Source organism: Staurois parvus, unplaced genomic scaffold (assembly GCF_062004578.1).
Source record: "Staurois parvus isolate SC_StPar_1 unplaced genomic scaffold, SC_StPar_1.0 ptg000243l, whole genome shotgun sequence".
Classification (NCBI taxonomy): domain Eukaryota; kingdom Metazoa; phylum Chordata; class Amphibia; order Anura; family Ranidae; genus Staurois; species Staurois parvus.
Genome location: NW_028318039.1, coordinates 3,490,329 through 3,952,074, shown reverse-complemented (window position 1 = coordinate 3,952,074; position 461,746 = coordinate 3,490,329). Strand labels below are relative to the sequence as shown.

Sequence of the window (461,746 nt, the reverse complement as noted above, 5' to 3'; positions counted from 1 at the left end):
CTGCTTATTTCAGAAGCAGCACATATTGTACAGGGACTGACTGAGCCTCTCATGGGACCCTGCAGTGACCCCGGGTCCTCGGGCAGTGCCCGAATGGTCAGTCCGCCCCTGGTGGAGGTAGGTCTTATTTTCGGGGGGAGGGCTTATATTAGTGGTACGTCAAAAAGTACCGCTAGGGCTTACTTTCGGGGTAGATCTTACTTTCGGGGAAACACGGTACTAGAGTACATACCGGCCTGGTCCTGGTGGTCCTTACAGAGTACATACAGACCTGGTATTCATCCAGACTGGCGGAGAGCAGGTAGTGCCTGGGTTCAGGAAGCGGAATCAGCTGGTGTAAGAGTTCCATACAGAGCTCAAAATTCGAGCTGTATATGATGCTGGTGGCATCACCTTGCTCAACAAAGTTGATTGAACATTTGACTTTTGTAGAAGAGCCAGGTAGAAAATTGTCTGTTGAATAGTGCCTGTATCCAATCAGATGCAGACACTGTTCAGGTATTCAGACAGCCAGTGGTGCCAGCTGTCAGAACACAATAACCCACAGCGGGAGATTTCTCAATCTGTGTTGTTATGGATAGATGGAAGAATCTATTCGATTTTTTTTTTGTACAGCCTGCAAATATACTGTATAGCCAGCTTTAATGTCACTTGTGGGCAACTCTGTTGGTGACTACGCTATGGTGCTGGTGTGGCACAATTGTGTATGCAGGGGGCTGCTGCAGAAGTTGCGTAGCCAAGTGCTAGTGACAGAGGAGGATGCCAAGAGTACATGGCTGGCCTGCAAACAGATGATATGAGAAGATGTAAGCAGCAGGCAAGTGAAGTCACAATACAGAGCTGCAAGTTTCCACCCATCCACCCAGCAATTCAGCAGGGCATTCAGCTGCTGTGCTTCTGCATAATGTGGCTCAGTGACACCCTGGGTGGGTTATAACACTGTGTGGGGGAATTGGACCCACACCTAGCCCCCCCCCTTATCTACACCCCTGAGTTCTAACCCTTTTGCACCCAATCCAAAACTAATAAAAAAAATATTTTATCTGGAGTTGGGCTTTAATTATTTCATTAAAAAAGTTAATTCCCCTTAAGATTTGGACTCCTCTCCATCCAGCAGCAGTAGTCCTGAAATTGTCTCAGCATTGTTACTGAATTTGCAATTGCCTGTTTCATGGAAACCAAGTTGTCACAAATGGCTTGTCAGTATGCAGGCATTTATGTTTTGAAGAAGTTGCCTATGAGCTGTCATTGACAGGAAAATAAACAGTGAAGCAACTTGGGATGTAAACATCAGTCAAGGCCACTATTTGCTAAATTGCAAATTCGGTTGAGAGGTTCCTTGTTCAAATATATAACAAAAAAAATGTTACATGAATGGGACAGCACAGTGGCTAAATAGTTAGCACTTCCACCTGGCAGCACTAGGGTCAATGGTTCAAATCCCAACCATGGCACCTCCTGAATGTAAGTTAGGGATCCCAGACTGTACACCCCTTGAGGCTTAGGGACTGATGTGAATGTAACATATATATATATATATATATATATGTGTGTGTGTGTGTAAAGTGATGTTTAAATTGACAGTGCTATATAAGTACCTGTAAATAAATAAATGTTTCAGACACTAAAGGTAATCATAGATTGATAGTAGTGTCTATGGAACTCAAACTTGAAAATCCAAAAGTGCCTGTTATGAAGGCTTACAGTATATGCAAGTTATTGGCCATAAAAGGGACATGGGGACTCAGGTACTGCTCTGAGGGACATGACTCAGGGAAAACATCTTTCAAAAAGTACCATTTTTAAAGGGGAAGTCATTTTTCATTGCTTAAAGAAAAAAAAAAAAAGAAAAGAAAAAATAATTTAAATACCATGCCTGGGGGGGGGGGGTCCCCTTAAACTACCTTGCACATCTGTACAATGTATAGCAGAGCTGACATTTTTATTCTTTTTTAAGTTTTTGCGGGGTTCCCCCTAAAAGCCATACCAGGCTCTTTAGGCCTGGTAGGACTTTTAAGGGGAACCCTACCTCCCAAAAATGGGGGGTTCCCCCTTAAAGCAATACCAGGCCCTTTAGGCATGTTAGGACTTTTAAGGGGAACCCCACCCCCATAAAATGGGGGAAAAAAGCATGAAGTCACCCCTAAATTTCTACCAGACCGTTGATCCGAGCACAGGCCTGGCAGGCCAGGAAAGGGGGGGGCGAACAAACGTCCCCCCCCTTCCCTGTGGCTTACCAGGCCATGTGCGCTCGGCATGGGGACAAAGGCCTCTTCTCCACAGCATTGCCCAGTAGTTTTGGGGGTCTGTGGGCAGGGGGGCTCATTAGCATCAGGGTACCCCTTTAAATAGGGGGACACCCTGATCCTGCCCCCCCTCTTGTGAATCTCACCGCCGATATCACCGCTAGCTCCACCCAATTGTTGATGACAGTTGCAGGTCAGATGTAAGTGACTGGGCGGGGTTATCGGTAACACTGCTAGCTTCACTCAGTTGTTTACATTTGATCCGCAAATGACAGATTGCGGTGAGTGCTTGGTGTGTGCGGATGAGTCAGTGGGCATCCAGGGGTTATTGTTATTCCGATGCGGTGGCGGGACAAAGCTGGACGCCATGATTGATGATGGACTACAACAATGGAACCATTTTTCTGGCTTCTTTTTTTTAATAAAGTATTTGTCAAAAACTGTTTTGGGGTTTTTTTTCATAAAAATCATTTTTAAAATGTTTATTTTTTCCAAATTTAACCCTTTAGTGAATGGGTAGGGATATCAGTACAGGTGCAGAAAAACTGGGCCTTGGGTGTTGGTGGTGCCTGAACACTGTAACCCCTTATAGTTACTCTTGCTGGGGACAGGAATGGGCTCTAGGATTCTGAGTTCACTGGGTCACTGAGGATGGTACTTTCAGGAACTACATCCTCCCAGCCACGTTCTACTCCTGGCTGGGTTTCTGGGGACTGAAAACCATTCCTTGAAGGCTTCCATATGTTATCCTCTATTTCCATGCTGCTACAATCCTCCTCCTCTTCCTCCTGTCTGTTCTGCGGCCCCGCAGGAATAGTATCTGCATAAAGGGGGCCTTGAGAGGAAAAGAAGTCCTCCTCTTCCTGCCGCTATTTTGCCTGAAGTGTCCTGTCCATGATTCCACACAACGTGTGCTATAGCAGGAAGACTAGAGGGATAGTGTCACTGATGCATGCTTTGTTGTGACTCACCATCCTTGTGGCTTCCTAAATTGGTGACAGAACAGTGCATGCATCCTTTATCAGCAGCCACTGGCAAGGCGAAAAGAAGCTAAGCTCCTCTGAGCCTGATCTTGTGCCATACTTACAGAGGTACCACTGCAGCTTTGCCAATGTTGAGTTCCACCTGGTTCGCATGCCACAAATGAGGCGGTTGGTGGGCAAGTTGAATTCCCGATGAATGTCAGCCAGCCAAACAATGACCATGTATGACCACCGCAAATGGCCACAGACTTTTCTGATCTGCCTCAGACGATCTTATAAGCCTGGGTACCTGTTCAAGAAACGCTGCACCACCAAATTCAGAACATGTGCCAAGCATGGAACATGTGTCAAGTGTCTCTGTCGGAGAGCGGAGAGAAGGTTGGTGCCATTAACACGCAAATAACCATTCCTGGCTCAAGCTGCTGTGGTGTCAACCACATCTGAGCCTGCCCCTGCAGAGCTGACAGCATATTTGCCCCAGTGTGGCTTCTGTCCCCTAGAGAGACCAGCTCAAGCACCACATGGCATCTTTAGCCTGACTGCTTGTGTATCCCTTTGAACGCTTAGGGAGCACTGCTGGTTCAGAGGACAATTCAGCAGAAGAGGCCATAGAGGAAGAAGAAGGGGTGGAGTAGACAGATGTGGCATAATCACCACCAGATATTAGGAGGAGTGGTGGTGGAACAATCTCCAGCACTGAACCCTGTCCTGCATCCTTTCCAGCTGCCAGCAGAGTTACCCAGTGTCAGGAATGGACTCAGCACTGGTGGTGGGACTCACCTGCCATGTGGGCTGCAGTACCAGGGCTGACCAGCGGGTGCTCTCAGCAGCCAGAAGATCAGTCCTGCAGTCAGCCAACACCTGGGGCTGATTGCAGGAGGTGTATTTAAGGAATGACCAGGCCTGTGATCAGTGCCTTGGTGTATTGTTTCCCATGAGCCCCTGTACCTGGTATCCTGTGTTCCTGTTCTGCTGACTATCTGATTTGTTGCTGACCCTGCCTGATTGTGACCTCTGCTGACTTCTCCTGCTTGATCCCTGGCTTGCCTGACCATCCTTCTGCCTGATCCTCTGTACCGCGCTGCCCGTGAGTTACTGAACCCTGCTTGTGACCCTGACTATTCTCTGTCTGCTCCTCCGGTACCTCGCTGCCCACACGTTGCTGACCTGGCCTGCCTGACTACGCCTGACGCTACCCAGACGATCCATCCATCCATCCCGCGCGGATCTGTCCCTGTTACCAGGTCTGCCAGCCTCTTCACGTCAGGCTTTCCCATGGTACATACCCTCGGCGGACCCCTCTACCACAGTTGGGTGCACTCAGGGGCCGCGACCTGGTCTCAGTCCTGCGCCAAGTCCATCCCCACCATAAGGGGCTCTGGTGAAAAGGCAGACTGGGGCTTAGACTCCGTGCCCTGGAGAATCCTGTTCTGTGGGTACTAGAGATCCCGCCGGGCGGTGCCTGACAGTACCTAACGGCCTGCCTGACCATTCCACCTCTCCAGCCCTGACTACGCCTGTGTTCCTGAAGCCTGCTACTTCCCTGTGTCAGTCCACACATTTCTGGTCATACCCAGATCCCTAACACCCAGTGCACTATGAAGGAAATGTAAAGTCCCTGACCATGCCTACTGGACCACATGTCAGCAGTAATGTGAACCTTGCTGCTGACCGCCCTGTCCAACAAGACCAAAACATTGCCTTCCACATTATGGAATGGCCTTACATAAAAAGAAATGTCTTTTCGGAACCTGCCACTAAGGTACAGCACATTACGCAAATTCACGGAAGGGGAAGAGTCCACCAGATGGAAAGGAAGCAGTTGTAACGCTAGCAATTTGGCCAAGCTAGTATTTAGGCACTGAGCATGTGGATGAGTGGGACAGTATTTTTTTTTACTGTTCAGCAACTGAGGTAGCAAAGTTTTCCTGGTGAAATCAACAGGTGGTGTACTGCTAGCAGATTGTTTGCACGGGCCTGTGGCACCCATTGCTATACCATCATCCCTCTCAGTGGAGGCTGTTGAGATGACTTGAGGTATAGTAGGGGTATAGATCCAAGATGAGGAGCAAGGAGAAGTCTGCACTTTTGTATGATGTGGGTTTTCAGGTGCTGTTGCCAACAGGCTGCATGGTAGGTCGTCATATGCCCTGTCAAGAATGTTGTGCCCAAGCAGCTGGTGTTTTGGCCACACTTAATCTGCTTCAGACAGAGACTGCAAACAGCAATGCTGCAGTCTGCTGCACGTGTTGAAAAAAGCCCACACCAATGAAATTTTGAAAGTCAGCGGGGAGTCAGCAGCACCCTGCACCTGTGGAGATCTATTGTGTGGTGCAATAGGGTTACTGATCTTACGCCTGCCCCTTGAGGACATCCTGTCTCATTGGAGTTGTGTCTTCTCTTCACTTTCCTCCTCTGTTCTCTCAGGTACCCAAGTACAGACAGTGTCCTCATCATCCCCTCCCACCTTGTCACTGGAGCCAACTTGACAGTATGCTGTGGCTGGAGAAATATGACTGCCAATTTCTTGTCCGTCATTGGCACCCCTCTCTTTATGTTCATGTCACTCCCTGCATCAACCTGGGAACCAACATCGGAGCATTCAAATTGTTGCGCATCCTCCAGCAGCATGGAACTGACACTATGATCAAATAATTCAGTTGATTCCTCCATGCATGATGGTGGGGCTACCGTGGAAGGTGAACTATTATGAACCTGGGTGACAGAGAATGAGGTGGATGAGGATGGCTTAGCTATCCACTCCACCACCTCTTCTGCAGGTTGTGGCTCAATAACACGGCCAGCACTAGAAAAAAAAAGGACAAGCGTGCCCTGCCTGCAGAAGATACACCATGTCAATGACCACCACTTTTCACTGTGGACAAAAAGGCTGCTTGCCCTCTCTTAGCTGCCTGTGAGTGTCTGCCTCTCCTTGTTGGTCTTTCGGACATGATGGGGATTTTTGTCAGGGATTTTTAAAAAATTTTTTTTTAGAGTGTTGGATGGGAATTTGGTGCTTGGTGCAATACTTTTGGGCTTTGTGTACTATAAACCGTTTTTTTTTTTTTCGGGGGTTTTTTAAACAAAGAAAATTATGAAGAATTTTTTTTACTGCTGCTGCAAAAAATAAAATTAAAATAAAATAAATGTAAAAAAATTAAGAAAGCCCTAAAAGAACCCCCCAAAAAAATGCTGGTGATGCAGAAGGAAGAATACCTACGATGAAGAAGGGCCAAAATATTTTTGCTACTGCTGCAGCAAAAAAAAATAAAAAATAAAAGCAAATTGAAAAGAAAATTTAGAAAGCCGAAAAAAATGTGATCCACTGCTGACAGAGAAGGAGGAACACCTGCGATGCAGAAGGGCGAACAGCAATTATGTTCTAAATATTTTTAGTGCTGCTGTGGCAAAAAAATAAATAAATTAAAAACTTAAATTAAAAAAAAAAGAAAAAAGGAAAAAAAAAAGGAATCCACTGCTGACACAGAAAGAGGAACACCTGCGACACAGAAGGGGGAACATTAAAGATGCAGCAAAGGAACCGGATGCTGTAAAAACAAAAAACATTTAAAAAAAAAATTAATAAAGAAAAAAAATGGGAACAGTGGTGATGCAGAAGTGCTGTGAAAAACACTTACACTTCACTGACACCACTACACTGCTCTTCACAACACCGCACTACACTGACTACACTATACTGTCTCCTAACACACCATTAACTACACTAACCTCCAGCAACACATTACACAAGGCTGTTGTGTAAGCAGCCTTATATAGTGTAGGGCGTGGACTTAGCCTGTGAGCCATGATTGGCCAAAGTCACTGAGACTTTGGCCAATCATAGCTCTCACAGTGCATTGTGCTGTGATTGGCCAAACCTTTGCACCTGACCTGCAGTCAGGTGCATTGCTTTGGCCAACTATTGCGCTCAATGCACTGTGAGAGCACAGTGTATTGTGGGGCCCTCGATGGGCAAATAGCCCACTTAACGCCCTTACTATTTATGTGTTCGCTGAACACACAGACACCCAATGTATGAGTCAGACTTATGTTCGACTAGAACATGCAGCTCAAGCATAATGGACAGATATCTCTCCAAGAACAATGAGCAGGAAGATGACCACCTATCCTTGAACAAGCAATTTGGGACCCTTGACCTGCTAAGACACTTCTTTATGAAATGTGCACATTTACAAGTAATGCTTGAAAGCAGGAGCATTGTTTTTAATTATCTGACTGTCTATGGCCTCCCCGGGAACACTGAATTACAGATTATCAATCTCAAATTATTTTTAGGAGGATGTTGGCTAACATGTTCACACTTAGCATTTTAGAACAAATAATGTACTTAGTATTCCAAATACGCCCATTAGGTCTTGCAGAAGAACCAGTTAGTCCTCCCCACCCTCTTTAAACATCTTATACAGCATAAAGGCATATTTTGCTTTAGCTAGACACAGAGCTACCTAGAAACAATAAATATGTTGAAATGACAAGCTGCACCCAAGAATGGTTTAGACTGAAATACTTTAAAAGTGTTTAATTTCACCTACTAACAAAGAGACTGCGTTGTAAAAACTGGATTCAAAACGTAGAGATATTGCCCAATCCATACAGGATTATTCCAAATTGAATTTCTCAGAATCTATCCTAATGGATTGGTGATCATTGCCTATTAACATTGGTCGCATTTCCTTTTTTTTCCAGTTTTTACAAAACAAATCTTCAATAATTTTCTGAACTGTCATTTTTATGTGAATTCTATGCTCAAAAAAGGAAAGCTCATAGCTTTCCCAATGTCCTAAAACATGCTATAATTTTGGAGGAATGACTTTAAAACTATTATATCATTAAGTGTTTTACTACTAATGAAATGTACAGTGCCTTTTTTGCTCTAACTGCATTTTATACGCATTGTTGCTATTTGGTAATTTTATAGATTTAATTGTATATGACATTTACTCTTTTATACATATTTAACTATTTTACAACCATTTTAAACAATAAAACAAAGTCTATGTATTGTATCTGGTGATCCCTGTAATATTATGGGAGCACTGCATGGCCCATGCACTGTATTTATACTCTCCTAATCTACAGCAGCTAGGAAAAGCTCCCAGGGATAGTGGTTTTTTTTTTCTCAGAGAATAGGTGTAGGTACTCCCTCTTCCATTTCACTCCCTACCCACCATGTAGCATGGCGCTTTTAGATAATACAGAATCAAGTATCATTTGTATCCATTTGTATGAAATTTATTATTGATAAAAAGAAAAGCTATAAAATAGATCCACTGCAGCCATCAACAGTAGATCCCCCAGCAATAAAAGATGCCCTAGCAACAACAGACACCCCGCAACAAAATACCCTCCAGTAACAATAGATCCCCCATCAAAAATATATCTCACAGCAGCTAGCAAAAATAGACCCTTCCTCAACAGTAGATCCCTCCCAGCAACAACAGACCCCCCCAGCAACAACAGATCCCTCGCAAGCAGCAATAGACCCCCACTACAATAGATCCCTCAGCAGCCAGTAGCAATAGATCCTCCAGCACACCCCATCAGACCTTGGAATTACAAACATTAAGTGCTGGAGGTGCCGGAGCTGGAGTGTTCCTGCTGAAAAAAGCCCTGGATAGAGATATGGAAGACCTGATGGGTGGAACATAAATGACCCCATAATAAGGAAGTGGCAAAAAGAGTGATGAGGTCAAAGGAGAGGTATATGCAACTTACCTATTTGACCTCTGATAGATTTTACCCTCTCCATTATCAGAGCACTTTTGTTATTCAGCACTTTGCTAATATAACTGGCAATTGTGCAGTCATGCAACACTGTACCCAAATTAAAATTATTTTTTTATAGAAATAGAGCTTTCTTTTGGTGGTGCTCGACCACCATTGGGTTTTTTATTTTTTATTATATAAACAAAAAAAGACCAAAAATTTTCCAATATATCCAATGTAAAAAAAAAGCACAAAAAACAACTTTCTTCATAAATTTAGGCCAAAATGTATATAATATATATAATAGGTGTATATCAATTGGTTTGTGTGAAAGGTATAGTGTCTAAAAACTATGTTATATATAATGGAATTAGGTAGCTATGACACCATACTGGTAATGGCGGTGATCAGTGTCTTATAGTGGGACTGTGATAGTATGGGGGGCAATCTGGCGCTAGCAGGCCCTGAATGGGAGATACACTAACTGAATGACACTGACATCAATAATGGCACTAACAGAGTGATCAGTGCTAATACTGTACACTGTGACTGTACTAATGACACTGCCTGGTAAAGGGTTAACATCTAGGGGCAATCAAGAGGTCAATTGTGTGCCTAACAATGTGTAATGTATATAATATGTGCTGTTTTTACTTTACTATATCGCTGTCTTTTTCTCCCTCTTTTTCTGGGGGAAAAACATCCAGATTGCTATTCCTTGTACACAGAGTTCTGTGTGTGATTGGACACAGCCGATCAGCTGACTTCAGCCTAACCCAGAGGAAAGCCGATCACATACATATGCATGATTGTACCTGCACCTGTCACCTGCTCGCAGTGTATTGACTGTGAACGGTTGGCAGATGGTCAAGTTAGGTTTTTTTAATTAAAATATAAGCCTCACCCACCCAAGTGCTGAAGTCACCCATCTGCTGACTACTAAGAGCTGGTGTCATGGGCAATATGGGACAATACCTCCTCAAAAAAATGACGTGCCCCCAACTTAAATTTGACCAACATGTCCTTCAAAATTGTTTGAATGCAATAAATATTGCTTTTTAGCGATTGGAATTGCTGGTCACATCACACATTGATTGTTTTATCATCCTTTGGTTCAACCCCCCCCCCCCAAAAAAAAAATAAACACTGGTGGTCTACAAAGCAGCTTCTGCCTTGCCAGAACCCACCTTCATCTCCTTTGTGACTCAGGTGTACTAAGGATACTCTTAAAAAAGTACTCATCAGCATCCACATAGACAAACCAATTGGTCAGTTAAATGTCCATAATGTCTCCTATTTCATGAACTTATCTTTAGCAAATAGTTGACTGAGAGCTGTAACTGAGATTGTTAAAGCATAATTCCAGGAATGGTATATTTTTATGTCACTGTCCTGCCTCTCCACCTTGTCCAATCAAAGAACACCTTGCATTCATTCAGAAAATACTAAGCATTCTCTCAATGGCACCCATGCTGAGCGACCAAGCTCCCGTGTTTGGACCTGGACGCAAGCGGAGATCACTGGAGTAGCAGTGTCTACTTCAGTGATTTCTGGCTTCTGGGGGCATCAGCTGGGTATGGTGTATAGTAACATTGGACAAGTTGGACCAATGTAACTGTGTAAAAATATACCATGCCCAAATTTTATTTGTAAGTAAGGCATCTAGATTTATGATAGTAGACAGGTAAATTAAATATCAGATCAGCATTTTCATCTATTAGTTCGAGTTCAATTCTAGCCGATAAACGTTTGTTTGTTTGATTTTTGTTGCTACCTTGATAGGTGGATCTGCTGATTTACTTGATGTTAATTGGATGGTTAGGTTAAAGAAGTTCTATGGTCAGAGCATGCACTTTCATTTTATAACATTGGCATTGTGGCAGCAATACAAACAATAGTTATTATTGACAATCCAATATGAGCTTACTTAAAAAATCTGTTCATGTTGTGAGTTTAGCCTGTGTGCTGGTCATCTCTTTCCACAGCTTCCTGGATTCCCTGCATGTTTAGCAGTTTCTCCTCTGCTGTTTACTTTCAATCTCTAAGGACTACATATCCCATAGTACCTTGCTGCCTGCAATCAGTATTTCCTGTACTGACTCCGCCTCCTGAAACTCCTCCTCTCAGCTTTTCTATAGTTCAGAATGCAAGCTTTGTGAAATGTGTGACACAGCAGAGCCTACTCACTGAATTCAAAGAAGTAAATGTGTGGATCTTCACAAAGGAAATTTACAACCTTCACAATCTTACAGATTAATATTAACTGAAATACAATGTGGAAAGGAATATTTGATTTTATATTTTGAATATAGATACACTTTAACCCATTGGCTCCGGCATCTCCCGGCCCTGTAGGGGTTTCTGACGCCGGAAGGCTGGTGGGGTTTAGGGTCATGTGACTGCTGTGATTTGCTGTCTCATGATTGTAAAGCTCCCAAACGCAAGTAGCGATCGGGAACTTTCCCGAGAGGCGCTGGTTACTGTGTTGGGAGCTCTCAGCACGTTTGTGTATATCGAGTACATAAATATGTGTCCTCTCAGCGCCAAGGCCCAGCCACCGAAAGCGTGCATATTCGCAAACTGTCTGCGCCAAGGAGTTAGTGTCTCCTTTTTGTAGTTCTATTCATTCTTTTATGTTTTATAGTATACTTTATAGTAGTTTTTTCTTCTTTGTGTGCATATATTTGAGGAGGTATTGTTATTTTCATATCACTTCATTTGGTGACCTTATAGAAAGGACAAAGGGAAGGTTCTTTGTTATATGCAGTATGTTTTAAGGCCCCTTTCATATGGGGCAGAATCCACTTTGCTCAGTAAGGGGGAATCTGTCCTCTGATCCCCTGCCAATAAGGGCAGAGCAGGCGGATGACAGGTCCATGTCTGCTCAGTTTATGCAAAGCAGATACAGACAGAGCCCACTCTGCTCTAGAGGTGGCTGGGTGTAAATGGGCAGTAGAGACCGATACAATCTTCTTAGATGGAGGGGGTGGATTTCCTTCTGTTTTTTTTTTTTTAGCAGACCAGATTGGATCAGATGTAGGCAGGTGTAAACGGGCATAAGTCCTTTTACATCCGCCAGTCCATAGGAATTAATAGACGGTCCAATCCAGGGGCAGACTGACCATTTGGAAACTCAGGCACTGCCCGAGGGCCCAGGGTCAGTAGGGGGCCCCATGAGATGCCCCTGGTACCTTTTTCATAGGCTTTTTTGAGTTTGGGCAAGAACACAGGGGCCCCATGATCCCCTATTGCCCGGGGGCCCCATGAGTTGTCAGTCCGCCCCTGGTCCAATCAGGTTTGCCTAAAAGACTGGCAGGGCACCTGATCTGACCTTTCATGTGAAAGAGGCCTTATTCTCATTTACAGTTTGCTATACAGTAAGCAATACCTGCATACCTGAAAATGGGTTGTAAATAAATATTTTTAAAAAGTACCCATAGGTTCTTGCAGTGGGAATTTAAAGGTTGCCTTCCATCAAAATATTTTTGTAGATACATAAATATTTTGGGGAAAGGCTTGCTAATTGAGGTAGCCACTCTCTGAGACTTTTGTTTAGATAGGTGTTACACGTTCGCGTAAAAGCATTGTAAGACGCATGCCTGGATCATTCTGAAAAAAAAAAAAAAAAAAATTATACACCTCATTAAATACACTAGGCTGTCTTCCCAAGGGACCTGTGGCATGTCCTCCTACATTTGAAACCCTCAGGTCTCACCAAATACCAATTTAAGCTGGCTACCTATCTACTACTGGCAGCAAAACAAACCATAGCAAAAGCCTGGAAACAGTAGTTCATACCTTTTACAGAAGTTCAATGGACATTCTTTTGTTTTTGCATTGATCCATTGTTATAACATGATCAATGTACTTTTTGATACACTTTCTATTTTGTTACTTGTTATTTTATGTACAAATGGTTTTGATTGATCTGTGCTTGAGGTAATATTCCGATCTGCACACACCACAGTGGTTGCAATTGTAACTTCTGAAAACATAAACTTTTTCAATAAAATGTTATTGAAAGGAAATACACTGGGCTGTCTACTTTTTCCACGATTACTTTTTTTGGTCAATTTTTGTAAACACAATTTGTTGTCAGAAAATAAACAGAGGGTTGTCATCCTGTAACAGGTAGTGCCTGAATAAGGTAGGATCACAGGTTTTTTTTATCAAAAGTTACCAGTTTGAAACTATCAACTACCTAGTACATACATATGGCTACACTGAAAAAATTGACTTTTTCTTCAATCAAGTCTTGATCAGACGTTTGCCCTTAGTTAAAAGATGACATTTATAGCTGCAACAAATATTAAAGACGCAAATACCAGTTGCATGTAACCTTAATTTTTTGATCTTGACTGTGATTCTCCTTCCATATGGACTGAATTCCAATACATATTACTATAGAAAATCTTTAAATGTACAAAAATACACCTCTATTTTCACTTTGTTATTTTCTTTGAGGGACACAGAATTAAAATTTAAACACGATTTATTATTTTTCAGCAATACTTTTTTTTTAATAACTATTCGTATAGTAGACAACAGCTTTCACGGCCTCAATCAATTTATGCAGCACATCCATCTGACCAGAAGGTGGCAACATGATACCAGAATAAAAAAAAGTATCTGCTTGTGTCAGCTATGAAATATGTGAAACAAGGAAGGAAGCAGGTATTTCAATCATGGAATGCATATTTATACTGCATATGATACCTGCGTAACACTGAATATTATAGTAATTAGTATCGGAAAATAAATCACTCAGATGTTATTGCAGTCTGCGTGTCCTTTTTTGTTTTTGACACTTTTTGAGCAGTAAGTAATAAGAGGTAGTAATAGGACTGCCACCTCTGTTTTGGTATGGGGGGATGTGGGAAGATTGGATGGTGGAGTAGGAGTAATGCATAAAGCAGAGAGTGCATGGGGTCAGGAGTATGTGCAGAAGTAAAAGTAATGGCCCGCACACACACGATAAGAAAACTACAAACAATTTCAGACGAGGAACGATCAGCTGATTACCTGATCGTTAGTGCGATCAACAGCCAATTCCAACTTTTCGGACAACAAAAACCGAGCGTGCAAGCTAGAAAAGTTTTATTGTACTTGATTACAATGTCCGATTTGTGTTTAATGTGCACAGTATGTGTACGGAAATAGAAAAGAAATAAACGTGCATGATTATAAGCATGGAATGACCCTACACTTCTACCTGTACTACACTAGTGAGTAGCTACGTTTGCTTTTGTAGGCAACAAATGTTCTTATAAGTTAATACTATTCCAACTAAATCATGATATGCATTTTCGTGGAAAATCGGATGTTCGGTCATCCGATTTTCTCATAGAATGTACTAGGCTTAAGTACATTCACGGGCCACTGTATTAGGTACACCTTGCTAGTACCAGGTTGGACCCCCTTTTGCCTTCAGAACTTCCTTAATTCTTTGCGACATAGATTCAACGAGGTGTTGGAAACATTCCTCATAGGTTTTGGTCCATATTTACATGAGTTACTGTTGCCTTTCTATCATTTCGAACCAATCTGCCCATTCTCCTCTGACCTCTGACATCAACAAGGCATTTTTGTCCACACAACTGTCACTTACTGGATATTTTCTCTTTTTTGGCCCATTCTCTGGAAACCCTAGAGATGGTTGTGTGTGAAAATCCCAGTAGATCAGCAGTTTTTTAAATACTCAGACCAGCCTGTCTGTAACCAACAACCACGCCACGTTCAAAGTTACCTACATCCCCTTTCTCCTTCATTCTGATGCTTGGTTTTTACTGCAGCAAGTCATCTTTACCATGTCTACATGCCTAAATGCATTGAGTTGTTGTCATGTGATTGGCTGATTAGCAATTTGTGTTACCAAGCAATTGAACAGGTGTACTAATAAAGTGGCTGATGAGTGTGAGTGCAGTAGTAAAATAACCCCCAGCACTAGTAGTGATAAGAGTAAAGTGCAGGTGCACACACTGAGATTATTATATGAACAAAAGGAGAAAACAGTTAGCCAAAAACCCATGTTTACTTATCCTAGGAATGCTGCTAATAGTTATAATACAATATATATTTAAAAACTGTATTTACAGATATGAAAGTACAGGTAAAACTTGAGGCTGCCCACTCCTCCCTCACCCTTTAACCCAGGTGGGTTTCAGGAGTCTTGATATCATGTAGTGTTCCCAGAGGGTGCTATGATGACCCACTGCCTGACGATGTTTCCCCACCACCACAACAATCCTCTGCCCAGCAGTGTTGCACTGCTGCAGTTCCATGATAAAATGACAAATCCTCATCTGGCCTCTGTTTGCGAATGAACCAGCCAGGAATGCTGGGTGACTTCATTGGCCAAATATGGTCATGACAGATCCCCATCTACCAATGCAAAATTACATATCTCCCAGTTGGCTTATTTTTGTAAACAACCTGAGTGATCTCAATGACCAAATATGGTTATGACCAGGGGTGGACTGACCATTTGGAAACTCGGGCACTGCCCGAGGGCCCAGGGTCAGTAGGGGGCCTCATGAGATGCCCCTGGTACCTTTTTCATAGGTTTTTTTGAGTTTGGGAAAGGACACAGGGGCCCCATGATCTCCTATTTCCCGGGGGCCCCATGAGTTGTCAGTCCGCCCCTGGTTTTGACAGATCCTTGGCTGGTTTATTTACAAACAGCAGTCAGGGATTCACACAGGTAAACTGGCCAATTATGGTCAGAATGCTTGGTGGTTTACAGAACTGAGAACAGGCTGGGTTGGAGTTGAACTCATATTCGAAATGAAACTGAAGTTCATCCCTGCTATTAACTACTATCCCCAGTGAGCCTTCTTGGTCAGTAAAGTCAATCTTGTCAGTGAGGGCACTCTCCTTAAACCGTGGTCATTAAGGACACTTTAGTTGAACCCTCTTTGAGCACTTGGTGGAGATTGGGTATGAATCAGTGAAGTCAGCCCTAGTAAAACTGATTTCAAGGAGGCACACAAAGCTGGGTTGTGCATCAAGCGCAGGTCACCAATTGCCATTGACTTTAACAGAGCAGTACACAAGTTCAGAGGATGCTTTTGATGTGTTATGTTGTATTGCAAAATGTATCTTTGGACAGAGCATGTCCTATTAAGGTAGATTTAATCTGCAGGGAAAGCTGGTCAAATGCAGCCTTTTCTTACCTAACACTTTTTTGAACAAAAACTGCCTCATTGTTAGGATGGAAAAATCATTAGTTTTCAGTTCTCCAATGCAAGGAGTGGGCCTCCCATGGTTTTCACGTACTAGCAACAGGTCAGGGTGTGGGAGTTGCTAACTAAGAGTTTATTAGCCTTCTGAATGGACTCAGCCTACAGGTAAAACAATAAAATAATAATCATTTTACAAAGCTACACAGATTTTTGTTATCTACTGGGACCCCTTGACTGCATTGGTTATTTTCTGGAAAAGGTGAACTTAACCTTTAATTCAAACAGCCCTTCTTATAAACCTGGAAGAAGAGCTGTTTCTCCTGATTGAAGAGATACTTCACTGAAGCAATAAAAGTGTACAATAATGAGTGACAGAGCCAGTTCAATGACAGAGCCACAAGTGTAGGTCACAGAAAGAGAGAGGCTGAATAGTAGTTATTTGAAATGACAGTTGGAGATCAAGAAAATTCTATATTCCAGTGTAGTTTTATACTGTATGTGTGTAAATCTGAATAAGTAGGAGTGAAATATATTTCAAGTGCAATATAAAAAAGTTGTTTGGACACATACAATTTATAACCATAGCCTCATCACTATGCACTGTTATTCAATAAGTCCAGTGGTATAGTTATGAGTGGGCATTTTCTTTCACAAGGTATTAATCAACCCCAGAACAGCAGCAAGTGCAAGAGGCATATGAGAAATCAGTTCTGCACACAGTTCCATCCATATTTGGAAGGGTCTCTCATACAAACGTTCTCTCTATAAGGAGCAGCAATATTTTATCTACCAGAGAGAACAGCATAAACATGCAAAAGTGCCATGTAAATACAGAGTGATGATTCTATGTACAGGAAGTGCATAATATTTAAAGCCCAACTCTGGGAAACTTACAAATTACCGCTGCAGTGGGGTTGACAGTGCATTTAGCAGATGAAACAGGTCCCAAGTTGGGACCTGTAAAGCCTGGTACACACAGATAACCATACTAACTAAGTGATGCTTGTACAGTGATCTCTCTCGCAGTGCCTTTGTGTTCTAACAGGGGGACCCCCCCCCCCCCCTTCACCCGCCAGAACACACGAATAAGAGCTGGCAGCCATTGTCTGCGAGCACCGATCGAATGTTGGTTTTCCAGCATGTCCCTTAATCAAAAGCTGGTCCTTAGACCAGCTTCTGTTAGAAGGACAGCTGTACACACAGTCCAAATGTCAGCCAATTCCTGCTGAATCGGCCAATATTTGGACCGTGTGTACCTAGCTTTACTCTCAAAACCAACCTACTTCCAGTATCTACTGGCTATGGGCATCACAAATTCCTTCAGCTGGACACACAGTTATTCCATCTCCCCTGTTTCCTGTTATCCTCAGTGTCCCCAAGCTCCAAGCTCATAATCCACACATACTGTAGAATGGAATACAGAAAGAGTGACATTTTCATCACTATATTGTCAGCAGTTCTGCTTCCATCAGTATATTGTCAGCAGTTCTGTTTCCATTTTCCTGCTTTTGAAACATCTCTGCTTCAATGCCTCTATACTGAAACAGATGATGTGTTCCTCTCATGATTTCTTGGACATTTTTGTTAAGAAAGTTGATGATTTACCTTCCAACTTCCCAAATGAACTCTTACGAGGCAGAAATATAATGTGGGTGGATATTTCCTCTTTCTGAGCTCAAGCAGGAAGCACTTTGCCAATACACCTCAGAGAACCTAGAGGAGGACCTTTATAATGCTCCAGCCACTTTTCAGCACTTTGTAAATTATATCTTCCAGGACTCTCTTGATCTCTTTATGGCTGTATCTTTAGATGATATCTCAGTCTTCTCCATGCTGGAACTCCATCATGTCCATATCAAGAGTGCCAAGTAAGTGCCAGGTTAAGAGAACACAGGTTTTTTTGCCAAAGTGGAGACATTTGAATTTAAAAAACAAGAAATGTAATTCCTGAGTTTCATTAATTGGACAGAGGGTATCTCCAAGAACCATCAAAAGGTCAATGCCTTCCTGGATTGGTCTGTCCCAGTCGATAGAAAGGAAGTACAGGAAATCTGTTAAAGAATTATATGCCATCATGTTTCCCATCACATAACGTACGAAGCAGCACTCCTATCCCTCTTGTATTGAACTGTATTGTTGCTGTATTGTCTCCCATTATATTGTAAAGCACTGAGCAAACTGTTGGCACTATATAAATCCTGTATAATAATAATAATATCCATTTCCAGTGGTCATCGGAGGCTCAAGCAGCATTTGACCGCTATAGCTCCTTTTTACATCACCACAAATACTACGGCACCTGGATCCAACATTGACATATATTTGGAGGTTTATGCCTCTGAGCTGTTTGGGCCATCCTGCCACAACACCAAGGTCCAAAATCATTAATACAACCTTTGTTTTTATTTTCTCAAGGAAGCGAACTTCAGAAGAAAGAAATTTTGATGTTGGAGTTGCTGGCAATTAAATTTGCCCTCAAGAAAGGATGATAAGTGCTTGAGGGTGTAACTCATTCAATGTTAATATTTACAGACTACAAGAATCTAAAGTATTTCAGAACAGTCAGAGATTGAGGCCTCACCGGGCCAGGTGAATACTTTTGTTTTCCAGATTTGGGTTCCACATCACATTTTGCCCTAGTTCTAACAATAGCAAACCTGATGCATTATCTCATATGTTTCCAGAGATAGAGGAACCATCTCAGTCTGATACCATCCTGTCTGCCCAGAATTTTTTGCTTCTTCAGACTGATATGATGTCTGACATCAAACAGTCATCAGGACAGAACTCACTACCCCAGGGGTAAATCTACAGGGAAAAATTGACTTTTCTTATTCCAAGACAAGGTCTTTGTACCTGAATATCTGTGACCTTTTGGTGGGACACTTCAGAATTCAAAAGACTGTCAAATTGGCACATTGATCCTTTTGGTGGCCTAACTTGAAAGGGGACTGTAAAAATGATGTCAGATCTTGCATTGCCTATATCTGAAGCAGGAATGACAGAGCTAAGTCTTTTTGAGGCCACTACCAGTGCCTAAAAAGGGAAATATTTTTGGATGGATTAAATGAATGTTAAATAATTTTATCATTGAGTTGCCAGTCTCATATAATTATACCAGAAGAGAAGAGAAGTTCTTAGGGCGCATCTGCGTTGGAGACCAGTGGAGGGAGACAGTGGGGATAGGCACTAGAGCAGCACTTCCAGGAGTAGAAGCAGGCTCTGGTCAGACCAGAAGAGAAAGAATGCGTTTCTAAGTGCAGTGCATCCACTTGTTTATTGGTAAAAATGGTTAAAACCACGTACAAAGGATGATAAGACTCAGGCATATAGAACGTCAATACAGGGCTGCTGTCACTGTTTCCTGGAGCTCATTGTGTCTTCCAGCAGCAGCAGGGGGAGCTCAGGTGCAACTCCAAGATGGCCGCTGCTGTTCCTGGGCCAATGTGGAAGGCACAATGAGCTCCAGGAAACAGTGACAGGAGCCCTGCATTGACGTTCTATACGCCTGAGTCTTATCATCCTTTGTAAGTGGTTTTAACTGTTTTTACCAATACACATGTGGATGTATTGCATTGAGAAGCACCTTCTTTCTCTTCTGTTCATACAATTATACCCCCATTTTTGCAACTGTGGACAAACTGTCCAAAATGACACACTTTGTGCCCATGAAAGGGATATCCTCTGTAAAAGAGACAGCACATGTATTTATAAAAGAGGTGGTAAGACTTCATAAGTTTTCTGTCAGTATTGTGTCTGATCACAGGGTGCAATTCACATCAGATTTCAGGAGAGATCTCTGTGGAGAATAAGAATTCAAGTTGTGATTTTCCTTTGCATATCATCCTCAGACAAATGTGCAGATGGAACACATAAACCAGACATTGTAACAGTACCTTAGGTAGTTTTCATCATTCACACAGAATCATTAAGTATATCTCTTGCTTTTAGCAAAGTTTGCCTATAACAATTCTGTTCATGGTGCTACTGACCAGGCTCCATTCTTCACCAGTTATGGTTTTTGTCCATACTTCTTACCTGATACAGTTCCAGATGCTGATAAATTAACATTTTTCCTGGGCAACAATAAGAAAATACAAGTTGCAGTTGCCAAGGCAAAGACAGACAACAAAAGACTCTTTGACAAGAAAGGAAGGGGAAATCTACATACTGATCCCGGAAACAAGGTATGGTTGTCAACGATAAACTGGAAGTTACCATGCCTATCAAATAAACTGAAACCTAGATACATTGTTCCTTACTGATCAAGAGAAAGATCAACCTCTAATATGCCATGGGACAGCATTGTGACATCACCATGCTGCAGGCAGATGCATAATGGCGGTGGCACAATACCTGGCATAGGGAGAGGTTTAAATGGAAGGTGTTATTTAAAGGGTATTGTCCTCTTCCACCCATAGTATTTGAATGCTGGTGTGTGTCCACCTTGAAGCACAGGCACAGATTAGGTTAAAAAAAAAATTAGGATGTTTTTCATCTGTTTATGTGGAACTTTAATTTGGGAACATTTTTGCTGAGAGAGAAGCTATGAATGAATAGACATGCTATATAAATGGCAATGGGGAAGATATGGGCCATTATAAACAGATATTCTATCATACTGTGTTCCTCATGTACATATGCTATATATTCTTAAGACTAAAGCCGACCATACATGGATTGAAATTCAGCCAGTTCAGCAGGGACTGGCTGAATTTCCATCCATGTATTGGCAAGCTGATTGTACCCAAGTTGATGCATTGACTGACTTGGGTACAACCAGCCTGATGGATATTTTTACATGCAATTACTGCCAGAAGCTATAGCCACTAGCAGTAATCATTGTGTTCTGCTGTGCAGGAAGGCCCCCCCTTCATCGGCAGAACACAACAGTATTGCAGGATGCATTCCCCCACCAACAATGACTGTGCTGATAGGGGAATCAAGCGATTTTCTTTCCTTCCACCTAAAGGAAAGAAAATTGAATCATCTATAGGCATTATAGAGTTCTGTTTAAAAAAAAGTTTTTCTTTGGTAGAGACTGCAAAATGTGAACGGCTTATGTGTTAACGAATTTCACCATGTCAATGTCAATATTGTAGCATATATATCCATTTGGCAGCATACCATTATTAATGACTGGTTATCTAAATTATTGCACTCCTAGATGATTGTGACTTGTCTTGTGAGAGCTTTCTCCTATGCCCTCCCTTTATTTTTCCCCTCCTCCATGTTATCACCTTGAGACTTGTTCAGATATATTATGGTTCATAATGCAGATACTTACTGCTATATACAGTATCTCCTGAGGTAGCGGGTCTGTTGGCCTGAGAAATGCATTGAGAAATCCCCTCATCAGCCAGGACAAGAAAGATTGCGCATGTAGGAATTATGTCACATGTGCATAAAATGACCAGGCTGACATGAGGGGATGTATATTAGAGGGTTCATGTGATAAGATCCGAATGCACATACTGTATGACCAGCATACATATATGGACAATGAATAGCACTAACTTATTTTTAGAACTCAATTTTAGAATTTAAAGCAATAAAAACAATATGATTTTAGGATTGTCTATGTATCATTGTATGTGAATGATACCTTAAAAGTCCCAAATCACCACTGATTTAGTGTTATTTTTTTTTACTGGCAAAGCAACGTTGCAAGGACAGCCCAGTATTACCCCTCCTGCTCCCAGATTGCCTCAGTTTTTTTTCTAGTGTCCTGAGACAAACAGACATTTCTCTCTGCTCTGATAAAATTAAAACCTTTTTTACCTTTTCTCAAGACATTTTTTCTAGTACCATCCGGAAGAAGATGCAGGTCTGTAGTGTCTCCCACTGAGCACTAGGGCAGTGGTCTCCAAACTGCTGCTCGGGGGCCAAATGTGGCCCTTTGCTTCAGTTTATCTGGCTCTTGGGGCACTATTCCACCAACTGTCACCAATGATGGAGCACCATTCCCCCTACTGACACCATCAATGGGGCATTATACTTCTCACTGATATCAACAATAGAGCACCTCCCTTTGAAATCAATGATGGGGCACTAAATTGGCCCTTTGCTTAGAAAGTTTGCAGACCCCTGCACTAGGGCAACATATTCTACAGGTCCAGGGCTAAGATAAACCCATGTTTTGAAACATACTGTATCTTGGTGTGGTGGATCATGATTCTTGGGATAGAAATGGGAAAATCCTTCCCACAATGGATGCCAACCTGTGGGGATGCAGAGTCCTTCAAATTCTCTGATAGTGACTGTTCTCATCTCAGTGCTGCAATGCAGTGCGTTTTGAAAACTGCAAGAATATTTTTTCTCCTTTTTAGTGCATTAGGCAACCAATAAAAGTCAATGGCATCACATCAAAATGCATATAACATGTTTTGATGCATTGCAACAAGTATTAACAAGTCTTAGTTAAGCCTTGGGCAATGGCTGTTAACTCTATGTACTCTAAATTCAAAAATGAATTAAAAACGCACGTCATAGTACACATGTCAATGCTCAAAGGAAACTCATGACAATACATCTTCCTTGCACTACAATAAATGCACCTCTGTGCATATGCATAGATCTAAATATGCCCTTACAGTTTTCACAAAAACAATAATATGGAAAAAAAGAGCAGAACCTGTACAAAATGGCATCATCATGCAAATATCCCTGGGGAAGAATAATGTCTGAATACAGCCCTGACTGCGTCCCCTAGTTACACCTCTGGGCGTATATTTGTGGGTCAATTTATGGAAGTAACTGTATCTCATTTTTATTTAGTTTATGCTGTTTTGTTATATTTTTAAGACCTTAAGGACAGTTATGCTTGATTTTGAAGCGATAGTGAAAAATGAAGGGACAGAAAATCAATTAAAACTAATACTGAAATTATATGTGTGTATGATGCAATGTGGTATATAATGAGGGCCATTAAAATACTTTTAAGACCTCATGCACAAAAGGCTTAAAAAATGCCTCTTTAACAGATGTTTCACCTTTTTTTATTCAGCCTGTAAAAGAACCTCTATCAGTGGCGGACTGACCATTTGGAAACTCGGGCAGTGCCCGAGGGCCCGGGGTCAGTAGGGGGCCCCATGAGATTCCCCTGGTACCTTTTTCATAGGCTTTTTTGAGTTTGGGCAAGGACACAGGGGCCCCATGATCCCCTATTGCCTGGGGGCCCTATGAGTTGTCAGTCCGCCCCTGACCTCTATGTTAGCCTATGTGTTCATGCACACATATGCAAATACAGACACATTAGAAGAGGAGTGTTTACAGGCTTAAAAAAAAAATCGTCACCAGCGTGTTCAGGAGAAGAGCTTTTGGGTGGAAAAAAACATCTGACACACATAGCATGCTTTTAGTGCTTGAAAATTCATTTATTCCAATGGCCCAAATAAATTAATATTCTGGCCAATGGAATCCAAAAGCTTGACATGCCTAAACATGCCTAAACACACAGCTTTAGGTGTGTTTTTAGGCTGCTTTTTCCTGCCAGAAGTAAAAGGTGTTCAGAGGAGAAATTTAAACGCCCTGTGTACATGAGGCCTAAAGTGTTAAATCATTATAATTATTCTAAAATGTTACAAATGTGTTGTTTGAAATTGCATAAGTCAAGCACAGCTTTTTGTAATCATGAACATTATTTTCTGCTTCAGACATATAAGGAATGACAAATGGTGTATACTTCGAGGACAAGGCGTGCTGAATACAAAGCAAGCAACAGTGAGTGATTGCTTACCGGATAAGTGTTCATTATTCTCTTTCAATATCACAACAGACAGGCTCTTAGATTAATACATTGGCTGCATAATGTTACAAAGGGTAAGTAAGGGTGCTGCATCTCAAATTCCCTAATGTGAAAACAGGCATATTAAAATGCTGAAAGAACAGGTATAGATCAAATCTGTATTAGATCACATTCCTGATGATTAGTGATGAGAGAATGTGCTTGGTTCAGATTCGCAGGCCATTCTTTGAACTTTAATCTGAATTTCATTGAAGTCAATGGGTGCAGTGAATTCTAAAAATCAATTCTGGCCATTTTCAAGGCTAATAGACAACGGATTATAAAAAAAAGTAATGGGGAGTTAGGAACTGCACTGATGGACATGTATCAATGCACGAAAACATTCAGCCAAAAAATGGTCCTCCTTTTTATGGTGCTTCAAGGGCGATATTGGAAACCACTCCAAATGTCTCCCTCAGATTAAAGGCATCTCCCAATTACATGCCTGGATGATACCTTTAACATTTTTACCACCACCATGAGACTTGCAGCGTGTATATGTTCCACAAGCCGACTGTCAGCTTTCTAATGAAAGTAATTGGGGGCCTGCACAGTTGCACAATCACTTGCGGTTACCACCCCCTAAGTGTGCCCCACCCCGGCATAACCCACCAACCATATTTCCTGGGCTCCACTGTTCCACCTGCTGGCCCAGGACCCTCATGGTAGGTGTCTCTGGGTGGAGGAGAGGTAGACCTAGCTAGATTGATCCCAGAAGTAACAATGCAAAACCTTACTTCAGGTTTCTGTTGTCACTATCTGTGCTTCCTTGGTTCAATAGAAGGCAGGTGAGACACCGGGTGTCTAAAAGGCTCTGATGTCTCAGTAAAGAGAATCTGTCTTAAAAATATGATATCAAATAACTTTTTATGCCCATTATGTGATATAAATAAAGTTTACAGTGAACAAATTAAAGCAATATTTCTAGGGCCATTAGTTACACGTAACTCTAAACTGCTGAGCTGTAGAGACTTTTAAATCATCTATGGAAAATATAGGGTACTGAAGTTCGTCCTTTGTGGGCACACACCAGTTTAAAGTCTTGCATTTTCGGTTTCTGTTGTGTAAAGGTTTGCAGTCATTTTTGTTCCCTAAAATTATTTTAAATGTACTTTTACTGAAATCTTGCACTTGACAAATTTTCACGTAAATATTGTATGACATAAACAAGGGAACTTCCATTTATTCTGCAGGGTATTTGCTTTCAGAAAATATATAATGTTTGGGGGATTTTACCTAATCTTCAAGCCAAAAATTATTTTTTAAACGTGTATGTATAAAAAGCAGTATGACGCTAGCATCGAAAGGGTTCAACTCTATGTGGTATTACAGAACAGTATGATTCTCACACAGCATCAACACAGCACCAGAGACACCATAGGCTAGCATCACAGAAATTGCAAATTGTAATATTTTTTTTTAATGACACATTATTGCTTGGCTTTAATCTAGCATCAACAGCACCCCAATCTGGCTATTCTTACAACTAGGAAAAAGATGAGTTTTTTAGTTGTGGATGTGTAGCTTTAGCCCTGTAGGGGACGCTGGTTCATGATGATGACTAGAGGTTTCCCCTACTAGTGTAGAGGCTTCCAGCACACAGACCACAGTTCAAGCACAAGGAGCAGTCTAGGGGAATTTATTGTTTGTGATTTATTTCTAGAAACTTGAACAATGGGAGAGGTGCAGGGTGTAGGATACTCCAGACTATAAGAAAACAGTACTATTTGTAGTGACTAGGGGAAAGGTTAGAGGTAGGGACCCCATGAAAGAAGAACTACTTGGCTCAGACATTCCAATAGTACACAGTTACCAGGATCTTGTGAAACAGTCAGTACTCAGGAGGCCAAGAAACAGCTGTGCCCATCCATCTTCCTCCAGGTGCCTTCTGGTGAGATTTTGCTGACTGAATCCCTCAGGTGAAAAATCAGGGTGTTGAAGAAAACCTTATGCAGGCCATAGATGGGGAGAAAACCGACCAATTTTTCTTTAAAAAAACGAAAAATCGGTCGTTCAATCGGCCGACGTTACCAGGAACGGTAAAAAAAAAATTGACGATTTTCATCCCGTCTAAAGCCGGCAAAAAGCGTCTCTGCAGAGAGCTCCACTATTTCTTTGACAGTTCTTTGACATTTATAGTGGCTGCGACATTGTATCTATTTGTATCCATTTCGGATACAGATGTTTTTATTCGGAAACAAATAGATACATTGTTGCAGCAATGTCAAAGAACTGTCTAGGAATAGCGGAGCTCTCTGCAGGGACACTTTTTGCCGGACTGGAATTCTTCTTCTTCTTCATCCTCTTCTTCTTCCTCTTCTTCATCTTCTTCTTCCTCTTCCTCTTCTTCTTCATCTTCTTCTTCCTCTTCTTCCTCTTCTTCTTCTTCATCCTCTTCTTCTTCCTCTTCCTCTTCTTCTTCTTCCTCTTCTTCTTCTTCCTCTTCTTCTTCTTCCTCTTCTTCCTCTTCCTCTTCTTCCTCTTCCTCTTCTTCCTCTTCTTCCTCTTCCTCTTCTTCCTCTTCTTCTTCTTCCTCTTCTTCTTCTTCCTCTTCTTCCTCTTCTTCTTCCTCTTCTTCTTCTTCCTCTTCTTCTTCTTCCTCTTCTTCCTCTTCTTCTTCTTCCTCTTCTTCTTCTTCCTCTTCTTCTTCATCCTCTTCTTCTTCTTTTTCTTATTCTTTTTGTCTTCCTCTTGCAGGTCACTGCTCATGCGCAGATTTTTTATCGGTAAAAAGATCGCCCGATTTGCCCATCATTGCTGCGAAAATCGGCCGATTTTTTTCAAACTTTACCGATGAAAAAAATCTGCCAAAATACCAAAAAATGGCCGACCTATTAACCCACTAACGATCCGAAAATCGGACGATTTTATTGCCTGGACTAGATGTAGACTCCCAGCTCGGAACTTGATCAAAAGCAAATGTATTTGGTAGGACTCTGTTCTGAAAGGGTGGGGGGCACTGGTCACCACCCAGCCAAGCAGGTGGAATCCCTTCTACAAGAAGACCCCGCTATTCTGGAGTTTACACTATTTATCAACCTCCAGCCACATCCTGGGCCACCCTTCTCAGGGATTGGCCTCCAGAAGGAGGGGGGGGGATAGTCAAACCTGCAGCCTGTGAGATCCAGGGCAGCCCAAAGAAATCAACCGATGACTACAAATGAGTCACGCAAAACTAAATTTACTTAACATCCTAGCACATCCTATGCAGGAGGGTACTACAGAGGATACAGAGAATTTCTTTAACCAGCTCGTAACAGGCATGAACTCTCTGATGGGATCAGCAAGCAGCCACAACAGATCCAAATGCTATAGGAAATTGTACTCTTCAAAAACACAAAGCTTAAAGCAGCATTTCGTAACCTTTTCAACACAGAGGAATCCTTGAAATAAAATTTCTGGTCTCTTGGAACCCTGTCCTAAAAATTACTATATCGACAACTCATGATACAATAGTGTGATGGTCGGTGGAATGCTCCTTACACTTGTGGTCATTAGGAAGAATTACCCCCCTTACAGATAGCTAGAAAGGTCAGTGGTGTCAGTAGGAATTTACCTGAGAGGCAGACATTGCTCATTGCTCAAGGAACCCCTAGCAACCTCTGGAGGAACCCTAGAGTTTCACAGAACCATGGATGAAAAATCCTGGCTTAAAGGGTTAGTTTGCAGTACACCCTCACCAAACCCCCAGTTCCTGCTTTACTAGATCTGTGCCCAAGCAGTCTGTGAAGCAGTCCAGGGATATTGAATCCTCACTCTTCTCTGGACTGCTACACCGGCACTGACAGCTCAGCACCCACAGAGGAAAGTACAGCGGGGATTGGAGGGGGAGGGGTGGTTTATGGTGTTAGTTCACCTTTCATATTTTAATCCCTTAACCTATCAGTAACTGGTCATCAGCGCAACAGTCTTGTATTATAGTTATTGTGTGAATTGTGCTTCTCTTTTTATTGTACTTTCAAACTGCTTTTTCTTAAAAGTTTCATAAAATGTCAAAAAAGAGTTCATCAAAACACTTTTAAACCACAAGTCAAAACTCTCTTCTCCCATCCCCTGTTCTCTAGTTTCCCATAAATATTCAAAATATAGGCTTCAGGTGTGTGTTTGGTTCAAATGGGCTTGCTTCAGACACAGAGGCAGGTACCCACATGTAATTTTTTGGTCAGAAGGCCATGCCTGTCCTCCACCAGTTGGACTGTGCTGTCACTATCAGGGTGACAAAAGTCAGCTAGTCCAGTAAGTATGGACCTGGGTGAGGACGATAGTGCGGTTACCTCTTCAGCAGTCTCCTAAATGGTCTTAAGTGGTCACTCCTCAAAACCACCAGTCCCCCAAAGCCCCTCAGAGCCCATGCTAAATGATGTATGTCTCTTCTGCCAATGCAGTTTGTCAGGGCAGAACTTTAGTTCTGTTTTAAAGATCCTGGGTTACCCTGTACACTACTGTTGTTTACTGTCACTATTGCATTTGACCGTAATCACCATATTACATCTACAATCTAGAAATGAAGCATTGGTGAGTGTGTTTTTTCTTCAAAGCTATACACTACGTCTTGCAACTCAGAAGTACAACTCTGTTATATTTTGCGTCTCTGGTGTTCTTTCACCCTGAAGAATCTGACGGCGAGGTACTTAATTATATGATGATGAAAGGGCAGAACTGACAGCTTTTGTGTCTAAGTTCCTGTTACCTGAAAGATCTGAGTTGTGCTGTCAGTGGTTGTGAACATCAAGCCATGTAGAGGGAGCTTATGCAAACCTCTCCTAGTGTTGCTAGGCAACAAGGAATTATGTAAAAACGAATCTTAATAGAAGTAAACAGGAGTGTTAACCAATACGCAGCATATTATTTCTACTAAAAGTATATATGGCAAATAAATACCAAATGTGTCTAATCATGATTGATTTTAGCTACTCATTATAATATATTGCAAACAATGAACAGTGTGCAGTACAGTTAAAAAAAACATTGCCATTTAGTTATGAAAATGTGTTATGGTATGTTTCCCTCTAGGACACAATATTATCTGGAAGTATTTTACTAAACGTTTAGATAAAACAATGGGTATTTGTTGTTATGTATTTTTATAGCATTATCTCCTTGTCGCTGCATAGGGTATAAGCACTGTGTCTATGATACAGAGCTTTATGCATCAAGTGGCTGTAACTGAACAGTATTTCAACTTGTAATTATTACTAATTAGCACTTGCTTGATTAAAAATTATTTAAAAAAAAAAAATTCATGTGGTGCTGAATAACTTAAGAAGTACTTGCACTATATCTAAGAAGAGAAGACCCTGAGAATGAAATCACTACTAAACCCAAAACCAAAAATATAATATATTGCATCTTACCAATCACTAGATGTGATGGTTGCATTAGTTTTCTTTTATTTTTTTTCTGCCTCTGTCTTCACCTGGTGATCTGGCCTCCTGTATTAGTGAATCATAACTGGATGAAGGAGCACAGGAGGCACCGCAGACACCAGCACTGTCAGTCTAGGGGACAGGGGCAGGGGTATATTTACCATAAGGCAAACAAGGAATTTGCCTAGGGTGGCATTTTTCAGGGGGGCAGCACCCCCCCTCCCCAGGAAGAAGGGACATATGTGGCATAGGAACCAGGTGGGATCCAAAAGAGGCTGCTGGCTGCTTTTTGGTGCATGCAGAGCCTGACTCTCGTTCCTGGGGATATCCGTAGCTGTGAGGGTGAGTGTCTCTCTCTGTTGCCAGGGAAGGGGATGGGGGGTGTTAGTGGCAGTCTCTCTCGGGTGGGGGCCCGGGGTGTTGTTGGTCACTGTCAGTGAGAAAGGAGAAAGGCACCCAAGGAACCAATATAGTTTAGTATTTATTTAAAAAAAGCTTTAAAACAATATAATATTGCACTCACTAGGGAGAAGTGTTTTCAGGCATGTCAATAAGGCAAAAGTCCATAACCGCAGGCAGATGGATGGCTTGAGCCACTGGGAGCTGGATGGAAAGGCAGCCACTGGAGGTACAGAGGGGATGAGCGCCTTAGAGAACGGGATGCAGAACTAGGAGTGTAGCAAAAAGTGCAGGAGCTTCAGCCATTGTGTGTACTGGCAAATTAGTGGATCGGATTGCTGGAACTGAAAATTGATGAACAGCCTGGTAACACCACTGAGGGAGTGAGTGTATGTGACTCTAGGGAACGTATTTTAAGAAGAACAAAAAACTTAATTCATCAGCCTATGAATACACTTCTTACTCAAATATTCACAAAGAGGTCAGATCTTGGTGGTAACTTTCTTAATTATTTAAAGTAGAGAATGGCATAATAGTTAATATACTGGCCATTCAATTAGTTAAGCATATAGTGGCACAAGTAGCATGGATTTAATGTATGCTTGGAGATGTCAATGTCTTTGGTGTAAGTCTTTGGCGCTGGATCGAGTGTATACTCGATAAGTATTTGGAAGGGGCAGTGCTATCTTTATCAGCGCTCTAACTCCTTCAGCATCCATTACCCAGCTCATGTAAATAAGCCCCTCAACACTCTGTAACCAACATATGTGCTTTAACTTCTCAGCACTTATTCTTCGTTTTTGTGCATTAATCCCTCAGCATGTACATTTAGTCCTCAGCAGCCAGTCACCTGCACATGTGCCAACCCTCTGCAGTCTCTAGCACATGTGTAATCTGCTTTCCCAGCATAGGTGTGTTAACCTTTCACCACTCAGTCTTCAGCACACGTGGGATAGTCCCTTATATTATTTCAGTGCACCACGCCAAATATTAGTCTACCCTCCACTGACTCTGGTCTAGTAGTAATCTTAGCTCCGCAGTCCTATTTCCTGCTTAAACATTCCCCAGCAATAAAGCTCTGCCCCATCTTCTATGGCCCCAGCACAATCTTTCGTGTTCTTGGACTCCATGATGCAGTCCTTGCTAATATACTGTTTAAATTTTGGTGGCTCCTTTTCAACTTTCACAGTTCACAGTGTGAATGGGACCTTACTCAAAGCTACGTTTGGGTTGCAACAAACTTACAAAGTCATCACTCCTGATAACAAAGTCATCACTCCTGAAAGTTCTTGGTCTTTAGACTTTGTTGTTACCATCTCAGCTTGATGAGCTCTAGTAACACTCAGTTTGTGTTTCAGTGGGTGGTGGCAGAAACAATTGAGTGCTGTCTGTGATACTTTCTTATTTGCACTAAAATACAATTTTCAGGACAAGCTTTCGGGGTATGTCCCCTTCTTTAAGAACATACCCTGAAAGCTTGTCCTGAAAATTGTATGTTAGTGCAAATAAAAAAAGGATAACGGACAGTACTCAATTGTTTCTGTCACAAGCGCACTAATATGGCTACAATCACCTCAAGTGATTGTAAGTGGGTGGTGGGAATCAAATGCAGATACTGGTCTGTGTGGGTAAGCTTCCTGTAGACCTCAATGTCCAAGTCACCCCCTCTTTGATATGTAAAACACAGTCCAAAAACAGTAATTTGTTATTCTGTGGCTCCTCCCATGTAAATCTGATGTATTTGTCTACTGATTTTATGTATTCACTCATAGCTTGTAGTTCTGATGTTCTATTCCTGGCCCATGCATCATGACTTGGTGTTATTCCCCTAAACAGTTTAATGCTCTCTTCTCCACCTCCAGGTTACCTAAAAATGGTGATCCCACAGCACAGCCATGTTTCTTTCTTTAGAAGCTATCCATGTAATTTAAATAGGTGTTGTTGAGACAAAGGTCCAGCAAGGAGCATACCTGGTCTAGTTTGAGTTCTTATGAACTGTCAAAATTCTTATCTCATTTTTAGAAGTTTTTCTTGCAGTCTTAAAAGCCTCTCTAGTTAGTACACAAGTGAAAAGGGACGCAACATTATAGCATAACATTGCCTCTTCTGACCCTCACTTCAATCCACATTGCCTCTTTTGACCCTCACTTTAATTCACATTGACTGAAATGAGATCTGAACACGGTGCACCGTGTTGCCAACTATGGGTTCCCTCACATGAAGTTCTCAGCGGTAACATTTATTTTTTTATTTATTGGGTGTGTAATGGGGCAATTCTATCCCCATCCAATCCTTTCTTTCTGTTCTTGTTTTAGGAGTCTTTTGATACTTTTTTTTTTAAATGCAGCTGTTAAAAATGAGGAGTAGAGACACAGGACACAACAGGGAGGGGGCAAACTGTTGTATGCAGGAAAGGTTTCTGCTCCTTATGCTAATATAGAACCATAATGACATACTAAGGGGGAGGTGTGAAAAGTCTATGACCTCTGGTCTGTTAACTGAAGAAAATAGGTTAAGAAGAATCCCAGGCCCCGCATAACAGCTGGGAGACTATTTGGAAATGCAAAAAGAAACACAATTTTGCTGGTGTGCATGCATGCAATATGTTCAACCTGCAATTTCAGAGTGCCTGCATTGAAAAAAACCTTAATTCTGATAAAAGTGGTTCTAAGGGCAAAATATTTTTTTACCATAACCCATTCTCTGCATTAAGTTAAAAATAGAATTTGACTATCTCTTCCCCTCACCACATAGGCTCCTGCTGCTGCCGGGTAAAATCCAGGGAGCAGGGAGCATGGCTGAGGATGCACACAGCTGGGCACAGAAGCATGCCCGCACCGGTGCACCCATAGCACATGGCTTGCTATGGGAGGCCCCCACAGGAAAGAAGGAGAGGACAGCCCTGGTGGGGGACCGCCAAAGAGGAGGTAAGTTAAAGCTCTGTGCAATATTGTTGATACAATCTGGAAGCTGATTGGTTTCACCAGATTTTGCACTCTCCAGTTTTTGGAATGCAACCCCTTAGTGTATAACAAAAGCTAAAACTTTTCTTTTAATTTTGGATGTGGCAAGGAATGGTGAAAATCCTTGTCAGTAGATTTTTTCATTTGTGCTCTATTTGGAAGATTTTTCTTTGCTTCTTGTTAATTACAACAGGAAGAGAAAGATAGTCTCTCCAAAGCAGGGGCAGACTGACCATTTTGGCAATCGGGCACTGCCCGAAGGCCCGGGGTCTGTAGGGGGCCCCATGAGTTGCCCTTGGTACCTTTCATAGGCTTTTTTGGGTGCGGGCTGGGATACAGGGGCCCCATGATACCCTATTGCCCCGGGGCCCCATGAGTTGTCAGACCGCCCCTGCTCCAAAGTGAGAGAAATGCCCTCTTAGACAGTTGTCATTGAAATGAGGATTCTTAATGCAAGCTTTACCCCCTATTCCTGTCCTGCTGGCAGCATAAAACTTTGTTTTCTCCCTAATTTCCAGTATCAATGACAATGGTTGCCAGGATAAAGCAAGAGATTAAAACTTTTTAACAGGCGTAGCGCAAGCCCCCGCAGGAGCCGCTTATATGTTTGCCCAGGTCTTCCCTCTTCTTTGCCCCACAGCCAGGCTCAAGGTATTCTCCACAGCCAGATACACACACACACTGATCGTTGTCTTCAATGACTAGTCTAGGGGATGTTTGTTTTTAGAGTTTTATTGTAGAACTGGGGATAGGGATAATTTGTGTATTTCATAGGATATATACAGTGGATGCTTAGGGCAAAAGTGGGCAATAGAGCATATTTGATCTCTTAATAGAGTTTGTCTTTTAAATCAACCAAAAAATTGCCTTTTCTTTTAATTAATACAGAGCCATTCTAAGAAATAAAATGTATTTTTAATTAGGCTCTGTGCAAGCGGAATAAAACAAAGTGAAATCAAATAGTTCCATAAGCTGCACGTCGGTATCATCACTAAGGTTGTATGTACTAATTAATGCAGTAAATAACACTCTTTGCTAATAAAGTCACCGCCTCGTCACAGTTTGCAGCTCTACATGAGACAGCAGAGTTTCTGTGATCTCAGTATGCTGCAGTTATAATCTTCATTACCAACTCAGCAGCCTTTTTTGTGATGTATTACATTATATAATGCAAAATGATACATTATTTAAAGAATGACTCCATGCAACAAGTAGAGCAGTGGACTGCTATCGTTAACAAAAAAATGTTACAAAACTGAAATGACTTAACAATTGAATATTTCAGTGCAGACAGATTCAGCAGGTTTCTATGTGGACTCCTAGTGCACTTTCGTGTCACGTGATCCTGCGCTGCATATCTTCCCATGCTCCAGAATGTGTGGGGAAAGTTCCATATGGCTCAAAGTGATGAGGGTATATGAACCACAAAATCACACTGGTCTGTATTTTTCCCAGACCTGCTTCAGAGTCATTCTGAAAACAAGAATTGCTATTTGGCACTGCGTCAGTTTAACTGACAATTGCGCAGTCATGAAGCACTGTATCCAAATTAGATTTATATATTTTTTTCACACTTTCTTTTGGTGGTATATGATCACCACTGGGTTTTTCATTTTTTATTATATAAACGAAAAAAGACAGAAAATGTTGAAAAAAACCTTTATGCTATAAAACATCCAACAAAAAACAAAAAAATTATAATTCTTCATAAAATTAGGCCAAAATGTATTCTGCTACACACTTTTGGTAAGAAGAGTCCCAATATGTGTATATTGATTGGTTTGAGGGAAAGATATAGAGTCTACAAACTATGGTATATATACTGAAAAATGTTTTTTTATACTATTAATGGTGGTGGTCAGTGACTTATAGCTGGACTGTGATAATATGGTAGGCAATCTGACACTAACAGACACTTTTGACACTTTGTGGTAACCAGTGCCACTAATTCAGTGATCAGTGCTAATAATATACACCAGGGGAAGGCAACCTTAAAGTATTACTAAACCCACAACAGTAACATCAGTCTGTATATGCAGTAAAGCATGCTTGTTATACTCCCTGTGGAACCTAAGGGGTTAATCCTCCACATTGTGTAAAGATGATGTTTGATCCTGTCTTCTCTGATTCTCCCTTTTTTTTGCTGTCCCCAGTCCATCTGCTGATAGAACAGATGCTTGGGGGCAAGCTTCACATGATCAGTTTGGTGTGTATTGCTAGAGAGTTTATTTTTTTCTTAGGAAAGTGTATGTGATCAACACAGGGCCAATCAGCACTGTCCAGACAGAAGGTCAGGGGTTCTGCAGCCTCATCAATCAGGGGAGAATAAAAACTCCTCCTACAAGCTTTAACCAGTGCTCTGCTGGACACTGATAGAAGTCACAATACTGCTCTAACTGCTAATAAGAAAAGGTATTTAGCAGTTTATATTTACTAAAATAATTGCATCTCCATATTCTCTGTACTCTGGAAGACCAGATATAGCGAATGCAGGGTCCTGGGTTTAGTAACACTTTAAAGAGGTGGACATCTAGCTGAACAACATGGGAGAAGTAAAAGATCACCAGCACAGTGTAGCCTGCTGCACTTGTGAATGAGTTGTATTGGACAGTGGCACCCTTAGGGCTCATTCACACGTTGGGGGTGTTAGAACCCCGTGGTTGAGTTGCAATTTTACTATCCCCAATCCCTACCCTTTTTAGCTGCCGAGGCAGCAGCCAAAGGTTTACACATGCCACGGCAGGAATTAAACCCCCTAAAATAAACATATTAGTGCAGCACCTTCCTCCTAATAAACACTTGTTGAAAAACAAACATAATTGTTCATAAATGTTGGGAAAAAATTATTATAAACTCAAAAAAAAGAGTCCCATATACAAAAAATATATATAAATAAAGTCCTATATATAATAGGATCTATCTTGATGTCCTTCACTCTTTCACCACTTCACATCTTCATAAAGCATAAACCAGTGTTCCTCCACCAACACCCAGATTGTGCTCTCACCTGGAGCTTTCTGACCTCACATTATATAATGCTTTGGTCACACAGCTTTTGGGTCTTCTCAATGGGACTAATGGAATGATCATTCCCCAGGTGATTCTCCTTCTCCCACAGCAAACTTAGAATCTTGCATCTCCTTCTCCTCCTCTTCCCAACGGTCCCTTAAAAACAATGGAATAGGTAGAAATAGTGTTTTATCGTGTATACCACTTTATTTAGAATAATAAAAAAATGGCATTCACAAATTGGCGGCTGGGACCGGTGACTGACATGCCGAGCAGCCAATAGCGGCGTGGGTAGGGAGTGTGCGTGTACGCGCCCCCTACTTGGAAATACAAAATCATGAATATATATATGTGATTTTGTGCATCCCTGCCGCCCTGTAGCACTTCTGATCAGGAATCGGTTAAAAAATTAGTAATAGAAAATCGGGAAAGGTTATCTACAAAAAAATGTGTATGAAAATAGAACGATTAGTAAAGCAATTAAAATGCTGGAAAAGAGAAAGGAATTAGTGATCCACCCTGCAGACAAAGGGGGGTATTGTAGTGTGCTCAAAGGAACACTACAATAATGAGATGAATAGATTATTAAGTGATACTAATACTTATAGTTTATTACAGGGTATCCCCACTAAATTATATAATAAATAGTTGCAGAAAATCATAAAGTATGGGGTGAAGAAAGGGGTTTTAAACAGGAGGAAAAAATATTTATTACCATCAGTGGGTAAAACACCGGATATGTACTGCATCCTGAAAATTCAAAAAATAGTTCTAATCCACCTGGGAGACCTATCATAAATGGCATAGATTCAATTACTTCTAGGTTGGGAGAATGCAAAAATTATTTTTTACAGTAGTAGTGAAAAACACTATTGCATATTTAAGGGATACTAAACATTTGTTACAGCTACTTCAACTCATGGAAGTTAATGAACAGACTATATTGTTAACAGTGGACATGGCATCGCTGTATACTAATATAGACCATGTAGTAGCCCCAGAAGCTGCAAAATAAGCACTTGAAAAATCTGAAAGATTAACAAATAAACATAAAACATACAAAGTTCCTATTAAGAGGTTTGAAGTTTTGTCTAAATCATAACTATGATTTATGAGTAATGAAGGAGGATAGGAAAATTATTACTAAAACGTTCTTTAAAGATACAGATAGCAACTCATAAATCCTGAGTATGGACAGAGCCATGGTTGGTAAATGTCCCGAAGGGACAATTTACCAGGATAAGAAAGAATTGTACTCTTAAAAGAAGATTTTAAACTTTAGACCAATAAATTAATAAATATGTTTATACAGAAAGGTTATAATAAGAAAGCGCTAAAACAAGATAGACAGGTAGTTAGGAATTTGGATAGGGAAATATTTATTAGGGATATAGATAATGTGGATAGGAACATGGGATTAGGAGTGGTGTTAAATTACAATGCACAGTATAAACAAGTAGAGTGAATTATAAAGAAGCATTGGCAAAGTTTATTACATGACAAACATTTAAAAGAGCATATTTCACCAAAACCCAGATTCATATATGAAAAAGCTCTTACGTTGCGGGGGGAAAAAAAGTCCACCGAAAGAAATTAACTTTTTTCGCAGGAAAGGGTTTTTATGCCTGTGGGAATTGCTATAGTTGTGCAAGAACACATAATATAAGAAGATGGAAATCCTTTAATAACCCCTCGACAGGAAAGAATTATATTATTAATGATTTTATATCATTCCATACTAAAGGAGTAGTCTATGCGTTGACATACCCCTGTGGATATATTTATGTAGGGAAAACAAAAAGGGCATTAAAAGACCGTATCAATGAGCATGTTTATAATATTAGTATAGGGTATAAAAAACATTATTTGTCTAACTATTTTAGAAATAAACACGATAAGAATTTTAAAGATCTACAGTTTTAGGGAATAGAAAAATATAAAAGGCATTGGAGGGGGGGGACAACAGGATTAGGGAATTGAGAAAAAGAGAGTCCTTGTGGATATATGAATTAGGATCCCTTGTACCCAAAGATTAGATTTTGATTTAATGTGGTTTTTAAGTAATTTTTAATTTAATATTATTAATTAGTTGATTTTTATTAATATTTTAGGCATATTTTAAAATTTGTATTCTTATGGAAAATGTTTTGAGTAATGGGAATTGCATTATTATTTAGGAAGGAAATAGCGGTATTTAGGGAGGTATCAGCATAAGAATTTATGCTATAAAGGAGTAAAGTGATCTATAAGAATATGGTTCCTGTGGTTAAGTTGATCCTGGAACACAAACACCGGAAAAATGGCCGTGGGTAATAGAGTATATAAGATTAGTGCAGAGTGACGCAGCGACATATCACAATGAGGAAACCACGTGACCTGTGGCGTAACGCGTAGGAGAGGGGCTAGCTGATGCCACGATGCAACACGAGATCAGAGGAATGCTAGAGGAGGGTTTTATTGTTGATATGCGTTTTATATCTGGTGCGTTCTAGCACCAAACACTTGTGAATGGCATTTTTTTCCTATTTTGAATAAATTGTTATAAACGATAAAGCACTATTTCTGCTATTCCATTTTTTTAACAGACGGTTGGGAAGAGGAGAAGGAGGTACAAGTTTACTGTGGGAGAAGGAGAATCACCTGGGGAATGTTCATTCCATTAGTCTCACTGAGAGGACACAAGCACTGTGTGACCAAAGAATTATACAATGTGAGGTCAACAAGCTCCAGGTGAGAGCACAATCTGGGTGTTGGTAGAGGAACACTGGTTTATGTTTTATGTGAAGTGGCGAAAGAGTGAAGGATCATCAAGATAGATCCTATTATATATGGGACTATATTTATATATTTTTTTTGTATATGGGACTCTTTTTTTGAGTTTATAATAATTTTTTCTGAATGTTTATGAGCACTTATGTTTGTTTTTCAAGAGGTGTTTATTAAGAGGAAGGCGCTGCATTAATGTTTATTTTAGATTTTGAGACACATTGATGAGCATGTGAAGAGTGTAAGCGACTTTAATTGGAGTGTTGTTTTTTTTTCATTACATTCATTCATACTAGCAGCTACTGGGGATAGGTTCCATGAAGTAGCTGGGTCTTCCAGGGAGGCTGCTTGTTATTAGACTTCTGCTCAGCTCCTGCCCGCACAGTGGTTCTGACAGTGGAGGACTGCTCACTTGGCTACAGACCACTTGCCCAGCTACCTCTGCCTCAACAAGTGTGGCCCATCTGAGCTCCTGAGGGAAGGAAGCTGAGGAACTTATCTTCCCTGGTTATGTCCAGGAACCCAGAGAGTTGTGGCAAAAGGTGTTAAAGAACCTGCTTCTGCATCTGAGCATGTTGGGGAAAAGGACACAATGTAATTTCCCCGAGTGATTGGTTCATTGCTTTTTACAGAACATTTTCCTCTTATTACAATGCTTAGACCGATCATGTGATCATAGTAAGCAAGCCATTCATTTTTCTTCAGTGTGAGGTTTGTGGAATGGGCTCTCTCTCAGAACAGAAGTAGGTAAAGATTTGCAATGAAGTTTGCTAAAATGATTCCATTGTATAGAATTTAAATGGAGAATGTTATAATTTAGCTTTACAAAGTAAGAGTTTCATTTTAAAGGGACATTATTATGAGAGAATTATGCAAGATGCCATTATGGAACTCTCCTTCGTGCATGCAAGTCCCCTGGTGTTGAGGCTTTCCCTTCCACACTCAGCAGCTGTTATGAACAAGTACAGGAATATGGAGGTTGAACACTTTTTTTGACAGTCATTTAAAGCAGGGCTTAAAATTTTAAGTCCTGAACTACTAGCCTGGCCTTAAGAGTTACTCGCCACCAGTTGCTCCACCTAACCTGTACCTTGCCTCGCCCCTAATTCCGCCCCTAAACACGCCCTCGTAAATTATTTCATGAAATGACACTGTTAAATGTTACCCACATTACATCAGTGTCCCCAGAGTCCCCCCACATTACATCAGTGTCCCCAGAGTCCCCCCACATTACATCAGTGTCCCCAGAGTCCCCCCACATTACATCAGGGTCCCCAGAGTCCCCTCACATTACATCAGTGTCCCCAGAGTCCCCCCACATTACATCAGGGCCTCCAATGTGCCCCTATACACTCCATCATACTTAAACCATGTACTGCATACAACCATAACCCCCATAATCTTTCACTCACAAAACCATAACTCTACCAAGCATATCTTACCTACTATCCAACCCAGCAGTACCTCAAATGACCCATACTCTACCACCCATAATAACCACATAATCCTGAACCTGTCCAAACCTCCCATAGATGTAGGTTTACATACAGACATACTGTATGTACATACACACACACAAACAGATACACCTGCACCTAAACATGTACATACACACACACACAGAAACATGTACACACACGCACAGAGACACATGTACACACACACACACATACAGACACATGTATACACACAGACACATGTACAGACACACATACATGTACATACACACAGACACATACACACAGACACATGTACGTACATACACACAAACACACAAACATGTACACACACACACAGACACATGTACATACACACACACACAGAAACATGTACACACACGCACAGAGACACATGTACACACACACACACACACACACATACAGACACATGTATACACACACAGACATGTACAGACACACATACATGTACATATACACAGACACATGTACATACACACAGACACATGTACGTACATACACACAAACACACACACATGTACACACACACAGACACATGTACATACACGCAGACACATGTACAGATACACACATGTACATACACACAGACACATGTACATGCATACACAGACACACACAAACACACGGACACAGCCCTATAAAAAGTTGCAGTAGTTTGTTACCTTTACTCACAGAGCCGGGTACTGTACTCTAGGGGGAGGCAAAGAGCACAGCACACACTCCTTCCTTCAACTGTTGAGCAGTCTGACGGCTCCCAGTGCGAGTGACAGATCCGGTGTAGCGGCAAGATGAGTACCCCCATGAAGATGTGTATCCCTGACGCTTCTGCGCATGTCACGGTTTCAGTCATGAGCAATTGATTACTGAAATGCTGCATCCGACCTTCTTAAAATAACCCCTTCGTGCCAATTTCTTAATTTTCTTAACTAATTAATTAATAATTATAATTATCATAATAATTAATCATAAGAATGAATTTCTTAACTGACAGTTCTGTGCTATGGCTGGTGATCGGCGATCGTCTACTTCTGCCGAAAACCGTGACATGCGCAGAAGCGTCAGGGATACACATCTTCATGGGGTTCCTCATCTTGCCACTACACCGGCCCTGAGTTCTGAGCCTGCTCAGCAAGACGGCCCTGGGGACACACTCGCCTCACCATAATTTCCACTTGCCAATATAAGCTGGCGAGTGGAAATTTGAAGGCCTGATTTAAAGCATTGTTTTTCTGAGTCATACAGCCAGGCAACCAGTATTTTCAGAAAGAAACCAGTCATATTTCCCCCATGACAGTGATGCTTTAAATGAGCTGAGCTGACACTTTTTTAAAGGAAAGCTTTTACATTTTTTTCTCCTTGTATTAATAGGAATGCACATTATTATCTACCCACATGTGAGTTTTAATAAATGAAAAGGTGCTTGTATTCCTAAATAACAATATGATTAACTTTAACCTTATCTTTTTTAAAACACATATTAGTACTAGGAATACATTTCTATGCCAGTTCCTATATTGAGGATAAGATATGCACTCGTTCTATTACTAAGTACACCCTATGTTTTCAGTCATTATAGGCTAAGAGAGAATAGGACAGGATGCTCTCTTCTTCATCAGTTGTACCACTAACTGCAAGTCAGTGGTGTGTAATATGTTTAAATGCGGTAAGAATATAGTCTTAACAATCATAGTAAAGTGTTCAAATCTTTTAGTAAATTGGCTAAAATGTTTAGATATACAAAATCTCATTGGGCATCCCGCAATGCCAGGGTTAACTGTTTGTTTAGTCTATGGATAGAAGGATTGGGTGTGTTACTTATCCTATCCCTTGGTCCAGCTGGCTCCAATGATGTTTTCTTCTGCCTAAAGCTAAAGTTGGGGCTGGCTATAGGTGGTCCCCTTGGTGTAAAGGGAGGAGACGAGCATATGACCGTGGATGATAGCACCTTAGAAAGATGGCAGCACTGGACCAGTCACATGGATGGAGGGAGCCTACCAGAGCCAGGAATAAGGTAATGAAAGTGTTACAACTTTTCCCTGCACGCACTAGACTAAACAAGCATTGCAGTGCAGGGAACCCCTGCAAAAGTAGATTTTCCCTCATTTTCGAAGTTCAGCTTATATAAAATGTTCTGACAACTGCTGTTTTCCATTTGTTCATAAAAGAGAAGGACATTTGATGCAATAAGTCTTTTTTTAATCCAGAATGGCTGGGAATTGGACATCTTAGTAGTAATGGTATTCAAATCAACTTTTAGTACAATGTGACATAGTGTAGGTGCACATACTGCAGACATAAGACAAGGCTTGGCAGATTAGACTTGATTCTTTGTAAAATGTTTGCACCATAAACTGTAACAATCCTCATACTAAAAAAGGGGACATCAGGAAATTATAAATGTGATATTAGTAGATAACATAGAAATATGAAGCGATTAGAGATGAGTATGAAGGAAAACTTATTTAGAGAAGTGTAGCCAGATGCTCCATTGGCTAACAAACTGGTCTAAAACACATAGCTGAAGCTGAATTCCTATAAACAGAAACTGAGGGGAAAAGGTTTTTAGCATCGCCATAGCCCCCCTAAAGTGTAGGGAACAGGACAGGCAAAGTGCCCTTAATATCCACCAGTGGTAAACACCAAATAAATGGAAACTGAACTCCAGGCAAACACTTAAATACACAGTAGTACAGATCACATATTGTAAATGTGGGTGTCCAGTCACCCCTACAACATTGCAAAATAAGGTTCCTGTTACTCTTTGCAAGCTACATTGCAGAAAAACAATACAACCTCCTTCAGGACACACCCCAGCCTGTGACTGGACAATGAAGGAGCTGGAGATCATGTACATCATCACTATACTTTTCCCTTATCTAAGCATGTTGATATGTACACTGTGCAAAGCAATAGAGGACGTACATACTACTGATACTCCCTTTCATAGTGCCCTTGTGCAAGGCTTTACAAGAAGTTGTATGTAAAAATACATTTAATGAATAAGTAATTAAGTAACACTTGAAATAAATCTAAAGCGAAAACATTGTTTTAAGTTTTAAGGGATGGTTAAAAGCCTGTCAATTTTTGTCCTGGGTGTAGAGAATCCCTTCTCAGACAGTTGTCACCAGAATTGGTGTTCCCAATAATAGATTCCAATGAAATCGACAGAAAGAGCATTGAACAGTCATCTTGAGATTCTATAATTATTTATGGTAGATACCAGTGTGACAGCAGGAAACGGTCACTAACATATGCAGGGGGGGGGGTCAACAATCCCCCTTTGTCATGGCTCAAATGTTAATAACAGTGTTTCCTATAGGTCTAAAATAAAAAAGTCTTTTGGAGAGTATTCTATATCAGTTGTGATAGATATGAACTGGAAATGTTTGCACATACTTGAACTGAGGCCTGTGAGAAGCACTGTCAGTTACATTTGAGCCCTGTCGAAGGGGATTGTTTGTCCTCAAAACACTTTGGTACCCATCTGCTAGGGAGCGCAAACTTGTAGTGTTCAACCCTTCCTGCAAACAGAAGGACAGATGAGTGATCAAGGGACCAGCATTCTCTGCGGAACCCTTCCCCCCCCCCAGCTGAATATGAAATGGGAAGGTTCAGCACTTCAGAAATGAGTTACACTTGATCTTTGTGACCAAATTGCTTTAAAATACTGCACAATTGTTATGCTAATGCCACAGATTTGAATATTGCTTTTGAGGAACTTTACATTGTATTTACAGGTAGCAAGTTAAAACAAATAAAATTACAGTGTTTCTGAACTGTGAAAACCTGTACTGGCAGTCAACCATGATGAAAAATTGCTTTATAAGAATCTAGATGATCTTTCCTATAACAGGAGAGGTAAAGTAGCACCCTCCTAGTTATGCTACTAAGTAAATGTAGTTTTTGGCTCCTTCTGTAATCAGGGGAGCAGTAATTAATTGGTATTTTCTGTTCGGGGCTTCACAGGCTGGAAGTTTGCTTCCCCTTGCCTCTTGAAGAAGTTCCTGGAGTTTAGGGTGGGAGAATGCATCAGTCTAAATATTGAGTATGGTCTAGCCCAGTGTTTTTTAATCTGTGTTCAGTCAAGGCATCCTTTAAAATTGTGCACAATATTGAAGGCACCCCATTATAAAATGTAAAGAACTAAATGAATAGTTTTCCATAATGAAGCAGCATCCACACACATAGGACACCCCACATTAGAGGTAATTTATTCTTATACAGCAATATAAATTTGCACACTGGTATTGACTAGTTTTCCAGCTTTTCTCTCCATCACTCAGCTAACATGACCCTAGTGCTGACGGACAGGGGCAAACTAGGATGCTGTGCAGGCACCCAATGTCCTCCTTATTAACCAATGACATCATTGGTTGTTAGGATGCTGGCGGCTGGCCAGCATGATGCCCAAGGCTGTCATGCTGCAAAATAAAAATCTATGCTTTGCGTATCAAAAAGTCAGGCTTGAACCACCTACTGGCAATTTGGGGAAATTGTTAGGCACTTTGCCAAGGCACCCGTGATGAACCCAGAAGGCACTCCAGGGTGCCTAGGCACCCTGGCTAAAAAAGGCTGGCTTAGCCAATCCCTGAGGCTTGGAAGATGTTATATAGTCTGGAGCCCTGGAGAGAGGGTCCTTCATTCTTCCTTGTTGAGGGAATGGATCTGTGAGGTGAAAGGTGAAGGGGGTAGTGGAGAAGGGGGAGCACTTTGGACTGAATACTGAACTACTCTACAGGGGACTGCACCTATGAGCTGATCCTGTTCCAGTATTCTGTGAGTAGAGCTTCTTTTCTGTGCTGTACGTCAATTCATGGTCCCCAACCATGAATCTACAGACTGTTCCAGTTTACCATTATTGTGCTACAAGCTGAAGCTACCTCATGGTTCCCAGCCATAAGGACATGGACTGTTCCAGTCTACCTTTACCTGTGCTAAAATCTACCTCATAGTTTACAGCTGTGAGTAATAGAGTTGATAAAAGAGAAGTGTTTGCTGACTGGGTTTAATGTTTGGAGTATCCCATACCCCTTCATCCTCTCCTCTTACAAGCTCTACAAGCAAATAAAAAAAATACATCTGCTAGACTGTTCAATGAGCCTGTGTGCGTGGACTGTTGCTGTGTGTCTGGCTGCCTCTGCATTAATTTGGGAAGGAACCTGTTGAACTCAGCAGCCTTTGCAATGGTAGTGCTACAGTAGCATTTATGTCATGATCAGAGGATAAAACCTCTGTGGGGACTGTAAACTCAAGATCTAGTGGGCCAGTGGAAACAACTAAACAGGTGTACCTGGATACCCGCCCTCACAGATACAGGAGCAGTGTGACTACACTTAAATTGAGGTGTGTTAGAGTCACAGGGTCTAAGGAGACACCCAATCTTCACCAGAGCCACTGGAGGTATGGATGTTGTGCTGAAAGGCAGCCCCCAGGTTGCGGCTCTCTAACACACCTGTGTGGGCACAGTGCAACCAAATAGCTAGTGTAACGGACCGCAGCCACCCACGACTGGGTATATCCATCAAGAAGCTGCTTCTCAGGCCCTGGAACACAAGACCAGTGACTCTGGCTATTGCTACCCCAAGATCCAGATGACACCAGATTTGAAGTAAGCCAGAAGGTAGACTAGTTTATTTGAACACAGATACAAGATATATACACTCAGGGGACAGTCCCCCCTCCCTGCATAATGACACAGGGAGGGGCAATCTACATTTAGTAACAAGATACACACAGATATTAAAACTTCACACCAGCAGACAGTCCCATCAGGAGGGAGGGCTGTTGGAGACACCCCCCCCCCAATAAGCTAATACACATAAACACATACATCCCATAATAGTTTGCTCCCAAGCAAGACAAACAATAGAACAATGGGATGCAGCCACACAACACCAAACAATTCACAACCCCCACCCCACCCATCTCCTAGACATGTCTACACAATATTAGGACAAATCACCCTGTACCCCTAACAGGCACAGGGTGACTTATACATAAGAGGGATATGGGGAACTGAGACAGGGGTCTCTCCACCTCTCCAAAGAGAGCTGGATTCCATGGGCCCCCCACCCAAAGTGACTCCCGTCACAGCTAGCTAACATGACCCTAGTGCTGACGGATAGGGACAGGATAGGGGCAAACGAGGATGCTGTGCAGGCACCCGATGTCCTCCTTATTAACCAATGACATCATTGGTTATTAGAATGCTGGCGGCTGGTCAGCATGATGCCCAAGGCTGTCATGCTGCACAATGAAAATCTATGTATTGCATAACAAAAAGGCAAGCTTGAACCACCCACTGGCTTGTACACAATTTGTGGGTAATTTGGGGCAATTTATAGGCACTTTGCCAAGGCTCTCTAACACACACGTGGACACAGTGCAACCAAATAGCAAGCTGGAAGTACATGGAGTACACACAGGATACTAGGAACCAAGGTAACCTACTGCAGCACTCTAGGGGAGAGGATGCAGGGAACAGGCGTAAAGCGCAGGAGAGTGGGGGATGCTGAGCAATGGTGCAGAGAGACTCCATAAGCTGGAAAGGGCTGCAGGGCAAACAACTACAAGAAACAGTGCTAAGAAGGACACCCACAACAACAGAAAATGAAGGGATCCACAGACAGACACCAAAAGGAATATAATCACACAGCCAGAGGGAAAACACTGAGAACAAAGACAAGACCAAACAATATACAGACTATAGAAATACTCAAGTGGCAGTGAACACCACAGGAACCAGAGGGGTCTGGCTTCCATGTAAAGATGTGTTGCTAGAACACCAACACACAGGTGCAAAGGCTTAATAATATTATAGGTTCAGGGCAGATAGGCAGGAACCCAAGCAACTCAGACAGGGAAGGGTGACATTTACAGCTATTTAATAATTATAAAATAAAGATGTAGGGTGATATTATGGTATACATAACAAGATAACCTCATCACACCATACCAGTGATGGCGTACTTTCTAATGAAATCAATAGATTTTTCAAATGATCCTTTGCTTGGGGAGGGTTCTAGTGGACCCATTCACAAGGGAGTTAGGTTGTAATGGATACCAATGACCCATTGCCTTTGAGTTGGACCAGGGTAGTTGGCAGATATCCAGTTTACCATCTCAGTCCCAGGAGCACCAAAACACATTGCAACTTCTGTCATTCTGAAATGACAACAAAGCTTTTGGTAAAAAAAAAATGTTTTAGTCATTAGTAACATAGATCACTGTCTCTAAATGGTTTGCGCAGATTTATTGATTGTCAGTTAAATTTTGTATGTCCTGTCACATTGAATGTACAATTTGCCAATGTATGACTAGCATTAAACTGTGACCCTCGGCCTTTTTATGAGCAAGGAAAAAACATCAGTGAGTCCTTCTTCTATAAACCTAAGTAAAACAATTCCCACAAGAATGCCTTGTATTTCTTATTATGCCTCTGTTGTACTTCGGAGTGGCACTAATTTATTTATGCCTTGGGCATAAATGCATTTTACAACAATTAATCATATGTATACAGGGTCTGGTTTATATTTACAAAATCTAAAATCACAGCTGCTGGTCCCAGAGAAATGGCGAAAGTGTAGGGGGAACGGCTCTATGATACTACATAAAGGTATCAGAAGCAGCAATCTGGTTTTAATTTTATAATGTAAAACCTTTTAAATTGATCTAAAGAAGCATGTCTATTCCCCAGTCATGGTTGTACATGGTGATGCCTCTTGAGGATAAATTACATGGTTTGCCTGTTAGTATTTTAATGAGTTGAGGAAAATGTGCTAATTACAAGAGTAAAAGCTACTACATCTTTTCTAGACAATGCAACTTCCTAGAGTATCACTAGATATGATCCTATAGGATATACACACAGTGAAAAGGAGATATCCTTTCCCTGAACACAAGTTCCACCTAACATTCAGGGATGAGGTTCAGGGTTCAATCTAGCATGAGTTGAAGACTAACAAAAGCCCACAATTCCTTTTAAGGGAAGCCTTGCTTTTTTGTCAGCAAGGCTTCCCTTCAAAGAAAATATAGGATTTTATTTCATGGGATATCATTTAAAGGTTTTCATTTATTTTTGGGATATAATGATTTTGAATGTATGTTGGGGAGCCCTTAGGTCTAGTGTAGATTTTAGGGGGACCCTACATCAATTTTTCTTTTTAAATGGAGTGGGATAACCACCAAAATCCTTACCAGAACCATATCTGAGCATGTAGCCTAGCAGGCCAGGAAAGAATCATATATAGAAGGGACAAGCATATTAGCCCCACACTCCTCAAACCATGCAATAATAAATACCCTCGACATGCACTCCTATGACCCTGCACTCTTATGACATCATTGACATGTTCATATATAATTAATTAAAGCACAGGGTGACCCCGCCCCTTGTGTACTTCAGCGGCAGCATTATGCTCATTCAGCACTGGCAAGCAACGGGTGTGGGTTATCGGCCATCGTTCATCATGACTGACACGCACCTGCATTGCTGTACAATGTGATTGATGATGGATGTATATCGGGGGCCATTTTTGCCAAAAACTGTTTTTTTTGTTTTTTTTTAATTTGACATTTGGTAAGATATTTGTGTGTTGTCTTATTGTTAAAAGGGGTTTCCAAATTCTGATAAGCCTCCTGCCCACAGCCCCCTACAACCACCATTTTTTAATTTTTTTTCCACTTTTTGCACATATGTTAAAAAAAAATAATAAAAGAAACTAAAAAATTAAATATTTTCTGAAAGCAGACACCCTAGAGATAAAATAGTGATAGTTCCAATTTTTCATGTCACAGGATATTAGTGCAACAGATTTTGCACTGCAACATTTCAGTAAAAAAAAGGCCCCTAGAGTTGACTTTAGCACACATAAATGCAACATTTTACCCAATTTTTGGAAAAATGTACCAGATAAGGTTGCTCCGAGTAAATGGATACCCAGTACCTCAAACCTTATAATTTTGTGTGTCCGTGAAACAGTGACAAACTTTGGTACCTTATATTTTCCATAGGCGACACTTTAACAGCCCCGAAAGGTGTGAATAATAGGCCTAAAATTGCTGTCACTCTGGCGTGCATGGCGATATATAACATGTGTAGCACAATCAACGTTTTTTGTGCATAGGCGTCCCTGGCACATGCATTTATGTCCATTACTTGCATGTATGTGGGGGTAGGGGGCCCAAAAATTCTTTTGGCTGGGATTTTAAGTCCTCCGAAATTTGTATGCTGTACAGCAGGACTCAGGTGGTGAGCAGGGCAGTCAAGGACTACATTTCCCAAGAGGGGTAGCGTGTGAGCAGGAGCATATAAATATCAAAGCCCGGGAGATTGGCCAGGAGATTGCAGGGGGAGACTGAAGAAAGAGGCATGCTGAAGTCTAAAATGCTGAACTAGGCAGCATTGGAGAGAGAGAAGGAGCCCACTGACCACCCGGCCTGCCACGCTGCCAGCAGGCCAATCTGACAGAAGGAGACCAGACGGGATGTTGAGTCTGACCTAGAGAGTCCGTGGACTGACCCATTCTGCAGGGAGAGACAGACCGTTATGATCTGCCGGACTACTTTGATCAGGTGAGAGAAACCCATGCACCCACTAACCAAGCGAATACTGACAGTTGCCACCTTAGCTATCTACCTACACATAGTTGTGAACACTGCATATAGTTGCCAGGTTTGCGACCTAGTTCTCCCAGCCGCCATCGTTGGAATATATCTGCATTACAGTTTATCATACAAGCTGACCGCAGGACATACAGTTGCAGGCCAGAATATAGAAGTGCCAACTGAAACAACAAGTTCCCTTTTTCGGCAAAGCAGGATTCCTACTACTGTTCATTTTGCCTTTGATATTCAGAGGGAGTAGTCTTTATACATAGGCAATTATGTCAATTGTTGCTATTCATCACTTCAAGCTTGCCCTATGTTTAGTGCCCTAAAGGGCACCCTGCACTAATTCGCTACCACCAAGAGGAAAAGTGTTAAATCTCCCTCTTTTCCTTCACTATCCTTGTGTTGTCATCCTGAGGGACTATATTTCACTGCAATAATAATAAACAAACAGAGGGTGCACTGGCGTAGTGCATTATCCTTCACATATATATAAAAAGGTAAGTATTATACTCACAAAGTAAATAAAGGTACAAGTTCATCTATGAGTACAGCACAAACAGTACGCAAACATCAAGATGTGACAGAATGATGGAATATCCACAGCTGACGCGTTTTGAGGACTTATCTTCTTCCTCAGAGCCTACAAGATTGTTAGCTGCTCCTGGACTGATATATAGTGTGTAAAATCAAAACCACCAATCAGTTCAGGGGTGTCTCCAGGCCACCTGTGGGTGGGGATTAACCCTGTGTGTCTCAGAACACTAAGAAACAGCCTCTTTAATGTTTTTGTCTTATAGACTGTAAAGAGAGTACAAGACCACAATGACACCACCTTCCAGATTAAGTGCTGCATGATCAAAGAGAAAAATACAGTCAGGTCCATAAATATTGGGACATCGACACAATTCTAACATTTTTGGCTCTATACACCACCACAATGGATTTGAAATGAAACAAACAAGATGTGCTTTAACTGCAGACTGTCAGCTTTAATTTGAGGGTATTTACATCCAAATCAGGTGAACGGTGTAGGAATTACAACAGTTTGCATATGTGCCTCCCACTTGGTAAGGGACCAAAAGTAATGGGACAGAATAATAATCATAAATCAAAATTTCACTTTTTAATACTTGGTTGCAAATCCTTTGCAGTCAATTACAGCCTGAAGTCTGGAACGCATAGACATCACCAGACACTGGGTTTCATCCCTGGTGATGCTCTGCCAGGCCTCTACTGCAACTGTCTTCAGTTCCTGCTTGTTCTTGGGGCATTTTCCCTTCAGTTTTGTCTTCAGCAAGTGAAATGCATGCTCAATCGGATTCAGGTCAGGTGATTGACTTGGCCATTGCATAACATTCCACTTCTTTCCCTTAAAAACCTCTTTGGTTGCTTTTGCAGTATGCTTTGGGTCATTGTCCATCTGCACTGTGAAGCGGCGTCCAATGAGTTCTGAAGCATTTGGCTGAATATGAGCAGATAATATTGTCCGAAACACTTCACAATTCATCCTGCTGCTTTTGTCAGCAGTCACATCATCAATAAATACAAGAGAACCAGTTCCACTGGCAGCCATACATGCCCACGCCATGACACTACCACCACCATGCTTCACTGATGAGGTGGTATGCTTAGGTTCATGAGCAGCTCCTTTCCTTCTCCATACTCTTCTCTTCCCATCACTCTGGTACAAGTTGATCTTGGTCTCATCTGTCCATAGGATGTTGTTCCAGAACTGTGAAGGGTTTTTTAGATGTCGTTTGGCAAACTTTAATCTGGCCTTCCTGTTTTTGAGGCTCACCAATGGTTTCCATCTTGTGGTGAACCCTCTGTATTCAGTCTGGTGAAGTCTTCTCTTGATTGTTGACTTTGACACACATACACCTACCTCCTGGAGAGTGTTCTTGATCTGGCCAACTGTTGTGAAGGGTGTTTTCTTCACCAGGGAAAGAATTCTTCGGTCATCCACCACAGTTGTTTTCTGTGGTCTTCCAGGTCTTTTGGTGTTGCTGAGCTCACCGGTGCGTTCCTTCTTTTTAGGAATGTTCCAAACAGTTGTTTTGGCCACACCTAATGTTTTTGCTATCTCTCTGATGGGTTTGTTTTGTTTTTTCAGCCTAATGATGGCTTGCTTCACTGATAGTGACAGCTCTTTGGATCTCATCTTGAGAGTTGACAGCAACATATTCCAAATGCATATAGCACACTTGAAATGAACTCTGGACCTTTTATCTGCTCATTGTAATTGGGATAATGAGGGAATAACATACACCTGGCCATAGAACAGCTGAGAAGCCAATTGTCCCATTACTTTTGGTCCCTTACCAAGTGGGAGGCACATATGCAAACTGTTGTAATTCCTACACCGTTCACCTGATTTGGATGTAAATACCCTCAAATTAAAGCTGACAGTCTGCAGTTAAAGCACATCTTGTTCGTTTCATTTCAAATCCATTGTGGTGGTGTATAGAGCCAAAAATGTTAGAATTGTGTCGATGTCCCAATATTTATGGACCTGACTGTATATATAATATTAAAAAAAACAATGAATAGTATAATAAAACAAATTGGGCTTACCCATAACCCAGATGCAGATCCTAAACGGCTCCCAGACAACTGTGGAGATGTGAGGCGCCAATAAGGAATATCCCGGTAGTGAGCAGCTTAAATGAATCGGGGGGGGGGGGCATAGATATACATAAAATGTAAATAATTATAACGGCAAAAAATCAAAATAGCAGATATAAAATGAATGTGATAAGTATGTGGATGTATAAAGTGTCACCCCTGCGGCCACTGCACGCAACTCACAGTATACAAAACAAAATGGATGGAAGAACACATAATAAAAGTCAATGGAAATACAAAAATTATATTTGTATAAAATACAATAATAAAAACAATGAACAGATACATATAAAAAAGTATTTTTTATGCATGCAAGTATGCACATTCAATAAATGAATAACATAAACCTTCCTATGAAACAACCATAAAATGCAATCCCGTGCAATACTAGTTAGTCTAAATATATGTATCTCGATATAAAGGGCTGGTGTCCTGTATGACAAGAGCAGAATAGCTAGATGGTTAGTACGGCATATATGTCCACACATACAAATGCCCATATCTATGCCAGAGCTTGACATCAATACTGGGACAATAGATACAATACACAGATGTCCCCAAAAAAACACTAATAGGCAGATGTGGGGACATGGATGCAGCTACAAGGTCCAAGGGTGGCGCATAATGCACACAGTGAATATAAATGTTCACCCTATTTGCCTTGTTCGCCTAGTTCGTTTATCTCAAAAAGCAGGGGATGGAAGATAGTGCCTAATAAGGTTAAAGGCAACAAATAAACACACTAATGTCACCATAAAGTACTAAATGAACGGTAGTGTGAAAAGTCTAGATTCAAACGCACAAGGGACAGAGAGAGAATGTGACCCACAACTGGGTGTGGTTCTAATAAAAAGCTCACTATAATGCCCTAAAGATCTCTAGATCTTCATTGAGGCCTCCAGGGGGAAGGGACCCCAAAGTAAAAATATAGTACGTTTCTCTTGTACATAATTGTTGAAACATCCTCACCAACTGATTCAATGCCCGTAGTGTCACTGCTTTACCTGGAAATGCCTGGGTACCAGGGGTGGACTGACCATTTGGAAACTCAGGCACTGCCCGAGGGCCTGGGGTCAGTAGGGGGCCCCATGAGTTGCCCCTGGTACCTTTTTCATAGGCTTTATTGAGTTTGGGCAAGGACACAGGGGCCCCATGATCCCCTATTGCCCGGGGGCCCCATGAGTTGTCAGTCCGCCCCTGCTGGGTACTGAGTATTTGTCCCATTTTTTTCCTGTTTGCTGATGTCAATAATACTACATTTATGATCACTGAATTTCACTCTTAAAAGGGCATGTTGTTCGACCAACATAAAGAAGACCACATGGACAAATGAGACCATATACAACATATGATGTACTACAGATGATAAACTGCCTAATTTTAAAAATACAGTCATCTCTTCCTAGTACCTCTTTCTTGCGGTGCCACATACAGGGGCATATATAATGGGGGAGTCAGGGGGATCTGACCCTCCCCCCTCCCAGAGGAGAGTTGTAAACCATCCCTGCAGTACTTGAAATTTCCATTCACCCGCGAGTTGAAATAAGGTGGGGGCGAGTAGTGCCGGGACTAGGGGTGTGTGGGAGGGCAGTGACAAGCAGCGATCTCCTGTATGGCTTTCAATTAAGCAGCTGAATGCCACAGGAGGATGAGGAGGAGAATCAGCTTCCAGCTGGTTCACTGAAAGCCATACAGGAGATCACTGCTTGTCAAAGCCTCAACGGCCGCACAGAACATACCTGATCCCATCCCTCCATCCTCCGCACCAATAGGAGAAGAGGGGAAAGAGGCTCGATCTGCTCTGCCTCTGTCAGGAATGGACTGGCCAGCAATGGTGGGACTCACCTGCCTTATGAGCTGCAGTACCAGGGCTGGCCAGCGGGTGCTCCCAGCAATCAGAGACTCAACCTTGCAGCCAGTCAAACACCTGGAACTGATTATACTGGTGTATTTAAGGGATGGCCAGACCTGCAGACTCTGCCTTGGTGTGTGTTTTTCCTGGGCCCTGTATCCTGTTCCTGCATCCTGTTCCTGCATCCTGTTCCTGTTCCTGTCTTGTCACTGACCCTGCCTGATCTGACCTCTGCTGACTTCTCCTGCTCTGACCCCGGCTCGTTCCTGACCATCCCTCTGCCTGACCCTCTGTACCACGCTGCCCGCTACCTGCTGAACCTGGCTTGTGACCCCGACCATTCTCCGCTTGCTCCCCCTGTACCTACCTGCCTGATTGATATTGACCCGGCCTGCCTGACAACGCTTCCATTGTATGTACTGTTATCTGTGGGTGGTTTGGTTCGTTTGCACTGTGTTATGTTTTAGTATTGCACTGCGTTTATGTTTGTATCGTTAGTGTTAATAAATTACGTTGTTTATAACATATCTGAAGTCTGCGTTTCCCTGCGTCAGTCACACACCTCTGGTCATACCCGGGAGCCCTGACAGCCTCCCCCTGTGCCTGCCTACACTGTGTGTGGGTGGGAAATTGAACACAGCAGCCGACAGCTCTGCTTCTGACTGAGTGATGTGAGTCCAACCTCCTTCTTTCCACCCATCCACCCCTTTCTTCCTCCCTTCCTTCCCTCCACCCACCCCTCCCATCCTTCCTTCCACCCCTCCCTTCCTTCCTTCCGCCAACCCTTCCTTCCACCCACCCCTCCCTTCCTTCCTTTCCCCACCTCTCCCTTTCTTCCTTCCTTCCACCCCTCCCTTCCTTCCACCCACCCCTCCCTCCCTCCCATCCTTCCACCCACCCCTCTCTTCCTTCCTCCCACCTTCTCTTCCTGCCTTCCACCCACCCCTCCCCCCTTTCCTTCCACCCACCCCTCATTCCTTTCACCCACCCCTCCCTTACTTCCTTCCACCCACCCCTCCCTTCCACCCCTCCCTTCCTTTCTTCCTTCCTTCCACCAGCCCCTCCCTTCCTTCCACCCGCCCCTCCCTTCCTTCCACCCACCCCTCCCCTCCCTTCCTTCCACCCACCCCTCCCTTCCATCCACTCCCCCTCCCTTCCTTCCTTCCACCCACCTGTCAGGGACTGCCGCGGCGCCTTCCCCGGCGCACGCGCACTAGCGGCGGTTCGCGCCGGGATACAAGCACCAGGTCCCGGTGGGCCGCGGCTGACAGGAATCCGCGCATGCGCAGTAGGAGCCGCGGGCGCACCCTGGGCGGCCAATGACAGCCAGGGGCGCGTCCTGGGCGGCCAATGACAGTGCAGGGCGCGATATTTAAAGATGACCTGCACTGTCACAGGTTCCTGTGCCCTGTGATTGTTGACCCGGATTGTTTGATCTCTCTGCCTGCTCCAGCTCTGACCCAGATTGTTTTGACTACGCTGCCTTCTCCTGAGTTTGACCCGGATTGCCCCTGACTACGCTGCTTTCTCCTATCCTGACCCCCGGCTTGTTTGACCATTCTGCGGACTGACTACATTACTGACCCTGCGTATGACCTGACAACTCTCTGCCTGCCGACTCTGTACCTCGCCGTCCCCCACGGTGACAACCGCCTGTTTATCCTGCCTGGTCCTGCCGGCCATCTGGCTCTCTTCTGGTGTACGCACATCCCCGGAGGTTCCCTCTGCCACTGGTGGGATTGCTCGGAGGTCGTGACCTGGTCCTGGTTCTGCTCCAAGTCCATCCCCACCATCAGGGGCCCTGGTGAAAACGCAGACCGGGACTTAGACTCCACGCTTCGGGTAATCCTGTCAAGTGGGCTGCCAGAGGCACCACCTGGCGGATCCGTAACACCACCCTTCCTTCCACCCACCCCTTCCTTCCACCCACCTTTCTTCCACCCACCCCTCCCTTCCTTTCTTCCACCCACCTCTCCCTTCCTTTCTTCCACCCACCTCTCCCTTCCTTTCACTTACCCCATCCTTCCACCCACCCCTCCCTTCCTTTCACCCACCCCTCTCTCCCTTCCAACCACCAACCCTTCCTTCTTTTCTTCCTTCCTTCCACCCACCCCTCCCATTCCTTCCTTCAACCCACCTCTCCCTCCCTTCCTTCCACCCACCCCTTCCTTTCTTCCTTCCATTCACCCTTTCCTTCCTTCCACCCACCCTCCCTTCCTTCCACCCACCCCTTCCTTCCACCCACCCTCCTTTCTTCTACTCACCCCTTCCTTCCACCCACCCTTCCTTCCTTCCTTCCTTCCTTCCACCCTTCCTTCCTTCCACCCACCCTCCCTTCCTTCCACCTACCCCTTCCTTCCACCCACCCCTCTGTTCCTTCCTTCCTTCCACCCAGCCCTCCCTTCTTTCCACCTACCCCCCCACCCTTCCTTCCACCCACCCCTTCCTTCCTTCCACCCCTCCCTTCCTTCCTTTCACCCACCCCTCCATTCCTTCCACCCACCCCTCCCTTCCTTCCATCCACCCTTCAAGGGGGAGAAGTTGGTGGGGGCAGCTGTAAAAATGCAGCTCAGCTGCGAGCTGAACCCCCTCCCCCCAAAAAAAAAAATTATCTACAGCCCTTGCATGACCCACAATTTGTAACCCCACATTTGTACTTTAATTTTGCGCATGCATTCCAGGCCAGAGCACCCTGTTGTATGGGGGATCCATTGCGGTTGAGTGCCCCCCGCCCAGAGTATTTGCTATCATGTTTTAGCAGTCCTTTGTCAGCCAGACCACTCCAAGTGATCATCACAGCACTATTTGATGCTTGGAACAAGGGGGGGGGAGAAGTATGTGGGGAGCCCGCATTTCTATGTGGGCTTGTGCTCTAGATAAGCAAGGGTCTGAGGCCGAGTGTGGATTTAAGCATGCCTCTGGGACAAATACTCTACATCTGGGTTATGGGTAAGCCCAATTTATTTTATTGTTTTATTAAACTATTCATTGTTTTTTTTTATATTATATAATTTTTTTTCTTTCATCATGCAGCATTTATAATCTGGATGGTGGTGTAATTTCTTTGTGGTCTTGTACAAAATTAAAGGGGCTGTTTCTTAGTGTTCTGAGCAGGGGCGGACTGACAACTCATGGGGCCCCCAGGCAATAGGGGATCATGGGGCCCCTGTGTCCTTGCCCAAAATCACAAAAGCCTATGAAAAAGGTACCAGGGGCATCTCATGGGGTCCCCTACTGACCCCGGGCCCTCGGGCAGTGCCCAAATTTCCAAATGGTCAGTCCGCCCCTGGTTCTGAGACACATAGGGTTAATCCCCGCCCACAGGCAGCCTGGAGACACCCCTGGACAGATTGGTGGTTTTGATTTCACACACCATATATCAGTCCAGGAACATCCAACAGTCTTGTAGGCTCTGAAGAAGAGGGTAAGTCCTCGAAGCACGTCATCCTGTGGATGTTACATCATTCTGTCACATCTTGATGTTTGTGTACGGTTTGCTGTGCTCATGAAATTAATTTGTACCTTTATTTACTTTGTGAGTATAATACTTACCTTTTTATATATATAAAATTGGTAACACGCTACGCTGACAAAAATTGAAATCCTGCAGTGCCCACAAGGTCCCTTTGCTCAAGAAAGCACATGTCCAGGCCCGTCTGAAGTTTGGTGACTGTGGTCCCAGCTGCCTGGAGATCATTGACAAGACCCTCAAGTGTAGTTCTGGGATGATTCCTCACTGTTCTCATGATCCTTGACACTCCACGAGGTGAGATCTTGCATGGTGCACCAGACCTAGGGAGACTGACAGTTGTTTTGTGTTTCTTCCATTTGCAAATGATTGCACCAACTGTTGTCACTTTCTCACCAAGCTGCTTGGCGATAGTTTGGTAGCCCAGTCCAACCTTGTGTAGGTCTATAATCTTGTCCCTGACATCCTTGGACAGCTCTTTGGTCTTTGCCATGGTGGAGAGTTTGGAATCTGATTGTTTGATTGCTCCTGTGGACAAGTGTCTTTTATACAGCACTAAATGAGATTAGCAGCACTCCTTTTAAGAGACTGCTTCTAATCTCAGCTTGTTACCTGTATGAAAGACACCTGGTAGCCAGAAATCCTGCTGAATGATTGGGGATCAAATATCCCATGAACATGCAAATCAGTGCATAATTTGGTAGACATGCATTTCTTTTTAATGTTTTGTTACTATTCTGTCTCTCAGTGTTACAATACACCTACCATTTGATTTTTAGACTGATAATTTCTTTGTGAGTGGGTCAACATTCAAAATCAGCAGGGGATCAAATACTTATTTCCTTCACTGTACAGTATATGCATAACAGTACAGAAATAATTTAAGCTTTATATAAGAAAAGAATAAAGTTGTTGTAAACGATAAACATTTTGTACCTGAATGCATTCCCTGCATTCAGGTAAAAAATGTTTCAGGATGTGGATTGCCCCTTTATCCCCTCCACCCCCTTAGCCTGATCTCGATACAGCACTATGCCCATCTTAAGCAGCTCTCTCTTCTTCCCTCCACTCGCCATTGGCTCCCGCTGCTGTCAATCAAATCCTGTGACAAGGGAGTGGTGAGCAGGGCCTAGCCTCACTGTCTATGTCTATAGACACAGGCAGAGGGGTTCAGAATTGAAGCCGCAGATGTGCCACAATATGAAGTGGCTTCCAGTAGTGACACACTGAGAAGAAGAGGAGAGAGGAGCACAGGTGGATCACATCACAAAAGGAGAATCGGTGCTGCTCTGTGCAATACTATTGCACAGAGCAGGTAAGTATATCGTGTTTGTTATTTTTAAAAAAGTGTTTAGTCTTAAAAACACTTTAATAACAGTGCACACATACCAATGTGCAAACAGATATTTTCAGCAAAGGGTTTGATAGGAGTCTTGGTGGAATTGTGTGCATATACCTGGTATATATAATACTTAATAGATATACCTCCAGCTAAATGGCCCAATGCCAATGACATTGCTAAAGTCTTCTGCTTTCTGCCTTGTTTAACTGACACTGTTCACAAGTTACACATGTTGAGGCCTAGTTCACTCAGCCCACTAGTTACTACAGCTTCAGCATGATCCAATCACGGTAGCCCACTGCCTTGCCCTCTGCCGATTAAGCTGCATCATTGCTTTCACCGCAGTCGGTCCCACATTCACCAAAGAGCTCCTGCCTTGCTGCAGTTTGCCACTGAGGTCCCAAGAGGATTCAATCCTTACATAAAGGGCTGCTGCTCATATTTGTGTGTGTCTCTGCTTAAATTTGCATTCAACCCTGTGTGTGTTGTAGGGGTACTGCCCAAGCCACCTACCATTTGAAGGGGCAGCTCCTTTCCTTTGCATTCACCCCTTACTAAGGAACTTTTACCTTTGCTTTCGGAAGGGATTTGAATTCTTAAAGTGCACCAACTCGAGCCCCATCAAGTATGCAAAAGATCTTATACTGCTGTTTAAAGGGACATTGACTTATTCAATTAAGAGTTCTTTCTTTGCCTCAGAATTGAACTGTCACCTGCCTCTGAGAGCCCAAAATGAGCTAGCCACTCTGCTTGGTAGTTATTCTTGCTCACTGGGGAAAGACATCTCAGGAATGGAGATACTGGCTAAATTCTGATTTGAGGATGTCCATAACTGTTTGAGATTTTGCTGTGTTTGACTTTTACTTGAAATTACTATGTGTGATAGCTACTATTTTACTGTGCTTACATTTGAACTCAATACAACCAAGATATTAGTTCACTCCAAACTGTCTGGGAGTCTATTTTGTGGTTGCAGCCAGAGGGTTCCTCTGACTAGAGCTTTAAAGGTGGTTCAGCAGGGGTTGGGCTTTCAGTGTAGGGTCAGGGAAGACAGGGAACTCAAAAATTACTCAGCGACCCCTGAGGGGGTAGTGCTACACACATAAGAAGCGTTATTTCATTCATAAAAGAAGAATAGGGACCGATAATGTTCTCCGTATAGTAAAAACATTTATTCTGTATTTAAACATGACACTCACAAGTCAGTGCACACAGTGCTATGTACAGTGCATATCAAACACAGGCAGCTCTCCGTCTCACCACCTCCACTGATAACATCAAGATGTCCACCGACCGATCCCATATATGAGGTATAACTCCAATACGAGTTACGCCCAATCAACAAACTTCCTTGGCCTACTGAAGGGGATTTATGCTGGCTGCAAAAGAGGACAGAGCTGTGGTGGAATTCTGGCAGAGTTTATTTTGGGTTCGGGGAGGCCCTTTTGCATAGATGTGGTCACTTTGCCTTGAACTAACAAGGTAAAAATGTCTCCTTAACTGGAAAACAGATACTGGCAGATAACAAGAAATGTTCATCCTCAATCATGTCTATTTTTAGAACAATAGCTGATATCTGAGACATTCTTAAGGATCTGCCTGCTTGCTGCAAGGGGAAAATGTGACATGTGACTATGCAATAATATGTGAAATATGAGGATGCAATGTTTACCTGACAAAGGAAAAGTGTGTGTATTCGTTAGTACTGGAAATATGTACAGAAAATATACTTATATATAAATATATAGGAAAAGATTGATGATCACCATTCAAGAGTTTGTGCATTTTTAACTCCTCATTTTAATAACAATATTAACAGTTTTTACTTTTCTTGAAACAGGTAAATATTAGAAAAGGTTTCTCCTAATCACAATCTCTTGATGTGGTAATGAAAAGGAAAAAAAGTTGCATAACGAGTGACATAAATACCTGAGAGGAGAAAGTTCTTAATAAATCTATGTGTGAAAAGATTACCTATCACAAGATGTACACATAGTAGAGAAAACAGTACAATAACAGCAGCACAAGTTCCTATTTGTAAACTAAATGGATAGCTATGTAAGCAGGTGGTTGTTCCCCTTTTAGAGAGACCACTCCCCCAGTGATGTTAGGGGGTGGAGTTCTGTGCCCTTTATATTCTGTTGTGGTTGGAGCCCTGGGCAGAAGGTGGATGGGTGCTGGCTACCCTATGACTTAAAGCATGTAGGTTTTTAGCCTGAAGAGTAGTAGGTCTTCTGGTCCTAAGCTCACAAAACAGTAATTGGGAGGACAGCTGGACATTTGGAGTTCATGATGGTGGCACTGAAGTGCTCTGTACTGTAAATGTGGAAAGATAAAGATGTCAAACTGTTGTGCCAAGTTGCTGATATCAGTAAATCAATGAAAAACATTCTGTGTGGACATTCTTTATTTAATAAGATGGGCATTGGGCCTGAGAAATGTGAGTACTGTAAGAGAAACAGGCCTGAAGTGCTTAGGACACAAGAGAGGTATGTGCACGCCCTATCTCTTGATGATGCAGGATGGAGTCCCTTACCAGCTTTAAGGGAAACAGCAGCAAGCCCACATCCACTTACAGCTAGGTGACTCAAACACTTTTAGTGGTTTTTTAAGGCTATATTTTACCTCTCATAGTCCTTAGGCACTGTTCCCTATTGTGTCCCATCTGAGTGGTCTCCATCTTGGCTTAAAGTACAATACATTCTGCTGCACTCTACTGGCATAGGTCTCATGCTGCTCTTCTATGAATTAATTTACAGGAGCAAGGTGTGCAAAGTTACTGGCTTCTTATACTATAAAATACTGGGAAAACTTCCTTTATTTATCTAAAGTAAAATTGCACTGGATTCAACCTGTGTCTTATGAAGAGTTAAGCTGCCTGTGGATAGTACCAAGTCAGCAACTGGTCACACTGTCCACACAGACTGGGTCTAAGGAGGTATGTCATTGCATATATCAGCATTTGAATCAGAACAGTAAGCAAGACCAATACCCCCAAGAACAAAAGGAAAGTGTGTTTGGGAGAGAGGAAAGAGCGTGTTTAAAAATATAATGATTTTAATTGGTAGAAAAGCAAGGATCTGGAGATAATCTTATTTTCCCTCCTTTGTAGGCCCTGGGCACTTTGACTGTATTTGCTTAATGGGAAATCCATGTGTTATGTGTACTAACATACAGCAACCAAACATATTTGCCTTTTAACAGTTTAGAGCAGCTTGAACAATACATTACTCTTGATTGGTTTCTGTGTGTTACTAAATATCGCACATTGCCCTTTGCCTTATCAACAAAATTTAATTTTTCTTAGAGTTTTCCCACAGAGAAAGTATTTAAATTACACAATATGTCATCATAAAATTACTGCAAACCTCTCTTTAGTTTATATGTCAAATTGAAACATACCATATGGAGAGAAGTAGGAGTGAGCATGAGAGTTGCATAGTAACTGATTTTATCAGTGAGAAGGGAAGTTAAGATGAACAGATAAATATATCTGATATTACACATTAAAGCTGAATTCCAGGCATGGATATTTTGACAGTTACATAAGTCCAGTTTGGACACATTTCATACCTGTGGGATCCTTGTGGGTGGCTGTAAATCACTATAGCAGTGAAATCACTATTACAATGATCTCCACTAGCTTTCAGGACCTGTGCTAATCAGCTGCCCTGCTAATTACTGAACACAGGAGGTTGCCCGTTTAGCATGGGTAACATTTCCAGAATGCTTGCATCCTCCCATTGAATGCCAAGCGTTTTCTGATTGGACAAGGTGGAGATTGTGACATTTCAAAAAACAACAAACAAAAATTTCCAGCTCACTTACTAGCCAGCCTGCAGCCAACCAAATTAACCTTGTTTAACAGTACACGTTAAAACCAAGGGCTTTAGTTTGGACACATTTGGAAATACATGCTTAAGTTGCAAAAGCCATGTCATGGCACTCCAATGTACTGCAGTATAACTCTATACATTTTGACAGTCTCCAGTCTCCAAAGTTGGAGCACACACTGTCTATAATAATGGATAGATTAAGAGCAGGTATGCCTGGAGCAGGTATACCTGGAGGAAGTCCATTCCTTCTTTTTAAAAGAGTCTTCTATAAAAGAGTTTTAGAGTACAAAACAAAGCCTATTGGGCATACCCAGACTTAGGTCATAACAAAATGAACAAAAATACAAACCATAAACAGTAAAAGGCAACTGCACCTATTAGAACTTTAAAATGTACTCACAGTAGATTAATAGTGATGTAAAGGGATCGTGGAGAGTAGGGTACAAATCAATCTCAACTATCTCCATAAGTGGACTAGACGCACCAGAGCTATTCTTGGTTGGAAGTGGAGGAAACAGAATTCCTTGATTCAGTCCATATATACCAAACTTTGGTAAATTTTGAAGGGAAGCCTCTAGATTCATAAGTGTATTTATAGAGTGGGAGGACCATATTAACTAGGTGTTTCCAAAAATCAGAGGTAGGAGCCTGAGGGGACTGCCATTTTAGGAGTATAGATTTGCGTGCATAGAAAAGTAGTAATCCAAGTAAAGTTCTCATGGCTCGAGAGACAGCCAGTAGATGGAATAACCCCAGAAGACAAACATCAATGGTCATTGGCACAAAGACAGTAGTTATAGAGGAAATACTGCTAAGCACTTCTGCCCACAAGATCTGAATAGCAGGAAGACATGCAGAAATGAGGCTGGGTCTTCTGGACAATACCAGCTTCTAGAGGGGTGCGATGGAAACATCCTATGCAACCTCTGTGGGGTGAAATAAACTCTATAGCGAATTTTGTACGGTCGTGGGTAGAGACCAATTGTTGCATAGGATATTCCCATATTTCCTCCCAATCTGAGTTTAGTTCCAGCACCTCCCCACACCAGGTGGAGAGAAGTCTGTCAAGGCCTTTATAAACGGATCGCCGTAAGGCCACATATATAGAGGAGAGGGGTTTAACAAGGGAGGCATGTCTCAGTAGGGATTCAAAACCAGATTCTACAAACTTAAGGGGTTGACCATGAAACTGCTGTTGAAAGGCATGGCGTAATTGGAAGTACTGGAATAAATATAAATTAGGAAGGGCATATTGGGCTTTCAAGGAATCAAAGGTTCTAAGGGTATGCACTCACAAATCTGTTGTAAATACTTGACACCCCTAGAGGCCCAAACTGAGGGTTCAGGGAAGAGGAAATGTGTGAAAACTCTATGCATCCCTTGGATGAACCTGATCTGGTCAATACTTGCAAGTGAAGGGATGAGTTTCATCAATCTCTTCGCCAGGACCCTGGTCAGAGTTTTGAGGTCGTAGTTCAAAAGTGAGATGGGTCTATGGGAGGAACAGAGCAGGGGATCTTTGCCAGATTTCGGTATCAGTACAATATGAGCTTGATACATAGAGGGTAGAATGGCCTGTCGAGCGTAACTTTCTTTAAAGACTCTACAGAGATACTGTGCTAGATCTGTGGCATGCAATTTATACCAGTCACCTGGCAGCCAATCGGGCCCAGGTGTTTTGTTGGGGGAAAGAGTAGATAGCAGATTCCATTTCAAAAACAGAAATTTCTCTATCAAGAGTCCTCACTTCCTCATCTGTCAACCTCGGCAGAGAGAGGCTATGTAAAGTGTCCAATAAAGTGGAAGGTGACGGTGGAGGGATGGGGTGATAAAGAGATTCAAAATAAATCCAAAATTCTTGCAATATATGAGAGTGTTCTGAGAGGAGTTCTCCCGTGGAATCAGTTGCAGGATTGTTATGTGCTGGTGAAAATCTGCCACTAGGTTCGCCAGTAATCTACCATTTTTGTCACTGGAATCGATTAATCTCCCCACCTGGGCAGCCGCGTCACAGTGGGCAAGAGATGTAATGTTAAGCTCCAAATCCCTATAAGCCATGGCCAATTTAGCATAGTCATCTGTGGGAGAACTTGCAAAATCGAAGGCTGCTGCAGTTTCGCAGTGTTCTAACATAGTGGTACCTATAGCAAATTCCTCCCTTGTTGTTTTAATGGCGGAAATATACTGGCCTCGTGTATAAGCTTTAAATGTATCCCGCACTAGAAGCGGGGAGGCAGAATGTTCATTCACTTCCCAAAACTTGGATTTTCCCATTATGGATCCATTTAGGATCCATAATCCATAAGCCCCCAGCATCCCAGATGTCTCTCCACCCCCAGATCTAAAAGGAGCTTTGAGGGTGAGTGGTCAGAGATGCCTGCCGGCAGATAGGTGACATTGTTCAGGAGCCCCGATAAGGGGCTGGATCCAAACGCCAGATCTATCTGGGAGGCGGATCTATGAGGAGCTGAAAAACATGAATAGTAAAATTCTTGAGGGTGTTTAAATTTCCATAATTCTGTGAGACCAAAAGCATAAGGAGCAAGGGCGGATAGAGAGGGTAAGGTCAGAAGAGAAACAGGGGTGCTCACCGGCTTGGTAATGGCCAGATGTAAACAGATTAGATTAGGATGACTGGAGCTCCTCTCAGACACATCCACTGTGGCTCACATCCGGTCCCAGCCCCCAAATCCACCCCTTCTGAAAGGTATAGGGATGCACTGGACACCCAGCAATAGAACAATGGCAATGAAGGTATCCAGTGCATCTCCTCACCAATTCACCAACAGTACAAACAAATGGCAACCAACCCAAACTAAAACTAGGCTTTTCACAGGGCCAGTCCCAGCATAAAGCTGCATAGGCAGCCACCTTAGGGTGCCAGCATGGATGGGGGGTGGGCAGTTAAATCCAAATACCCAGCTACTTGCTAGGGATTTGGATTTTTTAAATACCTGTCTTCCATTCCCTAATCCTTTGCCCTCTCTTCCACCGGGCACATCATGGTAGTTTTAGTTTGCCTCACTTGCTAGCTGACTACAGGCAGTGCAGCCAGAAGATTCTACTCCTTCTTCTGCACAGTACTGCACAGGGGGAGCAGGGAATACATAACATCGCCTCCTCATCAATAAAGTGTATGCCATATGAGGGTGGGGGATTGCATTGTGGAGGGGGTTGTGGGGGCAGTAAAATGCAGCTTCTCCTGTGTAGACAAAAATCCTTGCACCAGCCATGCTTTTGCAGCACGGAGCACATGGAAGGGGGACACATGTCAAAAAAGCAACAAACGAAAATTCCCAGCTTACTTACCAGCCAACCTGCAACCAACTAAAACAACCTTGTAGATAGGGGATGCACTGGACACCCAGAAATAGCACAATAGAAGAGACTGTGATCTGCCACTCCTCAAACTATCAGAAACCTCTTTACATAGATAGCCTGCTCAGCATACCACATACCATTAGATGCTCTCTCCATCACTTATCTGCCTCATAAACGTGCTTGTAAGAGGGTGGTAGGACACTCCCTTGTTTAGCTACTAGGAGACACCTCCTGGAAAATATAAAAACCTGTGTGAGTGGGCATAGGGTAGGAAAAGAGTACTGTGCAGAAGAAGGAGTAGAATCTTCTGGCTGCATTGCTCACTGTGGGGCTGGTCAGGGCCTACCTATTCCCTATGTAGCCTCACAAGTGAGAGGTAGTCCCAGCTGGAGTATACTTGATAAGGTCCTGTGGCCCCTCAGGGAAGAATAGGGACAAGGCAGATAGGACCTGCAAGAAGGAAACTGTTGAGGAACCACCAGTGGAGTGAAACAGTGCTTCTGAAATATCATCCTGAAGAGGTATAATTCTATATTACTTCAATGAAGGTAACAGGTTTGAAAACTCATTGGACTGGTGTTTCCTTCCTCTAAGACCTATTCAACAAAGAAGCTGGTTCTGCAAGGAGAACATTGGGCATACATTGTATGTAACAGTGAAACTGTAATGTAAATTGATGTACTTTCTACGGGAATGGGGGTTCACACAGACCAGGTAAACATGAGTTTGGATTGATGTGCAGTGCCCAGAGAAATCACATTGTGCCCATGTCGGGTTTAAACCTGCTTAACCGTTTCAATACCGTGCAATTTTACACCTTCCTGCCCAGGCCATTTTTCAGGTTTCAGCGCTCTCACACTTTGAATGACAATTGCGCGGTCATACAACACTGTACCCAAACTAAAATTTTATCATTTTCTTCACACAACTAGAGCTTTCTTTTGGTGGTATTTAATCACCGCTGGGGTTTTTATTTTTTGCTAAATTAACAAACAAAGACCAAAAAATTTGAAAAAAAAACACATTTTTCTTTGTTTCTGTTATAAAAGTTTACAAATAAATAATTGTTCTTCATAAATTTAGGCCGAGATGTATTCTGCTACATGTCTTTGGTGAAAATAACCCAAATTAGGATGTATTATTTAGTTTGTAGGAAAGTTATAGAGTTCACAAACTATGGTATAGATCTGATTATTGAGCAATCCTGAAGTACTGACAGCCAATCTAATTTCTTGAGGTCCAAGAATGTCAGAATAGTACAGATATCCCCAAATGACCCCTTTTTGCAGAGTAGACAGTCCAACGTACTTCATAAGAGGCATGGCGAGTTTTTTGAAGTTGTATTTTTTTGTCATAATTTTTCGGAAAATGAAAAAATTAAAAAAATTATTTTCACAATTTTTTTTTTTACATACTGTCACCAGTGCAGTACAGCATCATCATATAACTGGCATGGCGGTGAACAGGGACACTGACTGGTGACAGTATGAAAAAAAAATATATATATATATATATTTTTTTTTTTTTTTATTATATTTAATTTTTTATTACATTTTTTTTTATTTTTTTTAAGATTTTTTTTCATATTTTACTATGACCAAAGTAGTACAATGTTACCATAGTAACATTGTACTACTTTGGGGAAGTGATCAGTATTTTTTTTTTTTTTTTTTACACAATTTGCTTATAGCAAAGAATTACTTTGCTATAAGCAAGCATTTACCTGAATGAAATCGATTCATTCAGCTTTTTTGACATGACATGTGCATGTGATTAGCTGTGACCATTCACAGCTAGGCACTAGTATACAATGGATGGCATCATGAATGAAGCCATCCATTGTATACAACTGTCATGTGACCTGCTGTGATTGGTCACAGCAGGTCACATGGTACCGGCAACGGGAGCCGGTACTCGGATCTGTCATCGGCCGTGTCCGAGGTGCACGGCCGGTGACAGATCGCACTGCTGCGCCGCTCTGCATTAGCGCAAACGGCGCATGTGCGGGAGCACGCCAAATGGCGTGCACCCGGAATGCAGGGACACATTTGAAGCCGCCAAACAGCCATTGGCCGGGCGGCTAATGGTTAAATACTATAGGGGCTACTTTACTAAAGGCAAATAGGATGTTCATGTTGCAAGGAAAGTTGCACTTTGCAAGGGAATTTTTTCCCAGAGATTAGTGATTTTTCGCTTTGCAAAGAATGACCAATTATGTGCAAGTTAAAAAAAGAACAACATTTTTACTTGCCCTCAGTAAATCAACCTTATTAGATGATCTGATCACAGAGACATATCTAATGCAGTGAATGTTATTTACTAAAACGGGAGAGAGCAATATCTGCTGCAGCTCTGCATAGAAACCAATTAGCTTCCCGGTTTTAATGTCAAAGCTTAATTGAACAAAGTGACGTTAGGAGCTGACTGGTAACCATGCACATCTGCACCAGAGTGCTCCAGTTTCAGTAAATCCCAGTGAGTGTATCTAACCATGAAGACTTTCATTATTATTATACAGTATTTATATAGCGCTAAAAGGTTTGCTCAGCGCTGTACATTATAGTGAGGGACAAAACATGAGACAATACAGTGCCAAAACAAAACACGAGGGGTTCAAGGGCCCTGCTCTTTCGAGCTTACAATCTAGGAGGGAGGGGATAGTGGTACAGGAGGAAGTGGCTGTGGGGGATGGAGTGGTAGGAGGAGTGGAGGAGATTGGCTGTTAGGCGAGGGCGGGGTAGGATTCCCTGAAGAGATGGGTTTTCAGGGTGCTCCTAAAGGTGAGGAGGGTAGGTGACAGTCTGATGGATTGGGGTAGTGAGTTCCAGAGGATGGGGGAAGTCCTGGAGAAGTCCTGCAGTCGGGCGTGGGAGGTGGAGACCAGGAAGCTAGAAAGTAGGAGGTCTTGTGAGGAGCAAAGATTACGAGTAGGGTGGTATTTGGGTATCAAGTCGGTGAGGTAGTTTGGGGCAGCATTATGAATGACTTTGTATGTGTTAGTAGTTTGAATTTAATGCGTTGGGCAATCGGGAGCCAGTGGAGGGAATGACAGAGGGGGGTGGCAGAACATAACACTATAATAACACTATAATCAGAGTAACTGACAGCAGAAGATCTCCTGAAGAATAAAGCTGTTCATACAATATTAGATTTCCTTCTACAGTACATTCAATGATTTGACAAATGTTATTCGAAAGCACTTCAAAATTGCCTTTTAACAACTGATTTTTGAATTAAAGTGTAGACTGAAGGTTTTTTTACCTCATGCATTCTATGCATGAAGGTAAATACCTTTTGTGTGTATCTCACCCCCATCAATACTTACGAGATCCCGATCTTGATCCATCTATGTATATGAAAGCAGCGGCTATTGGCTCCCGCTGCTGTCAATAGCATCCAGTAAGGAGGGAGCGAGCGGTGGGGCTAAGCCATGCTTTGTGTGTCTATGGACACACAGAGCAGGGCTTGGGATTGAGCATGCACGAGTGTCTGCATAGCAAGTGGCTTGCTATGGGGGCACTCTGCAGAGGGGAGAATCCAGGCGCGCCAGTGGGGGGACCTGAGAATAAGAGGATGAGGGATGATCTGCGAAAGACCATTGCACAGTGCAGGTAAGTATAACATGTTTGTTACAAAAAATAAATAAATAAAAATTTACCTTTAATGTTATTTCTTGAACAAAAACTTTCACAGTTAGAAATTTGTTTGTGAAAAACTTTCTACTCTTCTTCGAATTTTCTTATCAAAATCAAATAAATGTACTTAAAACAAAATATTTCAAACAAAATTCTACTAGTGTATGGCCAGCTGGGACTTTCTGCTGACAGATCTATGGCCACTGATCGACAAAAGTTTTCCAACATGTCCCTTCCACAGAAGTCGATCAAACAATCAACTTCTGTCTAGCAAGAGCAGCCACACACTGATTGAAGTTCACCCAATCCCTGCTGAACCAGAATTTCGACCTGTCTATAGACAGCTTAACTCTGTACTCAAGCCTATGGATAATTCTTACTCAGCTGGAACATAAGAGTATGAATTTTCCATGGGATCAAACGGACAATTACTGCACATGTGCAGGTTCAGCTTAGAAAATGTTTCTAGCTGTTAGGAGAGAATGATGGAAAATAAGATAGAGTGTAACTTGACAGACAGCTCTGAGTTTGCTGGGACCGCTGACATCACATCCAAGATGGCAGCACCCAGCAGGAGTCTTTGGGCTTTTGGATGTCTACACAAGGCAAGCTTTCACAGGTAAATACCATGCTTTAAAGTAGAACTATAGGCAAACGTTTTTTTCATGTTAGATAGAGTAAGGGAGGGTTATAACCCCTGTTAGATATTTTTTGCCATCAGTGTCCCATGGTGGAGATTTCCCTTCACTTCCTGTCCCATAGCCAAACAGAAAGTAAGAGGAAATCCCTGCAAATTAAGGGAATTCCTTTGGGACCCCCAGGTCCCCATTGGTAAATTTCACTTCTATTACTTTTCTGGAGACAACCCACAATTTGGGGTTTTCTTTTACTTCCACTTTCAATAATAATGGTAAACAGGACAAATAAAGAGGGTAAATCTCTTTAATGGAGACACAGACAGCAATAAAAACTGACAAACTTTCTAATCCCTCTCCACTATTAAAACTATCCAAACTATCCAAAATTAAAAAACGTTTTGCCCTTAGTTCTACATTAACTATGTTAGTTAATAGGGTATTAAACTCAAAGCAAAAACTTAACTATTGCAGTTTACCGATCCTTAAATTTGGTAGCTGTTTTCTCTTTTTTGGTTCTTGCCTTTATTTTCACCTGCTTGTAGGTAGGTCAGGGTTGGGCCCACTATATGACCCATTTATGAGTTCACTTCCTCCATGGCAGGATCTCCATATATAGTGTGGGAGGAGTTAGCTATGGAGAGTAGAACCCTGACTGTAGGAAGAGTTGCCATGAGGATAAAGATCTCCTAAAGGACTGAGCTTTATTCTGGGTTCCCCCTGTCTGCATATCATCTGCTTCAAAGAGACTAATAACAGAGGAGGTGTCAAAGACTTGTTGGTGAACTAATTTGGGGTCTTGAGACCTAGATTGCTGAAATCTTTGAGCTGCATATACACTATATTGTCAAATATGTTGGGACACCTCTCCAAATCAGTGGATTCAGGTGTTCCAATCACCTCCATGGCCACAGGTGTAAAAATATTAAAGAACCTAGGCATGCAAACTGCTTCTACAAACATTTGGGAAAGAATGGGTCGAATTCAAGCGTAGTACCGTGATAGGTTGTCCATCCATGAAAATTTCCTTGCTACTAAATATTACATGGCCAGCTGTTAGTTGTATTATAACAAAGTGGAAGTTACTGGGAACAAAAGCAACTAAGCAACTAAGCAACTAAGTAGACCACTTGACAGAGTGGGGTCAGCGCATGCTGAAGTGTGCACAAGTCACCAACTGTAGTCAATAGCTAAACACATCCAAAATTCATGTGGCCTTAAAATTAGCACAACAGTGTATAGAGAACTTCATGGAATGGGTTCCCATGGCCAAGCAGCTGCATCCAAGCCTTACATCACCACATGCAATACAAAGTGTCGGATGCAGTGGTGTAAAGCACGCTGCCACTGGACTCTAGATCAATGGAGACGTGTTCTCTGGAGTGACCAATCATGCTTCTCTGGCTAGCAATCCAATGGAAATGTCTGGGTTTGGTGGTTTCCAGGAATATGATATACTTGTCTGACTGCATCGTGTCAAGTGTAAAGTTTGGTGGAGGGAGGATAATGGTGTCGAGTTGTTTTTAAGCGTTGGCCTTGGCCCCTTAGTTCCAATGAAGGGAACTCTTAAGGCGTCAGCATACCAAGACATTTTGGGCAATTTCATGCTTCCAAATTTGTGGAAACAGTTTGGGGATGGCTCCTTCCTGTTCCAACATGACTGTTCACCAGTGCACAAATCAAGGTCCATAAAGACATGGATGAGCAAGTTTGGGGTGGAGGAATTTGACTGTCCCGTACAGAGTTCTGACCTCAACCTAATAGAACACCTTTTGGATGAATTAGAGCGGAGACTGCGAGCTAGGCCTTCTCGTCCGACATCAGTGCCTGACCTCACAAATGCGGTTCTGGAAGAATGGTCAAACATTCCCATTGACACACTCCTAAACCTTGTGGACAGCCTTCCCATAAGAGTTGAAGCTGTTATAGCTGCAAAGGGTAGGCCAACTCAATACTGAACCCTACGGACTACAGACTGGGGTGCAATTAAAGTTCATGTGTCTGTAAAGCAGGTGTATAGTATATATGTAATGGAATGCAGCAACAGAATTTGAAAATGAAGAGCACTGGTATGTATTATTCAGAAGAGTCTGGAATTACAGAGGTTATTATTTGTAAAATGTTTGTGTTTGCCAGACTACAGACTATAAATGCATATTTTTTCATGATTCTTTAGTACCACTTTAAATATACATGTTATGGGTATACTAGTTGTTGAAATGAATGGTCTGTTACAGGGTATCTTTAAAGCGGTTCTAGAGGAAGAAGGTTTTGTACCATAATGCATGTACCTATGCATTAAGGTAAAAAAACTTTCAGTATGCAGCTACCACCCAGCCCCCCCCTTATACTTACCGGAGCCCAAACTCCATTCATTGATGTGCATGAGAGCAGAGGTTCTCTCCACTTTCTCCTTCCTCATTGGCTCAGAGACAGCAGCCAGTGAAAGATGGAGCAAGGGGTGGGTCAGAGCCATGCACTGTGTGTAAATGGACACACAGAGTCAGCTCAGGAGCAAGCACGCATGAGTGCCCTCATAGAAAGCTGCTTACACTTGGTGGGGAGAAGAGCCAGGAGCACCAGTGGGGGACCTGAAAAGAGTCGGATCAGAGCTGCTCTGTGCAAAAGCTTTGCATACAGCAGGTATGTACACCATATTTGTCAGGATCGAGCCTGCACAAGTGCCCCCATAACAAGCAGCTTGCTATAGTGGGAACTTGTGGGGAGATAGGGCCAGGAGCACCTGTGGGGGACCTAAGAAGAAGTGGAGGATTGAGGCAGCTCTGTGCAAAACCATTGCACAGAACGTGTAAGTATAACATGTTTGTTATTGAAAAAAAAAAAAAAAGGAAATGAAAGTTTAGAAAAACTTTGCAGACCCAAATAATTAAAAGATAAGCTAACACTGTCACCACTGTATTTACCTCTGCAGATGATTAGCTGCTCAAGCAGCCAGTGCAGTGCTCCGAAGATTTGAAAGCCACAGTCATCTTATGGGATGGATCAGAGCAATTCTAATTGGTCACGTGCTGGCACTTGACCAGTTTGACAACCAGAAACATTCTGATCCATCCCAGTGTCCCTAAGAGAAAAAGGAAAAGATGGCTTTCAAATCCCATGAACTTCATGAGCAGTGAAAGTTTATCATCAACAAACATTAGGTGCAGTGGGGCAGGGGGATGGGGAGGGTGTAGAGCATTAGTTTACCTTTTCACATTTTGAGAAAAAGTAAACCTAAAAGGATAGTTCACCTTTACACAAAAAATTACCTATGAAGATAAGGGGTGTCTGTAGATAAAAATAAACTGTTCAGCTCTGACTAAAGTTGAATAATATCCTTGCTATAGGTGTAGGCCATTTACGTACCTCATGAAGCCTGACTGGAATACTAACAGGACATTGCTAAGTGAGGCTTAGTCATTACTGCTCACCTCCTCCGTCACAGGAGTGAACTCTCAGACACTGATCTCAGAACTACTGCATCAGGGGAGAGAAAGAGCATGTCAGGGGTGTGATACAGAGAAAGAGCTCACTTCTATGATGGTGTGGGTGAGCAGTAATGACTAGGCCTCACTTAGCAACATCCTGGAAGCACTTAGCAACATCCTGGGAGTATTCCAGTCAGGCTTCACGAGGTACATAAATGGCATACACCTATAGTAAGGACATTATTCAACTTTAGTTAGAGACACACAGTTTGTTTGTATCCACAGATGTCTGCATAAGCAGTTCTGTGGTGAAGGTGAACTATCCCTTTAAGCCTGGTATACACAGGCAGTTTTTTCAGCTGGTTGAAAAAAAAAATAAACTGAGTTCGCGAGGAGCTTGCTGTACTAACTATGCAATGTTAGTACAGCGATCTCCCCGCTGATGTCAGGGACCATCACGACACATGGGCCTGCACATGCGTAGGTGTCTGTCAAGACATGCAGGCAGCAGGGCACTAGGACCCAGGCGCACCCATCGCCTATGACAGTGCTGGGCAGGCACTAGGACCTAGGCTGCACCTGTCAGGTGCAGGGCGGGCTACTTAAATCAGCCCTGCACAGACACAAGTTGCCGTATGGTCTGATTCCTGTGTTCTGTTGCTGAAGATTCGTTGCTGACCTGCCTGGACCTGACCTCTGCTGACTTCTCCTGCTCTGACCCCTGGCTACCTTTGATCTCTCTTTGGATATTCCTACCTGATCTAAACTACTGGTACCGACCCCGGCGAGTGACCTGACTATTCTTCTGCCTGCTGCCTTGTACTACGCTGACCTCTCTGTTACCGACCTGGCCCGTCTGACCACGCTCATCCGTCCATCCATCCGGCACAGATCCAGCCATCCCTGCTTCCGCCTTCTGCCTCTTCACGTCAGGCTCTCCACCTGCACAGACCTCCGGCGGATTCCTCTACCACAGATGGGTGTACTCAGGGGCCGCGACCTGGTTCCAGTCTGCTCCATGTCCATCCCCACCATCAGGGGCCCTGGTGAACAAGCAGGCTGGGGCTTAGACTCCGCGCTGTGGGGAATCCTGTCCTGTGGACTGCTAGAGGTACCGCCAGGCGGTTGCTAACAGCTGAGCTATTGTGTTCTGATGGGGAACCGCCCTCCTTCCAGAACACACCGGTCAGCGCTCACAGTCATTGGTTGTGAGTGCTGATCGGATGCTGGTCAGCTGCTGTTTTTCCTTCATGCCATTCGACAGAAGCTGGACAGTTGGCCCACTTTAGTCAGACAGACTGCTCTACACAGGGGCCAAATGTCAGCTGGATTCTATTGATCTGGCCAATACTGGCCAATATTCAGCCCATGTATACTAGGCTTTACACTTATGAGATGTAACTCATAGTAAATGATGATATGAATGATGATTTTTTACATAAGTTTTTTTTCACGTAAGGTGAATGGGTATTTTATTTCCCTTGCTAGTAATTCCATATTGTCTTGTGAATACTCTCTCAATAACCTCCACTTGCTGAGTCTCTTTTTGCTCATCACATTGCTACATTGTTGTACAGCATATATTGTTGATTTCCAGATGAACAAAAAAAAAATCATACTACAGTAATTGCCTGCCCAACACCTTAGTTCACGAACGCACGCCTTTGTCCAGCATGTTTTCCTGAACATAATCTCATTAAATGCTGTGTTATGGTGTACAACATAATTATGTGCTTTTGACCTCAATTCTATTATCTGTGATACCAAACCTCTATTTTCAGTGTCAAGCAAAATTCTCGTGAACACTAAAAAGAGCCTGGAGGAGATGAGGAAACCATGACAACCTGAACGTGCAGCATCATCCAATACAACTATGGTTTGTTTCCAAGCTTTTTCAGCATCCAGAACCCACTAAGAGGTGTCACCTCTATCTCTCTCATTTTTACAAAGCAGTAAGATGCACACCCTTGATTCATGTTACATAGTGTACAAACAGAAATATCAGCGTTTTAGAACAATGCTGTCAATCCAGAATGCCACAAAGAGAAGACAACAGTGTGATTACAGGTTATCATCAATGAGGGTAATTAGTAACACAGTTCCTAGAGAAGTGCTGTGAAATCAGAACTAAGCTATCATTAGTCTGCTAGTTCAGAAGTTGGCCATACAAGAGATCTGATCAATCAACCCTGTTTACTGCATTTCAGGTGATCTCCCACTGTTACCTGTAGAGCACAATTACATCTGTCACCTTACCTATTATCATTCTTTTCTGTCCTAGTAAATGGCTAAATAGACAAAACTTTGCAATCCACTACACGACCTTCAAAGCTAACAGAGGTTCTACAGGGTTGTATGCTTGAATCATATCCTATATATGATTTCAAATCTCCCAACATTTTGAGATGGGAATGAGGGATACCTACTAGCAAAAGTATGTAAGCACAGGACACACGCCCTGCCACGCTCCCTTAAAAACTTCAATACCAGGCACTTTTACCCCCTTCCTGCCTAGGCCAATTTTCATGTTTCAGCGCTCTCACACTTTGAATGATAATTGCGTGGTCATGCAACACTGTACCCAAACTAAAATTTTAGCATTTTGTTCATACAACTAGAGCTTTCTTTTTGGTGGTATTTAATCACCACTGGGGTTTTTATTTTTTGCTAAATTAACAAAAAAAAAGACCAAAGATTTTGAAAAAAAACCCACGTTTCTTTGTTTCTCTTAAAAAAGTTTGCAAATAAATAATTGTTCTTCATAAATTTAGGCCAAGATGTATTCTGCTACATTTCTTTGGTGAAAATAACCCAAATCAGTATTTATTATTTAGTCTGTAGGAAGGTTATAGAGTTCACAAACTATGGGATATATCTGAAAATTGATCAGTCCTGAAGTACTGACAGGCAATCTAATTTCTTGAGGCCCGAAAATGTCAGAACAGTACAGATATCCCCCAAATGACCCCTTTTTGCAAAGTAGACAGTCAGATGTATTTCATAAGAGGCATGGCAAGTTTTTTGAAGTTATAATTTTTTTGTCATACTTTTTCGGAAAATGAAAAAATTAAAAAAAACATTTCACAATTTTTGTTTTTACATACTGTCACCAGTGCAGTACAGCATTAGCATATAACTGGTGTGGCGGTGATCAGGGACATTGACTGGTGACAGTATGAAAAAAAAAAATTCATAATTTTTTTTCAATTTATTTAAATTTTTTTATCTTTTTTTTTTTTATTAAATTTTTTGCTCTTTAACCGTTTCAATACTGTGCAATTTTACACCTTCCTGCCCAGGCCATTTTTCAGGTTTCAGCGCTCTCACACTTTGAATGACAATTGCGCAGTCATACAACATTGTACCCAAACTAAAATTTTATCATTTTCTTCACACAACTAGAGCTTTCTTTTTGTGATATTTAATCACCGCTGGGGTTTTTATTTTTTGCTAAATTAACAAAAAAAGACCAAAAAATTTGAAAAAAAAACACATTTTTCTTTGTTTCTGTTATAAAAGTTTACAAATAAATAATTGTTCTTCGTAAATTTAGGCCGAGATGTATTCTGCTACATGTCTTTGGTGAAAATAACCCAAATTAGGATGTATTTTTTAGTTTGTAGGAAAGTTATAGAGTTCACAAACTATGGTATAGATCTGAATATTGATCAATCCTGAAGTACTGACAGCCAATCTAATATCTTGAGGTCCAAGAATGTCAGAACAGTACAGATATCCCCCAAATGACCCCTTTTTGCAGAGTAGACAGTCCGACGTACTTCATAAGAGGCATGGCGAGTTTTTTGAAGTTGTATTTTTTTGTCATAATTTTTCGGAAAATGAAAAAATTAAAAAAATTATTTTCACTATTTTTTTTTTTACATACTGTCACCAGTGCAGTACAGCGTCATCATATAACTGGCATGGCGGTGAACAGCGACACTGACTGGTGACAGTATGAAAAAAATATATATATATATATTTATTTTTTATTTTATTTTTTTATTATATTTAATTTTTTATTACATTTTTTTTTTATTTTTTTTAAGATTTTTTTTTCATATTTTACTATGACCAAAATAGTACAATGTTACCATAGTAACACTGTACTACTTTGGGGAAGTGATCAGTATTTTTTTTTTTTTTACACAATTTGCTTATAGCAAAGAATTACTTTGCTATAAGCAAGCATTTACCTGAATGAAATCGATTTATTCAGCCTTTTTTTTTTTTTTTTTTTTTTTTGTGCTTAGCTGTGATTTGGTCACAGCTAATCACATGACATGTGCATGTGATTAGCTGTGACCATTCACAGCTAGGCACTAGTATACAATGGATGGCATCATGAATGAAGCCATCCATTGTATACAACTGTCATGTGACCTGCTGTGATTGGTCACAGCAGGTCACATGGTACCGGCAACGGGAGCCGGTACTCGGATCTGTCATCGGCCGTGTCCGAGGTGCACGGGCGGTGACAGATCGCACTGCTGCGTCGCTCTGCAACCGCGCAAACCGCGCATGTGCGGGAGCACGCCAAATGGCGTGCACCCGGAATACAGGAGCACATTTCAAGCCGCCAAACGGCCATTGGCCGGGCGGCTAATGGTTAAGAATTTTTTTTCATATTACACTATGACCAAAGTAGTACAATGTTACCATAGTAACATTGTACTACTTTGGGGAAGTGATCAGTATTTCTTTGCTATAAGCAAGCATTTAACTGAATGAAATCAATTCATTCAGATTTTTTTTGTTGTGATTAGCTGTAATTGGCCGTGGCTAATCACATGACATAGATGGGCTGTAATTGGCCCAACCTATGCATGTGATCACTGTGAATATTCACAGCTAGACACACTTGTATACAATGGATGGCATGAAAGGAAGCCATCCATTGTAAACAACAACTGTCATGTGACCTGCTGTGATTGGTCACAGCAGGTTACATGGTACTGGTAACAGGGCCAATACGCAGATCTGTCATCACCCGTGTCCGAGGTACATGGCCGGTGACGGATCTCGCCTGCAGGCACGCACAAAGCTTGATCTGGGAAGGACGTCATATGACGCCGTCCTGGAGGGACGAGATGTTCTCCCGGTTGCCATTTGGCCATAGGCCAGGTGGCAAGTGGTTAAAGCAGTATTGTACAAAAACAAATGTCAGGTTATGGCCCCTTTCACAAGGGCGGTTGTTCTGCTGCTTGTAAATGCAGGTTTTTTTATTTTGAAATTTCAAACACTCCTGGCACACAGATCACTTGCGTTTGTACATTGCGTTTATCTGCGTTTACGTGCGTTTACATGCATTTACATGCGGCTGCGTTTAGCTGCAGTAGTAAATGCTTGACTTTTCTTAATGCAACTGTTTACTTATTTTTTTCTCTGTACTGTGATTAACTGTGTTTATGTGCAAATAGCTGCAGTACATCGCTCCTGGACGCAGTCAACTTTATTTTTTCTAAACGTATTAAACCGTATGTTATGAAAACGTTGCTAAACCCAGTGTGTGAATGGAGCCATAGGGATGCATTGTCTGCATTTAGCTGTGGTAATTAGGTTCCTCTAACAGCAGCTAAAAGCTGAAATCTAACCGCCCATGTGAAAGGGACCTAAACCTACAAGTAGATTTGTACCACTACTATTTCTTTATATTGACTTTTGAAGTTTACAAATGCAACAATTTAGAAATTGGATGAACGGTTTAGCACTGTGAAACTCTTTTTTTTTTTCATTCTTACAGAGGTACATACTTGAAAATCAAAACAGACATGGAAGCCCTTGGGCTATCCACACAAAATACAAAATTCATGTATTTAAGCAGAGTATGTAAATAACACTTCTGCTGCAAAAGTAATTAACAGTACACAATTTGAAATAAAAGTACAGTATCTAACGAGATCAAATACAGAGGTCTGACATAAGGTAAGTAGAAAGTATGTAAAACCTGATTGAAGACATCAAGAGTAGTTTGGGTCATGGGAGAGGATCTAATTCTCAAATTATAAACCTAATTAAAGCTATCACACCAAAGCTCCCATTTTGAGTCGAAAATAACTCTAATGCATTTTTTGTTGGCTAGGAGACCTTCATAGACATACTGTAATAGGTGTGTATGAGCCTTGATAAGTTGGGAGTGAGATTTGATTTCCACCGTCTTGTTATGAGTATTCTAGCTGCCAGTAAGATATGTGTGACTACAGTGTGGCAAAATGAAGGAAATCCTTCAATACTTATGTTCGGTATTACTAGATCTGGATTCGGTGGGGTGAGGATACCCGTAATATCAAAAATATGGTGTAAAATGTTATTCCAGAAGCTAGTGATGCTCTTACAGGCCCAGAAGTTATGTATGAGTTGCCCTATATCTGCACATCCTCTCCAGCAAAATGGTAATTGATTTTGTTTAAACTTAGATATCCTATAGGGAGTAAGGTACCAGCATAGAGCTATTTTTTGTGTCAATTCCCAGTGGTTGACATATCCAGATGCGTTGTAAACCGCCTGAAAAGTGGATTGCAATTCTGATGGGGAATAGGTCGTGCCCAAATTGGCCTCTTATTTTGTGAATGGGGATGATTTTATAAAGTTTAGTTTGTCTTGGAGTAAGTAATAGAAAAATGATATACCTTTGGAAGAAGTTGGATGGGAGTTGTAAAATTGCCAACTTTTACTATGTAAAATATGGTATTTTAATGTGACGTAGGAAATGGGTGATACAAAGGTATTTACTGTATAGTGATCTGCCTGTGTTATGTTAAACTCGGAAGATAATTCTTAAAAAGATTTTAATATATAGTTGGGACAGTGAGGTAATACTTTTTTCTTGCCAGTTAGTTAGATTGATGTTAGGGAATGTGCTATCAAGCAGGGATGGACTGACCATTTGGACATTCGGGCATTGCCCGAGGGCCCAGGGTCAGTAGGGGGTCCGGTGAGTGGCTCACTGGGCACAATTCACTAAGCAGTGACTCATCCAAGTATACGGTAGGTTACCGCATAGCATTTAAAAATAAAAAGTTTGAATTCACCAAAAAACGCCACTAAAATATGGCATGAGTTATTTTATCAAGTCATGCAGTATTTTAGTAGTGAAAAGCATGCATTAATGTTTCAGCTGTCAGCGGGGTTCCCCAATGACAGCTGAATGTAAAAGAAAGAATTGTCGGCAATTAAATTTTAAAATTGGCGTGGGGTCCCCCCTCCCATCCATACCATGCCCTTCGAGTGTGGTATGGATTTTGAGGGGAACCCCCACACCAACATTTTAACAAAAATGGCGTGGGGTCCCCCCAAAATCCATACCAGACCCTTATCCGAGCATGCAGCTTGGCAGGTCAGGAAAAGGGGAGGACGAGCAAGCGAACCATACCAGGCCACATGCCCTCAACATGGCGGGGTGCTTTGGGGGGGAGAGGGCTCCCCCCCAAAGCACCCTTGATGGGGACAAGGGACTCTTCCCCACAACCCTGGCCAGTGGTTGTAGAGGTCTGCGGGTGGGGGGCTTATGGGAATTTGGAAGCCCCCTTTAGCAAGGGGGCCCCCCAGATCCCATGTGCATGACATCACGTGTGAGACCCCGCCCCTTGTGGCATCATCACCAAGGCATTGCTGGGTTAATGATATCACAAGGGGGTGGGGCCACACACATGATTTCACTGGGTGGCCCCGCCCCTTACATATTTAAGAACTGTCAAGCCAGCGGAGCAGTCAGATGTCCGGGAGCCAGTGTCGGGACGGAGCCTTTTTTTTTTTTAGGTAGTGGTGGCGGCGGGCATCGTGATTGACGTTGCATCTACTTCGGTGACATTCTTTTATTTTTCTTCTTTTAATAAAGGACTAGTCAAAGCCTGTACCCCATACTCATTCACATAGAGGGGGGCCGGGATCTGGGGTCCCCCTTGCTAAAGGGGGCTTCCAGATTCCGATAAGCCCCCCTGCCTGCAGACCCCCACAACCACAGGCCAGGGTTGTGGGGAAGAGGCCTTTGTCACCATCAACATGGGGACAAGGTGCTTTGGGGAGGAACCAAAGGGCATGTGGCCTAGTACCGTTCAGGAGGGGGGGCACTCGCTCGTCCCCCCTCCCCTTTCCTGACCTGCTGGCTGCATGCTTGGATAAGGGTCTGGTATGGATCTTGAGGGGGACCCCACGCCATTATTTCTTAATTTTGGCGTGGGGGTTCCCCTCAAAATCCATACCAGACCCAAAGGGCTCAGTATGAATGGAGGGGGAACCCCACAACGTTTTCTTTTTTTCTTTTTTTTTTAATGGTCTTTATATGCAGCTGAGCTGCAATATGTAGGTGGGGTGTTGTGTGGGTGTGGCTTTAGTGTAGGAGGAAACACAGGGGCCCCCATTATCTCTATTGCCTGGGGGCCCCTTGAGTTGCCAGTCCACCCCTGCTATCAAGTATAGTGATAGGTGGATGTATAATTTGTGTTGAGGAGACGGGTAGTGCGCAGTGTTCTCCATACAGGAAGTGAGGCCTGTAGTGTGGGTGAAAGGTGTTTTAGTGGGTGTGGTTTACAGAGGTTAGAAAATAGAAAAGTTGTAGGTTTTTAATTGGACTGGTGGCAGCTTCAATATTGCACCATAAAACTTCAGGGGATGAAAACAACCAGTGATTTAACTGTACTAACAAAGAAGCTTGAAAATAGTCCTGTAAATCAACCCAGCCCATACCACCTGTGGTTCTATGTTTTAAAAGTAAAAGTCTGGAGCATTTAGGTTTTTTGTTTTGCCAAATTAGGTGATTAAGTATAGCATTTAATGCTTGTAAATGATTAGGTTTTAGCAGAATAGGCAGGGTTCTGAATATATATAGAATCTGTGGTAACAAGATCATTTTGAAAGAAGCCATTCTTCCTGACCATTAGAGGTCCACTTTAGTTATCCAATTAGCTTCCTTTGATAGTTTATCTATAAGAGAAAGATAGTTGGAGTTGGCCAGTTGAGTGGTGTCTGCTGTCAGTTTTATTCCAAGATAGGGAATAACCAAATCGCTCCATTTATAAGAATACTTGAGTTGTAGTTTGGCTCTGTGAACTGGGCTTAATCCCAAGTCTAAGATAAGTGACTTAGCGAAGTTCACTTTATAATAAGAAAGTTGACTAAAGGTGTGTAACATTTCACGAGCTTTGGGTATTGAAGTGAGTGGGTCTGTTAGGAATAGTATTATGTCATCTGCAAAAAGGTTTACGGTGTAAGATTTTTTGTTGAAAGTGAATTCCCTTAGGGATGAGTGTGATCTAATTGCTTCTGCGAGAGGTTCTATAAGTAGGTTAAAAATTGAGGGGGGGGCAGTGGGAAACCTTGTCTTGTGCCGTTCATGATGGGAAATGAGCAAGACAGCATGTTAGAGGTATAAACCTGTGCAGAGGGAGATGACTATAGAGCAAGTATAGTTGAGAGAATAGGACCAGCAAATCCAAATTTTCTAAGGGTATGATTCTTATATCCCCAAAGGATTCTATCGAATGCGTTCTCTGCATTCAGAGATTGCAGGTGGCACCAGAGGCTTGTCTTCCAGATGTGCATCCTGTTTGGTCAGGATTTATCAGAGTGGGAAAAATGGGGAGAATCCTTTGTGCTAGAATTTTGGCATATAATTTTATGTCAGAGTTGAGTAAAGATATTGGCATAAAATTGGCTGGTGTTGTGGGGTCTTTCCCAGGCTTGGGCAGGATAATTATATATGCTATAAGCATTTCAGGAGCGAAGGCTGAACTGGACATTGCTGAGGAAAAAGCTAGAGATAGAGCTGGAGATAAATGAGGCATAAATTGTTTGTAATAATCATTGGTCAGCCCATCCGATCCTGGAGATTTATCTACTGGGAGTGATTTAATGGCCTTAGATATTTTACCAGGTGGGAGCGTTGAGAGATGTCAGTTGTTCCAAAGAAAGAGAAGGAAGACAGAATGAGGATAAGAATTGTTCTATGTCCTTTTCCTTGGGTTGCCGGGTAGCAGGGTTTAATTTTAGATTGTGTAGTGAATAATAATAATCAGCAAACAAGTTTGCAATGTCTTTTGGTGTGAAACACTTTTTCATAGTTAAGTAGTGCATTTTGTATACAACTATATAGATGAGACCAAAATGAAGAACAAATGAAGAGGAAAGAGAGACAGAGGGACATTGTTTCGAATGAGGAACAGTCCCTCGAAATTAGGGACAGTTGGAAAGAAAATGTTCATATTATGTGACAAACATGACCTTAGAGTACCCATAGCCCTGAGATGACAGTCACCTGGTCTGGACATTTTTTTTAAATCAAGTGACAATCTCAGATGCATAGAGGCCTCCCGACACTGGCACATGCTATCAATAGCGCTGAGCAAACTGTTGGTGCTATATACATCCTGTATAATAATAATAATAACACAGGTTAGAAAACCTGATCCTTATCATTATATAAATATACACTATATTACCAAAAGTATTGGGACGCCTGCCTTTACACGCACATGAACTTTAATGGCATCCCATTCTTAGTTCGTAGAGTTCAATATTGAGTTGGCCCACCCTTTGCAGCTATAACAGCTTCAACTCTTCTGGGAAGGCTGCCCACAAGATTTAGAAGTGTAGCTAATGGAATGTTTGACCATTCTACAAGAACCGCATTCTTCCAAAACTCTGTGTAGGCTAGTCAAGTTGCTCCACCTCATACTTGCTCACCCATGTCTTTATGGATCTTGCTTCGTGCGATCCGGTGCCCACTGCGTCCTCCTCACATGAATAGTAGTAAACAAGATGTCACTTCCTGACATCATTGCTTACTACTTGTGAAATCTGTGGTCACATGGTACAAGGCTATTCACAACAACCTTGTACCATGTGACAAGCTGTGACCAATCACAGCTCTCACAGTATTTCTCAATGGCTGCAAGAATGCAGCCAGAGAGGAGAAATGATTGCTTTTATGGGTGAAAAAGCAATCAGTGTAAAAAAGAAAAAAAAATCGTCATCACCCCCCCACAAACAGTACAGTGTCACTATGGTGACACCATGCTGCTACAGTGACAGTATGTTAAAAAAAAACAAAACAAATGATAATATAAAAAGAAAAAATTTAAATGTAAAAAAGTTTTTTGAAAAATTATAATTTTTGGTTATAAACTAATTTGGGTTATTTTGTTTTACTAAAAAAATAAATGAATACATTTGTCCAAGATTTATGAAGAAAGATTATTTATTTGCAAAATTTTATAAGAAAAACAGTTTTTTCACAATGTTTGGACTTTTTCATTTATATAGGAAAAAAATAAAAATACCAGTGGTGAATAAATACTACCAAAATAAAGTTTTATCTGTCTCAAAAAAATGCATATGGGTACAGTGTTTCATGACGGCACAATTGTTATTCAAAGTGTGATAGCACTAAAAGCTGAAAATTGGCCTGGACAGGAAGGGGGTGAAAGCGTCCAGACTTGGAGTGGTTATCAAGCAGAAAATACAGCACTGCAGATTAAAACATAACACTCAGAAAATACATTGCTCTCAGGCTAAAACATACACTCACTGGCCACTTTATTAGGTACACCTGTTCAATTGCTTGGTAACACAAATTGGTAATCAGCCAATCACATGGCAGCAACTCAATGCATTTAGACATCTACACATGGAGAGGACAACTTACTGAAGTTAAAACCGAGCATCAGAATGGGGAAGAAAGGGGATTTAAGTGACTTTGAACGTGGCATGGTTGTTGGTGCCAGACGGGCTGGTCTGAGTATTTCAAAAACTGCTGATCTACTGGGATTTTCACACACAACCATCTCTAGGGTTTACAGAGAATGGTCCGAAAAAGAATATCCAGTGAGTAGCAGTTATGTAGATGAAACTGCCTTCCTGATGTCAAAGGTCAGAGGAGAACAGGCAGACTGGTTTGAGATGATAGAAAGGCAACAGTAACTCAAATAACCACTTGTTACAACCAAGATATGCAAAATATCTACTTTGAATGTACAACACGTTGAACCTTAAAGCAGATGAACTACAGCAGCAGAGGGCCACACCAGGTGGCAGTGTACCCATCTTCTGATGGCTACTTCCAGCAAGATAATGCATCATGTCGCAAAGCTCAAATCATCTCACACTGGTTTCTTGAACATGACAATGAGTTCCTTGTACTCCAATGGTCCCCACAAACACCAGTTCTCAATCCAATAGAGTACCTTTGGGATGTGCTGGAATGGGAGATTTGCATCATTGATGTGCAGCTGACAAATCTGCAGCAACTGTGAGATGCTATCATGTCAATATGGACCAAAATCTCTGACGAATGTTTCCAAGACCATGTTGACACCTTGTTGAATATGTTCCATGAAGAATTAAGGCAGTTCTGAAGGCAAAAGGGGGTCCAACCGGGTACCAGGAAGGTATGCAGAATACAATCTCAGAACACACAACATGTTGAACCTTGAAGTGTATTGGCTACAGCAGCAGAAGACCACACTGAGTGCCACTCCTGTCAGCTAAGAACAGGAAATGTAGGCTACAATTCACACAGGCTCACCAAAATTGGTTTCAAATAGTTCAGATAGTAGGGTTAGAATTTGGCATAAACAACATGAAAGCATGGATCCATCCTGTCTTGTAAAACGGTTCAGACTGGTAGTGCAATGGTGTGAGTGAAATTTACTTGGCACACTTTGGGCCTCTTAGTACCAATTGAGCATTGTTTAAACGCCATGGCCTAACTGAGTATTGTTGCTGGCCATGTCCATTCCTTTATGACTACAGATTACCCATCTTCTGCTGGCTACTTCCAGCAGGATAATGCACCATGTCACAAAGCTCAAATCATCTCAAACTGGTTCGTTGAACATGACAAAGAATTCACTGTACTCCAATGGCCTTCACAGTCACCAGATCTCAATCAAATAGAGCACCTTTGGGATGTGATAGAACGGTTAATTCGAATCATGGATGTGCAGCCGACAAATCTGTAGCAACTGCAAGATGCTATCATGTCAATATGGACCAAAATTTCTGAAAAATGTTTCCAACACCTTGTTGAATCTATGCCACGAAGAATTAAGACAGTTCTGAAGGCAAAAAGGGGTCCAAGCGGGTACTAGCAAGATGTACCTAATAAAGTGTCTAGTGAATGTATATCACTCAGAAAATACAGCACTCCAGACTAACACATATAACGCTCAGAAAATGAAGTGCTCCAAATTCAAACATACACACTCTGAAAATACAGCGCTCTTATTATTATTATTATTATTATTATTATACAGTATTTATAAAGCGCCAATAGTTCGCTCAGCGCTGTACATTACAAAGGGAGACAGAACATGTGACAGAACAATACCAATACAATGCAAAACATGAGGGGATCAAGGGCCCTGCTCTTTCGAGCTTACAATCTAGGAGGGAGGGGGTGGTGGCACAGGAGGAGATAGCTGTGGGGGATGGAGTGGTAGGAAGAGTGGAGGAGGGAGGCAAGTTAGCAGGGGGTGGGGTAGGCTTCCCTGAAGAGATGGGTTTTCAGGGTGCGCCTAAAGGAGAGGAGAGTAGGTGATAATCTGATGGGTTGGGGCAGGGAGTTCCAGAGGATGGGTGACACCCTGGAGAAGTCCTGGAGGCGGGCATGGGAGGAGGAGACCAGGGAACTAGAGAGAAGGAGGTCCTGTGAGGAGCGGAGTGTGCGTGCTGGGCGGTACTTGGATATTAGGTCAGTGATGTAGTTCGGGGCAGTATGGTGGACAGCTTTGTACGTCAGCGTTAGGATTTTGAATTTGATCCGTTGCGCAATCGGAAGCCAGTGGAGGGATTGGCAGAGGGGGGTGGCGGAGACAGAGCGGTTGGAAAGGTGAATGAGTCTGGCAGCCGTGTTCAGGATGGACTGAAGAGGGGATAGCCAGCGGCGAGGCAGGCCAGTGAGGAGGGAGTTGCAGTAGTCGAGTCGTGATATGATGAGGGAGTGGATGAGCTGTTTAGTGGTTTCTGGGGTTAGGAACGTGCGGATTTTGGCGATGTTGCGGAGGTGGAGTCTGCACGAGTTTGTTAAAGATTGGACTTGGGGCTGGAAGGATAGGTTGGAGTCCAGAATGACACCCAGTACTCTGGCCTGCAGGGCGGGTTTGATGGTAGCGTTGTTGGGTGTGACGGAGAAATCAATGGGGGGTGGTGTCCGGGCTGGGGGGAAGACAAGAAACTCGGTTTTGGAGAGGTTCAATTTAAGGAAGTGGAGCGACATCCAGTCTGATATGTCGCTCAGTAGGTGTGTGATTCGGGCTGAGACCAAGGGGGTGAGGTGGGGGGTTGAGAGATAGATTTGTGTGTCGTCGGCATAGATCTTGATCTAAAACATATAACACTCAGAAAATACAGCTTTCCCTGGCAAAAATATATCACACTCAGAAAATACAAGTTTCTAGACTAAAATATATAACACAGAAAATATAGTGCTCCGGAATAAAACATATTACACTCAGAAAATACATCGCTATGGACTAAAACATATAACACTCAAAAAATACAGCGTTCAAATGCTAAGTCCTGTATTATCTGGGTGGTTTTTTTGTGCTTTATTTACTTTTTTATTATATTTTTATACAGCCCCACCCCAAGACTTCTCACTTGGAAGAACATAATGTGGCCCTTTTTTCACAGGCATCTGTGGATGCATGAATCCTGCAATCATGCATACCAACAGCCACACCACACTTTTCTGGCATCACACTTCTCTCAGGAGGATATATCTGATAATACAACCACTTCCTGACGCCCTATATATATAGTGGGGATCGAAAGTTTGGGCACCTCAGCTAAAAATTTGTATTAATGTGCATAAAGAAGCCAAGGAAAGATGGAAAAATCTCCAAAAGGCATCAAATTACAGATTAGACATTCTTATAATATGTCAACAAAAGTTAGATTTTATTTCCATCATTTACACTTTCAAAATAACAGAAAACAAAAAAATGGCGTCTGCAAAAGTTTGGGCACCCTGCAGAATTTATAGCATGCACTGCCCCCTTTGCAAAGCTGAGTCTTGCCAGTGTCATGGATTGTTCTCAATCATCATCTGGGAAGACCAGGTGATGTCAAGCTCAAAGGTTTTAAATGCCCAGACTCATCTGACCTTGCCCCAACAATCAGCACCATGGGTTCTTCTAAGCAGTTGTCATAAAAACTGAAACTGAAAATAGTTGACGCTCACAAAGCTGGAGAAGGCTTCTTTATGCACATTAATACAAATTTTTAGCTGGGGTGCTCAAACTTTCGATCCCCACTATATATATAGGGCGGTCGGGAAGTGGTTGTATTATCAGATATATCCTCCTGAGACCTGAGGCATGACCGCGCAATTCACCACATTGTATTGTAACAGCAGCAGTTGCTGCTATCCCTATACATTGTCTCAATGGGGAAAATCCTTCTGCCACCTTGTTTGTGTGGATGGAGTAATCTGTTAACTTTTTTATTCAGTCTACAAAATGTATGGCTCCAATCGCACCATACACAAATCGCATGTGATTTGCACAGGAATGCAGTGCAGTTCCTGTGCGAATCACATGCGATGTACTGCACCGCATGTATGTGAACCCAGGCTAAAGGTGTTTGCAGGTATACCTAGAAATACAGATCACACAGAGTCCCATGATTCTGGTGATTATTTTATGTGTATGGTTAACTTTACAACATAAATAATAATTGTGATTGATATGGTCTATTCACCCTTGACCCTTTTGCTACAGTAAAATACATGTTTCTATGGGAGAAAATACATTTCAAGTAGAAATTCCTACTTTTCCTATGTGGCAAGCTCTCATCACACGTGCCACAGCTTGCCTATTTTTTTAAATATTAGGAAATGTAGCATTTTGTGCATTGACCAACTAGAGCAGACCCTTTGAAATTACATAGTAAATGGAAAAAAGGCATGTCCTGTGTGTCTTCCTGTATTTTGTTCTGCATCTGCACCATGGAAAATCTCTCTTCTGAAGGTTTATCCCTCAATTTCAATAATGCATGAACAAGAAAGTGCAATCAATACTCACAAAATGCTTATAAATGGGAGTAAAATACAGAATCATGCACATAAAAACTTGGATTACTTCATACACATTGTGGTGATGGGTCCCTAATTGATTCTTATGGTGATTACAGCTAGGTACAGTACGTTTTCTTTTCCCCTGGAGACAGTTAAAACAAAAAATGTAGCATTCAAATGGGAAATGTGTTTTGAATGTGTGTAAGTTACTGTCTAGGTATTTTCGTTTTACGCATACAGTATCTTAAAGCACTTAACAGAGAACAATGGTCTCTGCAAAGGAAGTCCCTACCTTCAAAGTACCTATGGACCCAAAACTGCAAATACACTGACCATGCCACCATGCTCAGGGGTATTGTCTCTGATTTACACCAGAGGTATTGTAATTAGACCAAGGGCGGAATGACCATTTGAGCACTCGGGCACTGCCCGAGGGCCTGGGGTCAGTAGGGGGCCCCATGAAATGCCCCTGGTACCTTTTATAGGCTTTGGATGTGCTTTGAGTGTGGGTAAGGACACAGGGGCCCCATGATCCCCTATTGCCCGGGGGCCCCATGAGTTGTCAGTCCGCCCCTGAGTTAGACTGTTATGTTTTAAAAAATTAGCAGTCAGCACACGCATTGTGTTATCAGATTTAATCCATAAAAATGCAATGTTTTGTACAGTCTTCTTTTACAGATATTTTGGGGATTCATTTTTAAAAGTCAAACCAAAATTTCAAATATCAACTTTTTTACAGTTCTCATTCTATGTGGGGATCCCAATGACAGGGTGTCCTTGAAAGTTGTCGTTACCTGTACAATACAAAGTAGTTTTTTTTTCCTGATGGATTTTGTATTTGGATACATTCACACCAGATGCAGTGGGACTGCGTTGGGAGGCTGCGTTCCAGGGCAGTCACACTATAGGACAAGGCAAAATGTCTTGTCACCTTATCTTATAGTATGGGGAATGCAACAGAATGAGAAAGAACACCTCAAGGATTGTGTGAACACACAAAAAACAGGGTGAACAGAGGCAAAGCCAATATTTATGGTGGGCAAATCTTGCTATTGGAGTGTAATACTTAGAGAAAGAAAGCCTTCAGTGGAACTAAGAATGTAACCAAGGTCCTTACTAATGAGTTGAACCTTGGCTTGCAAGCATTGCATTCAGATAATGGTAATGTACTAGGTTAAGTAAGGTCATTTTCTTATTAAATCAATGACGTTAAGATATATATTTAATATGTCCTGAGTGTAAAAGCACATAGCATTTATATGTATTTTACAGGCTTTTAGAGAGTATGTGTTATATTATTTTTGATGTGTTCAAAATGTATGTCTGCCTAGGTCTGTGTACTTTCAAGAAAATCAATAAATAACAAATATATTTTGATGGTAGCAGAACATTTTACTAGTAAGCAACTGCATGATGCACATCAAAGGTTAAGTGAAATAGCTTGCTCTTTAGACTACTGTCAGAAAATTATCTAATAAATATAAAACCATTACCAATCATAGAAAATCATCCATTGACTATCCTATGTTATGTGTAAAACACAACAAATGTGCGCACATGGAACATAAAGGCATTTTGTTCTGTGTTTTTTTTTCATTAACAGTGTTCAAGACTAAGGCCAGCTAGACATGGGTCGATTTTTGAACGATTTTTCGTTAGAAAACTGGACCTAAGAATAATCGGACGATTTTCGCTCTGTTGGTTCGGCAATGGAACCGGTCGATTTTCTGGTTCCTCCCTATTTCGTTTATTGGGCATGCTGGAAAATTTGTGAAAAATTACCTATTTTCTAAATCATTGGTGGCACCATCGGATTACAGAATGAACAATGTTTTCTATTTTCGATTGAAAAATCATTCGATCCATGTATGGCATGTTTAAAGATGTATATATAATATACACTATCTTGTCAAAAGTATCGGGAAACCCCTCCAAATCATTGTATTCAGGAGTTCAAATTACCTCCATTGCCACATGTGTATAAAATCAAGCACATGCAGACTGTTTCTACAAACATTTGGGAAAGAATGGATCTCTCTCAGGAGCTCAGTGAATTCAAGCATGGTACCGTGATAGGTTGCCACCTGTGCAATAAGTCCATCCGTGAAATTTCCTTGCTACTAAATAGTCATCTGTTAGTGGTAATATAACAAAGTGGAAGTAACTGGGAACAACAGCAACTCAGCCATGAAGTGGTAGGCCACGTAAATGACAGAGCGGGGTCAGCGCAGGCTGCAGTGCACAATGCACAGAAGTTGCCAACTGTCTGCAGAGTCAATAGCTAATGACCTCCACACTTTGTGTGGCCTTCAGATTAGCACAACAACAGTGCATAGAGAGTTTCATGGAATGGGTTTCCACGGCCGAGCAGCTGCATCCAAGCCTTATATCACCAAGTGTAATGCAAAGAGTTGGATACAGTGGTGTAAAGCACACTGCCACTGGACTCTAGAGCAGTGGAGACGTGTTATCTGGAGTGACGAATCACGCTTCTCTATCTGGCAATCTGATGGACGTGTCTGGGTTTGGCGTTTGCCAGGAGAACGGTACTTGCCTGACTGCATTGTGCCAAGTGTAAAGTTTGGTGGAGGGGGGATTATGGTGTGGGGTTGTTTTTCAGGGGTTGGGCTTGGTCCCTTAGTTCCAATGAAGGGAACTCTTATAGGCATACCAAGGCGTTTTGGACAATTCAATGCTCCCAACTTTGGGGGAACAGTTTGGGGATGGCCCCTTCCTGTTCCAACATGATTGTCCACCAGTGCACAAAGCCAGGTCCATAAAGACATGGAGTAGCGAGTTTGAGGTATAGGAACTTGACTGGGCTGCACAGAGTCCTGACCTCAACCCGTTAGAACACCTTTGGGATGAATTAAAGCAGAAACTGCGAGCCAGGCCCTCTCGTCCGACTTTAGTGCCTTTCCTCATAAATGTGCTTCTGGAAGAGTGGTCAAACATTCCCATAGATACACTCCTAAACCTTGTAAAGGGTGGCCCAACTCAATATTGAACCCTTCGGACTAAGACTGGGATGCCATTAAAGTTCATGTGCGTGTAAATGCAGGCATACCAATAATGTTGGCAATATAGTGAAAATATACACTATATAGACATTTTTATATACCATGTGGAGCCAGCAGGTGGAGCTCTACAGTTTAATAACTACACTTTTTTGCAATTCTCTTTCCCTATGTTGTAAAAATAAGTGCCATTTGATCCCTTGATGTTCTGCTCAATTCAAAGCTCACAGACAGCAGAATGGGTCAGCGGGAGGAAAAAGTTTCTTCCTTTAATTTCAATGACTCTGTATGGATTATCAAATAGAGAGAAGCAGTTCAAAAGTGAGTAGCTTACTGTTAGGTTGTCCAGGAAAGTCCAAAATGCTTTGAGAGCAAAGTGTCACAAAAGCACCCTGTAATAAATCTTTATTTCAAATGAAGATTTACACAAATAACAAAAAAGTGACATAAATTCCTTTATTGATTTGTAAACATTAATGGAAACAAACATGACATAGACAAGTACTAAGTGTGCCCCATTATTATTTTAACCCTTTTGTGTGGGAGTGTGTTTGTCCTCTGTTGGAAGTCTATTCCAAACATCAACTTTTAGTAAAATTCACACCCTTAATATATTTAAAGATTTCAATCATGTCTCCCCATTTCCCTTTTTTCCTCTAGAATGTACATATTAAAGTGTTATTTAACCAAACCAAAAATGTAATCTAACCACTGGAGCCCCACACCAATGCTAACATTGCTTTCCTGCATGTAAAACATTATATATTTTTAAGCAGAGACCCTACAAAATAAAATGGTGGGTGTTGCAATTTTTTATGTCACGTGGTATTTGCACAGCGGTTTTTCAAAAGCAAATTTTTTGAGAAGAACTATGGTGCACAAAAACAAAATATAATACCCAATTTTTGGTAAAATATAAAAGATAATGTTATGCCAAATAAATAGGTACCAAACATGTCACAGTTTAATACTGAGCATGCCCGTGGAATGGCGACAAACTACAGTACATTCAATTATCTAAAGGCAACACTTTAAAATCCTTTACAAGTTACCACTTTAGGTTTACACGAGAGGTCTCATGGTTTAATTATTGCTCTAACTCTGAAGTTTGCAGTGATACCTCACGTGTGTGGTGTGATCTCAGTTTACAAATGTGTGTGGAACAAACTCATCCATACGTCTTTGCAGAGGGGAACGGGGGTGCTTTAACATTTTTATTTTATTTATTTTTAAATGTTTACACTGTACCCTTACATTTTTTAATCACTTTTATTGCTATCACAAGGGATGAACATCATCCCTTGTGATAGCATGGCCCATAACAGGTCCTCTTTATGGAAAGATTTGGGTCCCAATAATGCAGTTTGAATGGTGCTACCGCTCCACAAATGCCCCGCAACCGAGTCGCAAACGCCGGCCGGGCGTTTGCGGAGCGGCACCATAGACTAGAATAGGAGGCTTCAACGCCTCCTGACTTGACCAGAGGCGTCCGTTTTGCCGCGACGCGCCGCAAACGCTCCCGTTAGAACAGCACCATGTGCTGTAATGTGCAGAATTGGCAGAGGCGTTTGGGAAGCAGTAAAAACGTTTCCCAAACACCTCTCTGCCGCCTGCACACAACGCTAGTGTGAACGTAGCCTAATGCAGGCCATAGACGGGCCATTTATCGGCCGAATTGTCGGCCAATAAACGAAAAATCAGTCGGCCCCGTTGCCGATGCTGCCACCAACATCTGCGAAAAACGTCAGTTTTTTGTGGATTTTCCAGCATGACCGATAAAAATAAACGAGAAAAACGGCCGACGGACTGGCCCCACTAACAGCGTGAATATTGGCCGATTTTTTGTGCGGACGAAAATTCGGCTGATAAACGACCCATCTATGGCTTGCATAACCCTAGGTTCACACCTAAGCGTTTTCTGCAGTGTTTTGCATTTTGCAGAAACACAGTACAGTCCATTTAGCATGACTTCCTATGGGACATGTTCACACCTGTGGGTTTTCACCCGGTGCGTTTTTTGGAAAGGGTCAGGGACATTTTTTAATGCAAAAAGCTGCGTTTTTGTTTCTATAGACAATGGAAACGCTGTAAAAAAGCATGTATTATGTTTTTGCTGCATTTTTGCCATGTACAACTAAGTGCATTCACAAGTGCAGCAGGCACTGCTGCTCCTCTAAAAAGCAATCCAAGTGTGTTTGACAGGTGGTCAGGAGGCGATATGTTGCCTCCTCATCACCTGATGTACACCCCGGTCACATCAGGCACAACTTGGCATGCAATTTGCATGCAATGCGACTTGCAAATCGTATGCCAAGTCGCCCCCATTGTCCACAATTAGAGCGGTCAAATCGGTGCATTTCCGACTTGGTCGGAGCCGCACCGATTTCTACAGTAGTACATGCACTACTTTTGGTGCGATTTGCATAGACATCTGTGTCAGATATCTTGCAAATCACACCTGAAATCGGCATCTCACCCGACTTTGAAATCGTGCGACTTCACTGTAAGTCGCATGATTTCAAAGTTGGGCTTGATGTGACCGGGGGGGGGGTAAAACCCATGATTGCTGTACAATGCACATGATTGCAACACAGCAGTACAGCAGTTAGAGGTTTAAATCAGGTGTGAGGAGGTGACACTATGCTGGTGATCTTTGACTTCTCCCATACTGTTCAGGTAGCTCTCCACCTCTTTAAGGTTGCCTGCCCCTGGTCTGGAGGAACCAGGCCACCAGGCTTGTCATACAAACACACTCTATATGGCTTATTGCAGAGTCTGCAGACAAAACAGCCACATCCATTGCTTTGACTGCTCTTTCTGTGCTGGCAGGGTGGTGATTGATCTTTTACATTGCAATGGTGCTTTCCAGCTCTCTACAACTCATGTGAGTTACCGTAATGCATTAGGGTGCCATTAAAAATGAATTACATTGCAACACATATAAAGTGCAGTGGCACATGTTGCAGTATCAAGCACGTTACTGCAATGCAGGAAAGTAAATGGCCCTATACCTATCCTCTACCCCAGTGGTCTCCAAAGTGCAGTCTGTCGGCCAGATGTGATCCTTTTCTTGCCTTTATTCAGCCACTGGGGCACTATTCCTCCCACTGACATAAAGGCAGTATTCCTCCCACTGACAACAATGATGAAGCACTATTTCTTGCACTCACACCAATGATAGGACACTTTTCCTTCCAACAACACCAACAATAGGGCACTAGTCCTCCCACTGACACCAATAATGGGGCACTATTCCTTCCATTGACACCAACACTAGGGCACTAGTCCACCCACTGATACCAATAATGGGGCACTATTCCTTCCACTTACACCAATAGGGCACTAGTCCACCCACTGATACCAGTAATGGGGCACTATTCTTTCCAGTTACACCAACAATAGGGCACTAGTCCTCCCACTGACACCAATAATGGGGCACTATTCCTTCCATTGACACCAACACTAGGGCACTAGTCCACCCACTGATACCAATAATGGGGCACTATTCCTTCCTCTTACACCAATAGGGCACTAGTCCACCCACTGATACCAGTAATGGGGCACTATTCCTTCCAGTTACACCAACAATAGGGCACTAGTCCTCCCACTGACACCAATAATGGGGCACTATTCCTTCCAGTGACACCAACACTAGGGCACTAGTCCACCCACTGATACCAATAATGGGGCACTATTCCTTCCAGTTACACTAACAATAGGGCACTAGTCCTCCCATTGACACCAATAATGGGGCATTATTCCTCCCACCGATACCAACAATTGGCATTATTCCTCTCACCAGTCCTGATGATGGGGCACTATGTATTTTTCTTACTCCTGCTGACAACCAAGCCGAAGGCGTCACCTAATCCTGCTGACGCTGGAACATTTCTACTAGTGGCCACAGTCCAGCCACCTAAAGTTTGAAGGACAGTAATCTGGCCCTTTATGTAGAAAGTTTGGAGACACCTGCTCTAATCTATAGGCTCCAGCCAGTAAGTCTGTTTTTTTTTTCAATTTCCATTAACCCTTTGAGGACCATAAGATTACGGAACGCCAAAAGAATCAATTTTTTGTTTTTAAAGTTTGTACACTTCAGTTGCTGCAACTAAGCCATTTCATGAAATAATTGGCAAAAAGCTAGATCCATTTGTTGATAAGAACTAATATTTTGACTCAAACCAAAAAAAAAAAAAGTATTTTAAGTTCTTAATCAGATGATACAGGCAATTAAAAACATGGGACAAATACGTCCCTTGGTCCTCAAAGGGTGGAAATACAGAAGGGAGGGGGGGAATGGAAGGATGGTAGAGGGGAGGTGGGAGGATGAAAGGAAGGAAGGGGGGGGTGGAAGGAAGGAAGGTTAGGTCAAACTCACCATGCGTCCTTCAGAAGCATCAGAGCTGTGACTGTCAGCTGCTGTCTTCAGTTTCCTGCCCATGCCTCCTCTGAAGCTATACAGACTGGAGTGTGGGCTGACAGAGGGGGAGACAGAGCAGATCCAGCCTCTCTCCCCTTTTCTCCTATTGGTGCGGAGGATGGAGGGAGGGGCTGGGCAGTGAGAAGAACACAGCTGCAGCGGGAACATAGCAGCGGTGGCGGTGGCGGTGGGGGGGGGGCAGAAAGAAAACCGTTCTGTTCAGCTGTGGAGGCGGCAAGCAGTACTGGGGCTAGGGGTGTGTAGGAGGGGCGTTGGTGGTTGTAGTGACAAGCAGTGATCTCTTGAATGGCTTTCAATGAAGCAGCTGGAAGCCGCATCTCCTCCTCTCCCTCCTGCAGCTTTCAGCTGCTTCATTGAAAGCCATACAGGAGATCGCTGCTTGGCACCACAACCACTGCCACCCCTCCCACACATCCCTATTTCCACTCGCGGGTGAGTGGAAATTTCGAGGGCTGCAGCCTGCAGGGATGGTTGGCAACTCTCCTCTGGGGAGGGGTTCAGATTTTTTTTTTTCCTGCTTCCAATCACCCATCTGTGTTATCCTATGTACAAATAGACTTTTTATCAGTGTTTAGTGGCAGGAGAATTTAGAAGAAGGAAAAACACCCACTGACAGTGCGTCCAGGAGCTGCAGCATTTTGTCAGAAAAAAGCGCTTGACGGGTGTAAACACATCCAAACACGTGTAAACGCATCTAAACGCTAGTTAACGCTAGACGTGCTTAGCGCTCGAGCGTTAATTCATTTCAATGGTCAGAATAAATTAATATTCTTGCCAATTAAATTAATTAGTGCCCAAGCGCTTGACTCCTGTAAACATGCTTAAATGCTTGAAAAAGTGTCACTTTTACAAATGTCAACCATTTCTTCTGACAAAACACCGCTGCCAAGAGAAAAAGTGTTTTCAAAATGTCCTGTGTGCATGAGGCCTTACAGGGGGGACTTACACTGGTCAGTATTTATTAATTTATGTAAAACCTTTATCCCCACATAAAAACTGTTTCTGTAACTGCTTACAAGGGTCAGCTGGAGTTAGGCTACGTTCACACTAGCGCTGTGTGCAGGCGTTAGAGAGGCGTTTGGGAAGCATTTTTACCGCTTCCCAAACGCCTCTGCCAATTCTGAACATTACAGCACATGGTGCTGTTCTAATGGGAGTGTTTGCGTTGCGTCGCGTTGCATCGTGGCAAAACGGACGCCTCTGGTCGAGTCAGGAGGCGTTGAAGCCTCCTAGTCTAGTGTATGGTGCCGCTCCGCAAACGCCCGGCCGGCGTTTGCGGTGTGGTTGCGACGCGTTTCCGGGGCGTTTGCGGAGCGGTAACACCATTCAAACTGCATTATAGGCGTTTGTGGGGCGTTTTTAACGCTCGGCAAACACCTAGCAACCGCGCATGCAGTGTTTGTGGAGCGTATGCCGAGCATTAAAAAACGCTCCGCAAACGCCGGACCAATGCTTGCCAAACGCTATAGGGGCATTTGGCAAGCATTGGTAAAACAGCCAAGTGTGAACGAGCCCTTAGGCTTTCGGTTTTATTCACTTATGTAAAGTCTATCTAAATCTGCTAGTGAGTCTAGCACTACCCTCTTCACAGGGTGAAAATGCTGCTGTTCAAAGGTGGCTATGTTGCTTCTCCATTCACGCAGTGGAGGAGTGAGTGTAGTCACTCTAAAGCTAGGTTTACACCTATGCAGTTTGCGTTTGATCCATTTATGCATTGCATTTTGCGGTGCGTTTTGCATTCTTCCACGTGGATTTTTTAAACTTTTTTATGCGTTTTACATTTTTTTTCTTGTTGCTAGGCAGATTTAAAACACAAAATGCATCAAAAACACAGCACAAATGCAGCAGAAACACCGCAAAAATGCACTACACGCTTTTCTGCAGCATTTCCATTCAAGTCTATGGAACAGAAAATGCAACTTTTTTACGTTTAAAACCTTTCCAAAAAACGCATCGGGTTAAAACACGGAGATGTGAACCTGTCCCATAGGAAATCATGTTAAATGGACTGTTCTGCGTTTCTGCAAAACGCTGTGAAAAATGCTTAGGTGTGAACCTAGGGTAAGTCAGGAGGCCCAATTACCCAGTGATAATTAGAGGAAAAAAGCCAAAAAATAAAAACTTAATGTAGCCACCACATCTAATATCTGGTAAGCTGCGATATATTAAATTTTTATGTTGGAGTATATTACCACTTCAAGCATAAGGCTAGGTTCACAGCTATGCTGGTTGCGTTTAAGCCATTTCTCTATTGCGTTTTGCGTTGCGTTTTTGCACCTGCATTTTATATGCGTTTTTGATGCTTTTTTTTCTTTTTCTTAATTTTTCTTGTTGCTAGGCATATTTAAAATGCAAAACACATTAAAAATGTGGCAAAAAAAGCATAATAAAAGCAGCAAAAACGCACTACATGCTTCTCTGCAGCATTTCCATTGAAGTCTATAGAAGCAAAACCACAACTTTTCACCCGGAGCATTTTTTGGGAAGGGTCTCTGACTTTTCCAAAAAAACGCTCTGGGTGAAAATGCGCAGATGTGAACATGTCCCATTAGAAATCGTGTTAAATGGACTGTACTGCGTTTCTTCAAAATGCTGCAGAAAACAGTTAGGTGTCAAGCTAGGGTAAGGTGGAGGCTAAATGCCAAGGACTTGGTGTAGGATTTAGGTTAAGAGGTATACAGTATGTGTAGGAAAGGGGGTGGGGGTTAAGTAGGATTATCTGTTAAAGGCTCATTTTATGGTTTAGCCCAGGTTCACACTGATGCGGTAAGGAATTTGCAGCATTTTCTGTGCGAATTCTGCACCACTTCAGAATCGCACCCCATTCATGCGAACCAATGCGGGTGTGTATGTTAAGTTAACAACATCACGAAAGCGGTTTGCAAAACTCGGTGCGATGTGCAGAATCGAATTGCATAGGTATGAATACCCTTGCAGTCCGATTCTAGTGCGGACTCAAAAAAGAGTCCTGCACCTTTTCGGTGCGGCGAGATTTGAGCCATACAAAATGTATGGCTCCGATCGCACCGCACACAAATCACATGTGATTTGCACAGGAATGCGGTGCAGTTCCTGTGCGAATCACATGCAATGTACCGCACCACATTATGTGAACCTAGGCTGAGTGTATCTATAACCAAATGTGTTTTTTTGGGGGGGGGGATAGCTTGGGGAAGTATTAGAACTTCTGAAGGGTTTTTACTGCTGTCTGAAGCACGGTTAGAGAGATTTCTGCTTTCCAATCTTACTGTACTTCTTTACATAAGACAGGAAGCGAAAGAAATGTTCCTACAGCAACACAGGCAAAAGTAAAAATGCTTTTTTTTAAGTTAGGCAGGGGACTGTTGGAAACCCTTTCAGAATTTTATTTTTAGATTTTCTGATGCAGATTTTCCCTCACTTCCTTGCAAAAAGGAAGGCAAAATGTTATCCCCAGACAGGGTGTGAGGGGAAATCTCTCTAATCAACCCCTGAATAGAAGCAGAACCTAACAGGGGTTCTAACCCTTCTCCACTTGTTCCAAAATTAAGCAAAACATTTTTGCTATATACTGTATACACTTTAAGCATTAGGATTAAAGTGGGGGGGGGCAAAATTACCTCCCCCCACTGATCTGAAGTCTCTAAAGGGGTGCATGCATGGCATATCAAAAGAACAGGGCTTACAGCAAGGGGGACTGAAGTTAGAGAAGATACAGTACAGAGGTCTAACAAGCAGAATGCTGTCTAGAGGAAGCCAGAGTGCTGTTGCTAATGACAGTATTTGTGTCACTTGCTAACGCTGCCAACCAGCCAAGAAACGGGTGACAGTGGGACCAGTCACTGGTAGCGAGGTGATGGGATTGATGACTTGGTAGAGACCAGCACATGCTCTGGTTTTTGGCTCAGAAATGCTGGATAGGAAGTGAACAAGTAAAGATCTTCTACTGCGGTAGTTGCAAGTATCAAATAACACTTCTCAAAGACATCTTCCACACAGTTTCCTTTACAAAGATCTCTAGTGCCCCATAAAGTGACTGTACCTTACGCAGGTGGAATAACCCTCCAAGAGAAAAGAAAACTCAGCCAGCAGCGTTAAGCCTTCCTTCTCAGACACCTCCAGTTCCACAAGTCAACCTGAGGATACAGTGCAACATTAAGATATTGTAACAATTTGCACCTGACTGCCCCAAATTACTTAAGGGCATAATCACAGCAAGAGAAAAATAATTAACTTTGTAGAACCTCCTGGAAGCATCTGCTAGCATGAAAGTCTTCAGACTTGGAGAAACAGTCAGACCAATTCAGTGCACTACAAGTTACAGTGTTCCAAAGAAAGTCTTGCCAAAGGTATTAATAAGGAGTGGATGGTCATGCTACCAATTGCAGGCTCAAAGCACTGAGAACGAATGCATTAATGTAAATATTATTACTATTATTAACTCAAAATATATGCTCACCAAGTACACTAGTGTTTAACTGCTTCCCGACCGCCCTATAGCAGAAATACTGCTACAGGGCAGCACAGGTGCACAAAATCATGTATATATACATGATTTTGAATTTCCGGGTAGGGAGCTCACGCGCACCCTACCCACGTCACCGTTCGTGGTTGCGGCTGTCAATCATCGGGTCCCGGATGGTGATTACTCGTCGGCGCCCGGTGATTTCGGAGGATCTCAGATGAGGAGGAGGACTGTTTTGTTTACTAACAGTTCTCCTCCCTGTCAGCTCCGGCACACTGCTTTGGATGGCTGCCATCCAAAGCAGTGTGATTACAGTGAAGCACACTGACACAGCCCCCTAGTAAAACACTCTCAGCACACAGTAAACCCTTTGATCGCCCCTCATGTTAACCCCTTCCTGCCCAGTGCCATTAGACCAGTGTCAGTGCTTTTTTTTTTAGCACTAATCACTTTATTTGTGTCACTGGGGATGTCAGTGACACCAAGTCAGTTCCCCCCAGTGTCAGAATGTCCACCATAGTATCCCTATAAGTCGCTGACCATTATTAGTAAAAATTAAAATTAAAAAAAAATATCCCAGTATATACACTGCAATTTGTAAGCGCTATAACTTTCATGTAAACCAATTAATTTACACGTATTGGGATTTTTTTTAGCAAAGACATGTAGCAGAATACATTTTTTTTGTAAATTTATGACGAAATTTGATTTTTAAATTTTTTTTACTGGACATGTTTAATAGCAAAAAGTCAAAAATATTATTTTGTAAAGATTTTTGGTCTTTTCTTTATAGCGCAAAAAAAATGCACAGGCGATCAAATACCACCAAAAGAAAGCTCAATTTGTGGGAAAAAAGAACGTAAATTTCATTTGGGTACAGCATTGCATGACCGCACAATTGTCGGTTAAAGTAATGCAGTGCTGTAACACAAAAAATGGCCTGCTCAGGAAGGGGGGTAAATCCCCAAGAGGGCAAGTGGTTAAACAATCTTTCATACTGCACCAATGAATTTTTTCATGAGTTTACTTTTCAATGGACATTTGGTATTTTTTCAACTATGAACTATCAGCCTACTACAACAAAGATGGTTTCTGTATTAAAGCACAGCTGTACTCCACAAATTGACTTACAGGTCATGGCTGTGACTTCACCCCCCACCCCCATAACAAAAAGCCACCTTTTTGGGAGGGAGCTATTGCTGTTTTTTTCTTCTTCCCCCCAATTTTCTTGTTGACCTAGGCCAGAATAATGTGTCATGCAGCAGTGCCTTGGATAAGATATCTAAGGAGGTCACAGAAGAGCATGCACAAACTTGAGGGGGTCAGATCTGTATGTTTCATCGGAGGCCAGGGTGAACCTTGACGAGACAGCCAGCTGAAGAGGACCAAGATGGCAGCATGGGACTGAGGCTCTGGCACCCACATCACTGTAGGGTTATGCAGGATCTGCTTAAATTTTTTAAGAGAACCCATCATAACAAGTAAGGGAAGATGGGAGAGGAAGGAGGCAAAAGGAAGTGTAGTTCCTCTTTAATTCGTGCTTGCATCCTTTTTAAAGCCTCATTCACACAGGCATGTGGCTTGTACACCATATAAGCACAGGCACAACTGTTTGTCCTATGTTGACAGATGTGCAGGTGCAGGTGAGCAGCCCCAAATACACAGTATGTGTATGGTGCCACTCAGCTGTATGCCTGTCAGAGTAGGATCACCTGCATGCCTGTCTGAGTAGGATCACCTGCATGCCTGTCAGAGTGGGAAGAGTGGCTGTGTTTATGCAGTGTCACCATGCACTTACATGGACTGCCTACATGCAGTCAGCACCTGGCGCTTCATGTAGCACCAACACACAGCCCATTCACAGTGTTGAATGTGGGTATAATACAGTATGCACAAAAAGAGAATTGTGCACAAAAAAGCAACTACTGTTAACTCCTTGACAAACCAGGGGTTTCTGGAAGAAGTTCACCCCTCTCTCTATGGCATATATATACAGTACATGCTCATAAAAATATTACTTGGAAAATGACACAAATGTCCTTCAGATTGATACTTTAGTCTGGGTTCACACTACTGCGACTTACAGTAGAACTTTGCCAGGCGACTTCCTGGCGACTTGAGTACTACTGTGATGTGACTTGATGTGACTTTGAAGTGACTTTCAGGGCATGCCAAGGTAAACTTCCTGTAATGTTTGATCCAAATCATATCAATATAGATGAGGATCCGACTTGAAGGTGACTTCCATTAAAGTCTATGGGCACAAGTTGGATAGAAGTGGCCTTGAAGTAGTACAGAAACCTTTTTCAGCCCGGGGTTCACACTGATGCGGTGCGGAATTTGCAGCGGTTTCTGTGCGAATTCTGCACCACATCAGAATCGCACCCCGTTCATGCGAACCGCTGTGGGTGTATATGTTAAGTTAACAATGCTCCAAAATCCGTCCACAAAACGGGGTGCGATGTGCAGAATTGGATCACATAGATGTGAATACCCATGCGATCCGATTCTAGTGTGGACCCAAAAAAGGGTCCTGCACCTTTTTTGTGCAGATGCAGTGCGAATTGAGCCATAAACAATATATGTCTCCAATCGCACCGCACACAATTCGCATGTGATTTGCACAAGAATGCTGTTCCTGTGCGAATCACATGTGATGTACCAAACCGCATATATGTGAACCCGGGCTTAAAGTGGGAGCGATTTCAACAGTGCTAATTAAGACAGCTCTCATTGACTAACATGGAAATTCACATGTTATGCAACTTTGGGTCTCACAAGTCGGATCTCAAGTTGTGGCAGTCTGAACTGAGCCTTGCGAAACAAGAAAAGTAACAGTATTTTCTCTGCGGTGGGGGTTAGGGAGCGCTTGGAACATCAAACCAGTATGGGATGGGGGATGGACCACAGTGTAATATATACAGTATCTTAGAGAAGTGTGTACACCCCTCACATTTTTGTAAATATTTTATTCTATCTTTTCATGTGCCAACACTGAAGAAATGACACTTTGCTACAATGTAAAGTAGTGAGTGTACAGCTTGTATAACAGTGTAAATTTGCTGTCCCCTCTAAATAACTAAACACACAGCCATTAATGTCTAAACCACTGGCAACAAAAGTGAGTACACCCGTTAGTAAAAATGTCCAAATTGAGCCCAATTAGCCATTTTCCCTCCCCGGTGTCATGTGACTCATTAGTGTTACAAGGTCTCAGGTGTGAATGGGGAGCAGGTGTGTTAAATTTGGTGTTATCGCTCTCTCATACTGGTCACTAGAAGTTCAACATGACACCTCATGGCAAAGAACTTTCTGAGGATCTGAAAAAAAGAATTGCTGCTCTACATAAAGATGGCCTAGAAGATTGCCAAGACCCTGAAACTGAGCTGCAGCATGGTGGACAAGACGTTACAGTGGTTTAACAGGGCAGGTTCCACTCAGAACAGGCCTCACCATGGTTGACCAAAGAAGTTGAGTGCACATGCTCAGCGTCATATCCAGAGGTCATCTTTGGGAAATAGACGTATGAGTGCTGCCAGCATTGATGCAGAGGTTGAAGGGGTGGGGGGTCAGCCTGTCAGTGCTCAGACCATATGCCACACACTGCATCAAATTTGTCTGCATGGCTGTCGTCCCAGAAGGCAGCCTCTTCTAAAGATGATGCACAAGAAAGCCCGCAAACAAATTGCTGAAGACAAGCAGACTAAGGACATGGATTACTGGAACCATGTCCTGTGGTCTGATGAGACCAAGATAAACTTATTTGGTTCAGATGGTGTCAAGCGTGTGTGGTGGCAACCAAGTGAGGAGTACAAAGGCAAGTGTGTCTTGCCTACAGTCAAGCATGGTGGTGGGAGTGTCATGGTCTGGGGCTGTATGAGTGCTGCCGGTACTGGGGAGCTACAGTTCATTGAGGGAACCATGAATGTCATCATGTACTGTGACATATTGAAGCAGATCATGATGCCCATTTAAGCCTTCACTAAGATGGCCACCAGACCGGTGCTCCAAATGTGCCATTTTGGAAATCCGGCTTTTGCTGTGACACGCTCTGTGTGATTCTCCCTGCGCCTCTCGGCTACCCCCCGAGCCCTGGAAACCACTGGAGTGACGGGTACCAACCAGAAACACCGCATAGGACCATAAGTAGGCCGGACCCTCATGTTACCACGACATGCCTTTTATATCCTTACTCTTGTGAGTGCATTTTAGCTATTAAAACATGTGTGCCTTTTAACCATCTACACTTAGAGTGGCGCCGCTGTCTCTCCTCTCTAAACAGCATTTTCTCTCCTGACTGATTCTGGTGTATAAGTAAAACACAACCTCTTTTTATGTTTAACAAGGACAGAATGATTATGCCTGTAAAATAAGATTTAGCTTTTGATACAAAGTATCAGCATGGCCAATCTCAAAGGTGGAGGCAATATAGTAATCTGACTTTTCATGGGCCAATAGCACTCTGTTTTCTTCATATTCAAGCATTTATTTGCCTATATGATCCTGCCTGAACACTGTCTACTTATCACCTCAGATGTTCTTTCAGCTTTCAGCTTTTAATTAGAAAACAAACTGTCAACAGCTTGCCAGAGGAGTCCCTACATGTTACAGTTATTCCAAATTTAGAAACCTAGAACTCCATTATGACTTTTTCTCCTAGAATCTAATAAAATCAAATCAAGAGCATAATAAAACAAGGTGCAGCTGCCTGCTGTGGCGTAGAATTCTAAAACTAACTAAATATGAAACTGCCATAAAAAATGTAGAGCATGTGTGATCTCAAGTATTATAAATGTAAATATACAGTATATATATCTTGGGGAATTCTATCTTGGGCTAGGTGGTAGGTGCAATATCAGTCCACGCAAGTGCAAACTGTGGGTTTTAGGCTTGCACAGACCCACTCCTGGTCTCTTAATCCCCTGGCACCCCAAGCTATCTCACTCCTGTGAGACCTCCAGATACCATCTGTCCCCTGGACTCCACTAGTTATCTCAGCTCTCCTAGTCTCCCAGACTCACTTTGCCATCTCAACTTTCCTAGTCCTATACAGTGAAGGAAATAAGTATTTGATCCCCTGCTGATTTTGAATGTTTGCCCACTCACAAAGAAATGATCAGTCTAAAAATCGAATGGTAGGTGTATTGTAACACTGAGAGACAGAATAGCAACAAAAAAATCTAAAGAAATGCATGTATAATAAATTATGCACTGATTTGCTTGTTCATGAGGGAAATAAGTATTTGATCCCCTTCACAAAACATGACTTAGTACTTGGTGGCAAATTCTTCGTTGGCAATTGCAGAGGTCAAACGTTTCCTGTAGCTGGCCACCAGGTTTGCACACATCTCAGGAGAAAGTTTTTGGCCCACTCCTCTTGGCATATCCTCTCTAAGTCATTAAGGTTTAGTGGCTGACATTTGGCATCTCAAACTTTCAGCTCCCTCCACAGATTTACAATCGGATTAAGGTATGGGGACTGGCTAGGCCACTCCAGGACCTTAACGTGCTTCTTCTTGAGCCACTCCTTTGTTGCCTTGGCCATGTGTTTTGGGTCATTGTCATGGTGTAACACCCATCCACGACCCATTTTCAATGCCCTGGCTGAGGGAAGAAGGTTCTCACCCAAGATTTGATGATACATTGCCCCGTCCATCGTCCCTTTGATGCTGTGCAGTTGTCCAGTCCCCTTAGCAAAAAAACACCCCCAAAGCAGAATGTTTCCACCACCATGTTTGACAGTTGGGATGGTGTTCTTGGGGTCATAGGCAGCATTCCCCCTCCTCCAAACACGGCAAGTTGAGTTGATGCCAAAGAGCTCGATTTTGCTCTCATCTGACCACAACACTTTCAGTCAGCCCTCCTCTGCATCGTTTAGTGGCAAACTTCAGACGGCCTGGACATGTGCTTTCTTGAGCAGAGGGACCTTGTGGGCACTGCAGGATTTTAATCCTTGTTGGCGTAGTGTGTTACCAATTGTTTTCTTGGTGACTGTGGTCCCAGCTGCCTGGAGATCATTGACACAATCCTCAAGTGTAGTTCTGGGATGATTCCTCACTGTTCTTATGATCATTGACACTCCACGAGGTGAGATCTTGCATGGTGCACCAGACCTAGGGAGACTGCGAATGATTGCACCAACTGTTGTCACCTTCTCACCAAGTTGCTTGGCGATAGTTTGGTAGCCCAGTTCAGCCTTGTGTAGGTCTACAATCTTGTCCCTGACATCCTTGGTCAGCTCTTGTTCTTTGCCATGGTGGAGAGTTTGGAATCTGATTGTTTGATTGCTCCTGTGGACAGGTGTCTTTTATACAGGTAACAAAATGAGATTAGCAGCACTCCCTTTAAGAGACTGCTTCTAATCTCAGCTTGTTATCTGTACGAAAGACACCTGGTAACCAGAAATCCTGCTGAATGATAGGGGATCAAATACTTATTTGAAATTGAAATAATAAACATCTTATGCTTATGTGCTCTGTGCATTAGTATTACACAGAGCAGCCTCCTCTTCAGGGGCTCCCCTTCAGCGCTGTTCACTCCTGTTTATTGTAACCATTTGAACAATAAAAACTTTGAACTGAACGGGTTTTTCAGTTTATGCTCTGACCTATTTACACTTGGATTTCTCAACTTGGATGAATGTCCTCTTCTAGGGGATCCCCATCTTTGTGGTCAGCTGCTGAATACAGGTCATTTAGGTTAAAAAAATTACTTTGTCAAAATTTTTAGATGCCCTCTAGCACTATCTCTCGACTATTGTAAGGACTCTTGTCAGTGTTAAAAGGTTTGTAGCAACCCTCTACTGCCATTTTTGTTGGAAAGCTTGGTCTGCTAAATGAAATTGACAAATAACATTCTTGCTGGCTGGATCACCAGATTGCAGAATAGATTTACTGTTACCGGGCGGCAGCTGCAGGCTCAGCAATGGAAATAAATGTTGCAAGCTTGCTTCTGGGTTTGGGGCACGCAGAAGGTGGCAGAACTGAGTTCTATTGCATTCCAACTGAAGAAAGCCCTGGGAAGAAATATGAGGCTTTACATAGCATGTAAAGAAGAAGGAAATGCCCTGATCTAGGGGAAAGTGGACTGAAAAAGCAGATTATGGGGTTAATTCACTAAGAGATAAATACCACATTAATTCTAGAGTTAAAATAACACGTGATATTTATCTCAACAGCAGTCAATTCACTAAAAAGCATGCGTTATTTACTGAATGCTTTAAATATTTATGTTTTGCAATATTTAACACATAAATTTAGCAGTGGTGCACCAAAATGAAAATTTCAGGTGCTGAAACCAAAAATTCAGGGTGCACTTGGCTGAAAACCAAAACCAAAATGAACAAAACACAATATATACCCACTTTTTTTGTAAAATATGAAAGATGATGTTATGCCGAGTAAGTAGATACCTATGTCATGCTTTAAAATTGCGCACGCTCGTGGAATGGTGCTAAACCACGGTACTTAATAATCTCCATGGACGATGCTTTAAACATTTCTACAGTTTAAAGTTTAAAGTTACAGAGGTCTAGTGCTAGAATTTTTGCTCTCGCTCTGATGTTCATGATACCTCACATGTGTGGTTTGAACACAGTTTACATATGTGGGCATAGCCTATGTATGTGTTCACCACTGCATGTGAGCTTGGGGGGACGGAGGACACTTTAAAAAAAAATAATAATTTATGTTATTCCTTTTTTTACACTTTCTCTTTAAAAAAAAATTTTTAATCACTTTTATGGAGAGATCTGGGGCCAATAAGACCCCGTATCTCTCCTCTACCATGTAAAGCATTAGATAAAAAAAGGATTGATCTAGTGTTTTAACCACTTGCCCTCCAGAGAATTTACCCCTCCTCCTGACCAGGCCATTTTTTGTGTTACGGTGCTGCGTTTATTTAACGAACAATTGCGCACTGATGCAATGCTACACCCAAATGAAATTTACACCCTTTCTTTCTCATGAATTGAGCTTTCTTTCGGTGGTATTTGATTGCCTCTGCGTTTTTTATTTATTGCACTATAAAAAAAAGACTGACAACTTTCAGAAAAAAAACAATATTTTTGCTATTAAACATGCCCAGTAAAAATGTTTTGAAAAACAAATTTCATCATAAATTTAGGACAAAATGTATTCTGCTACATGTCTTTGCTAATACAAAATCCCAGTACGTGTAAAGTAATTGGTTTACGTGAAAGTTATAGCGTTTACAAATGGCGGTATATATACTGGGATTTTTAAAAAAATTTTTTACTAGTAATGGTGGCTATCAGGGACATACAGTGGGGCAAAAAAGTATTTAGCAAGCCACCAATTGTGCAAGTTCTCCCACTTAAAAAAATGAGAGAGGCCTGTAATTGGCATCATAGGTAGACCTCAACTATGAGAGACAAAATGAGAAAAAAAATCCAGACAATCACTTTGGCTGATTTGGAAAGAATTTATTTGCAAATTATGGTGGAAAATAAGTATTTGGTCAATATCAAAAGTTCATCTCAATACTTTGTTATATATCCTTTGTTGGCAGTGACAGAGGTCAAACATTTCCTGTAAGTCTTCACAAGGTTGGCACACACTGTTGCTGGTATGTTGGCCCATTCCTCCATGCAGATCTCCTCTAGAGCAGTGATGTTTTGGGGCTGTCGCTGGGCAACACGGACTTTCAACTCCCTCCAAAGGTTTTCTATGGGGTTGAGATCTGGAGACTGGCTAGGCCACTCCAGGACCTTGAAATGCTTCTTACGAAGCCACTCCTTCGTTGCCCGGGCGGTATGTTTGAGATCATTGTCATGTTGGAAGACTCAGCCACGTTTCATCTTCAATGCCCTTGCTGATGGAAGGAGGTTTGCTTTCAAAATCTCATGATACATGGCCCCATTCATTCTGTCCTGTACATGGATCAGTCGTCCTGGTCCCTTTGTGGAGAAACAGCCCCAAAGCATGATGGTTGCCACCCCCATGCTTCACAGTAGGTATGGTGTTCTTTGGATGCAACTCAGCATTCTCTCTCCTCCAAACACGATGAGTTGTGTTTCTACCACACCGTTCTATTTTGGTTTCATCTGACCATATGACATTCTCCCAATCCTCTTCTGGATCATCCAAATGCTCTCTAGCAAACGGGCCCAGACATGTACTGGCTTAAGCAGCGGGACACATCTGCCACTGCAGGATCTGAGTCCCTGGCAGCGTAGTGTGTTACTGATGGTAGCCTTTGTTACGTTGATCCCAGCTCTCTGCAGGTCATTCACTAGGTCCCCCCGTGTGGTCCTGGGATTTTCCCTCACCGTTCTTGTGATCATTTTGACCCCACGGGGTGAGATCTTGTGTGGAGCCCCAGATCGAGGGAGATTATCAGCGGTCTTGTATGTCTTGCATTTTCTAATTATTGCTCCCACAGTTGATTTGTTCACACCAAGCTGCTTGCCTATTGCAGATTCAGTCTTCCCAGCCTGGTGCAGGTCTACAATTTTGTTTCTGGTGTCCTTCGACAGCTCTTTGGTCTTCACCATAGTGAAGTAAAAAAAGCTCCTCAAAAACGCCCCTGAGAAGCGTTTTTGGTGCAGTTTTTCAATCATGTGTCCTTTAAAAACATTCAGGAAGCACAGTAAAAATGCCTATGAATTTTTGTTGTGTGTTTTGCAGCAGATCAGTGTGAAAGGCCTAACACTGAGGAGTTTTTGAAGCGTTTTGTGTTTAAAAAAGCACCTGAAAAGCTCAAGTAAAATGCTTCCCTATGCATGTGAATGTATATCTATGTTAGTTGTCACACTGAGGCGTTGTGCTTTTTTGAGGTGTTTTTCAGACGCTTTTCAGGCATTTTTCATTAATTTCAATGAGAAGAGGCATTTTTAGAGCGTTTTTTTTAACTCATCAAACACGCCCCAAAGATGCTGCAAGCAGGAGTTTTTACATTGCACAACAAGTGCAATGACTCAGGGTGAAACATACATACAGTCAGGTCCATAAATATTGGGACATCAACACAATTCTAACATTTTTGGCTCTATACACCACTACAATGGATTTGAAATGAAACGAACAAGATGTGCTTTAACTGCAGACTTTCAGCTTTAATTTTAGGGTATTTACATCCAAATCAGGTGAACGGTGTAGGAATTATAACAGTTTGCATATGCACCTCCCACTTGTTAAGGGACCAAAAGTAATGGGACAGAATAATAATCATAAATCAAACTTTCACTTTTTAATACTTAGTTGCAAATCCTTTTCAGTCAATTACAGCCTGAAGTCTGGAACGCATAGACATCACCAGACGCTGGGTTTCATCCCTGGTGATGCTCTGCCAGGCCTCTACTGCAACTGTCTTCAGTTCCTGCTTGTTCTTGGGGCATTTTCCCTTTAGTTTTGTCTTCAGCAAGTGAAATGCATGCTCAATCGGATTCAGGTCAGGTGATTGACTTGGCCATTGCATAACATTCCACTTCTTTCCCTTAAAAAACTCTTTGGTTGCTTTTGCAGTCTGCTTTGGGTCATTGTCCATCTGCACTGTGAAGCGGCGTCCAATGAGTTCTGAAGCATTTGGCTGAATATGAGCAGATAATATTGCCCGAAACACTTCAGAATTCATCTTGCTGCTTTTGTCAGCAGTCACATCATCAATAAATACAAGAGAACCAATTCCATTGGCAGCCATACATGCCCACGCCATGACACTACCACCACCATGCTTCACTGATGAGGTGGTATGCTTAGGATCATGAGCAGTTCCTTTTCTTCTCCATACTCTTCTCTTCCCATCACTCTGGTACAAGTTTTTTTTTTTTTATTTAAATTTTTATTTATTTTCCATATATATTGCACATTTCATCATTGTTCTCATACAAACAAATTTGCATATCTTTAATAACATTTCTATCAATCTTTATTCCCAATTACCACCCCCACACTATCTAATTTCCCCCCACCAAAAAAAAAAAAAAAACCTTTCTCCCCCAAAATAAACCCACCCACTCTGCATAATTCTATTATCCCTCTTCATACGCGAATATAGGGTACGAATCCTTCTATCTTTCTCACATAGTTACTTCATATATTTCACCATGAATTCTTCCCATGTTCTCCACCTCTTATAGAACAACCCCATCCTGTCTTCCTACATATAGCACAGTCTCTCCATCTTATAAATTTGATTAGTTCTTTCCACCCAATCCTCTATCTTCGGCACCTCTGGTTTATGCCAAAACTTAGGTATCAACCCCTTCGCCGCATTTAGATAGCACCATATACCCGAATCCTTATAGTTATTTACTGATAACTCTGTACTATGTAGGAGACATACTGCTGGGTTCAGTCTTATCTTTATCCCCGAGATATTCTCAATTAATTGAACGATCATCTCCCAGAAACCTTGAATTTTTGGGCACTCCCACCATATATGATATAAGGTGCCTATTTTTCCACATCCCCTCCAGCACTCTAGTGAATTTTCCCCACATATCTTATACTCAATGTTCGGTGTGATGTGCCATCTCGTTAAACACTTGTAATTTACCTCCACCTCTCTCATACTTATATTCTCGTGTATTAATCTGTATATTTTTCTTTGCTTATCCTCGTCAATCTCTATTCCCAAATCTCTTTCCCATTTACCTATATACATTGGTTTTGTGTGAGTGTCTAACTCAGTGAGGATTTTATAAATTTTTGCGGTGCCTCGCCTACCATCACCTCGTGTTTCTAACAACCTCTCAAAGCCGTTCCAATCCTCTCTCGATCTGAACGGTCTTGGGAGGTTCCTGACAAAGTGTTTTAATTGATAATATTTCCATTCATCTATTTTAATAAAAAGTTCCCTTTTATCCCCTTTCAAATCACCAAGTGTTCTCAATTCCTGTCCATCCATTATGTCACTCAGTTGGATATCTTCTTTTCTAATCCATTTCCCTATACTTTCCTCCTTGCCTGGGGGAAAATAATCCGTATTCCTCAGTGGTATTAGTTGTGAGTTAAAATCCCATTTCATAAATTTATGCAATTTGTCCCAAACATTAAAAACATTTAATGTAAAAACACTCGTGGTATCTTTTAACCCTCTATATTGTGCTGGTGCCCAAATAGTTCTCTTCAAGGTAACTCCGCTTAGTTCATTCTCAATCTGAACCCACTTTTTCCCCTCATAATTATGTGTCCAATCATAGATTCTCGCTAAGACTACTGCTTTATAGTACCTTTTAATATCTGGCACTCCCAAGCCTCCTCTCTCTTTATTTCTATTTAACAAGTCATATGATATTCTGGGTTTTTTATTTTTCCATATATATTTTGTTAACATCTTTTTTATTACTTTAAAAAAGGCCTCCGGAATTTTGATTGGAATCATCTGAAATTTATAGAGGATTTTTGGTACAATTATCATTTTTATCAGGTTTATACGGCCTATCCAGGATGGGTTACCTCCTTCGAATCTCCTTAGTTCCTTCTTAATCTCATTTAAGAGTGGGATATAATTTAATTTATACAGGTTTATATATGAGGCAGAAAGTTTCACCCCCAAATACTTTATCTCTCTATTTTTCCATATAAAGGGGAATTCTTTTTGTATTTTTTCTTTTTCACTGTTTGAAAGGTTTACATTCAAGATCTCAGTTTTGGTTAGATTAATTTTCAAGTTTGATAACTCCCCATACTCTTTTAAGCTCTTCATTAGAATTGGGAGTGTTATCCTAGGATTTCCCACATAAAACAAAAGATCATCCGCATAGGCAGCTACTTTATGTTCGACTTCCCCAATCTGCACTCCTTTTATATCTAAGTTCTTCCTAATAGTTGCCAATAATGGTTCCAATGCCAATACATACAACAATGGAGATAATGGGCAACCCTGTCTAGTTCCATTTGACATTCTGATAGGTTCCGACCTCTCTCCATTAACCATTACTATCGCTGAGGGCTCTCTATACAGCTTTCCTATCCATTCTCTCATTCTTACTCCTATTCCTAGAGTTTCCAGGGTATCCATCATAAAACTTCAATCTACTCTATCAAATGCCTTCTCAGCATCGATCGAAAGTACTATTACCGGGGTTTTCCCCTTTCTAGCTTTTTGGATAAGCAACAGAGTTCTTAGGCCATTTATCTCTGCCCTCCCTCCCCGGGACAAAACCCACCTGATCCCCCTGAATCCATTCTGGCATGAGATCTTTTAGTCTATTTGCTAGGACCTTAGCATATAGCTTGATGTCTATATTCAAAAGTGATATCGGTCTAAAGCTAGAGCACTGAGAGGGATCCTTCTCTTCCTTTTGTATCAGCACCACATGGGCCTGTAAAGATTCCCTTCTCACCTCCATCTCTCCTCCCAGGGCGTTCATATATCTCTTCAGTTTGGGTATTAACAGGTCACTGTATTTTTTATAGTATCTCACTGTATATCCATCTGGGACTCTGGTACAAGTTGATCTTGGTCTCATCTGTCCATAGGATGTTGTTCCAGAACTGTGAAGGCTTTTTTAGATGTCGTTTGGCAAACTCTAATCTGGCCTTCCTGTTTTTGAGGCTCACCAATGGTTTACATCTTGTGGTGAACCCTCTGTATTCACTCTGGTGAAGTCTTCTCTTGATTGTTGAATTTGACACACATACACCTACCTCCTGCAGAGTGTTCTTGATATGGCCAACTGTTGTGAAGGGTGTTTTCTTCACCAGGGAAATAATTCTTCGGTCATCCACCACAGTTGTTTTCCGTGGTCTTCCGGGTCTTTTGGTGTTGCTGAGCTCACGGTGCGTTCCTTCTTTTTAAGAATGTTCCAAACAGTTGTTTTGGCCACGCCTAATATTTTTGCCATCTCTCTGATGGGTTTGTTTTGTTTTTTCAGACTAATGATGGCTTACTTCACTGATAGTGATAGCTCTTTGGATCTCATCTTGAGAGTTGACAGCAACAGATTCCAAATGCAAATAGCACACTTGAAATGAACTCTGGACCTTTTATCTGCTCATTGTAATTGGGATAATGAGGGAATAACACACACCTGGCCACGGAACAGCTGAGAAGCCAATTGTCCCATTACTTTTGGTCCCTTAACAAGTGGGAGGCACATATGCAAACTGATGTAATTACTACACCGTTCACCTGATTTGGATGTAAATACCTTCAAATTAAAGCTGACAGTCTGCAGTTAAAGCACATCTTGTTTGTTTCATTTCAAATCCATTGTGGTGGTGTATAGAGCCAAAAATGTTACAATTGTGTTGATGTCCCAATATTTATGGACCTGACTGTAGATATACATTCACATACATAGGGAAGCACTTTTCTTGAACTTTTCAGGAGCTTTTTTTAACACAAAAAAAGCTTCAAAACTCCTCAGTGTGAAAGTAGCCTAAGACCCTGGTCACACTGGGTGCGACTTGGCATGTAATTTGCATGCCATGAGTCTTGCAAATCGCATGCAAAGTCACACCCTATTGTCCGTAATTACAGTGGTCATATCTGTGCGGTTCCGACTTGGTCGTAGCCACACCGATTTCTAAAGTAGTACATGAATATTATAAAATGTTTTGACGCTAAGAGAGGACAATTGATCAGTGGCATAACAACATATAAGATTATAAAGAACATCAATCAGTAATATATAAAAGCAAGTCCATAAAGTCCCTGGTGGGAACTCTATTGGTAGCAGCTCCCCATAGAGTGAAGCAGACTCTGTAGGAATATAAAACAACACAAGGGGGCGCCAACCTAAGTGCAGTATGTTAAAAAAACTTTATTAATAAAAGTTTTTATTTAATAAACTTTTTTAACATACTGTACATAGATTGGCGCCCCCTTGTGTTCTTTTAAAATAGTACATGCACTACTTTTGGTGTGATTTGCATAGAGCTTTTCCATGTTCTGTGCACTGGGGGAGACCAGATATAGTGAATGCAGGGTCCTGGGTTTAGTAACACTTTAATGAAATGTCACTTTGTGAAAAAGGGAAGAAAAAGGAAACTTCAATGCACCACAATTGGTGAATCAGCACCTCTACCATCTTACAGCACACCCTTACACTTCTCCTGGGTGTCTCTGTCAAATGCCAAGAGCTCTTTCATTCTCATAATGTCATTAGCTGTCACTGTTGCATTTTTGAGAAGGGGACATCTCATGCTACTAATGGTAGGTACACACAGAAAATTTGTTCAGTCAGTCCTCTCAACCAACCGGACTGATGAAAAAAAACTGAGAGGTCATTGTACTAACTATGCAATGTTAGCTTGGCGATCTGCCCCGCTGAGCTAATGTGTTCTGACATGGGGACTGCCCCCCCGCCAAAACACACTAATCAGCGCTTGCAGCCATTGGCTGCGAGTGCTGATTGGATGACGGTTTTCCAGGATGCTTGTTAGACAGAAGACAAACGTGAGATCGCCTTCTGTTGGACAGAGAGCTGTACACATGGGCTGAAAGTCATCCGGTTCCTACCGAAACAACCACAATCGGACGATTTTCAGTCTGTATCTACCCAACCTTAGTATTAAGAAAACAAGTATAGATATAGGTGAGCAGGGAAAGGATCACAATAGTTATCAGCTGACAACCACTGTATATGATTTATCTGCCTCCCTCTACTCCATAGACAATCTCAGGAACTATGGATTGGGGTACTTCTATCTGTCCTTGATCACACAAGAAACTAAGAAATCTGTGTGTGCAAACACTACTGGTTGTGCGTGTCACTGCTTCCCAGTGCTGGCATACGTGTTTCAGGACATTAAAGTCTTTCTAAACCCAATCAGTGGAATATATTATAAGCTTTAAAGCTGAACTAAACTGTATCTGAGAACCACAAACTAAAAACACTATTACATTAAGTTTTAATATCCAAAGCCATCCATCCATGTCTCCATGCTTTATTTTCTTGAGAAACCACTTTGAAAAACACCTTCTAGCATTTCTAGCTGCAGCCATCCTGAGTAAGGGCAGGTGATTTTTGTAGCATTTACTTCCTGGAATACATCTGCTCTTAGCTCAGGCTTGTAGGCAGGAGGGTGTTCTTAGCATAGACAACCTCTCCTCCAGATAATAGAAATGAAAACGCCCATGAAGACTTCTGGGAAGGATGTATGCAACCATTTTGGCCTAGGCCAGAAACCAAGAAGCAACAGAAGAAATGTAAAAAAAAAAGTTTAAAACAAGTAAATGTAATATACTTTTCTATCTATTTACTAATGCTAGCAGCATAAGGATTAAAATAGTATTGCTTGAAAAAGTTTAGTTCCTCTTTAAAGTGTATCTAAACCCCAATCTGAAAAATGTACCATATTGCAGATTACTAGTCCTTGGTGTGGTGGCTGCATTCATTTTCTTTATTTCAAGCTTTATTTTCACCTGGTAATCCTACATGTAACACATTTCCTGTAGCAATGGTGGCCTTCTAAGCAGTTAGGGTAGGAGAGGAGGCTGGCTTCCAGTAAAGCAAGAGTCCCTTTGTGCATAGAACACAATGTAGAAGATAAATAGTTTAACATATCGGCTCACCTCCAAATTGTCAACCTTTCCCAGCAATAATTTCTGGGGGTCTAGTCCCAACTGTAAGTTACAAGCTTTTCTAAGGACCTTTACCACTGACTCCCAAAAGGTTTGCAGAATGGGACAGAGTATTCTGAGCAGTAATACTGATTCTTAAAGCGGAGTTCCACCAAAAAAAAAAGTCAGCAGCTACAAAAACTGTAGCTGCTGACTTTTAAAATACAGCCACTTACCTGTCCCAAGATCCAGTGATGTCTTCACCACCGCTGGTTTCACCAGCCATCTTCTCTCCCAGGAACTGGCATCTTCAGTGTGGGCACCCGGCTGTGACAGTTTGAGGCTTCACAGCCAGATTCCCACTGCACATGCGCGAAAAGTGTTGCGCTTTGTGAATGGCCTTCTGGACATAGTCTTCTGGGACCTGTCACGTGCCCCAGAAGACTACAGGGAGGGAGGAGGGGAGGACAAGTTCCGCTTCCGATTGGCTAGACGATCGCAGCAGAAGTGGGAGCAGGTACCTGTCAAATTTGGGTACCCGATCCCCAAAGTAGCCAATCCTTACTGGGGAGCTGGGGACAAAGGCTTAAAGCGGAACTTCCCCTTTTGGGTGGAGCTTTAAAGAGACTTTAGAATAATTCTAAAAAGCACAATCGTAGAGCTTTTTGGCTGTCTACACAAGGGAAGATTTTACAGGAAGATAACATGCATACAACTGTTAGCATATACAAGGAAGACTGTTGAAATAAGCAGCATGGTTACGGGTCTGTTTAAAACATGCTGCAGTCTGATTAACATACAGTTGTGACCAAAATTATTCAACCCCCAATGCTGTAAAGGGGTTTAGGGACTATAGTGTACATTTGGAATTGTATTCAGAATCAAATCCTACAAGGACGTTGTAACTACCCAAATGCAACTAAAATGACATCAATTGTTTATGTAATACAGTAGTAAATGGTTCTTATGTGGTTTCTTCATTGCCACAATTATTCAACCCCTTAAAGACTACCACTCTGAAGAACAGAGGTTCATACAGGTGCTTTCCATCAGGTATTGAAAACACCTGTGGATGTCACCGAGCAGCAATCAAGCATAATAAGCACCAATTAGGCAGCTTTAAAATGACTGTGATACTCAGCTCCTTCTAGACATTTACTGGTGTGGTTACAAACATGGTGAAGGCAAGAGAATGGTCCAGGAAGACAAGAGAAGAGGTGATTTCTCTTCACAGGAAGGGCAATGGCTATAAGAAGATTGCAAAGATGTTAAACATACCAAGAGACACCTTAGGAAGCATCATTCGCAAATTCAAGGCAAAGGGCACTGTTGAAACGCTACCTGGTCGTGGCAGAAAGAAGATGCTGACTTCGACTGCTGTGCGCTACCTGAAGCGTAGAGTGGAGAGAAGTCCCCGTGTGACTGCTGAGGAACTGAGAAAAGATTTGTCAGATGTGGGTACAGAAGTTTCAGCCCAGACAATAAGACGCACACTGCGTAATGAAGGCCTCCGTGCCAGAACTCCCAGGCGTACCCCCTTGCTGTCTCCAAAGAATAAGAAGAGTCGACTGCAGTATGCCAAAAGCCATGTGGACAAACCACAAAAGTTGTGGGATAGTGTTCTGTGGACTGATGAAACAAAATTAGAACTGTTTGGGCCCATGGATCAACGCTATGTTTGGAGGAGGAAGAACAAGGCCTATGATGAAAAGAACACCTTGCCTACTGTGAAGCATGGTGGAGGGTCAATCATGCTTTGGGGCTGTTTTGCTTCTGCAGGTACAGGGAAGCTTCAGCGTGTGCAAGGTACCATGAATTCTCTTCAGTACCAGGAGATATTGGATGGAAACGTGATGCAGTCCGTCACACACCTGAGGCTTGGGAGACGTTGGACCTTTCAACAGGACAATGATCCCAAGCATACCTCCAAGTCCACTAGAGCATGGTTGCAGAGGAAAGGCTGGAACATTTTGGAGTGGCCATCGCAGTCACCAGACTTAAATCCGATTGAGAACCTCTGGTGGGACTTAAAGAAAGCAGTTGCAGTGCGCAAGCCTAAGAATGTGACTGAACTGGAGGCCTTTGCCCATGAAGAATGGGCGAAGATACCCGTAGATCGCTGCAAGACACTTGTGTCAAGCTATGCTTCACGTTTAAAAGCTGTTATAACTGTAAAAGGATGCTGTACTAAGTACTAAGATTGAATGTCACTTGGGGGTTGAATAAAACTGATAATGCTGTGAGCACAGAAAAGACATTTGTGGTTATTTCATTATAACTGTTATGTTATATTTGTCTGACCTACAAGTGCCTCTTTAATGTAAATGTAAGCAAGATGACTGAATGATCAAAAGCAATGTCAAACTGGCCAAAACACTCAATTTCAGTGGGGGTTGAATAATTTTGGTCACAACTGTAGTACATGTGTTAATTAATGATGGGCTGTGTAACGTAACTTCAACTCAAACATGGGCCGTTCCTGTGTTCGTTGAACACACAAATGGTACAGGCATTTGGCAGACTATTTGTCTGCCACGCCCCACAATGCACTGCGCTCTGACAGTGCATTGTCATTGGCCAAAGCATTGCACCTGACCACAGATCAAGTGCAATGCTTTGGCCAATCACAGGGCGTAATGATCCTGCCCCCTTGTGATGTCATCACCCTATTTAAGAACTGTCATTGCGGTGCAGCTGTCAGACAGCGGCAGCCAGCATCGAGGGCGCAGCAGATTTTTTTTTTCTTTTCTCGGGTTGGCAGTGGTGGCAGGCATCATGATTGACGTTGGATCTACTTTGGGTGACATTTTTGTTCATTTTAATTTTTAATAAAGTCTTTGTCAAAGACTGTTTCTTGTCTTTTTTTTACATTACACTTTTTTTTTGTGAATGGGTACTGCATACTCATTCATATAGGGGGGCAGGATCTGGGTGCCACCTTGTTTAAACCCCCACCCTCAGAGCCCCACAACCACCAGCCAGGGAATGTGGAAAAGGTTCTTTTGGGGTGGGGAGCCCCCCTGCCCCAAAGCACCCCCCCCATGTTGAGGGCAGGTGGCCTGGTATGGTTCGGGGGGGGCGCTCGCTTGTCGTTCCCCCTTTCCTGGCCTGCCAGGCTGCATGCTCGGATAGGGGTCTTGTTTGTATTTTGGGGGGGACCCCCACGCCATTACAAAAAAAAATGTTTAATTGTCAGGCAATGCCGACAATTCTTTTGACATTCGGCTGTCAGCAGGAACCCCACTGACAGCTGAAACACGAATGAATGTTTCACTACTTAAATACTGCGTGACTTAACAATAAAACTCATGCGCAGGGGCGGACTGACTATTTGGAAACTCAGGCACTGCCCGAGGGCCCAGGGTCAGTAGGGGGCCCCATGAGATGCCCATGGTACCTTTTTCATAGGCTATTTTGAGTTTGGGCAAGGACACAGGGGCCCCATGATCCATTATTGCCCGGGGGTCCCATGAGTTGTCAGTCCGTCCCTGTTCATGCGGTATTTTAGTAACTGAGTGGTATCCTACCTCATACTCAGATGTGGTAAGATACCACTCAGTAAATTGTCAGAAAACGTTTGGTATGTTCGAATGTTTGACTGCGAACCGAACAGGGGGGTGTTCAGCCCATCACTAGTGTTAACATGCAAATCCTTACTACCTCTTTCTGTGTAATTTACCTGTAATAAAACAAATAAATCACTAGTAACAGTGTGTTGTATTGATGATCATACATTGATCTTTAGTGGATGTGCATGGTGGAGTCCTGCAGGGTTCAGTGTGTATGTGCTGTTATTGGAGCAGTGTGCTGTAGTGATGATCATACATTAATCTGTATTAGCTGTGTATGGGAAAAATGGCACAGAATGTAGTGTGTATGATCTGTCACTGTATATATAGGAAGGAGCAGTGTGTTGTAGTGATAATGATCATACATTGCATATGTAGGATGTTGTATTATTGATCATAATTCTAGTAGTGGCTGTGTATATACAATATAGTTCTTCAGGGTGTAGTGTGTATGATCTGTCATTGTATATATACAGTTGTGACCAAAATTATTCAACCCCCAATGCTGTAAAGGGGTTTAGGGACTATAGTGTACATTTGGAATTGTATTCAGAATCAAATCCTACAAGGACGTTGTAACTACCCAAATGCAACTAAAATGACATCAATTGTTTATGTAATACAGTAGTAAATGGTTCTTATGTGGTTTCTTCATTGCCACAATTATTCAACCCCTTAAAGACTACCACTCTGAAGAACAGAGGTTCATACAGGTGCTTTCCATCAGGTATTGAAAACACCTGTGGATGTCACCGAGCAGCAATCAAGCAGTACCTGGGACACATGAAAGATCCCAGAAGCCGCCGGACCAATCACAAAGCGCAGCACTTCTCGCGCATGCGCACTGGGCATGTCCGACGAGCGCCCACACTACAGAAGCCGGGAAGACAGTGCGCGGCTGGATAAAGGAACAGGTAAGATAAAAAAAAAACTCTGCGGAAGTAAGAGCGGGTACCTGTCAAATTCAGGTACCCGCTCCCCCTCCCTCCCCAAAGGTCAGCAGTCATCTGTACTGTCCGCAGTCTCTGGTCATCCCTGTGCTTTCCGCAGTCTCTGGTCATCTCCTGTACTGTCCGCAGTCTCTGGTCATCCCTGTACTGTCCGCAGTCTCTGGTCATCCCTGTACTGTGTCCGCAGTCTCTGGTCATCCCTCTACTGTCCGCAGTCTCTGGTCATCCCCTGTACTGTCCGCAGTCTCTGGTCATCTCCTGTACTGTGTCTGCAGTCTCTGGTCATCTCCTGTACTGTGTCCGCAGTCTCTGGTCATCTCCTGTACTGTGTCTGCAGTCTCTGGTCATCCCTGTACTGTGTCCGCAGTCTCTGGTCATCCCTGTACTGTGTCCGCAGTCTCTGGTCATCCCTGTACTGTGTCCGCAGTCTCTGGTCATCCCTGTACTGTGTCCGCAGTCTCTGGTCATCCCTCTACTGTGTCTGCAGTCTCTGGTCATCCCTGTACTGTGTCTGCAGTCTCTGGTCATCCCCTGTACTATGTCTGCAGTCTCTGGTCATCCCTGTACCGTGTCTGCAGTCTCTGGTCATCCCTGTACCGTGTCCGCAGTCTCTGGTCATCTCCTGTACTATGTCCGCAGTCTCTGGTCATCTCCTGTACTGTGTCCGCAGTCTCTGGTCATCCCTGTACTGTGTCCGCAGTCTCTGGTCATCCCTGTACTGTGTCCGCAGTCTCTGGTCATCCCTGTACTGTGTCTGCAGTCTCTGGTCATCCCTGTACTGTGTCTGCAGTCTCTGGTCATCCCTGTACTGTGTCCGCAGTCTCTGGTCATCCCTGTACTGTCCGCAGTCTCTGGTCATCCCTGTACTGTTAATTAGTTTGCACTACTGTACGAGTTGTTTTTTCTAAACCAAAAGCTCGATATTCAGGTTTCATTGCAGTGTTGGCACTTTGAAAGAAATAAGTTGGTTTTGGGTTGCAGTTTGGGCACTCGGGCTCAAAAAGGTTCGCCATCACTGATATAGGGTGTTGTAGTGTACATCTCATGATGACAACACAGTGTATGGTAGTTGCTGTGTATATCCTGCAGGGTGAAGTGTGTTGTAGCAGTGATGTCGATCATACATTTTATATATACTGTATCTGATGATGTCACATACACGGTATATAGCAGTGTTTGTACTGCAAGGTGCAGTGTGTTCTAGTATACAGTTGTGACCAAAATTATTCAACCCCCAATGCTGTAAAGGGGTTTAGGGACTATAGTGTACATTTGGAATTGTATTCAGAATCAAATCCTACAAGGACGTTGTAACTACCCAAATGCAACTAAAATGACATCAATTGTTTATGTAATACAGTAGTAAATGGTTCTTATGTGGTTTCTTCATTGCCACAATTATTCAACCCCTTAAAGACTACCACTCTGAAGAACAGAGGTTCATACAGGTGCTTTCCATCAGGTATTGAAAACACCTGTGGATGTCACCGAGCAGCAATCAAGCATAATAAGCACCAATTAGGCAGCTTTAAAATGACTGTGATACTCAGCTCCTTCTAGACATTTACTGGTGTGGTTACAAACATGGTGAAGGCAAGAGAATGGTCCAGGAAGACAAGAGAAGAGGTGATTTCTCTTCACAGGAAGGGCAATGGCTATAAGAAGATTGCAAAGATGTTAAACATACCAAGAGACACCTTAGGAAGCATCATTCGCAAATTCAAGGCAAAGGGCACTGTTGAAACGCTACCTGGTCGTGGCAGAAAGAAGATGCTGACTTCGACTGCTGTGCGCTACCTGAAGCGTAGAGTGGAGAGAAGTCCCCGTGTGACTGCTGAGGAACTGAGAAAAGATTTGTCAGATGTGGGTACAGAAGTTTCAGCCCAGACAATAAGACGCACACTGCGTAATGAAGGCCTCCGTGCCAGAACTCCCAGGCGTACCCCCTTGCTGTCTCCAAAGAATAAGAAGAGTCGACTGCAGTATGCCAAAAGCCATGTGGACAAACCACAAAAGTTGTGGGATAGTGTTCTGTGGACTGATGAAACAAAATTAGAACTGTTTGGGCCCATGGATCAACGCTATGTTTGGAGGAGGAAGAACAAGGCCTATGATGAAAAGAACACCTTGCCTACTGTGAAGCATGGTGGAGGGTCAATCATGCTTTGGGGCTGTTTTGCTTCTGCAGGTACAGGGAAGCTTCAGCGTGTGCAAGGTACCATGAATTCTCTTCAGTACCAGGAGATATTGGATGGAAACGTGATGCAGTCCGTCACACACCTGAGGCTTGGGAGACGTTGGACCTTTCAACAGGACAATGATCCCAAGCATACCTCCAAGTCCACTAGAGCATGGTTGCAGAGGAAAGGCTGGAACATTTTGGAGTGGCCATCGCAGTCACCAGACTTAAATCCGATTGAGAACCTCTGGTGGGACTTAAAGAAAGCAGTTGCAGTGCGCAAGCCTAAGAATGTGACTGAACTGGAGGCCTTTGCCCATGAAGAATGGGCGAAGATACCCGTAGATCGCTGCAAGACACTTGTGTCAAGCTATGCTTCACGTTTAAAAGCTGTTATAACTGTAAAAGGATGCTGTACTAAGTACTAAGATTGAATGTCACTTGGGGGTTGAATAAAACTGATAATGCTGTGAGCACAGAAAAGACATTTGTGGTTATTTCATTATAACTGTTATGTTATATTTGTCTGACCTACAAGTGCCTCTTTAATGTAAATGTAAGCAAGATGACTGAATGATCAAAAGCAATGTCAAACTGGCCAAAACACTCAATTTCAGTGGGGGTTGAATAATTTTGGTCACAACTGTATGATGACACATATTATATATATAGGATGTTGTAGTATATACAGTTTATGATGACACATACACAGTCTATGGTAGTGGCTGTGTCTCTCCTGCAGGGTGCAGTGTGTTGTAGAGATGATCACACATTGTATTTATATATAGGATGTTGTAGTGTATACTGTATACAGTATATGATGTCACACGTAGAGTGTACAGCAGTGACTGTCCAGCAGGGTGCAGTGTGTAGTAGTAATGGTGATAGTAGCATATACAATATATGATGACACACACACAGTATTGGTTGTATACTGTATATCCTGCAGGGTGCAGTGTGTTGTAGTGATGATCATACATTGTATATATAGGATGTAGTGGTATATACATTATATGATGATGACACACACTGTATAATAGTGGCTGTATACCCTGCAGGGTGCAGTATATAGTGGTGATGATCATACAATGTATATTGGGCATGCAGTAGTATATACAGTATATAATGATGACACACACAAACACTGTATACTGTATATCCTGCAGAGTGCAGTGTGTAGTAGTAATGGCGATCATACATTGTATATATAAGATGTAGTATTATATACAGTTTATTATTACACAGGATTTATATAGCGCCAACAGTTTGTGCAGAACTTTACAATATAAGGGAAACAGTACAATTACAATACATTTCAAAACAGAAGGAATATGAGGGCCCTGCTCGTGGAGCTTACAATCTAAAGGATGATGATGACACACACTGTATAGTAGTGGCTGTATACCCTGCAGGGTGCAGGGTATTGTAGTGATGATCATACATTGTATATACAGGATGTAGTAGTATATACAGTATATGATGATGACACACACAAACACTGTATACTCTGCAGGGTGCAGTATGTAGTGGTGATCATACATTGTATATATGGTATGTAGTAGTATATACATTATATGATGACACACACAAACACTGTATACTCTGCAGGGTGCATTGTGTAGTAGTAATGATGATCATACATTGTATATATGGTATGTAGTAGTATATACATCATATGATGACACACACAAACACTGTATACCCTGCAGGGTGCAGTGTGTAGTAGTAATGATGATCATACATTGTATATATGGTATGTAGTAGTATATACATCATATGATGACGACACACAAACACTGTATACCCTGCAGGGTGCAGTGTGTAGTAGTAATGATGATCATACATTGTATATATGGTATGTAGTAGTATATACATCATATGATGACGACACACAAACACTGTATACCCTGCAGGGTGCAGTGTGTAGTAGTAATGATGATCATACATTGTATATATGGTATGTAGTAGTATATACATCATATGATGACACACACAAACACTGTATACCCTGCAGGGTGCAGTGTGTAGTAGTAATGATGATCATACATTGTATATATGGTATGTAGTAGTATATACATTATATGATGACGACACACAAACACTGTATACCCTGCAGGGTGCAGTGTGTAGTAGTAATGATGATCATACATTGTATATATGGTATGTAGTAGTATATACATCATATGATGACACACACAAACACTGTATACCCTGCAGGGTGCAGTGTGTAGTAGTAATGATGATCATACATTGTATATATGGTATGTAGTAGTATATACATTATATGATGACGACACACAAACACTGTATACCCTGCAGGGTGCAGTGTGTAGTAGTAATGATGATCATACATTGTATATACAGGATGTAGTAGTATATACAGTATATGACGATGACACACACAGAGTGGTGTATGGTAGTTGCGGTGTCTGTCCAGCAGGGTGCAGTGTGTCGCTAGGAGGAAGCGGCCAGAGCAGAGTGTGCGCTCCCTCCCAGCATGCTCCGGGTGCGGGTTGATGAGACGCCCGGAGTGGAGATATAGCCGAGCGGAGAGAATGAACTAAGATGGCAGCAGTGAGCTTTCGGGGCCGGTGGTGAAGGCGGCGGGCTGTATAGACTGTGTCGGGGCTCGGACGGTCGTCCTGGGAGAGGCCAGGCCAGTGGTGTGTGTGTACGGGGACGATGGTGAGAGGCTCGGGGCGGGGATTGCGGTGATTCCGGGTGTACGAGGGAGGAGACGGATCCACCATCCTCATCCTCCTCATTCCCGGGAGTGCTCCATGCTGGCTCTGGACTGCCACACACACCCCGCCTGATCCGAGCACCGAGGAAGATGATGTGCGCAGCTACCGCCCCCCCTCCTCCACCCCCACCTCCTCCGGCCGCCACCTCCGGACCTGGCGGACACGGCTTGTTCCCGGTGCCCCCGGCTTCCTGCATGGCGCCCATCAATGTCTCCGGGGGCCCCGACGTCTCTCCGGCTCCGCAGTCTGACTGCAGGGGCCGCTACCAGCTGCTGCTCTCCGGCAAGGCCCTGGCTGAGCGCTACCGGCAGATCTACACGGCGGCCGTCAATGACCGGGACCAGCAGGCTGGACAGACGACTAGGTAATCCCCATAGACCCCCCCCAACCCATAGTGTGTGTGTACAGGGCCCCCTCCCCTCTCCCTCTGTTGTCGGTATGGGGTGGATGACACCTGGGGCAGGCGGCTCAATATGGCTGAGTGTCACTATGGGGATGTCACAGGTGAGCTGGTGACATAATGACAGCTGTGCCATCACATGGGGGATGGAGGCTCCTCCAGACCACCAGCACTACATTGGGGTGACAGATCAGGAGGCAGCTGATGGGATGTCCTTGTTCCCAGCTCAGGGGGACAAGGCTCTGATCACTGGCCTCACCATGGCTGGGGGGTATTTAAGGTTACCATTGCTACTATTTGCTCATCAGATGGGGTTTATTGGCCTTGCTATTGAAAAGATCTTATAAGCCTGGTATTTTTTTTTCTATGGTGTCATCTGCAGACCTCTCTGATGATTTACGGTGTCATCTGCAGACCTCGCTGACAATTTGAAACGCAATTCCCAAAGTACTCCCAATGCTACCCATCGAGATTCCCATTATATTCAGTGGTGCCTGTTCACACCTGAGCATCACGAAGCTTGAAGCTTCTTTGGGATGTGTCCAGTTATTTTTGGCCCCCATAGACATCAATGGCATCTCCTGAAAAGGCACAATATTCTTGCCTCTCCTTCTCCTAGTAACTAGCTTTCCATTGGCTAAAACCTAGCCACTCAAAAGCTGATAACATGCACAATCACCTGAAACTGCTCATGCTCAGGTGTGATTGGTGCATTCTATGGTATGTAATGTCTAGCTTCAGCTGAGATCCTGGTGTCATCTGAGTTGTCAGTGTGGCCAGCGTCTGTACAAGTGACAGTACAAGGCCATGTGACCTTGGTAGAAGTTACCCATTTGTTCTTTTGTTTAAAGGTAAACATGTGTAAATGTTTTGTGATGGCTGCATTTAGACAGCTTTAAGTGTTTTGTAGAGCGGTGTATTTCAAGGGTCTCTCCAAAGATGATAAACTCTCCTTTAGTAGGTTCCTACAATCTATTCTCAGTGGCAATAGATTGAAAATCCTAGCTTTATGTAGGGATCCTGCATTTCACCTGAATAAGACCCCATGTCCTGTGCCTGGCCAATATTGTTGCTGGTTCTCCAACTATTGCCAGTATCCTGAAGCTGTAGTGCTGATTTTATATATAGATATATAGAGAGATATAGATATATATATTTTTTTTAAACCAACGTTCTACCATGCATGGTTTGTGTACTATGGCTTCCCTCCGCACAATGTCATGTCAAGCACCAACATGTTTAGAGTGCATATGTGCAAACTGTTTGTTTGTGGCCCCCCTACCTTACAGTGCACATACATCAGTCTACCTGCATATCTTCACATTCCTTGGATAGAAAAAAAGGGACATTACTGTGGATTGGTGGCCACATGACCCCCCCCCCCCCCCCGATAGGTAGTACGGAGAGAAGTTACCCATGCATGCGCAGTGTGCTCTTTCTACTGCCATCACAGCAGTGGCTAAGCTCAGCATTGTGCAATAGAGTGACAAAATTTGCATGCTTTAGGCCTAACACATCCTGCCATCTATGCAGAATGGTGGAAGGACACCTACCTAGGAGTTTTTTTAGATAAGCATGGGAGAGCCTACAGGTTTGCCATTGCAAACCCTGAGCAGTGTTATTTGTGTGGTGGTTTGTCTTTTTTTTTTATTGTAAATGTAGCAGTTGTCTTTCATAAAGGTGAGTTTTTTTGCCAAAGGTTGATGTCAGGTTTTTTTCTAGGACTTCAAGGATCATTCCACTAGCAGACAGATTCATCCAGTGGTTGAATTCCTGGGATCTCCAGCTGAGAGATTTATGGCTTCACAACTTTAAAGTCTGCACCATGTATATTGTATGTGGTTGCTCAGAGGTTGTGGAGTGGACCCACTCAGTTGAATGGGTAGAGTTTGGCGGGTGATATTGGCTGCTGAACACGACACTGGGTTTCATTCTTTCCATGGCTTTGAAGTGAAGCAGCTCACCCATGGCATTTATACACCCTGTCTGCTGCCTTTGCAGCTTTAAGGGGGTGTAACGGCAAAATGATTTTTACCCTAAATCGTTCTCTGCATGAAGGTAAAAAAAAATTCCCATAGCTCCCCTCCCCACCCCTGAACACTTACCGGACATCTCTCACAATCCAGCTCTGTCCATGCTGGCAGCCCTGTTCTAATGCTCTTTTTGCAGTCACGGGCTTCCTTGAGAGTAGCAGTTGTCATAATAGACTCCTGCTGCTGTCAGTCAAATCCTGTGAGGCGAGTGGGGGCCTGGCCAAGCCCACTGTGTGCATCTATGGATGCACACAGCCCAGCTCAGGAGCGCGCCCACACAAGTGCCCCCATAGCACATGGCTTGCAGGGGGGCCACTCAGGGAACAGGAGTGACCACTGACAGTTTAATATCACTTCCAGGGGGAGGAGTTGAGTGGTAGAAGGGCAACTCAACCACATGTTTTACTGACCACCCCCGAACAGCAAATGTAAGCAAGTCCCAACTCAAATACTCTTAACTCAAAATAATAAAGTATTTTATTGTACCTAATCCATTCTGTGATCCTGAAAGAGATTTTCTATCCATTGAGTGAGAAGAGTTCCGTTTCATCTTTTTATTTTGGGCAAGGTGGGGGTAGGTAATGTGCAAAGCTGGTAGAGGTTGCGGGGAAACAAATTGTATACCTCTCATGCTATTATTTACCTTGGCCTACAGTGCAGCACAGTTGCACACTTGTTACATTTGCTGAAATCTCAACTCTGGGGGGAGAGAGGATAGAGCCCTCCTTGCAGTAGGGTCCCCCCTACAATGGTTTAATGCCCATTTATGCCTAGGGTACCAGTAACAGACTCTTGCTTGCCTCATCTCTGTCTGCCTGCAGCCAGTGCTTTCTTCTCCTTGACGCTCTGCCGTGTAAATAGTCTCTCAGCCTTCTCACATACAATGCTGAGCTTTTGGCCCTGCATTGTATGCTTGGTGGTGTCCGTGCCTGTGACTGCTGAATAATGTATAGCCAGTTTAAGATGTTCCATTTTCTTTTTCTCGTTTAAACCAGCAGGTTGGGGAAGAAAAAAAAGAAAAAAAAAAAGCTTGCACACAGTCAAGGTGAATGGGGAATCCTTCCTGCTGTAGTATTGTAATCTGACAGTGGGGAGCCTTCCCTGCCATCAGAACACAGTGATCGGTGTTGCCTGCTACAGCCAGGGGCACTGATCATTTGGGAAAAACTCACCAAGGCAGTTGTACACAAGTCAATCAATAGATCAGCTTGCGTACAACCAGCCTGCCCATATATGGATTGAAATTTGCCCGATCCTTGCTGGACTGCCCGAATTTCGATCCATGTGTGGCCCAGTGTTCGCTTTAAATTGCCTATCTCAAACCGGGTTTGTTTAAACAGCAGATACAGAGGACTAGGCTCCAGTGAATGGTACATGTTAAATCCATAGATAGTTTAAGGCCTCATGTACACAGGGCGTCTGAATAAATTCTGATTCTGGCCAATTAAATGAATTAACGCGCAAGTGCTTGAGACCTGTAAAAGGCATGCCAGGTGTTTCTTCTGCCAAAACACTGCTGTCAAGAAGAGGAGCATTTTTTAAAATGTCCCGTGTGCATGAGGCATAAAAGGTATAGGCTGCTGAAGTTCTATGCAAATCTAGATCCCTCCATATTTTTTTTTTTTTTTTTTTTCCTTCTTTCTGTGCCTGCACATTTGAGCTTTGCCCTGCTCTCAGCTCTTGAAGGCCTGGGAGAAGGGAGGGGCAATATCAAGCTATGCCTTGGTAGAAAGAGTGAGTTGATAGAAGATAAGGGGGCCATTTGTAGCTCCTATATGTCTCCTGCTATAATGCTGCCAGTGTGACATTGCTCAGGCTATTGTCACATAGGTGACTTTGTAGCAGCTACCAATCCTTTATTTACCGGTAATTTTTTTTGGTGATTTGTAGCTAGTCAGAGTCATTGATGTTGCTGGCTACAATGTTTCTCCATATAGCTACAAATCTCAGGTGTGCTACGTTCACCATCAGCTGCACTGGATAACACAAGTTGCTGGTGATTCTGTAGATGGCTCCTAATGCCACAAATTTGATCAGCGACAGAACTACAAATCACTTGGACAAAGACATTACAATGACTGCATTTTTTCCCAGCAACAAAAATTGTTAGTGTTACTAAACCCACAACAGTAAAATCAGTCTGTATATGCAGTAAAACATGCTTGTTATACTCCCTGTGGGACCTAAAGGATTAACCCTCTGCATTGTGTAAAAACTCCCCTTCTTCCAGTGTTCTCTTGATGAGACATATCGTGTGGAGTTGCTCTGCACAAGCTCAGTTTGGTGTGTATTGCTAGAGGGTTTTTTCTTTTCTTGGGAGAGTGCATGTGATCAGCACAGGGCCAACTAGCACTGTTCAGACAGAGGTCAGGGGTCCTGCATCCCCCTAGAGCAAAATGAAAACTCATACGAGCTTTAACCAGTGCTCTGCTGGACACTGATAGAAGTCACAAGACTGCTCTAACTGCTGATGAGAAAAGGTATTTAGCAGTTTATATTTTCTAAAATAATTGTACTTTTGGCTATAGTGAATGCAGGCTCCTGGGTTTAGTAACATTTTAAGGCTGTCAGGTGGGCAACTGTGCTAACACCAGGACTGTGAGCGTCAGAATATCTAAGAGGCTGACTATGGAATCACTTCCTCACTAGCTGAGATGGCTGATTCGCTGTCCTGAATGCTGCCAAATCCTGATCGCTAGTGATGGGAATGACATCTTGCTGCCTTGGCTAGCAACTGAGAGATTCCATAGGGACAGACAGGCAGCCTCTCGGTGATCCTGTCTCTGGCAATTGCTCAATATCTAGCAACAGGATTGGTAGCTTCAGAGTCTCCTTCTGACATCCGCTTAAGGAGAGCTGTTCTGTAGCTGCTGCAAAATTGCTGGTGAGAAAGCATCACTGTACTCCCTTAGCCAAGGAGGGAGCCACATGTGACAGCAGGTAAGTGTTTATACTCCTTGCTATGTTCTCCAAAGAGATTTTGATGCTGGCCAGTTCTTGCAAGCAATAGAATTGCCAGTGTGACATTGTCCTTAGGGTTAACATAAACTTAAATAACGTCCTTCTAAAATTGTATTTTCAATACTCTGGGTTTAAGAGTTTATGGAGCACCCTACATTTAGCTTTTGGCTGGGGAATCTTCAGGCTGATGGCTGAATCGGGCTTCTGAGCACTGCTGTACCTCTATATGCCATCTTAAAGCTGGTTTTAATTACCACCATTTTCCTAATCTGCAAACTTGCAGTAAATCTTTTGGAAGCTGTTGCTGGCAAAAACTGTCAGTAGTCAGAACTACCTAAACTTCCACCAGAAAAGTGTCCTAAAGACTTTATTAAATTCCTCGCCATTGAGTTGTCTCTGCAAGAGTCCTGAAGAGTCAGTCAGGCCTCTTCTGCAATTAAAGCCTGTTTGCTCACAGTTTCTTACAGCAGAGCTGTATTTTGAATGGTGTGGGGGTTTTTTTTGTGCCATTGAGCCTGGGTTCATAAATATGTGGTGCGGTATATCGCATGTGATTCGCACAGGAACCACACCACATTCCTGTGCAAATCACATGCGATCTGTGTGTAGTGTGATTGGAGCTATACATTTTTTATGGCTCTAATCGCACCGCACCAAAAAGGTGCAGGGTGCTTTTTTTGGTTTGCACTAGAATCGGATGGCATGGGTATTCACACCTATGCGATCCAATTCTGCACATCGCACCATGTTTTGTGGACCACTTTCGGGGTGTTAACATACACATCTGCAGTGGTTTGCATGAATTGGGTGCGATTCTGATGCGGTGTGGAATTTGCGTAGAAAATGCTGCAAATTCCATGTCCGTGTGAGTCAGAGCTTAATCACATGCTTCTTTGTAGGGTTAGTTCACCTTTTGCATAACTCGCAGCACCCTCTCCACACCCCTGGTTCCCAAAGCACTTACCTTTTTGGATGATTATCCTCTGCTGCCATGGTAGCGGCCCACCCTTGAGGCTGTGTAGTACCAATAGTGAGCAAGCATTGGTCATCACTGACTTGGGACCATGCTGACCAATGAGAATCTTTCTGAGCCCTCTTATTTCCATGAGAGCATTAGAAGAAAGAAGGGTGCAGAAGAGTGCTTTTCAAATGCCCGATACATGACAGGCACAGGCAGCAGAATATAATCATCCAAGGAGGTAGGTACAGCAGGGCCAGGGGGTGTGTTTCTATGAGGGGTCAGGGGGAGGGGTGTTTTGAATTCTCCTTTGCATGTGTGGTGCAAAGGTAAACCAATCCTTTATGGCCCATTCACACTAGAACAGTGACTATTGTTTTTCTGCACTGGAAGAATGCCAGTCACCATGAGGGCACATAGAAAACCTTTTTTCTGTATACCTCAGTCTCACTACAGCACAGTTCAGAGGTGTGATAAACTGCAAACATGCTGCATAATATTGCACTGCATTTTACTGTGCTGCTGTTCCCAGACACAAATGTCACTTTGTACAAATAAAGTTCCTGAAGGAAAAAAAAAGCAGTTTGATTCTGTAAAATGTGCATACATCGCCCCCTGCTGTATGTTACTGCAGCCTGAAATGGACAGGTGCCCACACACAACCACTCCATAACAGAGAAGCTTGTTGAAAGTACTAACCTCCAAGGTTAAAGTGGAGTTCCAGCTGAAAAAAAAGTACAAACACTGTAGCTGCTGACTTTTAAAATACAGACGCTTACCTGTCCCTCAGTCCAGCAGTGTCCTCACCAACGTGGGTTTCACCAGCTGTCTTCTCTCCTCAGGGCCGACATCTTCAGGCACCGGCTGTGACAGCTTGCGGCTTCACAGCCGAGTGCCCACTGTGCACGTGCGAGTAGAGCTGCGCTTTGTGAATGGTCCTGTAGTCTTCTGGGACCTGACATTTGTCCCAGAAGACTACATGGAGAGAGGTGGTGGGGTGACCACCAGTGGGAGCGGGTACCTGTCAAATTCGTGTCCCCCCCACACCCCAAAGGTGCCAATCCTTAATGGGGAGTGGGGGACCAAGACTTAAAGCGGAACTTTCCATTTTGGGTGGTGCTTGGCTTTAAATGACTTGGCCTTATAAACACATGTCGAAAACTTATAATAACTTTTCCCTTCAAGCACAGGTTAGGTGGCATGATTGATTTTGTATGGCAAGCCTTTCTATGTTGTCTCAGTGTAGACTTCAGCCATACCAGTGAATAATAAAAGGTTATCTATGGTTTGTGTCCCCCTTCAGATAGATTTTAGTGCCTGCTGACATTTATGGAACACACCATATGTTTACTGGGATCTTTGTGAAATACTGTAATGAATTTCCATATTACCTCGTGAGTTCATGAAATCAAATATGTGCAGAAAGACACACTATCTTTTAGATGTTTTTTTTTTTTTTTATCCCTACAGTTTAGAAGACCTGTGACGTTGTGATCATTTTGGGTCCATTGACATGTGCAGGCGCATATTACGCTCTGCTTTATGCGCACCTGCTGGTATGCGTTTGTGCTGCGCTTTTTTTTTTTAGAACACATTACGCTGTTTACCTTTTTTAAACTTTGGCTTGATGTACACTAGCAGCTCCTAAACTTAGGTTTAGGAGCTTGTGGCATTTTTTTTTTTTTTTTTTGTATGCCAATCCTCCTAAACGCCACTCCATAAAAGCCTGTGTCCATGTACACATAGGTTTTTAGCAGCGTTTAGGAGCTGCCACATTTGTGAGGTTAAACTTTCCTCTCCTGAATGTGGACAAATTGCGTTCAGGATAAGGAACATTTTGACTCTCGCCCACGGGAGAACATAAAATGCATTTTGCTGTGGCCGTGTTCTCTCTAGGCTAGTGTACATGAAGCCTAATGTCACAAAATATTTCCTTCAACTCTGAACCGCAGTGCATTGCAATGTGCTGCATAGAAATGCAAACTGCTCTACTTTTTTGATTGCACACCAGCGCAGCACATTGGTGTGAACTGAACTTGTAGGGCGTAAGGATAATTCCCTATGCTATGCATTTTGACTGTGGGTGGGTGGTGCCAGTGCAACCTAACAGAGTTGGTGTGGTGTGGTTTGTAGACATGATATGCAAAGCTGTTAACTGCATGTCCAAGGCTTTTTTTTTTTTTTTTTTTTTTTTTTTTTTTTTTTTGAGTCCTGGGTTTGATCTCTACCAAGAATGTTGGTGTCATGGAGTGTGAATGCTCCACTCTTTGATTTCTTGAATGGGTGTACTAGATGCTCTGGTTTATTCCGTAATACAAAAAAACACAAGATAATAAATTAGCTCTGTGTTTTGTACTGTGATAGGGACAGACGCTGTAGGCTTTTCAGGGAGGGAACTGATGTGAATGAGTCAATGGGGTTGATTTACTAAAACTGGAGAGTGCAAAAAATCTCTTGCAGCTGTTAATGGTAGCTAATCTGCTTCTAACTTCAGCTTGTTCAATTTAAGCTTTGACGAAAAAAATCTGGAATCCGAGTAGGTAACATGCAGAGGTGCACCAGATTTTGCAGTCTCCAGTTATAGTAAATCATCCCCAAGGTTTTCTGATGCCTAAAAAGACTTTGCATATTTTAAAGCGGGAGTAAACCACCAAAAAAAAAACCCTGTAAAATGTCATAATGTGCTAGTATGCATCACATACTAGCACATTATGAAAGACTTCCCTTAGAAAGAAGCCCTCCAGTGGCGCTCTCACTGCTGACAGGTCTTCCATCTTCACCCAACTTCCGTCCGGGTTCCTGGAATCTGGCCGCTTGATTGTCCGAGCCGCGATGACTTCACTCCCACGCATGTGAACGGGAGTCTCGACCATGGCACGGAGCTCTGAAGGAATGACACTGGTATGCCGTTCTTCCAAAGCGCGTGCGTCAGTATGTCATCTGCTGTAGGGTCACTGAATAAACCGTGCACGTCTAGGAGATATTCCTTGTAACCTACAGGCAAGGTTTACTATACAGTACACTTACCTGTAGGGACAAGTGTCCAGTGGGAGTTCACTTCCACTTCAATATGCTAAATCCGTTAAATTGCATTCGATTTTGTGGGCATGTTATGCATGGAGCATAGAAACTGTGACACATCAGTAGTCCTTCTTTTTCCTTTTTCTTTTTTTTTTTTTTTGGGACAGTGATAATGAAGCCATTTATTACTACCTAATTGTTTTTGGCTCCTTTTTTTAAATCATAACTGAAATCACCCAAATGACCCTGAGCAAAAGTTTACATACCCTGGAATGTTTGGCCTTTTTACAGACCCACAAGGTGACACACGGCTTAACACCATATTCACTCCTAAGCGTTTTTCCAGAAACGAACTACAGTCTATTTAACAATTTCCTATGGGACATGTTCACATCTCCGCGTTTTCACCCGGTGCGTTTTTTGGAAAGGGTCAGGGACATTTTTTTTTAATGCAAAAAGTTGCGTTTTTGTTTCTATAGACTTCAGTGGAAATGCTGCAGAAAAGCATGTAGTGCGTTTCTGTCGTGTTTGCCACGTTTTGTGTTTTAAATCTGCCTAGCAACGAGAGAACGTGTTAAACGCACTGCAGAAACCGATCAAATGCAAACTGCATAGGTGTAAACCTAGCCTTAAATGGCAATTAAATCTTCATTGTTTTGAAGGAGCACAATATGATGATACTTGAACTAAAATGAGCTGTATGGTTGAGTTAACAGAAGCCTTTACTGTGCCAATGCCACAAAACTGCCTGGTTACAATTACCTGACAACACCTTGATATCCCTCACTGGGCTTTTTTTGTGGCATTGGTGCAGTAAAGGGTTTCGGCAACTCAACCATGCAGCTCATTTTGGTTCAAGTATCATTGTACTGTGCTTCAAAAACACCACTCTGTTTCCAGAGCAGCCTGTACTTCTCTTGAGAATACCTGTGGGTTGTGTGGGTTTTTTTTTTTTTTTTTTTTTTTTTTTTTTGTTTTTGTTTTTTTGGATCCCAAACAATTCTTCTGGCAGTTGTGGCTGCAATCTTTCATTGTTTACCTCACCTTGGCTTTGTATCAAGAAATCCTCAAATTTTCCACTTAAGTGATTGAACAGTACTGATTGGCATATTCAAGGCATTGGATATCTTTTTATATCCTTTTTCTATCTTTGTAAGGTTCTATTACCTTGTTATGCAGGTCATTTGACTTTTTTCTTTCTTTTTCTGTTGCCCATGGCTCAGTATCTAGCCTGGTCAGTGCATTCACGTGAGAGCCAACTAACTCATTGACTTCAATTTATGCAGACACTAATTGGAATTTAAAAAGCCACATATGTGGGAAATGAACATTTTGATTGCCATTTTAACTCATGTGTATCACATTGTGTGCCTCTACCAAGGCCAAACATTCCAGGGTATGTAAAATTTTAATCAGGGCCATTTGGGTGATTTTCTTTTATTAGGATTTAAAAGGAGCCAAATAGCTACTACTGTATGTGTTAATAAATTACTTCATAAGATCACTATACTTAATTAAAAGGGTTTTTGGCATGATCAGTCATATTTTCAATATAAATACCAAAATGTCACGACTTCTGCCAGGGTATGCAGACATTTGAGCACAACTGTAAGTATTCCACTTGCTAAGGGAGATGTGGTGACATGCAGATGTACCATAATGCACTGGAAGGCACCGTGTGTTACCACAGAGTACCTCACTGCTGTGCACATACATGAATGAAGTGTCATGGTGCTTCATATGAAGTGTGTGGGTGTTTTTTGTGTCTTTTTTTTTTTTTCTTTCTTCAGGGGGCTCTCTGGTGACTCACTCCTGATTGGCTGAGGCTGTCAATCATAGCCAGTGAGCCAGTCGGTAGAGGGAGGGTGAAACTAAGCTGCAGCTCTGTGTCTGCATGGAAACGTAGAGCTGCGGCTTGGGAACCTGCCTGCTTGGGTGCCCCTAGAGCAAGATGCTTGCTCTGGGGGCATTTGGCAGGAGGGAGTGGCCAGAAGCACTGGCGGGGGACCCAAGAAGAGGAGGATCAGGGCTTCTCTTTGCAAAACCAATGCATAGAGCAGGCAAGTATGACATGTTTTTTTATTTAAAGAAAAAAAGACTGATATCACTTTAACCCATGCATCGGGTTGACCTCACTCTATGGGTAAATTTACTGTGGCCAGGAGTGGAGCTTTAAAACGTAATTGACGATTATTATTATACAGTATTTATATAGCGCCAAAGGGTTTGCTCAGCGCTGTACAATAGCAAGGTGGACTTAAAATGGTTGTAAACCTCCAATATGAACAAACCATTTCCCTTTTATAGTGTGTACCCTGTTAAAAGCACAAAGCATAATTTCTCTCCGTTCCTTTGCTATCAACATAAGTTACTTCTGACAAGTTTCCCTGACGCTAAGGGAAAAATGGTGACCGGAAGAACCACCAGCTGATTGGCAGCCTCATCTCTGTTCCTGTGAGCTGTACGGAGGGGAGGGGTCTTTTTTTTTTTTTTTTTTTTTTTTCTTCCCCCTCCAATCAGCTCTCCACAGAGCTCTCCAGAGTGTAACTTAAGCTCTGGTGTGTGTTTGTGTGTTCATCTTGGTGTCACCATAGCAAGCCCCTTGCTATGGAGGCACACAGTGTCTGCGCTCCATAGACTTGTGCAGTGGGACTTGGCCCCGCCACCCCCTCTTCCTCGTCACAGCATTGACAGCTTGATTCATTGATTGACAGCAGCAGGAACTAATGGTTCCTGCTGTTGCTTGAGAGCTGTGTGAAGAGGGGGAAGAGATGCAGCCGTGGACAGTGCTGGATATGTTCTCCCTCTCTTCCCATTCACACAGGGAAGAGAGTGGGCAGAGAAATAGAAAAGGTTTTGTTACTAAGGTATGCTATGAATGCATGAAGGTAAAAACCGGTTTTAGCTTTATTGACAAAGGGGCATGTTGGAAATTTGTATTGATCAGCCTCCACTCAGTGTTTTCAGAATACAATGTTCCTGGCAGGAAAGGGGGTCTCTATCTACCTTGCTTTATGTGTATGGAGAAATCTGTTAACTGTGTATTGTCAGCTTTGAATTGATGAAGACAAAGATAATCAGGCAATTAGCATTTTGTACATGGTCTGCAATGGCCACACACATTTCTGTCAGTGCCTTTTCCCTTTTAGTGCAAGCTGTCCCATGTTGAAAGGGAAAGTTTTTTGTTTTTTTTGTTTTCTTTGCTATTAACGCAAATCGTAAAGTGTAGTTTATAGAGATCTTCCTGTAATCATTGCCTCTAGATCCTACCTTGGTCTGACTCTGCTTATCATAGATCTTTCATGTGCTGCACACTGGGGGGGGCACACATTCTCTTTAGAGTCTTCTGGCTGGGCTACGCATGCGCAGTTCAGGCCCATTCATTTATTTTAAAGGCCGCCTACCTGAGTGATGCTCAGTGTAGATCAACAAGTGTGGACAAATAAGTATCAGTAAGTGATCTCAAAGTACACTGCTCAAAAGTTAAAGGAACACTTTGAAAACACATCCGATAAAAATCTCATGCTTGATATCTATACTGATATGGACTGGGTAATGTGTTAGGTATGTAAGGATGCCCCATCATTTGATGGAAATGAAAATTATCAACTTACAGAGGACTGAATTCAAGTACACCCTGGAAATCAAAGTGAAAAAAAAAATGATGCAGCAGACTAGTCCATTTTGCTGAAATTTCATTGCAGCAATTCAAAATGGTACTCCAGTAGTTTGTATGGCCCTGACAATATCTGGGCATGTTCCTAAAAAGACGGATGGTGTCCTGGAGTATTTCCTCCAAGATCTGGACCAGGGCATCACTGAGCTCTTGGAAAGTCTGAGGTGCAACCTGGTGGTGTCGAATGGAATGTCATTGGGCTCCACCTGTAAAACCATTCCTGTTTTGGGGGTCATCTCATTGTTGCCCATTTAGTACACCTGTTGATAATTTCATTAACACCAAAACAGCTGAAACTGATTAACAACTCCTACTACTTAACTGACCAGATCAATATCCCAGGTTCATTGACTTGATGCTGATTAAAAAGTGTTCCTTTTAATTTTTTTGAACAGTGTATAAAAATAAGAGGGTCAACGTGGCAGCTACACAAATGCCAGTTTTAGAATGAGAATCAGCAATGGCAGCATCATATTTCTCTTATGGCAGGGTTTCCTTCAAAGGGCATCGGTAAGCATATGGGAGCTTTCAATGCTAACTTGTTTCTGAATCACTGGGGCTGTCACCCTTATCTTGTCACTAGATGCTGAGTCAGTGACCTAGAACAAGTATGTCATATCAAGTGTCCTGATGTATCACTGGATGCTTGCCCCTTTCAAGTCACAAACTTAAAAATTGTATCTACAAAGGCAGCTCCCATTCTATTGTGAGCCTTCCTTCCAATGTAGTACTAAAGGCCCCTTGTTTTGGAATACGTTTGAATTTAGTGCAGCACAAAAAATGATTGCTCACAAATATCTAGACATATAGATTATACATTTCTCATATCTGGTCAAATGTAACATTGTGTATTCATTTCCACATTTTGTGTGAATTATTTTTATCCTACTCCCATAAGTCTGAACTCTTGTAAATGTACTTTGAGAAGATCCTCTCACATTTACTTGAATTCTGTGACCCTTGTATGTCCCGTGAATAGGGACTGCTGTGTTACATAATTCAGAGCCTGCCTTCTGAACTACAGAGGTGCTAAGAGGAGTTTCAGGAGGCAGTGCTTGCGGGTAGCAAGGTACATTGGGACATGTAGTCCTTTTTGGAGATTGAAAGTAAACTGCAGAGGAGAAGCTGCAAAGCATGCAGGGGACCAGGAAGTTGTGGAAAGAGATGGCCAGCAGACGGGGAGCACTTGTAACATGAAAGGAGATTTTTCAAGTAAGCTTATCTTGGATTGTCAAATGGAACTATTGTTTTGTATTACCCTGTCAGCTAGTTACAACCAATCATTTTGGCTGTGTACTTGCTGATCGGCTGTGGCCAATCACAGAATTGAGTCCTGTTTACAAACACACAGGACTCTGTATACGGACAGTGATCTGAATTGTTTTTTTTTTTTTTTTCTCCTTGCTTTTCAGGGAGAAGAAACAGCCAGATCTGTGAGTAAAAGCTGCACACATTACATACATTAGGCACAGTTTAACCCTTCATTGCTCCTTTGTTAACCCCTTCCCAACCAGTGTCATTAGTAGCATTATCTCTGATCACTGTATTGGTGTCACTAGTGATGTCAATGTCCCTCCCCAGCCAGTGTCTGTGCCAGATTGCCTGTTTCACTATCACCGTCACACTATAAGTTGATTATAACTGCTTGTAATATAGCATCTATGTCTGCATAAATTCCAGTGCGTGTATCCCATGGTTTGTAGACGCTTTAACTGCCACACAAACAAATTGGTATACGCTTTATTGGGATTTTATTTTTTACCAGAGACATGTAGCAGAATACATGTTGGCCTAAATCCTATCGTGTGCGTGTCCTGTTTTTTTTATATTTTTAAAAAACCCAGTGGTGATTAAATACCACCAAAAAAAGCTCTATTTGTGTGAAATTTCATTTGGGTAGAGCATTCCATTTATATTTTATTATAGGTACTTTATACTTGCATGACTGAGCAATTGCCAATTAAAGTAGCACAGTGCTGAATACCCTAGTCATGAAGGGGGTAAAACTTTCCACAGGTCAAGGGGTTAATGGTACCCTAGGCAAATACAGGCTTGTAACCCTCAGTGTGGGGGGCAGCTCCACTGGAAGGGTCGTTTTGAATTATACAGGATTTATGTAGTGCCAACAGTTTGCTCAGTGCTTTACAATATAACAGGAGACAATACAGTTCAATACAAGAGGGATAGGAGGGCCCTGCTCCTTGGAGCTTACAATCTAGGAGAATCTCCTCGGTGCTATGAAATAGTCCAGTTTGAGTTTTAATCTGAATGCAATGAGGTTTCCCCCCCCCCCCCCCCTTAGTTATAACTAAGATTGAAAACATGTTGGTGTGTTAAGGCAGTTTTCCATATAGGAGGGGACAGGATTTCTTCATTGTAATGTAGAACAATACATGCATTGCCACAGGAAGCATTTAGCAGCTAAAAGTGGGGTAACCAGTTATTGATTGTGAAGGGTCAATTACTTTTTCACACACATGACTGCACACAGTTCATACAAGGGGAATTGCTTAAAAACAATAATGCTGTCATGTTCTCCACTTTATGGCTTTATTCATGTACTGTTAGCTGAGCTGTAAATATAGAGTGCTAGAACGGGGATTTCACAGTGCCTGTGTGCTATCTGTTATGACAATCAGCAGATTTGGGCAGCAGTGGGTAAAGAAATGAACCTAACATTTTATATAATATTGTCTGAGAAGATTTAAATTGATTTGGTATTTGAACATGTGCTGGTGTATGTTACACACCCTTCCTCTGGCAGGATGGTGGGGTACTTCTCCCCCAGTAGTTTCTGTCACTTTACCCTGAACAGTCCCATCTTTCACTGCAGCGGGACTTTTCCATGGAGCACAAGTGTGGTGATCACAACACTTGCAGCCCTGTAATCAAGTCAGTACCTTGGTGTGGACCGGTGGCTGCAGGAGGCTGTGCATTGCACCTGCTATCCACTGATCACAGTTGTAGGGCTTTACAGAAATATTACATATCCCAAAAAAAACAGACTTTTTTTTTTTCTGTGCGTGTTTTCCTTTTTTTTTTTTTTTTTTTTTTTTCTTTTCATGTACATATGGATCAGTTTTTTTTTTTTTTTTTTTGCACAAAAATGTGGCCTTTAACTTGAAGCCTCTGCTTTTCCCCAGGCACTGGTGACCTAGCCATTACTTTCCAGCTGCCTCCTGGGAAGACTAGGTAACCAGCGCCTTCCAGATAGTTCAGAGCGCAAAAGCGAATTCAGTAAATTCCTGCACAGACACCTAGCATTGGCTAAACGAGTCCAAGCCATACCAAATCACAGAAGCGTGCGCAAGATCTGGCATGGCACAGACATTTATGATGGCCTTGCCCATATGAAAATAAGACGTAGAAGCTGGCCACTGATGTAAAATGGTGATGCATTCTAATGGAGCATAGTGGACAGAACTATGGATTATTGTTACATAAATGTATGAGGCAAGTAACTATGCCTATACTGCCATATTTCCAGCAGAAAATATATAGACATGGCTGTTTAAAAAAAAAAAAAAATAAAAAAAAAAGGGGGGGGCGGGTTTATGGTTCGCTTTAACGTGACATACATTTACATGCATGTGATGTACCAAACTGGTCAGAATTGGCTATAAGTGTTTGAAGTATAATGCTTATTATCAAGAAAACCCTTTTATCTGTTATATTGAAGCACCATCATGTATTGACAGATTTGCATGCTATCAGTAATCCCAGAATCAAGAGCAGACAAACAAACAATGATATGCATTTTTATTTATTTTTTGAAAGCTATTCCGTTTAAACATTACGGTTTGCATGCAGTAACGATAGTAAGTGGAGAGTGCATCAATTCCTTCTCCATTCATTTACGTGTGTGTGTCTAGGATAAAATGAGAAATGACATGTATCTGGTGTGTTTTTTTTGTTTTTTTGGACATAGTGTGTTGAAATTGAATTTTGCTTTCACAGCAAGCTTTTGGTACAAAGCCAGGAAAGGCATTCGAAATTGCCTCAGCCTTCTGTAGTATTAAGAAATGTTGGGTTGTGTCATAGTCCTAACCACAGGGTCATTTTATTTCTTTGTGGTGTTTTTCTAAAATCTTCAAATAGGGATGTTTGTCAAACGAAGCACATGTATGCTACATGCTTTTCTGGGTTTCTTTAGGTAAAACTGTAAGTTAAATGTCCAGGTATCTGACGGAAGACATGTTTAGTTTTGACTTCATTACCATATGAAGATGAAAACGAGCTTGGCAAATGTGCTTGCTGATATGACAGCGTCTGCCGTGTTTTTGTTTCAGGCCCTACTATGGGTGTGGCTGGGTAACATGAGCAGTATGTCTCGTCATGTTGGCATGGTTTTGCTGAGCCTGCAGGTTTTTTGATCGTATGCTGCAGTTCAGTTTGTTTGCTATTTGCCTCCCAATAAATTAAGTGCTCACAGGGAATCTGCATTAAATGTGACTTTTGTTTTTTAGGGTGTGAATTGGTTAGACCAGATTTACTTGATTTACCAAGATCTGTCAAGAAGCCTGCTTATCTGAAACTATAAAAAAGGGACCACTTGCACCCCCCCCCCCCCCCCCAATTTGCAGGGAACAAATTGCTTTCAGTACATTGCAACCTAAAATGTGCTAATTGTTGACCACCTGCATTCCCTCCTGTAATAAAATGTAAAATAATTCCACACGTGTAATGTCAGGTGCACCTGAACACCAGCAAAAGAGAAGACTTCAGGGCAAGAGAAGGAATTCCTTGTCTGGTCATAGGAGGCAGGATGGGGCTGGTTTTTTTTTTTTTTTTTTTTTAACAATAAAAATCCCCTCTTCGCCCCCCCCTTTCCCAATAAAGTAAAAAAAACTTACTTCATCAGAACATTTTATGTACATTTCTCAGTATTGTGGCTGCCTGTTAGGTATAACTTTGACTGAATGTCCATTTTATAAAGAGGGGAGTTTAACCTATAGTTCTACTTTAACACTAACATTACATAATGCAGCTATACAGTGTACTAAATTAAATGTTGGGTATAAAGGGTTGTGTGTGTGCAACAAACTTACCTGTGTTTTGTGAAAGAGCAATCCCACAAACTGTCAGTTTCCCATAACTGAGGGGAATTCTTATAGAAATACATAGACTTAAGTGGAAAAACAAACGCTTTTTTCTATAAGAACTAATGTGAATGGAGACTTGTGTATCCATGTCCATAGACATTAGATCATTTTATGCTCATTTTTGATCATCCGAAGCCCTGTGGAGGATGTGTTTTATGGGCATCGATATAAATGGCATGTAGGTGGGTAATCCTATTTTCAATCCTTTCCTGTAAGATTGAAGAGCGAGCGTTTAAAAGCCCCTTTTTTGCAGCTATTAGACATGTGGAAAATAGCTGTCTTGGCTGCTATTGGTTACCGCCATGCTGTGTGTGGGTCCCCCCATCTCAGAAAAAGGGCTCAATTGTATAACTAAAGTCAGAGTCCCATTTGGAACAGTTTCGTTTGGAATGGCCTTGTTTCTCTTCCATTTAGTACAGCCCAAGTGGTGTTATATTTATTGGTTTGTATATTCATAGGCTGTGCAGCTTTTGAAAGGGTTCTTCTGTCTGGACTAGGTGAAAACCCAAGCTTTCCCATTCTGTATATTCAGGCGCAATTGTGGGAGGGGTGTAATTGAATTTTCTGCTGGCTATCAATAATGTTGGTGATGTCTGAGAGCATTCTACACACTGCACAATTACATCATAGGTCTATTTCAGGATGCTGACATAATTGTGGGTTAACCCTTACAGTAAAGGAATACGGTGCTTTGCCCTCACACCAGTACATCTGATGTCAGATGCTCAATAAACCATAATCCTTTGTTCACATTTGAGTGTGGTAGTAGTTTTCATTAATGCATAGTCATTAAAATTTAATCAGGTTATTGTAATTCTAGGGAGGACAGAATCCTCCAGCTGAGACCTTAAAGCAAAGCTGAACTGCCAGCTTGAAGTATTAACTAAAGCTAATGATGAACAGAAAGTGTCCTAATGTGCGGCAACAACCCTTCATTTCTCATCTTGCACTCTGGTGACCGCTAAAGCGCCTCCCAAAAACCTGAACCAAGTATTCTGAGCAGCTAATCGCTAGGCTTGGGCTCTCACAATGGATGGACTTCAGAGGCCTAGCTAGATACTGGCATGTAGGCAGTCCTGGAGCTCCAGCAATGCTGTGCAGTTGGGGAGAAGAGTGAGAAATGATTCATCACATTTATGGTACGTTCTGTGGTGTGTTGTGGGGTTTTTTTTTTTTTGTTTTTTTTTCTTTTCTTTCTTTACTAGCCTTAGTGAATATTTCATGCTGGCATCACAGGTTTGTTTATCCTGGTCTGTCAAATGGCTATGCAACAGCAGAACATGGTGAAGGGTAATATTGAGGGTAGTCTGCACAGTTGCAAAGGGTAATTGTGTTGCCATTCTGTCTTTGCATTGTAATTGGGAGATTCAGTAAGTGTTCTGCATGCAAATCTGGCTTGTTTTCACATTCACCCTTCAAAAAAAAACCAAACCAATTTCTACCGACAAAATAATTAATGAATTCTCTGGCCTGTTAATAGGGTCAACCATGAACTTGTGCTTTTACCCCATCCCCACCATCTGCACATAGTTGCCTTCCACTTCCCTTCATTTCCCCACCACTATCCACTGGTAGAGAGCCTTGTGTAAGCTCCAAGTTGGCATTTAGAGCCTAACAAGAGGCTGAGGACTGTACATACTCCCCCACCCCCCATGTGATAAGAAGGTGAGTGGGTCACATGTACTCCCATACCTGAAAGTACCTGGAAATTTTAGTTTCTTTCAAAGTTGCAAGTTTGAGCTGATGTTTGGGGCTGTCATCACTTCCCACTGGTTTTACACATATATGTTGCAGCACAGAGGTGGGCCTTACTCCATGCTGCCACGTGTGGACCAATTTTCTGCTCGGAGCGTGGTCAATTGCTCACCCATAGTACTATGATTATGTTGTCACCAACAGCTCCTGGTCACTTAGCAATGGTTGGCAGCCACTAAAATGGGCTCCTGATCATGTGGTCACCCTGACAGGCGGTGATCATCTGCCTCTAAACCCAAAATGCCTCTGGTGTTAAGATCCTCCTAAAGGGCTGGGGGGAGGCAGACAGCTTTGGACTGCATGGGGAAAAGCATAGGTTTTACTTTAAGTGTATTTTAACCTTCCACTGGTGAGGTAAAATGTTAAAACCCTTTTGTATATTTTGTAGTTTGGCATTTGGCGGTTTAGACAATGAATCTGCATCATCAAGTCTGTTCAGTTAACAGGGTGGTGAACCAGGACGTAGTATAGTGAACTTTCTGCCTGTGGCAGGGGGTTATGTAAATGATATGAATGGTTGAATAAAATGTTAAAGCCTTTGGCAAGTGAGGCAGTAAACGTATTTATTTCCGTTTTATGTTTTTCTACTCCCATACTGACAATTTGCCCACTGTTACCTTCTTGCCACTTTTTTTTTTTTTTTTTTTTTTTCTTTTTTTCCTTGGTTATAATGAAGTATGAGGGTAACAAATTACTGAAATATTTGGAGGGTATGGCATCTTAGAGGATCTTCACCCTGTTTATAAAAAAAAAAAAGTCTGCAGCTACAAATACTGTAAAAGACATTTACAGTGATGTCCTCACCCGATTCATCCCTTTGCTGGTCTTTGGATCCAGGCACCTACATCTTAACTGTGGCCAGCCCCAACTGCTTGTGGCTTCACAGCCTGATGTCCACTGTGCATGCTCAAGCTGCACTATGCCTCATGAATGGACCCCACACTCTTCTGGGACCTGTGACGTGTCCCAAGAGACTGTGGGGGGGTGCAAACGTCCACTCCGATCGCCTAGGTGGTCAGAGCAGAAGTGGGAGCAAGTACCTTTTTCAAAATCGGTTACTTGTGTCCCCCTCCCAAAAAAGATATTCCAAATATGAGGGGGGAGAGAGAAACAGAGCTTCCCATTTTTGGGTGAAGTTCCTTTAATTTTAAAGGGTGTATCCTGTTCTAAACTTTTGATGTTTTTAGATGTAACTTTTACATGACAGCCTCTGCCCTCTGTAGCCTTTTCCATGTTAAAGGCCTGTGTTGGGTTCTTTAGAAGAATGGAGTGGAAATGTTTCGAATGTGCCAAAAGAAAAGGGAGGAGTTCCATTGTGGTCCTAGGCCAAGAGAAAACCGTCATGTCTTGGCCTAGTTTTTATTCAGAGAAAACAAAACTAGGTCCTTTGCCAATAGATGTATAGTTCTTTTGTCTGTGAAAGATGTTTATAGTGTTGTAACTACTAGGTTACTTTCATACAAAGTAGTGTTCTGTATCTTTTTTTTTTTTTTTTTTTTTTTTTTTTTTAGTTTTTTAATCCATCCTAAAATATGTTCATCTAAAATAAGGAAAACCTTTTAAGGGTGATGTGCAGGTAATGGTTTTTATTGCATATTTATATTGGTCTGGCTTAAACCATTGTATGTCTGCATATGTCATACATGTGTAAGCGGACAATCCTCGTAGTAGTCATCCCTACTACAGTGATTGCCTCTGTCTTCTGGGTCCAGTGCTGAGTGGCTGCCCTGCTGCGTAGTACTCACACGGGGTCACTTGGTATGAATATTGAGTATAATGCAAGATGTTTTATGAATTGTGCCTATGCCGAGCAAGCAACCCCTTTTGTCCACTAAGCGGCAGGGTATCCACTCGGAAGACGGGGGCAATTCCAGTAGTAGTTAATACAGCTATTCCCCACTTCCACAGCTGTCCCTTAGGTATGGCATATACCTGCTTACATTGGTCCAAGCTATGCAACAAAACCCATACATGGAGTTCAGTTTTAACATCTGATCACGGTCTTCTCCAATAATATAGATGCAACATTTTCACATGTTTTATATGTTGAAGAAAACTACTATAAACTAATACATATAGCTGAAAAAAAGGTAGTCTTTTTCGATTCCTTTGGTATTTCACAATATTGAGTTGTGTGGGGGTTTTTTTTTTTTTTTTTTTCAGGTTTCTAGCAAAAATCTGCCTTTTTACATGCAAGGCATCTGAGAGAACTGTGAATAACTGTTCAATAAACCTTTTATCAATTAAATGATTAAGGCTCCTGCACATTCTCAAAATAGCTGTCTGCCTGTACCTTTTTACAGGCGGGCCATCACCTGAGTACTCACCAGCACCCTCAAAGTTCATTGAGAACTACAAGCTGCCAGCCTCAATGACAGACGGTACTTGCAATAAAAAGCTTTTTGACAGTGTAGAGGGCTTATAACACCTGTCAGTTTTTGTCTGTTCTCCCCTTAGTGAGATTCACTAGCTCAATTTTGTTCCGTTGGCCATTATCATTGAACGGAAAAGAAAATCCCAAATGTTTGGATGACAGAACAGTAATGGAGGGGGCAATCTTCCAATTGGGACACTAATTCTGGTGATACCCTAGGATTCCCTCACTTTGAAGGGATTTCCTCACTTCCTGATTTGGCTATGGGACCGAAAGTAAGGGGAAATCTCCCCCATGGTGTATAGATGGCGCAGCAAAAAAAGTGCTGAAAGGGTTATAACCCTTATTCAAAATGGGGGGGGGGGGGGTTGCCTTTTAGTTACGCTTCTGGGTATATGTGACAAACTGACAGATGTACTCGTGGGGACTTTGTTTTGGATGAATTGGGGTTTTTTTTTTCCTGGTACCGAAGAGCTTTATCAAAATATTGGAACATACAGAGGATAAAGTGTGTGTGTGTGTGTGTGTGTGTGTGTGTGTCATTGATCAGAGAACTTCCAGTGAGGTTTTTATTGCTCTTGGTACTTTGCAGGTCAAGTGACCCTCATCTTGTTTCTTGTCCTGTTCTCATATGATTAAGAGGAAAATATGCCCCATATAGTTGGAGATGGCAATGAGAACCTGACGAGAGCCCCCCCCACTCTGATGAAAATTAAAGATTCCAAATCTAGCCAATTTTTTTTTCATTTTTGAATAGCACGGGAAAGGGTTAAAGCCTCTTTTAGGTTTGTATTGTGGTCTATGTGCCCTTTGAGAAGATTCCTCTTTGTCAGGGCAGGAAGCAATAGGAAATCTCTCTCCAACAGGAATACAGCCAAAAACCATTTTGAGGGTGTGGGCAAGGGATTTTCTGACAGTAGTATTTCCTCATGGAAAATGGAAAAGTGTATTTCCTTCTCCACTACCCAAAACAAAATAAAAACACGTGAGCTAAAGCTCCATGCACACTGGACATTTTAATAATGCTGGTAATGTTAGCTGTGTAAAGTCGCATTAAAAACTTTTGTATTAGCGGTGGTGTGGGTGTTTTTTTTTTTTTTTTTTTTTTATTTTAATTTCCCAGAAAAAGCAGCTGTTTTGCTGTGAGATTTTTTTTTTTTTTTGCCAGCTAAAAAAACTCCCCTAGAAACCCACTAGTTCTGGGGGGGATTTTTACAGCCAAAAAAATGCCCCTGCCAAAAAAATGTTGATTAGTCTGTGTGCATGGACACATAGGATAATCTGCTACGGAGTTTGCTGGCTGTAGAAAAAAAGTCAAAAGTCAAAAACAGCCACTGTAAAAACATCCAGTGTGCATGAGGATTAAAATGGCGAATAACACAAGAATGTAAAAAAACTGGTATGTATGGTTTTAAAACAAAGGGTGAGACAAGAAGATGGGATGGGTTAGTAAGGAATGTAAAGCTACAGTAAAAAGGACCTGTGTATGCCAGAAATCAAAAATGGCACTTGCTCAGATCAGTGTATGCGTAGAACACGAAGTACAGTATACACAAAGGCTGGGACGATACAAAACCTGATATTCAATTCCGCACAAAAATGCCTAATTTAAAGAAGGCATTGCATAAAGTCAAGGTCCCCAATCTCAAACTGTTAGAAAACCTTACAACAGCTTCCTTACTTAGGGTACACTGTACAAATATCCACCTGGTCTGCATCAATGATTGGTGTCTCCTTCACTTCTTGTGTAGTGCACTCCATATTCCTTTTAGCTTGCATTCACCCCTGAGCTGAATGATTTTTCAGACTGCGTGTTTTGTGTGCGAGTGGTTTTAGGAGCATGTTCCAAGCGTTTTAGATGTGTGTTCAAGCTTTTGGTCATTTTTGTGTAGCCAATGGAAGCGCTAAGGGGAGGAGACCAGTTCTTACAGGTTCAAAAATGCTTGAAATATGCCTCAATTGCTCAATGGAAGCTTTTTCAGATGTTCCCATTAAAGTCTATTAAGCCAAAATTATCCATGTGCCTCAATAGCCTATAGCTTTTGGAGCTACAGGCACCTGAGCACTCATATGTGAACAGTCATTGCTGAAGTAATAAATGGTATTTTGGATGTTGAGAATTTTGGAGCTTTGAGCTATAAAATGGTCAGGTGTGAATGAGACCAAAGTCCTGATCTTTCTGATTTTGTTTTGGTTATAGGAGTTGTTTTTAATAAACATGCAGTTTTTAAAATTTTTTTTTTTTTCTTTTTTCCTGCTTTTCTTTTTCATTTGCAGTTAGAACTTTATAAGTGCATAAACTCAAATGTTGTAATTATCACTGCTTTAATGAGTATGATTGCTGTAGCCTGAGGTTGCTGCATGTTTTTGTAAGAACTGGTCAATTTTGGTTGCAGTATACTGCAACATATTCTGTTGTCCCGGCACAGTACATCAAAAACTTATTTCAGTCAAATGTTGCTTCCAGCTGGTTCGATGTCCTCCTTTGTTGACCCCAATTATAATGCCTTCCCCCCCCCCCACCCCCCTCTCCGGAGGTTTTTGCCCAAATTTAACCACTATGGGACCATCCACAGTACTTGCTGTATACTGCTGCAAGGCGGCCCCTGTGCTCAGGATCACGTATATAAACGTGATTCACGCTCCCACCGTTTTGAGGGCTGACCTGCGGGTGTCACGATTTGATCCCCAAGGGATCAGTCATTTGATTTGAGCCAGTGATGTCCTGCCCAAGTCGGATGATCGGTCCCTGTCTTATCCTATCCTGTCCTATGTTGACAGTTACACAGGACAGGTTATGATGTCATTCTTCTCTGCCTGGGCACATTCCGTCCCAGAGAGAAGAAAACATCAACTGTGAGTAAAAAGCGCACACCCAGTTAGAACACTCTAGGTCACATTTAACCCCTTGATCGCGCACCCAGTTAACCCCTTCACTGCCGTGTCAGTACAGTGTACAGATTTTTTTGCTGATCACTGTATTAGTGTCGATGGCGACTTCAGAAAGCATTAGCGTCCCTCCCAGATGGCGTCAGATTGCCGACTAGTACACCAGTAATCACATTTAACACCTTAATTGCCAGGAACACGCTTACTTGCACAATACATCTCCATTGCTAGTATAGTGTCTGAACGGATCAATATCTTTGATCAGATCAGTACTATGCCAGCGATCACATTAGTATAGCGTCCCCAAAAATGCAGCGTTGGCAGGATCAGTCCCCGGCACCTGCGTTTAGCCCCTACGCTTATTCCCCCCCCCCCCCCCCCCTCCTCCACTAAGTGTGCAGTGTCAGTGGATCACTGTCACTTGGTACATTGCACACAAAACTGCAGTGTTCACAGAATCGGGCTTGAGGGGCCAAAATGTCCAACCAAAAGTACACTAGTGAAGAGGCCTACAGGATTCTGAGTATGTAAGGTGATAGCGAAGGGGAAGACTCACTGACAGAATCTGGCTCAGAAATGCGAACCTGTAGACAGCAGCGGTACCCTGACAGATGGCTCAGACGATGAAGAGGTCCCTGCTAAGATCAGGTGTACCTGACCCCATTTTGAGGTTGCTGAGATGTTACAAACGCATGACACTCATATGCAGCAGAGTGCTAGTGCTGCACTACCTTCTGGTGAACTGGCGAGCACCAGCGGCTTAGTACGTCTTGATCTTATACATACCAGCACTGCAGTATCACTTGGTGATGTGGCGAGTCCCATAAGTGCAGTACAAGTTGGTGCGGTGGCGAGCACAAGTAGTGTCCTGCAGCCACCAAGAATTTGCTTATAGGCCCGTAGAGCCCATAGTGTCCTTCCGGACGTGCTTGCTCGGCAGCCCACGAATTCTGCAGCATCCGTACACCCCCCCCCCCCCCCCCACCTTCCCATTCACTGCCCAACCTAGAATTCGGGTGGAAACTGCATTAAATTAGAATTTTTTTTTTTTTTTGGAGCTGTTTTTCACGGAAGATCTGTATGCCTTGATTTGTGGATCAAAGCAATTTATATGCGCAACAGTTTATTGACGCCAACCCAAATTCAAACCTTGCCAGACGATTTGCATGGAAACCCACTATGGTTTCAGAATGTAAAGTGTTTGTTATTATAAAAAAGTCAATTGCAGTTGTATTGGTCCACAGACCTAATTCATTATATGTCCATGTTCTCTGCTGCCATGGCGAGGAATAGATTTGAGAATATTATGCATTTCAGCGACAACACACTCAGTCGTCGTCAGGTTGACACTGAATTTGACCGGCCCCACAAATTTTGGCCCTTTCTAAATCACCTTAACAAAAATTTGCAGATGTTTATACTCCCCAGCAAAACATTGGCGTTGGAGTCCCTCAATAATTTTTCTCACCGCCTTGCATTTAAACAATTTATCCCTAGCGAGCGTGCCAAATATGGGGTCAGTGTACAAGACCTGTGTGAGAGGGCAACAGGCTATACGTATAAGGTTCGGCTTTACGAGAGTCACGTGGAGCCCTCCAGATGTCCAGACTACATGGGGAGCAGTGGCAAGATAGTTTGGGACTTGGTGTCCCCTTTTTTCCATATGGGGTACCACTTATACGTGCACAATTTCTATTCAAGCGTGCCACTGTTTAGACCTTTTGTACAATCTTGGAATTGGCGCATGTTGCACTGTGTGACCTAATCGCCAGGGCTTCCTCCTACTGCTTGTAAATACCCGCCTTAGAAAGGGGGGGGGGGGGATCCTGCTTGAGAAATGAGGAATTGCTTGCAGTGAAGTGTAAGGACAAACGGGATGTTTTCATCCTGTCTTACATTCATGCAGATACGGTCTTCCAAATTACCACGGCAGCTGTTGTTGTTGAGAAGGCCCTCTGTGTCCACAATTATAACCTTAACATGGGAGGGGTGGACTTCAACGACCAGATGATGAAGCCGTACTTTGTTTCTCCGAAAAAGCCAGACGCTGGTACAAAAAAGTCTGTTTATTTCAATTGGCTCTATATAATGCTTTTGTGCTTTTACAAAGCAACTGAAAGTAGTGGATCCTTCCTAAAATTCCAGAAAGAGATCATCACAGCCCTTTTGTATCCAGAAGGTGCTGTGGCCCAATCCCCCAACCCAGATGCAGTTAGCCGGCTGCATGAGAGGCATTTTCACGATGCCATTCCTGGTACCTTAACCTGAAGAAAACCCCCAAAAAGATGTAGGGTCTGTCGCAGACAAGGAATTAGGCATGACAGCCACTTTGTCCCTCCTGTCCTGACCAACCTGGTCTCTGCATCAAGGACTGCTTCCGTCGCTACTATACACTAGTGGAGTATTAGTATAGGGCAGTGGTTCTCAACCTTTCTAACGCCGCGACCCCTTAATACAGTTCCTCATGTTGTGGTGACCCCCAACCATAAAATTATTTTCGTTGCTACTTCAGAACTGTAATTTTGCAGTGGGAGGAATAGCGCCCCATCATTGGTATCAGTGGGAGGACTAGCGCCCCATCATTGGTATCAGTGGGAGGACTAGCGCCCCATCGTTGGTATCAGTGGGAGGAATAGTGTCCCATCATTGGTATCAGTGGGAGGAATAGTGCCCCATCACTGATGTCAGTGGGAGGACTAGCGCCCCATCACTGATGTCAGTGGGAGGAATAGTGTCCCATCATTGGTATCAGTGGGAGGAATAGTGCCCCATCACTGATGTCAGTGGGAGGACTAGCGCCCCATCACTGATGTCAGTGGGAGGAATAGTGCCCCATCATTGGTGTCAGTGGGAGGAATAGTGCCCCATCATTGGTATCAGTGGGAGGAATAGCGCCCCATCATTGGTGTCAGTGGGAGGAATAGTGCCCCATCATTGGTGTCAGTGGGAGGACTAGCGCCCCATCATTGATGTCAGTGGGAGGAATAGTGTCCCATCGTTGGTATCAGAGGGAGGAATAGTGTCCCATCGTTGGTATCAGTGGGAGGACTAGCGCCCCATCACTGATGTCAGTGGGAGGAATAGTGTCCCATCGTTGGTATCAGTGGGAGGAATAGTGCCCCATTGTTGGTGTCAGTGGGAGGAATAGTGTCCCATCGTTGGTATCAGTGGGAGGAATAGTGCCCCATCGTTGGTGTCAGTGGGAGGAATAGTGCCCCATCATTGGTGTCAGTGGGGGGAATAGTGCCCCATCATTGGTGTTAGTGGGGGGAATAGTGCCCCATCATTGGTGTCAGTGGGGGGAATAGTGCCCCATCATTGGTGTCAGTGGGAGGAATAGTGTCCCATCATTGATGTCAGTGGGAGGAATAGTGCCCCATCATTGGTGTCAGTGGGAGGAATAGTGCCCCATCATTGGTGTCAGTGGGAGGAATAGTGCCCCATCATTGGTATCAGTGGGAGGAATAGTGCCGCATCGTTGGTGTCAGTGGGAGGAATAGTGCCCCATCGTTGGTGTCAGTGGGGGGAGGAATAGTGCCCCATCGTTGGTGTCAGTGGGGGGAGGAATAGTGCCCCATCGTTGGTGTCAGTGGGGGGAGGAATAGTGCCCCATCGTTGGTGTCAGTGGGGGGAGGAATAGTGCCCCATCGTTGGTGTCAGTGGGGGGAGGAATAGTGCCCCATCGTTGGTGTCAGTGGGGGGAGGAATAGTGCCCCATCGTTGGTGTCAGTGGGGGGAGGAATAGTGCCCCATCGTTGGTGTCAGTGGGGGGAGGAATAGTGCCCCATCGTTGGTGTCAGTGGGGCACCATTTTAGCTTTACCACCTCTGTAAAGCTAAAATGGTAGCTTGTAAAGGCTTTTAAAGCGTTGCCTATGGTTATTAAAATTGTATGCAGTTTGTTGCCATTGCACGGGGCATGCGCAGTTTTAAAGCATGTCATGTTTGGTATCTATTTACTCAGCATAGCATAATCTTTTATAAGTTTCTAAATTAGCCAATATATTGTGTTTTTGTGCATTAAAATTAGTGTTGTGTTTTTTTTTTTTTTTTTTTTTTTTTTTTTTCTTTTCCCAAAAAAATTTGCATAAAAAAAATTGCAGCACCCACCATTTTATTCACTAGGGTGTCTGCTTAAAAAAAAATATATGTTTGGGGGTTCAAAGTAATTTCCTAGCAAAAATACTGATTTGTTTTTTTTTTCATGTGAACAAAGTGTCAGTAAAGGCTTGGTCTTCAGGTGGTTAAAGTGAGTGATGTGTGGCTTAAACTTCTAATGATGGGTATAAAATTACCTCTTTTTGAAAAGTAGACACCCCAAGCTATTTGCTAAGAGGCATTTTGAGTCAATAGAATTTTATTTTTTTACCATGTTTTTGGAAAATGACCAAAAAATTTTTTTTTACACAATTGTCATTTTACATTTATTGCTCACACGTGCCATGGGTATATGTAGAATTATCCCCCAAAATGCATTCTGCTACTTCTCCTGAGTATGGGGATAATACGTGTGAGACTTTTTGACAGTCTAGCCAAGTAAAGGACCCCAAAATCCTATAAGCACCTACAGGCTTTTAAAGCGCTTTATTTCCTCATAACGCTTCCTGACTACCTATCACAGTTTTGAAGGCCAAGATGCCACCAACCCCCCCCCCCCATGACCCGTTTTTGGAAAGTAGACACCCCAAGGAATTTGATAAGTATTGTGAGTATTTTGCAGATCTCGCTTGTTGCCAAGTTTTTGGAAAATTTAAGAAACACATCATTTTTTTTTTTTTATATTTCGAAACCTTGTGAGGGGAAAAAATTAGAGCTGAAAAATACCCACCATGCCTCTTTTTAAATTCCTTGGGGTGTCTACTTTCCAAAAAGGGGTCATTTTGGTGGGTTTGGTGCTATCCTGGCATTTCATGGCCTCCAAACTGATAGGTAGTGAGGAAGTGAAATGAGGCAGTTGCGCAGCTTCAGGCTTTCAAAGTGGTCATTGGATTTCAGGCTACTGTATGTGGCTAGGCTCCCAAAAATTCTCACATGTGGTATCCCCATACTCGGTATAAGTAGCAGAATGTATTTTTGGGGTGTAATTCCACATATACCAATGGCTTGTGTGAGCAATGTTTCATTTAAGTGACAACTTTGTGTGTGTATTAAAAAAAAAAAAAAAACATTTTCCAAACTTGTGGGAAAAAAATAAATCTTCCATGGACTCAATGTGCCTCTCAGCAGATAGCTTGGGGTGTCTGCTTTCCGAATAGGGGTCATTTGGGGTAGTTTGACTGCCCATCACATTTCTTGAGGTGTGAAAATACCAGGACAGCACAAAGTAAAAGCTGTGTAAATTCCATTATCTATACCATAGTTTGTAGATGCTATAACTTTCACACAACACAATCAATATACACTTCTTGGGATTTTTTTTTTTTTTTTTTTTACCAAAAACGTAGCTGAATACATTTTGGCCTAAATTTTATGACAATTTGAGGTTTTTTTTTTTTTTTTTTTGCTATACAACGCTGCACTAGTTTAACTGACAATTGCGTGTTCATGCAAAGCTGTTCCCAAATTAAATTTGTCTTTTCACACAAATAGAGCTTTCTTTTGGTGGTATTTGGTAAAAAAAAATCCCAATAAGTGTATATTGATTGCTTTGTGTGAAAGTTATAGCGTCTACAAACTATAGATACTGCAATTTATAACTTTCACGCAAAGCAATCAATATATACACTTATTGGGATTTTTTTTTATTTTTACCAAAGACCTGTAGCATAATACATTTTGGTCTAAATTTATGACTAACTTTGAGTTTGCTATATATTTTTATAGCCAAAAGTAAAAAATATAATTTTTCTAAATTTTCGGTCCTTCTTTTTTTTTCTTTTTTTTTTTTTTATAGCGCAAAAAATAAAAGGCGCACAGGTTATCAAATATCACTGAAAGAGAGCTCTGTGTGGGGAAAAAAAAGAACGTAAATTTTGACTTGGAGAGGATATGCCAAGAGGAGTGGGCCAAAATCCCTTGAGATGTGTGCAAACCTGGTGGCCAACTAGAGGAAACATCTGACCTCTGTGAAAGCCAACAAGGGATTTGCCACCAAGTACTAAGTCATGTTTTGTGAAGGGGATCAAATACTTATTTCCCTCATGAACATGCAAATCAGTGCATCATTTGTTAGACATGCATTTCTTTTGAATTTTTTTTTTTTTTTTTTTGCGCTATTCTGTCTTACAATTACACCTACCATTCAATTTTTAGACTGATCCTTTTTTTGTGAGTGGGCAAACATTCAAAATCAGCAGGGGATCAAATACTTCTTTCCTTCACTGTATATATTTGGACACAGGCACAATTTTTAGTGTTTTTTTTTTTTTTTTTTTCCAGTTATTTACTAAACATTTTCAAGCTATAGTTCTATAATGGATATGGGCTGGAAGTGCGCACTCTCAGGCTTAATTTGAGGGTATCTACATCCAAATTGGAGGAAGGGTTTATGAATTACAGCTGTTAAGGTTAGCCACCCCCCCCCCCCCTCTTTTAAGGGACCAAAAGTACAGTGGGGATCGAAAGTTTTGGCACCCCAGCTAAAAATTTGTATTAATGTGCAAAAAGAAGCCAACGAAAGATGGAAAAATCTCCAAAAGGCATCAAATTACAGATTAGACATTCTTATAATATGTCAACAAAACTTAGATTTTATTTCCATCATTTACACTTTCAAAATAACAGAAAACAAAAAATGGCGTCTGCAAAAGTTTGGGCACCCTGCAGAGTTAATATCTTGTACTGCCCCCTTTGGCAAGTATCACAGCTTGTAAATGCTTTTTGTACCCAGCCAAGTGTCTTTCAATTCTTGTTTGAGGTATTTTGCCCATTCTTCCTTACAAAAGTCTTCCAGTTCTTTGAGATTTCTGGGCTGTCTGTCACGCACTGCTCTTTTAAGGTCTATCCATAGATTTTCAATTATGTTGAGGTCAGGAGATTGTGAAGGCCATGGCAAAATCTTCCGTTTACGCCTCTGGATGTAATCCCCCGTGGATTTCGAGGTGTGTTTAGGATCATTATCCATTTGTAGAAGCCATCCTCTCTTTAATTTTAGCTTTTTCACAGATGGCATCAAGTTACCATCCAGAATTTGCTGAAATTTTATTGAATCCCTTTTTCCTTCTACTCGTGAGATGTTCCCTGTGCCACTGGCTGCAACACAACCCCAAAGCATGATTGATCCAACCCCATGCTTAACAGTTGGACAGAGGTTCTTTTCATTAAATTCTGTGCCCCTTCTTCTCCAAACGTACCTTTGCTCATTCCGGCCAAAAAGTTCAATTTTAACCTCATCGGTCCACAGAACCTGTTTCCAAAATGCATCAGGCTTGTCTATATGTTCATTTGCAAAGTTCAAACGATGATTTTTGTGGTGAGGACGTAGAAGAGGTTTTCTTCTGATGACTCTTCCATGAAGACCATATTTGTACAAGTATCTCTTTATAGTGGAATAGTGTACCACAACTCCAGTGTCTGCCAGATCTTTCTGGAGGGATCGTGCAGTCAAACGTGGGTTTTGAATTGTTTTTCTCACAATCCTGCGAGCTGTTCTGTCTGATATTTTTCTTGGTCTTCCAGATCTTGCTTTAACTTCCACTGTCCCTGATGACTGCCATTTCTTAATTACATTCCGAACAGAGGATATTGACATCTGAAAACGCTTTGCTATCTTCTTATAGCCTTATCCAGCTTTGTGAGAGTCAACTATTTTCAGTTTCAGTTTTCTAGACAACTGCTTAGAAGAACCCATGGTGCTGATTGTTGGGGCAAGGTCAGATGAGTCTGGGCATTTAAAACCTTTGAGATTGACATAACCTGGTCTTCCCAGATGATGATTGAGAACAATCCATGACACTGGCAGGTCTCCGCTTTGCAAAGGGGGCAGTGCATGCTATAAATTCTGCAGGGTGCCCAAACTTTTGCAGACGCCATTTTTTTGTTTTCTGTTATTTTGAAAGTGTAAATGATGGAAATAAAATCTAAGTTTTGTTGACATATTATAAGAATGTCTAATCTGTAATTTGATGCCTTTTGGAGATTTTTCCATCTTTCCTTGGCTTCTTTATGCACATTAATACAAATTTTTAGCTGGGGTGCCCAAACTTTCGATCCCCACTGTAATTGGACAAATTTTAATATAATCGTAAATGTTCATTTTTAATATTTTGTTGAGAATCCTTTACTGGCAATGACTGCCTGAAGTCTGGAACCCATGGACATTACCAAAGACTGGGTTTCCTCCTTTCTGATGCTTTGCCAGGTTCTAACTGCAGCTGTCTTTAGTTGTTTGTGGGTCTTGCTGCCTTTTTTTTAGTTTTTTGCCTTCAAGTGAAATGCATGCTCAATTGGGTTGAGATAAGGTGATTGACTTGGCCATTGCAGAAAATTCCACTTATTTTCCTTCAAAAGCTCCTGGGTTGCTTTTGCAGTGTGTTTTTGGATCATTGTCCATCTGTACTGTGAAGCGCCGTCCAATCTTTGCTGCATTTGGCTGAATCTGGGCTGACCGTATATCTGTAAACACTGCAGAATTCATCCGGCTGCTTCTGTCTTCTGTCACATCATCAATAAACACCAATGACCCAGTGCCACTGGAAGCCATGCATGCCCATGCCATCACACTGCCTCCACCATGTTTTACAGGTGACGTTGTGTGCTTTGTATCATGAGCTGTTCCAAGCCTTCTCCACACTTTTTTTTTTTCTTCCCGTTATTCTGGTACAGATTAATCTTGGTTTCACCCGTACAAAGAATGCTTTTCCAGAACTGGTCTGGCATTTTTAGATGTTTTTGGCAAAGTCTAATCTGGCTTTTCTATTCTTCAGGTTTATGAATGGTTTGCACCTTGTGGTGAATCCTCTGTATTTTCTCTCGTGAAGTCTCCTCTTGATTGTAGGCTTTGACAATGATACGCCCACCTCCTGGAGAGTGCCTTTCACTTGTCTGGATGTTGTGAATGGGCTTTTCTTTACCATAGAGAGGATCCTGCGATCATTCACCACTGTTGTCTTCCGTGGATGTCCCATGCCGTTTTTTTTTTTTTTTTTTTTTTTTTTTTTTATGTTGCTGAGCTCAGCAGTGCTTTCTTCTTTCCTCAGAATGTACCAAACTGTTGATTTGGCCACTCCTAATGTTGCTGCTCTCTGATGGATTTGTTTAGTTTTTGAAGCCTTACCTTGGTCTGTATCACTTGCATGGACATCTTCTTTGAACGCATGATGTAGCTTCACAGCAATAGATTCTAAATGCAAATACCACACTTAAAATCAACTCCAGACCTTTTACCTGCTTAATAATATTATTATTCTTCAGGATTTATATAGCGCCAACAGTTTACTCAGCCCTTTACAATCTAATGGGAGACAATACAGTTCAATACAAGAACAATACAAGGGTTAGGAGGGCCCTGCTCCTTGAAGTTTACAATCTAGGAGGGATTATTTGCTATTTTAAACTTCGTAAAGCTGCTAACACTAAAAAGACTTGTGTGATACTAAGAAGTGGGGCTATATCTTAAGGTGTATGTTTCTCTTATATTACAGGTTTAGTAAACCAATCCATGTGTGTTGTAAGCCCAAAAGAGCTCACATTTTTTTAATTTTTGACCTGACAGATTTCCATAGTGCACCCCACCACTAAACTCTGGTACTGCTGCTGAGCCCCTCAATAATTAATTAAGAAATAACTGAGTAGCCCACACCTGAGCATATGAGGGAAGGGAGAGGGGGGACCGGTCTAGCTACGTTTTCAATGACCCCTACACCAGGGGTGGGCAACCTGTGGCTTTCCAGCTGTTGCAGGACTACAAGTTCGATCATGCCTCTGCAAAGTCTTAGCTGTAACTGTCAGTTTTGCAATGTCTCATGGGACATGAGTCATGCTTGTAACTTTGGTCTTTTGCAATGCCTCATGGGAAACTTAGTTCCACAACAGCTGGAGAGCTGCAGGTTGCCCACCCCTGCCTTGGTCCTAAATAAACAGTCGACCTTTGCAGTGTGGGCACAGCCCCACTGCATGGGAGAATTTTCATATTTTCTGGAGTTGGCCTTTAAAGCGAATCTGTGCTTTGCCCATGAATTTACTTTTTTGCAGACCTTTTAGATGCCTAAACATGCCTCTTTCACTCCCCTGCAGCTCCTTTTGGTGCTGAGAGCCAAAGGAAATAACATGGGATTTCTGGGCATGGAGCAGCATGTTCCTCCATGCCAGTCCGTTTCCCATTTTGGAGCACTAACCAGGGCAGTGGGGGAATGGAAGGAAGCTAAGTGTCTGTGGAGGTCTGCAGTAAAGTGAACCTGTTCCTTTGTTCTGCCCTGCCTTGTCCTTTCTCTCTGTACTTTCTGCTCCCTGCATCAGGGAGAAAAGTCTAAAGTACTGGCAATCCTCTACTGTGATACCCCACAAGGAGCCTGCAGTGCTATTTGGCATCAAAAGCAGGGAAGTGCCAGGATCTCCAAAATGGATACAAGAGGGTTAAGTGGCTTCTAGCAATGTGGGGATGAAACACTGAAGTATGGATCTGGTAATCCATGTTCCGGAGTGCATCCCAAGACTTCCTTTTTCATTTTCAGTCTTTGTTTACTGTTGGTCACTGAACTCTACATGTCATTGCTCTGTGTTACTGTACTTGTTCTCTCCACACTTAGTAGGAACCGTCAATCCAGAGTTGTATCAGTGTGCATCATTCCAAATAACCCATTGAAGATAGTTATTTATAATCTTTGAGTAACCGTGGATAGCTGAAATACTAAGGACTTGCTCACTAGGTAACATTAATCCAAAAGTGAGCATTGTAACATTCCTAATTATTGATTCCATGTAATACTTTGAATGTTGCTGAAATGAATATGTATCACATGTGTAATCCCATGCTAAACTAGTGAATGCTCTGTGAGAAGATGAATCATGTCTGATATGGATGCAATTACAGAATAGCTCTACTTCTGAAATGAAGGGAGATTGACTGGAGGCTGGCGCATTGGGATCAGGTTTCCAGAACATCCCAATGAAATTCCTATTTTAATGAGATTCTTCTTTTGATTCTTTGTTGTAATGCTTCATGCACATGAAACTTTAAAAAATGCAGCATTTTCCAGCCATGTAGCCTTTTTTTTTTTTTTTTTTTGGAAAGTAATTTTGTGTTCTTACGTGTGCACATAGTGTATACACACAGTTTGATAAAAGAAGTATGTGCACGCTCCCCCTCCAATGCATACCAAATCCTTTGGGTCTGGTATGGACTTTAAGGGGAACCCAGGGGCGGATTGACCATGCGAGCACTCGGGCATTGCGTCAGTAGGGGCCCCATGAGATGCCCCTGGTACCTTTTCATTGGCTTTTTTTGGGTGTGGGTGAGGACACGGGCCCCATGATCCCCTATTGCCCGGGGGCCCCATGAGTTGTCAGTCCGCCCCTGGGGGAACCCCATTCCAAAAATAAATCACGTGGAAGTCCATACCAGACCATTATTTGAGCGTGCAGGCTAGGAAAGGGAGTGGGGGACATCTGAGCGCCACATGCCCGCAACATGGAGGAGGTGCTTTGGGGTAGGGGGCTCCCACCACCAAAAGCACTTTGTCTCCCATGTTGACAAGGACCTCTTCCCCACAACCCTGGGCGGTGGTTGTGAGGGCCTAATTTGAATCTGGAAGCCCCCTTTAACAAGTGGGGCCTTCAGAACCCCCTCCAAAGATTGTATGAGTATGGATGGTGTACATTGTACCCCCTACTCATTTACCTCAGTGTCAAAAACCAGATGGCTGTCGGGGTGGGAGCCAGTGTCAGGTGCAGACCTTTCACATGAGGGGGATTTGGGGGCCCCTTGTTAAAGGGGCTTATAGATTCAGATAAGCCCCCCCCCCCACAACCACTGCCTGGGGTGGGTTGTGGGGGAAGAGGTCCTTGTCCCCAAGACTATGTGGGGGGGGGGGGGGAGGAGCCCTCCTACCAAAGCAGCCCCATATGTTGAGGGCATGTGACCTGGTATGGTTTAGGAGAGGGAACTCCTTGCATTCTTCTGCCGCCCCCCCCCCCCCCACATGCATTCTCAAATAAGGGTCTGGTATTGATTTTGGTGGGGACCCATACTGAGGTGTGTGCGTGGTTTTTCTCCCCATTGCCAGCAATTTTTTTGTTGACGTTCCGGTGTTAGTGGTTGCTAAGGGCTCAATGATTATTTTTTAATTTTTTTTGTGTTTTTTGTTTTTGTTTTGTTCCCAGCCCCTTCTGCTGTATCTGCAGCCTTAGTAAATTATTACGTTTTGGAAAGCCTAGGTCTTGCTTTTTGCAAACAATCTTTTAGTCACTATAGGAAAGAGGGGTTTGTCCACAGTTGTTTTCTGGACGATTTAGTAGTGGCATGGTTTAAAAAATTAAGTTTCAGAAATTTTTGTTTTCCACGTATGGGTCGGCCAACTGAATACGTATTTTCCAGTGTGGTGGTTGTACAGATCTACATGATGTCAGAAGCTGGCTATATTCAGGAGAAAATACTTTTCACAATAGAATGATCACACTAGGGCAGTGTTTCTCAACTCCAGTCCTCATGGACCCCCAACAGGTCATGTTTTCAGGATTTCCCTCAGATGAAACAGCTGTGGTAATTACTAAGGCAGTGAAACTGATCAAATCACCTGTGCAAAATAATGGAAATCCTGAAAACATGACCTGTTGGGGGTCTATGAGGACTGGAATTGAGAAACACTGCACTAGGGGTTGCCAATCTATCACACTGTAAATCTGTTTTTATTGGATTTTTTTTCGTGTGTGTGTGTGTGTCTCTCTCTTAAGTGTGCAGGGAGCCTTAATCTACAATAAAGAATAATCCACTTTCCGATCACTTTTCAGAGACATTTGGGAGGTGGTGTGATGCCTCCTCTGTTTTTCACATGTACTTCAGCTTGTGTAAGAGCAGAATGAACAGCAAGATTCAAGGGTGTGGAAATTTTTTGAAAAAACTTCTTGGTCCCATTCTACTTGTCCAGATTTAAAAAAAAAAAAAAAAAAAATTACATTTTAACCAAAACCGTATTTAAATCTTAGGTGCTATTAGGAATGTCTGGGACTTTCAAGATCAAAAGGGGCTCTATGGCAACTTAAACATTTAATTTCCTTACCATTGCTCTGTCTACGTCATCCTCCCCTGCCTGTCTCCTGCACCGCATCTGGGGACTAGCAGGGAGGAGAGGGACCTTGCAGTGTAATGAGCACCGATTTGGCTGCTCCTCAGGAAAGGTGTGCCTTTTCTCAGCCCTTCCCACTTTAATGTCTTCAGCTCCCACACACCATAGTTCTTACCCCCCCCCCCCCCACATTACGGTCTCCAGCCCCTCCTTCACTCATGTGCTTAGCCCCCTAAACTTTGCACCTGTCCCCCACTGTCCTACCTTACACAGACCGTGATTGACTGCTAGGACTGCCCTTCATCCTAAAAAAAAAAAAAAAGGAAAAAATTATTTTATATTTTACCAATAAAAAAAAAAGACGAGGTTCCAACAGGTATATAGAGATCCAACATGTTGATCCTTAAATTTGTGGGCACTTGTGAAATGCCGACAAACTCGGTACCCTGTGTTACGAAGGAGATCTGGTGCTTGAATTATTGCTCTCATTCTGGCATGTGTGATGATATGAAATGTATGTCGCAAAGAACCTTTTTCATGCGTAGGTGCCCCAGTGCGTGCTGTTTTTAGTTTTTGTACGTGCGTACATGGCATGGGGAGGCCTCCAAATTTTTTTTTTTTTTTTTTTTAGTGACCTGTTCTCTTTTAATGAAACATCCAGGGTCAAAAAGCCCCCCCCCCCCGTGCTCCCCGTAATGTAATGCGGTGTACATCACAATGCATTACATGCTTTCCCAGCCTCAATGAAAATCTGAACTGGGACCCGGAAGTGACATAACGTCACTTCCAGGTCAGGACAAGAAGGGGAGAGGCGCGGATGTGTTCGCTCTCCTCCCTCCCCCTCTAGCCGCCGGCGCACGCTGGGCAAGTCCTGGGCAAGTAGAACCCCAGGAGACAGTCCTGTGCGTCTGGTGATACAAATTCAACATCCCTGAGCTTTGACAAAGCAATAGCAGAGCTTTAAGCAAGCTTTGTCCAAGCTTTTAAAGTGCCATTAAACGCCAGTTTGTAAATGTTAAACACAAATCCTAATGGGAGTGTTAATTGCCATTTTTGAACAAGCGGTTAGCAGGCTTCAGCAGGATTTCAAGAAGCACTGAAGCCTGCTAGCAGCTTGTTTGACGTGACAATCGGCACTCCTATTAGGATTTGTGTTCAGCATTTACATACTGGAGTTGAATGGTACTTTAAATCCTCATTTGCAATTGCTTTGATTTTAAACACACATTAAATTGCCTACCACTTTTTGTTATGCTTTTTTTGAAGCTTTAATGGAGCTCTGCAAATTCCCCAGTTGCAAATTCTGCAGTAGAGCCTCCAGCTCAGTGTCCCCAGGTAATTGGTATCCACGTTCAACAGACCTCCCTCTCAGTAGTTAACCCCCAGCTCTGCTGATCTCCCTGTTTTGCTATTCCTCCTCTTTCCTGTCCCCATTCACACGTTCCTGTGCTGCTCACCACTTGTGAGATCTGCTAGTTTCTCCCACTCCAATATCCCAGTTCTGTTGATCCTCCATTACTCAGTCCCCTCTCTCTGGTCCCCACTCAGCTTTCGCTATAACATTCCCATGTTACGCACCACATGTTCGAACTGGAACTGACTGCTGATGGCTTTCCAGTTCACTTTTGGTTTCCCAGTGCATTCTGGAATATCTCATACCTCCAAAATAAAGCAAAGCTAACTAAATAAATGCTCCTCAGATGCTTTGGAGATGCTTTGAAGTACCAAGAAAATGGGTTATACTTTTTGAAGCAAATGCAGCATTGTGAACAGCACTGTAAGGGAACAATTTTTATTTAGAGTGTGGTCCTTTTTGATTGGCATTTGACCTTCTTATTTAAATACTTGGCAACCACGATATAGCCAAATGATGGCTACAGCGCAGTTGTCCAGTTCTGGGAGGACATGATATGACGTCCTCCCAGAATGCACCCTCCCGCGCACCCCCAGCAGCCTCCGTGCAAGCTGTGTCCTATGGACACAGCTGATCAGAAGATGTGGTAAAAGGTCAATCACAGCAGCCTTTTACAACATGATCAGCTGTGTCCTATGACACAGAAGATCACTGGGTAAATGCGGTTGCCGGTTATCGGCTGCACTTTCCTCATGCTGTCACAGCGTGAGGAAAGTACTGCCGATAACCGTCAATTGTCCGAAAACAGATCGGCACCGATCATCAGTGCTTTGATGATCAGTGTCCAGCAGTGCTGCCAGTCAGTGCAGCATCCTCCATGCCACCTAATCGGTGTTGCCTAGCTGTGCCACCTCATCAATGCACATCAGTGAAGGAGGTAAATTACCTATTTGCTAAATTTTACAATTAGAAACACACTTTTATTAAATTTTTTTTTTTTTTATTTTGTGTATAACACAAAATAAAATGCCCAGCTGAGATTAATTACCACCAAAAGAAAGCTCTAATTTGTGTGGAAAAAAAATAATTTCATATGGGTACAATGTTGCATGACCGTGCAATTGTCATTTTAAAGTGTGACAGCTGAAAATTGGCCTGGACAGGAAGGAGGTAGAAGTGCCCGGTAGGCAGGTGGTTAAAGCACCCTGAATGCCACAGTTTGAAACAAGTGTAAATGAGCCTTAAAAGCTTCAACAAGGCTTGCTGCAATCTCTGCTTTCCCTTCAAACTGCTCTTATACAGGCCTAAAGCCCAGCTTTGCAGCTGCGGCACTTCCCAGTTTGCTTGAATAGGTCACACTGGGGGTCTGCTATCAGCTGATTGCAACACATTGGGTAGTTTTTAGCACAGGAGCTCAAGTTTACAGGATGGTAAGAAAGGTGAGGTTAGGTCCACTTTAATATCTCAGGCAAGAAAAAATATAAGTAAACTTAAATGTAGCAGTATTTGGGTGAACTTCACTTGCCTACTATGGATTTGAATTTTAAAATGGATTTATTCTGCTTAAAAGGACTGTCAGAGTATTTCAGCTCTAAAAACTGCATGCATATGTGTTTATTCTACAGTGGATAGAAAATGTGATGCTAAAACACAGAGCTTCAACTCGGAGGTGATGCATAGAATCAAGCAATGTGATTTTATTGCTCTGCAGAAATTCCCAGGCAGAGTGTCAGGACATAAGTGACACAGGCTTGCCTGCATTACTTGAATTTATTTCCAAAAGGTAATATACACACACAAAATATGTATGTGTATATGTGTGTGTAATAAAAATATATATTTCTCCTCTTCTTCCTCCTCTCCCTCGATCACATGACCGAGCCGACATCTTAGGCTCTTTTCGTGGATCGGTGATCCGCTGTGTCCGAGGGACACAGCGCATCGCCATGCTCCGGGAGCCGCGCATGCGTGGTTAGAATGGGAGGACGTCATATCTCGTCCTCCCAGAACGAGAGAACAACCTTGCGTCCATAATGTTACTATATGGTGGGCGGGAGGCGGTTAATATGGTATAATCCCTAATCTTTGAGAATATTTTCTATAATTTTTGGATTCTGTTAAAATCTGCCCACTGTCAGCTGTTTTACACCTTAACCACTTGCCCTCCGGAACATTTTAGTGCGGAAGCCAATGACAGCACTAACAGGGTGACGTGCATGCTTGCACCTCCTACCTGGAAGTCTGAAACCACTTATATGTACGATATCCAGCGCAGCAGGCCTGCACTGGACATGTAAATGTACATTGCGTGGTCTGCAAGCGGTTAAACATGTTTCACGCTCATGTGTTGGTATGAAGGAGCAGGTCTTAAGAAGACTGTCTAATACTATCAAACCCGCCCCGCAGGCCAGAGTACTTGGTGTCATTCTGGACTTCAACCTATCCTTCCAGCCCCAAGTCCAATCTTTACCAAACTCGTGCAGACTCCACCTCCGCAACATCGCCAAAATACGCACGTTCCTGACCCCAGAAACCACTAATCAGCTCATCTACTCCCTCATCATATCACGACTCAACTAATGCAACTCCCTCCTCACTGGGCTGCCTCGCCGCTGGCTATCCCCGCTTCAGTCGATCCTGAATATGGCTGCCAGACTCATTCACCTTTCCAACCGCTACATCTCCGCCACCCCCCTTTGCCAATCCCTCCACTGGCTTCTGATTGTGCAACAGATCAAATTCAAAATCCTAACACGGATGTACAAAGCTGTCCACCATACTGCCCAGTTCTACATCACTGACCTAATATCCAAGTACCGCCCAGCACGCACACTCCGCTCCTCACAAGACAACCTCCTCTCTAGTTCCCTGGTCTCCTCCTCCCATGCCTGCCCCCAGGACTTCTCTAGGGTGTCACCCATCCTCTGGAACTCCCTGCCCCAACCCATCAGATTATCACCTACTCTCCTCTCCTTTAGGCGCACCCTGAAAACCCATCTCTTCGGGGAAGCCTACCCCACCCCCTGCTAACCTGCCGACCTCCTCCACTCTTCCTACCACTCCATCCCCCACAGCTATCTCCTCCTGTACCACTATCCCCTCCCTCCTAGATTGTAAGCTCGAAAGAGCAGGGCCCTCGATCCCCTCATGTTTTGCATTGTATTGGTATTGTTCTGTCACATGTTCTGTCCCCCTTTTGTAATGTACAGCACTGAGCGAACCATTGGCGCTTTATAAATACTGTATAATAATAATATATATGTGTATGTCAGGTCCATAAATATTGGGACATCGACACAAGTCTAACATTTTTGGCTCTATACACCACCACAATAAATGTGAAATGAAACGAACAAGATGTGCTTTAACTGCAGACTGTCAGCTTTAATTTGAGGGTATTTTCTTTCAAATCAGGTGAACCGTGTAGGAATTACAACAGTTTGCATATGTGCCTCCCACTTGTTAAGGGACCAAAAGTAATGGGGCAGAATAATAATCATAAATCAAACTTTCACTTTTTAATACTTGGTTGCAAATCCTTTGCAGTCAATTACAGCCTGAAGTCTGCAACGCATAGACATCACCAGACGCTGGGTTTCATCCTTGGTGATGCTCTGCCAGGCCTCTACTGCAACTGTCTTCTGTTCCTGCTTGTTCTTGGGGCATTTTCCCTTCAGTTTTGTCTTCAGCAAGTGAAATGCATGCTCAATCGTATTCAGGTCAGGTGATTGACTTGGCCATTGCATAACATTCCACTTCTTTCCCTTAAAAAACTCTTTGGTTGCTTTTGCAGTATGCTTTGGGTCATTGTCCATCTGCACTGTGAAGCGTCCAATGAGTTCTGAAGCATTTGGCTGAATATGAGCAGATAATATTGCCTGAAACACTTCAGAATTCATCCTGCTGCTTTTGTCAGCAGTCACATCATCAATAAATACAAGAGAACCAATTCCATTGGCAGCCATACATGCCCACGCCATGACACTACCACCACCATGCTTCACTGATGAGGTGGTATGCTTAGGATCTTGAGCAGTTCCTTTCCTTCTCCATGCTCTTCTCTTCCCATCACTCTGGTACAAGTTGATCTTGGTCTCATCTGTCCATAGGATGTTGTTCCAGAACTGTGAAGGCTTTTTTAGATGTCGTTTGGCAAACTCTAATCTGGCCTTCCTGTTTTTGAGGCTCACCAATGGTTTACATCTTGTGGTGAAGCCTCTGTATTCACTCTGGTGAAGTCTTCTCTTGATTGTTGACTTTGACACACATACACCTACCTCCTGGAGAGTGTTCTTGATCTGGCCAACTGTTGTGAAGGGTGTTTTCTTCACCAAGGAAAGAATTCTTCAGTCATCCACCACAGTTGTTTTCCGTGGTCTTCCGGGTCTTTTGATGTTGCTGAGCTCACCGGTGCGTTCCTTTTTAAGAATGTTCCAAACAGTTGTTTTGGCCACGCCTAATGTTTTTGCTATCTCTCTGATGGGTTTGTTTTGTTTTTTCAGCCTAATAATGGCTTACTTCACTGATATTGACAGCTCTTTGGATCCCATCTTGAGAGTTGACAGCAACAGATTTCAAATGCAAATAGCACACTTGAAATGAAATCTGGACCTTTTTATCTGCTCATTGTAATTGGGATAATGAGGGAATAACACACACCTGGCCATGGAACAGCTGAGAAGCCAATTGTCCCATTACTTTTGGTCCCTTAACAAGTGGGAGGCACATATGCAAACTGTTGTAATTCCTACACCGTTCACCTGATTTGGATGTAAATACCCTCAAATTAAAGCTGACAGTCTGCAGTTAAGGCACATCTTGTTCATTTCATTTCAAATCCATTGTGGTGGTGTATAGAGCCAAATATGTTAGAATTGTGTCCATGTCCCAATATTTATGGACCTGACTGTATATATGTGTGTATGTATGTACATATATACACACGCGTCAATACACCTTATTACTTTTTTTTTAATACCTATTTGCCATGTTAGTCTGACGTTGCTAGTGAATTTCTAGTCTTCTGGATAGAGCAACTCTTTCACCCCTCTCTGCTACACAAAGTTTGTGGGGAGTATTTTAGTGTCACTTGAGTAATAGCTGGGACTTCTGACGTCCTATACAAGATGGCTGCACCCAGCAGAAGTCGTAGGCCGTTTTGATGCCTACAATAAGGGTAGTTTATACAGGTAAACAACCTGCCTAAGGACTAGTTCACACCGCATCCAGTCCAGTGTTTTTGTGGTGTGTGGTTTTTTTTTTTTTTTTTTCCCAATAGTAGGTTACATGGTTTCCAGTGGCATAGTTCACACTAGTGCAGTCAGTTCCAGTGCGTTCCAGAAAAAATAGAACATGCGGTTTTTTTTTTTCTGGACTGTACTGGAATGCAGTAAAACACACTGGAACCCACATGTCCTTTGGTTGAAGGGGGTGGAATGAACCAGAGCGCATTAAACATGCGCAAGCAGAAACTCCTTGAACACATCCGAACTGCGTTTCTATGGTCTGCACAAGTTCTAAAAATATATTTTTTCCCTTTTCATTTAAGTTGTCTTTCAGATGAAGTAAACTTTTGTACAACTTTCCCCAGATGCTTAGTTAGCCGGGTTCACACATTTGCAAATTGGATGCGTTTTGAACTCCATTCAATTTGCATGACATGTGAAAGAACAATGCTTTCCATTGTGCCAGTTCACATGTCTGGTGTAACCGGAGTGCGGATTCAGTGCAAATTGAAAGAGTCCTGTCAGTTTTCTGAGCAGAGTGGTCCGGCTCAGGTACAAACTCTGGCCTCTCGACTTCTATGGAAATGCTTTTGAATCACATATGTCATACAGTGGTGAACAGGATAAAATCCTGATGTAAACCTGACCGGCAGAACAATTACTTTGTTAATTAGTTGTGAAAATTGAGCTTAAATGCACATGTGTGAATCCACACTCAATGTCTTCATTCTGCAGTCAAAATCTTCCTTAGGCCCCTTTCACATGGGTGGACCCGCTTGCTCAGTGGGGGATCTGTCTGCTGATCCCTGCTAAGCAGGCGAATGACAGGCCTGTGTCCGCTCCGCTTATACATCCGACTGTTATCTGATCCAATTGGCTAGATGGATGAACGGATCCCCATCCATCGGTGTGGGTTTTTTTTTTTTTTTTTTTTAAGCGGTTCGGATGCAGGTGGGTGTAAATGAACACATCTGCTGCTCCGTAGAAGGCAGTGGATGGTCTGATTGGGTCCGCCTGAAAAACAGGTACACCACATTACTGTAGTCCACCTGTGTGAACGGGGCCTAAGGCTGGCCATACACTATACAATTTTCTGCCCAATTTCCTTTAGATTTACCTTCAACTATCTAGTGCAAGGGCCTGCCTAATTTGATACAATTGAAAGTGTTGTTTTAGGTTTGAGCTCATTCTATGGTTTTTGGTAAATCTAAAACAAAATTCTCAAGAAAATTGTATAATGTATGGTCAGCCTTACTGCTGGCAGCATCTGCTCAGTGGACCCTCATGAACGTCTGTGGGACTATTTTGAAAGCATATGCCTTGGGACATGGAAGCAAGTCTGAGGACCTACCGCATAGGCATGACCAGCAACAAAATTTCGGCTACAATATATATGAAAACATTGGGGCAGACCATGGCTGTCAATCTGGGAAACTAAGCATCTTGGAAGGGGTAAGGTTGAATTCTTTAGTTGGGGTTAGACGGGCTGGGTACGTGTACTTTAATGCCTAGACTTGTACTGGATGGTATGAGACTTTTCATACACTTAGTTGCACTCTCACGCACTATATGAGATTAGCGTGCTAAAAACCCTGAATGATCATTCGTCCAATTTTCTCATCGTGTACCAGGAATAAGGTGCACTTCTTGATCACAACGTGCATTGTTTGTGTTAAGCCTTAGTACTGTGGATATAAATTCTTTCTTTACACAGTCCAAAAAAAATTTTCCGCAGAACACTCATTTTTAGCGGTTTTCACCAGCATAGGGAGCTCAGAGCAGAGAAACTCAATACAGTGATCTTCCCAGTAAATGGCTGTGTGGGAAGGGGGTTTACAGGACAGGTCTGATCATTGGAAGAGAGCAAGCGGAGTACCCAGCACAGCTAGAGAACTGAACATGCTGTGCTCTCATGCCTAGTGTGATCAGTTTTTAATAGGAAAGCAGAGGGAATGACTGGATCACCTGGAATTTCACACAAAGGAAGCGTTACAAAGGGAATAGGATACTTTTTCATTCAAGTACATGGTACTGCAGGCACGATGACCACACATTGCAGTTTAATTGTAACATTGTGACTTTCCAGCTTTAGGAAAATCTTGTGCGACCACCTTTATTACAGTGGTTCATTCCTTTTTGTATTCAGCTTTGCAATGATCTCAAAGCTATTTACTTCCAATAAGGGTGGGCAGTTCATTGGCGAAGCAAGACTTTCATTTTCTCTTTGCTGTCCTCAACTACTCTGAAAACTCTGTAATCTACATTGAGTTGTGTTCTTTTGTTAATTGCCAGCAAACATGCATGACTTAAATGTTTGGACACCACCGTATGATTGATATTTTATTTGAAGACTCATTCAGGATTCTTATTTTTATTGCTACTGCCTTTTTCTGTTTAGTAATGCAGATACACATGGAAAAATAAATCTTATTTAATTATTGGAAACCGTTAAGACAAGGATTAGTCCCAATAGTTTTTACTTATCTGTAACCTGAGTTTAAAGGCTTTCAAGTCATGTACATGTTCAGAGTAGCTTTATGCTGTCATATTCGAGTAATGTCATAAAGCCCAAATGGCAGAATTACTACTGATGGCATTGCAGATATAAAAAACAAAAAAACAATTAAAGCAAGCAGAAGTATTAACGCAGTCACTTGTAATAATGGAACTTCTAGGGTATGAAGGCCTGATCTAGTATTACTGATAAATACATAAGGTTTGTGTTGGAGCATGCATGTTTTGAGTGCTGTGGAAACCCAAGTATGCAGTTATATGCAGAGTCATTAATAGTGGCTTGGATAGAGTATTTTACAGTGGTGCGGTCATAGGTTACATATCACCATTTTAAGACTGAACTTTTTTTAATTTCATTTTTATTTAAGATAAACTGTCCATCAGTGTCAATGCCTTGCTTGCCACTGAATTTAAGTGAAAGTTAGAGCAGTACATAGAAGTGCTTATTCATAGATCTCCCAGAACAAGCTGGGAGCTTGCTGACCTTGCCTTGCATGGTAATGTCCTAAAAGCAGTTCAGATAAAAATGGTCTGTGTCCTCGTTATACAAGAAAGCATATCCCTGCAAATCAAAAACTGCAAGAGCATTTGTAAGACACTATATATGCTTTACAAAACACTGGGGCTAAACATCTATTTGGTCTATATGTCTTGTTTAATACAGTTTAAACTACAGCAAGAAACAAAAATGCACGCTAAAACATACATTGGTGAACATGCGCTGATGGGCGTTAGAGACTTGGACATTTTTTAGTTAATGACAAGGTTTTCGGGGTTTATTGCCATTGAGGGATTTTATTCATCATGGGCCTCGAATACAAGGTGCTACCTTTTTGGGCACCTTTTTTAGGGCAGAGTGACTCCCTTTTAAGCTAGAACCAAATGCTAAACTTTTCTTTGTCATGCTGAATTTTTTTTGCCATCTGTGTGCCATTAGGGAGATTTCCCTTCGCTTCCCGTCCCATAGACAAAGGGAAAGATTTCCTTCTTTTTTTTTTTTTCTTGTTTGTTTGTTCCCTGGCCCATTGAATTAAATCTGCTGCCAATAATCTCAACATGTCTATTACAGCTTCCCAGCCTTCCCTAAAAAATACTCCAATACAGGTTTTGTTTTGAATATTCACCTCCTCCTTAATAACAATCCTTGAAATGTCTGACATGATAAATATTCTGTAGGTAATACTAAGCAATGGGCTTGGCACAAATGACACTTTAGCTGTTAGATTGCTTTGTAAGCTGGCATGCGTTCTGGTATCAGTCTCATCATCACATGAGTGATATTTAGAAGTCACAACTGCTGCTTTGAATATTTTTGGCACATAGACTTCTTGAGTGTAAATTGTCTAAATTAAACCGGCATGTTCTCTTTTCAAATTGATTTGGACAGTGCTTTAATTAACAGTAGAGGTTGCTACTTAAGTTTTTGACATGGTCTTATGGCTCTGAGGCAGTGCTGCTGGTGTTTGAGCTGGTGACTATAAACAATAAATAATAGTGCAGCGCTAAATAAATACTAAATCCGTATTAAATAGGACTAATTCATAATTATAAATACTTAGTGAAACAAGTGTATCAATAATTGGTGCTCAAAAATATAAATATTAACCCCAGCACTAGGGTCATATTAAGTGAATAACAAAAATTCATGCTTGTGTATTAAACACTCAGTGAAACAATATAGTGTGTGTGTGTGTGTGTGTGTGTGTGTGTGTGTGTGTGTGTGTGTGTGTGTATATAGAGAGAGAGCGCTCATATATACACACAACACATACATCCACACAATGTCCCAATAATAAAAATAAGTAAATCCGTGCTCCACAGAAATAGCTTGTGTGTAAATAATGTGAATCCAGTGCCCCCAACTTGTGAATCCAAAAACTTCCAAGGTGGCCCCTCACCTCCCAATAGTGACCACAAAGGCCAGCTCGCTTTAGGGAAAATAAATCTTTCCCAGGAACAATCTCGTCACCTCCAATGGACCCTCCTGGATATCCACAGGCCTTTATCCTCCTGCGTACTTCACTCCCCTGGTACTTGTATCAGTGGTTCACCGACATAGGATCATGATGGAAACAAATAAAGATCCTCCATAGTGTAAATCCGTATTTATTAGGTAGATAAGAAAAATAAATCCTACTCTCATATCCCACAGCAACATCAAGCATTTACCCATATTTTGGGTGTCTGTGCATGGTTCCGGGTGTCTCAAGATGGCCCCCACGCCGGAAATGACGTCACTGCGTACCGGAAGTCCTGTCACCGCGTACCGACGCTTTGCGTCACGATAGACACGTGACTTTTTCAGGGTATCTGGTGAGCTGGTGACTACTGTGCGTCGGTTTGGAGAAGCTTTCGTGTGTGTGTGTGTGTGTGTGTGTGTGTGTGTGTGTGTGTGTGTGTGTGTACGTGTACTGTTACCACAAATTTAGACTGCACTTGGCCAGAAACCTGTGAACTATCGGCAAAATGTTGATAACCCTATTTGTGCCCGATATATCGGTGCATCCTTAAATGTGTGTGAGATATCTATCTATATATACAGTGAAGGAAATAAGTATTTGATCCCCTGCTGATTTTGAATATTTGCCCACTCACAAAGAAATGATCAGTGGAGATAGTGGGCATCCCTGTCTAGTACCATTGTACATTTTAAACACCTGGGAGAGGGATCTGTTGACCTTAATTGCCACTGTGGGACCATTTTATAAAGCCTTTTTTATCCAATTCAACATTTTGGTCCCTAGTCCCAAAACTTCTAATGCATCAAACTTAAATCCCCTATCAACCCTGTTGAAAGCCTTCTCGGTGTCTATCAACAGGAATATTGTTGGTTGCCTCTCTTTACTTTTTGTAAGAGGAGCAATGATTGTAGGCCATTATCCCATCCCTCTCTTCCAGGGGTAAAACCCTACCTGATCCAGGGGTTTCCACTCCTGCATCAGCTCCTTCAATCTAGTTGCCAAGACCTTAGCGTATAATTTTGTGTCAGCGTTTAATAAGGATATGGGTCTATAGCTCGCACAACGTGAGCTATCCTTACCTTCTTTGAGTATAATAGCTATATGTGCTTGCAATGATTCTTCCCTCATTTTCATCCTCTCTCCTATTGCATTTATATAACCGCACATTTTAGCTACCAAAAGATCTCTAAATTGTTTAAAATAAGCTACAGTGAATCCTTCCGGACCAGGGCACTTTCCTGAGGCAGTGTTCTTCAGGGCCAAAATAACTTCCTCAGGAGTTATAGTTCTTTCTAGGGCCACTAATTTATCTTCTGCTATTCTAGGAATCTCCAACTCCTTTAAGCAGTTCTGCCTTTTACTGTTCTTATCCTCCTTTTTTTCTTTTTGATTTCTAGGACTCGCATTATAAAGCCTGCTATGGTATTCTTGGAACCTATTGGCGATATCAGTGGTGGCATACACTAATTCTCCTTTTTATCGGTTTGGATTTTAGCTTTAAAATTTTTAGATTTCTTTTCCTTTAACCTCCTCATTAAATATTTTCCAGGTCTATTCCCCCCCCCACTGATATCTTTCTTTTGATACCCTATTAAATATCCTCGTCTCCTGTTCCATAAGATCTTTTAATTCTCTTTTAAAGATAATCTTCTGATTTATATATCCATACCTCTATTATTTTTTTTGATTTTTTTTGTAACTGTTCTGTGTAGGTCCTCCGTCACCCTCCTTTATAATTTATTTATTTTTTCCCTGTTCTTCCTTTTTTTTTTTTTTTTTTTTTTTTTTTTTTTTTTTTTTTTTTTGCCCCTATTGCTATCAATGCTCCTCTAATATATGCCTTATGAGTCTCCCACATTGTGGCTACCGACACCTCCTTGGTCTCATTAATCTCAAGATTGTTCAGTTTCCTGCCTTATCTTCAGTATTTCAGGATCTTGTGTGAGCATCTCATTTACTCTCTAAGTATTTGTTTTTGTCCTGCTCCACTCCAACCCAGTCTCGCTGTGACAGGAGCATGATCAGAGATAGACAGACATAACCTCTATTTTGGAACTAACCAACGACTCCAGTTGTCTATGCTCAATCGATATATAATCCAGTCCCTGTAGTGGAGAGAAGGTGTAATCTCTTTTCTCTTGGATGTTTTACTCTCCAAGTATCGGTCAATTGGCTTTGGTGTAATAACCTCTTCAGTAAATTTAATTCCTTACCAACCTTTCTTGTTGTAGCAGATGACGCATCCAAATACGGATCCAAGCAAAGATTGAGATCTCCTGCCACAACCAGATTACCCCTTTTTTATATTCACAGATTTTACTTAACCCTCCCAGAATGTTATTGGGTTTTTATTTGGGCAGTAAATATTAACTAATGTATTTTCCATTCCTTGTAGTCTTACGTTCAGGAATAGAAACTGGCCATCTAGGTCCTCCACTCTCCCCTGCAGGGTGACGCTAACATTTATTTTGAAAACCCGATTGCTACTCCTTTTAGCCCTTTTAATTGGGGAATCCGCATAATACCATGTTAGTACTTCAAGTATAATTTAACATTTGTATTGTAGATTGTGTATCTCTTGTAGAAACACTGTCTAAGGAGTGTTGGTATATTTCCCTGAGAATCTTATGTCTTTTTGTCGGGGAATTTAATCCTTTCATGTTATAAGTCATGACCTTGATTGAGCTCATTTGTATTGATGTTCATTCTCTTATCCATCCCCCCCCCCCCCCCAAAAGACCCTCATGGTGCCCTGGAATCAGTCATGGGTAGTTTTCACTAGTGATTCCTAATTTAGGGTGAGACTCAAAACACACATGTCCACTTCAGTCCCTAGTTCATGTGATTAGTTAGATCGGAGTCTGACAGCATGTCTGAACCTCCAGACTACCCGCCTGAATGAAATTCTCTTTACCCCCCCCCCCCCTTCCCCTCCCAACCATCATCACACCTAGGTAGGGAAAGACTGAGAGCAGGGGAAATTGTAGCACAACCAGGGGAGGGTCGGGAGACGTCGGATGGGGAAAAAACCCACAAAAACACCTGATATAAGCCTTTAATTGCCCTACTATTGTGTCACAATCCTCACCACTTGTCAAACAAATTGCCTTGCAGAGAAGCAGCAATGCCTGCTGCACTTGTGAATGAGCCCTTAGTTGCACCTGGCATCAGCAGCTCTTGGGGCTCATTCACATGTAAAATTGGGGGGGAGGTTTGGTACCGGTGGGCACTGGTTGAGTTGTAAGAGGCTATCCTATAATAAGATTTTTCTACTAGTAGTCAAATCTGTGTAGAAGGTTTTGTGGTTTTCACTGATGTCTCGTGATTTTTCACATTTTATAAATATTTTGCGGTTTTATGTAGATAAAGTTGTAATTCAAGGTTTACAATTCTTTATTGCTGTCGTCTTGACATTTTGGGTCAATGTGCAGTTCTACATTTTATAAAAATGTCTGTAAATGTGAATCACCACTGTGTATTTGCAAAGTCTATTCCACTATACAGTCTACTAGATGTGAACTGTGTAATATAAGTATAGTACCTATAATAAACAACAGTTCCAAAACTGGTATAGATGCACTCATGGGTCAAGCGGAGGATATAGATGGATGGATAACTAAAAAAAAACAAAAAATAAAACAAAAACGGCAACGGTTTTATTGTAGGCGTCTTGATGAAGCGCAGGCCATCTTTCTTGACATGTGTGAAGATCTTTCTCTATACATCTATAATATACCAGTTACTGGCAGTTGAAATTTCTTAGTAGCAGTATATTTTTATGTCTAATGCTAGTGCCATCCCCCTCCCCTGCCTTTTCAAGAATTACATTGATTGGTCAAACTTTGTTTTTATTAAAAAGGAAGGGTTCTACCATTTTGTACCTGCCTAGGGATTTGTGCTTCTTTTCAACCCTTTTTTTGCGATTCCAGCCAGGGAAGGGGCAACCAATTTACTGGTTGAGCTTTTGGTGCTGCTTAGGTAATTTTCTACACCTTCAGCTTTCCTGTTGGTCATGAATCAGCCTTGCCACCTGTTACCAGTGAGCAGATCCGTGACTCTGGAAGCTATAAAGCTGTAGCAAGCAGGGTGGTGATATTGGTTGTGGTAGGGCTGTGTACGTCTCAAAACTGGCTGAACAGAATAACATTCTTCGGCAAGTAAAACTGTATGTGTTTTTAGTTCCGTACTTATTTTAAATATTCTGCAGACTGTTCTTTGATATCAAGGAGTGTTTGTCACCTTCTATTTAGAATTCTTTGGATACACACACTCATTTTTGATTGTGTATTTGTTGTTTGTTTTTTTGTTTTTTTTTTGTTTTTGCATATTGTGGACTCTGGTGTCTTTTTGATTACCCAAAGCATTGCATCCTCTGGTGTAGGATGAGTCTTAACATCTACATAACCTCGAGAGCATTTGTAAAAAGATTTGAGGACAGACCTCACAAAGAAAAATATTAAGGTTTGAATTCTAGATTTTTTTTTTTTTTTATTTTTTTTTTATTTTGCTCAGTGTCCTATCTTGAGCTTATATTGTGTTCTCTTAATATTGACTGGTTCAGCAGGGACTGGTCGAGCATCAATCCATCTATGGGCAAGTTGGTTGATCAATAGATCGACTTTGGTACAACCAGCCTTTTGGGTTCTTTGCATACAATCACTGCTGGTGTCTATAGCTGCTAGCAATAATTATGGGAAGGCTCCTGTTGGCAAAACACCATAGTGCTGCGAGAATGATCCCCCTACCGACATATACTGTGTTGATGGTTGAGAGATGGATATAATTTTATTTTGTGTTTTCTTTCTTTCTACCCATCTTTGACTTGCCTAAGCAATACTATATTGAATTAAGATGTCTCTTGATTTGTCATATAGAATACACCAGGCGGTAACTGGCCCTGATAACGTTGACCCTCGTCCCTTTTTTTTTTCCTCCCCCGTTTTGTGTTACTGACCACTTGTGTTCCATGTTAAAAAAAAAAAAAATGTGGAGATTTTTGTTTGTGATATTTAGCGATCAAATCCGTTTTTTCCTCAGCACGTGCAAGGTTATATCTGTGATTCTTCATGATGAAGATGTAGTGATTTGAAAATGGATTTACACAAGCAGATGGATTGAAGAAAGCTCAGACATAATTCTTGCATAATATATTGTTTACTCTTTGCATGCTGTATATTCTACCTTCATCTGTTAGGTGCCATCTGCTTATTGTCAGCTATTTCTATGAGTACCCTGGGCTCATTTACTTGTGGGTGTTTTTTTTTTTTTCCCCCTGAAAATGTGATGGTATGCTTGCGCTCTCATGTCTTTACATTGCTTTCTGTCCACATTTTTCAATCAGTCATCTGCAGCATTGGAGGAGGATTATATTGCTTATGCATTACTTTGATGTTTCACAGTAGATGTCAATATTCACTCCCATTTATTGTCCATTTTTGTAAGTGACATACTCTTAGATTGTAAGCTCCAAGGAGCAGGGCCCTCCTTTCCCTCTTGTATTGAACTGTGTTGTTGCTGTATGGTCTCCTGTTATATTGTAAAGTGCTGAGCAAACTGTTGGTGCTATGTAAATCCTGTATAATAATCGAGCACAAAACCAGTGGATGGAAGCACACTGCTGCTGCGTTTGGTCCTATCCGGGAGTGGTTGCTAGGGGCCTAGTTTGTTACTAGGCTCATGCACTGGGAATGGTTTAGCAAGAAGCGCCAAGATGCTGAAGTCGTCTCTTGGACAGTGTTGGCCTGCATTGTGTTGCTGTAAAACAAGCAAATTGTTTTTTCTTTAAGTGCCAGGAGCCTACTGACTCCTTTCCAGACAAATGGCATTACTAGAACCAACATGCTGAAGGTGCTGAATTTCATGCCTCCTTACAGCACTTTAAGCAAGCTTTGCTACAGGGAAAATGTGTGTTCTGCTGCTAACTTAGGATAACTATTAGGTTTTAATATAGGAAAACTATTAAATTATGTGTTTACCCATTGCATTCTATTATAACGGAGAAAGATGCATCCATTTAACAGGCAGATTCAGCTATAGTATCTTAAGGCAAGAAACAGTGAGCATTGCATGAAAAATTTTCCTTCATCTTTTATGGATGTTCTGGGCTCTAGCTAGAACACGGTAGCCTGGAATTTTGCTCATTTACATAAACAAAGTGATCTGTAAGAAATGGGTGGCTAAAGAAAGAGAAGCATATTTTACATTATTGGCTGGGAATTTGTACAATGTTTCACTGTACTTCAAATAAAGCTTCTTGTTTACTGCAAAATGTATTGCCTTCATTATATTCATTTCCAACTTTTTTTTTTTTTTTTTTTTTTTTGGTTCAGAAATAAGAAAATTCTTAGCAAGAAGAAACTAAAACGGAAGCAGAAGACCAAATCAAAAGGAAAATTGCGAAGCAAGGTAAAGATTTACTTTATCATGAGTTGCATTAATTCCCCCCCTTAGCTGTTTAAATAGTAGTAACACATTAGCAATGCTTTACTGTGCACATAAAGTAATTTCAGTCACATCAGTTACTGTCGCCCACAATTGCAGGTCTCTGCAACACATTTTTTTAAGGAGAATTCAGTCAACTTACTACCGTGCATTTGATTTGAAGGAGGAAACCCATTCAAACTTCATGTATGCAAATAGTGCCCTAAGGGGATTCAAACCCAGGATCAAAACTGCAAAAGCAAGAGCGCCAAGTAGTGTAGTAAAATATATTTTGTGCTAGGATTACCTTATTTTAATGCGTTCTGTACTAAGGGGTTTTATTTCTTATTTATGCAAAAAAACAAAAAACAAAGATCAAGCAAGGTACAATAACACCAGATAGGACACTATATAGCAATAAAGCAACATCCATTGTTCTGTGAAATAGGTCTTCTCTGTATTGACATGTTTGAATACTGGCTCTAAGGCAGACAATAACTGAGAGAAGCATGGCCTCGACCTAACAGTAATCAAGGTATGTACCCCAGAACAAAAAGGCAGTGCTTTACCCAGTAACTACCTGTACTGAGAAACCACCAAAAAAAAGAAAAAAAAAATTTGAAAAGGGTGAAAATGGCTGGTTTTATTTGAAGGATTAACTTTTTTTTAAAGAATGCCTTTTTAGCAACTCGTACAGTAGTAGTAAATCCAGATCTAGAGTTATTAAACTAAGCAGCTTTAGCCTATGTCACTCCAGTGATCTGTTGCTAGGGGAGAACTTGGCAGTTGCAGGATTGCTAGTGATTAATGAAAAAAGAGTGAAAATCAACTGTTTCTACTGTATCCTTTTGCTGCTAAAGTTGTTGTCCCTTTGCAGACCTTTTGGGCCTTTTCACACTGCTCTGCTTAAAAGTGGTAAAATGCATTATTTTTTTTTTTTTCTTTACACATTTTCATTGCATATATGCTGTGTTTTCTGGATTCCTGGCTGCGTGACTGCTGGCACTCTCTGATCGTTGAGGAAAAACACTGGACGCAGCTCTGCATATTTAAACAAGGCAGAGCTCCTTCCTGTCAGTAGGGATGTGCTGGATTTTGTTTTCCTGCAAAGCGGGGAAAAAAAGTCCTGCATATCTTAGTGAAAGCAATACACACAAAAACACTGGTTAGGCACACGTTGAACCCTTTGATTGCCCCAAATGTTTAACCTCTTCCCAGCCAGTGTCATTAGCCCAGTGACAGTGCAAATTTTTTAGTACTGATCACTGTTAGTGTCACTGATTCCCAAAAAGTGGCAGATTGTCCATCACAATCCCTTAGAGCAGTCCCGCTATAAGTCACTGATTGCCGCCATTACTAGTATAAAAAAAATAAAATTTCGGTGTGTGTATATATACACACCATAGTTTGTAAACGCTATACCTTTTATACAAACCAAACAATATACGCTCCCCCCCCAAAATTGTTGGTCGTTTTTTGTTGCGCCAAGAGTAAGAACCCAGTGGTGATCAAATACCACCAAAATATAGCTACAATAAATAAAAATTACATTATACTGTTGCATGACTGCAATTGTCAGTTAAAGTAATGCAGTTCCATATAGCAAAAAATGGCCTGGTCATGATGGGGGGGGGGGGGATCTTACAATGGTTAAGTGGTTAAACATGCAGGACTTTTAAAAATGCGCCGTGCATTGGTGTGAAAACTTCCACAGGATTTAAAGGAATACGCTTTTCATACATTTTTTTGTTTAACCAAAAGTTCATCAAAAACTTTTTGAGAGGGCCCTTAGATGTCCTGTGAGGATGTGGCATCTTAATGAATTATCCATCAAGGGTTTCAACGAATAGAAACAGGCAAATTTTATTTCCTTTCCATACTAGTGATGCTGGTGTGTTGCATGCGGGGGGATTCAAAATGTCAGTTTATTAAACTGCTTACAAATTGGCCTCTGCCTTCACTAGGGCTTTGCTGTCTGTTTTTCCTTATTTGTGTTTAATCCTTGCAATACTAGTAGTTTTTAAATTGTGGGCTAGCAAAAAAAGCACTGTATATAACCGTTTGATGAAATTACAGCTTTGCAACTCTTGCATTTAAATTCCTGCTCAATGCTGTGAAATTTAATCCATAGGTGGTGCTGCAAGCATTGTGGAAGTGTATCTGCTGAATAGTGACAGATGCAATGCATTCTAGCACATTATGAAAGGCATATCTAAGAACAAAGCTCTCCAGCGGTGCACTGTCACCGCTGCAGAGGCTTCAGTCCTCCTGGGTTCATGGTCTGTGGTTGCTTGAATGGCCGAGCTGTCGATGACGTCACTCCCTTGCATGCGCAGGGGAGTCTCGGCCATGGCACACAGGTATGCCATTCCTTCAGAGCTCATATATGGCCAGCTTTAGAATAGACTTATAAAACAATTTATTGCTTTCCAAAGGATCTGTCACGAAGCAGGTGTTTAAATTGGAATGCACATCCTGACCACCTAGGTTAAATAAGTTTTTTTTAATTCATAAATCTGAACCTGTTCAACTTCCCTGCAAGCAATGCCACTGCCCTGGAAGTAATATGTAGCCCAGGAATTTGAAGCTATTTAAATTGGTATAAGGATAAGCAAGCAATTACTACACTTACATTTGGCTAATATGCTGTCCATTATCTGACAGCTGGTGTCTGCCTCCCCCCCTTTATTACATCATGTCGGAGACGGATATCCAGACTGAGCACTCTGCTTTGCTGGTGATATGAGGAGAAATGCCAATCCATTCAGTTAGAAGCCTCACCTGAACATGTAGAACCAGATATGCCTAATGTGCTACTTCTTGAGCTACTCCTTTGTTGCCTTTTTCCATGTGTTTTGGGTCATTGTGACGAAACGAAGCATCTGATCCCAGCCCTTCTCACCAGCTCGTGACCAAAGGACCAGCAGATCTCGCACCATGCTGTCACTTGCGTAACAATGCTACTCTCAGCTGTGCCCTGCACAAAGATTTTCCAGCTCGCAGGACTACAATCTGTCAGCAGCCTGAGAGCGATTGTTACTGGGTCAAGTTAATTACGCAATTAACCCTTCACACTGCCACCACCGCCACCTTTTTACAGAGGAGGAAACTCACAAATCTTAGCAGTAACACTATTAGTATAAGCGACTGTAATGCACACTGTCACAACATATATTCAGAGGATTATTACATACAGTATCACTCTTCAAGAGACGGGGATTCTTTAGTTTGCATTAAAAGCTTTAGAGATCGTTTCAACACATTTCAAAAATAGGATTTATTACTAAAAAGGTCAAAATGGTGCAATTAAAATATTTACAGAAAAAGATGTAACAAAGATATAAAGAGAACAATAAAACAACAGAATTAAAAGAGATGTTCAGAAGGTAGAATACTTGCAAAAGTCCTTGGTTTGAGCGGAGTCCAATTGTCTGAACAAAAGGGTTGCCTTGGCTCTCAAGTCTGTAGATGTTTTCTGATAGACGTTAAACGTGAGCCGTCTTTCTCCAGGCTGTCACTTTTTTTCTATCATTTCAAAGGGGTGTCTCCTGAGAACAAATCAATCATCCAGTTTGGGGATGGGTGTTAGGCGGTAACCAAGGTTTTGATCAAATCCCTTACGATTTCATTTGAAGGTCAGTAACCTGCAAGAAGTACAGATAGTATCCTAGCAACTGGCAAATTCGTATTCATTATATTCCAAACGCAAAGATACCAAACATAGCCTACCCTTGTTACCCAGGATAAAAGACTGCTTCTCTCTTGTAGGTACTAATCTAGTGATGTAAGGTCTGGTGTGACTCATATTAAAATGATCTATCTGAATATATACTTCATATTAATGTGCCCAGTTCCTGCTGAAGTTTATGAATTGTATGAAAAATGACTCATGGAATGTATGTTTTATGGCACACTCTAGCCCTAATGGCCTAGCGGGTCATGGCTCACTGAGTTATTGTTTTACGATCGGGCAGAGGAAAGCGGTTTTCAAAGCAGATCCCTGAAACCAGACTAATTTAGCGGTTTACAGCCCTGGAGCTTTATCTAGCTGTGTTTTTATTTAGGATTAGAGGCCCTTTTGACCTCCTCCGTTCAACTTACAGCTTTACATTCCATTCAGAGAGAACATGGATGAGACCTAACAAGATGGCTGTCATGTACAGCGTCCATGTCTCTAGTGCGCCCAATTGTCATGCTGGAACACCTAGCCATGACCCATTTTCAGTGCCCTGGCTGAGGGAAGAAGGTTCTCACCCAAGATTTGATGGTACATTGCCCCGTCCATCATCCCTTTTGATGCGGTGTAGTTGTCCTGTCCCTTAGCACAAAAACACCCCCAAAGCAGAATGTTTCCACCACCGTGTTTGACAGTTGGGATGGTGTTCTTGGGGTCATAGGAAGCATTCCTCCTCCAAACACAGCGAGTTGAGTTTATGCCAAAGAGCTTGATTTTGGTCTCACCTGACCACAACACTTTCAACCAGTCTTCCTCTACATCATTCAGATGTTCAGTGGCAAACTTCAGACGGACCTGGACATGTGCTTTCTTGAGCAGAGGGACCTTGCGGGCACTGCAGGATTTCAATCCTTGTTGGTGTAGTGTGTTACCAATTGTTTTCTTGGTGATTGTGGTCCCAGCTGCCTGGAGATTATTGACAAGTTCCTCACGTGTAGTTCTGGGATGATTCCTCACTGTTCTCATGATCACTGACACTCCACGAGGTGAGATCTTGCATGGTGCACCAGACCTAGGGAGACTGACAGTTATGTTTCTTTCATTTGCGAATGATTGCACCAACTGTTACCTTCTCACCAAGCTGCTTGGCGATAGTTTGGTAGCCCAGTCCAGCCTTGTGTCAGTCTACAATCTTCTCCCTGACATCCTTGGACAGCTCTTTGGTCTTTACCATGGTGGAGAGTTTGGAATCTGATTGTTTGATTGCTCCTGTGGACAGGTGCTTTTATATAGGTAACAATGAAATTAGCAGCACTCCCTTTAAGAGACTGCTTCTAATCTCCACTTGTTATCTGTATGAAAGTAACCTGGTAGCCACAAATCCTGCTGAATGATGGGGGGGATCAAATACTTATTTCCCTCATGAACATGCAAAGGGTGCATAATTTGTTAGACGTGCATTTCTTTTAATTTGTTGTTGCTATTCTGTCTCTGTGTTACAATACACCTTCCATTCGATTTTTTTTTTTTTTTTTTTTTTTTTTAAGACTGATCATTTCTTTGTGAGTGGGCATATATTCAAAATCAGCAGGGGATCAAATACTTTTTTCCTTCACTGTAGGTATAAAAAGGGGGGTGGGGGAATATATATATAATTTTTTTTATTTTTTTTAATTTTTTTTTTTACTTTACATTCCATCTGAAAGAGAAACAGCAGCACAGTGATTGGCAATGCAGGATTGGGGGCACAGGTCTGATTATTGGAGGCGAGCAGGCTGAGTTCCCAGCATATCTGAAGAACTCACCACAGTGTGTTCTCCTGCTTAGTGTGGTCTTTTTTTTTTTTTTTTTTTTTTTTTTTTTTTTTATTAAAAAAGCAGAGGGACTGGCAGGGACACCAGGGATTTCACACAAAGGAAACAATACAAAGCGAACAGGATATCAGGAATGTGAAATGTTGAGTTTACATATTCTTTAGCTGGGGACAGGAATAACTGATCCTCAACTCCTAAATTTACATATATTCTTGTTCCACTCACACACTTTGAGCAAAGGGGAATTGAGGGAGAAGTTATAAGGTACAAACTGAAGTTGTGCTGGTGGAAATGAGGAGGGGATGGTGTGAAAGTGGAGGAAGGAGAAGATGGCGTTCCTTATCTGCACAGAACCACACAGCTAAGATCCGTGACTATAATAGGGTAAACAAGGTAGGATCCATTGACATGGACTTATAAGAGGCCCATGGAGACCAGACCTTTAGGAAAGCAGCCTTGGTGTCAAACTAGATGGCTTCTCATTAATCATAAACTCCTGTAATTGAATCCTGACTTTGTGAAAGGGGATAGTGAGGGTTTTTATTTTTTTTTATTTTTTTTTTTTTTAAGGCAGAAACTATTTTCTTAGCTGTAAGGTAAACAAATGTAGGCATTTTTAATTTTGTACCTAATGGTGATTTTCAGATTGATTGTGCTGAGGGACAATCCATTGATTGTCCATCTATTGCTTTCTATCTGGGTGTGCAATAGAGAAGATGGGAGTCGAAATACCTTGGATCAAAAGGCAATGAAAAGAGGCCTTGTTCACCAAGTATGCTTGACATCGCCAACCTCATTACAGCCCCTTTAAGCACTTGTTGGAAGCTTTAGATTTTATGTAGACTCTCCTGGATGGCACCAGATGCCATTGGGTTAGCACCTTTTCAGGCAGGTTCAAGAGGTTACTTTTGGAAGAGCTTTTAGAAATATTTTCACCAGATTTGGGACCAGTCCTCCGTAGATTTGTAAGTATGATATTGTCAATTTCTAAACTAGGAATGATTGTTGGATGATGAGCAATAGTATGTGAATATAAAGTAGAAATTGGCTTAGGTGTGCAAGCGCTATTGAGGCAGATGTGCTCAGGCTGAGTGAGGGGGTTTGAGGTAAGGGATGAAGGATTTAAGGGAGTCCATGACTTGTATTTGTAATATCTAAATTTTTCTTTGGGAGGAATCTGGAACTGGTCCCTTTAAAGTCTCCCATGAAATTGGACCTGAAAAATGTAAAACTATATATTGTGTTATCCAAATACCATTTTAAGGCTTCCTGAATTTCCAGGGCCAGTGGAAACATTGGGTTACCCTATAATGTATACAGGGGTAGGTGAACTGTGATTAGGAAGCTTGAAAATTTGAGCGCGTCCTGAGTCCCAGATCTTCAGTGTATGAAGGTGATGAGGTACCTGAAGCAGTTATTTGCAGCAGGGAATGAGTTCAGGATATCAAGGAAAATCCACCAAGGGGGAACCCTTAGTTATGTGTACAGTAGCCATATGGGCAACAGGAGCTTTCTGGTAGTAAGAGCCCCTGTTTCACTTATGTTGATTCATAGTTTTCCTAGAAATGTAGGGCGATGCATGCTGCTTCTACTTTCCAGTCAAAGTGTGAGGTGAGTTAGAGACCTCCTAAGTCAGGGGTAGGCAACCTGAGAGCCGCAGGACTACAAGTTCCATCATGCCTCTGCAAGTCATAGCTGTAACTGTCAGTTTTGTAATCTTTGCAATGCCTCATGGGAAATGTAGTTTCACAGCAGCTAGAGAGCCGCAGGTTGCCTACCACTGTCCTAAGTGAAAGTGAAACTTCGGCAGAAAGGGAACAGGCCCTCGTACTGTTTGACACTTGGAACTGGATGGTCAAATTCAAATCCTTTTGGCAGGTAAAATGACTCCCATTATATGTATTTGTGTATATTCAGCCTTTTTTTTGCCTGTGGTTCAGCTTTAAGTTGAAGGTCATCTCTGTTTGCTATTTTGTTTTTCTCTTTTCCCCCAACAAAACAGTACTACAGTGTTGCTGTTAGCATATGTATAAATATTAAGTTAAATATTTTTTGTGCTGTTTTGGTCTAAAAAAAAAAATTGTTTAATTTTTTGCTATCTAAAATATTCTAAGAGGATCTGAACTGTGGAAGCTGAACCCAAGCAGAGTGCACAGACTTGCTGCATTGGATTCTCTACAGTTAATCTTTTCCTATTCGCTAGCTTACCATGCCTTGCTCGCCAGTGTCTTTGTGACAGTGACCATCCCTGTAGCAGCAGGGCTTTGCGCTCTCATATCAGACCTGCCTGCTAATGATCAAGAAGCAACAGAAAAGATATAGAAAACCCAGGTCAAAATAATGAATAAAGCAGGCATGCACTGCAGATACTCAGCTTCTCCTGCAAACAGTGCAGTAGTGATATGAAATCTAACTTTAAAACTGGTGAGACTAGGCAGCAGTGCCTCTTCTATTGCATATACAGCTAGGAGGCTGTAGACTCAGGAGTGCCTAGGCACAGCCACATACCAGGAAGTGCACTGCTTCATTCAAAACCAAAAGTACTTTTTCAGGGTACGCCGTAGGCACAGTTATCGTTGTTAGATGTTTCCTGACTGTTAGTAAATATTCCTTTTTTAGCGTTGGGTCCAAAGAAAACTATGCTCTTAATGTGTAATTTTAGATATATATGTAAAAGAGATAAGGTAAAATGTTTAGTAGTTATATATGTACAAGGTGCAGACCTCTTTCCCCCCCAAAAATGCTGCACCTGCTTAATAGTACAGCATGTTTTGTCTTTTTTTTTATAATTTAAATATTTATTAAGTTTTTCATTTTAATACAAAATCCCAAATAGGGAAAAAAAAAAATTCTCATACAAATAAACATTTATGACATTTCTATCTTTCCCTTACTAAAAACTCTTTTCCTTCCCCTCACACGAACCCCCCCCTTCCCTCCCCTCATCCCCCCTCCTCTCCCTCTGCAGACTCTAGCCCATTCTACTCTCTTGAGGCTTGTTAACATCCTAATTCATATTTTCCTAGATTTCTCTTTCAATCCTGCTCTTTCCCACTTTTCCCATCTCCTAAAATAAACTCTCATCCTATCTTCCTGCATACGATATGATCTTTCCATTCTACCTATCTGGTTTACTCTATTTATCCAGTCTTCTTCCTTCGGTACCTCAGCCTTCCACCAAAACTTGGGTATCAACCCTTTCGCCGCATTCAAGAAGTACCAAATACCTGAATCTTTATATTTATTTACAGATGTCTCCACATTGTGTAGGAGGCACGTCGTTGGGTCTAATCCTATGTCAATTTCAGTTATTTCTTTAATCAATTTGACTATTATCTTCCAAAAAGCCTGGATTTTTGGACATTCCCACCATATGTGAAACACCGTGCCCATCTCTCCACATCCTCTCCAACACTTATTTGAATTTTCCCCATTCATCTTGTGCTCTACACTTGGTGTAATGTGCCATTGTGTCACACACTTATAATTAACCTCAACCTCTCTCATACTAACATTATCGTGTATCAATCTAAACATCTTTCTCTGTCTATCTTCATCAAACCTAACTCCCATATCTCTTTCCCATTTAGTGATAAAAGTTAGCTTTGTGTTTGTGTCTAATTCTGTGAGTATTTTATACACTTTTGAAATACCGTGCTTCCCATCTCTGCGTGTCTCTAACAACCTTTCAAACATATTCCACTCCTGTTTTATTCTCAAAGGTTTTGGAAGACTTCCAATAAAACATTTCAATTGATAGTATTTCCACTCATCCATTCTAATAAAGATATCTCCCTTCTTCTCTTTTAAGTCTTTAAGTGATCTCAATTCCCCCTCCACCAGAACATCTCTCAGTTGGGTATCCTCCCTTCTAAACCATCTCCCTGATATCTTGTTCTTTCCCGGGGGAAAGTAATCAGTATTTGTGAGAGGCATTAATATAGAATTAAATTCCCATTTCATGTTTTTGTGTAAGTTGTCCCATACCCTAAGAACATTTAAAGTGTAAATACTTGTGCTATCTTTGATTCCCCTAAACTGTGCTGGAACCCATATCATCTGGTTCAATCTAATGCCACTAAGATCATTTTCTATTGTTACCCAACTTTTCCCCTTGTGGTTAAATGTCCAGTCATATATTCTTGCTAAAACCACTGCTTTATAGTATCTCTTGACATCTGGTAGACCCAATCCCCCTTTCTCTTTAGTCCTACTCAATGTTTCATATGCTATTCTGGGTTTTTTATTCTTCCATATGTATCTTGTTAACATTTTTTTCGTTATCTTAAAGAAGGCTTCTGGAATTTTAATTGGTACCATTTGAAATCTATACAGTATTTTAGGCATAATTACCATTTTGACTAGGTTTATACGTCCTATCCAGGATGGATTTCCTCCTAGTCTTTTTAAAGAAATATAGTTTAATCTATACAAATGCTTAGATGAGGCAGTGAGTTTTATTCCTAGGTATTTTATCTCTTTTTCTCTCCATATAAAGGGGAATTCTTTTTGTAGTTTTTCTTTTTCATTCTTTGGTATATTAATATTCAGGATCTCTGTTTTCGTTGGATTAATTTTTAAATTTGATAGTTCACCGTACTCCTTCAGAATCTTCATTATATTTGGGAGTGTTATTCGGGGATTCCCCACATATAACAAAAAGTCGTCCGCAAAGGCCGCTACTCTATGTTCTATGGATTCTATCTGAATTCCCTTTACCGATCCGCTATTTCTTATTATTGACAACAAAGGTTCGAGTGACAATACATATAGCAGGGGGGACAGTGGGCAGCCTTGTCTTGTACCATTAGACATTCCTATGGGTTCTGATCTCTCCCCATTTACCGCGATGATTGCAGTGGGCTCTCTATATAATTTACTTATCCACTCTCGCATTCTATCACCTATCCCCAGCACTTTTCAGTTGTCCATCATAAAGCCCCAGTCCACTCTATCAAATGCCTTCTCTGCATCAATTGACAAGAGCGCCACCGGGGCTTTCCCTTTTCTACTTTTCTGAATAAGCATCAGGGTTCTCAAGCCATTATCTCTGCTTTCTCTCCCCGGTACAAAGCCCACCTGGTCTCCATGGATCCATTCAGGCATCAGATCCCTCAACCTGTTTGCTAACACCTTTGCATACAGTTTAGTATCAGTGTTCATTAATGAGATAGGTCTATAGCTGGAGCACTGAGATGGATCTTTTCCCTCCTTGTGAATAAGTACTACATGGGCCTGTAGGGATTCTCTCCTCACTTCCATCCCACCTCCCAGAGCATTCATATATTTCTCCAGCTTGGGTATCAGTACTTCACTGAATTTCTTATAGTACTTAACTGTATAGCCATCCGGACCTGGGCTTTTTCCCCCCCCTGTGCTTTTTAATGCTTTTTTAATTTCTTCCTGGGAAATTTCTGCGTCTAGGGAGTTCAACTGTGCTTCGCTTAGTTTTGGTAATCCCGCATTTTTTAAGTATGTCATCTTTCTTTTATTAATTCCCTCTTGAGCTTCTTTTAGAGGGCCTTGGGGATTAATATTATATAACTTTTTATAATACTCCGTAAATACTTTAATAATCTCTTTGTTTGAGTGGACCAACTCCCCCTTTGAACTTTTTATCTTTTCTGTATAGTTCCTATTTTTCTTTTTATTCAAAGCTCTCATATCTTCCTGGTCTGTCTCCCCATCTATATCTCTCATTCAAAACCCTGTTGTATACTCTTCTCTTCTCCTCGTCCATCAACCTCTCAAGCTCATCTTTTTTATCTAATAACTTCTGTCTCGTATCTTTTGTTATTTTCTTCTTATGTATCTGCTCCAAGTCCAATATTTCTTTTAATAATCCACTGACCCTCTCTCTTCTTTCCTTTTTCTTCCTTGCTCCTGCCGCAATCAAGATACCTCTTATGAATACCTTATGGCTTTCCCAGACTGTAGCTATCGATACTTCCTCTGTTTCGTTCTCCTTAAAATATACCTTGATCTCTTTCTCGATTTTCTGAACTACATCCTCATCCAGAAGAAGAGCCTCATTTAACCTCCACCCTAATCCTCCAGACCCCCTTCTTCCCCATCCCATTTTCATTACGACCGGAGCATGATCCGAGAGCGTCCTTGTCTCTATATCAATTTTAACCAGATGATCTATAAGTTGATGGTCTATTAAGATGTAGTCTAATCTCGAGTACATCTCATGTGCATTAGAGAAGAAGGTATAGTCTCTGTCTTTCATATGCGTTATTCTCCAAGTATCTACTAGTTGATATTCATGCATCACTTTCTTCAAAGCTCTCAGAGACCTACTCCCCTCTCTCTGCACAGAAGAGGTATTATCCCTTTGTGGGTCCATACAGAAATTTAGGTCTCCAGCTACTATCAAACGCCCTTTTTTAAATTCCATTAATTTTTTCAACAGACCCTTCATATACATCTCCGGATTTTTATTAGGGCAGTATATATTGGCTAAAGTACACTCTATCCCCTGAAGTCTACCTTTTAAGAATAAAAACCTCCCCTCCGGGTCGGTTCTTCTATCCTCCAGCTCAAATCTTATATTCTTTGCCAAATCTATTGCAACCCCTTTTGCTCTTTTTAATTGGAGAATCTGCATAATACCATTTTGGATAGTGTTTGGATTTCAATTTCACATTTGCTTCTATCTCAAAGTGCGTTTCCTGTAAAAATACCACTGACGTCGCCCTATGATGTAACTCATTAAACAACCTAAATCTCTTCCCTGGACAACTCAGCCCGTTCACATTATAGGTTATAAACTGTATTTCTTCCATCATTCCCAATTAACTCCATCTCTCTTCCAAGTGCCTCTTCCTTTTTATCCTTACTGTCCTGCAGAGTATTAACCCAATACCTCCTCTCCTCCCTCCCTCCCACCCACCTCCCGTCCCATCCCCTCCCAACCCCCCCCCCTGCCCATGCCACCGCGCCCCCCCCCCTAATTAGGCCTTCAAGCTGCCTATCAATCATTTTGTGGTAATAAACCCACCTTTGATTTTTATACCTGGGGATTGAACTCCTCCCATGTACGGCTCATCCCTCCCTCCAACCACCATGGTTTCCCACCCTTGCTTTGTTTCTTTATCCTTAGCGGTACGATTTAAAGAGAAAGTTAGGGAAGAGGAGAAAAAAAAAAAAAACCCCACACCACCCCAACTAACTCCTCGCTACCCCTCCCCTACCTACTTCCTGCCATGCTTCTTTTTCCCCTATACCGATTTCTATCTCTGTTTCCCACCCACTGATCCTCATTCTCTGCAATTCCAGTCTGTCACAAAAGTCTCTTAAGTCCTCTGGAAATCTCAGATATGCTGTAACACCGTTTTTCCAACCGATTAAACACTCTGGGTTACCCCATCTGTATTGCATATTCCTTGATCTCATCTGCTCTAATAGGGGACTCAAAGCTCTTCTTCTCCACAAAGTCTCATGCGAGAAGTCCGCAAAAATCTGTAAATTTATATCACCATATTGAATAGTTGTTCTTCCTTTTAATCCTTCTCCAAATCTCTTCTTTATCTCCATAATTTTGCAACTCAACAATCACATCTCTTGATTTTTCCTTCGCATTACCTTGTTGGAACTTTCCTGCTCTAAAAACTCCATCCAGTTTAATTTCCTCTGTTTCAGGTCTATCCATGATGGAGTTTAACATTTTACAAACTATATCTCGTAGATCTCCCCCTTTCAGAATATCTGGGATTCCTCTTATCCTCAAGTTGCTTCTCCTGGATCTGTTCTCCTGTACTTCTATTTTATACTGCAGTTGTTTCTGCGTATTCCTCATCATAGCGGACCTTTTTTCTAAGTTCGTGATGTCTTGGGTATGTTTGTTAATTTTTCCCTCCATTTCTTCCGTTCTTATTAGCAGGTGCCCTAGATCCTGACATATATTTGTCATTTCTTGCTTAATAGTTTTTTCCAGATCCTTAAACATTTCAGCCATCTCTCTTTTATTTGGCACTTGTAGATCTTTTGCCAGATCTATCCTAACGGAATTTTCTTTCCACTGTTGGTTACTACTTTCCAAGCCCAATGACATTCTAGGACTGTTCTCCAAGGAAGTTTCCATTTCCCCTTTTTCATTTCCACTATTGGCTCTTTCTGGAGTCGCATTCCCCTGGGAGGTGTATTTTTTAATTGTACCTGTCTGAGACCCTTTTAGCCCACTTCCTTTAGCGCTTTTATTCTTCATATCTTCTGCAATAACTGTGCTCTTTAATCAGAGGGAAATTTTAAGCTGTATATTGGGGTAATGATGTCAGACAGGTTCTGTCAGTTTAACACTTCTTTTTACCACTTCTCACTTTCCAAATCCCCTGGGAATCGCCCTTTTCTCTTTATGGGCAATATTTAAGTCCTTTCCCACAGATCAGCCAGCATAAACAGTTACATGTGGTTCTTGCGTGTGGACTCACCCTTCTTCACCCACTCACCCAGTGGGTCGACTTAGATCCTCAGCTGTCCACTCTTTACACCTGGCCAATGTCTCTGGGGGATTCCTGCAGGGTCTCCTATACACTGTGGATGTGGGTCCTGTTTCTCTTTCTTCTCCTGTAGGTTTGGGGTGTAAACCGGCGTCTCCGCTCTCCTGTCTGGGACCCGGCACTTGGCAGGGAGCCGGCCGGCGTCTCCGCTTCCCAGAGCTGCCTTGCGGCCAACCCACATGGTCACTCCTCCTTACTCCATCTCCCCGGCAACCGAACAGCTGATCGCTGGTCACCGCGGCACGCTCACCTCCCCGAGCTCCGCTCCCGTCTCTCCAGAGCGCCGGCGTCTCTCCCCCTGGAGACCTCCTCACTCAGGTAGGTCTCCAAGGTCTAAACATAGGGGGTTTCCGTGGTGGTCTATGCTCAGAGGTTGTCGGAGAGCACTCACATCGTGCTCTCCGGCGCCGCCATAGTTAGGCTCCTCCCCAATCCTCCTGTCCCCCAGTATGGTGATATGTTAATCCTCACAGCATGTTTTGTCTTGATGATCTTTCTGTGTTTTTAACCGGTTCCCGTCTGGCCTATGGCCGAATGGTGGCCGGCAAAAACCCTCACTGCTCCAGGTGGATGCCATATGGCGTCCTTTCGGGCATGCGCAGTTTGCATGCCCACACAGCCACGCAGCAGTGCGATCTGTCACCAGCGATGTACCTCGGACACGGTCGATGACTGACAGATCTGAGTACAGGCCCCATTGCTGGTACCATGTGACCTGCTGTGACCAATCACAGCAGGTCACATGACGGTTGTATACAATGGATTGCTTCCTATCATGCCATCCATTGTATAAAAGTGTGGCTAGCTGTGAATGGTCACAGCGATCACATGCACAAGCTGGGCCAATCACAGCCCAGCTGTGTCATGTGATTAGCTGTGGCCAAACCACAGTTAAGAAAAAAAAAAAATCCTGAATGAATCAATTTCATTCAGGTAAATGCTTGCTTATAGCAAAGTAATTCTTTGCTATAAGCAAATTGGGGAATTGTTTTTTTTTTATTTTTATTTTTTTTTTTACACAAAGTAGTACAATGTTACTATGGTAACATTGTACTACTTTTGGTCCTAGTGAAATATGAAAAAAAATCTTAGAGAAAAAAAATCTTTTTTTTTTTTTTTTCTTTCTTACTGTCTCCAGTCAGTGTCCCTGATCACCGCCATGCCAGTTATATGTGACGCTGTACTGCCCTGGTGACCATATGTAAAAAAAAAAAAAAAAAAATTGTGAAAATCTTTTTTATTTCCGAAAAATTATGACAAAATTACAACTTCAAAAAACTCACCATGCCTGTTATGAAATACGTTGGACTGTCTAGTTTGCAAAAAGGGGTCATTTGGGGGATATCCGTACTGTCCTGACATTCTTGGACCTCAAGAAATTAGATTGGCCGTCAGTACTTCAGGATTGATCATTTTTCAGATATATACCATAGTTCTTGAACTCTATAACTTTCCTACAGACTAAATAAATACTAATTTGGGTAATTTACACCAAAGACATATAGTAGATACATCTTGGCCTAAATTTATGAAGAACAATTATTTATTTGCAAACTTTTATAACAGAAACAGAAAAATGTGTGGGGTTTTTTTTTTCTTTTTTTTCAATTTTTTGGTCATTTTTTTTTGTTAATTTAGCAAAAAATAAAAACCCCAGCAGTGATTAAATACCACCAAAAGAAAGCTCTAGTTGTGTGAAGAAAATGATAAAATTTTAGTTTGGGTACAGTTTTTTTTGTATGACCGCGCAATTGTCATTCAAAGTGTGAGAGCGCTGAAACCTTAAAATTGGCCTGGGCAGGAAGGGGGTAAATGTGCCCGGTATTGAATTGGTTAATAAGATTCTGATCTGATAGACTTTCAATGACACTCCCGACAGCCTGATAGTGTGGAACATTAGACCTAATGTGATATTTTGTGTACCTTTTTGTAATCTTGTGGGGTAGTTTTGCAGAAGAAACTTTTTTGCGATACAACATTTTTATTCAAAAATTGCTTATAGCAACCCATTAACAAGTCCACTTTAAACATTGGCATGGGAGCAATGCAATTTGTAGTTCTGTAAATATACTATGTCACTGCTGGTGACCTCTACATGCTAACTTTACTCTGTGGCTTCTGATTTTTTTTTTTTTAAAGTACGACTGCTTTTTCTGAGAGATTTCTTCAAATCTGCTTTGTGTTTTGTTTTTTTACATAGGGTCTCTTTTTACCTTAGTGTTCCAAAACCCATGTAATAGCATGTATGTGACTATTTTTTTTTTTTTTTCTTTCAGGCTGATAACCTGGAAAATGCTCTTTTTATACCCGACCTCAAGCTCCACAGTAACCCTTCAGCATTCAATGTTTATTGCAATGTTCGTCACTGTGTCTTGGAATGGCAGAGGAAAGAAACCTCCCTCCTTTTATCCTCAAAGAACTCTGTGCAGAGTGGGGAGTCTGACAGTGATGAAGAGGAGGAGTCCAAAGAGCCACCTACTAAGCTTCCAAAGGTAATACTTCCAACATAATTAACAGTCTCCCTACCATATGGTTTTATTTTTTAGAAGGTATGTGATGTACAACCCCTGGCAAAAAATATGGAATCGCCACTCTTAGAAAATGTTCATTCAGTTGTTTAATTGAGCAGGAAAAAAACTAATCACAGATATGCCTCAAAACTATTTTCATTTAACATTCCAACCTTATGGCTTTGAGAAACACTTAAAAAAAAAACAAAAAAAAACAAAACAAAACAAAAAGTCAATTCCAACTGTTTTTGCAGATCAAGCAGAGGAAAAAAATGGAATAACTCCATTCTGAGGAAAATATTATGGAATCACCATGTACTTTGCAGTTCTAAAACAAACATCTGCATCAGGTTGCATCTGCTAATTAGTCTGCAGTTAAAGACTGCTTGCAAACCTTGGTGAGCTGTTACACCAAGCTGATTGACATGAATCATGGTTCCAACACGTGAGATGTCAGTTGAAACAAAGAGGATTATAAAACTTTCAGAAGGTAAATCCTCATGGAATGCTGCAAAAGATGTTGGCTGTTCCCAGTCAGCTGTGTCTAAAATCTGGACCAAGTACAAATCAAATGGGAAGGCTGTAAAAGAGAAGCATACTGGTAGACCAAGGAAGACCTCAAAGTGTCAAGATAGAAAACTTAAAGCAATATGCCTTGAAAACAGAAAATTCACAACAAAAAGAGGAACAAATGGGTAGAAACTGGAGTCAATATCTGTCACCAAACTGGAAGACATGGCCTAAAGGAAATGAGATTTACATACAGAAAAGCCAAACAAAAACCATAATTAACACCTTAACAGAAAAAAACAAGGTTACAGTGGACTAAAAAAGCAATGATGGACTATGGATGACTGGATGTAAGTGAGATTCAGTGACGAACCTCAAATCTGCATTGGGCAGGGTGATGATACTGGAACGATTGTTTGGTACCGTTCCAATGAAATTTATAAAGATGACTGCCTGAAAAAAAAATGCACATGTCCACAATCATTGATGATATGGGGTTGCATGTCAAGTAAAGGTATGGGGGAGAGGAGTCATTAACTCTTCAAGAAATGCACACATTTTATATTGAATTTTTGGACACTTTTCTTATTTCATCAATTGAAAGGATGTTTGGTGATGACATTTTTCAGGATAATGCATCTTGCCATAGGGCAAAAGTCATAAACTTTCCCTCGACATATAATGTCAATGGCATGGCCTGCAAATAATCCAGACCTCCATCCAATTGAAAATATATATATGGTGGAAATTAAAGAAAATGTTACATGACAAGGCTCCAACCTGCAAAGCTGATCTGGTAACTGCAATAGGAGAAAACTGAAGCTGGACTGATAAAGAATATAGTTTGTTCATTGTTAAATCTGTGCCTCAGAGGATTCAAGTGGTGTACTGTAGTGTGTTGGATGTGTTGTGTGGGGTGTTTTTTTTTTTTTTTTTTTTTTTTCCATGATTCCATAATATTTTACTCAGAATTGAGTTAGTTTTTCCTCCTGAAAAAACATTTGCAACTGACTTTCTTTTTCTATTTATGTTTGTGTTTTTCTTATGTCAGAAGGTTGGGATGTTAAATGAAAATAGTTGACATGTATGTATGTATGTATGTGTATATATGTATGTATGTGTGTGTATATATATGTGTGTATGTGTGTGTGTGTGTGTGTGTGTATATATATATATATATATATATATATATATATATATATATGTATGTATGTATGTGTATATATCTATATATTTTTTTTTTTTTTTTTGTTATACACAATTGAATGGACATTTTTCCAGCAGTGGTGATTCCATACATTTTCCCAGGGGTGTGTGTATGTGTACAAGGTTTAGGAATGTGTCTATGGGAATGTTTGACCATTCTTACGGAAGCGCATTTGTGAGGTCAGGCACTGATGTCAGACGAGAAGGCCTGGCTTGCAGTCTCCACTGTAATTCATCCCAAAGGTGTTCTATCGGGTAGAAGTCAGAACTCTGTGCAGGCCAGTTAAGTTTCTCCACCCCAAATTTGCTGAGCCATGTCTTTATGGAGCTTGCTTTGCGCACTGGTGCGCAGTCATGTTGGAACAGGAAGGGGCCATCCCCAAACTGTTCCACAAAGTTGGGAGCATGAAATTGTCCAGAATGTCTTTGGTATGCTGAAGCCTTCAGAATTCCCTTCACTGGAACGAAGGGGCCAAGCCCAACCCCTGAAACACAACCCTTCACAATAATCCCCTCCACCAAACTTGACACAGTGCAGTCAGGCAAGTACTGTTCTGGCAGCTCCCAAACCCAGACATATCTTATCGGATTGCCCGAGAGACGAGTGTGATTAATCACTCCAGAGAACACGTCTCCACTGCTCTAGAGTCCAGTGGTGGCATGCTTTACACCAGTACATTAAAAGTCGTTAGAAACTTCAAGGTCATGGCCAGTATTGAGCTTATTCCATGGATGTCCTGTCTCTATGCATGTAAAGTATTCTAACTTATTAACTTTGCATATTCCCTACTCTCCTTGTTATCCTGTTTTTAGACCTATGTGATGTATGGGATTGTTCCTTTCCTGCTCTCATCTACAAAACTTCTGATTTAGTCTGCATTTATTCTACAAAGACCTTTTTGTCAGTTACATTGAGCTCTTTGATCCACTTTTTATTCACAAAAAAAAGAAAACTTTCTGCAATGTTATGTTTAGACTGATTGCAGTGAAAAGAGACTATAAATGACCTGTAAAGCAAATATGATAAAAGCAGGAAAGTCAGTACAGTGTCTTCCATGAACTTGCAAGTCCCCTTATTTATTATGTTACATATTCTTAATATAAATATTTTAATGTTTGTTTTTTTTTTTTTTTTTTAATTCCTTTTTTGCTTTCTCCTTAGATAATTGAAATTGGTTTATGTGAAGTGTTTGAGTTGATAAAGGAGACTCGCTTTTCCCACCCATCACTGTGTTTGAGGAGCTTACAGGCCCTCCTCAATATACTACAGGGTCAACAGCCAGAGGGACTCCAGTCGGAACCCCCAGAAGTGTTGGGTAAGGCTAGATGCCTTGGGGAGAGTTTTTGGGGTGTTTTTTTTTTGCTCAGTAGGAAGCAATGTGTTACTTAGATAAGTAGACACACCACTAGAAAGCATGTGTTCACAGATTAAGTGCAGGTCTCTGCCTGGTATTTATTCCCTGCAGCACATCCGCGCACAAACGGGGAATCCTGATGATGCACACACTGAAAGATCCCAGAACCCAGCGGCATCTGTGCACACGCATTGGCAGAGATTTACAGCACATCTTCTCATGCAGTCAAATTTGCACTCATTTGAGAAAACCCTACTCCCTATTACACAGCATCCATTTAAAACCAGTTACATAAAATAGACCTTGCTGGAGGCCAGATTTTGAATCTTTAACACTTTATTAGGAAACCGTGTACAAATCTAGTTTACAACTGATACAGATCTGCCAGCACAGTACAGACATGGTTAACTATGGCAAACACAGCTCCCCAGTTCTCTCATAAACTGAGAACAAAGTAGTATTTTTCAGTACTGGAGATATCCTAAAAGAGCGTCTAAAATGGTAAGTGGCAATTTTGCATCATGTTACGTGTGTGACCTGTTGTAATAGGTGGACTAAGCGTTTAGGCTAGCTGCTGATACAGTATATGCGTGCCAGAAATACGTGCATATTCCCAACCCACACACATGCTAAAATTTAGTTGCCACACAGGGGTGACCTTAATTTAACACCCTTACACATCTGCACCAAAGCACGCAAAACCGCATGGTGCTGCAGCACCATGCAGTTCCCTGCGGCATGTTTTTAAAAAAAGGGTAAAGGACTTCTTTCCCTGGTGGGGTTTTTTTTCTTTTTTTGTAGATACAGCAACCCATTCATATGAATGGGCTGCTATACCTGCCATGTGTGCACACACACACACACATATATATGTGAACCTGGGCATAATTTATCACAGGATTACCGTAATGCTAATACTAATAAACAAAACACAGGGTGGTAATGTTTTATGTTTGAGGTACTCTGTGTTGCAAATGCGCTACATTGGAGGATCTTTCAACTTTTAGTGGTAAATGTTTATTACAGAAATGCAGAAAAATCAGTTTCTGTTGTCCCATATTTAATAGTAAATATTGGGGATACAGTTTTCTATATTATGGTAATTATTTTGAGCTTAAATTACCAGGTTTAAAAAGTGAGGAATTGTGCAGATCAGTGAGGATTTCTGTGTTGCAACCAGAGTCCACTTTAATGCAGTCCAGTCCATTAAAGCAAACCTATACAGTACAGACCTATACTATGGTATCTTTCCCCCAAAACAGATCAGCTGACTTTAGGCTCCTGCAGCTCATATTTTCCTTTGAGCCAACTTGTTTTATGTTGTGTTTCCATAATGCAGTACCCATCTGTAGAGGAGTATGTATTTGCCTCCTTATGTCAGATTTGCCCCCATATGCTTCACAAGATATAGGTGCAGGTCGTACTGCCGGTACAACACCTTCTTCAGCAGGCTCTTAGAAAAACAATAAGCAGCACAGTAATTGCATCAACAACTGATACTTCAGTGATCAGGAAAGACACTTCAGAGCTGGTGAGAATTGCAATTATCCAGGGCAGGAATGGGCAGGATCTGCCTTCAATGGGTTTACACAGCAGATATCTACAAGAACAGCATTGTCTAGGCAATGTAAAAGGCCAGAATTGCATTACAGCTTCTTATGAAAAATTAAAGGCGAACATCATATTTCTAAGTGTACTTGTTCACAATTATCCCCTTGTATATTGTGACAGCAAGTCTTCATATTTTTTTTTTTTTTTTTTTTTAGTACAGGTCTGGTTTTTAAATGACTACTGGTTGCTACCTTTTTGTTCTGTGCGCCATCTTGTCTAACCATTGTTTCATTGAAATTTTAGTCTGAAAAAGGTCTGTACACAGCAGATAACTTGCTGTGTTTTATGCCTTACTTGAAATGGTTTTTTTTTTTTTTTTGTTCAGAGTCTCTTCTTCAGCTTATTCTGGAAATCACTGTTCGTAGTACAGGAGCCAACGACACCACTGGACAGTCACTAACTGCACTTTCCTGTTCCTGCCTATTCAGTCTGGTGGTAGCATGGGGAGAAACGGGAAAAACCCTTCAAGCCATCTCGGCTATTCTTACCAACAATGGCAGCCATGCATGCCAAACAATTCAGGTAATTTTGTTTTTTTTTTTGTTTTGTTTTTTTCCCCAAAAGCGAAGGCAGTCACATTAAAATAATGTGATGTTCAATTTAAATGCAAAGAGTGTTGACTGCAAGAGAACAAGATCCTTGGATCATAAAATCTTTTTGGATTGGGGGGGACCACGCCTGTCAGTAGTGTAACGTGTATGGACAGCTCGTGCATGCAATATATTTTGGAATTCTTGTGTTAAATATGCAAACCTGATGAGGGCAATCATAGCTTTTTTAGGTTTTCTGAACTACTTTTTTCAGTTATGGGTTTTCTTTAGAAACTAAACCTTTTTTGTGTCCTTATTTTACTTTTGTTCTGCTCTCTTGCATTCCAACAGTAACCTTTTGGTCTTCATATGTGACAGGTGCCAATCATCTTGAACTCTCTGCAGCGGAGTGTTCAAGCAGTTCTGGTGGGTAAAATTCAGATCCAGGACTGGTTTACAAGTGGGATTAAAAAGGCTGCCTTGATGCAAAAATGGTCTCTGAAAGAGATCCCTGTCGATGAAGACGACCAGTGCCTCCTTCAGAGTGATGGCTTCTTCCTCTATCTTTTATGCAAAGATGGCCTTTACAAAATTGGTTCTGGATACAGTGGAACAGTGAGGGTGAGTATAATCTGTCTTCCCTTGTTGCTTTTCTTGCCCAGTAAGGGCATCTGCATTGTAAGCTTTATTTTCAAGCCTTTTTTGTTGTAATTTAAGGGAGGACCTGCAGTGATCACCCTGTGACCTAACTTTTATAGGTTTGCTGCCTTTTGGTAGATGTCATGTCATCTATATATCTTGTAGTAGAACAGAAAGATCAATGGGATCTTGCTGCCAAACCATACCCCTATTTGCTCATTTATTTTCAGTTTGCTGTATTGATCTACTGAATACTAAATCTTTTTTTTGGTCATGATTGCTTCTGTTGAATCTGTTTCAAACCTATCTTGAATGAAGAGGTCTTGGGTACTTTAGGACATGTATTTGATTGCAGTATGTGAGATGGGGTCTGGGAATATGCACTGCAGTTCAACCCTAGGAGCAACTGTTTGAATTGGGATTAAAACCTGAATTGTTTTTTTTTTTTTTTTTATTTCCAGGGTCACATTTACAATTCCACATCCCGCATCAAGAGCAGAAGCGAGAAAAAGTCTTGGTTGGGTTATGCTCAGGTACCTTGGGGTTTTTTCGTTGTGTGCAGTTGTTGCTCAAACCTCAGTACCCAAACCGTTAGAGGTCCTATACACTTGCTGTAGTATCTTTTTTTTTTTTTTTTTTTTTTTACACCATTTCCACTTTCACACAGAGGCCTCATGGGTCTTTCTCCTATACCCACAGAGCACTCCTATCACCTGGGTGACCAAGGTGTTTATATACACCTGCTTTAATAGAACTGCACTTATTTATCGTTTATTCACGTTAGTGATTGAGCTGGCCTGGCTGATTAGGAGAGCACTGACTGCCAGTGTAAAAAAACAAAGCAAAATCCTACCTAATAGCAAGTACCCCATGATGTATAGTAACTTTGCTAGCCAAAAAGTCTTGGCTGAGCTCTTCTCTGATTTATTTGCTGTTACAAGTTCTCCACCTATCATAACACAGTAGAATGACTGACCGCATTTGTGACCCATTGGTTCATTCTTATTTTGATGTGTAATATTGGCGAACTTAAAATACAATTCCAGTTTAAACCAAACTAGTCTTAAAAATTCATCTAATGCCTGGGCGGACTAACCTGTGTAAGAAAGATGTGTATACACACAAGGGAGAGGAGAAAACTGAAGAACAGGTGGTAAAACTTGGAGCTGTAATGTCACCTATAGGCTCTTATGACCCATCCATTGCCACTGCTTCCTCTTCTCCCCTGACTGACACAGGGAGCGAACATTCTTAGAACTTGTTGGGTTTAGCCTGGAATTCTACATTTTAAATCTGCAGTAATGTGTAACCAAATCAAAGTGTTACCCTTGTACGAGCACTAAACATGGATGCATTTTTAAATATAATAGTGAACAGGTATGTAAAGACTTTAAAACATTCTGGCAGTCCAACACTAAGGCAGCCCATAGATGATTTGATTTTCAAGCCTTCCACCACGGGTTCTGCTTGTGGGAGAGGGGCTTGAGGATCCTTCCTGGGCAGCAGAATACAATGATTACTGCTAGCGGCTAAAGCTGAGAAAAAAAAAAAACTAGGCTGGTTGTACCCAAGTGAATCCAGTCAGCCTGCCCATATACAGATCGTATCTCAGCCAGTATCTGCTGAATCAGCCAAATGATGATCCATGTATGGCTGGCTGAAGAGGCCTTTAAGATATTTCCCTGTAAGGACTTGCATACACAGGCTTTTGTTTTTCTTTCAAACAAGCCAACAAAAGTGCAAAATTATTGAACAGGCAACACAGCCTGAAAGGTTAGGAGGGGGTTAAAAACTTGTGAAGGAACTCCAAAGCATCTTAAACTAATCTCAAATGGAAGTTGCATTCACCTAAAAGTATGCGACATTTGCCCATCTACACAAGCTCTTATAGTAGGTAATGCATTCCTACGGCAATACTGTGCTGCTCAGTGTTGCTTACCTTGCTGGAGACTGTCTTTTGCAGAGGCAGGGCTTTGCTTCTTCATTTCAGAGTGTAGCGCACAGAGGTGACTGTGGTATGTCCGTAATGGGGGTAGAATTGGCTGCAGGGGACTAAACACTGTGCTGTTGACTAGGCCTTTGCCCTCCACCTGTCCTTTTTCCTTTTTTTTTTTTTTTTTTTCCCTAAACAATGTTTACTTTTGGGTTAACCAGTTATTTTTCACACTAAATGCTGCTGATCGGGAATTTTTAATGATGGCTCAAAACTTTGTGTTTTTGTAAATAGTACTGAAAATGACTTTCATTTGCTTTACCTTTTTAGGGTTTTTTGCTCTACAGAGATGTGAACAATCACAGTGTGACAGCCATAAGGATTAACCCAGAGACTTTGGAACAAGATGGAACAGTAACCGTACCAGGTAGGCTGCTTTGTGATCTTTCTCAGTGGATCATTTTTTGATACATTGTAAAAAAAAATGTAAAAACTATAACATGAAATATTTCTTTTCTGACCACTTTTTTAAAAAAAATTTTCTTACACATTTCAGAAAATTATTTTGAAGTGTGTTTTTTTGTGTTTTTTTTTTTTCCTCTTCCTTGTTCCTGTAGTGTGTGCAGAGGATATTTTATTCCTCCAGAGTGTGTATGAAAGGAGAATTGTTTCTCATAGCACCGAATCGCCGTATGAATCTGCTACCGGAGAAAATAAGGGATCGGTTTATAAAGGTTTTCACTCCAGATTCACACATTTCTCTATGGGATCCAGTTGAAAGAAATGTATGAATCATAAGGAGACTCCCATGTGTCTGGCTGCTTTGTGAAAATAATAATTTTTTTTTTTTCTTAGTATTCCTTTTTGCTGTTAAAATGAACTCAACCACTTCTGCTTCGGAAGATTTTACCCTTTAATGACCAGGCCATTTTTTGCGGTACTATAACTTTTTTTGCATGGCCATGAAACACTGTACCCAAACAAAATTTATATAATTTTTTTTTTTGACACAAAGCTTTCTTTTGGTGGTATTTTGATTACCACTTCATGCCCGAAATCCACAAGTAGGCAGCAACACACCCATACGCTGATTTGCCTACTGAGGCCGCCCATCCACAGTACATTGTGGGCGGTTGTGAAGAGGTTAAATAAGCTTTAACCACTGCAATGCTCCCGTCCGGCCGTTTATATACATGGGCTGGACGGGAGCATTGCAGGAGCGGGTGGCCATTTATAAACGTCCTCCCCACCTGTGCGCGCTCCCTGGGAGCATGTGGCACCGCGATCCGGTGCCCGCTGTGTCCGGACCCAGCGGAACACCAATCACTGTACGCAGTGGTGTATTTAGGTTTTGTGCTGCCCTAGGCAACACAAAAATTGACCCCCCCCCCCCCCCAGCCCCCATCCGAGAGAGCCTTCTACTACCACCGCCCCCCATACACTGGAAAACCCCCCTCCACTCTGGCAAGAGATAAGACACTCACCTTCACAGCTCCGGACATCCCTGGAAACTAGAGTCAGGCTCTGCATACACCATCAAGCAGTCCACAGCCTCTCTCAGATCCCACCTCGTCCCCTCCTGCATGTGCCACTGCTGCCATCCATTTTTTTTGGGGGGGGGATGCGGTTCTGCCCCCCCTGAAAAATGCTGCTGCCCCCTGAAAAATGCCACCCTTGGCAAATGGCTTGTTTGCCTTGTGGTAAATACACCCCTGGCTGTACGGAACCTCTGTGTGAGGTCCTGATCTTATGATCACTGATAGGCCAATCCGTGATCACATGAATAGTAGTAAGCAAGATGTCACTTCTCCTAGATTGTAAGCTCCAAGGAGCAGGGCCCTCCTGTCCCTCTTGTATTGAACTGTATTGTTGCCCTTTATATTGTAAAGCGCTGAGCAAACTGTTGGCGCTATATAAATCCTGTATAATAACGTCTGACATTGCTTGCTACTAGTGAAATCTGTGAATGATCAGAGGTCACATGGTACAAGGCTTTTCCCAACAGCCTTGACCAATCACAGCTCATTATTTCTCAGTGGCTGCAAGAATGCAGCCAGAGAGAAGGAGAAATTGTTTACACCCATAAAGGCTGTAAAAGCAATCAGTGTAAAAAAAATCACCCCCCCCCCCCACAAGTAGTACAGTGCCACTATGGTGACACTACTGCTAGGGTGACAATGTTAAAAATAAAAAACATAAATATAAAAATTTTAAATTTTGGAAAAATTAAAATTTCTGGTTATAAAATATATATTTTTTTTTTTACTAAAAGATTAATACATTTTGGCCAAGATTTATGACGAAAGATTATTTATTTGCAAAATTTTATAAAACACTTTTTCAAAATGTTTGGGCTTTCATTTATATAGCAAAAAATAAAAATCCCAGTGGTGAATAAATACCTCAAATAGTTTTATCTGTCGCAAAAAAAAATGCAAAAAAATTCATATGGGTACAGTGTTGCATGAACGCGCAATTGTCATTCAAAGTGTGATAGTGCTGAAAGCGGAAAATGGGCCTGGACTGGAAGGGGGTGAAAGTGTCCGGACTTGAAGTGGTTAAGAGCTCATACACATGGGGTATTCCTCAGAATGTACAGTCAGGTCCATAAATATTGGGACATCGACACAATTCTAACATTTTTGGCTCTATACACCGCCACAATGGATTTGAAATGAAACGAACAAGATGTGCTTTAACTGCAGACTGTCAGCTTTAATTTGAGGGTATTTACATCCAAATCAGGTGAGCGGTGTAGGAATTACACCGTTTGCATATGTGCCTCCCACTTGTTAAGGGACCAAAAGTAATGGGACAGAATAATAATCATAAATCAAACTTTCACTTTTTAATACTTGGTTTCAAATCCTTTGCAGTCAATTACAGCCTGAAGTCTGGAACACATAGACATCACCAGACACTGCAACTGTCTTCAGTTCCTGCTTGTTCTTGGGGCATTTTCCCTTCAGTTTTGTCTTCAGCAAGTGAAATGCATGCTCAATCGGATTCAGGTCAGGTGATTGACTTGGCCATTGCATAACATTCCACTTCTTTCCTTTAAACTCTTTGGTTGCTTTTGCAGTATGCTTTTGGTCAGTGTCCATCCACACTGTGAAGCGGCGTCCAATGAGTTGTGAAGCATTTGGCTGAATATGAGCAGATAATATTGCCCAAAACACTTCAGAATTCATCCTGCTGCTTTTGTCAGTAGTCACATCATCAATAAATACAAGAGAACCAGTTCCATTGGCAGTCATACATGCCCACGCCATGACACTACCACCACCATGCTTCACTGATGAGGTGGTATGCTTAGGATCATGAGCAGTTCCTTTCCTTCTCCATACTCTTCTCTTCCCATCACTCTGGTACAAGTTGATCTTGGTCTCATCTGTCCATAGGATGTTGTTCCAGAACTGTGAAGGCTTTTTTAGATGTCGTTTGGCAAACTCTAATCTGGCCTTCCTGTTTTTGAGGCTCACCAATGGTTTACATCTTGTGGTGGACCCTCTGTATTCACTCTGGTGAAGTCTTCTCTTGATTGTTGACTTTGACACACATACACCTACCTCCTGGAGAGTGTTCTTGATCTGACCAACTGTTGTGAAGGGTGTTTTCTTCACCAAGGAAAGAATTCTTCGGTCATCCACCACAGTTGTTTTCCGTGGTCTTCCGGGTCATTTGGTGCGCTGAGCTCACTGGTGCGTTCCTTCTTTTTAAGAATGTTCCAAACGGTTGTTTTGGCCACGCCTAATGTTTTTGCTATCTCTCTGATAGATTTGTTTTGTTTTTTCAGCCTAATGATGGCTTGCTTCACTGATAGTGACAGCTCTTTGGATCTCATCTTGAAAATTGACAGCAACAGATTCCAAATGCAAATAGCACACTTGAAATGAACTCGGGACCTTTTATCTGCTCATTGTAATTGGGATAATGAGGGAATAACACACACCTGGCCATAGAACAGCTGAGAAGCCAATTGTCCCATTACTTTTGGTCCCTTAACAAGTGGGAGGCACATATGCAAACTGTTGTAATTCCTACACCGTTCACCTGATTTGGATGTAAATACCCTCAAATTAAAGCTGACAGTCTGCAGTTAAAGCACATCTTGTTTGTTTCCTTTCAAATCCATTGTGGTGGTGTATAGAGCCAAAAATGTTAGAATTGTGTCAATGTCCCAATATTTATGGACCTGACTGTAAATTCACTAGTGTATTTTGGTGTCTGGTAGCTCCTAGCACTGCATATAGCTGCCCATCTACATGAATGGATGTAGGCGGTTGTATGAAGGTATAACACTGTGCAAAATTTTTAGGCGGGTTTGAAAACATTATGTAAATTTAAAGCGGAGATCCAGTGAACATTAAAAAAAAAAAAAAAATAAAAGCCAGCAGCAGCAAAAACTATAGCTGCTGACTTTTAAACGGACACTTGACTTGATCCCGCATTGTTTCACAGGGCACCCTGTGTTCCCAGTGCCAGCATTTTCCACGTGGGCACCTGGCTGTGACAGCTTATGGCTTCACAGCTGGGTGCTCACTGCGCGAGTAGCACTGTGCTTTTTGTGAATGGTTTTTTTTTGTCCTCTGGGACCTGTTATTTGTCCTAGAAGACTACGAGGAGGGTGGGGGTGAGGACAACTTCTGCTTCCGATCGCAGTGGGTGCGGGTGCCTGCCAATTTCGGTACCCACTCCTCAAAGGTGCCAATCCTTAACGGGAAGTGGGGGACCAGTCTTTAAAGCGGAACTTCCCCTTTTTGGTTGGAGCTCAGCTTTAAGAATCTTTTCAGAAATAGAAATGTTAATTGTTTACTTTTATCAATTAAACTGGAAAAATAAATGTACAGAAGAAATCCAAATCAATATTTTGTGACCACCCTTTGTGAAAATTGGTGAGAAGGCAGTCGACATAAGGATTTTCCCCCTATAACAAGTTTTTGTCATTCTTTCTGGCTAGCTTTTAACCCTGAAATAATGACGTCATGGTTATTGGTTGGCTGCTGTGCTGTAAGTAAATTGGGGTTAGGGGGCGCAAATGACTTGCCTTGTCACGGGCGCTGACAATCCACGCTACGCTAGAAGACTGGCTCCTAACTTTTTGTCTAGATTCAAAGCGAATCTTGTCTTGTCAAGCCCTGTATTAAGGAGTGTTATAAACTTTTTTTTATTTTTTTTATTTTTTTTTTTTTTGTTTATGATGTATAAATTGAGTTGTGGTAGCATTATTAGCTTAAAAGGTGGTTGTAAAGGCTCAAGGTTTTTACCTGCATGCATTCTATTCATGAATGGGGAAAAAAAACCTTGGTGTGCAGCAGCGCAGCCAACCCCCCCCCCCCCCCCCCCCCCCAATACTTACCCACCCGAGCCCCCTCTCGATCTAGTGATATGCACGAGAGCGTTGGCTCTCTGGAGACTCTTCCTTCTCATTGGCAGAAGCAGGAGCCATTGCCTCTTGCTACTGTCAATCACAGCCTGTGAAACCATGAGGAGAGGGTGGGTACTTCTTTTTTTTTTTTTTTTTTTTTTTTTTTTTTTATATATATATATATGACTTTACGGTAAATACAGTGGCATTTTCAATTTAGCACAGTTGTCCTGTTGATAAGCATGAGTCACCCACTAAATTCTTTTAATTTTTGCCAGAAATTATGCCTCAGTCCTCAGATTGACTTTCCAGCAATTACTTGTTTATGATAGTGTGAAGAGTAAAGTGCAAAAACTTTTTTCTATAACTTGGGGAAAGGTTAGACTATACCTACTTCTGTCTGTAACTTTCTGTGCCCCTTATTTCTTGTCTGACACCAGGGGAGGGGAAATATCCCTGGTGTGGTTACAGACAACAATAAAAGCCTGATGGAAATATTAACCTTCACTACTCTGTTCAAAACAAGCAAAAAATTGACTGCAGTTGTGTTTTAAAGAACAGGAAATACTGTTACTTTAGCTGCTTTTTCCAGCAGCAATTGAAACTGTGGAATACAAAAATTACAGCAAATAATGTTTACTTGTAAGTGCTGAGGTAAGACTGGTCACTTTTTTTATTCCTGATTATTTATAAATCCTTTTGCAAATGACAGTGAGCTGTAAGGCTTCACTCACGCACATTGATATGTACACCTGTATGAGGGGCTATCCTCAGCTGCCTGGGGTGCACAAGTGTTCATGCAGGGGCATACCAGAAGCCTGTTTTAAAATCAATGACAAGCAGCCGGCTGATCTTCATGGGCATTAGAGTGTTTATCTGTGCGGGTCCACGATACGGATTGAAATGGTCTCATGGGTGTGCACTCTGGAATGCCCATGTAGGTACATGCAATTGGTTGCCTGGCTTTCAACAGACTGTCTGCATGCACCTGCACAGGAACAATTGTACATCCCAGGCAGGTGAAGAGGACCCTTCGCACAGAAGGGGGGGATAGGTATACCCCTTTGAACAAAGCCTTAATTGATTTCAGATCAGTTTAGATGCAAAGTTGTTGCATGCACAGGATTTCATAGCCATGAATTTAAATGTTTTGGTTTTTTTTTGTTTTTTTAATTTTAAATTAACCTAAACTGGTAAGGTAATGTTTTACTTGTCAGTATTTTCTTCACAATCTAGATTGTAATGCTGATGGCCAGAACATACTCTTCACTGATGGGGAGTTTATCAACCAAATCGCTGCTTCTAAAGAGGTGAGAGCCATTGTTTTTAATATTTTTCCTCTGGATAAATGCGTCTCTTCCTGAGCTTGATTTTGCTTTGATGGATTTGATTTAAAAAAAAAAAAAAAAAAATCTGACCAGATTTCCTACCTGTAAACAGTTTGTTTTAAATTATACCTGATTATACCAAATTTTATGCTGCACAATAATTGGTAAGCTTTGAATGGACAGATCAGAAAAGCATTGAAAAATTAGGGCCCATTCACATCACACCAATCCTCTGTAGGCACATTGATGTGTGTTGCGTCAGGGCAGCACATTTAAATGAGCACACCACAATGGACTTAAAGGCATTTATGCAGCTTTTTTGGCAGGACATCTCAATGCAAGTTCACTGAGGTGGGGTAACATTTAGAATGAATGGCCCTGAATTGCACCAACAGACGTGTTGCATGTTACTGCAGCGTGCATGGTGTGAATGGGCCCAAACACGGGTGTTAGGTCATGCAAAAGCAGCCAGTTTATCAATCATTTTTAAAAACCACCTGCATTCACATACTTTTATAACTGTTTTTTATTAAACAGACAATACTTTAAAGCAAATTATTTTTTGGGACTTTTAGCTTACCAAGGACCCACTTTCTCGTAAAAGCTTGCTTTTCAGATATACTGTATGAATTATTCAGTGGGCTTGTGGGCAGTTTGATACTTATTGTATACACACACTTTTAAAAAGCAAATTTTATTTTTTGAGGGGGTGTTCACAATTTTTTTTTTTTTAAATTAGTCTGGCTCTGCTTCCCTAAACCCAGCCCGCCACCATTCTTTCCTGGATGATAACTAGCATGCGTAAATCAGGTGTCATGACACCTTTTAAATGCCTGTACTTCTCCCAGATAAGTGATACGGATGCCGCCTCCAAGCTCTGGCACTTTCAAAAAAAAAAAAAACTGCATATGTATCTCTCATGTTCTTTTCTGACAGGGTCTGAACAATGTAAACATCCTCATTTTTGATGATTGTCATTTGGAAACCTTATGTTCTACTATGAGTCATAATAGACAATTCTTTTTCAAACAGAACGTATTGGATGTTTGTATATGTTGTGCTGAAGGGTTTGTTTTGCTTATTTTAACATGTTCTTCTGCAGGATGGATTTGTTGTTCGAATATTCGCTACTAGCACAGAGCCTGTATTACAGCAAGAGTTACAACTTAAACTGGCTCGGAAATGTTTGCATGCCTGTGGCATTTCGCTGTTTGATTCGGAGAAAGATTTGCACATCATAAGTAAGGAATTACTGAATTGATTTGCTCTTAACTTTTGTATGCAGCAATAGTGTGTGGGTTGCTGTATCCATGGTTTCAGAACATAAGCTCCTACAAAATGTGAGTTAGGGTGTTTTTTTTTTTTTTGTTTTATATAGACTACATATTTCCCAGCAGAAATTACCTTAACACACCTGTGTGATACAGGTGCAACATCCATTCAGACATCTGCAATTATATGCATGCCTTAATGCATCAAGGAAAAAAGCACCTAAAAATGTAATGAGGTTTTTTTGTGTTTTTTCTTTGTGTTTTTTTTTTTAATGTAATATTTATATATATATATATATATATATATATATATATATATATATATATATATATATATATATATATTTTTTTTTTTTTTTTTTTGTGCGTATGCCTTTCCTGTAAGTGAAGAGCCTTCTCTGTACTTTTGTGTGCAGCTGCATACTATGAAATACTTGGTATAGTATAGTTACTGCGTTTCATGTGTGCTTCCATTTATCTTTGAGATATTATACACCTGAGTGTTTTGTACAGTTTAGTGTTAAACTGTCAAGATTAAGCCATTTTGTCAATGAACATCTTAGAACAAATACACAACCAGCAAAATTCCACAATTTCCAAGCAAATATGTCTGTCTACCCAGTGTTACTTTCTACGTTAATTTCTTACAGGCACCGGATTTGATGAGGAATTGGCTGTTCTGGGAGCAGGAAGGGAGTTTGCATTGATGAAAACATTTAGTGGAAAGGTACATAAAACTATACTTCTTTTTACATAAACCTTTTCTATTATAGGGAGCTTGTGTTGACAAAATGCTTAGGTTCCTTTTGAATGTCTTTAGATCTTCTGTCATGCTGATCTAGTGATTTTGACACTTTTTTGAGTCCATGACAGAACAAGTGTACAGATCAGTACTTCTGACTGTCTGCAACATTTTTGGCTCAGTGACTCCAGGTATAGAAGAGTATTAGTATAGCGGCCAGACCAGCTAGCATTTAAAGAAAAATCATCAGCAGCGGGAACTTTCATATACCACTGGGTACATGTTTCTTTTAAACTGAAAGCTTGGTGTAGGCAAGTGTCAGAATACTTGTCAATGGTTAGGAATGAACTCGGGTGGGTTCAGATGCAAGTCCGAACCTGCCTGAACTGTCCAGCCAGGAACCTGTTAAAGCCAACAGCAAGTCCACGGTGGTAGAGGCACTCCTTTCTCCACAGCCTCACATATACTAGACGTTTTGTATGTGTAGATGCCTCTACTGCTTATGGCTGTTTGGTTTTGACCGATTCCTTCCAGGGTAGCTCATTCATGTCTAAACATGGCTGAGCTCATCCCTATCCTCTAATAATGCCTGGGAAAGTGGTTACTATGTTATAGGTGGTCCTTATTCAGTAACTGATTTTTGACAGATTCAATCAAAAGCAGTGCTGGCTATGGGGAACATCACATAATGGCAGAGAACCTCCACCTGGAGATAATTTAGTTGGTCTAGCTGAATATTGGTAACTATTAGCTAGAGCAGTGACTGAATCTAGTCTTTATGCACCCATGTATGTTCATCTCATTTTGTTACATTTGTTTTAAAAAAAAAAAAAAAACTTGTCATAATTACCTGTTATGTGTAATGGTTTTGCACAGAGCATCCCCAGATCCCCGTCTTCTTGGGTCCCCTGCCAGCTTTCCTGGCTCCTCCCCCTTGATCAGTGCCTCCAGTAACAAGCTGCTTGCTATGAGGGCACTGGTGTATGCTCCCTCTTGATCACCACTCTATGCCTCCATAAGATAGAGGTGCAGCCTGCTCCCGCTCACTCCTCATTGGCTCCCACTGCTGTGTCTCGGTCAGTGAGGGGAGAGAGAGACCCGGGACAGCAGAGGCTGCCGTGCACATATCTGGATCGAGATGGGGTTCAGGCAAGTATGAGGGGCTGTGGAGGAGCAGCACACAGGTTTTTTGCCTTCATGCATTCCATACATGAAGGTAAACAACCTTCAGCGTTTGAAATCATTTTAACTAATATAACAAAGCAAAAACAGTACAGCACTAAAAAAGGATAGTGTAGGACTAAAAAATACATAATTATTAGCGATGATAATAAATCAATAATGGATATAAGTAATAGCAAACATATGTGGATGAAGCGCTATGATTAGCGCAATAAAATAAGTGCAGTTGTGAAAGTCCTAAAGCAAAAAGTGTTCATAAGGTGGTGAAGGTCTGACATACACCAGTCAGAATACAGTGTTGCAAATGGGTCCTATTGCACAGGTGGTGTCAAATTATTCCATGTGACTTTTATCCATGCGGTAGAATTATAAAAATGTGCACTCACCAGATGTGGTTTGTCTGTGCTCACCTACCACTCATGTGAAAGGAAACCACACAGGTGAAAGGAATCGGGAACAGCACTGCAGCAAGGAGGTGTTTCTGTGCAAATTCCTCAAACAAATAGTGTAGTTTTGGTGCTGTGCTCCAGTGATCCTTCACCACCAACACAACTCACCAAATACATCTGACCACCTGCTATAGCTAACGATTCCCAGGACCACAGTGGAATTACAGTTGCAGAGCAGTCTCCTATCCAGAGGAGGGAGTCTCTTCCCATGCTATCTCTGGTCCATCTAAAGGGGGCTTCCTGCAGATTCTTGGTTAATATACTGTTCAACACCTTGCGCTTTAATTATGGGTATCTGGTGAGTGTGCATTTTTATCAATCTCCTGCACGGATAAAAGTCACATGGAATAATCCGACACCACCTGTATTTTGACCGGTGTCTTGTCAGACCTTCACCACCTTATGAACACTTTTTTGCTTTCAGACTTTCACAGCTGCACTTATTTTATTGCGCTAATCATAGCATTTCATCCACATTATTATTATTATTATACAGGATTTATATAGCGCCAACAGTTTGCTCAGCGCTTTACAATATAACGGGAGACAATACCGCAACAATACAGTTCAATACAAGAGGGTTAGGAGGGCCCTGCTCCTTGGAGCTTACAATCTAAGAGATATATTTGCTATCACTTGTATCTATTATTGATTTATTATCATAATTATTAATTATGTATTTGTATTTTTTAGTCCTACACTGTATCATTTTTTTTTTTTTAGCGCTGCACTGGTTTTTGTTTGTATTATATATAAGGTCTAGGGTTCCTTTTTAGTGCATTTGCAGCTGATCTAATCGGATCCCTGCATGCTCGCTGTCCCTTTTTGTTCAGTTTCTATCTAATATAACAAAGTTGTCCAAAAAATTACTGTTAAAAGAATGTTTATGTAGCATTTGTAACAACCTTTCAACTATATGAATCCTTTTTTCTTTTTCTTTTTTTTTTTTTATTGAATATCTACCCAGGTTTATTACACTGGTAAATATCAGAGCCTAGGCATCAAGCAAGGTGGCCCATCTTCTGGGAAGTGGGTAGAATTACCAATAACAAAATCTCCAAAGATTGTCCAGTTCTCTGTTGGTCATGATGGTTCTCATGCCTTACTCACTGCTGATGATGGAAGTGTATTTTTCACTGGGACTGCAAGTAAAGGAGAAGATGGTGAATCAAGTAAGTATCTCACTTGGTTGGTTTCCAAGAGTGTCTTTATTGGAATAAATAATTTTTTCTGTAAAAGTATGGGATATTTTATTATAGCTGACTTCCTGTGCTATAGTTTGCATCTCCGCCCATCCCCACTCTAAAATTCAAACCTTTGGATATACTGTGCCGCAACAAAATATGCGCTCTTTACATAATGTTATTAGCAGATCAGATTTGTGGGAGTTTAGCAAAATATTTATTTTACGATGCTATATAATCCCTAAAAAAAAAAAAAAAAAAAAAAAGTCATGCAATATCAGAGTTTAATTTAAGCTGCTACGTTATGCAGTACTGGAATGGCTTTTAAGTAGTTGTGATCTTTGAGTAAACTTTTTACATGTTGTATTTAGTTCCTTAGGCATAACAAGTCCTTTTTTTCTCTAGAAGTGTGATTCCCTTTTTATCTTTTTCATTTTCAAACCTGAAATCTAGTTTCTACATAAGCGGTGCTCAACCTTTTGAAGAGCACAGGCCACTTAAGTGATTTGGTAACCAGTCACGGGTTACAATGAAATGGAACAAGTTCTGAATTTTTACTTCATAGAATAGCAAAATGAAAATTTTAAACAATCGGGGTCATAATTTTCCATGGGACCCATTCCTATTTGTTTAAAGAACAAGTAACTCAGGCACACCGGAGTAAAGTAGAGTGTCGGTGAAAAGGATAAAAAAAAAATATATAAAGTGAAAGATTATAATGGCAATATTAGTATACAACTACTTTAAACAGGGTACGTGAATGCATTAGTGTACAGCAAGTCCTTTTCTAAGAGTCTCTCAGGCAATCTGCCTGGAATCTTTTTAGCACAAAAAGACGGCAGCCATCCTCGGCGCAAGCCAGCTGTTTTCTTCTGTTCCTGTTTTTATATTTACCCAGTGTTTTAATCACAAATTGCATTTTTGTTTTTAATTAACCAGATCACCATTAATCCCACACTCTTACTCAGGTATGACGAGCCAAAAAAGCGCTGAATCGGTGTTGCAGCCATCACTGTATCAGGGTCTTGCCAAAACATGGACTGTGCACACTCTAAACAAAAAGCAGACCAGGGAAGCGCATGCCCTAGTATTGCAATAAACCTCTTTTATTAACCAGCTGCCGACCGCAGATAGCCGAATGACGGCTTCACTGCGGCCGGCCAGTTCTGAGTGGACGTCATATGACGTCCTCCCAGAACGCGCTCTCCTGCGCGCCCCAGGGGGCCTTTTACCACCTGATCAGCGGTGTCCAATGACACGCTGATCAGAAGGAAATGCAAGTGCCGGTTCTCGGCTGCACTTTCCTCACGCTGTCAGATTGTGAGGAAAGTACTGCCGAGAACCGGCAGTTGTCAGAGCGGGGATCGGCACCGATCATCAGGGCACTGATGATCAGTGCCCTGATGATCGGTGCCCAGCAGTGCCACCTGCAAGTTCCGCCCAGCAGTGCGCCCACTAGCTCCGCCCACCCGTGCCCAGCAGTGCACCCACCTGTGCCCAGCAGTGCCACCCACCTGTGCCCACCCACCTGTGCTGCCCACCAGTGCCACCCACCAGTGCAGCCCAGCAGTGCTGCCAGTCAGTGCCACCAGTCAGTGCCCAGGGGTTGTGCCAGTCAGTGCCGTCTATCAGTACCCATCAGTGTCACCTATCAGTGCTGCATATTAGTGCCGCCTATCCGTGACCCCTAATCAGTGCTGTCTATCAGTGCCGCCTATCCGTGCCACCTCATTAGTGCCGCCTATCAGTGCCCTTTAGTGCCGCCTATCAGTGCCCATCAGTGCCGCCTATCAGTGCCCATCAGTGCTGCCTCATCAACGCACATCAGTGAAGGAGAAAAAATACCTGTTTGAAAAATTTTATAAAAGAAACAAACTTTTTTTTTTTCAAATTTTTTGCACTTTTTTTATTTATAGCGCAAAAAGTAAAGCGCCCAGTGACGATTAAATACCACCAAAAGAAAGCTCTATTTGTGAGAAAAAAATGATCAAAATTTCATATAGGTACAATGTTGCATGACCGCGCAATTGTCAATCAAAGTGCGGCAGCGCTGAAAGCTGAAAATTGGCCTGGTAAGGAAGGGGGTATAAGTGCCTGGTAGGCAAGTGGTTAAGCAAAGCTAAAATGATACACAAATGCGCTCAATACTCCTGGAATGACACCAAGCTCATCACACTGGGAACTGAGAAACCACCTTCAAAACAACTGTATGGATGCCACTAGATGAAATCCACTGGGCTAAAAGCTCGCGTGTGTGTGCATGTAAGGAAAGAGACCAGCAATCATTCAGGAACCAGACTTGTGTCCTAGCTTTTCTCTATTGCAGTAATGCAACTAGGTCTTTTGCCTGCTATCCGCTTGTAATTAGACAGCAAAGGAGAAGTAAACGGATGAGCTCATCTCTGTCCCTCTGTTCTCTTGTCCTGTCAGCATGTTCCTTTAGTAAATGAGTACTGCAGCACAATTGATGGGTTCGTAATGCTGCTTCTGACTCTCCCAGTTTGAGCCCTGCTGTACAGAGGGCCGCCAGAAGTTAATACCAAATCAAATGTACATACACACATTACTAATCTTTGCCTATTTTCAAAATCCTACTTTATCTACATTTAGAAACATTATGTTTGCATGGTATGAATGTTTCTTTCTAATTGAATCGTACCCTAAACTTATAGAAATCCAGCTAATGTTTTGTGCCCATAAATTGCTCGACAAAATGTGTTCTGGGAAATTGTAAATTATGTAATGTACATTTGTAATGTAAAATGTAATTTGATGTTCCTTTTTTATACCATATATTCTTACCTTTCAAAGAGCTTTGAATTTGGTGTGTGGTTGTCTGCGTGCCTGCCTGATAACTAATTGAATCACCATTAATAATTATTGAAACATTGTGTGTGTGTATATATAGTTGTTAATCTGTCTCTAATTACGAATACATCCTTGGTTGAACTTTTCAGCAAAGAGCAGAAGACAGTCCAAACCATACAAACCTAAGAAAATGATCAAAATGGAAGGTAAATTTGTTTTGAGCACTGCGTGCAATAATGGGAGCAGCTCGGTCATTACCAAGGATGGTGAGCTGTATATGTTCGGGAAAGATGCCATCTATGCTGACAACTCAAGTAAGTGATGGAAATTGAATGTGACCATTTTCCTGCCAGGCTGTCATTTCACTTTGTTAAATGCTAGGGTTTGCACACTGTCCAGTTTTCGCAGTAGTTATACATTTATGTATTTTGTGGTTTGTGCTGGTAGTCCTTACAGAAATTGTGTACCTTTTTTTTTTTTTTTTTTTTTTTTTTTTTTTTTTTTTTTTTTTTAAATAAAATCTTTTTATACCCAGAATTCCTGACTTTGCTGCAACTGCCAAATTTATCTCACCACAGGGAAGGCAGGGTTAATGGTGACAAAGCTATGAGGGTCACTCCACTGTTGTGGCAAAAATATAGACGAAAATAGGGAGGGGGGGTAGTAATAGAGAGATATTAATCGCACACGCTATATATACATTAATCTCTATCTCAATTGCTACACAAGCCATATTGTACATCAACCACTTGCTGACTGCCCACAGTACTTGTACTGTGAACGGGCGGCAGCTACAGGCAGAGCAACCTACTGGTACGTCACTCTGGCTGTACTAACATGGGGGCGCTGCAGCGGAATGTGGATTCCTGTTATCGTGACCCGGTGTTCATGTGACCGCTATGATCGCAGTGTTAGCAAAGCTGTTATGCATCCATCTAATTCATAACAGCTCTGCTTCTCTTGCTGCTGAGCTGTGATTTGCCCACAGCTCTAACATGGTACATAGGCCAACCACAACACTCTGTACCTTGTGATTGGCTGTAGGCAATCACAGAGCACTAGTATTTTGAACTTTAATTTTTACTTAACCCATTGATGACCGTTCAAAGCAAGCATTGCATTGTAGGAGCAATAATCTTTATTGTTCCTGCAAAGCAAAGTGTAAAAAAAAAAAAAAAAAAAAAATCTCTGCTCACCCCTTTCCCCAGAGTAGTGTGTTTACTATGGTTAACATTGAACTAATCCAATTGAAAGGTTTTCAAGATAATAAAATAAAAGGTTCCCCTAACTAGTTTCCGCTTGCCTGCAATTTGTGGGCATGCGGCGGCTCTGGGCAGAGCCACATACCCTTACATTGATTTCTATTTCCCGGTGTGAATGCATATATGTGCACACCCCTGCTGCCCCCTATCTGTCTTGGGAGAGAGGGGAGTGCATCACACGGAGTAAAAGCACGCATGCACGCGCACACTTAACCCTTTGATCGCCCGTATAAAGCACTTTTCACTGATCATTTTATTACTGCCCCTAGCCACGTTAGATTGTCTGCACTCTACTGCATTCACACTATAGATCACTGCAATTACATAGTATAGTGTTTGTACGGATCAATATATTAATCATAAACCAAATTATACTAGTGCCCCCTAAGTATAGTGTCCCCAAACAGGCAGTGTTGGCAGGATTATCCCCGTTCACTGCCAGCATTAGCGTTTAGCCCCTCTGCTGTTTTTCATTGTATCATATAAGACAGTTTAACGGTTGGATCAATAAGGGAAGCATAAATAACAGATGATCCTTCACCACCCCAGAAGCCCTACAAGAGACTTTGAAAGGTGAGTGTTCGTGGTTCAGTTAGTAACTTAGGCTTGCAAGCGATAAGACATAAGCGCGCAGTTGATTGGGAAGCCGCATAAGGATGACAAGATACGGCCTCAAAACTAACCCACTGAGGTACATATCCCTTGGCTGTAGTATAAGAGAACTGCATTATCTGGGCTGCATGAAAATAAGCCATAATATTAGGAAGTCCCAAACCACCATGCTTTTTCTGGAAATATAAAGTCTCATTATTGACCTGAGGACTTTTATTTCCCCACTCAAATCGAGAAATGTCAGATTGTAAGCGTAAGAGTTCCTCTCTGGGGACTGCAATTGGTAAAGTCTGAAAATAATGAAGCAATCTTGGTAGAAATGTCATCTTGATAGAATTGATTCTACCTAACCAGGATAAAGAGAAGGTCTGCCCAATTAAGCAAATCAGTCTTAAGTTGTGTGAAAAGAGGGGGATAGTTAGCATGATATAACGTTGACAAAGATCTCGTGCAATGAATCCCCAGATAGGGATGAGAGCTAGGAGCCCATTGAAAGTCAAAGTTGTCTCGAAGATACTGAACCTCTGAAGGGGGTACCAAGATATTTAACTCAGTCATTTGAGGAATTCAGGGTAAGATTCGAAGCTATAGAGAATCAATGAATTCAGTAGATTGGGTAAGGACATTCGAGGATCAAACACATACATGAGGAGGACATCATCGGCAAATAGGGCACATTTATGATCCAGTTGGCTGCAGTGGATACTTGAGATAGGGGGTCAGAACGGATAGCAAGAGGTTCTATTGCTAATGCAAAAAGTAAAGGGGAGAGGGGACAACCCTGTCTAGTACCTCTCCCAATAGGCAGAGAGTTGTACCCACGAATAGAGACCTGAGCTGAAGGATTACATTATAAGGCCTGCAGAAGAGTCAAAAAGGAGGAACCAAAGCCATATGCACCCAAAGTGTGAAACAAATAGTCTCAGGTTAGACTATTGAACGCTTTATGGAGATCTAGAGACAGCAACAGCATTTCCCTCGGCAAGGAATTGTCCCAGTTGGATTGTACAGCAGACAGTAGTGCCAAGGTTCGATGAATTTGATCAAGCGTTTGACGGCCTCTAATGAACCCAGATTGATCATCATGAATGTAATGGGCCAAAAACATATAAGGTGTAAAGCCAAACTTTTTGTGAGAATCTTAAGATCGCAATTGATCAAGGAAACAGGATGATAATTTGCAACAGCTGAAAAGTTTTCCCCCCTTCCTGACCAGGTCATTTTTTTTCTATTCGGCACTGTGCTATTTCAACTGGTAGTTGCCTGGTCATGTAACGCTGTACCCAAACAAAATGTATGTCCTTTTTTTTTTTTTTTTTCCCCCACACAAATAGAGCTCACTGTAGTGGTATTAGATCACCACTAAGTTTTTTTTTTTTTTTTTTTTTTTTTTTTTTTTTATTTGTGACACAAAAAAAATAAAAATAAAATTTATATATATATATATATATATATATATATATATATATATATATAAAATTTTAAACATTTTCTACTTTCGGTCATAAAAAAATATCCAACTCACTCAATTTAGCAATAAATTTAGGTCAAAATGTCTGAATAAATTTTAAAAAAAAAGATATATTTTTAAAAAATATATTTTGTTAGAAAAAAAAAGCATTTCAACATGAAACACACACACACAGAAAAGCTTTAATATATTACAATCTTTACAAATTTTTTTTGGTTTGTTTCCACATGTGTTTTTGAAACCATATTTTATAAATGAGTGCTTATTCTATTGTGGTTCTTTTATTCCTGCTGATATTTGCTCTTGCGGGGTTTTTGGTTTTCATTGATGTTTATATTATTCGGATTTTTTTTTTTTGTGACGGGAGGTGTCTATGGGCCCTCTCAGATTGGAAGACTCTCCACTGAGATTGTTCTCTGGGTAGACCCCTTCCTTGCAGGGCTACGGTCATGGAATTACTGGTTAATTTTTTCTTTGGTTGTACTATAATGTGTAATGCCAGACTTTTTTCGGCACAAGGTTTTGAGTATTCTACGTGTCTTACGTCTCTTCTTTTCCTGTGTTTTCTGTATTTTTTTTTTTTTCTCTGAGGGTTAGCTATAATTTTTATTGGTCAATCCTCGTTTCTCATGCTCTGGGGGCAGGGGAGTTTAACTGAATATAGTCCGCCTTTTATTAACAATGTCTCCAACGGATTGATAGGGGTATTATTCGACTGCTTTCTCAATGTCCAGGGATTCAGCTCTCCCTCCAAATGTATTAAAGGCTTTAATTCTTACCGCTCTTTAGGCATGGATATAGTAGCCCTTCGAGAGGTGCATTTCACCCCTTTTTACCCCACAATATGTCCACAAAGATGATCCTCTCTGCTACTTTGCTAATGCTACGAACAAGTGGGGGTGTTGTTTATCCCGATGTTTATCTTTTACTGAATCTAAAATTATCAGGGATCGGGAGGGATGCTATCTTTTGGTGAAAGGACATTTGAAAAAGTTACTAAAGTTTCTCCCAATCAGGTAGAGTTAATTTTAGTCCCTACTCCGTTCCTTGGCTCCAGAATTTGAGGACGATGTTATTTTGGTCGGGGACTCCAATTTAGAGTTGGACCAGATATTTGACAGATCCCGTGCAGTTATGCTTAAATCTCCTTCCAGACAGAGTCGTAAAATATATCAAATAACTAATTCCAATATTTTCAGTAACTTTAGGATTCGGTGCAGGTGACTTCAAAATTAGGAACCAAATGGATTTATGCATTAAGATCTTTGTCCCCTTTTTAGGACACGATGTTGAAATGTCAATTGTTTTATAGATACTAGTTAAATTGATTTTAGGTGTATTCTTTTCTTTTATATACTATTCCTTTTAGTTATTTATCATACAATTCTAGATTGATCATTTTGGTTGTTGTGTGTGTGTCAATTTTTATATACGATAGGTTGGCTACTAATCCAGAGACCGGTTTTCATATTTTTTTAATATATTCAAGATATTTTTTACGTTAGGTGTTCCCTCTAAAACGTATATATATATATTTTTTTTCCTAATGTTGCTATAATTCTATTAATACGTTAACAATGTGATAGAATTTTCTTATCACATTAATATGTGTATTCTTGGTCCTTTTTCTAACCTTGATATACATTTTTTAATTTTTCTGTCTAAAGTTTTTTTTTTTTTTTTTTTTTTTTTTTTTTAGATTCAGCTTTTTTGTACTCTATTACATTTTTGATATTCATTTTATTAATTTTTTTCTTAATTGAACAGTGACAGTTTTTATCATTATAGAATTTTTTTTTACATGATATATTTAATCCAAACGTATTACTTTAACACCTTCATACGATATTTAGCCCTATAATGTGTAACTGTAGTCACGGCCCACAACAAAATGGCAGCCGCTATCCGCGATTCTTTTTCCCTTGATGTGTATACTGTTACGCCTCTGTTTTTAATGTTCACTTATGTAAATGATCATTGAGATTCAATTATGTTTTTATTAAGGATCTCAGAAATCAAATACACAATGTTTGTTCTTCAGCCCTCAGTCTGTGCATTGCTAATTCAGACCTGTTGGGCTTCTGTAAGATGGCCCCCACGACGAAGTGCTTTTACATGACGGTGCCCCTGACATGCATGCAAGCGGGGCTATAAATATTACAAGATGTCAGTGACAAGGCTATCCCTTTTGATAACTTGTCTTCACACGAAATGCGTCAGGGAGGAGCCCTGCCGCACTGACGTCACGCCGCTGAGGCCGCACGTGGGACCGGCGGCTATTTTGAGATACTACACACAGGCTGTAAGTGTTATCTCCAAAAGAGACTTGTATCAGCTGGAGATTTTTCTCTCACATATAGATTGTCTTGTCTGGATTGGCTGTTATCCTGCTTTAATAAAACGTACTACACTATTAGTATACCTTTTTGTTTGGTGGCTTCATTTATGAGCCATTTAAGGTGGAGTAGTACTTCTGGTGCAGACCGGTACAGAGTGGTTTGAGCAGCTAAAAGAGCTATCCCTGTGTCCCCGTGTGCTGGATTGGCTTGCTGCGAGGTCTGGAGTGCTGTCCGGTGTGTGTGTGTGCCATTGGAGCCCCCCTTCGCCAGGTTGTGACCAGATCCATGAGGACCACCAGGGTCCCCCTTTTTGGATATGATATTTGATATGCACATTTAACTTGCGCTTCTGGTAAGTGCAAGCACACTTCATTCCTTCCACTAGAAGTCAACTGCATCGAATCCTGAAGTTACTGAAAATATTGGAATTTGTTATTCGATATATATTGGTTCTCATCCATTCACCATTTTACTGAACTTTCATTTGGAATATTTTTATTGTCTTTTTTTTTTTTTACCTGTATTATGATAAATTTTGGCTATGAAATATTCATAATCCCTATATCAGTTTAATATGTTCATCCATTCACTTTTGCACTTGTCACCTTGTTGACATTGTTGGAATCCACCAATTTTGTGCAAATTTTGTACTTGCGTGTCATGCACATAGTCACTTTATTAAGCGCTGCATATATATTTTATGGTCTATTTTAGGATGAAGGGGTTTATCCTTCTATGCTAGTAGCTGTTTTTTGGTTTTATTTTTGTGCGCTCACTCTTATTACTTGTTTGTATATGATCTCAATAAACCTACTCGTGCTCAGCAAATCTAGCGTTTTGTCTTCTGCTGCGTTCTGTGTCCTGCACAGCCATGTTTTTATGCTACACAATGTGCATCCAGCTGTGTCTCATGAATTTTTGCAGCCAGGCTCCTGATGATTTGTATGATAATGCATTTGTAGATAGCTGAAGCCACCTGGGATGATTGAAATGAGTATCCTTGGAGGCTTGGTTATGTAATTTTCACCTAGGTGTGAAACTAGGAAGTGTGGCCAGTTTCATGGAAAAATGGGTATGGAGGGGAAAAAAGGAATTATCTGCAATTGTGATAAGATGGGGAGGGGTCATGGGGTAGTTGGTAATATTATGAAAGTGCAAGAAGGGGTCGAAAAGTGGCCTTAAAATGATACTAAATACAGTTTAATTTACATAATCCCTTACTGTATGTGGAAGATGGCACTGTAATTGGGTTTTTTTTTTTTTTTTTTTTTCTTCTTTTTTTAAAACAAAAGTACCTTTTTTCCCTAATTGATATAAAGCTGTCACAGCCTGTCTGCAGAGAAACAAGCAGGAGGAGCTTCTAGTCCTCTGCTGGTCTTCCAAGCTGCAGTTAAAATAAATTTCAAACGCTTTTTAAATTGTCATACAAATATATATTTGAATTCAAATATTTATTTTTGGCAATAACATGGTGTGGATGGATTTCTGCCAGTCGCAAGCTGTGCCACCCCCCCCCCCAGCCTGTGTCTCAGAATATCAGAGAGGTAAAGCCTCCATCAATCAAGATATAATATGCCACCCCTTTGTTTAGCTGGTTGGAGGGCATGGAGGAGGGAGGGAGTAGGCTATCATTTACTACTGTGTATACGCCCACATGTGACCCTTTACTCACATGGGCTACTCAGATGTGATGGGGAGGACATGTTCAGCATAGAAACTTAAAGCATGTGCAGAGCTGCCAAAACTGCTCTGCAAAATCCATAACTGCACTGGGGACATGGACTGAATGGGGAGATAAAGAACAGCAGCCTCAACTAGTAATTTTTGCAAAATATATAAAACAAATTCTATAGTTACTGTGAGTATAAACCACATGTAATACAGCATATATTGTTTTTTATGATGTGGATTTAATGACCCTTTACAGCACAAGTACAAACTATTTTGGAAACTTTTTGCAGGGTGATTTGTTTTCTAAACCAGTGGTTATTGGTTATGTTCTAGTAAATGATTGTAGAGATGTGCATATGAACTGAAATGTTTTCTCTACATGGCATTCTCCTTGGTATTCAGGGAGAGTGGTGGAGGATACCAAGACACTGTTCAGCCAATCAATTGGTCCCATATACTGACTGCTACAGAGCAAAGTGACCAATTAGGTGTGTGTTTGTTTTTTTTTTTTGTTTTTTTTTCAGGCAGAATTTTTTTTTTTTTTCCCTGTAAAGCTATTGTGGAAGGTGGTCAGGTTACAGATCTATCTTAAAGATAATGTTTATTCTCTTGTTGACATTGCTAGTGAATACAGGAAAAAAGACAGGTTTGTAAAAACTATATTTGGATCCTTCTAATGAGTCCTAGTGTCTCTGTTCAGAATTTCTCTGAGCCTCTTAAATGTCACAGCAATATCTATTGCTCAGATCATTGTTCACCTGCTTTTTGCAGCTATTCTAGCTGATGTGGCCATGATTTTTATGAGAAAAAGTAATCCTATGCAAAGTTTACCATAGATGTAAGCTTTAGGTGATTGGACACACATGATGATTATTATTATACAGGATTTATATAGCACTAACCGTTTGCTCAGCGATTTACAAAATGAAGGGAGGGTTAGGAGGGCCCTGCTCCTGGAAGCTTACAATCTAATGAAGGGCTGGTGCAACAAAAGGTAATAACTGTGGGGGATGAACTGATGGGAAAAATAGAATATTTGGTTTTTAGCTGAAGGGTGGGATAGGTTTCCCTGAAATATTTTCAGGGTTCTCCTAAAAGTGGACAGAGTTGGTGATAGTTGTAAAAATTGGGGCAGTGGGTTCCAGAGGATGGAGAAGTCCTGGAGACTAGCATGAAAGGAGGAGACAAGGGAGCAAGAGAGCAGGAGGTCTTGGGAGGAGCGGAGAGGACAGTTTGAGTGATATTTGGAGACAAGATTGGTGATGTAATTTGCAGCATAGTTGTAAATGGCTTTGTTAATGTTTGGGCAATTGACAGAGAGGGATTGCAGATATGGAGTAGTTTGTAAGGTGGATAAGTCTGGCAGCAGGATCCATGATAGACTGAAGAGGGGATAGCCTGCGATTAGGGAGGTGCAATAGTCAAGGTGAGAGATAACAAGGGAGTGAATAACTTGCTTAGTGGTTTGTATTTTGGACATGTTACAGAGGTGACGTCTACAAGATTTGGACTGTGATTGGGTTTGGAGTTGAGAACAGATCTGAGTCCAGGATTACACAAAGTACCCTGGCATGAGGGGGAGGGACTGATGATTGTATTATTGATCTTCATGGAGAAGTCGTGGGAGGGGCACGGGCTGGAGGGAATAGTATGAGCTCCATTTTAGAAAGTTTGAGGAAGTGGTGTGACATCCATGCTGATATGTCAGTAATGCAAGAGGAGACTGAAGGAGTGAGGTGAGTAGAGAGATTTGTCATTTGCATAGATGGTGCTTGAAGCCATGGGAGTTTATCAAGTGACCAAGGGAGGAGATGGAGAAGAGGAGTCTGAGGACAGAGCCTTGGGGGACCCCTACAGCGAGAGGACGTGGAGAGGAGACAACAGTTATAGGTAACACTGAAGGTGCACTGTGATAGGTAGGAGGAGAACTAGGAGAGAGCAAAGTCTCGAAGGCAAAGAGTAGAGCTTTTGAAGAGAGGATGGTCAACAGAATAAAAAGCTGCAGAGAGATCTAGTAGTATGGAGTAGTGGCCATTGGTTTTAGCAGTTAGTAAATTAGTGCGTTTTAGTAGGGCAGTTTTCGGTGGGGTGTAGTTAGCGAAAGCCAAACTGTAAGGGGTCAAGCATGTTGTCAGTGAGGTAGGAGCTCAGACGATTGTAGACTAAGCGTTCTAAGGGTTTAGAGGTAAACTGGAGCAGGGAGATGGGTCGTAAGTTGTTCAGGTTGGGGATCCATTAAAAGATAATTTTGTAAATTTGATAAAATTGAGTAAACATAAGTCTAAATACACCCCCCTCTACCTTGTGAATAAAGATATACTCACCTAAGTTAGCTGTCTTGCTCCCCTGCCAGCACCTCTTTAGAGTGTGTGAACAACACCAGTTAATCACTGTTTGACTTCTCTTCTGGATCATAACACAACCTCTGGACAGCCAATAGGAAGCACCCATGTCACTCAGACAGAGGTGTTGGCATCTCAAACAATTGAAAAACAAAAGGTAAGCTTATGCACACCCAAATCACATCAGTGAATAAAGTGTTAACTGCATGAATACAGATGATGGAACCATATACTGGGTTTCTAAAAGACCCAGAAATAATCTATAAGTAAATGGGCAGCACTCAAAATAGTTAAAGTTTTTTTTTTTTTTCCCGTATATGAAAAATCAACATATACAGACAAAATAGTACCACAGTACATCCACAAGATCTCCCTACCGTTCCTGTCTTAAGACAAATTCTGAGCTACAAGCAACATACAGTTGTGCTCAAAATAATAGCAGTGTGTTGAAAAAAGTGAATAAAGCTCAAAATCCTTCTAATAGCTTTTATTTCCATACACACAAATGCATTGGGAACACTACACATTCTATTCCAAATCAAAACATGAAGAAAAATGTATCAAATTTGTGTTCCTCTAAAAATAAAATTGAAGAAAAGTGAATATTCGACTGTTCAAAAAAATAGCAGTGTTTGTATTCTTCTTTACAAACTCAAACATTCACTATATAAAGTGAAAAATGTTTGAAGATTTTGCTTTCCTTTGAATCACTTAATGAATATTTAGTTGTATAAGCACTGTTTCTGAGAACTGCTGTACATCTGTGTTGCATGGAGTCAACCAACTTCTGGCACCTGTGAACAGGTATTCCAGCCCAGGATGATTGGACTACATTCCACAGTTCTTCTCTATTTCTTGGTTTTGTCTCAGAAACTGCATTTTTGATGTCACCCCACAAGTTTTCTATTGGATTAAGATCCGGGGATTGGGCTGGCCACTCCATAACGTCAATCTTGTTGGTCTGGAACCAAAATGTTGCACGTTTACTGGTGTTTGGGGTCGTTGTCTTGTTGGAAAACCCATTTCAAGGGTATTTCCTCTTCAGCATGAACTCTTCAAGTATTCTGATATATTCAAACCAGTCCATGATCCCTGGTATGCGATAAATAGGCCCAACACCGTAGTATGAGAAACATCCCCATATCATGATGCTTGCGCAACCATGCTTCACTGTCTTCACAGTGTACTGTGGCTTGAATTCAGTGTTTGGGGGTCGTCTGACAAACTGTCTCCGGCCAATAGACCCAAAAAGAACAATCTTACTTTCATCAGTCCACAAAATGTTGTGCCATTTCTCTTTAGGCCAGTCACTGAGCTCTTTGGCAAATTGTAACCTCTTCAGCACACGTCTTTATTTCATCAGTGGGACTTTGCGGGGGCTTCTTGCAGATAGCTTGGCTTCACATAGGCGTCTTCTAATTGTAACAGTACTCACAGGTAACTTTAGACCTTCTTTGATCTTCCTGGAGCTGATTGTTGGCTGAGTCCTTGCCATTTTGGCTATTCTATTCATTCGAATGGTAGTTTTTCGCTTTCTTCCACGTCTTTCAGGTTTTGGTTGCCATTTTTAAAGCATTTGCGATCATTTTAGCTGAGCAGCCTATCATTTTCTGCACTTTTGTTTTCCCCTCTCCAATCAACTTTTTAATCAAGGTACGCTGTTCTTCTGAACAATGTCTGCAACAACCCATTTTCCTCAGAATTTCAGAGAGAAATGCACTGTAACCAGCATGTACAACATTTGCTGCCTTCCTTCCTTAAATAAGGGCAATAATTGCCACCTGTTTTTCAAAGAATGAATGACCTCACTAATAGAACTCCACACTGCTATTATTTTGAACATGCCCCTTTCAATTAGTGATTCAATTACACAGAATCAGCAGCATGCATGTCATGACTGTTGGATCTGTTGGATTTCTATTACTCTACTACACCTGCTATTAAATTATTTGCCATGTAGAAATATCATTTCTACCAAAAACAGTGATTGATCAGGTTAGTGATGTCTGACTGCTATTATTTTGAACACAACTGTATTTATTTTCATTAGAATAGGTAGGAGATCCAGGCTAATAGTACAGCAATTGCCAAACCTCAACACACATGAATAGAAACCAGGAAAAAAAAAAAAATCTTCCGCTGACATGCGGACACTTAGGATCAGGTGGAGGTGGGAATCAGAACGTTTTGCAATAAAAAAACAAAAAAAAAACCCTTTAAGTGAGATCCATTTAGGATGACAGCGGAAGACTTTTTCTGGTTTCTATCCATGTGTATTGATGTTTGATAGTTGCTGTACTATTGGCCTGGATCTCCTACCTGTTCTAATGAAAATGCATATGTTGCTTGTAGCCGAGTTTGTCTAGATGAACTGTGGGGAGATCTTGTTCATGTACTGTTTTGTCTATATACGTTTTTTTTCTTTCATAAATCTATGAAAATCAAAATGTTTAGCTGGTTTGGAGTGCTGCCTGCTTACTTAGTGATGTGGATGTCTGAAAGACTCCGCTTTCTGATAAAAGAGAATGCTCAGGACTGGAACACCAGGTGAATGTGGCTTTAGGTGAGTAGAGAGGTCGTTTTTTTTTTTTTTTGTTTTTTTTTAATGCTAGCAATCAAAAGGAAGGGGAGGGGGTTAAGCCTGCAGATCAACTTTATAATTGCTTTCTAGAAAGACTCCCGAAAATTTTCAAATGCTAAATAACTTTTCACTTTTAATGTGTAAATGTGTAAAATGTTGGTGTTTTTATTTCCTAAACTTTCCAAGCATTGCTATTCATGCTTTATTTCAAATGTTACATTGTGTTTATCTTGACAGTTTATGGCAGACTGAAGGTAACCATGTAAGGGCAGCATCAAACTTCCCTGCTGTGGTTTTGTTGAAGTGCAGTTAACCTGTGTTTTTTGTGCAGATTAGGTGCACTTTCTCATAGACTTCTATGGGATCATGTGGTTTTGGTGCGGAGTCAGTGCACCAAAACTTCTGCATATGCTGCCTGTTTTTGGTGCGGTTTCAGAAAACTGCTGGACCTCATAGAAGTCTATGGGGAAGCGCAGCTAACCTGCTTGGAGCCTGTGGATTAACTGCTCTTTGCCCAAAAGCACAGCGGGACAGAACTGGGGCAGTGTGATGCTGCTCTAAATGTCATGGTAAATCATAGCACATAGTCTTGTCTGAAACTGCTATATATTTTATTACACACATTTAAAATGAACGTGACTTTCAATAGTCTTAAACATTTTGCAGACTTGGTTACAGACTTGAAGGGACATGCGGTCACACAAGTAGCAATGGGAAAAGCTCACACATGTGTGTTGACTAAGAAAGGAGAGGTGTGGACTTTTGGTGTAAATAACAAGGGGCAATGTGGAAGAGACACTGGAGCTATGAGCCAAGGCGGCAAAGGTAACCATTTTTAACATTTTATCTTCTTATTCTCATTCTCCTTTTAAAAAGTTTAATTCTCATACTTTAATTCTTTCATGTTTCTTTTTATCTTTATTTTTTCTTTATATAAAGAGTGCGTGTGTGTGATTGAGAGATATAATTTATTCGGGTAAAATAAGTATTGAACACGTCACCATTTTTCACAGTAAATATATTTCTAAAGGTGCTATTGACATGAAATTTTCACCACATCTAACAACTCATGCAATCCATACAGACAGACAGTAACAAATAAGTTAAGAATTTAAGTTATGTGCTTTCATAGAATAGAATGATGCAGGGAAAAAGTATAGAACACGCAAACTAGAATTTAATATTTTAGTTCAAAATCCTTTGTTGGTAATGACCGCTTAAAGACGCCTCCTGTATGGAGAAACTAAACGCATGCATTTCTTGGGTGTGATTTTGGCCCATTCTTCCACACAGTCTTTAAATCTTGAAGGTTCCGTCTGCCTCTTCTATGAACTCTGATCTTTAGTTCTTTCCATAGATTTTCTATTGAATTCAAGTTAGGTGATTGGCTGGATCATTCTAGCAGCTTTATTTTTTTTTTTTCCCTTTGAAACCAATTGAGAATTATCTTGGCTTTGTGTTTGGGGATCATTGTCTTGCTGAAATGTCCACCCTCATTTCACCTTCATTATCCTGGTAGATGGCAGGGAGTATGTGTATGTATGTGAGAAATAAAATTGTGCTCTAAGCTTTTTAATGAGTCTGCTATAGTTGTGATCTGAATTTTATGTTAAAGTTCATCACTTGTTTAGTTCTTGTTGTTCAAATAGACAGTCAATGTTTTGTGTTTTCAAGGACATGGCATTCGTGAACAAGTTTGTGTATGGTACTACTTCTATTTATTCATGGTGTTTATGTAGAATATCAAAGTGCATCTCTGCATATTTAGAATTAGAGATGAGCGAAGTATTCAAAAATTCGATTCGGCTGATTCTGCGAATTCGAGGAATAAATTCAATTCGATGCGAATATATTCGCTACGAATTTAACTTATAAAAGGGTGTTTCTAGGCTTCAGAGAGCCTTCATATTAGTGCAGAACACTGTACCTTTAATTTAAATGCCCTTGGAGTCTGCTGGGGAAGAGAAATAATACTGTCAGTCAGTATGACATGCAGATGAGTGCCGTCGATCTTAGAATCACCGCACACCTCACTCATTTGGGCAGTCACGGGGCCAAAACCAGAGTGTGGAGCCACAGTGTGGCGGTGGAGGCAGCAGCAATGGGAGGCCATACAGCACCCTATGACAAAAATGGAACCCACCAGCAGTGTGAGGAGACCTGAAAGTGGCACATGGCAGAGTGTGGCGATGGAGACAGCAGCAATGGAAGGCCATACAGGGCCCCATGAGAGACTCTGGACCTGGCAGCAGCATGAGGAGGCGGTACAGGGGCCCATGGCAGATTACGGGCCTGGCAGCAGCAATGGGAGGCCCGTAATCTGCCAGCACCCTATGACAAAATGGAACACACCAGCAGTGTGAGGAGACCTGAAAGTGGCACATGGCAGAGTGTGGCGATGGAGACAGCAGCAATGGGAGGCCGTACAGTTACAATACCTCCTGTCGCACTAAACACGCGCTCCGATGCCACGCTACTGGCCGGGCATGACAGCCTTTCAAGGGCAAATTCAGCTAGTTGGGGCCAAAGGTCAAGTTTCGTTGCCCAGTAGTCAAGGGGATTGTCTACCTCGGTTGGCAGGGTGCTGTCCAAGTAGGGCCAAGCCTGTTGTTTGAGGTCCTGCTCCAGGTCCACCTGATGCTGCTGCGGCTGGTTAGTAGTTTCCTCACTGCGCTGGTGAAGAAAGCTACTCATCATCGACTGCAGACTGAGGCAGCCGCTGCTGGTGGAGCTGCCACTGCTCCTACCACCCCACCCCTCCCCTGCTGCCATGGCAGCGGAACGCGAGCGCACAGGGCCCACAGTGTCTGAGGATGGACGTTGGCGCAGAAAGGCAGAGACCAACTGACTACATAGGTGGTTTTTATAGTACGTTATTTTGGCCTCCCTCTCAGCAGGTGTGAAAAAGGCCACCATTTTGGAACGGTAGCGAGGGTCCAACAAGGTGGACAGCCAAAAGTCATCCCCCTGTCTGATGGTTATTATTCGACTGTCGCTACGCAAGCAACCGAGCATGCTATGGGCCATTTGTGCCAAGGAATGCGAGGGACTCCCTGCCTCCATCTCCACAGCATACTGCCACGGTGCGTCTGGGTCCTCTGTCTCCTCCTCCTCCTCCTCCTCTACCAGATGCTCCTGCTCCTCCACTCCTGTCCGCTGAGTGGAAAAACCACCCATTTCACTCAATAATTCCTGAGCACAAATGTCCTCCTCTACCTCCTCCTCTTCTTCCTGTCCTGCCCCCACAGGGGTCATGTGGCATTGAGATCTGTGCGCCACGTCTACCGCACCCTGACCAGCCATTGTTAACAGCATTTGTTCCAGGACGTGCAACAGAGGAATGACGTCGTTCATCCCATAGTCCTGCCGACTCACGAATAGCGTGGCCTCCTCAAAGGGCCTGAGCAAGCGGCAGGTGTCACGCATGAGCTGCCAATGGCTGACATCAAAGTTACACAGGGGAGTACCTTTATCCGCTTGTAACATCAGGAAATCGGTGATGGCCTTTCGCTGTTCGTAAAGGCGGTCTAACATGTGTAGGGTTGAATTCCACCTTGTTGCAACGTCGCAGATCAGGCAATGCTGTGCAATTCCGTTCTGCCGATGCAGCTCAAGGAGGGTGTGCTTTGCGGTGTAGGAATGGCTGAAATGCATGCAAAGTTTACGTGACATTTTAAGGATGTCTTGCAGTGGGATGGTGGATTTTAGGAACCGCTTGACAACCAGATTGAACACGTGAGCCATGCATGGCGCATGGCACAACCTTCCTTGACGCAGAGCAGACACCATGTTCTTTCCGTTGTCGGTCAACATGGTTCCGATTTTCAGTTTGCGCGGAGACAGCCATCTGTCGATTTCTCTGTTCATTACACTCAGAAGTTCTTCCCCTGTGTGACTACGTTCGCCAAGGCATACCAGGTGCAGCACAGCGTGACACCGTTGCGCCCTGCACATGTGATATGCCGGTCGGGTAATGGGACTTGGCACGGGGGTGGCGGCTGAGGACACGGCGGAAGAAGAGGTGGTAGAGGCAGACATCTTTTGTGGACCAAGGACGTGCAAACGTGGAGGCAAAAGCGGCGTGACCTGTCCAAGTTGCTGGTGCGGCTGTGCCGGCACCACGTTCACCCAGTGGGCCGTAAATGACATGTACTGTCCCTGACCGTAGTTACAGCTCCACACGTCGGCGCTGCCGTGCACTTTGGCAGAGACCGACATGCTCAAAGACTGGCCCACCATCTCTTCTACATGTGAATGCAGGGCTGGCACTGCCTTTTTTGCGAAGAAATGACGGCTTGGCACTCTCCACCGCGGCGCGGCACAAGCCATCATTTCTCGGAAAGGTGCTGAGTCCACCACTTGGAAAGGGAGGGACTGCAGCACCAGCAACTTGGACAGGAGGACGTTCAGCTTTTGCACCGTCGGGTGCGTGCTCGCAAACTGTTGTCTCTTGGAAACGGATTCCAAGAAAGACTGCTGACGGAATCCGTGAAGAGGAGTAGCAGGAGAAGGAGCATCTGAACGAGCGGAAGATGCCAACGAGCGACAACTCCCCTCAGCAGAGGTGTTGGAGCCTTGACTGGCTGATAGAGGGCGATTGACGTCGGGTGACGGAGCAAGTAACGGAGCGGGGGCTGGGGCAGGCAGAACCGCCGTATCTTTATCACGGTTTTCCCAGGCCACCAAATGGCGACGCTGCATATGCTGACGCAATGCTGTAGTCCCAACATGGGCCCCCTGGCCACGCTTGACTTTCTGGCCACATAGTCGACATACGGCTACTTTACTTCCTCGGGCGGCTTGACGAAAAATTGCCACACCGCCGAGTAGGAAACTTTGCCCCCGATACTCCTCACTGGCTGACTGCTACTTCCTCCGTGCACACCGGCACCACTACTGGCCGTGGTGGTAGGCTGCAGTGGAGCTGGTGCTCTACTCCGTGGCCGTTTGCCTCCACTGACACTGCTGCGACCCTGCTGCCTCCTGGGCAACCCACCGACTGTTTTGCTCGCTGCCAAGCTGCCACCCTCTTCTCCTGATGATGCGGAAGCAATCGCCTGATGACGACGAGGCTGCCAAGTGCGATCAGCCTCATCATCATCAATTAGGGTCTCCGCCTCACTACTAGCCCCCTCGGCTGCGTGTGGGTCGGGAGACAGACCTGTCTCTAGACCGGCTACCGAGCCACTCTCCTCGCCACTACTTCTTCGCCTGGCTGCTGAAGAGGCAGATGTCTCCCCCCGTTCCTGACCGCCCTCTGTTTGCTCTTCCTCACTGTACAGTGGGGCTGAGCCCACAGCATGCGATACTTCACTTGGTGAGGGAACACCAAAGGACAGGGGCAGGTAGAGGACACGTGATTTCAGTGGGCTTGCTCCCGGGCCATGCCAACTAACGGTTGTGTCTGACGTACCCACCGACCGTTGGCTGTAGGTGTCAGAGGTGACCTGGGAAGAGGAAGACGACCGAGCCAACCAATCGATGACGGCAGGGTTGTCGGTGGAGACACGACCGCTGGATGACACCGGGAGCACTGGCCTCTGGCTGCGACTAGTGCTGCCTCGACCCCTTCCTCTGCTGCCACATCTGCTCGCTCCTAAAACATTGCCTCCTCTGCCACTCCTCTGCATGTTGTCTGACATACTCTTTAATTCAACGATTCTGTGTCCCTGAGTAACAATTCTGTGTCTGTCCCTGAGTAACAATTCTGTGTCTGTCCCTGAGTAACAATTCTGTGTCTGTCCCTGAGTAACAATTCTGTGTCTGTCCCTGAGTAACAATTCTGTGTCTGTCCCTGAGTAACAATTCTGTGTCTGTCCCTGAGTAACAATTCTGTGTCTGTCCCTGAGTAACAATTCTGTGTCTGTCCCTGAGTAACAATTCTGTGTCTGTCCCTGAGTAACAATTCTGTGTCTGTCCCTGAGTAACAATTCTGTGTCTGTCCCTGAGTAACAATTCTGTGTCTGTCCCTGAGTAACAATTCTGTGTCTGTCCCTGAGTAACAATTCTGTGTCTGTCCCTGAGTAACAATTCTGTGTCTGTCCCTGAGTAACAATTCTGTGTCTGTCCCTGAGTAACAATTCTGTGTCTGTCCCTGAGTAACAATTCTGTGTCTGTCCCTGAGTAACAATTCTGTGTCTGTCCCTGAGTAACAATTCTGTGTCTGTCCCTGAGTAACAATTCTGTGTCTGTCCCTGAGTAACAATTCTGTGTCTGTCCCTGAGTAACAATTCTGTGTCTGTCCCTGAGTAACAATTCTGTGTCCGTCCCTGAGTAACAATTCTGTGTCCGTCCCTGAGTTACAATTCTGTGTCCGTCCCTGAGTAACAATTCTGTGTCCGTCCCTGAGTAACAATTCTGTGGCCCTCCCTGAGTAACAATTCTGTGGCCCGTCCCTGAGTAACAATTCTGTGTCCCTCCCTGAGTAACTATTCTGTGTCCCTCCCTGAGTAACAATTCTGTGGCCCTAACTCTGTCCCTCAATACAGCCAGGTCTGCCTCTCTTGAATGACTGGAGGCAAATGGAGAATTCTAAAATGGCCGCAATTTATAGCTCGACCATTACACAGTGCTGGCTGGCTGGCTGCTGATTGGCTAATGCGATCACATGTCATGAATGAATGCATTATGGGTCAGCGCGCCTTGTCTGCGCGCCTTCCCAGAGAACCCCGCTCCGTCGCCGCACCTGTCGCCGCCATTTTTGGAAAAATTTCGATTCGCGCATCCGAAGTCTGCTTATTTTCGGATTCGTCGCGAATCGAAATTTTCCTGATATTCGAAACGAATTCCACTTCGCCAAGTTCGATTCGCTCATCTCTATTTAGAATCATAATTAGGATACACACAAAACCTTCAATACATTTCCTTTTTCTGTACTGTTTACAAGCTGCTGCTTGAAATTTTACAAACTTTCAAAGTCTCATTTGATTTAATGAGAAACTGCCTTTGTACCTGACTGGAAGGCCTCTGTCTGCATTAAACAGAGGTTTCCAGTTTTGACAGTTGTAGTTTTAAAACTCTTTCTAAAGATACAAAGTATTTTCTGTTTATCTTGACACTAACTTTACACTCACTGGCCACTTTATTGGGTACACCTGCTCAATTGCTTGTTAAAACAAATTGCTAATCAGCCAATCACAAGACAGCAACTTGACGCATTTAGACATGGTGAAGGTGATTTGCTGAAGTTCGAACCAAGCATCAGGATGGGGGAGAAAAGGGGGATTTAAGAACATGACATGGTTGTTGGTGCCAGACAGGCTGGTCTGAGTATTTGAAAAATTGCTGATCTGCTGGGATATAAACGCACAACCATCTCTAGGGTTTGCAGAGAAGGATCTGATAAAAAAAAAAAAAAAATATTCAGTGAGCTGAATTTGTGTAAAGCAAAAACTGCCTTGTTGAGGTCAGGAGAATGGGAAGACTGGTTCAAGATGATGAGCAACAGTAACTAACCACTCGTTGCAATCAAGGTATGCAGAATACCATCTCTGAATGCACAGCACATCAAACTTCGAAGCAGATGGGCCACAGCAGCAGAAGACCACATCAGGTGTCATTTCCAAGCGAAGAACTGTAAAAAAAAAAAAAAAAAAAAAAACCCCTGTTAATTACATATTAAAAAAAGGCAGTTTTTAAATGCAATTGCCGACTTTTTTTTTTTTCCCCTCTATAGCTCCAAGAAGGAGCTGTCATTTTCTGAGGGCTAAAGGAAACAAAGCGGTGGGTGACATTACCCAGTGACCCTGCCCCTTTGTTTCCTTTAGCCTTGGGGAGAGTGACAGCTCATTCTCTGAGCTATAGTGAAGATAAAAAGCTGGTAATTCCATTTAAAAACTGACACTGACCTATAGACAGCCAGTCATTGTATACATTGCTCCTCTACTGCCTTTCACCCCCGTCTGCAGTACAATCTCCTGTATTGGCACTTGTATTGGCTAAATATTTTCCAATCGGCAGGTTATTTTCGGCTGATATATTTTGACGGCCGAAATTTCAGTGCATCCCTATTAATATACAAATGCTGTAATCATCATTAACATCTGTAGTTATAGGCACATAGAACCCTATGTGTTCATGGAAGCACAGGGCCCTAAACACAGGTGCTACTTAATACAGCATTGAGCCCCATTCAGACGCTTCCCGCCATAGCACCTGTCCTACTTGGGTGCACTAAAATGCCAGGAGGTGCTCGATGCTCTTATGCAGGCCATAGACAGGTCGTTTATCAGTCGAATTTTCGGCCGCATGAAAAATCTGCCGATAATCACGCCGTTAGTGGGGCCAGCCCGTCGACCGCTTTTCTCTGATCTCATTTACTTTTATCAGTCATGTTAGAAAATCCACAAAAAACGGCCATTTTTCGTGGACATTGGTGGCAGCATTGCTGCCAGCAATGGCCGATTTTTCATTTATCGGCCTAAAATTCGGACTATAAACAACCCATGTATAGCCTGCCTTAGACAGCCCCACATGCAAGCCCTATGCTTGGTGGCAGCAGAATCTTGACAGCCTGCTAGCCTTTCAGTGTATATAAATTACTCGCAGTAAATGTAGTGAGGGCTTGTGTTAAAGCTGTTACTTTGTGTGAGTGCATTTGGTGCCCATTCACACCAGGGTGATCTGTTGCTGTGCATTTATTGCATACTTAAATAGGGATGCTCACAATATACAAATCTTTGAATGTGACTAGCATTGGGAGGAAACATTTTAAATCTTAGGTCTCTAAAGACATGGCCGCACAATAAAGTTAGATGAGAAGCTGTTCAATGTTAAACTGTGTAAGGGGCTCTTTACAGTTAGAGTGGTGAGGATGTGGAAATTCTTTCCACAGTTTGTCAGCAAGTAGAGTAGATAAATTAAACTTTAGTTGTGTGTGTTGGTGAGCACAACGTACAGGGTTATGGAAAATGGTAGTGACATATATTCTCAAGTTAAACTGGATTGATTGGTGTCTTTACCAACTATGTAAAGATATCTGAAATATAAATATATCTATGCTACATCATGATGTTTACTAGCATTATAAACTAACATGTACACCATCAATTTTACCAAATGTATATGTGCAATTCTTTCAGCGGGCTAGCTAAGCTTGAGTAAACTATCCGTTTAAACTCTTAAATAATCATTGGATGCTTATAAATGTCTACTAGCTTCAAGGTTGGAGCCTTTACATAATATTTTGTATTTGTTCTCCCTTAATTTTACATATTTTGTTACAGCAGGATTTGGAGTTGAAAACATGGCAACAGCTATGGATGAAGACTTGGAGGAAGAGCTGGATGAGAAGGATGAGAAATCCTTGATGTGCCCCCCTCGAATGCATAAATGGAAGTTGGAACATTGCATGGTTTGTACAGTCTGTGGAGACTGCACTGGATATGGAGCTAGCTGTGTTAGCAGTGGACGCCCAGACCGCGTTCCAGGAGGGTATGGACTTGTAATTTTAAGGTTTACTGAGAAGGTCTCAATTCCATCTTTTGGCCCAGTATACACAGACATCTTTGTATGCACACTTTATGAGCATCGGTAAGCCTTCTTAAAGCCAGTTAAAGCAACCTATGTCATCTAAAAAAGAAATAAAAAACTATGTAAGTTCCCTGTAAGAGAAGATGGCATAATCTCTGACAGACAGTCTTTCCTACCTTCACTCTTATTCAGTGCTGCAGCCTCTAGTAGACACTTCAGAATTTTGTCACTTCAGTTTAGAGTTTAAGTTCGGTATCCCCTGCCCCATGCTGTAGTTCAGTTATCCTTCTGTCACTGCTCAATCTTAGACTGATGTAGTGGTTAGAGGATGCTTTAACCTAAATGCCTGTTTATACTTAACTGCAGCATTTACCAATCCTTTAGCAAGCATTAACTGTCTTTAGAATCTGAAATCAACATTGCAAGACAGTAGTTGAAAGATGCTTTGAGACATCTGCTTTATAACCAAGTTCACCTTTTTAAAGAGAAACAAAGAAATGATAAATGCACATCTTTTTTGCAGGTAAAAAAAATTAGCATTTATTTTTTTATTAGCCTGAAAAAGCCCTGCACTTGCAATCAGCAAATCACTGGTGAAGTGTCAGGCCCCTGGAGACTCGGTGTAGCTGCATGCCTGTACTTTACGGTCAAGCTACTGTAACGCTAATTTATGAAAAAGGAGATTGTATAAATGGACTTGATAGGCACAGAAACTACATGCGCAAAAAAGTAACATCAATATTCCTTTATTTCAAATCACATATAGACAATTTTGGATAAAATATTGTTGTACAGTATACCTGTAATGAATGTCCCAAAGCCCACAATATATTCAAAAGGATGACATACAGTGTAGCAGTTACCACCAAAGTAATCCTGTAGGGGGGGGGGGGGGGCAAAGAACATTCAAAGGCTGAAGAGAATGCCCACCATGTTTTGCGATGACAGTCGCTTTCTCAGGGGCTAATTATATATCTGAAAGAGACACATATACTTAGACAAACAGAAAATCATGAACCGCAAACGCAATTAAACATTGTAAAAATGTTGAGTTTAGCACTTACAAAATGGACCATTATGCACCAGACAGCAGTGGACCCTTCAATCACACAGGGGAAAGCCTCCTCTGCATCCAAGATGGGGGGGAGACAAATAAGAAAAACCTACCCGTCAGGGCAATGGCCCCTAATTGCATCCAAAAAGGACCATAACCGTGTCTACACTGTATATATCATTCCCCCATTGGCGGTCTACCGCAACGTGGCATACAACAGCCAATGGGGCTAAAAAGGGAAACAAATCACATTACACATCCGTATGACTATCTCCCCAATACCATGTCAAGCAATTGCCTCCGTTGAATCAAAGTTGGCTTACCAGTACTTGGCCATTAAGATCTCAAAGAGCAAGAACACCATCCAGGGCTGCTGCTCTAACAGGAGTCATGGGACTGAGCGGCAGCCCGCGGCGTTATATGCACCCCGATCCGACACGCCACGTTACCGATGACAAGTGACTGCCCAGGCACGATACTCCCGTGCATTCGTCGCCCTGGAGAAGGCAGCTAACAGTGGGCCAGAAACTGTGCGGGATGGGCCGACTGCCCAGAGGGGCAAAAACCGCGGCTACCCGGCCACATATCAGACCAATTAGGAATTGACCACCTAACCCCAGCCAAGGAAAACCAGGGGAGCAAGAAGCCGGTCCAACCCCCACTGACCAAAAGGTCCACCACGGCATGGCACACTCTTTAACAATTTTACAATGCTTAATTGTGTTTGCTGTTCATGGTTTTCTGTTTGTCTAAGTATATGTATCTTTTTTAGATATATTATTAGTCCCTGAGGAAGTGACTGTCGTCGCAAAACATGTCGGACATTCTCTTCAACCTTGGAATGTGCTTTGCCCCCCCCGCCCCCCCCCCCCCAGGATTACTTTGGTAACTTCTACACTGTATCTCTGGTTGTCATCCTTTTAAATATATGGTGGGCTTTGGGACATTCAATGCGGGTATACTGTACAACAATATTTTATCAAATTGTCTGTGATAAAGGAACAGTGATATAACGTTTTTGCGTATGTAGTTTCTGTGCCTATAAAGTCCATTTATATAATCACCATTTTTATAAATCGTATATACCAGGACGTGGTATATACAGTCAGCCGCAACTGTTGACAGTAGTTGTAGTTCATTCACTGAACTCTGTAAATCAGTGATGTTACCAGGTAGGTGGTCCCCACGCTATCATGTTGGATCTGCTGATTTAGTAACATGTTACACCCTGAATATGGATGTAACCTGTTCTGAAAGGTGTACTTATTAAGGCTGACTTCATTAACACATGGGAAAGGACACATTTCACAGAAAAGTATGTGTGGTTTGTTGCAGTGCAGGTTATTCTGAAAGGCACCAAAGTGCACCTTGCAAATGCACAGCACCTTAGTAAACAGATGGGAAATTATTTGTACATTCTGGTGTGTTGCACAAAATAAAAGGAACTTGTCTGCTTGTGTGTTGTGGTGTATTGGCAGCCCATTAAAAAAACAAAAAAAACAAAAAAAAAAAAACAAACGGGATGCTACAAAGTACTGCAGAGGAGTGAAGAGGGCCTTAATGTTTTCTAGAAGCACGGGGAATGTTCATACTTGCATTAACCTGAGACTGAAAAAATAAGTGTGTCCTGGGCCAAATGATACTTGCATTTACCTGATTGTCTGTCTTACATTCCTTGTATTTCTCACCATTCCTGATGTATTTTTATATTGCAGAGTTTGCGGCTGCGGTTCTGGAGAGTCCGGCTGTGCAGTGTGTGGATGTTGCAAAGCTTGTGCTCGAGAACTGGATGGTCACGAAGCACGGCAAAGAGGAATTCTTGATGCAGTGAAAGAGATGATACCTTTGGATTTGCTCCTAGGTAAAGGTGTGAAATTTTCCATTTTTATTTTCATTTGTCTGTATGTCCCTTGATTTGGGTTTTCAATAGATTTAGGCTTTACATTAAAGTGTACATGTGGGTAAAATATAACAAAGAAATTGGTTTGGCTTAGCTCTCAAGTGCAAGCACATTTCCTCCATGGTATGTTGCTTTAAAATGACTACAAGTACAGTAAAATAACAATAACTGCTGATACAACTAAACAGCAGGTCAAAAGATTCAGCAGCACTGACCGTCCAAAATTAGCTGCGTTCTAGGATAATCTACATATGTATCGCTAGGTTTACAGAGGGCCTAGAACCAGGCTACTGCATGGTGATATGCAGCCCCCTCTTGTATTTGTTTATAATGTGTGGGGGGAGGATTATTCAGTTCTGCAGAGAAACAGTTAAACTTTTGGGGTTTTTGTCGTCTTGAATCCTCTTTCAGCTGTGCCAGTGCCAGGAGTTAACATTGATGAACACCTACAGTTACGTCAGGATGACAAGAGACAGAGGGCGGTCATCAGGAGACACAGGATAGATGAAGGGAGAGGTAAACTTTCCTACTGAAGTTTGTGCAATTTAGTTTACAACTGGAATAATAAACCCTGGATTATATTGGTATATTTCTATGTGAATACCTTTCATGGATACACAGCTGTCATTATTTCCTGTTTGATTTTATAAATGGTTAATCATTCATGTTCATATTTGTCTCTAAAACTAAATAGAAGCTGTATTTTTGTATTGTCATTTTATTTTTTATTTCTCCTTTTTTAGGCAATAATAATAATAGACCTAATGGAAATATAGGTATGGCGACTATCCTGATAACTGGTAATTGTTATGAATGTATATTGTGAGCCTGTAGGTAAACACGTGCACTTCTTAAAGTACAGGAGATTGTGAATCACATGGTGTTGGTTTCAGATTAGTATACATTGCCAAAGGTACTTTTTTTTTTTTTTTTTTTTTTTTTTTTTAATTTAAATTTTATATTTTTGTAACTTTTTCTGCCTTCAGATGTCAGATCTGTTTTTTCTCCTTTTTACTTCTGTGTTTGTTTTTTATGTATTTATATGTGTAAATATAATGATCCTGGAGCTTCAAATCTGTTTATTTACCAGTATTCAGTAGCTGCTTTAGCAAGGGACTAATCCTAAATCCTAATCGTTAATAATTGCAGCACATATCAAAGTCTGCAGTTTGGTTTCTGAGAAGGTATGAACTGTTACCTGTGAGTAAAATAACCACAAATATACACAGGATGGCGATATAAAACATTTACTAATTTATGTATTGTACATTTTCTATTTTTATATTTTTTACCTAAATGTTGGATACCTTAGGTACTGAGCTGTGATGACATACCATCGTGGAAACAGCCATGTTATTTTTCTGCTCCTCTTCTTTTTGCACCCTCTCCCTGCAGATGTTTGGGAAAACTGATCTGTGTACTTGCAAAGTAATTTAAAGCCTAAATCTATTCTAATACTAATAAAAATCCCTAAATGGCTAAAAAGTAGCCCAGGCTGTCTTCAGTCTTCTGGATTGAATGACTCCTAGCCACACTTCATTCTGTAAATGCAAGGTATCTTGGACTCATCCCTGAGAGGGCCTCACTGCAGTGCTGTTCATTTATAGCGTATTGATGCAGAGAGGACTGGTAAATATAAAGTACAACACGGTTGCCGAAGGGTCACTGGAAGGCAGATGTGAAGATAACATTAATCTAGTACACTGCATCATAACCAAAAGTATCTCCAGACAATTTATTTTAGCTTTGGATAGAATGGGCTAGGGTAAAATGTATACCTGTGACTTCTTTAGGGAGCATTTATTACTTGGCCTTGTGACATTCATAAAAGAAAGTGGAGAGTGTGGTTGTCATTGAGACAGGAAAGCAGACAAAATTATAAGTACTGTCCTCTGCTAAAAAAAAAAAAAAAAAAAATTATTTATATATATTTTTTTGTCAGGGAGCTTTGTCACCACTTCCTAGCTTGACAGATAGCTGCAAAACTCTCCTACTCTATCCGAAATGCAGAAGAAAGAAAAAAAGTTACAATTTAAAATGGCTCTAAAGCCTGAACATGTTTTACCCTAACGCAGTGGTGGGCAACCTTTTTTTTCAACTGAGCCAAATCTCGCCAAAACCACGATTTGAAATTCATTTTGAGAGCCACATTTTTAAAACTGAAAATACATCCCCCATAGTGTAATTCATCCCCCATAGTGTAATTCATCCCCCCTATAGTAATTCATTCCCCATATTGTGTCAATTCACTTACCTTTGCTCCGCGCGTTCCTCTCGCCGTGTTCCCGCGCCGTTCCGGTCTTCAGGGCGGACTGTGAGAGGAGAGGAGTTTGTCACGCTGCCCTGCGTACATCCTGACAGCCAATGTTTGCCACGCTCCGTGGGCCGGATTAAAACATCCGCCGGGCCGGATTAAAAGGTCCGCCGGGCCGTAGTTTGCCCATTGCTGGGGTAGCTGCAGAGTCCTGACTTTTGGGGCGGCCGCCCGAGAGGAGGGAGGGGAGCGGGCGCACGGCACACAGAAGAGCCGCATTAAAATGTGTAAAGAGCTGCATGTGGCTCGCGAGCCGCAGCTTGCCGACCACTGCCCTAACGTATTCACTGCATTAAGGTAAAACATTTTTAGGCATCAATATTCGCCACTTAAGTATTTGTAGAACTTTGCAGGGGGACTAGGGAAATACTACATACGCATATATATTACACTTACAGCTTCTGGTGCCCTCAGGCTTACCACTCTAGATTAATATCCTATAGAGATTTGTTTGGAGTCATGTGCTCTGCACTGATTTACAAAAATTTATTTGGTTTTCTTGACATACCATTCTGGTTAATGGTATTCTTATTAGCCACACCCCTCTCAGCCTCTCTCCATATATGGACAAGTGGTATTCATGTGCTTTTTGTTCACACTTAGTTTCAGTAAGCTTGATTTTGGCTAAGCCCCAAACGCACGTTTTCATAAGAGCTACAGTGATCCATTACTTGCTCATGGAAAGTCCACATTTATTTGAACTTCACTGGTCTCATCACCATATGACTCCTAACATTTAAAGATCCGGAGATGCCCAGCTTTCTTTAGTATTGAAAATGCTTTAAAGAGAAAAAATTATACGTACCTAGGTGGATGCAGCATCGCTCCAATGCTGCATCTGTCCCCCTCCAGCTCTGCAGTGAAAATTGAGCTATCAAACTCTGCCGATCGCTCAGTTCTCCCCCTCTGCTCTGAGCAGAGAGCTGTGACTGTCAGGCACTGGCTCTCTGCTCTTCCAGGGCTCACTGGAGCACTGGGCTGTGGAAAGGGTGGACGGGGCTGAATCAGACTCTGTGGATTGCTGAGAGGTTGAGCCAAGTGCCGGTCCAGGCTCCTGGGTGGATCTTGACCATATGAACGGGATCTTTTCAGAGCCTGAACCAGCCCTGAGACATCAGTAGACAACGGGCTTCAGCCTGCTGTTGGCTGAGAACTGATTTACAGGAGTACAAAACTAATTGCACTCTTGTGATCCATAGAAGCATAGCCAAAATAGCTTTGGCCATACATCTCCTTTTAAGAAGTGATAACATTTTGCTGGCAAGCCTATAATTGGTGCGTTCAGGCAATTCCCTTCATTTGAGCTGACATCTTTGGTAGAGATCATTGGTGCTTTTAATAAATGTGAACTTGTTTAAAAAGCTGATAATTTTTCTTTTCCGCATTTTTAAATGTTTTTGAATCTCTGCACCCTGTAGTGTCCATACGTTCTTCATCTTATGGTTTTTAAGTGTGTGCAGAGCCGATTTTTATTTAAAAAGCAAAAAAGCTGTAGAATAGAAAGGGAAACAGAATGCTTATTGCCCACAGTAGGCAGATTCTTTATGAAATTTCCTTGAAAATGTCTAGTTACTGACTTTTCATTTCTGCATGCTTCTATTTTTTAGCCATGGTTCACATCGGATGTAAACTACTTCAGTGACTTCATATGCGTCTTCATACACAGATGTTAAAAAGGGTTGCACATGAAATCGCACAAAAATAGTACAGGAACTTTTTTGAAAGTCGCTGAGACTCCAGTTGCCCTGTTTTTGAATGGTTCCATAGCAGCAAATAGGGTGCAACTTGTCATGCGATTTGAATCTGTCAAGTCGTATGACAAGTCGCACCCAGTGTGAATGGGGGCTTAGGGGTTTAAAGCAGAACTTTACTCATCACTTGATAAAAAAAAATGTTCTTTAGCAAGGACCATAAAATCCACATTAATTATGCTACCAAAATTTAGTAAGTTATGTAAATTCCCTCCAGCATTGCTCTTGTTTTTGCTGGAAACATTTTGCTGAAGCACAGAGCCCCTGAGCAGCAGTAAATCTTTGGGCTGCAGCAGATCAGCCTACATGATCAGGACAATGCCAAAATATAGACAGAAACTGAGCATGTGCAGAGCAGGGTGAGACTGTGTATTACTGGATTTAAAACTATATAGGCACTTTTTTTTAATGTTTTACTTATAAGCTATACCTGTAAAAGGGGCCAGCTTGAAGTACTCTAGCAGGGCTTAATTTTCTGACTAAAATTTTATGGTCTGTCAGCCTTCATATTAGACATGTGATCTCTTTGTACTAGAGAAACAGCACCTGTGGTGCTGTCATGTTTGTGAATTGAGCTTAAAGATATGTGATTGATAAGGTGTGGAATCAAGAAAAAAGTCCAACCAAAGAAACCACTTTTGAATTTATCCCTTTAGTTCTTTGGTTTAAGTGCATGTGTGTAAGACACTTAACTCAATATGTTGGAACATGAAAATGTCTTGTCTAGTGCATGGAGTGGCCTTAAAACTGTTAATTTTGTGTAGACTCCAGTCTGTTGCAACCCATACCTTTTTGCTTATAACTCTCTGGGACTCAAGGTATATGAGCTAACTTACAAAAATTCTTCCCTGCCCCATAGCTATGGCCACTACTACCTTGTTTGCAATCAGAATTAAAGCTGGCCAAACGTAGTAGAGGTTAGAACAAATGTTCTTGTGAACATTCATATAAAATTCTCAGTACATTTCATGTTTTGACCATTGTTGTTCAAACGCGCTTCAAAATGGTTTCCTATTAGCATTTGATTTTGGCATGAATGTAATTTTATTAAAACAAAATAAAATCACATTCAGTATTAACAATTCATTCGAGAAATTTTCAATCCTGCTGCTCGTCACTGTGGTCGACAGCTAATGTTTATTTAACCTGTCTAAAAATGAGAAAATTGACCATTCCTAAAATGAGAAATTTTGAAGAAAACCCTACTAGTGTATGTGGCCATCTTCACCATTGGGATAAATGCAAGTTAGAGAGTGAAGGTTAAAAGCATAACAAGATAATAGCTGTTCTATGAAAGGGAATACTAGATAGAAGACAGCTTGAGTTTGGAAATTCTTAAACTACTAATCCCTCTGGCTCCTTGTATAGGAGATGAAGAGGAAGACCTACTTAAAGTCCAAGTCAGGGTAGCAGCTTGGGTGACAACCATGATGCCCTCCATAGATACTCATGAGCAGCTAGTATAGCCACTCACTGAGAGAAAGCGTGTTGTTCACAGGATTACTAGGAAAAAATTGGCTAAAAAAAAAACTAATGCAGCGACCACATCTAAGGACTGGTGAGCTGCAGAATATAAAATTGTAGTTTTTTGGGTTAGATGCACTGTAATTGTGGTGTCCCAGAAAGGTAGAAGCAGCTAGTGTGTGATGCTGGATACCCTGGGCCACCCAACATCAAAATATCCGTTTTTTAGTTTGTGATAATTTTCAGTTGTGTCTTGCCATTGTTTTTCATATTTTGTTATGTTCATTTTACCACTAAACTTATTTTTATTTTGTGAGCTTTCCCATGCATGTACGAAATGTCTCTTCCCAGGCCCCTTTGTATTTCCTGCTAATTTTTTCAACAACCGAGGGCAGGCTGGTGTCAGACTAAGAATTCTACCAGCACAGATAAAACTTAAGCGGAACAAGAAAAAAGGTATTTAGTCTTCCTTATTCACTAGAGAGGACAAACATCTGATACTTTCCTGAGCACATAGCATCCATTTCTTTACACTTTCCTTTTCACTGGGGAATGGCTGTCTTATCACTTGATTTGTGTTGGTAAATCCCAGATTCATGGACAGTGTTTGACACATGATACAAAAGACCACTGCGACGGAGATGCTACATGTCCTTTCATTTGTCCTTGTGAGGACTTCATTTAGTTACTTGCATCTGGCAGGGTAATATGCCAGACTTAATTAACACTGGTGGTCTGTAGTTTCAAGAATGATTATGCTGCTACTACTATTTCAGAGGTATTTATACCTTAAAGGCCAACTCCAGACAAAACCAGTTGTGTGAATGAATTGGGAAAGTCTTAGAACCTAACCAGTGGGAAAATGGTCCTCCCTAATTCTTGGTCACAGCAACACAAAATGTTTACAACTAGAGTGGAGCAAGGGTTGGGGTAAGGTTTCCATTGCATTCCTGTTTTTCCACTACCCCCCCATTTCTTGCTCTTGGGGCATTTCTGTTTACTCTGGGATATTAATGAAAAGATAAAAGGGAACAATTCCCAATGGGGTTCTAACCGTTCCCCATTTGACTTCAAAAGTAAAAAAAGAAAATGGCTGGAGTTGAGCTTTAAAGTACATGTCACAAGATTTCATTTCTGGCCTCCCTCTGAAGGGGCTCATTGCCTGGCTTCAGTACTTTCTTGCTACATATGCATGTTCCAGATCAGTAGCTTAAGAGTCAGACTTTTGATCACTTTTTTTTTTTTTCATTGACTCAGTAAAGTGGTTGTAAACCTATACATATACCCAGTGAAGTGACTGGCCTCTGATGATGCACAGAAATGAATCAAATCTTCCTACATAAGTTGTACCTGTTTATTGACCGTTTTTTCTTTTCTACATCCGTTTATAGTCCAAAATTTATAAAGCTTGTCTGAGCTGTCAGAAAGAAGGGGGGCGGAGAGCTGAAATTGCACACTGCACAGCTCAGTGAGGAGAGTTCTGAAAGCTGATTGGAGGGAAAGGGCATGCACCCCCTTAACAGAGCACACAGGAAGAAAGCTGAGGCTATCAATCACAGGGTGTGTGCTGGAGATCCTCCACTGTCACCTTTTCATCTTTTGGTGTCAGGAGAAACATGTCAGAAGCAACTCATGCAGATGGGAGTGAGGCGGTGGACAGAAATGACACTTGGTGCTCTGGATAGAGAAAAGTACACACTATATAGAGCGATATACTTTTTTTTTTTTTTTTTTTTTTTTTTTTCTCCCATATTTCATGTCAGCTTTACAACCACTTTAATAGAGGCAAAGAACTGAACATGAAAGCAGAACGGCAGCTTAGTAAGTCAGAATGTTTATCCTGTAAGTTGCTTGGTAACCTATTGAAATATATGTTCTTATATATTGAAATATAATTTTGGAATTTTGCTTTTTTTTTTTTTGCTCCTAATCCAACATCATAGTGGACAATATATGAAATTTAATTGCCTTGCTCTGTCATATCTCTGTCCTTTTTTGTGAATATAGTATTTCATTTTTTCATCTGTTATTGTCTGCCTTTTTACATGTTTACTGTCTTTTAGTCAAACTGAGAACCCGCTAAGCAGATTTGTGTGCAATATAATGCCTTGTTCACACCATTTGTGCATGAAAACTGATGGAAAAACATGCTGATTTGACTTGAGTATATTACAGTATGTGTGCAATATAAATATCTGCAAGGGCAAAAGGAAAACAGGTGTTTTCTATTTGCCCTGTTCACACCACAATGTAAGAGTCCTGCATTTTTTTTTTTCACAGTACATAAAATGCATACGTTGCATTGTTGTCTTTTTCTGCTGTTGCGAAGAAAAAAAACAGTCTCTGCATGGTGTGAACAAGGCCTCAATAGAAATATGTATAAAAAAAAATATATTTTTTTTAAATTGTTTTACTTCAGGTAAAATCTATGATCAGAACATAGCTGCTTTTCAAACTATCCAGTTTCACTGGTATTGCCTAGTAAAGCATGCTAGAAATGTTTTCTGTGTTGGCTGTGACTGTTATTGCTATGGTAACCGTAGAAAGATTTCTTTTTAGTCATTCATCTTTCAGTGCTAAAGCCTGGGGAAAATAGTCTGAGAGGCTTACCTGGTTTCTTCTTTATACAGTGCCTTGAAAAAGTATTCATTCCCCTTGACATTTTCTACATTTTGTCATGTTACAACCAAAAACCTAAATGTATTTTATTGGGATTTTATGTGATAGACCAACACAAAGTGGCTCATAATTGTGAAGTGGAAGAAAAATGATCAATGGTTTTCAAATTTTTTTACAAATATGTGAAAAGTGTGGGGTGCATTTTGTAGTCAGCCCCCTGAGTCAATACTTTGTAGAACCACCTTTTTGCTGCAATTACAGCTGTAAGTCTTTTTGGGGATATCTCTACCAACTCTGCACATCTAGAGTGACATTTGTTGCCCATTCTTATTTGCAAAATGGCTCAAGCTGTCAGATTGGATGGAGAGCATCTGGGAACAGCAATTTTCAAATCTTTCCACAGATTCTCAATTGGATTTAGGTGTCTCTCCTGCCAGCAAGGACATGCTGCTTTGTGCTGTGCAGAGAAATACAAACACACACCGCACATAATGAAAAACAGCACACAGTTAACCATTTGATCGCCCCAGTTGTTAAACCCCTTTCTGCCCAGTGCCATTAGTACAGTGTCGGTGCTTTTTATTAGCACTGATCACTGTATTAGTGTCATTGGGACATCAGTGGTAGTTAGTTCCTACCCAGTGTCAGAATGGCTGCCTCAGTCCTGCTATAAGTTGCTGATCACCACCATTACTAGTATAAAAAAAAATAAAAAATACAAATTCCATTATACTTGCCGCCATTTGTAGATGCTACTTTTTTTTTTTTTTTTTTTTTTTTTTAAGCAAAGACCTGTAGCGGAATACATTTTAGCCTAAATTTTATGAAGAAATTTCATTTTTGAAACATTTTAGACTGGATGTTTTTATAACACCAAAGTAAAGTGTAAAAAAAACCCCCATGCAATTGTCAGTTAAAGTAACGCAGCAATGTATCGCAAAAAATGGCCTGGTTAGGAAGGGGGGTAAATCCTCTGGAGGGCAAGTGGTTAAAGTCCAGTTTGTACGACAGACAAGTCGGCCTCCATAGATATAATAAAGAAATGCATCTGGACAAAAAGGATCATACCTGAAAAAAGAAAATGAATGCAGCCACTACTCTGAAGGATTTGTAAGCTGCAATTACATTAATTTTGAGTTTAGATATGCTGTAAAACAAGGGTTTGTGTGCATCTCATTGGATCTTGTCATTGTTTCCACCTGCCTCAGCCAGTTTTATGTTGACTTTTGTTGGGCAGAGAGGGCAATCTACATTGCTCTCGAATTCTGGTCAATTCAGCAGGAATCAACCAAAATTTGGGATTTGTGGCTTTCTTAACCGCTAGCTGAATGATGGCTACAGCGCACGGTTGTCCAGTTCTGGGAGGATGTCATGACGTCCTCCCAGAACATGCCTTCCCACGCACCCCCAGCATCGCGCACCAAGCGGTCTCAGTGATAGCTGTGTCCTACGGACACAGCTGATCACGTGATGTGGTAAAAGGACAGTCACAGCGGCCTTTTACCACATGATCAGCTGTGTCCATTGACACAGAAAATCACCGGGTAAATGCAGTTGCCGGTTGTCGGCTGCACTTTCCTCACGCTGTCACTGCGTGAGGAAAGTACTGCTGATAACCGGCAATTGTCAGAAAACAGATCGGCACTCATCAGGGCACAGATTATCAGTGTCCAGCAGTGCCACCCACCAGTGCTGCGTATCAATGCACATCAGTTTGCCAAATTACCTGTTTACCACATTTTATATAATAGAAACAAAAACTTTTTTTTTTCCTCCAAATTTTCTTTTTTTTTATTTTTTTATAGCGCACAAAAAAACACCCAGTGGCGATTTAAATACCACCAATTTGTGGTAGTACCACAGTAGTCATACCATTATTTGTGTGAAAAAAAAATTTAAAAAATTTCTTATGGGTACAGTGTTGCATGACCGCTCAATTTGTCTTGCAAAGTGCGACAGCAAATTGGCCTGGCCAAAAGGGGGGTATAAATGCCCAGTAAGCAAGTGGCTAAAGTGGTTGTAAAGGCTCAAGGTTTTTTACCTTCATGCATTGTATGCATAAAGGTAAAAAACCTGTGTGCAGCTGTGCCCCCAGCCCCATCAATACTTACCTGGGCCTCATTGCGATCCAGCATTGTGTACAACAGCCTCGGCTGTCACAGGTGTCTGCCTCCTCATTGGTTGAGACAGCAAGTGGGAACTGTCAATCACAGCCAGCCAATGAGAGAGGAAGGAGCCAAGCCGCTGCTCCGTGTGTGAATAGACACGGAGCAGCGGGTCCCCCCATAGCAACCTACTTGCTGTGGGGGGGCCCGACAGGAGAGAGGGGCCAGGAGTGCCTGCGGGGGATCTGAAGAGGACGAACCAGGCTACACTGTGCAAAACCACTGCACACAGCAGTATAGACATGTTTGTTATTCCCACCTCCCCCCCAAAAAAATTAGACTTTAGAATCACTTTAACTTCATGTAGGATAAATGCAAACTTCTGAGTTATACAGTATTTTACAGTGCTTATCCAAGATTTTTTGTGTTAATTTGGTTGCTGTCCTTTTTTGTTTTTCTATGTCCCAATATTTGGTTAAGTAAAAATGTAATCTTGTGTTTTAATCATGATTGATTTGCGGCTTCTCCCTTTTTTAAAAGCAATTTTCTCAACATTTCACTTTTCATTCTTCATATGTCTTTCTTCTAGGTGTTGCTTAGAATTCTGCCTCTTTACTATATTTTCTGACTGCTTTTATATTTTGCAGATGTATCTGTGTTGTAGTCCAGCATATATGCGATACACTTTGACAGTTCCTATGCATTTATTGTCTGGAACTCTGGAATATATGCTAGCAAAATTGTGTGATTGGATGCAGTGTTTTAGTGTTCAGTATTCCTGTAACTTGCATACAGGATCAATTGCAAGTGGATATTTCCCAGCTATGCTTGTCATTCTTTCCTTTTTGTTGTTCTCACGGATTTCCTCTGATCTAGCACCATGGTGTACTTTATTTTTCTTTCAGAGGGGTATCATCCAAGAATGTGCACAAGGCCACTTTTTTCTGCTCTTGAGCATCTTTGCATTGAGTTCAATTAAGCAGTACCAAAATGGAGCTCAATTAGCTCTTTACCTGGAGCAAATCAGATCTGCTTGATGGTTTCCAATTCCTAGAAATAAGAAAAAAGCTCAATGCAAACATGCCTGACAGTTATTCTTGTTTTTGTCTTTTCACAAATGTGTTTGGTCTATAAGATTGTTTTATTTTTCTTGCAGATGAGAGCAGAGAACAAGGAGAGAAGGATGCCAGCAAAATCACCACTTACCCTCCTGGAACAGTTCGGTTTGATAGTGAGCTCAGGGCTGTTCAAGTCAGCTGTGGCTTTCACCATTCAGGTAAAGCTGTTTGGTAAAGTGAATAGGACAGTGGTTGTCAGCTTGTGAGTTATAGGGGGCCTTAACTGCAGCACCTGACATCTCAAAGGCCACACTTAATACATATATGGAATGTTAAAGAAGACTGCCCATGCTTGCTGTAGAAGACAGACTGGGAACATGTTACATAAGACTACTAGAGATCACTGCCTGTACATTCCTTTTACAAAATCACTGTATGCCATGGTTCAAGGACTGCATGGCAAGCGCCAAAAGGTCCTTAATGTGTACTCCATGTTTAAAAAAAAAAAAAAAAGTCTGTGTGAGACTCAAAATTAGAATATGGTGCAAAAGTTCATTTATTTCAGTAATGCAACTTAAAAAGTGAAACTAATATATTAGAGAGACTCATTACATGCAAAGCAAGATGGTTCAAGCCATGATTTGTCATAATTGTGATGATTATGGCTTACAGCTCATGAAAACCCCAAATCCACAATCTCAGAAAATTAGAATATTGTGACAAGGTGCAATATTCTAGGCTCAAAGTGTCCCACTCTAATCAGCTAATTAAGCCATAACACCTGCAAAGGGTTCCTGAGCCTTTAAAAGGTCTTTTAGTCTAGTTCAGTAGGAATAGCAATCGTGGGAAACACTGCTGACCTGACAGTTGTGCAGAAAACCATCATTGACTCCCTCCATAAGGAGGGAAAGCCTCAAAAGGTAATTGCAAAATAAGTTGGATGTTCCCAAAGTGCTGTATCAAAGCACATTAATGGAAAGTTGTGTGGAAGAAAAAGGTGCACAAGCAGCAGGGATGACTACCGCCTGGAGAGGATGGTCAGGAAAAGGCCATTCAAAAGTGTTGGACTTTCAGAAGGAGTGGACTGAGGCTGGAGTCAGTGCATCAAGAGCCACCACACACAGACGGATCCTGGACATGGGCTTCAAATGTCGTATTCCTCTTGTCAAGCCGCTCCTGAACAACAAACAACGTCAGAAGCATTTTACCTGGGCTAAAACAGACCTGGTCTGTTGCTCAGTGGTCCAAAGTCCTCTTTTCTGATGAGAGCAACTTTTGCATCTCATTTGGAAACCAAGGACCCAGAGTATGGAGGAAGAATGGAGAGGCACACACTGCAAGATGCTTGAAGTCCAGTGTGAAGTTTCCACAGTCTGTGTTGATTTGGGGAGCCATGTCATCTGCTGGTGTTGGTCCACTGTGCTTCATTAAGTCCAGGGTCAATGCAGTCGTCTACCAGGAGATTTTGGAGCACTTCATGCTTCCTTCTGCAGATGAGCTTTATGGGGATGCTGACTTTATTTTCCAGCAGGACTTGGCACCTGCCCACACTGCCAAAAGCACCAAAACCTGGTTCGATGACCGTGGGATTACTGTGCTTGATTGGCCAGCAAACTCCCCTGACCTGAACCCCATAGAGAATCTATGGGGCATTGCCAAGAGAAAGATGAGACATGAGACCGAACAATGCAGAAGAGCTGAAGGCCGCTTTTGAAGCATCCTGGTCTTCCATAACACCTCAGCAGTGCCACAGGCTGATGGCTTCTATGCCATGCCACATTGAGGCAGTAATTGCTGCAAAAGGGGCCCAAACCAAGTACTGAGTACATATGCATGCTTATACTTTTCAGAGGTCCGATATTGTTCTATGTACAATCCTTGTTTTATTGATTGCATGTAATCTAATTTTCTGAGATTGTGGATTTGGGGTCTTCATGAGCTGTAAGCCATAATCATCACAATTATGACAAATCACGGCTTGAACTATCTTGCTTTGCATGTAATGAGTCTATGTCTTATATTAATTTTCACCTTTTATGTTGTATTACTGACATAAATGAACTTTTGCACGATTTTCTAATTTTTCAAGTTTCGTGTGTGTGTGTGTGTGTGTGTGTGTATGTGTATATATGTATTAGCCAGTTTGTTGAAATGCTAGTAGCCATGTAATGAAACCTGATCAGTGTCTTACCAGTTCCAGTGCTTTCCAGTATTTGACTTTTAAGAGGATAATCCTAGTGTAGGTGCTATATTTTTTTTTTCTTCTAGCAATTTCCCAATTTTATTTATTTATTTTTTTTTGGTCTGGTTGTAGTGGTTTTAATGGAAAATGGAGATGTTTACACTTTTGGATATGGTCAACACGGGCAGCTGGGGCATGGTGATGTGAGTTGTAGGTAAGTATGAACAACGTTTTTCTATATTTTCATAAAGTAACGATTTTTTTAAATTAAAATTAAATTTCTCAATAATGGAATCGGGAGCTTTAGTAGCTGGGGGAAGGACACAAGTTGAAGCTATCTGTGCTGAACTCTGCTTCTATCAGATATAGATTAAAATTAACCAAGATGCTAAGAGCATGCTATTGCCTTTTAGCTCCAACCCCCTACCTGGCCGCTATGTCTAAAAAGGCTGTTTTGAGAGTCTGCCACTTGGGACACACTTGCATATTTGGGTGCATTGTCATGTTCACTTGTTGCATACAGTGATAGCAGTTCATTTCCTTGACTGCAGTAATTTCTGAAAATCACAAAGCATTACCATAAGTGATATTAAACACAATTGCAAATACCTTTTCAGAGTACCTTTTTTGAGGCATTGTTACTGCTTATAAAGTACTTCTTGCACTGAAGGTCCTTTAGAAGGAAAACATTGCAAAGGATTTTTTGGCCAGGAGGACTTTGTCCTACTTTCACTTTAGCAGAGATGTGTGAAAAACACCTGGCAATCCCAGAGCCAGATATCTCGCATATAAAGAACTTGATGTAGACAAAGTAATTTTCAGTTAGATGTCTATTGATGTTTTCAAAGGAGTCCCAACACTTTCACCCAAGAATCATACATTTTGCCAATTAGTATCATTTGGAAAATGTGTGAATACTAGGTGAAAGTTGGTTGCATTTTGTGTGAAAACCTTTTATAAAGAGACCCTATAGTCTTGTGGTGTTACGTTGTTTTGACAGTTGACATGTTCAATTAGTGGCTTTTGAACATGTTTTGTAGTAGACTTTCATGACACTTTTCTTTCTTGTATTTCTGCCTTGTGATCCAGTGTTTTTGTGCTTATATGGTGGGGGTAGGGTTGAGGATGCATAACATGTTCTGTACAATTCATTGCTGTATATGCATTTTATGTTTCACTTATTGTACGAGAAGGTCTATTTTTCACTGCACTGATGGAATTGATGAAAATCCCTTGTAATGCATGAAACTTATATTGCCTGCAACTTACTTGCCTTAAATACAGCAATACAAGCAATATAGCCTTCACACTGTGAGTTTGTTCTCTGATGCCCTGATTTTGTCGCACCATATGTAAGTAAAGCAAATTGTTCTTTTTTTAGGGGCTGTCCAACTCTAGTACAAGCACTGCCAGGTCCAAGTACACAAGTCACTGCTGGAAGCAATCACACTGCTGTCCTTTTAATGGATGGACAAGTATTCACCTTTGGAAGTTTCTCTGTAAGTTTTACAAACAAAAATGATCACCTGCTATATTTGTGAAGAAATAGGTTTCCTTATAGGAGTTATTAATTATAATTGAAATAATGCTTCCTCCGCCCTTGCATTTCATGAGTTTAACGTGACTACTAAACAAACAAATGTCACCATACACCACCATAGTGTAGAGTTCTGCTTTATTAGAAGTCTAAACCATAGTAATGCACTCACTATTAAAATCAGAAATGGCGGCTTATCTGATGTTGGGGGTCTGGGGGCTTTAACTCTGGCTAATGCACTATGCTGGTTTGCAGTGGTGTTCTCATGCTTTTTCGTGTTTGAGGTGCCCTCCAAGACTGCTCATTGCAAGGTAAAAATGGATAAAGAAGATGCCTACAAAGTGGTGAAAAAATAGCGTTTGGTTAATATGATTTTTAACATTTTAATTTTGTATAGGTTCATGTAAACATTCCATCCTCTCTAAGGCCCATAGGGCTGAATTGTGCACTTTAAAGTTTTTTTTTTTTTTAACCCCTAGTTCTTTTAACGACTACCTGTGGTTTCTGTAGCAAACTATTCCTCCCATTCTCATATGGTGCTCTGACATAATTGTATTTAGAATATAATTTATATTTAGAAATGCCTAAATTTCCAGTGATATAAACCGCATTTGGAATTGGATCTCTAATCCGTTTACTGTGCACAGTTAAAGTGTCAGACTTCTGTTTTAAAGTCCAACTGAACCTTCGTATTCTGCTAAATACATTCCAGGTGTATCAAAACAAAAGGTGTTTTTCTTACAGTTCTCTTTCTAAAGCTGGCCATATACTATTACCTTGGATTGTACCATTCATTGTAAGATTTCCTTTAGTTTTACCAAATCTACATAATAGGGGGACACACCTAAACAATCTATTAATTTTGTACTAGTACTGCATTGATGGTAGATCTAACGGAGATTGTATAGAAAAACCTTTCCCCTGTGGTCAGCTGCAGATTGGGACTCCCAACAGTGATCACTCTGCAGAGGTCAGACCTAAATCTCTGCATTCAGCAAACCTCATGTTCCCCACTGATTAAAGAGCTCTGAGTCAGCAGACCTCTGCAGAGAACCAGAGCCTGACTTTTCACCCCCCATATTAACCCAAGGTGATCTAATTTTTTTGGCCCAATTTTTTGCAAAGGAAGAAATCTGCCAGTTTGACATGGTTAAGACGCGCACAGCCTTTATAAAGAAAAAAAATCCAACAATCATTGGTTGCCAATGACACTTTAAACCCCCTTGTGTCTATACTATACACTGTATGGTTAATTCTATTCATTACATATTCAGGCTCTGCTTCCTTTGAGCCTTGCTTAATATCTCACTGTAGGTCTGCCAGAGAGGGTTTTTCTAAATGAAGACCGTTTTTGCAGTTTCTAATGACATCCAGAATGTATGTAAAGTAACATAAATACATAATACCCACACACTTAGTGTTTTGCATTTTGTAATGCTGATTTGTGGCCTCTTATTTAATGGAAAGTATGGATGGTGATACAGGCTTCCCTTTTATATTAACATGAAAGTGGAAACGCCAGTCCCCAGCTTCTCATACAGTAATTCTAACACCTTTGTATACATTGAAATGCAAAAGCATTCAGATTTTATCATTTGCTACTAAATTGTTTTATACAGAAAGGACAACTAGGAAGACCTATTGTAGACATGCCTTATTGGAATGCAAAGCCAGCCCCCATGCCCAACATTGGCTCAAAGTATGGAAGGAAAGCAACATGGGTCGGAGCAAGTGGAGATCAGACTTTCCTGCGGATTGATGAAGCACTTATCAACTCGCATGTTTTAGCCACATCAGAGATCTTTGCAAGTCGTCACATTATAGGTAAGCAAAAGAATACTGTGCTTGTTTTAGTGAATTATTTTTAGTTAGATAACACAGCCAGTCAAATGGTATGTTTGGTAAAATGTGGTATATCTTCTCATTCAAACTATATATTGCTTATTTTTGTGTACTGAACATTGGCATAGTGGTGCGGCTGATTTTGCAGCAGCATATGTGAGGCTATGCCTTAAAGAGGGGATAAACTCTGGAAGCTGTGCCCCAATAAAATGACATAGTAGGCAAAGGACTAGTCACAAGCATTTCCTGTGGTCTCCCTGCTATTGATCTTTATCCCATAACTGGCTTATTATGCCTTGTTCTATACCTCTATGTATAGTCTGCTACTTTGGCAGAGGCAGGGCTTTGCTTCCTCATATGTGTGCCACCTGCAAGAACAGTAAACTGCACAGTAGTGACATCATCAAATTACTAAACCAGTCAGAGGCAATAGTGCCTTAGAACACACACTACAGATATACAGCCATATGGCATTAGGCACCCTCACATACCAGGAAGTGAATTGTTGTTTTTCAGAAGGAATTCAGGACAAAACTTAGACAAAACAGTTATAAAGGTAGAACACTGAGAATCTTCACTTTTTGAGTTAAACACTATTCTACTTTTGTAAGTGTTTTATACTGACATGTCCTTATGTGTTGGAGGATTAGTGGTTAGCACTTCTTGCGCACCTTGGGTCCTTCATTGGAATTCTGACAAGGACCCTGTATTAATGGAGTTTCATGTTTGCCCTGCATGTGGGTTTCCACCCATACTCCAAAGACATGTTGATAGGTTAATTGGCTTAATGGAGTATGTCCAAGATGGCTGCTTTATCTGTATTCCTTTCTAAGGAGATGCTACATTCTGTACATCAGCTTACATGTAACTTGAACTCAGACTGTGTGCCCAGTCCAGTGATGGAACAAGTGAGCCAATAATAGCTGGAAGTGGGGGACAAGGTTTTTGGGAAGACATTTGATGAAGAATGGTTGGCAGTGGAGGGCAGTTTGGTTTAGCCAAGAATTCTGATTTATCAATGTTTGTAATCTTAGCTTCCTCTTTTAAGCTCTATGCACTTGTGGTTTTCTAAAACTACTAAAACAAAACTAGTATTAAAAATGCAAACCTGCCAACATTTTATGCTGACTAACCTGTGTAAGTAAAATGTACAGTTGTGTTCAAAATCATAGCAGTCAGACATCACTAACCTGATCAATCACTGTTTTTGATAGAAATATTTCTACATGGCAAATCATTTACTAGCAGGTGTAGTAGAGTAATAGAAATCCAACAGTCATGACATTCATGCTGCTGATTCTGTGTAATTGAATCACTAATTGAAAGGGGCATGTTCAAAATAATAGCAGTGTGGAGTTCTATTAGTGAGGTCATTCATTCTTTGAAAAACAGGTGGCAATTATTGCCCTTATTTAAGGAAGGAAGGCAGCAAATGTTTTACATGCTGGTTACAGTGCATTTCTCTCTGAAATTCTGAGGACAATGGGTCGTTCCAGACATTGTTCAGAAGAACAGTGTACCTTAATTAAAAAGTTGATTGGAGAGGGGAAAACAAATAAAAAGTGCAGAAAATGATAGGCTGCTCAGCTAAAATGATCGCAAATGCTTTAAAATGGCAACCAAAACCTGAAAGACGTGGAAGAAAAAGGAAAAACTACCATTCGAATGGATAGAAGAATAGCCAAAATGGCAAGGACTCTGCAAACAATCAGCTCCAGGAAGATCAAAGAAGGTCTAAAATTACCTGTGAGTAATGTTACAATTAGAAGATTCTTATGTGAAGCCAAGCTATCTGCAAGAAGCCCCCGCAAAGTCCCACTGTTGGGAAAAAAAGATGTGCTGAAGAGGTTACAATTTGCCAAAGAGCACATTGACTGGCCTAAAGAGAAATGGCGCAACATTTTGTGGACTGATGAAAGTAAGATTGTTCTTTTTGGGTCTAGTGGCCGGAGACAGTTTGTCAGACGACCCCCAAACACCGAATTCAAGCCACAGTACACTGTGAAGACAGTGAAGCATGATTGCGCAAGCATCATGATATGGGGATGTTTCTCACACTACAGTGTTGGGCCTATTTATCGCATACCAGGGATCACGGATCAGTTTGAATACATCAGAATACTTGAAGAGGTCATGCTGCCTTATGCTGAAGAGGAAATGCCCTTGAAATGGGTGTTCCAACAAGACATCGACCCCAAACACACTAGTTAAAATGCAACATCTTTGTTACAGACCAACAAGATTGACGTTATAGAGTGGCCAGCCCAATCCCCGAATCTTAATCCAATAGAAAACTTGTGAGGTGACACCAAAAATGCAGTTTCTGAGGCAAAACCAAGAAATAGAGAAGAACTGTGGCCTTTGTTCCAATCATCCTGGGCTGGAATACCTGTTCACAGGTGCCAGAAGTTGGTTGACTCCATGCAACACAGATGTACAGCAGTTCTCAGAAACAGTGCTTATACAACTAAATATTAAGTGATTCAAAGGAAAGCAAAATCTTCAAATGTTTTTCAATTTAGTGAATTTTGAGTTTGTAAAAAAGAATACAAACACTGCTATTTTTTGAACAGTCTAATATTCACTTTTCTTCAATTTGTTTAGAGGAACAACACAAATTTGATATATTTTTCTTCATGTTTTGATTTGGAATAGAATGTGTAGTGTTCCCAATGCATTTGTGTGTATGGAAATAAAAGCTATTAGAAGGATTTTGAACTTTATTCACTTTTTTCAACACACTGCTATTATATTGAACACAGCTGTATATGCTTTTTGTGTTGTCAGCCTGGTCCAGCCATGGGGTCAGCCTAGTCCAGCCATGGGATCCCCCTGGCTGAAGGGTGGAGTAAAGTGTGCTTGACAGTAACTGGGAGAGGTAATGTCACCCATAGGCTCCTATGGCCCATCTGCTGGCCGTTTCTCCTTTCCCCTGCAGCCACCACTTACGGACACAAGGGAGCTGGATCAAGTGACTGGACCACACTTGTGTAATCTTACTGTGGAAATGAAAGACAACAGACTATTTTAATCTGTTCTTTTTTGAAGAGACGGGTCAATGGATACAGTTGAATTTTAATTGGTTTGTTACAAAGCTGGTTCACTATATTGTACAAAATAATTTCTACATGTATAGTACGATGTTACTATGCTGTATGTGGAAGACCATTTGTTTAACGCAAGTAGCTGTAGCATGGAACCTGAACTTTTTTTGTGTTTTGTATGTTTGTTTGTTTTTGTATGCTAAAGAAAAAAAAAAGCACACAGTGTGTAAATGAAATGCAGCAAAAAATCATTTGATTTAAAATAAATAGAAGTGTGTACATTTTTCTTATACAGGATATTAAACATCGGTGTTAGAAGGGGGGTGGAGCATTTTTAATACTAGTTGGGTTTAGCCCCGAATTCTGCTTTTAACTCGCTTGTTCAGCAGTTTAACAAGTAAAAAATATATGTAAAGTCAGTTATGTTTAAAAATTGAAAATGCTTCTGTTTCTGCAGTGCTGACCATAACAAATATTTTGGAATTTAAAGCATTCTTCAGTTTAGGGCCAAAAAAAACTAGCTTATGTTGGCAATAAAATAAGATTTCCTTCAATTCTACAGGTCTTGTGCCAGCATCTATGACTGAACCTCCTCCATTTAAATGTCTTCTCATCAATAAAGTGGATGGAAGCTGTGCTACATTCAATGATTCTGAGCAAGAGGATCTGCAAGGGTTTGGAGTTTGTTTGGATCCAGTCCATGATGTTATTTGGAGGTTAGTTCTGAAAGTACGATTCTTGGACCATTTAGTGTGTAAGCTTGTGTTGGAATGCTGTAAGCACAGAAAAAAAAGCATATTAAACAGTGTGTGTGTTTGGTTTTTCTTTTCACACTTAAATACACACTGTCCTTATGGGCCCACTCGCACTATTGTGTTTTAGTAATCAATATTTTGGAATGGCACCTTAACCCACTGTTACTGTAGCAGACAACACACCTAAAGCTAATGCAGTGTGCTGCCTTAACATAACTAAATGTCTGAATTTTAAAATTCAAAATTAAAGCCTTCAATCTGAAATTCAGTAAAATGTCAAAACCCTACCCTTCCAGTGGGACTACCCCTAAACTGCAAAGGTTGAATACTTTTTTTTTTTTTTTTTTTTTTTTTTGGTAGGTTACCATCAAAAGCAGTTTTACTTATCTTATCCTTTCCTCCCCTGGCAGCCAGGGCTCTCTTCTTCCCTTTGACACTCCTGGTTGTGAGAATTTTCACCAAATGCAGAACTATTTGCTCTACATTGCACAGGATGATGTCAAAGTGCTTGTGATAGATTGATCGCCATATAGAACTGGCTTTGGTGAACCAGTCTCAGTGAAGAGGAAGCCTGCAGCAGTGACGGGAGTAGAATTGCTTATCTTGTCTGTTAAAGGACATGACTTCTCTAAAAAGGGCAAAATAAACATTAGCCAGCACAGACTAACCCTCTACACAACCATCATGTTTTTTCATGGTGTTGGAGAGTGGATGTTTGTGTGTGGGTGTGTGTTTTTTTTTTTTTGTGTTTTTTTTTTTTTTCATGCAGCCAGTACATCTGTTAATTTTAATTCTATTAGCAGACCAAACTTTCCAGCAAAAGTTTCAGTTAAAGGTTTGAGACAAACAATGCAACACTAGCAGGTGCTTGTAGTGGTCAGCATTATTCATTATGTAACAAGTTACAACTTTATCCCTAAAGGCCTGTTTTTACTGAGAGTGTTTGCCGGACATCCGCTTTATTTTAGTCAAGTCTATTGAAATTTGCTGCTGCATTTAACACTACCCTCTCCCTAGACTGAGAATGCTCCTTGTCCAAGGATGTCTCCATTGCTTCTCCATAGAGTGGAGACACCTTAAGACATGAAGTGTCTTGCTAGATCACCAGATGAAAATACATAAACATAAAACATAGTGGTAGGCTGCAATTTTATTACACATTCAGTTTAAATATTGCATTAATTATGATCCTGCGCACACTGCATGCTAATGTATCCTGCAAAAGATCAGATTAAACTCTGTGCAAATGTAGGTTGAGTTGCTGATAAAGTTCAGATTGTACCTTATGCTAATGCAGACTGAGTAACAGACCTTGTTCAGATTGTACTTGGAGAGTTTTGTTTTTAATGCCTCTCCTGGTAAATTTATTACTTGTTGTGGATGTTTGTGTGTAGTTGCTCCATGCAACTCCAGCTATCCTGATCCAGATGTGATCGGGGCTCCACCCTGTCACTTGAGTGACCAGTGGATTCCCTTATAGCAATTTTTTAAGATCTCAATATTGCCTTGCAGTATTGTAAGTACATCTGGGTAGTTGGGGAGATTACATTTGATCTTAAATCTTAGCAGTGTTTTGTTTGGCCTTTGCTTCTAGCTGGCAATCAGAAGTGGGGTTGCTATGCTTATTCCATTGCACCCAAGAGCTTAGTCCCTCTTAATTTGTGGTGTGGAGGGCCTCCTTATGATCTGCTTCAACTGTCTGCTGGTTATCATCTATGGGTCATTTGTCATTAATGCACAACTTAAAGCATTTACCAATAGACTGCGAGCAGACATACTGGACTTTTCAAATTCAGGGTGGGATACTTCCGCAGATTTTTTTTATCCTCTTTGATGGAAGAATTGTTCACACCTGTTTCAATCTAATGCTCCCTAATCTGAGAATGTTTCTCCTTGTGGCACCAATTTCCTCTTTGGATAGTAAAATTGAGGACTCCTACTAGTGATTGTGGCTTCTCAAATCAATATTAGCTGGTTAACTTTCCTTTGTAGCCTCCCTGGCGGTATTCCTGAGTGTAGCTCAGGGTAAAGTTTCAGTACCACAAGCGGTAAGCCCGAGCTACACTTGGGCTTACCATGCGGCGCTGCTCCAGGATTTGTTCTTCTCTTACCTTGTCCTGCGCTCCCGCGATGTCCCTCCTGCAGTGTCCCCTGTAATGTCCTCCGGCGGATGCCGGCATTTGTCTTCTGGGTTCCATCCCTGCGACGTCGGGATGTATGGGGGACGGAACGGTGGGAAATTTGAAAATGACAAAAAAGTGATATTCACCAAATACACTAAAATCACATAGTAAAACATTACTGTATCAAACCATTTCACATACATTTTGTCCTGTGCCCTGCCTACATTTTTACTGTTCTTTCTGCCTGGAATCTGAGAAGCGTCCAAAAAGCGTCCCTTTTTAGGTCAAAATTGGTTTTAGACCAGCTAGAGAACAGCGATCGTAAATCAGAACCACTTGCAGAATTGATTGATAATGATTCGTAGGGAAATTTGTCATCAGACACGATTTTGCGACTTTGCTCAGTGATGTGTGAACTTGGCGCTATATTTCAAATTTCACTGTTTTTTATTTGATTATATTATTGAATTAAATTTATTATAATATTTTTTAGGATTATTTATTAAATTATAATTTATGATTTCGTATTTAAAATTTTAACATACCCGGGATTTTTACTAGACTTTTGTTTGGACAGATTTCAGTGAGTTATTCCTAAAAATTAAAGGCCTACAATAAAAAAAACTACATATTTCCGTGCAAAAAATTTACCGCTTTGAGCACAGAAATATGGACATAATCAGACTGCTAGGGATGTTACCCATTAGCCGCCCGGCCAATCACAGCAGGTCACATGACAGTTGTATACAATGGATGGCTTCATTCATGCCATCCATTGTATACTAGTGCCTAGCTGTGAATGGTCACAGCAGGTCACATGCACATGTCATGTGATTAGCTGTGGCCAAATCACAGCTAAGCACAATAAAAAAAAAAAAAAAAACCTGAATGAATCGATTTCATTTAGGTAAATGCTTGCTTATAGCAAAGTAATTCTTTGCTATAAACAAATTTGTGTAAAAAAAAAAAAACTGATCACTTCCCAAAAGTAGTACAATGTTACTATGGTAACATTGTACTACTTTGGTCATAGTAAAATATAAAGAAAAAAATCTTAAAAAAATAAAAAATGTAAAAAAATAAAAAAAATATATATATATTTTTTCATACTGTCACCAGTCAGTGTCCCTGTTCACCGCCATGCCAGTTATATGATGACGCTGTACTGCACTGGTGACAGTATGTAAAAATAAAATAGTGAAAATAATTTTTTTAATTTTTTCATTTTCTGAAAAATTATGACAAAAATAAAACTTCAAAAAACTCACCATTCCTCTTATGAAGTACGTCCGACTGTCTACTCTGCAAAAAGGGGTCATTTGGGGGATATCTGTACTATTCTGACATTATTGGACCTCAAGAAATTAGATTGGCTGTCAGTACTTCAGGATTGATCAATATTCAGATCTATACCATAGTTTGTGAACGCTATAACTTTCCTACAAACTAAATAATACATCCTAATTTTGGGTTATTTTCACCAAAGACATGTAGCAGAATACATCTCGGCCTAAATTTATGAAGAACAATTATTTATTTGTAAACTTTTATAACAGAAACAAAGAAACATTTTTTTTTTTCAAAATTTTTGGTCTTTTTTTGTTAATTTAGCAAAAAATAAAAACCCCAGCGGTGATTAAATACCACCAAAAGAAAGCTCTAGTTGTGTGAAGAAAATGATAAAATTTTAGTTTGGGTACAATGTTGTATGACCGTGCAATTGTCATTCAAAGTGTGAGAGCGCTGAAACGTGAAAAATGGCCTGGGCAGGAAGGTGTAAAATTGCCCGGTATTGAAATGGTTAAAGCGACCTTCATGCCAATAGGATTAAACTCTTGCTTTATAGTACGTGTAGGACAGGGATGTCTAACTCCATTTCATTCTTGGCTGCATCAACATTATGGTTGCCCTCAAAGGGCTAGTTGTATCTGTAACACTAGATGTCCACAGTACCCCACCCTTGCCTTACATCAGTGCACCTCCCTAACTTTGTGCTGCTGCCGGGAAGAAGCTGGGGGTGGAGCTGGGAAACAAAGTGCAGAGTCTGGAGGAGGGTTGGAGTTAGCTGCTGGAGTCTGTTGAATTCTGAGACCAGGAGAGGCAGAGATGAGGCACAGGATCTGTAGCAGGACTTCTGTTGTCTTCTCTGCTGCCAGCTGCTGAGACACGGTAGGGGTGGATACGGTGGGGGTGCTGCAGCTGTAGGAGAGGTGCGTGGGCTACATGAAAAGGCCTGGAGGGCTGGGTTCTGCCTGTGGGCTTTGTGTTTGACACGTGGTGTAGGACAAATGACTAATTTTTTAATTTCAGCTGTGACTAATAATGCTTATGGTTTTGCTATATCCTAGTTCTCTACTCAGTATTCATGGATGCAAACCTTTGGTCAAAGTGCTAGACTGCAGAGCTCTTCAATGAGGAGAATTGTTTTCTACATGAAACCCTTACATTTCTACATGATCTTCAAGGAAAAGTATTTTTTCAAATCATTTCTAGATCCTGTTTTTCTAGTATGCTACTTGCAGAAACATTAGTCAGTCTCTACATTGAACCATCCAGCTGAAGTGTCGCCGGGATTCTGTAAGACCACAACACCATGCCATACATTTAGCCATCAGAGAGCAGTTTGAAGTCTCACTATAGCCAGAAAGATAGTTTGGATCCTGTCCTCAGCAGAACCTCACATTCCCACTTTTTCCACTGTGTACATCCCAGGCATAGCTATTTTGGCATGCAGGCTTTCTCAGCCAGAAAATGTCTGTATCTGTGGGAGTGGCGTTTCGGGACCTGTCTTTGGGAGGGGTGGAGGTTTACTAGACGTGGACCTCTTAGTTCCTAGGCTCTTAAACTGGACAGGAAATCTCTTGTAGAAGTGGATGCTGTGTTGGCTTTGTTGGATCAGTACACCCTGATCTGTACTTTGCAGGATTTAGATGGAGGGCATTCTGGGATCTTCAGGACTCTGGACAGGACTAGTCCAGGTGAATGTTACACGCTGTCCTGGTATGACGTCTGGTAGTTTTTCTGTGGCATCTGTTTGATTCTCTTCTTTGTGTGAGACTCATTTGAGATCCAAAATCAGTCGCTGGCTATATTGGCAGAGCTGTTCTTTATTACAGGTACTTATATAGCGCCATCAATTTACCTAGCACTTTACATATATATTGTATATTCACATCAGTCCCTAACCCTCAAGGGGCGTACAATCTAAGGTCCCTAACTTACATTCGTACATACACCTACTAGGGCCAATTTAGACCGGATCCAATTAACCTACCAGCATGTCTTTAGAGTGTGGAAGGAAACTGGAGTACCCGGAGGAAACCCACACAGGCACAGGGAGAATGTCCAAACACCAGACATGTGGTACCGTGACTGGGATTTGAACCAACAACCCTAGTACCGGCAGTACTAAGGTGTATTTTTTGCTTTTTTTTTTTTTTTTTTTTTTCTTCTTCTGAGTCAGGGTAGTGTGTTCCTATGATGCTAATAGCTAGGATGCATATTACCAAACTTTCCTTTGTGACTAAACTATCCCAATCTAAATTAATATATATAACATACATCAAAATAAAAAAATAAATCACAAATTGCTCAATATTTTGATGTATGTTATATGTATTTATTTAGATTGGGATAATTTAGTCACAAAGGAAAGTTCGGTAATATGTATGTTGACTTTCAAGGGTGAAAGTTTTTTTGACTTTTCTTTCTGGATGTGTATATTATTGGTAAAGGTGGTATTGTGCAGATTATTATACTATTAATAGTTAGGATGGCTAATTCCTGTAAGGTCCACCTTTCAACTTGAAAAGCATAATTCATTTAGTGTGAGTCAGGTTTCTACCCTTAGGAGAAATTCCTAGAATTTAATCCTCTCTATCTTGCAGTGGAGTCTGGACCAGCATTTGGCTCAGCACTTCAAAGGCTAGGTTTCTACCTCGTCTATCACTGTGTGAATCCCTCTGGTTCCATTTCAGCAAAGGCTGCTTCAGAAAGGTTAATTTCTTCAGTATTTCAAATGGCTCTTGTAAGAGTATATTGGTTTGGTTTCTCTATCTGCTTGGGCTGCCCATTATCCAAATTTCATGGGCTTTAGGTTTGGTTTCCACCCTTTCTTGTCAAGGCACACTTTTTTACACATTCAAGTTTTCAAGACTACCATCTGGTTGTCTGTGCTTTTCTAAGTTCTACCATGTGTATATTCAGGCTTCATCTGATGCCAACTTTGGGTGCTGGATCCTTCAGGTGATTTATTCATCTGCAGGCAGCCTCCAGTTTACTACTTGTTCTAGGACTGTTAGCATTTGTGTGCTATATTATCTACCTCTCTGTTGGATTGCTTTTGGATGGCTCGACAGTCTAAAATTGTATAAGTACATAATTATAGGAATAAGATTTCCTTTTGTCCTTCAGTGGGTAGAGGAATGTAGGATTTTGTTTTCAACTTAGTCCTGTCTTTGGTGTGTGTGTGTTTTGTAGTCCATTGAGGTATAGGTCCTCCCAGGGTTCAGATTTATTTTGGCACACCTCAGCGCATAACACATTACATTAATGCATTTCCTGATCTGAATGAGCCCTTAAAGTGGTTCTTAAAGCCATAAAGCGGAGCTCCACCCAAAAGGGGAAGTTCCGTTTTAAGGACTGCTCCTCATTAAGGATTGGCACCTTTTGGGGAGCGGGTATCCGAATTTGACAGGTACCCGCTCCCACTTCCGGTCCGATCGCCTAGGTCAGGGGTCTGCAACCTTTAAGACATAAAGAGCCACTTGGACCCGTTTCCGAGAGGGAAAAAAAGACTGGGAGCCGCAAAACCATTGCAACATTTAAAACAAATCCGACACTGCATATATTGCAAAAAACGCTCTGGTCATGAAGGGGGTTTAAGGGCCCAGTAAGCAAAGGGTTAATCAGGGCCACAGTGTATCGTCATAATCACAATCATAGCCTTAGGTCAGTGGTGGGCAACCTTTTTTTCGACTGAGCCAAATCTCGCCAAAACCACGATTGAAATTTATTTTGAGAGAAACATTTTTAAAACTGAAAATACGTCCCCCATATAGTAATTCGTCCCCCATATAGTAATTCGTCCCCCATATAGTAATTCATCCCCCCTATAGTAATTCATCCCCCCTATAGTAATTCATCCCCCCTATAGTAATTCATCCCCCATAGTAATTCATTCCCCATATTGTGTGAATTCACTTACCTTTGCTCCGCGCGTTCCTCTCGCTGGGTTCCCGCGCCGTTCTGGTCTTCAGGGCGGACTGTGAGAGGAGAGGAGTTCGTCACGCTGCCCCGCCTACATCCGGGCTGCCCCGCCTACATCCTGACAGCCAATGTTTGCCAGCGGGCGCCCGGCACACAGAAGATCTGCATTAAAAGAGCCGCGGCTTGCCGACCCTATTGCCTGTCACCTGGTGGGCAGTGTGCTCCGGAGCCGCAGGAAAGGTGAAAAAGAGCCGCATGCGGCTCCGGAGCCGTGGGTTGCCGACACCCGGCCTAGGTGGTTGGAAGCGGAAGGTGTCCTCGCTCCCTGTAGTCTTTTGAGAAACGTGACATTTCCCACAAGACTACAGGACCATTTACGAAGAGCAGCGCTACTCGCGCATGCGCAGTGGGTACCCGACTGTGAAGCTGCAAGCTATCACAGCCGGCTGCCCACACTGAAGATGCCGGCCTCCTGGAATACAGGACGGCCGGTGAAACGAGCTGCAGGGGACACACCACGGAACCGTGGGACAGTTAATTGGCTGTTTTTTTAAAGTCAGCAGCTACAGTTTTTTTTGTATCTGCTGACTTTTATTTTTTGATAGGTTAAGTGGAACTCCGCTTTAAGGATTTTTCTTTACCTTAATGCTTTCTCTGTATTAAGGTAAAAGACCACCCGTGTCCAGGATCGCCTCCAGCCCCCCTTCTATTTACCTGAGCCTGATTTCAATCCAGCACTGTGCACAAGAGTCTCTGCCTTCTCCCTCCTTTACAGCAGACTGGTAGCAGCAGGAGACATTGGCACCTGCTGATGTCAATCAAATCCTACCATGAGGTAGTGGGGGCTAGGGCAAAGCTCCGCTGCCTGTGTTTATGGATGCAGGCAGTGGGGCCCCATGAGCAAGTGGTTTTGCTAGGGGGAGTACTCGGAAGGCAGGAGGAGCCAGGAGTTTTTGGTGGGGGATTCCAGAAGAAGAGGATCAGGGCTGTTGTGTGCAAAACCATTTCACAGAACAGGTAAATATAATCTGTTTTAAAAAATTAATGGCTTAGAATTGCTTTAAAGAAGACTAAACGTGCCACATAAATTTCATCAGATAAATGGTTTGAGTGTTCTTTAACAATATTGTTTTGTTTTAGGGTACACTTAAGTGCACTGTTGTATTGGCCAAGTGAAACATTATTCAGTTATCTGTTGTGTTTTAGATTTCAGGCCAGCACAAGAGAGCTGTGGTGTTATAATGCTGTCATAGCAGACTCAAGGCTACCATCAGCCCCTGACATGCAGTTAAGATGTAGCATACTCAGTCCAGAGCTGGCCCTCCCAACAGGCCAGAAAGCTGTAACTACACGATCACATGCAGCATTGCATATACTAGGTAAGTGTTGTGTGGTTTTTTTTTTTTTTCTTCTTTTTTTAATTATTGTTGGCATTTCTGATCTTTTAGGCACTGCCAGCATATGTGTGGAAGTCTTGTCATGTGAAATACCTGAGTATTTTTGGTTTCAAGTTTGGCACAGCAGTCAGTGAAGCGGAACAATAGATTTTCTCTACTGGGACCCAGTATGTGTCTCGGTGTTAAAAAAAAAAAAAAAAAAAAAAAAATGCCCTCATGCTGCTTGCGATGGGTTGTTACTGTGTGTTTTTATCATGCACTAGGCAGTGTTCAAGCCTTGATTACCTAGATTTGATGACCGTGAGCAACAGAGTGAAATTACTATAGGAATGGCGTAATATCCTGAGACTAGAAATTTTGGCAAATACTTAATTGCAATATTGTGCATTTGCCAAAAATATAGTAGTTGTGTCCTATAAATATTTTTTTTATTCATGTAATAAAAGTTATAATAATTCTTTTCCATTCAGCTGAAATGCCTATTTGGTCTCTTTTAATTTAGAAATTTCTTCTGTATCACATTTTAAATTTCAGGCTGTCTTGACACTCTGGCGACAATGCAGGACTTGAAAATGGGAGTCTCAAGTACTGAAGAGGAAACGCAGTCTGTGTTGAAAGTCTATTCCAAGGAAGATTACAGCGTTGTAAACAGATTTGAGAGTATGTTTGTCTATATTTGCAGAAAGAAGCAAGTACCAAACACTGGGTCCAGTTGCTGCTTACATTTTTTTTTGTCATTTATTAAGGTCATGGAGGTGGCTGGGGGTATTCAGCACATTCAGTGGAAGCTATTCGATTCTGTGCTGATACAGACATCCTACTGGGAGGATTGGGTCTCTTTGGTGGAAGAGGGGAGTACACTGCCAAAATTAAGGTAATATTGAAATGAAGTTGGCATGTTTTTTGTACGCCTAGTACATTTTCTTAGAGGCATGCTTACTGTAATGATTTTCCACATATATCCTTGCCTGTAGTTGTTTGAATTGGGATCAGATGGAGGTGATCATGAAACGGATGGAGACCTTCTTGCCGAGACTGATGTTCTTGCATATGATTGTGCAGCCAGGTGATTACCTATTTGTTTTTCATACAATGTAAACTCTGATGGCTTACTCTATAACTGACCTCCAACCTGCTCAGTGCCCTATCACCCTCAGGAATGGCTCTCATGATTTACAGTAAGTTTTTACAGGAAATAACTTGGATGTTCAGGAATCCTGACGCTGCCTCCTGATCATCAGCTGATAGCATGATCAGGATGTTGTACTAGGAGGCTCAGGCTCCAGCAATGCACTTCCTCTGCAGAACTCTGGTGCTGCCAATGCCAAGACTTTACGTGCAGCATGGGCAGGAGGGAGACAGATCACACTTACTACCTTCATCCAAGGGTGTCCTGTTCCGCAGTGCAAGCTAGATTTTGTAGTCTTTAGGCAGAGCCAGGGGACTTACCAAAATTCCTTAGGGACTCAGTGAGCCTGCTGCCTACCATGCTGTTGCGCTGTCAGCAATTACACAACCAGCCCCCCCCCCACCACCCCACCACTGCCACCAATCCATTCGTTTTCAAGGGACTGTCCCTGGCAAACGGATGAATGGTGATCTTAATATAGTGGCATTTAAAGAATATAGCAGTCCCCTTTTCATATAGGAAAGATTGCATTTTTTTATGTCCTACAATATTTGTCTTTTGGGTTTAGTGAACCTTTAAATTGCATTGCAAAGGTTTCTTCCAGGATGAATGCTGCAAAGCATGTGAAGCTGTCATTTTTAATTGTGTTTCAGTTGGATATTTGTGTGTTTACATTGAATTCTCTTTCTGTTCCTGTGAGGTATCAAGCAATGGTAGCTACAAGGTCTGCTTGGGAATCTTTCATAGATGACTGGAAGTTACTCTTCTGTGACCAGCTGCTTATGCTTTATCAGCTTATAGTGTGAAGCTAATTAAGAATGTATGTCAAAGCTAATTAACAAATCAGACTGTTTGACGGTTGATTTTGTCTTGTACCCTAGAGAGAAATATGCAATGATGTTTGACGAACCTGTACTTCTACAAGCTGGCTGGTGGTATGTGGCTTGGGCTCGTGTATCTGGTCCTAGTAGCGATTGTGGATCTCACGGACAGGCTTCAATAACAACAGATGATGGGTAATGTTTCATTTATTCTTTTGATCCTTCTCGGCATCACACAGCAAAGTTTTATACTGTATTCTAAACTCTCTGAATCTGTAATGACTGTCATAACTGGATTAAAATCACAGCCAGATAGTCAGGAATCTGTAATTTTTATTTTGGCTAAACCTGTGCTGAGAGAAATAAGCTACGAATACTGACCTCTTTCTCAAATTGCTAGTTACATGGCTATCATGCAGATCCAACAGCTTTAGATTTTTCAAAGTAAATGAAATATAACACTGTACCTTGGTTTGCTTTTGGTTGCATACAATAATCTCACTTGTAGCTAGCTTGTATCTGTAATATACTGCTTTTTTTTTTTTTTTGTAGAATGATAAAATCCTTATTTGCTTACCGGTTCTGTCCCTAGCTATCAGACTTGAAGTAAAACAAAGCTATCAACAGTCTGGAGGTGTTATGGGGACATATTGAGTGATTTATTGGTGGTATAGGGTATTATCAGTAGGCTAATATTTGAATTAATACAGAGTTTACATTAACGTTTCACTCATGTAATAAATTAAGGCTTTTTTGAACATACCGTAAATTTTAAACATTGAAATGATTAAGCATTCCCATTAATTCTAATTGGCCATTGGTTAAAGCGTATGTCAAGGCAAAAAAAAGATGTTATTACATCTTTAAGATATGTGCACATTACCCATGTTGATAGACCCTGCATGTACAATAAAGTACCTATTGATCTGCTAGAATGCACTATGCTCTTAAAGCAGAACTTCCGCTTTATGTCCTCCTCCCAGTGGATCCGCGGAAGTTCTTACCCAACTCCCCCCCACCCCCAAAGGTCAATGGTTCCAGAAGGCTGCAGGGCCATTCATAAAGTGAAGTGTGGCTTGCACATTTTCAGCTGCAAGGTGTCATGCCTGCACCGAGGACACAAAGACTGGCAAGGAACAGTTCAGGTGAGGACAGCCCTGGATCCCTGAGGATCACCTGAGAGTCCTGTTGTGTGCTGATATATTGGATTTTTGTGGACAGAGTGGTTTCAGCCCTGCCTATATTTACTAAACTTCTTAACCACTCCCATACTGAGATCTCTACAACAAAGGTCTAGTTCCCGATTACCTGATTGCTGTGATAGCCTTTGATTAGCTGTGGCAGTAATCAGTCACTGTCTGCCCTGTGCCATTTTTTCCGCTTGCTTTACTAGAGGAGAAAATTTGTAAACAAAAATCTGTGGGAGGGGAAAAAAACCCATCAGGGCTTGATCTAGGCTTGGTTTAGGGTCAGGTAATGTCAGTGCGTTCTATGTAGAATAGAATAAAAAAAAGCAAAATAGGTACTATTTCTGGGCCCTACTATACAAGCATAAATAACATACACATTTGTGGTATTGTTACGATCATCAGGAGAAAGAGAATTTGTTGCATGGTTCTTGGGTGGTAGGTTATGGAAATGGAAAGAAATATACACTAACATTTTTTGCCACTTTTTTTTCTTTTATAATAAAGCTTAAAAAAAAAAAAAAAAAAAAAAAAAAAAAAAAAAAAAAGATTTCCATTACCATTTACCACCAACAAAAGCTCAATTTGTTCTTTAACCACCACTGCTCCCGTCTGGCCGTTTATGTACTTGGGCCGGACGGGAGCAGTGCAGGAGCAGGTGGCCGTTTTATAAACAGCCCCCGCATTTTACTGCCTGTGCGCGCACCTTGGCAACACAGATCACTGTACGGGATCTCTGTGTGAGGTCCCGATTCATGTGATCACTGATTGGCCACAGGAACAGTGGTAAACACTTCCTGACATCATTGCTTAGTACGTGTGAAATCTGTGAATGATCACAGAGGTCACATGGTACAAGGCTAATCACAACAGCCTTGTACCATGTGACAAGCTGTGACCAATCACAGCTCTCACAGTATTTCACAATGGCTGCAAGAATGCAGCCAGAAAGGAGAAATTATTGATTTTATAGCCTTTATGGGTGTAAAAGCAATCCGTGTAAAAAAAAAAAAAAAAAAAGAAAAAACATCTTAATCACCCCCCACAAGTAGTACAGTGTCACTATGGTGACACTGTACTGCTATGGTCATGGTATGTTAAAAAAACAACATAATTTTTGGTTATAAACGTACTTGGGTTATATATATTTTTTTTATTTTTTTTTAACGAAAATGATAGATTAATACATTTTGGCCAAGATTTATGAAGAAAAAAAGTTTGCAAAATTTTATAAGAGAAACACTTTTTGAAAAAAAAAAAAAATGTTTGGACTTTTTCATTTTATATAGCAAAAAAATAAAAATCCCAGTGGTGAATAAATACCACCAAAATAAAGTTTTTTTTATCTGTCTCAAAAAAAACTAACAAATTCATATGGGTACAGTGTTGCATGATCGCGCAATTGTCAGTGTGATGGCACTGAAAGCTGAAAATTGGCCTGGACAGGAAGGGGGTAAAAGTGTCCGGCCTGGAAGTGGTTAAACAGCTATGGGTGTGTGTAGTGCTCATGAATGGGATCAGCTCATGATCAAGCCATAATAAGCATATTTTGGTGACAATCACCCGATAACGATAGGTACCTCTAGTAGCAGGTCACCCAGCTTCAATATTGAATGGCTTAGTAAGGCATTCTTATTTAATACACCTTTTTGTGTGCATCTGCCTGAGCGTCAGTTTTACAAAATTACAATTTAAACATTCCCTGCCGTGTGCCCTTTTCTCTTTGTTCCTATTCCATTAATGAGAGAGTACAGTAATATGTGGTATTCTGTTTTGTGTGTGCATGACTCATAAGACTAATAAGAGTAAACAGATTTACTTTATAAGCTAATTACATGGTATGGAAGGTAAAGCATATTAAAGAATAAAAGCCTATTTGAAAAGCTCATCATTTTTAAAATGGGGAGTTGTTAAAATTACTAGATGTTGTTATATACCAAAGTATCACTGCTTTGCAGAAGCTAGTATGCTGTTTAGGATCCGACAGCTTGATTTAGTACAGCCCGTACCAAAAGTTTTGAAAATTACACAAATATTAATTTTACCTTCAAGGAAACCCGTGTAGTCATTGCTTTTCACAAAAAGGCACCCCTACAGGTAAGGTTATTGCTACTATGATTGCACCTAAATTAACCATGTATCGGATCATCAAGAACTTCTAGGAGAGGTTCAGTTGTTGTGAAGAAGGCTTCAGGGTGCCCAAGAAAGTCCTGCAAGTGACAGGACCATCTCCTAAAGTTGATTCAGCTGCGGGATCGGGGCACCATCAGTACAGAGTTTGCTCAGGAATGGCAGCAGGTAGGTGTGAGTGCATCTGCATGCACAGTGAGGTGAAGACTTTGCTGCCATTCTTGACACCAGGCCATCTTCCAAAGAAGCCACTTCTCTTCAGGAAAAATATCAGGGACAGACTGATATACTGCAAAAGGTACATGCATTGAACTGCTGTGGACTGGGGTAAAGTAATTTTCTCTGAGTCCCCTTTTCGATCGTGTGGGGCATCTGAAAAAACCTTATTCGGAGAAGAAAAGGTAAACTCTACCATCAGTCCTGTTATGCCAACAGTTAAGCATCCTGAGACCTTTCATGTGTGGGGTTGCTTCTCCGTCAAGGGAGTGAGATCACTCACAATTTTGCCTAAGAACACAGCCATGAATAAAGAATGGTACAAAAATATCCTCCAAGAGGAACTTCTCCCAACCATCCAAGAACAGTGCCTTTTCCAGCATGAAGGAGCACCTTGCCATAAGGCAAACGTAACTAAAGTGGCTTGGAGAATAAAACGTCAACATTTTGGGTCCATCTGACGAAAAACTAAAAATACTGAAGCAGCAGACTTTATGAAAATGTATATTTGTTTCATTCTCAAAACTTTTGGCTATGGCTGTCCAGTTAATACAATACAGTTAAGATTGATCGACTGCAAAACGTGTAGAGAAAGAAAGGTGAACATTTATTTTTCCCCCAGAAATCTATTTTATGGACAATTTTCATATGTGCAGTTTGTTTTGATTTACAATGTGACACTTTGGGGGATATTTATAAAGCTGTCGGTGAATCTTCCATGTGCGTTTGGTGGTTATTTGACAGTGGTTAATTCACCACCAGTGAATGTCTCATTCACTGCTTTATAAATTGACCAGTGTGTGTGTGGCCAAATCTTTATCTAGTTGTGGAAGTGTTAAAGCCCCTGTCTGGATTTCTGTTGCTATCCATCTCCCTACTGGTGAGATTCATCCTTTCTATTCTGTTGGCATTGTGTGGTTTTTTTTGTTTTTGTTTTTTAAATCTAAAAGGAAATCTCCCATTTTAAAGTGATTTCCTCTTACTTCCTGTTGTGTCAGGGAGTGGAAGTGATAGGAAATTTGTTGAAATGTCTCCAAGTCATACACACTTGTAACCTGTGAAGCTTCTTTCTCCACAGCAGGGTTACTTATTCCTCTCCCTAGAAATAGGAGTTTTTTCTGTGTCATTCTTCACTTGTCAAATACGTTTTTCCTTTATTTTTTTAGTGTGGTTTTTCAGTTCAAAAGCTCAAAGAAATCAAATAATGGCACAGATGTTAATGCAGGCCAAATACCACAGCTGCTGTACAGGTAAAAATGTCTTTATTGTGAACACGAAGGTGTGCAGTTCCTTTCAAAGTTTGTTTTGGTATTAAAGCTAAGTAGTATTATATTTATTAAGGTTTTCTGTTTTAATAGATTGCCTACAAGTGATGGAAGTGCCACTAAAGGAAAACAGCAAGTCAGTGAACCAGTTCACATCTTGAAAAGATCATTTGCCAGATCTGTTTCAGTGGTGAGTAGCTTCTATCTTTCTTGCAGCTTGCGTCCTGCAGATTGTAGAAAGTAACACATATTTAAAGCAGCTGCAAGACTCAGAAAAATCACCTGGCCATGAACAGAGGAAAAACCTGCTCATAAACCTTTAACGAAATGTTCCTGTGAGAAAGCTTTGTTTTCATGTACCATTCAGTAACCTCGGCTTACCTTAAGATTGGCCTCAAAGTGGCAAACTTTCAATTTGAGTTACTGTGTGGAAAATAGAGTGGGGGGGGAGGTTGGCAACATAAAAAGTCCCAGCCTTTTAGCTCTGAGTTTAACTATAATGTTTTACATGAACACAAAAAAAGTAGTGCAATAAAGAACAGTAGTTTTCTACAGCCAGTTTCCTTGCTGCACTAAAAAGATTCTGGTTGGCTGTCTTGGATAGGTGTTCCATATTGGCTCCATCTTTTGCAAGTTGCTCTCTGGAAAGTAACCTGTACTGTAGAGCATATTGGCAGCATTTTGGATGTACCACGTCAGTACTATTGAAATAAAAAAAATGTAATCTACTGCACATTTATAAATCAGTGGTGATGTAAAAAAAAAAAGTGACCTGTATCTCCTTTGGTCACAAGGTTGTACTTGTAAAGCAATACTGTTAAATGCTTTTGTTTGTAATGTATTTCATGTTGGTTAATTATAAGTGTTGCCTTCCTTAAGGAATGTTTTGAATCCTTACTGAGCATTTTACACTGGAGTTGGACCACTCTGGTTCTTGGGGTGGAAGAGCTCAGAGGACTAAAAGGTTTCCAATACACAGCAACCCTCCTGGATTTGGAAAGACTGCGTTTTGTGGGTACCTGCTGTTTGCGGTTGTTGCGAGTCTACACATGTGAAATATACCCTATAGCAGGTACTACTTTTTTTTTCATTTTTTTTTTTTTTTCTAACTCACAAATGAAAAACATTGTTCTACGGTTATACACTTGTAAATGTGTTGTGTTGAACTGTAAGCTTAGATTTGTACGATAGTTTAGTAGTTGTTGCTTTTGTAAAAATCAAGTTTTACAGATGAAAAAAAAGTACAAAAAAGGGAAATTTTAAAATGGCTGTTGCCAATTTGGTGCTTCATGTTTAACATTGTTGTTAGGTTTTGCACAATTTACCATGTGAGTGCCTGCACAGTCTAATATACTTAATGGTTTTTTGCTTATATCCACCCATGTAAAATTTGGTAATCCACTCAGAATCTTATATTTTTAATTTAGCTTCCACGAAGGCTGTATTAGACGAAACAACCAAACTGGCTGAATGCATTGGAAAAACCAGGACATTGCTTAGAAAAATCCTTTCTGAAGGTGTAGACAACTGCATGACAAAACTGGATAATGACCCTCAAGGATATCTCAGCCAGCCGTTAAGTCTGCTTGAAGCTGTTCTGCAAGAATGCCATAACACATTTACAGCCTGTTTCCACTCTTTTTATCCTACTCCTGCCCTCCAGTGGGCATGTTTGTGTGACTTGCTCAACTGTTTGGATCAGGTAAGCTATCACTTTTCAGGATTCTACATGATGCAAGTTTCTTAGATATATTAATGCTTGAGGTGATTTGTAGCTGTTTTAGTTCACTTGCAACAAGAACAGTTGAGTACAGTCCATAATTCAATTTTTTTTTTATTTGCACGAACATCCAATTTTTCAGGATAAGCTTTTGGGTGTGTTCATACACCCCAAAAGCTTGTCAGGAAAAATTGGATGTTGGGTGCATATAAAGTACCATGGACAGTACTCTATTTATTCTTGTTAGATATAAGTTATAGTACGCTCTCTGTGTTTTTTTTTTTTTTTTTTTTTTTTTTTATTTGATGAAACTTATTTGTAAATGTGAGTAAGCTATGTTCCAAAAACGTTGCCAAACAGTATCTCGCATAGTGATTAAATATTGAATTTCTTGTTTCTGTAACAGAGGTATAATGACATTTCTGTGTTTTTGTGTTTTTTTGTTTTTTTAGGACATCCAGGAAGCAAATTTTAAAACCTCAAGCAGCCGCCTGCTAGCAGCAGTCATGTCTGCCCTGTGTCACACTTCTGTGAAGCTTACATCCATCTTTCCTATCGCTTATGATGGTGAAGTTCTACTTCGCTCCATGGTGAAACAAGTCAGCACAGAAAATGACACTGCATTGGCTCACCGCTTCCCTCTGCTGGTTTCAGCAATGGAGAAACTCAGTCAGGTCTGCATAGGTTTTCTTTCCCAATTTTGAAAAGGAATGCAAGTACATTGCTTTATATGACTTTGACATTGGATTCCTGAGCATATTGTCACATGTTCTATTCTCTTATTGGTGTTAAAAATAAGGCTCAGGAATGTGGCCGGAAATACTAATCACTAACTGGAAACAATGTATTTCTGGTTTCCACTGGCCAACATTCCCCTGGCTGCCTTACCCTGTTAACATCCATTCCCCCACAGAATACCTACATGCATCGAGCTTCCACTCCAAGTACACAGGCCAGCTTTGACTCTTGGTTTCCTGTACATTCTTCTTGCCTCCCACACATGTCCATCCTAGTGCCACTGCCCCCATGCAGCTCTGTGGTCCCAGTGAGCAAGAGAGGCTTTTGCAGTACTCCAACTGAGCAGCATACCTTATGGCAACACCACCCACAACTTCCATTTCTGACACCCTTTTGCCCATTCATAACAAGTCTCCAGCAAATGTCAATCCCTCTTTTCTCTGTTCACCAACATTTTCCATCTACCCCAGTCTAATTAACTTGGAGCTATGCAAATAAAGCTTAGAGTCCCTGGAAAACTATGATATATTCTGTGATACTGAAGAAAGGTTCAATGAGGCTATGCATATTTATGGAATGATTTATTCAAAATCAAGAGTCCAGTCAGAGGTGTTTTTTTGAAAGGAATAAGAGAAGTGTTCATCCCTTTTTGCCAAGCAGAAATAGGGCACAGCTAGGTGGATGTGAGAGTTTAGGTGAAGAATTTGGAATAAGATCCAGGTTTGCTATTGCTTTGACATACGCCTTGATTGCCTAGTATCCGGAGTGTAATGCTACACATCTTAATTGTCCCTCATTCAATAGATCGGTTTCATCAAGTGAGATATTTAAGAGGAACACCATCTAAGTGACCCTGTCGGGGATTTAAATTGAAGCGATTCTCAAGGTTAACTTTATTTTCCACAAAAAAAAAAAAAAAATGTTATACTTACATGCTGTGTGTGGTGGCTTTACACAGAGCAGCCCAGACCCTTCTCTTTTCAGGTCCCCCGCAGGCTCTTCTGGCCCCTCCCTCCTGTTGGGTGCCCCCACAGCAAGCAGCTTGTTATGCAGGCACCCGCTGCTATGTGTGCATTCACACACGGAGCCACAGCTTGGCCCTGTCCCCTCTCTCTCCTCATTGGCTCACTGGCTGTGAATGACAGCAGCGGGAACCAATGGCTCCTGCTTGCTGTCTCTGCCAATGAGGCAGGAGAGACCCGGGACAGCTGAGGTTGTCATTCACATCGCTGGATCACGATGAGACTCGGGTAAGTATTGAGGGGGCTGGGGGCACTGCTGCACACAGGCTGTGTGTGTATGTGTGTGTTTTTTTTTGTTTGTGGTTTATTTTTTTAACCTTCATGCATAGAATGCATGAAGGTAAACCACCTGCCTTTACAACCACTTTAAAGTGTTACTAAACCCACAACCGTAAAATCAGTCTGTATAGGCAGTAAAGCATGCTTGTTATACTCTGTTGAACCTAAGGGATTAATTATAAGCATTGTGTAAAAATAGTTTAATCCTAACTTCTCTGATCCTCCCCTTCTAGCACCCCCCTCTTATCTCCTGATAAGACAGTGTGGAGACACTCTGCACATGCTCAGTTTGCTGTATATTGCTAAAGCTTTTTTTTTTTTTTTCTTCTTGCGAGTGCAAGTTATCAGCACAGGGCCAATCGGCACTGTCCAGAAAGAGGTTAGGGGTTTTTCATCCTCCAAGAGCAGAAAAAAACTCCTCCTGCAAGCTTCAACCAGTGTTCTGCTGGACACTGATAGAAGTCACAAGACTGCTCTAACTGCTGATGGGAAAAGGTATTTAGCAATTTATATTTACTAAAATAATTGCATTTCCATGTTGTGTGTACTGTGGGAGACCAGATAGTGAATGCAGGGTCCTGGGTTTAGTAACGCTTTAAACTAGTGCTAAACTCTAATGGAAACGCCTTCTTTCTTACCTGTCCTGTGACCTGTTCACTAAAACTTTGTTTTGTAGCAGGACTGTTGGCAGGAATTCTACTCCAGACTTTCAGTTGTGTTTAGTGCATCTCACTGCTGGCCACTGTTCCTCCCAATGACCCTATGTCACTACTGTGTCCTGCTTAAGGGTCTACATTGGGATCTACAATGGCCATTGGGGGAACTTGCTGTTTGACCAGCCCAAGGGGTTGAACATGGTCAGCACTGACAGCTGTCCTATAGAGTAATGTTTCTGCAGCTGTGCTGCAGGACAAGTAGGGTAAAGTTTCTTTTTCTTTTTTTTTTTTTTTCCCCCTGGGTAGTGCTAATGGATTTTTGTTTTTTCTTCCATTTTATAGTCCCTTTAATGCCCCAAAGTAGATAAAAATTGAGTAATTTGTGACAAAAGGCTTATTTGCATGCCATTCCAGTAATGAAATAGATGCCTTTTTAATGCTCTGCAAAATGCACCAAACTATATGGGACAGCAGATCCTTATAGGCTGCATTTGAAAGTAGTTAAATGGTTGTCTTAGAAACACAGGCATCCATTGCAGTAGGTCTGTCATGTTCAAACTTGGCTTTGAATTATCAACTGTAACCTCCTTGGATGAATAAAACCTTTTCTCTGCCAGTTCCCATTCCTCTGGCACCATGTTATTGATGAGCTAATTAGTAGGCATATGTACTAGGGAGCATCTTCTGTAAACGAAGTACCAGGAAGAGAGTGCATTGAGCAAGACCGCTTTTTTTTTTCAAATTGAATTGGGGAGATTAAACTGATAATATAGGGGGTGACAGACAAGGTAGGTGCTGTTGCGAGCACTATAGAAACTTTTACAGAAAGGACTGACGTGCCTTGAATGTCTGGTAAAGCAGACCAGGATGAAATGGAGTTTGGGCTGACACCTGTGCAGGTGTGAGGTAATAATTGCCATTAGATGTTTTGCCTTGGTGAAAGGATGCCTACATGTCTACGTCCTAGACAAAAAAGGTACATTCCGGTGTCAGCTAATGGGTGTGTACAAGTATGAGAGTAAAGTCTCATACACATGATGAGACTAACGGACAAATGATGGTTTGGGTTTTTTTTTTGTTTTTTTTAAATTTTTTTTCATGATAGTCTTGTATCAAAAATAAGGAGGTTATGAAAATTCTGGTACGACAGAATACAACTTCGGAAGTGATGTAACGATTTGTAATGTATTCTCTTCTAAGCATGTGTTGTCTTGGTCGCTCAATTTTTTTTTTTTCCCCCATTTTTGTTCTGTTGTCATTTAAGAAAAATTTTCAGGCTTGTACCTTTGGATAATTTTGCATGAACTGTCGTGATCGGCTCTCAAAAGCTGTGTACAAATGAGCAGATTATTGGACGATCGCTTAAAAAGCGGTGTTTTTCGTCCGATTTTCTCATCTTGTGTACTAGGCATTAACCTTTTTGATTTTGGAGGATTAAAACTCTGAGAACCATAGAGATTGGTAATTATCTACTTAATTATTGTAGAATTGCCAGCAATGCTGCAGACTGGCTGTTCCCACTGGGTGACCGGGGGAGAGGGCAGTTGGATGACTTTCTGGCTGATGTGGGGCCCAATATATGTGTTGGCACACTAATCCACAAAAGAAGTAACTGCTGCTTGTAGAATGGTGATGTTGAAGGTTGCGGTTTCATTCTGGAATGAAAGATAATCGTGCCTCCATGTCCAGACTTTGAAGCACCTAGATCACGATCCGTGTATGATTAGAAAACTTCAGTCTGCACACACCATTAGGATAGAGGATGTCTGCTTGTGCTTCTCATTTTTGAGGAGTGGTAGCAAAGTCTTCTGATTTTAAGGCCAGGGGTCGACCAGGATCCCCTTTAATACCTCATACCAAGTTCTAGAGAATCTAAAGAAAGATGGAGTTGGCATATACAACTATGGGAGATGCTAAAGCAACATCGTAGCATCTCACTAAAATGACAGAGGAAAGGTAGTTCCTGTTTGTGGTATAAAGTTTCTGTTTCTCAGTGCCTTTTCCCCGAGGGGGTAGCATTTATACCATTAGCCTCTACCATGGCTATTAAGTAAATCACATTTGTGATGAGTCTGGCTGTCTCACGGTCCCATCCATTCTTCTTTTCTTTTTTTTTTTTCCACTCTCATTCCTTTTCTATCTTTTGTATAATTTTGTCTACCTCTCCCTCTCCTTATTTTCCTATTTTCTACTCCTATTTACCTTAGTCTCTCTTCCAATATTCTTTGTACCGTAATGTTGTACTTGCTTTGTCTTCCCATAATTACAATCGGCTGTTGCTCTGTGCAGTACTATGTGCGTATAATTTTATTTCTATTTTTTTTAGAAATAGAAAAATCCCCAGGACCAGTAAACCAATATGCCTAAAATGTAGATGTATTTTCTGTTTATGAACGTATATTCCTATCTCATTATGACATGCTTCATGACTGGCTGAATAATTTCTTAATCCATAGTTGCTCATAGGAAGTGGTGGTGTATTATTTTTTTTTTTTTTTTAATTTTAGAGCGAGGAGAATGTTTCTGGAATGACCAGCTTCCGGGAAGTTCTGGAGAAGATGTTGGTCATTGTTGTGCTGCCTGTAAGGAACAGCTTACGCAGGGAACATGAACTCTTTTCTTCACACCTGGTATCAAACACATGTGGTCTCCTGGCCAGTATTGTCAGTGAACTGACAGCATCTGCTCTTGGATCAGAGGTACAGTTGCTATTTATTAGTGAATACTTTTAAAAATTACATATAATCCGCATAAAAGCCTGTATGTATATAAAAGATTTTAAAAATGATTTTTGTTGAACAATTTATTTTAGAAGTGCCAGTGCAACTGTGGTGATTTTTCTATATTCGCGTAATACTGTTGTATCTCTAAAACACACCATGACAGCTGTGTTTTTATTACTTGTTTATCTGCAGAAAGCAAAAGTTTAGGTGGCTTAATGTTAAACCCCTGTCCCCTTTTATACCAACTACCACTAAGGGATGTCTTTCTAAATATGTAGGCAAGGCTTACAATGGTGTATTTGCTATCAATGGCTGTTGAATTCCATATCCTACACATAGACTGAGAAATTGGTTGTTTTTCACCAGTTAAACCCATAGATTGTCCGATTGCACCGTACAGTTAGAATTATATGCTCAATTAATTACAGTATATCCTGTGTGTGTGTGCATATATGCATATACAGGTGTACCTCTGTTTCCGAACGCCTCTGTTAACGTAATTTTCGGTTTACGAATGAAAATAATGCCTCGGTTTATGAATTTGCAATACGAAGTGTATGTCGGTGCTGTTGTGTGTTTTTTTTTTTTTTTTTTTATTGCAATTACCGGCTTTTTTTTTCTTCACTATAGCTTACAGAATTAGCCGTCACTTTCCCCGGAGCTAAAAGATACTTTGTTTTTTTATCTCGGAAACAAACTAAAAGGAAACATTGTTTCTTTTAACTCGGGGAAATAAACTAAAAGGAAACTTTCTTTCTTTTTGCTGGGGGGAAAGTGACAGCTGATTCTCTGAGCTATAGTGAAGAAAAAAAAGAGCCGGTAATTACATTTAAAAACTGGCACTGACCTATAGTGATGGCAATTTTTTTTTTTTCTGACCTCCAGAACAGATTAATTGGTTTTCAATGCATTCCTATGAGAAACCGTGTTTCGGTTTACGAATTTGTCGCAATTCGAAATGTCCCGGAGAACGCATTAAATTCGTAAACCGAGGTAGACGTGTGTGTGTTTGTATGTATATGATACTTTTTGTGTGGGATATATTTATGCGTAGTATCTTTTTCTTAATATTAGGTTGATGGCTTAAATTCTCTGCATTCGGTGAAGTCCAGTCCTAACCGTTTCACTAAAACGAGCCAAGGTAGAAGTTGGAACACTGGAAATGGATCTCCCGATGCAATCTGCTTCTCGGTTGACAAACTTGGGGTAGTTGTTGTCGGATTCTGTGTCTATGGTGGAGGTGGAATCCACGAGTATGAGCTGGAGGTCCTGGTAGATGATGTATGTTTAAATAAAATGGCTTAAACAATGTCTTTTTTATTCCTTGTATATCTCCTTGCTTTAGAAACCGTATGAACATCATAATCAAATAAAAGCTGTTGTGTGTTTTTTTTTTTTTTTTTTTTTTCCCATCTTGTTTTAGCTGTGTGCTTGACCCCTTTTGTGAATCTATTTATTAACATTCTACAACAGAAAGCCTTGTGCTAAGTTTGCAGACTTCCTCCCTTTTTATGAGCAAGCAGCTGACATTTTGGGTGGCTGCATACTTTCAATCAGCTGGCATGCCCACTGAGAATCAAGTGCCAGTATCAGGAAATGATCAAGTGAACACTATTGGCCCTTCCCAGATACTTGCCTTGAGCTTGCAGCCACAGTCTGCAGAGGGAGCAAAGTTTTTGTAGGGGTATATTGGCCAGGAGTGAATTGATCTGTGCAGGTGTACATTGGTCAGGAGTAGGGCAGTCCGAGGGTGTGGAAGGTAAGGGAGGGGATGTGGATATGGATAGGAGAGCAGGCACTTGGCACTATAGTGTTTTGCAGAAGGAAGACTGATTAGGGAATTGCACACTCATTTTTGTATAATCTACTTGTCCAGTTGAGCGGAAGAGGAAAGGGGAGGAAAAATCTCTACCTCTGTGGCAAACTTACTTGAGACAATTACCCTCAAGGGAAAGTGGAAATATGAAAACAAAACTCTAACTTGGCTTTTATATTAAGGATACTGATTTTACAGCAATAGTTTAATAGAACACTTGGGTTTTGTGGCATGAAGTAAGCGCCTTCTTTCAACATTGGAAATGAGAAGAAATACAAACATTTTATTTTGCATGCAGGTATGTAAATGTTTTTTATTCTAACTTTCCACCTCTCAATTCTGTTTAGAGTGACCATTCTGCTGATGCAGGACACTCTCATAGGTGGACTTCATTGGAGCTTGTCAAAGGCACTTACACAACTGATGATTCACCAAGTGATATTGCTGAAATTAGGCTGGACAAAGCTGTTCCTCTGAAGGTAAAAGCATATTAATAGTATGGTAAAAACATATTAATAGTTTATTAAAATACTATCCAGCTTTCACTGTTATTTACTGACTCAACACACTAGAGCTATTGCATTTTAAGTGTGTGCATTGTTATTATTATACAGGATTTTTATAGCGCCAACAGTTTTGCGCAGCGCTTTACAATATAAGGGAGACAGTACAATTACATTTCAGTACAGAAGGAATAGGAGGTCCCTGCTCGTAGAGCTTACAATCTAAAGGAAGGGGGAGGTGATACATGGGGTGATCTGTTGGACATGATTCAAGTACAGTTCTTAGGTGGAGGTGTGTTTTTTTTTTTTTTTAACCTCTTGCCACCCGCTCACAGCTCATTTCCTGCGAGCGGATGGCAGCTGCTGGCTAGGTAACGTACATGTATGTTGCTGCTTGCTTACAGGTTTTCAGGCACGCGTGCGTGTGCACTCTGCTGACCCATGTTGTGAGTGGACACAGCATGAGTTAGCAGGTTTCAGCCAATGATTTTGGCTGAAACCTGCTGATCGGCTGTGTCCTGTCACAGCACAGAGTTCTTTGTTTACAAACTCACAAAACTCTGAGCTATCTGGAAAGCAGGGAGAAAAAAAAAACAGCCAGATCTGCGTAAAAGCAGCACACATTACATTTGTTAGGCACACAGTTGACCCCTTCATCTTTCCCTGATAACTCCTTTTTGCCAGCCAGTGTCATTGATTCAGTGATCAGTTAGTGCACCTCCCAGAGAGGGTCTGTTGGCGCCAGATTGCTCAGTCATTGATCAATCAGTCATTGATCATCACCATTACAGGTATAGTGTCTATAGCTGCATAAATTCCAGTATATATAGTTTCTCAACACTATAACTTTCACACAAACTAATATACACTTATTGGGAATTTTTTTTTTTTTTTTTTTATATACCGACAACCTAGCAGAAAACATTTTGACCTACATTTATGAAGAAATTGGATGTTTTTTTTAATACGTTTTATAACCAATTTAAAAAAAAAAAAAAAATTGGAGTGTTTAGGTATAAACGAGTTATTTTTCTGTACTTGAATTGTGTTTTAAAGGGACAAAACATTGAAAAAATGCTTGTATTACAGAGAAGTACTGTACAAACTTTGCACACATTTGAAGCTAAATAGTCACACAGTAGGCTATACATAGTAAACTCCTGTATTTAGGGGTGCATATTATGATAGAAAAACACTAATGTACTTATTCTTAATTTGTGTGAAGAGTACCCCAAAATCACAATCATAATGAACAGATTTTCATGAGACTACAGTCTGCATCTTTGTTGTGTTTTTCAGGAGAACACAAAGTATGCAGTGCGTTTGAGAAATTATGGAAGTCGCACAGCTAATGGGGATGGTGGAATGACAACTGTTCAGTGCCCTGATGGTGTGACCTTTACTTTCAGCTCCTGCAGTTTAAGCAGTAATGGTACAAATCAAACCAGAGGACAAATCCCTCAAGTATTATACTACAGGTTTGTTTTGCCGTGTAAAGATACGTATCTGTATGTGTTCTTGTGCCCTATATTAAAGCTGAACTCCAGGCACATAAAATGAATGTGGTTAAACAATAGTTAAAAATAAACTTAGGGGTAATTGTGGAATTTCAGCTTTCTGTAGTCCTGTGTTGCAACATTGTTTATGGGAGAGGAAGAGGCAGCACTCAGGCAGTTGGGTATCCTGCATGCACATGTCTCTTCATGACAGCATGTTCCTTGTGAGCACAAGGGACATGGCCTCACCAGTGTGGGGTTTTTGGTTTCTTTGCCCCTTCAGTGTTTGTTGAAAGGTTGGGGGGGTTGGAAAGTGGCCAGACTATATATTAACTGCAGCACAAAAAATGTTGGGTCCACCAGCCTGGCAAATAGGTGGAAATCTTCGGAATGTCTACAGAAATGCAAATCCTTTGGCAGGTAAATCACTAACATGGTTATGGTTTCAGGTTTTTAATTCACTGGGTAAGTGTTGCATGTTATCCTTCCTAATTGTACATCACATGACATAAAGGACTTCCTATTGACTAGGATTATGCCATTTCAGGTGAATGGACACTGACCTGAATTGGCCCATTGTAAACACCCCTGGGCAGAGATGGGTTTCATCTGGATTGGTCACTTTGGTCTGTAGGCCAAGGGGGGAATTGTACCATGATCAATCTACAATCCCCCCTTGTCTGTAGGCTAAGGGGAGATGGCCTGTAATGTTGATGGTAAGCACTGGATCCTGTGGGCACTGATCTTCTGGGTACTGTGTACCAAGTGACCTCACTGGCAGGGTACTTTACAGGTTCCAATTTTTCAGGAATGTGGGCATCTTAATTAACCAGTGTGACTGCTGTTTTCTTGTATGTCATGCACGAAGATATTTATCACTTCAAATGAGATATTCAGCTTTCTCCATGAGCTTGCAATGGTCTGTTCTGCAGCAGTAAAGTATGAGAAAGTAATCAGAAGTCTTTTATGGCTTTAAGTGCCATTAAGGGGCAGATCCTGACCCTGGCTATTTTGTTTCAGAGAGACCCATAACATATTCCATGGTAAAAAGTTTTATCCAGGGTGATACGTGGATTGTTCTGCCTGTGTAGGCTGCTCTACCTCCATGGAACCTTTGAAGTATAACTAAAGAAATTCCAAATCTTGAGTTGTCCCCAGAACATTAATAGAGGTGAAATCTTTCAATGGGGCACTAGTTCTTGCGACGGAATTGCTGATTTTTGGAGGGATTTCCTCCCTTTCACTTATTTCATAGCCAAATCAGGAAGTGAGTCTCCCTAATAGAACACAAATGACCAAACAAAATTTGACGGGTTATAACTCTCCATTGCTCTATCCAAAATTTGAAATAAAAAATTGCCTTTTAGTTCTGCTTTAATTTGATCTGGTCTGTTTGCAGACTTATTTGAGCATCTCTGTGAGATTACCTTTTCATTTGTGCATAAGGTTGTCTTTGGTTGCTTCAACTTGCATGGTTTCAGAGTTGGCTCCTTCAACTCCTGGTTCTTCACCAGGATTAGGTAGTATTGAGGCCTCGGTCCTCCCCTATTTTTTTTTTTTTTTCTTTTCTTTTTGTTTTCTTCTCTACCCAAGGTGGTTTCTTTATTCCACCTTAATCAAGACATTGTACTGCCATCTTTTTCCTAATTCTAAGCATTCCAAGGAGAAGGTGCTTCACTCTTTGGATGTTTGTTCTGTTTGAATTTTATCTGAAGTCTGCAGCTTCATTCTGACAGTCTTGAGTCTCTGTCCTACCTCCGGGTCCTTGAAAGGGTCAGGATGCCTCCTTGATTCACTATTTCTAGGTGGATTCATCAGCTTATTGTCCAGGCCTATGGTATTAAGGGCATCATACTTCTGTGCAAGTTTGTAAGACTGCTACCTCATCTTCCCTTCACACTTTCTGCTATGCTCTACCAGGTAGTTGACTCTATAAGTGCCTGTTTATGGTGAAGGGTCTTGGAGGTGGTTTTGTAGTATGGTTCTGTTATTGAGTTTTGGCCTTGTTGCTGTGTTGTCCACTCCTCCATCTGTTCAGTGTTTTGGGACATCCCAAATAGTCATGAATATGAACACCTCTGCATCCTTTGATGGGCAATACAAGAAAAGGATTTTTACAGGTGGACCATAAATCTTTCTTAATTGTATTACAGTTCCCAGTAATCCCTCCCCTTTTTTGTCCCTCATTGCTTGCTACAAAGCTGGGCGGAGACATGCTAGTGTTCCTTTACCAGAAGGTGGCAGCATAACCTAAGTAGTTATGAAGTCCTTTGTGTCCCGTGATGTACTCAAAGAAAAGATTTTACAGGTAAACTAAAAATCCTACATTTTTATGCTTTGTCACGTTTTAGGAGATTTTATTCTATTTGATGGGTACCTGACTGACTTGGCAATTAATTAAAAAAATAAAGTTAAAGAAATCTCTAACCTGGCTGCAGTTGGGCACAGTTTTTTTTTTTTTTTTTTTTTTTTTTTTTTTCTCCCATGAAAACATTTTTTTGAGGTATGCTGCATTTGTTTTTTCTTTTGTAGGAGTGAATATGATGGAGACCTTCAGTCACAACTTTTGAGTAAAGCCAATGAAGAGGATAAAAACTGCAGCCGGGCCCTCTCAGTGATCAATGCTGTAACCAGAGCTGCTAAAGACCTGCTACACAGAGCGCTTGCTGTTGATGGTGAGAATTTCAATTAAATCTAGAGTGATTTGTGTTTGTAAATGCTTAACGCAGCTATGATATTATAAGCATTTTGACTTCTCTACCACACACTGTATGTCTAACATTGCTGAAATACAGATTAGCAGAGTAGTATATTTCCTTATTCAGAGATTCTGATCTACAAATGTGTGGGTCATCTGGCTTGGTTAGATAACGTCAGACATCACTATAAAAGTTGTGGTCACATTCCTTTTTTCCCTATGAGTGATTTTTATCCAGTCTTTTTTTAAATAAAGTTGTATTAAATGTAATGTTTTTTCTTTATAGCTGATGACATTCCAGAACTGCTTAGTTCTTCCAGCCTATTTTCTATGCTGCTTCCCCTGTTAATAGCTTACATTGGACCAGTAGCAGCTGCTATCCCAAAGGTAAGAACAAGTCTTGTACAAAAAAAAAAGTTAAAATCAAACTGAAAACATTATTCTATGCATACATAATTAAATGTAGGTTCTATGTGTTTATGCAGAACAGTGTTCCTTATTCCCCCCTTTCATGTAACATACTTGTGGAGTAACAAGGATGCAGAAGGCAGTACACGCTTTTCAGATTTAGTTGGTGGCATGCCTTCGTTTTTTTATTTTTTTAAGTCAATAATTCCTCTAGGTAGAGATTCCCACACCTTTAAAGCATAGTTGGCTATGACCGCTCTTATTTCTATCCTCAGTTCCCCTTTTAAATGTCATGCCAGTTTTATTGATAAAAATAAAATCTTCAATTAACAATTTACCTTTTTAAAGAATTTTGTTCATTTTTTTTTTTTTTACCTTTTTATCGTTTTGTTAGACGACACAGAGTTCATTCTGAGACAAAATGGGTTATTTTTGCTGCCTACAGGAGATTGGACACTAGGAAAACTAAGCTGTTAGCCAAATAAAACCTCTCCCTCTCCTATCCCAGATTTTTTTTTTTTTCTTCTAGACTCTTTAAAGTGGTTCTAAAGGCTCAAGGTTTTTTACCTTCATGTATCCTATGCATGAAGGTAAAAAACCTGTGTACAGCGGGCCCCCCCAATCCTTACCTGAGCCCCCTCCGATCTAGCAACGTTCTTGACAGCCTCTGCTCTTTGTGGAGTCTTCCTCATTGGCTGAGACAGCAGCTAAAGCCCATTGGCTCCCACTGCTGTCACTCACAACCAGTAAGCCAGTGGGAGACCGGAGGTGGGGCGAGCTGCAGCTCTTGTGTCTATGTGGACACACAGAGCAGCGGCTTGGGGGCAAGCATGCTGCAGTGCCCCCGGGGTGAGCGGTTTTCCCTGAGGGCACTGCTTGAAAGGGAGGAGCCAGGAGCGCCGGCAGCAACCCCCTTCTTTAATAAAGACTTTCATTTACTGCAGAACCAGAATGTATTCATCCAGTTTTCCAGATCACCTTATCCTCAGCATAGTCTTGGAGACTGCATCTGTACCCTGCCATGCTGAAGGTGTGGTGATGCAACTTTAAGGCACTGGGTTCTGCTGTGGGTGCTCTTCAAGACACCTGGTGTACTGGATGAGTGAGCCACAGAGTTCATTACGGGTCCAGGCCTGCAGTACTCCCACTGAGGGGGGAAAAGACTATCTTGATGGGGCATGTTCCCCACCATCATGCCTGGCACTCTTCAGGTTGTTTCTATTGTGGGAGCTGCATGTCATCTTCCTGCTGCGATTATAGTATTACTAAACCCACAACAGTAAAATCAGTCTGTATATGCATTAAAACATACTTTTTATACTCGCTGTGAAACCTAAGGGGTTTATCCTCTGCATTTTGTAAAAAAAAAAACTGTATCACCTGGTCTTCTCTGATCCTCTCCTACTGTCCCCAATCCATCTGCTGATAGAACAGAGCTGTGGGGGCAAGCTGCACATGCTTAGTTTGGTGTATTGCTAGAAAGTTTTGGTTTTTTTTTTGTTTTGTTTTGTTTACACCCCCCCAAATCCCCGGGCGCCAAGTGTCTACCTTTTTATTTATAATCAACTAGTCTTCTCTCTGTGTTCTACTAAGGCAAGCAGTTATTGGTTGCTATGCCTTTTGGTTGAGCGAATCCCACAAAAAAAACCTGTAGTGGTTGTCTGAAATTTTGAATTGTATGTGGGTGTAGACATCTCAGACAACATGTAAATCAAAATAGCATGTGTAGTAGGTACATTTTACCAAAGGTTGGTGGAAACATGATCTTTACACCTTTTTTTATTAGCTTGTTTAAAGCCTCCTTTTAGTATGAAAAAATTAGTACAAGGAACTTTACTCATTATCACTATGGTGTGTCCCTTGTCTTACGGTCTGTGGTTTAGAAGGCAGGCCTTTCAGTCATCTGCCTGTCGTCCTTTTGTACATAATTTTTTCATTTATAGACGCATCTATAATGGAACCTGTGTGAATGGAGAGGATGGGTGGGAATAGTTAGACACTCATGATTGCCTGTCTCAGCTCCATTTAACTCCACCATCCCGGAAGATTAAGGCTGCAGGGGTGGGGGGGAGGGGGGTGGTCAGAGGAGGGTGAGGATTTCTACTAAACCAGGAGATGACAGCACAAGGGACAAATTACGCGGATAGTAAGTAATGTCCATTGTTTTTTGTGTTTGTTTTTTCTTTTACTAAACTTAGGCTTTAACATCTCATTACCCCATGCATGTCTGGGAATTTTTTCCCATTCAGCCAAAATGTTATTTAGACTTAGCGACTGCATTTGAATGAGAAGACCTGGCTCACATGTGGTGTTCCAGTAAAACCCAAAGATGTTCAGTAGAGTTGTGGTCAGCAATTTTTGAAGGTCACTCTTATTCTTTCACGCTAAACTAGTCTTTTTGGACCTTGAATTTTGTATCATGCTAGAACAGAAAAAACCCTTCCCCAAACTGTTGCTACAGGTTTAGAAGCATGCAACTGTCTGAAAAGTGTAAATTAGTATTTTGTAGCTGTGATTTATTGTGATACTTAACAATTTATTGACATGTTTACATTTTTTTTTTTTTTTCTTTTCACAGGCTGCTGTTGAAGTTTTTGGTCTTGTGCAGCAGTTACTCCCATCAGTTGCCATTTTGAACCAAAAATATGCCCCACCTCTCTTTAATCCAAACCAATCAACAGACAGCACAACTGGCAATCAACCTGAGCAGCTCTCTGCGTGTACTACCTCCAGTCACTATGCTGTGGTGGAAAGTGAGCACCCGTATAAAGCAGCCAGTGTGATGCAATATAAGGTATATGTTTGCTTGCTTTATACATCATTGCTAAAGCTAAATGCATGTCCTTTCTAAAGGGGTCTCTTCCTATTTTGTTACACTCTTTACAGTTAAAATTTTAAATTTAAAATTTATGTTTTTATTGACCATTTCCAGCAAATGGACATACTTGCATGTCCTCTGGTTTCTACTAAATGGTTTCAGTGGTTCTGCCAGGGTCATAGCTGCAGCCATGATCCTGTATTTGTTTTTTAGAGCCAGAGATGCTCTTTTATGTAAAAATGATCCGAGTGGCTATACAGCTGCCTGATCAAGGAGGACTGGGCATGTGTAGTTGGTTGGGTCAGCTTACCATAGAGCTGGGGAAACTTGCATTCCCTGATTTTCTTCTGTGGTGAATGAAACCAAAAGCGACAAGGATTTTGCCACTTCCTTTTTTGGTTTGTTAACCAAAGCTATAAGTAGCTAAGAGGCTTGTAAAGCATCTGATCAAACCGAACTGTTTGATCAGATGCTTTTGAGGCCAGAGGAGAGATCCTCTCCTCTAATAGACCCCCAATCTCTTTAGTAAAGACTACCTGTCAAATCCTATGCTATAACTAGTGAGCTTTACCCCTTGTGATAGCAAAGTTGATTTAAAAAAAAAAGTTTTTAAAATTGAAAGTGCTCCTTTGCTCATGCACAGATGCGAACACCTAGTTCCTGCATGCATATGTAAATAGTGATCACACCACACATGTAAAGTATTGCCGCGAATGTCAGAGCAAGTGCAGTAATTCTAGTACTAGACATTTTGTTTAACTCTGAACTGTCAACCTGTAAAGGCTTAGAAAGCATCGCCTATGGAGATTTTTAGATATTGTAGTTTGTCACCATTCCACTTATGTGCACAATTCTAACTCTTTACATGTTGGGTATCTATTTACTCAGTGTAACATCATTCTTTATATTTTACCAAAAAATGGGTGATTATATTTTGTGTGCACTAAAATTCATTAAAGTGTATTTTGTTCTGAAAATTTGCGTTTGATAAATTGCTGTGAGAATATTGTGTGGCACACAAAATGCATCACTCACCATTTTATTCTGCAGGCCATTTGCTTTTAGAAAATATATATGGTTTCGGAGTTCAATGTAATTATCTAGTTTAAAAAAATTTATTTTACTTGTGAAAAGTGTCAGAATTGGCTTGGGCAACAAGAGGTTAATACTTTATCAATCTAATTGGCCAGAAATTTGAAATGATTTACAGAGTAAGCCCTGGTTCACACCAATGCGACCTGCAACTTCACACGACAAGACGCGTCCCATGTCTTTCAATGGCCTCGTTTTAATCGCTGTGACTGAAGTCACAATGACTCCAAAAAGGGTCCTGCACTACTTTTGTGCGACTTCGTTGCAGCTTGCATTGGGTGTATTATTTGAAGTCACACTGCGGTGGCAACAAGTCGCACAGCAAAGTTGGACTTAAAATTGCACGACTTTGGGGTCACATTGGTGTGTACCAGGGCTAAAACAATGTTGCTAAACAAGCTCCTGTTCTTGTGTAAGCCTGTGTTCACATATTTGCAGGGCTGGTTTGCAGCACGTTTTCAAGCCCTGTCTGGTGCGAATTTGTGCAGCGGTTCAAGCGGGATTCAGGTGTGAATTAGAGTGTGACATTGGAAATTGCACCTATGGTGGGCTGAAAATCGGACCGGACTAATTTTAAAATCGCATTGCAGCCCTCACATATGTGAACCAGCTTCATAAAAAATCCTTTTGGTTCACGTCGGATGCTGTACAAAACTCATCCAATTTGCATATTTGTGAACCGGGGTTTGTTTATATTACATCAAGACCTTTTTTTTGTCTGCTTTTAAGGTATCTTTCCCTGAATGTGTGAGGTGGATATCTGTGGAATTTGACCCTCAGTGTGGCACCGCTCAGCCAGAAGATGTTTTGCGCCTGTTGATCCCAGGTCGGAATGCACATATCTCAGGTTTTGGACCAAAGTTTCCTATTCATGAAAGCCTTAACTCCTGGGTTGAGCTCAAGAAATTTTCTGGCTCCTCTGGGTGGCCAACAGCTGTCTTAATATTACCAGGTAACAATTCTTGATGCTGCTTTAATGGTTTTGACAAGTATAGCCATAGACCACAGTTGTTATTATTATTATTATACAGTATTTATAAAGCGCCAATAGTTCGCTCAGCGCTGTACATTACAAAGGGGGACAGAACATGTGACAGAACAATACCAATACAATGCAAAACATGAGGAGATTGAGGGCCCTGCAGTTGCTGATTTAAATTGTTGAGATGTCTAGTGTCATTTCACATTGTTCTGGTACACCAAGTTGATACGACTCCCTTTTTAAAACCTACTTGCGTTCCTTTATTCTAGACTAGTCTTTTTCTAGGTGAGTAACTGTATGCGAGCTGTGCTTGCAAGAGGAGTAGGAGGAAAGAAATATTGTTAAAGGGTGCTTTCTTTTATATTAAATGTTCAGTGGGGAGAAACCTTAGTTTAAAAAAAAAAAAAATTTTTTTGAATTTGGCATTATATCCCAGAAAATGAGCTGATCTTATGTTGCCATGAACTAAAAGCATCACCATGTATGGCCATTTTTGGGGGTTCCCTAGGTAGGACATGGAAGTAAGTTCTGTGTGCTTTGAGATAAGTAGGCAGTATCCTCTCAAATTTTGACAGTTTTAGAAAGATATGCCCCTTGTATTTTTGCCTTTTGGTAAACCTGATGTATGTCCTCTTATTTTGGGTGTAGTTAGACTGCTAATGCCAAATGTTTATTTTTTATTTGCAGGCAATGAGGCTTTGTTTTCACTCGAAACTGCATCAGATTATGTTAAAGATGAAAAGGCTAGTTTTTATGGGTTCAAGTGTTTCGCTATCGGATATGAATTTAGCCCAGGACTTGATGAGGTTAGTGGCATTTTCAATTTTGAGAATATAAATTGTAAACCATATATGATAAACAAATATTGAGGTATTCAAACACTCCAAAACAAGAACTAAAAAAAAACTTGAGAAATAGTTCAGCAAAACCATTTATTAGCTACTTGTATAGAACTAATGTGCACCATATTTTAGCCAACTGCAATTTTACTAGGTAAAGGATATTTCATGTAACAAAATACGTATGTGCTGTTATGTGTCTAAAACCCCTGAAAAAGGTAATAGAACTATTGAAAATTGTGATATCCAACCAAAAAAATAACTATAGAAAAGTCTGCTGTGCAATCTATGTGGAACTGCAGCTACCGTCAAATTGGTGTACTCATTCAATTAACCACTTGCCTACCAGGCACTTATACCCCCTTATTTACCAGGCCAATTTTCAGCTTTCAGCGCTGCCGCACTTTGACAATTGCGCGGTCATGCAACATTGTACCCATATGAAATTTTGATCATTTTTTTCTCACAAATAGAGCTTTCTTTTGGTGGTATTTAATCGCCGCTGGGCGCTTTACTTTTTGCGCTATAAATAAAAAAAAGTGCAAAAAATTTGAAAAAAAAAAGTTTTTGTTTCTATTATAAAATTTTTCAAACAGGTATTTTTTCTCCTTCACTGGTGTACGTTGATGAGGCAGCACTGATGAGGCAGCACTGATGGGGCGGCACTGATGGGGCGGCACTGATGGGGCGGCACTGATGGGGCGGCACTGATGGGGCGGCACTGATGGGGCGGCACTGATGGGGCGGCACTGATGGGGCGGCACTGATGGGGCGGCACTGATGGGCATCACTGATGGGCATCACTGATGGGCATCACTGGTGGGCATCACTGGTGGGCATCACTGGTGGGCACTGACTGGTGGGCACTGACTGGTGGGCACTGACTGGTGGGCACTGACTGGTGGGCACTGACTGGTGGGCACTGACTGGCACAACCCCTGGGCACTGACTGGTGGGTAGCACTGGTGGGCACAGGTGGGTGGGCACAGGTGGGTGCACTGGTGGGCACAGGTGGGTGATCTGCTGGGCACAGGTGGGCGGAACTTGCGGGTGGCACTGCTGGGCACCGATCATCAGGGCACTGATCATCAGTGCCCTGATGATCGGTGCCGATCCCCACTCTGACAACTGCCGGTTCTCGGCAGTACTTTCCTCACGATCTGACAGCGTGAGGAAAGTGCAGCCGAGAACCGGCACTTGCATTTCCCTCTGATCAGCGTGTCATTGGACACCGCTGATCACGTGGTAAAAGGCCGCTGTGATTGGCCTTTTACCACATCACGTGATCAGCTGTCTCCGTAGGACACAGCGATCACGGAGATCGTCGGGTGCGCGCCCCCAGGGGCGCGCAGGAGAGCGCGTTCTGGGGGGACGTCATATGACGTCCACTCAGAACTGGCCGGCCGCAGTTTAGCCGTCATTCCGCTATCTGCGTTCGGCAACTAGTTAAACAAAAACCTGATGTATAGGAAAAAGTGGTGTGCTGTTCCTTTTTTAAAAACCAGTAAATCAGTTATGCACAGAGAATGCTAGTCTCAAAAATAACATATTAGTACTCACATGCCTACAACCAGTTGTGTTAATCGTACAACATATGAAGAATATGTCCATTCTAAGCAGTATATTGTGGTCTGTGATGCCAGACACTAATTCACTTGCAAGATATGGTCATACAGCGCTTAGGTAGGGGAGTATCCTTCTGCGGATCAGCCTCTGGCTCTTTGCAGTCACTTTCATATGCGATTCCTTTAAGAGACCTCACCACTCATCCACCTGAAACCTGGAGTTTTCTCACCAAATTTCCAAATTGCACATATCAGGAAATGTCAGCAGCTTCGCCCAACTAGTTTAATCTCTAAACATGTGACTTCCTCAGGGTATAGAGCCATGTGACACTAGCCAGGTTTATATAAAATAGTGTGTTGACAGATGACCATGGAGATCCGTCATATCAATTGTGCGGCTTCCTCTATATGCTTATCATGTAAACTGCTTGATTTAGCATCAAAGTAGCAGCAACTAGACTTTATAAACTTTCTGTCTTGTATACATTCACTGCTTCATATCCGCCCTATAGCAGAAATACTGCTACAGGGCGGCACGGGTGCGCAAAATTACAAGTGTGTATATATATATATATATATATATATACACATGATTTTGCGGGTAGGGGGCTCACGCGAGCCCTACCTGCTCCACCATTCGTGGCCGCCAATCACCGGGTCTCGGCTAGTGATTACCTGCCGGTGCCCGGTGATTACAGACAACCCCTTGATTGCCAGGAACACACTCACTTATACAATAATCCTCCATTGCTAGTATAGTGTCTGAGCGGATCAATATCTTTGATCAGATCATCACTATATACCAGCGTTCACATTAGTATAGTGTCTCCAAAAATGCAGCGTTAGTGGTATCAGGTCTGGCACCTGCCAGCCCCTGCGTTTAGCCCCTATGCTTACCCCCAACCCCCCCCCCCTTTGTCCCCCAGCATGTAGTGCAGTGTCAGTAGGTCACTGTCACTTGATCAGGCCTGATCTCTGTTAGCGCTTGCCGGTAATTTTTATTTATTTTTTTTTTGTAGCGGTTCAAGCAGTTCTTGACAGCCAGGTGCTCTTTTTTTTCCCGTGAGTCACACTAGGTACCTATAAATTTTTAGTGGCCAAAATGTCTTTCGAAAGGTACTCTAGTAAAGAGACCTACAGGTTTCTGAGCATGTCAGATGAGAGCAAAGGGGAAAACTCACTGACACAATCAGCCTCAGAATACGAACCTGTATACAGTAGAGGCACCCTGACAGTTCAGACGATGGAGAAGAGGTCCCTGCTAAGATCAGGTGTACCTGATCCCGTTCTCAGGTGTCTGAGATGTTGTAATCGCATAACTCTCATAGTGCCGCTCTACCTTTTGGTGAACTAGCGAGCACTAGCAGCCTAGTACATCCTGGTCTTTCACGTACCAGCACTGCAGTACCACTTGGTGAAGTGGCGAGCCCCATAAATGCAGTACAAGCTGGTGCGGTGGCGAGCACAAGTAGTGTCCCGCGGCCACCAAGAGTTCGCACACAGGCCCGTAGAGCCCCTAGTGCCCTTCCGGATGTGCTTGCAAATACCGATTGGTAGCCCACAAGTTCGGCAGCACCCGTACTTCCCCCATTCACTGCCCAACCCGGAATTCAGGTGGAACTAGCAAATTTAAATACTACCTTTTTTTTTTTTTTTTTTTTTTTTTTTTTTTTTTTTTTTGGAGCTTTTTTTCACAGAAGTGGCCATTGGATTTTAGGCTCCTGTATGTGGCTAGGCTCCCAAAAAGTCTCACATGTGGTATCCCCATACTCGGTAGAAGTAGCAGAATGTATTTTGGGGTGTAATTCCACATATACTCATGGCTTGTTCGAGAAATATATAATTTAAGTGACAACTTTGTGTACAAAAGAAAAAAAGTTAATTTTCCAAAAACTTGTGGAAAAAATATAAATCTTCCATGAACTCAATATGCCTCTCAGCAGATAGATTAGGGTGTCCTACGTTCCGAAAAGGAGTCATTTGAGGGTGTTTGTACTGTCCTGGTATTTTAGCACCTAAAGAAATGTGATGGGCAGTCAAAGTAAAAGCTGCGTAAATTCCATTATCTATACCATAGTTTGTAGATGCTATAACTTTCACACAAAGCAATCAATATACACTTGGGATTATTTTTACCAAAAATGTAGCCGAATACATTTTGGCCTAAATCTATGACTAACTTTGAGTTTACTGTTTATTTTTTTATAGCCGAAAGTAAAAAATATTGTGTTTTTTTTTCAAAATTTAGGTGTTTTTTTTTCTTCTTTATAGCGTAAAAAATAAAAAGTGCACAGGTGATTAAACACCACCGAAAGAAAGCTTTGTGTGGGGGGAAAAAAAGGGTGTAAATTTTGTTTGGGTACAGCATTGCATGACCGCGCAATTACCAGTTGGAATAAAGCAGCGCCGAATAGCAAAAAAAAAGGCCTGGTCAGGAAGTGGGATAAATCCTTACGAGGGCAAGTGGTTAACACTGGTGGTAAACTCTATACAAAGTTTAAAACCAACTTTAAATACATACAATACACATAAATAGAATCAATCAATACGAAATCTTTACAATAAGAGTTTTTTTGCATACTAGCGCTACTAGTTAGAGATATTTTATTATAAATAGAATATTTAGGTATTTAATATATTGTCAGAATACAATAGCGTAGCGGGGAGACATCCTTGCACCCACATCACTTGTGCGGATGCAAGGATCTGTAAGTGTTTAATTTTTTATTGAACAGAAAAAAAAAACTCCATGTATACTCTGTTTTAGCCTTTGACTGCCCTGTTTATTTCCCAGTTGCATATACTATGGAATAATATGAATATTCATCAGACCATCTGGCGTCCTGCATCTACATTATACTTTTATTTGTTTTTAAATAACTTTATTCTTTTTAAATCTGTTTTTAGGGCATTATCCAGCTGGAGAAAGAACTTGCCAACCTAGGAGGCATATGTGCTGCTGCTTTAATGAAGAAAGATTTGGCTCTTCCCATTGGTAATTCAATATTTGTGGCTTTTTCTATCAAATACATAATTTGTTTGAAAGATTGGTCCGATTAGTGAGCATTCCTTATTTGGTAATCAAAATAACCTATTGTGGCACTCCAGGAGGTCAATGCAAAATGCACATAAAATAAGTGTACTCTTACGTGTAATGAATTCTTTTAATATGTATTTTATAGTTTGGTTTTTTTTATTCGGTATTTACACATCTCTGCCATGTTGTACAGCCAGACAAGTCCATTATTTTCTGTGTCCAGCTTGCTAACTAGTCAGTACTATAGAGGAGCGTGGAAATTTTTGAAAAAATTCTACTTGTCCAGGGACTGAATCCGTGCCCCAATCTGCTTGTCTTGATGGATTTTTTATTTTTTTTTTTTTTTAACCAAAACCGTATTTAAATCTGCTTTAAGTAATGTCTGGGCTTTTAAATTTAAAAGGGGCTTATGGCGACTTAAACGTTTAATATTTTTAACATTGCGCTGCTTATCTCCTGCCCTCCCTGCCTGTCTCCAGCACCGCACCTGGGGACTAGCAGAGAGGGTAGAGACCTTGCAGTGCAATGAACACCTATTGGGTGCTTGTCAGGAAAGGGGAGTGTCGGGCTTCTTCTTTATCCTTTTTGCTGCCAGAGCTGTTTTTTCACACATTTAAAAAAACAAAACATTTAAGGTCTGCAGATTACACAAAACTCAAACATATATTTTCTGAAATCCGAGACCCTAGAGAATAAAATAGTGGTAGTTCCAAATTTTTATGTCACACAATATTATCACAAAGGTCTAGGACAGTGGTCGGCAAGCCGCGGCTCGCGAGCCACATGCGGCTCTTTACACACTTTAATGCGGCTCTTCTGTGTGCCGGGCGCCCGCTCCCCTCCCTCCTCTCGGGCAGCCGCCCCAAAAGTCAGGACTCTGCAGCTAGCCCAGCAATGGGCAAACTACGGCCCGGCGGACCTTTTTAATCCGGCCCGTGGAGCGTGCTCCAAAAAAAAAACAGCCAGGGCAGCGCGCTCAAATGCAACGATTGGCCAGTCTCGCTGCCACTCACATCCTGATAGCCAGTGATTGGCTGTCGGGATGTGTGTAGGCGGGGCAGCGTGACGAACGTGAGAGGAGCTAGGCTCCTCTCACAGTCCGCCCTGAAGACCGGAACGGTGCGGGAACACGGCGAGAAGAACACGCGGAGCAAAGGTAAGTGAATTGACACAGGGGGGACTTCGCTTACTACTTGCTACTTACTTACTACTACTATATGAGGGATGAATTAATATGGGGGATGAATTACTATTAGGGGGGATGAATTACTATTAGGGGGGATGAATTACTATTAGGGGGGATGAATTACTATCTGGGGGGATGAATTACTATCTGGGGGGATGAATTACTATCTGGGGGATGAATTACTATCTGGGGGATGAATTACTATAAAAACTTCTTGAAATTAAAAACAGTGTACCATCCTATGTATTTTCAGTTTTAAAAATGTGGCTCTCAAAATAAATTTCAATCGTGGTTTTGGCGAGATTTGGCTCAGTTGAAAAAAAAGGTTGCCCACCACTGGTCTAGGACATGCAAAATTTCTGTAAAAAATACACACGTTAATTTTAGAGCACAAAAAGCAATAAATTATCCATTTTTTTTTTTTTTTAAATATGAAAGATGAGGTTGCACTGAGTAAATCCATATATCAAACCTTAAATTTGCATGCGATTGCAAAAATAATACCCTGTATTTTCCATTTTGAAAAAACAAAAGAACAGCAGCATGGGGTCTCCATCAGCAATACATGTCGTTTTATTGAACAATTAAAAAAAATAGTACACTCGCGTGTAAAATTCTTGTCAAACAGCTCTGGTGCAGATCGCAAAGCAATTCCAAGTAGATAACCATTCGGAATCCCTCAGCTGCTGACACTGCCTGGTGGATCTCCATACAATGTAACTCTTAAACAGTTATGTTGCAGATCGCAACATAGAAGCAATCTTTGTTGCAGTCTGAGAGATCTGTATTGTTTATACACACATCTCTCCCCCGTCGGTAATACTCGGAGATCGGCAGGTGTCATCCAGGACTCAGTGATTGACAGACGAGGCCTCGAATGGTGACATGGGTAGGCAGTGCGTGCCCCCTACTGTGAAATGCATAATCATGTTTTACGTGATTTTGCGCACCCGTGCCACCCTGTAGCAGTATTTCTGCTATATGGCAGTGTGGAAGCGATTAAAGATCCTGCTCTTGCTCCACAATCCTGCCACTGTGACCGACCCCTGTGGAAGCAAGTGCACAATCCAAACGCACACGTTCCTGCGTTAAAAATGGCTGTGTGTATACGTGGGTGCTGCAAGCCCCGTGGAAGGGACGAAATACTTCCAAAGATGTGTCCTGGGAGGAGCCTAGACTAAAGCTGCCCTTCACTTGAACCTGCACACAGATTGTGTGCGGTGTTCTTCCATCTCAGACTCCATTCCAAGTTTGGATGAGCACCTTTTAGATGCCAGCACCTGCTACATAGTGGATCACCGGAGAGGATTGCTCGGTGTTTGGAGCGGCACTGCGTTTTAGATTGGATTCGTGTTTACTGATCTTATTGTGAGTAATCAGTACTTTTTGTTATTGCCATGGCTTTTTACTGTAGCTTGCAGTACATTTTGAAAGAGTAGAGCTGACTATACAATCATTGTTGCATCCTCTAACGTGATGCAATGGCATATCTGATAGCAAACAAAAAAGATATTGTTAGACCCTCCTATTGCATTGTTCAGGAGTTCTAAAGAAATTTGTACAGAAATGTATGCAGTCAGCCTGTGAGTTATATGGTCTGCTTAAGATGTATAATTTATAACTCAATAGAGGAACAACTTTCATTCTCTTTTTCAGGTAGTGAATTGGAAGAAGATTTGGAGATTGTTGAAGAGGCTGCTTTGCAGGTAAACAGCAACCCATACTGCATTAGTGATCTGCTAGAAATTGTTTCTTTGCTACTTGTTTCAGCGCTGTGGGTTGATGAGACATTAGCCAGTGAGGGGTTTTCTCCTTTTCAGTTGAATTCTCCATAGTTTTAAATGCATTTAAAATCTAAACACATTTACAATCCTCTAATCATAAGGTCACTGGCAATATATGCAAAAGATCTTGCATCTGGAGCCTGCAAGAGGCGTTTTATTACCCACACAAAATGGAAAGATTCGGTTGAGATGGACTTGCCATTTAAATGGTTACAGAGATAATAAATATATAGTCTAAAGCAGGGTTGGCCAATGACTTTTTAAAGGCGACCTGTAATGAGGAATTATACAGACTGCTTTTGTTAACCTCTCCTTTTGATAATGTTAAGTCCCTGGCTATCATTCTGGTACACCAACATATTTTTGTTGCTGATCCAGAGCATGTGTGTGGTGTATTGAAGCCAGAGACAGCCAGACACCTGGCATTTTTAGGTGGTGATCAGCAATGGTGGCTTTCTCCTAATCTTACAGACCCAGAAGGACTTGTAGATTGGCTTGTGAAGGTTGTCCAGACCAACTTTAAATATTCTTCTGAAAATTTCTGCTGCAGATGGTGGCATCCGCTTCAGCATCTCCAGTGCTTCGCTGTACATCCTCATGTAAAGGATGTGATATATGCAGACTGGGCTCACCCTAAAAGTGAAAAATGTTGTGAAAGCAACAAGCAAGGAAGGTGAAGGTTTTTTGCTTGAGATAAATGTTTCCAAGAATAACTGATGCCACAATTAAGAGGCATTTTTTTTTTTCAGATCTTCAAATGACAAGCAGTTTGAAGATCTGTTTGTGAGGAGGGAGTGGGTCAGAGAAAATTCAAGGATCTCATTGAGAATTTTCTTGGCACCAAATTGCTTCAAGGCCATGAAGTGCAACTTGCATCTAAAGATTAATTTTCTGTATTTATACTGCGTTTTTATCCGTGAAAATCTAGATGCAGTCAGTGGCAAACATGGTGAAAGGTTTCACTAGGAAATTGGCACAATGGAAAAGCGGTATCAGGAAACTGGAATACAAACAAAAATTGACAATGCACTTTTAACCCTTTTTGAACTTGTGCAGGGTGCCAGAAACATTATGCAATTAAATACTTTATAGTCATTTAAAGGTTTAGTATTTCTCAAGTTCCCTACATAATACAGCCATTCTGAAATTGTTTTGGTGATTGATAGACCTCTTCAAACGCAACAAATTTTTTCAGGAAGCATAACTTGAATAAATTTTTTTTTTGTCCAATGTTCCAACTTTCTACTGATGACTCCTCAGCTACAACTTTGTCTGATAACGTCCAGGGAAGATTCAGTTCCTTTTAATCTTTTGTCTGGATAATCGTCTTTCCAAAGTCTGCACTCCAGTTTTCTTTGCTTGTCCCTCCACACAGACCCTCAGGTTAAAAATGCATGCCTCAGTTTGCCTTGAAGGAGGCTACCACTAGGTCCAGAACACTCATGCAAAAGCAAATTCCTTTGCCCGGTTCCCTCCAGAGCTCTTCAATCCAACATATTTATGACCTAGAACAAGCAAATCCAATTCCTGGCTCATCTGATGCTCCAATCCTGCCAGCGAAGAATCACCCCGACACTATAGATCTCCAATTCTGCCCTGTAAATGGAAAAAGATTTCTTCACATGCTCTTGAAGGTAGTGACAATAGATGCCAACCTTTATAGGATGGGGAAAAATTTGCAACTCCCTGTTGAAGGTACATGGTTCCCACAGGTGTCAATCTCCCAGTCAGCATTCTGTAACTGAGAAACATCAGATTTCTTTCCACAATGCTGGACCTCCCTTTTGCAAGATCACCCAGAAATTGTACTGTAGGATAGTGCCACAGTAATTGCTTACATAAAGCATCAAGGGACACCAGAGGTTAAGCTTCTGGTCTGTCACTCTTCTAGGTGGAAATTTTTAAATTCCAGCTCTCTTGGCTGTCTACATCAGTGCAGTGGACAACTGGCAGGCAGACTTCCTAATCCTCCAACACATAGACCTGTGGGAGTGGGCTAAGCAGATGTGGACATCTTGGCCTCTAAGTTAAACAATATTCTGAACAAACTTGTAGTTAGCACCAGGGATCCTCTAGACTTTGCAGTAGCTTCTCTGGTGACTCTTTGCATTCCATTCAAACTAGTTTATACCTTTCCTTTAATCAAAATCCTGAGGAAGATGGGAGGAAAGGGTTCCAGTGATTCTCATCACACTAAATTGACAAAGTATGTGTTACAAAAACAGACTTGTAGTGAACGAGCCTTTCGTCTCTCCCAAAAAGCCCAGACTTACTGGCCCAAGGCCCCCTATTCTCTATCCTGCTTCTCAGTTGCTGGCTTTAAGAGCATGGATGTTAAACCCAAGTCCTGAAGCTTAGGGGTATTTCTAATTTTTGGTAATTCTCACCAATAAATTGCAACTCCCATAAGATTTAGAATTGCTCACTTTGCCTGGTGCAAGGACAGAAAGCTGACTCCTAGAGAACACGCTCATTCGTATTGTGACCTTTCTTCAGTCTGGTCCTAACCAGCACCTGACCCTGAGGGACAGGTTTCTGCCTTCTCCATTCTCTTCCAGAAACCCCTTGCCTTACAATTCCTCAAGTATTTTCTTCATATAAATCCCCCATTTAACCTCCTGTATCACCTTTGGGATTTAAACCTGGTACTCTCTGCAGTTGATACAAGTGGGGAAAATGCCTTTGGAAGACCGAATTGTGAGGTTGCCTTCCTGGTGCACTTTATATCTGTTAGGTATGTTTGTTTATGTGCCAAATAAGAAACAGCTGCCAACTCAAAGTGGTTCTAAGACCAAACGATCTTTTCTTTCTATGGTGGTCCTTTTTTTTTTTTTTTTTTTTTTTTTTTTTTTTTTTTTTTTTTTTACCCCAATGAGTACATGGTTCATCCTTTCCTTTCTCCTGCCCAAGAGCATGACCTTGTAAATTGTCCTAAACTGCCTGGATATGGTTGAAGCTATCAGGGTCTACCTGGCTGCTATGAGCTCTTTTCTCCCTGTAGGCCCTCATAGACTGCATCCTGCTTCACCATTGCCAAGTAGAAGAGGCAGCTTTTCTCCAGGGCCTATGCCCTTAGGAACAGAATTCCTTCTTTCCTTATCAGTGCTTATTCCACCAGGGCTGTTGGTGTATCTTAAGCCCGATGCACATGGGCCAACTTTCAGTTAGTGTGTACAACTGTCTGATGCAGCCAGTCCTTAGACTGGCTTCTGCAGAACAAACGGTCCTGCTGGAAAATCTGTGCTCGCAGGCAAAAGGAGCCAATGAACAAACAAGAAAAATTGTCTGTGTGCAGCTTTAGGCTTTTCAGCATCTGCCATCTTTCCAAATTTGCAAGGCTGTCACCCGGTCCTCAGTTTACATGTTCTTCAGGTTTTACTAGATGGATGTTAAAGCCTTGGGTGATGCAAGCTTTGACTGTCAATTTTTTTTTTTTTGGGGGGTGTGGGTTCTTTAACCTTTTTTTTTTGTTTTCTTGTGTGTCTGCTGGCAGTTCTGTTTTTCTATGTTGTAATGTTGTAGCCCCCCCCCAGTTTGGGGAAGTCTCATGGTCTATGAATGCATGTTCTGTCTTGTACTGTATGGTTAAGATAATAGTAATTTTGATTTACCTGTTAATTCTTTTATCTTGTAGTACAGTACAGGTCACAGGATCCATCCTCTGTCGTGATCACTCCTTGTTTTCTTAAAAATTGGCTTCTCAGAGTGAGCAAGGTTATATGACCGCACACTAGGGTAGCCCTAGCCAGTTTTTTTGCTAGTGTCCAGTTACCTGACGGTAGTCTGCATAGAACCCATTGTCTTTGAAAAGTCATCCTGTGACTTGTACCATACACAAAGATAAGGAACCTACAGGTAATTGTGCTTGAAGTGATTGTAGTTGTATTAGTGCTCTTGCAAAAACAAAATTCCTATTTTTCTCAACATTGGTTTTGCAAAGTCTGTTTTGTTAACTGATAACCCAGAGAATTATTTTGCAACATATTTGGTGGGATAACTTTCTTCTGCTGGAGCATGTGCTGTTAACAAAAAGGTGGCTATTTTTACCAAAGGAGTACTGTACAAAGGAAAAAAAAATGGCCCTTCACCCATTGGGGTAGGAATAAGTAATGTACTACACCTAATAAAAAGCTTGCGTAACAGATGTTTAACAAATTTATTTAATTCTCTCTGCATACAGTACACCCAAAAGAATGACTTGTGTAACAATACCTCTTTAAAGCAAGTTGGTCTTGCTAAGATGCATTTGTTGGACTTGCTAAGATGCATTTTGCATGTTGTTTATCTTATAGGTGTGCAAAACCCATTCTGGGATTTTAGGAAAAGGCCTTGCTCTGTCTCATTCTCCGACCATTCTGGAAGCCCTAGAAGGAAACCTTCCCTTGCAGATTCAAAGCAATGAGCAGTCTTTTCTGGAGGATTTTATCACTTGTGTGCCAGGGTCTAGCGGTGGACGTTTGGCAAGGTTAGTTTGACTTAATCATTTAAACATTGGACAAAAATCATTGAAAGAACTCTGTGCCTATAGCTCGCTATGGTATATTTTTGGCAAAGAACAGTAGGACTTTTTTGTCTTTTAATGTTGTACTTGGGACTAGAATGCTTAAAAGTACACTGGGACAGCGATCGATCTTGGATTGGTTCTTTGGATTTTATTTGCTTTAAACAGGTTTAGCAGGGTTTTGCCTTGAAGCTACTGGCTGCAAGCAGCTGTCCAGCACTCATTCCCAATACACTGTTCTATTCCTGGGCTTCTCTATTAGGGCACTCTATAGTACAATTCACAACGTCTCGCTAATCTCATTATATAAAAAGCCCTTCTGATATCAACAGCATTTTCTTTTGATTTCCAACAACTGTATTGGAGCATTGCTGATCCAATTATTTCTCCCTTTGAACCCACATGCCTTTGTAATAGTGATCTATTGCCCATGAAGAACAATCATGCATTTAGGTTAATTTTGTAAGTGATCTGTTGCTATGGCAAGGTGAACCAGCTACCCATGAGAAAAAAATGTGTAAAATAGGTAAATGTTAAATACCCTTCCCCTCCTAAAGTGCACCTGAACTTTAAAATTCCATCATTTAAAATAACTTTAAAGTGGAACTTTAGTCAGAAAATTAAGTCCTAGTAGATCACATCAGGCTGGCCTGTTTGCAGGTGTATAGTTATGTAAAACGTTAAAAATAAGTTCCTATACTGTTTAAAATCCAGTAATACTCTCACCCTGCTTTGCATATGCTCAGTTTCTCTCTATATTTAGACACTGTGCCAAATTTGTAGAGGCTGATACGACACCGGCCTAAAGATATAATACTACTCAGGGGCTCTGGGCTTCAGTAAAATAGCAGCTTCCATCAAGAAGAAATAGGAACAAAGCGGGAGGCAATTTACAGCATGCAGTAATTTTGGTAGCCTAACTATTAATGTGGAATGTATGTTTCTTCATCAACATGGGGACAAGGTGTGTGGTTTTTTTTTTTTTGGTTTTTTTTGGAAGGGGGGGGGGGGGGCTTTAAAGAGATTAAATACATTATTCTGTCACTAATGTAAAAAAACAAGTAAGAGTATGAGAAAATGGAATATTTTAAATGCTTACTTGCAGTGTTTCCTTTCCATAAATTTTTATTCAATTGCATTGTGGTTTTGAGTGTCATAGCCCTCTCCTCTTCTAGGATTGTCTAGCTAGGCAGTCACCTAGGGTGCTCTGCCGCCTAGGGCACAGCCACTGGTTTCCCTACTCTCCTGCTTGCTGAGAATTGTATCACATAGCGTGTATTTACCTCTGGTTTTATGTTTGCGTTCGGTTTCCTACTTTGCGTTGTTGCAAAAAAGTCACACTGGTATCTGTAGTCCATCTAGCTGCTGCTGTGTCCATATGTAGTTGGATACAGCAGTGTGCTTTTGAGGCCTCTAAAGGGAGCAGAGAGCTCTGATCAAATAGCCTGTCCTCCAAGGCACAGGACCTTCCCGTCCTGGTGTGCATGCCAAGCAGGTCCTGGCACTTCTGGTTGTCTGGCACCATCCTGGCATCTTTGTCTTCTCCTCCATCCATGGCTCCAGACCCACATTGGCTGATCCATAGGACAGGAAGGATTGATGGTGACTATTCTTGATAAGCAATTATGTCTGTCTTGTGAGTGTTTTAACACCACTTGGTTATTAAATTGGTCTTCCACATTCAAAACTGGCATACTTTAATGATGGCTGCCGCAGATGTTGCTGGTTTTTCTAATGGACTTATGAAAAATTTAGAAAGTTTATTTTTGGAGGTGGGGGTGCAAGTAGCTAGCCATCCCAAGGGTGCAAAATAGTCTAGCACGATCCCTGCTAGTACCAAATCGCACTAGCACAGTAGTGTGAATTGGCCCTATAGATACTGATGTATGCAGAAAGGCAATTTCACCTTAAGTATTGAGTCACAATGTAATATTGAAAAGGGGTCTAAAAACAGGCAGGCAAACTATGACTTTGGGCTTTACTACTCGTCTTTGTTACCAAAAATATCAGCTATTATGTATTTTTGTCATTAAGATTTATTTTATTAGATTTTAGAGTAAATACCTTTTTTTTTTTTTTTTTTTTTTTTTTTTCTTAAATATATAATTTTAACAAGACTTGTATCTTTAGGTGGCTTCAACCGGATTCCTATGCTGATCCACAGAAGACTTCCCTAATCCTTAATAAGGATGATATTAGATGTGGCTGGCCCACTACCATAACTGTACAGACAAAGGATCAGTATGGTGAAGTTGTTCATGTGCCTAACATGAAGGTATGTTAAAGCTGCACTAAACAGAAATGTGTTAATTAACACTGACTATCACTGACATCCCCAGTGACACTAATACAGGGACCAGTGCTAATAAATGGCACTGACACAGTACTAATGACACTGGGCAGGAAGGGGTTAACATCCAGGGCTATCAAAGGGTTAACTCTGTGTAGTGCTTTACTATGTAAGCACACTGCTTTGTATGGCTCTACTATGCAGAGCCATACAAAGCAGCGTGCTGGAGCTGACAGGTGGGAGATCTGTATTGTTTACATACCGGCCTCTCCGCCATCACTGATACTCGGCGATCGCTGGGTGCTGGTGGGGAATCCCCACCCGGTGATCAACAACTGAAGCCGCCAAAGTCGGTGCGCATATATATATATATATATATATATATATATATATATATATATATATATATATATATATATACAGTCATGGCCGAAATTGTTGGCACCCTTGATATTTCTCCAGGAAATCATGTATTTCTCACGAAACGTATTGCATTAACACATGTTTTGCTATACACATGTTTATTCCCTTTGTGTGTATTGGGACAAAACAAAAAAAGGGAGGAAAGAAAGCAAATTCGACATAATGTCACACAAACCTCCAAAAATGGGCTGGACAAAAGTATTGGCACCCTTTCACAACTGCGGATAAATAAGAATGTTACAAGCATGTGATGCTCCTGTAAACTCACCTGGGGCAAGTAACAGGTGTGGGCAATATAGAAATCACACCTGAAAGCAGATAAAAAGGAGAGACGTTCACTTAACCTTTGCATTGTGTGTCTGTCTGTGCCACACTAAGCATGGACAACAGAAAGAGGAGACGAGAACTGTCTGAGGACCTGAGAACCAAAATTGTGGCAAAATATCAACAATCTCAAGGTTACAAGTCCATCTCCAGAGAACTAGATTTGCCTTTGTCCACAGTGCGCAACATTATCAAGAAGTTTGCAACCCATGGCACTGTAGCTAATCTCCCTGGTCGTGGACGGATGAGGAAAATTGATGAAAGATTGCAACGCAGAATAGTCCGGATGGTGGATAAGCAGCCCCAAACATGTTCCAAAGACATTCAAGCTGTCCTGCAGGCTCAGGGAGCATCAGTGTCAGCGCGAACTATCCGTCGACATTTAAATGAAATGAAACGCTATGGCAGGAGACCCAGGAGGACCCCACTGCTGACACAGAGACATAAAAAAGCAAGACTACAGTTTGCCAAAATGTACTTGAGTAAGCCAAAAGCCTTCTGGGAAAACGTCTTGTGGACAGATGAGACCAAGATAGAGCTTTTCGGTAAAGCACATCATTCTACTGTTTACCGAAAACGGAATGAGGCCTACAAAGAACAAAACACAGTACCTACGGTAAAATATGGTGGAGGTTCAATGATGTTTTGGGGTTGTTTTGCTGCCTCTGGCACTGGGTGCCTTGACTGTGTGCAAGGCATCATGAAATCTGAGGATTACCAAAGGATTTTGGGTCGCACTGTAGGGCCCAGTGTCAGAAAGCTGGGTTTGCGTCCAAGATCCTGGGTCTTCCAGCAGGACAATGACCCCAAACATACGTCAAAAAGCACTCAGAAATGGATGGCAAAGAAGCGCTGGAGAGTTCTGAAGTGGCCAGCAATGAGCCCAGATCTAAATCCCATTGAACACCTGTGGAGAGATCTTAAAATTGCTGTTGGGAAAAGGTGTCCTTCCAATAAGAGAGACCTGGAGCTGTTTGCAAAGGAAGAGTGGTCCAAAATTCCGGGTGAGAGGTGTCAGAAGCTTATTGATGGTTATAGGAAGCGACTGATTTCAGTTATGTTTTCCAAAGGGTGTGCAACCAAATATTAAGTTAAGGGTGCCAATACTTTTGTCCAGCCCATTTTTGGGGTTTTGTGTGACATTATGTCATATTTGCTTTTCTGCCTCTGTTTTATATTTGTTCCAATACATACAAAGGGAATAAACATGTGTATAGCAAAACATGTGTTAATGCAATACCTTTTTTGTGTGAAATACTTGATTTTCAGGAAAAATATCAAGGGTGCCAACAATTTCGGCCATGACTGTATATATATTATATTATATGATTTTGCGCAGCCCTGCCACCCTGTAGCAGTATTTTTGCTATAGGGCGGTGGGGAAGCAGTTAATGCACATAAATCCTATGCATCATGGCACTGTGTGGTTTTTTTAAATCCTCCAAGTACCCTATTCATGCAGCACTGTTGTGTGGTCACATGACCTTTCCCCTTTCTTTGGCATCTGCAGGGAAAGATCCTTGGGAGGGGCTTCTATTACTACAGTATGAGTCTGTCTGCACAGCCCTGATTGGTGCTGTGCCAGTCACATGACTAGAAAAGTTTCAGAAGAGCAATTCAGATTAAATTATAACTGTCAAATGGTTTTACAGCTCCCTATACATCTTTATTAAATATCAAATGTATATTTTTTTGCATGTAGGAGTCTTCAAAGATGATTGACACTTTGCCCAGGTGGCATCTGCGCCCAAGGCTTTTTTTTTTTTTTTTAACACTTTACAGGTATTCATAGTTAGTTGATATATTGAATATTGACATTTATTAAAACTAAGCTTTTTTTGTGAGTTTCTTAGTGAATGTACTCAATCGGCATACTATATCCTGTCCCCTTAGTGTTTAGCAATAGTGTAATTTACCACTGAGTATACGTCCACATGTGACTATAGTAAAATAAAAAAAAGGAAATGAAGTGCTTAGAACTGAGCATGCTCAGTATAGGACACCAGCTGGTCTACACAATCTCAGCCTACAATGGGAACACGGAGAAGATGGCAGAGAACCTGAAGGCAGGATCAACCAGGTATACTCCACTCTACACAAAACGAATGCTTTAGTGGATTTGTGAGCATGCACACTTACACAACATGTAATAGGATTTTTCATAGTCTGCGTTTAATGACATTTTAAAATAAGTTTGCCTTTTCAAAAAAAAAAAAAAAAATGCACATCTTTTTTTTCAGGTAAAATGGTTCATGTATTTTTTTTTTTTTTTTTTTTTTTTTTAACTTGGAGCCTGTAAAGCATTGCACCCACCATCAGTAGATTGAGTGCCATGCAGGTCTCCCGCAGACTCGGTGTGTATCTGTCTGCCCGTACCAGGTATGAGCAGACAGACATTGGCAGGAAGAGACGATGAACTACCAGATTGGTGAACAGCACCATGGTAGATCATTGAGCTCTACAAGCCAACAGTCGCAAAGGCTGTCGGTACTTGTAGTTTCTCATTTACAGAACTCTGTGATTGAATAATGCAGCTGTGGGGTGGAGCCCTGGATAGCAACTTTTCTTCTTCTTTATTTTTTTATTTTTTTTGTGACCGTGAACTGGGGGAGAAGATACCCTGCTTGCCTTCACCAGAGGTAGCGGCTGCAGGAATGGAATTGTTATATGTTCCACCCTAAAACGATTGGAACATGTAACATGTTCCCAAAGGTGAACTTATTCTTTAAGCTATTAAACTTTTTTTAGTCTTATCTGCTTGCTTTGCTGTTTTTACTTAGAGATCTCAGACATTTTGCGTTATTAGTTCCAAGAATTTAAATCTTTTGCATCTGTAAAGATCAGGCTAACTGTCTTGAATTTATTTTTTAAAGCCACTAGCACCATAGTAAGTCATGATCAATCTAACTTCAAGACCTTGTTTGGGAATTAAAACCTACAAAAAAAACTTTTTTTTTTTTTCTTACTGATTGATGGAGAATGCCCTGGATATATTCTAAAGGTTTGAATGAAGGCTTAGAAGGATGGCATGTTTGGTGTCACTATCCAAGTGAACTATGTGAGGGGAGAGTTTGCTTAGCTTGATCTTTATAATCCGTGAATGGCCAGATATAACAGAATTCTCTTCAACCCAGTCACTAGTTTTGTCTAATTCAGGTTTTCCGTTTTTTTCTTTTTTTTTTTTTTTTTAATATATACAATTTGTACACTTACATAAGCTTGAAACAGTTTTGTAGGTACAGTAACTAAAGCATCTTCACAAATTTTTTCCTTCATATTGGAACTGATGTGGAGGTATGTAAAATGTATATGCAGTATCTCTCACCCCTCACATTTTTGTAAATATTTTATTCCATCTTTTCATGTGACCACACTGAAGAAATGAGACTTTGCTACAATGTAAAGTAGTGAGTGTACAGCTTGTATAACAGTGTACATTTGCTGTTCCCTCAAAATAACTCAACACACAGCTTTTAATGTCTAAACCGCTAGCAACAAAAGTGAGTACACCCCTAAGTAAAAAAAAATGTCTAAATTGGGCTCAATTAGCCAATTTCCCTCCCTGGTGACATGTGACTCCTTAGTGTTACAAGGCATCAGGTGTGAATGGGGAACAGGTGTTAAATTTGGTGTTATCACTCTCACTCTCTCATACTGGTACAACATGGAACCTCATGGCAAAGAACTCTCAGGATCTGAAAAAAAGAATTGTTGCTGTACATAAGGATGGCCTGGGCTATAAGAAGATTGCCAAGACCCTGAAACTGAGCTGCATCACAGTGGCCAAGACCATACAGCGGTTTAACAGGACAGGTTCCACTCAGAACAGGCCTCGCCATGGTCGACCAAAGAAGAGGAGTGCACGTACTCAGTGTCATATCCAGAGGTCATCTTTGGGAAATAGACGTACGAGTACTGCCAGCATTGCTGCAGAGGTTGAAGGGGTGGGGAGTCAGCCTGTCAGTGCTCAGACCATATGCCGCACACTGCATCAAATTGGTCTGCATGGCTGTCGTCCCAATGGGTATTTTCTGCTACATTGTGAGATCATTTCCTGGGCAGGTCCTTGGGTATGGATACCAGTGGACTTCATCATAGTGTTGAATTACCTCTATAATCGAGCAGGAACAATAGATCTTGCTGCGGCAAGTGACGCAGTTATGTGGGTTTACATGCGGGGATCTCTTGCAGTTAGCGGTTCATCAGTCTCTGCTCTGTTGCAGGCTACATTGACTTGAGTCAAGAGCCCCTGATGAAGTATGAGTGATGCAACTCATTGGAGCGGAGACTGATGGCACACTACCAAGAGGTGCCCACATGTAGACCTGCATGTTTGCTTTGTTATCTGCAGATGGATTAGATGTATGGTGCTGACCAAATATATATTTAGTGGTCTATGTGTATGATCGGAGAATCCCATTAGTGTGTGTTTTTTGTTTTTTGTTTTTTTTGTTTTTTTTTTAATATACATTTTTTAATGTCCGTTTTACTCTATGTGCCACTCTGTTTTATTTCTTGAGCATTGTAGAGATGCAGCCTGGAGTATTTCGAGTAAGCAGAAGAGTGCAAGGAATCAAACCTATGGACACAGGCTTATTGCGACCTAGCTAATGTATATTGGTTTAGGTCTATTCTAGAATGTGAGTGATGGCGCGATGAATGAGAATAACACATGTGTTTGAACAGTAGTACAAATTTCTTTGCATGGACAATATTCAGAACAATTTTAGAGTTCTTTTGAGTGTGAATGGAATGGACAATAGCACTACATTGTGATATCGCTAATATTGGTTGAATTGGATTGGATCTCAGTGTGGAGAAGTTTGTTACTTTTATGCATATTCACATAATTTTTGTTTGTTTGCACTTGTATAGTGAAAGGTCCTAGGACTGCATGTGATCTGCACTTCCTGGTCTACATCCGTCTTCCTTGTTTGCTTTGCAGACTTGAGAGATGGACCTTTCTGGTGATTTTCTTTGCTTTGGTTCACCTCACACCAAATGTACTTTCCTGTCCAGATAGAGCTTTGGAGTGTTCCACAGATCCTGATACGTCATGGGATCTCTAAAGTCGTGAGCAGCTTCAGGTCTTCAGTTTTTCAGCAAGCCTTTACCTTAGGGATTTGTGCTAGTGGGTAAGCCCTTGCTAAAGGGTGCCCTCTGACTTTTTTTTTTTGTTTTTTTTTTTTTTTTTTTTTTTTATCAGGTTGTTCACATCTTAAGAGAAGAGGTCTACCTGCCTTTCCCTGACTTCCTTTTTTGTATGGGTTTTTCCATGTATCTTGTCTTTTTATCAGACTGACTTTGTTGGATCATGCTTTGGTTCCCTGGGGAGCTGTGTGAGCCACCTGTACACTTCTAGAGTTGATTATCTGATGTGCATCATGTACAGGGTTTCCCCTGTTAGTCTTCATTTGATCGAAGTGTAGGTCTGTGTCCATAGTTCTTCTAGACATGGAGTTTTTCATCTCCTGGATCCTTTGGAATCAGGCAAGTTGAGGCTTAAAGCCTTGATCATATTAAACTGTTTTTTGATCTTCCTTTTCCTGGACATTCTTACAGTTCTCTGTTCAGTTCCAGTGGTTGTGAGGTGGGGTTTTCCCTTTGTATTGACCATGTGTCAATTTGCCAGTCTTTTCTTGTCAGAAGCCATAGTTCATTACACCCTTTTTTGGTTAAATAAGGTTGGCACGCTTTACTTTTCTGGTCTAACCAGTGTTCCATGCTAAGATGTTCCTCTCCGGTTTAGCAACCTTTCTCTTGGTCATCTGACATCGGGTGCAGTTCCCCAACTCTTTCTGAATTATCCTGTGCTGGTTTACAGTTGTCTGTGTTCAATCCTCCTGTTGGCAGCAGTATAACCTGATCGTTAATGACCTCCTCTGTTCCCCATTGCACTCCAAAGAAAATGTTTTACATTCAGTACAAAAATACTATTTTTTTTCTTTTTCCCGGACTTAATTTCAGGTGGAGGTGAAAGCAGTTCCTGTTTCTCAAAAAAAGACCTCTCTTCAACAAGAGCAGGTGAAAAAACTTCCTCGTATCCCAGGCAGTCCATCAACATCTGCATCTTTAGGCTCTGATATGACCTTTGGTGGCCTTCCTTCACCTAAACTTGATGCTTCCTATGAACCAATGATTGTAAAAGAAGCCCGTTACATTGCCATTACCATGATGAAGGTGAGCAACTTTTGTGTGCCTTTCTTTATATGCATAGTGTTCCCATAAAAAAAAAAAAACCCATCTATTTTGTAAAGGTAAATTTCTAAATTGATTGATTAGACTGGAATGTACTCCATACTTAAGGAGGCTGTGTACCTTGTGACAGATCAGAACTTTTGGTGGCACAGGCAAGGTGTATGCACTACCACATGTTGGTTTTCACAAGCAGTAAAGGCATTGCTGGCCACCTGATTCCTAAACACAGGTGTTTCTCAGCTGTTTTTTTTTTTCCCCATCTGTGATTGTTGCTTTCTAGTTGTAATTGTGTACAGACCTTTAATTGTGTGGTCAAAATGTTAAATCTGATATTTCATTTTGCATTGGAGTTCAAGATCATTCATATTAACAGGAGTATACTACAAATAACTGAAGTTTGCAAACTTAGTGAAAAATCCCACACATTTCCTTTCTGTGCCACATGTTCACTGTGCCCTGTGAATACACACTGGTTTGTCCACATTTCAGAGCCTACCTGCTGAACTGAGAGAAATGGTTCTAGGAGGCAGAGAACAGTACAGGAATCATTGCTTGCAGTCAGCAAGGTACCATGAGATATATAGATCTTATAAAACAAAAATAAACCAAAGGAGTAAGCAGAGAAAAAGCTGCCAAACGTGCAGGAAATCCACAAAGTTGTTTAAAGAGATGGCCAGCTGCCAGGCAGCACTCACAACTTGACAGATTTTTCAAGAAAGCTTTTGGATTGTCAAAAATAATGGTTTGTCTTGCTATTACAATTGTGGTATTCTAAAATGCTGTGACTATAGATATCCTTTTTAAGGAATTTTATCCTAAATGCCATTTTGTATTCTCTAGACATGTTCAGTACACATAAGACATTTGAAGTAACAAATGTTCCTGCTTATTTTCATTTGTAGGCATATGAAAACTACTCATTTGAAGAACTCCGTTTTGCCTCACCTATGCCTAAACGGTATGTTTATGGAGTTTTATTGTAGTGAAGGGATTCTTTTCCTTTTAACTGTTGTGGTCATTTATGTGTGCATGTAATTTAATTTCAGTAGCAGCAAAGATTTCTGCTGTTTAACAGACAGGATCACATGCTGAATTATAAACTTAGAATGCTTACAAATCCACATGACAATCCAGTATGATCAAATTAAACTTGTCTGATGTGTGAAAGACTTATAATACAAGGTGGATATTAAAACATATCTAAACCCAAGAACATAATTTTGATAGTATCGCAATTTACTAGTCCCTAGGTTCAGTGGCTGCAGGAATTTCTTTTCCTATTTTCACCTGGTAATCCTGCCTTTTTCCCTGTCCTTGGGTGACAACACTGCTCAATACTGTTGTCACCTTAAGACAGGGAGTTAATGTTAGGACTACATAACACATCCCTCTCTTTTCGCCAAGGAGGTGTTTGTAGTCCACATTGCTGCACAGAGAAGGTTTGTACCTTCATGCAAAGAATGCATGAAGGTAAAAAACCTTGGGCCTTTACAACCACTTTAAGCTCTAAATGGTGGAATTTTTACTGTCAATTTTGAAAGTTTAAAACACTTAGTCTCGGGTGATTTACCAGGTGTTACATCACACCACAAGTTGCACTGTTACCCCCAACCCACCCCTCCTGCTTTTTTAGTACAAGGCAAAGGGCCTCATCGTAGACACAGCCGAAGCCATGGGTTTTTTCTTCAACCAAACAACCTTCTTTAAAGTCTTGTTCTCAGACTTTCTGATCAAAAAGGCACCCTTCTCTGAGATTCTCCACGAGAGTCCTAGGTTGCACAGTTATTTGAAGCTGTTCCACTAAAGGGCCCTCCAACTTCCTATTGACCTTAGACAGTCTCCTTCTCTAAACTTTCACATGCTTCTTTCCAGACAAGCAAGGAACTCCCTAGCTTGGTACTGTTTGATTACCAGTCCAGCATTTGAAATGGGAAAGTCCTTTCTCCCACCTTCTTGGAAGATGATAGCAACACATGCCAGCCTGACAAGCTGGGGAGGAGCGTTTAAGTTGCTCACGGTTCAAGAAACCTGATCATTGAAGGAAGCCATGCTCCTCAAGATCTTGGAGCTCAGAGAAATACGATTGGCTCTGCACCACTGGACTCCCCTTTTCGAGGAACACCCATTAGGTTGCAATCAGACAATGCCATAGCACTGGCCCATATCGAACATCAGGGAGGAACCCAGGAGTTGGGGAGCCTTGAAGGATGTAAGTATTAGTCTCCTGAATGGGAAAGGCACTGCCCAGCAATCTGCTGTTCCCATCTTGAGATTGGCCAATTGGAATGCATATTTCCTCAGCCTTTGTCTGCACCAAGGGCAATTGTCCCACCATCCCAACATCTCCAATCTCTTTTGTCAGAAATAGGGGACTCCAAATGCGTGAACATCCTGGGCCAAAAGATTCTGGTATGAAGATATACACTATATTGTCAAAAGTATTGGAACACCCCTCCAAATCACTGGATTCAGGTGTTACATACACCTCCATAGCCAGCGGTGTTTAAAATCAAGCACCTAGCCATGCAGACTGCTGCTGCAAACATTTGTGAAAGAATGGGTCGCTCTCAGGAGCTCAGTGAATTCAAGTGTAGTACCGCGATAATTTGCCACCTGTGCAATAAGTCCATCCGTGAAATTTCCCTGCTACTAAATATTCCACGGTCAAGTGTTAGTGGTATTATAACAAAGTGGAAGTAACTGGGAACAGCAACTGATAGAGCAAAATGACAGAGCGGTGTCAGCGCATGCTGAAGTGCCCAGTGTGGCCTTCAGATTAGCACAACAGTGAATAGAGCTCTTCATCAAATGGGTTTCCATGGCTGAGCAGCTGTATCCAAGCCTTACATCACCAAGTGCAATGCAAAGAATCAAATGCTGTGGTGTAAAGCACGCCACCACTGGACTCTAGAGCAGTGGAGACGTGTTCTCTGGAGTGATGAATCATGCTTCTGCCTGGCAATCCGATGGGAGCTTCTGGGTTTGGCAGTTGCCAGGAGAACGGTACTTGCCTGACTGCATTTTGCCACTTGTAAAGTTTGGAGGGGGGATTAGGGAGTGGGGTTGTTGTTCAGGGGTTGGGCTTTGCCGATTGGTTCCAGTTAAGGGAACTCTTAAGGCGTCAGCATACCAAGACATTTTGTACAATTTCCTGCTCCCAACTTTGTGGGAGTAGTTGGGGATAGCCCCTTTTTATTCCAACATGACTACACACAAGTGCACAAAGCAAGGTCCATAAAGACATGAATGAGCAAGTTTGGGGTGGAGGCACTTGACTGGCCTGCATAGTCCTGACCTCAACCTGAGAGAACACCCTCAGGATAAATTAGAGCGGAAAGTGCAAGCTAAGCCTTTTCATCTGGCATCAGTGTCTGACCTCACAAATGCTCTTTCTGGAAGAATGGTCAAACGTTCTCATAGAACCGAACAGAAGGGGGTGCCAATCTGAGTGTAGAGGGTTAATGATTTATTGGTAACAAAGTATAAAAACTACTCACAAATGTAAGGAGTTTAAAAGGCATTTAAAAGTAATCCTCTGGTGAGCCGCCAGCCAGCGATGTGGGTATGGTTCCTTGTCATTCAGGATGGATGGGGATGGAGCCGTCAGCGGTGCAGGAAGTTTGAATTTGGCGCCGTTGACCTGCGTGGACCGCAAGGAAGTCCAGACCCGGCGGGCGACCGATGGCAGAGCGAGAAGTCAGGTGACGTGTTTCGAAGCGCTTGCTTGGTCTTCAGACCTGATTGGCTGTAGGGGACTCGAGTTCTTACAGGGAGAAGACTGGACCGGGTGGGCTGATTTGACTGAAGAACAACTCAGAGTGGAAGACGGGATCTGCAGCATGAATTGGAGGATGGGATCGAAGCGCCGCCATGTATTAGCAGGGCATCACATAATAAAAAAAATATCTACAATAGTCTTGTGTAATAAAAATGATAGATAATAAAACTGGAGGAGCAACCCAAATAATATGGTTTAAAAAAGGGATAAGAATAGGAAGGAAATATAAAAAATAATAGTAATTAAAAGATATTTAAAAAAATAATATAAGAAGGTGTTGATGGATTATTAAATATGGATCATAGAGGTAATATGGCTATGGGACATTATACTAGAGGGACCCAATGGTATGATATTGCGTGGACCAAATAATATGAGTAATAATAAATGGTTAAATATATAGAAATAAATGGTCAGCATCGTGGTCCCTCATTGGAGTATGGTCATACTGTGGTACCATAAAATTATATGAAATCATACAATGGAAGTGGATATATGTTGTCCTATAAGGGGCTGAAATTGGGAATATGATGGAGATTCATGCTGCAGATCCTTTCTTCCACTCTGAGCTGTTCTTCAGTCAAATCAGCCCGCCCTGCCTGGTCTTCTCCCTGTAAGAACTCGAATCCCTTACAGCCGATCAGGTCTGAAGAAGAAGCAAGCACTTCGAAACATGTCACCTGACTTCTTGCTCTGCCATTGGTCGCCCGCCGGGTCTGGACTCCCTTGCGGTCCACGCTGGTTAACCGCTCCGAATTCAAACTTCCTGCACTACTGACAGCTGATGGCTCCATCCCCGTCCATCCTGAATGACAGGGAACCATACCCGCATCGCTGGCTGGCTGACGGCTCACCAGAGGATTACTTTTAAACTCCTTACGTTTGTGAGTAGCTTTCATACTTTGTTACCAATAAATCATTAACCCTCTACACTCAGATTGGTGCCCCCTTCTGTTCGGTTTTATCTTCTGCAGAGTAATGCTTCGCACTGCCTTCGCCTGTAATACCCTACTTAAGACCCTTGGACTTATGGACTTTTATGCCCTATATGTTACATTTATCATCTGTATTGTTTGTCTTTTAGCTTACATGCTCACATTTCTATTAGGATCTATATATGTAGTTCCCTCCCAGCGCCAATTCTTCTTTTTTTCAGTATAAACATTCCCATAGACACACTCCTAAACCTTGTGGACAGCCTTCCCAGAAAAATTGAAGCTGTTATAGCTGCAAAGGGCGGGCCAACTCAATATTTAACCCTACAGACTAATACTGGGATGCCATTAAAGTTCATGTGTGTGGAAAGGCAGGCGTCCCGATACTTTAGGAAATATTGTGTATTTAAAAACCTAGGAGATGACCCCTAGCTTCTCCCATAAAGGCTGGCCTTTGCTGTCACAAGGCCCCATGTACCATCCTCCTTCAGTCAGTGGCTTTTTAATAGCATGGCTTTTAAAGTCCAGCTCTTGAAGTAGAGGGGTATATCTGACTGAATGATTAGGGTTTATCTGACTTGCTGGTGTAACTAAACATACCAAAAAGACATTTATTAAATTTTCATATTTTTACTTTACAGGCCAAGTGAGAACATGTTGATAAGAGTCAACAATGATGGCACCTACTGTGCAAACTGGACCCCTGGAGCAGTTGGCCTTTACACCATACATGTTACTATAGATGGAATAGAAATTGGTACATATTATAATTTTTATTTTTTTTTGTTTTTTTTGTGTGTGTGTTTTTGAGCTGCACATAGCAGAATGGTAGCCACAAACTAGTAGAAGTGAATATGCAGACAATATTCATTGTGATAAATAATGGTAGAAACACATTGTATTTTTCAAAGGGAATGGGGTAAATATTTTGTGCAAGTGGGGATCAATTTAGAGGATCTAATAAAATCAAGAGAGCTTGTATGGGGAGAGCAGGCGGTTCACTGTGAAGTTCAGAGAGTAATTTCAAAGGGGCATCAGGGGAGGTAAACCCCCAAAAGGGTTGAGTGATCGGATGTCAACATTTTTAAATTTGTGTTTTTTGTTTTTTTTTTGTTTTTTTTTTAATTTAGGAAGATAAACTAAGAATTGCTGGACTACATACAAATTTTTTTTTTTTTTAAAGAATTTTAATTAAGTTTGTGTGACTTTAGGGCACTGTATGTTTCCTTGCCTGATATTAATGGACAGGTACTTGGTAAATTACTGTTTTAATAACTAAAGTGGAACTCCTCAGTTTTCCTTGCGTGCAATGAGGTGAGATTTTATACCCTATTGCATCTTTATTTCTTTTGATGCACCTAGCCTCACTTAAATTCTCTTAATTGGCTGGGAGCCAAGGATTTTGGTTCACTTGTTTTGTTTTTTCCTTATGTATCTTTTATGGAGATTCTCTTAGACCTTAAAAGAGCAAAAGTTGGTAATGCTAGCTTTGGGGTAAGTTAGCTTTTTGTTACTGGATTCCTGCTGTAAAACAGTGATAATTAGAAATTAGGATGGGGATTTAATATACCAAGAAGGACCACATGACAAAAGCATGGAGGCTGGCATTGCTGACATCTTTCTGCAATTGCTAGCTGTCCTGCTCTCAACCTGCTCTCAACATTGAGTATTGAAGTGTTTGCCCCTGCTTTGTCATGTCAGGTTTGCCTTAAAGCTGGCAGACGTAAAATATGGTAATAAATGCAGCTGCATGTTCAATTAATTTTTTGACTTGGTGTTGATCTCTCGTAATACTTTTACAGCTAGAGCTCAAACTGAGGGAGGGAAAAGCACAAGGAGCCAGTTAATAGTGCTTGGGTGTCTAACTAGTAACATTCTCATGGGAAGAAAGCAAAATGACAGATGAGCTCATCAGTTTGCTGCATTTGTTTTTTTTTTTTCACTGCTAGAGGTGGAACAAGACCATTAAGGGTTGCCTAACCACCACAACTGTCTTCTACCCTGCAAGACAGGTCTGTGCTATGTGGCAGGATTGTGTACATCTAGGTTCACATTTTTGCGATTCTGTTTGCATGGGTACAACAGCCCATTCATCTGAACTGGCTGGTGTGCCTGTGTATTCCTGCAGAAAAAAGGTTCTGACACAATGTGTTTGTGTCTTGGAACATGCATGGGTCTTTGGCACCATGCATTTCCATGTGTGAAAAAACACTGTTTTTCTGTGTATGGGGGAGCCTTAAGAGTTAAGGCACTCATGCATGTTTTCATTAAAGCAGTGTGTATTACTGCCAGGAATGTGTGCGATTTACACCCATTCCAGCAAAAATGTGATTCTAGCCTAAATCTTAAGACTTTTATGTGTATTTAATTTGTGTAGTTAGCAGTTTGCTTGGAGCTTAGCTTTAAAGTTAATTTTACATAGGATTTACAAGGACTTGGTAAAGTAAAACTGTTAATACTAAAATTTACAGTGTCCCAACACTGAGTCAGTCATTTTTGGAGTGAATTTTCTGATTCATTTTCTTTCATTGTAATTCATTTCTTTGGTTGCACCATTTATAGAATGTACTCACATGGGTGTTTTACAGTATATGGGAAAAAAAAAATATGTATAGCAATTTGTCCAAAGAATCTGCACATAGAATTTTTCTGTGTGAACTAGACAAAATAAATGTTCTTTAGATTACTGTGTAATTTTTTAATAAACAGACCCCCTGGTGTGCAGGTGGTGCTTCACTTAACGGGTCTTGGGTATTAGGTATTGAAACTGTTGGTATATGCAAAGAAAAATACCAGACTACACTGGCATAGTAAATCATGTGTCTACATTTTTAAAAGGACTGTGTTTTCCAACATTTAAAGAATATCCTTCAGATTTATTCTTAAGGAACGCTATACTTTTCACTACTCCCATGCCAAAGTGCTAATTAAACACTTATTTTTATAAGGACCAAGATACTACCTATATTCCTGTATTCCCCTTCCTGTTTAACCAAAGAAAGTTGCAGAACAGCAATAAAGTACATATCGCACATGCCAGGCCTTATTTTAATACATATTTTGGCTGCTACACGTTGTCTTCACTGCATCTTTGTAAAATTTTGTTTTATTGTAGATGCTGGGTTGGAAGTTAAAGTAAAGGACCCACCCAAAGGCATGATTCCTCCTGGAACTCAATTGGTAAAACCAAAAGCAGAACCACAGCCGAATAAGGTTTGTATAGATTTGCATTTATTTTTAAATTGTAGGGCATTTTGGAATCTCAAAAAGTTGCATAACACATAACATTTACTGTTTACTTAGATGCCCTCCCCAGGGCAAAAATTCTCACACTTGTGCTTTGTGGCAAAAAGAGCAAAAGGAAACCTCTTGGCTTGTTAACATGAAAAGACTAGAGCTCTAGCAGCAGCTTCCACTTTATTCAAAGACTTATTTGCTGAAGTATGTGAATTAAAAAAAAAAAAAAAAAAAAAAAAAGTTTTGCAAATTAAGGTCTTTTTATTCTTTTAACCCCTTAAGAAAATGGCAGTTGTGATCATTAGCAGTGGGTTGAATGTCTCTACTTCTTTGCATTAAAATGCAGGGATGATGGACTGAAAATGAAAGCTGTTTTTCTACTTGACATTTGTATACCTGAATTTTTTTACTTTTTTTTTTTTTTATCATTTTGTTAGACTGAGGTGGTCCATCATGTACATTGATGATTTCTTGGTGTACTTAGTAATTGTTTATCATTCAATAGACTTGGGTCATTGATGGTGGTAAATAATATTGATAGCATTCGATAGACCCAGAGTCAGGTTTTTTATTTTTTGTGTTCTATATTCTATGTGTTGTGAAACCGTTTAACTAAAAAGGGTTTGTGGGGGAAGGAGAGGTGTGTGAGTGATGTGGAGCCATGTTGGGGAGGTTCCAGATCCCATAAGTCAGTGGGGTGTAAGCCTTTGTTCCATCAGAAATCCACCAACAGGAAAAGGGAGACCCACGGGTCACAAGTTTATACAGGATTTATCAAGATTAACAACTATGCAATGTGTGCTCAACTTTGAATTTAAGAAAACAAATCTGTTTCTCTCTTGAAATGTGGTAAATTTCTGAGTTGTCTTGTTTTCTTGTTTTCTTGATTTATAATGAAGAGGAAACCTTATCAATTATACAAAGTAATGTGTGTCACTTTTATGTGCTACCTATTGGAGTTGAAATCTGTGTGTGTGTCCACCCCCCCTACCCCATTAAAGAACCATCATTTTTATTCTGGGAAACTAGCAACAACCTGTAACTTAAGTTTATCACCAAATGTGTGGAGTCTCGACCATTGCAAACTTCTATTGTTTGGGTTGTGCTCTTTCGCTTAGGTTTTCTTTCCCTTCTGTCTACCTTTACTTTGTAGGTTCGCAAATTTGTGGCCAAGGACAGTGCAGGGCTTCGTATTCGTAGCCACCCTTCCCTTCAGAGTGAGCAGATAGGCATAGTCAAGGTCAATGGAACCATCGCTTTTGTTGATGAGGTAATAACTCCATAGACAATATGGTTAACAGTCTACCTACACTGATAATATATCTTTTTTTTCTTTTTTCTTTTTTTTTTGTAATGTGCATAGCTAGCTTATATATAATACCATATCTTTTACTCTTATGTTTTAGTGACAGTGCAAAGGCCTTTATTTAACATGGCAAAGAGCAGTGCTGTAACTCCTATCACCAAAACTGTATTCAGCATTAAATAGGCTCCTTTCACACGAAGGGTCCAATCAGGTCCGCATGTCAGTTTTTCAGGCGTTCCTGATCAGATCCTCCATTCCTGCCTATGAACGCAAGTCTGTTTACAGCCACCTAACTTCAATTCAATCAGTTAAAATTACAAAGCATTGCTCTTTACTCTGTTTTTAAATAAGACCAACAATGATGAAAGTTTATAATTTCCATTCACCCTTGGAATATTAGTTAGAGCCTGAAATGTTACTGTCTGATTAGATTATGGAAAGAAATATTCAGCTAACCTTTAACAAAAAATATACAGATTACTTGCAAAGCATAACATTTTTCTCTTAAATCACAATATTTTATTTTACAGATGATGCAGATTTCTTGTCCCTTTATTTCTTAGCGTGTATACATTTTCTTCTTTATCCATTGGTGATACGCTACTAGTTCTGCTTGCTTTTTGCCATCCTCTGCTTTTGTTTAATCACCTGAGCAGTCCTTTTCCTACACCTTTTCACAATCCACAACCTTCACATCTGTCACCAGTATTGCCTGTTATAGCCTCACACCTACCAGTGTCTCTAAGAAATCGCCATGTAGGTAGGCCGTGCTGGCAGTGAATGTGTTACAGGAGAGCATGGCTCGCTATTGTTGCTTGTTTCCCATCTAGATCCACAATGATGATGGTGTGTGGCTTAGACTGAATGATGAGACAATAAAGAAGTATGTTCCTAACATGAATGGTTACAATGAAGCTTGGTGCCTATCATTTAATCAGCATCTTGGCAAAAGTCTGCTGGCTCCTGTTGATGTAAGTAAAAAAGCAAACAAAACACAAAAAAAAACTATGGGTACAAATGCCTTACATTGCAGGTCTACAGTCAATTTGTCTGGATTGATGTGATGAAAACAATTCTGGTTACATACATTTGTTTTGGTTTTTTGTTTTAATTCAGAGTCTATGGTTTAGTATTTTTAGGCTGCAGTTCTATACAGTGTATTTCAATTAGACACGAATTGAAAAAACAAGCTTTCAGCAGCGGTTTTATTGGTGACTATCGCCACTATACCACCACTGACTTAGTGGAAGTGACCATTCATATTTCTCTGTGCTGAAAAGTAATCTCTTTATATCTATACCTCTTTACTAAAAGCTGTTAGAGTGGAATTCCGGCCAACATAACCCAAATGGAAAACTCCTCTCCTTTTCACACTTTCCTGGGTCATCTTAGCTCCTTTGTTGGTAGAGGCCTGTTTTACAATAGATCAAAAAAGATGCAGGGCCAAAGCTTTTTTTGGCCCTATTTCTTTATTCTGCTCTCCTGTGGCCTGTTTTCAGCCGACAGCATTTATGCCCTGGAAAGATCCCAACTTTGAAAAATTGGGATCCACTCAGATGCCAAGACCGGCAGCTGATTCAGCCTCTCAGCATGCCACAGAGATCCTGAGCCAGCCCCTTCCACAGCCCTGCATTCCAGTGAGTGCTAGAGGGGCAGAACAGTCGATCAGTCTCTCTGCTCAGTGAAGACTGAGAAGTGAGCTATTAGTAGTCTTTGATCATTCAGTTCTCAGTGTAGAGGAGGTGGGGGACAGCTGCAGGTGGGATCGGTCCTTCAACCATCTAGGCATGTATAGCTGTTTTTTTTTTTTTTTTTTTTCCCCCATACTTCTCTTTTGGGATCAAATACATTAGAGCAGTGACTTGGGCCTCATGTGCATGGACACTTAGAGGCTCCAAAGTGGCAAGCTGGAGGGGGACATGCGCCATATATGCATGCGTTGGTAAATGCAAATGTCAATGCAGAAACCTTTTGCCGTTTACATGAGTACCACCTTGTACTTACATTTGCTTGTATGGATTTATGGCATGCGCAGGGAATTCAGATCAGAGACAGATTGTCTAACATTTAAAAACCTAAATGTTTTTTAAAAAATTTGCTAAATTTAAAATATAGTTTTCACTGAAAGGAAAGAAGAGTAACTCATCCCTGTGAATCCCTCTCCCTTCATATGGCAGTGCAAGATTTATCTATTTTTTTTTTTAACTTTATAAGCCTAAATCGGGTAAATTGTACTTTAAGTACAGCCAAATCTTGTTTGGATTTACTTCTGTGGATCACAGTAGTGCAGTTCGTTCTGCACGCATGACCCATTTTCAGCTGACAGCTGGCTTAAAGTCAGCAGTGCAGACAATGGTGAATGACAGTCACCACTCAGAATGGCAGGGAGAACTGTGCGATCAGCGGTGTTTGCTCATTTCTCTCACTAAGGCTCAGTTCACACCTATGCAGGTTGCATTTGATCCCTTGCTGCATTGTGTTGTGTGTTTGCACTTGTGTTTTTGATGCATTTTGAGGTTTTGTTTTTTTTTTTCATTTTTTTTTTATTCTTGTTGCTAGGCAGATTTAAAACAAAACGTAGCAATATCGCAATACATGCTTTTCTGCAGCGTTTCCATTGAAGTCTATAGAACCAAAATAGCAACTTTTTGTGTTCAAAAAAGCCCCTGGCCCTTTCTAAAAACCGCAGTGGGTGAAAACGCACAGGTGTGACCATGTTCCATAGGAAATCATGTTAAATGGACTGTACTGCTTTTCTGCAAAATGCTGCAGAAAATGCTTGGGTGTGAACCTAGGGTTAGAGACGGTGGGGGACAGACGCAGTTTTGGAATGATGCTGCATTCACCTATGTAAGTATGATTTAAAAAACAAAAAAACATACTTTTCTTTTAAGGATAGCATGTACCCGTTTGAGGACAGTGTTTCCCACACTGGAATGCAAGTGTTCAGTGCATCCCCATGCAGGCAGTCCCATTCATTTGGTTCAAATACAGTGGCTGCATAGTAATAGCTGCTGCTCTCAGTTTGACAGCTATGCGGGTGCATGGCCCTTAATGCACACTGTCTGTGTTCAGGTCCATGCACCCACACAGATGTCAGATTGGGAGAAGTGACTGTGTCTGCAACTGCTGCTTCCCAATTGATAAAAATGGTGCAGCCTGCAAGGAGGTACGCGGAACACCTGTGCATCCTCTGACAAACATAGCCCTCACATGGCCTTATGATATAGTACGCCTGTGTGATCGAGGCCTAAGGCATCATTTACACTGATGCTGAGGCTTATACAGCATGAGTGAGGTATTTGTTTACAAATTCGGAGCTACATGCAGGCAGCCCATATAAGTGAATGGAGACCGAGGCTGTACACACAGCCGAACATCTGAGTTTGTCAAGCATGCAGGGGTAGATGCCCAGCCACAAAATGCAGACAGTGTTCATTCTGGGGACGAGCACACCTCCTTCATACCTGTCAGACTTGGATGTGCTCCTATGTCTGTACAATTTCTGCATTTCCAGTTACTTGTAGGGGCTGCCTGCATGCACTTCCAGGTGGCTCCAAGTGTTTAATCAAACGCCGCATGCAGTATAGGCCTCAGCACTTGTGAGAATGAGGCCAAAACATTGTTTCCATTTAAGTAAAGTATGTGTAAACCACGACCTACCCAACACAGATATGAAAAATTTCTGCTAGATTTAGTTATACTCTTTGCTATATTTGGCAGATTCTGGAGTGCTGTGCTGATGCTTAGGAATCGTGATTTTATGATGACCACTAACCATCTCTAATCGGCCTACCACTTATTTGAGTATATGCATCCTGTGGCTAAAGCTTTGTGGACACCCCTCCAAATTAGAGTTCCGGTGATTCAGAAATACTGTTATGCTACAGCATACAATGACATTTTAAACAGCTCTGCGCTTTCAACCTTTGGCCTACAGTTTAGGGAAGACTCTTTTATGTACCCTTGTGCAGAAAACCAGGTCCATAAAGACATTATTTGATTAATTTTTTTTTTTAAGAAACTTGAGTGGTCTGAAAAGAACCCTGATCTCAACCCTATTGAACACCTTTGAGAGGTTTCGAATGCAGATGGGGTCTTCTCCAAAATCTAACCCCACAAATACTATTTTGGGTGAATGGGCACAAATTCACAATGACAAACTCCAAAATCTTTTGGAAAGCATTTCCTGATTTTTCCTGCAAGCCTTTTAAACTTAGGATGATTAGGTATCCACAATTTTTTGGCTATACAGTCTGTGTAAGCTGTGTGATTTATCCATACACTCTCCGTTTGTCAATGGATTTAGGTCAAAGCACTTTAAAATAGCTGATGCTTGGGCTACTTTTAGAAGGAAGAAATGTTTTTTTTTTTTTCTCCTAGATCAGCTTTACTTCAAATTATGAGCTGAAAATTTTGTGTGGTATTGGATTTATTTGACTTTACCTGTTAACACACAGCAATTAAATCTTGAGGTTGGCAGACTGGAGTTGCTACTTTTGGGTTGGAAGAAGATTGGTTTGAACGCTTTCTTGGTAATAGCCAGTGATAATTTTTCTGGCTTCTATATAATTTAGGCAGAAAGACCATTCCTGCCCATCACTATAGACACTTGTCACATTTTATGCAGCTGTAAAACATCCATCCACACTACGCTGATGGACTTTAAACCTATTTGACTCTGTAGGTTCTTGCATATACTTGTTTTTTATCTTGTAACATTTGTTTTTTATTTTTGAATCGGAAGATTTTATAGTACAGCAAAACCATATAATGATCTAGTATAAAGAAGTGTAATAAGGGTATCCAAGCATCCTGGGAGCTGCATTGCATGATGGTCAAATTCCAGATTTGTTCCAAAGTTGTATATTCATGTATTGCTTTACCTCTACATTGGCCCTGAAGAACAATGGGGCATTTTCCAAGACCAAGAACTGTGCTTGAGCAGTTATGGGGACCTTTAGGATTTTTGTGGTTTTTGCATTATACACTGTCATATGAGAGTACTCTTATAAAAGGGCTAATGGCTCACATTGCCCCAGTTTGCATGGATTGTGCTGCATATCTATACAGAGGTGAACTTCACAGGCAATTAAAATGCATTGTTTCTCACCAATGGATTATGTTGAGAATGAGAAACTCAGATTTCATTGCCATTGCTGGTGCCCTCCTGAAAATGCTAAAAGTCTGACTGTCTCTGGCTTCATTAATATCTATTGCATTCTAAACCCAGAAAAAGTTAAAATTCTGAAAAGTTAGAATTCCTCATTGACGGTCAGAAAAAAATTCAAATTGAAGTATTAAAATAACTTAGCAACTTGCACTATCAGGAGGAAAAGTCTGTAACTGCAACTTGCATGCTTCTCTCATGACAGATGTACTTTTAAATATGCTCTATTGATTGAAAGATGATCTATGACCTGCTATATGAATTTTGTTGTAAACCTTTACCATTTACACCTGACATCTTTATTTTACAATTTTTTTTGAGCCTTGTGTTCTATGGTTTTCTGGTAAATGGCATGACACACTACATCCAGGCCAAGTTTTGGGTATTTAGAGCCGGATTTCTACATGTGTTGCTGTTAATTTAAGGTTGTTATTTTCAAAGTATTGGAAAATATATTTTAGGCAGTGTAAGACTTGCTGTGCTTTTTCCTGTATTAATGGTATTTTATGCACTTTGCCACTCTACCGCATTTTCTCTGCTATTTTTCTCTCAAACTCTGTTGCTCAGAATATCTTTTATGCTAGCCAAGGAGCCAGGGACTTGGACTTTTTATCTTGGACTGCTAAAGGTTCTCTCCCTCAGGTGAGTTGTGCTGTACCAGCCTTCATCAGTCTTTTCTTTCCTGTCCTGTGCCATATTCGTCCTGATCTCACAACACAAGTCTTTTCTGAATCTGTTTTCTGGCATAGTGCATAGAAAGAAACTTAACAGGTAAGCAGATAAACTTGTTGGAAACCTAAAGGTAGTAGGTGTGAAACAAAGCATGATTTGTTTTTGTACAGTGATTTGCTTAACTATGTGTAATTTGAAAAATTAAATCCTTGTCTCTATCATCCTCTTGAGGGACACAGCTTGTTCTTAACCACTTCATGTCCGGACACTTTTACCCCTTCCTGTCCAGGCCAATTTTCAGCTTTCAGCGCTATCACACTTTGAATGACAATTGCACGGTCATGCAACACTGTACCCATATGAATTTTTTAGCATTTTTTGAGACAGATAAAGCTTTATTTTCGTGGTATTTATTCACCACTGGGATTTTTATTTTTTGCTATATAAATGAAAATGTCCAAAAATTTTGAAAAGTTTTTCTTATAAAATTTTGCAAATAAATATTTTTATCATAAATCTTGGCCAAAATTTATTCCGTTATCTTTTAGTAAAAAAAAAAAACAAAAAACCAAATTAGTTTATAACCAAAAATTATAATTTGTAAAGCTATATATATATATATATATATATATATATATATATATATAAAAAAAAAACACCATCACACCCACAAGTACTGCTGGGGTGACTGTATGTAAAATAAAAAAAAATATATATGTGTGTGTGTGTGTGTATGTGTATATATATATATATTTATATGTGTATGTATGTATGTATGTATATGTATGTATGTGTGTGTGTATATATATATGTATGTATGTATGTATGTGTATATATATATATATATATATATATATATATATATACACACACACACAGTGGGGATCGAAAGTTTGGACACCCCAGCTAAAAATTTGTATTAATGTGCATAAAGAAGCCAAGGAAAGATGAAAAAATCTCCAAAAGGCATCAAATTACAGATTAGACATTCTTATAATATGTCAACAAAACTTAGATTTTATTTCCATCATTTACGCTTTCAAAATAACAGAAAACAAAAAAATGGCGTCTGCAAAAGTTTGGGCACCCTGCAGAATTTATAGCATGCACTGCCCCCTTTGCAAAGCTGAGACCTGCCAGTGTCATGGATTGTTCTCAATCATCGTCTGGGAAGACCAGGTGATGTCAAGCTCAAAGGTTTTAAATGCCCAGACTCATCTGACCTTGCCCCAACAATCAGCACCATGGGTTCTTCTAAGCAGTTGTCTAGAAAACTGAAACCGAAAATAATTGACGCTCACAAAGCTGGAGAAGGCTATAAGAAGATAGCAAAGCATTTTCAGATGTCAATATCCTCTGTTCGGAATGTAATTAAGAAATGGTAGTCATCAGGAACAGTGGAAGTTAAAGCAAGATCTGGAAGACCGAGAAAAATATCAGACACAACAGCTCGCAGGATTGTGAGAAAAACAATTCAAAACCCACGTTTGACTGCACGATCCCTCCAGAAAGATCTGGCAGACACTGCAGTTGTGGTACACTATTCCACTATAAAGAGATACTTGTACAAATATGGTCTTCATGGAAGAGTCATCAGAAGAAAACCACTTCTACGTCCTCACCACAAAAATCATCGTTTGAACTTTGCAAATGAACATATAGACAAGCCTGATGAATTTTGGAAACAAGTTCTGTGGACCGATGAGTTTAAAATTGAACTTTTTGGCCGGAATGAGCAAAGGTACGTTTGGAGAAGAAGGGGCACAGAATTTAATGAAAAGAACCTCTGTCCAACTGTTAAGCATGGGGTTGGATCAATCATGCTTTGGGGTTGTGTTGCAGCCAGTGGCACAGGGAACATCTCACGAGTAGAAGGAAAAATGGATTCAATAAAATTTCAGCAAATTTTGGATGGTAACTTGATGCCATCTGTGAAAAAGCTGAAGTTAAAGAGAGGATGGCTTCTACAAATGGATAATGATCCTAAACACACCTTGAAATCTACGGGGGATTACATCAAGAGGCGTAAACTGAAGGTTTTGCCATGGCCTTCACAATCTCCTGACCTCAACATAATTGAAATCTATGGATAGACCTTAAAAGAGCAGTGCGTGACAGACAGCCTAGAAATCTCAAAGAACTGGAAGACTTTTGTAAGGAAGAATGGGCAAAGATACCTCAAACAAGAATTGAAAGACTCTTGGCTGGCTACAAAAAGCGTTTACAAGCTGTGATACTTGCCAAAGGGGGCAGTACAAGATATTAACTCTGCAGGGTGCCCAAATTTTTACAGATGCCATTTTTTTGTTTTCTGTTATTTTGAAAGTGTAAATGATGGAAATAAAATCTAACTTTTGTTGACATATTATAAGAATGTCTAATCTGTAATTTGATGCCTTTTGGAGATTTTTCCATCTTTCCTTGGCTTCTTTATGCACATTAATACAAATTTTTAGCTGGGGTGCCCAAACTTTCGATTCCCACTGTATATAAATAATTTTAATTTTTTTTTTTTTTTTTTACATACTATCACCCCAGCAGTACTTGTGGGTGTGATAGTGTAATAAAAAAAGAGAGAAAAAAACAAAAAAACACCGATTGCTTTTACACCCATAAAGGCTGTAAAAGCAATAATCTCTCCTTCTCTCTGGCTGCATTCTTGCAGCCATTGAGAAATACTGTGTGAGCTGTTATTGGTCACAGCTTGTCACATGGTACAGGGCTGTTGTGAATAGCCTTGTACCATGTGACCTCTGTGATCATTCACAGATTTCACATGTAGTAAGCAATGATCTCAGAACTGACATCTTGCTTACTACTCTGCATGTGATCACTGATTGGCCAGTCAGTGATCACGTGATCACTGATTGGCCAGTCAGTGATCACTGATTGGCCAGTCAGTGATCACTGATTGGCCAGTCAGTGATCACGTGATCACTGATTGGCCAGTCAGTGATCACGTGATCGGGACCTCGCACAGAGGTCCCGTACGATGATCGGTGTTCCACTGTGTCTGGAGTATCCAAGCAGGGGGCTGGGAGGCAGTTTATAAATGGCCACCCGCCCCTGCACTGCCACCGTCTGGCTGGACGGGAGGTGGTTAAGAAACCTAGGGCTATGCTGCCTCCTACAGTATAATCCTTTGTTTAACAAAGATGTGTCCCTCAGTTGAGTCCTAGATGAGCACAACATTCCTTTCAGAGTGTGTCCCTTAACGGACTCCTACAAAAGGATTTTACTGGGAGTTTGCAAATGTTGTTTAGAGAGGGCTGTCCACTATTGCTGAGTGACTGAGGGCATGATTTAGGGTACATACCCGGAGACTGTGGTACTGCTGCAGAGATTAACAGCTGAAGTGAGAGAATATATCTATAGCACAATAATTAATTTGCTCCACAAGACTGTCTTTCATCTGCCTTTTTCCATCACTTCCCCATGAAAGCTTAAACATACAAAAAAAGTTCTTTGTTCTGAGACTAAACCTGTTTTTTAAATAGTGGAAAATGTTTCATGTGGTGGAAAACCAACACTGTTTATCACCTAGAAAACGCCATACCCACAGTGAACCATTGTGGTGGTGGTAGCATAAATTTCCAATGTTGATTTCACTGATGGGGACTAGGAAATGGATTGAGGGTGAGATGGATAGTCAAATACAGGGTTGTGTTAGAGAGAAAACCTGCTTGTTTTTTCTGTGATTTACCTGACTGGTGTCATTTTCCAGCAGCTCATTTACCTTTAACAGTCAGCCAAGGCTACACTGGAGTGGATTAAGACCAACAGTCTGGATGTCTAAGAAGGGTTTGTTAAAACTGAGAATAGGCAAACATTCCCGGAATTATTTGTGCAAATTTGGTAGAGATGTGCTCCAATAGTCACAACTGTAATTGTTGCAATGCAAAGGTTTTATAAACCTTTTTCAACTTTTCTGTCACCAAAAAAAAAAGTTTGCACATTTTGAATATTAATAGTAGTGTTAGACCATCTGGGTTTTTCATCTTAACACAATGAGCATAAATAAATTCCCCAGTAAACTGTTTGTTACAATTCTAACCACAACACCTGCAGTTTACAAATTTCAGTGCAGCTGGTTAATTATTATTTATTTATTTTTCATTGGAAGAGTTGTGTTTCTATGCCTAGCTTGGTCATTTTGTAATAGGAAAGCAGGAAAACTGGCAGGATCACCAGATATTTCACACAAAGGAATAAATACAAAGAGGACTGGATAATTTTCAACATGAGTAACTGGTACGGCGTACACATCAGGAATATGAAATGTTAGGATAACATTTTTTAAAGTGGTTGTAAAGGCTGAAGGTTTTTACCTTCATGTATTCTGTTCATCCTTCTGTGTGCTGCAGCTCCCTTAGCCCCCTCAATACTTACCTGAGCCTCATCGCGATCCAGCGATGTGAATGACAGCCTTGACTGTCCTGGGTCTCTGCCTCCTCATTGACTGAGACAGCAAGCGGGAGCCATTGGCTCCTGCTGCTGTCAATCGCAGCCAGTGACACACAGAGCAGTGGGTGCCCCTATAGCAAGCTGCTTGCTGTGGGGGCACCCAACAGACAGGAGGAGCCAGGAGGGCCTGCGGGAGACCTGAGAAGAGAAGGATCTAGGCTGCTCTGTGCAAAACCACTGCACACAGTAGGTAAGTATAGACATGTTATTTTACTCAAAAAAATAACTAAACCTTTAGAATTGCTTTCAACATTGAGGATTTAAAGAAGGACAGGCAAAGCTCGTTGACTGACAGTCACCAGCTCCTCTGCTCACGGAGAGCTGAGCTATCAGCAATCTGTGATCGCTCAGTTCACCGTTTGAGCCAGTGGGGGGACAGATGCAACATTGGACCAATGCTGCATCTACCTAGGTAAGTAGGTTTAAAAAAAAAAAACTACTCCTTTTTAGTATCACTTTAAAGTATGTTGTGGTAAAGAAATGGTAAAAATCCTAGTTTGATCTTTTCCATTTTGTAGTGGTTCACCATAGAATTCAAAAGTCCCAGGTTTTGGGGATTGCGAGTACTTGAAAAGTACTGTACAGATGGATTTTGAAGTATCCGTTTTGAATATGCTGAAACCGTATCAGATATGTAAGAGAAGTGAATGTAGCATCACTAATAGCTTGTAAAAAATAATGAGGAAAATAAGGGGAACGTTTTGAGGCATTGTTAGTTAAATCCCCATTGTAAACGCTGTCCTGCAAAAACACCAGTTTTGCGCATAGTTTTGAAAGTCCTTTTAAAGATCCTTTTCAGTAATAACTGTATGACAATCTGTGATGAATGCCCTTATTGGACTGGGATTTTGTGAAGCTATGTATCCAGGGATTTGTGTACCTAAAAGACCTTTTTACAGCTTGATTAATGCATTTGGTATGCTAGATTTCTATTTTAGTGAATTTCTCTAAGGAATGTAATACAACTTGTATCTTCTAAAGTACCTGCAGCAATAACGGATGAGATCCAATTGACATAAACTGGTTCCTGAGAAATGTTTTCCACCTAGCCATAATTTACCGTCTGTGTCATGTGTCCCTTGGGCTGCTGTCTCCTTGTTTAGGTGAAATCTTCCTTCTCCAATGCCTCATCACTCTTTCACCATAATCTTCCAGTGTGAGGGAGGCTTAATAAAAACTGAGGGAGCTGTAACAGGCACTCATGAAGACTGCACATCTATGCCTGTCCGTTTCATTCAAAGAAACGTCTTTGAATGGGGATGCTGGGTGGAAAGAACTTTGAATGGAGGATGATTGAAAGGTCCACCCCCTCTTTTTGTAGATCTTATTTAATTCATAGAATCTGTAGTACAGCTTCCGTTAATGTAGTCAGAGTGGGAATAGTCTGGCACTCTTGAAGTTCTATTAGCCCCTGCCGCTGTATTTAGCAAGGCATAAGAGGGGAAAAATGTCGCCTAAAGCAAAAGAGAGCAGCACAAGAGACACATCACACTGATGTTGGGTCATGTCCCTTTTTGCTCATTTTTTTTTTTTTAATTAACCTGGGCTTTTTTTAATTAACTTTAGTTGTAAAGGCTCAAGGTTTTTTATTTTTTAACCTTCATGCATTCTATGCATGAAGGTAAAAGACTTTCTGTGTGCTGTGCCCCGCCCCCCCCCCCAAAACGTACCTCAGCCCCTTCCTGATCCAGCAATGTGCACAAAGGCCTGGGCACCCCCAGTTATCTCCCTCCTCATTGGCTGATACAGTCAATGAGGGCTGAGTGGGGGGTGGGACTGAGCCTGCTCAGGTGCCCCCATAGCAAGCAACTTGCTATGGGGGAACTAGGCAGGAGGGAGGGGCTAGGAGTGCTTCCGGGGGACCCAATGAGGATTGTGCCTCCACTGCACAGAGCAGGTAAGTATGGCATGTTTGTCATTAAAAAACAACAAACAAAAAGCTTTCATGTATTTTTTTTTTTTTTTTCTTTTCCTTTACATATACCTTAATTCCTGCAATTTTCTAGATGATACTCATTTCAATCTAAGACAGCTTTTCACATTAAGTAACAATTTTAGTAATGCTTGCTGGTTTCATCATGTCCCACTGCTGTCTAGTGATATATTTTTATTTTATTATTTTTTTTTTTTTTGCCTTTTTGTTAATGAAAAGTTTCCATATATATTATTGCTTATTGCCTAAGGTTTTGGTCAAATTATGTTCCAGTTGTTTTGTTCCTCCATAAAGAGTAAATTCTGCTTTGTGTGATTTTAATACATCAGTCTTGTTACCTTGATAACTGTGGGTGAATGGACACTATGGGAACTATTTTAATATGAACAATAACAAGTGCCCAAAGAAACCATACATGACAATTTTGGGTGAAATTTGATATAAGCTACTACACTTTGCACAGTTTTACTTGCTGTTTTACACAAATTATAGAATAGTTTGTATTTTATGCCAGGATTCTTTTTTTTTGCTATGATTATCTTTGTTTATAGAAAATGTTATGGCAGTTTATGTAGTCAGTTACCTGAAACACATAAAAGCATAAATGTTTTCGCATTTTTTCCATCTTATAATGTATGTCCTGCAAAGGATATTCAAAACTGGTACACTATAGTGATAATGTCATTAATAATTATATCAAAATATGTATGTATAATAGGCTTGGAGAGGAGCCTAATGTTTTTGTTTATGAATCTATTTGAAAACAATTGTCAGCTGCTTAATTGCTACCATTTTGTCCTTGTACATGTATATGTGGAGCGTATTCTGTGAAGTAAGCCTGGAGGTCTCATGATAAAGGCTGGTTCTCTCTGGTCCCTGATCATGACCATTTTATGTATGTCACTGAAAAACACATGCTCACAAGTGCATGCAATGTCCTCACTGCATGTTGAAAAATGTGACTGTCTACGCCCTCATTAGTGTGTATGTGTGTGTGTGTGTATATATATGTATATGTGTGTGTATATGTATGTATGTGTATATATATATATATGTATATATATATGTATGTGTATATATATATATATATTTATATTATGTAAAGCTAGAACCATCATGTGATCAACTTTTTCTTGATGTGCAAGCAGGAAAAATGTTTTCCCTTTTTAAATAGGGATCTGATTCCAATAAGGGAAAATGTAACAGTTCGGTTCATCTCAGCAGGAAAGCCTTAGTGGAGCGTGATGGGCGAGGGGAAAGCCTTAGTGGCGCCTGATGGGCTAGGGGAAAGCCTTAGTGGCGCCTGATTGGCGAGGGGAAAGCCTTAGTGGCGCCTGATGGGCGAGGGGAAAGCCTTAGTGGCGCCTGATGGGCGAGGGGAAAGCCTTAGTGGCAAGTAATGGGCGAGGGGAAAGCCTTAGTGGCGCGTGATGGGCGAGGGGAAAGCCTTAGTGGCACGTGATGGGCGAGGGGAAAGCCTTAGTGGCGCCTGATGGGCGAGGGGAAAGCCTTAGTGGCGCGTGATGGGCGAGGGGAAAGCCTTAGTGGCGCCTGATGGGCGAGGGGAAAGCCTTAGTGGCGCCTGATGGGCGAGGGGAAAGCCTTAGTGGCGCCTGATGGGCGAGGGGAAAGCCTTAGTGGCGCCTGATGGGCGAGGGGAAAGCCTTAGTGGCGCCTGATGGGCGAGGGGAAAGCCTTAGTGGCGCCTGATGGGCGAGGGGAAAGCCTTAGTGGCGCCTGATGGGCGAGGGGAAAGCCTTAGTGGCGCCTGATGGGCGAGGGGAAAGCCTTAGTGGCGCCTGATGGGCGAGGGGAAAGCCTTAGTGGCGCCTGATGGGCGAGGGGAAAGCCTTAGTGGCGCCTGATGGGCGAGGGGAAAGCCTTAGTGGCGCCTGATGGGCGAGGGGAAAGCCTTAGTGGCGCCTGATGGGCGAGGGGAAAGCCTTAGTGGCGCCTGATGGGCGAGGGGAAAGCCTTAGTGGCGCCTGATGGGCGAGGGGAAAGCCTTAGTGGCGCCTGATGGGCGAGGGGAAAGCCTTAGTGGCGCCTGATGGGCGAGGGGAAAGCCTTAGTGGCGCCTGATGGGCGAGGGGAAAGCCTTAGTGGCGCCTGATGGGCGAGGGGAAAGCCTTAGTGGCGCCTGATGGGCGAGGGGAAAGCCTTAGTGGCGCCTGATGGGCGAGGGGAAAGCCTTAGTGGCGCCTGATGGGCGAGGGGAAAGCCTTAGTGGCGCCTGATGGGCGAGGGGAAAGCCTTAGTGGCGCCTGATGGGCGAGGGGAAAGCCTTAGTGGCGCCTGATGGGCGAGGGGAAAGCCTTAGTGGCGCCTGATGGGCGAGGGGAAAGCCTTAGTGGCGCCTGATGGGCGAGGGGAAAGCCTTAGTGGCGCCTGATGGGCGAGGGGAAAGCCTTAGTGGCGCCTGATGGGCGAGGGGAAAGCCTTAGTGGCGCCTGATGGGCGAGGGGAAAGCCTTAGTGGCGCCTGATGGGCGAGGGGAAAGCCTTAGTGGCGCCTGATGGGCGAGGGGAAAGCCTTAGTGGCGCCTGATGGGCGAGGGGAAAGCCTTAGTGGCGCCTGATGGGCGAGGGGAAAGCCTTAGTGGCGCCTGATGGGCGAGGGGAAAGCCTTAGTGGCGCCTGATGGGCGAGGGGAAAGCCTTAGTGGCGCCTGATGGGCGAGGGGAAAGCCTTAGTGGCGCCTGATGGGCGAGGGGAAAGCCTTAGTGGCGCCTGATGGGCGAGGGGAAAGCCTTAGTGGCGCCTGATGGGCGAGGGGAAAGCCTTAGTGGCGCCTGATGGGCGAGGGGAAAGCCTTAGTGGCGCCTGATGGGCGAGGGGAAAGCCTTAGTGGCGCCTGATGGGCGAGGGGAAAGCCTTAGTGGCGCCTGATGGGCGAGGGGAAAGCCTTAGTGGCGCCTGATGGGCGAGGGGAAAGCCTTAGTGGCGCCTGATGGGCGAGGGGAAAGCCTTAGTGGCGCCTGATGGGCGAGGGGAAAGCCTTAGTGGCGCCTGATGGGCGAGGGGAAAGCCTTAGTGGCGCCTGATGGGCGAGGGGAAAGCCTTAGTGGCGCCTGATGGGCGAGGGGAAAGCCTTAGTGGCGCCTGATGGGCGAGGGGAAAGCCTTCGTGGCACGTGACAGTGGCTGTCCATACATGAAGTCAGCGTTGTAAAACCTACACATTATAGCTCCATTATATGATGGTGTATAGAACGAAAGTCAACAAATCAGATGAGCTTCAACCACCAAGCTTTTGAGAAGATAGGATACAGAAACCTTGGGCGGATTCCTTTTTTATGCATGTTAAGCTTAGATAAATTGGTGCCAATTTATTCAGATATGACCTGATCATTAGATTAGCATGCTAGCACACACAAAAGTCTGAATATCTGATGGTTTCCTCATGTTTGTATAGCTTGATTGAGGTTAAAATTACTTTAAGATTGCAGTATACAGAGTTGCATGTTTAATTTTCGTGATATTAATGCTACAACATAACATTAGCATTTTTGTGAATGCAAAAGTAAATTCCTGAAAAAAACCTTTTCACTGTATGGAAGGTGTCTGTTTGCCGCTGGTGTAGTAAAGAGGAGTGCAAATCCCTGAAGTGCAGTTCAGATAAATTACTACTTTGAAAGTTAAACTCCAGGCACTTGGAAAAATATGTTTTAAATGTTTCCTTTTGAAAGGAATTGCCATTTCAATTGGGCAATCTTTGATCTGCCCCAGCCTGATCGCATAGCCAGGTCCTACACCTCATTGCAGACTATGAAGCAGTTAAAGGGGAAACCTAGGCTGAAACCTAAATTGCACAGTTTAAATGTGTCTCGCACAAACTATATTCACTGTGCTTTTTGTAACTTCAGTTACACCATTACCATGGACACACCACATGTTAAATGTTTCATTTAATAAGAATTGCATATAAGTAATAAAATGTCTCAGTTTAGAAAAAGTCAAAACAAAATGTAAAACAAGATTCACACAAAATCATTAAAGCTTTTTATACTGCAAGCCCATTTTGTGATTGGGAGATGGAGCAGAAATGCTGAGATTATGCCTTTTGCTTTTCCGTGCCTTAATTTATGTATGGTAGAACTGACAACATTGTGCAGGGCAGTGCTGACCCACAAGTCAGGTCAGGGAGTACATGGAGTTGTAGGAGGCTTATGTTACAACAGATTTGGGTACTTTTTTTTTTTTTTTTTTTTTTTTTTTAATACCAAACAGGACTTTATGGTGTTTTCCTTTTGGAGTTGGGCTTTAAAGCATCAAGCAACATGTGCTCACTTAACAAAAATTTGTTGGGCACTAGATGTACATTTTCAGCAGTGGAAGCTACATGGATCTAGGAATAGGCCTTTGGCATTTACTGGACTCCTGGAGTGCTATCATTTCTGGACTCCTGGAGTGCTAACATTTCTGAACGGTCAATCCACCGTACTGGGTTTTTTTTTTTCTACAGCATTGTGGATTATCTCTGAAAGCATGAGTCCTTTTTACTGGAAAAGGTGCTACATGGTGACCACGTTACACTTGGATTGAAATCTGCCTTTATACATGAATATTACATTTTCTTTTGCTCAGCAGTGGGTTGGTATTTTTATTGGCTCAGAAATTGGAAGCGTGTTATGCATGTTCATTTATGAATGGTTATATTTGAACGAGTAGAGAGATAAACGGAAGTATTGATGATCTGCTTTGTTTTATCTGTCAGGAGCAGGTAGCAAATTCGGAAGATTTATTGAAAGACTTCAATGTGCGTTGCACACAGGAAATGACAATGCAAGAGCATGACGTCCCAGTACTCAGGGGCGGACCTGGATTCTACAAGGTAGTGAAGACTGGGCCCTCTGGTCACAACATCAGAAGCTGCCCAAACCTAAGAGGTATCCCAATTGGAATGTTAGTTCTGGGAAACAAAGTCAAGGCTGTGGGCGAGGTATGGACTCTTCTAGCTACAGTTGATGACTTGCTTAACTCCTCTAATGTCATGCAAATATCAAAGCAACAACGCTTTACTTTCCTTAGATGTCCTTACTGTTTTATTTGCATACTATTATAGCATTGCTAAACTTGCACATTTTCATAGGACAGTTGTGTTGCTTTTCTCAAATGATACCAAATGAGTTTATGCTGGAAGGCTGTCCAAAGCAATGATCACTTATGGAATTCCAAGTATGCTCTGGTTTTTCTTTAGCTCTTAAAATGATAGTGTAAATTTTGGAGCTTCTTTGTGTAAAGTATGCTTCAAGGTGTAGTGTGTCATGCTATTTCTCAATCCACCCTTTGGAGTTTGTGAATGCCTTATTACAAATCTGAACCATTTCCTGCTGTGCTTGTCATTATTTGCTAGACGTATTTTCTCTGTTGGCTGTTTTGAATCCTGATAATTTTGAGATGTGTATACTTTAACTTTATTTTAACCTTGTGTCATGCTGGAAAGGCCATACATTTCTATGAGTATTGTAGCATGCAGCCATTTTTGTTTTTTGATCCACCCAATAATGTTAAGATCTGCATGAATGTTGTGATCTCTATTCTTGTGCTAGGTGGTCAGTTCTGAAGGTACATGGGTACAGTTGGATAAAAACAGCATGGTAGAATTCTGTGAGAATGATGAGGGTGAGGCTTGGTCCTTGGCTAGAGATGCTGGAGGCAATCAATATCTCCGTCATGAAGATGGCAAGTATATGTAACTCTAATAGCAATTAAATTATTTCATACTCTAACTTGTGCCTAAACACCCACACCCTTCGGTTTTATTTTTTGTGTTTCAGTGGTAGTCCGAGAGCTTTAGCTCAGCACCTTGTTTGGAAACATTCTCTTGTTTGAATATTCACTAATGAGCGAAAACACAAAACATCTTCGATACTATTCTGACATCTCTCATACCATTTTTATAAATGGTCAAAAGACTTGATTAGGAACATTTTTCACTGCCAGACAGACTAGGAATAATGGGGAGTTCAAAAAATCTACTGTTGGCACATCTAATATTTACCTGCTTAACTTGTATTTTTTTTTATAGTTTCATTCAGCTAACAGTATACGTGTCTGTATGTTCATTGTATATATGTATTAGTGTTTTATACACATTATTATAAAAGGCACTTCATATTAAATTTCAATTTTACAGTGTAGGAGCATATAAAATTACCATGCAAGGTCACTATCCATAGCCTTGCCTAAAGCTAGGTGCCAGCAGCAATATAATTTATTTTTTGCCCATCCATTGCTTAGTGGGCATTTCATTTACTAGAATTAGCTAATTGCTCTAACATCAGGAAAATAAACCATAACAGCCTCTAATGTCCAAAGCATGGTGCTTAAATTATCCAGTGCAATGTGTACACATTTCCCAAAAGTAATCCAATCATAGTGTGCCCCGCCATTAAATGTACAAACCTATAAATCAAAGAATTCTTCAGCCATGTAATTAATACTGAAACACTTGTATATGTACTCCGTTTTTGCTTTTGATAACTTTGTTGATGCTTTAGGAAGCGGAAAATATAATTATTTTTTTTTGTCCATTGAGGGACAGTCTTTAACCACTTCCCGACCGACCATTGCATATAAACGGCCGGACGGTGGCACTACAGGTTCGGGTGGCCGTTTATAAACGGCCTCCCCGCACCCTGCTTGTGCGCGCTCCCTGGAAGCGCGCAGCAACGCGATCCGGTGCCCACTGTGTCCTCCGGACACAGTGAAACACCGATCGTCGGACGGGACCTCTGTACGAGGTCCCGATCATGTGATCACTGATTGGCCACTCAGTGATCACATGCAAAGTAGTAAGCAAGATGTCACTTGTGACATCATTGCTTACTACGTGTGAAATCTGTGAATGATCACAGAGGTCACATGGTACAAGGCTATTCACAACAGCCTTGTACCATGTGACAAGCTGTGACCAATCACAGCTCACTCAGTACTTCTCAGTGAGTGCAAGAATGCAGCTAGAGAGAAGGAGAAATGATTGCTTTTACACCCATATAGGATGTAAAAGCAATCGGTGTAAAAAAAAAAAAAATCTTCATCACCCCCCACAAGTAGTACAGTGCCACCATGGTGACACTGTACTGCTAGGGTGACAGTATGTAAAAAAAAATAAAAATGTAAAAAAAATGTTTAAAAATTCTAATTTTTGGTTATAAACTAATTTGGATTTTTTTTTTCTACTAAAAAGATAACTGAATACATTTTGGCCAAGATGTATGATGAAATATTATTTATTTGCAAATTTTTTTTAAAAAAACACTTTTTTTTAAAAAATGTTTGGACTTTTTCATTTACATAGCAAAAAAAATTAAAATCCCAGCGGTGAATAAATACCACCAAAATAAAGCTTTATCTGTCTCAAAAAAATGGTAAAAAATTCATTTGGGTACAGTGTTGCATGACCGTGCAATTGTCATTCAAAGTGTGATGGCGCTGAAAGCTGAAAATTGCCCTGGTCAGGAAGGGGGTAAAAGTGTCCGGTCTGGAAGTGGTTAACCTTTGGGCTATACTGCCATCTGCAGGTGGTTTGTACACTGGCAAACAAAACTGTAGGGGCACTCTAGGATAACCTTTTCTACTACTAGAATGTCTTTGAGGGATGGACATCTTTTCTTCAGCTCTGCTGTGTCAGACTGTTTTTGTTTTTTGTTTTTTTTATTTATTTATTTTTTTTTCTTCCATGTTTTGTTTGCAATCCAGACTCCTCTCTGGAATACTCTGGCTGGGCAATGAGTGGACCTTGAGGGATAGCCTGGAAGTGACCTTCCAGACTCCCCTGTAGCAATTGGACCAAGCACGTGCACATCGCTGGGTGCCTTTTTATTCTCTCTTTCTGTAGGTTTTTGCTACAGAATGGGCTAACACAGTGAGACTGAGTACAGGTCAATGAGTGTAATATTGTGAGTGCTGTATTTCCTGTCATATTACATCAAGGAAAGATCACCCTCCTGTTCTTGGTTGCAAAAGCTATGTTGAATTTGACTTGTAGTTTTGCAACAGCTGGAGGGCCACCAGTTTGACACCACTGGTCTAGATGTTGTTTGGGCTGTGAGGGGTCCTGTATCCTGGTCCTGCCTTCTTTCTATCTTTTTTTTGTTTGTTTTTTTTTGCCTACAGTTGGTGAATTGCTTGATACCTCGATAACAGTAATCAAACAAAACCAGTTATAAACAACATTGACAGGCTGAGTATACTAATTAATCGCATATGATAGACACAGTCAGAGCACTGAGGGGGGTCATAATATACATAGCGACTATTGGCCAGATTGAGAGACCAAAGGAGACGTGCCCATTACTGTATATGACATATAGTGATACACTTGCAATCAGTGTTGGAACCAATTGTTATGAAAAATAAAGAGCAGGGGTGTCAAACTGGTGGCCCTCCAGCTGTTTCCAAACTACAAGTCCCATCATGCCTCTGCCTTTGGGAGCCATGATTGTGTAACGGTCAATCTTGCAATGCCTCATGGGGATTGTAGTTATGTATTATGTTCTTAAACTAAACAAGAATAACCTGTATTCAAACTGCTTACAGTTTTAATGAACAATATAAGACAGAGTGCTACAAATATGTATACATACATGTAATCTATCTTTTCCTACGGTATGAACATTGACAACAGTCTGTATGCAGCAGGGATACACTAAGTTACACAAATTGAGAAATCACAGGAAAAGGGTTTCTAGATTTTTTTATGTTCTTTCATAGTGAAGCGTTATATTGTCCCATGGTAAAGCTCTCCTTGCAGCTTTAGGTGCAAGCCTATTTTGGAGGTTGTAGCCATTCTCATATGTGCCCTAAATCCGTTTCCATGAGGGAAAAATTTCTGCCTGCAAACTATAGATGGCAGCACAGTACAATAAATGCAACCGGTCAGATAAAGATATTTTCTTGGCAAGAGGTTTACAGTAGATCGGTGTACACCTATACTTAATACAGGCAGTTGCTGAGTTATGAACATTCGAGTTAAGAACAGAGGGAGAAACCGGAACTAAAGGGAAATCTATCCTTGGGAAGGGAAATTCACTCCTGTAAGAGTTATCATTGGAAAAAGGTATCTCCACTGAAGGTTTATCACCAATCCTTGTTTCCACGACAACCCAAAATTTTTAAAATCCAGTTGTCACAGAAACAAAGTAAGGTGACATCTTCTGAACAGGAATACAAACAGCAAAACAAGCATTTTGGGGCTGTTAACCCTTCCCCATGCTATTCAAAAGAAAAATTTAAAATTTTTTGGCTGCAGTTAATAAAAAAAATGTACCTGTTCGTTTGTTCGTACGTACATACATACATACATACATACATACATACATACATACATGCATCAGTTTAAGAATAAACCTACAGAACATATCTTGTTCCTAACTCTGGGACTGCCTGTAGTGCACATAGCTTTTATTTTTATTTTTTTAAAGAACATCATAACTGGTCTTATTGCTTAAAGTGCTTGTAAACCTCAGACATGAAATATGAATAAAGCATATCCCTATATAGTGTGTACTTGTCTCAATTAAGAGCACGAAGTGTGATTTCTGTCTGCTGCCTCATTCCTCTATCAGCATGAATCACTTATGGCACGTTTTTCCCTGGCACAAAGAGAAAAGACAGGGGAGGGACTTCCAGCAGATTGACAGCCTCAGCCCTGTTCCTGTGAGCTGGGTGGAGGGGTGTATTTTCGTCCCTCCAATCAGCTCTCAGAACTCTCCTCATTGAGCTCTGCAGAGTGTACTTTCAGCTCCCCACTCCTCCCTTTTTCTGAACTCTGAAAAACTGTATAAATTCTGCGCTTTGAACAGTGTAGAGGAGAGGGCTGGAGATGAACAAGTACAACTTATATAGGAGGGTTTATTTCATTTCTGTGCATCACCTGAAAGCAAGTCAATTCACTGGGTATAGCTAAGGGTTTACAACCACTTTAATGTAACAGTAGCATCTGAAAATCACAATCCTTGCTCTCCAACATATTTTTCATCTTTTGTCAGGTTTATGATCTAAGAACCTTCAAAAAAGATTTTTTGGGTTACACGGTACCTATCATTATGCTCTAGCACTTCCCATGTATTGGTGCTATTCTGTGGCCTTCATTTGATTGGCAACTCAACACACCTTTTGCTGATGTATGTGCTTTGCAGTGCAGCGTACTAACGTTAAGATGGTGTATGCTCAATTTTTTTTTTTTTTTTTTCAGTACACCACAATGCATTTTAGTGCATTGTCAGATGTTGCTCTGCATGGCAACACACACTCCTAGCAGGGTGCCATTCAGAATGAGTGGTACTAAGTTTCACCAATGCACTTAAGTTGTGTTTTATGAAAGTGCTTATAAATGCAATGTGCAGCTGCTGGTGTGAATGAGCCATTATCTTGGCATCCCTAAGATAGGGAAAGTATTTCTTAATTGCATGAATACAGTCCGTATTTTATCCATAACTTTAAGGGCCAGTTCACACCACATGCAGTCCAGTGCAGGGTTTTTTTTTCTCCATCAAACATGCATTGATAGTAGGTTACTTGTTTCCAATGGCATAGTTTACACCAGTGCGGTCAGTTCCAGTGTGTTCAGAAAAAATGCAGCATGTTCTACTTTTTTTTTTTTTCTGGCATTGAACTGTACTGGAACGCAGTAAAATGCACCAGAACACACATGTCCTTATTTAAGTTGAAGAAAGAGAGGAGAAAATAGTCCCAAGTTTGATGTTTGAGGGCTGGTTCACACCAGATGCAGTCCAGTGCATGCAGATTGTTTTCCACGTATTCCAATGGCCATGGTTCACACTAGTGTAGTCATTTCCAGTGCAGAAGAAAAAAAAGTAGAACATGCTGCATTTTGTTCTGCACAGAGCTATACTGGAACATAGCAAAATGCATTAAAAAAACACGCCGAAACAGAGTAGTGTGGTATGAAATGTAAGAAAAATGCACCTGGAATGCGTTTGCTGTGTTTGTGGTGTGAACTGGCCCTAAAGGAGGAAGGTAAACTTTTTCAGGATGGACATGAAAAATGTTTACCATAGTCCTTCCTTCCTTTTTTTTTTTTTTTTTTTTTTTGACACATTAATGTTGTTTTTCCTGTTCCTACTGACAGTGCAGAAAGATGACTGCTTTCATGCAAAACTTCAGGGAGGTGATGAAGTGCAACACTAGTTTATCTTTATACTAGAGAACAATAACTCCGTAGTTGTTACAAATACACTATTGTAGCACAAATATAGTACTGAATTGTCACCAACCAAACAGCATAATGTAGATGGGGACACAAGGAAGCCAAGCTAGACAGAATCTGATTTACCATAGAAGACTGCTTGGAACACCCAGTACATTCCTGGTTGGTAAACCGCAGTATAATTAAGCGGTAATCCAGGCTTTGAAGGATTTTTTGTGTCCTCGAATCTTGTCCTTTGTGTTCCTGTGGAGCTGTGCTTTATTGATATAGGCTGTCAAATTGAGAATTAAAATACTGAAATGTACTTTTTTGCATTCTAATACACAGAGCAAGTTGTAGAGCAGGGTTCGCAGACTCCACCTCCTAGCCCGTTTTCCATTCAGATTTTCCGTCGTACTGCAAGTGGAAACATTGTTCCTGGATTTGACTATGGCCTTGGAAATAATAAAGGTATGGTTTTTTTATTTTTTTGTTGGGTCTCTTTGGTTGTCCATTGATTTTGATTCAATATTTATTTTGTATAATGTGCTGTTGCATTCTTTTGAGTGTGATTTCTGTATTCTTCAACCTTCTCCTAAACCCCAGTTTAACACAATTTTGACTTTTGAATATATTGCCATGAATAACTGAATCTGTCTTTGTGCCTGTAATGCCCATGGGACCACCGTTAGGGCTCATGCACACTGAGAGTTTGCTCAACTCCCCTGAACAACATTTCTCCTGACTGAAGCAAAGTTGCTTTAAAAAGGTCTAAAGCCACGTTTGCACGTTGCACACGTGCTTAGGTGTGTTTTATGCATCAAACGTTTGTGTGTCAATGGATTTCATTGGCCAGAATATTTATTCTGGCCATTGGAATGAATGCATGAACTGTCAAGCTCTAAAAACATCTGGTTGTGGACACTTTGCACACATTGCCATGTCAAGTGGTTTTCTGCCCAAAAGCTCCTCTCCTGAATATGCTGGTGATTGGTTTTCTTTTCTGCCTGTGAACGCCTATGTTTGCATGGACACATAGGCTAACAAAGAGGTGTGTTTACAGGCAGAAAAAAAGTCAAATGCCTGTAAAAGCAGTAGTTTTTAAGCTCAGTGTGCATGAGCCCTTATACTGATCTAGATGGAATGATATAGTAACTCTAGAGCACTATACACGGGTAAAATCTTTTCCCAGGTTTTGGTTTGTGTGTGTTTCCAGTGAGTAAATTTTTTTTTTTTTAAGTTTAATTTAATAATTTGTCAAATACTATTATTTTGTTATACTATTATATATAAATATTTGTATATTAGCTGGTAAAGGGACCTTTTAATTTATTTTTTCCAGGCTCCTGCTTACAGCTGTTAAGATAATTAATGCAAAGTGCATTTTTTTTTTTATAGCAAATTTGCAATTTATAGCTTATAGTGAGATTGAGAAGTAAACCAAATTAATTTGGAGCCTGAAGGTGAAGAAGCTGAGCCTACATATGTAATGAGCAAATATGGCTGTTCCCATGTACATTTCAAATGGTACTTCCTAGAGACATACAGCATGGTGCGTGTCCAAAGAGGAAACCACCTTTTTACTGCAAAATCATAAGCAAACCTCAGCCAGGATCACCAGCAATGTTTTTGCCAACAATTTATATTTATTGCCACAAGATATGTGCATTTATTGTATTTTATACATGTTTACTTGATTAAGTTTCTCTTGTGTCAACATCCACAAGCCCTGAGGCTCTTGTTGGACACAGCCATCTTGGATATGATGTCCTCAGCCCAGGGATTCTGAAGCTGTCACTCAAGTGAAACTCTTTCGAGTAGATGAGCTGTATTCAGTCCAAGCTTCACTCTGTCATTGAGTGGCACAGAATGTGCTTTTGTGCTGTATGTCTGAGACCTTAACAAAAAGCACCAGCATTCAATAAAATGGGGAACCATGTAAGACGTGCTGCTATTGATTTAAACAAATCAGTGTATCATCTCATTTTTGTATTTACTTTGTAAAATGGAAATGCCTTTCTTGATTTCATGTAATGTCTCTTAATTCCTAACATATACAGCATTGTTTTTGTTTTGTTTTTTCCTGTGTGTGTGTTCTTTTGTTACCAGGATCACTCGGGTTTAAAAATTATTGCTCTATTACACGTAAGATTACAGGACAATGTGCCTCAATTTAATTATGTATCAGAAGAAATATTTTTTTGACTAATTGCTTATAGTAGTTTTACCTGTGAACAAGTAGAATTAAAACACAGCTAAAGCTTTATATGACTTGTTAGTAGCAGAGGCAATTATGTTGGCAAATGTAACGTATATAAGTTGCAATTGAGGTAAATCCCATACATGTGCCATGTTTTTTCTGAACGGTTGTGTAATGGTGGTTCTAGCTTTGCAGTGCTGGAAACTGATTATGCCAGTTCAGTTTACATAACCATAGATTAACCAAATTGTAGCCCTTCTGCGCCCACATTGTAATCTATGCAAGCGGTATAGTCATGGCTTGGTTTTCGAAAGCTAGGTTGTAGTTGCATGCAGTGGTTTACAACAGTTGTCAGTATTTAAATACCATTAGGTCATGCCGTTTATTTAGTAGTCTGAAGCTGAAATATGGGCTAAATACAAAAGCCATGCGTATTTTTGTTTGAGTCTGTGTATTTTTTCCAGATCTGTGCAGTAATGCGCCATGAAATACCTCCTACACTATGCCTTTGTTTCGGAGTTTCTTGTAATATAGACCAGTCTCTGCTGGTGTCTCCTCGTGCAGGGTGACTGGTCATGTATCCACCCCCCTGTGGTTTTCTTCAGGCAGTCTGTTGTGGTTAGACCTGTTAGGTCCCATCCTCGCCTCTGCTCTCTGCACAGGCTTTGTGCAGCACAAAGGTGATATCACCACTACTTGTACAAGGTAAAATATGGGTCTGCAAAGGTATTTGGTACACACAAATTTTGAAAGCTTTTTGTGCCCAGAGTTCAGCTTTAAAGGACAAGTGTACTTACAATATTCAGTGAGATGTTTGCTGAGAACAGCAGTTAAAGAATCCCTTTGAGGTGTGATGAAGGGAATTCCTGAGATAAAATACAGAATAATAAGGCTTTCATTATTTAGGTAGCTGTTTCGTGAGAGTAAGATAAAAATTCCACATCTAGAGACATTTGTGAATTAACAGTTTTGAAGGGAAAATGTATTATGAGCTAAAATGCTGACATTAGTTAATCATTCCAACGTCTTAGTTATCTGACCTTGGTGTTTTGTCTTGTCTTTGATAAAAAACATGATTCAAACTTGTGTGACAGGAGGCATAAAACAAACTTAAATGGTACTAAACGGTTTTGCTTTTTTTGGTAACATCGTGAAAAGCATTTTCTTTTTTTTGGCAGTCAAAATTGTTCAAGGCATAAGGTTTGTATTAATAATTTGTTACCATTCATACAAGTGCCTTCTGGTATTTGATCATATGGGGAAACAGAGTTCATCATGTGACTTTGTTGCATTTTAAAGTATATGCCTACCTTTTTGGTATCTCTTCTCATCAGAGCTAGTGCAGAAGCAATGGATATTTTATGGTTTATCTAAGTAGCATGTCATTACCTACTCATAAATCATTTATTGATGGGTTTTAGTTTTGATTGTTTTGCCCATTGCAGGTGATCAACTGAGTGCCATACTGAATTCCATTCAGTCACGGCCTAGTTTGCCAGCTCCTTCCATCTTTGACCAAGCTGCAAAACCTCCCTCTTCCCTAGTCCACAGCCCATTTGTGTTCGGACAGTCCCCCTCCTTCCAGCAGCCTCAGCCTCCGCTTCAGAGTAAGTCTGTCCCTCTCACATGCTCCACCCATCCATTCTGTCTGAAGCAATTTCTTTGATTTCTTCAGAGACCTCCACTTTTATGCATGCCTAGTTGTTTACAAAAAACTATATATATTTGTTTTTGGGGGGTTTTTAATTTTGGCAACAGATGTCAGTAAATTGGATCTATTATTGAAATTCTAATGAAGTATTTAACTTTTTTTTTAATTTGGATCTAGCTATTGTTTGATTATATTTCCTCTTGGTTAGCTTTGATATGTATTAGTCCTTTTTTTGTTTTAGCTAGGGAATTGCAGACTTTTTTGGGTTAAAAATTGTTCATATCCTGTATTTCAAATAAAGGAAGAATTTTCTGGCTTCATTAGACTGGCATTACACCTTGCTTACTTTGGCTTGGTGCAGTCTGTTTTTCAGCTGCAGTATTGTTTTATTACTAGCTATGCAATCATTTTGCCCTTTGATACTTAGTGAAATGTGTAAGATAAGGCCCCATTTATTTATTTAACATTATAGAGAAGTTAATATTTTCAGATTTATGATTCATCATTGGCTTACAGTTGCTTGAATGTGGATTTGATGAAGTATTTAAAATTGCACATAATAGTTCTGCAGTTAATAGGCATTGAGGCATTAATTTGCATAATTGAGGATCTTCTGTTGAAACTTAGAAATAACATGAAGGCAATTGTAATTTTATTTGCTAGTTTGAGATTTTAATGTTATAAGGCATTCATATGTTGACTAATCCATGTGCATGCATGTAAATGCATATTCGCCAGCTCTGCTATGTGTTCCACAATGTGCAACCTATTAACATTCAGATCTTGCATTCATATCCATCAACTGATAATTTTTCTAGTAATGAATGAAGGCTCCATTCATTATCTGCCTTACGCTTTTTTGTTTTCGTGGTTTCCTTTGTTCAGCGAATGATTTTCAACAGTAGATTTGGCTAATTTTTTGCTTTTGTATTGGATACAAAGAGATGATATATTTATGCTTTTGAAAACATCACCTATCCCTAAGTAGACAACTGCTTTGACTTTTAATGGCACAGAGTTAAAGCATGCATATTGAGGGATAGTAACTTGGTAGATTTGCACATTTGTCTGACAATCAAAATACTGAGTTAGCAAGAAAAGAAAACCTAATTCAATAAAGCATTAATGGACTCAAAAGCTTTTGGAAGCTTTAGTTGTCTAACAATATGTATAACATAATAGTTTCCTACCCCACAACCACAAGCCAGATGTAAACTTTCATCATACAAATTTTGATTTTCCAGGGCAGAGTAGAATCAAGCTAGTCTGTGGGTTTAACAGGGCCTAATCTGTATACAGTTTGAGATGTAAAACCTAAAATGTTTTTACGCTTCAATCTATCCATAAACATTGTTTTTCTGCGGCAACTTGAAAATTATTTGATATTGCTGCCAAGTAAACCTTTCACAAACCTAGCCAGTTTGAGTATCTGAGTAAATACATAAAGAAAGAGTACCTTAAGAGGACAACGTTTAGAAAATCCAGAGATTAAGGAATCTGAATAATAAGCATTTCTTCATTGTTCCTGTAAAGCCTCATTCACACGGGCATACTTAAGAATATGCCAGTGTGAGGAACGGGTTTACCCACATGTAGATGCACAGGTTGCAATACCATTTTATATCAATTTGGACACCCGTGCACTTGGAACCCGCACCTACACTGCTCCCAAATTGAGAACACGTGCATCCCCGTATGGGCGTGGTTCTAAAGATTATAATTTTTTTTTCTTAAAATAAACATACTTGCCTATGTGCAATGGTTTTGCACAGAACAGCCCTGATCCTTCTCCAGCCCCCTGCTGATGTTTCTGTCCTCTCCCCATTGCCGAGTGCCCCTAGAGGAAGCTTCTCCCAAGCCAGCTCTGTGTGTCTATGGGACAAGGAGCGTGGCTCAGGCCCACCCGCTTCTTCCTCACTGGCTGCGATTTACAGCAGCGGCAGCCAATGGCTCCCACTGCGGTCTTAGCCAATGAGGAGAGAGACTGGGAGAGCCGCTGCTTTTGCTGGATCAAGATTGGACTCGGGTAAGTATTGGGGGGACGACTGTGGGGGAATCTGCACACTGAAGGTTTTTTTTTATCTTTTTTATGCACAAATGTGTAAAAAAAAACAAAAAAACAAAAACAACCCTCACCCTTTACAACCACTTTAAGTGCAACCATGTGAACAAGGCCAAATTGGGAGCAATGACTGTGTCCGTACCAGCAGCTGCATCCCAATTGGTGTGAGTAAGATGGGATGCATGGAACATCTACGCATTCCCATGTGGCCAATCACGGCCCTCGCATAGGGTTATGCTTAAGTATGCCTGTGTGAATGAGGCCTATATGTTGACCTGCATCTTCCTATGGTCATGAGGCTACCCATGATAAATATCCAGTAGGAAAAGATAGAGCACATATTATAACAGAAGTCAGTGAGCGTTGCAAAAGCTGGAAAAAGAAAAAGTTCTATATCCATGCAGCGTGGCCCCTTACACTGCCAAGGTTAATGATTTAAGTTTAGGGAGAGAGGAATAAGCTTGTAATAGTTACCTTATTTCTCACTCCCCTGGCACTTTTTTTTTTTTTTTTTTTTTTTACTTCTCCCCAACATTCCAAGTTGTAGGCAAGCCCTCGCGATCCTAACATGCAATGCAGGATCGCTGGTCCTGTGTTGAACGTGATGACATGACATCAGAGTGCGACTGCTGACCGGAGCACAGAAGCTTTAGGGACCAGTCGCACAGTGTAGTGGAAGCCTGCCTGAAAAAGAAATGAGGTATTAGATTTTATTTTTCCACCCTAGACTTAATTGTGAGGCCCCACTGCAAGGATTATTTATGTATTTTTGTGTTGGACAGAGTGGAGATGGACTGCAATACCTATTATTATTTTTTTTATTTTTTTTTTGCTGTCTGTGTCCCCGTTTGGGATGTTAACTCTCTCTCAACTGGTTCTGGTGACCTGGGGGGGGGGGGGGCCTCCACGTGATTCCCTAAATTTACAGGGATTTCCTCTTTTCAGTATGGGACAGAAAGTGAAGGTAATCATCCCCTATGGCACACAGATGGCAAAAAGAGGGTCATAACCTCCTCTTACTCTATTCAAAATGGGAAAGTTTTGCCTATAGTTCTTTAACTGTAGTCATTGCTTGATAATGGAAATCCATTTCTTCCTGCGTCATTACTCATTTTGTGGTTTTAGGATGGGCCGTATCCAAACTGTTAGCAACTCTACTGTAATGAAAAAAAAATGTTTTGCCTTTTTAGGTATACTTTGAGCAGTGCCTGTAGTATAATGCATCTATATGCTTAGTTGATGCCTGCTTTGTAATGTGCTTTGTGTTTGCTAAAATGTTTGCTGCTTCTGTACAACTGTCTTCCACTATAGACCCCACACCATGCTGTGATGCTTCTTGTGAGCCTGTTAGCAAAGTTAAAGCTCGTCCTACATCTGCTTTTTCTCAGCTTTCTAACAGACCAAAGGGTGGGTATGCATGCTTTTCATCCCATAGTGTTTTGCTCAATGTACATTAAACAGAGCTATTGCTAAGCCCTTGCTTTCATATTACCTGAAGGTAAGCTACATTTGTGGAATATCTCAAGATTGTGAGTGAACCTGACCTTTTGCCAAAGCATCAACATAAGACTTTAAATGTTAAATTATATTAATCGTTATGCAATTTTATGTTCTTCACATGACTTACAGCCTTGCCTTGAAGAGTGAATTTAATAAAATCACCATGGCTGTCAGATTTTTACTGTGGTTGTTAATATGAAGCCAACTATTTAACCCCTTCTTTTTGGAACTTGAGTGTGTCAGCGAGGAAGATATTAACAAACTTGGAAGTGGCAAACAAAAGCAGAAGTGTGTAGAGGGTACTGACTTCAGCTTCTTCAGAAGTTCTGTTACAGTGGCAATGTAAATTAGTTTGTTTATATGATCGGGCCTTCTTCAACTTAACAAATGTGGGAATGCTTGTGAGTCTTTGATTTTGAATGGCTACTAAAATACTGTTGTATTTGGACCTAAAGTCATAAATTTAATCTAAGCCATGGGTGGCCAACCTGGGTCCCAAACTGGCTATGAATGTGGCCCAACACAAAACTGTAAAATTTGATTTGAAATTTTATGTAAAATTGCATTTACACTTAGTGAACACATGTAGCCAAAAAAAATTTGACTGTCTCTTTACTGGACTTTTATAAGTGTTCTCTTCCCAAAGAAAAATATTCCACTCGTCACAATCACACCTTATTCTTCTCATCAGTTTTTGGCAGCACATATATTTGTGAGCAACTGTTTTCAAGGATGAAGCACACACAGGGTAAAATTAGAACCAAAATATCTGATGAGCACCTAGAGAAAATTCATTGAGAATTACTACATCCATTGAACCAGATATTGATGTTTGTTTATAAAAAACTGTGTAAAATATTGCACTACTTTTTTATGTTGGCCTTTTTTTTTTTTTTTTTTTACTTGTATTATTAAAATCCGACAAAATTAAGTTTTATTACACATACATTATTTAGATCAGTGATCATTAACTTGTGATCTGCCTGACTTTCTGCTCATCAACTATCCTTATTGTTAGTGTATTTTATATGTGGCCTAAAAAAAATTCCTCTTCCAGTGTGGCCTAGAAAGTCAAGATTGGACACTCCTGATCTAAGCTGTTAAATTTTGCAAATACAACATTTAACATTGCCATATTGATGATAAACCATAAGTAGATCTAAAGGAGGACTGACCATCTGTCTGTGATCCAGTTAGAGAAACTGAAAGTGATTAAAAGCAAAGTGTTGAGAAGTCTAAAAAAATAATTCACCAAAACAGGAGGGAAGAGCAAATCATCCAATGGAGACTGCTGAAAGGTGGGGGGAGGGTTTTCCTTTTATTTCCCCATGTTTTCCTGTTTCAGAGGCGCACAGGAAGAGTGCATCTGTGTTCTCTATTTTGGCTTGAGGGCTTGAGATATACTTAACATGAATAGAAGGGTAAAAACAATATTTTTTTTCTGCGATAAAACCTAGTGTACCAGCTTCCACTTTTAAAGTGTTTTATATGTAGCCAAAATGTTTTATTCAATTGTACAGGATACAGGAATTCTAATAAAATCTTAGACCATGGGTTATATGTTGCTGTTTTCAAGGGATTGGACACTGGCAAAAGCTTTGGGGCTACCCACCAGTGTGTCCATATAACCACTATGTAAGGCTGCAGTTTTTTACTATTGCCTTTTAGCTGATGCCCCCCTTCTGCTATTGAAGATTTTTTTTTTTCTATTTTCATTCAGAATTATTTTACCACATTTGACTCACACTTCTATCAACACGTGCCTGCTTATTGCCTTATGGCTTTCTAGCAATTCCTGGATTTGTGTGTGTGTGTGTGTGTGTGTGTGTGTGTGTGTGTGTGTGTGTGTGTGTGTGTGTGTGTGTGTGTGTGTGTGTGTGTGTGTGTGTGTGTGTGTGTGTGTGTGTGTGCGTACACACCTTGGAAACCATACTCCATCTTGCAGTAGCGGGACTGGCCTGTAATGTTTGCTTCTGGCACTGGATCCTGCAGTCTCCTTGGCACGTGGTGCAACAAGTTTTCATAACTTCTGGGTACTATACAGGTCAAGGGCCGTGGTCCATTCTTATGGCACCCAGATCCTAAATACCACTTCAGGGTATGCCCACTGTAACTAGTGAAACCTGGACCCTGGATGGGACCAGAAATGTGGCCAAAGTAAAACCGGTTTCGCTGTATATTTACACGATTCCTGGTACTCTATATTGTGTCCTTTATCCTACAAGACACACCATGGTGCTAAGAACCCAAGCAGTCTGAAAGGCAAAGATTTTTTTTTTTTTTAACGTGATTGTATTAATCAGCCTTCTAGGTAACATTGTTTACCTATTAAAATTTGGCAGGCTTTTCACCTCATTACTGAACATTCCTCTCTGGCTAGTGCTTATAAGACTTCCGAATGCGCAGTTCAAGCCAGCATTTTCTGCTCATGATGCAAGTTTGTGCTGTTTCATGTGTTGCCTAATAGCTTTTAAACATTGCTCCTGAGCCCAATTCTTTGAACCATATGTCCAGATACTGATGCCCACACTTCTATCTTTTGGTTGATTCCTCATTCTTAGGCCCTTCCCCCTACAGTCTCCTATAGCACATTATTTGCTGTATGGTTTTGTTTGGGAGTATACCCTCATTGGCACCCCTTGCATGTCCCTCCTTGAGAATTTCTCTTGGGGTCATGATGGTGGACACTTTTAAGATGGACTTTCTCCACTTTTTTCCCACTTTCTTCACTCAGTCATTGGGACCCTCCTCCTTACGTCGGGAGGTCAGATACACTACTTAGAGCCCCTTTTATTCTTTATTGCCATAATACATATATTCCTTGCTTCCAACCCTCAGACTCTGTTCCTCATCCCCATTATTAGAGGTGCAGCCATTCTGCTCTCACCTTCTCAAAAACCTATCTTTTTGTACTCTTCTACACTGCATTTCCCTTGTTCCTAGTACCTTGGAGCTTGCCTGTATCTCCATTTATATAGCTGCCTTACAAACGTTTGGTTAGAGATCTCCAGGCCTCTCCACCTTACTGATATTACCAGTTTGGCTGATCCTATTCTTTAGGTTGAGTGCTCCTCTTTCCTTGGAGCTTGCAGGCTATTTCCCTTATGCTGTGCAATCTTACATGTGTGGAAGTTCTCGCCTAGTGTGATGACTGGAAATTAGAACTTTATGCTATTCCACATCCTGCAACTTCTTTGTAGTTGCTGAACGCCTAGCTTTTGCTTCCCTGCAGGTCTTGGTTTGACCTTTTTATATCCTTTTCCTGATACATTGGCTTTTTCCCTTCCTTGCTGTGACTTTGTGTGGTTTTGAGACCGCCTTCAGGTGTTCTTGCCAACTCGGAGCCCTCCCCTTGTGTACTTCTTTTAAAGCTGCCTCTGGCAGCTGTAGTTGTGCTTTTGGCTTCCCCTAATTTCTTTTTGAGAGCCCTCCTTTTTTTTTTTTTTTTTGCCTCAAGTTTCTTGGGGCCAAGTATCCTAGAAACTGTTTCTTCCTGCTTCGCTAGTGCTCTTCTTCTCTTTTTTTGTGGAACTGTCATTCATCCTCCCCATTTCCAGCCTTATGGATGGGTAAGGACAGTCATCTATGGCTACCTACCAAGTCTTCCCTTGGGAGCTGACGCCTCTTTTTCTTTACAGGGTGGTCCCTCTACCAGCCCCTCCAAGGACTTCTGCCCTAAGGGAATGAGTCCCTCCTTCCGTGCCTGTGCCCATTCTTCCAGAGATTTCTAGGGAGTTTTTGGATTTCTCCAGCATCTAACATCAAGTTGCAAGGCCACCGTTTATTTCAAAGGTGGCTGTTTGAGCCTGTGCTCTTGCATGATTTGACTGCAAGGTGCTTCTGCAATCAACGATCGCCCTTGCTTTTTGTTTCCTGTGCACCTGTTGGTTCTCTGTTAGCTATTTTGTTGCCTCAGAGTGGGTGGGGATTTTTGGTTACACTGGGGGAGGGGGGAGGGGGGGGTGTTGCCAGTAAAGCTTTTGCTATTTTTTTTTTTTTTCTGATTCTGGATAGTGGGGAAGTGTTAGAACACCTGACAGTTTTTTTTTTTTTTTTTTTTTTTTTGGGGGGGGGGGGAAATTACCTCTGTTTAAGCCTTTTATTAGAGCGGTTTCCCCTCACTTCCCGTCCTGATGTTTTACCAGTCAGGAAGCGAGGACCTCTTCAACAGTAACACAGAGAAATAAAAAGGTTTGTTTTGTTTTTTCATAGGACAGGAAAAGGCCAGAACACAACCCCCTGTATTTTTTTTTTTTTTTCTGTCTCCAATGAGTTTTTTCCCTCAGATACTTTATAGTGAAATTACAGAAAGTTAACAGAAATCTCCTGTAAAAGAGCCCTAGATAGAAGTAAAAATCTTGACGGGTTCTAGTACATTGGAAGTCAATCTAAAACTAGAAAAATGTTTTGGTGATATTTACTGGGAATGAAAACTGGCAAAAATCCAAATTTTTGAGTGATCACCAGAACAGGAGTAGAAGGTATATCTTCATTTTGAGGACACTTGTTGTGACAACTGCCTGAAAGGATTTCTCTGGTGAAATTTCCTCTCACTTCCAGTTGTCTCTGATACAAGGAATAAGGGGAATCTCCCCAATGGGCAAAGATAAAAAACGGGTTAAAAATAAGTTTAAACAAACTGTTTTGTGACTGAACAATTTGTCTACAGTAGCAAGTTTATTATTTTTTTAAATTTCATCTAAAACGAACTTATGGTGGAAATATTTAAAGCAGAACTCCATGTAAATGTTCTATTTTCCATGCAGTGGGGCTGTGCCCGCACTGCATGGGAAAACTGCTAGTTTTGTCCAAGGGTTTAGGGAAGATCTATACTTGCCCTGTCTTCCAATCTTCTGGAAAACCCCGCTCCTCCATGTCCAGCGATGGACTGTTCCTGCCATCCTCATGCCCAGAGCCGATCTATAAGCGTAATAACGTCATGGACAGTCCATTCACAATTCCGCTAGTGTACAGATGGGCAGAAGCGTCAGGGATCGGTCTTACACTCTGGGTATCTGCAGATTCGGTAAGTATATCTTCACTGTCATCACCACTTGACCAAAGTGAGCAGTTAAACCATGCATGGTTCAAAAACATTTTTGTCCAGATTTCTAGCTCTTGGTTTGTTAACCACAAACAGGCAAATTGTATTTATATTTATTTAAAGATATGTTCTTGGCCAGTTGTTAAGCTAACCAAGCATTGAAAGCAGAAGGTAATTGGGGCGAGCTTTTACTTCCATGTTTCACTTATGGACTTGGTATATATGTTCATTTACAGAAAACCTATAACACTGTTGATATTTGCATTGGTGAAATTAAGGACCAGACATGATTTCATAAGGATTTATTTTTCTGGGGCCTAACTGAGACGTAGGCTCTTTGTTTATATTGGCATTTTGCCATTGTGGGACTTTTTGGTTGTCTTTTGGTTACTGCATGTTCTAGATCGCTCAGTTTTCTGTATGCTTGTGTCTCCACCATTGAAACCATTTTTCTTCTATTTAATTTTTTGGTGTCTGGAAAAAATCGACTCTGAATTGTGCTCTCAGCATAGTTCAGAAATATGAAATGATTGCTCTTAAAGTGCTTCTAAACTCAAAACTTCTTTCTATCTTAATGCATTCCCTGCATTAAGGTAAAAAAAAAGGACCCAACTACCTGTTCTACACACCCACTGCCCCGTCCCTAAACACTTGACACCTCTCACTGTTCCTGCACTGTCCCTGTTGCAGCACTGCTTCACACCTGTATATGCTGCTCATATGATATAAAATGTCCAGCCGAGTAGGGAGGAGTTACTGCTGGTTCCCAGTCTGCTGATCATGGACTTAAACCATAACGGATTAAAAACTTCACATTATGAGATGCCTAGAAAGGGCATAAAAGTATGTTTTCACTGGCCACATTCTGAGAAAACCAGTTATAAGCTTAGTCTGTTTCATTGCTTCTGAGTCACTAACTTGGAACAAGCATGCAACCAGGGAAAAGTAAAAATGATTTTTTCCAGGTCAGTCACTCAAGAAAACTGAAGTAAAAGCATTTTGCATGACAGATTGGCATTTTCAAAAAGAGAGGTCATTAGTAGAAGATGACATATCTACTTTGTGTACCCAAAATATATTTTTCAGTATGTTTGACAGCATGCCTCACTGTTTAATAAAAATAAGTGATTCTGTTGTAAGCTTTCTTACCAGGAGATCTTGTCAGTAACCGCACTCCTGTTGCCAACTGACTACGCAAAGCCACTGCCTTGCAGCTGCATTGTCAGCCTGCCATGCATTGTCCTTCAGTTCGTCATTGGTTCACATGGCTGGTGGACCTGATAGGCTGCCTGACTAAAGGAGCGCACACGGCAGGCTGACAATACTACTACAAATTGTGAGGCAGTAAATTTGCATTGCAGCTTACCGTGGGTAAGAAAAATAAAAAAAAAATATATATATATATATATATATATATATATACATACATATATCCTGGACCTCTCCGCGGCCTTCGACACAGTTGACCACCCCCTCCTCCTTAATAAACTACTCTCCCTTGGCATCAGAGACACCGCTCTCTCCTGGTTCTCCTCGTACCTATCCCGACGCTCCTTCAGTGTCACCTACAATGGTGCCACCTCCCCCTCACTCCCCCTCTCTGTTGGGGTCCCCCGGGGCTCTGTCCTTGGACCCCTTCTCTTCTCCATCTACACCTCCTCCCTTGGCAAACTCATACACTCCCACGGCTTCAACTACCATCTCTATGCTGATGACACTCAAATTTACCTCTCCACCCCTCACCTCACCTCCACTTTCTCCGCCCGCATCACTCACCTCCTAAACGACATCTCTGACTGGATGTCGCTCCATTTCCTCAAACTCAACCTCTCCAAAACCGAGCTTCTCGTTTTCCCTCCTGCCCGCGCCCCCCCCCCCCCCCCATCCTATCCATCACTACTAACATCACCACCATCAATCCCGCCCCGCAAGCCAAAGTCCTTGGAGTCATTCTGGACTCTAACCTCTCCTTCCAACCTCATGTCAAATCACTCACAAACACATGCAGACTCCACCTCCGCAATATCGCCAAAATACGCTCCTTCCTTACCCCAGACACCACTAAACTACTTGTGCACTCCCTGATTATCTCACGCCTTGACTACTGCAACTCCCTCCTCACCGGCCTACCCCAGTGCAGGCTCTCCCCGCTTCAGACCATCCTCAACTCAGCGGCTAGACTCATCCACCTCACCACCCGCTCCACCTCTGCCACCCCCCTCTGCCTCTCCCTCCACTGGCTCCCTATCGCCCAACGCATTAAATTCAAACTACTCACTCTGACCTACAAAGCCATTCACAACACTGCCCCTAACTACCTCACCAACCTGATTCCCAAGTACCACCCTACCCGTACCCTTCGCTCTTCGCAGGACCTCCTTCTATCTTGCTCCCTGGTCTCCTCCTCACACGCACGTCTGCAAGACTTCTCCAGGTCCTCCCCCATCCTCTGGAACTCACTACCCCAATCCATCAGACTGTCACCTTCCCTCCTCACCTTCAGGCGCTCCCTGAAAACCCACCTCTTCAGGGAAGCCTACCCCACCCTCACCTAACTGCTGCTCTCCTTCATTCCTCCTACCACTCCATCCCCCACAGCCACTTCCTCCTGTACCACTACCCCCTCCCTCCTAGACTGTAAGCTCGAAAGAGTAGGGCCCTCTAACCCCTCGTGTGCTGTTTGTAGTTGCTGTAATGTTTCATGTATTGTCCCCCCCTCTATTGTACAGCGCTGAGCAAACCCTTTGGCGCTATATAAACTCAATGTAATGTAATACATATATACACATACATATACATACATATACATACATATACATACATATATATATATATATATATATATATATATATATATATATATATATATACATATTTTGGTACTTTTTTTTTGTCAATCTGTTGCAAAATGTTGAGACATGAAGATAGATTTTGGGTTTACATATATATTAAAGGAAACCTGTCATTTAAAGAAGCGAGTAAGCCTCGTGGCATATGAGCAAAAATAAAAGGATTATTTTGTTTAGAGGTATATCCCGGTACAGACAGCTGTATTAGATATTCATGCTTTTCTAGCAGTCAAAGCAGCTGTATGTATTAGTTGCAGGCAACATGGAGAAAATGTGTCTGTCCTGAAAATTTGACCATGTGTAGTCAAAATTACTGTATTTATATTTAGTTTTAAATTACAATAATGAAGACTATGTACTAGTTTCCCATATGCTCTCATTTGCAAACTCTGGAAAATTGAACCTTTTTTTTTTTATACATTTCATGATTTTCATTGAAAATTGTAAGTAAACTCGTCAAACCTGGACAATGAAATTGGCATATGGTGAAGAAATGCATAATGCATGGTTGCTTACAATGAGAATGAAAGATGACGCATATGTAGATCCAGAGATAAGCAATTGAAGTTGAAAGCAAGTGTCAAACATGTTCCGTAAAAATCCAGTTTGACCTGCCTTGACTGTCTCCTGAGCATATTTATTGGTAATTAAGGCTTTCCATCACAAATGAGCAGTTGGAAGGCTCTGGAGGTAAAAAGACTAACCAAGTTTAGTTAATACAGAAATGGTTCAATGTGGTTCTAACTTCTTATATCTACATGTCTAAAATAATTTTGATGTGTATGTTTTACCCAGAGTATTTATTTAACCCAACACATGTAATCTGCACCATGACAAAGCTTACCTACCCCACTAATTAAGCATGCAGTTTATGTAAAAATGAACTCCAGGATAGGCTAAATAAATCGCCCACTAGTACACCCTCCCTACACAAAACACTAAACAGTTAAGAAAATTTTGAAAATCCTTATTTAGGAGAAAAGTCTAATTTTAATTTTCATGACCTCATCTCTCGAATTCAAAAGATAACAGCATCTGCTCTGCCATTCTCACTTCAGGATAAAAAAATCTACAGTTCCCATCAACCACAAGGAACTGTAGTGAATGCGAGTGGGTACACTAGGCCTGTACATGTTGAATGTGTCTGAGTCTTGGTCTGCCTACCACAGCAAGTGGGGCTGAATTACATCACTGCTTCCTGGAGAAGAACTACAGAAGTGATGTGCCAAGACCAATGGCTGGGGGAAAAGGAGGTGCAGCACCCACTGGTCGTACAAACAGGAAATCAAAGAGAATTAAAGTGATAGTAAAGGCCTTTTAATGATTTTTACTTACAGGTAAGCCTATACAAAGGTTACCTTTAGGTACAGTAAATATCTCCTAAACTTACACCGATATTACCAATGCATGCACACTGCGCTCTCAGTGGACGGACTGCCATCCATTGAGAGCCATGCTGCAGTTGTAACTCCCACGAGCATACATGGGAGTGACATAATTGCGGCTCAGCTAGTCAAGCGGTCACAGCCTGCAAATCCGGATAAAAGACCTGGTGAAGATGGAAGCCCTGTTTTCAGGTAAGCATTTCAGAATGTGATGCATACTAGCACATTTTTAACTTGCAGAGTGAATTTTTGTTTTTTTGTTTTATATTTTACAACTGCTTTAACGGTTTGATTTGAAAATAAATAGGATATTTCAGAACTGCTGAGCGAACAAAAAAAATGGGTTACATATTCAGTGACTGGAGGTCAGCAGCAAGGACATGTAAAGGTTTTTGCCTGGAGTTCTGCTTTAAAGTACCTCCCCTTCTTCTTTTTTTTTTTTTTTTTTTTTGTGCTTTATTTTATCAGCAGTCATGTGACTGCTTTGTCATTTCTCCTGCCTTGTTCCAGGTGCTGTGAGTTGGTCCTGAGATTGATTCTCAGCACCCACGTGTCACATCTCAAGTCTGCTTAGGCATGTGGGAGACTGTTGGTGTTCTTGGGCTATACTTTCAAATAGTTTGGACCAAGCTAGTCTAAACAAACTATTACTTTCACAAACAGATGTACCCCCCCGTACAGCATGGGGACGGGGACTTCTTTTCCCACTGCCGGAGCAAGATTGAGTCAGTCTGAGTGCTGCTCATCCACAGAAAGTTTTGTATTTTCTGAATGAGTACAAGGCTTCCTCCAGTTGGCTGAGATGGAGACCATGGTATCATCCGTCCACTCCAGCTAATCAGAAGAAGCATTGTATTCGTTCACACAATACAAAGCTTTCAGTGGATGGCTGAACATTGCTCAGTCCAATTCAGTTTTGTTCAAGGAGTGTGATGGGCAAATCCTGTACTGCTGCTGGAACACCGCAAATGGCTCCCGCTGCTCTCAGCTAAGCCTGAGAGGAACTTCTGCAGAAGTGCACTACGCTGGGCCTAGATCAGACTCAGGTGAGTATTTATGGGGGCTGCAGGGAGAGTTTCATTTAAAACATTTTTTTTTCCTTTACAACCACTTTAAAGCACTTCTTTGAGTCTTTTTTGAGATTTGTTTCAAGAGGAACAGAAGCACTGCTGGTGACCAACCTTGTGCCCTCTGCCCTCCCCCTTTTTTTTTTTTTTCTGTTTTTTTTTTTTTTTTTGGCACAGTTTCTCTTAAAGTAATTGGCCCTGCAAAAGTATGCAGATATGGATTTAAACAGTAACTCCACTTTTGTTGTGGGGTGATCTATGTACATTGCAAGGATTTTTAACTAACTTTGTTGCATAGTCCTACCTGGTTCTGCTCTGAAGGAATAGCTTTGTTAGATCATGTCTTTATCTTTAATAATTAGCTGTGTTCCAGGGAGGAGATTGGCAGGGTCTGCGTTCTTTAGAAGTGATTAACCCTTTAGGAGCATCTCACCAAAACAGAAATTATTGCTGCAGACGATGCCTGAAATCTGACTTTTCTTACTGCAGACTTCTGGGAAAATCAGTGTGCCAATCACGCAAGCAGGAATTTTACATTTCTGTGGGCTGTCCGCACGCCAACGGTGTACAGAAAACATCCGGGTTGCTATATTGCATTGAATTTTAGCAAAAATTACAGCACTGAAGATAGAAAAGAGAATTTTAATACCCTTAAATCACAGTATGGCTTTTTTTCACAGTTGAATATGCTATTTTTTTATTTACAATATTTATTTATTTTCTCCACAAACGTGGAGTTACCCTTTACTACTTTAGTGATCTGTATACTTGTTCTGGGTAGGTGACTTGGAAGGTACTGATGACAGAGGTTCAGCATAACAGCCAAGCAGTTGGCATTTTTAGGAGGTCAACAAGGGTCGCTTTCTCTCCCCATCTACTCTCCTATTTTTCTGTTGACAGGTTTTCATAGTAGGGTTGTAAAGTATGTGCATGCAAGCAGACAGCTTCCTTGCTGTCCTTTCTTTTTCATAGAGGAAATGATTGTAATTTTATTATAGTATTTTGCCTACAGTGGCTGCTTATATAGTGCATATAAGATGTGCTACATGCCATTTCAGTTTCGGTTTAGCTATAGAAATGGTTGTATATATGCTTTGAATATTATGTGCTGTGGTATAAAATATAAGATTTTTCTTAGTGTATGTTTAACCTGCTAATTGATCGTAAAATGCTTTTTATTTTCAGCTCTGTGCATGATTTTATGCGCAGAATATTAGATCTGTTTTGAGTTGGAAGATGAATGCAAATTTCTTAGCTTTTTTAATAAATCTATGAAAACTGAGCAAGGCTACAACTTTATATTTTGCTGTTCTGTTCCTCAATGGTTTTGCCATATGACCTAAACGTTGTCTGGAGGCACGCACAGTCACCGGGCTTTCTGCATGCAAAGAAGGCACCCTAATTGCATCCCTTTTAGCTCTGCATACTTTTTGGACTAACCCAAAAGACCATGATCAGAAGTGACCATGCATAACTAAGGGGATGCAAGGATGCCGTATTTCATTTTGCACCAGAACACCTTGTCACCTCAGTGCGTTTCTTTTATGCATGCTTCTTGTCACTGCACTAAAAGCATGCGCTATGCAGAATTCATAATTTTAGGGCAGATACCACTTAAGACATTGAATCAACTAGGCATGAAGAGAGCAATGTAAGGTCTTGTTTGTTTTGTTTGTGCCTTTAAACCACAAAGGTGGACATCTGTTCAGGCATTTGAAGCCTTAAAGCATATCCAAAAACAAAAATGTAATATGCTGGATTTTACCAGTCCTTAGATGTGCTGGCAGCATTTGTTAGCACATTTCAGACTAGTAACATTTTCATCAAGTGTAGAAAATGCCTGTTGAACATGCCAAAAACGAAGGGAACTCGTCACTTTCAGTGAGCTGAAAAGAAAACACAAATATTATGATAGATCTACCAGTCCTATAAAATTTAACATGTAATGGAGATAAACAAAGGCAGACATGTTTGAAGTATAGTCTGCGTGACAGCCATGGCTCCCTCCATAGACACAGAGAAATAAGTGTTAACGTGAAGGAACAGGTAATGTATTTGCAGAATTGCTAGGTGAAAATAAAGGGGGGCGAAGCCTGAGAAACCAAAAAGCCATTACATCTAGGGACTGGTAAGCTGCAATATAATACATTTTTGGTACCTTTTTAATCACTAAACACTGTTGTGTTACAGAATGTGAAGATACTTTCTACATACCGTTTTAGAATTAAGCCTTGTGATGCATTTTTGTGTTCTGTTATACAGATGAAAAAGTACATTTTCCTGCTTCTGCTAAGCCAACTCCTACAACAAGCAAATCAGACTTGCCTTCAAAGCAGAAAGTTGAAAGCAAGTCATCCAAGCCAGACGGAAGAGCAAGTCGCTCTAATGCTGATCAGAAGAAACCACGAAATAATGAGGGGCTCACAGCTAGTGAGTCTCTTCTCCTTAAGTCAGATGCTGCAAAACTCAGATCAGATTCTCACAGCCGATCTTTATCTCCAAACCACAACACTCTACAAATTCTGAAGTCTGATGGAAAATCATGTGGCCTGAGATCTGAATCTCCTGGTCCTGGTTCACGATCCACATCACCAAAGCCAAAAACGGTGCCTGCTGGAAAGACTGTGTCCAGTGCAGGTGCTTCCCGCTCTGCATCTCCACAGGAGAAAAGCCTACCTCAAAAAGCTGCTGGTCCTGCAAAGACCAAACTTGAACCACCACGGGAAAGATCCAAGTCAGATTCCTATACTCTGGATCCTGATACACTACGCAAAAAGAAGGTACCATTCACGGAACCATTAAGAGGGCGATCCACTTCACCTAAACCGAAAATGACAGTGAGGGATGGCAAACCTGCTGGTGGTAGTGAAAACAGAGCTCCATCTCCACATGTTGTCCAAGAAAATCTACACAGTGAGGTAGTTGAAGTCTGTTCTTCAAGTACATTAAAGACCAACAGCATTACTGACAGCACATGTGAGGACAATACTGAGGTAAAAAGTGTTGATGATGGTGCATGTAAAGTTCATTTTAGCATTGGAAAAGCACCACTAAAGGAAGAGCAAGACACACGGTCATCTCCCAAAGTCAGCCGTAAAAGCACAGGCAGGCATGTTCGGCCCAAAAAAGAAAAAACAAACTTTCTCTTTAAAGATGGTTCAAGATCTGCTGAACCAGCAAAGGAAGCGATGTCCCCATCTGTAGCTGAATGTTCAAGAGCTGTGTTTGCAGCTTTTCTTTGGCATGAAGGTATTGTTCATGATGCTATGGCATGTTCTTCTTTTTTAAAATTTAATCCAGACCTGTCCAAAGAGCATGCACCCATTAGAAGCAGTCTTAACAGTCAACAACCTACAGAAGAAAAAGAAGTCAAATTAAAGAACAGACACTCAATAGAAATATCATCTGCTCTCAACATGTTTCATATATCACCACATGGGCCTGACATATCAAAAATGGTCAGTATTAACAAGAACAAGGTTTTGTCAATGCTTACTGAACGGACGCTTCATGAGAAGTGTGAGGATAGCAAGCATGAGAGTTCCCCATTTGAGGTGTCAAATCACCACTCTACCAAATCCAGAGCCCCACTTCCCTTAACACTTCAACACCTTGTAGCCTTTTGGGAGGATATTTCACTGGCCACTATAAAGGCAGCTTCCCAGAATATGATTTTCCCCAGCCCTGGTTCTTGTGCTGTGTTAAAGAAAAAAGAAGGTGAGAAGGACAGCAAAAAAGCTAAGAAGGAGAAAAAGAAGAAGGAAAAGGCAGAGTCACGGCCACGTGGTAACCTCTTTGGTGAAATGGCTCAGCTAGCCGTAGGAGGACCGGAGAAAGACACAATTTGCGAACTGTGTGGCGAATCACACCCTTATCCAGTGACCTATCACATGCGGCAAGCTCACCCAGGTATATTTACCAATTTTTAAGTTTGAGATCACTATAGTTGACTACACAGGGGTCTGTTGTACAGTTATTTGTAATGTAACAGAATTAGATTTATTGGTAATGAACACTTTTTAAAATTCTAATTACTGTTTGAATATTATGGCTACTCCTTTGTGCCTTTTTGTTGGCATGTAACTGAGCATGCCTGTGCTTAATACTAAATCAGATACGCAATATGTTTGCTATCCTCTGATATTCTATGTATCTATGTAGTCTGCCGCTAGCTTTACTGAATAAGATCTAAATTCTTTCACATAAACTGGCAGTCCATAAGGATTAAAGTATAACTGAAGGCATTTTTTCTTAGTGTTGGATAGAGTGAAGAGGGGTTAGAATACCTGTCAGTAAACAGGCAAAAAGGGAGGGTGAATCTCCCTAATAAGGTCTAAGATAGCAATACAAACTATTATCGAAAGTGAAAGAAAATGCCAAATTTTGGGTTGATACCTGAAGGGGAGTTTTTCCAACTGGGACACTAGTTCTGGTGATACCCTGGAATTCCCTCACTTTTGGGTGTTTCCTCATACGAATTATGGCTATGGGGCAGGACATAAAGGGAAATCTCCCCTATGGGACACAGATGGCAAAAAAACTGATGGGGGTTATAACTGTGCCTTACTATCCACAATTTAAAATGATTTGCCTTTTAGTTCTACAATAATTTTATTAATTTATCTGAAAGTGCAAGTTAGTTATGCAGCTGTTAAACCTAACACTAGCTTGTGTAATTTTTTATTATTATACAGGATTTATATAGCACCAACAGTTTGCTCAGCGCTTTACAATATAACGGGAGACAATACAGCAGTGGTACAGTTCAATACAAGATGCTTAGGAGGGCCCTGCTTCTGGGAGCTTACAATCTAATAGGGAGGGGCAGGTGGAAAAAGAGGTAATAACTGTGGATGATGAGCTGATGGGAGAAATAGAAGATTTGGTTATTTAATATTTTACATTTCATTTATGCACATGCATCTAAAGTCCTAAAAATATTAAAACCAACAAATGTTTATCAACTAACCTGTTTCTTTAAAGGCTGTGGAAGATATGCTGGTGGTCAAGGCTATAACAGCATAGGACACTTCTGTGGTGGATGGGCTGGGAACTGTGGTGATGGAGGAGTAGGTGGAAGCACTTGGTACTTAGTCTGTGACCGCTGCAGAGAGAAATATCTTCGAGAAAAACAAGCAGCGGTAAGGGAAAAGGTAATAGCCTTTGTTCAGCACTGGCTAGTCATGTATTTTTTTTCCAAGGGTTTTACTACAGAAGCATAGTTGTCTTAAAGTCTTCAAAATAATCTTGTAGTCTAACTATAATTTTAACTGGAAAAAAAATTTAAATATTGAATATGAAGGTACAGACAGATTAGAAATGCCTTACCCCCTCTATTCTTGAATTCATTCTGCCAGTGCTGGTCATTTGACACAAATGCAAAAAGAATTTGCTGAGAGTGAGATCTGACACTTCCCTGAGTCCCTTTAGTTGAGTTCATGTGACCAGTGATCTGGTATTTGATTGAAATGGCATCGGTAGTTTTAGGATTATGGTTGGAAGGTATGTCTTTCACCGGTCTGTACCTTTTTATGATCATGATACACTCTACTCACTTCATGGTCCTGTGACTTTATAATGGGCCTTGGCCTCCTGTTGGGTTTCACAGTAATTTTGTTTAACAGGATGGAGTTGGTGGCCCCTTGTCTATTTGTAGAACTGGGGTACTCCTTTTTAATCCTTACTGATGAACCTTCTGACATGAATGGCCTACTGAGAACTATGCTACTGGAGAAAAACTCAGTCCTACCACATCAGAGTACGGATACTTCTGGGTTATTCATAAAATGAGCCTATAAATCTGCTCAAATTCATTATGACGTCTAGACAATTCATATAATTGCTTTCTTGCATTTGGAGACCACAAGCATTTTTTTATGGGAAGATGAGCAATGGCAGCCTACATATTTTCCTCTGCACTGGTTTCTTTTAATCTTCGATGTCTTCACAACACTTTATTGCTGAAGATGCTTATAACATGGGTAGTCTTTGGCAGTAGATGACCTAGTCAAACTCCATGCATTGAAAAAACAAGCAGCTGCTGCAGCTGGTGTCTCCACTTCTGCTAACACAACTTAATTATAGTGCAAGAAAGACAAAATAGAATAAATTGGAGGGGGCACAAAGGTACCCTATTTTAATTAGTACTCAAATATTTTGTTACTGAAGTTTTTTTTTTTTTTTGGCACCTGTCTGTTTTAATAGGTAAAGCAATCCAGGAGGAAGCCAGTACAGGTGAAAACACCACGTGCTTTGCCTACCATGGAAGCTCATCAAGTGATCAAAGCCAATGCCCTCTTCCTGTTGTCATTGAGCAGTGCAGCTGAACCAAGCATTCTCTGTTATCACCCTCCCAAACCATTCCCATCCCATCTACCCAGTGTGAAAGAAGGCATCTCTGAAGATCTGCCTCCCAAGATGCAATGTCTCTACCTGCAGACTTTAGCAAGGTAAATTCATTTTTTTTTCCATTATTGCAATGAGTTCTTGGGCTGCATTCACACTTGAGCATTTTTGTAGCTTGAAGCTCAAACTTAAAAATTAAATTGTTCTCTATGGTGCCTGTTCATACCTGATCGAACAAACAGGCACCATAGAGAACAATTTTTTTTTCTTTTTTTTTTTCTTTAAGTATGAGCTTTTTTTAGAGCTTCAAGCTGCAAAACGCTCAAATGTGAGTGCAGCCTTTAATATTAAAAAAAAAAAAAAAAAAAAAAAACTTTTAATGCCTTTTTGTGTTTTTTTTTTTCGCCTGCATGTGAGCACTTTAAATGGGCAGCACAGTGGCTAAATGGTTAGCATTTTTTGCCTGGCAGTACGAAGGTCATTGGTTCAAATCCCAATCATGGCACCACCTGCCTGGAGTTTGCATGTTCTCTCTGTGCCTGTGTGGGTTTTCTCCCACACTCCAAAAGACATGCTGGTAGGTTATTTGGATCCTGTCTAAATTGGCCCTAGTATGTGTATATATGAATGTAAGTTAGGGACCTTAGATTGTACGCTCCTTGAGGGTTAGGGACTGATGTGAATGTACAATATATGTATGTAAAGCGCTGTGTAATCTGATGGCACTATAGAAGTACCTGTAATAAAACAATGAACCCTAAATGACTAACATAAGGTTCGTTTAAACACGTATCGTAAACAGTTGACATTTGTTTTCACTTTTTTTTGTTGCATCTCGGTGCTGCTAATCTCCTGCAGCCACTTTCTGTCTTCATGAATGCACTCCAGCGACGGCTGCCTAACGTTCCTCAGGGCAGGATTCCTGATGGCAACAACAGTGGACTTATGTCTGCGTAATGTGTGTTTAAACAACCACATGTAGTCGTCAGTGAAAACTGAGCGCAAATTGGGAGACAATACCAAACATCTTCATCTTTTTAAGTGCCTGAACAAAGAAACAAGTTATTTTAACAATTTGCCTACCTGGCCAATTCTGACATTTCTCTTCTACATGTAAAAATCATCTTTTTTTTTTTTTTTTTTGCTAGAAAATTACTTAGAACCCCCACACATTTATTTATATGTCTATCTCTATCCAAAAGTTTTGGGAGACCTACCTTTACATGCACGTGGACTTTAATGGCATCCCAGTCTTGTCCGTAGGGTTCAGTATTGAGTTGGCCAACCTTTTGCAGCTATAACAGCTTCAACTCTCCTGGGAAGGCTGTCCACAAGGTTTAGGAGTGCTGATGTTGGATGAGAAGGCCTGGCTCGCAGTCTCCGCTGTAATTCATCCCAAAGGTGTTCTCTTGGGTTGAGGTCAGGACTCTGCGCAGGCCACTCAAGTTCCTCCACCCTAAGCTCGCTCATACATGTCTTTAAGGACCTTGCTTTGCACACTGGTGTACAGTCATGTTGGAACAGGAAGGGGCCATCCCCAAACTGTTCCCTCAAAGTTGGGAGCTTGAAATTGTCCAAGATGTCTTGGCATGCTGACACCTTAAGAATTCCCTTCTCTAGAATTAAGGAGTCAAGTCCAACCCCTGAAAGATAACCCCACACCATAATCCCCCCTCCACCAGACTTTACACTTGGCACAATGCAGTCAGACAAGTATCATTCTCCTGGCAACCACCAAACCCAGCCATGTTCATCAGATTTCCAGACAGAAGCGTGATTCGTCACTCTAGAAAACACGTCACTCTAGAAAACACGTCACTCTAGAAAACACGTCTCTAGAGTCCAATGGCGGCGTGCTTTACACCACTGCATCCGATGCTTTGCATTGCACTTGGTGATGTAAGGCTTGAATTCAGCTTTTCGGCAATGGAAACCCATTCCATGAAGCTCTCTACGCACTGTTGTGCTAATATGAAGACCACACGAAGCTTGTCTTTAGCTCATGAACATCATCCCTTGTGACAGCATGGGCTAGGGACAGGTCCTCTTTATGGAGAGATTTGTGGTCTTAGACCCAAGATCTCTCCTTTGGTCTCCAACCAGTAGCTGGTAACCATAAACAAAATCTGTTTCATCTGCTGCTCCTTCAGAAGCCAGTAACCGTAAACAAACGAGCAGAAACTGACAAAAACCTTGTTGCTTCTGGTTTCTGAATTCACACAGTGGGAAAACCATCCATTCCCTCCCACTGTGTCTGGGGGAGCCAGTGCTGCCTGTGGCATCTTTACTGGGCTCCTTGATCAGACGACAGAGCCTGGTAAAGGCATCAGCAACAGGGGGTAGTGGGTCCCCCTTCTGCCACCTGTAAAAATAATCTACCAGCTGCATAGCCGCTCAGATTACTTTTACAAAACTGAATTGCTGGCCCAAAAAAAAAAAGAATATACCAGGATTATGGTTGTAGCCTCAACCATGATCCTGGTGTAACTGCTTCAATACCAAACCGTTTATTCACATATGATGGTGTTGAAGTGGTTAATGAAAGATTAGGGTCTAAAAAAAAATTGATAACCTTGGAATTACACAAACATGTTAAGGTTTATCTCTGGGCAAAGCAAGAACACCCTCCACAGGTGCCTACGTCACTGCCTGCAAAATACTTTACTAAATACTGTTAACATTTTGGCCTTTAAAGCTTGTATGTGATTTTTAATGATTGGAGTTATATACTTTAGAAACCTGACAGGGTCTCATTAAATGTTTTATTCCAGCAGGTCCCTGTAATATGACAACATATAACCTACCTCTATTCTGTTTAATGGAATCTTCATATACTCTTTTCAGCATTTGCATTCAGCGCTTCAGATAGTTTTGGATTTCTGTGACCCCTGCTGCTTGATGCTTCCTTTCTCTACTTAACTGCAGGACTTTGTAGTTGGGTAGGAGATCGGAGGAAAGAAAGTGTTTAATGCCAAAGAGGCTTTCCAATGTAGTGATATACTGGTAGAGAGGCAAGAGAAATGGGCCACTGAAGAGTTGAATATTTGCTGTGTCCTGCTAGATTAAACCATTTTGAGACCTGACAAAGTATTTTTTTTTTTTTTTTTTTTTTTTTTTACTGCCTCCCGCCCGCCATATAAGGAAATGATGGGCGCAAGGTGGTTCTGTCGTTCTGGAAGGACGTCCTATGACGTCCTCCCACTCTAACCGCGTGTGGCTGCGGTGATCAGTGATGTGTCCTGGGACACAGCAGATCACCGATCAGCAGAAAGAGCCGATGACTTCGGCTCTGTCATGTGATTAGCTGTGTCCAGTCACAGCTGATTGCATGTAAATAAGGAAATGCCGGCATTTCTCTCCTCACGAGCTGTCACGAGAGGAGAGCCGGTAATCGGCATTCCTCAGAGGGGACATCTACACTGATCATCAAGGCACTGATGAGCAGTGTAGCCCCATCAGTGCCACCTGTCAGTGTCCATCAATGCCATCTGTCAGTGCCCATCTGAGCTGCCGTTCAGTGCCATATATCAGTGTTAGTCCGTGGCATATGAATACTGCCTGTCAATGCGCATCAGTGCCACCTACCAGTGCCTCCTCATCTGTGCCCATCAGTGCAGCCTCATTAGTGCACATTCGTGAAGAAGAAAAATTACTCATTTACAAAATTTGATAACAGAAACTAAGAACATTTTTTATTTTTTTTTGAATTTTTCAGTTTTTTGGCTTATCGAAAAATAAAAAACCCAGTGGTGATTAAATACCACCAAAAGAAAGCTCTATCTGTCTTAAAAAAAAAAAATTATAAAGTGGTTAATGTAGTCAAATTGCATGTTTTTAGTACATTGTACAGAATGTCTGGTCCAGGCTATGCAAACTTTGTAAAGTGATTCCCCCCCAACTTTTTACAATAAGCCATGCACATATGTAATGACAAGAGTTGAGATTTATGTCTGCACTTTTATATCACACAGACATCATCACGAAAATTTTGCAGGCTACCAGGATGATAATCTGTTCCAGGATGAAATGAGATATCTTCGCTCTACATCCGTGCCAGCTCCTTACATATCAGTCACTCCTGACGCTTGTCCGAATGTATTTGAAGAACCAGAGAACAACATGAAATCTATGCCACCTAGGTAAGTTTGAAGCATGTACGTCGTTGCAAATGTTCTAAATGTTTAATGGGTTGTATAGTCAAAGGTTTAATAAATCCTGCTTTTATTAATGGCTAAATAGATCCTTTTTTAAATATTTTTCCTTGTTTTCTAGTTTATTGGTATTCTTTTTTTATAGATATCTGGAATACCTTATTACATTATGTAATGTTTTCTTAACTTGCAGTTTGGAAACAAGTCCTATAACAGATACTGATTCTGCTAAACGCACAGTCTTCCAAAGATCTTATTCAGTTGTTGCCTCAGAATATGACAAGCAGCATTCCATTCTTCAGCCACGAGTCAAAGCTATTCCCAGAAGGAGAGTCAACAGTGGAGATGCTGGTATATTTAATGCTTTCCAGTTTTTCTTAGAGGAGGGTGTCAATCCGTTAATAGTTTTGAAACACATTTAATGCAATCTCTCCTTACAAGTAGCTTTTGTTGTAGGTTTGTTTTTTTCAGATTTAATATGAAAGAACAAATTTGATTTTAATAGGTGGCCCTGGCTTGCCCACTCATTTTTGTTATCCAATGAGATTGCCGTTGCTTTGCCAAGATCACCCTTATATAGCGAGGCTGCCCTCTATCACAGTCCTCTTCCAGTGGTAGCTTGCTACCTACCTTTTTTTTTTTTTTTTTTTTTTTTTTTTCTCCCTCAATGTTTGCCCCCCCCCCCCCCCCTCCACACCCCAAAAAAAAAAAAATTGATATTCACAAATGTTACTACTCTTCTGAATGTGGTTTTTTTTTTTTTTTTTATTTTTTTTTTTTATACAGAAGTTGGGTCCTCCTTACTGAGACACCCATCACCAGAGCTGTCTCGCTTGATCTCTGCTCATAGCTCACTGTCTAAAGGAGAGAGAAATTTTCAGTGGCCAGTTTTAGCCTTTGTTATCCAACACCATGATCTTGAAGGCCTTGAAATTGCCATGAAACAGGCTCTTAGGAAATCCGCTTGCAGGGTCTTTGCTATGGAGGTAATTAACTAAATTCATCTTTGTTGATGTAAAGCAATATTTTATTAGCTTGGCTTCTAGATGCTTTTGTAATGATGATTGTAGACCTGGTACATGTAATCTAACCTAAGCTCCTTGGGACAGATTTCATTCTTCAGAAAGGCTTGTGTTTAGAGATTAGCTAGAAGTTTTTTGTATGGAGTGTTAGTTAAATTTCATAGTTACTAAGTAAGGGTTAGATTTCCTTAATGCATTTTACATATAAAATAAACACAAATGCATTGCTTTTATATTTTTGCATATTTTAAAGGGGATAGTACCATATATGATTTCAGTGAACAGATATTTTGACTTATTGCACCATTTACCCTAAACTTATTTTTGTCTCTTACATTTTTAGAAACTTGCTCTTTCATGTGTTTTATTATTCTAAATTCTGAGTTTTGTAGAGTATCCACTAGAGGAAGCTTTCAGTGCCTTGGTGTAGTTAGCAGTTATTGAGGCAGGATAATAGCCACATGGGGAGTGCATTGTTTGTTTTTATTGGGTCAGGCTACGCAGACTTTCTTTGTAAGAAGAAGCAGTAAAACACCATTATTTGCACAGAAAAAAGCAAATGCATGTAATAAGCAAAGGTGGCTGCTGTCACAAACGCATGCAATTGCAAATTATATATCAAAAAGGTTTTAAACCTTAACGCAAGCTGAAAATATTCTCATAAAGCTGATCTGTTTAATGTGTATCTAAATAAATTTTATAATTATGCAAAAGAAGATATGAAGAAGGAATTAATCTCTTAGACGTTTATTATTGATGTGCAATTTATATCGGCCAGCGCCCGGGACATGTAGTTCCAGGTGCATGGGTGTGGTTTTTTTTTTGTTTTTGTTTTTTTAACATTTATCCCTGCAGGGCTTGTCAGGTGGAAGCATACAGTTGGCTGAGCTTCCATCTGATTGCTTCCACACACTGCACAGTGCAATCTCATCTTTTACATTTTAACAAAACATTGGGTAATTTATTGCCTTCTTGTTAGTTTATTTTTAAATTTAACTTTAGTGTGTGTTTTACTGAAATTGTGCGTTTCCCAGATACTTTGCAATAGTATCATGTGACATCAAAAAAATAAACTACCCCTGTTTTTTTTCTCTAGGGTGTCTCTAATGTTTTCTTGGGGTTGTAATCTTAAGGCCCAAAGTGATTTATTTTTTTTTTTTAAACGTGTGCAATAAACAGAGGGCTCTGGCAGCGAAAGGGATAAAGGATAAGTTCACCTTTTGGGTATATGTTACGTTTCACCCGTTTTTAGGGTGGAACATGTAACACGTTCCCGCTCCTGCAGCAGCTTGGCTATCCGAGCCTTTGTATGACAGAAATAAGGAGAGAAGTTCTTTGTACTAGCTATCACTTTTTGAAAGGAGCACAACTCTGCAGGCCTCAACCCATCATCCATTCACAGAGTTTTGTGAATTAATCAACTACAAGGACCTACATCCTTTGCGACTGTTGGCTTGTAGTCCTCAATGAACTGCCACAGCGCTGTTTAGAGCTCTGGTAGTTCAGTTCATTAATTATTCCGGTCAGTGTGAAACTGCCTGCTCGTAAGGTGTATGATGAACGGGCAGACAGATTACACTGACTGCAGGACTCCTGCATTGAATCTGTATCTGTTGTTTGCTGGTGCAATGCTTTCCAGGCTCCTTTAAAAAAATAAAATAAAATAAAAAAAAAAAAAAAAAATTTTTAACTGCAAAAAAAGTTTTTGTTTTTTTAAGTGAACTTATCCTTTAACGGAGCTGCTGACTCCAGAGCTTGATTTGGCTGCTCAGCATGCACTTGTACTGAGCACCCAAGTACTTCAATATGCGAGGGTAACCTGAAGGAATAAAGTTTGTTTTTTTGTTTCTTTTCTTTTATTGGGGCCAGCGCTTCATGTACTCGCTCAGCAGATGCACTTCTGCAGAGTGTTAAGAGAGCCCAACACTTCCCTTTCCTGACGACTCAGTCGGTGTCTATCACACTGCAAGGACTCTCCCCTCTCTGCTAGTCCCCGGGTACAGTGCTTGAGACACAGGGAGGGAAGGAGGAGATAAACAACGCAATGCTAAAAACTATAAAGGTTTAAGTCACCATAAAACCCCTTTTTGTTTTATAAAAGCCCCAGACATTCCTAAAAGCACAGAAGATTTAAATACAGCTTTGGTTAATTTTTTTTTTTTTTTTTTTTTTTTTTTGTCGGGACAAGTAGATTGTCACGAGGGACAAGCAGATTGGGACTCTGATTTTAGTCCCTTGGACAAGTATTTTTTTCAAAAATTTCCACACCCCTGCAACAAAAGATTCTATCCTTCATAACATTATAGACAAATGCTCTGGTCTTCTCTCCGAAACTGTTAAGTTGTGATCACTGAGGGTAAAGCTGAGCTCCAGGCAAAAAAAACAAAACAAAAAAACAAAACAATTCCTACAACGGATTAAGTGCCTTTTTTAAAAGCACTATTGTGAGTACCTGAATTTGACCTGGTATTAGCCTTGAAATCTACTGTTCAACAGAGTTCAGAATGGTAGAGAGCTGATACAAGCAGCCAATCAGTTATGCTGCAGTGTTTTTATGTGCTAAGGAGCATGCTTATAGGAGGAGAGCAGAGTGACCAGGAGAAAAGCTCATCAGTCTGCAGCTTATCCATCACTGTCCAGTCACAAGCTGGAGGCAGGGACTAGACCGTGTTATTGCTTAACAATAGAAGAGAAATCAAGTCTCTAGGTTGGCTTTGCTGTGGAGCTTGAGCTGTGTAATTCCTGGGAATGACGCAGCAGAAATACAAATCCTTTTGTCAGGTAAAACGGCTCTCCTTTATTTATTATGTCTGCCTTTTTTGCTGGTTGCATGGAGTTCAGCATTAATTTGCTAGTTAGGTGGTTTGGGAAAAAAAGCATAAACGTTGTCAAAAAGAATGGTTGACAGGTGAAGCAGTGTCATACCTACTCAATCATACTAGAATCAAACTTTACAGTATCCTGTATACTTGTAGAAGTGACTTAAAAACACATGTATATTTACCAACATCTATGAAGAAAAGCATACAGCTATTAAACACTTATATGATGTCTGTACACAGTCATGCGGTTTTGTCCTCCTAATATACATGTACATCCTGGAATTGCTTTTCAGGAGCTTCCATTGCTACTATAAATTAAACACATTTATTTTTTAGGCTTTCAACTGGCTGCTTTGCAATGTCATTCAAACAACGTCTTTGCATGACATTTTATGGCACTTTGTGGCATCGCTTACCCCTGCTCCACTAGAACCAGAGGAAGAAGAGGATGAGGAGAATAAAGCAAACAAAGAGAATGCTGAACAAGTATGTATTGGCAGAATCTGCTGTACTTTCTAATTGGTTTATTGCTTATAGTTTGTGTGTGTGTGTGGTTTTTTTTTTTTTTCTTCCTTTTTTTTTTTTAGAGCTGTAACTCTGTTTTCTATACTTCGGTGATAGATTTGGTCTATGAATTACAAAAAAGCATACTACTTTTGTAGTATCCTTCCCCTGTCCTGCCCTGACCGGGCCACTACTTTTGATAACAACTCGCTCTCAGCCACTCTAGACTCGTTAGCGCCTCTAACCACATGAAGCATTAGACCCCGACCGCTTCAACCCTGGCAGACGGACCATACCAAAAATCTCAAACGACGCAGTCGTGCGCTGGAGCGACTATGGCGCAAAACCAGATCCCAACAAGTGTTCACCCGATATAAATTCTCCTTCCTCACCCACACTTCCTCCCTCCACGCTGCCAAGCAAGCCTACTTTGTGACCCTCATCAATACCCTCTCCTCAAGTCCTGGCCGGCTCTTCTCTACGTTTAACTCTCTGCTCTCTCCGCCCCCACCTCCACCCAGTACCTCACTCACCGTCCACGAAAGTGCCAATCACTTCAAAAACAAGATCAAGACAATTCGTAGGGACATCGACACCGCTCAGACTTCCACCCCACTTAGCATCCCTCATACGAAAAACCCCCTCAACTCCCCTCTCCTTCGACCTCGCCACTGTCCAGACCTCCACCCCACCTAACACTCCCCACACAAAAACCCCCTCAACACTCCGACCTCGCCACTGCCCAGAACTCCACCCCACCTAACATTCCTCACACTAAAACCCCCTCAACACTCCGCTCCTTCGACCTTGCTACCACTGAAGAGGTCACTAAGGTCTTCTCTGAAGCCCGCCTCACCACCTGCCCCCTTAACCCTGTCTCCTCACAACTCCTACAATCACCCTCCTCCTCCATCCTACGCACCCTCACTCACATATTTAATCTCTCCCTCTCTGCTGGCGCTTTCCCCTCCCCTCTGAAGCACGTGCACGTCACTCCCATGCTTAAAAAACCCTCCCTGGATCCCACCGACCTGAACAACCTTAGACCCATCTCCCTGCTGCCATTTACATCCAAACTCTTTGAGCTCTTAGTCTATAATCGCCTGAGTTCCCACCTCACCGACAACAACCTCCTTGATCCCCTACAGTCTGGCTTTCGTCCCCTACACTCCACCGAAACCGCCCTACTCAAACTCCCCAACAGCCTGCTAACCGCCAAAGCTAATGGCCAGTATTCAGTGCTCCTACTCCTCGACCTCTTCGCGGCTTTCAACACGGTTGACCACCCCCTCCTCCTCAAAAACTACACTCTCTTGGCCTCAGAGACTCCGATCTCTCCTGGCTCTCTTCCTATCTATCAGAGCGCTCCTTCAGTGTTACCTATAACGCTACCACCTCCCCCTCACTTCCCCTCTCTGTTGTGGTCCCTCAAGGTTCTGTCCTAGGGCCCCTTCTCTTCATCTACACCTCCTCCCTTGGCCAACTAATACTCTCACGGCTTCAACTACCATCTCTATGCCGATGACACGCAAATCTATCTCTCTACCCTTTGCCTCACCCCCTCAGTCTCTGCCCGAACCACTAGCCTACTGAACGACATATCGGATTGGATGTCACTCCACTTCCTCAAATTAAACCTTTCCAAAACCGAGCTCCTAGTTTTCCCCCCAGCCCGCGCCCCCCCCGACTTCTTCATCATGTCTAACGCCACCATCAGTCCCACCCCACAAGCCAGAGTACTAGGTGCCATCCTAGGCTCCAACCTGTCTTTCCAACCCCAGGTCCAATCACTGACAAACTCATGTAGACTCCACCTCCGCAACATCTCCAAAATACGTCCGTTCCTAACCCCAGAAACTACTAAGCAACTCATTCACTCCCTTATCGTATCACGACTCGACTACTGTAACTCCCTCCTCACCGACTTACCTCACCACAGGCTATCCCCGCTTCAGTCTGTCCTGAATACTGTGGCCAGACTCATCCACCTTACTAACCGCTCCGTATCTGCCACCCCCCTCTGCCAATCCCTGCACTGGCTTCCGATTGCCCAACGGATAAAACTCAAAATGCTAACATTGACGTAGAAAGCTGTTCATAACACTGCCCCAAACTACCTCACCTACCTGATATCCAAATACCACCCTAAACGTACACTCCGCTCCTCACAAGACCTCCTACTCTCTAGTTCCCTGGTCTCCTCCTCCCATGCCCATCTCCAGGACTTCCCCCATCCTCTGGAACTCACTACCCCAATCCATCAGACTATCACCTACCCTCCTCTCCTTTAGACGCACCCTGAAGACCCATCTCTTCAGGGAAGCCTACCCCGCCCTCAGCTAATTGCCGATGTCCACTCTTCCTACCACTCCATCCCCCACAGCTATTTCCTCCTGTTTCACTATCCCCTCCCTCCTAGATTGTAAGCTCCAAGGAGCAGGGCCCATGAACCCCTCGTGTATTGAATTGTATTACTGTATTGTCTCCCATTGTAATGTTCAGTGCTGAGCAAACCGTTGGCACTATATAAATACTGTATAATAGTAAGAATTTTCAGGACAACAAATTGGCATTAAAATTATTAACTGATTGTGCTTTTAATGCACTATCCTCAGCTTCCTTCTAATCCCCATCATGATTAAATATTTATACCTGTTGAATCCAAGATTGCTGGAGCATTTCATTGTGTAACTGTTATGTCAGAACATGGGCAGCTCTTACTCATTCAATTTTATTAAATATCGGCTAATTCTTGGGCAGCAGAGAAGCTTTCATTGATGTTGATGGATATCTCTGAGAAGCATCTAAACTGGTGCACATAAAAGAAAAAAAAAACTGGAAACCGGGTGCCTTTAGAAGCTCAGACACCAACTGCTCTTGTATGCTCTTAGCCTCTTTAACATATTGCACTGTAGGTTTAAGTCTTGTCCTATTATCAAAAGTTCAGTTAATAAGCCCTTTTGTTATCTAAAACATTTAAATATGGAAAATGCACGTATAATAGAACCCAGAATAATTTTCAGATTCTCTCTCCTGTTATATACCTGCTTTCTTTTATTGCACTTTAAGCAAGCTATATAAAATGTCAATTTCATGGCCTTGGATAGATATGTAAATTTTATATTTTGATCTCAAATCAAAGCTAATTAGTTTTTCACCAACTCTACTCTTGCACATTTCAGGAGAAAGATACGAGAGTGTGTGAACACCCTCTTTCAGACATTGTGATTGCTGGTGAAGCAGCTCACCCATTGCCTGACACATTTCACCGTCTTCTCCAAACGATTTCTGATCTTATGATGTCACTTCCTGGGGGTAGTGCACTACAACAGATGGCATTGAGGTGAGCGTCAGTCACTTGTCAAAACGTTTTATTAAAAATAAAAAGTCATTAAACCAGAAATTTGTGTGTTTGTAAGGTAATAGACTAAACAATGTCTGCTACTCAAATGGTTTTTTTTTTCTTTTTCTAATTTCAGGTGTTGGAGTCTTAAATTCAAGCAGTCTGATCACCAGTTTCTCCACCAGAGTAATGTTTTTCACCACATTAACAACATCCTTTCCAAGTCTGATGATGGTGATAGTGAAGAAAGTTTCAACATTAGTGTGCAGTCTGGCTTTGAGGCAATCAACCAGGTTATTGTCAGTGTTTTTTAATCTTTTCATTATATATAAATTGTGCAAATCTAATCATTTATACTACACTTATATAGTATAAATTATAATTATTTTATGTGTGCATATATTTGTGTGTGTATGTGTATATGTATATGTGTGTGTATGTGTGTGTGTATATGTATGTATGTATGTATGTATGTGTATATATATATATATATATATACACACACAGTTCAAAATAGCAGTCAGACATCACTAACCTGATCAATCACTGTTTTTGGTAGAAATGATATTTCTACATGGAAATAATTTACTAGTAGGTGTAGTAGAGTAATAGAAATCCAACAGTCATGACATGCATGCTGCTGATTCTGTGTAATTGAATCACGAATTGAAAGGGGCATGTTCAAAATAATAGCAGTGTGGAGTTCTATTAGTGAGGTCATTCATTCTTTGAAAAACAGGTGGCAATTATTGCCCTTATTTAAGGAAGGAAGGCAGCAAATGTTGTACATGCTGGTTACAGTGCATTTCTCTCTGAAATTCTGAGGAAAATGGGTCGTTCCAGACATTGTTCAGAAGAACAGCGTACCTTGATTAAAAAGTTGATTGGAGAGGGGAAAACATATAAAGAAGTGCAGAAAATGATAGGCTGCTCAGCTAAAATGATCGTAAATGCTTTAAAATGGCAACCAAAACCTGAAAGACGTGGAAGAAAGCGAAAAACTACCATTCAGAGGGATAGTAGAATAGCCAAAATGGCAAGGACTCAGCCAACAATCAGCTCCAGGAAGATCAAAGAAGGTCTAAAGTTACCTGTGAGTACTGTTACAATTAGAAGACACCTATGTGAAGCCAAGCTATCTGCAAGAAGCCCCCGCAAAGTCCCACTGTTGAAAAAAAGACGTGCTGAAGAGGTTCCAATTTGCCAAAGAGCACATTGACTGGCCTAAAGAGAAATGGCGCAACATTTTGTGGACTGATGAAAGTAAGATTGTTCTTTTTGGGTCTAGTGGCCGGAGACAGTTTGTCAGACGACCCCCAAACACTGAATTCAAGCCACAGTACACTGTGAAGACAGTGAAGCATGGTTGCGCAAGCATCATGATATGGGGATGTTTCTCATACTACGGTGTTGGGCCTATTTATCGCATACCAGGGATCATGGATCAGTTTGAATACATCCGAATGCTTGAAGAGGTCATGCTGCCTTATGCTGAAGAGGAAATGCCCTTGAAATGGGTGTTCCAACAAGACAACGACCCCAAACACACCAGTAAACGTGCAACATCTTGGTTCCAGACCAACAAGGTTGACGTTATGGAGTGGCCAGCCCAATCCCCAGGTCTTAATCCAATAGAAAACTTGTAGGGTGACATAAAAAATGCAGTTTCTGAGGCAAAACCAAGAAATAGAGAAGAACTGTGGAATGTAGTCCAATCATCCTGGGCTGGAATACCTGTTCACAGGTGCCAGAAGTTGGTTGACTCCATGCAACACAGATGTACAGCAGTTCTCAGAAACCGTGCTTATACAACTAAATATTAATTGATTCAAAGGAAAGCAAAATCTTCAAACATTTTTCAGTTTATATAGTGAATATTTGAGTTTGTAAAGAAGAATACAAACACTGCTATTTTTTTTAACAGTCGAATATTCACTTTTCTTCAATTGTTTTTTTTTTTTTTAGAGGAACACACATTTGATATATTTTTCTTCATGTTTTGATTTGGAATAGAATGTGTAGTGTTCCCAATGCATTTGTGTGTGTATGGAAATAAAAGCTACTAGAAGGATTTTGAGCTTTATTCACTTTTTTCAACACACTGCTATTATTTTGAACACAACTGTGTATGTGTGGGGGTGTGTGTGTGTATATATATTAATGTGTGTGTGTATACACACACACACACCCGTTTCCCCTAGTACTATTTTTGGGATTTGCTAAAGTATAAGACCTAATTTGTGATCAGGGCTTTTTTCCAGCTGGAACGTGGCAGAACTGACCCTGTGCACACCAATATCTACTGTCTCTTATATTCACAGAAACTCTGCTTTTGTGTTTGCAGGTGACAGTCCCTTTGTGTAAGTTAACAGCATCATCTGCTCCCACAGAACCTCCCTAACTCTGTACTCACTGTGGGACAGGGAAGGAACAGATATCTGAGGGTGCAGTGTGTTTAGGGGCAGGGAGGGACGTCTTAACCTGCAGCCTAATACATGGAAGCTGATGCCCCAGGGGTGATCACCGGCCAGTGCGGAAGAGGTGGAGCGGTTAGTGAGTGCGCTTGGTGCACTGTGTGGAAAGATAGGACCCAAAACGGGAGTTACTATAGAGAGGGGCTGACAGCTGTATTTTGCAAAGCTAGCTAACCATATGAGGGCAGTGGAGGGGGGGATATGCAAAGGTGAGATGCAGTCAGGTGTCTCAGAGGTAAATTGACAGATGAATTGCAGCCAGGGTGTATAGGTGAGCTGCTGCTGGGGGGTGCAGAGGTCAGCTGAGTTGCAACCCACTTCTGCACCCCCTGGCCACAGCTTGCCTCTGCACCCGCCAGCCACAGCTCACCTCTGCGTCCCCTGTCCGCAACTTACCCCTGCACCCTGTCTGTGGCTCATCTGCACCTTTTCTGAAACTCACCTGTCAATTCACCTCTGCAACACCTGACTGCAGCTCACAACTGTCATGAGCCGGCCCTCTCTATGGTAACCCTCATCCACAACTGCCTGCAGCTCACCTCTGCACCCCCTGTCCACACCTGGACATTAAAAAAATAAGACCTACCCCGAAAATAAGACCTAGTGTTTTTTTTTGTTTTCTTTTGTAAGCCAAAAAAAATACGACCGTGTCTTATTTTCCGGGAAACACTGTGTGTGTGTGTGTGTGTGTGTGTGTGTGTGTGTATATGTATGTGTATGTATGTATGTATGTGTATATATATATATATATATATATATATATATATATATATATATATATATATATATATATATATATATATATATATGTATATATATATATATAATGTGTGTGTATATATGATCAGTTATACCATGTCATTTTTTGTCTTTTGGTTTCTTTCTTTTGGTTACCAGACCTTAACCATGCTGTAAGTTATATAGTAGGGTAAGCTAGATGAAAGTCAGGAGTGCCAGCTCATAGATTTGTAGCAGCAGTGCAGCTTTTTACGCCAAGTAGTAAAAGGGTTCATCCCTAGTCTCGCAGGTCCTAATATCACTAGACTTTTAGCATATTGTAGACCGCAGCCAGGTCACTAGGTGATCACGGTCTGGGCTTGTTAACCCGCCATCCCAGGGAATCCGAGTGCAATGCGAAGGAGCTACTTGTCCCATGCAGAGTCATACCAACTGCACTCCACCTCTTATCTCGGCTAGCAGTCTCCAGAGTGGCTCCAGCAGCAGGAAAGAAGAGATCTTTAGATCAGTGTGAAGCAATACACTGCGCATAATCATTTAGGGCTGCTTTCACACTGATGTGCTGCAGTTTACCTGCAGGTTTCCTGCGGTTAGCCATAGATTTCTATTATAGCCTGTGGATTTAGTGTGCTTTCAGAAAATACACCACACCCGCGGTTTGTAATAGAAGTCTATGGCGAAGCGCCGCTATCCCAGAAGTCACCGATGCACGGTATCAACAGTACAGGTAAACTGCAGCACATCAGTGTGAAAGCAACCTTCTAGGGGGCTCAGAACAGTAAAGGTTAATTTAAATTTGCAGTTTGGGGGATTGTAAAATCTCATAGTTAAGATGTGTTTTTACCATCCTCGCCCCAACCTCACCCCCTTTAGCTGCAGTAGCCAGGGGTGGGTGTACACATGCCACAGCAGAAGTTAAACTTCTTGCATGACCCATTCAGATGAACGAGGCCACTCTGCAAATGCCCTGCAACCTTGTGCAGTACAGCAAACAAGGGGTTAAAGTAGGCAGTGGTGTTTTCTCACCACCTGCTTTTAACCTCTTGGACCCTGCAGAAGAATGCAGTTGCATGGCACTTGCAGAGTGGCTCGATTTACTTGAATGGGTCATGATTGGCAGGCAGTATCACCCACCAAAAGCAACAGGATGTTTCATCCATGCTGCAGCATGTGTACACCTTTTTGGCTCTTGCCTCAGCAGCTAAAGAGGGTAGGAATTAGGGGTGGTAAAACCACAACTCAGGGGCAGGGTTTTACAACCCCACAACTTTGTTGCATTTAGCAGCTGCTCGCTCACACAAAGGGCTCATTCACAAGTGCAGCATGCACAGCTGCTCCTCTGAAAAGCGATCCAAGTGTTAGGTGGTGAGTTGAATCTTCTTGTCAGTATATATCCCATACAAGCAAGCATTTACTGTATATTGACAGATCTGCAGGAGACCTGCCTGACACCAGTAATCTACTGACCGCAGGTGCAATGCTTTACTGGCTCCTGCAGACAAAGATAATAAATGCACATTTATTTACCTGCAAAAAAATGCATTTATTATTTTGTGCAAAAAGTGAACTTATCTTCTAACAAAAGACATCTGGACAAGCTTTCTAATAACATCTCATCAACATTTGAGTTGTGCTGTGCAGTATAACTCCCTTTCAACAACCAATGGGTGGCACAGAGCAGCTGTACTGGTCTGTGTCAGCCACTGACATTAAGGTGTCAATGTATGCAGATGGCGTGAACAGCAGCCCTAGAGTATTGAAAGTTCTGACCTAACTCTGAACACTTTATTTACATAAGACTGAAAGCATTAAGAGCCTGTGTATTTTGGTGTGAATGTCTCACAGTAAAAATATCCAACCTTTTCTCAGATCTACAGTCTGAGTAATGGGTTAAATGTGTAAAAGTTTCTAAAATACCATGTATCTAAATAAATCTCCTTCTCTTTTTAGATCATTTTAACTGTGACATACAGTGCCTTGAAAAAGTATTCATACCCCCTTGAAATTTTCCACATTTTGTCATGTTACAACCAAAAACATAAATATATTTTATTGGGATTTTATGTGATAGACCAACACAAAGTGGCACATAATTGGGAAGTGGAAGGAAAATGATAAATGGTTTTCAACATTTTTTACACAGAAATGTCTGAAAAGTGTGGCGTCAATACTTTGTAGATCCACCTTTAGCTGCAATTACAGCTGCAAGTTTTTTGAGTGTTTCTACCAGCTTTGCACATCTAGAGTGACATTTTTGCCCATGCTCAAGCTCTGTAAGATTGGATGGAGAGCGTCTATGAACAGCAATTTTTAAGTCTTGCCACAGATTCTCAATTAGATTTAGGTCTGGACTTTGACTGGGCCATTCTAACACATGAATATGCTTTGATCTAAAAGATTCTATTGTAGCTCTGGCTGTATGTTTAGGGTAGTTTTCCTGCTGGAAGGTGAACCTCCACCCCTGGCTCATGTCTTGTGCAGACTTTAACAGGTTTTATTTTAAGATTGCACTGTATTTGGCTGCATCCATCTTCCCATCAAGTCCGACCAGCTTCCCTGTTGAAGAAAAGCATCCAAAACTTGGTGCTGCCACCACCATGTTTCACAGTGGGGATGGTGTGTTCAGAATGATGTGCAGTGTTAGTTTTCCGCCACACATAGCTTTTTGCTTTTAGGTCAAAAAGTAAAATTTTGGTCTCTCTGATCAGAGCACCTTCTTCCATGTTTGCGGTGTCTCGTCCCCCCATATAGTTTCTCGCAAACTGCATTTCATATGGCTTTTTCAGCAATGGCTTTCGTCTTGCCACTCTTCCATAAAGGTCAGATTTGTCAAGTGGACAGATTCTCCCCCCGGGGCTGTGGATATCTCTGCAGCTCCACCAGAGTTACCATGAGCCTCTTGACTGCTTCTCTGATTAATGCTGTCCTTGCCTGGCCTGTCAGTTGAGGTGGAATTTTGTTTTTGGTTGCAACATAACAAAATGTGGAAAATTTCAAAAGGTATGAATACTTTATCAAGCCACTGTATCTCCTTACCTTCTAAACCTTTAGAATAAACATCTCTAGTAATGCTTCGTGAGCAACAGAATATGCAGTGCACCAGTAGTACCAATATACAGTATTGTCATCAAGACTCTAAGTTTCCAAAATAAAGAGGATATATAGCATTTGTAAATATCTTATTATAATTGAGACAAAAATCTAATTTCACACGTATTGTAGCAAGGTAAAACAGAATATTTCCTAGTTGAAATTTCATGACCACCTGTAAAGGTTTAACAGGTTAAGGCTAACTGCATTGCTGTAAAAGCTTATAGATCTCAATAGCGGAAGCTCCATGTACATTCACAGATAAAATGAGTCAAAAGCACCAGTCCCCGTACCCTCTGTCTTAAACTATCTGAGTAATTAAATATCTGTTCAAACAGAAGAAGTTACTGCTGTGCGTTGTCTCCAGAAAGTACATTAAACTTTGTGAAAATCTTTGCATTTCTGAGGATGTTGTGTTATTATTGGTGAAAACGTCTTATCTGCATGCCTCCTAAAATTAAATCAATTTGATTTTCCAGGAACTTTGCTTAGTTACTGCCCTAAAAGACATGACCAGCATTGTGGACATTAAGACTTCCAGCAGACCAGCTATGATTGGCAGTTTAACAGATGGGTCTACAGAGACATTTTGGGAGTCAGGTGATGAAGACAAAAATAAAACAAAGAGCATCACAATAAATTGTGTGAAAGGCATTAATGCACGTTATGTATCAGTCCACGTGGACAACTCCCGTGACTTAGGGGTATGTATAACCACTTACTTTATAGAGTGCATGATATTGTAATCTGTTATATGTTCAAATATGAGCTGGCTAAGGCATTGTATACAGATTGGACCAACCAGAGGCCAGCTATCAGATTTCAGTGTATGCAGTTTAGATGTGTATTCTAAATGGTCTACTCTGAACCATGTAGTTGCTGTTTGCCTTTTCTTTTTCTTTTTTTTTTTTTGTACTGTAATTAATATTGGGTCTAAATTGTCCACGGTCAGCCAGTAAGTCTTCTTTGCACTACTCCTTACCGCTGCTCTAACTTACTGGCATTGTTTATCTGGAGTGCCACTTAAATTCTCAGACTGTAACATCTATAAGCCTGGTTTTAGGGGTTTTTTTTTTCTGCCCTGCTCATTATTGTGCACATTTTGCTCCTATCTATAAAGCAAATGTTTGCAGCAGACGCAATACCAATACTGTTTGTCGCCCAGGGCTGGTTTGGATTTTTTGCTTTCCTTACAAATGTTTCTGAAATGGTTATCCAATGCCTGTCTTAGAATTTATAATTCTAATAAAATCTATTTATTACTGCTTACATTAAACCTAAAACCAATATACATTTTTTTGTTTGTCTTTAAGAACAAAGTCACTTCAATGACAGTTTTATGTGGGAAGACTGTGGAAGACCTATGCAGAGTCAAGCAGGTAAAGCTTGTCAATATAGTAGTGTGATATGTAGTTTAGTAAAGTATACATTTTACATTTTAGAAATTAATGAATCTGATTGTATGACTACACATTTAATGAACATCTGACAGGGTAAACATGGCAAACAGTTTTCTCCCTTCCATGTAATGTTTTAGGATTTTTCAGCAAATAAAAAGGTAAATGGCATTTTTTTCTTATTTAAGTGTTGTGAATGGGAATACATAAATATAAAGTAGGTGTTATTTCAATTTAGCTGAAGAGGTGGACACTTTAAAAGGAGCCCTGTTTTTTTCTAACGCAGACCCATAGTCTGCATTGAATAGCTCATCTGCTGTCAGTTTCTTTTTCTGTTAGTGCAGTCACTCAGAATTTGTTTTGTAGTTCTTTTTAAAAGAAGACTCTTAGAACAAAAATAAGAGCCGCCATAACTGATTTTTAAGATGCACATTCTGTGTGAAGGTGCCATTCTTATCCATCCTTAGATGTTTAGTCTGTATCTGAACAAATATGTGCATAACAAGTGTAGTAGCACTTCAGTGGCTGCATTCCTAATCTGGGTTGGGGACTAAGGATGACTTCCCAGAGCTTTTACCTTCAAAAAAGAAGAAAATCTTTATCCAGACAGTTTCTGTTTAAATGGATACCAATACAACTGTGCTACTACCCAGCTATATTGTAAAAAGCATGACTTGTAGACAGCCACTAAAAACAAGGTTTGAGGAAAAAAATTGTCTTTCTCTATATCACACATTTCAGAGGGATTTATTAAAATGATTTGAAGCGTGTATAGAATATTTGTTTAGTTGCCTAATTGATTAACTCCAGTCTAACATTCTGTAATACCCTCAGGTCTTGAGAGCTTTTTCTGGGTGTAGTAAATGTGTGGGATTGTTGATGTATAGATTGTAACTGTAACAATCTTTCTTACTCCAAGGCCGACTTGGATTCTAGGCACATTGGCTGGGTAACAAGTGAGCTTCCCGGAGGAGATAATCATCTAATTAAGATTGAGTTGAAGGGTCCTGAGAATACGCTGAGAGTGCGGCAAGTTAAAGTGCTTGGCTGGAAAGATGGCGAGTCCATAAAAATAGCTGGACAAATTTCAGCTAGTGTAGCACAGCAAAGGAACTGTGAATCTGAGACACTGCGTGTGTTCAGACTGATTACTTCACAGGTATGTGACAGCAGCAAATCATACTAACCTTGTTTTTATGGAGTGACATCTGTTGATTGCCTGGGAACATGCTAGCAGCAGTTTCTAAAAAGCAGAACAAAACTAAACCCAGTACAAACACCAGTGTTCACTGGAATAGAAAAAATAAAATTTTTAATATTTTATTCTTTTCAGTAAAAAAATGTACTTTTTACCTTCTATCAGTAGTTGGTGACATTCAACTGGGTTTGCTTTGTAATGTTGAAGATGTTTTAATACTCCCCTGCCTGAAGTTTGTATGTTCTCCCTGTGCCTGCGTGGGTTTCCTCTGGGTACGCCAGTTTTCTCCCACAATCCAAAGGCATGTTGGTAGGTTAATCAGCTCTTGTCTAAATTGGCCCTGGTATTTGTATGTGTGAATGTTGGTTCGGGACCTTATTGTGACAAATAATAAGTGGTAAATACTTCGCAAGTGATATTGGAAAATTATAAATAAAGATAACTATAGTGAACACCAAAGAGTCCATAAAATGCATGAACAAATCATAAACAGCAGAGCATTGTCTTCAGTACAAGATACTTCAGTGCTCTGCCACCTTCACATAAACACACTGCTTACCAGACATATAGACCTCAAAGCATCAGACTAGTTTCACTGACTGCTCAAATACAGCTCTCTCGCTCTGAAAATTCCTCAAAATCAGAACAAATCACACTCATCAAAAAGGAGATGAGAGGAACTCCATAGTGTAGCATGGGAACACTGTTTTATTGTTAAAAAAAAAAAAGAGGTACTCACATTGCACTAAGAATAGCCTAGCATGTCACCGCTAAGCTCTGGCCAATGCGTTTCGTCACCGTGGACCTGATTAAATGAGAACCTTCACAGATCTACTTATTCCCATCTCCATGTGCTTAGTGAGCTTTACAGAACATGTAATGTCAGTTGCTCCCCTAAAACACAGGTTGTGTGTAAAAAGTGCTGTAAGTTTAATTAAATGTGTTGTATAACTGAATATTCTTTAGCTGTGTCACATTGTGATCTTATTCACATCATGACAGCTTTTGTAAATTTCCATGTCTAATGCATGTAGGTATGTGTAATATTGATACTGAACTGCATTTATAATGTACATGTATGCAATTCTGTCATTTTGCATGCATTATAGTGACTAAATAAGAAAATTCCCTTTTTGTTTCACAGGTATTTGGCAAGTTGATCTCTGGTGATGCAGAACCAACACCGGAACAAGAGGAGAAAGCTCTGCTATCCTCACCTGAGGGCGAGGAAAAGGTAAACTGAAACATTGTGTGGTCTTAAGATATGAACAAGTCTATCTCAGCTTAGTCTTGTGGAGCGTGGCACTAAAATATCGACATTTTAGAACAGGCCTCATTTCTATTCTGCTTTATTAGAGGCACACATCTAATATATTTATATATTATACACATTATTTCCTGAATTGAACCATTAACTAATAGTATACACTACAATTATTGCTGTATTTTTTGGACTTCCCTGCTCTCTAAAATTAAAAATTCCTGATCACTCCCATCCCCATGTTTGTTTGTTTTTTTATTTTTTCAAGATTCAAAAGCCATCCTATGCACTCTAAAAACATGAAAGCATTATTGGCGGTATATGCTGTATATGGCTTGTGTCTCTAGGCCCCATTCACACTTGAGAATTTTTCAGCTCAAAGTTCGATGTTCAAAAACACACAACAAGGAAAATGTCTTCCATTTCAATGGCCTGTGTTCACATTTGAGCGTTTTGTCACCTGTAACAAAACTCCTGGTGCTCAGAAATGTACATGCAGATTTGAGGGCTTTTGTCCTCATAGACTTGCTGTTCATGTGTTTTTCCATTCAAAAAATTTGTTTTTCAAAGCATTTTCAGTTCAAACAGCAGCTCCCCTCCCCTTTTCTAGTATCACTCCACACCTTTTAGAAACGCACATCTTGTGATCAAAATGAGTCTGCTTCTGGAAGCTGAGACATTCGTTGCTCTCATTTGTTGCCACCCCTGCATCTATGATCCCAGGATTCCCACTTTTAGGATCCAGGCAAAAACCACCATAGCCTGGGAGGAAATGGGAAGAAACTTTCTGGCCCAGTGCAACAGCTACACTGCTTCCCAGATCAAGGAGAAAGGCACAGACGTGCAGCAGCCATGTGCTTTATTCTGGTTTCTCTGTTGTATGTACCTGGGACACATCTACGCAGGTTTGTATTGGCCACAGAAAAAAACTATAATTTTTGCAAATCTGCTAAAAAAAAAAAACAAAACACTCAACGCCTGGAAAAAAACTTGGGGAAAAATGCCTGAAAACGCTCAACTTAATTGGAGTAAGCTGCTCAAAATCATGCAGATTGCCTGCAGAAATAAAGCTAATTTTAGCCCTCTTCTGATAAGTGGTGCATATATTGGTTTCCACGGGGCTTCCCCCACTAGGTAGTTATTTGCTCAAATTTTGTTCTTGCTGGATAGGGTATATTCCATCCCAGGACATCAATTTAAACAGCTCTTTCTATTGTCGTAAATTTTTTTAGGTTGGAGATTTTACAGTGTGTTTAGTGCCTCAATGTTTTTTTGTTTTGTGTTTTATTGCAGGCAACCTCTGATGCAGACCTCAAGGAACACATGGTTGGCATCATATTTAGCAGGAGTAAACTCACTAACTTGCAAAAACAGGTAGGTCATCATGCCACTGTGATACAGCATTTATATTATATTTTCAGTTAAATTATATAATCAGTTATACAGTAGTTTTTTTTATAAATGTAATATTGTATGGTTTATTTTGTTGTGCTTACATGACTATGGCTCTAACTCCAGAGATATTGAAGGGAGCTCAGTGTCTAGGACACTCTTTAGAATTCCGATGTGCCTCCTTACAACAAATGGCGGTGCTGCTGACAAGTTCATGTACTTGTAAACGAGTATATAAATTTGGGGCTTATACCGTATGCACAGGAACAGTGTCCTTAGGGGCACTACTCCCTCAGGGAAGCTGCACTTCCTCTACAACTGCAGCTGGCACACACAGTGCAGAAGCTGAGGGTTTTAAAGCTAGGCAGGCAGAGCCTGATGGGAATCCACAGACACTAGTTCCTCATCAGGACAGCCTACTTTTGGCTATAGAATCCACCCACTAGCTGCTGTTAATCAGTGAGAGAGTAGACCGGATGGGAAATGAGTGTCTTAGCTTCCCCTTGCGGTTCCACCTGCTATCGGCATCACTAGTTACTAGAGGCTCCAACTGTGAAGCTGACACTCTTAACCAGTGACGGGTAAGGAGGGGAGGGTTTAGTGGCAGCAAATATGCCCCCTGCTACACTGTGTACAGAGACAGGTACTCTCCCTGTTTATGTACACCAACTTGTTTGTCTTAAAAGAAAAGTACAGCCAAAGCTTTCTTGGCTGTACTTCTCGTGTGAATCACAGGAGTGCGATTCGTTCTGCACTCTTGTGACCCATTTTCAGCTGACAGCAGACTGAAGTCTGTCGGCTGACGTTGCTCAGCTGGTCCAGGCTGGGGGAAGATCCCGACTTCAGAGTCAGGATCCACCCCAGAGTTTGGAGCAGCACCTGGCTCAGCCTCTCAACAAAGAGCTGGAGCTAGCCACTCCCTCCCCCTCCACAACGGTGACTGACAGCCCCGCTTTCTGCTCAGAGTGGCTCTGAGAACTCGGCAATCATGTGATTGCTGAGCTCTCACCTTTTAGAGCTGGCGGGGGACTGATGCTGCATCCTCCTAGGTAAGTTTTTTTTAAATAGACAACGAAACTGAAGTAGGGCTTTTTTTCCCTATTAATTTGGTGCAATAATAGCTCCACTTACTAAGAACTGCCTGAATCTGTTGAATGTGTCAGTAGAGCTAACTAAACGGGTAGTAATTTTTTAATCTGGTACAGGCCATTTAAAAAGGCCATACCGCAAGAAATGTGTCGCTAGGACTTTAATGAGATATCAAGGGTCTAAGACACAATCAGATGAATTGAAAAGAACCTGTCACCAAAAAGAGTGCATGACTTGGACTTATTGTCCCCTATGTCATGTGGAGGAAAAACTTAACACTAAGCACTTAACATCGCCCCCAAAATTTTACAGCCCCACATACATCAGTGAGAGTAATAGTTCTAGACCCATTATTCATTGATCGCTCTAACATGATCCCCTGTAGAGGTTTTTAAAGCATCACCTATGGATAATATAGGGTACCAAAGTTTGTAACTGTTTTAGGGGTGCACACAATTATAGGGCTCGACATGAGTATCTGTTTACTCGGTGCAATGTTATCATTTCTGCTTTACCAAAAATTGGGTAATATGTTCTGTTTATGCACCCATTACTTTGTGTATTTTTACTAATATTTTGCATTCCATAAACCTTTGGGTAAATATTGTGTGACACAATTCTCTAGAGTGTCTGCTTTTGTGTGGTCATTTCAATATTGCCATTGACCTACCATACAGGTCTGCATGAGTTGTGCACTGACCTGATAGCCCGCCTGACAACTGACTGAAGACACTTGCAGGGCAAGCTTACAATGCTACTGCTAATTGTTAGGCAGTGGTTCAGGGTTTTCAGCCTACAACAGGAGGTGTTTTTCTTAGCAGGAACTCCATCTAGGTAAAGTTGCAACAATTTTTATTTATTTTTTTTAAATAAAAAAAGTGAGGTATTATGCCAAACATACTTAAAAATAGATTTTGGGTTTAGATATACCTTATTTTTTGATATATGTTGCCTTGTCAGTATTATATATAGTGTGTATAAATGTTACATTAAACTGCATTTACACTTTGAGAGATGCTTTAATTTTCTTTTCTCCTGATGATTGTGTCTTATGACTTGCAGGTTTGTGCTCACATAGTACAAGCAATCAGAATGGAGGCTACGCGAGTCCGAGAAGAGTGGGAACATGCCATTTCCAGCAAAGAAAATGCAAACTCACAGCCAAATGACGAGGATGCATCTTCTGATGCATATTGTTTTGAACTGCTGTCTATGGTACTTGCTCTGAGTGGGTCTAATGTTGGAAGGCAGTATTTAGCTCAGCAGTTGACTTTACTGCAAGATCTTTTCCACCTACTGCACACAGCTTCTCCCAGAGTACAGAGGCAGGTGAGTGCATCAGCTTCAATTTTCCTTTTGCATACAGGTTTCTGCTTGCTCACAATATAATCATACCTGATTGGGGAAACTTGCATATTAGACCCGGATTACGCCAGTTCACAAATATTTGTGAATATCAAAGATATTTACCATCTTTTTCTGTAGATGGGTTTTAAAAACAGTCCTACCTCTCACTCCATGTTTTTGGAACAGTGGACCCACGCTCTGTTTTAACCGCTAGCCTACAGGGCACTTATACCCCCTTCCTGCCCAGTCCAATTTCCAGCTTTCAGCGCTGTCACACTTTGAATGACAATTGCGCAGTCAAACAACACTGTATCCATATGAAATTTTTATCATTTTTTTTTGTGACAGAACTTTATTTTGGTGCTATAATCACCTCCTGGGTTTTTAATTTTTTCTTAAAGAAACCAAAAACCACTGGTGTGCCCTAATGAGGCTGCACTGATGTGCGCTAATGGGGCGGCGCTGATACGTGGCACTGGTGGGCGGCGCTGATACGTGGCGCTGGTGGGCAGCGCTGATACGTGGCACTGGTGGGCGGCGCTGATACGTGGCACTGACACGTGGGCAACCGATATGTGGCACTGATGGATACTGACAGGTGGCACTGCTGGGGCTACACTGATCATCAGTGCCCTGATGATCAGTGTACATGTTCCCTCTGCGGAAAGCAGATTACTAGCTCTCCTCTCCTCTTGAGCTGTCAGCGTGACAGCTCGAGAGGAGAGAAATGCCAATAACTGGCATTTCCCTGTTTACATGTTATCAGCTGTGATTGGACACAGCTGATCGCATGACCTTGAGTCGCGCATGCGCAGTGAGAATGTCATATGACATCCTCCCAGAACGAGAGAACCACCTTGCGCCCGTCATATTACTATATGGCACACGGGAGGTGGTTAAAGACACCAGCCTCCTTTTAACCTCTTCCCGACTGCATCACGTGTGTATATATACATGATTTTGTCTTTCTGGGTGGGGCGTGCATGCCCCCCTACCCGTGACACAATTTGCAGCCACGGCTGCCAATCACCAGGTGCTTACCAAGGATCTCCGGGGAGGAGGGCTGCTTTGTTTACCAACAGTCCTTCCTGTCGGCTCGGGCACACTGCTCTGGATGGCCAAGCACAGCCCTGCTTACAGTGAAGCACCGACATACTGCCCCCAGTAAAAGACTCCCAGCACACCCTTGATTGCCCCTCATGTTAACCCCTTCCTGCCCAGTGCCATTAGTACAGTCTTTCCTTTTTTTTGTTTTTAAAGCATTGATTACTGTATTGGTGTCACTGGGGATGTCACTGATACCAAGTCAGTTCCCCCCCAGTGTCAGAATGCCCGCTGCAGTCCTGCCACAAATCGCTGATCGCCGCAATTACTAGTATAAAAAAAAAAAAAAAAAAAAATTTTGTGTATATGTACTGCCATTGTAAATGCTATAACTTTCACGTAAACCAATTAATTTAATTTACACGTATTGGGATTTTATTTTTTTCTTTTAGCAAGACGTAGCAGAATACATTTTTTTCTGGACATGTTTAATAGCAAAAAGTCAATGTTTTGTTTTTTTTTTTCTCAAAATTGTCGGGAACTACCATTAGAGTGAATGTTTAGGGATTCACTGCACTCAATGAAATGTTCATGTTATTAGGACATATAGTCAGTGAGGGTGTTATAGCAAATTGCCTGCAGATAATGCACTTTTTCTCTGTTAACCACTTTCCGCCCCGTTACAGTGCATTTACTTCAGTGGGGCAGCACGTGGTGGCTCAGAGAGTGTCTGTTTGTTTGTCTGCTTTGAGCTAGGAGCACGCAGCCCACCCCTCCTGTGACCACTGTCTGCTGGACACTGCAGATCATGGTTACTAGTATCCTAATATCGTGATCACTATGATTGTTACCTGTAACATGTGATTAGCTGCAGCCAATTACAGATAACTATAAGCAAGCGGTTTATGAATGGGAAACCCCTTGATGACCACTAAATACAGTGCTCATCACTGTATTACCAATAGAGGGTGTGGAGAGAAGTGCCAGAATTGGCCTGATAAGGAAGTGATCTATAGCTACCTGCTATGCACTCCTTTTTGGAGGTCAAATGTGGCAAGAATGCCAGGGATTTCAACAAAGGAAGCAATACAAAGAGAACCATACAAGTACATTAAAGTTTGTGTGAACCTTCATCCTTAAGGGGATATTACATTATTATTGACATTTAGAATATTCACATAGACCTGTCTTGATTGTTTAGTGTTTTTGTTGATATGCTGTCTGTATCATTATGTGCGAACAGGCACACCTTAGACCAAGGGTTCTGAAATAAAATTCACTGAGGTCCAGGAAGGAAAATTTTCATGCATCAGAGGTCCGAATCTCATGTAGGAACCTGCGGTATATTTTCGTGTGTGCCAAACATCATGTTGCTACTTTGCGATTTAAAAAAAAAAAAAAAACAGGGTCAGGGACTTCGTGTTTCTTGTGGGTAGTGCAGCCTATTAAAATGAATGGGCTGACCTACTCACGATGTGTGCGCCAAATGCACATGTACAGATCTGAGCCTGTTCTTACATCAGTGTCCTCAATCCCCACTGCACATCACGGTCCCCTCCTCATTCATTGCGAGATCCCCTTTTGTTGAGTGTCCTCAGCTCCCCCTTCACCCCTTTCACAGTAGTGTTACCACACTTCCTTGACATCAACCCCCCCCCCCATCCAACAGTACTCTCTCCTTCACTGCAGAGTACTCTTCCACTTTTTACATCTCCCCGCATTACTGTCCTCAGGCATTCCCCCCCCCCCCCCCCCCGTGTTGCTGTCCTCAGGCCCCCCCCCCCCGTGTTGCTGTCCTCAGCCCCCCCCCCCCCCCCGTGTTGCTGTCCTCAGGCCCCCCCCCCCCCCCGTGTTGCTGTCCTCAGGCCCCCCCCCCCCCGTGTTGCTGTCCTCAGGCCCCCCCCCCCCGTGTTGCTGTCCTCAGGCCCCCCCCCCCGTGTTGCTGTCCTCAGGCCCCCCCCCCCCCGTGTTGCTGTCCTCAGGCCCCCCCCCCCCGTGTTGCTGTCCTCAGGCCCCCCCCCCCCCCGTGTTGCTGTCCTCAGCCTCCCCCCCCCCCCCGTGTTGCTGTCCTCAGCCTCCCCCCCCCCGTGTTGCTGTCCTCAGCCTCCCCCCCCCCCGTGTTGCTGTCCTCAGCCTCCCCCCCCCCCGTGTTGCTGTCCTCAGCCCGCCCCCCCCCCCCGTGTTGCTGTCCTCAGCCCGCCCCCCCCCGTGTTGCTGTCCTCAGCCCGCCCCCCCGTGTTGCTGTCCTCAGCCCGCCCCCCCGTGTTGCTGTCCTCAGCCCGCCCCCCCCCCCCCCGTGTTGCTGTCCTCAGCCCGCCCCCCCCCCTTGCTGCTGTCCTCAGCCCGCCCCCCCCCTTGCTGTCCTCAGCCCCCCCCCCCCGTGTTGCTGCCCTCAGCCCGCCCCCCCCCCCCCGTGTTGCTGTCCTCAGCCCCCCCCCCCGTGTTGCTGTCCTCAGCCCCCCCCCCCCGTGTTGCTGTCCTCAGCCCCCCCCCCCCGTGTTGCTGTCCTCAGCCCCCCCCCCCCGTGTTGCTGTCCTCAGCCCGCCCCCCCCCCCCGTGTTGCTGTGCTGTCCTCAGCCCCCCCCCCCGTGTTGCTGTCCTCAGCCCCCCCCCCCGTGTTGCTGTCCTCAGCCCCCCCCCCGTGTTGCTGTCCTCAGCCCCCCCCCCCCCCGTGTTGCTGTCCTCAGCCCCCCCCCCCCGTGTTGCTGTCCTCAGCCCCCCCCCCCCCCGTGTTGCTGTCCTCAGCCCCCCCCTAAATCTAAATGTCCTCCGCTCCCCACCAACATTGCTGTTTCTAAGTCCCCCCACATTCAGTCCTCGGCCCCTGTTCACACGAATGTCCTTAGCCCCTTTAACTTCACCCTCCACTGTCCTACCTTACACAGACAGTGATTAACAGACAGTGATTGCTAGGACTGCCCTTCATCCTAGCAACCAAGCGCCTGCTTAAGTTTGGGCAACTCCTGCCCTTCATCCAGAACTGTCCTGCCTCCCACTGTCAGCTCTGTGAGGATAACTGCGAGACTGGGGGAAGAAAAGGCTCCAAAATGTTGGGACCGTATGGGTCTAGATGGGACAGTGACTCGGTCCGCATCCGGACCCCGGTCCACTATTTAGTGATGCCTGCTTTAGACTGTTTCCTATTAAAATGCAGAAATAGCATAATTTTTTTTTTTGCTTCTTTACAGGTGACCTCTTTGCTGCGTCGTGTTCTGCCTGAAGTCACACCAACACGCCTTGCTAGCATCATTGGTGTCAAGTCGCTGCCTCCAGCAGACATCAGTGACATAATTCACTCGACAGAGAAAGCAGACTGGAACAAGCTTGGCATTTTGGATATGTTCCTGGGATGCATCGCTAAGGCTCTCACAGTCCAGCTGAAGGCCAAGGGAACACCAATCACTGGCACTGCAGGGATGAGTGCTGGGAAAGGCGTAACAACGGTTACTTTGCCAATGATCTTTAATTCTAGGTATCTACTGCCTGTTTTTATACCGTAGCACAGAATATGCCACTTTTGCCTAATTGGTTAGTCTTTCAGATTGGTCTAATTCCAACAATTGGTTCACTGTCTTTCTTAATTCTTGTGTCCCTCAATATTAAATTCAATGATAGGTTTTTGTATTTTTTGTTTCTATTTACATTCTTGCTGTTTAAGCATGTATAAAGCTGAAGGATTAAAACCTGGAGACAAGTGGAACTGTTGTGCATAGTAATCCAAACATAAAAAAAAAGTGTACACCGATGTTCTTATTTTACTAACATTGAGCAAATATTCGAGTTTCATTAATGGTAAAAGTGGTGCATGCACGTCAAACTGCTTCTCCTGTAACCAAAAGTATCTTGTTTCTTTTAATCAGTTACCTTAGGAGAGGTGAGAGTCACTGGTGGATGAAAGGCTCAACTCCAACTCAGATTGCAGAGATTATCATTAAATTGATTAAAGATATGGCAGCTGTACGTATTACCAAACTTAATACTTTTTCTTTATTAACTGTTCTTTTCCTTGTTTCATTCTATGATCACTTAATATAAAATAAGGTGCAGCGCTAAAATTCCATCTATCAATATGAAAACTCTGCACATAAAATATATCGATAATCACATAAATATGTAAATAAAGTGACTTGTGACAAATGATGATCACATAAATATGTAAATAAAGTGACTTGTGAATCCTTCAAAATAAAGTGACTCGGTGATATCGTGAACTCTCACTGTATGATGACCAATAGTGCTACTGTCCAGATATAGGTGTAAGAAGATCAATTAATCTTCAATGATAGGTGTTCCATCCAGTGTAATAGTGAGGTGACCGATATTATAAAGTCTGCACACTCACCAGATGCGCAATCAATAAGCGCATTTAGAGACAGTACTCTCAGTGGATGAACTGAAGGCTCCTTTGTGGATGGATATGGTCTGGTCAGATATTCCCCTCACTGCTCACTCCGCTGTCAAAATGGCTCTATCTCTCCTTTCATGTGGCTAAGAGTAGTAATAAAACAGGCATATAAAATCCAAAAGTGCATCCTACGATAAGGAGACACATGCGAATCCCATCTGAAGGAGAAATTCTCAGAATGACGCTGACAAGTTTCGAAGGGGGGTCCCTTCTTTGTCAGAGCTCTTGATAGTTGGAATCTTAGCGCTGCACCTTATTTTATATTGATGCTTTGGAGATTATTTTGGTATTCTTTGGTGTTTCAGCAGCTTTTGGACTTTTAGCGCTCACTTTCTCTATTTTGTGTTTTATGATCACTTATTGTCTGGCTATTTTTTTTTTTTTTTTCAACAAAGTGTCCAAAGCAAACCATTTTACTAATTTTAATGGTGTTTATATGGTATTATTTTGTTCATGATACTTTTTTAGGAGCCTGAGATAAAAAAAAATAATGTTCTTTGATGTATTCATAGGGTCATCTCTCAGAGGCATGGTCTCGTGTCACTAAGAATGCAATTGCAGAGACAATCATTGCACTGACAAAAATGGAGGAGGAGTATCGTTCTCCCGTACGATGTATTGCCACTACTAGGGTAAGGTTCTGTGTTTAGCTTTGGTTTTAAACATTAAAGTGAACCTGTGCACAGATTATGCACAATAAAGTACTTATAAAGTCTGGACAAGCAGTAAAAACATACCTTTTGTGCACCTCTGTAGTTTTAAGCATTGTGAAGAAATGAATTTTCAAAATTCAAAACACAGGCATTTTTTTCTACGAGAACAGATCTTGGTGGGCTGCAAAACAAAAAAAGTGCTCTGGATAACTCAACTACCCAGCATGTCAAGTTTTTGCCAATATCCTAGGAAAATGGTCATCTTTTCTTCAGCTCTGCTTGGAAAATTTTAACCATTTGCTAGTTTGTTTGTTTTTTTTTTTCTTTAATTTTTTTTTTTCTTCACTACATCGCAGCTTGCGCTACTCTTTACATGGCAATGATCCAGATTGATATTTCCTCAGCCTAACTTTGTGCCATACCCAGACCCCACTGGATTGTACATTTTGGGGCTAGCTGGGAAATGACCTTTTGGATACTGGGATACACATTGCAGCTAACCCCTTACCAGAAGGGGATCAGGAAGTAGCCTAGAGTACTTTTCAGGTCCAGCGCTGCTGCTGCTGTCTTTTCTCAAGACTCATTCCATGAGTAGGCCATATGGAGCCTTTTATTTCCTGCATTCCACCAGTTTTACCAGGGAAGGGGTTAATTCTGTGGGACCTATTGGTGCTGGTATGCTTTGGGTAGCATGTCGCATGCACACTCCACACTTTCTCCCATGTTCAGCATAGAGAAAGCATTGCCCCACTGCTTCTCCTACTGTGCAGAATAGCCAAGTGGATCTTCGATCACCAGCTCATTGACAGTTACCTTGTTCAAAGTTGATCTTCAGACCAACATCATGTAATTGTCTGGGTGTTTTGTGTACCAGATCCCTTTCTTCATACCCTGAGCATAGTTGCATCACCACCATGTGGTTATAGCATGTCTGTTTCTAGAGACAGAGGGGACATTCTTGTTGCAGTGGGTGACTCCAGCTTACGCTGTCCACAATTACAGGGATGTTGACTCTGATCTCAAGTGATATACTTGATGATGTCAAGGGTAGAGCTCAAAAGATAGTGTTCACCTTCCTCAGTGTAAGTTGTCCAAATTAAGGTTGGCTGATCCCAGTCTTTCCTTCACCTATTCTTTGAGTAGACACACCCAAAACCTTCAAGGCAGCCCATAGGAGTTTTTTTTTTTGTTTTCTTTAACCAACGGATTGAGGGAAAAAAAAAACCTGCCTTGATTCCCTCATCCACATATAAAGATGGAAGATTGAATCTTCCTCACTGTGATAGTCTGCAGCGCTGATTAAGCAGCAAAAATCCGACTAGGTGGTTGTACAGGAATAAATCAATAGATTGACTTTTGTACAACAACATTGCCCATACATGGATCGAAATTCAGCCAGTTCCTGCTAAACAGGATGAATTTTGTTCTATGGCTAGATTACGCCTAGTTATAGTTAGTCTGGCTAAAAAAAGACAAAAGTCCATCCAGTTAGTTCAGTCTCCATGTAAGGCCAGAAGCAGGAAACCCACTAAGCCTTCAGAGAAGTCTTCAGCTTTTGGGATAGGTTGCTAATCCTTGCTTGTCCTTTGGCAGCTTGCCCTTCAGGCATGCAGGTGCGAAGAGTGCCTCTTTAGGCTTATTATCCCTTGCCTTTTGGCGCTCTATCGATTTGTTCACCCTCTACCCACCTGTACTACTGCACAGACCTTTCCTTAACACCTTGGGTTCTCCCCAACCCTGGTGATCTTTTGTATCCGCTCAGCTTTAGTAGCTGTTCCAACTCTGGCCATCACCCTCTCCCTCAGAGCAATTTTCATCCCATAGGGAATGTAGGACTATAGGTACCTGGGACCTATTGGTACCATCATCCCTTGTCTGAGGGACCCATGACTTGGCCAACTGGATTCAGCACTGTTTGTTCTGCAATCGGACAAGACTTTGAATCCTTTGTGTCACCACTGCACAGCTAGTACTCCTCAGGGTGTTGGCTCCAGTGCCTACCCTAGTGCATTCTCATGTCTTCCACTTTCTTGGATACTGAGTCATCCTCCAGTGAAGAGATCACCATGGGTCCTAGCAGTTGGCATTGCCTCAATGAACTCTGTCTACCTTTTATCCCTCCGTCTCAGCTTTGATCTCTGCACCCCTCCACTACGTTCTGGCTAAAAAAAAAGCCCTGGGTGCAAGAGCCATATGAAATGGCCGGGCGGGCTGGATTTGGCCCCTGGTCTTGTGTTTGACACAAGCTTAAGGACTTTGTGAGACCTGTTCACTTGGGGTTAGACCCCTCTTCTCTTGGCTGATTTACAGATACACAAGGAAGGCCATTCTGATGCTTTTCGGTTTTGAATGCTCTTTGCTGTTCTGATCAAACTTTTGTACCTTGTTCCACTGATGTTAATTCTTCACTGGGTCTGGAGAGTCGGGGGCATTTAATTTTTGGGACTTTCTGGATATAGAGGATTGTTTTTTCCAGCAGGATCCCTTTTAAGGCTTACCACAGTGGTCTCTTGTGTAATGGTGGGAGAATTTCTAACTTCATTCTCAGCTTCGTCAGGGTTGTAATCAATTTACCAGTTGATGGTTGGGTTCTTACCTTACCCCTTCAGTCACACTGACTTCATGGGATTGTATCTTGGGTTTCTTTGGTGGACTCAGTCATTTTCACATGCAGGTTATTGTCAACTTGAGCGTTCCTACCTGGTAAGTCTCGCTTTAGCGAGGAGGTTGTCTGCTCTGACAATCTCCTGAGATACGGAGTTCTTTTCTTGACTTATAGGGCCAGGAAATAAAGGCTTAGGACCTTCCTACTTAGACCAGCTGTTCTGGTCTCGTACCTGTTCCTACTTGGGATGTGATCCTTTTCGTTGTTAGCTATGTTAGTTTTGTCTTTCTTGTGGTGGGTGTAGGTTGCCCAGCTTCTTGCTTAGTCTATGGTGCAGTGATCCTTTTTTGTCTTTCCTCTCTGGTTTGTGACTTTTTTTTTTTTTTTTTTCTTGGACATCAGGTTGATTCTCTGTCCTTTCTCTTGTCATGTAGACAGGTTTTCCTATAAGTCAAGGAGGTTTGACCTCATCCAGTGTCAGATGCAGACTTTTTCAGCAATTCCCATTTCTGTTTTTGTTAACCCTGATTGCAGTTGTTTCTGTTTCCCTCCAGCCCTCAGGTGGACTACTTTTGCACATCCCAGCAGTATGACTTCCTGTGTCCTGTAATGGACCAGCTAGGGAGTGTATAGCAGCCTTTCTCAACCAGGGTGCCTTGGGGTTTCTTCAGGGGTGCCTTTGCAAAATGTATAAAAAATGCCCAAAACTTTGTATACAAGCCTGCCTTTTAGTTACACAAATTCACAGGTTTTCATTGTGCACCATTATGACCTTCTACCAGCCGGCGTCCTGACAACCAATGACATCGTCAGTTGATAAGGAGGATGTCAGCTGCTTGCACTGCATCCTAGTTTGACCCTCCTCTGCCCCTCTCCGGAATACTACTCAGTAGCAGTGTGCAAAAGTGTATTTGCTTTGAAAGAATAAATCACCTCTAATGTTGGGTGTCCTACATGTGTGGATGTTGTTGCGTTATATAAAACTATTAGAATCGTTTTTCACATTTTACAATGGGGTGCCTCAAGTCCATAATTTTAAAGGGTGCATCGGGATTGTCAATTTTAAAGGGTGCCTTGACTGAAAAAGGGTTGAGAAACACTTGGGAAGTCCAATAAGGGACACAGAAGTCATACTAATACACCAAAGGATTTTACAGGGAGTATATAAATATTATTTTACTGCTTGTTAGACATGTACAAATAATTTACTGTCCATAGTCTGGACACAGGTGCACTTTAAACATGTTTTTGTCCTCCATTTTACTGCTTTTGTCTTAGTGCTTTGCCAGCCCTAGATTGACTCTATACACACTGCTTTCTTCCTGGCATTGCTAGCAATTCAATCTGGCCACATTTCAAATTTGGCCTGACCAGCAGCCCTGTGTGAACTTTTCCATTGTGCTGGAATAGCGTTTCATATATTCAAAGTCCTTTTTGCATTTAGAAAAAGGTGCAGTTAGGCGATTTGATAGGTGTAGGCATGATAACCTCAAGCAATGGTTAACTTTTGAGCAAGCCTTGTCTCTGTTCCCCTTACGTCGCCTCACTTGGTGCCCTTCACAAGCACCAGCTGCCCTGAAATTACACTGAACAATCAGTCCTTACAACACTGTGTTCTGACATTTCAGAAATAAAACTTATCCCTAATCTTCTTTGCCCCTTTTGCCATCTTGAGTAACCTGGCCTTCCCTTTTAGTTAGCTAAGATGGCCATCCTGGTCCCTCAAAGAAAATACATTTTCAAGCCTTACACTTCCTTACTACTGGATTTTGGCAAACTTGGGCTCTGAATTACCCTTTAGAAAGCCTTACAACTTTGAAAATATCTGACATCCCTACCATTGCCTTCACCAGAAAGGTCTCCCACTTGCAATCCGTTTGCAATAATTGGGGACCCCTTCAATACTCTTTCTGATTACTCTATGCTGTCTTGTCTCGGCCTCAAGAAATTTTCACAGCAATGTTCCTCAGAGTGGGAAAGAGACGTGTGGAGCTCACACCCACTCAAACTCATAAGATACCCTATCTCTTTAAACTCTTTCATTAATACTAGACTCTAGAATTCCAGTTACAAAATTCTATATAGATTGTACAAAACACCAGATATTACCTGAAGATTTCCAGCATTTGTCGGAGATGTGGAAACAGGCTCATTATTACACATCTTTTGGTCCTGGCCAGCTCTGATTTCCTTCTGGTCTCAGGTCAGGGGACTTTCCCAGAAGTGTGCCAACCATGGGATCCCTAATGGCCCAGCCTTCTTTCTCGTGTATTGCTTTTCCATCCTAGTGAAAGCATACAGAAAATCCATCTTGGGTCACCCACTAAATGCAAAAAGTCCTGTATCCCACTCAATAGGAAAACCCTGTCCTGCCCTCCATACAGTTATGGATATACAAAGTGGAAGAAATCAGGTGAATGTAAGATCTGAAAAACACTGGTCAGAACAAATTGGAAATATACAAGGCAACCTACTTTTTACTGGATTGAAATTACTTATGCAAATAAAAAAAAATAAAAAATGCAGTCATTTTTAACTATGGCACTGACTAACAGAAAATTAAAAAGAAGAGTGTGATTTAATATGAATGTCGAGAAAAAAAAACTTTTATATGGACAGACCAGTAAGTGTTGCTGCCCTATCGAATTTGGCTACATACAGTCATGGCCGAAATTGTTGGCACCCTTGATATTTCTCCAGGAAATCATGTATTTCTCACGAAACGTATTGCATTAACACATGTTTTGCTATACACATGTTTATTCCCTTTGTGTGTATTGGGACAAAACAAAAAAAGGGAGGAAAGAAAGCAAATTCGACATAATGTCACACAAACCTCCAAAAATGGGCTGGACAAAAGTATTGGCACCCTTTCACAACTGCGGATAAATAAGAATGTTACAAGCATGTGATGCTCCTGTAAACTCACCTGGGGCAAGTAACAGGTGTGGGCAATATAGAAATCACACCTGAAAGCAGATAAAAAGGAGAGACGTTCACTTAACCTTTGCATTGTGTGTCTGTCTGTGCCACACTAAGCATGGACAACAGAAAGAGGAGACGAGAACTGTCTGAGGACCTGAGAACCAAAATTGTGGCAAAATATCAACAATCTCAAGGTTACAAGTCCATCTCCAGAGAACTAGATTTGCCTTTGTCCACAGTGCGCAACATTATCAAGAAGTTTGCAACCCATGGCACTGTAGCTAATCTCCCTGGTCGTGGACGGATGAGGAAAATTGATGAAAGATTGCAACGCAGAATAGTCCGGATGGTGGATAAGCAGCCCCAAACATGTTCCAAAGACATTCAAGCTGTCCTGCAGGCTCAGGGAGCATCAGTGTCAGCGCGAACTATCCGTCGACATTTAAATGAAATGAAACGCTATGGCAGGAGACCCAGGAGGACCCCACTGCTGACACAGAGACATAAAAAAGCAAGACTACAGTTTGCCAAAATGTACTTGAGTAAGCCAAAAGCCTTCTGGGAAAACGTCTTGTGGACAGATGAGACCAAGATAGAGCTTTTCGGTAAAGCACATCATTCTACTGTTTACCGAAAACGGAATGAGGCCTACAAAGAACAAAACACAGTACCTACGGTAAAATATGGTGGAGGTTCAATGATGTTTTGGGGTTGTTTTGCTGCCTCTGGCACTGGGTGCCTTGACTGTGTGCAAGGCATCATGAAATCTGAGGATTACCAAAGGATTTTGGGTCGCACTGTAGGGCCCAGTGTCAGAAAGCTGGGTTTGCGTCCAAGATCCTGGGTCTTCCAGCAGGACAATGACCCCAAACATACGTCAAAAAGCACTCAGAAATGGATGGCAAAGAAGCGCTGGAGAGTTCTGAAGTGGCCAGCAATGAGCCCAGATCTAAATCCCATTGAACACCTGTGGAGAGATCTTAAAATTGCTGTTGGGAAAAGGTGTCCTTCCAATAAGAGAGACCTGGAGCTGTTTGCAAAGGAAGAGTGGTCCAAAATTCCGGGTGAGAGGTGTCAGAAGCTTATTGATGGTTATAGGAAGCGACTGATTTCAGTTATGTTTTCCAAAGGGTGTGCAACCAAATATTAAGTTAAGGGTGCCAATACTTTTGTCCAGCCCATTTTTGGGGTTTTGTGTGACATTATGTCATATTTGCTTTTCTGCCTCTGTTTTATATTTGTTCCAATACATACAAAGGGAATAAACATGTGTATAGCAAAACATGTGTTAATGCAATACCTTTTTTGTGTGAAATACTTGATTTTCAGGAAAAATATCAAGGGTGCCAACAATTTCGGCCATGACTGTATATGTCAACTATTTACAGCCACTTTTCTTTCCTCCTCTATAGATCATACATTTTAAAGCTTTACCATGTTATACATTGTCAGTAATTTTAACTGTTTTTTAGCTCTGGCTGGCTGTTGCATCATTGTGTGTGCTTGATCAAGACCATGTGGACCGGTTGTCTTCTGGAAGGTGGATGGGGAAGGATGGGCAGCAAAAACAAATGGTAATGTTTTTGTGTTTTAAAAATTATTTTGTCTTAAGTAGACCTACTGTGATGAGTTTACAGATCAGTCTTATTCATTCTACCTACCATTGTACCCTGCCACGTTACCTGTAGTAAAAACAAATGTCTGCTGCGCTTTTTCAGGAAAATATTTGGGTTTTTTTTGTTTTGTTTTTTTCATTTAAATCCTTTCTTAATCTTTTGTGCATTTTCCATAAGAATCAATGTAAATTGTTAATTATGAAATTCATGACTAATGTGAATGTAACCTGAAAGGATGACTGAATTTTTTTATAAGAAATAAGCCCAACTGCCCACCTCCATAAAGTATATCTGTATCTAATGTACATCCCCAAAAGTGGCCTGAGGTTAGCAGATGGCCATGCTGAAACAAAGTGACCTACAATGCTTCAATTCTCTAATGTTCTGGTTGTAGATTGGCTGAAAAAAGGCATACATTCACTGGAAAATTGAGGTGCTTCCCAGCATAGACTTCAGTTATCGCAAAGGGTCACCCATTGAACTGATGTTTTTTGGCGTATACTTTAAAGGATAATAAAAGCATTCTCAATTGTAAATATACTGCTACATGTCTTTGATCCCTTCTTGTTGGCAGGAAATCTACTTGTTTTAATGTTATAGGATTTTTTTTTTTTGTTTGTTTCTTAAATATTTGTTTTGTGTTCTAGCCAATGTGTGATAATCATGACGATGGTGAAACTGCAGCAATCATTTTGTGCAATGCGTGTGGAAACTTGTGCACTGACTGTGATAGGTTTCTACATCTCCATCGGCGAACAAAATCCCATCAAAGACAGGTAAAAGGCAAAAAAGTTACCTATTAGCATAGTGGCACCCTTCCAGCCAAAACTGAATGCTTAACGTGTTTTAGTTATTGCTGTAAATGAAAACTTGGTTTTCCTGAGGAATGTTTTTTTTTTTTTTTTTTTTTTTTTTTTTTTTTTTTTGATCCACTTTGTATCTTAGATTCTCTAAACAGTGACACCCCCTATTCTTCATGCATTTTATGGTTGGTTACATCAGCATGAGTGAGCTTTGCCCTCTATGGATTTTCAGTCACATTAATATTAATTGAAGCCATTAGTAAAGTGTTCATCGGTTGATTTTGTAGTAGATCATGCATAAATGATGTTTCACAGACCTGCTACCAAACACCCCCACAAAGTTCTAACAGTCAAAATTACATAGTTGATCTGTTCCTGTAATAACTGGATCCCAAAAACTGGTCACCATATAGATATAAAAAGAAATCTAGTATTTTAGTGTGCTGTCTCTAGTGCATCCCCAGTTATATATTATAATCCAAACAGGTGTTCAAAGAGGAGGAAGAGGCAATCAAAGTTGATTTGCATGAGGGATGTGGGAGAACTAAGCTGTTCTGGTTGATGGCACTTGCTGACTCTAAAACCATGAAAGCAATGGTGGAATTCAGAGAACAGACTGGTGAGTTTTACATATAGATGGTAAATTGTAGAATATGTAGCAGTTGCCTGTAAACTTTTTTTTTTTTGTTTGTTTTTTTTTCTCCCTCAATCTACTTGTTATACCAATTTACCAATTGACTATTTCCAGACTCCCTGTGTAAGATTCTGCTTTTCTGTCTGTTAATTTGATGTAATATGTTGGACACCCATTAAAAAAATAAAAGCCAGAGGTAAAAAAGTGTTATTCTTATTGCTAGTGACTGTGCTCTTAATACTGTTTGCATTATAGGAAAACCTGCAAGCAGCAGCTCGGAAACTTGTCGTTTCTGTGGCTCCAGAAATGGGACAGAATTATCGGCTGTTGGCAGTGTGTGTTCTGATTCAGACTGCCAGGTGAGTCAGAAGCTCATACAGACAAATCTTCCATAGTTAGAGATCATCGCTCTGATACCAAATTTGCTATTTCTAGGAGTACGCAAAGACTGCCTGCAGCAAGACCCATCCATGTGGGCATCCATGTGGAGGTGTGAAGAATGAGGACCAGTGTTTGCCTTGCCTACATGGTTGTGACAAGAATGCAACAAGTCTGAAACAGGATGCAGATGACATGTGTATGATCTGCTTTACAGAGGCGCTTTCTGCAGCTCCTGCTATTCAGGTTGGCTATTTGAGTTGGCGGAGGGCTGGTCATTGAAAAAAACTTTAGACCTCCCTTCATGTTCAGAAGTGTTTTTTGTACAAAACGTTTTGTTGGGCAGAAATGTGAATGTTCGCAGCAGTATTCAGACAATGTTGTGTCAAATATTAGGTGGTGTTTGTTTCAAAGCATTTTATACAGAAGAAAAAGACCTGTGGTTCAGTCTTGGAGAAAGAAGTCACATTTTCTTACTTTCAGCAATCGTCCTGCTGTGTTTATAGACAGGATCACTGGTGGCTGATAGAAGAATGTTACTTTTTTTTTTTTCCCTGAGTCTATGGTGTTGGTATGGTTGCTCAGACTCATACTGATGAATCTGCTCTGGTTCATGTTTGAGTGTCCGGAATGTCAAATCTCATCTCCTTGTGTGGAATGCAGAACATCAGTATTAATCATCGGTTCATTTCAGACACTAGTATGATGTGTAGTATATTCTCATAGACATTCCCATTCTGTAGAACAATGTTTCATTTATTATAGTTTGCCAGTTTGTAAAGTTTCTTGACATTTGTTTTCTATTTGAAAATACTGATTGAGGGGGATTTCTTTCTGTCAGAGCTTAAAGCGGAACAATGCTCACCTTCGCTTCAGCAATGCAGCTTTCAGGTTTCAATCGCTGCCATTGGCTGAGCGGAAATGATGTCCCTCCCGCACATGTGGGAGTTCAGTCAGATTTGGCATTGCCGAATTTGTACAGTGAGCTGCGTGCATGCAGCTCACTGTACAAGGGTGTACAGGCAGGTAAGTAGCTATAATGCAGAAGAGAACGTATGTCTCTTCTGCATTAAAAATCCTGCCTGACCGCCAATGTCTTAACCTAAAGTTCTACTTTAACCACTTGCCGACCACTCTATAGCCAAAAGACAGCTACAGTGCGATTGTCTTGTGCTGGGAGGGTGACTATAGATGTCCTCCAAAGACTGCGCCCCCTCGGGGCTCACATTAGGCACGTTCTGTGATCGCTGTGTCCTTTAGCTGATCACAGATCGAGGTACAGGGCTGATCACAGTAGCCCTTTACCATGTGATCAGCTGTGTCCAATCAGCTGATCACATTTAAACAGACTTGCCAGTTATTGGCATTCCTTTCCTCACGCTGTGTCTGTCGGAAAGCCAATTGCCGGCAAAACTGTCAGTACACAGTTTACACTGATAATCAGGGCACTGAATATCAGTGCCCATCAGTACAGCCTTATCAGTACACATCAAAAAGGAAAGATTACTTATAACAGAAACTAAAACCTTTTTTTTTCACAATTTTCGATTGTCTCTTCATTTAGCAAATAGTGAAAAACCCAGTGGCAATTAAATGCCACTAAAAGAAATATCCGTCTCAAAAAAATGATAAAAATGTCATATGGGTACTGAGTTTCATGACGTGCAGTTGTCATTCAAAGTGTGAGAGTGCTGAAAGTGAAAATTGGCCTGGGCAGGAAGCGGGTGAGAGAGCCTGGTATTGAAGTGCTTAAACTCAGGTTTCTTCTTTTTTTTTTTTTTTTTTTTTTTTTCAAATTGCATTCTGAAGAAACAAACTAACAGTAATTTCTTTTTCATTTCATTCTCTAGCTTGACTGCAGCCATGTGTTTCACTTGCAATGCTGTAGAAGGGTTCTGGAAAACCGATGGCTAGGACCACGAATCACTTTTGGATTTATGTCCTGCCCAATCTGCAAGGTTAGTTGTTGAAGAAAATAATTCTCGAAGGAAAGAAAAGACGCACACTGTGAATAGTAATATCCCCATGTTACTCCTGTTATAGTAGGATATATCTATAAAATGAATTTTCTGTGTACAGTTAATGTTTGTAGACAGGTATAGATTAACATGCCCAATCAGCAGTTGTGTTCTATTATAAATATATGCATTTGGAACTTTGTGTACATAATGGGGGCTGAAGGATGCAGGAAATAAGGCTGCCCACAGACAGTACATGACAGTCACCCAGTCTGGCTTTTTCGTTCTTTGGGAACATCACATGCCATCAAGGGGAATACTAATTGGTATTATTCCCTGCTGAGCTAAGCAGTAGTGGGCCAGCTATCTTGCTGTATCTGTGGACACTTTATAGAGTAGCTTTAGTAGATGGAGTAGCAGTGGTGACCCTGCATTAAGCAGTCACTTCATAAAGTGATTGCAAATATACATTAATATTGGTCAGTTCGAAAATGTTGCTGTGGGTTTAGAGAAACTGTTACTTTACAATCTCCTTATTTTCCCTGTAATCAACACCTTCGTTTTCTGTTGAGTTGACAGTGTACTTTGTAATTGGTTTATATTCGCAAAATATGCTGTAGAGTTATGCAGAATGATTAATAAATTGCAATTTATTTATTTTTTTGTTAGAACAAAATCAATCATACAGTATTAAAGGATCTCATGGATCCAATCAAAGAGCTTTACGAAGATGTAAGAAGAAAAGCATTAATGAGGTTGGAATATGAAGGGCTACACAAAAGTGATGCAATCACGACGCCAGGAGTGCGATTTTACAATGATCCAGCTAGCTATGCCATGAATAGATATGCTTACTATGTCTGCTACAAATGCAAAAAGGTAATTCCACATATACATACTTTTTTTCCTGTGTCTGTAGAGCAGCTTAGTATGATGGGTGAAAATTGGTACTCTACCAGTAAAAACTGAAGTTATGGATCCATATACAGTGGAGTTGATTTTTGAAAACCATGAACCAGTTTGTCCTGCATTGACAAAGCACAGGTTCATTTTAAGACACTCTAAGCTGATCTTTTATATGTATCTGTTAATATTTTAAAGCCCTGTTTGATTACAAAATTTAAGTACGTAGTGAGGGCAATATTTTAACTATGGAGGTGATGCTTTCTGCCTTGCAAATAGCTGTGCCTTACTGATTCTTCTCAAAATACAAGTGTGAGTTGGTAAACTCATTAAAAACTGTTTTTTGTATGGCTGATTTACTACTTCAACAGTTTAAGTGACAACTCAATACTCTTGGCTACAGATGATTTCCACAAGTGCAGGAGTCTCCATACTGTGGCCCGAGGGTCTGATTTAGCTCTTTGACAGCCTTTATTCGACTCTTGGAGCACTATTCTTCCTAATGGTATGAGGCACTATTCCTCCCACTGACACCAGCAATAGGGCACTTTTTCTCCCACCAATACCAATGATGGGGTACTATTCCTCCCACTAATTCCACTGATAGGGCACTACTCCAACTAACCAGCAACCCTGAGGCCATGTTTATTCTCACTGATGCTGGGACATTTTCTACCCTCTCTGGCCACAATACGGCCCCCCCAAAGTCTAAAGGACCGTAAACTGATCCTTTTTTTATGAAACATTTGGATACCCCTACTCTAGTGGTTACATAGTTAGTCTGGCTGAAAAAAGACAAACGTTCATCTAGTTCAACCAAAAAAAAAAGTTATAATCCTACACCCACAGTTGATCCAGAGGAAGGCAAAAAACCCAGCAAAGCATGATCCAATTTGCTCCTGCAAGTGAAAAAAATCCTTCCTGACCCCCCGAGAGGCAATCAGATATTCCCTGGATCAACTTTACCTATAAATGTTAGTATGCAGTTATATTCTGTGTATCCAATAGAGTCCTGGCCTTTTTTTTTTTTTTTTTTTTTTTTTTAAGCAATCCACTGAGCTTGCCAGAACCAACTCTTGAGAGAGTCTATTCCACATTTTCACAGCTGTTACTGTGAAGAAACCTTTCTGTGTTTGGAGATTAAATTTCTTTTCCTCCAGACGTAAAAAGTGTCCCTTTGTCCTCTGTAATGACCTCAGCGTGAATAGCTCTACACAGAGTACACTATATGAACCACTGATGTATTTATACATGTTGATCATATCCCCCCTTAATCTCCTCTTCTCAAGAGAGAATAAATTCAGTTCCTCTAATCTTTCCTTATAGCTGAGCTCCTCCATGCCTCTTTTATCAGTTTGGTTGCCCTTCTCCGTACTTTCTCCAGTTCCCCAATGTTCTTTTTGTGAATTGCACTGCATATTCCAGATGAGGTATTACTAATGATTTGTACAGGGGTAAAATGATATCTCTCTCTCTGCAGTCTATTCCTCTTTTAATACAAGAGAGGATTTTGCTCACTTTAGAAACCGCAGCTTGGCATTGCATGCCATTAAGCTTGCGATCTACCAGAACTCCCAGATCCTTCTCTACCATTGGTTAGTCTACAAATCACTATATTCATTGCAATCATTAAAATATAGGAAAGCAAACATGAAAATAAAGCACCATATTTAATATTTGTCTACCAGCGCATGTGCAGTGCATGCTATATTCAAAGTGTGCTTCTGTGATAACTGTCAGTTGCCGGTGTACTTGTGTCAGCTCTCAACCAATCTTTCAGTCCCTCATATGGCTGTGTCATGTTTACAGTGTGGCTAGTCATGTCAGCAGCACCGTGGCAACTGCAGATCTAAAGAAGAAAACTAGTTCCGATTTAAAGCAAAATTAAAGATGCAAAATGAACTGCATGCAGAGGCAGGGGCTTTATTGCAGACATGACATGCTGTGTCTCTTCTGCAATAAAACGTACCATACCTGCTTGTTCACAATCTTCTTAAAATCCACTGATGTGTGCACAGCTTAGGAAGCTTCCTCAGCACAGTACCCGGGCGCTAGGAAGAATAAAATCCCGTGCATGCGCAAGAATTATGCCATCCCATGTGAGCCAATAAATCTGGCTGAAGAGCTGACACCCAGAAGAAGCGGAGGATAAGATGTCTGTGTTGGCACAGAACCTTGCGGATGGCAGACTGTTTATAAGAGAAGTGCTTATTTGTAGACTTTAGTTCAGCTTTAAGACAACCACTATAATTTCTCAAAATGCGTCCTTACTGAAGTTACAATATACTTCCCGTTAGGAGTGGAGCTTTTCATTTTAACAGCCTTTACTTCTGTCATGTTTGCTGGAATTTGCAAATCTATTTCAGTCTGGTGATCCTTCGTTACAACCATTAACTATGCTAAGTGAACAGCTTATACTCCCTTAGTATATCAACTCTGTTATCTCTCCCACAGACAGATTTTCAAGCTTTGTAAGATCAGACATGAATTCAGTGCATTTCAGTATCTGCTCATTGTCACAGCAGGTCCCAGCATTCCACAAAGAGATGACAAGCTGGAAGTCTACTTGTCACTGACTGCCCTTTTGTTTTACTCTTTTTATTTTATTTCTCAGTTTTTTCTAATGCAAGCCATACATGAGTTGATTTCTGAAAGAATTTTCGTAAAAAATTTGGAATTTTTGTCCATTTTGTAATACGATGGTGCCACCATTGATTTTCGAAATTGAAACAAGTAGGCCTTTAATTTCACTTCCCAAACCTTCAATTTCACCTCATGTTGCTACAGAGAAGAAATTTCATGGGCAAGCATTTTCTTCTCTTTCCAGGTCACAGCTCATGCTCATTACAATTACATTTCTCGCTCGATTATCCCATCATTGATTAGAAATTTGTTTTTCAAAAAATTTCCAACATGCTCGACCAGTCAAATTTGATGGTCGCTCAAAAATAGACTGTTGCTGTGGCCTGCTAATGGTGCGAAATTCGAACAAAATTCTTAGAGAAGATTTTCAAAAGAAAATTATTTCGGAATATGACCCATGTATGCCCGGCTTTAGTGTGGGTTGCATTTAGTTTTCTTCTATCAGACTGCTAATCTGGGAAAATGTTCTCTGGTCTGTATCCCAGTTCTTTTTACCCCTCTGTCCTTAATGCATGGATTGTTTTATATCTAGGCATATTTTGGAGGAGAAGCCCGTTGTGATGCGGAGGCTGGACAGGGAGATGACTATGATCCAAGAGAGCTAATATGTGGAGCGTGCTCAGATGTGTCCAGGGCTCAGGTATGCAAAAAGTGAATTTTTTTTAGGGTGACTCTAACAGCTTTGACAATATGTACTACATAGAAGCTATTCTTTAAAGTGATAATGTAAATATTAATGTGAAGGCGACTGACATCCCATTTAATGCACCTTTTAAATCTATTCTGCAATACCATATTTGGCAAAGTCTTGACACACTCGTTTTCCCTGTGACAGATGTGCCCGAAACATGGTACAGATTTCCTAGAGTACAAATGTCGTTACTGCTGCTCCGTGGCGGTGTTTTTCTGCTTTGGAACAACCCATTTTTGTAATGCCTGCCATGATGACTTCCAGAGGATGACCAGCATACTTAAAGAAGAACTTCCACATTGTCCAGCAGGTTAGTACCAGAGTTGTTGTGAGATTTAATTTGATACTAAACTGATGGTGATTTCCTTAACTTTTCAATGGATAAGAAAATGGTATTGATAAAGACTTGTTTATGGCCTGAGTTAACTTTACGTGTATGGGAACAGGACATATTGTTTTTATTACATTTTCACTGTTTGCTGCTGTAAATAATGAGAATGTGGAATAAAAAGGGAAGTTCCACTTTAAGACTTTGTCCCCTGCTCCCCGTTAAGGATTGGCACCCTTTGGGGGGGGTGACGGGCAGGGACACAAATTTGACAGGTACCCGTTCCCACTTCTGGTGCGATAGCATAAGGCGTGCGGAAGTTGTCCTCCCTGTAGTCTTCTGGGACATGTGACCGGTCCCAGAAGACTACAAGACCATTCACAAAGAGCAGATCTACATGTGCAGTGGGCACCCGGCAATGAAGCCACAGCTGGGTGCCCACACTGAAGATGCTGGCACTGGGGGGAGAAGATGGCCAGCGAAACCAGCCACGGTGAGGACACCACTGGACTGGGGGACAGGTTAGTGTAATTTAATAGCAGCTACAGTTTTTTTTGTTTTTTTTAATTTAACTGGAACTTTGCTTTATTATGGTTAGTCGATTACTGAGTAACCAGCACTCACTCATTCCGAGAGTATGGTGCAGAAGTACTGACTGTCTGCTAAGTCTATAACAATATGAGGTAAACCAACATAATTGGTGTCCTTTTTAGTGTATGAATTCTTCATACTTGGGGAAACACCAGATATTTCCTTTTGACTGCTGGAGCTGAACTTGAATTAGAGCTTAATATGAAGCTGTGTAGGTGTGCATTAAAGTGAAACTGCAGCCACAGACATACAAATTTTTTTTTTGAGTTATGTTAAATGCTCTGTGCTATTGAATAAATAATTTATTTGTACCCACTGGATAATATAGCCAGTGTTCTATTTCCAGAACTGCAGCTATGGATTGCATACAGTGAGATCCCATTATGAATTTGTATTTGTTTCTGTGGCTGCAGTTTCACTTTAAAACCCATTTCTTTTCATTGTATGCCATGTTTCATTTTTTTATTTTTTTTACTACTTGAATATTTTTGTAAAACACCTGAAACTGGTTTTTAAGGACAAAAGCAGACTCTGTTCAAGTCCCTGCAGTGTTCCCAAAATGAATAGATCTATAATCCTGAACAGTAGTAAATCTTGTACTTTCTAGGATGCTTGGAAAATATTTGGTCACCCTTTCTGGTAGTGTTTGTTGATTCAAAGGTTCTGGTTTGGGGTGTCCAATCTGTATTAATGTCCTAGCAGTGTCTCTGCCACTGACGAACTCGGTGTCTCTTTTGGGTTTGGTGGAGGGGTTGTTCCAACTAGGGCTGTAAGAACACTGCTCAGTACACAGTACAGTACAGTTTTATGCACACAAGGCCATATTACAATGGAAGGCACCTACGACTCCCCCTGTGACCTGTTGAAAGACCTTGGTGATATCATACTATATTACAAAGTGACCTATCTGAGCAGAGAATGCTCTAGAAAGTTAAATAAAATATGGCAGCCCTGACTATCCACTCCCTCCACCAATGCCTAGGGGTGTTTGTGAATATTCAGGTGGTAATTGAAATGTACCCACTGTCAATGTATTAGAAGGGGGGGGCGCTTGTCAGTGCCGGGACAAGATCAGCTAGAGCCCAGGGCGAACATGTCAACCTGCTCCCCCTCATAATGTATGAAGATTATGTATCTGCTAAAATCCACTCCCAAAAAACTGAGTACTCATCTGCATACTTCCCTAAGCATAAATTCCCCCTCCTCCCAGTACGAATTCACTCCCCTGCTGAAATCCCCCCTACCAGCTCTGAGCTTCCTATAATCCTTCCAGCACAAGTGACCCCTCCTAGCACAAATCCTCTAACCCTGAAATTTCCCCTCCTGAGCACAAATACACTCCCCCCTCCCCAATCAATCCTACTAGTACAAATCCCCCCAAACAAAAATTTCCCCTGCTAGCACAATTCCCTCCTACCATATCACCTCTTCTAGCACAAATCCCCCTAAATCACCACTCTGAGCACATGCCCCCTTAATTTATCTTCTGAAACAGTTCTTACCCCCTGCTGCGCCCTAAATTTCTCCTAACACAAATCCATTCCCCCCTCAATCACCCCGCAGTGCTCCCCCCCCCCCCCTTCTCAAATAATACCACAGTGCCCACTCCTTGTCCCGGCCCTGCCATTAGAGGTAGATTTACTTGGTGAATAGAGCTCCTTAACTTTTCTCATGGAAGTTTTTGAGGAGTTTTCTAGAACTATGGGTCATGTACTTTAGTCATCCTATTACTCCAGGTATATGGGTATAAAAAATGGTGTTTCATTGAACAGGGACAATTGTCTTGTGAGCCATCATTGGAAATGAATATGCATTGTGTATACCCAGAACGGGTTGCAGCTTGGGAATGGGGAAGTGGGGTTGGGGTTTAAGGTGTTATGTTTGTTTTTTTTTTTTATTGTAGTGGCTTTTATATTTTCTGCACCAAGCTCTCCTGAGCAGTTTAGGTTCCCTCCTTTTGTACCTTTTCCATGCGAAATACAAAAAAAAAAGAAAAAAAATCTTTAAAGTTGTTTGCTCAGTTAGTGTTTTACATTCCATTCTTATTTTTTTTTTTTTTTGTTCTTTAGGTCCAAAAGGCAAACAACTTGAAGGAACAGAGTGTCCTCTTCATGTGGTTCATCCGCCCACGGGAGAAGAGTTTGCATTGGGCTGTGGAGTGTGCAGAAATGCCCACACTTTTTAAATGAGCCTATTTTTCCTTTCCACTTTTGTTAAATTTTCTTTCCTTTTTGTGAATTTCAAGACAGACTTCAGCAGTCTGTCACGCCAGGCAGGTTCTGGACGACAGCCTTCGGTCAGGATGGGACCAAAGAGTCTGCGAACAAGGTTAATCAGGAAGGAGGCCTCAGATTCAGCTGTGTATTCGCGACACGTGCTCTTCAAACCAAACCTTACATGTTCTCTTCAAACTGATAACTGTGCGGTGCTTGCATGTGGTCATTACATATAGCACCCGATGTGCACAGCACATGCTTGAATGCACACAGTAGAGAGGCTCCCCATATCAAGGTTATATATAAATAATGTATACAGTATATGTATGGCCAGAAGATAAGCCACAGTAATGAACGCTGACTTTCCAGTAGCCCTGTACAAGTGTACTTGCATCTCGTGGGAAGAAAGGAGAATATTTGTTTATCTACTAGACTGTTAATATAACTCTATGGTTGCTGGAGAACCCTGCATTGTGCCCAGCAGAGAAGTGAAGGGTGGTTTATGGCTTTTGGTGGGTACATAAACATAACAAGGTATAAAAGTTGTAACAAATGCTGTACATAAAAATATCAATGTTCGTCCCGTATAAAATTTATTACATTACAAAGGCAGTTTCATTTAAACTTCTGGGTTATGTTTGAGCCTGAACTTTTAATGAAGTGCAATACTGAGTGTGCCTCATATCTTTGCAGCTGTAAACTTTATGGAATGTACATGTCAATAAAGCCACTGTACATTTTTATACAGTGACAGTCTGGTGAATGTTTAGGATCTTATTTAAGAGGAATGGCTTTTAAAAAAGAAATAAAGAGTTAAATCATATTATCTGTCATGCGTTTCTGAATTCCATTTTTTATGTATTTTTATTTTTTTATTTTTTTTTCGTGGCTACCTGTGGCACTGTATGAAGCATGTAATGCATTGGAAATTTCACACACGCAATTGAAGAGCAAGATATAGTACATTAAAGTTATGTAACTGCATATGGCAGGAAAGTAGTTTGTAGTGTAATAGATACACTGCCTTCACCTTAAGTGATTATGGCTGCACTATCTTCTCAGTCATAGCAGTCTGTAAAGGGAGCCTGATTTATGGTAAGAAATGCTATGCCTTAAACTATTGTTGTCTTGGTGGATTATTATGGAACCAGATAGGGTTGGCCCTCCTAGTGTAATCCTGGTCTGCAGTGGTGTTATGCCTCTGGTTGTAGCTAAAAGGTGGCCTTGGTATCAAAGTGTTAAAGGAAAGAGTTCATTACAATTGTTTAAGTTACTTAAAGGGTATTTCATCTTTTGCATCCAAATTTGGAGAATACCTAACTTATAATTGTGTCCCCATTCAGATAGCATAACTTACAAAAAAAAAGTTGCAGTTTATATTTTTTAGATTTTTTTCTTTGCTGATGTTCCAGAAGAGAATTTCTACTGAATTTTTTATGAGGGGTCTGGGAAGCTGTGTTTACCACGATTAACCCTGTCTGTACTGTGCAGAGAAGATATATTATCAATTTTACTAGATTTGAACACTCTTAAGCTAGACATTAAGCAATGTTCTTTCCTTCAACCATGGGTTGAGGGAAAGAAAATTGCTTGATTCCCCCATCAACACATTCAGAAATCCAAATTAAGGTTTGCTCATTCCAATCCATCCTTCATCCAATTCTTTGAGGCTCTGGATGTCTCTACTCAAAGGCAGCCCAAATGGGTCCTTCCTTTTTTTTTTTTTTTTTATTTTGTTTAACCTGAGAGTTGAACAAAAAACTGACCTGATTCCCCCATCCACACATTTGAGGTAGATGAGGTAATCCCTCCCACTGCGGTTTTGTATTCAGACAGCAGGAGGTTTCCTTGCCCTCAGAACACAATGATCACCGCTGCTATAGCCTCCGGCAGGGATCATACGAAAGAAACACAACAGGCTGGTTGTACTGAAGTCGATCACTAGATAGCCTGCCTGCCCATAGATGGATTGAAACTCAGCAAGTCCCTGCTAAACCGGCTGGCTTAAGCAAGGGGTTAAAGGTTTAGGAGCTATGCTTCCCCATTGTATGTTAATGAGAACCGGACTCAGCTAGTCCCCACCACAGCTATTGGAACAGATCAGGCTAAAGTTGGCCATAGATGAGTCCATTTTTTTTTCCAGTTCAACCAGCAGGTTGAATGGAAAACAAACTGACCAGTCCTCCCACTGTGTCGTATTTGTACAGCAGCATTGATCGAGAGGAAATTTTACAGCAGGGCAGTTGTATAGAAGTCGATGGGTAGATTGACATCTGTACAGCCACAGTGCTCATACATAGATCGAAATTCAGTTGGTTCCTGCTGAACTGTCCAAATTTCAACCCTTCTATGTGCAGCTTAAGCTAGCTGAGAAATGCTTGCAGATCGTCATGACACATTCTCCTCAAACATCTAAAATGTAAGTAGTTCATCTTTTGCATTATCACAGTGTATACAGTCCTCCACTCACTCTGTCGGGAATACATTAGACCTTGTTTTCTCCCATCTTTGCACTCTCTACAACCTCAAAAACACCCCCTTTCCTCTCTCTGATCACAATCTAATCACCGTCACAGTGTCCTCGTCTTCAAACACCTATCCCTTCAAGCAGCAAACACTTACCCGCAGAAACCTTCACGACTTGAACCCTGCTCCTTTCCACTCTGCAACTAACCAACTCTATGACAGAATCTCTCCCCTGTCCTGCCCTCACCTGGCCACTACTGTCTACAACAGTTCGCTTTCATCCACATTAGACTCACTTGCTCCTCTAACAACACGAAGCATCAGGCCCTGACCATTACAACCTTGGCAGACTGACAACACCAGAAATCTTAAACGACATAGTCGTTCGCTGGAGCGATTGTGGCAGAAAAACAAATCTCAACAAGCATTCACCCTATATAAATCTGCTTTCTTAACATACAATTCCTCCCTTCATGCTGCCAAACAAGCCTACTTTGTCACTCTTATTAATATTTTGTCATCCAGTCCTCGTCGTCTCTTCTCTGCTTTTAATTGTCTACTTTCTCCACCTCCACACAGTACCTCACTCTCTGCTCACGAGATTGCAAATCATTTCAAAAACAAGATTGACGCAATTTGTAGGGGCTTCTCCACTGCACAGACATTCATCCCACTTAGCATACCTTATACTAAACCTCCCTCAACACTTCCCTCTTTTGACCTTGCTACTACCGAAGAGGTCACTAAGGTTTTCTCAGAAGCCTGTCTCGCTATCTCTACTGGTGCCTTTCCCTCCCCTCTAAAGCATGTACACATCACTCCCTTATTTAAAAAGCCCTCCCTGGACCCCACCAACCTGAACTTAAGACCCAACTCCCTGCTCCGTTTACCTCTAAACTCCTAGAACGCTTAGTCTACAATCGCCTGAGCTCCCACCTCACTGACAACCTTCTTGACCCTTTACAATCTGGCTTTTGCTCACTACACTCCACTGAAACTGCCCTACTAAAACTCACTAATGATCTACTAACAGCTAAAACCAATGGCCACTACTCTGTTCTCTTACTACTTGTCTTCTCTTCGGCTTTTGATACAGGTGACCATCCCCTCCTCCTCAAAAAACTCCACTCTCTTGGCCTCAGAGACTCTGCTCTCTCGTGGTTCTCCTCCTACCTATCGCAGCGCTCCTTCAGCATTACCTATAACGCTGCCTCCTCCTCTTCACTCCCTCTTTCCGTAGGGGTGCCTCAAGGTTCTGTTCTTGGACCCCTTCTCTTCTCCATCTACACCTCCTCCCTTGGTCACTTGATAAACTCCTATGGCTTTCAGTACCATCTCTATGCTGATGACACACAAATCTATCTTTCTACTCCTCACCTCGCCCCTTCAGTCTCCTCTACCATTACTAACCTACTAAGTGACATATCGGCATGGATGTCACTCCACTTCCTCAAACTCAATCTTTCCAAAACTGAGCTCTTCGTATTCCCCCCAGCCTGTGCCCCCTCCCCTGACTTCTTCATCAAGATCAATAACACAATCATCAGTCCCTCCCCTCATGCCAGGGTACTAGGTGTAATCCTAGACTCCCATCTGTCCTTTCAGTCCCAAATCCATTCACTGTCCAAATCTTGTAGACTTCACCTCTGTAACATCTCCAAGATACGGCCGTTTCTAACCACGGAAACCACTAAGCAACTTATTCACTCCCTTGTTATATCTCGCCTTGACTATTGTAACTCCCTCCTCATTGGCCTACCTCATCGCAGGCTATCCCCTCTTCAGTCTATCATGAATGGTGCTGCCAGACTCATCCACCTTACTAACCGTTCTGTATCTGCCATCCCTCTCTGCCAATCCCTCCACTGGCTTCCCATTGCCCAACGGATAAAATTCAAAACATTAACAATAACGTATAAAGCCATTTATAACTCTGCCCCAAATTACATCACCGATTGTGTCTCTAAATATCACCCAAACCATACTCTCTGCTCTTTGCAAGACCTCCTACTCTCTAGCTCCCTTGTCTCCTCCTCCCATGCTCGTCTCCAGGACTTCTCCAGAGCTTCCCCCATCCTCTGGAACTCTACCCCAATTTATCAGACTATCGCCTATTCTGCTCACTTTTAGGCAATCTCTGGAAACCTCTCTCTTAAGGGAAGCCTATCCTGCCTTCAGCTAATAATGGAATCTTCTACTCTTCCAGCCAGTCCATCCCCCACAGTTACTACCTTTTGTACCACTAGCCCCTCACTCCTATATTATAAGCTTCAAGAAGCAGGGCCCTCCTATCCCTCTTGAATTGAACTGTATTGTTGCTGTATTGTCTCCCGGTATATTGTAAAGTGCTGAGCAAACTGTTGGCGCTATATAAATCCTGTATAATAATAATTTATTTGAATAGTAACACATAACAAACATCTATTGGGGTTTTCTCAAATTTAGACTGCAAAAGTGGAAATATACTTTAAATGCAGTTTGACATGTGACTTTTATAGAGTTCTTGAGCTAGAACATATCAACCAGAGACGGATTCGTATACCACAAAAATATTAGGAAAAAGGGGGTGTTGTTGCGCTTATGAAAAAAAAATGTATATGGGAAATATATAATACCTATACAGCAGCAGTCCTAATTGTGAACGCTTATACACAAAATCATAAATATTTCAAATAGATCGCGCTAAGGTCATACAATCAACTATATGCCAGTGTACATATTCTATGCATCAGTAGCTGGTGCAGTCCTAACCCCTACAAGAGCGCATTTGACCAACCTAGAGATAGGTGGTCATGGGATGACGAGTTTACATGCATATAGGGCACCAGTGTGAGCACAGTGAAGCACTTGTCACCTCAGTACGGGGGTTCACCATTAAGGATAGAGCACCATTGCACTTAAATAAAATATTGTTATTCAGTCCAAATGTGAATTAATCACTTTAATGTGTACACTGGCATTTAGTTGATTATATGACCTTAGCGCGGTCTATTTGAAATATTTACCACAAAAATATAGTTTTTTGCTCATATTCTTAAAATGACTGAAATATTAGCAAGCTCTTGTGAAGAAATTGGCCAGCACCAAGGTTACAATAGAAAAGTATTAGACCATTTCCTTTAAAATGGTAAATACAGTAGAAGGTTTTGCTGACTACTGAAATGCCTTCCTCTGCTGTAGTATAATCTTCATTTTGGTTGCCTTAGTGACAGCCATGAGGGGACTGTAAGGTAATGAATCTCCTCCCAGGACAAAAAATTTTCGTTTGCTTTTCACACCATTAGTGGGTCACAGAAATGGTTGATTTTTATGTGACCATTGAATTTGATTGGGCATGTTGGAAATTTTTTGAAAAACCAATTTCGAATCAATGATGGAAGAATCGTGTAAGAAATATAAAGCTGTGACCTGGAAAGAAAAGAAAATTCTCAGCCACGAAAATTCATTTCTGTAGCAACATGAGGAGAAATTGAAGGCTTGTTTGGTTGAATTTTGAAATCAATGGTGGAGCCATCGGATTACACAACGCCTGAAATTACCGATTTTTCTAAAGAAAATTTTGTTTGGAATTTGACCCATGTATGGCCTTCATTAATTACATTTCCCCCAAAAAATCTAGAAATACTCTCAAATTAGTTTGAAAAATGTTGTTTTATGCCATGCATTAAGCTAGGTTGCAATATATGATCAACATGGTTAATCAAATACATTTTTATAATAAAGAATTCCTCTACTACTAGCAATACAATTTTCTTTCGCGTCCATTTAGGGACACTGGAAGTCTTTAAACCTTTCGGAGAATTTGGACACTGACCAATAAAAATTAGCAGGCCAGCCCAAGGTATATCCCCTCCTACCAGCATGCCTGAGTTTTTTTTTTTGTTTTGTTTTTTAATACTGGTGATATCATACATTCCAGAAGTTTTCAGGAGAGGAGGAGGGACTTTCTCAGCTCTGGCATGCAGGCAGAAGGATGTGCTGAGCAGATAGATTCCAGGAAGTAAATGCTACATGAATCTTCTGCCCTTACTCAAGATGCTTACAGAAATGCTGGGGGAGGGGGGTTCAAATACATTTCTCAGCAAAATAAAGCATGGGGACATGGATGGGTGGGGGGAGTCTGCTTTGAATACAAGAAATTAATTAGCATTTTTGGTTTGTGGTGCTAAGGAGCTGTGCAGTTCCACTTTCAGGCTCTTCTCTGCACTGTTGCTCACCCCAATTTGCAGCTATCTAGAGCAGTTGACCTCAGACTGTTTTTGGCTGTACTGCATCTGGACCACTGATGGACCGAACATTGCAGAGCAAGTCTGGATTTGACCTTTACACACTGGGTTCCGTGTGGGGTACTTGCCCTGTCTCTGAAGACTCAATCCATGAGTAGACGACTAGTTTGGATAAGACCCAGAAGCTCCTTAATGTTATTGCTTGCTGAACGCTGCTGTTACCTATTTCCCATCAGCTTTGCCATTGAAGGGATTAATGCTGTAGGACATAGTGTTCATTCCATCCACTAGATAGTGTTTCACATGCAAGCGCCGCACTCTTTCCCACCATAGAGCACAGATGAAGCACCATCTCGCTGCTGCTCCTGTAAAGAGCTATCCGGAACTTTGAACTTTTGATCTGTTCACGTGGTCCACATACAGTAATTTTGGTCATCTCCATTCACTGACACTTGCCTTCTACCAGCAGGAGTCTTGCCCTGAGCTGATATATTGCCTAACAATCCTGCTGCTACCACATGTCAGATTCCAGAGGGGGAATGGGTATGGCATGGACAGTCCCACTGTACAAGGTGCCCCTAGCTCTCTTACTAATAATGGCTCAGAAACTGCTTGCAGCATATCTACTAATGGCGCCAACGTTTGCAACCTGGAGTCCTGCTGTCCTGTGCTGCGTTTTTACTCTGGTTGTTCAAGACTTTTACCCAAATTACCCATTTATTTGCTGACTGATCATAAAGGCTTCAAGTGCACTCCCACACCCTTCTCAGCGTTTCTGAGCCATTAGCTGCAGAGACTGATTCTGAATTTCTAAGATTTTTGTTGGGCAAGTATTCAACTGAGGAATTAGTCTTTTTTGTGATTACTCCCAAGTTAAATGAGACTGTTTTAGCTCATATTAATGCAGTGTACACCACCCGAAGCTATAGGATCAACCTGTTGCTTCTACCTTTGCTGTTTCCAACCTTGGATCATATAGGGCTCCTAAGGCCACAAAGGCTTTCCCTTTGTACCTGCTTTTCCCAAAGGTTGGAAGCACCCAGATAGTTTGTTCCCCCTAAGTGCTTGCTGGTTGACTTTGTATCTGATGCAGGTTTTGGTGTGGTGCATTTCCATTGTAAATTCGGCTGTATCTTGCCTTAACAAGGTGGCCACTATACCAATGGAGGATGCAGCTGCCATTATAGACCCGGCTGATAAGAGGACTTTGCTTTTCCTGGCTGGTCCCACCTTCAAACTGTTCTGGCTATGACTTTATTCAGACAGACTTGGTGAAATCCTTTAAAAGGGCTCTCACCAGCGAGGTCATTGGCCCTCTGCTCATTAACCGCATGTAGGCAGATGACTTTGGCACTACATTTGGACAAGTGGACTTCTCTTCCCCAGCAAAAAAAAAAAAAAAATAGCCCAAGGAGCAGTCTGCAATGATGTCTCCCTCTCGGAGTGTTATGCATTTTATCAGCTGTGAGCAACTGGGCGTGGGTCTTTATACTTGGAGGCGTTCCAGAACCTGTACCACTGATAGGGGACACCAGATGTGGCCCTCCTTGGTTACATGGGATGAGTACACCCTGATTCATTCCTCCCCTAAAACTTTTTCCCATCTGCTCCTAAGGATTGGGTTGGAGGGCATACCAGTGATAAATCATTGCTCTGGATTGGCTCAGGTGGATGTGTTGCGCTGACCTAGTGAGACTTCTAGCAGATACTTTGTGGTCCCTGCCAGACTATCCTGCTCTACTGTTCCAACTTTTGTTTAATCCATCCTGCTTCTCAGTCATCGACTTTAACAGCATAACTATTTAAGACCAGTTTCTAAGGGACAGGATGTTTGCGTCCGATACCTATGATGGTCAAGGCTAGGCTGTCCACTTCCCATAGGGTCTGTCATCGGACGTGGAAGCCATACTTTTATTTGGTGTGAGTTGGCTGGCCTCCATGCGAAGAGAGCTTCTATGTGGGATGGATTCTCTCCTTTCTGCTGTTGTCTTGACCAATGTTTGGCTTTTACCATTATCAAAAGTCAAATCTCTACAATTTTCCATTTTGTTTCAGAGACCATTGACGTCAAACTTTAAGACTTTTGCACAGGGATTCCCCCCAAGTCCATTCACCATGGCTCTGGTACCTAAATCTGGTTCTCTGTGTTTTAGAAGCTACCATTTGAGCTTATTACAGACATTACTTTCACAACACTTCGTTTAAGGGTGTGCACACTTATGCAACCACATTATTTTAGTTTATTTTTACTTCCACCTAAAAGATTTAAGTTTTTTGTTCAACTGAGTTGTACAATTTATAGGTTACATTAAAAGGTGGAAAGTTCTGAAATGATCTTTGTATCAATTTTTTACATCACAGAAACCTGACATTTTAACAGGGGTGTGTAGACTTATGTCCACTGTGTGTGTGCTGTGTAAACAGCAAGTAGGGTCAGGTTCTAATTAACGCTGTCCCTTTAAGCCCCTACCACTGTGATGCCGTGTGGTCACACCCACTATTCACAGCCAGATTTTATTTTTTTTGTTAGGGCAGTGCTAAGTCTTGTACTGTCCCAGCAACACCCCTGGCAGTTTACTACTGTCTTGACCCATAAGCAAGCACTAAAGCAGGTACATTTTATGCACAGGACAGCTTAGTTAAGTATTTTTACATAATGTCTGCAGTCCTCCTTTAACCACTTGCCCTCCAGAGGATTTATCCCCCTTCCTGACCATGCCAATTTTTGTTACAGCGCTGCATTACTTTGACAATTGCGTGGTCATGCAACACTGCACCCAAAGGAAATTTAAGTCCTTTTTTCCCACAAATGTAGCTTTCTTTCAGTGGTATTTGATCGCCTCTGCGGTTTTTATTTTTTGCGTTATAAACAAAAAAAGACTGACAATTTTGGAAAAAAAAATATGTATTTTTGATTTTTTGCTATAAATCATATCCAGTAAAAAAAAAATTAAAAAATCAAATTGTCATAAATTTAAGCAAAAATGTATTCTATGTGTCTTTGCTAAAAAATAAAAAAAATAAAAAAAATCCCAATACGTGTAAATTAACCCCTTCGTGCCTAAGGGTAAAACAAATATTAACGCCTAAGTAAAATTTTACAACTTTGACATGTGTTAGTAAAACCATACATATCATCACAACTACTTTGTACATCCAGGTGGATTATACCTTGTTTTTTTTTCAGGATAAACTGGGCTTTCATTTAATGGTGAATGGTAATGGATATCTCCTGATTTTTTTATTTTTTGCGCTATAAAAAAAGACCGACAATTTAGAGAAAAAAAAATACTTTTTGCTATTAAACATATCCAGTAAAAAATCAAATTTTGATAAATTTAGGCCACAATGTATTCTGCGACATGTCTTCGCTAAAAAAAAAAATCCAAATATGTGTAAATTAATTGGTTTACATGAAAGTTATAGCATTTACAAATGGTGGTATATATACTGGGATTTTTATTTTTACTAGTAATGGCGGCAATCAGTGACTTATAGCGGGACTGCGGCAGGCATTCTGACACAAATCCCCAGTGGCACAAATACAGTGATCAATGCTAATAAAAAGCACTGACACTGTACTAATGGCACTGGGCAGGAAGAAGTTAACATCTGGGGCAATCAAAGGGTTAACTGTGTGCCGCTTTACATTATGTGGTGTGTGTGTTTCACTGTAAGCACAATGCTTTGCATGGCTCTGCTATGCACAGCCATACAAAGCAGTGTGCAGGAGTTGACAGGGGAAAGAACTCTTTTGTATACAAACAGTTCTCCCCCTGTCTGAGATGCTCGACAATCACCGGACGGGACACGAGGCCATGAATGTTGACACGCACGGCTGCCATACGCCCCCTAGCCGGTAATGCAAACTCGCGTATATATACGTACTTTTGTGCACCTGTGCCGCCCTGTAGCAATACTTTTCTTATAGGGCGCATGGGAAGCAGTTAATATTCTACTTGAAGCAGTTGTTTATCAAGATGTCCACCTCTGTCACTATTTGATAGGAATACATGATCTAAAGCAATAAGTCTGACTTTAGAGGGATCATTTCTATAATACATTGCCAAATGCCGACAAATGGGTGAAAAAAGATCACCATCTTTGTTGTCCCACAGTATATGTCATAGATCCTTCTTCATAATTTTGTTTTCCCTACATAAAATAAATTACATGGGTATGCTAACAAACAGACCGTGGAGCAATTAACAAAATATTTCAGTTTGAAATGACTGTCCTTCAAGAAAAATGTTCATTTAAAAGTAATTTCAGGATAACATTTAATAAAATGACATAGTAGTGCAAGATTCATCGATTTTATTTCAGTTATTTGTCATACGATATGAGTGGACTACGACAAAATGGCGCCTTTGCTGCAGACAGGAAGTCACCAATGACGTTACCCTGAGGAAGTCACGTGATAACGGGACGTAACGCGCAGGAACGTGGTGACATATTTCCGGCATGGACGCCATCTTGCTACACTTAAAAACCCATGCAAATACACTCATAGCATGTGGTTTTACAGCTTGGTTTATCTTAATGAACAGTGAGTGGGCAATTGGCTATATGTGTCTTTTAAAGTATAATAAACGGATTTACACTATTGAAGATCTTTTATGTCTCTACCTTGATCTTAATGTGAGTTGGCTATAGCATATTTAAACATCTCTGGAGGGGACCTGGCTGCTTTAAACGGATACCAGTGAAGGGGATATCACCGCTTTGGACGGATATCATCCACAGAGGGGAACCTAACCGTGGAGGATCCTTTTTTGTGATCCTACAAGCATTTTGGCACGTTTGGGTCGTTACAAGGAGGTGAGGGGGCAATTCAGCCGCTTACAGATTATTTCCTGTTGGTTGTTATGCACATCCACTTTATCACCTGCACGTTTCAAAAATTGGATCACTTGGTGTTTATGCACCTTTGAACTTTTTATATATATGTATATATATTTTTATATATATTTCTTGTTACTTGCTACTTTTTTTGGCCATTTTTTTATTTTTATCATTTTTTATTTTTTGTACTTACTGCATAATATTATTCATTATTGAGTGGTGTTGATGTTTTTCATAATATTATTTTTATATATTCATATATATTTGGGAGTTGTTTTATGTTATAACACAGCACTTGCACTATTGTGGAGTTTTGGTCCTTCAATAGGGATTCACTTATTGTCACTTTGTTTTCAGTTTTGGCAATTTAAGCCACTGTGATTATTATTTTGTGAGTTATTTGGTCCCAATTTAAGGGATTTGTCATCTACCATTTATTTGTCTTTTCACATTATTTTTAGTCCCATTTGGACTTTTTTTGGTTTTGCTGTTTGTTTACAACACCATGTTCAGTCACTTTTTTGGTTTTCACTTTAGATCCCTGAGTGGATCAGTTCACTTTACAATAATATTCACGGTATACATTTTTAGTCACGTATTAATAATTATTATTGTATTCATGCACTAATAGATATTTATTAAGGTAAGGGCTGTACCAGTTTATTTAGAATTGTTTGCCCTATTATCCTTTTGGCATATGGTTGCATGCTAGCAGCTCCCCACGTTTGGTAGTATTGTCTATTTAGGAGCGCAGGAGGATCATACTGTAGTTAACTGCGTGATGCTATAATGTCAATATGGACCAAAATCTCTGAGGAATGTTTCCAACACCTTGTTGAATCTATGCCACAAAGAATTAAGAAAGTTCTGAAGGCAAAAGGGGGTCCAACCCGGTACTAGCAAGATGTACCTAATAAAGTGGCCGGTCAGTGTAAGTGGTTGTTGCCTTAGGTTAGGTTAACACTGCTGCAATATGATTTTGATCTAACGTTTAGTGCGATTTATATAATGCTACTTGGATGCAACTTTGTTTTCAATGGTGGGATTTTGGCTCCATAGAATACAATGTGATTCCATTTAAATGTTTACCACTGCTCAAGGTAGAGAGACTCCCAGTCAACAAGCACAACTCCTCCTGTAGGTCCTAGCCCAGCTCTTGTGCTGCATAGATGAGAACAAAGGAAGTCCAATGGGCTGCACTCCAAACAATACACTTTATTGAACCAAGGTAAAACAAATACAGACAGTGGAAATACAGTGGGGGACTGGCAGGTAAATGCGTGTCATGCTAATGACAGCGCTTATTCATTAATGTGATTTCCATTGTCATGCCATGCAATTCTGTGAGTCTCAATTCGCATCTGAAATCACATTAATGTGAACCAGGCCTAAGCAGCCCATAGGTTATTCCATATTTTTGTTCAAGTAGCAAGTTGAATGAAGAACAAATTGACCCAATTCCCCCATCCACACATTCAAGGTGAATGGGGCAATCCTCCCTGCTGAGCTATTGTATTCTGACAGCTGGGGGACTTTTGTGCTGTCAGAATACAATGATCAGCACTGCCAGCTATAGCCTCCTGCACTGATCAAGCAACATTTATCTGACAGGCTGACCATACAAGAGTCAATCAATAGATCAGCTTCTGTACAACCACTACCCCCATACATGGATCGAAAGTTCAACCGGTCCCTGCTGACCCAGCCGAATTTTCGATTCATGTATGACCAAGTTTATGGTATTTTTTTTCTTTTTGAACTACATTATACCTTATCTGTATTTAATCTTGGGATATGGTCAAAACATTTTTTGGTATATTTTGTAATGTTTCTTTCTTCCAGTTTGAGATGGGAAGGCCTAGAGAAAAACATTGAAAATTGGGAAAAAACAGTTTTTTAAAATTTTTTCTAAAGTCTTTTTTCTTTCTTTCCATAAATACAGGAAAAAAATTAAAGTGTTGAATATGTTTCTTTTAAAATGATAAATAATATATCTATGACATGGTATTGAAACTATATAGCATGAAGACCTTAATGAAAGATTTCTGAGACCTGGAATACAATTCAAGTAACACTGTACTTATCAGTAAAGTTCTCATAAAAGAGAAATCTACATTTCTGCCACTAGGGGGCACTGCAGGGGAAAGGCTCCAGTTTAGTTTGCTTGTGAGCTCTATCTTGTACCTCCTATGGTTGGGTGATTGTTGGGATACAATAGATGATAGTTTCTGTCCTCTTCGGCCGTAATTGACAGTTAAGAGTGCAAGTTTGACAAATGATTTATCATTATAACCTTTGAAATATCCTATTAATGTTTTCCGCCATCACAGCATAATGTTTATCTACAGTCTGGTCAGTAAATTTTCTTCTTTTTCTCCTCTCAGCAAAATGGTGAGACCAACATCTAGAGCACAGTTTCTCAGTCGGGGTTCTGCAAGAGATCCCCAGTGATTCCTCCATGATCTGCCTATCCATCAAAAGCAGAAGATCCTCAAATAGCTGACAGTGAAGCCGCATAGGGAAGCAACTTGTATCACTGGCCTGTGCCCATCCCAGCCGACCCTCCCCATCTGTCTGTCCCGGATGCCTGTGTGTGACATCACTTGCGAGGAACAAGAGGACGATGGGTGGGTATCAGCATGCCAGATATGATCCAGCAGCTTTCCTGAGCTACTCTGTATGAGGAAAATCGCTAGAGACCCCAGTATTGTGCCCTCAAGTACTGTTTCCTCCAGAGCCCCCCCCCCTTACATCAGAATCTACAGTGTTCCCCCATACAACATGGACCCCAATATTCCCCTTTATATCAGGGTCCAGAGCATCATTCTTTACATTAGAGTTCCCCTTTACACCAGGGTCCACAGAGTTCTTCCTTACACTTTAAGGGGGAACCCTGCAGACTCTAATGTAAAGGGGAATGTGATGTAAGGGAGAACTTTGTGAACTGTGATGTAAAAGGGAACTCTGATGAAAAGGGGAACTCTGCAGACCCTGATGTAAAAGGGGAATGCTACAGACCATGATATAAGGGAGAATTCTGATGTAAAGGGCAATGCTGTGGACCGTGATGTACGGGTGGGAGCCCTTCATGGTTTCTTGCACCAGGGCCCAGAAGGTTCTAGTTATGCCTCTGCCTTCTGGTCCCCATGTACTGTTCTCTACTGGCCTCCCTATACTTTTCCCTCCTCGCTCCCCTATACTGTTCTCTCTTTGCCCCCATGTACTGTGCTATTCTGGCCCCCATATACTGTTCCCTCCTTGATCTCCTGTGCTCTGTCCTGCTGACCTCCTGTACACTGCTTATCTCAAGTTTGACCCAGAATTGAGCATCTGCGCAAAAAAAAAAAAGTACAAGTTTTACATCAAGGAGGTAAGTTGTAATATGTATTCTATTGTTTAATACTCTTTCTAAGAATCATTGGTCTATCTACAGCTCGCTGATAACATCAATTTTCCATGTGCTGTACATATAAAAATAATTGTAGTGGTTCCCCAAGATCTTAGACTTTTGCCAGGGGTTCCTCAAAGGTAAAAAGGTTGAGAAACCCTGACCTAGAGCTTGGAAACATTCCACAGTGTAATTTCTGCTGAGAGCAAAGCTGCAAATTGCAGTGTAACAAAATGACTTTAAATTTGTAAGACTACTGCACGTTTTCTTTCTTTGTTTAATTTTTCCAAAAATTCAGTTTTTTCTGGAAAACAACAGAAAAAACTTTTTTTTTTCCTATAGCTGAAATTTTACATCTTTACTCTGGTGTAACCCTATTTTTTTGTTCATTTCTTAATTCCATTTAGCTTTTTTTTTGGCTTGTATATATAACACAGAGGGCATGCAGAGGAAATAAATCATTCAAACATGTAATTGAAGTGTGTGTAAAAAAGTTTCCCCTGTAAAGAATGTCTCATTAGTGATGCTTTTAATACCTTTCGTACTATAGCTATGCAAAAGCTTTTGGATTATTTCCATTTGCTGCATAGCCTGTTGTTATCAGACCTGTTAACTTTCTCTTCTCATTACTTTGCACTACTTTCCTTATTTTTTTTTAACAGAAGACAGTTGTCTTTGTTACCTCCTTGCCATACAGCACAACACAGACAAGAATGATCAAGTTTTCAGTGTCGTTCCTCCTTATAAAAGTACCAGCAGTCATTCACAACTAGGAAAAGTTGTAGATGTGGCTGAACACAGCAAAATATCTTCTTTTTTTTTTATTAACTTATCTTAGGTACTTTGTTATTTGTTGCCAGGAAAAGGAGCTACCAAAAGTACCACAAACAGTCACCAGCATTTTAACTATTCCAATTTATGTTAGAAAAAGTGGCTAATTTTTAAGAAATAAATTACAAAAAAATGACATGCTGTTTGGTGTTGTATATTTAATACTTCAAAGCTCAGTTGTGATTCAGTTGGCATCATGTCCTTGTGCTTGTTACCACGTTCTGAAATATGACAACTGTCTTTTGGATTTCCTGAACAAGGATATTTTCCTGCTAATGACAATTGGCACATGGGTCTGTATTGGAGATTGTGCAACCCTTCTGTCCCTCCAGCAATGAAGTCATTTTATATGTAGTAAACACTGCACTAAATATTCAGCAGCAAAGAAGTTAAACATTTTTTCTTTTACAGTGGCAGTCCTAGACTACACCCTAACACACCTTTGATAATAATGCCCCATGCTTATTAATCTTAATTACTTGTATATATGTATATTCTCGAGTAACACCCTGCGTGTATTCAGAGCATTTATAGATGGCATTGTGATAGAACAGAGCAGTTTTATTTTGTTATATCATAATGCATGTAACTAGATAGGAAATGGGAATAAAATGCCAACAACCCCCCCCCAATCTCTTTTTCCTTTTCCCTATTTTCTTCTTTAACCCTCATACTTTAAGATAGAACTATACTCACCTGTTCCCCAGCACTGTGATCCCTAGGTCTCCCTGCCAGATGCTGACATATTCAATCAGGTATCTTCTGGGTATTGATTGCTGGCCATTTCCATTGGCAGAGCCGAGATAACGTCACTCCTGTGCATGTGAGGGAATTCAGTCATCTTTGCTTTGCCCAAAATTCTCACACTGAGCTGCACGTAAGCAACTCATATTAATCCCCAGAGCTCTGGAAGATTACCGCTGCAGGGGGAATGGGGGGGGGGGGGGGCGGAAGAATGAAAGATTTAAACGAAGACCGCACATATGGGTACAAGGCACCCTTCTTTGTTAATATTAGTCCTTTGAGCTGATTTAAAAAAATTTAACTAAACTTAAGTTTTAAAGTGGCTCTAAAGTTAAAACCATTTTTTAGCATGAATGCATTCTCTGCATTAAGGTAAAAATGGAGCTTTATGGTCACAACCATAAGCGCAATGTTTAGAGAGGGGTCAACAAGGCCTATAATCAAAAGAATACCATCCCTACTGTGAAGCATGGTGGTGCCTCACTGATGTTTTGGGGGTGAGTGAGCTCTAAAGGCATGGGGAATCTTGTGAAAACTGATGGCAAGAAGATTGAAGCATTTTATCAGAAAATACTGGCAGACAATTTACATTCTTCTGCATGAAAGCTGCACGTGGAATGCTCTTGGACTTTCCAGCATGATACTGACCCTAAGCACATGGCCAGGTTGACCCTCCAGTGGTTAGAGCAGAAAAAAGTGAAGGTTCTGCATTGGCCATTATAGTCTCCTCACTGAGCCATTCTGAGAAAATCTCAAACGTGAGGTTCATGCAAGACAACCAAAGACTTTGCATGACCTGAAGGCATTTTGCCAAGACAAATGGGCAGCTATACCACCTGCATGAATTTGGGGCTTCATAGACAACTATTACAAAAGACTGCATGCTGGCATTAAAGGGGGCAATACACAGTATTAAGAACTAAAGGTATGCAGACTTTTGAACAGGGGGCATTTCATTTGTTTACTTGTTGCCATGTTTTGTTTATGATTGTGCATTCTGTTATGACCTACAGTTAAATATGAATCCCATAGGAAATAAAAGAAATGTGTTTTGCCTGTTCACTCATGTTTTCTTTAAAAATGGTACACACTATTACCAATTCTCCAAGGGAATGCAAACTTAAGAACACAACTGTTACATTTTTTTCAGTGAATTGACTTTAAAGCAGTTTTAAACCCCAAAGCAAATATTTATTATATTTCAGCTTACCATTTATTAGATGTGATGGCTGTATTGGTTTTCTTTTTTGTTTTTCTTTTATTCTTACTTGGTGATTTGACCAGTAAGTCTGTTGTTTTTCAACAGAACAAGCTGTCCTTCAGATGTAGCAGTTGGAGGGTTGAGACAAATTATTCAACACTGACAGGGGTGCTTACAGTGATCAGTTTTTTATTTATTTATGCAAAACCTTTATCCCAGAATGAAAATGTGTTGCTGTAATTGCTTATACAGTGTTTACTGAAGTCTGGTTTCAATTTGTTGGTGTATTTAAATCTGCTAGTCCATCTAACACTCCTCTCCCCCCCAGACTGACAATGCTGCCATCTAAAGGTCTCTGCTCCTTTATTCAGAACGGGAGCACTCTAATACAAGAGGTAGGTGTGTTACTGGCCAGATGACCAGGTTAAAACAGAAGGGAAAAAAGCCTAAAAAAAATAATGCAGCCACCACATCTAATGATTGATACACTGCAATATATTTCATTTTTGCTATGTTTACTACGGCTTTAATGAAGCTAAGCTGTCATTATTTATCTCATACTTGGTATATTTTTATTTATTAATTGGCTCTTAAAGTATCACATACACACACTTGCGCAATAATTTATGCAAATAGGTAGTGTGACACTAATATTGCATGCTATAAACTTTCGTGAATTGTTCCCGCTGTCACCCTACTCTGCTAGCGGTTCATTTCTAGATATATGGATTCCAAACCAGTACAGTAAGTATGAAGTACATAATCCCCCCCCCCCCCAAAAAAAAAACCTCAAACTGTACAGGGTGAGCAGCAAGTACTCAGCTGTACTACAATGAAAGAAGCCTGTAATTCTGTCAATTGGGATGGGATATATGGGATATTTAAGAGAAGTTTTGGATTTTTTTTTTTTTTTTTTAAATCATACTTACCTAGGTGTATTTCTTATTTACATAACTGATATGGTTTGCTTTTGTTTCTGAGTAAAGATTACTTCTATTAATTAATAGTGACACATTAAACCCACCGGCTCTAAGTCTGAAAACTGAGCAATCAAACACCCCTGATTGCTCAGTTCTCCTGGCCAAGTAGAGAGCCCTGTCAGTCTCCGGCTGTCTGCTCTACCCCCCTCCAGCGCTCATCACTGGAGCACTGGGCTGTTGAGGGGGTGGAAGAGGCTGGCTCAGGCTCTTGGCGGATCGCTGAGAGGCTGAGCCAGGTGGTTGTGATCCTTCCCCAGCCAGGAGCAGCTCTTTGACTTCAGCCCACTGTCGGCTGAAAATGGGTCACAGGAGTGCAGAACGAACTGTATTCCTGTGATCCACAGAAGTACAGCCAAATGAGCCAGCCGAATTTTTCCTTTAATGTGTCACTATTAATTAATAGAAGTAATCTTTACTCAGAAACAAAAGCAAACCATATCAGTTATGTAAATAAGAAATACTCCCTCGTCTTCATTCCACCTTGGACCTTGGTATCATTTGTTTTCCTTTGGTTTGGTTCTTATGAAAACAAAGTTGCCTTAGCATCTGCCTTGACGTGATGCTTGTAAAAGGATAAGTAATAATATACTGTGTAGAGAAATGTGTCATTCAGTGATGGGAGCTAATCATGTGATTACTAATGCTGCCAGATATTGTTGTCTCTGTTGTGCAATGCCAGGAGATGTGTGCTTTCGTTCAAGTCAAAATATGCGCTGACTTGCCCTGAGTATCACTTGTTAGCTTTTTACTTTTAAAATATAACTTTTTAAGCGTATATCAGTGTCATTCACAAACCTAACAAAGACTCTACTGATGTTCACAACTATCACCCCATTTCTTTAATTAATAGTTGTGACCTGAAAATTCCAACTAAACATCTGGCTTTATGCCTTAATTCGGTTTTTGTCACAATATATTCATAAAGACCAATCAGGTTTTATCTCAGGTCATCAGACATTGGATCAGATTCGCCGGTCTATTGATCTGATTTCTGCTCTAACTGGGATGCTCCTCTTTCCAGGGAGCTTATGCTTCTTTCTTTAGACCTCCATAAAGCCTTTGATAGCTTGACTTGGGAGTATTCGGATTTGGCCCTGCGTTCCTTGCTTTATTGCATTTGTTATGATACTCCCTTGGCACAAGTTTCTACTAGAGGTTATACAACCCCTGTGTTTACAATTCAATGTGGCACTAGACAAGGTTGTCCACTTTCCCCATTGCTTTTCGCCTTGGCAACAGAACCCTTAGCTATGGCAATTCATTCCCATCCTCAAATACATGGCATCAGTTGTGGACGACAAGAACATAAATGTGCCCATTTTGCTAATGATGTCCTTATGTATATTACTTCACCGCTGATTTCGGATTATTATACTATTTTAGAACCTTACCAATACAAATTCCAGGATGGAAGCTGCAGCACATAGAAACTGGGGTTCTCTGCTTTGTTTGGAAAAATAGATGACCTTGGTTGAGTCAAAAGACACTATATGCTTCTAAACTGCGAGGGGAGATTGGCCTTCCTAATCTGCAAGTGTATTTCCAATCTGCTCAAATTAACCAGTTGTCCTATACCACGGCTAAGGGACCCAACCCTTCCTGGGTTTCAATTGAGTCTCTCTCTTGCCATCCCCTAGCTATAGGCTCATTACTTTGGCATCCCAATCTACTACGCCCTCCTATATTATGCCCTACTTTGTCGCATTCGTTGACGGTCTGGAACAGAGTATGACATCGCAATTCATTGGGTTCTCCGCATACACCTTTAGCTCTGACCTTTTGCGATCCTGAATTTGTACTTGGTCTAGTGATTGCCCCTTTTCAATGGTGGATCAATAAAGGATTGTTGCGAATAGGGAAATATATTAAGGGTGATCGAATGCACTATTTACAGTATTTTAAAGATAAGTTTGCAAATGCTGCTTCCAAAATTTTTAGATATCTTCAAATTGCTTCATTTATCCACTCGAAACTTAGGTTATTGGATGAACCACTCTTACTTACCAACTTTGAACTCTCATGTCAGAGTAGGGACTTCTCTAGAGGCCATGTCTCCACAGTGTATGTTCTCACTGATCCGAATAGTAAACTTCCCTATATGGAGTATTGGAAAAGTGACCTGAATTTCCACTATGACCTTTCAGATTGGCAAGATATTGCCCTGGCACTTTCTAAAGTTTCCATCAATACTACTTTAATTGAAGCTAATTATAAAATGTTGTTAAGGTGGTATTTGGTTCCTACTCGGATTGCAAGGATGCATCCATCTACTTCAGAAATCTGTTTTCAACGTTGTGGCCAGGTTGGCTCTATGTTTCATATCTGGTGGCAATGTCCGCTGGCAACCAGATTTTGGATTTGCATGTTTAACTTCATTCATTTGGTGATGGGGTAAATATTTACAGATCCCTGGAAACGGTCCTCTTTCATAAATTTCCAGATAATGTTTCTAAGCAGTCCCGTAAATTGATCACCTACATGTTGGCAGCGAGAATTACTATAGCTAGACATTGGAAGCCACCGATTATCCCACTTGACTTTGTTAAGAATAAATTAAACTGGATTATGATCAATGACAAACTCACCTGTATACTACACAATAACACCAACATTTTTGACAAAACGTGGGATCCGTGGATCCAGTATATTTCTATGCCTTAGTGTCCCCCACCATGACCCTCTTCTTTTTCTGTTTTTTTTTCTCTCTTCTTTTCTTGCTATTTTCTATTACTCTTATTTTATAAATTAGAATAGACCGTACGTATTTTTAGCAGACGTTATAACTCTTGTCCTGCTTAGCATGACAGCCATTCTTTAGGTGCTTCTAGGTTTATGGACAGTGGTACTTTCCCTTCCTCCTCCAACCTCATTTCCTACCTTTTCTTTTCCTGTTTTTTTTTTTTTCCCCCAGTCCCCACCCTTTTCCCTTCCCTACCGCTGTGCCAGTCTCTCACATGTGTCATTTAAAGAATATGTAGCTTTGGTTTGGACTTCCCGATAACCCCTCTACAGAGTTCTTTATCTCTGGTCATGTATTTTATGACGGATAATCCTATTTTAATTTCTGTTCTGACGGGACGTTGAGTATTGTATTATTTATAAAATTGTTTAATAAAAACTATTGAAATATAAAATATAACTTTTTTTATGTACCTGTAAAATCTCTTTATTGGAGTATATTAAAGAACACAGGATCAGAGTCTTCACGTGGAATTAAACAAAATTAAAAAAATGACCTCAACCCACATTTATGGTACTGTTCTGTGGTGTGAATATATGATTCCCATGCGTAGGTGGGGGAGAGACCTAATCACAGCTAAAGATAAGGAAAGGTGGGAGAATCGTAAGGAGTGTAGGACATAGAACAAAATGTATAAAGCATGGTACACACAATGAGAATATCGTACAAATAGAACCAGATTTCGGCGCGATCGTCTGATAATTTGATTGTTAGTATACAGCTTGCGAGAATCGATCACAACAGTTCATGCAAAATTACCTGAAGGGACAAACACACATTTTTATGATAACAGAATGATTTTCATATAATCAGTACAGTAATTGTCCATATAAAATTGAGTGACCAAGACCATGCATGCTCAGAAATGAAAAAATACATTACATAATTGTATGCTGTCTTACGAGAATTTTTAAATTTACAATCGGCCAATGGTGATATTGTAACAAAGTGGAAGCAACTGGGAACAACAGCAACTCAGACACGAAGTGGTAGGCCATGCAAAATGACGGAGCGGGGTCAGCACATGCTGAAGTGCACAGAAGTCACCGTCTGCAGAGCCATTAGCTAAAGACCTCCAATTTGAAGGCCTTCATATGCCTTTCAAATTATCACAACAACAGTGCATAGAGAGCTTCATGGAATGGGTTTCCATGGCCGAGCAGCTGCATCCAAGCCTTACATCACCACGAGCAATGCAAAGCATTGGATGCAGTGGTGTAAAGCACACCTCCAGTAGACTCTAGAGCAGTGGAGACATGTTCTCTGGAGTGAGAAACCACACTTCTGTCTGGTAATCCGATGGACGTGTCTGGGTTTGGGGGTTGCCAGGAGAATGGTTCTTGTCTGACTGCATTGTGCCAAGTGTAAAGTTTGCTGGAGGGGGGGTTATGGTGTGGGGTTGTTTTTCATGGGGCAGTAAGTGCAGAAGATTAGTGTGTAGGATATGATATGGGAGAGTAAGTATAGGAAAGGAGTATGGAGGGTGTGACATGGGGCAGCAAGTGCAGGAGAAAAGTATGAAGGGAATGACGTGGGACAATAAGTGCAGGGGAGGAGTGTGTAGGATATGACATGGGGCAGTAAGCGCAGGGGAGGGGTGTGTAGAATATGACATGAAGCAGTAAGTGCAGGAGAGAAGTGTGTACAATATGACATGGAGCAGTAAGTTAACAGGGCTGTAGATATTGTTTTTTTTCTGGGGGGGTTCAGCTAGTACAGGAGAGGAATGCATAGTATATAACATGAGGCAGTATGTGCAGGAAGCGAGTGAGGAGGGTATGACAAAGGGAAGCACATGTAGAAGAGTGCATAGCATATAACATGGTGACATATATGCAGTGAAAGAGTAGAGGGTATGACATGAGGCAGTAAGTGCAGGAGAGGAGTGTGTAGGATATGACATGGGCCAGTAAGTGCAGGAGAGGACTATGGAGGGAATGACATGGAGCAGTGAATGCAGGAGAGGAGTAGGAAAGGAATGACATGGGGCAGTGAGTGCAGGAGAGGAGTGTGCAGATTATGACATGGAGCAGTAAGTGCAGGAGAGGAGTGTGTAGGATATGACATGGGCCAGTAAGTGCAGGAGAGGAGTATGGAGGGAATGACATGGGGCAGTGAGTGCAGGAGAGGAGTGTGTACAATATGACAAGGAGCAGTACATTAACAGTGTGATGATCGCGGTGTCAGACCCCAGCCCTTCTCACCAAACTCGTGACCGAAGGACTAGCCACTCTAAAACTGCGCTGTCACGTGCGTAACAATGCCACGCCCAGCTGCACCCTGCACAAAGATTTTCCAGCTAACGGACCACAATCTGTGTACTTGCAACCTGGGAGCGATTGTTACTGGATCAGGTTAATTACGCAATTAACCCCTCACACTGCCACCACCTCCTTTTTGTACAGAGAAAGAGGAAACTCTGCAATAACACTATGATGCTTGCAAAAGCGTCGGCATACCACTGTCACCGCAGGCAGAGATATACCGAAGTTTAAAACACACACACAGTAGCGCTCTTCAGAGACGGGTTCTTTGCATTAAAGAGCTTTAGAAACAGTTCAACACTTTTAGAAAGTAAGATTTAATACTAAAAGGTCAAAAGGGTGCAATAAAAATATTTACAGAAAAGATGTAGCCAATATATATATATATGTGTATATATATATATATATATATATATATATATATATATAAATACACAGAGAGCAATAACACAGCAAAAAGATAACAGAAAGCAATTTAGATAAAGTACTTGCCAAAAGCCTTGGTTTCAGCAGCTTTCAAGTTTCCTGAGCCAAAAGGGTGCTTTATCTCCCAAAGTTGGTTCTGATGTTGCCAGGGAGAATCTTCAACTTAACACGACTCAGCTTAGCTTAGCTTAACAACCTTTTTTCTAGGAACTCAGCAGGGTGTCTCCTTAAAGCAGAGAACCAATCGCCTCATTTGGGGAGGGAGTTGTGGACGGAGGCCCCAGCTAGAACCAAAATCCCTCACAAGTTGATATCAGGGCAATAACTTTCCCTGGATACATATAACATTCTATCCACGAGTAGATTAATACGCAGAATCATCTGCTGAACGTCTAGGTATGAAATATGACATACCTGCTGGGATGGTTAAGGAGATATAATTTTCTGCTCTCCTGTAGCTGTCAGCTAGGGGGTGTAACCTATCAGGCGACTTGTATTAAAGTGAGCGGTCTGAATATATGCCTGGTTTTTATGTAAGTCTCTCATATTCCAAGATATGTAATCATAGGGAAAGTGGGTCTTGAATGTGATGTCTGCTTTATGGCTTATCTGGAATGTCTTTGAACTCAGTGAAGGACTTGGTTTATGGCTTTACGATCCTTCTCCAGCAAGAGTCTTGCAGACATATGGGTGCCAGGCTAATTGGGGTTTATAGCCATGAGCTCTCCTGCTGGGCCTTGGTGCCTTTTTGAACTCTGCATCAGACAGACCACATGTCACTCAACAGAGAGGGAGAGGGGATGAGGAAAGAGGGAGAGAGAGATACAAGATGGAGGGTTTGGAGCAAAATGGATGACCGCGTCCATCTCTGTGTGCATGATTGCTACAAACAGGGCTGTAGATATTCCCCCCCCCCCCCACAAACACACACCAACTTCTCTCCCTTGAAGGAAGGAAGAATGGGTGGAAGGAAGGAAGGGTGAGGTGGAAGGAAGGGTGGGGTGGGTGGGTGGAAGGAAGGGTGGGGTGGGTGGAAGGAAGGGAGGGGTAGAAGGAAGAAAGCGCGGGATGAAAAGAAGGAAGGGTGGGTGGCAGGAGGGGAGGGGTGGGTGCAAGGAAGGAGGGGGGGTGGAAGGAAGGGAGAGGTGGGTGGAAGGAAGGAAAGAAAGGGTGGGTGGGTGAAAGGAAGAAAGAAAGGGAGGGGGTTGGTGGAAGGAAGGAAGAAAAAGAGGGGTGGGTGGAAGGAAGGGAGGTGGGACTCACACCACTCAGGAAGGGGTGGAAGGAAGGGTGGGGTGGGTGGAAGGAAGGAATGAAGCGAGGGGTGGGTGGAAGGAGAGGAGGGATGGGTGAAAGGAAGGAAGGGGGGATGGAAGGGAGGGAGGGGAGGAGTGGGTGGAAGGAAGGTAGGGGTGGAAGAAAGCAAGAGGTGGAAGGAAGGAAGGAAAGGGTGAATGGAAGGATAGAAAGGGAGGGGTGAGTGGAAGGAAAGGAGGTGGGACTCACATCACTCAGTCAGATGCATCAGAGCTATTCAATTTTCCACCCACACATCCTCTGAAGCTGCACAGAAGGAATGGAGGGGTGGGTGGAATAAAGGAAGGGTGGATGGAAGGAAGGGAAGGGGTAGGTGGAAGGAAGAGGTGGATTGAAGAAAGGGAAGGGTGGGTGGGTGGAAGGAAGGAAGATGCGGGTGGAAGGAAGGAAGATGCGGATGGAAGAAAGAAAGGGAGTGGTGGGTGGAAGTTAGGGGTAGGTGGAAGGAAGGGAGGGGTGGGTGGAAGGAAGGAAGGGGTGGTAGGAAAGAAGGGAGGTGTGAGTGGAAGGAAGGGGAGGGTGGGTGGAAGGAAGGAAGGTATGAAGGGGTGGGTGGAAGGAAGGGAGGGGTGGGTGGATGGAAGGAAGGGAGAGGTGGGTGGAAGTAAGGAAAGAAAGAAGGAAGCAAGGGATGGATGGAAGGAAGGAAGTGGTGGGTAGAAGGTAGGGAGGGATGGGTGAAAGGAAGAGAGGGGTGGAAGGAGGGGAGGGGTGGGTGGAGGGAGGGGAGGGGTGGGTGGATGGAAGGGAGGGATGGGTAGAAGGAAGGAAGGTAGAGGTGGAAGGAAGGAAGAAAGGGAGAGGTGGGTGGAAGGAAGGAAGAAAGCGGTGGGTGGAAGGAAGGAAGAAAAGGAGGGGTGGGTGGAAGGAAGGGAGGTGGGACACACATCACTCAGTCCTATGCATCAGAGCTGTTGGCTGCTCTATGTTCAATTTCCCACCCACACATCCTCTGAAGCTGCACGGAAGGAATGGAGGGGTGGGTGGAAGGAAGGAAAGGGTGGATGGAAGGAAGGAGGGGTGGGTGGGAGGAAGAAAGGGGGGTGGAAGAAAGTAAGGGAAGGGTGGGTGGAAGGAAGGGGTAGGTGGAAGGAAGGAAAGGAGGGGTGGAAGGAAGGAAGGGGTGGGTGGGTGAGAGGAAGGAAGGGGTGGATGGGAGGAAGGGAGGGGTGTGTAGAAGGAAGAAAGGGAGGGGTGGGTGGAAGAAAGGGAGGGGTGGGTGGAAGGAAAGAAGGGGTGGGTGGAAGTAATGGAGCCGTGGGTGGAAATAAGAAAGGGAGGGGTGGGTGGAAGGAAGGAAGGGGTGCGTGGAAGGAAGAAAGGGAGGGGTGGGTGGAAGGAAGGAAGCGAGGGGTGGAAAGAATGAAGGGGAGGGGTGGGAGGAAGGGAGGGGTGAAAGGAAGAAAGGGAGGGGTGGGTGGAAGGAAGGGAGGTGGGACTCGCATCACTCAGTCAGATGCATCAGATCTGTCGGCTGCTCTGTGTTCAATTTGCTGCCCACACAACCTCTGAAGCTGCATGGAAGGAATGGAGGGGTGGGTGGAAGTTTGGGAGGGAAGGGTGGGTGGAGTAAAGGAAGGGGTGGGTGGACCGAAGGAAGGGGTAAGTGGAAGGAAGAGGTGGATGGAAGAAATGAAGGGAGGGGTGGGTGGGTGGAAGGAAGGAAGGGGTGGATGGATGGAAGAAAGGGAGGGTGTGTGTGCAAGGAAGGAGTAGTTGGAAGGGGGGGGTGGGTGGAAGGACAAAAGGGAGGTGGGGTGGAAAGAAGGAAGGGGCGGGTGGAAGGAAGAAAGAAAGGGAGGGGTGGAAAGAAGGAAGGGAGGGGTGGAAGGAAGGAAGGGGTGGGTGGAAGGAAGGGAGGTGGGACTCACATCACTTAGTCCAGGGGTGGACAACTGTGGCCCTTCAGCTGTTAGTGAACTACAAGTCCCGTTATGCCTCTGCCTTTGGGAGTCATGCTTGCAACTGTCAGTTTTGCAATGCCTCATGGGACTTGTAGTTCTACAACAGATGGAGGGCCACAGTTGCCCACCCCTGACTTAGTCAGATGCATAAGAGCTGTCAGCTGCTCTGTGTTCAATTTTGGAAGGAAGGGAGGGAGGGGTGGGTGGACGGAAGAAAGGGGTAGGTGGAAGGAAGAGGTGGATGAAAAAAAGTAAGGGAGGGGTGGGTGAGTGGAAGGAAGGAAGAGGTGGATGGATGAAAGAAAGGAAGGGAGTGGTGGGTGGGTGGGCCGAAGGAAGGAAGGGGTGGAAGGAAGGAAGAGATGGATGGAAGAAAGAAAGGGAGGGGGTGTGTGGAAGGAAGGGGTAGGTGGAAGGAAGGAAGGGAGGGGTTGGTGGGTGAAAGGGAGGGATGGAAGGAAGGGAGGGGTGGGTGGAAGGAAGGAAGGGGCGGGTGGAAGAAAGGGAGGGGCGGAAGGAAGGGAGGGAGGAAGGGGTGGGTGGAAGGAAGGGAGGTGGGACTCACATCCAGGGTCGCTGTTAGATATCACGAGGCCTCATACAGCTTACCTGACAGGGCCCCCCCCCCCATCGCCAGAGAAAATATCAAAATTATATTTATGGTAAAAATACACTAATAAACATTATTAATGGACACAATCCCAACAAAATTCCTCTTAAATCTAAATGATAAAACTGTACTGAGTTAATAAATAAAGCTGTATGTGTAATTGAGGCCTTGGGTCTCATTCAGATGGTTTGCTGTGGCATGTAGAGTGTGAATCAGTGGTTTATTTATGTGGCTAGAGCCGCTTGGAGCTGTTTGCAGGCAACCTATGTTACACTATAGAAATGCTGCAGGTCCTAATTTGACAAGCATATGGGTGCAGGTTTACAGCCCTGAACACAGACTGTGAGCATTCAGGGCCACTTCCCCATGCCTGCACACCTGTCAGATTAAAACCTGTGTTCATACAGCTGCTGTGTCCCCATAGTGTAACAGGTGACACCAGCCACATGAACAACCAACTCAAGTTGTATAGGGAGAGAGATTTGTATCAGTGAACAGAAAGGGATCAGCAGTCTAGGGGAGAGGAGAGAAACAAAGTTGCAATCAACTATAAACAGAAGGAAACTTGAAAGTGTCAGACTTGTGGAGCAGAGCAGGAGCACCTCTAACATCACAACACTGAGCCACTGTGTTGATAGAATGATAGGAGGCTAACAATGGAATTTAGCAGTTGCGGATGGAATTGTCAGCTACCCTGGCCCCCCTCTGCAGCTGATGGGGTCGTTCCCCCTACAGGAGGTCCAGGGTTACCCCCTTAACAGTGGCCCTGCTCACATCACTCAGTCAGATGCATTAGAACCGTCGGCTGCTCTGTGTTCAATTTCTTGCCTACACCTCCTCTGAAGCTGCACGGACTGGAGTGTGGACGGGCACAGGGGGAGGCAGAGCAGATACAGCCTCTCTCCTCTCCCCTCTCCCCTATTGGTGCGGAGGATGGAGGGAGGGGCTGGCCACTGAGAAGAAAGCAGCAGCTGCAGCGGTGGAGGGGCAGATAGAAAATGGACCGATCAGGTATGTTGTGTGCAGTGGTGGGGGCAATGACAAGCAGCGATCTCCTGTATGGCTTTCAATGAATCAACTGAAAGCTATTTCTCCTCCTCTCCCTCCCATGGCTTCCAGCTGCTTCATTGAAAGCCATACAGAAGATCACTGCTTGTCATTGCCACCCACTGCCACCCTTCCCACACAGCCCTAGTCCCAGTACTGCTTGCCCCCACCTTATTTCCACTTACAGGCGAGTGGAAACCTCGAGGGCTGCAGAGATGGTTGGCAACTCTCCTCTGGGGGGGGTCAAACCTCTTGACCCCCCCTTATCTACGCCCATGTAAGTGAAGGAGAGGAGTGTGGATTGTATGACAGAAGGCAGTAAGTACAGGAGAGGAGTGCATAGTACATAACATGGGGCAGTATATGTAGGAAGTGAGTGAGGAGGGTATGACATGGGGAAGCAGCCTCCCCTGTCTCTGTCACAGCCAGCCTAATTCACAGCAGTAGCTGGCAGGTTTCTTGGCTGGGGGACACACACACACCAAGCCTGTGTCTCTGTTGGGAAGGTTTTCCCTTACTTCCTGTTTTGTGTAAGTAAGATACAGTATGTGGAGGATATAAAAGTAGGTTGTCAGTCCGCCCCTGGATGGAAGACAGTATGTGCCAGAAAGTAGTACAGAGGGCCTGACATCAGGGATATTGAGCAGTAGAGGAAAGCAGAGGGTATGGAATGGGGAAATATGTGCTGGTGAGGAACGTGGAGGGTATGATGGTAGGAAATACTGTACCTGCTGGGGAGGAACAGAAGGTTAGAGATGGGGTAATACACTGCTCAAAAACAATAAATGAACGCTTTTTAATCAGAGTATAGCATCAAGTCAAATAAACTCCTGGGATATTGATCTGGTCAGTTAAGTAGCAGAGGGGGTTGTTAATCAGTTTCAGGTGCTTTGGTGCACTAGGTGGGCAACAATGAGATGACCCCCAAAACAGGGATGGTTTTACAGGTGGAGGCCACTGACATTTTTTTCCATACTTATCTTTTCTGTTTTTTCACTAGTTTTGCATTTGGCTAGGGTCAGTGTCACTACTGGTAGCATGAGGCGATACCTGGTCCCTACAGAGGTTGCACAGGCAGTCCAATGCCTCCAGGATGGCACATCAATACGTGCCATTTCCAGAAGGTTTGCTGTGTCTCCCAGCACAGTTTCAATAGAATGGAGGAGATTCCAGGAGACAGGCAACTACTCTAAAGCTGGACAGGGCCGTAGAAGGTCCTTAACCCATCAGAAGGACCTGTATCTGCTCCTTTGTGCAAGGAGGAACAGGATGAGCACTGCCAGAGCCCTAGAAATGACCTCCACTAGACCACTAGTGTGAATGTCTCTGACCAAATAATCATAAACAGACTTCATGAGGGTGGCCTGAGGCTCTGACATCCTCTACTGGGCCCTGTGCTCACTGGCCAGCACCATAGAGCTTGATTGGCATTTGACATTGAACACCAGAATTGGCACGTCCGCCACTGGCGCCCTGTGCTTTTCACAGATGAGAGCAGGTTCTCCCTGAGAAGATGTGACAGACGTGAAAGGGTCTGGAGAAGCCGTAGAGAATGTTATGTTGCCTGTAACATCATTCAGCTTGATTGTTTTGGTGGTGGGTCAGTGATGGTCTGTGGAGGCATATCCATGGAGGGATGCATAGACCTCTACAGGCTAGACAATGGCACCCTGACTGCAATTAGGTATTGGGATGAAATCCTTGGACTCATTGTCAGACCCTATGCTGGTGCAGTGGGTCCTGGGTTCCTCCTGGTGCACGACAATGCCCGGCCTCATGTGGTGAGAGTATGCAGGCAGTTCCTGGAGGATGGGGAATTGATACCATTGAATGGCCCCCACACTTGGCTGACCTAAATCAAATAGAACACCTCTGGGATATCATGTTTCGGTCCATCCGATGCTGCCAGGTTGCACCTCAGACTGTCCAA

General features: G+C 41.5%; 1 protein-coding gene across 18 annotated transcripts; it reads left to right on the top strand.

Moving 5' to 3' along the window:
* Nucleotides 1-127,224: 127,224 nt before the first annotated feature.
* MYCBP2 (MYC binding protein 2) lies at nucleotides 127,225-431,650 on the top strand. 18 transcript variants are annotated; one of them, XM_089680398.1, is made up of 86 exons: nucleotides 127,225-127,852; nucleotides 183,200-183,275; nucleotides 199,558-199,773; nucleotides 202,670-202,823; nucleotides 204,799-204,995; nucleotides 205,382-205,624; nucleotides 206,104-206,175; nucleotides 207,906-208,002; nucleotides 214,180-214,253; nucleotides 215,374-215,512; nucleotides 216,193-216,269; nucleotides 218,883-219,087; nucleotides 222,057-222,221; nucleotides 234,852-235,010; nucleotides 243,413-243,617; nucleotides 246,426-246,571; nucleotides 247,022-247,126; nucleotides 247,354-247,386; nucleotides 258,020-258,139; nucleotides 260,236-260,317; nucleotides 261,485-261,602; nucleotides 263,260-263,464; nucleotides 267,089-267,242; nucleotides 275,819-275,991; nucleotides 276,544-276,669; nucleotides 276,756-276,883; nucleotides 276,984-277,075; nucleotides 278,020-278,154; nucleotides 282,659-282,742; nucleotides 282,851-282,947; nucleotides 283,637-283,829; nucleotides 284,185-284,459; nucleotides 284,930-285,151; nucleotides 289,680-289,871; nucleotides 290,970-291,176; nucleotides 292,059-292,190; nucleotides 293,514-293,692; nucleotides 296,243-296,385; nucleotides 296,695-296,795; nucleotides 299,395-299,610; nucleotides 301,456-301,678; nucleotides 302,396-302,514; nucleotides 307,020-307,107; nucleotides 309,992-310,041; nucleotides 314,412-314,584; nucleotides 316,751-316,895; nucleotides 323,625-323,837; nucleotides 324,758-324,813; nucleotides 329,210-329,325; nucleotides 331,684-331,781; nucleotides 332,959-333,075; nucleotides 333,942-334,082; nucleotides 338,849-338,923; nucleotides 350,066-350,290; nucleotides 350,901-351,033; nucleotides 356,852-356,974; nucleotides 360,149-360,310; nucleotides 363,728-363,823; nucleotides 376,524-378,170; nucleotides 379,245-379,414; nucleotides 380,466-380,710; nucleotides 384,578-384,745; nucleotides 384,951-385,108; nucleotides 385,544-385,743; nucleotides 388,938-389,087; nucleotides 392,288-392,448; nucleotides 392,585-392,747; nucleotides 399,230-399,454; nucleotides 400,064-400,129; nucleotides 401,067-401,306; nucleotides 402,490-402,579; nucleotides 403,900-403,980; nucleotides 406,150-406,416; nucleotides 410,667-410,950; nucleotides 411,339-411,435; nucleotides 412,396-412,515; nucleotides 419,539-419,640; nucleotides 420,330-420,458; nucleotides 420,972-421,104; nucleotides 421,375-421,478; nucleotides 421,555-421,743; nucleotides 423,348-423,455; nucleotides 424,125-424,334; nucleotides 427,534-427,641; nucleotides 427,837-428,002; nucleotides 430,681-431,650. In XM_089680398.1, exons 1-86 carry the CDS (start codon nucleotides 127,578-127,580, stop codon nucleotides 430,794-430,796), a joined length of 14,262 nt encoding a protein of 4,753 aa, XP_089536524.1. In that variant the 5' UTR covers nucleotides 127,225-127,577; the 3' UTR covers nucleotides 430,797-431,650. The 18 variants fall into 18 exon arrangements, with proteins under 18 accessions (XP_089536524.1, XP_089536521.1, XP_089536523.1 ...); XM_089680395.1 differs by having other exon boundaries at nucleotides 246,426-246,577; XM_089680397.1 differs by having other exon boundaries at nucleotides 243,410-243,617.
* The last annotated feature ends 30,096 nt before the right edge of the window (nucleotides 431,651-461,746 follow it).

Excerpts from the sequence above, each read along its gene's own strand:
- MYCBP2 (XM_089680394.1), top strand. The coding sequence starts at position 127,578 with ATGATGTGCGCAGCTACCGCCCCCCCTCCTCCACCCCCACCTCCTCCG. Across the intron at positions 307,108-309,991 it reads AGATTTGGCTCTTCCCATTG|GTAGTGAATTGGAAGAAGAT; the intron begins GTAATTCAATAT and ends TCTCTTTTTCAG. Across the intron at positions 360,311-363,727 it reads GCCTCAGCCTCCGCTTCAGA|ACCCCACACCATGCTGTGAT; the intron begins GTAAGTCTGTCC and ends CTTCCACTATAG.